This window comes from Kogia breviceps, chromosome 20 (genome assembly GCF_026419965.1).
Source record: "Kogia breviceps isolate mKogBre1 chromosome 20, mKogBre1 haplotype 1, whole genome shotgun sequence".
In the NCBI taxonomy this organism is placed as follows: Eukaryota; Metazoa; Chordata; class Mammalia; order Artiodactyla; family Physeteridae; genus Kogia; species Kogia breviceps.
In genome coordinates, this window is record NC_081329.1 from 28089865 (window position 1) to 28666580 (window position 576716).

A 576716-nucleotide genomic window follows, 5' to 3' on the forward strand; every position below is an offset into this window, starting at 1 on the left:
GACCAATTCAGTGGTAAAGTCACAGTTCTCCATCATTAGAATGTCAGATAAGTGAGCCACACTGTTAAGTACACACAAGTAATAGGGGCCTGTGAGAAGCAGGTCTGATTTTAGCTGTAGAGTCCAGGTAAATTCCAAGAGTACTGTCTTCAGTGATGCCCACTTGACTCAGTTCTTTGGCCCTCCTCTAAAAGAGTATGCAAGAGGCTGGCTCAGTGTGACTGCTGTTTGAAAGTCAACACTTGAATAACCCACTGATTCCATGCATTTAGTATGGCTGTTAATGTCAATCTGACTCTTGGCCCTTGATAGGTGCTCTGTTCCTTTCCTCTGGAAGATTTCAGAATCTCTGCTGTCATTTAAAATTTCAGATTTGTTTTCCCTTCAAAGCCCAGTGTTGAACACGTGGGTCCTTTCTAGAGTCATTCTCTTACTTTTCAAGTTAAGAGAAACTTTCCCCATTATCCCTTTAAATATTTCCTCCTAATTATTTTTTCTTTTTCGGGAAAATGCTATTATTAACAGTTCTACTTCTATTCTCCTTATCCCTTAATTTTATTTTGGTATTTTCTATTTTTAAAAATCCTTTCTTGTTCCTTCCCGAGAGTTTGTCAATCGGATATTCCAAACTGCTAATACACAAAGCAATAAGTATACATTCTACTATTTATTCCAACACTTGTGACTTTATTTCTTGCCACTTGATCCTTTTTAAAGATTATTTGTTGCTGTTCTGTTCTGCTAATAACTTCTCTTGTTTTTTCGGGACAGCCGAGCAATTTCAAAGTGAGTTTATAGACATGATTTCAACATTTGTTAAAGCAAACTTACAGTCAGGATCGGGTACGGCTGTATTTTAATGTGTTTAATGTGATGTGGGTTAGGATCTGCGAAGGAAAGAACGCCTACAGACGTCAAGAAATCAAACTGTTCTTGCTCCTAACAGAGGCAGAACGTACAAAGGGCTAGGTAAACACGTAAAAACAAGGGGCTGCAGGATTACACAGAGTGTGGCAATAATAACTTAGGGTACTAAGGAAGATTTTTTTGGAAGAGTCTATATTCGGACAAGGATCGTATATGGGGTCTTCTGCATTCCATGGCTGTCTAGCAATGGCATATCCAACCACGAAATTGCACCAGTCTTTGCAAATACACGCATTTTGCCCCCTCCTGAGGTAAGTAATGTACTAGGAGGAACCTTGTTTGCTGTCGGTAACTTGAGCATTTTCATCCTTGCTCCTTCTCTTCACTGGGATTAGAAATTACTTCAAAAGCCGCCGGCCTAAGGAAAAGACGCAAACAAAACTAGGCACCCGCTTCATCTGAGAACTGGAACTCGCGCGGCTTTTCCTTCCTCCCGCCCCACCTGCCCACCCGGTGCGCTGTGCGTACGCCCGCCCCCGCCCGAGGCCGCCGAGCGCTCCGCCGGCTTTTTCCTTCCGGCGCGTTCCCCGCGCGACCTCCCGTGCGCCCCCTGCTGGCGCGCGTCTCGCTCCCGCGCTCCGCCCTCACTCGGCGCAACGGGCGTCGCTGTTGCGCCAGCGCGGCTCCAGGTCAGCGGAGCCATGTTCCTTCTGATGGTACTGCTCACCGGTCTCGGCGGGCTGCACGGGGACCGCAGTGAGTCCAGAGACCGCTCCCCTCGCTTTGTTCGGTTGGGGGGCTGCCCTCGTTGGTCCAGGATCCAGGCCCTGTGCTCCCTCCCGCCCCTCGCCTTCGCCCCCAGAGCCTCCCAACCCTTGGCCTCGAGGTCTGCAGCTGAGGAGGCAGAGAGGCAGCCTCCGGGCGGAAAATCTTTTCATTTCGTGGGGTGGTTTCCTTGTCTGTAAAACGGGCAGAAATGAAAGGTGTGGCCTTTTTTTACCTACGGCAGTCTGCTCTTCTGGAAATAATTGCATCGCCATGAAGAAGCTGTTTATCAATGAGTTCCCGATTTGGTGACTGCCGTCGTCCACCTTCTCCGTGGGAAATTGCATATCACCCTTGTATTCAGTATTCTGTATCGTTTTTTCCTGCAAGGATCCCAGTTTCTTGATGCACCCGTGTTTTCTTATTTCCGTACCTCTTTTACAAAACTAATTTGTTACTGTTACCTAGTCAAACTGCCCGACTTTGTGTGTGGTGTGTGTAGAGAATAAAAAGTTAGGATTTGACAAGGCTTAAGAAATTTATCGGTAAGATTGACCGAAGGACAGCAGAAAGGAAAAGTAGATGCATAGATTATAAGAAAAACTTGGTAATGTAGAGAAACAAATGAATTGGGTTTAGAAATGAATACTGCAAGATTACAAGTATCACAGTAACTCTGCTTGTTTTTTGTTTTAGATCCTCATAAAACCTTTCTGCAGACCACAGTTCCTGAAAAGATTTCAACATCCAAGGCAATAAAAGATCCAGAAGATAATGTAATTGGGGAAAAATATTTTTATTTCTTAAATTGTGTTAAGTTGCTCTTAATATCAAGACCCTAGTAGCTGAAGGTGGGCTCCAGCTCTTGGAGGCACAGCTGACCACTCAGACCAGGTTCACTGGGGGGGGGGAGCATTTTGATGTGTATGACCCTGTATGTGTGTGTTTCTGTTTAGGACGAAGGATTCTAAGGAGGATCCACCAGGGCCAGCACTAGGGGGAGGCAAGCAAAGTGCTCGACTCAGGTGTAGAATTTAAGGGAGTGGAAAAAAACTGGGACTAGGGTGAGGCTGATTTGACCAGGTCAGATCCTGTCTTTCTTTAAGATATTGATATTTTTTTCCCATCACGGAAGTTTTGCATTAATTTTGATTGTTTAAAGTATTGCATTGAAATAGCATTTATCTTGATTACTGAGTTTTCTGGGCCCCGCCTCTAGTCCTAGGCCTGCGGATTTGCCCGCAGCTACTTACCTCAACTTTCAGTTAGTCAGGGTAGAGCTGAAAGTGATCAGTGAGTGAAAGTGAGAAGGATCAGCTGATTTTCCAAGTTAAGAGACAGTCTGAGTCAGTTTTTCATCCATAGCTTGGAGGGGGACAGTTTTCTCGGTGTTGTGTTTAGAGGCCTCTAGATACCAATTAAATAAGCTTCCCACTCATTTTGCCTAGTTGTTACCCTTTTTTTTTTTTCCCCAATTGCATGTGGAGATAAACTAATTTGGAAATGTCAAAAGTTCTTCATTTTGGTCAGTGTAATTTTAAATCACCTTGGGTAAAATGGACCCATTTAGATAGATATTTACAGGATGAGGGTCCACAGGTGTTAAACATAGGGCCAGCTGGTGTTACTTCTTTGATAGTGGCAGTGGATTTTAACCTGGCACTTGAAAATTTGCTTGCAGTTTTGGAATCAAAGGGTATTTCTGGTAGCTGTGCGTTCAGCTAGACGTTTGGGCAGAAAGACTGCTGATACACAGAGTGGAAAACCATTACAGTCCCTGCTACGATTCTTACATCTTCTTCCTCTGAATTTTTCTTAATCCCCCAAATTTGTTAAATGACCTTCTTTGGTACTGTAGGGGGAAACCATTTATTTTTTTTTTGCCTAGCTGTTAGTATGTGCTGGTTTATATTTGACTTTCTACCATTTTTGATGTTTAGTGAACAATTGCAAACTGCACCAAGAGCTTCAAAAGGACTTTTTCCTCAGTTGAGGAGTTTCTACTGTTAGCAAATTCATTACAAAATTTGCACTTGCCTTTTGACATTTTGGGGTTTAAATATACACATATAAAAATATAGGTAGTCGTTCCAAAACATTTCAAAAAGAATCGAAAATATTGAATTTGAAAATCTTGCAACTGTGTCAGTGAAACTGTCACACGTTCAAACTCATAACTAATCATAAATGAGCTGAACTGTTGAAAAGATTGTGAACCTGTGAACAAACTACAAACTGACTGAACTTGATATGTTATTTTTAAAAAATGGGGAACTTCCAATTTGCCTGTAAGGGCCAGGTGTAAACACAGTCTTTCTGAAGAAAGCCAGAGTTAATGTTATATAAGGTTTTGGAAAGCCTGGTGTCAGGGAGCCATGGGCTTTCAGAAGTGAGAGTGTTTAGGTGCTGGCAGCTTTCAGCTGTGTTAGTGCAGGTAGTACAGCAAGACTACTTGCTGGCCTTCTCACTTTCAGAATCCTCCTCAGTGCAGTGTCAGAGGAGGGAGGCACTTACTGACTCCTATCTAGAAGCTGTGGCTGTCACTGATTGGCTGACTTTCCGAAACTTGGGGCCGTCATTGATTTGCTAACTTGCAGAAGCTAGTTATTTGAGTGTGCCGCTTCTAGCCACATGCCATTGGTAGTTTGATAGGGATTGCATTGAATCTGTAGATTGCCTTGGGTAGTATGGTCATTTTAACAATATTAATTCCTCGAATCCATGAACACAGTATATCTTTCCATCTGTTTGTGTCATCTTCAATTTCTCTCATCAGTGTCTTATGGTTTTCTGAGTGCGGGTCTTTTACCTCCTTGGTTAGATTTATTCCTAGGTATTTTATTCTTCTTGATGCAATCGTAAATTGGATTGTTTTCTTAATTTTTATTTCTGATAGTTTATTGTCAGTGTATAGAATGCAACAGCTTTCTGTATATCAGTTTTGTATCCTGCAACTTTACTGAATTCATTTATTAGTTCTAATAGTTTTTTGGTGGCCTCTTGACGATATTCTGTATTTAGTATCATGTTGTATAGAACAGTGACTGTTGTAGTTCTACCATTTCAATTTGGTTTTCTTTTATTTATTTTTTGTCTGATTACTCTGGCTGGGCTTTCCAGTACTGTGATGAATAAAAGTGATGAGAGTGAGCATCCTTGTTTTTTTCCTGGTCTTAGAGGAAAAGCTTTCAGTTTTTCACCATTGAGTATGGTAGCTGTGGGCTTGTCAGATATGGACTTTTATTATGTTGAGGTACCATAAGTGATGTTGAGTTTTGTCAAAAGCTTTTTCTGCATCCATTGAGATGATCATATGATTTTTACTCTTGAATTTGTTAATGTGGTGTATCACAATATTTGATTTGTAGATATTGAAATATCTTTGACATAAATCCAATTTGATCATGGTGTATGGTCCTTTGAATATATTGTTTAATTTGGTTTGCTAATATTTTGTTGAGGATTTTTGCCTCTATGTTCATCAGTGATGTTGTCCTATAATTTGTGTGTGTGTGTGTGTGTGTGTGTGTGTGATGTCTTTGTCTTGTTTTGGTATCAGGCTTATGTTGGTTTCATAGAATAAGTTAGGAAGTGTTCCTTCCTCTTTAATTTTTGGGAATAGTTTGAGAAGGACAGGTGTTAACTCTTCTTTTAATGTTTGGTAGGATTCATCTGTGAAGCTATGTGGTCCTGGACTTTTGTTTGTTGGGAGTTTATTTAAGTTACTGATTCAGTTTATTACAATTCTGTTCATATTTTGTATTTCTTCTTGATTTAGTCTTGGTAGATTGTACACTTATAAGAATTTATCCATTTCTTCTGGATTGTCAATTTTATTGGTGCATAATTGTTCACAGTACTCTCATGATGTTTTGTCTCTCTGGTGTGTTTGTTATAACTTCTTTTTTATTTCTGATTTTATATGGGCCCTCATTTTTCTTGATGAGTGTGGCTAAAGTTTTATTGGTTTTATTTATCTTTTCAAAGCACCAGCTCTTAGTTTCATTGATGTTTTCTTTTAAAGTCTCTATGTCATCTATTTCTGCTCTGATCTTTTTGTTATCTTTCCTTCCACTAACTTTGGGTTTTGTTTGTTCTTCTTTTTGTAGTTCCTTTAGGTGTAAGGTTAGGTTGTTTATTTGAGATTTTGTTTCCTGAGATAGGCTTGTATCACTAGAAACTTCCCTCTTAGAACTGCTTTTGCTGCATTCCATAGAAATTGGATCGCTTTGTTTCCATTTTCATTTGTCTCCAGGTATTTTTTGATTTCCTATTTGATTTCTGCAGTGACACATCAGTTGTTTAGTAGCATATTGTTCAGACTCTACGTGTTTGTGTTTTTTGCAGTTTTTTTCTAGTTTTGATTTCTAGTCTCATACCTCTGTGGTTGGGAAAGGAAATACTTGATGTGATTTCAATTTTCTCAGATTTACTGAGACTTGTTTTTGGCATAATATGTGATCTATTCTGGAGAATGTTTCAAGTGCATTTGAAAAGAGTGTGTATTCTTTAGCTTTTGGATGTAATGTTCTGTAAGTATCTCTGAAGTGCATTTTGTAATGTGTCATTTAAGGCCAGTGTTTCCTTATTAATTTTGTGTCTGTATTATTTGTCCACTGATGTAAGTGGAGTGTTAAAAACCTTACTGTTATTGTGTTACTCTCACTTCTTCCTTTTGTGTTTGTTAGTATTTGCTTTATGCATTTAGGTGCTGCTGTGTTGAGTGCATATATATTTACAATTGTTATATCTTCTTGTTGGCTTGATCCTTTTATCATCTGTGCCATGGGACTGTTTTTCCTATTTTGACCCATATTCCACTGCCTTAATTACCGTAGCTTTATTCAAAGTCTTAATATAAGTTAGTATAGTTACTCCTACTTTGCTTTCAAAACTTTAAAGGTGTCATTCCATTGCCTTCTGGTGTCCATTGTTTCAGTCATAGAGTTACACATTATTTATTTATTTATTTATTTATTTTTAAAATTTTACTTAATTAATTTATTTTTTTACAGCAGGTTCTTATTAGTTATCTATTTTATACATATTGGTGTATATATGTCAATCCCAGTCTCCCAGTTCATCCCACCACCACCCGACCCCTGCCACTTTCCCCCCTTGGTGTCCATACGTTTGTTCTCTACGTCTGTCTCTATTTCTGCCTTGCAAACCAGTTCACCTGTACCATTTTTCTAGATTCCACATATATGCATTAATATACAAAATTTGTTTTTCTCGCTTCACTCTGTATGACAGTCTCTAGATCCCACCACACATAATTTATTAAGAATTATTTTGAAAGTAATGGGTCATTTTTCTCTTACTGATTTTTGAGTATGTTCTGTTTGTCTTTTGTTTTAAATGTTTGAGCATGACATGCCTAGTTATGCTTTCTTTGTGTTCATCCTGTTTTGGAATAATAGGATATTTTGAGACTGTGGGTTGATATATTTTATAAGCTTTGAAAATATCAGCCATGAATTTTTAAAATGTCATTTCTTTCCTAGTCTTAGCTTTATCATATTTTTTGGACTATAATTACATGAGTGTTAGACATTTTTAATTGGTCACATTTCTCTTGTTTTCTTTTTCATATTTTTCTCTCTGTGTTTCAATCTGGATATTTTCTACTGACCTATATTCCTGTCACCAGTCTTATCCCCTGCCATATCTAATATTCTCTTATACCCTTTTATTGAATTTTTAATAACAGATATTGATTTTTTCTTCTGTAAAATCAGAAATTTCTTTCTGATATTAATTCCTTTATTAAAGATTCTATACTTCTACTGAAATTCTCCATCTTCTCATTTTAATCATGGTCATTTTATAGATATTACTGTGGCTTTGTTATTATCCTCTATTTTTTATTTGTTTTTAAAAAAATTTGATCCTGTTCTTTAGCATTTGTTGTAATTTTTTAATGGAAAAAATGGTGTATTCATTTACTAGAGCTCCCATAACAAAGAAACACGAACAATGTGGCTTAAACAACAGAAACTTACTGTCTCATAGTTTTGGAGGCTAGAAGTCCAAGATCAAGGTGTTTGCAGGGTTGGTTCTTTTAGGGACTATGAGGGGTGGATCTGCTCCAGGCCTCTATTGTTAGCTTATAGATAGATGTCTTCGTATGAATCTTCACATGGGATTCTCCTGTTGTGTATGTCTGTGTACAAATTTACTTTTTTTTTTTTTTTTTTTTTTTTTTACAAGTATACCACTCACATTGGATTAGGGCCCACACTAATGACCTCTCCTTAACTTGATTACCTCTGTAAAGGCCCTGTCTCTGAATAAGGTCACATTCTGAGGTACTGAGGTTAGGAGTTCACATGTCAATTTGGATGGAGGGAGACACAATTCCAAACAGTTGGATGCTGTGTATGAAAAGTTGTAGAAGCTCTGGATGATGTCTTTTTTGAGTTTTTCTCTCCTGTCAGTTTTGTACATTTCTTGTTAATTGCATCCTAGTTTTGTTGTTGTTTTGCTTTGTAAGAGGTGGATTTTAAATTTTATTGGTACTATCATATTCCCCTTTATTTTTCATCATATGTATTTAATAAGAAGGCATTTTTAGAGGGTGCAATTTTCAGGTCCCCTTAAGATTCCACTTAGACGTCTTTGTAGAGAGCCATTCAAATGATTCTTCTCAGAACATTTATGTGCTGCAACGAGTCTTGCTCTGTTCTAATAGAAAGTTAAAGAACTGGAAACTTTTAAATGGCTATTTCTCTTGCTAAAATAAGATTTTTAAATTAACCAAATAAATAATTTAATGAATCTTATATTTTCTGTTATCTTCTAGAGGGTTCTCTAGACATGTCTCTGCCCTTCCTCTATCCTCTCCTACCTTCTATTCCAGAGAAATTTCATTGCTTGCATTCGATAAACAAAGTGCAGTGGTACTTATTGTGTTATCTTGCTAGAGATGTAGTAGATTTCTTGTAATTCTATCTTTTAGGAGTGTCTCTTCCAATGAGCAGGAAAACTTACTTCCCAGGAGGGCTGGGAGTAAGCAAGCAAAGGTTTCTCTCAAGTGAGGTGGGCATCTTGGCATTTGCCTTGGGCATGGTGAATTGGTGGTGTGTGTCTAAGCCAAAAGATAATTATCAGCAAGCTTGTCCCTCAGATATGTGAGTAACGGTGAATAGGAGGCAATTCAATTCAGAATCCTGAAGATTCCAGTATCCACATGGGAAGGGAAGCACATATGATAGTTATATATTATTACTAATTTTGTCAATTTTAAGAGCATATCTTGAAGAAAACATTTTTTGCATATATTATTTACAAGTGTTATTGAAATTTTTTTGGATGCTCATGTACAGGTTGCTTATATCATTACAATAGAAGGAAAATCATATTTTATCCATCTCAAAAAGCAGTAAGTAATTATTTTATCTTTTCAAATTTTAATTTTTTGGTTTCTTGATTTCTAAAAATAATTACAAATAGGATTATTTCAATTCAAATGTATATTTGATACATATATACATTTGATACCTATTGTACATCAGTCATTGGGTAAAGTCGTAGGCATACAAAAGACAATAAAACATGGGCACAGGTAAATAATTTCTAATATAGAAAGATATATTCAAACATCAATAGAGAAATGGAGAATTGTTTAATAATCCACTATTAAGATAAATGTGTAGATAGTATTCTTTGGAAATCAGAGAAGGCTTTTGGAAAGAGATGACTTGAGTGAAGATACTTAGTTAGCTCTGTAAAGAAGTGGGGTAGTGTTGGGGACATTCTGTTTCAAGGAAATCATGTGCAGGTGTGAGACAGACTGCATTTTTGTGGTGTGCAAAAAGTAATGTGAATGACTGAAGGACATATTTATTGAGCATAGAAGTAAAACATTTTGGAAAAGTAGGCAGGAGCTGGACTGTAGAAGATCTAGAATGCCATGATAAGGGTATTAGAAGCCAAAATGTTTTTAAGCATGTACTTATACAGGTCCGTTGAGTCTTTATAGGCTGTTTCTGAGGGGGTAAAAGTGGAGGTAAGGTGTCTAATTGTATGATTATATAATAGTTTAGGTGAGTGATGATAGTGGCTTGAAGAATGATCATAGCACTGGAAAGAAAAATTCCGTAAGCCTTGAGAATAGATTTGGTAGAATGATTGGGAAACAGTGTGGAATCCTGGATAATTTAGTTGTTGCTTAAGAAAATTGGTAGTTTATAGTATAATAAAATGAGGGATATTAATGAAGGAGATATTTATGTGAGGAATGGGTGAGTTTGCTTTGCATTGCTTATAAGATATTCAAGTGGGTTTTTTTCCCCAGGTATATGAATGTAGGAATTTGAATCTCTAAGGAGAGATTGGCAATAGGGATATAGATTTAGCAGTACTCAATAGTTTGGTGTAATGTTTTTAAAATGAGAGGTTACAGAGTGCTTACAGATATACTGGTGGCTAAAGACGGAATCTTGGGAAAGACCAATATTTCTCTTTTCGGTTCTACCAAAAGAGATCAAGCTAGAAGGGTCAGGGAGGTAGGAAGAGAAGCAGAAGAGTGATGTGTGATGTAAACTAAGTGATTAGAGTGAGTGGTCACAGTTTCAAAATGATGCTAGAAGTCCAGTGCAATGATAATTTTAAAACTGTCTTTCAGATTTGACAGTCTGGTGGTTATGAATCTTTTCCAGAGCAGTTCAGGGTGAGTAAGAATTGACAAAGCAAAGAAACTGTGTGCAGACTACTCTTTTGGTAAATCTGTTGAGAATTGAAAATATGTAGGGAATAGCTAGAGGAGGACACAGGGCCAAGGGAGAGTTATTTAGGATGGTAATGACTTGACAGTAAACTTTTCAATAGTGTTAAGATAAAAACCAGTAGAGAGGAAGAGTTTGAAATTACAGTACCTATAAAGTATGTATCTTCAATACATGGCACAGAATAGGATGCATAGCACAAGTGTCTGCTTTGAACAAAAGAAGTAGTCATTCTCTGGGAATAAATATAAGGAGTGAGGATGGGTACAGGTGATCTGATGAGGTGACATGGAAGTTATTGAGATGATTGGCAGGAGTGGTGTCAAGTTGTTGAATAATTACTGAGGAGAATGAAAGAAGGAAAATTCAGACCAAGGTTATTGGGAAGAATTGGTACTCAGTTAAGCTTAGTGAATATGAATTTGTAGTGATGCTAGAAAATCCTTCAAAATTCTGTTCTAACCCTACATTTTAATTTTGAGATTCAAGTTTAAAATCTGGAAATAATGAGCAATAATTGCAGAGAATTGAAAGTTCTTTGTTGGAAATTGAGACCTATGTTATTTCGCTATTTGGTATTTCTAGCAATTTAGGTTGTTCATTATCATGCATTTTAGCATTATGTGTCACTATAATTAAAATGCCTCCGTCTGCCCCTAATTTATTGTAAATGACAAGCGTTGGGGCAATAGGATGTGCCAAGATAATTGGCACTACTTTAAATTCCTCCCTCCAAAGGAAAATTTGTATTATGAAGAATAATTTTCCTATGTCTCCTGTTCACGATTTGACCATGTTTTGGTGATTTCTGCCTAGATCGTTTTTGTCTTCAGCTTCTGTTGTTTATTCTTATGACAAAGATGACACCCAACATTCTCAGCCTTTGTTAGCTCAGGTAAGACTTAGGTATTTTGTCACAGATTTCTTATTCTGGATTTTCTTTAAAAATACAAATATTATGAAAGTTTAGAATATTATTTTGCACATTCACTGAAATCGAATAATGTGGACTAGTTCTTATTTCTACCTGGCACAGCTTCATTGGGAAATGGCCACTGATATTAAAGTACTAAGGTAGTGAAAGTAAAAAGTATAAGTGAGATATCTGGGATGTCCGTTTCAAAAAGAACTTATCCATTTGTTTTTCTCTGTGTATTTGTTTTTCAGGTGGATTGCAATTATCATGGATATGTTGCAGGTTTTCCAAATTCTCTTGTATCACTCAACGTTTGTTCAGGACTCAGGTTGTAGCCTGTTTAAAGACATTCCATTTGCCAGTATTAGATCTTGCTAGTCTATGAGTTGATCCTTCATGTATCTTTTCTAGTTCTACATTCACCTTTGTTATTTCAATTCCCAAAGGCATGAACCATAATTACTGATAAAATAAAGTGTGTCACCCCCGGCAGCATCCATTCCAGATGGGAGGCTACTTGTTGATTCTAACAGGATATGCTGCTTGAGGCTTTGAGCAATCTTGAGTGTAGGAGGTGCTGCTTGGGTCTCTCCATACTAATCTAGTTTTCCCAAATTCTTTTTGTTTGACTCGTGTCTTAATTTCCTAGAATGGTTGACAGTGTGGAATGCCTGAGTCTGACAGGTACTTTGGCTCTGCTCATAGTCTTTCTTAGGCGAATAGCACCTTTAACTCAGCCACACAAATAAATGATTTAAGACGCGAAGTGTCAGAGGAGAGGTGGAGATTTCAAAGAGAAGAAAGGGACCTAAGACTAAGGAAAAGAGTGCCTATGGCTCCTAAAGGTTGGCTTAGAAAATCAACAGCCTAGGTAGAGGTCTTAACCCATTTAAGCACATGGATGCATGCCACTAACCTGCTTTCTTTAAGATAGTCAAAATATTTTTATTAGAATATTTGTAATAAAAAGCCATACATATCCTGTGTTATTACTGGTCCAGTTCTGGAGCAACACCTCAAAGAATAAAGAGATAAATAGAAAAACTAAGGTGACTTTAAATGTAAAAAAATGTTTTGCTAACATCAACATTTCTCATAGTTTCAGTAGAATCATATCAGATTTGTTTTGATTATTTTAACATTCAGGGGAATATTGCAGTTTAAAAACATCTCATATGGAATTGAACCAATGGAAGCTGTATCAGGATTCATGCACATGATTCATGAAGAAAAAAATGATATAACGAATGTTCCTCTGTTATGGGAAAATGACACTTATATCTATGATAGCTCACAGTATCAAGTCAGAAAAAGTTCAGAAGTAAGTGTGGACTGTTTAATTTTAAATTTTTCAGTATAATTTTATGAAATGAAAAATACTTTCAGAACAAAATTTGGTGATATGCAAATTTTAAATTTGTTTTACTTTTTCATGATGGCTCTGCATGACTTTTCAAGTGGATGGAGAATGAAATTAAGTTCTTTGTTATGCTTGTTATTAGATGAAAATTTAGCAAAAACTTAGGTAATTAATCTTGGAAACAGATATGTGAACATAAGATTAAGTAAAGCAAAAAACTAATTTTCTCATGTGGGCATTTGGATAATTAATGTAAATTATTCCTTTTCCTCAATTATTCTGGTAATTTAGGTGAAAAGAGTATGTGATCTAGATTTCTAAATGAGTCTTTGTTAATGCGAGAATTCAGAAATGAATAATATCAGTGGCTTACATAAGGTACATGTAAAGCAAACTGATGAATTCTTCCTCCACAAAGACCTGTAAGCTGCCATAAATAACTTTCCTGGCTCTAGTGAACTGCCCGTGATTGTAAACTTTAGTAATATATTTTTTTTAATTTTTTAAAAAATGTTTTAAACATCTTTATTGGAGTATAACTGTTTTACAATAGTGTGTTAGTTTTTCCTTTACAACAAAGTGAATCAGTTATACATATATATATATATGTTCCCATATCTCTTCCCTCTTGCATCACCCTCTCTCCCATCCTCCCTATCCCACCCCTCTAGGTGGTCACAAAGCACAGAGGTGAGTTTCTAATAATTGGTTAGGAGAAAATCTGCGCACATGGAAGATTACTATGAAAAATTATAACAAGGCTAAGGAAAGGAAACTTTTATGTTATAAACTTAATATTTCTAATTTCAGCTACTGCAAAAATTGAAATATACCTGGTTCTTGTATAGCTTGGAGTCTCATTGAAAATTCTTATTAATCACAGGCATGCTTTGGACTGGAATTTTCTGAATAGTACATAAATTTTGTAATTGAAAATCACCTTAATATTTAATCAGTATCAACTCGTCTCTCATTTTATCTCTGAACATAATTTCAATAGAAGGCAAATTTTTGGAAATTTCTCAATACTCATGTTGTATGTGTTTCAGAGACCTGGCTATTTCAAGTTATTCCCCCGATATCTTGATATGTATATTGTTGTGGATAAAAATCTGGTAGGTTATTTTTTTTGCATTGTTCTTTATAAATGATTTAACAATCGTCTTTAACCTGATTTCAAGGATATAATAAAACTTTTAAAACCATTTTTTGATGAAAGTTTATTTTGCTTTTGCAATGAATGAATTCTTAAAAATTGTGACTACACCAAGTTTTTGTTAATTCATTTATTTTGTATTCTTTATTGGTATTACACTTTACTCAGTTTTAATTTTGTATATAAAATAACAGTATTTTAGATATGGTTATCTTTAATAGTTAAAAATAATCTTTTAACTAGAGTTGTTAGTGATTATACACAACCATTGGCACATCAGAGAATGTAACTCTGATTATATATTTACCAGTACCAGTGAGTTTTATGTGACATTCAGATGTTTTTATGATGTTAATTAGCATAATTTTATTTCGACTCCAAGAATTCCCTTTAGCATATCTTGGAAGTCAGGTTGAGTGGTGATGAACTCCCTTGGCTTTTGTTTAGGAAAGTATCTTTCCTTCATTTCTGTATGACAGCTTGGCCAGGTATAATGTTGTTTGTTGACAGACTTTTCTTTCAATATTTTGAATGTATCATCCCATGTTCTCTTGGCATGAAAAATTTTTGTTGAATAATCTATTGTTAGTCTTATGAACGTTCCTCGTAAAGTGTTACACATATGTGATTTGTTGCTTTTCTCTTACTACTTTAAAAACTCTCTTTGTCTATGATTTTTGACAATTTAATTATAATGTGTCTTGGTGTACCCCTATTTGGGATCTTTTAGGCCTAATTGATGTGGATGCCTGTTTCTTTTCACATGTTTTGGAAGTTTTCAGCCATCATTGGTTTAAATATACCCTCTGTCCCTTTTTCTTTTTCCTTTCTTTCTGGTTTTCCATATTATAGATATTGTTTCTTCTTATTGTTCTCCATAAGTCTCATAAGCTTTCGTTACTCTTTTTCATTCTTTTTTCTTTTGCACTCTGAGTGGATAATGCCAAATGCCCTGTTTTGTAGATAACTGATCCTTTATTCTGCATGGTTGAGTCTGTTGTTGAAACTCTGTTTAATTCTACAGTTCAGTTATCATATTTTTCAGCTCTAAGATATCTGTTTTTGTTGTTGTTGATCTCTGTTTCTTTGTTGAACTTAGTTTGTTCATGCATTGTTTTTCTAATTTTCTTTAGTTGTCTGTGCACTTGTAGTTCACTAAACTTCTTTAGATGATTTTTTGAATTCTTTGTCTGACATTTCACTAGGGTCAGTTATTGGAACTTTGTTAGTTTCCTTTGGTGGTGTCATCAGGTGTTTTCCTGATTTTTTTGATCCTTGATACCTCACATTGATATCTGAGCATTTGAATCAGCTGTCTCTGTTCCAGACTTGATATCTGAGCATTTGAATCAGCTGTCTCTCTTCCAGACTTGATATCTGAGCATTTGAATTGGCTGTCTCTATTCCAGACTTTATAGGCTCACTTTGGCAGAGATGGTCCTTCACCATTAAACTTAATTTGAGGCTTTGGGAGTGTCAACTGGTAGTGTCTTTGGGTAGATGGGGTTTGCCCTCAGAGTCTATTTTTGGGTGAGGCTACTGCCTGAGCACTGAGGTCACAGGAGGGGTGCTGGCTAAGAACAGTTATATAGGACTCCTGGCTTAGTTCTCTGCCCAAGTGCAGCTGTAGGATGAGCTCCACAGTTGCCTGGATTTTCTAGTCAGGCATCCTAGATGGTCAGCACTGGGTCTATATGCAGCAGTAGGCAGGCCTATGAATTAGCTCCCCTGCCCTGGTGTGCCAGCAGAATGAGCCCCATGGCCTCCATGGCTCATGTTTGAGGACTTGAATCAGACAACACTGTGCATTGAATTCCCTGGTCAGATGGGGCTACCAGTTTTGCTCTGTGGATGCAGAAAGCCATGGGCTGTGTTCTCTGTTCAGTGCTCCTGTCAGCAGAGCTACGTTATGGGCTACACAGCGTCCTGTATACTCAGGCACAGTCCCTGGTTGGGTGGGCTGAAGGCTGTATTCAGCAGTAGGCTAGGCCCCAATTCCAGTCTTTTTTGGGGTAGATCAAATTAAGCAGAACTATGCACAAAGTTCACTGGCTTGGTGGGCCACCATCCTAGCTCTGCAGATTGATAGGACAGCTGGATGGGCTGTCCCCTCAAGGGCTGCTCTAATTGGAGTTGCAGGATGGGCTACAGAGATTCCCAGATCTTCAGTCAGGTTTCCTCGTCAGGCTGGGCTGGAGGATGTATTTAGGTTTGGGCAGGGCTGTAAATGAGTTTCTTGCCAAGTTTGGGCTGCAGAACAGGCCCTGGACTGGAAATTATATTTTTGGATCAAGTCAGAAAGACTGTACTCTAAGCTCCCTGGACAGTCAGGGCCACTGCCTTGGCTCTGCAGACAGAGAGCCACTGGCTGGGCTCTCTGCTCAAGTGCCACTGTAATTGGAGCTGCAGGGTGGGCTACTGAGATTCAGAAGCTCTGGTTAGGTTTCTCTGTTGGCAGAGCTGGAGGCTGTATTCAGCATTAGGCAAATCTATGGATTAGCATCTTTGCCCAGAAATATTTTTTATTTGAAATTATATATTATGTATCATTAGATATGACATATAGATACGTATATTACATGTATAGATAATTATTATGACAGATATTATTATATATTTAATATTACTGAATTAATGTTAAGTTTCTTGAGCATGATAAAGGTCTAGTAGGCAAACAGGAGAAAGTCCTTATTGTTAGGAACTACATCTTGAAGTGTTTGCAACTTACTACCATATAATTCAACAAAATGAACAATGTATGCCCAGATCCATACTTTTTTTTTTTTTTCTTCACTATCTGTTCTGTCTACTTCTCTGGACAGTGGCTCTCAAACTTGGGACTGAGGACCAGGGCCCATCTGCAGCCAAATTAGACAAAATAAGAAAAATAGACTGAATTTTTCAAAAAGCTAAATTTATTCATTAAAAGAACTAACCTTTACTGGGTGATTATGTCCTTGCTTAGAAAATGAGGCACTAATATGAATGGTACATTTTTTACTGTCTTTTTTTAGCACAATAAAAAGCTAGTAATCTAAGTTCTTTTTCTAGCTTAAAAAAAAAGTTATTTAAAATTTAAGTGTCTGAGAGCCATTTCTCAGCATGGCAACTTATGTGTGATCCCTTTTCCAAGACACACCAGTTGTGGGTAAAAACCATAGACAGGTAGATAAAGATATATAGAAAGAACAAAATATGGCAAATATTAATAATAGATTAATCTATGTGAAGGATATATGGATAGTCTTTGAATTTTATATTTTCTGCAGGTTGAGTTTTTTCAGAATATAAAGTAAATGCTATTTGTCAAAATTAATGAATCCTTATAATGGGAGAATTTAATTGTATATATATTATACCTCAATAAATTTGATCTAAAAATTTAAGAGTTGGGTAGCACTAAATAACACATACTTCAAAACAATTATATATACCAACTTTATCACTAAGTCAGAAAGAAAGAGAAAGGCAATGTATGCATTCAGTCAGTTCTCAGGATGTGGTAGTGCCTTATTTATACAACCGTATTCAGCCTCTTCCTAGTTAGAGTTAATATGCATTTTGGAAAGAAGAGTTGAACCCTGATGAATCCTCAAAATTTTTGATTTTCACCTCATAAGGAGTTAAGGCCTTTTTATATAGGTGAGTCCAGTTGATAAAAATGGAGAAACTTGTTGCACAATGTTTAAACATATCTGAATATAAAATCCTGAAAATATAACCTTGAAATCATATAGAACCTCCCCCCTCCAAATATTCTCTTATAACATAGCAAAAATCAAAAGGAAATACTATGAGGACATGAATAAGAAAAATAGAAAACTGTAAGTCAGCTTCATTGATTACAGTAATGGAATGGATTAAATATTCCCATTAATGTGCAAAGGATCTCAAATTAGATGACATTTATAAAATTTAAAAATTTAATATAATTATGAGTAATTTTTCAAGGCAGAAAAGAAAAACTATAGTTTTTAGCTATTTAGAAATTAATGAATTGTATATAATGTTTTAAAAATTAGGTGGATGTGTATTAATCAGAAGAGGCTAGGTTATGCTGTCATAAGAAACACTCCCCAAATCTTAGTGGCTAAACACAGTTTAAGTTTCATTCATTCAATCAATGTCAACCATGCTCCTGGATGACTCTCCAGGGCAGTAGTCTTGCATGTGTTGCCTCAGCACTAGAGAATGCTTAGATTTTTTGGCACTTCTAGATTGATAGTTTCTTTTCCAATTGCCAACCCGATAGAAGTGCAGACCAGAGAGACATGAACTGCAATAAGGAAATACTTCTCAGAAGTGGCATGCATCACTTTTGCCCTCATTGCATTGGCCAAAGTGAATCACCCACCCATGCCTATCTTTAAAAGAAGAGTTCCTGAGTTAGAAGAGAACTGAATATTGGTAAACACAGATAATACCTGTTGCAGAGGATAGTATAAAAACTAAACGGAGAGGAAATTCATATTTTTGAAATAATCTGATATTAGGAAAATAAGGAAAAAGATCTGATAAGTTGATGATAAACAGAAACATTAAAATGGATAAGTATCACAAACTGGTTTGTTGAAAAGGCAAATAAGTAGGTAGAAAGTGTAATTAAGCAAAAAGGAAGAAACCGTTATGGTGTGAAAAGGATTAAGATGGTATAACTGTGTCCTTGGGGGAGATTAAAACAAACAAATGCAAATTTCATGAATTCTCCAGTGGAGATAAGAATTTAAATCAAATCATCTCATTGTACACTTTAAAGTTAACACAATCTTATATGTCAATTATATTTCAAAAAACTGGAAATAAAACGAATTTGAATGGGTCAGTTGCCAGTGTTAAGTATAGATAGTTCTAAAGGAGAGTTTTAAAAAATGTTTCAGGAGGATATAATTCATAAGCTAATACAATTCTAGGATGTAGAAAAAACAAGCAACTTAATTTTAGGTAGTGCTTTAATATTTAGTAAGCAACATTCATTTGCTCAGTTATGACAAAGGCTGCATGCATACACACATGACCAACAGGCCCATCGTTTTGAAAGCTACAAACTTCTAAAAAATATTATATTAATTTTGATAGTATATTAATAGAATGTAATGTTTTGATCAAACAGAATAATGATGGTTTAATATTAAGTAAAGTATTAATGAAATGTATTCCCTCAATAGGTCAAAAGACAAAAGTCATTATCATTTTGGGTATGCTTCAAAAAGTCTTTGGATAAAAATTCAACTTCATTTCTAACAAAAGTTTTATAAGTAGGAAGATTTATAAGTAGGTGTTTCTCAACATGATCTAGAATACTCAAACTGAACACCACTTAATGGTGAAATGTTTGAGATTTTCCCGTGAAAAATCAGGAGCAAAGCTCACATTCCTGATATCACCATTGATTTTGAATATTGTCCTGGCATTTTTAAGCAGTTAGAAATAGAAAGAGCTTATTGGAATAAAGAAGCATGAGTAACATGAGTTACGTGGTGATATCAGAGGATGTAACCTAACACAGTATCCATGATCACTTCAACAGTGAACCTTTTATTAAAGATTTTTCCCTCTTTATGCATATATTTTTTGGTTTGTGATTATATGTATTATTTTAGAAATAAATATATTTTGAAGTAACATTTAAAAAATTTATGATTCAATTGTTATAAATAATGCTACAAGTGCATGAAACATTTAAAATCATGTTATTAAATATTTTTATCTCATAAAGTTATACATTTAATTTATTTAAATAAATTACTATTTATACATTTACATGTACAAATGTAAATATGCATTTCCTGGATTTCAGTTGGAATGTAGCCCTCTGGCTAGTTTAGTATATAGCATATTACAGATAAAAAGGTTATGTAGTATATTAATGGTATCCACTATTTTTTAATAATAATTTCTCTTTTCAGTTTGATTACATGGGCTCTGATGTAAAAGTTGTAACACAGAAGGTTATTCAGATCATTGGCTTTGTTAACACTGTAAGTATTTTAAAACTGTTTTTCAAATATATTCTGTAAGATTATAGGTAATATGAATTGATGTATATAGTATTTTGCTGTGCTGTTGAAGAGTTTCCACATTCAAAATATTGAATTAAATGTCTTAAATATACCTTTACAAAAATGTAATATAATGTTCAAATTTATTTAAAAATTTTCATTTATTTTCTCCATTTAGATGCTTACCCAGTTAAAACTGACTGTTAGAATATCTTCCATAGAGATTTGGTCAAACAAAAACAAAATTTCTATTACAAGATATCCTAATCATATATTATATAGACTTTTAGAATGGAAATACGAATTTCTCTCCCAACCTCATCATACTGCATACTTATTTGCGTGAGTATAGTATTTCATATTTGTATAAAGAAATAACCCAAAATGATTTTATATGTTAATTATGAAAAACAAGCATTTACTTAATGTATACTGAGTTCTGTAAATTTGGTAGACACCATGGGATGGGAAAAAAATGTAGGTTAATGTCTTTGTCCTCAAGTAGCTAATGTGAGGTAAGACTTTTATCAAACAACATAAAATTACCTGAAAGAAGTAAAATTACATAAAAGTTTTGAAATAACTAAAGGAGGTTAATTAGGAGTGATAAAATTTTTTGATGTCTCTTGGCTAATGAACTTTTACTACCTGTTAACTCTACATTCTTGTGTCTGATCTGATTATCGTTAATAATACCACTGAAATGTAATTATGAGGAGAATTGTTATTTTTTTAGCTTCCAGAAAACTCCTACTTTTATAGGAGCCACACATCCTGCAAAAATATGTGATAAGAATTTCGCTGGAGGAGTTGCTTTGGTATGTAATTACTATCAAATTTGCTCTCATTATTTTCATGTTTCAAAATTTCCTAAATATTTTAAAGCAAGAATATATATATGTTGCTTAGTTTATTCTTCCTTTAATAGTATCTTTATTACTAATTAAGAGTATAAAAATTAAACTGTATATAATTGTTTTACAAATCAGAATATTTATAAAGTCAACTGATCATAATTTCATATTGTTTTAAAAAACATTTGGCCTTTGTAAGTCTGCTTAATTGTTTTGAGCAGTGGTATGCTTGCATCAATATTTATTATATAATCAGTGTGATTTTAATGTTAATTGTTAAACATATTTTCCTCAAAATTAATAAAAATAAATATCAAAATATTAAATAAATATCAAATAAAAAATAAAAATCAAAAAAATATTTAGCCCACGTGCCCCATTTTCCTCAAAATTAATAATTGGTATACATTCATGTACTTTTTGTTAAGTGACGTTCATTGTATTATTGTTTCAAGGTAACTTTTATTATTGCATTCAATTCTTTTTTTTAATACATCTTTATTGGAGTATAACTGTTTTACAATGGTGTGTTAGTTTCTGCTTTACAACAAAGTGAATCAGTTATACATATACATATGTTCCCAACTCTCTTCCCTCTTGCATCACCCTCCCTCCCACCCTCCCTATCCCACCCCTCTAGGTGGTCACAAAGCACAGAGGTGATCTCCCTGTGCTATGCGGTTGCTTCCCACTAGCTATCTAATTTACATTTGGTAGTGTATATATGTCCATGCCACTCTCCCACTTCATCACAGCCCACCCTTCCCCCTCCCCATATCCTCAAGTCCATGCTCTAGTAGGTCTGTGTTTTATTCCTGTCCTACCACTAATCTCTTCATGACATTTTTTTTTCTTAGATTCCATATATATGTGTTAGCATATGGTATTTGTTTTTCTCCTTCTGACTTAACTTCACTCTGTATGACAGACTCCAGGTCTATCCACCTCATTACAAATAACTCAGTTTCATTTCTTTTTATGGCTGAGTAATATTCCATTGTATATATGTGCCACATCTTCTTTATCCATTCATCTGTTGATGGACACTTAGGTTGCTTCCATGTCCTGGCTATCGTAAATAGAGCTGCAATGAACATTTTGGTACATGACTCTTTTTGAATTATGGTTTTCTCAGGGTATATGCCCAGTAGTAGGATTGCTGGGTCGTATGGTAGTTCTATTTGTAGTTTTATAAGGAACCTCCATACTGTTCTCCATAGTGGCTGTACCAATTTACATTCCTACCAGCAGTGCAAGAGGGTTCCCTTTTCTCCACACCCTCTCCAGCATTTATTGTTTCTAGAGTTTTTGATGATGGCCATTCTGACCGGTGTGAGATGATATCTCATTGTAGTTTTGATTTGCATTTCTCTAATGATTAATGATGTTGAGCATTCTTTCATGTGTTTGTTGGCAATCTATATCTTCTTTGGAGAAATGTCTATTCAGTTCTTCTGCCCATTTTTGGATTGGGTTGTTTGTTTTTTTGTTATTGAGCTGCATGAGTTGCTTATAAATTTTGGATATTAATCCTTTGTCAGTTGCTTCATTTGCAAATATTTTCTCCATTCTGAGGGTTGTCTTTTGGTCTTGTTTATGGTATCCTTTGCTGTGCAAAAGCTTTTAAGTTTCATTAGGTCCCATTTGTTTATTTTTGTTTTTATTTCCATTTCTCTAAGAGATGGGTCAAAAAGGATCTTGCTGTTATTTATGTCATAGAGTGTTCTGCCTATGTTTTCCTCTAAGAATTTGATACTGTCTGGCCTTACATTTAGGTCTTTAACCCATTCAATTCTTTATTATGTTTGTGAGGAGCAGACTGTTGTAGGAAGGAACAGCCGTCAAATATTCATAATCTGTTTTCTGGAAAATGGGAATGAGCTTTTTCTACAGAGTTACGTTCTTTTTACAACAAGCTGTATAAAAAGTAGCAAGGGGAGTGAACTTGACAGTGCTTCTGAAAAATAAGACTACACTATGATTTTTATACTGACCCATTTGTATATTTAGTTGACTTTTAGTAGCATGTACAGTGATTCAAATTGTCATTGACAGATTAGACAGAATTAAAATCGGTACTGGTGTGTACTTGCTACCATTAGTGTAAAAGACATATTGATTGATTAGATAAATCTAAAACCATTTCTAGGGGTTATTTGTCACCATGGCTAAAGAAGAATCGGATATTCCCTAGGAATTTGTTTTATTTTCAGTCCTTTCTGTCGGTCCTCTTTCAGCCAAAGCTTCAGGAAAGACTGTCAGCAATTGTCCAGGTCTTCGTCACTATTGTGAATCCTCCTGAAAACAATGTTTCTTTGCTGAGAACTAATGTTTAGATCATGTGTGTGTGAAGAAAATAAAGCAGATGATAGGAATTATTGAATATAAGTGGTTAGTATGTGTTTTCCTGGTGCCATTCTTCAGACTTTAAGTTTGATTGGAATTTTTGTAATAAAAATCTGTAAAGGAAAAATATATGAGTTAAGGAAGAATGCTATAAAAAGCCAGTATAAAATTAAAATAAAAATGTCAATATAAAAATACATTTTTGTTTATTCCAACAACAAAGAGTATGAAGATTAAATTTTAAAATGATAGACACCAGTCTTAATATTCTAAAATATTTTTTTTAGGTTAAGAATCAATTCCTTGAATATGGTAGGTTTGTTAAATATTTTGAAATCAGGTAGTTTAAGCTATCCAACTTTGTGCTTTGTCAGTACTATGTATGTCTATATATAACTTTGCATTTTCATATAGATTTTAGAATCAGGTTGTCTAGTTCTACACATACACAAAAGCTTACTTAGGTTTTGATTGGGATGGTGTGTAATTTTTGAATCAGTTAGGGGAGAATTGATAGCTCAATAATGTTGGATCTTCCAGTCCACCAACATGATTTATCTCTCCATTAATTCAGGTCTTTAAAAAATTCTCTGTGGAGGTTTAATACATATTCTGCTAAAAATTATTCTTCGGTATTTTATGTGCTCTGATGCTATTGCAACTGGTTTTGATCATTTAAATTCATCTTCCAGTTTCTCACTGCTAGTGTATATCAATATATGGCCAGTTTTATATTTTTGTAATTATCCAGTAACCTTGCTGAACTTACATTATGAGATTGTTGATCTAAAACAAATAGACTGCCAGATTTCTCCAGAAATGATGGGTTTACTCAGAATCAGCAGAGAATTATGATTTGGGGTCTGCAACCATGTTGAGCCAGGTGCAGATCCTCTAATGGCAAGGGAAACAACACTTTTATAAAGGGGAAAAAGGAAGTTGAAGGGAGCTATAGTAAACAAAGTGTCCATGGCTTTTTATTGGCTGAGTCCTTGCCAGGAAAGAAGAAAGCTCTTTCTTTTTCTTGTTGGGTTCTGCTATCCTCCAGTCTGTGAGAGTTCCCCTTCTGGTAGCCCGACTCTAATTGAGGTTTCTGTTTATTATTTTTTACAAGACCCACTCTTTTTTCCAGTTTTACTGAGATACAACCGATATATAACGTTGCGTAAGTTTAAGGTACACAATGTAATGATTTGATATATGTATATATTGCAGAATGATTGCCACAATAAGGTTATATATATATATGTATATATTTGATAATCCATCTTACATGGTTACCATTTGTGTGTGTGTGTTGAGAAACTTTAAGACCTACTCTTTTAGCAGCTTTCAAATATTCAATACAGTATTGTTAACTATAGTTACATTGTATCCCCAGGTTAGAAATTTGTACTATTTGACCACTTTCACTCATTCCCACCCCCAACTCTCGCCCTGGCAACCACCAATCTGTTCTCTGTTTCTAAGAGTTCAGTTGTTTTAGATTCCTCCTACTGAGATCATGTAGTATTTGTCTTTCTCTGTCTGACTTATTTCACTTAGAGTAATGCCCTCTGACTTCATCCATGTTGTGTCAAATGACAGGATTTCCTTCTTTTTTTATGACTGAATAATATTCATATATACATGATTATTAAACCCACACATCTCACAATTTATCTGCTCGTTAGTCAGTGGACACTTAGGTTGTTTTCATATCTTGGCTGTTGTGAATAATCTGCAGTGAACATGGGGTGCAAAGACCTATTTGAAACAGTGATTTCATTTCCTCAGATATATACTTAGAAGTGGAATTGCTGATTCATGTGATAGTTCTATATTTAATTTTTTTCAGGAAACTCCACACTGTTTTCTATAGTGGTTATACCGATTTACATTCCCACCAACAGTGCACATGGGTACCATTCTCTCCACATCCTTGCCAGCATTTGTTATCTCTTATCTTTTTGATGATAGCCATTCTAACAGGTGTGAGGTGATCTCACTTGTGGTTTTGATTTGCATTTATCTGATGATTAGTGATGTTGAGCACCTTTTCATGTGCCTGCTGGCCATTTGAATATCCTCTTTGGAGAAATGTCTATTTAGGTCCTCTGACCATTTCTTAATAAGATAATTTAGTTTTTGCTAGTGAGTTATATGACTTCTTAATATACTTTGGATATTAACCTCTTATCATATATATAGTTTGTAAATATTTTCTCCCATTCTGTAGTTGCCTTTTCATTTTGATCAGTTCTTTCACTGTGCAGAACCTTTATATTGCTGTAGTCTTACTTGTTTATTTTTGCCTTTGTTTGTGGTTTTGTTGTCATAGTGATAAAATCATTGCCAAGACCAATGTCAAGGAGATTTCTCACTGTTTTCTTCCAAGAATTTTATTATTTCACTTCTTACATATAGGTGTTTAGTCCATGTTGAGTTAATTTTTGTGAGTAGTGTAGTACAAGGGTCCAGTTCATTATTTGCGTGTGTATATCCAGTTTTCCCAACACTTGCTTTTATGCCAGGACTATACTTTTTGATTACTATAACTTTCAAATATAGGTTGAAAACAGGAACTGTGATGCTTCCAGCTTTGTTTTTCTTTCTGAGGATTGCTTTGGCCGCTTGGAGTCTTTTGTGGTTTCATACAAATTTTAAGATTGTTTTCTGTATTTTTATGAAAAAATGTCATTAGAATTTTGAGAGGGATTGCATTGAATCTATAGATGGCTTTGGATAATATGCATATTTTAACAATATTAATTTTTCCAATCCATGGACATGGGATATCTTTCCATTTATTTGTGTCCTTTTCAATTTCTTTTTCTCTTTCTTTCTTTCTTTCCTTCCTTCCTTCCTTTCTTCCTTTCCTTTCTTTCTTTCTCTCTTTCTTTCCCTCACGGCTTGTGGGATCTTAGTTTCCTGACCAGGGATTGAACCCAGGCCCCTGTAGTGGAAGCACAAAGTCCTATCCACTGGACCACCAGAGAATTCCCTCTTTTTCACTTTCTTTCATCACAGTCTTATAGTTTTCTTTGTGCAAATCTTTCCCTTCCTTGGTTAAATTTATTACTGATATTTTGTTGTGTTATTGCTGTTGTAAATGGGATTGGTTTCTTTAGTTATATTCTGTGATTCATTGTTAATATATCAAAATACAACTCAGTTTGTAGGTTAGTATTGTATTCTGAAACTTTATTGAATTTGTTTATTCTAATAGATTTTTTGTGAATTCTTTAGGATTTTCTCCATTAAAGATTATGTCATCAGCAAACAGAAATAATTTTACTTCTTCCTTTCTGATTTGGTTGCCTTTTATACCCTTTTCTTTCCTGGTTGCTCTGGATAGCTATGTTGAATAGGAATGGTGAGATGGGCACCCTTGATCTTTATCTTAGAGGAAAAGATTTACCTTTCACCTTTGAATATGATGTTAGCCATAGGTTTGTTATATATGATCTTTATTATGTTGAGGTACATTCCTTCTATTCCCAATGTTTATCATGAAGGGATGTTGAAATTTGTCAAATGCTTTTTTGGCATCTGTTGAGATGATCATATGATTCTCTTCTTTCATTCTATTCGTGTGGTGCCTCATATTCATTTATTTTTATATGTTGAACCATTTTTGCATTGCTGGGATGCATCCCACTTGACCATGGTATATGATCCTTTTCACATGCTTGAATTTGGTTTGCTAGTAGTTTGTTGATAATTTTTGCATTTGTATTCATTAAGGATATTGGCCTATAGTTTTCTTTCCTTGTAGTGGCCTTATCAAATTGTAAAATTTCTTGTTCTAGTTCTGTGAAAAATGCCACTGGTAATTTGTCTGAGTTTCTCTGGTCTCCTTTCCACAGGCTGCAGTACCCTAGTTTCTCTTGCTTCTGGTGTCTGCCCCCTGTTGGGTGAGATTGGTCCAGGGACTTTCGCAGGCTTCCTGGTGGGAGGGACTGTTGCCTGCCCTCTGGTGGGTGGAGCTGGGTCTTGTTTCTCTGATGGGCAGGGCCATGTTAAGGGGTGTGTTTTGAGGTGGCTGTGAGCCTGTCTTCTGATGGGTGGAGCTGTGTTCCTATCTTGATCGTTGTTTGGCTTGAGGCTTTCCAGCACTGGAGCCTTCAGTTTGTTGGATGGGGCTGGGTCTTGTTGCTGAAATGTGTACTTCCAAGAGAGCTCACTCCAGTCAGTATTCCCTGGGGCTTCCACTACCAGTGTCCTTGCCCTCACAGTGAACTATAGTCGACCTTGCCTCCCTAGGAGACCCTCCAAGACCCCTAGGTAGATGTAGCCCAGATTCCTATGGAGGTACTGCTTTGTGCTGTGTCCCAGTGCACTTGAGACCTTGTGTGCCCCCTCCAAGAGTGGAGTCTCTCTTTCCCCCAGCCCTGTGGGGCTCCTGCACTCAGGCCCTGCTGGCCTTCAAGGCTAAAGGCTCTGGTGATTCTTCCACCCAATGCCAGACCCTCAGACTGTGTTGGAGGGCTATTTTACATGGGAACATCCCAGTGTAGCCTGTGTAGATTTAATAATTTTTGGTGCGAGGGTTGTTTTTCATATAGATGTGTTCCATCTCTTTTCTCAGTGTATGCTGGCCATGCTCCCCTTTACAGGAGATGTGACTGGTGTTGTGGTGACCAGAGCCTGCACTGGATATTGCGCAGGGCCTCCCCTTTGCTCTGTGGTTGTCACTGCCCTGGAAGGGCAGGGTTTGCTCCCTAGTTGTTGGAGTAGAGCCCCCAGATCTGCTTCTTGGATGTATTTCTGATCCATGATGTGAGGTAGGCAGGTTTGGAGCACTCCCACTGGGAGTCAGCCACTGAGTATTCCTCCTCTGGAGCTGTTCACCTGTGGGTGTGATCTGTTGTGTCACCTTTCACCCGTTGTGCGAGCTCACAAGTTACACTGTTGTTGGCACTGCTCTCAGCCCCACCTTAACTGTGGGTATGCCAGCAGTTGGACCTGGTGTCTCTCGGACGTTGTTTTGCTGGCTCCCCCGCACATCCCATCACTGCTGGCCCTGGCCCTGCAGGGACCCCACAAGGGCTCCCGCGACCCCAGCTGCTGCCGCCTCCATGCCCCTTCTCACTGGGGTGAACTCGTGTGCTCCAGGGCAGCCTCAGGAGCAAACCCCTGTGGGGAGCCCACACACAGAGGTGGGGCTGAAACCACAGCTGTGCCCCAGGGGCCATGCAACTAAGGAGGAAAAAGCTGAAATCTCTCCTTGCAGCTGAGCAAACTGCAAATTGACTCTCCTGTGACCAGCTTTGCAAACTCAGTACCTACAGAACATCTGAACGGACAAGTGCTCCTGCATCCAAGACGGGTCTAGCTTTAGCAGCTGTAGGGTCTGTGGGCACGTACACTTGGGTTGTTGGGGCAGGCCAGAATCTGAGCTGTCCCCGTAGCACCCACAGCAGGTCCAGATCCATGATTACTGCAGTCCTGGGGCCTGACTTCAGTGGATCTACTCTGGTGGCCTGGTGAAAACAACAATGTAAATATCTATCACCATAAATAGTTATAGGATTTAATACTGTTTTGATTACTACAGCTTTGTAGTATAGTTTGAAATTAGGGAGCATGATACCTCCAGCTTTACTCTTCTTTCTCAAGATTGCTTCAGCTCTTTGGGGTCCTTTGTGCTTCCATTCAAATTTTAGGATGTTTGTATTATTTTTGTGAAAATTGCCATTGGAATTTTGAAAGGGAGTGCACTGAATCTGTAGATGGCTATGGGTAAAATGGACATTTTAACAATATTAATTCTTCCAGTCCATGAGTGTGGAATATCTTTCCATTTATTTGTGTCTTCCTCAATTTCTTTCATCACCGTCTTCTAGTTTTCAGTGTACAATTTTTTCATATCCTTGGTTAAATTTATTCCTTGGTATTTTGTTCTTTTTAATACAATTGTACATGGGAGTGCTTCCTTAATTTCTCTTACTGATAGTGCATTATTAATGTACAGAAACACAACGGACTTCTTTGTATTGATTGTGGGTCTAGAAACTCTACTGAATTCCTATATAAGTTATAACAGGTTTTTGTGTATGTGTGTGTGTTTGTGTAGTTTTAGGATTTTTCTCTGTATAATATCATGTTATCTGCCAATGGTGACAGTTTTACTTCTATTTTCCCAGTTTGGATCTCTTTTATTTATTTTTTCTTGCCTAATTGCTCTGTCTAGGAGTTGTATAAAAGTGGTGATAGGGAAGATTCTTGTCTTATTCATGACCTTAGAGGAATAGCTTTTCTGCTTTTTACCACTGAGTGTGATGTTAGCTGTGGGCTTGTCATATATGCCCTTTATTATGTTGATGTATGTTTCCTCTACACCTGAGAGTTTTAAAAAATCATAAATGGATGTTGAATTTTGTCTGTTTTCTATTCATTATCCTTGTTTCTTGTTTCTTCTTGAAATCTTCCCCTCTCTTTTTTTTTTGTGCCTTCTGTGGTTTTAATTGCACATTTTATATTATTCTATTTTCTCTCCTTTCTAGAATATCAATTACATTAAAAATCTTTAAGCAGTTACCCTAGAGTTTACAATACATTTACAGCTAATTTTGTTGTAATCTAGTTTGAATTGACTAGAGTAAACTAACTTAACTAAAGTAGGAGAAACTAATCTAGATCGAAAGTTTTTTTTAAGGTTACCTGGGATATGTTTTCATCAGGTATGAAAACACATGCAGACATGAAAATGACTGTCATTCAGGAAGAAATTTATCATACTCACAGTTCCCTAGAAATAAGAGATACGCTATGCCATGTGGAGGCCATATAAGGAAGCACCAGGTTTGGTCAGGAAGCAGGGGGAAAATGTGGGCAAGAGCCTCTATTGTGGTTTCTTTGGGAAGAAACAGGAGAGGCAAGGTAAGCAGGTCTAGGGTTGACTAGTTTCAGCAGTCCATGATGCATAGAGGCTGTCCTTAGTTGTCTGGTACCTAGCCCTGGTGTGATTTTGGCAGGTGGATAGTGGCCTGGTGTATATGAGTCTGATAAAACAGACTTTATCAGACTATCAGGTGGTAGGGTATATGGGTTCTGGATTGATTGGTTTGCATATGAAAGGTGAGTTGTCTACTATCTGAAGCAATTGGATAACCCTAAGAAGGGCAGTCCTCTAGGTTGGTAAGGCCCTAGATATGAAAGCATCGGAATACAGAAAATGTGACATTAATAAAGTTAGTCCTGTTGTGGTTTGAAATATGATCAAACCTTTGGCATAATAAGAGACTTTTAGAGAGTAGAGCATAAGTTTAGCTAAACAGCATAGAGAACATTTTATTATGAGAGTAAAAGCGAGAAACACAAGTAGACGTATAAGGAATTCTTGTAGACCAGCTCATAACTAAATTTCCCATTTGTATAACATTAGCCAAGGGAATAGATCTGAAATTTCTGGAGTCTCTAAGAGCATCTTTGTGCAGTTGTAAATTGTGTTAAAAATTCTATATGTGTGTTTTTTGACAATTTTGGGTAAAAGTGGCAAGTCAGGAGTTCATATTGTTGGAGAGTATCAGCTGATCAGTTTGGTAAAGTATACATAAAGATTGGTGGTATTTGTATGTACCCAAAGGGAAGAGGTGGTTGTGGTCATGGTCAGAGATGCAGGGTGAGAATAGTAGGAGAAGGCACTGGGGAGTGAGTGGTCCTCTCCCTAGGGTCCAGGGGTTCATGATACAAGGCAGGTGACTCCTAGGGAAAGCAATAATCTCCACCAGGTTTTAGAATGGCACAGATAGACATGGAGTGTAGGGATATATGGTTTGGCAGAGACCAAAAAAGTATACCCTTGTCATAGGCTACACAGACAGCTGCTCAGGAAACACAATAGAGTCCCTAATATCAAAGTAAGAAAACCAGTACATTTCTTGTGTGCAATTTGTGTGCCTTGGGAGAGGCAGTCCATGAGCCTGCCTGGGGTGGAAGTTTTAGTGTCTGAGGGGAAGTTGTCTCCGTGCAGGATGCAGAGTCATCTCCAACAGGCAGGTCTTAGGCTGGAGTGATGTTATCTGAGGTAATAACATCTCTAGCAGTGAGTTCCTGGGCCAGGGCAATGTTGTTTGGGGTGTAGTGCTAGGATATCCTTTTTAAGTTGATACTCAGTTGAATGAATGCAGGTTTTATTTTTGTGGCTCTGTGGTATTAAAATGGTGCTGAGGTACTTGTGTAATTTGAAGGCAATGTTGGGGCTGTGACTTCGGTTTATAAATATCTGTTAACTCAAGGAAGGGGCTTGTGGGTGCACAGAGAGCAGAAGTGATATTGACATCTGTGCAGAGCCTGACTGGTACAGCCCAAATTAGGTGTGGCTGGATCTAAAAGTGTCCAACAGTCTAAGGTTTTGCCCTATTAGGTGATGAGAAGAGTTCTGTTATAAATAGGTTTTAACTTTTATGACCTGATTTTTGGTGTATGTGGCTAATAGGAGGTCAGGTTGTTTGCCATTTAAAATATTTATACCTATGTTTGGGGCTCCATAATTATGCTGTAGGCAGGCACCCTAATTTGGCCAGTCAGTATGGGCCTTTTGCCTCAGTTGTTGGTTTGGTTGTTGACAGGCAAGCTGGTGAAGTCTTTCGGTTGTAAGGTTTGTATTATCCAAACTCAGTGGCTGTGGGCCTCAGCATTTGCCACGTCTGGCTGAAATAATGGCTTACTTGGAGGATTTGGGCCTCCCGATTGCAAACCAATAAAAACACTCAGACCAATGGTAATGAGATGAACAGTCAACAAAATGTTGTACAGCTGCACTTGAGAGGTTTTTGTTTTTGTTTTTCATTTGTTTGTTTTTGTGGTGGTGGAAGTTTAGGCTCAAATGGTTCTCATGTCAAATTAGCAGCTGCCTGGACCAGGAGGAAATCTATGGTTAATAGACCTCAGGAGGGTATGTACCTGGATCTGGTCTCCAGCCCTTATGGGATGGGGCAAGATAAAATATTTACAACAGTAAGGGAGACATAATTAAAGGGACTCATATACAGTGAGTCTTTATATACATGGAGGCCAGACATAATCCCCTTTAAATATAGGGAAGGAAAAGGGAAAAATGTTTTAAAGTTTGTGTGAAGTGTGTGTCAGACAAGGGTCCTTGAATTAAGAGACATTAATAACTTGGCCAATATAGACATCCATTTAGGGGTCCATTTGTTGGATTTGAAAAGGAATTATTTAAGGAAACCATTATGTCTCTCGATTGAACCAGCTATCTGAGACCTATTGGGGACAATGAAAGTTATGTTGAATGCCTTTTCCAATAGAGTGGCATTGTGTCTTCTGAGAAATGAAATGTGTTCCTTGGTTACTATTAATATTGTCTGTAACTATGAAGGGAATAAAGTGTGTCCTGGCAAGGGCTTTTCTATTCGGTCCTAAGAACTGCTTTTCATCAAAAGCTGGGGTGCAGGAGGCAGTCTTCCAGTGAACAGAATTACTCTCTACCCTCTGAAGGTGGACTGAAGTGTCTGATGCGTCAGCTGATTGTTGTTTTCTACCTCTTAGTGGCTGTGGTTGAACAACAAGCAAGCCAGGGCAATATGTGGGATGGAAACTTAGAAACATCTTCATGGGTCAGTTAATCTTCTCTGAACTGTTCTTTACTTGCTACTTCCTCACAATGCCATCTTGCCTTGGTCCATCAAGTACCAACAACTTTTAAAAAAATACTATTTTTAGAGCAGTTTTAGGTTCACAACACCATTGAGAGGAAGATGCATAGATTATCAACGTATCCCTCCCCTACACATGCTTAACCTTCTTCGTTATCACCATCACTCACCAGAGGGGTATACTTATTGCAATTGATAAACGTACGTTGACCCATTAAAAATCACCCGAAGTTCATAATTTGCCTTAGGGTTCAATCTTGGTGGTGTACTTTCTACGGATTTGGTCAAATGATGATATGTGTCCATCATTGTGGTATCATACACAGTATTTTCACTACCTTAAAAATCCTCTGTGCTCTCTGCCAATTAATTTATCCCCTCCCCACCTGCAGCCGTGGATCTTTTGTCTCCGTAACTTGTTTTCCAGAATGTCATACAGTCGGAGTCATACAGTATATAGTCTCTGCAGGTTGGCTTCTCTCGCTTAGTAACATGCATTTAAATTTCCTCCGTGTCTTCATGACCTTGTAGCTCATTTCTTTTTAGTGCTGAATAATATTCTATTGTCTGAAACATGCCACAGTTTATCTGTTCACTTGCTGAAGGACATCATGGATGCTTGCAGGTTTGGGCAGTTATGAATAAAGCTGCTGTAAACATCTATGCAGATACTAGAAATGTTTCAAAGGAAAACAATACCTATTGAGGGTGTATTAGTTGTCTATTGCCATGTAACTGTGCCAAACCTTAGCACATGGAAACAACACAGTTCTGTGGGTCAGGAATCTAGGAGCAGCTTAGTGGGTGAAAACAAGATGTCAACTAGGGCTGTAATTATCTCAAGGTTCAACACAGAGTGGATTTGCTTCCAAGCTCAGTCATGTGACTATTGGAAGACCTCAGAAAAAGTTGCCAAGCTCACTCATGAGGACCTCTACACAGGCCTACTTCATGACATAGTAGCTACCTTCCCCCAGAGCAAATGAGAGAGAGAGACATAGAATCCAAGAAGCCAGTCTTTTGATAACTTATCCTGGAAATGATGACCCATCATTTCTGCTACATTCAGTTAATTAGAAGCAGGTCAGTAAGTCCAGCCTACATTCAATGGAGTAGGGATACACAGGATCATAAATACCAGGAGGCAGGGATCATTGGGCCACATTTTAGAGACTGTATACTACAAAGAGAATGTAGGATTGATTATTAAAAGATTAAAAGCATCTTGTTTAAAATAATTCAAAGAAGCAATACAGTGTGGTGTTTAAACTCTATTAGATTTGCTAAGATAGCTGGTATTGTCATTATGTAATAGTATCTTGAAATTAAACTGTAGTGTTACTCATCCATCCGTGTTTAATAATACTTACATAACTCTAGTACAATTGTGTCTACATAAGTATCTTGGATGCATTAATGAATTTTAAAAATGAGTTTTACGTACGAATTTTTGATTATAGTAAGTAACTTTTTATAACTGAATAGGATTCTTAGCTAACTATTTTTCTTTTATTTTCCTTATATTTAGTATTCAGAGGGTTTATCCTTGGAGTCATATGCTCTCAGTATTGTGCAGTTGCTTGGCCTTAATATGGGAATGAGTTATGATAATACTGAGATCTGCCATTGTTCGGGAGATGTTTGCACAATGTCACCAAAAGCTGTGTAAGATCATTTTCTTTATTAAACACACAGTATACTGTAAAATTTTTTTTGGTTAGGGACTTTATATTTCTATTAACCAAACTGAATTAATTGACAATTATAGAACACTATACCCTACACTAGGGTACGCATTCTTTTCAAGTGCAAATGGAACACACACCAAAATAGACCCAGCACTCCCCCAGGCCTCTCCATGCCTGGGGACATTCTCTTCTTCCTTCCTACCTTCCAGAGTCTGGCTTGTATTTTTCTCTGCTGGCTAGATTGAAGGTACCCTCTGGGGACAAGCCATATGAATTATGTGATTTTAGTGATTCTATTTAAAGTTAAATGCCTTGATACTGGCATTATACAATATAAGTATGAACAGTACAATTCAAGTTAAAAATTTACCTTTTTTTAATTTAGAAAGACATCAAGTCACAAATAAGTAAAACTATGCCCCACTGAGAGAGAGACTACTGAAGAAAAAGGCTTTTTTAAAATTTTAGTATCATTGATAATACTTTCCCCCTACTTTACAAACAATTTTGAAATCAGGTAGTACAAATCCCCAGGTTTTTTCATCTTTTCCCAAATTGTTTTGGTTATTCTAGGTCCTTTGCAGTTTCATATATATTTTATTATCAAATTTCCAATTTTTATGAAAACTCCTGTTGAGAGTTTTAAAAATTGAAGTATAGTTTATTTACAATATTATGTTAGTTCCAGGTATACAGCATAGTGATTCAGTATATTTACAGATTATACTCTGTTATAAGTTATTACAAGATAATGGCTATAATTCTCTGTGCTATATATATATACTGTATCCTTGTTGCTTATCTATTTTATACATAGTAGTTTATATCTCTTAATGCCCTACTCCTAACTTGCTCCTCTCCTCCTCCCTCTCCCCTTTGGTAACCCCTTGTTTGTTTTCTATATCTGTGAGTCTGCTTGTGTTTTGCGTATGTGTTCTTTTGTATTATTTTTTAGTTACCACATATAAGCAATACCATACAGTATTTGTCTTTCTCTATTTGACTTATTTCACTTAGTATGACAAATACCATACAGTATTTGTCTTTCTCTGTTTGACTTACTTCACTTAGTATGATAGTCTCTAGATCCACCCTTGTTGCTGCAAATGGAAGAATTTCATTCATTTTTATGGCTGAGTAATATTCCATACCATATCTTTTTTATCCATTCATCTGTGGATGGGCATTTGGGTTGCTTCCATATCTTGGGTATTATAAATAGTCAATTTGGGGAGAGTTACCATCTTAACAGTACTGAGTCTTTTGATTCTTGAATCTGGTATATGTCTTCATTTATTTAGGTCTTTAATTTTCCCCAGCAATGTATGGTATTTTACAGTTTACAGGTCTTGTACTTGTTTTGTTATATTTATTCTTAAACATTTTATTCCTTTTTGCTATTTTGAAAAGAACTGTTTTCTTAATTTCATTTTCAGAGTGCTCATTGCTAGCACATAGAAATATAATTTTTGTATATTGACTTTGTGTGCTGCAAACTTCCTAAACTCAACAGAAATTCCAGGAGATTTTATTTGTTGATTACTTAAGATTTACTATAAACAAGATATTGTTGTCCATGAATAAGAACAGTTTTATGTTTTCATCTTCATCTATTTGTGTGTAATTCCTTTTTCTTGCTTAATTGCACTTGAAATAAATTCAGCCCAATGTGAATCGATCTGGTGAGAGTGGGTATCCTTGCCTTGTTCCCAATCTTAGCTATAGATTTTTAAAAAATAAATGTCTTACTTTCTAAAACAGTGTCTTTTATTCCCTGTAAATTGTGTTGTTTTATTTTTCTTCATCATTCCAATAACTATCTGACGTATTTCATATACCTGTTTCCTTATGTTCATACTTTTTACCCCTAGCAGGTACTTGGTCTACATTTCACTACATACCAGTTGCCTAGAAGAGTGCTCAGTAAATGTTTCCAATAATGACCTTTTAACTCATTATTCTTATTATTTCATTTTGTCCTGTGATGACTGAATCTATGTTGTCCCAAATATCTGTGAAGTTACAAAGTAGATAATAACTAAATTACTTCTTCTCTGTGTGAAATTGTTTCTCAGAGGAATATTCTTTCATCATCTTTTTGAGTGTTACATTTGTATACACTATAAAAAATCAACTTTTGAGGTATGATTTGTCCACAATAAAATTCATACACTTTAAACTTTAAATGTATGAGTTTATGATTCTTGATAAATATATACAAATTACTGAATCACAGTGTCAATCAGGCTGTGCAACATTTCCATTTCCACAGAAAGTTCTTTGGTGATCCTTGGCTGTCCTTTTTACCTTCCACCCTGCCCCAGTCAACAGCTGATCTGATTTCTATCACTACAATTAGTTTTACTGGCTCTAGAACATTATGTAAATTGGATGATATGCACTCTCTTTTGAGTGTTCACTCTAAAAGGCTGTAATTTCTCTGAATTATTTAAACACTTTTCTTTAATTAATTGAATATATTTATAATGGTTCCTTGCAAGTATTTGTGTGCCAAATCTAACACCTGGGCCATCTCAATGTTGCTTACTATTGACTGCTTTTTTATTGACTATGGTTTACATTTTCTTGTTTCTTTGTATGATTATTATTATTTGTAGCATATTGGATATTGTTGATAGTACAATAGAAAGCCTAAATTCTCATTACCTTCCTCTGAAAAGCATTGATTCTTTTTCTACCAGGCAATTCAATTATTGGGTAATCATTTTATATTTTATGTGCTTGGTTTTATAGTTTGTTAACATGAGTCTATAGAAAACTCAAGGCATTTCCAAACCGCTCTAAAATGGCAGGCCTGAACTTCCAAACTTGGTTTCCTCTGGGGATGTTGTCAGGGCTTGAGTTTAGGCTCTGTTAGGACTGATACAGAGTAGATTTTAGTATTGGGCAGAGGTCAGCCAACAGTGATCTATAGGCTAAATTTGGCTGCCTGCCTGTTTTGTAAATTAATTTAATAGGCTTACTGTTTTACATGTTCTTCATGGCTGCTTTTGCACTACAGTGGCAGAGTTGAGTAGCTGCAACAGAGCATATGGCATATAGGCCTATAATATTTACTGTGTGGCCTCACAGAAAAGTTTGTTAGCTACTGGTCTAGGGCATAGTCTTTACCCTTAAATTGTATTCTTTCTAGTGTTTTAGTTAGATGCTGATATGTTAGCAAACTACTAACAACTTTCTCACTCCATCAGAACAGGTATTCCTCTTGTCCCTCCCATGGTATAAATCAAACAACAAATTCTTGTTTGAAAAATGCCTAATTACAGAGAGCAAAAGATCTAAAATATACTTTTAAAGATAATACAGACATGTTCATGTTGGTATTTACAGAAAAAATACAAAAATGATGTTAAATAAATAAAAAGTATATTAAATACTGAGGCCAAAACGTTTAAATTCAGTTGTTTGGCACTAAGAAGGTAAATAAAGAGTAACACAGTTCCTATGTTTAAACAATTAATAAAGATTTTAGGATAGGTAAATAATTGGTCTTCTTTAAAACAGGATGAGGGGCAAAAGATTTTGGAATATTTTTTTCATTACAAGAATTTTCTTGGTGAAATTTAAAAAGTGTGTTAAAAATGTTAGTATTTTTAAAACACTTTTATATTTTTAAAAGTGTGCTTATTGTTATCCATGAGAATAATGCTCTTTAAATCTCTCTTCAAAACATCATACATTAGGAGAAATGTAGAGTTATACAGCAATAATTTTTGTCATACCCTATTTTTAATATTTTAGGCTATCTGGGGGTATAAAGGATTTTAGCACTTGTAGCTTGGATGACTTTAAATATTTTGCTGCACATTCCGGCCTTGAATGTCTTCATAAAATCCTTCCTGATGGGCCACTTCACAAAGAGAGGAAGATGTGTGGCAATGCAAAGTTGGAATCAGGTGAAGAATGTGATTGCGGCACTTTACAGGTTAGTGAAAATTTTATCAAAAATATTTTTTATTTCCCGTATATGTGAGTACGAGGTGGAAAAGAAGACCTTGTCTTTTAGAAGAAAAATTTTGAAAAATAACTTTGGGGAAGATGGAAGCCTTTAAGTTTCCCAATTTTGCCATTATTTGAAGTGGAGAGCAAACATCCTTTAGTTAATATTTGTCTTCAAATATTGCCCTCCTAAATTCTTTAGTGTATGCGTCAGCTCTAATCTTATAATTAGTGACCACAGAGTGTATAAGGAGTTGAAGAAATATGCCTGTAACAACAAGCAGTAACAAAAAGACAAGAACATCTAAAGACTATAGACTATATAGCAAAATGCATCATTTGCTATTATACGGAAAAAGAGTTTTGTATTGACAGGTTATGTTTCCCTTCAACACTGCAGTGGATGCTTCTGCCATTGCAGTAAGGGAAGATAAAGAAACACAAAGAAACACGCAATGAAACTTCAGTAAGGCAAGAAAAAGAAACACACAATGAGTGGAAAGGAAGATTAAAACTGTCTTTAATCAAATTCAACTTGGCCACGTGATTGGAGAATCCTAAGCAGTCTACCCCCGAAGTCTGCTAAAGCTCATTAATGAATGCATGTGAACCCAAATTCCATGGATTTCTATGTATAAACAATGAACAAATGGAAAATGAACTAAAATGTACAATTCCATATACATTGTTTCAAAAACATGAAATAGAGATAAATTTAACAGAATACGTGCAAGATCTGTACAATGAAAACTCACATTGCTCAGAGAAATGAAAGAAGATCGAAAGGGAGACATATCCCAGTTTCATGGATTGCAAGACACGATATTGCTAAGGTGTCAGCTCTACATCAACACTCCACACAGTCCCAATCCCAACCCCACCATCATTCTGTGGAAATTGACAAGCTGATACTATAATATATATGGGAATGCAAAGGACCTAGAATAGACAAAGCAATTAAAAAGAACAAAGGTGGAGCACATACACTAATTTTCTGTAAATTTCAAAATTTTCTATAAAGCTGAAATAATCAATATAATGCGGTATTTGGCCAAAGCATAAATATATCCCTTAATGAAACAGTATAGAGAATCCAAATATAAAGTATTTATAAGATCAGTTGATTCTCTGCCAATCAGAGATGTTAAGGCAGTTCAATGGGTGAAGAAAACCGTTCCAACAAAGGTATTGTATGAACTAGATATCCACGTACATAAAAAGAAAACTTTGACATCTTACCATACTCAAAAATGAACTTGAAATGGATCAAAGACCTAAATATAAAAGCGAAAATCCTAAAGCTTTTAGAATAAAACACAAGAGACAGTCTTTTTGACTCTGTGATAGGCAGAACTTTCTTAGATAAGGCAAATTAGAATGAGGTTTTAAAGAAAAATATGTAAGTTGTACTTAATCAAATTTAGAAACTTTTTCTTTTAGGCTCTTAAGAAAAATAAAATGAGAGACTGAAATGGGAGAAAATATTTACAATTCATATATGTTCAAACATATATATACGTATATATACATATGTGTATATATATATACATATACATATATATATAATCAAAAGCCAATTCAAAGGACTTTTATTCAAATACATCAAAAGACAAGAATTATGGTTTCTGGTCTGACATATGAGAAGTTTAGAAGTCACCACTTAGTCCTTACAAATAAAAAGCTAACCAACTTGGAAAAGAAACAGCTCTTCTTGCATTCATCAGAGATGTGAGGTCACAGAGCAAACAACTGCCCCACAAATTGGAAAAACCAACAGGTGAATGCAGAAAATCACAACTTACTAGAGTAGCAACCCACAAGCTAAAACCTTTTGGGAACCAGCATCTGGGTAGGAAAACCTGAACTGGAATTGACAAATTTCTGGAGTCTCTGTGTAGAACTCAGATAGTTTAAAACTCCAGGGGAACCCGATCATAGGAAGGTCCCCACACTTTTATGAGTTTTACCTGCAGAAACTTGAACTGGTTGTCACAGTGAATACTGGAGAGACGTCTAATGCTTCTGGCAGAGGGAGGAGAAAAGGAACCATTTTGAAATAGCCAGAACATTCTATTCTTAAGAAAGTCTGCCCTTACAAATGGAGTTGTATTGAAAAAGAAAAAAAAACCCAAACTAGAATAACCGAACATTTGATTAAGAGAGACAGTAAGAAGAAAAGCTAACAAAGGAATATTTAAACTTTGAGTACATGAATACACGAGTCAATAGATGAAATAAATAGCCTTTTTTTTTTTTTTTTTTTTTTTTTGTGGTACGCGGGCCTCCCACTGTTGTAGCATCTCCCGTTGCAGAGCGCAGGCTCCGGACGTGCAGGCTCAGCGGCCATGGCTCACGGGCCCAGCCGCTCCACAGCACGTGGGATCTTCCCAGACCAGGGCACGAACCCGTGTCCCCTACATCGGCAGGCGGACTCTCAACCAATGCGCCACCAGGGAAGCCCTAAATAGCCTTTTTAAAGTATAATATTTCTGCCTGTGGTGAAGCTGTTCATTGAAAATACGAATTAAAAATACCAGTAAGAAAAAACACAACACCAGGAAACTCAAACTTCTGATATTGGTAAATTACAGAGCTTAAAAGCAACTTGCTCCTGAAGACTGGAAAAGTTGATTGAAGGCACTGAATCTTGTAAAATACAAGTACGTATGGGGCCAGCATCCCAGTGAAATCTGGACAGACCAGACTGGCTTCTGGGACCACTTTTCTGGGGGCAGAAGTTTGGGGTTTTGCCATTTCAGACAGAGAAGCTGAGAGTCTGCATGCTGGCAGTGTGTAAATAGATTTATTATGAAAGCAAGAATATAGGAAAAATTTAGAAGAGAATGGTAGCTAATAAGAAATCTAATAACTATTTCCTCTAAGTTTTTAGCTCCACAGTAGTATGTAAATATTGTTCAGATTATATGGACTGTAGTGAAATGACACATTTCTTTTACAACCTACTGGCTGAGATGTTGATTTCAATAAGTCTCATGTAAAGTGTGGGATTACTGAAACTGGTTTTTAAGAAATGCTCATACTTCATAAATAAATTCTGTGTCACAGTTTTATATGATTGTACCTAATCATGCATGACTGAGTAACAAAGCATTTGTTTCCAGAATTGTACACATCCAGACTGCTGTGATCCTAGAACATGTAAAAAGAAAAAAAATAAAATATGTGGTTCGGGGGAATGCTGCACACGAGATTGCAAGGTAGGAGGCAATCTATATTTTATATGTTAGCATTAAATTTCTTTTTCTTAAAAAAAATTATTCATTATATTTGGCTGTGTTGGGTCTTTGTTGCTGCATGCAGGCTTTCTCTAGTTGCGGCGAGCGGGGGCTACTCTTCATTGTGGTGCGCGGGCTTCTCATTGCAGTGGCTTCACTTGTGTAGAATGGACTCTAGGCGCGCGGGCTTCAGTAGTTGTGGCGCATGGGCTCAGTAGTTGTGGTGCATGGGCTTAGTTGCTCCACGGCATGTGGGGTCTCCCTGGACCAGGGCTCGAACCTGTGTCCCCTGCATTGGCAGGCGAATTCTTTTTTTCTTAAATTTATTTATCTATTTTTGGCTGCATTGGGTCTTTGTTGCTGCGTGCAGGGTTTCTCTAGTTGTGTTGAGTGGGGGATACTCTTTGTTGCGGTGTGTGGGCTTCTTGTTGCGGTGGGTTCTCTTGTTGCAGAGTACAGGCTCTAGGCGCGTGGGCTTCAGTAGTTGTGGCTTGCAGACTCTAGAGCACAGGCTCAGTAGTTGTGGTGCATGGGCTTAGTTGCTCCGCAGCATGTGGGATCTTCCTGGACCAGGGCTCGAACCCGTGTCCCCTGCATTGGCAGATGGATTCCTAACCACTATGCCACCAGGGAAGTCCCATCATTAAATTTCTTGAAATACTTGTTCCAAGGAGATGGAAAACATGTCATTACTCTGTGCAGTCCTTCCCATCTTATTATATGCAGGCAGCATTGGAGCCCCTGTTACACTTCAGTCCACTCTGTAATCTGTCATTTCTAGGACTCTCCTGTGCATAATGCCTGACGCTTCTCTCTCCTGACTTGACTTCCCATTCCTATACCACATTACAAATCTTTCCTGTACCCACTGGGATTTCTCTGTGATCAACATACACCTTGGACAACCTTCTTAAGTTCTTATTTTATAAGACCATACTTAACATAGGGACAGGAAGATAGATTAGTTCTTTTTGTTGGCTAACTTCTCTTTACTGTCTTTTGGTAAAAATCCTCTGTACCTTCACAATTCATTCAGTTACTGTTATAACCATTCAGTTCCTTTTAATGAAAGCATTTAATGAACCCCTGAAAATTGCCCAACACCCAGCACAGTCCATTGGAACCCTAAGGAGAAAGAAACAAACTTGAACAAAGGTAAATGCACATATTCTTAAGACGGGAGGAAGAGCATGATTTAATCTTTAAAAAAACTTTCCCCAGGTTTATTGATATAATCAACATATAATTCTTTAGTTTAAGATGTACAACGTAATGATTTGCTCTAAGTATGTATTGTGAAATGATGACCACAATAAGGTTAGTTAACACATCCACCACTTCACATACTGAGAACATTTAAGATTTACTATGTTAGCAACTTTTAAGTATATAATAACATTATTGTTAACTACAGTCACCATGCAGTATGTTAGATCCCCAGATTTTTTTCATTTTATAGCTGAAAATTTGTACCCTTAACCTACATCTTCCCATTTTCCTCACCTAGCACCCACTGGCAACCACCAATCTACTCTCTGCTTTGAGGAGTTTGGCTTTTTTACATTTCACATGTGAGATTATACAGTATTTCTCTTTCTCTTGTCTGACTTATTTCAATTAGCATAATGTCCTCCAGGTTCCTACATGTTGTTGCAAATGGCAAGATTTCCTTATTTTTTATGGCTGAGTATTATTCCACACTACATTTCTTTTAATACATTAATCTATTGCTCCACACTTAGGTCATTTTCATATCTAGGCTATTGTGAGTAATGCTGCAATGAACATGGGGGTGCACCTACCTCTTCAAGACACTAGTATTATATCCTTCAGATATATATCCTGGATCAAAGTAGTTCTATTTTTAATTGAGAAACCTCCATATAGTTTCCCATAGTGACTGTAACAATTTACCTTCCCTCCAGTAGTGTGCCAGGGTTCCCTTTTCTCCACATCCTTGTAAACACTTGCTATTTGTTGCCTTTTTGACTATAGCCATTCTGACATGTGTGAGGTGATATCTCATTGTGATTTTGATTTGCATTTCCCTGATTACTTATGTTGAACATCTTTTCATGTGCCTTTTGGCCATCTGTGTGTCTTCTTTTGAAAGATGCCTATTCAGGCTCTCTGTCCATTTCAAAATCAAGTTGTCCATCCACATCTCTGCAAATGACCCCATTTTGTTCCTTTTTATGGCTCATTAATATTCCATTGTATATATGTACCACATTTTCTTTATCCATTCGTCTGTCAATGGGCATTTAGGTTGCTCCCATGACCTGGCTATTGTAAATATTGCCACAGTGAACACTGGGGTGCATATGTCTTTTTGAGTTATGGTTTTTCTGGTTATATACCCAGTAGTGGGATCGCTGGGTCATATGGTAATTCCAGTTTTAGTTTTCTAAGGAACCTCTATACTGTTCTCCATAGTGGCTGTATCAATTTACATTCCCACCAACAGTGAAAGAGGATTCCCTTTTCTCCACACCCTCTCCAGCATTTATTATTTGTAGATTTTTTTCATGATGGCCATTCTGACCAGTAGAGACTGTCATACAGAGTGAAGTAAGTCAGAAAGAGAAAAACAGATATCATACATTAACGCATATATGTGGAATCTAGAAAAATGGTACAGATGAACCTATTTGCAAGGCAGAAATTGAGACACAGAAGTAGAGAAGAAAAGTATGGACACCAAGGGGTGAAAAGGGGGAGTGGGATGAATTGGGAGATTGGGATTGACATATGTACACTAATATGTATAAAATAGATAACTAATGAGAACCTGCTGTATGTCACAGGGAACTCCACTTTGCTATACAGTAGAAACTAACACAACCTTGTAAGACAGCTATACCCCAATAAAACTATAAAACTAGTTCCTTGAAGTGTTAGGTAGGTTGTTTGCCTGAGATCATTTTTTGAATATAGGTGTTTATTATTATGAAAGTTCCACTCAGAAGTAAATTTCCTGCATCCCTTGGGTTTTGGAATGTTATTTCCATTTTTTATTTTCTCAAAATATTTTTGCTTCCTTTTAATTTCTATGTTGACACATTGTTTTATTCAGTAGTGTATTGTTTAATTTTCATAAATTTGTGAATTTTCAAGTTTTCTTTCATTGTGGATAGAAAAGATGCTTGATATGATTTCAGTCTTTTTAAATTTGTTAGCACTTGTTTTTGGCCTATGCTGTATCTTGGAGAATGTTCTATGTGCACTTGAGGAGAATATATATTCTGCTGCTATTGGATGGAGCATTCTGTGTATGTTTGTTAGGTCCATTAGGTCTATAATGTTGTTCAAGCCCATTGTTTTCTTGTGGATTTTTCTGTTATGGATGATCTAACCAATATTGAAAGTGTGGTAATGAAGTCACCTATTATTATTACTGTATTTGTGACTGTTTCTTCAGTTCTGTTAATGTTCGCTTTGTATATTTAGGTATTCTAAGGTTGGGTGCGTATGTATTTATAATTGCTATAAATATTGTTTATTTAAAGTCTTAAAGTCTATGTTATCTGATATAAATGTGGCCTCCCTGCTCTCTCTGATTGCCATTTACATGAACTACTTTTTTCCATCCCTTCACTTTCAGTTTATTTGTATCCTGAAGGCTTAAATGAGTTTCTTATAGGCAGCATATAGTTGAGTTTTGTTTTTACTCATTCATCTACTCTATGTCTTTTGATTGTTAAATATAATTCATTTACTTTCAAAGTAATTATTGATAAGGAAGGATTTGCTATTGCCACAGTGTTGTTTTCTGTTTGTTTTGTAGTTCTTTTGTCCCATTTTTCCTCTCTCGCTGTCTTACTTTGTGATTTTTTTTTTTGTGGTGTATGCTTTGATTCATTTCTCTTTATATTTTGTGTTTTGACTAAAAGTATTTTCTTTGTGATTTTCACAGGCTTATACAAAACATTTTATAGTCATAACAGCCTATTTAAGCTGATAATATCTTCAATTTCATACAAAAACTCTAAGCTTTTACTTTTCTCCCCCCACATTTCATGCTGTTAGTCATATTTTAACATTTAAAAATATTGTGTGTCCATGAACAAATTGTTGCAGCTACAGTTAATTAATGCTTTTGTCTTTTAACTTTTATACCAGAGTTAAAAGTAATTTACATACTACCACATTATGTATAGTATTGGAGTATCTGAATATTATTGAATACTTACTTTTGCCAGTGGTTTTTACCCTTTCATATGTTTTCATGATGCTATTTGGCATCATTTCATTTTGACTTGAAGAACCTTCTTTAAAGAGCCTTTTTTTTTTTCGGTAAGACAGCTCTAGTGGTGATGAACTTCCTCAGCATTTGTCTTTCTGGGAAAGTCTTATCTCGTCTTCATTTCTGAAGGGCAGCTTTACCAGGTATAGTATTCTTGGTTGGCAGATTTTTTTTTTTGAAAATATCCTCCTACTTTCTGTACTGCAAGGTTTCTGCTGAGTAGTCTTACAGTCTTATGTGGATTCCCCTGTGATAAGTTTCTTTCCTCTTCTGTCAGTATTTCTTTATTAAGTAAGCTTTCTGCCCTTTCTCTTTGCTCCTTCTGGGATTCCCATATGTATAGGTTGTTTCTTTCAACAATGTTCCATATATACCATAGAATTTATTTTTTTCTTCTTTGTTCTTCCAACTGGATAATTTCAAATAATTGTCTTTGAATTCACTGTTTCTTCTGCTTGATCAACTGTGCTTTTGCAGCTTTTTATATGAAAATTTTCAGTTCAGTCATTTCATTCTTCAGATCCAGAATTTATTTGGTTCTTAAAAAAAAATTTTCTCTCTTTGTTAGATGTCTCATTTTGTTCGTGTATTGTTTTCCTGATTTTTATTTATTTGCCTATCTATTCTCTCTTATAGTTCACTGAACTTATGATGATTATTTAAAATTTTTTTTTGTCAGGCAATTTGTGCATCTTCATTTCTTTGTGGTCTTCCACAGAGATATATTTTGGTCCTTTGGTGGTGTCTTGTTTCCTTGACTCTTTATGTTCCTTGATGCCTTGCATTGCTGTCTTCACATTTGAAGAAGTCATCATCTCCTCCAGTGTTTAGTAACTGGCCGTGGGAGAGAAAGAAGTCAGGCACCAGTCAGCCCAGCTAGAGTTCTGAGGGTCTCTCAGACCTTTTCTATGGGTGTGTATACTCCATTCCTCTTATTTCCTCATGGTAGGAAAGTTTAGGATTGTATGCTTTCTCTCAGTCTTGCAAAGCCAGTATAAATATGGAAAGACTCCTGTTTATTTTCCTTAAGGCTGTGCCCTGAAGTGTTCAAAGTTGTGCACCTTCCCCCAGTTCAGCAGAGTCCAGCCAGCTGCTAATATCCATGTGTCCTCCGCAGCATTCTGCACCCCGTTGGAGGCTTACGTGCACCATCTGCTGGAGAGTGTGGGTGCTGGCTATACAGGTGTGTGTGGAGTGCTGTAGGTGTTCTCTGGCTAGTTGTGGGTATCCTCAGGTGAGGCATCCTATTGGTTCATATGGAGGGCTCTTGCAGGAGCCTGCGAGCCAGTTATTAGGATACATGGCTGGTTGCTGTGATCCATACACTGTTGCTGTGAGCACCCATCCCTTTTTCCTACTCGTATGTGTCTCCACACTGCCAGTCCACTCAGTGTTCTGGGTGGGGGAAGACAAAAGTGGGCCTCGTGGCCAGTGTCTCACAAGGCTGGGGAAACCAGGCTCCTTACATCACTTTCACTTTCTCCTCTTGGAGAAGTCGCAGGCCACCTTGGAGAAGGGGTGATGTGGGTCAAGAGAAACTGTTGTTCTTACGCACGTCAATGCATCTACTCTCAGATGTTTTTACTCCAAAAGGGGACTGGAACCTTTTTGTTGGATTCCTGGGCTCCCATAAAGGTGTTCTTATCCATGGTATTTGGTTCTGTGTGAGTATGCAGCCAGGAATCTCCTATTCTCCCACCTTACTGATGCCACTTTCCTCTTCTTTCCCATTATTGGACATAGTATAGGATTAGTTATTGATATTAATAGTAACTTTAAAAATTAACCAACCTAGGGACCTTCAAGATGGTGGAGGAGTAAGACGTGGAGATCACCTTTCTCCCCACAAATACATAAAAAATACATCTACATGTGGAACACCTCCTACAGGAAACCTACTGAACGCTGGCAGAAGACCTCAGACTTCCCCAAAGGCAAGAAAATCCCCACGTACCTGGCCATGTGCCTGGCAGGGTCTTGGTGTTCCAGCTTGGTGTCATTCTGAGCCTCTGAGGTGGGAGAGCAGAAGTCAGGACATTGAACCACCAGAGACCTCCTGGTCCCATGTAATATCAATCGGCGAGAGCTCTCCCAGAGATCTCCGTCTCAATGCTAAGAAACAGCTCCACCCATCGGCCAACGAGTTCCACTGCTGGATGCCCCATGCCAAACAACTAGCAAGACAGGAACACAACCCCACCCATTAGCAGAGAGGCTGCCTAAAATTATACTAAGTTCACAGATACCCCAAAACACACCACCGGACAGCCCTACCCACCAGAAAGACAAAATCCAGCCCCTCCCACCAGAACACAGGCACCAGTCCCCTCCACCAGGAAGCCTACAAGACCCACTGAACCAACTTCATCCACTGGGGCAGACACCAAAAACAATGGGAACTACAAACCTGCAGCCTGCAAAAAGGAGACCCAAACACAGTAAGTTAAACAAAATGAGAAGACACAGAAATGTGCAGCAGATGAAGGAGCAAGGTAAAACCCCACCAGACAAAACAAATGAAGAGGAAATAGGAAGTCTACCTGAAAAATAATTCAGAGTAATGACAGTAAAGATGATCCAAAATCTTGGAAATAGAATGGTGAAAATACAAGAAACATTTCACAGGACCTAGAAGAACTAAAGAGCAAATAAACAATGATGAACAACACAATAAGTAAAATATAAAATTCTCTAGAAGGAATCAATAGCAGAATAACTGAGGCGGAAGACCGGATAAGTGACCTGGAAGATAAAATAGTGGAAATAATTACCGCAGAGCAGAATAAAGGAAAAAGAATTGACGACAGTTTCAGAGACCTCTGGGACAACATTAAATGCACCAACATTCGAATTATAGGGGTCCCAGGAGAAGAAGAGAAAAAGAAAGGGTCTGAGAAAATATTTGAAGAGATTATAGTTGAAAACTTCCACAACATGGGAAAGGAAGTCGTCAATCAAGTCCAGGAAAGGCAGAGAGTCCCATACAGGAAAAATACAAGGAGAAACATGCCAAGACACGTATTAATCAAACTATCAACAATTAAATACAAAGAAAAAATATTAAAAGCAGCAAGGGACAAGCAACAAATAACATACAAGGGAATCCCCCATAAGGTTAACAGCTCATCTTTCAGCAGAAATTCTACAAGCCAGAAGGGAGTGGCAGGACATATTTAAAGTGATGAAAGGGAAAAACCTACAACCAAGATTACTCTACCCAGCAAGGATCTCATTCAGATTTGATGGAGAAATTAAAACCTTTAAAGACAATCAAAAGCTAAGAAAATTCAGCACCCCCCAAACTAGCTTTACAACAAATGCTAAAGGAACTTCTCTAGGCAAGAAACACAAGAGAAGGAAAAGACCTACAAAAACAAACTGAAAACAATTAAGAAAATGGTAATAGGAATATACGTATTGAGAATTACCTTAAATGTAAATGGATTAAAATGCTCCAACCAAAAGACATAGACTGGCTGAATGGATACCAAAACAAGACCCATATATATATGCTGTCTAAAAGAGACCCACTTCAGACCTAGGGACACACACAGACTGAACATGAGGGAATGAAAAAAGGTATTCCATATAAATGGAAATCAAAACAAAGCTGGAGTAGCAATTCTCATATCAGACAAAATGGACTTTAAAATAAAGACTATTACAAGAGACAAAGAAGGACACTACATAATGATAAAGGAATCAATCCAGAAAGAAGATACAACAATTATAAATATTTATGCACCCATAATAGGAGCACCTCAATATATATGGCAAACCCTAACAGCTATAAAAGGGGAAATCGACAGTAACACAAAAATAGTAGGGGACATTAACACCCCACTTTCACCAATGGACAGATCATCCAAAATGAAAATAAATAAGGAAACACAAACTTTAAATGACACATTAAACAAGATGGAGCTAACTGATATTTATAGGACATTCCATCCAAAAACAACAGAATACACTTTCTTCTCAAGTGCTCATGGAACATTATCCAGGATAGATCATATCTTGGGTCACAAATCAAGCCTTGGTAGCAGATACTTGTCATAAATGAGAAAACTATCTAGAAACCCTCTTTCAGAGGCAGGGCAGTGGATGTTATATAATCTGGGTCTCTAGGACCTTTGAAGCCAGAACAAATTTGACTTAGTTTGTGTACGATAGTGATGATAGCCATAAGGAATTGGGATTTGGGTTGAGGAAAGGGTTTGCAGTCATGGTATTTATATGTTTGTTTTCAAAAGCAGATATGCATAAAGGGAACCCTGGAAGCTATGAGCTAACAGTAAGCACTGAAGAGATCAGAGATATATAATTGGACAAGTTATTTTTTACAGTTGTTTTCAATGTGGTACATGAAACAAACCTTCTCTTATGTGTCCTGCAAACTTTTTTCTAAATGTTTATGAGGCATATTTATTGTTTTGTAAGTGGTTGCTGATTTCTGCTTTAAGGATGGCATATGGAGAAACCAGTCTGCCCATGTGAGCATATCCTTAGTGGGTTGAAAGTAATTTTTATAATAATTACTTAGCTCTACTTTCTTTCTTTTTTATAATTTATGGTAGTCTGCTTATCTTTGAGTTTCTCATATCTCTCACAAGCAATACCCACTCCTTTATGCACAACAAATTCAATCACCTAAATGTCTGTGCAATGCTTAAGTAGTTAACAAGAAGACAATTTCCTCATTGCTCTTAGCAACTTAGAAAAAATGGATGGAAACTTCAAGCCTGAAGAGAAAGAAAACTTGGGTATCATTTATATGTAATTTTTTCTTATGTTTCTTTTCTCTTCCAGATAAAACCAGTTAATACACCTTGTAGGCAACCAGTTGATGAATGTGATTTTCTAGAATTCTGTGATGGGAGTAATGCACACTGTGTGCCTGACACTTATGCACGTGATGGACAGAGTTGTGATTCTGGCGACTCCTTCTGTTATAAAGGACGATGTCGGTCATTTACCAGACAGTGCAGAAAATTAATTGGAGGAGGTAATGACCGCAATTTTCTTCTTAGTTCCTAAATTCTGATGATCCCAAGCTCTGTTATTTAATGCTATAAAACAAAAATGTAAGTGTAATTTTAAAATAAGTGTATCCTATTAGTAGGCCTAATGTATATTAGTGTTAAAAGAAGTAAAGTTTTCTTGATTCTGAGAAAAAACTTCTGAATTTATAAGGAATCCTTATTTGTACAAGGGAGAGACCTCAAGTGGAAATGCAGCTTCTTGGAAGATTATATTGACAAAAAAATTAAGTAATAGTCAACCTAAGAAAGAAATAGAGAATTTTATTCAAGCCAATCTGAGGATTATAACCCAGGAGATAGTCTTCCAGAAAGCTCTGAGAACCGTTCTGCCCATTAGAGGTCAAGGCACAGTTATATATGTTTTCAAGACAAAGGGTTATACATGAAAGTAACATACTGACAGTATACATAGTCCAGATCTGCGTGTAGAAGACAGGTAGTGGTTCATCATGAACCCTTACAGGATTGAGAAAGGAATGTTATCTCCTAAGGAGTTACCTTGCTGACGCCAGGAGAACATTGCTGTTTTTGTTTTGACACATAAAGCAATGTGAGTGCAAAACAAACAGTTACGTCAGGGTTTCTCCACCTCAGCACTGTGGATATCTTAGGCCGGGCAGTTCTTGCTGTGAGGGGTGTGGGATCCTGTGTATTTTAGCATTTTTAGCAGCATTCATGGCCTTTTCCTTCCAGACACAATGCCTGCAGGCCTTTGTGGTTTTCACAGCTGGTGTGGAATTGATACTGGCTTCTAGAGGGTGGAAGTCCGGGTTGCTACTAAATATCCTACCATGCACAAAACAGCCCCTATAAGAAAGAATTATCTGACCCCAAATATAAGGACTTACCAGATGCCATCTCATTAATTGCTTTCTGGCTGTTTTGTAGTTCCACTGAGAAAATATTTGCAAATCGTACATCTGATAAGAAATTAATATCCAGAATATATAGAAAACTCCTAAAACTCAGCAACAGAAAACAAACAGCCCGATTCAAAATCAGGCAAATGACTTGAATAGATATTTCTCTAAAGAAGACATGCAGATGGCCATTAAGCATATGAAAAGAAGCTCAACATCACTAATCATTAGGGAAATGCACATCAAAACTATGAGATACCACCTCACACCCATTAGGATGGCTGCTGTCAAAAAAACCCAGAACACAACAAATGTTGATGAGGATGTGGGAAAATTGCAACGGTTGTGCACTGTGGGTGAGAACGTTAAAATGGCATCACCACTATTCTGTGTATGGAGATTGCTCAGATTATTAAAAATAGAATTACCATATGACCCAGCAATTCCTCTTCTGGGTATACCCCAAAGAATTGAAGGCAGTGTCTGGAAGAGATATTTATGAACTCATGTTCATAGCAGCATTATTCACAATAGCTAAAACTTGGAAGCAACCCAAATGTCCATCAGTGGATGAATGGATAAAGCAAACTGTGCTGTATATAAACACTGGAATATTATTTAGTCTTAAAAAGGATGGAAATTTTGCAACAAAGTACAACATGGAGGAACCTTGAGGACATTATGCTAAATGAACTAAGCCAGTTACAAAAAGACAAATGCTGTATAATTCTACTGAAATGAGGTACTTAGTAATCAATATCACAGATACAGAAAGTAGAATGGTAGTAGCTGGGGCTTGGGGAAGGGAAGAATGGAGAGTTGTTATTCAATAGGTATAAAGTTTCCATTTTAGAAGATAAAAGGAGTTATGGAGATGGATGGTAGTGATGGTTGCACAACAGTGTGAATGTACAATGAACCACTGAACTGAACACTTAAAAATAATTAAATGGTAAACGTTGTTATGTGTATTTTAACACAATAAAAATTTTTAGAAAACAAAAACCAATTTATTTGATATATAGTACCTACCTCTTTTTAAATTTCTTTAAAATAATCCAACTACATATTTTTAAAGCTTCATTGCATCATTTCCTTACTCTGAAGCCCATTAGCAATTAGTGTTTTACCACTTTATCATCATATTTTATATAGTTAGATCTAAATCTTTAATTTCTTGAAGCTTGGGGACTATTTCCTCCCATCCTCTGTGCTTTCATGAGCATCTAAAATAGAATTCATAGGTAGTAAATATATGTGGATTTTTTTTTTTAAGCGGGGGGACAAAAAGGAAGGATCCCTTATGCCAACACAGTGCTGATGTCACTCACTTCAGCACTTCATATATGGCAAGTCTAGTGATCATCAACTTCTTCAGCTTCTGTTTGTCTGGAGAGATTTTCTCCTTAATTTTTAAATTGAAGTATAGTTGATATACAGTAATATTATATGTTACAGGTGTACAATATAGCAATTCACACCTTTAAAGTTTATACTACTTTTATAGTTATCATAAAATATTGCCTATATTCCCCACATTATACAATATATCCTTGTAGCTTATTTTATACCCAATTTATACCCCTTAACCTCCTACCCCTATATTGACCCTCTCCCCTTGCCTGTCCCCCTGGTAACCACTAGTTTGTTTTCTGTATCTGTGAGTCTGCTTCTTTTTTGTTATAGTCACTACTTTGATATATTTTTTAGATTCCACATATAAGTGATATCATACAGTATTTGTCTTTCTCTGACTTATTTCAGTTAACAGTGACCTCCAAGTGCATCCAAGTTGTTGCAAATGGAAAAACTTCATTCTTTTTTATGTTTGAGTACTATTCCATTATGTGTGTTTGTGTTTGTGTGTGTACTCATACACCACATCTTTATCCATTCATCTGTTGATGGACACTTTGGTTGCTTTGACAATTGTAAATAGTGCTTCTATGGACATTGGGAGGCATGTGTCTTTTTGAATTAATGTTTTTGTGGGGGGTTTTTTTGGATATATATCCAGGAGTGGAAATGCTGGGTCATGTGGTAGTTCTACTTTTAGTTTTTTAGGACCTCCATACTGTTTCCCTCAGTGGCTACCCCAGTGTACATTCCCACCAGTAGTGTATGATGGTTCCCTTTTCTTCACGTCCTCCCCAACAGTTGTTATTCATTTTCTTTTTGATGATAGCCATTCTGACCAGTGTGAGGTGATACTGTGGTTTTGATTTGCATTTCCCTCGTGATTAGCGATGTTGACCATGTTTTCATGTACTTGATGGCCATCTGCATTTCTTTTTGGGAAAATTTCTGTTCAGTTCTTCTGCCCATTTTTTAATCGGGCTCTTTGTTTGTTTGTTTTAATGTTGAGTTGTCTGAGCTTTTTATATATGTAGGATATTAATCCCTATCTGTCATATCATTTGCAAATGTTTTCTCCCAGTCTGTATATTGTGTTTTCATTCTGTTTATGGTTTCCTTTGCTGTGCAAAATCTTTTAAGTTTAATTAGGTCCCGTTTGTTTATGTTTGCTTTTATCTCCTTTGTTTTAGGAGAGAACAAAAAAAAATATTCCTGCGATTTATATCAAATAGTGTTCTGCCCATGTTTTCCTCTAGGAGTTTTTTGGTGTCCAGTCTTACATGTAGGTCTTTAATGCATTTTGAGTTTATTTTTGTATCTGGTGAGAGAAAATGTTTTAATCATTCTTTCACGGGTAGCTGTTCAGTTTTCCTAGGACCACTTGTTATTGAAGAGACTGTCTTTTCTCTGTTGTATATTTTTGTCTCCTTTATTGTAGACAATAAGTGCATGGGTTTATTTCTGGGCTCTCTATAGTGTTCTATGTGTCTGTTTTTGTGCCTTCACAATACTGGGTCTTGTTTTTGTATCCATTCAACCACCGTGTATCTTTTGGCTGGAGCATTTATTCCTTTTCCTTTAAGGTAATTATCGATATGTATATTCATACTGCCATTTGTTAATTGTTGTGGGTTTGTCTTTCTCAGTCTTTTTAGTCCTTTCTTCTTCTTTCGTTCTCTTCTCTTGTGATTTGATGACTATCTTTGTGTTATGTTTGGATTCCTTTTTCCTTTTTGTGTATATCTAATATCGATTTTTTGGTTCATGGTTACTGTGAGATTTTTGTATAACAGTCTATATATATTTGTGATTGTTTCAAGTTGCTGATCTCTTAATTTCAAACACATTTTAAAAATCCTGTTTTTGTATTTTCCTCCCCTTGCAATTACTGATTTCTCTGAATTCTTTTGATATTATATTTTATATCTAATTGTTTTGTGTATCCCTTAACTGTTTATTGTGGATATAAATGATTTTACTACTTTTGTCTTTTAACATCCATACTAGCTTTGTGTGTGCATGATTTCCTACCTTTACTATACCTTTATCTTACCAGTGAGGTTTTTCATTTTGTAATGTTCTTGTTTCTAGTTGTGACCTTTTCTTTGTTGCCTAGAGAAGTTCCTTTAACATTTTTTGTAAAGCTGGTTTGGTGGTGCTGAACTCTTTTACCTTTTGCTTGTCTGTAAACCTTTTGATCTCTCCATCAAATCTAAATGAGAGCCTTTCTGGGTATTCTTCTTTGTAGGTTTTTCCATTTCATCACTTTAAATATATTGAGCCACTCCCTTCTGGCCTGCAGTTTCTGCTGAAAAATCAGCTGATAGCCTTATGGGGGTTCCCTTCTATGTTATTTGTTGCTTTTAATGTGTTGCTTTTTTCTATGTCTTTAATTTTTGGCAGTTTGATTAATATGTGTCTCAGTGTGCTGCTCCTTGGGTTTCTCTTGTATGTGACTCTCTGTGCTTCCTGGACTTGAGTGAATGTTTCCTTTCTTATTTAGAGAAGTTTTTGGCTATAATTTCTTCAAGTATTTTCTCAGGTCCTTTCTCTCTCCTCCTTCTGGGACCCCTAATGTGAATATTATGTGCTTTATGTTGTCTCAGAGGTCTCTTAAACTGTCCTCATTTCTTTTCATTAGTTTTTCTTTTCAGCATAAGTGATTTCCACTACTACTCTGTCTTCCAGCTCACTTATTTGTTATTCTGCCTCATTTAGTCTACTATTGATTCCTGCTAGTGTATTTTTCATTTCAGTTATTTTTTAAAAATTATTTTATTTTTGGCTGCATTATATCTTCGTTGCTGCTTGCGGACTTTCTTTATTTGCGGTGAGTGGGGACTACTCTTCATTGCGGTGCATGGGCTTCTCATTGTGCTGGCTTCCCTTGTTGCAGAGTATGGGCTCTAGGTGCATGGGCTTCAGTAGTTGTGGCTTGCAGGCTCTAGAGTGCAGGCTCAGTAGTTGTGGTGCATGGGCTTAGTTGCTCTGCAGCACGTGGGATCTTCCGGGCCGGGGCTGGAACCCACGTCCCCTGCATTGACAGGCAGATTCTTAACACTCCACCACCAGAGAAGCCCATCATTTCAATTATTGTATTCTTCATCTCTCTTTGGTTGTTCTTTATATTTTCTAACTCTTTGAACTACTGAACCTCTTAATTCATCCTTGTATTATTTTCTCTGTATCATTAAATTGTTTACCTGTTTTCTTTTGTAGTTTTCTGAGCATCTTTAGAACAATTATTTTGAATTACCTGTCAGACATTTCCTGGACTTCTACTTCTTTGGGGCCATTTTCTGGAGGTTTATTGTGTTCTTTTGGTTGTGTCATATTTTTCATGATCCCTGTAGATCTGCATATGTGTCTGCACATTTGAAGAAAGTGTCACCATAAATTTTGCATCATCTTAATGCTGTCCCTGTATAGAATCTGGGCGAGTTGGAAAGTTTTAATTAAATTTAATCAAATCAATATTTTGACTGCAGCAAATCAATCAGAAGCTAAGTACTTATTGGTTAGTTGAGGAGCTGGTGTTTTCGAAAGAGAATTGCTAATTATGGTGGATTCTTCTCACAGATCTGTTTTGGCCTGTTTTGTAGTGTATTGTATATGTACGGATTGTGTCTTTTAGGAGAGAGAGTGAAGTTTTTATAGATCATGTTCTCCAACTATAAAAATCTGTGAAATTGCTAAGGAGAATTCCCTTGTCAGTTAAAAGTAGTGACAACAAAAGATCTCAGTTCTTATTACATGTGATTAAAATGAGCAACACTACCCACCTCTAAATCATCAAGTCAGAGTGATGGGGCAGCTTTAAATATCTTTTAATTTTTCATGATCTTAAAATTAGATATAACTATTTTAAATGGCCAAAGTAGATGAACATTCACATCCTTCCTAATTTTAAAATTCAATAGTTCTTGTTTAGTGATTGTTAGGATACTAGGGAACAAAGCTGAGGACTCTAGTGTGGAATAGGAACAGTTGGGCTTCTTATCAGTATTGCATTATAAATCCCATCTCTTTCCTCTTTTTTTTGTGAGAGCAAACTTTATTTTCACATTTGGTAGGTAACTAAGGCAGAACATAAATAGTTTAGAGGAATAGAGAGGCAGTGACTGCTTATTTCTCTAATAGTATATAGCCATTTGAGTAATGCTGCTCTTCGTGTAATTAATCTTGATCTATCCCCAGCAACTTTTTAATGTGAGGGAATTATAAACCTTCCTAGGGATAACATTATAATTTCCAGACTGAGTCTGTTATTTCTATCATGATAATTGGAACTGTGTGTTGTAATTTACTTACTTAAGTTTCTTTTTTTCTTTTAGCATCTAGAGGTGCTCCATTTGCTTGTTTTGATGAAATAAATTCCAGAGGAGATAAATTTGGAAACTGTGGCCGAAACAATTGTGATTACCCGTATGTATTTAGAAAATTATAATTTTGTTTGGAATGTAGGTTGTATATTGCTAAGATTCTGGAACATGTTATGTACAAGCTAAGATGCCATTTTATAACAAGTTTTCTCTGTTTCATGATCTGAGCTGAACAGTATTACCTATTTCCTACAAACAACATGTGTTCAGTACCTATAATGTTAGAATAATGACCATAAAAATCACCTGTGTTTATTGATGGGATGAGGTAGGCATTGTGTTAGGTCCTTTATATTCATTATATATTTATGCTATATATTATAAATATATATTTATATACATCAAATATTTGTAGTTAGAATTATTTATCCCATTGTACTGATGAAAAAAATCAAAGACCAATGATCATTTGCTCAAATTTCAGAAGCTAATATAGAACAGATCATAGCTGTCAGATTGCAAAAATGATTAATTTTTCCCTTGCTACATTTCTGCACAAAACAAAAAGAGCCACATCATACATGAGTCAGTGTGCTCAAAAAAATTTACTTAGAGAAAATTTTTGAAATATGGATTTAAGTTAGTAAAATACTTAAAAAATTTAGCTATATCAGCAATCTACATTATTTCTGTAAATAATAAGAAACTTTTCTTCTCCGTTATGCTTCTAGCAATATGTTATGTGGAAAATTAGTTTGTACCTGGCCTCACAAAGCTTTAGTAAGACGCACAAATTTATCTGTGATTTATACACATGTACGAGATGACATATGTACATCAACATTTCTAAACACAGAGAAGAAACCTAGAGATACAATGACCACAGTTGAAAAACCTGAAGACAGAGATCAAACATTTGTAGAAGATGGCACTATGTGTGGTCCTGAAATGGTAATTATAACTGAATATTTTAAGTGTTTAAAAAAAATTTTTTTATGCTTGTACTCATTTTGCCAGTATACCAACCAATGCATTTTAAACCAGCCTTATTGAGGTATCATTTGCCATAACATTCATGCATGGTAAGTGTACAATTCATCGCTTTTGATTAATTTATAGAGTTGCACAACCATCACCACATTCAGTTTTAGACCATGCTATCACCCTCCCAGATTTCCCTGTTGCCCATATTGAACACCTCACCCCTAAGCAACACCCCTATTATTAACATCTAACAACAGTATGGTACATTTGCTATAATCAATGAAGCAATGTTGATACATTATTTTTAATTGAATTTCATGCTTCATTCAGATTTTCTTGGCTTTTACCTAGTGTCCTTTTGCAGGATTCCACTCAGAATACCACAAGATATTTATTAAATGTGTGTCCTTAAGCTCCTCTTGACAATTTATCAAAATTTCCTTGTTTTTGATGGCCTTGACACTTTGGAGTAGAACTGGTTGATATTCTGTAGAATGTCCCTCAATTTGGATTTCTGTAATGTTTTTCTTGTGATTAGATTGGGTTTGTGTGTTCTTGGGAGTAAAATGTACAGGTAAAGTGCCCTTTCATCATATCAAGTATATGTGCATGTTGACGTTAACCTTGATTACCTGGCTGAGGTAATGTTTCCAGATTTCTCACTGTGAAATTACTCTTTTCCCCCTCTTTCCATATTACACTTTATTTTAAAAAGTCACTATGTATATACCAGACTTAAAAAGTAGGAAGTTATGTTCCATCTTATTGAGGGTTTGGGATCTACATACATTTTTTATTGAGGTATAGTTGATTTATGATATTATAAAAGTTCCAGGTATGCAACAGAGTGATTCAACATTTTTATAGATTATACTGTAAAATTATTATAAAATATTGGTTATAGTCCCTTTGCTGTACAATATATACTTGTAGTTTATTTATTTTATATATATTCTTAATCACCTATGCCTCTCTTTCCCCTCCCCACTTCCCTATCCCCACTGGTAACGACTAGTTTGTTTTCTATACCTGTTTCTGTTTTGTTATGTTCACTCATTTCATATTTTAGATTCCATATATGTGATAATATATAGTATTTGTCTTTCTCTTTCTGACTTATTTCATTAAGCATAATACCCTCAAGGTCCATCCATGTTGTCACAAAAGGCAAAATTTCATTTGTATTTATGGCTCAGTAATGCTCTATTGTATATATATACCACATCTTCTTTATCCATTCATCTGTTGATGGACACTTAGGTTGCTTCCATATCTTAGCTATTATTAATAATGCTGCTATGAACATTGGGGTGCATATATCTTTTTGAATTAGTGTTTTCATTTTCTTTGGATGTATATTTAGGTATGGAATTGATGGATCACATGGTAATTCTATTTTTAGTTTTTTGAAGACCCGCCATACTGTTTTCCACAGTGGCTATAGCAAAATACATTCCCACCAACAGTGCACTATGGTTTCCTTTTCTCCACACCCTTTTCAGCATTTATTATTTGTAGACTTTTGATGATAAACATTTGACAGGTGTGAGGTGATAATCTCATTGTGGTTTTGATTTGCATTTCTCTGATCATTAACATGTTTTTACATTTATCTTTTAATTTTATTGGAGTATAGTTGATTTACAATGTTGTGTTAATTTCAGGTGTGCAGCAAATTGATTCAGTTATACATGTACTATACTCATTCTTTTCTTAGATTATTTTCTTGTATAGGTTCTTCCAGAATATTGAGTAGAGTTCCCTGTGCTACACTGCAGATCCTTGCTGGTTTTCTATCTTGTATATAGTAGCGTGTGTATAGTCATCCCAAGCTCCTGACTTATCCCTCCCCCCCATGTTTCCCCTTTGGTAACCATAAGTTTGGTTTTGATACCTGTAAGTCTGTTTCTGTTTTGTAAATAAGAATTTGTTTCATTTTAAAAATTAGATTAGACATATGAGTGATATCATATGATAGTTATCTTTCTCTGTCTGACTTAGTTCACTTAATATGAAAATTCTCTAGGTCCATCCATGTTGCTGCAGATGGCATTATTTCATTCCTTTTTATGGCTGAGTAATAGTCCATTGTATATATGTACTACATCTTCTTTATCCATTTTTCTCTAGATGGACATTTAGGTTGCATCCAAATCTTGGCTATTGTAAATAGTGCTGCAATGAACATTGGGGTACATGTATCCTTTCAGATTTTGGTTTTCTCTGGATATATGCCCAGGAATGGGATTGCTGGATCATATGGTAGTTCTACTTTTTGTTTTTTAAGTAACTTTCATACTGTTCTCCACAGTGGTTGTACCAATTTACATTCCCACCAACAGTGTAGAAGGGTTCCCTTTTCTCCACACCATCTCCAGAATTTATTGTTTGTAGACTTTTTGTTGATGGCCATTCTGACTGGTGTGAGGTGATACCTTTTGTAGTTTTGATTTGCATTTCTCTGATAATTAGTGATGTTGAGCATCTTTTCATGTGCTTTTTGGCCATCTGTATGTTTTCTTTGGAGAAATGTCTATTTAGATCTTCTATCCATTTTTTATTGGGTTGTTTGCTTCTATGACATAGAGCTGCATGAGCTGTTTGTATATTTTGGAGATTAATCCCTCGTTGGTAGCTTTGTTGGTAAATATTTTCTCCCACTCTGTGGGTTGTCTTTTCATTTTGTTTATGGTTTCCTTTGCAGTGCACAAACATTTAAGTTTAATTAGGCCCCATTTGTGTATTTTTGTTTTTATTTCCATTACTCTAGGAGAGGGCTCAAAAAATATTTTGCTCTGATCTATGTCAAAGAGTGTTCTGCCTGTGTTTCCCTCTTAAGAGTTTTATAGTATCTGGTCTTATATTTAGGACTTTAATCCATTTTGAGTTTATTTTTGTGTATGATGTTAAAGAATGTTCTAATTTCATTCTTTTACATGTAGCTGTCCGGTTTTACCAATACCACTTACTGAAAAGACTGTCTTTTTTCCATTGTATATTCTTGCCTCATTTGTCATAGATTAATTGACTATAGGTGTGTGGGTGTATTTCTAGACTAAAGGAGACAGTAGAGAAAAATGTTCCAGACAAAGAAGCAAAATAAAAACCCACAAGAACAACTAAATGAAGTGGAGATAAACAAACTACCTGAAAAAGAATTCAGAGTAATGATAGTAAAGATCATCCAGGATCTCAGAAAAAGAATGGAGGGACAGACCAAGAAATTACAAGAGATGTTTAACGAAGAGCTAGAAGATTTAAAGAACAGATAGAGATGAACAATACAATAAGTGAAATGAAAAATACACTAGAAGGAATCAATAGCAGAGTAACTGAGGCAGAAAAACGAATAAGTGAGCTGGAAGACAGAATGGTAGAAATCACTGCCATAAGACAGAATAAAGAAAAAAGAATGAAAAGAAATGAGGGACGTCTAAGAGACTTCTGGCACAACATTAAATGCACCAACATTTGCATTAAAGGGGTCCCAGGAGGAGAAGAGAGAGAGAAAGGGCCTGAGAATATTTTTGAAGAGATTATAGCCAAAATTTCTGTAACTTGAGGAAGGAAATGGTCACTCAAGTCCAAGAAATGCAGAGAATCCCATACAAGAGAAACCCAAGGATTAATACACTGAGACACATATTAATGAAACAAATAAAAATTAAAGACAAGAGAAAATATTAAAAGCCACAAGGGAAAATCAACAAATAACACACAAGGGAACCCTGATAAGGCTATCAGCTGATTTTTCAGCAGAAACTCTGCAGGCCAGAGAGAATGGCTCTGTATATTTTAAATGATGAAAGGGAAAAACCTACAGCCAAGAATATGCTACCCAACAAGGCTCTCATTCAGATCTGATGGAAAAATCAAAAGTTTTCCAGACAAGCAAAAGCTAAGAGAATTCAGCACCACCAAACCAGCATTACAAAAAATCCTAAAGGAAATTCTCTAGGCAGAAAAGAAAAGGCCACAACAAGAAAAGAGAAAACTATGAATGGAAAAGCTCACCATTAAAGGCAAACATAAAATAAAGGTAGGAATTCATCCACACACAAATATGATATCAAAACAAGCAATTGTGAGAAGAGGAGAGTACAAATACAGGATATTGGAAATGCATTTGAAACTAAGAGATCAATAACTTTAAACAGTCTGGTATACATATAGACTGCTATATCGAAACCTCATGGGAACCACAAAACAAAAATCTACAATAAATACACAGACAACAAAGAAAAAGCAATCTAAGCACATCACTAAAGGTAGACATCAAATCACAACATGAGAACAAAAGACAAAGGGAGAAAAAAGACCCCCCCAAAAATCCAAAACAGTTAAAAAATGGCAGTAAAAACATACATATCAATAATTACCTTAAATGTAGACGTATTAAATACTTCAACCAAAAGTCCTAGAATGGCTGAATAAATATAAAAACAAGACCTATATATATGCTGTCTACAAGAGACCCACTTCAGATCTAAGGACACATACAGACTGAAAGTGAGGGGATGGAAAAAGATAATCCATGGAAATGGAAATCAAAAGAAAGCTGGTGTAGCAGTATTCATACCAGAAAAAATAGATTTTAAAATACAGAATGTTACAAGAGGCAAATCAGGGACAGTACATAATGATCAAGGGATAAATACAAGAAGAAGATATAACAATTGTAAATATATATGCACTCAACATAAGAGCACCTCAATATATAAGGCAAATGCTAACAGCCATAAAAGGAGAAATCGACAATAATACAATGATAGTGAGGGATTGTAACACCCCACTTTCATCAATGGACAGATCATCCAGATAGAAAACCAATAAAGACACAAGCCTTAAATGACACATAGACCAAAGACCCTTAATTGATATTTATAGAACATTCCATTTGAAAGCAACAGAATACACTTTCTTCTCAAGTGCTCATGGAACATTCTCCAGGATAGACCATACCTTGGGTCATGAAGCAAACCTCAGTAAACTTAAGAAAATAGAAATCATATCAAGCATCTTTTCTGACCAAAATGCTATGAGACAATATATCAATTAAAGGGAAAAAAACTGTAAAAAAATATAAACACATGGAGGCTAGACAGTATGCTACTAAATAACCAAGAGATCACTGAAGAAATCAAAGAGGAAATCAGAAAATACCTAGAGACAAATTACAATGAAAACATGATGATCCAAAACCTATGGGATGCAGCAAAAGCAGTTCTAAGAGGGAAGTTTACAGCAATACAAACCTACCTCAAGAAACAAGAAAAATCTCAAATAATCTAACCTTACACCTAAAGGAATTAGAGAAAGAAGAACAAACAAAACCCAAAGTTAGTAGAAGGAAAGAAATGATAAAGATCAGAGCAGAAATAAATGAAATAGAGACCAAAAAATAGCTAAGATCAATGAAACTAAAAGTTGGTTCTTTGAGAAGTTAAACAAAATTGATAAACCTTTAGCCAGACTCATCATGAAAAAAAAGCAGAGGACTCAAGTCAATAAAATTAAAATTGAAAAAGGACAAGTTACAACTGATGATTATGAATTTTCAGCATCTTTTTATTTGCCTGTTTGCCTTCTGTATGTCTTCCTGGGAAAAATGTCTATTCAGGTCTTCTGTTCATTTTTTAATTGAGTAGTTTGGGTTTTTTATATTTAGTTGTATGAGCTGTTTATATATTTTGCGTATTAACCCCTTGTTGGTCATATCATTTGTAAATATTTTCTCCCATTCAGTAGGTTTTCTTCATTTTGTCAATGGTTTCCTTGCTGTGCGAAATAAACAAACAGGACCTGATACCCTGGTATCAGGGTGATACTGGCCTCTTAGAATGATTTTGGATACATTTCTTTCTCTGCAATTTTTTTAGAATAATTTGAGAAAAATAGCTGTTAACTCTCTTCCAAATATTTGGTAGAATTTTACTGTGAATCCATCTAGTCCTGGACTTTTGTTTGTTGGGAGTGTTTTTAAATTACTGATTCTGTTTCGTACTGGTAATTGGTCTGCTCAGATTTTGGTTTTACCCCTTATTCAGTCTTGGGAAATTGTATATTTCTAGGACTTTGTCCATTTCATTGTCATATAATTTTTGGACTATCTTTTATGATCCTTTGTATTTCTGTTGTATTCGTTGTAACTTTTTTTTCCATTTCTGGTATTATTGATTTGGGCCCTCTCTCTTCTTTTTCTTGATGGGTCTGGCTAAAGGTTTATTAACTTTGTTTCTTTTTCAAGGAACCAGCTCTTGTTTCACTGGTCTCTTCTATGGTGTGTGTGGTTTTTTTGTGTCCCTATTTTAGTTATTTTGGCTCTGATCTTGATGATTTCACTCCTTCTAATAACTTTGGATTTTGTTTGTTCTTCTTTTTCTAGTTCCTTTAAGTAACTAAAGGAGTTTAAGTTGTTTAAGTTGTTAAGTTGTTAAGTAAGTTTAACTTGTTTGAGATTTTTCTTGTCTCCTGAGGTATGCTTGTATCATTATAATCTTCATTCTTAGAACTACCTTTGCTGCATCCCATGGATTTTCAATTATAGTGTTTTAATTTTTGTTGTCTCCAGGCATTTAAAATTTCTTCTTTGATTTCTTCAGTGATCCATTTTTGTTGTGTAGCATATTATTCAGGCTCCACTTTTTTTTTTTTTCCTCTTCGTTAATTTCTAGTCTCAATCACCTTGTGGTCAGAAAAGATGCTTTATATGATTTCAACTAAATTTACCTGGACTTGTTTTGTGGCCTAGCATGTGATCTTTCCTGGAGAATGTTCCCTGTGCACTTGAAAAGAATGTGTATTCTACCGCTTTAGATGGAATGTTCTATATATATCTATGAAGTCTCTTTGTTTTAATGTGTTATTTAAGGCCAGTGTTTCCTTACTGATTTTCTGTCAGTATGATCTGTTCATTGTTGTAAGTGGGGAGTTAAAGTCCCCCACTATTACTGTGTTACTGTCAATTTCTCCCTTTATGTCTGTTAATATTTGCTTTATGTGTTTAATTGCTTCTATGTTGAGTGCATGCATATTTAAAGGATTTCATTTCTTCTTGTGCTAATCCCTTTATCATTGTCATCATTTATATTATCATCTCTGTTTCTTGTAACAGTCTTTATTTTAAAGTCTATTTTGTTTGATATAATTATTGCTATCCTGGCTTTCTTTTTGTTTCCATTTGTATGGAATACCCTTTTTTATTCCCTCACGGTTAGTCTGTGTGTGTCTTTAGCTGTGAAGTGAGTCTCTTGTAGGCAGCATGTATATGATCTTGTTTCTGTATTCATTTAGCTACTCTATATCTTTTGATTGGAACATTTAGTCCACTTTCCTTTTAAAGTAATTATTGATAGTCATGTACTAATTGCTATTTTATTATTTGTTTGGGGGTTGTTTTTGTACTTCTCTTTTTTGTTACTTTCTCTTTTTGCTCTCTTACCTTCTGATTTAATGACTATAGTTAGTGTTATGTTTGCACACTCATCTTTGTGTGTGTGTGTATCTATTATAGATTTTTGGTTTGTTGTTAACATGAAGTTTATATAAAGCTATATATATATATATATATATATATGTAATTTTAAATTGCTGATTTCTGAAGTTCAACCACATTTTAACAATCCTGCATTTTACTCCCCTTCCCCCACATTTTTGACATCATATTTCACATATTTTTGTTTTTCATATCCCTTTACTATTCATTGTGGATATAAGTGACTTTACTATTTTTGTCTTTTAACCTTCCATATAGATAAATATGTGGTTGATTTACTACCATTACTATATATTTTCATTAATCAGTGAGATTTTTTGTTTTGTAATTTTCATGTTTCTAGTTGTGGCCTTTTCTTTTTCACTTAGAGAAGTCCCTTTAACATTTTTTGTAAAGGTGGCTTGCTGGTGCTGAACTCTTTTAGCTTTTGCTTGCCTTTAAAACTGTTGATATTGCCATCAAATCTGAATGAAAGCCTTGCCAGCTAGAGTATTGTTGGTTGTCGTTTTTCTTCCTTTCATCACTTTAAAAATATTGTGCCACCCCCTTCTGACCTGCAAAGTTTCTGCTGAAAAGTCAGCTAATAGCCTTATGGGAGTTCTCATGTATGTAATTTGTTGTTTTCCCCTTTTTGCTTTTATTATTCTGTGTCTTTAATTTTTTGCCATTTTCACTACAATGTGTCTTGGTGTAGTCCTCTTTGTGTTGATCCTATTTGGAACTTTCTCTACTTCCTGTGCTTGGATGTCTGTTTCCTTTTCCAGGTTAGGGATTTTTTTCAGCTATTACGTTTTAAAATATGTTTTCAGTCCCTTTCCCTCTCTCTTCTCCTTCCGAGATCTCTATAAAATGAATATTAGTACACAGAATATTGTACCAGAGGTCTCTTAAACTTTCCTCATTTCCTCTTATTCTTTTTTCTTTTTTCTGTTCAGCATCAGTGATTTCCACTACTCTGTCTTCCAGCTCACTGATCCATCCTCTGTATCAATTAGTCTATAATTGATTTCTTCTAGTGTGTTTTCTATTTCAGTTATTGTATTCTTCATCTCTGTTTGGTTGTTCCTTATATTTTCTAACTCTTTTTTAGAAACTTCTAACTTTTCACTTTTTTCTTCCAATCTTCTCCTGAGTTCTTTGATCATTACCTTCAATTCTTTATTGGGTAGAACTTGCAGATCATTTTAAACCTTTCAAGACTTGTTAAGCTCTTTGAAGGCATAGAGTAAATTTTTTAGGGTCTAAATTTTACTTTAGGCTAAATTTGCCCCAGTTCTGAGTTGTGACCCTTCTATAGTCTCTATTGAATATTCTGTGCATTCAACATAGCCTGTACATTCAGGCTGATAGGACCTTGTATGATTTCCAGGTTGTGTGATTTCAGGAACTATTCATCTTATAGTTCCTTGCTAATTTTTTGCCTCTGGAAGTAGTTCTTTTTCAGTCTTATGGATGTTAGCCCTGTGCAGGTGCAGATTGTATTCAGCCAAAGACAGAAGGCAGTTCCTATGTAGGTTTATAGAACTCTTTCATTTGTCGTTCCCTCCTCTAGAATATTCTTCCCAGCAAATTCTAGGTTCCACAGCCTCCTAACCTTCACATACTTGAATCTCCATCTCCTTTACTCAACAAGATTTCCTGACTGTGTTTGAGTTCCTCCTCACTATACCTTAGTCAGGAAATTGCCTCCAAGCAAAGAGCCTGGAAAATAGGAGGGCTCACCTCATTTGTTTTTTATTTTTTTCTCAGAGATCATAGCCTTGTTCTGCCTGTAGTCCAATGTGTAAAAATAGTTGTTTTCTATAATTTGTCTAGTTTTCTAGTTATTTATGGTAGGAGGGTAATGGTGGACCATTATTGAGCCTATAAATAATTGCATTGCCATAAAAAGTGAAGGAACAGTAAATGTATTGTTTCTGAATTTGAGGGCACTAGTGAGAACCAGTTCCTATTTAAGATGTTTCATTTCAGTTTATGAAAGCATAGCTAATAAATTGAGGATTAGAAATGCATCAAGAAGAAAGAAAAAGGACTTTATGGTATATCATCAGAAATATATAACCACAGTTAATTTTTCTCATTATTTAATTTAGCCCTGTATAATTGATTCTTATTCCCCTGGATCTTGAGTTAGCAGTTTGCTTTCATATGGCATTATATTCCTGGATATAAAGGATTCCAATAAAGCCTGATTCAGCCATATAGTGTGCTCTGAAATTGTCTACTCAGTATCAGCTTAAGCACCATATCCTGTACCTGTGAGTCTAATTCTTGAATTCAAATAGTTTAGAATACCTGATATGATCCTTTCTCCATGTCAGTGAAGACCTAGTTTCTATCCTGTACCTGAAAGCAGAAACTTTAGGTAAACATTAGAGAAAAGCACAAACTACCAGTTGGTCAAAAGCCTGAAAAGTTTGAATGGTTCATTTATTACAGTCATCAATAGTATGAGAACGGAGAAAGCAAAATCTCTTATTTTGCAGACAGGGGTGTGATAATAACTATTTATTAAGAGTTTGATCAAAGTTTCTCTTGAGGATAAGAAAATATTATGAAGAGAAATGGACTTGATTTTCTACAACCATTCAATCCATTTTTGTAACATGTACAATATATGAAACATTTATGCTGAGAACGTTAGTTATGCTTATACTAATAACATTTAAAATTAAACTAGGGGGCTTCCCTGCTGGCGCAGTGGGTGAGAGTCCGCCTGCTGATGCAGGGGACACGGGTTCATGCCCTGGTCCGGAAGGATCCCACATGCCGCGGAGTGACTGGGCCTATGACCCATGGCCGCTGAGCCTGCACGTCCGGAGCCTGCACTCTGCAACGGAGGAGGCCACAACAGTGAGAGGCCCGCGTACCACAAAAAATAAATAAATAAATAAATAAAATAAAATAAAATTAACCTAGGGAAGGCTGGCTGAATTTCTTTGACAGTTCTTCCTATGCAGCTCTTACATTGTTATATATTAGGAAATAATGGAGAATATCATAAATTAGGAGTTTGGAATTACAGTATACACACTACTATGTATAAACTAGGTACACAAGGACCTACTGTATAGCACAGGGAACTATATTCAAGGTCTTGTAACAACCTATAATGGAAAAGAACCTGAAAAAGAAAACATATATATATATATCTGAATCACTTTGCTGTGCACCTGAAACTAACACAACATTGTAAATTAACTACTTAAATTTAAAAATGGATTAAAAAAAGAAAGATATTGTAAAATTCTTCCCAACTGCAATTAGGAACAATAGTTTCTCTTATTTTGTAAAAAGCCATTACAAGATGAGTTTTCATTTAAAAATTAATATCTTACAAAAATAAATAAATAATGGAGAATACCAAACAAATTGTAATTATTTCTAGCATCCTTATATTTATTAGAAAAGAGAACAAATCTGTTATTTTCTGATGGCAATCTCAGAAATCTCAAAGACAGTTTTAGGTATTAATAAAATCACAAAGAAAAAAAATATTTTTGACTTTAGACTCTGACCTTGGTAAGGTAAAATCACCAGAGTTGTCCAATGTGGTTACTTAATTAGAAAGGATTACTGGTATCTAGTAAAAATTGCTTAACTCCCTGTTAATCAAAGTGACAGTGCAAGAGCTTACATAAAATAGGAAAAAGTAGTAAAATTATAGGGAATTTTAGCTCTTTCAAAAAACAGGGAGGTTTTTAAAAAATAACCATTTACATAATACAAAGCACAGAAAATTATTCTGGTGAAATATTTAATCTCTGCCATCCAGGTAAATTTATAGAAAGTAAACAAAAACCTTATACTACCACTGTTAAGAGCAAATTGAATACTTCACAAGCAATTTCCATGTATACAATTTTTAAAAAACCCAATTCTAATTTTCCATCAATATAGTATGAGGCTCTACAGTATTCACAAGCATATTTTAAAAATTATCTTATGAATGACCCCACCAAAATCAAACAATTGTTGCTAAATTTTTTTCAGACTCATTATTTTCTTGTGCATAGGTATTATCAACAAAACCAAGGTTACTTTGCACAAAATGTCTATAATTTTCCATATTCATTCAAGCCTCGACTTTCACTGTCCTCTTTCATATTCTGAAACAACCAGATATAGCATTAGGATAAAACAATTTTGCCTTTTGAGAAGGAATTACACATCCTGTTATCCTGAGACATAATTCTCTTCTGCCATTATTGCTACTGGCATGTCTTAATTATAATTTTTAACCCAATTAAGTTATATTTCAGAAAGATGTGAGAGGTAGATAATTTATTTCTGCCTCTCATACAGAAGCTAGTTAGCAGCGTAAAAACTCATACACACCTAATACAATCCCTTACAGTCACACTCATTTTCTTTTTAAAGTGACAAAAATGAACAAGTTAAGTAATACAACCCAAGGGTATAGCCATTCTGTAATATAGAAACTAAGCAAAATTGTATGCATATACACATGTGTATATGCATATATACAAGCACTCACAAATATATACACATCATGGACAGACTTACTGACTTGGTCGAGAATCAGAAACAAAACCAAAGCAACAAAAAACCGAAATGAGAAGAAAAAAACTAAGAGAAATGGAGAATCGGCCAAGTTAAATTTTTGATGCCACTTGGGAATCACCCTACTTTAGAGGCATTAGGTAAAAGAATGTTGAAATACAATTGTTAGGTTCAAAGTAAAATCTGCTAATGTCCTATAGAGTAATAAAACCATAATTTGGGGTTATCGTTTCAATCAGACAAAACTCATTTACATATCGGCCAGACAAAAACTATGTTAACCTATAAGTTCACAAAATCTAGGCTCTTATCAGTACTGACTAGCAAGTTATACAAAGTACATTCTCTGAAATAATTAAATAATCTTTAGGTTTACCTTAGATGGGTCCTTTAATGAATGTTCGAAAATGACATTGAAAAGAAATGTGGTTCTCCAATTTTCTCTATTTACAAGTGTGGACAGTTTTTAACAGGTATGTTAGCAATATTCCAGCAATATTTTTTTTAATGATCTCCACACCTCTTTTTTTTTTTTTTTTTTGCGGTACGCAGGCCTCTCACTGCTGCGGCCTCTCCCATCATGGAGCACAGGCTCCAGACGTGCAGGCTTAGCAGCCACGGCTCATGGGCCCAGCTGCTCCGCAGCACGTGGGATCCTCCTGGACTGGGGCACAAACCCGCGTCCCCTGCATTGGCAGGCGGACTCACAATCTCTGCACCACCAGGGAAGCCCCCACACCTCTTTTTAACAGCAACATTACTTTTAAGTAATTTTTATACAGATCATTTTTTATGTTCTGCAATATGTTATCAAGTGCTTTTGCATGCACTATAGGGAGTAATTTTTTAGCTAACATTTGAAGATCTCATGTAAATACTAGTTTGGGATGAGTAAGTTATTATATGATCAAGCATTTTTCCTCCTTTGGAATGTTTTTGCAACAACTGTCTTGAACTGTATTCATTGTTTCAATAGAACCTCCAAATTTACACTGATTTTAACTTCTTATAATCAACTGATTTTTTTCTGATTGGTAGATGAATGTTTTAATTAAATTGAATACTTTTATTACAATATTATATTCTATAACACATTATAGTTATCATTTTTGTTATACATAAGAACAAGAGAACAGTATTATCAATAATATAGCATACTATAATTTTAGAATGTTTTTAGAATGTTCTAATATCCTATAAACAAACTATATCTAACAACGTTTAATGTTCTAATTAATCCTAGAAATTATTAATTCCAAGAGCTACTCTGGAAATTTAAATAAATGTACATTTCTTTTGAGAGAAAGTCTCAAGGTTTGCTTGCTAAATTCAAATTGATTTTTATATAATGCTCTTTGATAATAGCGCAAGAAAATAATCCAAGTATCTGTCACATCTTGCTCATTTGGAAACATATAGATACAAATAAGACCTGAGATCTCTCTCCCCTTGAACTGTAAATGATACTGGCTCAAGTCTCTATTTCAGAATTCTAATCCTCTTCTTTCTGCATACCCTATTATTATGATCCAAAGACACAACTCACCAAAGAAAAAAACTCTTTCATAAAGTATTGACTTTACTGAAAAATTTTGTATAATTGGGAAAGGTCACACAATTTACTGCCATAAATTAGGACAATGTAATTCACACATTAAACATTCCTTTTCTTAGAAGGCCTTTTAGCCATCTTACCCATGGGAGTCTCTCATTGTCCTATTACCTCATATAATTACCTGTTATCCTTGCTTTCTCCTCATTTTTTTCCCCATATGGAATAGTAACTTACCTTCTTTTGCTCCTCATACCAATGATTTTAATACCTCATTCTCCCACTCGATGCCTCGATGCTTCTTAGCCCTGACTGCACATGATAATCACCTGGACCCTGGCCCCAGAGATTTTTTTTTTTTTTTTTTTTTTTTTTTTTTTTTTTGCGGTACACAGGCCTCTTACTGTTGTGGCCTCTCCCGTGTGGAGCACAGGTTCCAGACGCACAGGCTCAGCGGCCATGGCTCACGAGGCCAGCTGCTCCGCGGCATGTGGGATCTTCCCAGACTGGGGCGCGAACCCGTGTCCCCTGCATCGGCAGGCTGACCCTTAACCACTGCGCCACCAGGGAAGCCCCCAGAGATTTTAATATAACGGTCTCAGGAGGAGCCCAGGCCTGGGTATTTTTTAACTGCTTCTAAGATAATTATTGAACTGAAGGGACTAATCAAATTATTTTTCCAGATATTTCTCTTTCTAAGAGGACTTCTGGTGCTAGATGGTAAGAAAATAAAAGTTTCAACTTCTTATATAAGACTATATCTTTACAATCTGAAAGCATATAGCTTATTTCATATTTATTTCAATGCAGTCACAATTATTACTTTATGTTTTGGATTTTTATGCCAATTGGTAATATGAATTCTTGAATTTTCTTGAATTTTTTCTTATGTATTATCTATGCACACAATCTGATGGTTTGACTGAATTTGTTTTTTACTTCTTTGGATTTGTTCCAGTATTGTCTGAGATTTAACTGCGTAGAGCTTAAATACCATGTCAGTTTTCGGAGTTGCAATTCTACCAGAGATTGTAATTCAAGTGGAGTAAGTAATTTCAGTTTTCATTTTAAGCAACATGCTTTGGACAATTCAATAAACAGCTTGGAGATTTAAAGAAATCATTTGAATAATTTTTTTGATCACTTTCATGCTGCTTGGTGTCATTTAACAGTTTGTAACTTATAACTTCAATCTTATCTTCTTGAGAAATCTTGCCAAACTGTTTATTAGAGAAGATAAAGTAGAAACATTTAAGATGATTCTGGACGTATAAGATGTTTGGTAAATATGTGGGCTGGATGTGTTATAAGCACTATGTGTTACCATCTAACCAAAATGATCTTATTTTTACAGAGAGAAGGCAGGAAATGGTAAATAAAGGTCATTAGGATTTTCTCGCTGGTCTTCCTCATTAATTTAGTGTCTGGGCTGTTCTGTGAAGCTAGGAAGTAAATAATAATTAGAGGCATGTTACTGGTGATTGACAATATTTTAGTCTGGCTGTGGGGAGAGTTTAAAGAATTTATTTGGCAAAAGAATTTATTTGGCAAAAATTGATTTGGCAACAGAAGCCAGATAGATATACTTTCTACAGTATGGGAAATATCAAGAGAAAATTTTTTGAATCTGTCTATTTAAGATAAATTCTCTGGAATGGATAAATTCTCTGGAATAAATTCTCTGTTGAATACGTGTAGAATATTAATTGGTCTCTATTGAAAACCATCTTTCTACATAAAAATTTTTCTCTTTTCTGATTATTCTAGGTCTGCAACAATTTTAACAATTGCCATTGTAAAATGGGGTTTGCTCCTCCTCGTTGCAAGCCGATGGCAGGAGATTTTGGAAGTATTGATGATGGACACAGGGGCAAAGTTGGTTAGTGTCTTTAAAACTTTATTAATCAAAGACAATATGTAAGACAATAAGTTACAGTTGTAGGTTCCAAGTCACATTGCAAAGCAACTAATGTCAACAAATACGGTTTTACTTTACTTGTAAGATTTTACAAGACTCTAAGATAGATAAGTTTGAACTCTTCTTTCTATATCAACACTGACACTGTGTAACAAAAAGTGTACCTAGTGGTAGGAAATTTTAAAAGTAGAAATTCCAGTGCATATGATTTGATTAGTTAATTTAGATTATTCACTTTATATTGTCTCATATATTCCTAGTTTTAAATGGTGTTAGTAGTCATTGTAATATTAATGCCACCAGAATCTTTCAAGGCTACTCCTTTCTCCTGCATTTTAGGGGCTACAATCTAATCGTTAGAAATATCCCTTTAGGATATCCCCTCTAGGGTTCCTGAGTAGTATTTTGAGATCAAGCAGGCCTGGATGAGACTTGGAACACGTTGGGGATAGTCCCTGGTTCCAGAAGGTTATTGGAACCCACCTAAACTAACCTGGGAGAAGAGGAGGTCTGTCTACCTTTACAAACCCTTTTTCTTTTGGGGCAATTAAATGATGAACTCCTGGGCAGACTTATGTGTAGCTTGACTACTAGTGTGGGGCATACCTAGGGTGAGTAACTTTTTAGATGGCGAAAACACAGCTGTATCAGACCAAAAAATAAACATAATCATTTAGCATATAATATACAACTACATGTATATTATTATTTTCACATAAATATGTTGAAAGAATAGGCATTTATTTGAAATTGTATATTCTGTACTGTGTACTTTTGTTACATAAATTGCTATTATTTAAGTGAAATAGCAATAGAACTAGTAAACAGTGCTGATCAATAGTAGTTTACAGAACAACCAATTAAAAAATAAAATATGTGAGCAAAAACAGCAATACTTTATAATGAGAATATTTTATAATGTAACCTCTATTTTACCTCTTTTTAAAAATTCTTTACTAGACATTTAAATTTTGCACGGCTATCTTATTGTTTATTCTTAAGATACATAAACATAGGACTTTTAGAATGGAGAAAATATAAATATGATAGGAATGATTAAAGATATGCTCATATTTAATGAAAATAGCATTGACATGCTTCCTTCTGTGCTATAATACAGTCAGACATATTTTTGATTTTTGGCTTCATTTTACAATTATATTTTTCTGAACTGCTTGCAGCCTGTAAGAAATTCTTCTTTTAAGTAGTAACAAAATGGAATAGAATCAAATGTAAAATTCATTTTGACTTGAAGCTCTGTTTTAACAAACCCACATTTACTGAATTCTGGTGTCAGTCCATCGTGGTGGCATTAAGCTAAGTATCTTGACAAAAGCATTTGAGCATGGGATACTTGGGTCTTATTTACTAGATACAGCAGGTTTCCAGGCTTGGAAATATTATTTTGCAGCTCTTCAAAAATGTTCATCCTCTTTGTTTCTACAGGCTTATTCTAGTAGGCCACGTCTCTGTCAATCAGCTCCTTTGCATATTTAAATTCATCTTATAGGCTGTCCATGTCTATAAGGCCCATCATTTTTATACACTCCAAAGCACATTGGATGTCATGTGTTAAATCTCTCTTTTTCAGGGAGCATGCTTTTAAAGCATAAAGTAATCTTAATTAGTGAAATATAAGTTGAATTCCACATAAATTACAGTTTTAATAAAGGAACTGAGAAGGTCCTTCTTAACTTGCTTACCCATTTCTGGTTACATGTTTTTGAGTTCTGAAGCAGTCTTATTTCCAACAATATGAGTAATTTTTTCACTGTATGAGTTGTCACAACCTGTGCAAATCATAGAACTACCCAGGTGCAGTCAGTGCATCCTTTTCTAGAATCCTGATGGCCCCTTCACAGATCATCAGATTGTTATGGAGAAATAGTACATAAATTTCTGCTTCACTACACATGTTTTTCCTATTCTCATCCTCCATGAATTTCAAAATTAGAGAAGTACGTTCTTCTTGTCCAAACTTTAAAAAATAAGATTTTACATCTTAAATATTTTAACGTATCTTTTATGGCCAGTAAGGAGTATAGTCATCTTCTACACTTGTTTAAGGAAGCAATTTCTTTCCATTTTGTGAAGTTAAAAAAAAAAATTCTTGGTAAGTGCTTATGCGCTTTGAGGAAACTGAAACTGACTGAAACTTTCATTATGAAAGCCTTTATATCACAGGAAAACAAATCACACCCCTTTTGGTGTTGTGTACCAGGTGTACAGGACATTTGGCAAGTGAGATCTTTTTCTTTTCTTCATTAAGAAATTTATAGACTGAATGGAACTTGAAAAGATTTACATTTGCCCTGTCTGCTAACTACACATATAGATGAGCAAAGTCTAGTTTGTATTTTATTAAAATTTTCATAGAAATTCAGAAGCCTATTTGCAACTCTGTTCTGGAAACCAAATTACCTAAGAGCTGGGGGCAATATTTTGCTGCCACATTCACTTGGTAAAATGTGACAGAATCATTACTTCACTGTGAGGAGTCAACAGATGTTATCAAAATAACTCTTTTTTCTCCCATTGGGCATTTTAGTTGCAATCTATGAATCTGGAAATGTAATTTCACTCAGTTTTGTAGAGCAATCAAGAAACTGAATGAATAGATAAAACAGTTTTGTTCTTGTGGTGTACCCAAACTAATTCAGTGGTAGATATTTTTATTTGACCATTGCTATCTTTTGGGAAGACAATTTGTTTTTTTCATTTAGGAAACAGAAAAATACGATTGACTTAGAAATACTTGCTTGTCTCACTGCAGACATTTGAGATTCCATCTCCATATGTTGCTTTCACAGCTCCTTCTCCACCATACCCCAATCCAAATATTTTTAATTGAGATATAACTGATGTATAACATTACATTAGTTTCAGGTGTACAGCATAATGATTTGATATTGTATACCTTGGAAAATAATCACTATAATAAGTCTAGGTAACAGCTGTCACCATGCATAGTTACAGAATTTTTTTTCTTGTGTTGAGAACTTTTAAGTTCTAATCTCTTAGCAACTTTTATATAAGCAACACTGTATTATTGAATGCTTCTGCACACTGAGCGGAGATGTTGGCACAGCCGTTTCCCACTGTGCACTTGAGTCATAAAGGCTAAGACACTTTGGGGTAATAAAAGGAAGGAGGTGAAAAACCATGAATAATAGTTAAATGACTGGATGATTCCCTGAGGCATCTTTAGAAGGAGGTAGAAGCCTTGAGGCAGATTATTGAGGACTAGGTTTTACCAATGGGAAATGGAGACTCCAAGTAATTAATTTACTGAAGATCACCAAACTGAGAGGAGAGTTAGTAGAAAATATTCTTTGTTGGCTGGTATAAATAAGTAGTGCTTGTTAAAACTAGACAGTATAAGCAAAAGAAGTGAGACCAATTTTTCCTACTTAGACTTCCAAGGCCACCTGGGCATATATTCCATTCATTTTCAAATAACCCATGTGGTATCACTGATTACCCAGAAAACTATACACATAGCTGAGAATCAATCTGTAGTATATGGCCAGAGAGGCTGATCTCCTCATCTGATTCACTTGTTTTCTAATTACAAATATCATGTAATCTTTGTCTGGAAGATACTGGGAACCCCAAGCGCATGCACAAAGCTGACTGAAAAAGAAAATTTTGCTCCCACCTTGAACTCGCTTAAAACAAACACATGGGGGAAAAGGGAGAAGTACTGGGATAGTAGTAAGAGGAGTATTTTGAGCCTCAGCCATCATCCGCACTGTAGCTAGGGAGTTACTCTTCCGACTGTCAGCTTCTCCAGTGTGGCAAAGAAGTGATAGAGTCACAGTTCATGTCAAATAAAAGGAAGCATGCCAACAAATTGTGGAGAGGGCAGAACTCGATACACTATGAATCCAGAAAGGTGAATGCAGATGTCAGCTGAGAATCTACAAGAACAGATGAAGAAAATGCAGATATTAGCACTAGTCAGTCAGAAGTGGGTCAAAGCCAAGCTTAGCCATGCATTCTATAAAATAATTCTAGAGCCATTTTAACAATTTCCTATTGCTGCATATTTGACATATTTGATTAATGAACTTAAGTAAGTTATTTAGAGATTACTGATTTTTAATTTTTAGGAAAAAATTGTAGTAATGTAAGAGAAATTAAATGCCAGATACCCCAGATTTAATTCTCACATACAGGTACAATTCAATACTCTTTGTGATATACATGTTTGAGCCTCGGAAACCCTGTATAAGAACAGAATTGAAGAAATATTTGCAAGTATTAAATATGTGGTCCATGAAAGAACCTTACCTTCAATCAAGGAAATCACCATACGGTGGAAGTTTGAAAACTCAAAAACATCAGTAAAGCGCTAGTAACAGCCCATTTTATATATTAGTTTAGGTTTTCAGATTTTATTATATTCACAGTCTATGTGAATGAAATTTTTAGTTTTGGGGAATATTGTTGGTAATGATACCTCTCTACCTTTTGATTTGGTTAATAAAATCTCTGACATAATTTGAAATGGATGCTTTCCATTCTAGGTAAAAAGCTTTTGCAGGAGAGATCTCTCAGTCATCCAAAACACAGATTTCAACTCATTTTCTACATTTCTCTACCTGTGTTCATCATTACTATTGCTGTTATAATAATGCAGAGTAAAATAAGGGAGCTATGCTACAGAGGAGAACCTGAAAGTGAGAGGTATATATGTTTTAATTCTTATTAAAATAAATAAGTCAAGAAAAAAGTAGTCAAGTTTCATCAGGAATAAGCTAAGACTGTAGGTAAAACAATATGAGGATGGCCCAGGGATACATTTCAAGCTAGCTTGGTGTTTCCGTGTTTTCTCTGGTTTTACTCATTACTAAAACCATTCATTTTACCACCAGTGTCACTTGAGGAGGAGATATGGGTGCCAAGGGTATTGTGGAGGTTTATTCGGCCTCTTAATCCACTGACTCTGTCTAAATAGTCATATTGTCCATGAGCTTCATGAGAATAAATAACGCTGCATTTAAACAGTAAATAAATAAATAAAATTTTAAGATATAGATCCTCAGACCAGTGGTAAATAACTTTATCAGAACACCCCACTCAACTAGAGATAATATCTGTGAACCTGCCTGCATAATATTTATTTTCCTAATTATTGCTGATGTGTCCAGTCATTTCTCAACCAGAAATTACATGTGTAATTCATACTAATCAGGTTAGGAGACAGGAGGAAGCATCATGGAGTGGGGAGAAAGTTATATTTAGCCTCAGAAAACCTGGTTTCGACTCCTAAATCTTGCATATCTTGCTAACTATGATATCTTGAGCAAGAGATTTAATCTTTATGTTCTTAAAATTATTCTCTATAACTCTACAAAATGTGAGATAATAGCTTTCCAATGTATCATAAACTTGTGGGTACCCCAAATTAATAAATGAAATCACCATATTATCTGTAATCAGTTACACAACTATTTAAACATCATTATGGAACCCCTTAGTCATAATTTACTGTATTCTTCCAGAGAGGTATTTACCTCTAATTTTACCTTCCAAGAAGTGATATGAAGAGAAGATGTGAGTATGTTATGAGAGGATGAAAGAAATCTGTAGAAATAAATGGAAAAATTAACTGAAATTTTTGACTGCTACTTTACAGTTTTGGTTTAATTTGGCCTGAGGAGTTAGTGATATCATAGAATCAGGGGGTCTATCTGTAAAAATTGAGTACATGTAAAATGAGGATGAGAGGATTTTGTCGACAAAGCAAGGTGGCTGATGGCATTTGTTCTAATATTGAGATGGTACCAGTTTTATTTGTTTTGTTTTATTTTGCTGGAAGGAGACATTTTATGTAGTGAATCACTCTGTTTCTTTGAAGAACAGTTTTCATTCAAATAGTCACTTATTTGTTCAACATTTTAAAATTCCCCCACTTATTTAAAATAAACTTTATTGATGTTATTATAGATCTGTGTCAGAAGAAAGCAGCAGTAACAGCAAGTTGTCACTCAGTGTAAGGTGAGTGTAGAACGAGTGATTGATTAACCATTCGGCATCATACCTTTTGATCATTATTGAAGGAGCACTTAAAAATTGTTAGCTCGAAACCAAAACATTTGTTAATAATATTGTTTGTGGCTCCCATTGTAGGTGATTTTATAATGCTAAACAATAAAACTTGATTTCATTATGTCTCAACCTCCCCTCCCTGACCTACACCAAAGGAGTGATTTTTGTGCACCCACACTAGCATTTATGACCACATAAATTTTAGGATTCTTTTTTTTTTTGAGGTTTGGTAAGCGGCACTTATATGTTGATGACATTTTACTGCCACATAAAAAGAGGACTGATATTATAAAAATGTCAGATGTGCTTATAGTTATAATATTATCTCTGAAAAATTTTGCTAATAAGATAGAGCCTTGGAGTTTTCATTCACTTTACTGTCTTAAGATCTCAAATAACAACCAAACTTTACACATCAAGGAATGAAGAAAAGAACAATCTAAACCTTACTTTGGTAAGTGAAAGGAAGGAAATAGTAAAGATCAGAGGAGATATGAACAAAATGAAGAAGAAAAAAGCAATTTTAAACATCAACAAAAGTAAGCATGTTTTTTGAAAAAAGAAAGAAATAAACCTTTAGCTAGACTATCTAACACAAAAAGAGAGAAGACTAATGTAAATAAAACCAGAAATAAGAGGGGAGACATTACAAATGATACTACACAAATAATCTTTTTATAGTTTATAGTTCATGAAAGATTACTGTGAATATTTGTATGCTAAGAAACTGAAGAACCAAAAAGAAATGAATACATTCCTGGAAACATACAACCTGCCAAGATTAAATCATGAAGAAATAGAAAGTGAGCAGATTAAAAACTAGTTAAGGAGATTGAACCAGTAACTAAAACCCTCCCAACAAAGAAAAGCCCCGGACAGATTGGCTTTACTGGTGAATTCTACCAAACATTTAAAGATGAATTAAAGCCAGTATTTCTAAAATTCTTCCAAAAAGTGGAAAAGGACATAACACTTACAAACTCATTTTATGAGGCCAGCATTACTCTGATACCAAAACTGATAAGGACACTACAGAAAAAGGAAACTACAAGCTAATATCTGTGATGAATATAGATGCAAAATTTCTCAACAAACTACTAGCAAGCCAAATTCAACAGCACATGAAAAGGATCATGCACCATGAGAAAGTGATACCATGGGAGTGTAAGGATGGTTCAACATATGAAAATTAATCAATGTGATACACCCACCACATTAACAAAATGAAGAATGAAAATGACAAGATCGTCTCAATAGATACAGAAAAAACGTTTGACAAAATTCAAAATGTTTTTATGATATATTCTTTCCACAAAATAAGAATAGAAGGAATTTACAACATGATAAAGGCCATATATGAGAAGCTAACAGCTAATATCATAGTCAAACTGAAAACACTGAAGCATTTCCTCTAACATCAGGGACAAGGTAAGAATGCCCACTGGCACCATATGTATTCAAACTAATACTGGAAGTATTAGCCAGAGCAATTAGGTGACAAAAGACATCTACATCAGAAAGGAGGAAGTGAAGTTGTTTTTGTTTTCAGATGTCATGTTCTTACATATAAAAAACCCTAAAGATTCCACAAAAAACTATTAGAACTAATAAACAAGATTAGTAAAGCTGCTGGCTGCAAGATCAATGTACAATAATCAGTTACATTTCTATATACTAAAAATAAGCTATCTTATAATGAAGTTCAGAAAACAATCCCATAGATAATTGGATCAAAAAATAAAATACTTACAAATAAACTTAACTAAGAATGTGAAAGACTTGTGTATTGATAACTACAAGAAAGCAGTGAAAGAAATGGAGAGACATCCTGTGTTGATGGGCTGCAACAATTAATATTGTTGAAATATCCATACCACTCAAAGGTATCTACAAATTCAATGAAACCTCTGTCAAAATTCCAATGGCATTTTTCACAGAAATATAAAAAAGAATTCTAAAATTTATGTGGAACCACAAAGGACCCTCAATAGCCAAAACATTTTGAGAAAGAACAAAGCTGGATGCATCATACGTCCTGATTTTAAAATATATTGCAAATCTACTGTAATTAAAACAGTATGGTACTGTTCTAAAGACAGATAAAGACAAATGGAACAGAATAGAGAGTTCAGGATTCAATCCCCACATAGATGGTCAAATGACCTTTGAAAGGGTACCAAGAATATGCAGTGAGACACGGTGGTGGGAAAACTGGATAGCCACATGCAAAAGAATGAAATTGAACCCTTACGTGATACACAAAAATCAACTCAAAGTGGATTAAAAGTGACCTCAAAGTGTAAAACTCCTAGAAGAAAACATAGGGGGGAAACTTCATGCGATGAATTCATGCGATGAATTTTTGGGTTGATACAAAAAGTACAGGCAACAAAAGCAAAAAATAGACAAGTGGGGCTCCATCACTAAAAAGCCTTCTGCACAGCAAGGGAAACATTTAATAGAGTGAAAGAGCAATGTATGGAATGGGAGAAAATATTTGTAAACCATCTATCAGAAAAAAGGTTAATAAACAAAACACATAAGGTACTCCTACCATTGATAACAAAAAAAGAAAATAAAACCTGATTTTAAAATGGGCTAAAGACTTGAATAGATGCTTCTCCCAAAATACCATACTTAGGGCCAACAGATATAGGAAAAGATAGCTCAGATCTCTAATCATCAGGGAAATTCAAATCAAAACCACATGAGGTATCACCTGTTAGAATGGCTATTATAAAAAAAACCCCACAAAAGTCAACAAGTGTTGGCAAGGATGTGGAGAAATTGGAATCATTGTACAATGTTGGTGGGAATGCAAGATATTGTGGCCACTGTGCAAAACTGTTGGAGATTCCTCAAAAAATTAAAAAATAGAACTACTGTATGACCCAGCAATCCTACTTCTGGATATTTTTCCAGAAGAATTGAAATCAGGAGCTCAAAGCAGTATTAGCATTTTCATGTTCTTTGCAGCACCACTTACAATACCCAAGATGTGAATACAAGCTAAATGTCCATCATTGGATGAATGGATAAAGAAAATGTGGTATATACATATAATGGAATGTTGTTCAGCCATTAAAAAGAAGGAAATCCTGCATCTATGACAACACAGATGAACCTTGAGGACATTATGCTGAGTGAAATAAGCCAGTCACAGAAGGACAAATAACTGCATGATTCCACTTAAGATATCTCAAATAGTGAAGCTCATAGAACTGAGAGTAGAATGATTGTTGCCTCAGGCTGGGATGACAGGAAAGTGGGATGTTGCTAATCAATGAGAATGAAGTCTCAACTGTGCAAAATCTAGAGATCTGCTGTACAACGTTGTCCCTATTGTTAAAAATGTTGTATGCTTAAATTTTTGTTAAGAGAGTAGGTCTCATTTAAGTGTTCTTAAGCACAGTAGAATAAAATTTTTAAACCTTGAGGAAGTTTTGCTTCACAAAAGACACCCTTATGAAAGGGAAAAGGGAAGCCACAATGTGGGAGAAGATGTCTGTAATACATATTTCCAATAAAGGACTCATACTCAGAATATATACAAAATCCCTGTAAACCAGTAACAAAACACAGGAAAGCCTAATAGGCAAAACATTTGAAAACACGCTTCACAAAAGATGATATCAAAGGAGCTCAAAACATGAAAAATTTCTCAACATCATTAATCATCAGAAATAGACAAAATAAAAACGAGTGTCCCCTACACACCTATGAGAGTGGCTAAAATTAAAAGAACAGGCAACGTCAAGTGTTGGTTAGAATATCAAGCAACAAGGACTCACACACTGCAGGCAGGAGCATATATTTTATTACTTTAATACTTTTATTACAGTTCAGCAGTTTAGTGTCTTCTAAAGCTATCAGGTTTCAATTGTTTATAACTTTAATTTTCATTTTTAAAACTATCATGCTTACATTTTATATTTATTTTATATTATAACTAAACTTTTATTTCCTGGAATTTTGCAAAGGAGATTTTCCATAAATTTTGAGTCTAATTACCTAAAATATTTTTTTTCCTTTTCCATTTAATTTGAATCTGCTTGTCTCTACTTCTTTTTTTTTTTTTTTTTTTTTTTTTTTTTGTGGTACGCAGGCCTCTCACTGCTGTGGCCTCTCCCGTTGCGGAGCACAGGCTCCGGACGCGCAGGCTCAGCGGCCATGGCTCACGGGCCCAGCCGCTCCGCGGCATGTGGGATCTTCCCGGACCGGGGCACGAACCCGTGTCCCCTGCATCGGCAGGCGGATTCTCAACCACTGCGCCACCAGGGAAGCCCCTCTACTTCTTTTTTTATACTTTTAACTTTAAATCTTATTCTTTTCTTTTCAAATATCAATAATCTGTATATAGGTAAGCTTCTGTATATTTAACATAAATACACTAAATTTATAAATTCATAAATTATGAATTATAAATTCATAAATTCACTAAATAAACTAAATTTTTTATATAAAAGGGTGGGAAAAATTGAGAAAAAGATTCTGAAATTCATATGAAAGGAAAGTAGGGATAACCAGGTAAACTTTAGAACTAACAGTTAAAATATAGATCTTTTTATTTTTAAAAAGCATCTTTCTGGGCTTCCCTGGTGGCGCAGTGGTTGAGAATCCGCCTGCCGATGCAGGGGTCACGGGTTCGTGCCCTGGTCCGGGAAGATCCCACATGCCGCGGAGCAACTAAGCCCGTGAGCCATGGCCGCTAGGCCTGCGCGTCCGGAGCCTGTGCTCCGCAACGGGAGAGGCCACAGCAGTGAGAGGCCCGCATACCACAAAAAAAAAAAAAAAAAAAAAAAAAAAAGCATCTTTCTGATTTTTAATGATTATCAAGTATTTATTAAAATATCTAAAATACCGTGGTAGGTATATGAATTAAAGATAAATTTCTCATAATCACAATACCCAAAGAAAAGTTCCATTAACAATATAGATGTATATATTCTTAAAAATTTTTTCTAAAGAATAAACATAACATTATTTATACTTTTTTTTTTTTTTTACTTAGAGACTGTTATGGGAAACTTTTATATCCTAAAATCTAGGCCTATATCATCATTTTGTGACAAATAGTATTCAACTTAAAAATGATAAATAACATTTAAAAAATCCATTATTATGAATATGTAAACTACTTCTAGTTTTTCTGTATTATGAACACCCTGTAATAAACATCCTTATATTATTATATAAATTATAATAGGCTAAATAATTAATAAATTATAAAGGCTATATAAATTATAGTCTCAGGATAAATCCCTAGAAGAGAGATTGATCAAAGCATAAATATAATATTTACACTCTTGCTTTTTGATATCTACTGCCAAATTACCTGATTGTAATGATCACCACCAATCCATTTGTATCAAGTTGTAACCTTCATAAGTTATTTTTAGTCATTTGTACATTTGAATGATGTGCTTTCTAGTTATAACATATCTTAAATTTTACTTTCTTTCACTATCATATTGAATTTTCTTTATTTTCCACTGTGTCACTTAGTTATGAGCTGTTTCTTAAATGAGTATGGCATAGAAAGAAAAATATGTAATAGAAAAGTAAGGGATTACAGGCATTTTTGAGACTTCCTTTAGTATGAGGGATGCTTAGTGTACATTTACCTTCTCCCTTCTCTCTCTCTACTGATTTTTCTGTTATGTAAGTTGGGAGTTTAGACCTAGCCTAATGTTAATAAATTCCTATTTTTTAAACATTATTTTCTTGGTTACAAAAACATTTTATCATTTTCAGTTTTGTGCTGAGGTTTACAACAAACATTTTGACTCTATTTTATGCTTAACTGTTTTCATTATTCATAATTCTGAAGGATTATCTTAGATTTTAATGACAATAAGATTCTTTTCAGTCCAGGGAGCTTGGGATACCCAAATCTTTCCTTGACTCTCCTCTCTTGATTTATCCAATAAATTGCATGTGCTTGTGAGTGGGTGAATCATTCTGTTTCTTATTATAGTAGTACAAGTAATAAACATTCATTTAAAAATATTCAAAGAATAAAAAAATAATCATCATTAATCTTAGCACCTAGGATGATCATTTTAAAATATTTCAATATATATAGATGTACAGACGCGTGTGTGCATACATGCTGGTGTTTCATCTTTTCTAAAATGTGATAGTACTTAAAAATATCACAGTTTTTCTTTTTTATTCTAAACCAAAATCAGTTTATATACTTAGAATGGAAATTTAAAGGCACTTTGCTTTATTGACCTATATAGTTACCAAAAATAGATAAACACTTAGTATATTTTAGGAAGCCACTCTAGTAGAATATTTGCAGTTGAAGGTAACAGATGATTGTTTTTTTCTGGAATCAATTTTTATTTTCTTCATCCTTTCTCTTCAATTTTCCATGCCTTTTAAATAAATTCTTGTGTTAGAAATATGTGGGCTCAAAATAAAATAACAAACACTGGTATTTTGTGTTGTGCTTTGTCTTGTTTTCCCTCGCAGTAACAGTCTCTAACAATCTTGGCCTGAAGAGAGGATGGTACCAAATAAATCACCAGAAACTGGCCTAAACCAAGAAGGAAAAAACCATATTTCTCCCTCGCTTCTGTTGTCACTGCTGAGGGTTTAAATTATGAAATAATAAATCATCTGCACCTGAATCACCTGAATTATGTCTGGTGTTTTCTCTGTATTTTCAGTTCCAACTTCCAGCCTGTCTACTCTAACTTGAATCCAGAAAAGGCTCTGAATCAGGTAAAAGCAGCCAAAGACCCTCACCCCAAAAAGCCCTGAGGGCCTGCTAGTTGTGCCTCATGACCCCAGCATAGAGAGTATCCCTTTTCCTTTCTGCTCTTTAGGTTGACCTGAATCTCCTCCCCACCCCCAGCAGTCTTAACCTTCCTCCTTCCTTGCAGAGCTCCTAAACTTCAGCTAGCCTGTGACTTGTCCCAGTGGCATTTACTCAGCTAGGAGTTGAATCCAGTGTTTCTCTCTCTTTTTTTTCGGTACGCGGGCCTCTTCACTGCTGTGGCCTCTCCCGTTGCGGAGCACAGGCTCCGGACGCGCAGGCGCAGCGGCCATGGCTCACGGGCCCAGCCGCTCCGCGGCACGCGGGATCCTCCCGGACCGGGGCATGAACCCGTGTCCCCCGCATCGGCAGGCGGACTCTCAACCATTGCGCCACCAGGGAAGCCCCAGTGTTTCTCTTGTTACTGCTTCTCCTCTTTGAAAGCTGTATACCTGCTTTAGTGTATTCAGATTACTTTTTAAAATTTATTTTTAGTGGAGTATGGTTGCTTTACAGTGTTGTGTTAGCCTCCACTGCACAACAAAATGAATCAGCCATACACATACAGATACCCCCTCCCTTTTGGACTTCCCTCTCATTTAGATTACCACAGCGCATTAGGTAGAATTCCCTGTGCTATACAGTATGTCCCCATCAGTTGTCTATTTTATACATAGTATCAATGTATGTGTGTCAGTCCCAGTCTCCCAATTCCTCCCACCCCACCCCTTTCCCCCTCTTTTCCTTATTATAGATTCATTATTGATTTTTTGTGTCAACAGTTTTCAGATGGCTTAGATTCCCGCTAAGCAAGACCTACCTATGTCATGGATTTTTCTTTAGTATTTTTATAGTATGTACCAAAGAATATTTTAATTTTCATTGAATTTTCCTCTTTGATCCATGGATTAATTAGAAAAGTATTATATCAAATATTTGGGGATTTTTATATTTTTATAATATATTTGTCTTAAATTGACTTTCATTAGAGAACATAATCTGAAATATTTCAGACATGAGAAATTGGTTAAGAGTTATTTTATACCTAAGCATGTGGTATATAATTAAATCTTTTATACATTTTAAAATGTGTATTTTGCAGAGGTTGGGTATACTGTTCTCTCTATATGAGGTAAGTCATGTGTTTTCATCATATTCAAATCCCTCACTATATTTGTTGATTTTTCTAATTTTTTTCTGACAATAATTTGCTTTATGTGTATTGAAGTTATACTGAGATTTATAAAATATTATAATTTTTGTGACTTTTGATTTTATGTGTCACCTTAACTGGGCTAAGGGATGCCCAGATAGCTGATTAAAACATTATTTCTGAACATTTCTGTGAGGGAGTCTCTGGAAGAGTTTAGCATATGAGTTAGAAGACTGAGTAAAGACCACTCTCAAGGATGCTGGTGGGCAGCATCTAATCCATTGAGCTCCTGAATAGAATAAAAGGACAGAGGAAGAGTGAATTTGCTCTGTGCTTGATTTGAGACTTCTATTTTCTCCTGCTTTCAGACATTGGCACTCCTGTTTTTCAGACTGGGACTTATATTGTCACCACCCCCATTCCCATTCTAGACTTTCAGACTTGGGTGGAATTCATCATCAGCTTTCCTGGTTCTCCAGTTTGTAAATGGCAGATCATGGGATTTCTTGGCCTCCATAACCACATGAGCCAATTCCTATAATCTCATGTCTCTCTCTCTCTATAAAATCTCCTGTTCTGTTTCTCTGGAGAACCCTGACTAACTGACTAATACAGATTGGGGGACTTAAAGGATGAGTTTTCTGAATTGGTTTTGGGATTCCTGGAACTGGCTTTGTGATCTGATTAAGTTTAAAGATGCCATTGACTCAGGGACTTCCCTGGTGGTCCAGTGGTTAAGACTTTGCCTTCCAATAAAGGGGTGTGCGTTCGATCCCTGGTCAGGGAGCTAAGATCCCACATGCCTCGTGGCCAAAAAACCAAAACATAAAACAGAAGCAATATTGTAAGAAATTCAATAAAGACCTAAAAAAAAAAAAGATGCTATTGTCTCTATTTCCAGTAGCAAAAAGAGCACTGATAGGCCATGGAACAAACTGTTTACAGAGATAGGCAAAATATCTGCTTTGGATAATTCTAATCAACCACTTATAGGAAGAAAGGAGCCATGTGACTCTATATGATATTTTTGAACATTTTTGGAAAACTAAGGAATATAATAACATTGGTTGACTTCTCCTAATGTTGCTGGACAACATAGGAAAAGAAAAAGATAAGTTCAGAGATCTGAATTCCCAGGTCAAGTGTTTCGTAAATGACCTAAAGGCTTCCAGATATGGCCTGAAGAAAGGACTTATCTCCTATAGCCCCAGAGCTGAAATTGCTGAAAATTAAATGGAGAACCTCATCCTGGCTGGTTTATAGTGCAAGTTGACCTCCTAGCCTCACCGGGTATCTGTTGTCAAAGTGAGGGCATTCATTGGGAAAGAATGAGACCCTATAAGGTGGGGTGGGTATGTGTTGGAATATGCTGTTGAAGCTAGGGACATTGAGCCCCTAAATCCTGATGAGTCCTCATTGTGGAAGAGGCCTCCCCGCCTCATTGATACTGGCCTAGTAGTACCATGCTCTGCAATTAAGGTCAATGAAGAACTACAACTCCATCCAGAAAGGATTGCTGATGGTGCAGACCTTTCAGAAATGAAGGTTTGGGTCAGCAAAGCAGCTCAGGTGCTTGACGAAGTCAAAGGGAATGCAGAGTGGAGAGTAGAAGAAGATAGTTATAAATACCAGCTACAACCATGTGACGAGTTACAGAAATGCAGACTGTAATTTCACAAATATATTCTCCTTATTTTGTTATGTATATAAACATATATTAAGCAAATATCTTTGCTTTCTTTCCTCTCTTATTCCTTTATCATGTATCGACTTTATATAAGTATTTAAATATTTTAAATTTTACATCATAGTATTTAAGTTATAAAATATCAGGAGAAGAGTAAACATCACTCAGGGGTTTTATCTCCTCTTCTGCAAAGGAATTAGGGCATTTTTGGTTGTATGCAGGATAGTTATATCACTTTAGGCAGAGTTATGACCTTTATTTGGAGATTAAGTATGGCTTAAGGAGATGCATAGGGGTGCCAAGTTGACAAGGGGGAGACTTGTCATGGTTAATTCCATGTGTCAACTTAGGGATGTCCAAATGTCTGATAAAACATTATTTCTGGGTGTGTCTGTGTGTCTTGGGAAGAGATTAGTATTTGAATCATTAGACTGAGTGAAGGAGAGACCACCCTTACCAATTCGAGTGGGCATCATTCAATCTTTTGAGGGCTTGAGCCGAACAAAAATGTAGAGGAAGGTCAATTTGCTTTCTGCTTGAGCTGAGACATCCACCTTCTCCTATCCTGGGACACCCACTGGCACTCCTGGTCCTCAGGGCTTTGGACTCCGATTGGGACTTACATCATTGGCGCCCCATTTCTCAGGCCTTCAGACTCACACTGAATTACGCTACCAGTCCTTTCCCGGCTCTCCAGCTTGCAGATGGCAGATCTTGGGACTTCTTTGCCTCCAGAACCATGTGAGCCAGTTCCTTTAATAAATTTCCTCACCCTCCCATCCCCATCTGTCTATATAACTCCTATCACTTCTGTTTCTCTGGAGGACCCTGACTCACACATTTGTATTATTGTAGCTTCTTCTTAGATTTACCTTTTGCACTATGATATGTTCTTCTTTATATCTACTAATGCTTTCTGTGTTAAAGTCTACCAAGCTTTCTTTTGTTTAAAGTTCCATGGTATATATATATATATATATCTGTCTTTTACTTTGAACCTTTATATAACTGAAATTGTCTTTTATAAGCAGCGTATAGTTGACATTTTTTTCCAAAGCTTTGTTTTAAAATTTTTATTGTTGTCTTTTGATTGGTTATGGACCATGAGCCTATAACACAACCACACACCATTGCAACTTAAAATATAACACTGGCCTTTAATCATGGTATTGCATGTATTATAAACGTTTCTTACCTCATGCCTACTCATTAACAGAGTTAATGCCTATTGACTAACAGAATTAATATGAGGTAACTTTAAAAATAAGAAACATGTAATATGAAAACTCATAAACATGCATTCCTTGCAAATAAGTTATTTGTGGTATTATGTTATATATGAAAACGTCTATCTTTTCTTGACAGATGAAAGACATAATGCACAGGTTTTGAATCCCAGGTAATCAGGCAAGACATGTACGTTTTCTTTTCCATTTTTCCTGTCCATCAAAGATAATTACTCTGGTAGAATAAATAAAGGGGGAAAAGTCACCTGTATGATCAATCAAGTTAAAAATGATAATTAATTCAACAAATGGCATGAAGGTACACTTATTTTGAAGTCGAGTGCTCTCATGTATCAATAATTTATTTGTAACCAACATTTTGAATACACAAATGCTAAAGAATTAAGCATTATTAGAAAAAAAGAGAAAAAAATAGCACTCCAATACATATTTTAGGTGACAGATTTACCATGTCTATGATATAGCTTACAATATTGAAAAATATGCCTCAATTTGATTTTTATTATATGCAGCTATATTACTATCTTCATTTAATATACATTTATATTATTTCTATCTATCTAATATGTTGAATTTTCTGTTTGTTTCTTCCTCTCATCCTAAAATAGTTGATACTTACTGTGATACCATGGATTCTTTGTTTTCCAGGCTAGTCTTTGGTCTCCCTCTCACTTTCCGGTTGCCTATATATTTAAAAATAAAAATAATCATTTAAAATTGTATTTTCCTCAAAGATGGTTCTACAAAACTCTGTACCATTTATCAGTATTGAAATAGTTTTGAATCCCTAGCTGAGATCTGGGAGCAGTCACTACTTAAGAATATCTTACCACCGAGAGCACCTCTTAACTAGTAAGAAAGACTAATATGAGAAAAAGCAAAGTAATGTAAATTTACCTGGAAATGGACTCAGATCATATTTATATTCATAACATTATTAGCTAAATCGTTTTATACTTTTTTTACCATTCATATTCTTCCCAGTTTTTCCACAATAAAGTCATCTAATGTAAGAAAATTCCTTTAATATGTTTAAATATTATCTGAATTATATGACTATTTTATGTGTTACATACTACTTCAGCAATTTTACAAAAACTTTTCAAAATATTTATATGAAATGTATTCTCTTTTAATTAGTATTATGTTATCAACTTTAAATACTTCAATAAAATTCTTTAAATATTTGAATAAAATTCATTTCATTTTAATTAAGATGGAGGGCATGGATGTAAAACTCAAAAGCAGAAATTATTTTATAGCAATTTCCATGAAAGGAAATAAACCAATTTTAATATTTATTTTATTCTTGAAGCATATTTTCAGATATTTATAAGGTTATTTAATTAAAAAAATTTTTTTCTGTAGATTAGCCATGGCTATATCTAGATTTTTCAGTTTTACTATTATATATTAATTTCTAATTTTTTCCAACTCTGGCTGCCTCTCAATTTATTTAAGTGACTTAAACTTAACTACTCTCCTAAATTTCCTTGCTATGTTTTAATAAAATAGTGTATGCAAAATGCTTTGAAATATATAAATATTAAAAAGTAAAGTAACAATATTTAATACATATTTAATAATTAAGATCAAATAGTAAAAGGAGATAGATAAACACTAACTAGAAATCATTTCTACTTAAATTTACCCTTAACACAGTCCAAGTTATTTTAAGATTAAAGAAATTTATTATTCATTATATTGATCATTAATATATTACATATTAAATTTCCATATAAAGATAAATATATAATCGGAATTATTACTAGTTATATCACCATAATGTTATTTATTGATAAATTACTATGTAGGCCAACTAATTACAAAAGTAATGAATCTTAAATATGAAATTAATATACTCATCGCTTGTATAGTCCTCAGTTCTCCATTCTTTTCTTTGGAAATAAAGTTTTACCAGTGTAGCAATCAGCACACAGAGAATAATGAAAAAAGGAATGAGTAAGAAAAATGGCCATCTCGTAGGTTTGGAATAGTAAACATTCTCAATATAGCGCCTGTCTAGGAGAGAAAACACCAGTGATTTGAAAACAACTACCAGGAATATAGCAAAACCATTTCTGCATTTTAATATGACTATTAGAATAAAATGTTTAAACATTTAATAATTTTATAATTAACATATTTTATATGAAGTGGATAAGTTGACATCCTAAGTGCTCAAAGTTAGACTTTTCTCTTACATAATAGTCCTGTATTCCTTGCTTGGTTATTAAGAACCTTCTATTCCATGTGGTCTCTTTTCAGATCTGTCTCATAATAGAGACGATAAGGATTATATAGTGTGATCCCAGGAAGAACTGAATTTTCCCTCAATACTCAATTTTTTTGTAAGAAATATTGCATATGTAATACCATTTCAATGAAGTCCAGATTCTTTTCTTTTATTGCATTGGTATTTATTTTCATGTTTCATCTAAGAAATTAATTGCTTATCTCAAGGTCCTGTAGATATTTCCCGTGTTTCTTTCAAGAATAGTTTTAGCTTCTACATTTAGATTTATCATCTATCCCACATGAATTGTGAAGTAAGTTGTAATTTTGAGATTCGTTTGGCCTTATGTGGATATCCAGTTGTTAGAATACAATGTTTTGAACTGACTTTCTTTTCCCTTTGAACTATCTTTGTACTTTTGTGGATTACTGTAACTATATACTAAATCTATATTATTCTAAATTTAATATAAGGCAAATAGACTAAGTTGTCCTTCTTTGTTGTACTTTTTCAGAGCTCTTTCACTATTCTAAGCACTTTTGTGTGTATTTTAGAATCAATTGTTGATATCTAAAATGTTGCATGCTTTTATGATTGGTTATTTTTATCTATAGATTTAATTTGGTGAGAATTGACGTCTTGGCAATAATAAACTTTCCAATAAGTGAGCATGGCATATTTCTCCATTTACTTGTATGTTTAGCATCTATCTGCATTTTTGTTTTAGTTTCAGTCTTGCACATCTTTTGTTAAACTTATTCCTAATATTTTATATTTTGATAGTATTGTAGTTGGTACTGGTTTTAAGTTGGTTTTCATTTACTGCTGCTAGTATATAGCAATACTATCCACTTTTAAACATTTTCTTTGACCTTTTGAAAGGTTTTTATTACTTCTAGAAGTATTTTTGTAGAGTCCTTAGGATTTTTGATGTAATTAATCATATCGTCTGCAGTCTAATTTCATCCTTTCTAATCTTCATGCTCCTGATTTTTTGTTCTTTACTTATTGCACTGGCTAGGGCTTAGGGTAAAATATTGACATGGTGAGAGCAGACTTCATTGCCTTGCTTTCAAATTTTGGAAAAAAACAATGTATTTTATCATAAGAGATATTGGCTAAAATTTTTTTGTTGATGCTTTTTATCATATTGATGAAGTTTGCTTCTGTTGGTAGTTTGTTGCCTTTAAAAAATTCATATATAGGTGTTGAATTTTGTCAAATGACTTTTATGCATCAAAAGAGAAAATGATATACATTTAAAAAATACTTAATTTGGTGAATTGCACTGATTGACTTTCAAATGAATGCTTACATTTATGTTTATGAAGTATATTGTTCTGTAATTTGTTTTTTGTTAACTTTCTTTCTGGATTTGGCATCAGGGATATGTTTTCCTCATACAGCGAGGTGACAGGAGTCACTTCCACCACTACTTTTTAAAATGGTATTTCTTCCGTGCAAAAACTTGCCAGAATTAACCTGTGAAACCATATACATCTGTATTTCTTGTTGCTGTTATTTTTGTTGGTGGTGATTTTCAAAAATCACAAATGCACAAATCATGAAGTTTAGGTTTCTGATTTCTTGGCTATACCCTATGATTTATAATTCCTTTTCCATAAGGAGTAGCCCTTATAACCCTTTTTACATTAGAGTAGCTTTATCAGTCTACTTTTACCCATAATTGATTAGGACTTGAAGAACATATGTACTATCTTGACCGTTTTCAGAGTGACTGATGTAATTCCTTAAAAATGTATGGATTTCTTGTGTATTAAATAAAAAATACACCCCATTAAATGAAACCACACCCACAAATCTTTTTTACATAAATCTGTCTATATTGGACTCTGGTGAGGCTGCTATAAAATAACCTATTTAAGATTCATAGTAGCCTTATTGTTTGAGAGTTTTTAAGAGGCAGTCCAGTACAATACTTAGAAGGCTTTTTGTATATTGATAGCTGAAGGTGTCTAAGAGCATCACTCTTAAGTTTTTCTGAGGTCTTAACAGAGGGGTTTACATATGCTTGACAATTTTTATCTGAGATCAAATTTTATTGCTAAGTATCTCAAATTTAGCTGTTAGCCATTTCTTACTTTAACAATGTTTTGCTGGAAGAATTCAGGAATAAAAATTAATTTTATTTTCAAACCAAATAAATTCTAGCTCTTTTCAAGTAAAATAGACATTTTACTTGAAAACTGAACTGTTCCTTCATTAATAATTACTATCGTCTTGTATTTTATCATAGGTAACTTAAGTCACCCAACCTGGAAATCTTGCTGACCAGAACCGTGAATTCTACTTTCCACATTACCACAGGCAGCAAGGATGCCACACAATTCACTGCTTCATAATAAATGTGCTCATTTCTCCAACTTCTAATAACATGTTTTTCAGCTAATGTCTTTGAATTGCTCACAAACAGTCTTCTCGAGACAATGTCAACATATATCAATGGTCTTCAACAGTTTCCTGTTCTACTTGCCATGCACCGTCCAACTCCAAAGCTAATGGCACATGTTTTAGATTCTTGTTATATAAATATAAATACACCATCTGGTACCAAATTGTGTGTGTGTGTGTGAAGAGAGAGAGAGAGAGAGAGAGAGAGAGAGAGAGATTGTGCAAGAAAGTATCCTTAAATTTAGTAACTTAATCATTTAATTTTAATTTTGTGTGTCATGAATTTGGCGAGGGCTTAGTCGCATGGTTGTATTTTTATTTTTATGTCTCAATGTAGTCAAATTTCATACACAGCAGATAATTTTCAACAGAATGAGTGTTCCAATAATGAGAGCTCGAAGCATTAGTATTCTAAAAAACGCAATCAGAATCTGCAGGAAGACCATGGAAGTCTCAGAATCTCACTTCTGTATATTTTATTGCTCAATCACATCACTAAAACCAACCTGGATTCTAGGAAACAGTCCTCTTCTCACTGGGGAAACAGCATGCATGTGCATGGATAGAAGCAGTTAATTGCTATTAATTTGAAGATAAGCTGACCGTTCCCACGAACATAGAAATAGCTTGGTGATACGTAAGTATGTTATGATGTTTTTTACTTAATCTATTACTGTATGGTCTTAAATACTATATTTCAAATGCTGGAATGAATGTGGAAATGTTACAAACTACGTCTGGCTCAAAATCTGCTTGCTTTGATTTTCTGTAAATATAGGTTTTTATATAAAATAAATCTGATCCTAAGCAACACTGGATCTGCCAGCTTGCTCTAGAATCCATCTCTACTTTGAACCAAAAAATGTAGAAAATTATATTTCCTAAGCTCTTTAACCTTTGGTCTTCTAGTTAGATTTGGCTAATGGGATTCGCTGGATAAAATTTGGAGGATAAGAAGACAGAAATTGCCATGGTATTTAACCCTCTCTGTCTCCAGCATCTGCAATTGTGTCCCTGTATCCTCTACACCTTCACCTCATGCTGGAGAGTACCTCTACCTGTGTTCTAGAGCCTAGTATATAGCCCTGACCACAGTTACATGTCATGCGAGATGGCTTAGATTCTGGTTCTAGTAATAACATCTCCATTTATTGTGCCTTTAGCCCTAAGGAGTGGTAGTGGATTCCTGTGTTGCTAATCTCTGGTTGCCTCACCGTTCTCTGATTGGCTTCTATCTCTGCCGTTATGTGTTACCCCATGCCTTGTATTGAATTCCTTCTGTATGAAAGGCTAACGTGATTTCTATTTTCATGCCTGGGCCTTTACTGACATACCTTATTTATAACATATATTTAATATGTTATAAGACATTAGTTTCTGGAAGGAAAACGTAAATTAAATAGCCATATATGGTGTATTGTTTTATGTCCAAACATAATCTAAATATAAATCAGTAGACAAAATACTTATTTTATTAAATTTAATACATGAAAATGTTATTTTAATTATAATTTCAATTGAAATCAATATCAATCAAGTATCGATCAATACTTACCAGGTAAATGGTCTGGTAGGCCTGGTACTGAGGGTGGAAAGTTGCCACTGTCAATACTCCCACCTTCCCATGACTCTAGTGAAACTTGGCAATTTGGAGGTAAATATGTAGGGTTACAGTGACAGTGCCTTTTATTATTACATAGCTGAAACAGGAGAAATATCATCTTATAAAATAAATAGCTAAAATTATTTGTGTTCACTTAAAATTTTGAAATAATAGGTCAGATAAGGCTGATTTTCTTACGTGGTTTATGAATATGACTCTGTGTGTGTGTGTGTGTGTGTTTAGCTGTGTGTTTGCTTTCCAAATATCAGTCTCAATGATTTCTATTCTTTTCTCATAGTGCTGATACTTACACCGTGATTGTGGCATTTTTCTGGAGTACAGTCATAATTCAAGAATGAAGAATCTACACATTTCTTATTCTTGCAAACCTAAAAAGGAGATATCCCAAAGTAAGTTAACCGTACCACCATCTGTATTTGGCATCTAATTAAAAGGATTCCTGGGCTGCCCTGGTGGCACAGTGCTTGAGAGTCTGCCTGTCGATGCAGGCCAGGGGACACGGGTTCGTGTCCCGGTCCGGGAAGATCCCACGTGCCGCGGGGTGGCTGGGCCCGTGGGCCATGGCCGCTGAGCCTGTGCTCCGCAACGGGAGAGGCCACAGCAGTGAGAGGCCCGCGTACCGCAAAAAAAAAAAAAAAAAAAAAAAAAAAAGGATTCCTTATTATACTGACATAAGACGTATTCATTTAATAATAAATATTAATATACTAACAATAATGATTAATTCATAGTGCTACTATGTTTTCAGCACTAGATGAGACTGATTATCTGAAAGTAAATAAAAGCATCTTCCCTGCTTGTACTGGGATAGGAAGTACAGACATGAAATAAATAACAGTAAAGGTAAATGTGTAATAAATACTATAATAAAATAGTTTTATGAAATAATAAAAACACAGAATTTATCTAATATATGAGGACAATGAAACTTTTTTTTTTTTTTTTTTTTTTGCGGTACGCGGGCCTCTCACTGTTGTGGCCTCTCCCGTTGCGGGGCACAGGCTCCAGACGCGCAGGCTCAGCGGCCATGGCTCACGGGCCCAGCCGCTCCGCGGCACGTGGGATCTTCCCGGACCAGGGTACGAACCCATGTCGCCTGCACTGGCAGGCGGACTCTCAACCACTGCGCCACCAGGGAAGCCTGAAACTTTTTTATTGAGCTCTGATGTTGAACATGATTTAATCAAGCATAGAAATGAAAGACAAAGTACTTATAGAAAAAGAATAAATATTCAAAATGACCCTACATCATATCTACTATGTAACTTTTAAGAAATATTAAGGGCAGTGCAGCTGTTACACAAGGAACAGTCATTCAAACATTAATTAACTAAATATTTGAGTCTTACGATGCTCCTGACCCTGAGAACACAGCAGTGAACAACAACAAAACTCATGTAGCTCATATTGCAGTAAAAGATACAGAAACACACACACAACAAAAAATCTATATGTGATGTGACAGAGGTTCTTATGGAGAGTTTGTCTGTGTCTTATAGTCTTATCAGAAAATTGGTTTATAACCTATAAGCAATTGGTGGTGTTTAGAGATTTAATTGGAAGATGGAAAGCTGATAAACGGAGGTTTTGAAAGAGAGAATGTAAAAGGCAAGAGAAAATATAGAAAGACAAACTAGAATAACATTACAGTAGTCCAGAAAAATGACAACCATAGAGTGAAATTGAGTGGTAGTGGTGTTGATGAAAAATAGTGATTGTGTTTGAGACAGAATAAATAGTTTGATCCACCTAAGTTTAGTGACAGATTGTATATAAAGGATGAAAAGAGAGATGGGGCAATGACACCAAGGTCTCTGGTATGTCTAACTTTCTTGGTTGTGGTACAAGTGATGGAATAAGAAAGCTAAGCATAAAGCTCAAAAGTTTAGAAGTATTATTTTTTGAGACTTCTTTTTACTTGTAATATCAAATAATACTACGTACTTGAGATAAAATAAAAATTATTTTTAGGCACAGAAAATGTGAGACAATGTGATTCCACAAAAGTAACCAAAACCTGAAGCCAGCATTCCTCCCGTGGTCATCCATCGCTAAGGATGTAGTATGTAAGTGATTATATGCACCATACACCAGTGACAAAATTAAGAGCAGGTTTTACCAAATCCTGAAAAAATAATCTGGAGGGTGACATCAGCAAAATGGTGCACTAGGAAGCCCCAAGTCTAGTTCTCCTTTAGAGATCCTAGAAGAAGATGAAGAAGGAGGAGGAGGGGAAGGGGGGGGGGGGAGGAGGAGGCAGGGGTGGAGGGGGAGAAGAACTGGCTAAAGCAACCCATAGGAGCTCTGGAAGCAGTCAAAGGTCTCCTGCAGCTCAGCAAATGCCCAAACAAACAAAAATCCACAATCAAAATGTTAGAAAGTTTTTTAGTATTTTGCTCAAACCTTGTCCCACTACTTTTTGGGCATGCCATGGTCTGGAGGAGACAGCAGCTGAGTTTCCAATTCCCTCCCTTGAACTGAATGGAGTAGAGGACACCTTATTTTCAATATTCTACCCTGTCTGGGAACTGCCTGAAGACTGGTCTCTGTTACGCCTAATTCACATCTCAAATGGACACTGCTCAGGAAAACTGCAGGGAAACTAAGACTTGTAGACATTTGGAGCAGAGAGAATGGGCGGAAACATACAACAGACCATCTAAGGCTTCAAGGCAACCCTGGCATGAGACTATTTGGAAAAATAAGACATTAAAAAACATACATGTATGTGGGGAATAAGAAAAGCCACAAAAAGACCCAGGAAAGATGCATATTCACAAAGATCTCAGAGACCACAAACTTTCTCCTCAGGCTACTCCCAAGGCTCAGAGCACACCCAAGAAATTAGAAAAGGACTACGCTAGCACAGAGCCAGACTGCAAACACTGGGAGAAATGGCTGTTTTTCAAAAGTCCAATTTTTAACAAAAAAATCACATGCTATAAAAAGAAACAGGAGAAAAAGGAGGAACGAATATGCAATGGAGATAAGACAGTATCACCAACAAGTGGTGCTGGGAAAACTGGAGAGCCACATGTAAAACAATAAGATTAGAACGATCCCTCACAACATTTACAAAAATAAACTCAAAATGGTTTAAAGACCTAAATGTAAGGCCTGTAACCATAAGACTCTTAGAAAGAACATAGGTGGGATACATTTTGACATAAATTGCAGCAATATTTTCTTGGATCAGGCTCCTAAGACAAAAGAAGTAAAATCAAAACTAAACAAATGGGATCTAATTAAACTTAAAAGCTTTTGCACAGCAAAGGAAACTATCAACAAAACAAAAAGAAACCTATGGAATCGGAGAAAATATTTGCTAATTATGCAACTAACAAGACGTTAATATCCAAAATATATAGACAGCTCATTCAACACAATATCAAAACAGAAACAAAACAGTTAAACAATGGGAAGAAGACTGAATAGACATATTTCCATAGAAGATATAAAGATGGCCCACCGGCTCATGAAAAGATGTTCAACATTGCTAATTATTAGAGAGATGCAAATCAAAAACACAATGAGGTATCACCTCACACCTGTTTGAATGGCTCTCATCAAAAAGTCTACAAATAACAAATATTGGGGAGAATGTAGAGAAAAGGGAGCCCTTGTACAGTTTTGCTGGCAATGCAAATTGGTACAGCCACTATGGAAAACACTATGGATGTTCCTTAAAAAAGTAAAAATAGAATTACCATACAACCCAGCAATCCCACTCCTGGGTATACATCTGGAAAAAAGAAAGACACTAATTCAAAAAGATACATGTTCCCCAATGTTCACAGCAGCACTGTTTACAATAGCCAAGACTCAGAAGCAACTCAAGTGCCTGTCAACAGACTATTGCATTTAAAAATGTGATTTTTAAATATATATGTATATATATATATATTTATAAGTTTATTCATATAATGGAATATTACTCAGCCATAACAAAGAATGAAATACTGTTATTTGCAGTAATTTGGGTGGGCTTAAAGAAAATTATGCTTAGTGAAATAAGTCAAAGAGAAAGTCAAATACTATATGATATCGCTTATATGTGGAAACTTAAAATGAATGCAAAGGAATATATATGCAAAACTGAAACAGATATAGAAAACAAACCTATGGCTGCCAAAGGGGAGATCAAAGTGGGGAGGGACAAATTAGGGGTATGGGATTAACAGATGCAAAGTGGTATATATAAAATAGATAGGCAACAAAGATATACTGTATAGCACAGAGAATTATACCCATTATCTTGTAATAACCTATAATGGAATATAATCTGCAAAAATACTGAATCACTATGCTGTACACCTGAAACTAACACAATATTGTAAATCAATTATACTTCAATTAATAAAAAGAGTTGATGGAAGGTTCATGAAAATGGAAAGTAGTTATATCTCAGATTTATGTGCCTTTTTTTTTTTTTTTTTTTTTTTTTTTTTTTTGCGGTACGCGGGCCTCTCACTGTTGTGGCCTCTCCCGTTGCGGAGCACAGGCTCCGGACGCGCAGGCTCAGCGGCCATGGCTCACAGGCCCAGCCGCTCCGTGGCATTGGGATCTTCCCGGACCAGGGCACGAGCCCGTGTCCCCTGCATCGGCAGGCGGACTCTCAACCACTGTGCCACCAGGGAAGCCCAAGATTTATGTGCCTTTGATTGATTTTTATTTTACTCTGTGAATCCTTTATTATTTTTATCACTAAAATGGGCATATGTTACTTTAACTGCTATTTTAAGTAATTATATCAAAATATAATTCATGACATTAAAAATACTCCCTGTTTAACATGAGATAATTAATAAAACAGTTAATGAACTATATGATTCTCAGTTCAGTTAATACATATGTCTTCCATAAAAAAAGTACTAAATAGCCAATGAAATATTCATAGTGATAATATCTATGCATAAATGCAGGTTATAGTTTTTCTTTTAAAATTTTCTCATTTTCAAAACTTCCTACTTATTTTTTGAAATTAAATGTGCACTTAAATTATGAGAAAAATACCAAATATGCATTTAAAATTTGAAATTAGGAAATTAGTTGGTAATAAAAGACTACACACCTTATTTTGACCACAAACAGTTCCATCTTTTACCCACATGTTTCCACTGTCTTTATCATCATATGCATATTCCAGTCCAACGCAGACGTGTCCATCTATGTTGCTATACAAAACAGTGGCATTTGGAATATTAATTATAATTCCTTTATCATATGTACACAGTAATTTTCCACATCGCACATCCCTATAATTTAACAACAAATAAAAATCATTAGTTTTCAATACAGAGAAATATTAGAATATCGTTTCTAAAGCAAACAGATTTAAATAAAGCATTAAGGGCTGCTAAAAGATGTATGCAATTAATTGTGCAACACCAAAAAATATGAGGGCCTTTCCTGCATTGTTAATAGTAACAACATCTTAGTAATTATGAACTACTTTCTATTTAGCCTTATCACTTTTTTGGTAACAATTCTTTATTCCTTTTTTGACTCTTAAACATGATTCCAAGCTTATTCTATTCTAAAAATTTAGTAAAACTTAAAAAATTACTGGTATGATTGGATTTCCTTTTCTGTTTTTCAAACATAATATGTACTCTCGGGCTTCCCTGGTGGCGCAGTGGTTGAGAGTCCGCCTGCCGATGCAGGGGACACGGGTTCGTGCCCTGGTCCGGGAGGATCCCACATGCCGCAGAGCGGCTGGGCCCTTGAGCCATGGCCGCTGAGCCTGCGCGTCCGGAGCCTGTGCTCGGCAACGGGAGAGGCCACAGCAGTGAGAGGCCCGCGTACCGCAAAAAAATAAAAATAAATAAAAAAAATAAAAAAAACAAAAACAAACCCAATTTGAGTAAAATATTACAAAATAATTGGCCTGTAGTATTTAAAAAAAAAACAGGAAAAGAAATGGAAACAAAAAACATGTTCTAGATTAAAGTTTAACAAACTCGTGACTCTGGATTTCTCCTGAACAAGACAAAAGACCTATAAATACTTTATTGAGATAATGAATGAAGTTTTATTGAGAACTGTGGATGACAGCTACAATAGAGCCATTAGAAAACCCCACCTTTTTTCTCAAGAAAACACAATGATTTATTTAAGCATAATGAAACATAGTAACCAATTTACATTCAAATGATTTAGGAAAATCATTTTGAAGGGAGGAAAGGAGAGGAGAGTTAGAAAAACAGAAGGATAAAGCAAAAGGGCAAAATGTAAACCACTGAGTAAAGGCTATATGGGAAGTCTTTTTGCTATTCATGCAAACAAGAAATTTTTTTACAGAATTTTTATTTTTGCTATCAAACCAAGTTTGAAATAGTATGAAAGTAAAATATTACAGTAGCATTCTAGTTCTAGTATATATAATAATCATAGTAGTTAACAATTAACCCTCATATGTGTCAGTCCCATTCTAAGTGCTTTTCATAGAGTATCTAAATTCCACACTGGCACAAGCCCAATGATGTTAGTGAAATTGATATGCATATTTTACATATCAGAAAAGTGAGGCACATGTCCAAAGTCACACAAGTAGGTAAGTATTGGGATTAGTATTTGAAACCAAGATATCTGCTTGTAGAGTATATGTTCTTAAACACATTGCTTTACTTCCTGGATAGTAAAAATTCATGCATTTTTATTAGATCACTATGAAGAATGATCATCCTTTGTAAAATTAAAGTGACAGCATGCAAAATAAAACTGATCAGTCCTTCTAACTAATGGGTAATTAATGTACCTGTATGTAAATTAAATGCTCTGTGGGATGGTACCAGGGACAGTTTGGATGTGTGAGAAAGATAAGTACAGACATTCTGTACTTGAGACATTTATAATTTGATTAAATATAGTCTTACTTCATGATCAAGTGACATTTCATTACTTGTAAAGTAAATTATCTCATGGTATTTTCAAATATAAAGCAATAAATAAAGTTTCTCAGATTTCCTAGAACATACTTAGGATTACACTGTGTGTACCCTGAAGCAGTTGAGCCACAGTTGCCAGATGGATCAGTCTTAGAATTAAGTTGATCAAAACACTCTTGAGTACCAAAACCTGAACCTGAAAAATAAAAATTTGTGGTTAGTCATATTGAACTTACTTTAATTTAAAATAATGAGTACACTTAAAATTCTGAGATTGTTTACAATACTGTACAAAATAAGAGCATAATACAAAATTGAAAATAAAACCTAGTTTTAAAATCACAGAAAAACTACCTCAATGAAATATTTAAATATTGAAAGCATCTTGTCTACTATCCAAACAGATACCTTAGGATTAACTACAGTATGCAGTTTATCTCCTAATTTTTAGTAAGTCTAGAAATATATAAGTATATAAGAAACTTTTTTGAAACAAATAATTGACTTATTGGTCATTAGTGTTTTCATATAAATGTGTTTTCAAGACAAATCATTAAAATAATATCTTATTTTTTTATCCTAATTTCCCCAGACCAAAAATTCTTGGAGTCACAACTGATTTATTTTCATATTTACTATTCAATCCACACACATTATGTGTTTAACTCTCATAAGATTCAGTCTACTTAAAGAACAGTTTATTTATCATGGCTCAATTAATTCTACTCTAATGGGAGGACTGAGCCAAAAACTTTTGATAGGGAGATTTAACTGTGAAGAAAAATGACACAACATAAGAGGAGCCCCTGTGGACCCATCAGGCTCTCAGTTGAAAGTCTTAGAGGCAGTAGTAAACTGAAAATAAGCAGTTGATTTTCATCCCAGAGGTCATTTGGAAACATAGCTATGTGTAAGAAATCAAAATGATAAGCTTAGCTAGGGAAGTAGGCCATTGGACATAAATAAGGCCAAAGTTGGATGATCTTTTATGACTATAGTGATAAAATTAGAGACTCAGAGGGCCTCAACATATAGTGTAGTCCCCTCTTAAGACATTTTCCTGCTTCCAAACATGTGAAGAGAAGGAGATTAAAATATAAAGAGGTGACTTCCAGAAAGCAGAGCATATTTTTCTGCAGTTTCTGCATTGTGATTACATACCTGCCAGGGGAAGGAGTCTCAGTAAATATACGATCTCTCAGTTGAAAGCCCTGGACAGTTATGCCCTAGAAACAAGAGTGAACTAGATATAGACTGAACCTAATCAAAACTCTAACTAAACGTTAACAATTATTGGTTTCTGATTTAATTAAAGTGATTAGTCTCTTACTTCATATACTTAACAGAAGAAAAACATGGATATATCTATATAAGATGCAGTGTCTATATGAGAGAAGCATTTAGAATGAAGGAAGACACAGTTTCTGTAAGTCAAAAATTGAAGATGAAGACAGTGTAAAAGTTTTAACTAGGAATATGTCTTTATGTAAAATATTCAAGAAAAGATATAAAATAGAGACATCTACGTATAATTGAGTAAGAGAACCATGGTACATATATACTAAAATTAATTACAAAGGATATAAATCTTCAAGAAGGCAATGTATCCAAAATAAATAAATTGAAATAATTACAGAGAGACAGTTAAATATTAACATAAATTGAAAGTTAAAAATCTGTATAATAATACAGTATTTACACCACAGTTCTGAGACACTCAGGAACACTCAGCAGAATTACATGCATGCACATCCACACAAACACACATTCAAACATACAATATGAAGACTGCTAACAACCAAAGACCAAAAAGCATCTTCGTGGCTCAAAGAGAAAAGAGACACAATATGACAGATTTTTCTTCAGAAACATGAAAGCCATATGACAATGGAGTAACCTCTTTAAAATGCTGATGGAAATAGAAGTTCCCATTCAAGAGGGCAAAGTAGAAAGATCCCGAACGCACAACTTCCCACAAATGCACCAAATCTACAGCTACCTATGGAACAATTTCCAGTGAAGAAAACCTAAAAACTGGTGGAGTGACCACTTCACCCTGAGCAAACAAAAGGAAAGCCACACTGAAGCAGGTAGGCAAGGCTGAGACACAATCTTGCTGTCAACCCACCCTGGCAATGGCAACCCACAGTTGGGAGGGAACTCAAAACGTGTTGCTCCTCCCTGAGGGGTGAAGTGTTTGCATCTCACATCAGGCACCACAACTTTTAAGACCTGCACCGGAAAGATGAGCCCCTAAAACATCCAGCTTTGATAACCAACAGGCACTCATGTCCACAAGACCCACAAGGCTGGAGAGAATTGTGAAATGGTTCTGATGTGTGGTTTATGCTCAAGGGTCCTATAATACTATAACGACAGGAGAAAGAGTTCTTAAGTGGCTACCACACCCAGGGCACAGCAAGAGGCAGCAGTCAGAGGAGCCCAGTCTTTCTGTGTAGGAGGCCTGTCAGCTTATCTTAGTAGCTGTGGCCTGAGGGGCAGGCTTCTAATGAAACCCATGTCTGAGGACCTGCCCTAGCCCTTCCCAGAGACTTTGGTGGGTGAGGGCTAACTTCATCTTCTCACCCGGCCACACTCCAGAGAGCCAGTATTTCCCAGAGGGGAGCCTTTACATGCATCTTGTGCTCTGGTTTTTATGTGTGCTGCTTCCCAGGGACACCCCCAGATCACCTGGCTCGGGGGGGGTTGTATTCCTGGGTCCCCTGGGCTGCTAACAATTAGAAGTTTTTAGCCCCAGGTCACAGCACAGACAGCAGGCTAAAATGGAGGATTAGTCTTGCTGTGAGAGAGACCTCTTTGCTTGTCCTGAAGCTCTGGCCTGAGGGGATGGCATCTGATCTGGGTAAATAAAGATAAAATAAACAGGGTACGGGGGAAGATTCTGTTTCTCTGGTGGAATCCTGGCTGATACAGTTGTTAAGACAGAGGGCTCAGTGCTGTATTAATTTGGGGATATTTTCATCTTTCTTCAGTGGTTATGGTAGCTAAAAGCCAGCAGCCTTACAGCTAATGAAGAGGTCTGACCTATTTTGAGCTTTGTTAAAAGCACCGGAGCACAGTCTGAAATGTTTCCAAACTTTCACTTACCTAGAAAATCTCTGTTCCCAGAGGGTGATTTTGTTATTTGGTTTGAGTTAGAGCTCAGCGGGAAAAGGAGCCTTACACTCAGGGAATTACTGAAATAATAGCAATATGACAGCATCATTACAGCAGTTGAGGCAAACAAGAGACTGCTGGGAATTTAAAAGGAAACCTTGGAGAACTAGATGATCATAAGGAATGTTGAAAAGCTTAACACATTAACTGGATCTAAAAAGATGTACACATGCCAAGAACAATCCCGAGGAAGAGAAGTCCCCAGTCACTCTTCTCTGGATTATATTTAGGTCCTGAACAAGCAAGAAGTGAAAGCTATGGCGGTTTTGCAAACTGCCTGAAGCTTGAAGCTTGAAGCTATCCTTGACATAGGGTAGAAAATAAAGAGTCAAGGCATTGAAAGGTATCTGATGGGTTATTGGCTTGGCACTAAATTGCACTAATTTGGAGTTATCCCTAGGAAGCCTGGCTTAAAGATAAAAACAAGAACTTGGGAGAGAAAAAAAAAAAAAACTATCAAAGAACTCAGTGGATGCACACAGCATGGAATACAGAACCTGAAAAATTAGTCCAGGAAAGTCACTAAACAAATAAGCAGTAAGACAGACAACAACAACAACAAACCTTAGAGAAATCTGAATCAAAATTGTTAAAATATATTGTCTAAAATTTCTAGTTTAAAAAAAATTTACACTATATGCAAAAAAATGAAATTATGCTAAAACCCAGAAAAAAAAGCAACAGAAAATGTCCTCAGAGAACCCCAATTTTGAGTCCAGTAGACAAAAGACTTAAATTAGCTATTACAAATATGTTCAAGTTACAAATATGTTCAAGTCACTAGGGGAAACCATCTCTTAAAAACTAAATGGGAAATACTAATGTAGACTTTTAAATAAAAAAGGGAACCAAATATAAATTCTGAAGTTGAAAACTGTATTAACTAAAATGAAAAACTTCACCACAGAAATTTAAAAATCAATAGATTTAATCTGGCAGGTTTTATTGACCTGAAGATAGGTCAATGGAGATTATCTAGTATGAGGAAAGAAAAAAAATCAAATGATGTAAATAGTTTCATGGACCAGTGGAACAACATCAAGCATGTGAAATATTAGCATATAAGGATTCCAAAACTGAGGAAAAAACAGAAAAGGGCAGTGAAGTATTTTAAGAAATAATGACTGGAAGCTTTTCAAATTTAATGTATACCTATATCTATATTTTTACAAGAAGATTTCTTTAAAAACTCCACATGGAATAATCTTAAAGAGATCCACAGATCATGGTCAAATTGATTCCACTCTTCATTAAAGAATAGGAGGACAGGTGACAGTAGGCTGATATCTATAGAGCTTTGAAAGGAAAAGACTAAGAATTCTATATTTGGCTGAACTCTCCTCAAAAAATTAAGGGAGAAATGATCGCATTCCAAGATAAACACAGTCAGAGAGAACTCATCTTTAGCAAACTTTTCCAGCAAGACCTGCTAAAGTGCATCCTTAAGGCTGAAATCAAAGGACACTAGGACGTAACCAGGATCTACATGAAGTAACACAATGCTAGTATAGTAAACTATCAAATAAAGTAAAAGAAAATATAATAGATAGTATAAACATATCTATTGTTTGGACTCTCTTCTATAGAATTTAAAAGATAATTGCATAAAAACAATTATTATAAAACTTTTTCATTAGGCTTGCATAAAGATGTAAGATGTTTGACAGAAATAGAACAAGGGATGGGAAAACAGAGGTATTTATATGCTTTTTGTTTGCTTTTGATATGAAGTTAATATTAATTGAATGTCTTAAGATAGTAATTGTAACACCCAAGCAAACCGCTCAGAAATAACTAAATATATATAGTAAAAGAAACCACAAAGAGATTAAACTATTACACTAGAAAATATCTATTCAATACAAATGAAGAGGTTATTGAGGAATAGAGGGTAAAGTATAAAATATATTGAAAACACATAGCAAAATAGCAGATGGAAATACTACCTTACTTACATGAATAGATTAAACACTTCGGTCAAAAAGAAGAGGTTGACAGAATGTAGTATAAGACATGATCCAACTATATGATGCTTGGAACAGTTAGGCAGATTAGGCAAGGCAGTGATCACCTAAGTCCAATCAGGCAATTATACGGGCCAAGGCTGATGTACAATTTTATTCTGGATTCACCTCGTTATCTTGGGTGTGACCTTGTGCCCTACTAACTGAGAGCCTTGCAAACATTTATCTTCTCTTCACTGAGGGTTTGCCAGGGATAAATATATGCCCTTTAGTCTCAGCATCGCTTCCTAGCCTACCAACACAGGCACTTCAAAATGTAGCAAAAGGTTCTGGAGGAAGACTAAGATTTTTTTTAAAGGCAAAATTCCTCTACCATTTGGTCTTTGATCATCTTGTGACTGCAAGAAAATTCGTAATGCCTTAAAATTTTTTTTTTAATCTATTAAACTGACCAAGTTTCTGAGCAGCTTTTAAGTTCCAAAGATGAGGATACCTCAAGGAAAAATAGCCTATGGTTTTGACAGCCCCTCCCCTTCAATTCCAACTGCTAAAACTGTTCTATTTTATCTTTCTTTTTTCTTGAAGATCTCTAGCTAAGCCAAGCTTGATCTTCAAGTTTCAGAGTCTGCATATGTCCCTAGGTGCCGCCAGCCGCGGCGGGTCCTCAAAGTGCAGCAACAATCGACGAGAGGGGGTAGGGAACTGAACGCACCAAGGCATGGGATCAGAAGGGCACAAGCAACTAATGGTTGCAAGGCAAGTTTAATAACAAAGCATAGCCGTATATACACCCCTAAAGCAGGGAATTTGCTTAGTCATCATCTTATTGGCATCAGCTGGTTAATTGGCTTCTCGGCTTAGTCACGCCTTATCGGCATCAGCTGGTTGATTGGCTTCTTGGCTTAGTCTCGCGTTATCGGCATCAGCTCGTTGATTGGCTTCTCAGCTTAGTCACGCCTTATCGGCATCAGCTGGTTGATTGGCTTCTCGGCTTCTCCCTCAAAGGCACCGATTTCCCCTCCAGGGTTGCTTTTCCTAGCTTTAGGGAACAACCAGGGACTCCCAGTAACAGAGCAGGTCCCTGGAGCGATTTGGCCAAAGGCCATCTCCTTTTTTACGTTCATACCATAAAGTCCAGGATGCAGACCAAGGAGAGTACAGTCGGGCCCTGAGGCTTATGAGGGTCTTAATGGCGCCTTCCTCAGAGGGCAATGCTCGCCACATTTCCCCCTCTTTTATTTTTTAAAGCTTGATAATGCAATTTCAACCCATACACCTCCTGACGAAGAGCAGCGAGACGGCCGACAACAAAGCGTAATAAACAAGGTAAGGCAATTAAAATCTACAATACACATGACCCCACGGTAATCAATCCTGTGAGTCCATTTTGAAACCAATGCATTGGGTTTAACCATTGAAGTTGATCCAAGAGTCCTTGAATTAATTGTTGGGGCCCGTCTTCTTGTAGATGAGCTTCTTGAATTGCTTGTTATTTCGGCATTAAGTTTTTGTATGTCCATACTAATGTGTCCATCAGTCCGTACACTTAAAAAGTGCATTTTTACTTTGTTCCAATCCCAGTCAGTTTCATTATAAGCGTGTTGAGTCACACAAATCCAAGTATATTTAGCATGGCAAATCAAACGCATTTTCAATTTTAAAGCCATAATTTGGTCTCCTAAACCTATGAGAGCATTTTTTAACTCATCAACCTCAGTTTTTAGTTGAGTATCAATATGACTTTGTCATGCTAATGCAATACTGGTATTTTTAGACAATTGATTAACATAATGTGCTTGTTGTACAGTTTTACTTAATGCTAAGCCGGCGGTAGCGGCTGTGGCTGTTAAAGCGGCTAAGGCTAATATGCTACATATTAATATTCCAATGAATCATTTAGGTCTTTTTAAAGCTTCAGATAATTCTAGCCAAGCTTGCATGCTAGTACTATGATACCATGGTTCAGAAATATTTACAGGCAGCATTACATAGGAAGGTTGTTTTAACATCACCTAGGAACATAAATGGCTGTCAGTTGTTCCCTAAGATAGGCAGAGTTTCTCTCCTGTGGAGATTTAAATTAGTTGTCTTTGGCTTCACTGTACTCTAAAGCCTTTAAAAATATCATCAATGCAATACACCTTGATTTTTCTAGTCATTTTCTTGTAGTTGCATCGTCACTTCTTGCTACATCCTTTCCCGAAATTGAATATTTAACACAGGTTTTATATTTAATGTAATTGCTAAATATGTAAATATCAATACATATTACTATTTATTTTCATATCCTTTGTTCTTTTATTTACTCTGTTCTTGCCTTCTTTTGGGTTAATCAAATATGTTAATTGCTTTTGTTTTTCTCCCCTTTATTAGTTTTTAGTTTCTAATTATTATATTATTCTTCTTCTATTTATCTTAGATTATAAAACAAATACTTGACTTAACACCAATTCTTAATTTCTCTGAGTGCTGTCTTTTATTGGAATGATTGAGTTTTGTTTCAGTTTTTTTTTTCCTGGTGATACTATCTTTTTCTATTTTTATACCTCTAGAGGTTAATATATTTTTGACATATTAATAGCTTCATTTCATAATAGCCTTTGTCTTTTCTAATATATATAAAGATTTGTATGTTAGTTTCCAGAAAAACACATATACAGAAAATCAAATTATGATAAATACCTTCTCCAAATATTTCCGAGCATTGTTTTATCCCATTCATACATTTTCCGTTCACACAGACCCATTGATTCTCTGCACATGGGTGTCCATCCTGAACATAAAGGTCTTCTTGACATGCTGCAGATGTACCATTGCAATATTCAGAGAGATCACATTCATCAGTGGAAACCCTACACACTTGTCCTTTTGCTATAAACTGGTGGGATGAAGGAAATGATATTGAGTAAAGCAGAATGTGAACATTTAAATATTATAAAAAATGATAACATTACAAATGTAGGTAATACAGAATTTTTTAAAGGCTCTTACAGCACAAGCATCACAGCACGGTCCAGTAGCACAAGCTGACCCAACATTGAGTCTACATGTGGCTTGGTTACAGCATGCGTCTGGCAGAGCTGCACAAGCCTGAAAGGCAAATCGAATGCTCTGAAGTATGTTTCAACTTTTATTTACATTAAATAGATATTTTAATGAGGACAACATATTATATAATATACAGAATGATGCTTAACTTAAATGTTGGCAAAAAGAAAAACATAAAACCACTTATTCATTCATTTATTTAACATTTATTGGTCACCTAATGTGCTAAACCCAGTGCTCTTTATATCAGTAGGTTTGACTATATTCGTAGTAGGATTTTCTGAAGTCCCGGAGTCCACCAAAGCCAAGACATCGATAACCGTAAGTTTATTTGCAGGGGAGGGAGAAACTGGAAGATTGGGATTGACACATGCACACTACTATCTATAAAACAGATAACTAATAAGGACCTATAGATAGCTAATACAGACCCTCTATACCCACCTTGGTAAGAGTTTTTATCATGAATCGATATTGAATTTTATCAAATGCGTTTTCTACATCTATCGAGATGATCATATGATTTTTGTCTTTTCTTTTGTCGATGTGGTGTATCACATTAATTGATTTGCGTATGTTGAACCATCCTTGTGACCCTGGGATGAATCCAGCTTGGTCGTGGTGTATGCTCTCTTTCATGTGTTGTTGGATTTGGTTTGCTAGTATTTTGTTGAGAATGTTTGCATTTATATTCATCAAAGATATTGGTCTGTAATTTTCTTGTATAAGTATAAACCTAGGTCAACTCACCTATAGCAGGGGACCGGTACCGGTCCGTGGCCTGTTAGGAACCGGGCCACACAGCGAGAGGTGAGCGATGGGTGAGCGAGCAAAGCTTCATCTGCCGCCCCCCATCAATCCCCATCACTTGCATTACCACCTGAACCAACCCCCGCCCCCGTCCGTGGAAAAATCTTCCAAATTAGTACCAACCTCCTGATTCCCACAGTCACATTGTTCTCCTTCTTCGACTTTTCCATTACCGCAAACTGCCACTTTGTATGTTAGATCTAAACGTGGCTGGTTTTGAAGACACTGGGACTTTGACTTTGAAATAAAATGCGCAAAATCTTCGATGCTGCAGTTACTAAAGATCTTCACACCACTGGAATGACTAAAAATACATCAAACATCAGATGTTTATGTAACTGTCGCTTCTGTAAGTTGACTAGCCTCAGAAGAAAAGTCTATAATCTAATGATAAATATAGCTAATATAAAATTACTAAATTTTAAGGCAATAGACTCAAATTCTAGTCATGTGGATTACTACAGGAAAATGTTTTTCGCATGAGGACCACGAAAAACATTAGAGATTTTTGGACAAACTACCAATTTTGGTGTTTTTTGTGGTTGCATCCAGTTTGAATATACTCTTTAATTATATTAACCATAAATAATAGATTTATTATTACATTGCCAACAATTCAGATGATTTCTATCTAAATACCAGAAAACAAAAGGAGAAAAATTGATAGAACTTTAATATTATCGAGAACTAGGCAATGCAAGATGTTTACTCTGTGTGAACTTGTTTATAGAGGGGTACACTTTCTGCTAATTAAATTAATGTTGTCATTAGGAAGAGATTATCAATCATAATTATATCCAATTGGATAATTTATTTGCAGCTTGAATCCTTGCAAAGATTTGCTGGATGTTCTCATTCTCTATTCTCCCATTTTTCCTTGATAATAGAGCCTCTGATACATTACTTCCTTGTATAATACTTACATTTAACTTTTGTAAAGCTAGGAGCAGACCATTGGCCTTAAATGAAACCATAAATTTAAGTTATATGAAGTAATGTTTACAGCTGTGCTTTTATCTGCCCTTTTATTCTATTGGCAAGAGGCCCCAGTTTCTGGCCATATGGACCTCTATATAAATTTACTCAACTGTCCTCACGATATGGCACCTAGGTTCAACCTGGGCACCTGATCAAAGAGAGAGTACAGAGAAATCTGCAAACTCTTTAATTATCTAATCTTGAAAGTTACACACCATCAATTCTACCATGGTCTATTTGATGAAATCAAGTCACCAAATCCAACCCATACTCAATAGGAGAGAAATTAAACTCTACCTCTTGAAGGGAGAAGTAGCAACAATTGGTGGATGTATTTGAAAACTACCATTCTCTTTTACTTTCATTTTACTTAAAATTTAAAAAAAAAAGCTATACTCTGTTCTATCTCTATGTATTTTATTAAACATTTTTTTCCTTAGTCATTGTTTCCAAAGCTCAGATATATTGCTACTTTCAAATGAGCCAAAAAAGCACAGTTTCATAATGACAACTTCTTTATCTAAAGAAATAAAGTTCCTAATTAAAATGTTAAAATGTCAAAGAAAGTTGAAATTCGGAAACATATCAGGTAGCATGTCTGACTCGCTGGATACGTAAACTGAATAAACCATGGACTACTGATTGTGAGCCCTCAGAAAAATGACAGTCTTTTGTAAAAAAAATCAGTGTGGGCCATGTATTTTCTATGGATTACAGAAACAAAATAACATGTTAAACTCCTTAAGTACTACTATTTAATAAGCCAAAATTTAAGGTTAGATTGAGGACAGCTGCCTCAGAAAGGCATATGTCCTATTAGGACTCCATCCTGTGCAAAATCACTGAATGTGATAGTGTCAAAAGGCATTAAAGATGAATAATTCTAGAAGATGTTTCCCACCAGTTTAAAGACTAGCAATGCATCCTTTTCAAATATGCCCTCTTTATTCAGATTTTCCTTTAAAATAGTACATTTTCACATCATCTTTTTGCCATTCAACGATGAATAAAATGTGCTGTCCAAAATTTTAGAAGCATGCAATGCTATTCAAATGATGCAATGCATTTAAAGATATGATTAAAAAGCATTTTTTGCAAGATTGTAATTTGTCAAACTAAGCTTTTTAAAAAAGCATTTCCACAGATGAATGGTTTCTATGTGTATTAATAATTCCACCAATTTTATACAGGCCATAATTTTATATTTTTAAGTGTAATTTCTATTTTTTTCATATCTACACAAGAATCAAAGTTATGTTAAAAAATTAATGAAAAAAATTTCAACACTCATTAAGATTGTAGGTTAAGTTTTTCGATTGATTAAGGTGCTTTGGGGAGAAATTGGAAAGTGATAAAAAGGCAAAATATTAGAGATAATATAAAAGAAATTAAATGTACTGTTAAATAAAATTAAAGTGTACTGTTAGGTTACAGTTAAAAAAATAAAATAAATAAAAAGTATAAGAGACTGGGGTCCAGTCACTGACTGGATGATGGTTTCCGTAAATCTCCTGACTATTTGGTTCTAATTCTGTAAAATCTCATAGCATATTCTAAATACTGAGGATAATAGCAAAAACTTCAGTAGGCCTTTGAGGCATGAAAACTACTGCAGAAGACCTCTAATAATTCATTCTTGTATAATTAACACAAGCGCATATTTGGCTTATCAAATCATGTATTAAATTATAAAATCATGCAAGTAACATAGTGATAAATGTAGAGGTAGGTCACATGAGAAAGCAAGTGTGGCATTAGATTACAAGAAATATTGAGATATGCAGCAGGGGCACTGAAATACAATTTTGATCTGGGGTCATTGGCCACAGTTTATATTCGACCATTAATTATTTTAATAGCATAGACTTTCATAAACAAAATACACCAAGCTTATTTTCATATAAGCTATATATGTAAAGCATATAAAAAAAAGCAAAGCATATTACATTGCTTCTGGGTTCATTACGCAGACAGCTCCTGGGCAATGGCATTTGTTGAGGTCATCATAAGTTATTCCCATACTAAGGCTCAGTAATTGAGCTATAATAACTGCAAGTGATTCCAGACTTATGGTTCTGGGGTGCTGGGGAAAAAAAAGTACATGTATACATTCAAATTTTAGGAGATAATTTATTTACCTGGAGTATAATGTAATTATTAAAAATAGTCACATGATAAAATAGAATAGAGACATCAAATATGTTAATCACAGAAGTGCCATCCATGTTGGCCTAATACATTACAGGTATCATTATCAATATAAGGAAAATATGAAAAGTGAAGTGTGAAATTTTACAAACATGTAAATGTATGGTTCATTTGGTGGCATCAGGCCAAGAACATATTTGTCCCAATAACTTGTTAATCATATATAACAATAGCTATAACCACGTTTGTACTCATAAAAGAAAGTCTTTAAAGACACACACATCTACACACACAGTATCAATTATAAATGAACACTTTGTGTTCATTTATAATTTAATTATAGGAGATAATATTTTATATGCTGTTTCATGCATTTAAGATAAAACATAAATTAGCTCATTGAATTAATTTATATTATGGTAATAATGACTGATGATAAGAATGCTGACTCTCCACAGTTGCTTAAACTTTATTTTCAAAACTAAATCCTTTTATCACTTTTTAACAAATGTAAGATGCTTATTATAGCACACTTAGACCATACTAAACATACGATTTTTAAGAAAAATCCACGAATCACAATATCCCTTCAAATATATCTAATAACGTTGATGACTGTACTTCAAGATAGGTTCCTAGGGGTATATTTTGGTATCTTCTGTTTGCCTCTCTCAAATCAACTTTCCAATACTTTCCACCCTACTCTCCAGCTCAGAAGGACTATACCAATGGACTATGTCAAAGGGTTCCTTTGCCCTCTGCTCTTACCTTGATTTGGTCTAATGGGAAGGAAAGGGTAAGAAAAGAGCAGGCTATTTATTACCATCACTTCCAGGGTACCTATGACTGTCTGAACCCTTGAGTAGAGGTTTCTACCTTCCATGTATAACCCTAATAAGCTGACATTGTCCTTTCCTTCAAGCCTGGGTGACAATTACATTTCTTTATTACTAGCCCTGAGGTAATGCAAAGTCCCTACATCTTGTGTACACATTGATAAATGGTCCCTTTATCAAAATAACACAGGTGAATGTACCATCCATTTTCAGAGAGAGAGGGGTGGAGGAGAGAAGGGGAGAGAGGGAAGGAGGAGGGAGGGAGGGAAAAGAACAAAAAGAAGAGAACGAGGAGGGGGAGGGGGCAAGGGGAGGTAGATGAAGAGGAGGAGGAATGCTTGATTCTATGGAGAAGAAAGTGATGGATTCTGATAAATTTCAAACATTTAAATAATAGGATATTATAAATAATAATATAATAAATAAGAGAATATTATGTTATCAGTGTAGTTATTCAGCTTTTCTTATCTTGAGGATATTGTAGAAGAGGCCTGGCAATCACTCAATCAATATATCTTTACAATTGCTTCATTTTCTCTACCTCTCCTGTTCCTTATCACCACTCATAGCGCAGTAAGAGGGAAACAGCATCCCCCAAATTTCATGTTATTTGTATAAAATCCCAATATGCAACTGCTCTTTTATTCTTTATCTTCTGATTAGTGCATGTGTTCTGGTCTCTCCTTTCCTTGTATCAAAGGATCAAAGACCTGGTTTTGTATTTGAGATGGAATTTCTTTACATTCTCTTTCTGACACTCTTACTTCTGTTAGCCAGCGTGGGCTGCCCTCAAACGATATCACAGAGAACGTTGCTCAGGTGCCAGCAGGGTCAGTTTCTGGTGAGGTCTGTCTCCCAGGCTTCTGGAGGGCTGCCTTTGCCCTGCATCCTCAGTGGTCTTTCCTCTTCGTGTGCTGGCTCCTGCTCTTCCCACAAGGACACAAATCCTGTTGGATTAGGGGCCCCGGCTTATGACCTGCTTTAACCTTAATGACTCCCTTAAAGGCCCCCTTCTCCAAATACAGCCACGCTGGGGGTTAGGGCTTCAGTATATGAATTTTAGGCAGACACAACTTAGTCCATAACAGACTAGTACGAAAACCTTGAAAAATGTATGGACTGGAGTATGGGAATTTGCTAAAAGTTATGTTTATGACTACTTCTGTTATGAAAATAACATAAGGGAAAAAGTAAAATTATATTTAGCATTGGATTTTTCAAAATATTTTTAGAAAAAATTTACAACTAAGCAGACTAGTTTCTTTTGGTGAATAATGCCTGCTTAGGACAACAGTTGTCAAATAACAAGAACGGCACCTAGTGTTTGTTATGGCTTCTTATGTGCCATTCACTAGGCTGAGAAATTTCCTGACAAGTAAGTATTGAGACTTCCTTTATTGTGTACCGTGTGGTCATTTTCTATAAATGTGTCTGCCATGTATGTTTCGTAGTCTCTAATTCAGGAATCGAGATTCTACATAGGCCTTTCAGACAAAGCTTATCAATAGTGTTCAAATTTTCTAAATTTTGTTCTGAGAGATTAATTACTGCTTTATTTTAGAGTTCTTTAGCTAGGTACACATGAGTTCAGGTTTATTCATATAATGATAGTCAAAATATGTTTCATCCTAAATAATGAATCACTTAAAATTCATATTTATTTTACTCGAAAAACATTTTGCTGTTTTATGTTAATATTGATACATTAATTTTCCTTTGGTGACATAGTCTGTTCTTATTCTTAGGGTTAAAATTTATGTAGCATTATACATGCGTTTGAAACTTATAAAGAGAAAACAACCTGATAATTTTTAATAGCTGAAATTAAAACTTTAAAAAAATCTCTTTTGATTATTGTCCCTCTGAAATTACTATTGACATTTTATTCTGTATGATGGCTTCATGCTTTTTAAATAATTTTCTCTTAAGTCAAGTGTACAAATCTTAAGTGCCTTGATGCAGTTTTATATAAATATACATACACATACATATATGTATATATACAATATCTACATACACACATATACACATTCATAATTTATTTATACATATTATTTGTGCATACATATATACACAATTTGTGAAGTGCATGTATGTGTGCATGTGACACATACCTACACACCCACTACAGTGAATAAGATACTAAATATTTTTATCACTCAGGAAGTTCTCTCCAGCAAGTTTTCAGGAATTATCTCTCCACAAAATTTAACTGCTATTCTGATGTTTAACAATATGGTTTATCTTTCCTACACTTTATCTTCAGAAAAATGGCATCACGAAGTAAAGATTCTTTTGTTTGTGGCTTCTTTTGCCCAACATACAGTTTTTGAGATCAATGGTGAGTATAACAGTACTTCTTTTTATTGCTTACATTATATGAAGCGTTATATGAAGCAATAAAAAGCACATGTTTATCAATTTCATGGATAATCAGTATTGTTAAGATGTCAAATTGACCTAAAGATTCAATTCAAAACCAAAGTCCGAGTAGTTTTTGTTGAAATTGACAAGGTGATTTTAAAAGAGAAAGTCAGAAAACCTAGAAAAGCTAAATCAGTCTGAAGAGGAAGTAGTAGGGCTTAAACTATCATTTTCGATGATTTACCATAAAACTGTAGTTATTAAGACAAGGTGGTGCTGGAGAAAGGAGACATAAAGCTGTCTATCTGTGTATCTATCTTCTATTCATCACCATCAACTCTATCTTGTACCTATCTTTTAATATTTAAGTATATATTTATGTTGAATTATTAGCCATTGTATTAATCAGGCTTCTCTAGAGAAACAATCAATAGCACACATATGATAAGGAATATTATACACGAAGAGGCTTATTATAAGGAACTGGCTCACACAATTCTGAAGGCGGGCAAGTCTGAACCTGCCGAGTGGGCTGGCAGCCTGGACACACAGGCTAGCCGATGGCACAGGTGAAGCCTGAAGGCATTCTCCTGAAGAACTTCTTCTCGCTTGCAGAGGGTGGACTTTTGTTCTATTCGGGCCTTCAACTGATTAGATGAGGCCAACCCACATTACGGAGGGCAATGTGCTTGACTCAGATTTCACTGATTTAAATATTAATCTCATCAACCCCCTCCAAGTTGACATATACAATTAGCCACCACAAGCATCTCTCAAACTTTACAGGTTCGGGTTCAAAATGAAACTTTCTTCCACCCTTACGTTCCCCTCTGCCTGCGAAGCCAGCTGCCCTGCCTTCCTCTATCTAGCTTCTCAAGAATAATCTTGAGCATAATCGCTGATGTTTCCATGCCAATCATGGCATGTATCCAGTAAGTTAGCAAGCCCTATATGTTCTGCTTTCATGATATATACCAGATAAAAACGACTTCTCGCATATCCAAGACTAAAACACCAGTTAATACCATTAATCTGCAATAGTCTCCTATATAGTCTCCTTTTTGTGGATCCTCACCCCTCTACGATCACTTTTCTATAAGGTAACCAGAGAAATATTTCTCTCTGGCTTCAAAGCTTCCAGTGCCTTTTCATTAAAAAGAGGATAAAATCCAAAACAGTTTACCAAGATCCATAAGGCTGTATAGGATTAGTCCGTTGCTTACTTTGACAGTCAATATTTTCACAACCATCTTGTTCTTGATATTCATTTCCATCTGAAAGCCTTGAATTTAATGATCATTTTCATGGGTTCTGATATCCTAGGTCTTGCAATGACTGCCTTTGTCTCATCATTCATTCCTCTTCTTAAAAACCTTCTCCTCGAAGTTTTTCTCTGATCACCCAAGCTAAAATAGCCTACTCCACATCCCACCAATTTTTATCATATTATCCCAATGTATCTTCTTATTGGGAAATGCAAATATAAGATTGAAATAATTGGTTCCCTCAAAATTGTGTAGAATGTGTTCCTAAAAGCATTGTTTTTCCCCTTGTGAGATTTTTAATAGCTTGGTGTTATTCTGAATTTCTAGTTCTTCTTGTGTAACTTTTAGTAAATTATGGGCTCCTATTAACAATGTACTATTTGTCTGTTTTCAAATTTATTTAAGTTATAAATTGTTCTATTATCTCTTAAATGTTATTTATATCTGTAGTAGTTCTCCATTATTTTTGTAATTTTACTAATATATTACTACTCTGTCTTATAAAAATAGTTTTGCCAGAAATATTTTTCTTCTTAATTTTTTAAAGGCCTAATATCTTTTTTGAATATCTCTGTCCTACCGATCATCTGTCTTTCTTTGATTTCTGCTTTTATCTTCACTATTACCTGTGTTCAACATGTTTTAGGACAATGTTGTTTCCTATCTTTCCACATATTTTAGGTTGGATAATTGGCTCACTGATTTAAAGGCTTATTTTCTGCAAAATTCACTAGATACTAATTTCCTTAACTATTCTGCCTGAGATATATTGCCTAATCAATTTATCTACACTGCAATATCTTAACTACCATACTTTTATAAAAAGTTTATATCTTAAACTTTTCCTCAATTTTCAAACTGCTTTATCTATTTTCTTTTTTTTATATTTATAAGATTTTAGTATAAGCTTGTCAATTTTACCCCAAAAAGCCTGCTGAGGTTTTGATTAGGAATGCACTGATGTCTCTTCAATATAGTAAAAGAAAACTGAATTCTATACGAAAGAGAAAACATTTCAATAAAGTAAGAACAAAATCAATATGAGCATATCAATAACTATAGTAAAAAATTCTGTTACCAACATGGGACATTTAGAAAAAAATTCATATAACTTTAAATGGAATTAATTCCCCTTCAAAAATAATGACAGGATAAAAAAATAAAATACATTTTTTAAAGTTTAGAAAATTAGAAATAGAATTGAGCTTTCTTATTACTTTAAAGAATGTCTATGATAAACCAGAATGAACATAATACCTAATAGTACAATATTGAGAGTTTTTTCCTTGAGATCAGGAATGATACAAAAATGTCTACTATGAATTCAGTTAAACATTGTTCAACTTGAATTGTTCTTGGGATCCTAGGCAATTCAGTAGGAGGAAAAAAAATTAAAAAAAAAAAGATATACATACATATTGGAAAAAAAGGATCAAATTGTTTTTATTCACATATGACAAAGTTGGACAGGGAAAAATTTAAATCTAAAACTACTGGAAGTAAATATAGAAATATTATTGTATACAAGTCTGTATAACATTCAATTGTTTTTCAACATAACAGAAACTCATAAATTATACTTAAAATATAGTATTTACTGATATCATCAAACAGTATAGTATTTACTGGTATGCCTAGGAATAAATCAAACAAAATATTTGCAAAACTTCTACATATAAAGCTACAAACAGTTTACACCTGTTTGCTATCTATAGTGCATTTTACTCTAAATTCCGTTTTCTCACGTTTACTTGCTTCTTATTTAACCAACATATATTTTATTATTTTATATTCACCTTCACTTTGCTCTATTAATGTATTGTTGGTGAAGAACTAGTATTTGAACTTAAATTTAAAAAAAAATCCATCACTCTATCTCTTACTTGGTGAGTTTAATTCATTTATATTCACATGATTGTCATTATATTAGGGTATGTTTAAAACATTTCATTCGATTATTTTCTATTCATTTTATTTTACATTATTGTTTTTAAGTTTCTTCTTCCTTGGCTGTCTTTACATTTCTTCCATTAGACTATTATATGGTATAGTTTTCTTATTTGTTCTTAAGACCAACATTCATTTCACATACCCTTACTTTTTCTAAAACATACCAATATCTTTACTGTTTTCTTAAGAAGACAAGTTCTATAATATGTTTTCATGTCATTTTTATCTCTCCCTCAACCATCTCTACACTATCATAGAATATGAGTTCTGGTTTAGTATTGACATACCTTTCTTTGCCACACACCCCAACCCAGGTATTTTCATTTTAAGGTAATGATAAAATTCAGCAACATTTATTCTCTTTGGTTTTCATAATCCTTGTGGCTTTTCATAAATATAAGTAATTTCTACAAATATGTTCCCAATGTTAGTCTTTTGTTTGGCAATCTTTTGAGGACTTATGTGCCTGAGAGTATTTTTATTGTCCCTTCTGTTTGAATGAATTTTTTTAAGATATGAATCATGCCTTCAAAGTACTTTTAGCTCAATATTTTAAGCATAAAGTCTTTTTGCATCCAGTGTGGCTTTTCTGACTGTTGAACGTCTTCACTGTTATATGATTTATTTCTTTTTAGAAACATAACAATTTTCCTTTGATATTTTCATTTTATTGTTGGTATGCATTTTTATCTCTTCTTTTTTGGCTTTCCATGTGTCCTTTTCACCAGACAACCCACTTTCCTCCCTTCCTGCCAGGGATCATGGGGGCGACTCCAGGAGTGATTTCCTCGTGTAGGCACCTTGTTGATCTGGTAGTGGCTGTAGACAGACAGTGTTCTGTGACTGTCATTCTGTGAAATTATCTCCATTTTTTCTTTAGAACTGTTCTTTTGATTTTAATCATCCATGTCTCTTAATTTTATCTTTCCTTTAACTGTTCTGATGCCTTCTGAGAGAGGTCCTAATTAGACAATTTATCTCCATATGCATCAATTATATCCTTCATGCAATTTATTATAATTATTATATTGTTCATATCTAATGTTTCTAACTAGTCATTTTCTATGATATTGTACACCTTGTTTTGTTTGAAATTCCTGGCCTACAACTACTCGTAGTTCTTCTTCAAGTGGTCAATGTTGTGTAGTGTGCTTTTTTCTGAGGAAGTTTAATACCCATGATCTGTATAGTCCATGAATTGAGGTCAACAGATAATGTGTCTGGTAGTATGTAATGTATAAAACTCGTGATGCCAAGAACTAATTTGTGTCTGTCCCTGTGAGTGAACTTGCGTCAGGACAGGTAAGTGGGCGACCCAAGGGCAAACAGCTGCAGATGTCAAGAATCTCCTGCTGATTATATTTACTTGCTTCTACTCACCCCAAAACTACTTGGGTTGTGGTTTCACCCATAAACTTTAGGAACAAGCAGCTTCAGAAGAATGTGTTTCCTAGATTTCATTCCACAGCTCTGGGTGATTAGATAGGGAGGGTGGTGGATGTTTAAATATCAGAGGACAGAGCTTCACCTGTTTTTTTCAACATCACATTCCTGTGAACATCAGCTACTGCTCATTTTTCCAGTGAAAGGTTCGGCAATAATTACCCCAGTGAAGTGTGGAGAATAAGAAAGAAGAATATGAGAAGAGTTCTTCTCTGATTGCTCCTTTCAGTACAGAGACCACTGCCCTCTTTTTCAGTAAACAAGATTTCCTTCCACTTGGTAGCTAAGCCTGCTCCATGTGAATGTCTTAAGATTTCTCAGTGTTGCATATGACTAGGTAAATTAGCCAAATTCTAGCTTTTGAGACTAGATAATGATTTGCCCATAAACATAAGCCATATTTTCATGAATTATGAATTTCAAAGTTGAAATTTGTCTCCATTTCATTGACTCATCTTCTTATATCTTCACTTAACTTGTGCACTTAAACAAGAGAGTATTATGCATAGCCTTCCTCAATCTCCAGAGTATTTTGTACAAACACACAAAAAATTTAAAAATGCAAGTTTTATACTTCAGAATAACCAAAGTGTTATGAAGTAGGAGCAAAAACATACCAATTTTAAGCACACCAGGATTTTCTACTAAGATAGAAATGCCAATTAGTGCATTTGATCCTGTTATTCTTCACCTATGTCCCAGGAAGCATTTTGCAGCAATTGATAAATAGTTTCAAAAGTTTTATTTTAACTTGCTTCATAATTGAATCAACTACATAATGAAGAAAATGCTCAATATCTAAGCTTGAAATTAGAATTACTTATTAAATATTGAGTACATTAAAAATTTATGAGTATCTTATGACTATAAAATAGATCACTACCTTAACTTTCTAAAAGAGGATAATTTGAACTCACAAGGGGAAAATTGTAAAAATTTTATATGTATTAAGTAAAATGTGTTATATGTGTTATATGTGTTAAGTTAAACTTCTTATAGTTCACACATTTCTGTCAGCAGCAGGAACAAAGATCCCTAGAATCATTATGCAAATTTTAATATACTTAGCCATAATAAAATACAGAAATAGTTAATTGTATATTACTCTAAATAGTATCATACCTATACATCTTAGCCAAGTCACTTAAACCATACCATACCAGAGCAACACCTCCTCCATAGTATTTATCACACAGACTCCCTTGAAAGGTTGCACCAACATAATTTGGTTTTTCTCTGTAACTTAAGTTTAAAAAAGAAGAAAATCATAAAATTTTATAAAATTAAGAACAATTAATATTAAATTTACCTAATATTATTTGTTTTGCATACTTATATAACAAATTCATAGATATTTCCACTTTAACACTAGGATAACAAAGCATAGGAAAGGACTAAACATGTCTGCTTATTTTGCAAATAGATTTAAAAAACAAATAATAAAAAGTGTATTATCATACAGATTTTTAGAGAATAATGAAGATTTTTTTATGTAATTAAAAAAATTATACTAATTCCAATAATGTAAAAACAATAAAAATAAATAAAATTCCTTAAAAGTAGAAAGCTAAGCCAATGAAGCTGACAAATGGGCAGAGTAAGCTTATGTGTTGAAGTCTCCCCTTAATCAGATAGAATTAGCCTGCCCTAGCCATGCAAAAGCATGCGTATTTGTGGGACAAAAACTAACTTAAGAGATTATAATTTTATAATTACATACATGATTTTTACATAATATGGTAATATATAATGCATATAGGTTCTGAATATTGATGAGAAAAACAGAGATTATTAAATAGAAAGGGAGGCTTATATTTTTAAAAGTGCAGCTCACTGTGAATATAGTATGTCAGAGATATTGAAATGTACAATAGTGTTTCCATTTCATCACTATTTTGTTTTGATTTTGTGGAAATAAAGCATTAAAAGAAGGCCATATTACTATATTCATAGAATGCAGGTATATTTTTTCAGACAGATATTGTTAATATTTTATGTATAGTTAGGCACATTTAATGATATGTTATATACTCAAGGTAAGAAAACGTGCTAATAAGATTGAAGTGAGTTTTAGCTATAAGCCAATAAATAGAGTAATTGATATTATTAATTCTGCTATAAAACCTGTGTTGTGAAAAATAATATTCACCGGATGTTGTACATAAAAAAATGACACAAGATTTTTTTCCCCTAAGGGCCTGTCAACTGTCAGAAATTAGGTCAAATTACATATGCTTTCTAATGTATAAGATTTGGTAATGCCAAGATATACTTACACAAGTAAAAATGCCACATCATGTGGACGCAAAACAAGATAAGATCGTTTCCATTTTAAAAATCTGTGTAATAATTCATTGGCATCTCCAGTTACCAGAATTTTATTTTCATCTATCCAAAGCTCTAATGAAGATAGAATTATTGTAATATTAAATGAATCAAAAATCTAAAATAGAAGACATAGAGAAAATATGTTCAAACTACATGGTTTAAATAGATTTGGGAATTTATCTGCAAAAATAAATGCTATACCGATGTAAATATTAAAAACGTAAACTGTAAATCCGGATTGGATCTTATAAATTCTATTAGCAAGTAATAAATATCACTAATAAAACAAGTAATAAGTAACATTTTGATATGCTTGTGCTTAAGCCAGCCCAATGTCAAGTGTTTAAGGCTTACAAAACCCTAATTAGGTATTTACAATTATTATTACTCCAATTAAACAGTTAGAAAACTGAAACCTAAGGTTATTATATATTTGCCCTCTTTCACACAATATGTGCATTCAGGCAGGGTCATAAAAAAAGTCTGAGAATTGTTTAAGTAACACAAACAAATGCAAAAGCAAACACTTACAGCATTGGTCAATCCAATCAACTGGAAAATTTTTTGAGTGACAACAGTTGTATCAGAACCCATATGGTTATACTGAAAAAGATAATTGCCTTTTAGATCTAAATATACATTGCTTAATATTTAATGATGGTTATTATGTTTAAAATTTAAAAGTATGAGTCAAGAAATTATTTAAATTACCAATTTATTAGTTTTAAAATATCATTTATTATTATAGACATAACATGTGAAAAATGAAAAAAATACAAAAAGGCACTACAAACTCTTGCGAAAATAAGAGAAGAAGAAAGCCTTCCAGACACATTTTATGAGGCCAGCATTATCCTAATATCTAAACCAGACAAAAACACCCCAAGAAAAGAAAATTACAGGCCAATATTCCTCATGAATATAGGTGGAAAAATCCTCAAGAGAATATTGGCAATGCGAATTCAACAGCACACTAATAGGATCATACATCATGATCAAGTGGGATTTATTCCAGGGATGCAAGAATGGTTCTCTTTCTGTGAATCAGTCAATGTGATACACACCACATTAACAAAATAAAGAATAAAAAAATCATATGATCATCTCAATAGATGCAGAAAAAGCATTTGACAAAATTCAACCTCCTTTCAGGATAAAAACTCTCAACAAAGTTAATACAGAGGGAATGTGTCTCAGCATAATAAAGGCCACGGCCATCATCATGCTCGGCAGTGCAAAGCTAAGAAAGATGTTAAAACACAAAACAAAACAAAAAACCTTCCCTCTAAGACCGAGAACAAGGGAAGGATACCTACTATCGCCACTCTTATCTAGCATAGTATTTGGAAGTCCTGGCCAGAGAGATTAAGCAACAAAAAGAAATAAAAGGTATTCAAATTGGGAAAAAAGAAGTAAAACTGTCACTATATATATATAGTGACATATATAGAAAACCTTAAAGACTCCACCGAAAAACTGTTGGAACTAAGAAAAATTTACCAAAATTACAGGATAAAAAGCAATATGCAAAAATCTGTTATATTTCTTTATAATAACAGGTTATCAGAAAGAGAAATTCAGAAAACAATCCCACTTACAATTGCATCAAAAGAATAAAATACCTAGGAAAAATTTAACTAAGGAGATAAGGTCTTTACACTGAAAACTAAAAGACATTGATGAAAGCAACTGAAGAAGGCACAAATGAGTGGAAAGTTATTCCAAGCTCATAAATTAGAATAGTTAATATTAAAATGTTCACACTACCCAAAGCAACATACAGATTCAATGCAATCCTTATCAAAATGTCAATGGCATTTTTCACAGAAATAGAACAGACAGACCTAAAATTTGTATAGAACTACAAAGACCCTGACTAGTCAAAGCAAATGTGAGAAAGAACAAAGATGCATCATGTTCCCTGATTTCAAACTATATTACTGATACAAAGCACTGTGGGTGGTGTTGTCATTAAAACAGACACATAAATCAATGGAACAGAATAGAGAGTTCAGGAAAAAAACCCAACACATTATCGTGGGTTAATTAGTTTACAACAAATGGGGAAAGGACAGTCTCTTTAATAAATAATGTAGGGAAAACTGTACAACACATGCAAAAGAATGAAAGCCAATCTGTAAAGAAGCCAATCTGTAATAGCTACATACTGTACATTTCAACTATATGATATTCTGAAAAAGGCAAAATTATGGAAACAGTAAAAAGATCAAAGGTTATTAGACATTATAGGTATGGGAATGATGAATAAAAATTACCAAGAAACTATTTTATAGGTAACAGATGTTTTAATATGTTAATTATATAACATTAAAAATAAACTAATAGAGATTTGATTTCCAATTTACTATTGATACTAGTCATTTCAATCCATTAAGGCAGAGATAAAGCAAAAATTAGCATTTATTGTCCTGTGTTAAAAATTTGTTCCAACACTTTTCATAAACTCCCATTGCTAATATAAATTAACATAAGACAAATAAGTGAAAGTATACTTACTAAATTTTGTTCAACTACAACATGCATTTCTATATACTGAGAGAAGTCTGCAAGTGGCTGAAAAAAAATCACAAACTTTAGATAAAAATTGAAGAATCATTTAATTATTTTAAGTAATATACTACTTCACAAATTCAACATTGAAAATTCAGTTTTCTATATGAAAATAGAAATCATTTTCAGAATATTGCCTTTGTCATGTCTTTCGCAAAATGCCATCTTGGTGTTCTGGAAAACTGAATGACTAGTTTTAAGACTTACAATATGTTATGAAGTTTCTGGTATCACTCTCTCTCTCTTTCTCTCTCTCATATACATATGTTAATGTGAATAATTTTTTATCAGAAAAAATACATTGTTTATATTGCTGCATAGTAATAACCATATAGCTTACTCAATTGATCACTTACCTCTACACTTTGTATTTTATAGGGCTTTTCTCTTGACTCAATATGCTTCTCGGCATATAAAGAAGCACCTGTATTCTTATGGTTTACTTGATAAATCACATGTTCAAAACCAATTGAAGGCTCCAAGGGCTCAATTCCATAACTCACATTTTCAAATTGTAGTAAGCCCCTACAAATTCCAAAAACTAAGTGAATAAATAAAATAGTTCATTTTTCACAGTCAATAAGATGACACAATCAGTTTTTTTAATAGTATGCAGATTATTTTCATTCTTAGCCTTATGTGGTAAAGTAAGAAAAAAGTTACCGAGTATCCACAAATTTACTGAGTGGAACAGAGTAGTAATGCTATTGGTATTTACCAAGCTATTAGTACTCTGTGGTCTACACATACACTAAAAAATCTTAATTCAGGAGAAGAGTAGGAGACAGTACAAGAGTCTCCATGTTGTGCTTTTCCAATGACAATTTCCCACTATAAGCCATGCCTCACTTTAAAACTTAGCAAAGATCAAGGAAACTAAAACCTGCTTCTTTGAGAAGATAAATAAAATGGATAAACTTTAGCCAGCCTCATGAAGAAAAAAAGGGGAGAGGACTCAAATTAATACAACTAGAAATAAAAAAGAGAAGTTGAAACTGACACCATAGAAATACAAAGGATCATAAGAGACTACTACAAGCAATTATATGCCAATAAAATGAACAGCCTAGAAGAAATGGACAAATTCTTACAAAGATACAACCCTCCAAGACTGAACCAGGAAGAAATAGAAAATATAAACAGACCAATCACAAGTACTGAAATTGAAAGTGATTTAAAAATTTCCAACAAACAAAAGTCCAGGAGCAGATGGCTTCACAGGCGAATTCTATCAAATATTTGGAGAAGAGCTAACACATATCCTTCTCAAACCATTCCGAAAAATTGCAGAGGAAGGAACACTCAGAAGCTCATTCTATGAGGCCACCATCACCCTGAAACCAAAACCAGACAAAGATATCACACACACACACACACACACACACACACACACAAATTACAGGTCAATATCACTGATGAACATAGACGCAAAAATCCTCAACAAAATACTAGCTAACCAAATCCAACAACACATTAAAAGAATCATATACCATGATCAAGTGGGATTTATCCCAATGATGCAAGGATTCTTCAACATACGTAAACCAATCAGTGTGATACACCACATTAACAAACTGAAGAATAAAAACAATATGATCATCTCAATAGATGCAGAAAAGGCTTTTGACAAAATTCAACACCCATATATGACAAAAACTCTCCAGAAAGTGGACACAGAGGGAACCTACCTCATCATAATAAAGGCCATATACGACAAACCCACAGCAAACATAATTTTCAACAGTGAAAAACTGAAAGCATTTCCTCTAAGATCAGGAACAAGACAAGGATGTCCACTCTCTCCACTTTCATTCAACATAGTTTTGGAAGTCCTAGCCATGGCAATCAGAGAAGAAAAAGAAATAAAAGGAATACAAATTGGAAAAGAAGTTAAACTGTCTGCAGATGACATGATACTATACATAGAAAATCCTAAAGATGCCACCAGAAAACTACTTGGGCTCATCAATGAATTTGGTAAAGTCACAGGATACAAAATTAATGTGCAGATCTGTTGCATTCCTATACACTACTAATGAAAGATCAGAAAGAGAAATTAAGGAAACAATCCCATTTACCATCACATCAAAAAGAATAAAGTACCTAGCAATAAACCTACCTAAGGAGGCAAAAGACCTGTATTCAGAAAACTATAAGATACTGGTGAAAGAAATCAAAGATGACACAAACAGATGGAGAGATATACCATGTTCTTAGATTGGAACAATCAATATTGTGAAAATGACTATATTACCCAAAGCAATCTACAGATTCAATGCAATCTCTATCAAACTACCAATGGCATTTTTCACAGAACTAGAACAAGAAAATTCACAATTTGTATGTAAACACAAGAGATCCTGAATAGCCAAAGCAATCTTGAGAAAGAAAAATGGACTAGAGGAATCAGGTTCCCTGATTTCAGACAATACTACAAAGCTACAGTAATCAAGACAGTATAGTACTGGCACAATAGCACAAATATAGATCAATGGAACAGGCTAGAAAGTCCAGATATAAACCTACGCACCAATGTCACCTAATCTATGACAAAGGAGGAAAGAATATATAATGGAGAAAAGACAGTCTCTTCAATAAGTGGTGCTGGGAAAACTGGACCGCTACATGTAAAAGAATGAAATTAGAACACTCCCTAACACCATACACAAAAATAAACTCAAAATGGATTAAAGACCTAAATGTAAGACTGTATACTATAAAATTCTTAGAGGAAAACATAGGCAGAACACTCTGACATAAATCGAAGCAAGATCTTTTTTTGATCTACCTCCTAGAGTAATGAAAATAAAAACAAAAATAAACAAAAGAGACCTAATTAAACTCAAAGGCTTTTACACAGCAAAGGAAACCATCAACAAAAGAAAAAGATCATCCACAGAATGGGAGAAAATATTTGCAAATGAAGCAACCAACAAGGGATTAATCTCCAAAATATACAAACAGCTGTTTGTATATATGTACAGCTCCATATCAAAAAAATGAAACAACCCAATCAAAAAATGGGTGGAAGATCTAAATATACATTCCTCCAAAGAAGACATACAGATGGCCAAGAGGCACATGAAAAGATGCTTCACATCACCAATTATTAGAGAAATGCAAATCAAAACTACAATGGGGTATCACTTCACACTGGTCAGAATGGCCATCATCAAAAAATCTACAAGCAATAAATACTGGAGAGGGTGTGGAGAAAAGGGAACCCTCCTACATTGTTGGTGGGAATGTAAATTGGTGCTGCCACTATGGAGAACAGTATGGAGGTTCCTTAAAAAACTAAAAATAGAGCTACTATATGATCCAGCAATCCTACTCCTGGGTATATATCTGCAGATAAGCATAATTCAAAAAGATACATGTACCCCAAAGTTCACTGCAGCACTTTTTACAATAGCCAGGACATGGAAGCAACCTAAATAACCATCAACAGAGAAATGGATAAAGAAGATGTGGTACATATATACAATGGAACATTACTCAGCCATAAATACAGAATGAAATAATGCCATTTTTAGCATAATCGATGGACCTAAAGATTGTCATACTGAGTGAAGTAAGTCAGACAGAGAAAGATAAATATCATATGATATCACTTATATGTGGAATATTTAAAAAATGGTACAAATGAACCTATTTACAAAACATAAACAGAGTCACAGATGTAGAAAACAAACTTGTGGTTACCAAGGGGGGAAGGTGGGGTGGGATGAATTGGGAGATTGGGATTGACATATACACACTACTATATATAAAATAGATAACTAATAAGAACGTACCACATAGCACAGGGAACTCTACTCAATACTCTGTAATGACCTATATAGCATATAAATAGAATAGAATCTAAAAAAGAGTGAGTATATATGTATAACTGATTCACTTTGCTGTACAGCAGAAACTAACAGAACATTGTAAATCAACTATACTTCAATAAAATTAATTTAAAAATAAAGCTTCTGATTATAATTTTTCAAATTTGAAAATTATTTCTTAAAAATTCCATTTTTTGTAACCATAAAATTATGTTTAACAACCTGAGTCCAGTACATGTGCTAACGATCACCATAGAATTTGGATAACCTTCAATATATCCTTGGTAGTAGCATAAGTTCTGAAAAATAAAGATAAACACATATATTTCTATTAGAATAATTCATGTTAAATGCACTATTCTCAAATACTTAAAACACACACACACACACACACACACACACACACACATATGTATGTGTCAAACACTAATTGTTTCCAAAATGGATTTATAACATCATTAGATGAACATTTGGCTCAATTTTCCAAAACTGTCCCTACATGTCCCAAAGAATAAGTACACTTCCATGATATTTTCTGTTATAAATGAAACATGACAACCCAATCATTAGGATCAAGGTAAAAATCATCAAAAACTTGTTTCTTCAAACTCTTCTGACTTAATTTTTCAAGGTAGATGTAAAAATAAATAAACCCCAAAGATATTTTTTTCTTTTCAAGATTACTTTAGTATAATGGCAGAGTAGCTTGCATTGCATTAGCCTTCTCATCAATGACAAATGTAGACTCTCAAAAATTTTTTAAACTCCAACAACAAAGGCAGGCAAGAAAAGGTGAGAGAAGGGAATCAACAACAGAAAGAGGAAAACTGCATTTACTGAGTTTTGTGTTACACTGGTTTTCACCTGAGGACCTCCCCTTGGCAGGGCAGCCCAAAGTAGCAAATGTTCCAACAAAAACACAATCTTACTGACCCTGAGAACTCTTTAGAGAAAAGAATCACAAGCTCTCCAGTGTATCATGGAATATCACCAGTATATGATTTAAAATATTAGATATATGAATAAAAGAAAAATGTGGCCCATAGTCAAAAGAAAAACCAGAAAGAAACTGATTTCAGAATAACACCAGAGGGCTTCCCTGGTGGCGCAGTGGTTGAGAGTCCGCCTGCCGATGCAGGAGACACGGGTTCATGCCCTGGTCCGGGAGGATCCCACATGCCACGGAGCGGCTGGGCCCGTGAGCCATGGCCGCTGGGCCTGCACGTCTGGAGCCTGTGCTCTGCAACGGGAGAGGCCACAACAGTGAGAGGCCCGCATACCAAAAAAAAACCAAAAAAAACACACCAGATTTTGGAATTAGTAAATAAATGGATTTAAAACAGATATTAACAACATGATGGGCCTTCCCTGGTGGCACAGTGGTTGAGAGTCTGCCTGCCGATGCAGGAGACATGGGTTCGTGCCCCAGTCTGGGAGGATCCCACATGCTGCAGAGTGGCTGGACCCGAGAGCTATGGCCACTGAGCCTGCGTGTCCAGAGCCTGTGCCCTGCAACAGGAGAGGCCACAACAGTGAGAGGCCCGCATACCGCAAAAACAAAACAAAACAAAACAAAACAAACATTATGAAGAACATAAAGGAAATTTGGGGCATAATAAGGGAAGCAATTAGGAAATTCAGCAGAGAAATAAAATGTTACAAAAATGTCAACTCTAAATTCTAGAACAAAGAAATACATTTAAAATGAAATACACTGGATATGTTTTACTGACACTGAAGATGGCAAAAAAAACCCAACACAAAACAAAACCCCTAGAATACAGATCTATAGAAACCATCGAATCTGAAAGAAACCTGAGAGAAAACAAGCTTTAAAAATGGAATATGGCTGCAGCAACCTGTGGGGCAATGTTATCTAAAATATGTTTAATTGGAGGCCCAGAAAAATGGAAAGAGAAAATAGGTATAAAAGTACTTGAAAAAATCATGGCCAAAATTTCCCCCAATTTAGTGAGAAACCACATTTATAGATTGAGACAATGAATAAACAAATGGGCAATGGCTAAACCATATATAAAAGTAGAACTCTGACCTGCAGGAAACCAACCTCTTTACTGACAATAAATACCTGACTCTGTAGGAAGTCATGCTGCTATCTCCAGTAACAATCCAGGAAGCTAATATAGCAATCAGTCCTGATAACAAGGATTTGATTAAAAACTATCAGCTTGTTCTTCCCTGGTGGCGCAGTGGTTGAGAATCTGCCTGCCAATGCAGGGGACACCCGTTTGATCCCTGGTCCGGGAAGATCCTACATGTCGCGGAGCAACTAAGCCCGTGTGCCACAACTCTTGAGCCTGCACTCTAGAGCCCGTGAGCCACAACTACTGACCCTGCGAGCCACAACTACTGAAGCCCGCGCACCTAGAGCCCATGCTCCACAACAAGAGAAGCCACCTCAATGAGAAGCCTGTGCACCGCAACGAAGAGTAACCCCAGCTCGACACAACTAGAGAAAGCCTGCGCACAGAAACAAAAGCCCAACACAGCCAAAAATAAATAAATAAAATAAAATTTTAAATAAATAAATATATAAAAAGTAAAATAAAAACTTTCAGCTTCCCTAATTTTTGTCCCTGCTTCCACCTTAGAACCAAGGAGAGAAAAGCCAAATAAACACTCCAATCACATAGTTAACCCATCTACAGCAACCTCCACCAACAACCTTCAATCAGAGCACACATGAGGTCTTCCCTTCCTTCCAGTATAAAGCTTTCCCACTCTTCTGCCTGCCTTTGAGTATCTGCCAAAATGCAAGTGACAGTGGATGACGTCCTTGCTATGAATAAGTAACCTTTGTTTATTCTCATTTGCTTGGTTTTTATTTATTTCCACAAGACCTAAGGAACCAATCATATAATAAACTGAAGAGAACATCTTGAAATAAACCAGAGAAAAGTAACACATAACATTCATAGGAGTAATGATGTAAATAATGGTACTTCTTTACACACACACACACACACACACACACACACGCGTAAGGAGGCAGGACACAATGAACGAAAAAAAAATGCTGAGAGAGAGAAAAAGCCCTGGCACTTAGAATTATATATTAAGCAAAATTATTCTTCAAGATTAAAGATATGGAGAGTTAACTTTTGGTGTGACATAATGAGGAACTCTATAGATCTGATCCCTAGTGAAACTGATGAAAATAAGTACATGACAATTTAAATCCCCCAGAAGTGGACATAAGGACAAACAGTCCTAAGAGAAAATAAATAAATAGCCATACAAGAAAATATGAAAAATTCAGTAAGAAAAATGAGAAACAAAATCAAACTAAAGACATTTCCATATAAATGAAAACTTTGAGAATTTGTTGTTAATTGCCCTGCCTTACAAGTAATACTTAAGGAAATTCTTCAGGTTGAAAGTAAGCGATCTCAGATAGTGATTCAAATCCACATAAACATCCAAAGAAAGCTCATACAGGTTATTACATAATTTAAAAACATAATATAAATGCGTATTTCCCCCTTTTTTTCTCTTAACTGATTTAAAAATCAATTGAGTAAAATAATATTAATAGGGCATATTATTGGGGCCAGGAAATATATTTGCCAATAACAGCATATAGGAGGTGGTACTGGGTTAAGGAAATGACTGCAGACAGTAAAGTAATTATAATAATGTACTGTTGGGTTTGTAACATTAATAGATGTAATATGTACAACAATAATACCATAAGTGTGAGGGAAGTAGAGTTTTATAGGAGCAATGTTTCTATATATCACTGGAATTAAGGTAATATAAATCTAAATCTGCATCTGATAAGTTAAAATGCGTAAGGTAAGCCGTAGGGGAATCACTAAAAATATAACTCAAAAATATTGAAAAGGGCTTCCCTGGTGGCGCAGTGGTTGAGAATCCGCCTGCCGATGCAGGGCACACGGGTTCGTGCCCCGGTCCGGGAAGATCCCACGTGCCGCGGAGCGGCTGGGCCCGTGAGCCACGGCCACTGAGCCTGCGCGTCCGGAGCCTGTGCTCCGCAACGGGAGAGGCCACAGCAGTGAGAGGCCCGCGTACCGCAAAAAAAAAAAAAAAAAAAAATTGAAAAATCATTAAGGAAATTTAAATTCTTCAGTAAAATATATCCACCTAACAGGGAAAAAGCCACTAAAAAGAGAAAAAGGAGGAACAGAAACACATGAGACACATACAAAACAAAAAGTAAAAAGCAGATGCAAATACAACTATATCAATAATAGCATTAAATGTGATTGAATTAAACAATCCAATAAAAGGCAGATTGTCAGACAATGTGAAAAGACTACTATAAACTGCTGAAAGACAACATGCTTCAAGTTCAAAGACACAGACTCAAAGGAATGAAAAAAGATTATCATGTAAATAGCAACCACAAGCAAACTGGATTGACTATATATCAGACAAAGTCGACTTTGAAAGAAAAAATTGTTACTAGAAATAAAGAACAGTATTTTATACTAATGAAAGGTTTAATTCATCAGGAGATATAACACTTGTAAACATAAGTACCAAATATCAAAGCACCATAGTGCATAAAAAAATAGGTAGATACTAAGGGAGAAATAGAGAACTCAACACTTATAGCTGAAGACCTCTTTTCTTCTTCTCTGTCACTTTCAACGATCGGTGGAACAACTAGGCAGAAGGTCAGCAAGGAAATATAAGACTTGAAAAAAAAATCGTAAACTAAGTAAACCTAGCAGACATCTGTAAAATGCTCCACCAGAGAACAAGATATGCATTCTTCTTAACGTGTACACAAAATATTTTCCAGGATAGACCATATGCTAATCCATTAAAAAAGCCTCAGTTTAAAAGTATAGAAGTAATAAAAGTATGTTTTCTGATAATAAAGGCATTTTTTATGAAATAATTAACAAAACATTTGGAGAAACTCACAGATGTGGAAATTAAATATCATATCCCTAAATAACCTATGGATTAAAGAATAAATCAAATATGAAACCAGAAGATATTTAAGGGAAACTGAAAATGAAGACACACCATACTAAAATGTATGGGATTCAGCTAACGTAGTGCTTTCGATAAATTTATATATATAAAAGCATGTATTAATAAAGAGGAAAGATCTCAAAGTAATATCCTATCCAACCACCTATAACACAGGAAAAAGAAGACCATATTAAACCTAAATTAAGCAGAAGAAAGGGAATAATAAAGATTAGAGTGAAATTAATAAGAACAGATAATAGAATAAATCAATGAAACTAGAAGCTGGCTCTGCGAAAAGATAAACAAAATTGACAAATCCTTATTTAGCTAGATTGACTATGGAAAGAAAAGAATCAAATTACTAAAGTCAGAAATAAAAGTGGGATATTATTACCATCCTTATAGAAGGATTATTAAGGGAATGCTAAGAATAATTGTATGCCAACATTAGATGATGTAGGTAAATGGATTAAATTCCCTGAAAAACAAAAAAATACTTTCCCTGTCCATGGTGCTTCTTCTAGCACCAGACCTTGTGGACTCACAGAATGCTTTATCCACTGCCATGGCTTCTGCACAGTGTTGTGTCTGATACAGAAACTTATTTCTCAGCAAATTAAGGGCAGCAATTGGTTTATGTACATGTCTTAACCATATACTCTGTCATTTGGAAGCAGCTGGCCTAACTGAAAGGTAGACCAGGTTACTGAATACTCATTTACCATAGTAGTTGGGAGACATGACTCTGAAAGGCTGGGGTTATGTCTGAATCAAGACCATTATGTGGCATGGTTTTCTGAGAACCACAGTACATGGGTCCAGGAAGTAAGGTGTTGAAATGGGAGTGTCTCTTCCCACCATTATACCTAATAACCATTTTGTAGCATTTTGCTTTCTGTCCCAGTAACTTTTAGCTTCTAGCCCCCAATGGGGAATTTGTTCACCTGGGGACACAATAAAAATTCCACTAATTTGGAAGATAAACTTCCAACTGGATATTCTGAGCTCCTTTTGCCACTGCACAAACAGGCTAACCCAGTGGCTGGAGTGACTGACTCTGAACACAATAGGGAAATTTGTTACTTAAAGTAGTGCTGCGTCTTGAACCCACCTGAGTATAATAGTAACCAAAATAAAATATGATTAAGGATGCAAACCCTTTGGGAGTGAAGATTTGTGCTATTCTGCTAGGTAAGTATCCGTAACAAGCTTAGCAATGGAAATGGGGGGGAGCAGGTAGTGGGAAAAAGAAGTCATACATAGCAATCATGACTTAATACAGAAATGAAGGCCATAGTAGCTTTAAATATTTTTCTCTTGGCTTGTCATATGCATATGTATCTTTATTTGTATGTGCTAACCATTTTCTTCTTTTTCCCTCTTCCTGTTATTAGTTGACATGCAAGTGGTTGGAGGTTAACTTTACAAGTTAATTTAACCTCATGTTAACATAGTATTCAGTTGGACTGTGACTAAATTTGTGGAGAACTTAATATAGCTAGCAATGGACACAGTGACTCGTGACTGTGTGTCTCATCATTTTGAGGGAAGAATGAGAATTTCCTTACTTGGGAAAAGGTTGGCTGAATCTTGCTAAATAGAAATGTAGGGTGATTTTGTTGTTTTTCCAGAGTTCAAATGTGTATAAAAGAGTGCATACAGGGACTTCCCTGGTGGCGCAGTGGTTAAGAATCCGCCTGCCAGTGCAGGGAACGCGGGTTCGAGCCCTGGTCTGGGAAGATCCCACATGCCGCAGAACAGCTAAGCCCGTGCGCTACAGCTACTGAGCCTGCGCTCTAGAGCCCGTGAGCCACAACCACCGAGCCGACGTGCCACAACTACTGAAGCCCGTGCGCCTAGAGCCCGTGCTCCACAACAAGAGAAGCCACTGCAATGAGAAGCCCGCACACCGCAACGAAGAGTAGCCCCCGCTCTCCGCAACTAGAGAAAGCCCGCGTGCAGCAACGAAGACTCAACGCAGCCATAAATAAATAAATAAATAAATAAATTTAAAAAAAAAAAAAAGAGTGCATACAGAAACTAAGTAGTCAAAATTGTAGGCTCTGTCAATTATTGATGTATTTCTACTCGGCTTCAAATTAACCTTTTGACTGCTTTGTGCAAATGAATATGAGCCTCTTAATCATTTTTTCCTTTGCCAGGTGGCACTGAAGCCTTTGCTAGTAAAGGGTACTGGAGAGCATGGGAAGACAGCTTTGCTATTTGGTTCCAGTATGCTAGCTTGGTAGGCTCCTGCAGAGGGTACAGCTTTTTGCAAAGCCAGGATCCCTCATCGCTTGGAGATTCTCTAGTACCCAGATCCTTTGGTGCATGGTGGTTTCTAGCACCCATCAGCCAGTAGTATCCTCCCATCATCTAGGCCCCTCTCCTTCCGTAGCAAAGTGGCTTTGGTGAGACATCTTATGAACAGCTTTCCTGGCTTCCCAGAGGACAGATTTCCAGAGGGTTCTACAGAGAAATTTGATAGCAAGATCTCTTGCTACAGCACCACAGTGACTTGTCCTATTTGAAGATCCATGGTCCTGCCACTTTTAACAATCTCAACTCTGGGGCAAGGAAACTGTCTTCTTTATCCCAGTCCTAGGGTTGCTGGCTGCTTCTTGTATCTGATATTCTTATCATCTTTAGAGTTCTCTTTACTTCTTAGTTTTTTACTCTACTCCTTGTTACAATTAATAATTCTTTTTCTTTTTTTTTTTTTTTTTTTTTGCGGTACGCGGGCCTCTCACTGCTGTGGCCTCTCCCGTCGCGGAGCACAGGCTCCGGACGCGCAGGCCCAGCGGCCATGGCTCACGGGCTTAGTTGCTCCGCGGCACGTGGGATCTTCCCGGACCGGGGCACGAACCCGTGTCCCCTGCATCGGCAGGCGGATTCTCAACCACTGCGCCACCAGGGAAGCCCACAATTAATAATTCTTTACATTAAACTTTCCATGTGTAAATTACTGCGTGGTATCTAGACACAGACTAAAACAGTATCTTATATTTTTAAAATATTTCATTGACTTATCATATTTGTCCTTTTTCACTGTGGTCCCATATACAGGTTCATCTGTATAAATCATACTTTACATAATCAAGGTAAAATACCTCTTCCTTTCCACCACATTTCATCCACTTCCTTCCAAATGTGGTTTGTATGATCCAGATTGATAATGTATTTAATTCTTCAGAACCATCAGTAAATTATATCAACCTTATACATAAGTTGATTGGAAAAGTTGGAAATTAATACATAAATCAGTTTTAGGTCAGCATAGGATAAAATTTTGAGATGGAGGAATCAAAAGTGTATTATTATTATATAATTTCTTTCTCCGGTTTTTTTCTTATTTTTATCATTTTTATCTTTCGCACTATTTTCCTTTATTATATCTTGTTCATTCTTCTATTAGCACTCAAAAAAGAATGTGTATAAACTCAGTAACAGTAAGAATGTTCCTGTTGTGTGTGGTCGCCTACAAATGTGGATGAGATCAAGTTGATAGTTCTGCTCAAGGCATCAACATATTTGCTGAGTTTCTTTCTACTTCATCTATCAATTATCAAAAGAGAAATTATCAAATTTCAAATTATCAAATTATCTATCATCTATCAATCAAAAGAGAAATGTTTAAATCTTCAATAATAATAATAATTTACCTATTTCTTTTTTCATTTCTGTCAATTTCTGCCTCTTATAATTTGAAGTCTATTTTTATGTGCATACACATTTTGGATTGTTATGCTATCTGGTAATTTTACTTTTTAATCATTATGAGTATCTCTCTGTCCTGGAGAGACCATAAAGTAAACTGCAGATACTAGGAACAAACCTTTCTGTGTCTAACTGGTTGCTTTATTTTCGTGTAGATACATCTTTCTTTAGTTAGCAAGATAACATAACTTTTAGGGATGAAAATCATTTGAAAATGAAAAATAGATTTATATGCTTCTAACCTAATTTAATAAACTTTCCTGGTTTTTCCTACACTGAAGATAGGCTTGCAGCTTTGGCAAACATAATTTACCCACATGGCATTTGAGGCCAGCATTCAATAACTGATTACATCGAGGTTATAAATAAAACATCTTTGCTTTTTCTTTTGAATCATACATCTGTCTCTCACGATTACCTCCTGGGAGGTAGGAAGTAGAGTTAGGGGTTAGGTATAGCAGAATTACATAAAATGCAGGTGCGGGATATTGCGGCCCCGTGCATCTCGTCTCATTGTTTTAACTGTTTCTCTCCCTCTCTTTTTCACCACACTCACACACACAAAAATGCCATACACATATATATTGTGTGTATATACATAAGTATGTCTATAATATTATGTATATATGTACGTGTGTATATATCATAAAACTTTTTGAAAGTATGCATTATTTATATATTTGTATAGAGAACTCCATAGATGATTCACATGTATTTGACCACTCCGTTAGGCAAAATTTAAAGAACTCACCATACCTATTATTTATCCTGTTAAGAGCTTAGTCTCTATAAAAATGCTTTAATTTCAAAGTAGTGGTTAATTTGCTACGTAGAAATCAGGAATGCAAATTTAAAAAAATACAGGAATTGGTGGGCTTCCCTGGTGGCGCAGTGGTTGAGAGTCCGCCTGCCGATGCAGGGGACACGGGTTCGTGCCCCGGTCCGGGAGGATCCCACATGCCGCGGAGCGGCTGGGCCCGTGAGCCATGGCCGCTGAGCCTGCGCGTCCGGAGCCTGTGCTCCGCAACAGGAGAGGCCACAACAGTGAAAGGCCCACATACTGCTAAAAAAAAAAAAAAAATACAGGAATTGGTAAGGCAGGGCAAATGTAAAAAGCAAAACAGCTTTTCAGGCATGGGTATTCCTTGGAATTCTAGGCACACTTCTCTATTATATTTACAACAAATGGCAAACTTTCTTAAATGAAGCTCCAAGTATTCCAAGTAGATGAAAATTTAATATATTTCTAAATGTGCATGAAATTTAATGTGTATTTATTTGGTCCCTGAACATACTTCAGACAAGTCTTTGGATTTTCCTTTTCTTCCTAGCTTTAGCTTTCCTGATTTAAGTCATGTTTTTTCATTTTAAGTATTTCACTCCATATTCAACCCTTTTGCCACAGATACATAAACATATACATGTGCATCATCCTGAAATAATGGCTTAAATGCATCACTATCATTTGTGGTTTGGTTAATCATCTGTGTCACAAAGCTAATTCAAGACACATCATCAAAAGGAAATGGTTACATTCATGCAAAACAAAACAAAACTCCAGCCTGTACACATGTCTAGCGACATGTGTACCCTAAGTAAAACAGTCACAGAAACTCACATAACAAAGGTAAAACAGACAATAAAAATCATACCTGAAACTGTTGTTCAAGAGGTTTCATACTTCCTGTGCCATTATAACCATAAACCCTAAAATTATGAGGTAAGAAAGCTCTGTAAAATAAAGAAAAGTATTTAATGGAAAATTTGTTTCCTAGATTTTATTTTGAAAAGGTATTTTTTATTATATTATATATATAATATATATTATATAATGTAATTGGAAAATATAATATAATTGGAAAATATAATAATTATATATATTATAATATATTATATAATATATATATAATATAATATATATATTATAATATATATTATATTATTTTATTATACTTATTATAGATAGGTAGGGAGAGGAGAGAGAGAGAGAGAGAGAGAGCGCACGAGGGAGAGATTCTCTGAGTACATGGATTCCGTTTTAATTTTGCTCAAAAAATTCTAGTCTTCAGACCTCTCCTCACTCACCTTACTGTCACACTGTCCTCCTGTTTTTTAAACACAACAGGCAAACTTTTGTCTCAGGGTATTTGCACTAGCTGTTGCCCCTTCCTGGGGTGTTCTTCAACATGGCTCATTGTCTTATCTACTTCAAGTCTCTGCTGAGGCTTTGCTGAGAAGCCACGTCTCACTGAGGCTTCTCCTGACAAGTTTATACAAATTTGCAACTTTCTCAATTATTAAAGCATAGGATTTCCAAATGACACTTCTTAGTTTGCTCTATATTTTTGCTTAAGCATTTATCACTTTCTAACATTCTTCCTAATCCATTACTTGCCCTACCATTATTAGTCTCCTCTGATAACAATATAAAATTCATATCCATTTTGTTTACTAATGCATCTCAAGCTCTTAGAAGAATATCTGGAAAATAGAAAATGGTCAATAAGCATTGCACTAATATGAAATGAATTCAACAGATCAGGTGGAGATCTCACATTAAAATACATTGTTTGTAGTATGGGAAGAATATGCTTAAAAGGCTCCATAAAGAGAAAGGGTGGGTGTAGGTATCTCATTTTCATTTTTCCAATTAGTATAGTATAAAGATTTGTGACAGCCATGGCAGTCTGGATTTGTGAAAACAAAAGGTCAAAGAGCCAAACCGCTGACAAACAGAGCAAAACTTTTTGTATTCTTGTAACAAAAAAAGAAAATAACGCACAGTGGGGTGGAGCTCCAGGGAACACACAGATTCCGGGTTGAAAGTCCTATAAAGAGACTTCGCCAGTGATATACAAGCACTGTTTTGGGGCAAAGAAAGAAGTCAAATATCCATGCTTGGTCCAGGGAGAAAGCTATTATTGGGGAGCCTAGAAACAAGCAGAACTTTTGGTGGCTGTGCAGTCCTGGAATAAAAATATGAATACTTAAGTTGCATCAGATTCATAGCTTCTTTCCCTGTAAAATCATCTGCCAAATTTTGAAGTTGCACAGAGTAGCCAAGGAGCTAAACTTAAAAATCTCTGAAAAGAAGAGCAAAGCTTTTTCAAAATTGATGACATAGACTCAGTAAGTCCTATTTTATTTGAGCATGATAAAAGCAAAGAAAAATCACCCCTAAATATAGTTTTAAAGACTGATGCAAACCAAAATAAAACCTTCAAAGTATCAAGAAGAAAACGAAGATGTTCCCTTCAAAGAACAGCAGTAAGACTGATAGCTTAAGTTGTCAGCAGAAACGAGGAAAGCCAGAAGACAACGGAATAATACTTTTAGAGGACAAAAGTCATTTTTAAAAGGTTATCCTAGAATTTATTCCAGCAAAAAAGTTCTTAAGAGTAAGGTTAATATTTAACATTGAATACAAATTAATCAAAAACAAGCAGACCTACAGTAGAAATATAGAGAATTCCCGAGACGTATAGAAATTAACTGCAGATAGAAACAAACGCAGGAAAAGATGAAGAGCAAAAGAATGGTAAAGTTATGCTTAATTATAAAGGGATATTGACTATACAAAAAATAATAGTCGTATCTCATTGGGGTTTAAAAGCATACAGGAAAAATAATGAAAAGGTAGAAGGTAAGTGAAATGAAAAGGTTTGAAGATCTAACAATGTATGATAACTGGTAAAATAATAATGTACATTCGATTTAATAATTGAGAGATTAATACGATAATCTAGAGAAAATACTAGAAGAACAGTAAAAAGTTGTATAACAAAGAATTTAATTGAGGGAAAATGGTATAATATAAAATAATAGATTCATTAAAATGGAGACTATGAAAGAAAAAGAATAAAAGGTACAAAGAAAAAAGGTGACTTCAGACATTATATGGAAAATTAAAGGATCAAGAGAAACAAGGACATCTCAAAATTGTTGAACAAGGCTGGGTAATAAGACCCTGTACAGTATTTAATATAGTGTGATATCTGTTCCGATAAATAGGGCTCAGGAGGAAACATATAAAATAAAACAGTCCAGAAAGATATCCCACTCATAAACAGTCATTTGATTTATTGCAAACATTTCATTAGAGTTCAATGAGGAAAGTATTTTTTTCCCCAATAGCATGTGGTGGACGCATTGGTTACTAATACGATAAAATATTTGAATCTTGATCCCCATGCCCATGAAACACATAAACATCAATTCTGGATGAGCCCTAGAGTTGAATATGAAAGTGAAAACAATGAAAGCTATTAGAAAAAAATGGCAGCTTGGATTCATGACTGTTTGAAGACAATGATTTTTTTTAATATGAAAAGAATAATAGCTACAGAGAAAATAATAATTTGGACTGCATTAAAAGAATTTCAGACTCAGTAAAAAAAATCCAGACTGAATAAAAAATTGAAAGGGAATGACAGGAAAAATTCCTCCAAAAGTACTCTGTAGATTCGATGAAGAAAAGGATGGAAAGACCTTATCTTTAAGCTATCAAGATTTATCATAAAGAGACAAATTGACCAAAACTTTTAATAAAGGACCCATTTTAAAAACGACCACTACTCTTTTGATTTTTCTTTATTCCCAAACATGGTGTGCTTATTTTTTTCCCAATTTCCTAAGCTGGCATGGGATTGAGTTTGGCTAATTACAGTTGTATTCTAAGTCCTTAATACATTCTGATATGTAAACTAATTTAAAGAATCACTGTCCTTTCCACTCAAAGATCCACTATGCTGTTTCAAATATAGTTGAATGTAAGAGAACTCAAAAACAAGTCGTATTTACGTCGTGATAAAAATAGAAAAGTATCAAAATTCATCCTCCATGAAACCACATAAATAGTCAAATAGAAATCTGATGCTGCTGGGAAGGAAAAAGATGGGAGCATACATGTGGATTCAGGTCCTAGATATTTATTATATAGGCTTAAAATGTTTTTCTTAAGCATAAAATAAGAGACAAATAGCCAGCAACTAGAAATATTTACAAATGCAAAATAGTTACTTTCTGGATAAATATGAACAATAATTATAAATAGAACAAAGACAGGTAAGAAAATAATGTAGGTCACCTACTTTTGCATTAGGTTCACAGTGTACGTTTTCCCTTCAATTACAATCTTGTAGGACACCTGGCAGGAGAGTATATTAAAAAAGCAAAGAAAAGTGAGAAGAATGTTAAAAAGAAAAACTATCATTTTATATTAACAATAATAACATTCTAAAGCACACTAATACAATTTAAAAAGAGGAAAATTTATAATTTAATATTGATTGATTCCAATGGAATCAGATATTTAAATATTTGCTTTCATAATAAAGATAGATGGAAGAATATAATTGGTACAGTTTCTTATTAATTTTAACGTTTATGCAATAAGATAGACCCTGAAATATTGTTGATTTGCATCCAATAATTGTGTTAGATTAATATTGAGGCCATTGCAAAATTTATGCTTAAAATGGAAGAGTATAACTAAATTACTGAATAGAAAATTTAAATAGTATAGCAAAGAATTAACAGCACAGCATGTTTAATATTTGTAAATTTTATAAAATTTGTTCCAAGTTTGGATGCAATGCTCATGGATTTTATTAAGAAAGAGTGTCTACATATGGAAAATATTTAGTCTTTATAGATCAGTTTGAGGAGCCTTGACCTCTTTCCATTATTGGGCCTTCCAATCCATGAGCATAGGATCTACTCAATTTATATACATCTTTACCTCCTCTCATCTGGTTTTGTTGTCTTCAGTGAGGAAGTTTTGCTTTCCTTTGTTACATTTATTTAGACTTTGATTTTTATGTAGTGTAAATTATATCTTTAAAATTTATTTTAAGTTTTAAAATGTTTAAAGTTTATTTAAATTTTATAGGATTAAGAGGTTTATTTTATAGGGTTAACAAAATTAAGTTACATTCTTCTATTGCTAAGTTATTTTATCATATATGGTATTGAACTTTGAAGAATAGTTTTACTGCTCCTAATGCTGTATGTATATTCATTTCATCATATAATTCTAAAAAGCAGTTAATTCATTGATATTCTAAGATTCAATCATCTTATTTAGATGTAAATTGCATTTTGCCATTGGTCATTTCTTTCTTTTTTTTATTTCTTTTTTTAAATTGAAGTACAGTTGATTTAGAATGTTGTGTTAGTTTCTGGTGTACAGCAAAGTGATTCAGTTATACATACCTATGTATATTCTTTTTCATATTCTCTTTTATTATGGGTTATTATAAGATATTGAATGTAGTTCTCTGTGCTACACCTTGTTGTTTATTTTATATACAGTAGTTTGTATCTGCTAATCTCAAACTCCTAATTTATATCCCCCTTTTCCCCTTAGGTAACCATAAGTTTGTTTTCTATGTCTGTGAGTCTGGTTCCCTTTTGTAAATAAGTTCATTTGTATCATTTTTAGATTCCACAGATAAGTGATATCATATGATATTTGTCTTTGTCTGTCTGACCTACGTCATTTAGTATGATAACCTCTAGGTCCATCCATGTTGCTGCAGTTGGCATTATTTCATTCTTTTTTATGGCTGAGTAGTATTGCATTGTATATATAAACTGCATCTTCTTTATCCATTCATCTGTTGATGCACATTTAGGTTGCTTCCTTGTCTTGGCTATTGTAAATAGTGCTGCTTTGAACACTGGAGTGCAGGTATCTTTTCAAATAGAGTTTTTGTCTTTTCCAGATATATGCCCAGGAATGGGATTGTTGGATCATATGGTAACACTGTTTTTAGTTGTTTAAGGAACTTCCATACTATTTTTCACAGTGGCTGCCCCAATATACATTCCCACAAACAGTGTAGAAGGGTTCCCTTTTCCCTATACCCTCTCCAGCATTTATTGTTTGTGGACTTTTTAATGATGGCCATTTTGACTGGAATGAGGTGATACCTCATTGCAGTTTTGATCTGCATTTCTCTAATAATTAGCAATGTCGAGCATCTTTTCATGTGCCTGTTGGCCATCTGTATGTCTTCTTTGGAGAAACGTCTATTTCGGTCTTCTGCCCATATTTAGACTCCACACAAAAACTACTAGAACTGACAAATTCAGCAAGGTAGCAGAATACAAGATTAACACACATAAATCTTTTGCATTTCTTTACACTAACAATGAAATATCAGGAAGGGAATGTTAAAGAAAAAAACCCTTTTAAAATCAGATCCAAAACAAAACTTAAGAATAAACCTAACAAAGGAGGAGAAAACTTATATGCTGAGAACTATAAAACATTGATAAAGGAAGTTAAAGATGATTTAAAGAAATGGAAAGCTATCCCATGCTCTTGGATTGGAAGAATAATATTAGTAAAATGACCATACCACTCAAAGTAATCTACAGATTTAGTGTGATCCCTATCAAATTACCCATGACATTTTTCACAGAAGTAGAAAAAATAACCCTATAATTTTATGGAATCACAAAAGACTCAGAATTGCCAAAGTAATCCTGAGGAAAAAGAACAAAGCAGGAGGCATAACCTTCCCAGACTTCAGACAATACTATAAAGCTACAGTATTCAAAACAGCATGGTACTGGCATAAAAAAAGACATATGGATCAATGGAACAGAATAGAGAGCCCAGAAATAAACCTACACACCTATGGTCAATTAATCTTCGACAAAGGAGGCAAGAATATACAATGGATAAAAGATAGTCTCTTTGGCAAGTGGTATTGGGAAAGTTGGACAGCCGCATGTAAATCAATGAAGTTAGAACACTCCCTCACACCACGCACAAAAATAAACTCAAAATGTCTTAAAGACTTAGATATAAGACATGACACCATAAAACATTTAGAAGAGAACATAGGTAAAACGTTCTCTGACATAAAACATAGCAATGTTTTCTTAGGTCAGTCTCCCAAGGCAATAGAAATAAAAGTAAAAATAAACAAATGGGACCTAACCCAACTTATAAGCTTTTGCACTGCAAAAGAAACCATAGACAAAAGACAACCAACTAACTGGGAGCAAATATTTGCAAATGATGTGACCAACAAGGGCTTAATTTCCAAAATATACAAACAACTCATACAACTCAATAACAAAAAACCAAACAAGCCATTAGTCATTTCTTAATACTTTGTTATATTAGATATTCTCATATTTCTTATGTTTGCCACATATACTCATGAATTAATTCAGGCCCCAATTTTCTTTCTTATATTGCCCTTCTTTGTTTTTGGTGTCAAGGTAATAATGCCTTTATGTATTCAGCAGTATTAACTCTTTTTCTTTTTGTTGGCTCAGTTTTTATGAGTTTTAATTATGTCTTTCTTAAATGTTTGGTTGTATTTATTTGTAAAATAATTTAGCTTTTGACTTAGTTTTAATGGTTGTTTTTGTATTTTTGAGGCAGGAGAGACATTTATATTCAGATTCAAATTTTTTAAAGTGTTGGGCATTTTCATCTTTCCCTATATCCCAGGAGTTTGTTTTTCTATGAAATTGCTTATCTCCTCAAGGTTTTTTGAAGTTGTTGATACATTTATTCATTGTATTATTCATTTGTTAAATTTCTGCTCTATGTATCACTACGTCCACTTTTTTCATCCCTATTAAAATCTTTCAGGGCTCCCCTGGTGGCGCAGTGGTTGAGAGCCTGCCTGCCGACGCAGGGGACACGGGTTCGTGCCCCGGTCTGGGAAGATCCCACAGGCCGCGGAGCAGATGGGCCCGTGAGCCATGGCCTCTGAGCGTGCGCGTCTGGAGCTTGCGCTCTGCAACGGGAGAGGTCACAACAGTGAGAGGCCCGCGTACCGCAAAAAAAAAAAAAAAAAACTTTCATACTTTTGTGTTGCCTTACAGACTAGTGCCTGATAAAATATGGCTGCATATACTAACTTTACAATTTGCTTTGTATAATTTTTCTTATTTTTGTGCTAGACCTTTCTATTCCCTTGTGATTTAGGTGTTTCTCTTATAGGTATATATTTTTAAATTCAATTTGAAATATATGTAATTTCTGATAAATTTAATCAATCAAAATTTTTAACAGTTTTATTTAAATTTTAATTCCCTATTATACGAAGATGTATATATGCTTATATTCTTTTATTTGTTACAGTTACAATTGTATATTCAATCTGTTTTGTTTTGAGGTATACATATTCATACTTTTTCATCAATTCCAGCTTTTATGTTATTCTTTGTTCCAGTTTCAATTTCTAACTGCTGAAGTACATTATTTAAATCATTTTCTTCTCTTGTAATCTGAAAAGTGTTAATGTACTCTAATTTTTATTTATTCTGTGTTGTGATACCTGCTCTCAGTTCATCTATATTTAATATAACCTCTTCTCCAGATTTTTTCCTCTCTTTTCCAGGAATTCTAATTGTTCGGTACTTAAGCCTCTAATTCTCTCCTCTTTTTCCTTGAGCTGTTTATATGTTGCATCTGTTTAGTTTCTTCAGCTGTCTCTGGCTACTGTTAATTCTTGATTTTACTCTCATGCTATATTTTTCATGTACAGAAGTTCCATTCAGTTATTTTTAAAACCTCCTAGTCTTTTTAAGTTGAATATTCTCTTGTGGTATATTCCTTATTAATTATAATAATTATAAACATACACTTTTCATATTATGTTTGTTGCATTTGTTAAGTCGGTAGGTACAATAGCCTTATCAGTTCAAAAAATACTATTAATCCTTTATTATGTATCCAGCACTGTTCTAGGCACTGGAGTTAGAGACATTAACAAAATAGTCAAAATTTTTCTCTCATGAATTTGACAGTTGAGGACAGATGATTTTTTTTTTTTTTTTTACTACTCTTGTGAGTATTACTGTCATAGTATCTGGTGAAACCTGGTTGAAGATATTTCCCTCTAAGTCGATTCTGTGTACATTTAATATGATCAAGTAATTCCATAGATTTTTCCATTAAAAAAATAAAATACTCTTAAAATGCTGTTAAATGTCTCACCTCTTTTTTTCTATTTAAATGATTTAAAGTTTTCATAAATATTCATTCCCTTATAAATTATATATTGAAAATTTTAAGCTTGTGATATCTGTATTAGTGTGACAACCAGGTAGCTGATAAGGAAATACTTGCATTCAAATTATCTAAACATTTACTACCAATCAAAAAGAAAATTAAGGTGTGGTGTTTTAAAAAAACACTTCACTTCTTTAGAAATGATTCTAGAAATTAGTAAAAAAAAGATAAGAAACTTCCAAATTAATTCAAAGAATAAAAAAGAGAAAACTAATACCTGAACCAAGATACACTAAGATGGCATAAAAAGAATTCTTAATGATTAACGTATTTGCAATCAAGACAAAAATTACTCATACAACACTTCATTAAATCAAATGATTGCCATCCCCTATAGGGATGCCATAGGCTTACTTAACAACTACTAAAAATCTTCCAAATATTGTATGGTGAATGAGTGACAAGAGACTCTAAATGGATCAGGTCAGGTATTATTCAGACACTCAAGAGGGAAAGAAGATGGGCCTTGGGGCTTTGATAATAAGCATCACTGCACCATATTTCTATGAAACATTGTTAATCTTGGTTCATTTTCAAAAGGGCTCTTCCATTTAAGAAAAATTGGGTATAAATATAAAATTCAGAAAGTGTGCAGAGATTAAAAACACCATGTTTACTTATTAGGAACAAAATAGTCACATGCTTTTTAGTTTGTGAAAAATGTTAGGGCTTAATTACGTATGTTTCAACTCCTCCACTTGACGTTGACCGTATTTTCTCTGGAACTGTAATTTGCACACGTAGTCTTTCTGAATCTGCAAGGTGCAAAATGTTTTATAGGGGCAACACTCACCACCTCATAGCTTCCTTCATTATTTCCTCATCTAAATCCGTAATATTCTACATGCCATCCCTCATTTTTACTCTCTTTTCAAATACCCTCACCTCAATACCCACTTCTTTCTAGAATTGCAAATCTTTTAAAGAGAAACAGTTATACTGCTTTAGAAATATTGCCCTGTGGCCAGGTTCTGGTAACCCTGAGCTAATAGGCCCAAGTGCTCTCAGAACAAATAAAATCAGGTCCTTTGGACCTTCCAACTACAGAATCCAGATATCAGAAACGCAGAGCAGTATATGAAACTCTAACCTTAAGGCATCTACTCAAGCCACGGCATCTCCCATCTTTACTACGGTCCCAAGAAGAGTGGGAAAGACCCTCGCAACCAAAGTGGATTTTGATTGGGAAAAGTGGCAATGTGGGAGTGGATTCGGGCTTACACAGTTGGAGCTCCCACCAAAAAAACATTTTCAAACGGATATCCAGCCTCTCAGAGGGAAACAGAAAGGAGACCGGACATTCCCTGAAGGTCAGAAGAGGGTTTCAGTACTTACTGTCGTCTGTCTGAAGCCCGATGAGCCCCAGGAGCAGAAACAGAAGGCACAACATGGCTGGACGTCCTGGATGGCAGCCCGAACAACGGCCGTACGCTTGACTACAGGGCAGTTGGGGGCGCGAGGAGACCGCTCCTGAGCGCACACACCGCAGGAGGCAGGCGGCTGGGAGAGCAGCGGAGGGTCGAGAGGCTGCCTGCTGTGCACCGTTCAGCGTGAGCGACCTTGGCCCCTAAACCTATGCAGGAGGAGGCTTTGACGCCTTGTGACTCCGCTTTCCGGCTAAGAAAGTGCAGAATCACTTCCGAAAGGCGAGGTTGAAGAAACAGCTAATGAACAGGAAGATTCATCTGCACTTAAGTGAACTTTTATATAATATATATAAATCTTTATACTACACATGTTATACATTTATGTATAAATATATAATATATATAGGCACAACTCAATATTCCAGTGAACAAACCAGTGTAATTAACACCGAGAAATAAAATATTGAACCACTAAAGCTGCCAGATTGTCCCCTGACAATCACTACTTCTAACACCATAGATTAGTTTTGTCAGTTTTTGAACCTATATAAATGGAGCCAATCACCATGTATTCTTTTTATGTTTAAGATTTTTTAACATGATGATTAGGAGATCCATCCACGTTGTGAGTAGCAATAGTTTTTCTTTTCCCCCCCCCTCTGGTTGCTGTATATCACACATTGAATGAAAATGTGTTCATGTTTTTCTATTTTACTATTGATTAGAATTTTGTTCATTTATAGTTGGAGCTATTAAAAAACATATTTGGCACAATACCTTCCAGGTCCATCCATGTGGTTGCAAATGGTATTATGTTTGCTGAAATAAGTCAGACAGAGATAGACAAATACTGTATGTTCTCACTTATATTTCAAATCTGAAAAATAAAACAAACGAATGAGTATAACAAAACAGACTCACAGATACAGAGAACAAGCTAGTGGTTACCACTATGGAAAAGAAAAGGGGGAGGGGCATGATAGGGGTAGCAGATTAAGAGGTACAAACTCCTATGTATAAATTAAATAAGCTACAAGGATATATTGTACAGCACAGGGAATATAGCCAGTATTTCATAATAACTTTAAATGGAGTGTAATGTATAAAAATATTGAATCACTATGTTGTACACTTGGAACGAACATAATATTGTAAATCAACCATACTTCAAATAAAAAAAAAAGTTTGGGATCAGTGAAAATAACCAAAAACCAAGAAAAACAACCATGTTTGGCTATTTTATTTCCTTAATTACTATCAATTTTTGATTCCCCTATTTTGAAGCTATGTTACTTTTTAAACTTTTTATTTAAGGATAATATTCTCTAGGTCCATCCATGTTGCTGCAAATGGAAGAATTTCATCCTTTTTATGGCTGAGTAATATTCCATTGTGTATATATGCTGCATCTTCTTTATCCATTCATCTGTCAGGGACACTTGGGTTGTTTCCATGTCCTGGCTATTGTACGTAGTGCTGCTATGAACATCAGGGTGCATGTATCTTTTCGAATTAATTTTCGTCTTTTCTGGATATATGCCCAGTAGTGGGACTGCTGGGTCATATGGTAGTTCTATTTTTAGTTTTCTGAGGAACCTCCATACTGTTTTCCATAGTGGCTGCACCAGTTTACATTCCTACCAACAGTGCAGGAGGGTTCCCTTTTCTCCACGTCCCCTCAAACATTTGTTATTTGTACACTTATAAATTCTACATTCTATCAGGTTTGAGGCGATATCTCATTGGGCTTTTGAGTTGCATTTTTCTAATAATTGGCAATGCTGAGAATCTTTTCACCTGCCTGTTAGCCATTTTATATGACTTCTTTGGAAAAATGTCTATTCAGGTCTTCTGACCAATTTTTGACTGGCCTGTTTGTTTTTTGATATTGATTTCTATGTGCTGTTTATATATTTTGGTCATTTGCAAGTATTCTCTCCCATTCCATAGGTTGTCTTTTAGTTTTGTCAGTGGCTTCCATTGCTGTGCAAAAGTGTTTAAGTTTAAATAGGTCCCATTTGTTTATTTTTACTTTTATTGCTTTTGCTTTATGAGACAGATCTGAAAAAACACTGCTATAAATTATATCAAAGAGTTTTCTGCCTAGGTTATCTTCTTAGAGTTTTAAGGTTTTGGGCTTTACCTTTAGATCTTTAATCCATTTTGTGTATAGTGTCAGGAAATATTCTAATTTCATTCTTTCACATGTAGATGTCCAGTTTTCCCAGCACCAGTCTTTTTGAGACCCATTCCACCACATCTCTCTGACTTCACCTGGAGAATATTCTCTGTTTTTAAGGGCTCATGAGATTAGATTGGACCCACCCAGGTAATCTAGGATAGTGTCCCTACTTGAAGGTCCATCACCTTAATTACTTCTGCAACTTACCTTCTACCATGTAATGTACATATCCACAAACTCCAGGGATTCGAGTGAGGACATCTTTGAAGGTCCATTCTACCTACCGCCAAAGCACTGGTATGGCACATTAGGGAAGGGAAGCAAGCCAGCACATGTGAGTCTGTGAGCTGGTTACTGCTCCTGTAAGATAAAACTAAATCCCACAAGCAGCTCTTGGAAATGCTATAGAATAGGGTACAGCAAACGCTTTCTGTAAAGAATGAAATAGAAAATAGTTTCAGCTTTGATGAAATAGTGTGCCATATGGTCTCTGTTGCAACTGTTAGCAACCAGGGTTCTTGGTCTCCTTAAACCATAGAAATTGGTCAGAGGCCAGACAAGAAATTCAGGCAAGGCTTTATTGGGGGAGTGAAAACAATCAACAGTTTCCCTTGCTGGCTCACTCCGTGAGGCAGGGGAGCAAGCTTGTTCCTTATATGGGGTGAGGGCAGGGGTGTGTCCAGGGGTCAGGCCAGAACGGTGGCTTAGGTGGTTTGCTCACCCCTTAGGTGGTGTTGCGTGCAGGAGTCATGCACAGTACCCCTGCTTTTGCTCCAGGCTCTTCAAAAGCGGCAGTTGGGTGTTTCTTTTTTTGGGGTCTTTTTGTCCAGAATTTGTCCCAACTCAGCATGCACGCAGTTATTTTCAGTCCCATACAGCTTCTTTGTGTTTTGTTGCTCGAAGAGAGATTTATCCAAGTGGAAACACTGCAGCACTGCAGCAAAGGGTCCCAGGTCCCAGCCTGTCTCACAGCTATTCAACTACCTTCCTATCTATCTATTTACCCTCCAAACGCTCTATCGAAATAATTGAATATGCCCAGCTCTGATAAAAGCCAGTCCCTTTTTTACGTACCAGATCCTCTCCTCTCTAGTTTACTCCATGATTTTGCTCTTAAGTCTTCATTATATCCAACATCATCATCTCTCCCCCATTTCTTTATTTCTACAAATCTGTAGACAATATGTAGTGTCTCCCCAAAATAAAATCCCTTCTTTGGTCATAAATTGCACCTCATAATCCCCCAAAGGTTGTCTATGTTTACCATCTTCATTTTCTCACTTCCCATAGAGTTTATCAAGTTCCTTAAAAAATAATCTAAAATATAGATTGGGGTTTTACTGAACTTATAGATCTCTTCTGGAAAAATTAGAAATTTTGTAATAGGTCATCCATTTTCTTAGTGCTGATACACAGATACTAGTGTTTTCCAAGATTGATCATCCTGATGAATTTTTAATGTTGTTGTTCTAATTGTATACTGATTCTGTTGGTTTAAGTGGGTAGTTAATCATGATTTCTGCAAATGAGGGCAATTCTTTTTCCTCTTCAAATCTTTCCTCCTTTTTATTTCCATCAAAATAATAGTCAAAGCTGCCAGTTCTTTGTTATATTTTTAAGCACGATTTTAGGCATCTTTGCCTTGGCAATAGATACTACAACAACAAAAACAAAAATAGTACTATATTTTATAAAATATTTCATAGTCTTCATAAATATTTAAAATTTCCCTCTAATTCCCTTGAGTGAATATTTCATTATCACGAGATTTACCACCTTCTGGAGTCTTGTATCATTTGGACAAATTTGTGATATCTCTTCAGGCACAACATACCTTTCCAACTTTTGATGTGGAGCTGAGTATAAAGAATAAGAAATTCATTAGGTCTTGTAAACAACCTCACAAATGTATGTGTGAAATTAATTCAAAAGAAAAACAAGGCTTACACTGCTTCATGATTCATTATGCATGTAGCTCTTGGACAGGAACACTTATGGATGTCATCATATGTTAATCTTAATTTAAGGCCAAATAATTGAGCTCTAATAACTAAAAATCCCTCCAATGTTAGTGCATCTGGATACTAAAATAATGAAGATTGACGAGAACACCATTATGTACGAAGAAAACAAAAGCAAGCAATGTATTAAAACAGTTTTGATCCTATAAAGTTTTATATTTTAGTACTTTATTTTGAGCACATTTTATACTTTATTTTGAGAAATCTTTGATACAAATATCCATACTAGTTAATTAAGAAGCATGAAACAATGGAAAAAAGTAATTAAATTACTAATGTTCTCTGGTGAAAAATTTGGCATGCTCAAATCCCATAGCCTTAAACACACTTAGTATTTCTGATGCAATCAATATAAAACACATTTAACTTTCTTATTAAATCAAATCCTTCAATTTGCAAAACTAATTCAATATACGTATGTGTCAGGCACTACAATAGAAAATAAGAATATAGTGGCATACTCGGGACTTCCCTGGTGGTCCAGTGGTTAAGATTCAATGTTTCCACTGCAGGGGGCATGGGTTCAATCCCTTTGGGGGAACTAAGACCCCACATGCTGCATGGTGCAGCCAAAAAAAAAAAAAAGAAGAAAACAATATAGTGGCATATGTGAAGAAAGAAAAGGACTCTGTCCACACTTGGAGCTTATATTACAGAAGAGGAGAAAGAAAATAGGAAATTAATGACAAACTTCCCAAATATAAAGAGATCATGAAAAGTGCTCTGAAGAAATGGAGTGCTCGAATAGAGAATTTTGAGGAGGGGTATAACTATATAGATAAGATAGTTAGAAAAACCTATTTGTGGAATTGATGTTTAGGCTGAGATAGAAAGTTTGGGAAATGATCTAGCATTTTGAATAGCCATAGGGAACTTGTATGGGAACCTGTTCAAAGCCTGTAGTATAATGAGTGAAGTGAAAGAATGACACGACGGAAGTTCTAAATATAGGCAAGGCCATGGTAAAGAAATGTGGAGTGAGATATTACCCAAAAAAAAGAAATTGGGGGTAGTATAGAGTGGCATTTCATATGATTTAACCTTGATAAATAAAATGATACTTTTCTCATCTTTTTAATCATTACAGCTAAATTCTTAGAACCTCTCTAATTTTTCTATATCAATAAAAATGTATAGCAAGTAAAATTTAATTTATACCTAAAAGAAAAATATTGTGTGTATGTGTGTTCATGTGTGTGAATGAAAACATGGAATACTATTAGCGACATGGAAAAATGGGTTCGTAGTTACCCTCTCCTGTTACCCTAAAAGAGCTAAGCTTGAAAAAAGGGAAAATCCCAGTATCAGAATTTGAAAGGTTAAAGACAAATCAGAACATGAGAGATGATATCTGGCTAACCACCAGGTTTTAAGGCAAGATGTAGGAACCAGAAGCTGGACTTCTAGTGCTCGCTCAGAGAAAGGAAAAATAGTCTTCTACTTTCATATTTATATCGTTGAAAATAAATACCCCGTATAAAGACATGCTACCGAATAAAACAAGTCCTTAGTTATACTGTGCAGGAAGAGAAGACAGAAGACCTAAATGTAAGAACTGAAGCCATAAAAGTCCTACAAGGAAACATAGGCAGAATGCACTTCGACATAAATTGTACCAATTTTTTTTTTGGGGGGGGGATCCGTCTCCTAAGGCAAAATAAATAAAACCAAAAGTAAACAAGTGGCATCTAATTAAACTTAAAAGGTTTTGTACAGCAAAGGAAACCATCAACAAAACAAAAAGACAACATGTGGTCTGGGAGAAAATATTTGCAAACAATGAGACCAATGGCTTAATGTCAAAAATACAATTCAAAATTCACAAAACAACCCATTAATAAGTAGGAAGAGGATATAAATTGTTGTTTTTCCAAAGAAGATACACAGATGTCCAACAGGCACAGGAACAGATGTTCAACCTCACTAACTGTTAGGGAAATGATGCAAATCAAAACTGGAATGAGGTATCACCTTATGCCTTTTAGAATGGCTATTATCCAAAAGGCAAGAAGTAACAAGTGTTGTAGAGGGTGTGGAGAAAAGGGAGCCCTCATACACTATTTGGAGGAATTTAACTTGTGTAGCCACTATGAGAACTAGTATAGCGATTCCTCAAAAAATTAAGAATGGAACTACCATAGGATCCAGCTGTTCTGCTTCTGGGCATTTATCCAAAGAAACTGAAAACATTAATTCAAAAAGATATATGCACCCCCTATGTTCATTACAGAATTATCTGTAACTGCCCAGGTAAGGAGACACCCTAAGTGACCACTGACAGATGAATGCATAAAGACGCGGTATGTATACACGATGGAAGAGGAGTCGTAAAAAAGATGAAATCTTGCCATTTGTGACAACTTGCTGGCACCTGGATGGTTTCATTGCTAAATGAAATAAGTCAGGTGGAGAAAGACAAATACTGTATGATTTCACTCATATGCGGAAAAAATTAACTAAGAAACCAAACCAAACCAGAACAGACACTTAGGAGAGAACAGAGTAATGGTAATCAGAAGGGAAGAAGGCTGGGGGATGGAAGCTAAAAATTTGGTGGTGGGCACATTGAAAGTGGTTGAAAAATGTTGTACACATGCAACTTATACGATGCTAAACACCAATATTACCTCAATTAAAAAAAAATAGGATATTGGACTCAATTCTGCATGAGACAATAAAAAGCACAATCCTTCAACTGTGTGCCTCTTCTTACAATGTTCGATTATAATCTGTTGAGGAGAGGGAAGTAAACTTTGAAATGGAACCTTAGTGCATCTTGTTGACAGTTACTCTTAGAACCGTAAAAAGGAAGCGTTAGAAATGTGAAAGCCAGCAAGACAAACTCAGAGAGGAAAAGTGACACCACTGCAGAAGACAGAACATGTAATTGTCTTTGAATTTTCTGACAAATATTTTAAGCTGCACATGCTCAAAACCTAACTCAGCTTCTGCCTGCCACTCATGTGGCGAGCATTGCCCTCTGAGGAAGGCGCCATTAAGACCCTCATAAGCCTCAGGGCGCGACTGTACTCTCCTTGGTCTGCATCCTGGACTTTATGGTATGAACGTAAAAAAGGAGATGGCCTTTGGCCAAATCGCTCCAGGGACCTGCTCAGTTACTGGGAGTCCCTGGTTGTTCCCTAAAGCTAGGAAAAGCAACCCTGGAGGGGAAATTGGTGCCTTTGAGGGAGAAGCCGAGAAGCCAATTAACCAGCTGATGCCGATAACGCGAGACTAAGCCGAGAAGCCAATCAACCAGCTGATGCCAATAAGGCGTGACTAAGCCGAGAAGCCAATCAACCAGCTGATGCCAATAAGGCGTGACTAAGCAAATTCCCTGCTTTAGGGGTGTATATACGGCTACGCTTTGTTATTAAACTTGCCTTGCAACCATTAGTTGCTTGTACCCTTCTGATCCCATACCTTGGTGCGTTCAGTTCCCTACCCCCTCTCGTCAATTGTTGCTGCACTTTGAGGACCCGCCGCGGCTGGCGGCAAGTGGCGCCTGAACAGCGACTTGACAAGAGGGACATCTGAATCTCGGTAGGTGAATCCCCGGAGTTAAGAGTGAAAGTGTGGCCACATAGTAAAGTTGATAGTAACTCGGGGAAATAGTCAGAAGCAAAAACATATGGGACAAAAAGTATCCAAGGAGCGACCTGAGATCACTGATCAAGAGAAGGAGTTGTCCACCAGTGCTTTCCAGGCTTTCACAGCTGGAAATTATGATGTCTGTCTGCAACATCTTGCCTGGTTCCTTAGGATACAATATAACTTGTCAAAATTGTATTTTGAGTACTTGCATTCTGCCTATGAAAGGAACTTTTTCTGTTATGATGTTAAAACAACCTTCCTATGTAATGCTGCCTGTAAATATTTCTGAACCATGGTATCATAGTACTAGCATGCAAGCTTGGCTAGAATTATCTGAAGCTTTAAAAAGACCTAAACGATTCATTGGAATATTAATATGTAGCATATTAGCCATAGCCGCTTTAACAGCCACAGCCGCTACCGCCGGTTTAGCATTAAGTAAAACTGTACAACAAGCACATTATGTTAATCAATTGTCTAAAAATACCAGTATTGCCTTAACATTACTAAGTCATATTGATACTCAACTAAAAACTGAGGTTGATGAGTTAAAAAATGCTCTCATAGGTTTAGGAGACCAAATTATGGCTTTAAAATTGAAAATGCGTTTGATTTGTCATGCTAAATATACTTGGATTTGTGTGACTCAACAGCTTATAATGAAACTGACTGGGATTGGAACAAAGTAAAAATGCACTTTTTAAGTGTATGGACTGATGGACACATTAGTATGGACATACAAAAACTTAATGCGGAAATACAAGCAATTCAAGAAGCTCATCTACAAGAAGACGGGCCCCAACAATTAATTCAAGGACTCTTGGATCAACTTCAGTGGTTAAACCCAATGCATTGGTTTCAAAATGGACTCACAGGATTGATTACCGTGGGGTCATGTGTATTGTTGATGTTAATTGCCTTACCTTGTTTATTACGCTTTGTTGTTGGCCGTCTCGCTGCTCTTCGTCAGGCGGTGTATGGGTTGAAATTGCATTATCAAGCTTTAAAAAATAAAAGAGGGGGAAATGCGGCGAGCATTGCCCTCTGAGGAAGGCGCCATTAAGACCCTCATAAGCCTCAGGGCCCGACTGTACTCTCCTTGGTCTGCATCCTGGACTTCATGGTATGAACGTAAAAAAGGAGATGGCCTTTGGCCAAATCGCTCCAGGGACCTGCTCAGTTACTGGGAGTCCCTGGTTGTTCCCTAAAGCTAGGAAAAGCAACCCTGGAGGGGAAATCGGTGCCTTTGAGGGAGAAGCCGAGAAGCCAATCAACCAGCTGATGCCGATAAGGCGTGACTAAGCCGAAAAGCCAATCAGCGAGCTGATGCCAATAAGGCGTGACTAAGCCGAGAAGCCAATCAGCGAGCTGATGCCAATAAGGCGTGACTAAGCAAATTCCCTGCTTTAGGGGTGTATATACGGCTATGCTTTGTTATTAAACTTGCCTTGCAACCATCAGTTGCTTGTACCCTTCTGATCCCGTACCTTGGCGCGTTCAGTTCCCTACCCCCTCTCGTCGATTGTTGCTGCACTTTGAGGACCCGCCGCGGCTGGCGGCACACTCACCCACACCTTCCTTGATCCCAGTACACTCCACAGCGAGGATGTGTTATACCAACAGTTGCAAAAATAAACTCTGCTCAGGTCTAAAACTTGGACTTGCTAGGTGGTAGTACTCCTGGAAAACTGAGCCTGAGAAATTACGATTAAATAAGGCAGGAAAATGATCATAATCGCCCCAATTAAGTTAGTGGCAAAGGGGACGAGGGAAAGTTATGGTAGAATGATCCCGATGTGTACCATTTTTACCACAGAGTTCACCCACTTAAAGCACACAGGTAATGATGGTAGGGTTTTTAGTGTATTCACAGATAGGTGCAAACGTTACCACAGTCAATTTCAGTTCCCTCATCTCAAGAACAAGTCCTCTACCCTTTAGTTATTACCGTCACCCCAGCTTTTCAATCCCCACCCCTACCTCCCCAACTCTCAGCAGTAAACAACCACTAATCTGAGTCTCTCTAGATGTCGCTGTTCTGGATGTTTCATACAAAGGCATGATACATGGTTTTTGTGACTGGCTTTAGTCACTTAGCATAACGGCTTCAAGATTCATCAACGTTGTAGCAGTGTCAGTGCTTCCTCCCTTTCTGTGGCTGAAGACTAGCCCATTGTATGGATGGACGTCTTGTGTATCCATTCATCAGCTGCTCATTTGGAAAAAGAAACTCTTGGTCTTTGTGATGAGATGCTCCCACGCCCGACCCAGGAGCACCTTCATTTATATTGATGGGAATTCCGCAGGTCCTAATTAGACTCCAGGTAGGCTGATGGATCTCTAATCCACAAAGAATGCTTTGAGGTGTGCAGAAGCGCACCCATCTCAGGAAGAGGGAGATGAAGAGAGGGGGCACTGAAGCTAGAAACTGTCACCCAGAAAAGCTCAGCTTCAGTCAGGAAAGAGCAGCAAGCCTGGGTTCCTCCAAAGGACAAAGATGTATTCTAGAGCTCAGTTTCCACGAGGGGGGGGAATTATCACCTGGAGACAGGACGTTTATCTATGACCAGGAACTCGGTGTGAGCAGTTCCTTGAAGTTGGAATGGATGCTAGTGACTTTCTGAGGGCTCTGGGGCTGACCTTGTCTAGCAGCCCCTCCTCTCAACATCCCGAAGCTTGGAACGGGTAGGGCATGAGAATCATGAGCTATTGGAGGGGTGCGGATTCTAGGAGTCCTCTCTTACGATGGCAGCGATTAGCAGGGCCATGGGTATCTGAGGGCAGTCGGCAGCAGGAGTGCACAATGGAATGTCTTCCACTGGGATGCAGCAGCCTCGCAGGTTCAAAAGAGGCCAACCTACTTATTTCCTACTAGAGGATCATGGCGGTAGAAGGCCCCCTGTGGGCCCTCCTGGGCACAAAACCTTTTCCGAGTCCCCAGCTTCCAGTTTGTCGGAAAAAAGGCTTTCAGCTTCCTAGACCTTCCCTGAGTTCCAAAGGGCATATTCAAACAGTTACTACTCAGGGAAGTGAGGGAAGGCAGGAAGAAACAACAGTGCAGCGTGGGGCCTGGTGCCGGTCCTCCTCGGGGATGTGCAGAACAGTCTTGACGCGTATGTCTGAGCTCTTCAACAGGAGCTAGGGCCCCCTCAAGCCAGAGGCAGGAAGTCACTTCAGGCTGAGCACAAGCATGTGGAGCCCCACTCGCTGGAAAGGCTGATGACTGAGAATCCTGGAACAGCGCCCTGTTACCTCACCACCAACCAATCAGGGGAACGTTCCACACCCTGCAGCCCTTGCCCCACATTTTGCCTATAAACACTCTTCCCTGAAAGCCATTAGGGAGTCTGGCATTTTTGAGCATGAGCTGTCTGTTCTCCTTGGTTGGCCCTTGCAATAAACCTTTCTCTGCTCCAAACACTGACATTTCCCTTTGTTTGGCCTCACTGTGTGTCGGGCACACAAACTTGAGTTTCAGAACAGAATCAACAGACACAAGCCTACATACTTTCACTCACAGGATTTACTTTTGTTTTTGAAATTGAAAGCTTTAAGCCATCACAAAAGGAGAGAAAAGCAGATTTTCTTATTCTTGAATCAGGCCAGTTAATGGTGTGTTTCTTGACAATATCTTTTCTCCAAGTTATGTATTTTGACAGTACTGTTTAGTTACCATTCTAAAAGAAATACAGAAAAAAGAAATGCTACGTTTTTAATTGTTAATAAAAGCTGTCTAATTTTACTACAAAACTACAGGTATATCAATTAATTAATATAAGACAGTTGATACTGTCATAATCTTTACCTGTGCTCTACAGAATTTGTAAACCCAAGTGTTTTTTTTTTTTGTTTCTTTGGTTTGATTTTTTCCAGAAACATTTGTGATAGCCACATTAAAAGGAAATGCTATAAACTGGTATTTATTTATGTCTCATTTACACGGACTCTATGTTTTACATGGGTCAAAGAAAGTCATGAACAAGGAAACAGTGAGAAAAAGAGCAATACAATGTGTGAAGAAGGAAATAATTACTCTTTTCTCTATTTTTCTTTTTTTTGTGTGTGTGCGGTACACGGGCCTCTCACTGTTGCAGCCTCTCCTGTTGCGGAGCACAGGCTCCGGACGCGCAGGCTCAGCGGCCATGGCTCACGGGCCCAGCAGCTCCGCGGCACGTGGGATCCTCCCGGACCGGAGCACGAACCCGTATCCCCTGCATCGGCAGGCGGAGTCTCAACCACTGCGCCACCAGGGAAGCCCTCTTTTCTCTATTTTTATCTACAGAGGAGGAGAACTCCCAACAGTCCTCTGTGCATTTCCAACAGGTGTCCGACATACACATGTTCAGAACAAACACCTTCTTTACTCCCCTCCGCTTCATTGCTCCAAAACCAACTGCTCAACATGCCATTAATAAAAGCTGTCATTATCCATCGTGTCAGAAATGTTTGTCTTTGTAGTCCTCTTTTATTCTAAGCTAAATACATCCATCCAGTTACCACTTCAACCAAGTCTACCCCTGTTAGGTCTCTGAAAACTTTGTTCTTTCCGTCTTACCCAATCCTGCCCTCATCACACTTTTCCCGTGCATTCCATTTCACTAGTCTCCAGTTCTGACGGAATCTGACTGAATGTTCTCTTAATTTATCCCTGTGAATTTTGTAAAAAGCGCACCATATTTTGCTAAATCCCTCCCTTACCACGTCAAAAATACTTCAACTACGTTCCATTCATCTATGAGGAAATGTAACCTTTTAATCGTGGCATATCAGACACCGGTCCTGGCTCATAGGTACCTAGGCAGATTTTCTCCTTCAACATCCGTACATTTTAAAATAAATTTTTAAATATATTAAGAGCACAAATTTAGACACAGAGAGGTCTGGCTTTACATGATAGCCTCACTATCTTCCTGCTGTATAGCAATGAACATCATTTAAGCACTTTTTCTTACACTCTACAGCCAAATTCTCAATTCATTCTGTTGGTTCACCTTCAAAATTTATTCCTAAAACCATCTTTACTATCCCTCGTCTGAGGTAACATCCTTTCTCTCCTGGATTAGTCCTGACAGGTTTTTTTTTTTTTCATTGTATCATCCGTGTGCTTGAAAAGCTCCTGCCCGGGTATATGCATGGGTTGCTCTGACAGACTTGATTTACAGCTGGGATGGGAAAGCTCTCTCTCCACCTGTGGGAAAGCCTGAATATCTGGTTTCACTTTTTGCTGAGATAAGGGCAGTGAGATTTATGATGGGCTGTTTAAAATTTAAAATAAGGAACCTTGAGACCTTGTGCCTGAGGCATCTCTCTGACCCACTGTGCTTGCCTGTACCCTCTCATGCTGTACTGTATCCTTTGCATTTAGATAGAAGCCTTCTGTGAGCTGATGGTGATGTCAGGTGACTCCTTTCAAATATCTAAACTGGGTCATTATTTGCACCTCCTCCAATTCCTTGCTGACGCCTCACTTGCTCCCTAGGGCCTACTCAGTCAGCCACAACTAAAGTTGCCACCCAGTTCCTCCTTCAGTGTCGACTGCCCAGTAACCCCCGCTTCTCCCATCTTCCCCATAAAGAGTCACCTTTCAGTACCAACTTATAAAATATGTTTATCGAACGAATGTGTCTAATTCTTGAGGCAAGACCTTAATATAACCATAAAGTACTGGGGGGCAAGAGAAGACTGTGAAAAATTTTTAAAAAGTGTAAAAGAAAGCGAGATATTGAATTTACGACCTAAGACTTGGAGCAAACCGGGGAGACGGCGTGCTCAGTGTACCGCTCTAGGAGAAAATGACTGAAGTTGTGTGGAGGTGAGGAGTTCAGGTGAAGACACCCAGCATGATGAAGAAACCATGCTGGAGGGCATGAGAAGGAGACAGCCGAGGGCCAGAATCTTCACCTAAGATGCGGGCTTCTAGTAACGTGATCAGAGAAGAGGGAGAGGGTGGTCTAGGCAGAAATAAGACTACTTCACATTGAGGACAGGAGTCATAAATGCTTTCTTTGGTGGCCAATAAGGAAACAGAGACCCACTGACTTTAGTCTCCATCAAAGTCAGATATGGCAGGTAAGTAAAGAGACGATCTCGGGATCTCACACTTAGATGAGATTTTGATTGTTTTCTTTTACTGCCAGGGATAAGTCTAATATGTTAAATATCACGATTTCTTTACACTTATGAGTTAGAAATTTGAACGACATATATAGAAGCCTCCTTTATCCCATCTGACAGTAAAGAATTGTTCTTCTGCCTTGGAGGGTGAGTGAATTTAGCGTTTGCCTGGCATCCTCTAGGTCCTCGGTAAGTGTAAATTCCATTCCCCATCGCCAGTCTTGTATCAGAAAATATGTGGCAAAATTGCAGAGTTCTTAAGAGCTTCAACCCTGGCGTCTGGTTGTCAAACTCAAACTCAAGACTCACTAAAATTCTATACATGTGCGGAATTATTTACATCCTTTACGTCTGTTTCCTTATTTCTAAAATAAGGAGAACACAATGTTCTGTGGCAGCCTGGATGGGAGGAGAGCTTGCGGGAGAATGGATACATGTGTATGGATGGCTGAGTTGCTTTGTTGTGCACCTGAAACTATCACAACATTGTTCATCGGCTCTACTCCAATACAAAATGAAAAAGTTTAAAAAAAAATAAAATAAGGAGAACAATAAGCCGGGAGTTATTGTTAGGAATAAATACAAGTGTTGGGAGACAACCTGTGTAAACCTCTTAGTTAGAATGTTAAATCTACCAATCAAATGCATGACTGCACATAAATATTTTAAGAAAATGTTAAATATCCCTTTGAAGTCATTTCTTTTTACAAAGATGTTGGTTAATAAACCTGTGGCTAATGTGAGTTAACATTAAGTGTTTCTAGATAAGTAGAAAATAAAATTAACATCAAATGGTTTGTTTTAGTCTTTGTTTTAGTATATGATAGCAACAAATAGAAATCAAAATGATGAAATATGGGAATAATATCTTCCTTACACTGACATACTGTTAAAAATATTTTTTTAAGTATTTAATGAATTGTATCATTTTGGCAATAGTTTGATTCTTTTACTTCACCTTTAACTGTAAGACTGGCTGCTGTTACTGTTCCTACTGCTGTCTTCTGATAGAGAACTGTTTAAAAGAAACAGAATTATTTTTAAGGTTAGGAAACACTGTTATCTTAAAGTCAAGAAAAGTAATAAAGCTAGATTTGTCCTAATTACTCAATTAATATGTACCAATATCCACTTTGCTTCCTATATGCTACTCAGGGATCATATATTGTAGTGCTTGGTTTTTTCTAAGGTTAGCCTAATGTTGAAATATGTTAAGCATTTTTAAAATTTGAAACTATAATTCCATCTATTACTTTTCTCTATTTTGTCTACATGGAAGACTGGATGAAATATTAAAATATCTATGATAATGCTTCTCCAAATTAAACAGATAATTTACATGTAAATTCTTAAATTATCATAACTTCAGTTATATGATTTCTATCAAGTACCTACGTGAATAGCTATTATTTCACTTCTGTTAATGAGGTCCTTAATGAGGCCTCTCTATTAGCTCTGCTTAGTTACACTTTGTGGTATTTATACAGCCTCCATTTGTTCTTTGGCTCCTATACACACTCAGCTCCTGTTGTAGAGGAATGTCATGGTGTAAAGGTTCCTACTAAATGGCTACAATTCTTTGTTCACAGATGATAAAATCAGGCTTGAACAAGTTCAAGGATTATAAATCCAGACAGAACACTGGCTAAAATGAGATACACTTGCACAGTTATTTCATTCTGTCTCCTGAGAAAATGAACTAACAGGCACTGGTTTTTGGCAGATTATTGGGATTTTTACTTGAAAATGAAACTAAATAGAGTTGAGATAGGTACTCTGGGCCATGTGTAAGCAGAGCAGTCATCTTGGAGAGAATAGACATGGACAAGAAGAGATGATGTCAATTGTAAAGGCTTTTAGTGATGGAGACAATGGCCTAGTTCATAACCGTCCAGTTCCTTACCACCCTTCTGTGTTTCAGCTCTACATCATTTCTTGCCCTTGCAGCCCTGAAACCATTTACTGTTGCTCTAAAATTTAGGCTGTCATGAGCAGACTTTGTTCTTTATGATCAGTGGTACCTTACTCTACCATCTCTTCCCAAAGTCAGGTCGACTTCTTGCAACTATTCAGATTTGTCCAAGATGTCTTAAGGAAGAGCACAGGAAGACATGCCAGATATCATTCAATTAAGTCAATTTGTAACAATTGAATGATTGATGAATCATGCAGAACACTACCCTGAATTACCTGGTCGCTGCTAACTTGTTCATAAATAAGATTAAGTAACTTGGGAAGTAGAGGTGTTGATTGAAATTTTATATCATTATTTTGTCTCTGGCTACACAAATGAGAGACAAAAATGATTTCCTTTACAATGAAGAAACGAGACCCACTTCTTTACCCTTGCTTCTGCATTCTCATTTTCCTCAATATTCACTAAGCAAATTGTGGCTTGTATTGTTGTTACAGTAAAGAAAAAAGCAGTATGAAAGTGAAGTAAGTCAGACAGAGCAAGACAAAGTGAGATCCCACTTATATATGGCATCTACAAAAAAAACACCTGTATAGATACAGAGAACAGATTGGTGGTTGCCAGAAAAATGGGTTGAGGGGGCGGTGAGCAAAATGGGTAAAGAGGGTCAAAAGGTACAAACTTCCAGTTGTAAAAAAAAATAAGTCATGGGGATATAATGTACAGCATGGTGACTATAGTTAAAATAACGAATTACACATTTGAAACTTGCTAAAAGAGTAGATCTTGAAAGTCCTCATCAGGAGAAAACCGAATTTTTGTAACTATGTATGGTGACAAATATTAACTGGACTCTTTGTGGTGATCATTTTGCAATATATACAAATATCAAAGCATTATGACGTAAACATGAAACTAATATAATGTCATATGTTAATTATACTTCATTAAAAAAAAGACCTAATCAAGCTCTGCTCTACAAAAAAAACCCAAAAACCAAAAAACAAAAAGGAAAAGCTGCACAAGTGCCTTAATTCTAATTTTAGAAACACATGAGTGATATTAATTATGTGTAAAATGGGCAGTATCCTATGTGTGTTCTCTCTCATTCTTTGCCATCTTATATTTTCTCAGTTTCCCTGTATTCTATACTTCCCTGTCTCTATTAATCTTCACCTTCCGCATATTCTATGCTGCCCTGTCTCTGTTAATCTTCACCTTCTTTATTCTATGCTGCTCTGTCTCTATTAATCTTCTTGGCACAAGTGAATGTCAGTGCAAGGAAATGGGGTTGCTTGGGAAGCAGACAGACATTCTAAAGCAGTTACAGCCAACATGGCTTGCTATTCGAAAGGTACTGAGGATTTACTGAGTTAATTCAGTTTTTCCTGGGCCTATATAAACATGAAACTTACCCACCTTGCCTGAAATCTGAAAAAAATTTTGTATGATTCTAAACATTTACCCAATCCATCCAAGAGTCCCTACTTATAATATTCTGAATAATATTTGAATTTTCTCCTAAATCATTTTTAATATTAAATATAAAGATAATGAGTTTACTTACCCTTCACTTACTGTACCCTCTCTGTTCCGAAATATCTTCATTTTATTCCATTTAAGAGCAATGATGGTAATTAAAATGAGGAAAGGCAGGAAAACGTAGAAACTGATCACAAGGCCATTTTTTCGAGAAGCACCACGTCGTTTTACCAACATGTCTGTACTTTTACCTGAAAACATAAGAGTACCTTTTAACTTGTTCAAAAATGGCATTCAAAGCTTATTAATAATTTGAATTATAAAACTTTGGAATTCAAATAATATAAACATAGAGTTAATAAACTTAAATTTAAAAGTGTTTTCCAATATTCTGTGACTATGCCCCAAAGTGCATTATATATTTCTGTCAAATATAGATATATATAAAATTTATTTTTAATCTTTGTATGTATATTTAATATTTATGTGCTACTTTTCATATAACAGGTTCTTCCATTTAAAATATAGAGCAGGGCTTCCCTGGTGGCATAGTGGTTGAGAGTCCACCTGCTGATGCAGGGGACACGGGTTCGTGCCCTGGTCCGGGAAGATCCCACGTGCCGCGGAGCGGCTGGACCCGTGAGCCATGGCTGTTGAGCCTGCGCGTCCGGAGCCTGTGCTCCGCAACGGGAGAGGCCACAACAGTGAGAGGCCTGCGTACCGCAAAAAAAATAATAATAATAAATAAAATATAGAGCAAAAAAAGAAAAGAACTGTTTAAAAATTATTTACGGAAAATTATTGATATAACAGGCTAATTTAAAAAAAATAGTAGACTAGGTTAACTTACATAATAGATGTATAAAGTGATATTGTTTTAATTTCGACTGTACTAATTAGAAAAACAGATATTCCTCTTGGCATTATAAAGACATTACATAAAACTAGAAAACTAAATCTATGGAAACTTTGTCCAGTTAAGCAAAAGAAATGAGGCAGACAATTAAAATACAAAAAACTATATCAAGCAAATCAGAATTACCACCAAAGTCCACCAAAGTAACTATTGAGGATATTAAGTGTAAATGAATTTAATGCCCCCTCAAAAAGACAAACGGATCGGTGATATTGAAACACATACACAGTCCAATTATATGTTGATTAGAAGTAATTTACCTTAAAGTGATTTAGGAAGTTTTATGTATTATAAGAATACATGCAAAAATATTGAAACTAATCAAACATGCAGCAGTCTCATGCTATGGTAGAACTCAACACTTTATAGCTCTCCTTTCCTGGCCTCACCCATCAGAAAAGGTCCATTCTCCTTTAATCTATCTTTACTAAAATTATCATGTTCCAAGTGGAGCTTCCTTCTCAAGTGCTTAATTACTCCAAAGACTGATTAAAGAGATTACTATTAGATTAACAGGGAGATATCCATTACTCTAAGGAAGAAAGATTGGGAGCTTCTACGTGTGGGCATGATGAAATTTTTCCATTAAATGTGTCAAATAATAAAAGTATGTAACAGGATAAAACATGAAGGAAATGGTTTCTGGAAGTCAACAGGAAACACAGAACTATGTTTTGTGAAGAAAGGAAAACATGATGTTGATTTTATGGAAATACAACTCTACCTATGGATAATCTGCTAATCTCAGAACAGAGAACTGGAGTCCTAAGCAAAGTACAGCATTCCCACCGAGCAGAAGACAGAGTTCACAGCAGAAGAAACGGTGGGAACCTGCAGGGTGCAGCACTGAACAGAAAGTTGCTCTGTAAGTTAAGGATTCCAAAGCTGTTAAGGGGATCCTCGCAGGTGTCCTTGGCAGAAAGATAAGGAATATATATGTGTATATATACATACATAGTATGAGACAATCTGAAGCTAATTAGACAGCAGCTCTTACTGGGGTGAGAGAGGAAAAGAGATACCAGAGTTGGAGCAGGTAGTGGTAAAAAGAGCACCAAGAAGATCCCAATTTCTCCACATCCTCACTCGTACTTGTTGCCTGTGTTTTTTATTATTATAGCTATCCTAATGAGTGTGAAGTAGTATCTCATTGTGGGTTTGGTGTGCATTTTCCTAAGATGTTGAACATCTTTTCATGGGCTTTTTGGCCATTGGTATATCTTCTATGGAGGTGTGTTCATTTAAATCCCTTCCCATTATTTATTTATTTAGGCTGCGTTGGGTCTTCATTGCTGCACGCGGGTTTTCTCTAGTTGCAGCGAATGGGGAATACTCTTCGTTGCGGTGCGCGGGCTTCTCATTGCAGTTGCTTCTCTTGTTGTGGAGCACGGGCTCTAGCCGCGTGGGCTTCAGTAGTTGTGGCTCGTGGGCTCTAGAGCACAGGCTCAGTAGTGGTGGTGCACGGGCTCAGTTGCTCCGCGGCATGTGGGATCTTCCTGGACCAGGGCTCGAACCTGTGTCCCCTGCATTGGCAGGCGGATTCTTAAGCACTGCGCCACCAGTGAAGTCCCTAAATCTCTTCCCATTTTTAATTGGGTTATTTGTCTTTTTATTATGGACTTGTAAGTGTTCTTTATATATTCTGGATACAAGTTCCCTATGCGATATAATATTTACAAACATTTTCTCCCACTCTGTAGTTTGTCCTTCACTGTCTTGGTTGTATCATTTGTAGCACAAAAGTTCTCAATTTTGATGAAATTCAATCAGTCTATTGTTTCTTTCTTCACTTGTGCTTTGGTGTCTTTGATAACACAACCTATGCCAAGGTCACAAAGTTTTACTAATATGTTTTCTGAGTGTTTTATAACCTTAGCTCTTACATTTAGATCTATGATCCAAATTCAGTTAATTTTTGTGAACCTTGTGATGCAGTAATCTAACTTCATTTGCATGTGGATATCTACATATTGTTTTAGAAGACCATTGTTTTAGAAGACCATCCTTTGTCCTTTGAATTGTTTTGGCATCTTTGTCAAAAATCCATGACTGTTAGCATGAAGCTTTATTTCTGGACTCTCTCTTCTATTAAACTAAATATCTATCCTTATTCTTGGGACAGTGCTACACTGTCTTGATGATTTAGCTTTGTAATATGTTTTGGAATTGTGTTTTCAGTTTCAAGTTTTCTTGAAAACTGTATTTTCAAGATTGTTTTTACTATTCTGTGTTGCTTGAATTTCTGTAAGACTTTTAAGATCAGCTTTTCAGTTACTGCAAAAGAGATAGCTTGGGTTAAGGATTGTGTTGAACTTGTAGATCAATTTTGAGAGTATTTGGAGTAATAACAATATTGAGTCTTCCAATACGTTAACCGGAGATGTCTTTACATTTATGTAGGGTCATTCTTTCAATAATGTAGTTTTAGCTTTCAGTGTATATCTTACACTTCTTTCCATAAAATTATATCTAGACATTGTATTATTTTTGGTGATGTCATAAAATGGAATTTTTGCCTGACATTTTGCTTTACTGTAGTAAAATACTCAACACATGAAATTTATTACTTTAAATATTTCTGAGTGTACAGTCAATGGCATTAAGTACATTCACCTCTTTGTGCATCTATTATTACCATCAAACTCTATAACGTTTTCATCCTCCCAAACTGAAACTCAATCCTTTAAACATTGACTTACCAGTCCCCCTCCCTCCAGCCCTAGGCAACTACCTTTCTACTTTGTCCCTATGAATTGACTACTGTAGGTACCTCATAAAAGCACAATCATCCAACACTTGTCCTCTTGTGACTGGCTCCTTTTAGTTAGCATAAGTTTGTCAAGTTCCATCCATATTGTACCATGTGTCAGAATTTCATTCCTTTTTAAAGCTAAATAATTTTCCATTGTATGTATATACCACCATATGTGTATACTGTTGATGGACACTTGAGTGTTTTTACCTTTCGGCTATTGTGAATAATGCTGCTAAGAACATGGGTGTCCAAATATCTGGGAGTCCATGCTTTCAGTGCTTTGGGGTATATACTTAGATGTGTAAATTCAGGATAATATGGTAATTCTATGTTTGATTTTATGAGGAACCACCATACCATTTTCCACACGGGCTGCAGCACTTCTACATTTCCACCAGCAATGCACAGGGGTTCCAATTTCTCCACATTCTCATCAGAACTTGATATTTTCTGAAATTTTTAAATAATAGCCATCCCAACAGGTTTGGATTAATATCTAGTTGGAGTTTTGACCTGCAATTCCCTAACAATTAGTGACGCTGAGCAACTTTGCCTGTGCTTATTGTCCATCTATGTATCTTTTTTGAAGAAATGTCTATTCACATCTTTTGCCATTTTTAATTGGATTTTATTTTTCTTTGTAGCTGAGTTGTAGGAATATTTTACATATTCTACATATTAATTTTCATCAGATATATGATTTGTGAACATTTTCTCTTATTCTGTGGGTTAGCTTTTTCCTTTATCAATAGTGTCCTTTGATGCACAACAGTTTTTAATTATACAATTCTAATTTATCTACTTTTTTCTTCTGTTGCCTGTGCTTTCAGTGTCATAGTCAATAAATCATTTCTAAATCCAATGTTATGAATATTGCCCCCTTTGTTTTCTTCTAAGGATTCTATAGTTTTAGCTCTTGACATTTAAATCCTTCATTCATTTGGAATTAATTTTTTTTAAGGTGTAAGTAAGGGTCCAACTTCATTCTTTTGCATATTGATATCCAGTTATCCTAATATTATTTGTTGAAAAGACTGTCCTTTCTCCCCTGGAGTGGTCATGGCATCCTAATTGAAAATCATTAGACTGCATATGTGAGAGTTTATTTCTGGACACCTTATTTTGCCATTGGCAAATTTCAGTTTTCTAATTTTGTTGCCCAAGTAATATATCGACTTTTAGGAAGGTACAAAAGAGCCCCTCCAGGGCTCTTGTTTTTAAACTTTATAGTGGTGATGTTGAAATTGATCATCCAAATGAAATCTCATACTACAAGTCATCAGAGTGGACGATGCTATCATAATTTTCCTCCAACTGAAGAATCAATGAATGAACAGAATATTTCTAGTAACAAAAAGGAAGTATGATATTCTCATCCAGTTAATCATACTTCAGCATGTAATATTTTGTCACAAATTCCTAGAATGTTCTGTATTGTAAAGAAGATCTAGGATAGTACCTTTTCACCTATTATTACATTTGGGCATGAACATTTATTGGATATGATTTACAAGTGGACAAATATACATGCAAAGTTGACTGAAAGAAGTTAGATGATGTAGGAGTGATAAACATTGATTTATCATTTTAATTGGTGTTTATAAATATAAAATTAAAATATGTTCTATTATAATACAACATTATTTACAATAGCTCTAAAGAAATTGAAATAACAAATATGAAATGATAAAATGTGCAGTATCTGGTGAAAATTACAAAACATGTTGAAGAAAATTAAAGAAGACATATAAATGGAAAGAAATACTGTGTTCATAGACTGGAAGATTTAATAGTAAATAATAAAAATGTGAAACTTCCTAAATTGATCCATACGTTTAACACAATTTGCATCAAAATCACGGCAAAATTTTTTGTAAACAGAGACAAGCTTAATGTATATGGAAAGGAGAAACCTTAAAACAGCCAAAACCATTTTTAAAAAGAAGAATGAAATGGGAAGACTCACTTTTCCTACTGTTCAACATTACCCTGTAACTACAATAATGAAAACAGTGTAGTATTGGTGGAGGGAATGACACATAGATCAATGGAACAGAATAGAGATCTGAGAAATACATCAACACAAAAATGTCCAATTAATTTTTAACAAAGGTGCAAAATCAACACAGTTGACAAAAGACAGCTTTTTCAAAGAACTGTGCTAGAACAATTTGACACCCATAAATCGGAAAATTAATCTCCCACCCTTTATAAAAAGTAACTCAAAATGGATCATGGACTTAAATATAAAACATAAAGCTATACCTTTTGCAGATATCATCGCAAAAAATTTCAAGACTTAAGACTGACAAAGAATTCATATACTTGACACCAAAAGCATAGATCCAAAAAGGAAAAAAAGAAGAGCTTATCAAAATAAGAATTGGAAAAAAAAAAGCTTTTGGTCTGAGAAAAAACACTTGGAGAGAATATGCTCAAATCACATATCCCACAAAATAGATGTTTATGTGAAAACTCAACATTTAATAAACAATACAATTAGCAAATGGGAAAAAGATATGAACAGACTTTTCACCGAAGTGGATATGCAGGTGCCAAATAAACACATTAAAGATATTCAATATCATTATCCATTAGGGAAGTACAAATTAAAAACACAACGAGATATTAAAACACACCAATAGAATGGCAAAAAAAAAAATAGTGGTATCTTCAAATGTTGGCAAGGCTGCAAAAACCCCATTCATTTATCACTGGTGGGATGTCAAAACAGTATATAGCCACTCTGCAAAAAGCTTGGCAGTTGGTTTTAAAATTATAAATGGTTTACCATAGACACAGCAATTTCACCCTCGGCCATGCTTCCCAGAGAATTAAACATTTATTTTCATGCAGAATCTTCCGCACAAATTTTCATTGCAGATCTATTCATAATAACTAAAAATTGCCACCCACACAATGTCCTTCAGTGGGTGAATAATTAAGCAAAATATGATACAGACATACAAAGGAATACTAGTCATCAATACAAAGGAATGAAGTGAGAGGAAAAGACAATCTCAAAAAGATACAAACTACATGGTTCCATTTATATAACATTCATGAAATAACATAAGTAGAAAGATGAAGAGCAGTTTAGTGGTTGCCAAGAGTTCGGAAAGGGGAAAGAGGGAATCAGTGTAGCTATGTAAAGGAGTAACAATATCAGGGGCCATGTAGTGACGATGCAGTTCTATACCTTGATTGCGATGGTGATTTACACAAATTTGAACATGTGGTGAAATTGCATAGAACTAAATATACACAAATGTGAATGCATACACACACGTATACACAGATAAGTGTATGTACCCTGGTGAAATGTGAATGAGGTCTGTGTATCTCAACAATGTCCATTTCCTGGTTTTGATATTCTACTGTAGTACTGAAACATGTTAACATTGACTGAAGCTGAGTAAAGGATTCGTAAGACTGCCCTCTAAATTTTTTTGCAACTCTTTATGAGTGTATAATTATTTCAACATAATAAGCTAACTAAAAATAACAGTAGGATATCATTACACATCTAAAGCTGGCAAAAAAAATCAATCAAACAAAACCACCAAAAACGACAATACCAAATGTTTGTGAAGCGTGGATCATCTGTGCAGAGTAACTGGGACTCTCACAGATGAATGGAGGGAAGGAAAATGGTAAAGCCACTTTGGAAAATAGTTTGGCTGTTTCTTAAAAAATTAAAAAATACACTCATTAAAAAAAATATACCGAGTAAATGATCCAGCTATCTCACTTATAGGTATTATAGTGAGAACTTATATATAGACAAAAGCTCCCAGGTCTTTACCCATCAAAAAGTGAGAACTTAAATACACACGAAAGCCTATGTGCACATGTTTACAGCAGCGTTATTCAGAACTGCCAAAATCTAGAAACAACCCAAATACCCTACAATGTGTGAATAGATAAACAAACTATATAGTTCATCTTTTCAACAGAAGGTTGCTTAACGGTAATAAAGAATGAACTATTAAAACATATGTCAATGAGAATGAATCTCAAATGCATGTATGCTGTAGAGGACATTCTGGAAAAGGCAAATCTATGGTGACAGAGACCAGGTCACTGGTTGCAAGGAACTGGCAGCGGGAAATGAAGACAAACGGCAGCAGCCAGAGGGAAGATCTGAGACATGGACCTGTTGTGTATCCTGACTGTGGTGGTGGGAACGGAATACATACATTTTTCAATCCTCATAGAACTAAATACCACAGAGTGAAGGCTGCTGTGTGTAAATTTTTTAAAAAGCAAAATATTCTTAATAAAAAATAAATATTAAAAAAGAGACAATGACTAATAATTTTTTCAAAATTTCCAGAAATATACCAACCTATATACTCAAGAATCTCAGCCAAACCAAGCAAGATAAATTCAAAGAAAAACACATCTTGGTAAACCATAGTGCAACTATGGAAAATCAAAGATATAAAGTAAGTCTGAAACTCAGACAAGGAACGAAAGAAGCATCATATTATTGGGGTGAGTAATAAGAATGACGGCTGCATTCTCACCACAAGATGGAAACCAGGATACAATGGGACTACATCTTTAAATTGCTGAAAGAAACAATTCTACTTCCAGTGAAAATACTGTTCACAAATTAAGACATTATGAAAACATTTTAAAGACAAAAGCTGAGACAACTGATCACTACAAGGGACACACAAAAAGAAATACAAAAGAGAGTTTTACAGGTTGAAAGGATATGACCCACAAAGAAATTTGAATGTGCTGGAGGAGTTGAAAAGCCCTAGAAAACGGTAAATAGGTTGGGATAAATGTAAATATTTACATTAAAATTCTTTAACATTTCATTGGTTATTTTAAGGCAAATCCAATGCTGTATTGTCAGGTTTACAACATATACATAAATAAAATAAATAAAAACAGAAGCACAGAACAGAACACAAATGATGGAAAGACCTTAATGGCATTACAGTGTTCTGAGAGTTTCACATTGTGAAGTTAAGAAAAATCAAACATGCTACAGTTGTTCACGAATGTTCACCAAATAAATTAAAAAATGTTTTGTGCCATCTACTATCCATACACTTTGGATGTGGAAGACTTTATTATTTTTACCTTTCAATAGTAGAGTTAAAACTTGAAAGAGGCAACTCTGTTGTGAACTAGCACATCACAACAGTTAACATCCGTGGACTATACAGACTATATACTAAAACTATCACTTATTCTATCATTTAACTACACCTCTCTGGAAAACTCTTTCATACAAATAGAAAAGTTCTGGAAACCATTGTTAAAATTAAGAGAAGATCTGTTAAAGTATTCATGTCTAGATTTGAATTTAAACCATATACAAAATTTTGATTGGCAATATGATCTAGAGCTGCACTGCCGAATTTAGTAGCTACTAATCACAAGTGACTATTTAAATTTATATTAAACAAAGTGAAATAAAATGGAAACTTTAGTTCCTTGATTGCACTATCCACCTGCTAGGTGCTCAATAGCCACACAGACCGTGGAGGTGTATACTGTTCCTCTAAGTGCACAAGGCTCTGTTGGAGTACCGCGATCTGGATACTAACCTGACGTAAGCCAAAACCCGTCATTGATGCTTCCTCCTGGTGATGAAGGCGTTGGTTCACATTGTGGAGGAGCATATCCAACATCACAGTGACAGTTATGGAGAGTATTGCAAACCTAAAACCAAAACCAAATTTAAAAAGTGCATTTAATGTATAAGATAGAAATTAAACGCATTATTTGCTATTTTTAGTCAATGTAAATTATTAAAGTACTATAATTTAGTATATTATAGGTAGTTTTTTATATTAATGTGGAAAGCAATTCTTAAATTAAAAAGTAATATAATAATGTTCATGCAATATCTTTTCAAATGTCCCAGAGATTTTCTCTTATTTATCTCTTGTACTTTAAAATAAAAGTATATAACATTCTGATACAACTGAAATGCCTTATTCTAGAAAGGCATAGGAATTATGAAGCTAGAAATTATAAAATAGTGGGAGTTTAAATATACTATGAATTGTGCTAGTTCAAAAAAATTAGCCATGATAAGAGCCAATTTTTACCAAAAAAAAAAAAAAATGGGGAAAAACAAAAGGGAGAAGTATTCTTAATCAGACATAGATAGCAAAATTTATTTGGCTAGAAATAGGAAGGCTAGAAAATATCTATAAATGTGGTCTGGTGGGTGAATTAAAAGCAGGGCCAGAAACACAATAGAGAATCTAGAAATAGGTTCATGAAAAACTTAACAAGAAATTAATTAAAATTAAATAAGGGAGGAAAGAAACAGAAAAGAAACTGTAAATAATAGGACATGTAAGTGATCTGGGAGAAAAATTTTTTTATAGACACAGGTCACTTTTCTCCTGGATTACTATATAAAATAGGAAGCATCAGTGTGGCAGGAGACACTAGCCACACAGTTAAAGCCAAAGACATGCTTGGAAAAACTTACAAAGTTTCCAAAATTTCTATAACCTGGTAGATAATTTCACAATGGATGGACAAATAGAAATGCAAATGGAAAATATGACCATACATACTTAAGGACTGTATAATTAATTACTAAAGAAATGCAAGTTAACAATGGATTTAGCATGCTTGAAGAGATTAAAAAGACAAACTAGTCTGACCAGAATATGAGGAAATATGCATTTTTATACATGACAGGTGAGACCAAAAACTGGTATAATATTTACTGAAGACAATATAATATTAATGAAAATTTAAATGGTACATATATTTGGCTCATCAGATTTCACTGCTAACAATTTTAGAAGTCAGATAAATGTGCAAAGGTGAATGTACAACAGTGTCCGCTGTACCATTAGTTACAACAGTTAAGTAAAAATTTAACATTATCTGAAAGTCCATCAGTGGATAACTTTTCAAAAATAGTAAGGAAGAGACATGCAGGGAAACACATTGAAGCTGTTCAAGGATGAAGCAGATCAGAATGAACAAGAAAATCTGCTCCCATAAAAATATGAGATTATAAGTAATATGTATAATACATATTGTGTGAGTGCTAAAATATTTATCAGTACACATACACTCAATTATAAGCAATATTTTTATGTATGTATAAATGTATATGTGTCATCCTTAATTAGCTCATTTCCAAAATTTCATAATCTTAATCTAACATTATAATAATAGATTGTTTCCTATTGAATTTTAGTACAAAGTTCAAAGCAAATTATTTGCTCATGAAGCCTATATGATCTGATTGAACACATAAATCACATACATACGTATGAATAATGGAGTCTGCTTTTCTTATTCGATTTCAGTTTTCCAAATACATTTCTACACCTCAAATAATTTTAAGCAATATTATACTGAAAAATGTTATTGACATGGATCAAAATAACTATACTTAAAAACAGAGTAACCATTATACATACCCCATGTCCATTGCACTTTATTTTGGAGACACAAGTTGCGTCTGAGCTGACAGTGACGTCTGTGCAAGATCCTCCGTTACAAAACTAAAATGTGAAAACAACCATCAATGACAAAAATTTTAAATTTAAAGTCAAGAGTTGAACAATTGTACTTGGTATGAAAATTAGATGCACAATATATATAGATATACCTCAGATGAATCTGGATTTCAGATCTGCTCATTCTAATAAAAGAACTTGGAGTCAAATGATGTGTTGTTACCTTATCAAATATCTTATTTTGAGAATCAGAAACCATGTTTTCCCTTGAGGGAGCAGAACTGTGCATTTATCGATATTAATTGGTGTAAGTACAACAATAGCCAGCTTGTATTGACTGTTGGTGATGGGCTAGGATCAGTTTTTGCACTTTCTATATATTTTTATAATATATACTCATATTGACCCTGTGAAGGAGATACTTGCATCCTCATTTTATATTTGATGAGAATTAAATGTATACTTTTAAGGTCACACCACCACTGACTGACAGAGCCAACATTCGGTACAAGAACTACTTTACTCACAGAGCCCAGTGATCCATGCTCAATATCAGTGTTCCTGTCATTTTTACATTTTTTCCCCAACTTTAATGACCATATCTCTTATCTGTTGCATTAAGAAAGGTGACCTTGAGAAATGTATTTAATCTTCTTTACCTCAGTTTATCCATCTTTGAATTTGGAATAGTAATTATAACTATCTCAAGGTCATGAAGGTGAAATAGCTTGTTACGGATGAAGGAACAAAAGCGGTGTTTGGCACACAGTAAATGCTCACTAAATATAGGATGTTACCTTAATTATTTATTTATTTAACCTGAATAAATAAATAAATGTCCACTTATTTTTTTCTTTTCTTAAAATATACCTCCATTTAAATTATTTAAATTTAAATGTGAGATAACTGTGTACTGTTTTACATTAGCCAACTAAATTTTCAATGGTACTAGTTTAAAATCATCTATTATGTTTCTTCAAATGTTTAACAAAAAGAAAAACAAATAAAGCTTAAACTCTGTTCTATTCTTGTGTCTTGAAAAAGAGCAAATTGTTAACAAGTATATTGTGCTTTTGGAGAAAGAATTAGGGAAGTAGGCTAATGAGCAAATAAATATTTTACCTGTTTTACAATCAAATTAATTCTCTTTGTTGTTCTTATTATTCAGGTTTTTCTAACCTGCTTTTGGGGTATATTATTTGATTGTTTTCTCTTCCTTGTTTTACACAAATTATTGCAGAACAGATGCCGGCCTAACGAAGAGGTTAAGTAAGATACTCAAGTATCTTACTTAAGTAAAACAACTCAACTCTCTTACTTGAGAAAACAACTTTAAATATCTATGGTAAAATTCATAATGAAAAATGAAAAAAAAGTAAAGCAAGTGTTCCTTTGATCAATAGAAATTTTGACCTTTAAGGCTTAAGATCATGACACAGTAGCCAAAATTGGTAACAATTACAAATTAAAAATCTTAAGTGCACTCTCTCTCTCTCTCTCTCTCTCATACACAAACACATACACACAGACACTAAGACACTCACACACCATGTATAGAATCAAGAAGAATTTGTGTTTACCTTATTTGGACCACACATAGTGCCATTCTTTACATAGGTATAATCGTCTAGGAGGGTTATTGGTGTCGAATTTCTTAGATGTGCACTTACACACACAATGCCTCCAAGGAAAGTATACTGAGTATCAAAATTTTTAAATGGCGCTACTTCTGTACGTGTCCAGAGACAAACTAACTTTCCACAATAGATATCCCTGTAATATAAGACAGAAAAATTTACCCATATGTCACTTAGAGACACAATATATTGTTTAAATAACAGTTCAAAACATGAGGATAATTCACAATGTTATTCAGAGCATAACACCAAAGCTATTCAGAACATACACCATCTTACTGGTGTGAGGTGATATCTCATTGAAGTTTTGATCTGCATTTCTCTAGTGATTAGTGATGTTGAGCATCCTTTCATGTGTTGTTGGCAATCTGTATACCTTCTTTGGAGAAATGTCTATTTAGGTCTTCTGCCCATTTTTGGATTGGGTTATTTGTTTTTTTGTTATTGAGCTGCATGAGCTGCTTGTAAATTTTGGAGATTAATCCTTTGTCAGTTGCTTCATTTGCAAATATTTGCTCCCATTTTGAGGGTTCTCTTTTCGTCTTATCTTTTCCTTTGCTGTGGAAAAGCTTTTAAGTTTCATTAAGTCCCATTTGTTTCTTTTTGTTTGTATTTCCATTTCTCTAGGAGGTGGGTCAAAAAGGATCTTGCTGTGATTTATGCCATAGAATTTTCTGCCTATATTTTCCTCTACGAGTTTTATAGTGCCTGGCCTTACATTTAGGTCTTTAATACATTTTGAGTTTATTTTTGTGTATGCTGTTAGGGAGTGTTCTAATTTCATTCTTTTACATGTAGCTGTCCAGTTTTCCCAGCACCACTTATTGAAAAGGCTGTCTTTTCTCCATTGTATATTCTTGCCACCTTTATCAAAAATAAGGTGACAATATCACCTCACACCAGTCAAAATGGCCATCTGCAAAAAATCTACAAACAATAAATGCTGGAGAGGGTGTGGAGAAAAGGGAACCCTCTTGCACTGTTGGTGGGAATATAAATTGATACAGCTACTGTGGAGAACAATACGGAGGTTCCTTAAAAAACTAAATATAGAACTACCATACGACCCAGCAATCCCACTATGGGGCATATACCCTGAGAAAACCATAATTCCAGAAGAGTCATGTACCACAGTGTTCACTGCAGCTCTATTTACAATAGCCAGGACATGGAAGCAACCTAAGTGTCCGTCGACAGATGAATGGATAAAGAAGATGTGGCACATATATACAATGGAATATTACTCAGCCATAAAAAGAAACAAAACTGAGGTATTTGTAGTGAGGTGGATGGACCTAGGGTCTGTCATACAGAGTGAAGTAAGTCAGAACGAGAAAAACAAATACCGTATGCTAACACACATAAATAGAATCTTTAAAAAAAAAATGGTCCTGAAGAACCTATGGGCAGGACAGGAATAAAGATGCAGATGTAGAGAGTGGACTTAAGGACACGGGGAGGGGGAAGGGTAAGCTGGGACGAGGTGAGAGAGTGGCATGGACATGTATACACTACCAAATGTAAAATAGATAGCTAGTGAGAAGCAACCGCGTAGCACAGGGAGATCAGCTCGGTGCTTTGTGACCACCTAGAGGGGTGGGATATGGAGGATGGGAGGGAGATGAAAGGGGGAGGAGATATGGGGATATAGGTATATGTGTAGCTGATTCACTTTGTTATACAGCAGAAACTAACACACCATTGTAAAGCAATTATACTCCAATAAAGATGTTTTAAAAAATTTTAAAAAAATACACCATCTTACGAAGTGTACCATATAAATTTATCTTTGTATACTATATTCATCTCTCATTTGTATTAAGTTATTCTTTGCATTACACACACATACACATACAGTGTATTTGGAAAATGTATATTTTTCTAAATACACACCGATAATTACAAAAATGACCATAACAGTTTCCAAAGTCATCTGTATGCATATTCACTTCTTGTGAACACAGAGCAGAAGCCCCCTTCGAAACTGAAAATATAAATAAAGTTTCAATTACTCATCTTAAAAAAAACATTAAAAATTAAAAACGTGGTAAATTTATACAAAGACATTTAGACAACAAAGCCCATCCAGTGTCATCTATTATAAATACTTGGTGCCATCTACTGGCTATATATGAAGAAGAAACACTTAACTAAAAACTACCTACTCGAGAATAGAAATTGTTATTATCGTCCAGAAATGATTAAGAAGTAAAACAATCATTTGCTCACTTATCTGTAATTCTAATAGTCTACTCCATTTCCACCAATGACCTGAAACTTGACTAATATCCTATTCTTTTTGTCTCGTACTTACTAGATCTATTTTACCTCCCGAAATAGGTCAAAGATGCTTTGTTTTGCAATTTTATCTCCAAATTTAGATTTAAGCAATAATTATTATTATGGCTATAGGGTGCATTACTAACTTAAGAAACAAATATAGTTTAAAAATAAACCTCAGAAAATAAATACAACCATTACATTTTCCAAACAACTCCGCACACTGTTTATCTGTATCTTGGCATACTCCTTGATAGCAAAAGGCAGTTTTATTATTGCACAGTTCTAAATCAGCAGATTTCATATCAGGTACACAAAACTCAGCTATCCCATTGCAAAATTCTGGAAAATCACACATATCCGTGCTTTTCCTACATATATGTCCTCTTTCAGCTATCTGCGAGACAAAGAAAACCAAATATTTGTTTTTAAAGTAGTAAAACAAAATATACACATTTAAATAGGAGGATTGTATTTGTAACTATCATTTCCATTATTAATACACTTGTAAGTAAAGTTAAATTATGAATTTACTTAAACGTTCTGGTGGAATAGATCGGAAAGAAGCCAAATGTCCATCAATGGATAAACAAACTGCCGTATGGACAATGGAATATGTTCAGCCACATAAAGGAATAGAGTGCTGGTTTATGCTACAAGGTGACTGAAACTTCAAAACATTGTATTGAGTGAAGAAAACCAGACACAATATGGTTCTACCTATATGAAAAGTCCAGAGTAGGTAAATCCACAGAGGCAGAATGCAGATGGCTGGTTGCCAGGGACTGAGGGGAAGGGAGAAAGGAAGGCAAGTGCGTAACGGGTCGGGGTCTCCTGTTCGGATGAGGAACCTGCTACGGAACCACGTTGAGCTGGTCGCTCAACACTGTGAACGCACTAAATGCTACTGAATTGTTCGCTTGAAAACGGTTAATTCTTTATTGTGCGATTTGCACTTCAATTCAAAACAATGGCTCTGGTGAAAGTTCTCATTAGTTAAAAGGCTCTGGTTATCCTGAATATTTACTTCAAGATAAATAGAAAATATCTGATATAAAACTACATGTATTTGTTTTCCAGCTTCTGATTCTTGGGGACTGATTAGTTGCACTCCTGAAATATTTTAACTAACTCAGATGCCCGTCTTTGCCATCTTTCTAAAATGTTTCTTAACGGACATCTTTATCCTTTTCGCATTTCAAGTAATTTTCCTTTCAGGACTAACTCCACTTCCACGATGAGGAGCTTATAAATCACATGAAACTGCTGCTGACTCAGGATGATAATCGGAACACGTCTCCCTAGACACAGTGGCGGGAATTTAACTTAGAATGTCGTGGTGGGTCAGCGTTTCTGCCACTACCACGGGTGGAGATGGATGTTGGGAAACAGAGGATCCCCCTGCTCTTCTGCAACATCACACACTATGGACTAGAAAAGCCAGGAACTGCAATGAGCGAGCTGTACTGCCTACAGGAAAAGCTTGTTTGAGAACTGCCAACAAAAAGGCAAGGATGGCCAACAGATGTAGAATAAGAATCCCGTTGTTCCTATTCCAAACAAAGATTCACCTGAGCACAAAGCTAGACTGACTCATGCCTTACTTAAGCTTCATAAGTGTTTCTTTGTTATTCTTTGCTTGGCTGTTCATCAAGATACAACTGACCCATAATAACTGGTGTTATGCAGTACCAATCACAGTTTCTTAAATTTCATATAGGAATGTCTGGGTACTGGCTAAAAACATATTAATCACTGTTATGTGTCAGAAAAACAGCTGGTTAAACTCTTGGTCTTCAATGTCTTTGCACTTGGACTTGTGTCCATCTAAAATGAAAATTTGTAAGAAAAACACTGGATCAGATCACTAAATTGCGGACAAAAGTCAGTGGAAACTAGCCTAACTGAAAGTGGACAGAGAAGAAAATAGAAAGCCTTTTCAGCTTATGGCCACCCATAAGAGAGCAGGGTGTAAGGCACCTGTGAACCTTTAAATGACAGCAAAAGCCAAATTCTATGCTCTAATACACAATAAGATTAATGTGAACTAACATAGTACATTTAGCTGTTACCCTGAAGCCCTCCCTAGTAACTTATACTATGAATTTTCATTTGACCAAATGGAGCAATTACCTCTGTTGTAAAGAATTATCCTTTGAGATGTAGGTAGAGGGCAATGGACTGCTTAGTAAAGTCTGACTGCTCAGTCCCACTGATTTGGAGACAAAGACTAAGATGAGAGCTCTGGTGAAGGAAAGGGCAGCAAGGTTTATTGCTAAGAAGTGGAAACCCTAGGCCGGCCTCTACATTCATGTACCTTGAAACAAACGACCACTGACTTTAAAAACTAGCCCACTGAGTGAAAAAGAACACGCATAGAGCAAAGTAAAATGATGTTCATGGACAAAGAAAAAACAAACTTGGCAGCAAAACCTCTCATTAATCAGTCTTTACGTTGGTCATAGACACCTGAGAGTGACACAAAAAAGGTGAGTCGCTACAAAGAAGCAATCCCTAGAACAGAGATTTTTTACCCAGTCTCCTATCAGATGTGGCTATAAAGGAAAATTGAATGGAAAACTTCCCAAGGGAAGTCAAGGGTTCAGTCAGTCACTTCCAGGGTCTTGCCAGAGCTAATCTTCACTATTAGATTTGCTACATATTGCTGGCTATTCTTTACGGATTCCTTTTCTGCTACTTTCCAAATGAGGGATTTTTATTATTATTGTCTGGTTATTCAAATATTGCATGTCAAGTGTGTGTTGGGTGGCTTATTCATAATTTTGTCATCAGTCGTTCAATCATGAAGAGCTACATTCAGGCACGACCAAGAGGAACTCATAGCACCCAAATTATCTGGAATTGTTCTTAAATGCAATAACAGGATGGGTCTTGAGTAGAGACTGAAACAATACAGTAAGAGGCAGCACTACGAAAGAGGTTGAAAAAGATCTAAGGACCTTCTCTCAGTTCTGAAATCAACTGTGTATGAATCGAGTACATAAAGTAATATAAATTGAAACATGAGTAAAAATAAAAGGGGAAAAAAAAAAAGCTACAAAACCCACCCACAAGAACGCAAAAATTCCATGAAAGAAAATAAGGCAATATTTTGAAAACTTACCTGACAAGTTTTTCTGTCACAGCATGGTCCTGTACCACACTCTGCATCTCCAATCAGAGAACATGTTACGGCATCACAGCATTTTTTATGAGAGCATTGCTAAAAAGCAAATGCAATCAATTTAAATAAAAGGAATTTTCAATCAAGTAAATCATTTTATTTATTGTCATAATATACTAGAGTATGCCTCTAAGTTAATTACAATCACAGTATAATTTTTACTTCTGTATCTATTTTTAACACCACTTAATATATATATCTAAACTTAATATATTTTGATATAGAAAAAAGGATGGCAATGAAATTATTCACGATTCCATGCTGAAGAATTAGAACTGTTAAAAATGTAATGCAGGGCTTCCCTGGTGGCGCAGTGGTTGAGAGTCCGCCTGCCGATGCAGGGGACACGGGTTCGTGCCCCAGTCCAGGAAGATCCCACGTGCCGCAGAGCGGCTGGGCTCCTGAGCCGTGGCCGCTGAGCCTGCGCGTCCGGAGCCTGTGCTCGGCAACGGGAGAGGCCACAACAGTGAGAGGCCCGCGTACCGCAAAAAAAAAAAAAAAAAAAAAAAAAAAAAAAAATGTAATGCAATTTATTTCAATCTTTGTGTTCATAAATATAGGATTGTAAATTTTGAGTTTTTTTTCACTTACTACATCATAAGTACTTATCCATTGTATCAAGTCTCTTCAAGATATCATTCTGTGAATATATAATAATTTTTGGATGTGACAAAATAGAGGTTTCTAAATTACAACAGCATATTATTGTTGTAAATGACATTTCAAAGAAATTTTTTGTCATTTTTTTTAGCTCTAAGATTGTGTATGAAAGATTGATTCTAGAAGTTATTAGGTCAAAGAATTTAAAAAATTAAGGCTCTTCATAATATACACTATTTCCTTCTTTCTGGATAGTTATCTATTCAGTGTAAGAGTGATGTTAAGACTGATAATATTTTAAAATAAGTGGATGGGCACAAATTACTAAGTGTTTATATCTGTTTCAATTTTATTAGTTTTATTAATGTGCTGAACATTTTACATATCTGCACAATCTGGTTTATTTTATACTTTTATGCATACTTTTTGTTGAAGTATTCTTCTGTTTATTTCCTTTATTTGTAAGCACTTTTATATTGATGATGTTAAACCCTAGCCACTAATACATTTTACAGTGTTTTACAATTTGTCATGCAATTTATTTCTATTTTGGCAGGTTTTTTAAAAAAGTTGTTTTGTTATTATGATATTGTGAAATCTGACAACTGCCAACTTTCTTTGGGATCTGTTCTAAAAGTTTATGTATAAAACTTTCCTCCACCCTAAGCCCAGTAAATATGTGAAGGTACAGTGTGTGTGTAAAAGTTTTGTGTTATATATATACATATATGTGTGTATATATGCATTTTTATTTGACATTAAATATTTCAAATAGTATGTTGTAAAAGTAACTATAATAATGTATCTTTTCCCCCCAAAATTAAATTATCAGTTGTGTTTATAGAATAATAATTTATTCCTGATATTTTATTATACCTGGATACTCATATAATGTCCTATATAAAATTAAATATAATGTCTTCAATTACATTAACTGCATATTATTAAAGTATATCCCCAATTCTATTACTATATAACACTTTGTAATATTTACAGGAATCAGATATTCTTTCTTTTTTAATTTTCATGTTTCATTATTAAGAATGTGTTACGCTTCACAATATAAATATTTTAATGAAAACTATCAAGAGAATTTAGTGAAGATGGAAGATTAAACACACAGTAAACATTAACATTGGGGAAAATAAAACAAAAATCAATGACGTTAAAGGGAAATCTCTAAAACCTAGAATCAAAAGAGAAGGTCTACTACAGTGCAGAACATATTAGGACAGTACTCAATGTATAATGGAAATCTAGACTAAATACCAGGCTTAGAAATTGACCTTTTATGACATGTAGTTTAAAATGGAATTCCATCATGCGACTGGAAGCAAGGACTTTGTCAAATAGGTAACTGTGGTTTATCATTGAGAAATTTGAGAAATCAAAGAACATTCTTTTACTCCTAGTTGTCCAAACATTTTATCAAATGTTTCTTCAATATTTAATATCTTGTAATTTTAATCTCTGTTACTTTAATGATATATGTTGAAAAATACTGAAACATTTCTCTATTTCTGGAATAAAAACCATAAGCATACTCTTTTTCAGATATTTATTGGTTATTTGATAATTTTGACTTAGGCATTTTGCAGGTATTTTCCAAAATATAAACCAGTCATTCAAAGTAATGTTAAGCTGACTACAGGAGGAATCAGCAACTTTCAATATTTAATTTTATTTCTATATACTTGCCTAATGCACTGAAAATTGAATTATTTTTAAAAAATATGCAATTTTACAATAATATTCAAAAACATGAACTACTTAGGGTTAAATTTAAGTAATTACAGACACCTAAATAAATGGAACAATATACCATGTTCATGGTTTGAAAATCACATTATGTATACTATTCAATTCTCCATAAATTCATCTTTAGATTTTTTTTTTTTTTTTTTTTTTTTTTTTTTTGCGATAAGCGGGCCTCTCACTGTTGTGGCCTCTCCCGTTGCAGAGCACAGGCTCCGGACGCGCAGGCGCAGCGGCCATGGCTCACGGGCCCAGCCGCTCTGCTCCATGTGGGATCCTCCCGGACCGGGGCACGAACCCGCGTCCCCTGCATTGGCAGGCGGACTCTCAACCACCGCGCCACCAGGGAAGCCCCATCTTAAGATTTTTTTTTAAATTTCAAGAGTTTTTTTTTTAGGGGGTGGGTAGAAATGGAAAAGTTGATTTAAAATTTTATATAGAAATATAAAGACCTAAAATAGCCAAATCTATTTGAGAAAGAAGTAACCAAACATGAAGATACATTTTACCTGATTTTGTGCATTAGGATAAGGAGACCTGGTATTGGATAGATACGTAGATTATTGGAACACAAAGTATGTCATGAATTGTTTTTCAGTAAATGTACCAAAGTAATTCAATGGGGGAAGGACAGTCTCTTCAACAAATGGGTCTAGAACAATTGGATATCTTTATGGAGAAAAATATACTTTGATCCTTAACTTACAAAGTGCCACAAATTACTCAAAATGGATCATACACATACACATAAAAAACTAAAATTTGTAGACTTCTAGAAGAACATTTACAAGGAAGCTTCACCAATTTAGGATAGATAGGCTACAAGTAGCATAATACGTCAAAGAAGAAAATTATAAACTGGACCTCATCAAATTAAAAACTTTGACTCTCTGAAAGATGTCATTAAGAAAACACAAAGCCAAGCCACATACTGGGAGAAAACCTGGCAAAGGCTTGTATATAGTTTATATTAAGAATTCTTGTAAGTATATAATAAAAAGGCAAACAACCCCATTAAACTTTGCAAAATATTTGAACAGACATTTTAAAAAGGAAACATTTGAGTGCCCAATAATCACATGAAATACTGTCCCATATAATTAGTCATCAGGAAAATACAAACTAAAACTGCAATGAGATACCAGCACAAACTGAAATGACTAAAATAAAAAGATGGGCAGTAACAAAAGTGATGAGAATTCAGAACACCTGCCCCTGGTATACAGAGCTGGATGGAATGCACAATATTACAACCATTTTGGAAAGCATGTTGACACTGTGTTATAAACTTAATAGTACAATGAATGTGTTGTGACAGAAATTAGGAGTTTAGATATTTATGGGATCGCCTCGGATGAGGGAAGGGAAGACTGTCTGTGGCAACGTAAACGTTCTACCTATTTTACACATTTAATCAGGTGTAGCAGCATCACTCAAATTCAAAAACTCAGCAAGTCAGAAAGAAATTATAAATAAGTATAATGAAGGCCACCTAGACACATCATGAGTCTCCGTGCAGACAAGACGAGACAAGGTCACAATGCCCTTGTGGCTGTAAAGGCAGATGGGTCCTATGGATCACCTGGCCAGGTATGGTATGCAGAAGCAGAGTTGTTCAGTAAAGTCTTCAGTGACAGTGAGGGCAAAAGGTTTTTGACCACTGTTGTTGAGACTCCTGAAAGGTTCCATCAGTGGCAAGTGGTGGTCTTGCAATACGAAGCAAAGTTTACTGTGCTTGCTGTTCACCCACCTATACTTTCGAGAAGATAAGAACGACTTCCCTTCTGCTGGTGGCCATAACTATAGATAGAAAAACCCCTGTGATCGAGACCGGTTTAGTCACTCCAAGATTTACCGAGATATGTTTTTACAATGAGTAAGAAAAGAAAGAAATTAGAGATATGCTTAGGCAAAAGCCTGATGAAGTCATAAAGTCTCATCCAGATAGCATATTATGGATCCATGTAAGTTTTGCTGGATATGAAGGCTTCAACGTCACTCAGTCACTTTCAGAACCAACCTCATGCTCTAAGCACCACTGGTCAATGAACACACTGTCTAATGACATGGATGTGGAGAAAGAGAATGTAAAGACCTATTGGGGCTTACTGCAGTAGGTCTTGTTAAAAGATAATCTGAGGCATATTAAAACTTTTAAGAGTTTATTTGAGCAAAAATGGATTCAAATTGGGCAGCATCCAATTTAACAGTTAGAAAGAAACTCCACGGGACTTCGCTGGTGGTCCAGTGGTTAAGACTACGTGCTTCCACTGCAGGGGGCACAGGTTTGATCCCTGGTCAGGGGACTAAGATCCTGCATGCCACATGGCAAGGCCAGAAAAGAAAAAAAAGTAAAAAAAAAAAAGAAAAGAAAGAAACTCAGAAGAGCTGTAAAATACGGAAGACTTTTATAGGCAGAAGGGAGTGGGAACAAGGAAGTTATACTGGCAAAAAGGTGGGCTGATTATTGCAAAGTTACTTTCCTTTAGGGGATGGCAGGGGTCTATCGGGCAGATTACCTAACTGGTGCTGGCCAGATGATTCCTGATTGACTGGTTTAAGATTCCATTTCTGGAAGAGCCAAAAGTGTAGTTAAGGTAAATCTCGCAGTTTGGGGATGTGAGGTTTAGCATAAGGGACTCCATTTGGGGCCTGGCGTCTTGTTTTCTGGTTTTGTTTTGTTTTGTTTTGTTTCTTTTAACAGTCTTTACAGCTATAATAAAACAGTGGCCTATCCAAGATGAATTCTCATTTTCCAACACATACCCTTGAAATCCAGTGGGGCAAGCTACCTCTTCCCTTAGGTCCACTGTGATGCCATCTCGGCTTTTAAATGAAGACCTGAGAGTGCCCAGATGATGAAATAGTGACCCAAGTCAGATTAATCAGTTCATCCACAGAGTGCAAACAGGCTAGCAGAGACAACTGAACGTATTCTTGCATGGCAGGTACAATCTCTGAAAAACTGTTTAGGAACTGGAGAATAAACTACCCAGAATGGACACCTTGGCAAAAGCTAAATGTAATTTCCTGCAGGCCAAGGGACAGAAAAATCAGTGGTTCAAGTCTGAGCCACATGTTCGTGTAGACATGGATATCAGGCCAGAGAGAATCTAACGAGGAAATTGTTCGTCTGCCCTTCGGAGAAATTCTCTCTCACTACTGGGCTACAGAATAGCCACGGTACTTTCAGGTTTGGGCTGTGAACAGGAATTATTCCTGGACACCATGTATTTACTATTGGCAGCCTATCCTGTCTGACATGGTACCGTTTGATTGGCATCCACCCGAAACATTTGGTACCCACTCTGTACACAGATCTTACCTCCTTCGACAATAAACAGGACAAGAATAAAGGGTTTCATCCACATGAAATGAAAGCCATATATACTGGTCAAGATGGGTTGGAGAAGTGACACCAAGCTGTCAAGCCTTTCATCTGTCCTGAGCACAGGCCATTACAGTACCAGGAAGTCCCCTGGGGTGAGGTTGAAAGAATATTCTTACTAGATTTGGAAATGCTCTCAAATCACATACATTTCTGGTGGGTTCTTTAGGGCTAACACATACCCAAACAGTCATAAATGATAGATTTATGCTGAAGAGATGATGGGGATAGATATTCTACATAAATGTAACAGTTCTCTTGATTTTAAGGGATGTTCTCAACGTGGAAATGCTACCATTAAGACAGTGGAAGTAAGGATGAGTATATGACTGGAAGCCACATAGCTATCCTGGCCCATCTAGATCGTTATTGATACACTGGGAAGGAGATGGGGAGAAAGGAATAGGAAGGGGAAAGGCAGCTGGTCAGAAGATCACTGTCTTGATCAAGGAGACAGCATATGCAGGGATACTCAAGAAAACCTGTCATCTTATAATAGCCCTGCCTGGCCAGCAAAAGGTGGCTTATATAAGCTAAACATGGCAGTGGCTCCAACAGCAGTGGCAGTTCCAGATATGATGCACAGTTACAGACCGAAGGCACTTGGTGTGTGGTAGTGGAAATTATAGTAAAATCTTTCTTCAGTATCTCACTAGACTCAAAAGATCAAAATCAGCTTCTAAGTTCAGACATTGAAAACAATTTATAACACATCTATGTGTTCTGAGACACTTGCAATCCACTTATAATCCAAGACTGGGCTCCAAAACAAGACCTAGTGTTTCCGGCACTTGGGACCAAGGAAAACAGGCAAATGTGTCTTTTCCACCAGTTACAGTCAAGTGAGAAAAGGAAATCCAGGGCACACAGCCCACGGCAATGGACACCGCCAGTCCTCACAAATACACCATATTGGCCCCTAATCTACTCTCGAGGGTATCGTTTGACATTGACTGCAATAGACACCTTTCCAGATATGACACAGCAATTCCTCTGCACAGCGACATGAATCATACTAATCAAATACCTCTAAATGGATGATATTTACACATCTAGTCAGACAATGGTGCCACCTTAAAAGCCAAGGATGCTCAGTACTGTGCAATTAGCTGGGGCAGGCCATGGACGTTCTATGATCCACATCATGCACAATCAGCTACAAGTAACTTTATAGCCAGTTAAATTTTCTGCAAATGTGTATTCTGAGCTTATTAAACAATGAACTAACCCGGCCGTTAGTTTGTTTTACGCCTTTTAAATATTTTTGTTCTTTTGTTCGTCTTTATCATTGGATAAATTTGTTCTCAGTTCTCAGATGTGATGTATGTTGGTGATAAACAGAACTGCCTATACTCCTAAAGCATTTCAAAGTTGTAAAATGTTGCAAACGAGAAAATAAAAGTAGTCTGGCTAGAGGAAGTCACAGGTAATTAGAGCTTTACATTACAGTACTGAGGTTTAAACAGAAGTGGAAACCATTGTTCCCAGAGTGATTGACAAATCAAAAAGAATTAAAAAAATTTTTGCCACTACTGGCCTTTAGCATATAGCACTGGATACTGCTAGCACTTTTCACTAGCAGTAAAAACTTCCATTCTGGGAAGTTGACGAAGTTCATTTCAATTTCATTAGGCAAGACTTAGAGCACAGATTTACTCTCCTCCCCACAATAATATGTCATCTCAGGATTATACCAAATCTGAAATATTATTATACCAATGTGAAAGATTATTGAATGTATAGGTATTCTGTCAAAATCATAACACTTTTCTAATGGTCTGCAACTGAGAAAATTTGCATCCCATGCTATTTAAGCATATATGACTAAAGACAGACTCTACAATCCAAATAATCCATCTATACTGATTTACAAAACAATCAGTTACATTTCAATGGGGGTAGGTGGAGCTCAGCCACAAGAATCACTGAAAGCAGTCCAGGATAAAAGGGAAAAAAACCCCGGGCACTGTAACTGATTAGAACCCCCTGCAACCGTAGGCATCTCTGATCACTTACACAGCTGATTTCATTCAATGGCCCTCACTGGCGCCTGGAATTTGGAACTAATGAACTTTATCCCATGGTTCAGTGAAGAACTTTTCCGGGGAAAGTTCCACTATAAACAGATTGGCCTCTGACACTGGTAAAGTCCACAAACAGGAAGGTGTACACCCATAAGAAACAGAAATAGCCCACCTACTCCTTTACCTAAACTACTAGGTCACTGAAGGTCCTCTCTATAAGACTTGTCTCATGCCGAAGAAACTTAGTTTACTGAAGAATCAGCATACATCCTAGCCTTCCAGCATATTGGTGATAAATTCCTGATAATTCATACAAGTGAATGTGAATGAAATGACAGACAAATGTGTAAAAGACAAGAAAAGACCATTCAACCATAGGAAAACCCAAAGTTAAGTAAGATATCCTCAAAGTTATATATACATGTATACCTCATGACACAGCACATTCACTTGTTGGTACACACACACCCTAAGTGAAACTCAGGTGCGTGTGCAGCAGGAAACATGTGCAAGAAAATTCATAAATAAACGAGTCTTTACAGTCATAAACTGAAATAAACTTAAGTTTTCATTTCACAAACAATGCATAAATAAACTGAAATTTTCATAAACTTGATACTAAAATCAATGAAAACCATTGGAATATAGCTACATTCAAAAGGTGATGGATGTTCCGAGTACAATGCTGGGTGAAAGACCAAGTTACAAATGACATCAATCATGTGATTGCCAATTATATAATAGTAGAACACAGTTAATCAAACTATATTGTATAAAGATGGGAAAATAGGAGGTAAAACTAAAACTATGATGACTAGAAAGTACTGAAATGATACCTTTAAATTCTACATGATGATTGGAAAAAGGAGGCATATTGAGAGTGGACACACAAAGAAATTCTTTGGCAGAGGTAAGGATTGTTTTGACCTTAATGCAAAGTATTCAGGTGCTCGTTCAGTATCTATGTATTACACTCTCCATCCATATTTCCTGTAGATATTTCATATATATTATATATCACAGTGAAATAATGGAATGGTATAAATACTTACTGCTAAACAAAAGTGGGCAGAGTTTACTATAGAGAGAACTGTACTAAAATATATTTTAAAGAAAATTATAATTAAATGGGAGCTTATTTCTGAAGGAAACTTCGACATACAAAAAACACTGATAGGGCTTCCCTGGTGGCGCAGAGGTTGAGAGTCTGCCTGCCGATGCAGGGGACACGGGTTCGTGCCCCGGTCCGGGAGGATCCCACGTGCCGCAGAGCGGCTGGGCCCGTGAGCCATGGCCTCTGAGCCTGCACGTCCGGAGCCTGTGCTCCGCAACGGGAGAGGCCGCAACAGTGAGAGGCCCACGTGCCGAAAAAAAAAAAAAAAAAATACTGATAAAAAGGAATGGAAGGTAAAGTAAAGCAACTATTTTCTGAATAAATTATTCATACTACTTTCTAATGTAAAGAAATGAAATATTTTACAAGAGTATTTTACAAGAAAGTTAATTGGGTTGTAAACACTGGGATCTGGGAAGAAGGTGGCCCAGATAGGGTTAAACCTTAAACATCTATGGTAAAAATACAAAGATAATCACTAAAGGAAAATAAACAGTACATATAGACTAAATCACTAAAAGAAATACTGGAAGAAAGGAAAACAAAATAAACAGATTCAACAAAAATTCAATTAAGAACAAATGTAGCAAATTGAATATAGAAAATATAAAATTTTTGAGACAACTAAAATTATAAAAATATGCAATCTAGAGGAGCATAAGAAAACTAAATGTAATGAGGTATCCTGGAAAAGATCCTGGGACAGAAAAAGGCCATTAGGTAAAAACAAGGAAATCTGAATAAACTATGGACTTTAGTTAATTTAAAAATATGTAAAAATATTAATCACAATAATATTTGAGATAATCTTATAAATCAAAGACAGATTGAATAATAAATTACAACCTAAGGTAAATACTGAACTTAATAGTAAAGAAAACCTAAATGAGAATAGAGAAATATCAGGGAAATACTAATTTAAGGAAGCTAGTGTGTGCATAGATACAGACATAAAATATGTATACGGATATACAGATATATACCAGACCAAGTAGACATTAAAACAGAAATCAACTTTAGAAATAAAGAGATTCAGTATTTGAAGGTAAAGTATTAAATTTCTAGGAAGGTACAACAATTGTAAATAACTTTACACCATTCATAAAAGAGATACAAAATACATAAAATATGAATTGAGTAAATGATAATGAGAATTAGGCAAATCCAATTGTATAGCTGGAGATATCAATATTATTTCTCAAGTGCTGAGAGTTCAGGCAAACAAAATGAGTAAAACTATACAGAAGATTTGAGTCATTCACTTAAACATTAGAATGCAATCAGATTATACAGATTTTAGCTCCTAACAATTAGAGCTTACATCTCAGCAAGCAAATATGCAACGTTAAAATAATCACCACACGTGAGTATACGAAGGCAACAACAACAAAATGCAATGATTAGCTATCTTACCAAGCACAAATGAAAAACAAAATGACAAATAGCAAAAAGCTAAATATAACAACAAACCAAGGATTGTGATTAATCCAATTCTGTGAAACCAAGTTAAAATAAATGAGGCTCTACACATGCAAGAACTGAAATTAGGAGATGAGGAGGTGAACAACAGCATATATTGAATAACTCAGTGATGCAACTCAGTCACTTTGGAGGAATTCAGGGATGATTTAGGTGATAATTACACTACTGTTGGGACGGATGTTTATGATACCGAAAGGTGGGTAATGTTTACACAGCAAGGAAAATCTATTCTTTAACCACACTGCACTTACCCCAAACTTAAATTCTTCATATGTTTCAAATTCAGGATGAGCCAGTTATCACATGCCTAATATCTCCCCATCTTAGCTATTTGATAAAATGGTGCAACATTAAAAGAAAAAGTCCTCCCACTTATATCACAACTATATTTATAAGACTACATGATGAACACAGAAACAAATCTTTAGATAAGCTATTAATGTTTCTCACCAACCTCTGGCTCACCGCAATCACATTGCTCTGGCGGTTCCAAAACTCCATTGCCACAAACTGTAACTCTTCCTTGTGGAACCACTTTTGAAACTGTTCGATTCTGAAGACATTCAAATTCAGGCTGTGAAGCTGCATGCTTGAATTCATCCATGCTGCAACTGCTAAAAAACTTTACACCACGGGAACGTCTAAAATTAAATTATATTCCTCAGTTAAAAGGAATAAAATCAGTATCAAAGTAATACTCCTTCAATAACGTACTATGAATTCTGTACTACTTCACTTAGAGAATAGCCAAAACGGGAGAGTGCTTTATTTTTAATACAATTTGCAATGCAAGAATAAGTTTGTTTCTATTATAATTCACTATAACAGACATCTAATAAGGAGAGGATGTTAATGTTACATGATTTAGAATATATTAAACAAGACAGTGCTTGGCACACAAAAAGCTCTGTTTAAGTATGTCTTACTATTTATTATTTTCATTATTATTGACAACACCATCATAATTATAATAATTATTATAAAAAGCACTAATTTTTAAGAAAATGAAACATACTAGGAATAATATGGAGAAATGAAGGAATAAACAATGGTGGACTGTGTTAATTAAAAGTCAGAATTATTTGTACTTTGGTAACAAAATTAATTAATTAAAATATCTCAACACTGAGAATATAGAATGTGTAAACCCTAGATTCTTTTTATTTTGATATTTCTATATTTCTAAGTGCACTGTTTAATGGGTTTTTGTTTATCATTTTGTTTATCATTTAGAGAAATGATATGGTTTTCGTACAAAAGTACGAAAACCAAATTTTGTTTCCCGAAATGGTTGAGTAAGTTGCCAACGGGAGATCCTGATTACTCTAAATATTTTAATGTATAACTCTTACATAGAAATGAATTCTCTGAAATCGCACCTTCAATATCAGGAAATAATGATACGGCGCTAAAATCTAATCCTCACGTCATATTCAAATTTCCCCTTCATCACAGTATTGGCACTTTATAGCAAAAGGATCCAGTTCAAAATCAACCACTGCGTTTAGTTCTCATGTCTCCTTAGCTTAGCTGATTACATTTTTTGTTGAATTTCGTGACATTGAAAAGTTTTATAATTACAGGCTGATTATTTGGTGAAATGTCCCTCAACCTGGGTTTCTGAAACGTTTCCCCATAGTTAGACTGAGGCTATGCATCTTGGCAACCTCACCACAGATGTGCCGCTGACTCTGTCTGCTCCATTGCATCCTAACAGACAGCACATGATTTCAACTTGTTATATTTTGGTAAAAGTCACTTTGATCAGTTGGTTAAGGTGTGTCTGCCAGTCTTCACTCGAACATTTCTTTCCTTCCTTATCACTTCATAATTATTCGGAGAGAAGTTTTATGTAAAATCTCATTTCTAATCACATTTTCAATTCATTCATGTATTTACATGAATATGGAATCATATCTTCCTATTACACCCAGTGGGTTATAATCCATTACAAACATTACAAATGACTTTCAAATTGTCCTAGATTTGCCCATGGGGAGCTCCTTTCAAACTGCTTTGTGTCCCTGTGACAAATCTCCATAATTCTTTGAACGCCTCCTTATACTCGGACACAAATGTTCCAGGCTCGTTTGCTTTTGTCTGTCTTAGCCCTGGAATCAGGGATATGATGTCTCCAACTTTGTTCTTCTTTCCCGAGATTGCTATGGCTGTTCAGGGTCTTTTGCTATCAAGAACTGCCTGTTTGTTATAGCTCCATGAAGCCCAGGAACACAAGCTCCCCTGTCACTAGGGCTACATGATCAACAGGTGTCTCCAAGGCAGCAGCCACAAAAAATAGTGCACCAGGCACCTGTAGAAGCTCCTCTATGGAAGATCCTGGCACGCTAGGGTACAGCAGATAGAGAGTGCGGTGATAGCACTCACCCTCTGTGGTCTCTGGAAAGGATCACAGTCAGTTGCTGGATTTGTGTTTAACTAGAAACCCGACTCTCATGCAGCAATTACGAAGGTAAGCTAAAAGACTTCTTTCACAGGAAGCCTGCAATTCGGGCTCTAGGGTCTGTTTGCTGTGCCATGCAGGTGGCAACCAGCTGAAACACTTTCTCCGCGGGTTACCATCCGGTGGTACCCACAAGCATAAGTCCTGCTGGCCACCCGAGCCAGGTGGTCTACACATGTGCCCTGGCAGCAGCAACAAAATTCAGGGTGCCAGACAAGGCAGTAAGGTGCTTTCTGAGAGACGCCGAGGAGCCGGAGCAAGGAAGGGGGAGGGTGAACAGTTCTGCCCACTGGCCTCTGCTTGTTGAGAGAATCACCGTTGGCCCCAAGACGTGAGCCAAACGGGAAGCATGCCCCTCAGGCAAAAGCTCCTGGGCAAGTAAATGGGCCACTTTCACAGAAAATCTGGGGTGTGTTTCAGTCTGCTACCTGTGCAGTGCCCTGGGGTGACAGCTCGCCATGAACTACCTCTCCAATCGTTACTGTTACAGTCCCGGGGACCCAGGAACGCAAGTCCCTCTGGGCACCAGAGCGGGGCCATCAGCGGGTGTCTCCTGTGCAGAAGCCTGCACAAAACTCCCCTCCTGGAGATACTGCTTCTCTGGAACATGGCAGATGGAGGCCCTGAAGATAGTTGCCATCCTCCAAGGCCTCTGAAAAAGATTACAGCATGACTTTAGACATGGACTTCATTAGAAGCCTGTCCCTCAGGCCACAGCTATGAAGATAAGCTAATAGGCCTCTTTCACAGAAAGACTGGGTTCCTAGGACTGTGGCCTCTCGCTGCGACCTGGGGGTCGGAGCTGTTTAAGAAATCTTGTTCCTTTGTTGACAGTTTTGTGGGACCTGTGAGCTTCAACCCAGCTGGCCGCCAGAGCCCAGTGATCTAGAGGTGGCAACCTGTGGGTGGCAACCGCAAAAACCAGGGTGCCGGGGGACGGTACAAGCTCCTTTCCAGGAGAATCCAGCAAGCTGTAGCGAGGTAGAGGGAGAGCACAAAGATGGCATCCACCAGCCTCCATCCCCAGAGAGTACCTTAGCAGGCTTCTAGGTGTGTGTTCAATTAGATGCCTGACCTTCCAGCCAACACGTTAATATGAGAAAACAAGCCTCTTTGGCATAAAGACTGGGTGCTTCTCAATAGGCCACAGAGGTGGCAAGTGAGTTCAAGAGTTTTAAGATCTCTTTCTCAGTTCACTATAGCCTTATTTGGCCCATATGTGCAAGTCCAATTGTCTTTCCCAGCTAGATGTTTGGGGGTTCGTCTCTCAGTTGCAGGTCTTACCAGTTAGGGTGTCCAATAAGCGTTCAAATCCTTCACCCTTCAGAGAGAATCTCTAGGTTTGGGTTCCCTCCCGATTGTGGGTCACCTTGCTGGGGGTAGGAATTATGGTGAGATTGGTTCTTAGCCTTTCCTACCCTCTTCGATGTGGGTTTCTTCTCGTTTGCCCTCTGTGTAGGCGTCGTGAGCAAGCTTTTTGGTTTTTTCTGAGGAAACTCTTCCATGCGTAGCCACAGAGTTGGCTTGTCTGAGGGCGGACAGAAGTTCGAGTTCTTCCTAACTCACCATCTTGAACCAGAACCCCTATAAATTATTCTTGACATCTCTCTTCCTCTCAGTCTTATGAAACTGCTGTAGATTATTATGAGAATCATTATTTACCAAATACTGTTGCCAAAGTGCTCCAGGTCTCTGCTCAACACCTGCCGACGTGCACAGTTAGCAGGACTCAACATAAATCTTTAAGGTCAAAGGGTCCAGAGATAAGAAAGGAAGCTACAGACAAACGAACAGATGGAACCAGCTGGGACCAAGATGGCGAGGAATCTGACCTCCAACAGACCCTGAGTCTCATTATACACTGATTTTACTACATTAGTTTATTAAATGACACACTCACCAGTGCCCATAAATGGACATTAAGGAACAAAAAGGATTAATAAAAGGGGGCACCCCACTCCCTCAAAACAGCCCTGCCTCTGCCCTTGTGGACTAATGCATACGCCTTCCCATCATTAGCCTTACTCTTCGTACCTTTGTCCTTACTCTTTAAAAGTACATCCCTCTCGGGCTTCCCTGGTGGCGCAGTGGTTGAGAATCCGCCTGCCGATGCAGGAGACACGGGTTCGTGCCCCGGTCCGGGAAGATCCCACATGCCGCGGAGCAACTAAGCCCGTGAGCCATGGCCGCTAGGCCTGCGCGTCCAGAGCCTGTGCTCCGCAACGGGAGAGGCCACAACAGTGAGAGGCCCGCATACCGCAAAAAAAAAAAAAAAAAAAAGTACATCCCTCTCACCATGTGGGTGAGAAGTTGATCTGTGAACTTAGATCCTGCTTCTCCATTCCTTGCCCACTGAGGACAGCTTGTGCTGTGTTGATGGATCTCAGCTTCGGTTTCGTTACTCTGCTGCTTGAATAAAACAAAAAAAGAACTCTCCCCTGCCCAGGCAGAGAGCCTAGGGTCTACAGGACTTAATTCAGTAACACTATTACTACATTGCTGTTCTTTCTGATATATTTAACATTCATATTACAAATTATATTATATTATCCATACTGCATACATCAATTAAAATGTGTTTTTTAAAATTTGTCATAAAATCCCAATTTCCACATCATGCTTGCTTGCTCAGGCTCTTTCTTACATTTCCTATTACCTCCTGGACTTCTTCCTCTGACTCATGGTTACTTAGCCTCTTTGTATTTTCCTTTCCTTTTTTTTTTTTTTTTTTTTTTTTAATGTCTATGCCTTTCACATTCTTCCTTATAGTTTCAGTCATTTCTTTTGTTTCTTTGTTTTATCCCTCCCCCAAGCCCCTTTTTTCCAGTCTTCTGAGCTCTTAAAATTTTTTGCTATCCAAGTATCACTTCACTTGCTTTCCCTGAAAAGTTTTCAACAAGTTCTTCACATGACCAGATTTATTTCTTCTCTTTCAGGTCCTAACGTAAGTTTTGCCTCATAGAAAACTTCCTAGACCACTTTATCAGAAAGTTTCTCCTCCCCATGTATTCCCTATTTATTTCCCTCCTGGCACTTATCATAAGCTGTTTAAATCTTACCTATTCTTATTTCAACTTTTTAAGTTTCTGCCCTGATGGACTAATATAAGGTATATAGCTTTTTTCTATCTCGCTGATCATTTATATGACAAACACAATACTTGTGACACAGTACATACTTTAAAATTTTTTTGATAGAATGAATGAATTTCACCTCAAGATTCTAGCGCTCCACACACAGTCATCATCAATGACTCGATACTACAGCACTGAATATAGAACTATGAAGCACATTTTCTACAATATCTAATACTCATTCCCTTTAATAAGCTTTAAAATAACTTGTATGTATTTAATAAAAATATTCTTATTCAAGTTATATTGAGATAAATTATTCATCAAGAAATGCAAGAAACATCTCCCCAAAGACCAAGATCTGATAAAAATAACATCTTACATTGCTTCAGGATTCATTATGCATGTAGCTCCTGGACAGTAACAATTGTAGATGTCATTATTATATGTTAATCCCAGGTTAATTCCAAGCAACTGTGCCAAAACAACTGAAAATGCCTCTAAGGTTATCATCTGTGGATACTAAAAAGAAATGAAAAACAGAATGGTTGCTTAAGTTATTTTTTCAACCCTTGGTCTTTTCATGTAATTGTGGCCATATTACTTAAATGCAAATACTAATTTAATAAAATAGTATACCAAAGATCTTAAGATTTTCTTAAGAACATTTTACAAAGTTAAATTTTGTTATTCTTTTTGAGTAATAGTACTTTCAATCCAAATGGCATTGACAAATAACAAAATAAGATTAATCATATCATATGTTTTCATGACACATTACTGATTTAATTCTAATAAACTTAAAAAAATATTTCGAGAAGATTAATCACTGTCTCAGTAACTATATCACTTTTAACGTTAACACTTTGAAAAATACACAGATTCTTAAGGGTTAACTGACAATCAGTTTTGATGTCAAAAATAGTTTTAGGGGGCTTCCCTGGTGGTGCAGTGGTTGAGGGTCCGCCTGCCGATGCAGGGGACACGGGTTCGTGCCCCGGTCTGGGAAGATCCCACGTGCCGTGGAGCGGCTGGGCCCGTGAGCCATGGCCGCTGGGCCTGTGCGTCCGGAGCCTGTGCTCCGCAACGGGAGAGGCCACAACAGTGAGAGGCCCACGTACCACCACAAAAAAAAAAAAAAAAAAAAAGTTTTAGGAGAGAAAATCAAACTTTTTTTTCTAAAGGCAGAATACTTGTATTAAAAAACTAAAACTTCAGAAGTAGTGATATAAGCAACACACAAAGCCCTGGTTGGTAATCAATGATGTTTTTAACTATCTCCATAGTTTTGCCTTTTCCAGAATGTCACAGAGTTATTGTGGTGATCATTTTGAAGTGTATAGAAATATCGAATTACTACGTTGTGTAAAAGAAACTAACATAGTGCTGTAGGTCAATTATAATTCAAAACAAACAAACTCATACAAAATAGACTAGATTTGTGGGTACTGGGAGTGGGGGTTGAGAGGAGGGGGAACTGGATGAAGGCAATGCAAATAACTTCTATAGCTCAACAACAAGAAAATCAAATAACCCAGTTAAAAAGTGGGCTAAGGTCTTGAATACATATTTCTCCAGAGATGATATACAAAACACCAAAAAGCATATGAAAAGATGCTCAGTATCACTAGTGATCATAAAAATACAGTCCAAATCACAATGTGATATCACCTCATACCCATTACGATAGCTAACAACAACAAAAATAACAACTGTTAGTGAGGATGTAATGAATAAAATACATTCTGTGAAATGCTGGTGGGATTATAAAATGGTGCAACCACTATGGACGTCAGTATAATTATTCCTCATAATATTAAAATAGAAATAGCATATGATCCAGAAAACCCACTTCTGGGTAAATGTACAAAGTAACTGAACTCTATCTCAGAGGGATATCTGCACTCCCGTCTCCCATGTAAAGTGCAGCATTATTCACAATGGCCACGATATGGAACCAGACTAAGTGGTCACTGACATACGAATGCATAGAGAGAATGCTTCTATATATGGATAAATTTATACTATGATAGAATTTATATATATATTTCATATAAATATATATGTATATAAACATCATGAAATATTATTCAGCCATACATAGAATGAAATCCAGCCATTTCAAAAATATGGATGAACCTTGATGTATTATTCTAAGAGAAATAAGCCAGACACAGAAAGACAAATATTGTATGATCCACCTTATGTGTGGCATCTAAAAATATCATACTCACAGGAGCAGGCAGTAGAACGGTAGTTGCCAGGGGGCAGAGGTGTGGAAAACGGGGCCTCGTTGGTCAAAGGTTACAGACTTCCATTTAAGCAAGGTGAAAGTTCTAAACATCTGTTTCACAACAATGTAAATAGACTGAACACTACTGCACAGTGCACTTCTAATTGTTAAGATGGTCCATTTTATGTGATATGTATTTTACCACAATGAAAAATGGTTTAAAAATGAGAACATTTGAGGATTAAAGTAAAAAATAAAGCACTATAAAAATATTACTTTAATAAAATGGTAGATATACTATATGTACTTCTGTTCCTTGAAGTGGATATTAAATTTCAAACTGTGATATAATTACTGAAGAGATGGGAATAAAATGCATACCAGAGCAATTCCTGCAGCAAACTTTGGATCGCATGCCATTCCATGATATGTTGCTCCTACATAATTAGGATGATCCCTATAACTAAATAATAAAATTTTTCTTGTGGATAAACGCACTTTAAATTATTAGAAACTTAATGATCTTTTAAGAATTGGGTTCCTCAATAACGCTGCTGCTTTCTTTGAGACATGAATATTATGTATCATGTCTAATGCTTTCAATCATTTTGTATTTGGGTAATCTCCCATGGTGCCTACAAAATTAAGTTCTAAAGGCAACTTTAGCATTGTACGATACACAGCTTAAAATCCAGCAGTGCCCAGTCCTTCCAGAAATTCATCACCACTGTTGTCAGCAGCGGATGGATATAATGCAAAGACATAAAAGTCAGGGTAGATTACTGCCATGATTTGCAGGTTGTAAACCCTTAGACTGCATGAAAAGTGTTGGACTGGAGGACAGAATGAGAAAGACAATATGCAGCACAGTCACGAGGAAGAAGAGAGATGGGATGTATGAAGTGTCCTCACACATTTCAGTCCTTAGTTAATGCTGCTCCCTCCATCCCCAAACCTGACCTTAAATTCCACAGAGACACCCAGAGATTTATAAATGTATGCCATATTGCTTAAGATCTTCAGAATCGTGTTTCTGTTTTTTCCATCTAAAATAATCAAACTAGTAAAATAAAAATCTATATAAAGACTCGTGACAGTTACAGTGCAAGCAGTTAAACAGCTACACCTTAGGTCAGGATAGAAATACCATTAGGTCGCCACATTACCATACTTATGTTTTCCAGTGTAACCAGCTTTACATGGAATTATTGCATTCTGCTAACTAATGTATGCTTTATTTAATGTTAAAATGCTGGTTTCAGTGATCTACCTCTGAGAAAATCTTGAAAACCATAGAGGCCCTATGTTTTCTCGAGGCTTTTCCATATTATCCGTTCTTTAAATTTCCATAGGTAAGCAGCCCACTCTGAGGATAATGGCCCACCATGCTTTCGTGTCTTACATTTTATTAGATTTTTATAGCTTGCATTTTGCCAACACAGTACCCATATAATCTTTTTTTGAGATGCCTTGTCATCATAAATAATAAATTGTATATATAATGTAACTTACAAGTAAATTGATAAACTTTATACCAATGAAAATAAATCACTTACATTAACAAGTATGCCATATCATGGGACCTTTGAAATAAAAATTTTTCTCTCCAGGACACAAATCTTTGTAGAACTTCGTTAGCATCCCCATTTGTTGAAATCTTATTTTGATCTGACCAGAGCTCCAGAGACGTTAACGTAACCAACACTTTAAGCTGAGAAAACATCTGAAAACAGAAGATACATGATATGTGGTTTTAGGTAATCATAAATATAACACTATATCTCTCTATGTAATGCTAATATATTCGATTTACTAATTTTTCGAGATGAAATCCATCGGTGGAAGCAACTAGTTGGTAGGACTATACAGTTTATAAAAGTGCATATGCTATTTATTCAAACAATGCTACTGTATTAATATGAATGTTTCTTATTTAAATATGAAACATAAATACTCACAGTGTTGATGAGACTAAAGATACGGACAACTTTCTCAGACGCAAATGCCACGTTAGAGCCCATATAATCATACTGAAAGACAAATTTTGTTTTTTAATCACTAATAAAAATGACGAAACTACCATGTTTCAATGGGTATACAAATGTTAAAATAATGCAGTGCTCAAGTGAAAGGACAAAAGCAGAATTAAGACTTATCACATGCTTAGTAAGTTCTAGATTAAAGCCTAGGGACATTACATATTAAAATATGACGGTGATGAGTATCTTCTTCTTTACACATGTAGTTATTTAGGATGAAAAGTTAAGGTTCCAAGACTGCATAACTAATAAGGGTTAAGAACCAGGACTCAAATCTCTAACTAAACTCCTAAGTCTTTTTTGCCTGCTCAAGTGTGCTGCCATCTTTTGTCTTCATTCCCATAAGACAACATGACTATATATCCTGGAGAAAAACATGTACTTTCTAAACACAGAGCTCTTAGCACTACATAGTGAACAATTTCAAGAACATGTCTTCGTTCAAGGGAAAAAAATAAGATTTTCACTGAAACATTTCTAATTTTGTGTGCACACATATTTCTAAGCTTACTTATAATTAATGGTACAGCAACTATATATATATATATATATATATACACACACACACATATATAATTTAACAGATTTAGATACAGAAAATTACAATCATAGTGAGGGATTTTTACATAGTTCTCATAATTGTTAATAGCTCAAGCTGACAAATTTACAGCAAAAATATTAAAGATTTTTAAAACTCAAGCAAGCTTTGATATAATATGCATATATACAAGCTTATATAAAAAATGAGAAGGATATTTTTAAAGTATATCTGAAAGTTTTATATAAATTGACTCATATTAGGCCATAAAACATTGGAATATAAAACACAGTATCACTTAGCTCACATCGTCCAACCACAATGCAATCAAGTAAACTTGATTGTAAACTTGATAAAAAGTATTTCAATGATGTTATTTTTACTTAGATGGATAACTTGATTGTGGATATATATGATCTTGTTCTAGGTAAACGCACACTGAAAAAAAAAGCTACAAATGCAATTTACAACTTACTTTCACATGGAGACAGCACAAGTAATAAAGGGAAACAGTATTAATAAATCTGAGTAGAGAGAACATAGCTGCTCTTTGTATTATTCCTCTTTTTCCAAATAGAATATTTAAAAACAGAGATTAAAAAAAGATACTTTCAGATGAACAAAAACTGAATTCAAATGAATTACTACAGGTTAAACAGAAATATCAGAAAAACCAACCTGTGAGAAGGAGAAGAAATGTAGAGTTTGGAAACAGTAAATATGAAATATGTTTTTCCTTTCCTTAATTTCTTTAAACAACGGTTGGATATTTAATGTAAAATAATATATTTTGTGGTTGATTACACAAGAAGAAATAAGACAGACTACAATAATATCACAAGGGGTTACACAGGATTTTACTGATGAAACATGTTTACATTAAAAATATATATATTATTGAAGTGTAGTTGATGTACAATATCATATAAGGTACAGATGTACATCACAGTGACTCACGATTTTTAAAGGTTATACTTCATTTATAGTTGTTATAAAATATTGGCTATATTTCCTGTGTTGTGCAATATATCTTTGTAGCTTATTTGCTTTATACATAATGGTGGATACCTCTGAATCCCTACCTCTATTGTGACGCTCCCCATTCCCTTTTCCCAATGGCAACCACTACTTTATTCTCTATATCTGTGAGTCTGTTACATTTTTGTTATATTCCTAGTTTCCTTTATTTTTTAGATGCCACGTATAAATGGTATCATATAGTATTTGTCTTTCTCCCCGTGACTTATTTCACTTAGCATAACAGAGCCTCCAAGTTTATCCATCCTGTTGCAAATGGCAAAATTTAATTACTTTTTATGGCTGAGTAGTATTCCTGTGTGTGTGTGTGCGTGTGTGTGTGTATCACATCTTTATCCATTCATATGTTGATGGGTACTTAGGTAGCTTCCATACCTTGGTTATTGTAAATAATGCTGCTATGAACACTGGGGTGCATGTATGTTTCCAATTAGTATTTTCCATTTTTTTCAAATATGTACCCAGGAGTATAATTGCTGCATCATATGTTAGCTCTATTTTAAATTTTTTGAGGAACCGCCATACCGTTTTCCACAGTGGTTACATCAATTTACATTCCCTCTAACAGGTGTACAAATGTTCCTTTTTAACCACATCCTTGCCAACATTTGTTATTTGTGGACTTTTTGATGATAGCCATTCTGATATGTGTGAGGTGACATCTCATTGTGGTTTTGATTTGCATTTCTCTGATAATCAGTGATGTTGAGTATCTTTTCATGTGCCTGTTGGCCATCTGTAGGTCTTCTTGGGAAAAAATGTCTATTCAGTTCTTTTGCCCATTTTTTAATTGGGTTGTTTTTTGATATTGAGTTGTATGAACTATTTATGTATTTTGGATGTTAACCCTTTATCAGTCATATAATTTGCAACTATTTTCTCCCATTCAGTAGGTTCACTTTACATTTGTTTATGGTTTCTTTTGGTGGGCAAAAGCTTTTAAGTTTAATTAGGGACCATTTGTTTACTTTTTTCTTTTGTTTTCTTTGCCCAAGGAGACAGATGAAAAAAACCAAACCAAAACAAAACAAAACATGATTTATGACAAAGAGTGTTCTGCCTACATTTTCTTCTAGGAGTATTATGCTCTCCTGCCTTACATGAAGCCTTTAATCCATCGTGAGTTTATTTTTCTATATGGTGTAAGAAAATGTTCTAATTTCAGTCTTTTACATGTAGCTGTTGTCCTGTTTTCCCAGCGCCACTTATTGAAAAGACTGATTTTTTTCTCCATTGTATATTCTTGCCTCTTTTGTTGTAGATTAATTGACCATAAGTGCATGAGTTTATTTCTGGGCTCTTTATTCTCTTCCAGTGATCTATCTGTCTGTTTTTGTTCCTGTATCATACTATTTTGATTACTGCAGATTTGTGGTATCGTCTACAGTCAGGGAGTGTGATGCCTTTCTCTGTTCTTCTTCCTCAGCAATGCTTTGGCTATATGCAGTCTTTTGTGTTTCCATACAAACTTTAGAATTATTTGTTCTAGTTTTGTGAAAAATGCCATTGGTATTTTGATAGGGATTACATTGAATCTGTAGATTGCTTTGGGTAGTATGGTCATTTTAACAATAGTAATTCCTCCAATCTATGGAAACAGTGTATGTTTCCATCTGTTTGTATGCAGGTCTTTCACCTCCTCAGTTAGATTTATTCCTAGGGAGTATTCTTTTCAATGTAGTGGTAAAATGAGATAGTTTTCTTAATTTTTCCTTCTGATAGTTCACTGTTAGTCTATGGAAATGCAACTGATTTCTGTATATTAATTTTGCATCCAGAAACTTTATGAAATACATTGATGAGCTCTCCTAGTTTTTGGTGGTGTCTTTAGGATTTTCTATGCATAGTATCATGTCATCTGCAAACAGTGACTTGATGTTGTCCCAGAGGTCTCTTAAACAGTCCTCATTTCCTTTCATTCTTTTTTCTGTTCCACATCTGTAATCTCCATTACTCTGTCTTCCAGCTCATTGATCCATTCTTCTGTATCATTTAGTCTACTATTGATTCCTTCTAGTGTATTTTTCATTTCAGCTATTGTATTCTTCATCTGTGTTTGGTCATTCTTTATATTTTCTAACTCTTTGCTTAAAATTTCTAACATCTCGCTCTGTGCATCCATTCTTCTGCCAAGTTCTTTGATCATCTTTACGAGCACTACCCTGACCTCTTTCTCAAGTATGTTGCCTATCTCCACTTCACTTAGATCTTCTTATGGGCTTTGATCTTGTTCCTTCATCTGGAACGTGTTCCTCTGTAGCCTCATTTTGCCTAAGTTAGTATTTGTATGTTTATGTACCTGATAAGTTGGTTGTGTTTCCTAATGCTGGAGAGTGGCCTTTTGCAGGAGACCCTCCTGTGTGTTCCAGCAGCATTCTCCACTCTCTTCACCTGTGGTATAGACTCTAGTGGTTCCCCAATTTGGGCTGTGTGGGTCTTCCTGTTGTGGCAGGCTGACTATGTGAGAAGTCTGGTGGGCTTGCTTGGCCCCTGGTTGAGGTGGTTGCCAGTGTTGCCTCAGGCACAGGCTGCCAGCTGCTGGTCATCAGGACCAGGTCATAAGGCAGCTGACTGTGAAACTCCAGGGGGCTCTGGGGATAGTGCTGGCTCACTGCTGTATGGAGTCAAGATCAGAAGACTCCAGGGCTGTAGCCCTCCCACTGGTGGGTGAAGCCAAGTCCTGGGGTTCCTGCCAGTCTACTGGTAGGCAGAGCTGGGTCCTGGAGTCTGGTTGCAGGGCCCAGGGGTCCCAGAGCTAGTGTCATATCATTATTTCCTGTTAATATTTTTATAAAAATTATATAAAGATCTGAATATTTCCTTTTATGCAAAAAATCTAGAACATCATGAAACTCATTGAGAGACTTGTACAAAATTACTAGTGATAATGGACAAAGCAAGTTTTTTCTTTTACTTGCCGCCTGCCCATAAGTTTTTGCTAAAACTAATTGTATAAGCAAAAAGTTCCATAATCAAATATGTTCCTATGAATTATTTTTCCTATTAAAAAAATCTTATAAAAGATAATATTTAATAAAAGGATCTTCAATTGAGTAATAAATGAAATAGCTTATTTTAAAGTGGAAATTGATTTAAGGAGAGTTTCATCACAATTTTGGGTGGATTATAACTAAGTCCCCTACTAGTTATAATCCAATAGATTACAGTGCAATACAATCCTCCCTTATATATGAAGTTTTACATTCTTTCCAATAAATATTGGTATTGATTCTCCCATGCCAATGGAAAGGCAATTGACAACATTTTTTATGTACTGCTATACTGAGATACACATTTTGAACAGAGTGACGTATATCTGCATTGCAAGTAAAGAGTCTTTTACATATCCCCTTTCAATTTAAATACAAAAAAGATACAATGAAATGTATCAATAATGCATACCAAGGCTTTATCCATAATGACTTGTATTTTCAGAACTGTTTTCAACAGCACACCAGAATTTTTCTGCAAAACAGAGAACATTAATTAAATAAAACATTAAAAAATTTTTACATTGTTTGTAATTACATTGTTTGTACATTATATAATTATATACATACACACACACACACACACACACACACACAGAGTTATAGATACACAGACAGAAAGATAGAGAGATATAGGTAGATAGTTTGGTGGTAGATACATATACAAATACATAGGGCTATAGATATTAGAGAAATAAGAGGATTGATGCCCACTGAGTAAATAAGCTGGTGAGATTCTGTATGAAAATTTTAGGAACAAATCAGCTTTCACCTTATATTCTTCAGAATTAGAATCCTCAAAAAAGTTACTGAAATGAGGGAGAATCCTTGTTCCTTCCTCTGAAAACCTTCCTCTTGGTCCCTCACCCTAACCTTCAAGCTAAACAAATTCCCATCAACTTTCCCCCTAAAGTTACCTCTCTTTTATCATCATTTTTGTACTTGTAATTATTTATATTAACTTTATTGTGGCCTACCCTCAATAAAATGCATCTATTTTAAGAATACAGTTACATGAACTGGTAGCAATATTTACACCCATGCAACCATTTCCATCACTAAAATAAATAATGTTTCCATCACCCTCTTCCAAGTTAATAGCCTACAAGTCTCAAGGCACCCAGTGATCTGCTTTCTCTCAAGATAGGTTACACTAACTTACCCTAGAATTTCACATAAATGGAATCATATGGCATGTCTTCTTCTATATCTGGCTTCTTTCACTCAGCACACATCTGTGTTGCTGTGATTATTAGTGATCCATTTGTTTTTATTGCTACGAAGTGTGCCATTTTAGAAACACAAAACAGTTTGCTTATACATTTAACTGTTGATGATCCTTTGGATTATTTAATCATCTTAGCTATTGTAAATATAGTGGCTATGAATATCCATGTACAGGTCTTTGGGCAGTTATAGTCTTTCATTCTTTATTGGTTGATTACTTAGAATGGGAAAACCTGATCCGCATGATACTTGTATATGTGTAAAGTAGTACAAAAGTTCCAGATTACTTTCTAAAGTAGTTTGATCATTCTGCTTTTTCTCCAAGAACCAGTAAGAATGTCAATTGCTCCACATTCTTGCCTGTATTTGGTATTGTCAATCTTTTGCATTGCATGCATTCTTGTCAGTCTGTACCGAGATCTCACTGAGGTTTTAATTCACAGTTCTTGGGTGATCAATGATGTTGAACATCTCTACACAGGCTCGTGGCTCATTAATGTGGTTTCTCCAAGTCCCCTACTAGAAATTTTATGTTTAGCCTTGACTATGCTCTAATTCATGTGTTTGGAATAAGGGTCAATTCCCATTTTATTCCACGTGGAAATCCAATCTTCTTGCATCTTTTGATGAAGAGATCATTCTTTACTTTTCAAAGGCCTTAGCACCTTTGTGGATAATAATTTGGGCAAGAGCACGTGGGTCTACTTCTCATCTATTGTGCTCCACTGTCCTATACGGCTACCCTTATATCAAAAGCACGATATGTTTCTCCACAGCAGGGGTCAGCAAATGACGGCCCATAGTATAACCACCTGTTTGTAAAAAAATATTTTATTGGAACACAGCCACCCCCGATTGTTTATAGTTTGTTTATGCTGATTTCATGCTGCAAAGGGTGAGTGAAGTAGCTGCAACAGAACATATGCCCCACAAGCCTGAAATATTTACTATCTGGCTGCTTAAGAAAAAGCAATGGAAGTCCTTCACCTTTTTCTTTTTTTTCAATTTTCAAAACACTTTGACTCTTCTAGGTATTTGCATCTCCTTATGAATTTGAGAATCAATTTCTACAAAATGTCTTCTGGAATTTTGATTGGGATTACACTGAATCTACAGATCACTTTGGGAAAAACGAATATCTTACCTTTCTTTTTCCCTGTGACTTTGCTAGACTCTCTTAATTAGTTCAGATTGCCTTAACGGAGATTCTTTAGGACTTTCTATGTAGATAGTTAGATCACTAAAGAAATAGGGTTATTTTTCCTTTCAAAAATTTATACCCTTTATTATTATTCTTTTGCTATTGCACTACCTAAGAACTCTAGTAAAATGTTGACTAGAAGTAGTGAAGGCAAACAACCTTGCATTATCCCTAATCTCCGGGGTGGTTTTCTTCAGTTTGGGGCTATAACAACTATGTATTTCTGACATTTCTAGAGGCTGGAAACTTCAAGATCAAGACACCAGGAGATGTGATGGCTGGTGACACCACTCTTCCTACTTTGCAGATCTCCTGTACGCTCATGTGATGGAGAGCAGAGAGAGGGATCCCGTGCCTCTTCCTTTTTGTATAAGAGCAATTAATCCCACCATGAGGGCCCCACCCTCATACATAATCTAACCCTAATTACTTTCCAAAGGCTTCAACTCCTAATACCATCCTATTGAAAGTTAAGGCTTCAAAATATGAATTTTGGGGGAATACAAGCCTGCAGTCCATAACAGGAGCAAAGCATTCAGTCATTTACATTCTTTACGTTAGCTGTGGATGCTAATAGATGATCTTTATGAGATCAAGGAAGTTTTCTATTCCTACTATTTACCATGAATGTGTACTTAACGTTGCCAAATGGTATTTCTGAAACTAATGCCATGATTCTGTGGTTTTCTACCAAAATCTGTTAAATTCATTCAATTCCTGTTTTCTTTACTGACTTATGTAATATTGTCTCAAAGTCTTTGAAAATGCACACGTTTTTGGAGTATAATGGCAACTTGACTGTATAACAAATTGCTGGGATATTGTGTACCCCCCCAGAGAAGCCATTTTCTCTACTCCCTAGTTAGACATTCTTGACTATTTTACAAGCACTACATTTTGGCAAAGGCTAATTCCAGTCTGAGTTTTTCTACCTTGGCGGGTGACTTTCTTTGAGGCCAAGATGCCTATAGCATTATTCATTATTTATTGATAAAGTCCAAAATACACTGTGTCTTAGTGTCACCAGTTTTCATAAGGATTCCTTGTAATTTGAAAATTCTCAAGATCGGGACTTCTTTATTTCAACAGAGTTTTCTTCCTTCATAAGTTGGAAAATTTTGTTTGTGATTTTATTCATGAATGACAATATTGATTCTCCTGAATTTCCATTAGCAATCTTTCACACTCTATTAGTCAGGGTTCCCCAGAGAAACAGAACCAATAGAATATATGTGTATATTTACACATTTCATATACTTATTATAATTAGATGTATTGCAAAGAATTGGCTCATATGGTTATGGAGGCTGGCTGGTTAGTGGGATGGAGGCGTGGAGAGAGTTGATGCTCCAGTTCCAGGTGGAGAGCTGTCGGCTAGAGAGTCCTGTCTTACTCAGGGGAAGTTACATCCCTTTCTTATATTCAGGACTTCAACCTATTGGATGAGGTCTACCCACATTATGGAGGACCATCTGCTTTACACAAACTCCACAGACATAGTTCTTGATCTTATCAAAAACACCCTCACAGAAACACCCAGAAAATCTGACTAACCATCTGGGCACTGTGGCCCAGGGAAGTTGACACAAAATTAGCCATTACACAGTTTTGGTTTTCTCTGCCATCATTTTTATGTCATTGCTTTCCCTATTTCTTTAACCCTGACTATAACATCACCTTGGGGTTTTAGCACAGTGTCTACTCGGTTATTCACTCATTCTATTGTCAATGTCTTTCGTTTTAAAAATGACTTTATTTTTCTCTTACATTTATTTCTTGAGCACTTCCAGGATCTTTAAACAGACTGTGTAAGGGTAGACATGTGAGTGCTAGAGAATGTTATCTCTGGGGCTGTATTATTTAGGTTAGAATTTTAAAGCTGTAACTTACTGGAGGATTTCCTAGGATAATGATTTAAACTCTCTAGGTTTCTGCTTCCTATCTGAAGAGAGGGACAACGGTCCTCACTCTCAGAACTGTAGAAAGAACTGGAAAGACAGGGTATACTGTAAAGCTCTTAGAACAATAGGTGGCACCTGTGAGGGAGACCATGAATATATAACAACATCAATATGTTATTTTAAACTCACTTTGGGTCCTGTATATGTCTTATATGTTATAGTTATATTCATTCTCATGCCCCACGTTTATTCCTTTTGGAGTCTTCTTCTTTTGGAATACATTCATTTCTTTTGTGTCAAACTTTTGTTGAACAAATGGTGGGGACAGGTGACTTATACTATAATTCAGCAGTCCCCAACCTTTTTGGCACCAGGGACCGGTTTCATGGAAGACAAGCTTTCCATGGACTGGGGTGTGGGGATGGTTTCAGATGATTCAAGCACATTGCATTTATTGTGCACTTTATTTCTGTTATTATTCCTTTGTAATATATAATGAAATAATCGTACAACTCACTAGAATGGAGGAGCAGCTGTAAATACAGATGGAGCTTCGCTCACTCGCTGCTCACCTCCTCCTGCTGTGCGGCCCCATTCCTAAAAGGCCATGGACCAGTAATGGTCCGTGGCCTGGCAGTTGCTATACTTGCTTTATAAGAAATGGCCAATTATCCAAGAATGATGTTTGCTCCTTCTCCAAGAGAGAAGTCTGTGAGAGATAGCTGTCCAGGGCCAGCAGCATCAAGGAGGGGATAATATAGACACTCTTTTCCCTTAACTCCTGCCTAGATTCAAAAACTAGTGGGGGACAGTTTGGGGTCCCGTGTTGAAGCTAGAAAGGGAAAAAACCAGCAGTTCCCTCCACCTTGGTCTTTGCCTGAGCAAAGCACGTATGTGATGTTAAACGACTGACAGTCGGGAATTGGTTGCTTCAAAATCTAGTGGTATTTGACCTAATAGTGGTTCTCAAGAAGAATACAGTTTGAGGAAGCTTACATAGTTGTTCCACCTTTTGATCTGATTGAAAGTTCACTGTATTTGGCAACTACCCCTTATGAATTTGGTTGTGATTGTGGCTGGCTATTATTTTCATTCGGGATGAGATTAGAGTCTGTTTTTTTTAAAGTGTGGTTTGTTTTACACATTAGGAAGGACATTCACAATAGGGAGGAAAGAAATGGCTTCAACCAAAAAAATCTTAATTTTATAGTTCTGACTGGGTATAGAATTATAGGCTGGAAATCACTTTTCCTCCTTTTAAGTAACTGTTGTATTGCCTTTCAACCTCCAATATTGCTGCTAGGTAAGACCATGCCATTCTGCATCTTCTTTATATATAAGAAACCAGATTTTTTAAAATATTGGTCCAGAACCTCCACTTAAATCATTCTGAGAATTTTTCTTGGATTGTTTTGTGATTTATTCAACTCAATTTTCTATGTGTATTTGGACCAGAACTCTGAGTGCATCACCCATATTGTTATTTTAATTGACTTTCTTATCTCTCAGATTTTCCTGTCATTTTTGTTTATATTTTAGTTTTTGTGTGATTTCTGGAATTTTACCTTGTGAACTTTCTTTTGAGTTTTTACATAGCTTCAGCATGCTTTTACCTTCCAAGAACTGTTATCTGCTGAGTGTTATTTTTAAAATAGCACTCTGTTCTTATTTTGTGGTGTAATATTTTCTCCTACCTCTCTGAGGATATTGTCATTTTGTTTTCTTCACTCTCTCTATTCCTTGGTACCTCGGGCTTTAGCACTTTGAATTTTTCCATGTCTCTATCTACCATATTCAATTGTTCCATCATATGTCTAGTGCCCCTTCGTATTAGGCATTGAGCATCTGACAGCTTATTCCAACATTTATGACCACATATGGAGCTTATGGCCTGCTGTCTTCACAGAGAGTAAATTGTCTGGGTTGTCTGCTGGGAAAAACCCTGCTGTCAACGTGGTTAGTTTTGATTCTTTCGGGTGGTTTCATTCCCTCCTGGATTCTAGTGAACAGCTTGGATGGTATAAACCTGTTTCCCAATATCTAGTGTGCCAAGTTTAATTTACAACAGAAACAATCGATGAGGAGGGGAAATCAGGTCTTATACATATTTATACAACTTATTTTCAACCACTTCTCCTCCTAGGCCCACCCTTGATATCATTTCCTAAGGTATCCGGACTTGCAGTTCAAAAACATTTGAGTAGTTCTGTAGTGTGTATCAAGTTTCCTATAGCCTATCCCAATTGCCAGTTAAGGATTCAGCGTTTTAGTGGCTAAATCAGCTGTCTATCTGCTATTCAACTTCCAATGTTATTACTATTCTTCTGTTTGTGTGTGTATGTTAACGCCATGTTAAAAACTCCTTTTCGCTTTAGTGGGGTTTAAGGAAGGGGCAGGTTAATGCATGTGTCCAATATGTTTTTAACACGTAAGCCCTTTATGTATTTTGTTTCTTCTGCTTTTCACCGGTTATCATGAAGGCATTCACTTTGATTATGAGTTTATTTGTTTTCCTCTCATAAATGTCAAAACAAGCCTAAAATATAAGATGTTATTTTATTTTTCTCTCTCTCTTTAAAATATCTGTTATATTGAAGATACTCACTTTGTCTATTTGTGCTTGGGAAAACATGTTTCTCTAAAGCTACAGATTTGAGCCTATCAAATTCAGGGTGAAAAGCAATCATTTAATTCACAAACATGTCAGTACCCATTCTTTCTATTCATTCCTGCAGTGATATCCCCGGCTTCCTCTAGGTTCTGAACTTTTAGTCTCTTTTATTTCATTATTGCATTTTGTTTTGTATCCAAACTTTACATAATTAGTTCCAGTTACCTTGCTTTACTACATTAGAAACTAGAGAGAGCAAATGTTAATAGCAGTAGTGACACTTATCGATCACTTATTTTTCCCATACTATGCTAAGTCATTTTCAACTAGAAATTTATGGAATCTTTAAAATATCTGTGTGAGTTAGGGATTATTTTTATTATTGGATTTTTACAGATGAGAACATTTAAACACAGAAGGATGATGTTACTCGGCCAAATTCTTGTGGCTAGAGCCTGACCAACTTGAACTTCAAGCTAAGGCAGCTGGAACTGTATGCTGTCTCTGTCTCTTCCCATGCCTCTCTTATTGCTGATTCACTGGAGGGGGATGGGAATATTATTTAAATAAATACCTTGCAAGAGAAGGTTTTATTATCATCAACATCAGTTTAAATTTGTTTTCCAAATGTAACAAATTTCGACGTGAATATGTTTATCAAAAGTTGCACAAATGAAGATCCCATAAAAGGGGTTACTTACTTCTGATTTCACAAGAATTTTGTAGGAATGATCTGCCAATTGGGTTGTAGAATTATTTTTTGCTATGGGGGGGAAATCAATTTCATTATCCTTTATCTGATAAAGCATATGCTCATATGTAGCTGAAGATTCCAATGGTTGAATTCCATAACTGACATTCTCCAACTGCAATAACCCCCTGAATATTTAAATACATAAAAAGAAATTAAAAACATAGATTTCTCAACGATAAACATAAATCAATATTAAGTGAAAACATTATATAGAAATTTGAAGTGGCCTTTTTCATCTAATATCTAAGAATCATCCCATCTTCCTTGGATTAACATTTAAACCCAATTTTCTACCTTCTTCTATCTATGACAGCATTTAGGAGTCACTGCAATTCTAGTGTGGCTCAGTAATGTGGATATTTCTTATACTAGGGGCAGCTTTTTCTGCATAAGTTTTATAACTGCAAGCCTGGGAGAGAGACAAAGTAAATAGGGAAAATGATAAGACAAGCTGGCCAAGATAGCAGATGAGAAGACACATAATGAAAGTGTCTATTTTCTGTGTCTTCCATCTACCCTTTGAGAAGATTCTAAAAGTAAAAGGGTACACAAGATTTCAGTCATGCACATCTCTGGAATATGCCATTACCTGAGTCCGGAGCAGGTGCTAAGTGTCACAACCGAATTTGCAATCTCTGTGGCATATCCTTGATAAAAGCAATGGCCCTAAACAGGAGTAATATAAAGATACATTTGTAATGATTAGAACACAAAGTGTTTGGTTTTATCCTTACTTCCTGGACATCACCAAACATTCACAATTAGGCATTCCATAGTATTACTGACCAGATATTCCACTTCCTTCTTATCTACCTACAATCTTTTCCACTTGACCCTATTCTGCCTATAAATAATCACAACTCCTATCCTCCCCCATATGATTTTTTGCTATAATTCTAAATTTTTGATAAACAACTTTCTGATCTGCATCTTGTCTTTCTCAGCCCCATTTCTTGAATATATAGTCTATGAATTCTACCTCAGTGTAATTAACAGCATTACTTTGACTTCCACTGCGAACATTTCATTTGTTTTTTCTAAGTTAGCCCAAAATATCTTAACTGACATTTCCTCACTATTTTCTCTCTAATATCTCACCACGTTGATCATCCTTAGTTCAAACTCTCCTCTCAATGGACTTTCACAACATTAGTCTTCCCAGCTTCTCCCCGGATGTTTTCTTTCAGTGACTATTCCCTTCTCTTCCCTAAGAAATCTGTTGATATCTAGAATCAGTCCTGTTCCACTGCTAATCCTGGGCTATGAAAACATTAGTATCATCACATTCTCTTGTATGAAAGTGTTTATATGTCATTAGCGCCCAGACTTACATCTCCATCAGTAACCATTCACTCGTCTCAATACTAGGATTACCTCCTATGTCCCACCCATGGACAGTGGCAGAGCATGCCCTGCTCCACACCAGGCAGCAGCAGTAGCCATTTCTGCCTTCACTGGTGCCAGCAAACTATGCCACAAGCCTTCACGAAGATGTAGAATGCAAACCAGGTCCCAACCCTTTAACCAGCAGAAGAGAGCATCTCAGTTTCTGCAGCTCCTGGCCTTGTACCCGATAAGATTAAATGATCCTCATGAGATAATTCTCAAAACCCCCAACTCTAAGCAGCAAAAAGTGACTGAGATAAAAAATTTCCCCACTCAGGGGCACTAGCAGAGGCGGAGTGAGAAGCATACCAATATCTAGTGGCTGGGAAACTGCCAGAGGACATACTCTCTCTTCCATGGGTCCTTCATCACCCAGCATCACCTAGCAATACAAGGTGGCCCAGGAAAGAACCTTTTCCTGCAATGGGCTGCACCAGCAGAAAGCCAGTGAGCTCCAGCAGAGCCAGAAGAATGAAACGAAACAGAATAATATTGAAAGCCCCAAGAAAGCTAAATGGTCACTGGAACAACAGACCACACTAAATCTGAACTTAAACTGGCTGACAGACTTCAACAATAGAAGATTTCAATGTCAAAGATACAATAGAAAACTACACACTATACCAAGAACCAAGAATATCACAACATAATGGGAGAAGACCACCCAGTGATGCCAATATTGAGATGAGTCACATGTATCTGGAACTATCGGATGGATTTTAAAGCAGCTGTGATAATAACGGTTCAATGCACAATCAAAAATTACCCTGAAACAACTGAAAGAACAGAAAATATCAGAAAAGAAATAGAAACCATTAAAAAGAACAAATAAACATATTAGAAGTGAAAAATATAATAAACAAACAAACAAAACAATGCATACTGGATAGGCTCAAAACTAGAGTGGAGATGACAAGGGATAGAATCAATGAACTTGAGAAAGATCAATAGAATTCACTCAATATATAAAACCCAGAAAAATGAGTTAAGAAAATGAATAGAGCCTCAAGGACATGTGGAACATTCCCCAAAGTTTTAAAATACATGTCAGAATCCAATAAGGAGAACAGAAAGAATGTAGAGCAGAAAAAAATTCAAAGAAATAAAGGCTGAATGCTGGTCGGAAAGAAGTTGTTTTAGAAAACCCTGGACCTTCCATCTCCCAACAAATACACCAAGTGAGTAGCAATTCATGGACCAATTTCCTTTGCGAGAAATCAGGAATTAATTGACAGGCTCATGCACACCTTTAGAGGATGCAAAATCAGATGCTCCAAAGCCAGAGGGAGATTTGGGGTGCCCTTTCACCAGAGACTCTACCCCAGAGTACTGCCATAAGATCACGAAGAGACCCTATAGCTCCCAGATTCACCCAGGGGACGAGAGGGTGTTGTTCAAGCATCCAGTGTCCTGCTGTTTCCGAGGGGAACGAACACCCAAGGAACAGTGTCACCAGACCCAGGTCTCTGATTGGTTCAGGGCAGTCTAGCCACCCAAACCACAGTGGAGGTGGTGGCTTGATTCCCTCCCCAGCTTGCCCAAACTCAACACAGAGTGAGGGGATGAAAAATCCCACCTCTCTGCTTCCCCTGGGGAGGTAATAGTGGATCGACTGAAGGCAGTGCTCCCACGTCACCGGTACTGCCCCAAGAGCCAGCACTTGTCTCACCAATCCTGGAGCACTGATGGCTCGCCCGCAGTCTAGCTGTCGGAGGGAGAACAGAGGCGGCAGCTTGGGATGACAGACAACAATGATCGTCCCTCCTGCCCAGCAGAAACAGAGCAGGAAAAACCACAGCGGCTTGCTTCTACCTGGAGAGAGAAACTGCTGGTAGAGGACCCCCAAGTCATTGCAAATCACTGGCCAGGCTGATCTGTGGGCATTTCCTTCTGCACATGGCCAGTCATGAAGACTGGGTGATGTGAATGCTTTGTCTAATGAGCAGACACCAAAACAAAGTGTCGAGTGAAATGTGGAATGAGGAAAAGATATTTTGAACAAAGGAACAAGACATAGACTGAAACTGACACTAGTGAAATGACATTAAATAATCTGCCTAATGAAAAATTTAAAATAACTCCCATAAAGATGCTCAATGAAGTCGGGAGAACAATGCATGAACCAAGTGAGAAATTCAAAAAAGAGATACAAAGTATTAAAAGTACCAAACAGGAATCGTGGAACTGTCAAATAATAACTGAACTGAAAAAATTCACCAGAAGGGTTCAACAGCAGATTAGATCAAGCAGGAGAAAGTCTTAACTAACTCAAAGACGGTTCAAAGGAGCAAAAAGAAGACAGTGAAAAAGTGATAAAATCTTACAGGACCGATGGAACACAAACAAAAGGAACAATACACAAAGTATGGGAGTCCCAGGAGGAAAAGAGGGAGCAAGAAAGAATGATTATGTGAAGGAGTGGAGATGTTAGCTAACACAATGACAGTAATCATATTGTAATATGTAAATGAATCAAATCAACACATTGTACACCTTAAACCTATACATACACTGTTATATGTCGATTGTATTTCAGTTAAAAAACCCAGAAGCACTTTCAATACATATTGGCTGAAAACTTTCCAAACTTACAGAAGGAAATTGATATCCATGCCAAGAAGATCAAAAATCACCAAATAAAATGTCCCTAAAGAAATCCACACTGAGATATATTGCAATCGAAATGTCAAAAGTCAAAAGTAGAGAGGGAATTTTGAGAGCAACAGAAGAAAAGCCACTTATGTGTAATGAAACACCCTTAAGACTTCCAGTGGATTTTTTGGCAGAAACCTTGCAAGCCAGAAGAGACTGAGCTGATATATTCAAAGTGTTGAGAGAGGAAAAAAAAAGTCGACTAAATATCTTATATACTGCAAAACTACAGAAATGAAAACGGGACTTCTGGTTTCTGGTTCTCCATGTCAGAAGGTTGGACGTTGCCATTCCATCCTGACAAGAGCTTATAGTAATGAAAACAGTATAGTATTGACAATTAAGCAGAGAGAAAAATGGAACAGAATTGAGAGCCCAGAAACCAATCCAAACAAATAACATCAAATAATCTTTGACAAGGGTGCCAAGAACACAGACTGATGAAAGGATAGTCTCTTCAATAAAAGGTGTTATAAAAACTGGGTATTGAAATGCAAAATAGTGACATTGCACCCCTATCTTATACCACTTATAAATATTAACTAGAAATGAATTAAATACTTAAATATGATGTGAAAATATCAAAATAAATAGCCTAAAAGAACCATAACATTCTTGGCAATGATTTTTTGGATTTGAGATCAAAAGCTCAGGCAACAAAAGCAAAAAGTTTTAAATAGAACTGCATCAAACTATTGATAAACAGCTGCTGCACCACAAAGGAGAGACAACCTATGGAGTGGGAGAAAATATGTAGAAACCATATCTCTGATATGGAGTTTATCAAAATTATATAAGGAATTTGTATAACTCAGTAGCAGAAAAACAAATAATCCAATTACACAATGGGCAAAGGACGTGAAAAGTTAGCTTTCCAAAAGAAGATAAACAAATTGCCAACAGGTATATGAAAAGGTGCTCAACATCGAAATCAGCAAAAAATACAAATCAACCCACAATGAGATGTCACCTCACACCTGTCAGGATGTGTTTTATCAAAAAGAGCAGCAATAACAAACGTTGCTATTTGTTTGGACGTGGAGAAAAAGGAACCCTTGCACATTGTTGGAGGGAATATACGTTGGTGTAGCCATTATGGGAAACAATATGGAGGTTTCTCAAAAACTTAAAAATAGAACAACCAAATGATACAGCAATCCCACTTCTGCATATATATCCAAAAGGATGGAAATTGCTATTTCCAAGTGTCTCCTGCACGCCCATGTTCATTGCAGCTTTATTTACGATTCCCTAGATATAGAAACAATCTAAGTGTCCAAGAGTGAATGAGTGGATAAAGAAAATGTAAGATATATGTCCCATATGTGAGACAACCAATGACATATGATATACATCACACATATGAATGAATATTATTCACCCATGTGTGAGAAGGATTACTCTGGAGAACATTATACTAAGTGAACATAGCCAGACAGAGAAATAGAAACATTTTATGATCTCACTTACTTGTGGAATCTTACAACAAAAAGGTAAATTCCTTGAAACAGAAGAGAATGATGGTTACCAGGGGCTGGAAGTTTGGGGAGATAAGGAGATGCTGTCAAAGGGTACAAGCCTTCACTTACAAGATGAACAAGCTCTGGCAATCTAATATACAGCATGGCGACTATAGTTAACATAGTTATATACAGTGTTATACACTTGAAATTTGCTAAGAGAGTCAACCTTAAGTGTTCTTACCACAAAAAAGGTCACCATATGAGGTGATATATGTGTTAATAAACCTGATTGCGGTGATCATTTTACAGAGAATAAAAATGTGAATTACTCATGTTGTATTTTAGATATATAAAAACTTATTTGTAAATGTCACCTAGTAATGCTAAAAAATAAAAAAGAAATATTAAAAATTTTAAGAATTGAAGCATCAATGAGGTAGGAATGGTCGAAATCTAGAACACTGACAACAGATGCTGGCAAGTTTGTGGAGCAACAGAACACTCATTCATTGCTGGTGGGAATGCAAAATGGTAGAGATAGCCAGGTGAAGACAGCCTGGGGATATTTCACAAAACTAAACATACTCTTACCGTCCAATCCAGCCAGCAATCACACTCCTTGGTATCTACCCAAAGGAGCTGAAAACTTAAACCCACACAAAAACCCTGCAAATGTACGTTTTATAGCAACTTTTCCAACACTGTCGAAAATTGGAAGCAACCAAGATGTCTTTAAGTAGGTGAATGGATTCATAAACTATAGTGCATCCAAACCATGGATTATTATTCAGTGGGAAAAAGAAATCAGCTATTAAGCCACGACAATACACGGAGGAACCTTGAATGCACATTACTAAGTGAAATAAACCAACCTGAACGGCTGCATGTCGTATGATTGCAACGACACAACAATTTGGAAAAGGCAAAACTATGGAGAAAGTTAAACGTTGCCCAGGGTTACAGTGGCAATGAACGATGAATACGCTGAACACAGAGGATTTTGAGGGCACTTAAAATACTCTCTGTGATACTATAGTGATGGATACATGTCATTATACGTTTGTGCAAGCCCACAGAATACAAAAGACCAAAAATGAACTGAAATGTGAACCATGCACTTTGGGTGATTATAGGGTGCCCACATAAGCTCCTCAACTGTAAGAAATCTACCACTGTGCTTGGGGGAGTTTATTAAACACAGGAGCTGTCCATATATGGCTCCAGAGGTTATTTGGAAAACTCTGTACCATTGTCTTAATTTTGCTGGTAACCTAAAACTAAACTGAAAAACAAATCTTAAGAAATGGAGAGATAAAGACTTTTTCAGACAAAAGCTGAAGTATTTCTCACTACTATATCTACATTATAAGAAATACAAATAAGAATTCATCACTTTGAAATGAAAGGGTGCTATAGAGTAACACAAGAGCAAAAGAAAGAATGAAAATCAATGGTAAAGGTAAATGCATAGGAAATTTCAAATACTATATTACTGTATTGGTATTGGTAGTGAATAAATCACTTTTAATTCAAATATAAAGTTAAGAGACAATATTATATAAAAATAACTGTAACTAAAATCATGTTAAAAGTTACACAATATGAAATAATGTAAACTGTGACACCAATAACATAAAATGTATGAGGGGGAGTAGTAAAATTGTAGACTTTTTGTATGTTATTGAGGTTTTTCTCAGCTTAAAGTACACTGTTATGGCTAATATTTCATGTAAGGTCCATGGAAACCAAAATGAAAATATCAATAAAGGTTACATAACAGAAAAAGACAAAGAAATCAATACACATGGAACCAAAACAAAACAAAACAAATCAGTGAAACATAAGAAAAGACAGCAAGAGAGGAAAAGACAGACAAAAGAACTACAATCAATCAATCAATCAAACAAGTAACAAAAAGGCATTAGTAAATAACTTCCCTATCAATAATCACTTCAAATGTAAATGTTTAGACGCCACAAACAAAAGATGTCAAGTGGCTGAAAGTGGGGGGGACAGGTTTCAACTCTATACGGTCTGCAGGAATTTCACTTTAAATTGAAGGACATATAGCAGCTGAAGGTAAAGGGATGGAAAATATATATTCCAAACAAATGGCAACTGAAAAGAGAGCAGGTGTTTAATAGGGAAGAACACGTCTGACTCCATATTAGCTCTGTTCCTTTTACTTTAACCTTTGTGCTCTGTTTCCTGGGCTTAGTCATGCTGGCTCTGCACCTTTTGTAAAACAATGTTGCCTATGCTTGAAATGTACAGGACAGCCTGACCCTGACCTGACCTGAACAGAGAATAACATTTGTCTTGTTTGAGGTTTACAGGAACATCATGACCTGACCTGCATGGACCATGACCAAGTTAAATTATTCTTGCAATTCAAGAATGGTTCAATATTCAAAAATCAATAAGATAAAACACATTAAAAGGACAAAGAGTCAAAATTACATGATCATCTCAATATATGTAGAGAAAGAATTTGTCAAATTTCAGCATCATAAGAAAAACTCTCAGTAAACTAGGAATAGAATGAAATCAGCACAACCTAATAAAGGCCAGATATGAGAAGCCCACAGCTAACAACATATTCAACAGTGAAACCTGAAAACTTTTCCTCTAAGATCAGGAACAAGGCAAGGACACCCAGCCTTACCAATTCTATTCAATCTTGGATGGTACATAGAGCAAGTAGATAAAGGAAGAGAAAAAAATTAAAAGGCATCCAAAATGGAAAGAAAGAAGTAAAAATATCTTTGTTTGCAGATGACATGATCTCATGGATAGCAAAACCTAGAGACTCCACAAACACCCTCAAAGTTTTAGAACCAAAAAGTTCCATAATATTGCAAAATATATAATCAACATTCAATAATGAGTAGCATTTCTCTACTAACAGAACTATTTGTAAGGAAAGGGAAATTAAGAAAACAAATCCATTGACAAGATCACACACACACACAAAATACCTACAAACAAATTTAACCAGGGAGGTGGGAAACTTGTACTCTGAAAACTACAACATATTTATGAAAGAAATTAGATAAGACACAAACAAAGAAGACATCCAAGTGGCCAATAGGTAGATCACTAGTTACCAGAAAAATGCAAATTAACACCAAAATGTTATTTTTGTGAGATATCACCTCACGACTGTTAGGATGGCTATTATCATGTGAACAAATGACAAAGAGTGCTGTTGAGGGTGTGGGAAACTGGAACTGTTGTACTCTGTCACTGGGAAGAGCGTATGAAACTGTTGCTATAGAATATAGTAAAAATGAAAAACAGAACTTCCCTGTGATCCAGCAATGTCACTTCTGGGCAGTTACGCCAAAGAACTGCCACAGGAGCTGCAGGAGATATTGACACTGCTATGCTTACTGCAGCACTATCCGCAATAGCCAAGATGTGAATAAAATCTAAGTGGCCATCCACAGAAGAGTGGATAAGAAAATGTGGTATATATGTATTCTATGGAATACTAGATAGCCTTAAAAAAGAAGTAAGTTATGCAATATGTGACAACATGATTCACCTTGAGGACATTATGATAAGTGAAATAGACCCATCACAGAAAGACCCTCAAAGTTTTAGAACTAACAAGTTCCATAATATTGCAGAATATATAATCAACATTCAATAATGAGTAGCATTTCTCTACTAACAGAGAACTATTTGTAAGGAAAGGGAAATTAAGAAAACAAATCCATTGACAAGATCACACACACACACATACCGCATGACTCCATTTCTATGAAGTAATTAAATGTCAAATGCATACCACCCAAAAGTGAAATGGTGTTTGCCAGGGGCTTGGCCAGGGGGAAATAATGAGGTACTATTTAATGGGCATAAAGTTTCAGTTAAGCAAGATGAATAATAAGCTCCAGGACCTTCTGTAAAACATACTGATGTCAACAGTAAGGTAATGTATGCTTAAAATTTGTTAAGAGAGTAGAACTCATATTAAATATTTTTACCACCTTAAATTAAAAAAATTATATATATATATATATGTATGTATATAAATTCAGAAAAAAGTCAACAGAAATCCTCACAAAATTGATGAAAGACATAAACATTTAGATTCTGGAAACTGATCAAACCAGAAATAGAATGGGTCCAAAGTCATTTGCAACAAGAAAGATCATGAATAAACTGAAAATTAAAATATCTTCAAAGAAACCAGACGGAAATGTCATATAACCTGTAGAAGAACACCAGTTTGAATGACAGTACATTTCTCACCTGAAAGTCATGAAGTCTCAAAGGAAGTACAAGAGCAATTCTCAAATGTTGACAAGAACTTTACTGTCAAACATGAATTCTACATCTGGCAAATTTATCCTTTAAGGATGAAGGAAAGAGAAAGACTTTCTCGGACAGAGGAAAACTAACAGATTTAGTCTACAACACACATACCCTAAGATAATGGCAAAAAGAAACTCCAAGAAACAAAGGTAATACATCACAAAAAGGCTTGGGTAGTCTTAAAGAACTGGGACAAATAGAGTGGTTTAAAATACGGGTAAATATAATGAACTATCCCTTTCCCTCATGAGTTTCTGAAATCATATTTGGTAGTTGAAACAACAATCATACAATATCATGTTATGTTTAATGTATGGAGAGGAATATTTGAGCAATTATATTTGTAAAGTACAGAGGATAAAGGATCCTAAATGGAAGTAGGGTTTCAGGGTTTCACTTGAAGAAGTAAAAAGTCCACAACAGTAGACTAGGTTCTATATGTTTATTGTAATACCTCAAGCAAAAGCTAAGAAAAGTGTAACAGGGAAAAATCTACTGACACTATAAATAAATCATGATGTAATCTTTAAAATGTTCATGTAATCCAGAAGAAGAAAACAAGAGAAGAAAAAAGAAATGAGTAGCACAGAAGAAAAAAAAAAAAACGGAAGAAAATATAGCAGACAAAAGCCCTAACATATCAACCACTACTTTAAATGTAAATAGTCTGAAAACACCAAATACTGAGTCCCAAGGCAGATGGAGGAAACAAAAAAATCAAACAAACAAAAGCACACCTTATGACCCAACTAAATAGTCTCTACAAGAAACTCACTTCAAACATAAATTTTTTTCCACTTCCAGTGATTTTATTTTTTTACTTAATTTTTATTTTATATTGGGGTATAGTTGATTTACAAGGTGGTGTCAGTTTCAGGTGTACAGCAAAGTGTTTCAGTTACAGACATAAATTTTTAGGTAGATTGAAATAAAAAGAATGGAAAATACATCATGCAAATATTGATAAAAATCATATCAGAGAAAGTGAACTTAATTGCAAAGAAATCTACAAGGGAGAAAGAGAGTCACTACGTGATCATAAAAGTATCCACTTATCAAGAAGCAGAGCAATCCTAAATGTATAGGCATCAAACAACAGAACTTCCAAATATGTGAAGCAAACCCTGGTACAGCTGAAAGAGAAAGACAAAAACCACAACAGTAAAGGAGGAATTCAACACGCTCCAATCGGTTATTGCTAGTACTAGACCAAAAATCAGCAAAATATAGAACTGAACCGCAGCATCAATCAACCTGATCTCCATGACATTTATGGACCACTCCGCCCAAGAACAACAGAATACACATTTTTTTTTTCAAGTATCCAAGGACATTCACCTACAAGCACAATATATTGGCTCATGACGCAAACATTCACAAATTAAAAACAAATTGAAATTATACAAGTTATATGCTCTGACCAAAGCAAAATCAAACTAAAATTCAACAGACAACAGAAAAAAAAAAAAAAAAAAAACCCTCTAAACACTTGTAAAGTAAATAACAGACTTTAAAAAAACAAACAGGAAGCCTTAAAGGAAATTTTTAAAATACATATATCTGTAACGAACATGAAAACTCACCATATTGTGGCGAGATACAACTAAGCAGTGTCGAGAGGGAAATTTTAGTACTAAAATGCTTACGGTAGAAAAAGGAATGGTCACGTATTGATAGTATAAGCTTTTTCCTCAACAAATTAGAAAAAGAAGAGCAAAATAAACCCAAAGCAAGGTATAAGGGAGAAAAGAATGAGAGCAAAACACTACAAAATTGAAAATAAGAAAACAGTAAAGAAAATCAGAGCAAGAAAAAGCTGGTTCTTTGACATGTGCAATAAACTGAAAAATCTCTAGCAAGACTGATAAAGAAGGGATGACATACATCATCAGTGTCGGAAGTGAACCAGCATATCACTACAGCTGCTGTAGCCATTAAAAGAAAATACATGCCAAAATGCCACTGAGATGAGAGACCAATTACTTAAACACACACCACCAAAGCCATACATAGGAAACAGATAAAATATTTCTATAACCATTAAATAAATTGAATTGGCAATTTAAAAGCTCCCACATACACACTCACACACACACACACACACACACACACACACACAAAATCCCCAGGCCCAGTGATTTCACCGGAGAATTTTACTAAGCATCTTAAGCATTAACAAGTATTTCATACAATGTCTTCCAGAAAAACAAAAGAAGAGGTCATCTTTCTCAGTGTATTTAATGAGGCCAGTATTACTCTACTCCAAAAATTAGACAAAGTCAGTACAAAAAAAGAAAAATCACAGATCTATATTTCTCAGGAACTTTGACCAAAAAAATCCTCAAGAAATTATTAGCACATCAAAGCCAGGCATGAATAAAAGAATCATACACCAGGACCAAGCTGTGGGGTTTTTAGGTTTGAAAGGTATTTTCTAGGTATTGTTTCAATATTTGAAAATCAGTCAGTGCAATCCGCTATATCAACAGACTAAAAAAGAAAAATCATATGATCATATCAGCGGATGCAGAAAAGGCAACCGACACAGTTAAATACACACCTTCCCTTCACGGAGCAGAAAAACAAACAAATTCTTAGCAATCTAAAAATAGTGAATTTCCATAACTTTATAAAGAGTATATTTTTTAAAAACCCTTACATCTAACGTTATCCTTATGGTGAATGACCGAATACTTTATCCCTACAACTGGGAAAATTGTGAGGATGTCTGCCATCAGTATGGTTATCTGACAGAGTACCGGTAGTTGTAACAAGCACAGTAAGGTAAAGCAAAGAGATAAAAAGTATACAGATTGAAAAGGAAGAAAACAGAAGGCCATATTTGTAAAAGACCTGACTATGGAAAAATTCTCAAGGAATCTATCAGAAAAAAAACCCAACGAACCCTCATAGAATTAATATGTGACTTCATCAAGGTTGTACGGATATAGGATCGACACAAGCAAATGAGAGTTGTATTTCTAGATAACAAACACGTGTAAACTGAAATGAAAATTAAGTACCATTGACAACTGCTCCAAAGAAAATGAAATACTTTGGTATAAACCTAAAAACATATCCACAGGATCTGAATGCTAAAATTACAAAATGCTAACGAATGACATTTAAAAAAAGACCAAACAAATGGAGAGTCTTACCGCATTCATGGTTGGAAGAATCAACAGAATAAAGAGGCCTATTCTCCCCAAATTCATCTGTAGGTTTAACAGTGTCTATCACGATGCTAGTAAGGTTGTTTGCACACAGAGGATAGTTTAGTTGGAAACTTATATTAAAAAGAAAAATATCTAGAAAAGTGTAAAAATCTTGAACAAGAATAAAGCGGGAGGAATCACTCTAGTCAACATAAATGCTGAATATGCAGGCAAACTGAAGAAGACAGCAGGATACTGGCAGGAGAGTCGCATGGAAGAACTATACAGAATAAAGAACCCAGGAATATATCCGCATCAATATGACCCCGCCCCCGACTTTTTGACAAAGGTGCAAAAGCAACTCAATGCAGAATAAACAACCCTTTCTAGAAATAGTGTTGGAACAATTCCACATCCCCGGCCAAGTGAGTGAACCTTGATCCAAATCTCACACTTCATACAAATCACCTCAGGTGAACTCACCATTAAATTGTAAATAAAACTATAACACTTAGAAAAGAAAAACACACAGAATCTTCAGGAACTCTAGGGCAACATAGATTTCTTAGGTTTGAGAGCCAAATTACCATTCATAAAGGAAAAGCTGATAAATTAACTCTCATCAAAAAGGAGAATGAAAGGACAAATTACAGACTGGGAGCAAACATCTGCAAACCGCATATCTGGTAAAGGACCTGTAATTCGAATATATAAACTCAAAGGTCAGTAGTGAAAAACCAACCAACGAGAAAAGTCCAATGAGAAAATGGGCAAAAGACATTAACAGATATTTCACAAAAAGTGACAGACAAGCTCACGAAACTATAGTCAACATCATTAGTCATCAGAGTAATGCCAGTCAAAATTATATGAGATAAAGTACACATCTATCACAATGGCTACAATAAACTTGTAAAATTTAAATAGCAAACAAAATGGCATGGATGCAGATACTCTTTTCTCTCTCATTCACTGCCAGCAGAAAGTTAAAATGGTACAGCCACTCTGGAGAAAAGACTGGTAATTTCTGTCAAAAATGAATATACACTCACCATATGATCTGGCAATGATATTCCTGGGTATGTATCCCAAAGAAATAAAACTGCACACCTACACAATAATTGTACATGAACGTTTACAGAAGCATTCTTTTCAATCATTTAAAGATCGGAAGAGCCAAACTATCTCTCAGTTGGTGAAGTATGTGAATAACTAAACCTGGTGTTTCTTTGTGGAAAGTGGTTGTTGAGGAATTCAGCTTTTAAAAATAGATTTCAAGGGACTGAGATTTTCTATTACTTCTCTCAATCTTGGTAAGTTGTACTTTTCAAGGAAGCTGTCCATTTCATCTAACTCATCAAATTTATTGGCATAAAGCTGTTATAATTCTCCAAGATATCATTTTATCTTCTGTATGATGAACAATATCTCCTTTCACCCCTAAATATTGGTGGAATTTGTTTCTGATCTAGATAAGTCTTACTGGGGGTTATTAATTTTATTAGTCCTTTGAAACAACTAAATTCAGAGTTTTAAGGTTTCCATTCTTTCTCCTTTTCGTCTCTCATTGATTTCTGAACTTATCGCGTTCTTTCCTTCCTCGGCTGTGGCTTAACCCCTTACAGAGCATCACAGTTTGTGTCGGAAGGCAATTAATTTCACGGTAACCCTCCATAATCGTCTCCGCGCTGGGTTTTAGGCTTTGAGGTGGGGAATGGGGGTGACAAAAGAGTGTCTCTTACTCTAGAGCTTGATCCTTCCTTCAGACACTCAGCCTTTCTGTCTCAGCTGAACGTCTGGGGTTCTGGCAAGGTCACTCTACACTGCCTGCGCTGAAAAACCAACATCTCCCAACACTGTTCTGTCAGTATTCTCTCCATTTCACTCTCGACCCTTCCACCACAAATGCTGTCTAATCCTCAGGCAGGGAACAAAGGACAATTTCCCTGCTCTGAAAAAGTGTACATCAACACATAGTCCCTTTTTATCTCTGGTCCTGGGTCCTGCAAGTTCCAGCTGCTTCAGCAGCCCAAACCATTAAAAACTCTTAAAATCCAAATTCTTTTTTTTTTTTTTTGCGGTACGCGGGCCTCTCACTGTTGTGGCCTCTCCCGTTGCGGAGCACAGGCTCCGGACGCACAGGCTCAGCGGCCATGGCTCACAGGCTTAGTTGCTCCGCGGCATGTGGGATCTTCCCGGACCAGGGCACGAACCCGTGTCCCCTGCATCGGCAGGCGGATTCTCAACCACTGCGCCACCAGGGAAGCCCGAAAATCCAAATTCTTAAAGAGTCCTGTTTGCTTCCACCCTTGTGCTATAGTTAAGACGTTATTCCCAGTCAGAGGGCCAAGTTCAGTGTGAGATTCGCCTTCCATGCTTTCCTTCTGTCAGAGAGATTTCCTGATTTTTTTTTTTTTGTAATTGTCAAATGTCTGAAAACAAGTGTTTCATGGATTTTGTCCTGCTTTCTACTTGCAGATGGTGAGAACGACAAATGTTGTACGAGTTACCGTATTTTAAATTTCATTCTCTCTCAATTGCAACACAGCAACAGAATCTGACCAATCACTAGCATTTGCCTCTTCGCCATCATCTATCCTGGCAAAATACGTATCTTAGACTAAAGCCAACTTTCTCACATACTTTTAAGCATTTCTTGACTCTTACCTGCATTTGGGGATAGCATTCAAATTCCTGTGTTTTTCATGTAAACGTTTTCAGATTCTACACCCAAACTGCTTTTGCAACTTCACTTTCCTGTGCACTTTCTGTAAAGTAGTCTCCCCTGTTCTCTCCACTGCTCAGGTCCTATGGTACCTCCATCAAAACTCCTCCCTGTGTTCAGTGGCTTCTTAGTGCCTTTCCCCACTTTTTTTCCCTCTCAAACTCCTACGCCTACTTCCAAAGAGTGTAAATGACCTTTTCAGGTAAGTAATTCCTGAGTTCCAAATTTTAAAGGTAGTCATTCTATTCTATATGCTTTCAGAGCAACTGCCACATTACGTGCGGGTTTGTGATCAATCTGTTTGCCCAGTAATTCAGCCGAGTATAAAGCATTCTTCTTCTTCCCACCAATGGCACCTTCACCACATAATAATAAAAATCTATACAACATAAAGTAAAACTTACCTTTACAAATGAAGAAGCTGGATACAATATCCCAGACTTGTTGTATGAATATACCAGGAAATGAGAGTCTAAAAATGACCTAATTCAACCAAAATAAGAATACTTCGTTGTAATAATAGCATTAGTAAAAGTGACTTCCAGAGTCATGAAATGAAACAAATTTACATTTCATTTTATAAGCTCAAATACGCAAAAATTCAATGGGCTCATCTCTCCGTTATCTAGCTTTCTTTCTGATAGCGCATTATGTATATAAGAGAAAGCAAGAACCAGGATGGCCGGATACCAGTGTGGGCGCTGGAATGACACAGATTGCTGTCTAGTAAACCCCAGGACTTCCAGATTCCCTCAACAAAGTTTTCTTTTATAGATTCAACCATCAATACAGCTCATGGCGTAAATCTCTTAGTTAAAATTTGCTAATAAGTAGCAATGGATTGATAAAAAAACAAACGAACGAAAATACGTGCTTATTTCATTAGCTTGTTTCCGTGAAGTTATGCTGTGCTACAAAGCATCCTCCAAATTCCCAGTGCCTTAAAATTACAATGAATGTTCTTCACAAGGTTACTGCGGGTTCAGCTCCACATCGCCTTCATTCTGGAACCTAAGAAACGGCACGGCCCCTCCACGGAACATGCTTTTCTCGTAGCAGGAGAAAAATTGTAGAAGCATACGATAGATCTTAAAGCCTTTGTTTAGAAGCGGGGTTCTAGTCTTTTGCTCAAACTTCATACGTTATTTCTATAGAAAAACGTGACATAAACAGGGTATGGAACTAAAATCTTCTCACAAGGAGGAGGGTGATTATCATGGAACAATCTAACATCGTTATTTACTGTAGGGATGAGACAGTCTGCGACCCGGGACCCTTTACTGGAGCGCTTGGACTGGACACACGTCTCCCTGAGCAACAGAAGACAGAGGGACGCTAAGGGACTCAAACTAACTGCCTGCGTGTGCAGTCTGGGTAATTATGAACAATAAGACACACAAAGGCCACAAACCGACTGCCACCCCGGAGGTGCCAGAAGCAAAAGCAGGGTACTTACTGCGCCTGATCCCTGCACACAGCACCACCAGGAGAGTGGGGAGACCACCAATCTGCCCCTACCTTCACCCCATTTAAGGATCCAGCCCTCCTTCCTCGGAGAGTGAGCCAGGGAACCTGTCACTTGTTTTCGCTCCCTCCTGCTGCAGCACGAGGCTCAACAGAGCCTTGCCTGAATTCCTTCTCTGGCCACTTATCAATTTCTATTGATTAAAGAGTCCAAGGACCCTAGTCCATAACAGTGACACTGGATTTCTCATGGATTCCAAACATCAAGAAGGTTTGAAGGCCAGAATGGAAGAGAAACTAGAGCGTTAACAGAGTACGTTTTTCACCACTACTTTTCTTATCGCCTTCATGTCCTCTCATTCTTTTTAAAAAATTTTTTAGTGAAGTCTAGTTGACTTGCAATGTTGTGTTAGTTTCAGGTGTACAGCAAAGTGATTCAGCCATATGTATATATATATTTATATATGCACATACACATACATATATATTCTTTTTCAGATTATTTTATCATACTAAGAAAAGTTAAGGTGGACAAAGACAAATATCCTGTGATATCACTTATATGTAGAATCTAAAAAAATGATACAAATGATCTCCTTTACAAAACAGAAATAGACTCACAGACACAGAAAACAAACTTATGGTTACCAAAGGGGAAAAAGGGGGTGAGGGATAAATTAGGAGTTTGGACTAAACAGATACACACGACTGTATGTAAAACAGATGAGCAACAAGGACTTACTGTATAGCACAGGGAACTATATTCAATATCCTGTAACAATCTATTTCCTCTCCTTCTTGAAAACTTTTCCTTTTCTTCAATTCAAATAACAAAACCAGAGAGGTTCCTGGAGAAAAACTGGTATCTGTCAGTTTATATTCCACATATATTCAAGGAAAAACTCTGCATGGCCTGGGTTGGTTTAGGTGCAAGTATCTAGAACGTGAATTCTGGAATAAGGGCAGAGCCACCTTTTAATAACTGTAAGCATCTAAATGGAGGTGGTGGCAGTGCGAATCCAGAAGTAGTTCCCAGGAAAAAGAAATTAGAGATTAAAAACCTTAACAGGTATTCGACAAGCATTATTAAAAGGATAAAAATTTTGTTTGCGAGTTTATTCATCCTGGGCCCTTTTTTCAAAGGCATACTTTTGGCTTCTGTATGAAACAACAAAACAGTCTGCCTTAAGCAGCGACATAACAAAAATACAAATGAGCACTGAAAGAAAAACAATGTCCAATGAAAGGAAAATGAACAATAAAGAGCAGGCAAAACTTAAAAGTTAGTTCCGAATGAAGTAGCATTGATGAACAAAATAATCTTAATTTCAAGAGAAATTAATAAGCATTCCAAGGAGATCATTCCAAGAGAAAAAAGTATACTCTGAAACTAAAACACATGACAGTTAATATTAAATAACTCAATAAATGTATCAAAGAGAATTTGCTTACTGTGAACAGAATCATAGGCCTAGCCAACAGAGGACAAATGCTGGTAAAATGCGTGTCAAAAATAAAGATTTGATCATAGTTGTAGAAAAAACTATGTAGAAAAAACTAAATAAGACCCAGGATGAAAGCACTGATTTCCCATAGAAGAAAAGAAATGCGTAGGGACTGAAAATTAAAATGAAAAATTTAGGGACTTGGGATATATTAGGGAGTATTAATGTAATATGCGCGCACACACACACACACAGAAAACATACTGGAAAACTCACTTCACACAGAGTATATCAAGTTGCAAAAATTTATAGAAAAGAAATATGACTCACAAATTCTACACATTGCCAAATGTCATTCAGTTATGAGAACAAGAGAGACACGTGCAGACATGCACTGATTCGGGAAGCATGCCACCTGCAGATTCCATCTGAAGAAAATAATCTGAAGTTATTCTAACTAAACGATACCTGAGTCAGCATAAAGCTGCAATAAAAAGAAAAAAGTAAACAGAAGCTTTGAAGAAAGCTGGAAAATGCAATACTGTTGTTAAAGAAACTGAAAGCAGTGAATTTACATCTTAAGGGGAAAAAGAATTTTAAGAAATACTATATGAATGTGATGCTATCACTTCTAACAGACACAAGAGAGGAATCTGAGAACCTAGGAGAGAAAATATGAATATAATGATTATATGAAAATTTCGTTTTTATAGCAATAAATCCCCAAAACAAAGGAAGACAATCAATAGTCTAGGTGGCATAATTGCGACATATAGAGGAGATAAAGTGCTAATATCTACAGAAAACAAAACTTCCCACGATAGATCATGGAAGAAAAACCAGAAAAACAGAAAGATAAAGCCATAGATTGAAAATAAATAACTAAAAACAAATGAATAAAAAATAACGACCGCCCCGCCCCCGGCAAAAAAAAAAACAAACAAAACCCCACCAAAATCTCAGGAAAAGCAAGTCAATGAGAACGGTCAGTAAACACTGGAAAAGATACTAAGTGTTATTAATAACCAGTGAAGTGCATATTAAAACAACAATAAAGCAGCATTTGTCATCCACTAATCAACAAAAATAAGTGTGTGTAGATATTCATTTTGGCGAGAATGTAGAGAACAGAAATACTTTTAAGCTATTGGCATGAGTAAAAATTGGTTATAAGGCTTTTGAAGGAAAAAAAACTAGCATTATATAGCACTTGAGAAATTTCTTATTTATAATCCATCAATTTCACTGGGGCCCAGGAAGTCATGGCCAAGGATGTCCACGATAGAGCTGTTCTTGCTGTAAATATGGGAAGATAAATAATTAATGGGATAATTCATTTGATGGCTACATATGCATTTTAAAAAACAAACCCGTTTTGCACACATCATTATGAATGAATCTCAGCAAGTAATATCATGCAACATGTTGCACAACGAACACTAATAAGTACCTATTGCTCACACTTTTGGGTCATGTGTGGGTAGCCACGGCAGCTCTGCTAATTGTGGCCAGGCTTGCGCAGTGGTACAGGATTCAGCTGAGTGTTGGCTGCTGTAGAGATAAATAGAGCGCCTTGGCTGTGATCCACATGTCTTTAATCGTCCAGCAAGCTAAGCCCAAGCACAGTCTCATGGGGATGACAGACAAACAAGATGGAAAGCAGAAAAGCGTGACAGCTTTTTCAAGCCTGTGTTGGAATCAAGTCAGCCAACATCTCTCTGGCCAAAGTAAGTGACATAGCCCCGAACTGGGCTGGTAATTTGCCGGGCCCCCAAAGTAAAATGAAAATGCGGGGCCTACTCGTTCAAAAGTAGTAAGAATCTCAGGATAGCATCAGAAGAGCATGAATCCGAGCACAGAGCCCTTCTAACCTTGGGCTCTTCACACCCATGAAGAATGAGTGTGAGGTAGTTGTTGAGTTGTATACACTCCACCTCTTGATGAGAGAACCTCCAAGTTTCATGGCAAAGAGTGAAGATACAGGGAAAGGTAAAGAATTGGGATCACTTTTGTGATTCACCATGTTAAGGTCCACCCTTACCTACCCTGCTGATCCACCATAACAGGTTGTATAATGGAATATACGCTCTTGTGCCATTGATGTCTATTTGAAGGATGCATCAAAACATGATTTTTATTGATCTTTAGACATATGGATGAAAGACCCTAAAAATATGGCAGAAGAATATGTGTCAATATCATAATGGTAATCAGCACTGGGGAGTGAGACGATTGAAGAGGTCTGGGTATGGGAATAATAGATTTCATTATCATGGCCATGTACCCTTTTTTTTTTAATATGTAGGAAAAATGCTTACATGTGCATCATTCATGGTAAGAACTTAATTGTTTATACTAATCTCAGAATTTTCCTTTTTTATTTTTATTCATTCGTAGAAGAAGACAATATAAAAAATAGCGTGCTAATATAAACTACGGACTTTGGGTGATAATGAATGATGTTGTCAATGCAGGATCATCAGTTCCAGCAAATACATCACTCTGGCGGGGAATGTTGATAACAGAGGAAGCTATGCTCGTGTGGGGTGTGAGGATATACGGGAAATCTCTGCGCCTTCCACTCACTTTGGTTGGGAAACTAAAACTGCTCTAAAAAATAAAATATATTAAAATGATAATAAATAATGATGAGAAAGCTATGCAAATAGGCTAAACCCCATACAGGAATATGAACTAGCCAATAACTATTGAGAGAAATCATTTAGGGAAATACAACCTGACATTAAGATGAGATACAATATTTTAGTACACCATGCATGCTTTTGGAAATCTAAACTGCTACGGTTTTTAGAGAGTAACTGGCAGTATCTCTCAAAAGCTTTACATGCTATAAAATGGGAGTAATAAGGCCTACCTTAGAGGCGGTTGTGAAAATTAATCAGTTACTACCTGCAAATTGCTTAGAAATACGCCTGGAATATGGTACGTACTCAATAAATGTCAGTTGCTTTTGTTGCTTTCATTATTATTATTTATTATTATTACTAGTACTACTATTATCAGCACTCATCCTGCTTGGTCCAGAATCCCATTTATTGATATCAAGACTATGAAACAAAATCTCTATTGTATAAGAATACACAGATAAAGATGTTTATTGTCGGACTCTATAGTGACAAGCCCTGGAAATAACTTCATTACCCATCAATATTACATACTATGGGATCACATCCATTAAAAATGAGTAAAAATTTATACACAGAGCCAGAAAATAAGTGCCATTATTAAATAAGACCTGACACTTGCAGAACACTATTTACATTTGTGCAAAAAAACAAAACAAAACAAAAATAACCCTTTTTTGGTAGGTTTCTATATGTTTTATTTCAGGTAAAGATGAAATTTAAAATAGAAAATCATGGAATGATACACACAGGATATTGATACTGGTTTCCTCACAGAGTGGAAGTAGAAAACTGAAGAGATTAAAAATATCTCATATAGCAAAATGAGACAAAACTAGAGTGTAATATCAAATAAAATGCTTAAAAAGCATATAATTATGTAAAATAACATGAAACAAATAAAATTAATCATGGACAGATACACTTATTCCCTTAATAGTTGCAATTATAATTATAATTTAAGGAGTTACATAAAATGATTTTCATGTATCTGATATATTTTAATATTTATATCATTAAATTACAGTTGGGTTTGAATATTAGATTTAAAAATCTAAAGACTCGAAATTCTAGTCTGACATGAATCACCAAGAAGACTTAACATATTAAATAAATATAACATTTGTGCTCTTGAATATTTAGGCTCTAAATTTAGGCTCAATTTAAGGTATTCATTGTAAAAATGTAAGAAAATAAAAACAACTATGGCCACTTACTGTTTTTCAAGGTGGAGAGTGTATGTTTTCCTGTCAATTTTGATGGCATAGGTGACCTACAGCAAAGTAGTCAGAGAGAATGTAATTATTAGATATTTCAAATCCTTAAAAGTCAGAAGCCCTAATTTTTAAAAATATATGTGCTCTTTCATATAAGCATGGATTGTATCATGAATGTATCAAAATTATATATATATATAATTATAGTTACAGTTATCTTTCTTCAATCTTGGAATGTGTGACAGAATTAATCATAATCAAATTTACATAAAATCTAGGAGTCTAAATCTATTTCAAAAGTAAGAGCATTAGTCATTAGCATTTAACTATCATAATCAAATTTTTAACTTCAAATGGTTACATTTAGAAATGCTGAGTAACCTTTGAAGGAACTTGAATTTTATTATCTTTTCCTACTTTGCAATTTCTAGAGCAAATAAATGGAAAATTAAACAATACAAAGCGAGTCCCCTTTTAAGAGTAAACTAAAATTAAACTAAAATCTGATGTTCACCTAAAGACACCATTAAGAAAGGTAAAAGGCAATTCCTAAAGAATGATATTAGCAATTCATATCCAATTGGCCAATCCACATTTGTGTATATGTCTCATTTCTAACAGTACATCTTTTCCTTCTCCTTTTCGTTTTCCTTAGTCTATCTCACCAAAAGTTCTGTTTTACATTCTTCTCAGAAATCAACTTTTGACTTGTGAATCCAGGCTACTTCAGCTTACTTTTGTCTTTCATTAATTCTACCTCTTAATTTAAGCAGCATCTTTAAGAATTTTAAGGTTATAATTATTTTTCTAATTTTAACTTGACCATTTTTTGTCACTTGTTTAATTATTTGTGGTTATAAATTATGCTCCTATACCATCTTCAGAGCGGGATTCAAATTTTTCTTTGTAATGTCTTCATTCTCGTTCATTGTTTATTATTTAATATCTATTGTGATTTATGATTTCTCCTTCAACCCGTGAATTACATAGAAGTATATTTTAAATGTCCAAATACATTTTTCAGTCCTTCTGTTAAGTTTTAACCTAATTGTATTGTTGCCAGATGATGAGTTCTGTATTATCCATACTTGCGTTTCATTTATTTATTTATTTTCCTTACTGTGGTCAACTCTGTTGAATGACGCTATATATTCTTGAAAAGCATGAGAACTAGTCTTGAGAAGCATTGTTTACAACGGAGATAGAGCATTAAGTGCAGCTTGATTAGAAAAGCTCTTATCTATTTCTGGGGATACCAACAAGTCTGGGTGTTTCTGACTCTTGGCTGACGAGGGCAGTGAGATTTATAACGCACTGTGTACGGTTCAAAACTCCCCTGGCCAGGGTTAGCTTCTGTTGTGTTTCCCTAACTAGTTTGACAAGACTGGCTTGGATACTTAAAAAGTCACTGAAGTCTTTGCAAGGAGCTCTCCCAAAGCCAAACTTCCTCCCGTAAATCTTGTGATTTCAAGTCAGAGACTCAGCGTGTTCGGGAGCACAGAGGTTGGGTTCACAGAGAGCTAGCTCATGGCGGATGCTTCCTGGATTCCTGATATTCGCCTAAATTCTCTTTGTCTTGCTGCACCAGAGGTTTTATCATTAACTAAAAGCCTCATGTGTGATATCCCTAGGCTCGAGCAAGTCTTAACATAGAGCAGAAAAGGGAAAACAATACACAAACTTTCACTGGGTTCACTTTATCCATCAATAAAATGTTGATTTTTGTTCAAATTTTCTTTTTTATGAAGAATTTTATGATTGATCAATCATAAAATTGAGAAAAACATTTTAAGATCTCTATGGAAATGGATTTGAAAATGTCTCCCTGTCATGCTATCAGTTTTCATTTTATATATGCTGAGGACATTTTATTAAATTCATACAAATTTAGAATTGTTATATGTTCCCTGGGAACTGAATATTTTATTATTATTATGTAACGATGCTTATCTCATAATGTTGGGGGCGTGTGTGTGTGTGTACACGCATGCGCACGTGTGTGTACCAAACACTGTCTATTTCCTGCTATCATCATGGATCCTCATGTTTTCTTTTGGTAGCATCTTCCCAGTGTATGTTATACTCTCCTAAACATTTCAGCGTCTCCAGATATTCATTTTGGGGGTGTGATAGCTTTTATAAATACATAATCGCTGGTGTTTCTTGGTACCACGAAGTGAGCCAGTCAGAAGTAGACCACTCTATAAAACCTACCCCAGTGTCTAGTACAGTTTTTCAGCTGGCATTTGAGGACATTCCTCTCTGATCCTGCCACTGAGCTTCTAATCATTGGATTCCTCTCCCATCCCTGTGTGTGTTTACATCAACACTTCTTCCTTCTTGAAAACAAAGTGTCCTATCCAAAGCTACTAATTCTTATTAAAAAAGAAGTCAAACCCAGAAAGAAACTGACAACTAACAAAATGATTAAAATAGTCAATATACAGAAAGACATCTCTTGTTAACGCTTAACCAAAAAATACCTGTTAAAAGTGAAGCATTCACTAGGACGTACACAAGAGCAAAGATGAGAAGACTGAAGAGACTTAAGAGGCCTCAAGAAGATAGGCGTCACTATTTCTGTTAATGGGAGTCAAATATAATGCAACGTTTCTGGTAGACATTATGCAATGCTTATCAAAATTTTTTATAGTGGCTTGCCTGTTGACCCTATTGACTATTCAGGAAGGTTTATGAAACTATCTGCATGTAAACAATTTGAAATACTATATGATGTTACGTATAAGTTATCATGAAGTTAGGAAAAATAATGACAGGGCTGGATTTATTATCATCAAACTAAATCCTAACTCTACACATAAATGAAAAAGCCAATTACAACTCTCATAAATGATCATTAAAAGTATATGTGCATGTGTGTATGCGTGTCTCTAAAACTTCATTTCCTTCAAACTTATTGCCTTTAGAAAGTGAGGCAGCCACTCACTTTCTTAACGTCTCCGTACTGTCTAGACTTAATTTCAGTGTACGTAATGTACACGCTTTACTATTCTAAGCAGATCAGAAATAACATTACTTTTACTTTTTACAAAGCTTTATATATGCCTATGTATGTAAATACAGGCATGAAGATACGCTTTATATATCTGTCATTTTAAAATCATGCTACAAGCAAAATATTAGTATGGCCTCACTTACATAGAAGGTATTTTTTTTTTTTTTTTTTTTTTTTGTGGTACGCGGGCCTCTCACTGTTGTGGCCTCTCCCGTTGCGGAGCACAGGCTCCGGACGCGCAGGCTCAGCGGCCATGGCTCACGGGCCCAGCCGCTCCGCGGCACGTGGGATCTTCCCGGACCAGGGCACGAACCCGCGTCCCCTGCATCGGCAGGCGGACTCTCAACCACTGCGCCACCAGGGAAGCCCCATAGAAGGTATTTTAAATGTAGAAAGTATTTTTAAACATACATCTTTTCTAGAAAACAGTCCAGTAGACTGTAGACGCCATTTTGTGGGATAGGAATTCGGGGCATTTCTTTTCTCTGAGTCTGTGTTTTAAAATTGTTCCGTAACATTCATATATTACTTGGGAAATATAAACAAAACACTTGCTCTCCCTCAGACAAAACCAAAACGTCTCTTGAACACTGTCATTTGGACACAAAATTTCATGAAGGGGTATGCATGAATTGATTTGGGTCTTGCAGTCGAGTAAAAATAAAATACTCATATGTTTTAAGTGATTTCTTAATTACATGCGTTTCTGAAACACCACCGTCATTGCTGTTTGTCCCAGTCTTCTGTGGCACTGTAATTTGTAGAAGTGATGTTTCAGTGTCTGCAATAAGGAAAACACGTGTGAACGTTCCCCAGCGCACGGCAGCATCCTTATCCTTCTCTTACCTGTCCTCTCCTATCACATCACTCGTGGATCTTGCAAGCCCGAGAGCACGCACGCGCGAACACACACAGTCACACTGCGCAGGGTTCCAGGAAGAGGCTCCTCTAGACGCGGGAGTGTTACTACCCCACCACCGTCCAGAGACCCTCGGGGCTGGCTGACCTCAGCCCTGGGTAGGTGAAGAAGGGCTGCTCCCAGGACCCCATCCAGGTTCCCTCCTCCCCCCACCTCCCTGGAAGACAGGCGCCCCCTCCTGCGGTGCAGGGTCCCGGAGTGAGGGACAACTATCTCAGTCCTGCTCAGAGCCCTCCGACCAGCGGGCCCGCCAGGACCCTGAAACTGGGCGGGCTCGGACCCGACGCCGGACTCTCCCCAGCCTGGCCTGGGCTTCTGCAGCAAGGAGGGCGACGCCCCCCGCGCCAAGGGACCCTGAGACGACGGGCCACCCTCCTATCCAGCAGGGTCCTCACTTACGATGGCCCGCGAAGGTCAGCCGGCCCAGCCCTGACAGGAGCAGCAAGAGAGACAGCATTGCGTGGCCAAGCAGGCCTCGCCACCGCTATGGCGGTTGATTGGAAACGACGCAGCGCGCGCGCGCTGCGCTCTAGGTCCCGTCGGGGAGGGGCGGGAGCGGAGGGGCGGGGAGGGAGGGCAGAGCAGAGGGGCGGGGCGGGGCTGGAGCGGAGGGGCGGGCCGGACTGGAATCCTGGAGCAGAGGAGCTGGGAGGGAGCTGAGGGGCCCGGCTGGAGACTAAATCCCGAGGTGCCAGGGACACAGAGAGCTATTTTCCATAATGCTTATGGTTGCAACAGATGACTACAAAGTCCTTAAGAAAAACATCCCTGGAATGTAAAGCTGGCAAGAGTCGCAATTAATTTTCAAAAAGATTTACACCTTCAAGAGACAGAGAAAGAATTAACAATTACATGTTTTTAAAGGAAGTTGTCTAAGAAAAGGGAGTGTCTGTGTGCCTGTGCCTGTGTGTGTGTGTGTGTGTGTGTGTGTGAGAGAGAGAGAGAGAGAGAGAGAGAGAGAGAGAGAGACAGAGACAGAGAGAGAGAGAGAGAGAGAGAGAGAGAGAGAGAGAGAAAAGAGTCCTTTTTCATTTCTGGTACCAGAGAAAATTAATGTTTTATTTTATAGATTTGTGTTTACCCTTATAATAGATATAGAAAAGACAGATTTGTTGACTACTTTATATGACGGTTACTGAAATTGTTAATGACTAGGCAACTGAAATTATAGTGGCAACACATTTACAAGAGGCAGATTTGTACAGGAGTTGGGAGATAATAAGTTTGGTTGAAGATATGTTGAATTTCAGGCATTTGTGGACTATCAGGTATTCAACAGGTTGTTGGAAATAAAAGGCTGGATCCCTAGAATTTGAACTGAATACAAAACTTTGCAAATAACATCATACTATACACAGAATAGTACATAGCCGTCCAACCCGGCCGGACAACTCCAATCCTTCCCCGCCCCAGTCCCGCCCCACCCCGCCCCGCCCCTCTGCTCTGCCCTCCCTCCCCGTCCCCGTTCTGTTTCTCTGGAGAATCCTGAGTGATACAGTATCTAATGATACTTTTTGCCTTAAAGTCTACACTAAATATTTACACAGCTATGCTACTTATTTTTATTTGTTTTCTGTGACGTATATTTTTATCATTTTACTTTTCAACCTTTCTGCATCCTTATATTTTGAATTTTTATATTTTAAATAACATATAAATATGATGTTTTTAAAAGCCCAGTCTGACAATCTTTGTAGTTTTAAATTGGAATGCTTAGTCAAGTTACAGATGATGTATTTATTGTAATACATGATTTTAAATCTACCATTGAACTATTTTCTTTGTGATAGCTCTGCTTAGCATCCATTTTTCTCTTTTTATGTCTTCTCTTGTATTGATTAAGGTTTACTTATTAATCAGTTTTTCCATCTATTGGCTTATTGCTTATAATTGTAACAGCATTTATCTACTGATATACCCTAAAGATTAGAACAAACATCAATAGCTTTTCAAAACCCTTATAAATTCGTTCTCATTTATCATTCCAGAAAATGCAAGAATTTTAATAACATTTCTACCTATTCTCATATTCATGCTATTGTTGTGATATATTTTAATTCTATCTATCATGTATCTATCTAAATAAATAAATAAAATTTTGCTGGTATTTTTTGCTTCCATATGGATAGGCCAACATCATATTTTTTGTTTTCTCCCTTGGGCCTGATTTCAGCAGTTTTAGCCTCATGAACCATTCATTTTTATTTATATTTTTATCTTTTATTAAATTATAGTCAGTTTACAATTTTGTATTAATTTATTCTGTACAGCAAAGTGATTCAGTTTTATATATATATATATACATATATTATATATATATTTATATATATAAAATATATATTATATATATATATACACTTTTTTTATATTCTTTTCCATTACAGTTTATCATAGGATATTGAATATACTTCTCTGTGCTACACAGTAGAACCTTGTTGTTTATCCATTCTACATATAATAGTTTACATCTGCTAATCCCAACCTCCCACTCTATCCCTCCCCCAACCCACTCTCCCTTGGCAACCACAAGTCTGTTCTCTATGTCCACAAGTCGGAGCACAGGCTCCGGACGCACAGGCTCAGCGGCCATGGCTCACGGGCCCAGCCGCTCCGCGGCATGTGGGATCTTCCCGGACCGGGGCACGAACCCGTGTCCACGGCATCAGCAGGCGGATTCTCAACCACTGCGCCACCAGGGAAGCCCTGTTTCTGTTTTGTAGATAGGTTCATTTGTGTCATATTTTAGATTCCACAGGTAAGTGATTTCATATAGTATTTTTCTTTCTCTTTCTGACTTCACTTAGTATGATAATCTCTAGTTGCATCCATGTTGCTGCAAGTGGCATTATTTTGTTCTTTTTTATGGATGAGTAGTATTCCATTATATGTGTACCACATCTTCGTTATCCATTCCTCTGTCAATGGACATTTAGGTTGTTTCCATGTCTTGGCTATTGTGAATAGTGCTGCTATGAACATAGGGGTGCATGTATCTTTTTGAATTAGAGTTTTGTCTGGATATATGCCCAGAAATGGGATTACTGTGTAATCCCACCATGGTAATTCTATTTTTAGTCTTCTGAGGAACCTGCATACTGTTTTCCACAGTAGCTGTACCAACTTACGTTCCCACCAACAGTGTAAGAGGATGAATAATTCATTTTAAAGAAGCGTCGCCATTGTGTTCTCTTGGCTGTGTAATTTTAGTTTCAGTTTTCTCTATCTTTACTGTAAAGAGAACCTATTCTTGCAAAACTACAGCTTAAAAAGAAACAAGCCATAATGTAATAGGGAAGAATAGTGTGAAAATTATTCTGTAATGTAATTCCAATGTAATGTACTATTGAAATGTACTTTAAGTACTGACAAGCTGGATGGCAACATTGCATTGTCTTTTAATCTACTGAACACTAACTCCTTCTTTTGTTTCCTTTTGACCATCATAAGGAACAACATGGCTTCTCTTGCTTCAGCTTCTTGTATGAGATTATAAGATCACATGATGCCTGTAAGTGACCACAGACCTGCAGAAACCCTGAAAACCTTTACCAAATGCAGTCTTAATTGCATTTTGAAAGAACCGTTTTCAAGGTGTTTTATCCTTTTTTTCAACTATGAACATATTCCAGAGTCTCCAAGTGTGGACTGTTTCCTTATCAGTCCCTTACAGATCAGATAAAGTAGAGATGCAGGAACATCTTCCTTAAAAATGACTCATTAGGAATACGAGGAAGAAAGAACAGTATCATTGCGAATGCACATAAAAGACTGGGTAAGAAAAATGGAGCTAGGGGGTGAAGAGATGCTATGTTTCTAAATTCTTCATGTGCTTGCTTTTTTCTTTTTTTTTTCTATTTCAGAGGCACTGACTCTGGGTACCAGAGAGTTTCTTTCATGGCTAGTGAAACAAGACACTAATATGTTCAAAGAACCCTGGGGGTTTAAAGAAAGCCGGTGACTATAATAACTAAATGATGGTTTAGGATGTTAGCCATGATTAAATTCATTATTTTAATTCAAAGATTCAAAAGTTCCCATAAAATAAAAATGTTCTTTCTGGTCACCTATTTTGATGGTTTTTGTTGTTTCAGGCCCTTTCTGATTTCCTCAAGGCAGTAGATGTTCCTAGTAATAAATGTTTGCCAGGAATATGAACTTTCAGTTTCTTAATATGGTGAATCGTGAGGCATCTGTAGTTTTATTTTTAATCAGATTACAAATAAAGAAAGTAGAAAATGAAACTATTATAAAAGTGGAAGTCATTTCTTGCTGCCTATGAGGTGAGTTGTGGTTATTGGCTATGGCAACCTCTGTAATAAATAGAAGATCTGAAACTACTCAAGAGACTGAGAAGTACCAGAGGAGCAGGCTATAAGAATGGCACCTGACAAGCCATCTCCTGTGGAAAATTCTTGGAAGATCTTTGAAGAATACCACATAGATGAAGATGTGGGCTTTGCTCTGCCCGATCCACTGGTAAGAGAGGGCACTGAAATCTGGGCAAAAATGTTTTCTTATCATGATTTACCTGGACAAGTTAACTTCTATTGAACAAATGTGGTTCAGTAATTTCTACTGAACAAGTGGATAAAGCAGTACCAAAATTGGAGGCAGAATTTGAAGAAAGGGGTCTCAATGTTCTTAAAATTTTCTACCTAGAAACTTAGCCTTAGAGGCACTTCTTAATTATCTTACATAGGCACAGAGTGTGATGAGTTAAGGAGACTACAGAAGTATTTTGGTTTAAGGCAATTGCATTTCAGGGGGTATTTTGAAAAGAAAAAAACAAGTAATAAATGATCCATGAGTCAAAGAACCCCCTTTCTCAGCTGATATACCTTAGGTTGTATAAAGTATGTGTTCCTGCTTTGATAATGTTTTTGAGGTGAGGCATCAAGCAACTTTGTGTTGTATTAATATTTATCGGGTTTTTTTGTTTGTTTGTTTGTTTGTTTGTTTTGCGGTACGCGGGCGTCTCACTGCTGTGGCCTCTCCCGTTGCGGAGCACAGGCTCCGGACGCGCAGGCTCAGCGGCCACGGCTCACGGGCCCAGCCGCTCTGTGGCACTTGGGATCTTCTCGGACCCGGGCACGAACCCGCGTCCCCTGCATCGGCAGGCGGACTCCCAACAACTGTGCCACGAGGGAAGCCCTGTGTTGTATTAATATTGCTCGGTGTTTACTGAGCCTAAGATTCAGGCTTAGAGAGAATTAGAACTACCTTTTTATTTCCACAAGTTTTGCCTACAAAGGGCCAGGCATTAGAGTGAATGTGTGCCTTAAAACTACATTTTCCTAAGTTATCTTCCCGAGAGTGTCATGAAAAGCATCTTATCATTTATATTGTAATCATCAAACACTTACATCACTTTTTTTTTAGCAAATTTACAAATGTTAACTTACTCCATCTTTACAATCATCCTGAAAGGTACGTATGTATGTTATTAATCTTGTTTTCCTGATGAGAAATGTAGAATGCAGAATTTAAATAATTATCCAAACTCACACAGCTAGTAATAGCAGAGATAGGATGTGAGCCTAATCAGTCTGTTTCCAGAGTCTGTGATCTTTTTTTTTTCTTTTTTAACATCTTTATTGGAGTATAATTGCTTTACAATGGTATGTCAGTTGCTGCTGTATAACAAAGTGAATCAGTTATACATATACATGTGTTCCCATATCTCTTCCCTCTTGCATCTCCCTCCCAGCCTCCCTATCCCACCCCTCTAGGTGGTCACAAAGCACCGAGCTGATCTCCCTGTGCTATGCGGCTGCTTCCCACTAGCTATCTAGTTTACATTTGGTAGTGTATATATATCCATGCCACTCTCTCACCTCGTCCCAGCTTGCCCTTACCCCTCCCTGTGTCCTCAAGTCCATCGTCTATGTCTGCGTCTTTATTCCTGTCCTGCCCCTAGGTTCTTCAGAACCTTTTAGATTCCATATATATGTGTTAGCATACAGTATTTGTTTTTCTCTTTCTGACTTACTTCGCTCTGTGTGACAGCAGAGTCTGTGATCTTAAAACCGTTATCAATTATGCTACACAGCCTCACTCAAGACAAGGAGAGATCACAAGGCATTTTTTTGCTGGTTTTTTCCCCTACTCTTGGGTTTAACAAGGTCCATGAGATTCCAGGAGAGGATTTCTAGGAACCAGTTACATGTTGCGACAATGCTGTATACCAGGATGTCTCTATTGGTTTGTGGCTGAAATGGATGAGTACACACTCTAGAGGGAACATTTAAAGGCAGCGTATATATAATTTAGTCAGAGATTCCAATCTAACTGTACTTAGAAATCACATCCTGTAACTACCTTGGGTAATTCAGGCAAATCTCCAACATTTTTTTTTTTCCCAATCAAATCTTCCTCTTCGCATAATTAAGTTAATTGAAGAAAATGAAGTATGTTTTAATTTTTTTGCTAAAAGCACTGGTTTACTTTATATTTGCAAATCAATAATATTCAGACTTACTTCCCCTTCATACAAGCACACAAGTGCCATAGTGCCAGGATTGGATGTTTCAAGGATGTGTTTATCAATGGTACCAAAAAAACCTTTTTCAGAAACTGAAAAGCCTCATATCAAATTTATTCTTTTTTTTTCCCTAAAAAGTTGGTTCTTTTAGAAAACAAAAAAAATCACAGTAATTATGTACACCTCTAAAACAGATTCCAAGGGTTAAAGCAAATTCCTGAGCTACTTAAAAAATAATGCTGCTACTTGAGATGCTTAGGGAGTTAGATTCAATATCCTGAAGCAGGATGAAAAAAAAAAAAAAAAAAGGAGGTTACTTTTATTTCCTCACTGAAGATCTTTCCTGGAAATTATGTGCTCAAAAGTGTCTATTTCATCTCTTATAATCGATCAGATTCCTATTCTAAAGGAAAATAATATGTCTTCTGATTCCATGTAGATGCAAAATACATTCTCTAATCTAGCAGGAGTTGAATGGCCCTCTGTGTTACTCTTTATTAATTTATATTCTATCATTTAGGCATCCTCTGAACCAGAAGGATATTGCTGATTGAATTTTACATGTGTTGAAAGTTCTGTCCAATAAGACACTAATCTTCACCCATAATAAAGTATCTCTGTTATTTTGGGGAAATAGCAATAATCAAAAAGTCGGGCATGCTACACAGTGAAATATACAGCAAAGGAAATGTATATGTATTACTAAAAACACCAGAGCACGGTATTTGTGCGGTTAGGGAGAAAAATTCAGAGCAAACAAGAAAGGTGACTATCTACTGAATATACTGCCTGGATCTTTCATTCCTAAAAATCTGCCCTGGCAGATTAAGTCTGGCCAATTATCTGCAGCCCCTGAACATGTTTGAAGTTTATGTTACATTTGTCTTCGTGTTTTATAGCTTCTTTATAATATTAACTTGGTTTTGAAGCTTAAAGCCTCCCTCGCCTTGGTTTCAGGTAAACTCTTGATGCGTCCTCAGTCCTCATAGTTTAGTATTGGTGCTGCTAAGAGCATGTCTCAAAGCAGCTTAGTGAAGAAGGCCTAGGGGAGTTGTTCAGGGATCTGAATCTCATTTCAGGGTGTGGCCTAGGCCTTTGGTTTTTATGTTTTCCCTTGAGATGTGATTATACATATAAGATCCAGGGAGACACGTGTTAAAAAGCAAAACCCAACTGAGTAAATTTTAAAGATGTCATTGGGGCTTCCCTGGTGGCGCGGTGGTTGAGAGTCCGCCTGCCGATGCAGGGGACACGGGTTCGTGCCCCGGTCTGGGAGGATCCCACGTGCCGCGGAGCGGCTGGGCCCGTGAGCCATGGCCGCTGGGCCTGAGCGTCCGGAGCCTGTGCTCCGCAACGGGAGAGGCCACAGCAGTGAGGCCCGCATACCACAAAAAAAAAAAAAAAAAAAAAGATGTCATTGGCTTCCTTCAGGGCTTCATGAATCAGGCAGCATCCTAAGCAGCAGAAAGAAAGGGGGTCTCAGGAGCTGCACAAAAATGAAAGACTTCTCTAGGCAGAAGAGAGCAGGAACAAGGAAGTTAACAGCAGCGAAAAGTGGATTGGTGTATCAAGGTCATGTTCCTTTAGGGAATGACAGCGACCTATGAGCAGATGACCTTACTACTTATTGGCCAGGTAATTCTGGATTGACTGGTTTAGGATTCCATTTTGCGAGAGGCAGAAACTGTAATAAGTATTGTTTTGATTTGGTGACATGGGACTTACATTACTCCATTTTGGGTCTGTTCTCTTGTTTTTAACACCCTTTTATCTGGATTTCATTTTTACTTACTGGGCAAAAAATTAGCCTGTAGTACGGAAGGAAGCAGTCAACATGTATATACACAGCACCTCGTACATGTCCAGTACTGTGCTGAGAAAAATAGGATTAAAAGCGTGAGAAAATCCTTGCCATCAGGTAGTGAGATGTAAAAAGAGCAAGAATTTTTTTAAAAGCTGGAAACCCTCATGTTTGAATACCAATAAACTGTATGTACAAAACCAGTTACAAAAACCGCCCAACACTTGCTTTTCTTATTTATGACATGGGGGGCCATTATTATAATTAAATGAGAAATTACTGAGTAAAACTGCCTAGTCTCCTACTGACATTTAATAAATCTCATTTCTCTCCCATTCAAAAAAACCTTAAAATCTAGCTGAGAAGAGAAAAAAAATAATAGCAGATAGCAATAAATTACTTAATGTGAAAAGGTATAATCCATAGGATTCCTCACTGGAGGTATAAGAATAGAATGGAATAGTCAGGAAGATTTCAGTGAAACTTTTGAAGTGACCTTTGAAAAGGAAGTCGATGAGAGGAAGAAGAAGAGCACAGAGAAGGTCCTGAGCCCTGAGTGTACAGATGACAATGCTTGGGCTGGTGTCACTCGATAGGTAAGAGAGTGTCCGCATTGCACAGCACTGAGAAAGAGCGCAAGACGGACCATCAGGGGAGGCAAAACTATTTTATAATACCTTTCACTGGTAAATCAAAGTCCTATTTCTTCTTTTCAAGGAGGAGCTACCTCACCCTTATGATGCCTGGATTTCCATTGCTAAAAATCTGCCTGAACTGATTAAGAATGGCCAACTACGTGCAGAAGTTGAGAAGGTTTGGAAAAAATATGGCATTTTCTGTTTTAGCGTCTTCAAAGTGTTAACTTGGTTTTTGCAGCTGTCACAACATGCATTTTGAGTGGGGTCAACCTCTCCGTTTATTCTCAGTTAACAACCTTCAGCATTGACGGCCTCCAGGGACACAAGTCACAGCGCCTTGCACATCTGGTTCTGGGGTATATCACCATGGCATACGTGTGGGGTGAAGGCGGTGGAGATGTCCGCAAGGTTTGGAGATTTTCTCATATTTCTTATACTAACACGACAGATTTATATCCAGTTTACAGTTAATGTAAAAAAGTCTAAAAGTATCGTGACTGCATTTTGTGAAGCTTGGGAAACAGAATGAGCACATTCCACAGAGGAGTTGCCTCACGAATATTTGTGGGATGGATGGATGCATGAGCGAATGGCTGCAAATGGTTCACAGGCCATTAGAAAATCAAGATACAGCCTTTGTTTCCTCTTGCCCTCTACTGTTTCGTTCCCGCTATGCCCAGATTATGTCTGCATTGTCACAAATCTGAAACGTACCGATTTAACAAGCACTGGGATTAAGTTATGAAATAAGGAAGAGAAAGTGTCATTTGTTTGGTTTCACGGTGCCCTTAGGTATAACGGTTAATGTTTTGACACCCAGAAAGCAGAAGAAAAGGTGAGACATTTCAAACGTGAACACTAAATACAGTGTCTTAATTAGGTCTTGCCAAGCAATGTTGCTGTTCCTTACTGCAAGTTATCTGAGAAGCTAGGACTGCCCCCTATTCTGGTTTATGCAGATTGTGTCTTGGCAAACTGGAAGAAAAAGGATCCCAGTGGGTATGTAAACAATGATTATGACAGGAATGAAAGGAGTGCACGCTATTTGAATCAAGGGGAGTTAGTCATTGGTTTAATCTTTGGCAGCTGGGGCTTTCTTTTCTGCTGTTAGGGTGTAAAATGCATATGCACGCGCGAGAGAGGTGTCTAATTAGCACACGGTGAAATGCACACATGTTAAGTGTTCAGTTTGATTAATCTGACTGGCTGTAGAGATGGCAATGTCTGGGCTTTCAAAGCAGCCTGCTTGAAACTGGGCACTTCCTAAGCACTGAGTGATGGGACCTGCTGCAATTAAGGGTCAGAGGCTCTCAGGGTGTATCTGCAGAGGAGTATTCTAGATGTGGGAATACCACAAAATGAAATTATGTGATCTAGAAAACTTTCTTATGAGTAACAACTAGTTTTGACTCTCCACGTGTGCTCCTTGCATGTTTAATTTCGTATTTCACTTATAAAAGTCATAAGTTAAGCGTTTGTGATGCCTACTTGATAAATAACAGAACACATATTTCTTCCATGTTTTATCTATTGTTTTTACCTTTGCTAGATAGATCAGTAGTATTAAATGGAATAACAATAACTCAAAAGCATTTAATTTTTACACTGGTTTCCTTTCTCTCTTCCAATTGATCCGCTGCTTCATGGCTGTTTTCCTAAGGCCCATGACTTACGAGTGAGTATTCGATCTTTCTTATTCTAAGAATTATTTGTTATTCAGAGTAAACATAGGTGTATCAGTGCCCTCCAAATGCGTTCTTTTGAAACACCAATTAATTTGGGGCAAAAAGTAATTCAAATAATTGTTGAAAGAGCAAGCAGTTCTGCTCCTTAATTATATCTATGACTGTGATGAGACTGTGTCTGTTTGATATTATAGCTATTGATATATACACTTGCATATGCAGATGAAACCCCACTTAAGGATGTTTTGACTTACGACTTTTTTGCCTTTAAGCTGGGGCAAAAGCAGGACGCACTCACTAGAAACCGTACGTTGAATTTTGATCTTTTCCTGAGATAGACACGCAGTACGTAGTCTCTTGTGAGGCTGGGCACTGGTCACAGCTCCCCAGCAGACCCGCGATCACAAGGGTAAACCACTGATACAATTACAACCATTCTGCACCCAGACAACCATTCTGGTTTTCACTTTCATTAGACTATTCAGTAAATTATGTGAGATATTCCACACTTTATTATAAAATAAGCTTCGTGTTAGATGACTTTGCCCAGCTGTAGGCTACTGTAAGTGTGCTGAGCACATTTGAGGTGGGCTAGGCTGAGCTATGATGTTTGGTAGGTGAGGTGTACCAAATGAATTTTCAACTGAAAATACTTTCACCTTAAGATGGGCTTATTGGGCTTCCCTGGTGGTGCAGTGGTTGAGAGTCTGCCTGCCGATGCAGGGGACACGGGTTCGTGCCCCGGTCCGGGAAGATCCCACGTGCCGCGGACCAGCTGGGCCCGTGAGCCATGGCCGCTGCGCCTGCGCGTCCGGAGCCTGTGCTCCGCAACGGGAGAGGCCACAACAGTGAGAGGCCCGCGTAAAAAAAAAAAAAAGATGGGCTTATTGAGATGTAACACCATCATAAGTTGAGGAAGATCTGTCAATAAATTTAATTAATATGCATATATACAAAATGCACATACACCTATGTATCTGTGACTCAATGACTTTCACAGGCCAGAAATAGAAATGTATTCTTTTTGAGCCAATTCTTACTATTTTTGGCCTGTGTACTAAATAGAGGCTAAGAGCTAAGGAAACAAAAGTCGGTAATCATTGGAATAAGCCTGCCCTGCTGAACCTGGGCTAATGTGGAGGAAAGAAGATGTATGAAAATTATGTAAATTACTATATGATTAAGAGAAGGGTTAAGAAAGTAAAGTGCTAAGAGTTCTAACCAAACAAAAGGCATGAGGGAAGAATCCTTATAGCAAGTTATTGAAGCTGAGTCCTGAAGAGTGACTAGGCCTCAGTTAGAAGAAGAAATACCTGAGCATGTTCACAGTGGAGAAAAACAGCAAGAGTGAGGGCTTTGAAGTGACAAAAATCTTGGTGCATTTCAGAACCGAAGGAAGGCTAGTGTCGCTGATAAATAATGAATGATGAAAGTAACAGTAGAGGAAACAGAGGAAAAAATAAACTTAAAAATATTATGCAGGACATTTGGCTCTGATATGGGGTTTAAACAGTATCTTAAATGGGAAGTTATGGAAGGTTTTCAATTGGGAGAATGATATCACCAGTCCCATTTAACAGATGGGAACGCTGAGGCTGAAACTGATGAAATAATCTTATTCAAGGTCACACAGCAAGTAAGGAAGTGGTCTGGGTTGAGACCATAAATTTAACTGCCATGAAACTCAGAGGTATACAGATACTGAGACCACGTTTGCATCAATGCAAAACTTCAGTGAAACAGAAAATAGGGGGTACTCAGTTATTCAATTTCCCAGTCAATTCCTTTGTTAGGCAGATCAATCACTGAGAAATTGAATCAGGCTCACAGATAAAAATATGGATATGAATACATTTATTTAAGCCAAAATTCTACTTTTAAAAACCATACCTCACAGATATCGCTATAAACATTGAGCTTATATCTATATATATGTGTGTGTATATATATATATATATATATATATACAGTAATACATGTGCATGTGAAAAATTGATAGGGTAATAGAGAACTAGTCTTGAAGTTTTTAGTTTCAAGTTCTAGAAAGGAATTTCAAGTCTCAGCGTAATCTACTGTTAATTATATAACCTTAGACAATAGACCTCACACTACTACTCCTAACTACATAATGGATATAGTAAAACCTGCCATACTTATCTCACAAGATTATTTTGAAAATGTGGGATAAATAAAAAGACTTGAAAACTAATAAATATTCAACAAATATGTCAATATTTTTGTTAAATTCTTTTTTTCTTCTTTTCAGTGTTTCTGTTGTATATTTTTCTAAATTCTTGACTTCCTGGATTACTTTTCTTAGGAACATGGACATCCTATTCTCTTTTCCTGGCGGGGACTGTGGTAAAGGGTTCTTCCTGGTCTCTCTGGTGGTGGAAACAGCAGCTGCTTCTGCAATCAAAGTATGTCAGCCCGTCCTGGAAAATGTGTATCTTGATTCACATAAGCAGAGCAATCACTTAGTAGCTGAACTATATTCTGCATGAAATAACTTTATCCTGACTGAATAGAGCATTTGATGACTGAATTGGAGACAAGGGATCATCTGGAAGAAATAAACATTTTATTTGTTTTTGTGTATTACCTAAAAGATAACATGTTGGAGCCATATATTTAGAATAAAATTTGAAACCCCAGTAAGAGAGAAGTATTTTCAATGCATCTTGGCATTGGAACTCTATCACACAGTGACATAAATCTAATGGTTTTGTCCCTCAGAAATAGAAATATATAGAATTATATAAACTAATCTCTAAGTCATAAGTGAATAAAGACAAATCCAAGCTTAATTAAATATATGGAAATTAGTCAAACAATCAGAGTGTACTCAGCCCAAGAAAGAAATGGAAATATGAAATTTAACTGGGAGATTAAAATTTAGGAGAATTTTATTCTATGCCAATATTTAGTGTTAAGAAATCTTAAGTGTTTGTTTTCTTTTTTTTTTTTAAGGTGATCCCCATTATTTTTAATGCAATACAACATGAAGACCCAGACACTTTGCAAAAGGCATTGCGTGATATAACTTCTTGTCTGCACAAAGCCCTTGAAATGTTTCACCAAATTCATGGCAAGTATTGTATGCCTTACAACATGCCAGGCCACGGTCAAATGTTTCTAGTTATCTAAGATGTAAGTTGTAGAGAAAACAGAAGCAAAACCAACTCTCACGTAGTGGGTGTGTTTGCGCTTTATTTTATCTCACTAAATCAGTATACTTTCCATATGGCAGGTTTTATTATGTCCACTTTACATATAAGGGAATCTAAATTTGGAGGGATACGATAAATGACCCAAGATTACGTAAGTAGTAAATAGTGAAGCCAGAATTCCAAGCTAGGGCTATTTACCTCTAAGGAACATCCTTGTCTCCCACTAAAAACCATGGAGAAACTTACCAAAAGTACAGGATGTTTTAAGTTCTGAGAAACTTAGCTTTTGCTTGATAGGAACCATCTGCGAATTCTGCTTTTTCACAAGCTAACTAAAAAAGGAAAGAAAAAGAAAAATAGAAAAGCCATTGAGCTCAAAAGTTACTGCAAATTAACAGCTAAAAACCAACAGTAACCAAAAGAGTACAGAAACAAGGATTTGCAAAAGGAAATGTGCCCTACTGGGACGCTTCTAACAAATACGTGACTGACTGTGTATCACTCAGCTTTGGCAAGAAAATTGACCTTCAAACCAAAGACATGAGCAACCTTTCAGGAGGGACACCAGTGGTCCACAGGGCTCCTGGAGGTTTTGTTTTCAGTTTTCTTTTTGTTTCGGCTTGCTGCTTTCTTTATGTAAGTAATTTATCTGTTGTATCAGTAAACACATGAAGTAGCCTTAAGTAAATATTGGCAGCTTAATTGGTCTCCTGAGGATGAGTGGTGGCCGGGCCTAGGCTCTTTGTTACAAGCTGTGTGTTAGCCCCAAGGTAGACCCTGTTCAGTGGATACAGGTGATGAGAATGGGTGAGGGAGAGCTTGTCCTCAGGGAATTTCTCTGCACAGGCTGACCTAACAAGGCCTTTCTCATATCCTATGCTGAAATCCATGATCAGTTCTTTATAACACCTTGATTTTCCCCAATCCATCTGATGCTACTTAATTAAACATATCTCATCTTTTTTTCAGAATATGTGGACCCAAACCTATTTTTCAATGTTCTTCGCATATACTTGTCTGGGTATGTAGCCTTATGCTTGAATCTGTTTTCTCTTAGACAATTAACATAAAGAAGACAATGTTTCCACTCATGTCCCTACCATCAATCCAGTTTAAGAAACAATTTATACCCTAAAATACACATTGTAAGAAACAATAGACTCTTCTCTGGGTTATTACCTGGCCAGGTGTATGCTGGAGTATGGACAGGAAAGCTAGTCATTTTAAAGAGAGTGGAATAGTCTTTGGTAGTGCAAAGGTAAGGTTTCCCGCATAGAACACTTACGCCAGGTTTGCTCAGAACCATATTATTTATTATTCTCATGCATGAACATGAGTAGAAGGGAGAATGTGGAAGAAATGTAATGAAATCTGTCTCATTTCACCTTCCATTCATCCTCTATTGCAAGATTTCACATATGAGAATGGGGCAATTCATAAAATAACAATTATTCTTTCCTTCCTGGTTTAGTTGGAAAGGCAACCCTTTGCTGTCAGACGGTCTGCTGTATGAAGGTGTCTGGGACACCCCAAAGAAGTTTGCCGGGGGCAGTGCAGCCCAGAGCAGCATCTTTCAGTGTTTCGATATTTTGCTGGGCATTCAGCATACTGTTGGTGGAGGTGAGTGGGAAATGACAAATAATCGTCAGCTCTTATGCTAATAGAATAGTATCTAGAAAGTACTTTCCATCAGCTTCTTTTCTGAGCTTATCGGATGCTTTTAGGAGAACAGTAGAGACTTTATTGAAATTATCCCATTTCACAGATGAAGAAGCAGAAACTTAAAGAGCATAATAGACAGGATCCCTGTTAACCAGTTAGAAAGCAGTGAAGCCAGAACTTAGACCAAGCTCAACACTGTCTTGATCTTGACCTGTGAACATGTCTATGAGGTCTGATTGACTGTGGGGAAGCCAATATCACATGTTCTGAAAATGTAAGACCCGATTCAGGAAAAGAAAGTCTCCTGCAAATGAGATAAGACCGTGAGCTCAAACTGGGGAATGGAGAGGCTTGGCACTGTCTAGTTCCACCGTCCTACTGCCTTGGGGGTCCCGGGGCAATGCCTGCACCAAAGTTTAAAGATGAGCCACACTCATTATATTCCTTCTAGAGGATTAAGGGGGCAGAGGAAGAAGCTCCAGGAAGAAGTGCTTTCTACTTTTCTTTGTCTTCCTAAACTTCTGTTGAATAGTCAAAGGGGCTGCATGAGAATACGCTTTTTCCTGAGCTCATTCACTTATTTAAAAATGATCCCTTATATTCTCTTGGATTCAGAATCATGATCTGTCAGGAATAGTACATACACTCTGTCCTTCTTAGAAGGACCAAATCCAGTAGGAAAGTGAAAAAGGAAGCACAACAAAAAGATTATGAGTTTAGTTCGTGTGGTTTTCAGAATTAAGTGTATTTTACAATAATTACCATTACTAGTAGCAAGGCTAGTAAGATACGAACAAGATGATCACAAATGCATGGCCACCCACTCTGGCCTCACTCTGTCCTTCTTCCCTGGATTGGAGAATGCTTTGGCCTCCTTACTAATGCATTTCGTCTTTAGTTCCTTCAGACTCTGCTGCTGAATTCCTCCAGGAAATGAGAACATATATGCCATCAGCTCACCAGAACTTTCTTCGCTCGTTAGAGTCAGGCCCCTCGGTCCGTAAGTTTGTCCTTGCAAAAGGTGATGCTACCCTGCAGGAAACTTATAATGAATGTGTGCAAGCTATGGTCTCTCTGAGAAACTACCATTTGCAAATAGTAGCTAAGTACATTGTGATTCCTGCAAGCCAGTCATCCAAGAAAAAACAAACCTCGGAAGAGCCCTCAAAACCAAACGGTAAAGGAACTGGAGGCACCGATATCATGCCTTTTCTAAAGACTTTAAGAAGTACCACTGAGAATTCCCTGTTGAAGAAAGATTAATGTAATCCAAGGAAGTGCTTACATTGCTACCACATATGGTAATGTCACTGCCCATTATATCAGAAATAGCATTAACATTCATAACTTGAGGAGAGGAAAATAAAACTAACGTCCATTAAAAAAAAAAACCCTGCACATGGGTGTGTATAGCAGCTTGATTCATAATTGCCAAAACTTGGAAGCATGAAATAAACCAGGGTACCCATCCTTACAGTAGAATATTATTCAGGGCTAAAAAGAAATGAGTGATCAAGCCATGAAAAGACCTGCAGAAACATGACATGCATGTTATTAAGTGAAAGATGTCACTCTGAAAAGGCTACAGACTGTGTGATTCCAACTATGTGACATTCTGGAAAAAGGTAAAACCCTGGAGGCAGTAAAAGGATCAGTGATTGATATGGGAACGTATGTATATGTATAACTGATTCACTTTGTCGTAAAGGAAAAACTAACACACTATTGTAAAACAGTTATACTCCAATGAAGATATTTTTAAAAATTAAAAAAAAATAATAAAAAAATGTTTGCTTGACATAGAGAAGCAAAGGGAAAATAAAAGATGAAGTGGTTAGAGCAGAGGAAGTGATGAACAGGAGAAGCACAGAGGATGTTTAGGGCGGTGAAACTATTCTGTATGATAGTGTAATGGTGGATACATGCCATACATTTCCCCAAACCCATAGAATGTACACCAGCAGAAGTGAACGCTAATGTAAATTGTGAAATTTGGATGCTCATAATGTGTCTCTGTAGGTTTATCAGTTGTAACAAGGGTACCATTCTGGTGTGCAGAGCTGTGCGTGTGTCGGGTAGAAGATACATGGACACTCTGTACTTTCTGTGTAATTTTGCTATGGACTAAAACTGCTCTAAAAAAGTAAAGTCTGTTAAAAAGAAAACTGCTCTGTGGCCTTCAATAACTCATTTACCTCTCGTCTGTCTTCACACATCTAAAAATGATCAGAGATACACAGATTAAGATGCTTTCCAGCTATGATTCAATCCTGTATGTGATCTGCAAATTCATCCACCCAAAAAAATCAATTGATAGGCTACATTAATCTATGGAAGTTTTAAACAACATGCATTCAAAAGTAGAATAGCTCTTCTATTTCTTCCAGATCATAAAGACAATGATTTTGATGTAACAATTATTTTATATATCTATAATTTTTAAAAGTTTACAATGGGTTTTCCCTCAATGACATTTTTTTTCCCTGTCTATAACACTGTCGGTACGTCAGAACAGGAATTATGTTTCTTATTTTTTGCTGGTGGTTTTCTAACGTGGTGGAGGCGCAGGGAATGAGTAAAGGGCAACAGCAGGAAAACTTGTCCTTTGAAGAGAGTGTCGTTTGAAGAGTACACATAACAGGCTGTCTAATTCTCCAAGGATAGTCAAAGCCTCATGGACCCCGGGAAGATCTCCAATGATCATGCCAGAACAACCACTTCCCACCCATATCTATTAGAGATCCCCTAGTTTAAACCATTACCCAAACCACCTGAAGGTAGGGAATTCTCTCTCAACTCTGTCCCCACAGATTTTTTATTCTCTTTTAGTACATGTTGCTTTTCTTTTATGTAGTGATCATGGCTGTGTGTGTGTGTTTGTGTGTGTGTGTGTCTTATTTCACTTGCTAATTTGTCAGTTCCCTGTAGAAAAGATCCATGGCTTTCTCATTTTTACATTACAGCACTTAGCAGTGTACTTAAAATATCATCATTAAGAGAAGAAATACATTTGACCCTTGAACAACTTGGGGGTTAGGGACACCAACCTTCCCCACAGTGAAAAATCCACATATAACTTTTGATCAAGCCTCCGTATATGTGGTTCCTCAGTATTTGAAATTCGCATCCTGGGATTCAACCCTAACCCTAACCCTAATCCTAACCCTAACTGTGGAACACTGTAGCACTGCAGTATTTAATATGGAAAAAAATCCACATGTAAGTGGACCCATGCTGTCCAAACCCATGTTGTTCAAGGATCATTTGTAGATGAATATTGTCTTGACTCAAGTATTGTTTCATTAACCGGGTTAGACCTAACCCTGTAAGCACCAGAATCTCTGCTCTAATGACTCATTTGTTCAATAACCATTTAATAAGCAAACCGAAGATGTGACCTCCTGAGCTAGATAGTAGAAAGATTAAGGGCACCAACCCTACTTCAAGGAGCTCACTAGTGGAGAAATGGACAAATGGATTGTTTCAACACAATGAAATAAGGGCTATACAAACATAAGCAGACAGTTTAGAAGTATAGAGTCCCCAACCCAGACTAGAGGACAGCAGAGGGGGTGGGGCTTTCCATGGACAAAACAGGGAAGGGGAGGGTACTGAAAAAAGTACGCGGTAAGAATAAATTTTCCTAGACGAGGCAATACATGAGATGAGTTTTAAGGGGTGATTAGTGTACAATATGCAAACCAAAGGCCAGAAAATTCCCAGAAGAGAAAGAAGGGTGTTCAAAGACTAGCAGCGTAACAAGGTCTATTGAGGAAGTACACACAGCTCAATTTGGCTGAAGCATTAAAGAATTAAAAGGGCCCTGCAATAAAGGAGTTTCAATTTATCCTGGAAACAGAGGAAATGTTTTTAAGCAGAGAAATGACTTTATCATTTTCGTATATTTGAGTCATATTTAAATGAAGCATTGCCCATTGTAAAGAAATACGCATTTAAATGACGTAGTATTTGGGGAAAAAAATAGTAGGGGTGGGATAAAATGGGGAGTGATTATGAAAGCAAGCGGATGAGTTTGGAGGCTGTAAAAGGAATCCAAGCCTACAACGATGGGAAAGTATCATGGGCTTAGATTTGAGGCAAAGAGATCAGTTAAGGATTGGAATATATACTCTTCCAGTAGTAAATGGGGAGCAATTGAAAAACAATGGCAGTGGCATTGGAGGTCATGGAAACATAAGAAATACCATGGAAGTAGGAGTGACGAGACTGGGGTTCTGTTGGACGTGATAAGGGATGACTTTTAGGTCTCTAACGATCAGCTACGTCAACAGAGTTACTAGGACCAGCCCATGCTGTCAGGTAGGGCCTTGCGTGCAGAAGGGCCCACACTCGGCTTCACACACTCTACTGTCACGTTTGCACAAGGGTCCTTACATTTTTATTCTTCTCTGAGCCCCACAAATTATACTGCCAGTTCTGAAAGATACCCTTCACCAAGACACGGCATCAATGGGGGAGAGGAGCTTGGTTCTTATTATCAGAGAATAAGTAAGAAGTAAGCCTTGGATTTGTTGCTTGGCAGTGGGCTCTCTGCTCAAGAGCTTGAACTAGTTGCTGGAGGTTTTGTAAGCATTTGCCCTGGTCTTAATGGAAGGTGTCTAGTCTATGACTCATGTGTTAAGGTATTTCTTATGGAGCCTCTACAGAGCAGTTGAGTAAGGATGTCTAGTAGACGGTAGGAGAGCCCCGACTACAAACAAAATGTTGGGAGTCCTTAGCCTAGAGATGATGGCTAAAGTCTTTGAACAGAGGCAATCACCCGGTGAGAGGGAAGTCAGTACCTGAACTAGGGAGGGCACCAATGGTAAACTGTAACCAGACCAACGAGAGAGAAAAACCAGAGAAGGGACGCCATGCCTCTAGTGGTTAAAAGTGATGACTGGGCTTACCTGGTGGCGCAGTGGTTGAGAGTCCGCCTGCCGATGCAGGGGACGCGGGTTCGTGCCCCGGTCCGGGAGGATCCCACGTGCCGCGGAGCGGCTGGGCCCGTGAGCCGTGGCCGCTGAGCCTGCGCGTCCGGAGCCTGTGCTCCGCAACGGGAGAGGCCACAGCAGTGAGAGGCCCGCGTACTGAAAAAAAAAAAAAAAAAAAAAAAAAGAAGGCCAGGGCTTCCCTGGTGGCGCAGTGGTTGAGAGTCCGCCTGGACTCGTGAGCCGTGGCCGCTGAGCCTGCGCGTCCGGAGCCTGCGCTCCGCAACAGGAGAGGCAGCGACAGTGAGAGGCCCGCGAACCACACACACAAAAAAAGTGATGACTTTCAAGTCAAATGGCTCCAGCCCTGACTGTACCACCTACGAAAAGTATGACCGGGCTTCCCTGGTGGCGCAGTGGTTGAGAGTCCGCCTGCCTATGCAGGGGACACGGGTTCGTGCCCCGCTCCGGGAAGATCCCACGTGCCGCGGAGCTGCTGGGCCCGTGAGCCACGGCCGCTGCGCCTGCGCGTCCGGAGCCTGTGCTGCGCAGCGGGAGAGGCCGCAACGGTGAGAGGCTCGCAAACCACACACACACACACACAAAGTATGACCTTGGACTCTTACTTAACTTTCCCAAGCTGCAGTTTCCTCAGTTGAATGATGGGCATAACAATAGCACCTAACTCACAGGGCTGCTGTGAACTTTAAGTAAGTTGCTCTTTGGAGGACTTGGCACAGAGGAAAAATATCAGTGAGTGGAAAGTATCAGTTTTATCTTATTAGTTTTAAGTATAGTCCAGCCAGAAGGAATACGTGTCATAGGAAAGGTCAAAAAGAGAAGAGAGTTTAAAAAAAAAAAGCAAAATGCCAGATGCTTGAACAATTAGAAAGGACTAGAAATTCCCATTGAATTTATGAACAAAGGTGTGATTAATGAGCTCTACCAGATTAACCTCAGTGTACCAGTGCTCTCTGGGCTGATTGCTTTTGACAATTCAGATTTGGGACTTGATCAATTTGAAACTAAAGCTAAGTATATCTGAAATCACACACAGAAAAATTTCCATTGTGAATGTTTTTCTTTCTTTTTTGAATATTTCTTGGTGCATTTCCAAAAGGCACTAATTCCCAGTTTAAGAGACAGGGAACCTCCGTTGTATACTGAAACTACAATAATTCATGGGAAAGCTGATTATAGAACCCAGGACTCTGAAATGACAAACCTTACTGTTAGGAGAGGAAGTTCTTGGGTACAATTATGTTTAACCAACTTCCTCTCGGTAAATAAGAAAGATGCCAAGCAAAGCTTCATGAGGCCACTGTGTTCCCTACTTCAGAATATGTCTCCGGGACTTAGGGCTACAATGGTGTAACAGAGAACAGCACGAACTTCTACCTGGCATCAAGACACCAAATCTAAAAATGAGATGCTGAAAGACATCATTCATTTAACCAACATTTACTGAACTTCAGACACTGAACTTGCTGATAAAGGAAAATACAAGGTTGCGTTAAATGTGGGTTCGTCAAGGAACTTACAATCCAATAGAAAAGATTAGAGGGGCTTCCCTGGTGGCGCAGTGGTTAAGAATCTGCCTGCCAGTGCAGGGGACATGGGTTTGAGCCCTGGTCCGGGAAGATCCCACATGCTGCAGAGCAACTGAGCCCGTGCACCACAACTACTGAGCCCGCATGCCACAACTACTGAAGCCTGTGGGCCTAGAGCCTGTGCTCCTCAACAAGAGAAGCCACCGCAATGAGAAGCCCGTGCACCACAACGAACAGCAGGCCCTGCTCGCTGCAACTAGAGAAAGCCGGCGCGCAGCAACAAAGACCCAGCGCAGTCAAAAATCAATCAATCAATTTATTTTCAAAAAAGGAAAGGTTAGATAAATACAATGTTTGAGTGTTAGTAACAGTCGACTAGGTAGAACTTGAAACACGATGTAAAACAGGTTCAGGGTGATAGAAGAATTTTGCACAGCTAGAGGGTATTTAGAGGTCAGGTGATGGATATCATTGAGTGTCAGGGCAAGGAAATTTGAACTTTATTTAATTTACAGGGAGGAGTTCTTAATGATTATGTGGCAGAATCTGAGATGTTCACTGACCCACAAGTTCCATGGACCTAGACGTTGGAAGTAAGGAAAGTCAAGGCTGAATATGCAGGCTTGGGTACCTGCGCATAGAATTGATGGTTAAGATCGGGTGGAAATACATAAGAATACTGAGGTGGGGAAATGGTTATAATAATGCTGCAAATATCTATATATTTAGGTCTGAAGTAGGGAAAGGAGTCAGCGACTGAAACAGAAAAGATATATTCAGAATGATAGGGAAAGATATCAGAAAAAATAAGACATTAAAAATGTATTTCCAGAATGAGGGGGAAAGCACATGAGAAAAATAGTATTTACTGTTACCCATTTGATAAGTGCTTTACTTAATGTTCCTCATCTATTCACTGGGATAAACATTACTATTTCCTATAGATGTGGAAACAGAAGCTTAGAATTTTAAGCCACTTGTTTCAAAAGCCACATAGCTAATAGGAGATGGAGTAGAAATTCACACGTGGGTAGGCCAAGCTGAGTGGGCTGAGTGGAAAGTTCTGGGCTGAGAAGTCCAAAATCTAGTCCAATTCTGATGGTCACACCCGGGGTGACATTTGGTAAGTCATTTGACTCCAATAAACCTCAGGTTTTTCATATTTTACTGAGAGCATTGAACTAGATCACTTATTCTGTCGTGGTCTTTTTGTTTTGGTATTTTGGTGCCAAACTCGTATAATGTTACAGTAAATTCTTAAGAGGGTGCATAGGGAATGGATGAAAATAACAGGACTAGCATAAACAAAAATAACCGTGCCTTCTTTTCACCTGAGATTGAAGGAAAATACAAGAAGATGATTCAACAGATTAAGCTTGACAAACTGCCTTTAGGAGGCATAAGAAACTAATCTTCAAAACTGGTTGGGTACTGGGCTAAGAGGAAGTGGATAATTGAGGATGGCTCTTAGGGTCTAATGAACCATAAATCAATTAGGCTACTTCTGACATACTACCTTCAAAGTTGAATGCTCCATGGGAACAGTTACAGGAGTTATCAGAGCACTTCCTGCTTTAGCTTTCATGCTTATCTTAGAGAAAGGGAGGGAGGAGAAGATATGTATAGACAAACCAGCTTCCAAATAAATTTGGTGACAATCTGACCACCTAAGTTCAGGGTCCAACTGGGCAAAAGGTAAGAGTCTTCGGAATTTTCACAGTGCAGATCTATGGCCTGGAACTTCTCAATGAGCTCCATACTGATGTGAATTCAAAACCATGATGGCGCCTTTGACAGACAGCCTGGCAGCCTGATGGAGTGAACGAAGGAATGGCTTGGAGATCAAGCTACCTCAGCTCTAGTACATAATTAGTGGAGTAACAGTGGGCCAGATTATTCACATGTGTGTGCCTCAGTTTACTAATCTGTACCTGGTTCATAGGTAAAGTCTCCCATCTTAGTGGTCGGTTCTCAAAAGATGTTTTACAAAAGTAGAAGGTTAAATCAAATGATCTGTTAGGCTTTTCTCAAAGTCATTAGTATCTGCTATACCTCATTTGTTAAACTTCACAAAAGTATATATTCTCCTTTAATGTCATGGAAGGTTTCAAAAACAATAATATTTCTGTGTGTGTGTGTGTGTGTGTGTGTGTGTGTGGTACGCGGGCCTCTCACTGTTGTGGCCTCTCCCGTTGCGGAGCACAGGCTCTGGACGCACAGGCTCAGCGGCCACGGCTCACGGGCCCAGCCGCTCCGCGGCACGTGGGATCCTCCCGGACCGGGGCACGAACCCGCGTCCCCCACATCGGCAGGCGGACTCTCAACCACTGCGCCACCAGGGAAGCCCCCCAAACAATAATATTTCTTAAGGTAAATCGAAGCAATAATAATCTTTACAACACACTGTTCAAATATGTGCAGAACACTTCTGAGGTTCTGATACGCCTTTAGAGTACTCATGCCCCGTCTACCCATGGCCAATCCACTGAAATATCTGAATGTAGCTAACTTCTAGTTTTAATAGTTTACACCTTTGAAAGAAAGACCCAGTTGTCAAAGTTCATCATGGACCGGGTTCCCATCAGGGTGTTTGGGATCATCCACAACCAAAACGCTTGTTCATTTCCCATTTTCTAAAATAGAACAGGGCTTCCCTGGTGGCGCAGTGGTTGAGAATCCGCCTGCCGATGCAGGGGACGCGGGTTCGTGCCCCGGTCCGGGAAGATCCCACGTGCCGCGGAGCAGCTGGGCCCGTGAGCCATGGCCGCTGAGCCGGCACGTCCGGAGCCTGTGCTCCGCAGCGGGAGAGGCCGCAACAGTGAGAGGCCCGCGTACCGCAAAAAAAAACAGCCATTAAAATAGAAGAGATTTGTCTCTGGGTTTGAAATCAATCTTCTTATATTCACATATATGAAAAGAAAGGAGTTCCCCACCCCCCCACCGCGAGGTGATTTTGTCTGCCTGTTTGTTTTAATCAGCCGTCTTTAATAATTTACTCAGCCTTATGTCAGAGAAAGTCTCTGGCAGTGTGGAATTCAACCGTAGAGCAAAGTTTGCCCCTGTTCCCAAGACAACTGTACAGCTGACTGCGAGGAAGAGATGCTGTTTTGAAGCTCCCTTACCCCGGGTCTTTGATGTATTTGGAGCAGTTGTCTCTTTAGCAGCAGCCTCTGCGCAGGTACTTCAAACAAAATTATGGAGCCTCAAAGTCAGAATTTGAAGACAACACCATCTTTGACTTTAGGAAGATTTCATATTTCTGAAGATTATGGCTTTCTTCTTCCAAATCCTCTGGTAAGGATAGGGTCTTAAAGCAGGTCAGTATAGGTTTTTTTGAGATGCTGACTTGGGCGTTTCTGTGTTTAATTGGCGTGGTCATTAAGAGAGATGCAATATAAATGCCAAGTCATTGATTTGGGACAGATAATACAAATAAGGCACAGTGTGATTACCAACAAAGGAGAAGTGACCGCTACAGGAGGGGATAGAGCAAATGGAATGTTTTAATGTCAGTTGTTGGTTTTTTTTAATGGATTGTCAATCATTCCAGCAAATTCATGAGCAGATGTGCAGTTATCAAAAAAAAAAAAAAAAAAAAAAAAAAAAAGGGCTTCCCTGGTGGCGCAGTGGTTGAGAATCCGCCTGCCGATGCAGGAGACACGGGTTCGTGCCCCGGTCCGGGAAGATCCCACATGCCGCGGAGCAACTGAGCCCGTGAGCCATGGCCGCTGAGCCTGCGCGTCCGGAGCCTGTGCTCCGCAACGGGAGAGGCCACAACAGTGAGAGGCCCGCATACCGCAAAAAAAAAAAAAAAAAAAAAAAAGAGAGAGAGAGAGAGAATTTAGATAAAGATCAATTATATGAGTAAATCAGTTTATCTTGACTTGCTAGTGGGAGAGAAAAGAGAACACAAGGGACCCTGGCTGTGTTCGAGGTTCATAGGAAGGATTAGATATTCACAAAAATTGCTGAGAAGAGGAAAGAACCTTCGAGGACAAACAGTAACTATTCTTTTTTTGAAAAAAAACGATTTATTTATTTATTTTTGGCTGAGTTGGGTCTTCGTTGCGGTGCACAGGCTTCTCATTGCGGTGTCTTCTCTTGTTGCAGAGCACGGGCTCTAGGTGCGTGGGCTTCAGTAACCGTGGCACACAGGCTCAGTAGTTGTGGTGCATACGCTTTGTTGCTCCATGGCATGTGGGATCTTCCCAGACCAGGGCTCGAACCCGTGTCCCCTGCATTGGCAGGAGGATTCTTAACCATTGAGCCGCCAGGGAAGCCCCAGTACCTATTTCTGAATTGTTCTTAAGGCTCAATCTGTAATGCAATTCCTTTTCAACTCTTTAATGGTCAGGTCTAAAATGTCAAAACCGCAAGAGTCCTTAGAAACCATAGCTGAAGGCCAGAAGTTCTTGCCCAAAGTTATATTACTGGAAAAAGCAGAAGTAGTACTCAGGACTCTTGACATCTTTTTTCTACTACATTCTAAATAAGGGCCAAGCCTACTCAGCTAAGAATCTAGGGATCCAAAGTTACAATCACTGCAATCATTTATTAGATCCAGTTTTTCCTTCTAGGGGTCTAATAGGGGGTTTAACTGTGATTAATGAATGATCTGGCATTTAATGAGCTTTTATGGAATACCTTCTTCTGAGTGTGAATAGAAGAATAAAAATAAAGATAGGATCTATTTGCTGATCCCCAAAGCCCTCCGTAGAGCTGTCTGTTGTGAGACCAAGTCACAGATCTGCAAGTAACTTGAACATTAAAAGTAATGACTCTAGGGTGTTATGCAGAGACGCGTGTGACCCAGAACACAGGACTGTGTTCTCTGACCGTGCCACTAGGGTGACCAAGAATGTTCATTTGCTACAGGCCAAAGGGGGTTCCGAGATGCAGGACTTTCCGTGGTAAACCAGGAAAGTCCTGGGCAAAACAGAATTATTTAGTCACCCTAAGTTTCACTTACTAACTCTTGTGACCTAGAATGAACCACCAGCATTGCCTGACCCTCAGTTTTCAGTTTTCACAAGTACTTGGAGAGATTTAGTGTCCCCCCCACCCTCCCCCGCCACTGGATTGCTATGGAATATGAAAGCTCTTCCATAAATCCAGTGGAAGGATAGAAGCCAGTTTGCACAACCCTCAGTCCAGTGCTTCTTCAAAATTCCATTCTGGGTGTATAACTTGATTCAGGAATATTTCCATCATCCCTAGTTCACAAGGAAGAGTCTGTCAACAGGCCAACACTCTCTTATTGGGGTTAAATATATACACTGAGCTGAGAAAAATAATATTAAAAGTATGTAAACATTGGGTAGGGTCACCCTGATTGTGTTCCTTTCTTTGCTGTTTCCTTTCTTATAAATAAGAAAACCAGACGGGAAACAAGAGCAACATCAAGTGTTTGTGACTTTCTGAGAAAACACAGGACTCTATCTGTCCTGTGGTTCGACTGATGGATACTCCTTAGAAGAAATTTCCATTGTGGAGCTCAGAATTTCCTCGCAAACTGGGTCTACTCTCAGTCATGTGTCAGAGTTCTAAAGAATGCAATTCTTTGTCTCAGTTTGAATTTTCTCTCACTTGTGGAAGAACTTTCAACATCTCCCTTTCTGGGAAGAGGTAAGGGAAGAGAGTTTACACCAGAATCTGCCTCATTTTACTCACCTGATCAGGAGAGAATCTATCACCCATCACCAGATAACAGTGGTGTCGCAATAGATCACAAATTGTGAAATATCAGCCGCTGACTTTGCTAAGGGCATGAGTAGGCTTTGTTTGCCTTTACGTAAGTGATGGGCTGGCTATTCCTTCATGTCAATGGGCCCAAACATACTCTTTCAGCAAGCTTGGTTGTTTACCATAAATACTTAAAGCATGTAAATGTAATCATGCACCACAGGTAGGAAATATTTTGATATATTTCAATGATTTCATGGATATTGGACCAATCTGTATGCTCTTTCTCATAGCATTTTTATGACTAAAACGAACAAATATGGGAAACAGTTCTGATTTTTAATAATAACAAAAAAGAAAAGAAAACACAGTCAAACTAATGAATAAGCAATCATTCTGGCTTTGGGGGAAGGGTCTGACTTGGTTTCAAATACTCCATCCCACTGTTTCTATAAACTCTCAAACATCTCCAGGGTCTAATGTTTCAGTGAGGAAAATGTATACCTTTCAGACCTATGTCCATAAGGAAGCCACAGAAATCCCTTGCCAGATGGTGTGTCTGTTGTGTACGTGTGTTTGGGTGGGTGCGTGGGTGAGGAGTAATTGTTCTTCGGACATAAAGAATGTGAGGAAATTTGCTTGGCAGGAAGGGAGGAACCAAGATAGTTTATAGCAGGAGATTAGATTGGAGTGAGACCAAGGGAACTCAAACGTTAGGCTCAGGAATTTGGATTTCCTGCGTCCGGTAAGCAGCAATGCCCTGGTGTGTGAATATATTCCTAGCAGAAGGTTAAGTGCGGGGTGGGTTCCAGCAATGGTTCCTGAACTGCATATCAAAATTAGGTGGGAAGCTTAAAAATTACTGATGCCAGAACCCCATCCAGGAGTTAATTCAGAACCTCTAGCCTAACTAGCTCGGTACTTGAAAACGACAGAACACGTAAAGGACAATGAAGATCCAGGTGAGGGATGAGAGGCTACACGTAGGAGGTTTGCTTGTGGAAAGAAAGGTGTCCTAACTATGAGAAACAGTGAGAAGAGCTTGGAAGCAGTTTAACTACAAAAACAAAGGAAAGGGAGAAACAAAACAAAAACAAATTGTAAAGGTGCCATGGAGCAGAAGAAAAAGAATCGGGATGCAGGGAACCTCGTTCTGTAGAGCGGCCAAGCAACGATTTAGGAAAAATAAAGTCATATATAATCTCCTGTAGTAATTCAAAGCACTTGAGAGAAGCAGTGGTTTTAATTCAGATTTTCAAAGTATTAGCAACATTTATTGACAGCATTCTCCTATATTTCATTAAGAATGGAGTTTTGGGGGCTTCCCTGGTGGCGCAGTGGTTGGGGGTCCGCCTGCCGATGCGGGAGACGCGGGTTCGTGCCCCGGTCCGGGAAGATCCCACGTGCCGCGGAGTGGCTGGGCCCGTGAGCCGTGGCCGCTGCGCCTGCGCGTCCGGAGCCTGTGCTCCGCAGCGGGAGATGCCACAACAGTGAGAGGCCCGCGTATCGCAAAAAAAAAAAAAAAAAAAGAATATGGTAACCTTCTTATAATATATAATCAGAGTAGTCATTATTATTTAATAGGTGCTCACTTTGTACTAGGCCTTGTGTTAACTGCACATTTCCCATTTGAGTCTCCCAGTAATCTTCACTATTCTCAAATGACTCATGTGATAATGAAGGAGTTCAGCCCTGTCTCCGAAAACTGTCGTTTAGCTGCCCACCTTTCTCTTTTCCACCCTAGTCCAATCCACCACTATTTCTCCCTGGACTATTGCCTTGTAACCCGTCTTCTTACTTCCCCTCTTGCCATAGCACAGTCTCTGCATGGCAGTCAAGAGTGACCCTTTAAAACAAAACTCAAACCACATCACTCCACTCTTTAGAACAAAATCCTATGTTTTACTGTAGCCTCCAAGGCCCTTCCATGCTGCTTACCCTTCTCTTCAAAGTCATCTAATATCTTTCTCCTCTTTGGTTTGCAGCAATGACACGCCAGCCTCTTTCCATTGAAATGTGTCTTTTATTTCACTTAAAACCCTCTCCTTCACATTCTACTCTGTCCCCTAGTTTACATCCTAATTTTTACGATCATAAAAGTTGTCACCCAACTTTCCTTTGTTGGCGTTTGCCTGCTTTAATTTCACTGAAACTTTCATTTTTTAAAATTTCTGTGTTATTTTCTGAACCGGAAGCTGGTTTCATTAACTTAATCAATGCTAATACAGTTTATTGTTTCTGTAAAATGCATTATTTTTTTAAAAAGTCTGTTCTTTTCTGGATTATAAATGTGTTGAGAAGAATTATCCCAAATAGAGCAAAAGGAGGACTGAGTTTTATTTAGTACCATCCGGAGCCCTGTCTAACTAAACAGTCTCACCTTAGGATTACTTAATTACCTAAGGGATGCTCCTTTTTTGACATGCTGCTTATTACTGATTAGGAGCGAATCTCTGAAGCTGCATATTAACTTGCAGATTTTTGTTCAAAAGAGCTGCCAGTGATTTCTGTTGAGTAGAAAATAAAACCCTAAAGCTTGTGATTGTTCTGCCATATAGGATATTAACTAATTACTAGGTCTTTACCTTAGCAATGTAATTTAGCATTCTTTTTTCAAAACGCTAAACACTTCAGTTTATCAAGTGCTTTTGAACCATCTGGACCATCCTGCTGAGTTCCTCGTTAATAAACCAAATATATTTTGGACACACATTCCATATTTGCACGAGTCATTTTTTTTTACCTTTTTGAAAATTGTACTTTGACAGATATAAAAGTGCAGAAAAAGAATAACATAAAATCAGAAACTGAAAAAATGGAAAAGATGGCCATGGATTTTATTATTTGTGTCCATCCCACTTCTGGGTCTTCTGATTATTGGAATGAGGGGAAGAAAAACATGTAAAGTTTCTTTCCATTTCTTGTCCCCTTGTACTAACCATCTCCTCCGTCCATTCTCCATGTGTTTACTCTCAGGAGGTACTGGAAAGTACACTGAACTCTGAGTCAGAAGAGGTTTGACCTGACCACCCACCAGATGTGTAAACTTGGGAAAGTTACAAAACTTCTCTGGCTTGAACTTCCTCTATTTTGAAACGGAAATAATGAGATAATCTATCTTAACTCACAACACAAGCGTAGATAGATGAAAGATATAAGCACCAACAATTAAACTCGAAATTCTCTAAAAGAAACAGTATCGGGATGGGAAGAACTTTCTAAGCATAATCGAAAACCCAATGGCATAAATGAAAATGTTGGTTCATTTGACTACCCTGGTATGAACAGCATTTCACACCCGCACACAAAACGCAGTGACCAAAGCATGACAAGATATTCAAACTCATTATTAATCACAGAAATGTAAATTTAAATAATAAAATGATAGCATACAAAATTCCTGGAAAACCACATAAACCTCCAAGGGTCATCATTGCTAGATGAGAGGATGAGAATAAGAATAATTTTACTTTCCACTTTATAAATTTTGTGCTTTTTGACTGTCTTGCCAAAAACATTGATTACATTATTTTAATCATTTCTGAGAAAGGTATATTTTGGGATGGTTATTTTGTTGTTATTACATATTGAAATAATTATAGAATTTTAGTGCAGACAATACATATTATATCTTTACAAATAACAAAAATGTTTGGCGATGCTCTGTTGTTGAATCATAAATAAACTGGCACTCCCATTATATATTACATACTATAAATGGGATTATAAATTTGGGTAACTTTTCTGTAAGAAAACCAAGAAGCAGCTCTTAACCTTTCCGTGTGCAAAATCTTTAATCCAGTAAATCCACATTTATCAATTTGTCCTAATAATGAGAAAACATCTAAAAACACATGTATAAGGATGCCTCTTTCAAACTTGTTAATGATAGTGAAATATTGTAAGCAATTACCACAATATTCATTAGTAGAATATTGAAATTGTATATAGGTTTTGAAATAGATGTGATAGATAAGTATTAACTAATACCAAAAGGGGTGCTATTTAGTGAAAAACTCATCAGCTGATCCTGTCCCCCCATACTGTAACTTAAAACAAAATCTGGCAATCAAAAAGTAAGTAACATAATTCAACATTTTATTCAATCTCTAGAGGAAAATCCCATTGGAAGGGTGAGTACATTTTATTTTTTAACATCTTTACTGGAGTATAATTGCTTTACAATGGTGTGTTAGTTTCTGCTGCATAACAAAGTGAATCAGCTATACATATACATATATCCCCATATCCCCTCCCTCTTGCGTCTCCCTCCCACCCTCCCTATCCCATCCCTCTAGGTGGTCACAGAGCACTGAGCTGATCTCCCTTTGCTATACAGCTGCTTCCCACTAGCTATCTGTTTTACATTTGGTAGTGTATATATGTCCATGCCACTCTCTCACTTTGTTCCAGCTTACCCTTCCCCCTCCCCGTGTCCTCAAGTCCATTCTCTACGTCTACGTCTTTATTCTTGTCCTGCCCCTAGGTTCATCAGAACCATTTTTTTTTTTAGATTCCATATATGTGTGTTAGCATATGGTATTTGTTTTTCTCTTTCTGACTTACTTCACTCTGTAGGACAGACTCTAGGTCCATCCACCTCACTACAAATAACTCAATTTTGTTTCTTTTTATGGCTGCGTAATAGTCCATTGTGTATATGTGCCACATCTTCTTTATCCATTCATCTGTCGATGGACACTTAGGGTGAATACATTTTTAATGGATTATGAACTAGCTTTAAAATTCTTTCTCCCTTTCCTTCAAGGTCCCCACATCTGTGGTTTTCAAACTTTGGGGTTCATTAGCTCCACCTACAGGGCTTGCTAAAGCACAGGCAGCTGGTTTCAGGTTTAGTAGGTCTGGGGTAGAGCCCGAGAATTTGCATGTCTAAGAAGTTTCCACATCATGCTGATGCTGCTGGATGGGAACCACACTCGGAGAACCCAGAGGTTCTCACAGCTCATGGTTTTCTTACATTTGTGGGGTGATACCAGAGTCCAAAGACTAGAACTGTTTAAAGAAGAGAGAGGATGAAGAGAAGGAAAGAAAAGAAGCCTCTAGGAATCTAAGGAGAAAGAAAAAGAGATATTCAAGAATAGAGTGCTGCTTAGATTGAGACAAAATGTAGTATTTAAGGATGCCCATGCAAGCCAGGAAGCAGAAATCCAGGATGCTTTAATTTTTTTTTTTTGGCTGTTCATCATGGCTTGCAGGATCGTAGTTCCCCAAACAGGGATGGAACCTGGACCACCGCAGTGGAAGTGCCAAGTCCTAAGCACTAGATTGCCAGGGAATCCCCCAGGATGCTCTAATTTAACTCTCAGAATATGAACCCCTCTCTAGGCATCAAAGAAGGAAGGACGGATTTACTTACAGCTTTTCTTCAAACCAACTTTAAAAGGGGTTCTGAATACTATGAGTCTGCTTCTGTGATTTTCTTTTATAAATATTATATTCCTTTGTCTCTGTAGCTGCATTCGGTTTTTGTTCATAAAACACAGGCATCATATAGATGAGAAGAAAAACAAGTTGCCAGTTCAGAGTCAGTTTACCATTAATCTCTCTGCCTTTATGTGTGCGAGCATTCTCAGCTGGACCACTGCTCTGTACATACCCAAACGTGGGTCACTTAGCAGCTTTCTTCAATTCTGCACTACGGCTGAGCACTGCTAGGGAAAATGATACCATTCTGCTTATAAATGTTCTCTCTGGGAGAAGAGTAAGGGAGCAGAGTGGACTCTGCCTCTCAGAAGCTGAGGTAATGGATGAGGAATGCATGAGGAGAAAAGGGTGTGATTTCCTGTTTGTGAATATCTGTATTGTTGGGGCCCAGGGCAAGTCACCCATGAATATGCCTCAATGCATATTGATTATTTGGGGTGAAAGTTACTTAAGAAACAGTCAATTTAAGAGGAAATCTGACCCTCTTCTCTGTCTCCCTAAAAGCAGGAAATGAATCTCTCCTATGAAAGGTACCCTCCCCGCATCTGGAGATAGGACACCCTTACCACCAGAGGTAGGGAATTCAAGCCGAGAAGCCTGAATAAATAAAACCCTGTTACTTCTTTAACTGACGACCCCAAGACCAAACTCTGTTTAGATAAGCACCTGAAGCCTAAGTTTCTTTGTCTTGTCCATTCCTCACAGATTTATTGTCTCTTTGTCTACAAAGTATAAAAAGCCTGCTTTGGCCGCTTCTTAGGTCCCATTTGCATGAGACCTCTGTACACACAAACTAAAATTTCTTTCTTTTTCTCCTGTTAATCTGTTTTGTGTCAATTTTATTGACTCTGGACACAAGAACTCAAGAGGAGTAGAGGGTAAAATCTCCCCCTCCTGCACAACATCTATATTAAAAATGTTAAATTATGATGTTTGGTGTAATTTGATTTGTTGGGAAAGCTAGTGAAGGGTGTCCAATTTGTCCTAAATTGATTCAGGGGCAAAGATAGGAAGCAGAGGATTAAATAAAGTCTATAATTTTCAAAGATTGTGCATTGGATGTTAGATTCACCCAGTTTTATTTTAGAGTCTGAGAGACAGAGGATCTCCAACAAGTGACTTATTGGTAACTTACAGATCTACAGCACTCCACACTTAGAGTTTTCAAACTTCCCTGGGTTTTAAAAGTCATTATAATGCATTATAATATACATATTATATATTGCAATATATTAATTTATTTGCATTTTTATGTTTAATTTCCTCTTCCCTTCCCTCCGATAATTAATTTAACACCCACCCCTCTCCCCAAGTCATATAACCGGAATCTTCACCATTTGCTGAGAAATTGAGTCCATAAGAAATGAATCCCTCAAACTCCAGACTTTCTCCTTCCAGCTCTTCGCAGCCAGGTGCTCCATTTGGGCTCTTCCTCTCCTCCTCCTCCTCCTCACGACCCTTTACTTCTAATTAGTCCCTTTCTCCTTCCTCTTCAATCTCCGCCTCTTACACTAGCAGGCTGTAAACCCCTCAAGTTTCCCCTTCGAAAGTGGGAACAGCTCTCAAACACAAACTGTCCCCTTGTTACAGCTTATGGCTCTCCCAAAAAAAGTAATTCACATTTTCAATCTCTGTTTTCTTCCCTCCTCAGCACACTAAAATTTGAACCCCGTTTCCGTGACCCTGACCTGAATTTCTATGCCATATACGTGGAAAGACTGGTGTATATATTGATATATTAGTGACCATTTAGTTTTGTCTTCCAAAGGGGTAACCTTACTTAAATGATGCATTTGGCCATCTGATGAATCCCTACTTCTGAGAAATCCTCTAATGTCTTGACTTCTATAGGGTGATTCTCTTCTGGCTCATTTAGCCTCTGTAGTTGTCTTTTTGTGCTGGATTCAGTTCCTCTGCCTGCCTTGTAAGTATCTCCACAGTGCGCTGATTCTAAGCCTTCTCCTTTCACTTGGCAACTTCTCCCAAACGGTCTTATACCCACTTGTGGTTTTTACCACAATGTGGAATTTGCACTACTGTGATGCCTCCCGATTGTATATTTCTTTTTTTTTTTTTTTTTTTTTTTGCTGTATGTGGGCCTCTCACCGTTGTGGCCTCTCCCGTTGCGGAGCACAGGCTCCGGACGCGCAGGCCCAGCGGCCATGGCTCACGGGCTTAGTTGCTCTGCGGCATGTGGGATCTTCCCGGACCAGGGCTCGAACCCGTGTCTCCTGCATCGGCAGGCGGATTCTCAACCACTGTGCCACCAGGGAAGCCCCCGATTGTATATTTCTAATATTAATTCTCTCCTGAGCTTCCAGTTGTATATCCAACTGCCCAGTATATAGCCATATCTTGACATTCCACAGATATTTTTAGGTTGGACATATCTAAAAACAAATTCACTATTGTATGTCCTCCTCTCTTTGACTTCCACCTGCATTGCTGTTTCAATTTGTCTTCTCAACAATTCATTCAGTCATCTGATTCGGAAACATGGAAATCATCCTCGCCGCCTCTCCTTCTTAACCCAGAGACAAAACATTTCAGTCTTGCAGACTGTACTCTGTAAAAGGAGGCCCAGACCCTGGGGACAGGTCACGAGTTGGCAAACTTTTCCTGTAAAGGGTCAAACAGTAAATATTTTAAGCTTTGCAGGCCATATGGTCTCTGCTGCCACTTTGCAACGCTGCCATTGTAAAGTGACAGCCACTGTAGACAATGTGGAAACAAATGAACTTGGCTGTGTCCTAATAAAAGCTTATTTACAACAATGAGTGTAGCTTGCTGCAGTTTGCCATTTCTTGGGATAGAGTCAGAGTTGCTGAAGTCCAACCCGTGTTCTTCTTGGCTAAACCGACGACCCACAGTGGGCAAATAAACTGTGCTATTGGGCTAAGGATCACCTTGCCTTTAGCCCCATCCCTGCCCCTAAATTTAATTATTTCAATTTTATTTTCCAAATATTTTTGAATACATACCTTCTCCTTTCCAAATTCACCGCCATTGCCTGAGCTTAATTTTCAGACAATATTTCAAAGGCTTCCTAATCTGACTTTATATCTTAACATCCCAAAGCAAAGTTATCTTCCTAAAATTCAGATTGAATCATGTCACCAACATACATAAAAATAAAATTCTTATGTAGTCAATAAGAAGCATATTTGATCTGATTTTCTGGTCAAATCTTCCATCATCCTGTCTCTTGAACTTTATATTCTAGTGACACTGAATCGTCTGTCATCCCAAGAAGCACAGTTATCTCTATCTCTCCACTATCTCCTCTGTTTCACTGCCTTCCCATCTTAAAAGTTCCAACTAGAAAAGTCACTTGCGGACCCTACTACTGGCCCCAACTATCATATTTCTATGAACATTTAATTCCCTAGCACAGTTGACGGAATTAACCACTTCCTCTTCAGCTGGTTGCTAAGCTTACACATATCCTTAATTGAACATATTACACTGCATTGGGTATGTCTGATTACATTTTATTTACCCCTTACTAGACCGTAAGCTCCCTCACCACAAGGACTGTATTTTAGTGACCTGTGCATCTGCAGTGCCTAGCATAGGGTACAGCAGATGGTGAATTCTCAATATTTGTTGAGTGGAATCGACCTGAATTCTGCCTTAAGACTGAAATCTGAAAACAGCTACCACACGAAGCTACTTCCCAGAGAGGTCTAAAATACTGAGACATTTTTATTTTTTGAATGCAGAAAGAACTCCCTGATCACTATAGACCTTGGATGGAAATCGCCAACCGACTTCCTCACTTGATTGAAAGTCACCAGCTTCGAGCTCAAGTGAACGAGGTGAAAAGTTTTGTATTCTTCTCCTTAACCCCTTCTCACTACCCTATTTTCATCCTCACACCATTTTCCTTTCTCAGCATTGTGGAAGTGGGCCAGCTGACCGATCACTGCTGTTGAGTTTATCCACAAAACTAAAACGATCTCACCCTTCATGACGCGTAGAATGACACTTGCTTCTGGTATGGCAAGTGTGTTTCCCTAAAATTTCCAGAGCCTGCACAGAACAGTCCCTGGAACAAACTGAGCACTCAACAAGCATGTGTTTAAAAAAGGAAGCCAGTCTGGTTGAGAAGTGTCAGGAAACCAAAGAGTAAGACCTAGCTGGGGAAGGACAAGTGTGAAAATGCTCAGTGCCCATTACGCCAAGCCACATGGTCAGGGCTCCCCCCCCGGTGAGCGAAGCCACATTGACTCCCTGTCAGCGTTTTACAGAATAGTTGAGTCAAGAGACTTTCCCAGTTATAAAGTCAGGGCGGGCAGATTCTTCAGAAATCATTGCTAAGTCTGCAAATGCCACGTATGAGACAAGATGAGCAATGTTTCCCCCAAATATGTAAGGACTGGTGAAACTCCTTGATCCTGGGAGAACTGACATGACCCCACAGGAATAAGAAGAAGGTGTTATCGGAAGAACATAGATTTGACTCGGGAAGACCTGAGCTGGACTCTTGGTTTTATCACTTAGTCGCTATAAACTTTGACCTAATGAGTTACTTATTCTGTTTCCATATTTATAACATGGGAGAGATTCGGGGCCCCTAGAATTGTTGTGAAAACTAAATGACTCTTGCAATAGTGCTTTTGTATTTCCTGCCACACAACAGTGTTCGATACATATATTTACACTTCCCCCTCGTCTCTTCTCCATCTGTTTTCATCTCACCAACTGGCGCGCCATGTGACTTTAGACATGTAAGAGGTTTTCCCCTCCAAAATTCTCCTTCACTGACTTATGCATATTTCACGTCTATAATTACGAACTCTTTTAAAAATACTTATGGAATGCCTGCTAAGTGCCAGCACAAGGTTTAAAACCCTGTAAGAGATGTAAGACACTGTCTTCAGTGTCTATGAAGATGGGAAACTAAGCCTAAGAGTTTATTTTCCTGCTGCCTAAAGTCTCATTAATATGATCAAAGAAATACAAAAAGAAGAAAAAAGGAGATATCTGAGTGAGGGAAAACAAGAGAAATGATGGAATAAAACCCTTAAGGACTTTTGTACCATATTAATCAAATTATAGCAGATTCAGAAATGAGTCTATTGTACCCATGCCAAGCATTCGACCAAAGCAGAAAGAAGACCCCCGAGGCTTTCTCTCCCATCTCAGAGTAAGAGGGCACAGAGGCAAGGGGCAGGTTGCAGGAAGGTAGATTCAAGTTCAATATGTGAACTTCACAGTCCTCTGTACAAGGCTTTCCTCGGGCTTTATGTAATTCAACCTCCATAAAGGAAGTGAAGAACTTGTTGAATTGGTGCTTCTCATTTGTTAAGTGTCAGTGAGGAAAGGCCAGGAGTGTCCAGCTAATTTCTGGTTACTGCAAACCTGGGCATGGGGGATACAGCTCAGTGCAGCAGTGGAATTAATCCCCCTGATACTTCTCCTGTGTTGAATAATTTCTCTCCAGAAATTGTGTCTTGGAACCTGTGAAGATGACCTCGTTTGGAAATAGGGTCTCTACAGATGTCATCAAGTTAAATAAGGTCATGTGTGTTGTATTAGGGTGCACTCTAAATTCGCTAGGACTGGCATGCTTAGAGCAAGAAGGGAATTTGGACACAGAGACACAGTTTAGCACATCATGTGAAGATAAAGGCAGAGACTGCAGTGATGCAGCTACAGTCCCTTAAAGTATCCTAAGAGCTTCTGGCAACCACCTGAAACTTGGACTGAAACAGGGAACAGATTCTCCCCCGAGAGCTTCCAGAAGGAACAAACCTCACAAACACATTAGTTTCAGACTCTCATCTCCCAGAATTGTGAGAGCATAAATTTCTGTTGTGTTCCTTCTTTGGGGCAGCCCTAGGAAACTAATATAACATCCGTGGCCAGTCCCTATGCTTCTAATTAGTTCTAAAACACCTAACTGGATAAAACTACTCTTTAGACTTCACCACCACAGATGGAGACTGAATCAATTGGAAAACCGTCATGAGAAGCAAATGCTATGGCTTCCAGGACCACACATAGAGCTACAGACTTAAGACACTTGTCCTTTTGAGGCACAGACAAGACAGAAAGTGAATTTACACCTCTAATCTCACAGTACCTCCAGGCTTAACCACCTTACTCTTAGAAAGCCCCCAAGGCCCCTATCCGTACGTTGGTAAAAAACAAAACAAGACAGACAAAAACTTGTTAACTGGCTTAGACTCAACAATCTTCTTCCAGGAAGGGTCCGCCTTCTCCAGCCCTCTGGGACAAAACACAACAGACAGCTGATGGACTCACAGGAAGCTCACAAGAGGAAGCTCAGGAGTATTCTGGAAACATGATAAGCGAAGTTCTATTAGTTACTAATTCTGATGACCCTGGCCTCCATTCCTGAACACGAATGGATAACCTCAAATGACCAAACGATATGAAGAGAATAAGCGAGTCAAGAAGGACGAGGGCGAGACGGGACATTTGGTCTCCGACAGAAGCCGAAAGATGAGATCAATGCTTTTAAAATTTGAATTAGGGCTTCCCTGGTGGCGCAGTGGTTGAGAGTCCGCCTGCCGATGCGGGGGACGCGGGTTCGTGCCCCGGTCCGGGAGGATCCCACGTGCCGCGGAGCGGCTGGGCCCGTGAGCCGTGGCCGCTGAGCCTGCGCGTCCGGAGCCTGTGCTCCGCAATGGGAGAGGCCACAGCAGTGAGAGGCCCACATACTGCTAAAAAAAAAAAAAAAATTAATGTCTTCAGTATATGTACTTCATAAAAATAAATAAAGTTGCTCTGTAAAAGGAACTATTGGAAAGCAAAGAAATAAACAAAAAGCTCAATATCAACCCGAATAAATGAGGGAAACATTGATTATAGAAAAATAATGGTGATTTCGGGACTTCCTTGAAACGGTTTTATAAAGCAGAAAGCAAAAATTAAATGCCAGCATCAGAAAAACAAAAGTATATGAAAAAGAGAAATGGATGATCTCAATTCCACAAAATAGAAGTCCCACAAGTAGACTAGTGTGCGTGAAGAAAAAGCCAAGCTTTAAACACATAAAGACAAAATGTTTCAGATCTTATGAAAGACTGGAGTATTTCTATCAGAAAGACAGTGGGGGCGGGGGACCACCCATAGATATCCTGGTGAAACTTCAGAGTTTCTAGAATAAGAGGAAAGTTTTGCAAGTCTTAATCAGGAAGGAAGCAAAATGAAACTAGGTGACTTACAGAGAAGCATAGGACTATGTATCTATGTTAATAAGTACAAAAGGCAATTTAAAACCTATTTGAACAGCTAACGTTTTTTTAAAACTCTGGCAACATCAAACACTGGTGAGGCTATATACCAAAAGAGACTCTACCTCACTTTGCTGATGGGAATGCAAAATAGTCTGGCAGAATCTTTTTTTTTTTTTTTTTTTTTTTGCGGTACGCGGGCCTCTCACTGTTGTGGCCTCTCCCGTTGCGGAGCACAGGCTCCGGACGCGCAGGCGCAGCGGCCACGGCTCACGGGCCCAGCCGCTCCGCGGCACGTGGGATCTTCCCGGACCGGGGCACGAACCCGCGTCCCCTGCATCGGCAGGCGGACTCTCAACCACTGCGCCACCAGGGAAGCCCCGTGGCAGAATCTTTTAAAGGCAAACATCGACTTACCATATCACCCAGCAATCACATTCCTAAGTATTTACCCACATAAACTGAAAATTGATGTTCTTGGAAAAGCTTGTGCGTAAATGATCCCATGAAGCGGAAACCACCGAGATGTCCCTCAACAGGGGAATGGCTGAACTGAGTACAACGGCCGGAATGTTCGCGTGGCCCCCAAATGCAGATGTTCAAATCCTAATCCCCAACATGCTGTTGTTAGGAGTGGGGCCTTTGGAAGGTGTATTAGTCAGGGTTCCCAAGAAAGCGAACCAATGGGAGATACAGAGATATATAGGACGAGTTTCATTAGGAGCGATCGACCCACGTGATTATGATTATGGAGTCTGAGACGTCCCACAATCTTCCTTCTACCTGCAAGTTGGGGGCCCAGGAAAGCCAAGAACCAGAGGAGCCAGTGGTGCAATTGTCAGTCCGAGTCTGAAGGTCCAAGGACTAGGAGTGTTAATGTTGGGGGCAGATGGCTGTCCCAGCCCAACCAGAGAGCAAATTCACCCTTTTTCCACTTTTTTGTTCTATTCAGGCCCTAAACGGGGTGGATGATGCCACCCGAATTGGTGAGGGTGATGTGCCTTACTCAGTCTCCCAACCTCTTCCTGAGTCTCTTCTGGAAACGTCCGCAAAGACACACCCCAAAATAATGTATCTGGGCATCTCTTAGCCCAGTCAGGTTGACACATCAAATTGACCAACACTGAAGGTAATTGGGTCGTGAAAGTAGAATGGGATATTCAGAAATGGGATGAATACCCTTATAAAAGTGACCCCAGGGCTCTCTGGCCCTCTTTTGCTGTCACGTGAGGAGGAAGCAAGAAGACAGCAGAATGGTTCTCACCAGAACCCAAACATGTTGGCACCCTGATCTTGCCCTTTCAGCTTCCAAAACTGTTAAGGATCAAATTGCCGTTGTTTATAAGCCATCTAGTCTATGGTACTTTGTTACAGCAGTCTGAAGGAAGACTCCTGTATTCATACACTGGAACGCTATACAGTGACAAAAATGAAAAAGCTATTGATTCATTCAACCACATGCATGAACCTTAAATACATTTTGCTAAATGAAACATGTCAGAACCAAAAGGCTACATATTGTATGATTCCATTCATGTGACATATATATATATAGTTGGCCAAAAAGTTCGTTCGGTTAGTGAATATGTTGTTCAATAATGTTCTTCGTAAAAATGAAAAATGTCTTTTATTTGTACTTAAAACCAAACGAACTTTTTGGCCAACCCAATGTTAGGATGAATAAATAAGTAAATGAATGGTGGATAATATTTCACCATCAGAGATGAAAGTTATAAATTTGCAAGGGGGGAAAGATAAGATCAACGCCAGATTCGAGTTGGAGACATCTGACATGTTTAGCATTTTAACGTCATATCTACATGTGATGCTAAAACGTCTCTCTCTCTCTCTCTCTCTCTATATATATATATATATACACATATATACATATATATGTATATATATACATATATACATACATATATATGTATATATACATATATACATATACATATATACACATATATATGTATATATACATATATATGTATATATGTATATATATGTATGTATATATACATATATATGTATATATATGTATATATGTATATATATACATATATACATATACATATATATATATACACACACACACATTTTGTGGATATATTGATGGATAAACAAACATTATATGTGTGTGTACATAATATGTGTACACACACATACAGAACACACACACACATTTCCTCGCTTTGTCCACTGAGAGGATCTAGAAACAGTGGCATTCCAGCAGCAAAGAGCAAACCCAGTGTCCATGTATTGGAACTCTTTGCCAATAAATGGAACTGGGGCTTCTCAGAGAGAGAGCTGATTATAAATCCGGAGCAGGGAAAACTAGAAGGTGACCCCAGAACATCCTGGGACCTTATTCCTTTACCTTGAGGCTGCACTGTAGGTAGCCAGCAGTCACTCATGACTACTGAGCACTTGAAATGGGGCCAGGACAAACTGGCATGTAAGACACTCACTGGATTTTGAAGACTTACTATAAAAAGAGTGTAAAAATCTCGATATTTTTAATACTGATAATGTGTAAACATTTTGCATACATTGACTTAGATAAAATGTTATTAAAACTAATTCCACCTGGGGCTTTTTTGGTTTTTGTTTTCTGCTATTTTTAAAATGTGGCTGATAGAAAATGTAAAATTACACGTATGGCGCTCATATTTCTTTCGGGCAGTGCTGACCTCAGAGGGCAGGGCTGTGGTCAGCAGAACTGAACTAGCACCCTGGCTCAGTCCCTCCTGGCTCTGCGGCTCTGGGCAAATATCGTACCCTCTCTGACCCTCAGTTTTGGCCTGTGGGTTGGGGGGAAGATGGAGTACCAACCTGCTTGGGTCGCTTTTCGCACCATGCCTTGGACACTTTAGTAATCGCCTTAGAATAAGTATTGAAGAAATAACTGAATACCTTATAACTGTGGTCGTAATGATCAGGCTAGTTCCTGCAGAGAACTTTCGCGATTCTATCTCAGAGCCAATTTTAAGGGTGAAGTAAACAGTCAGGCACAGCGAGGACAGACCCAGAAAGGTTGTCCCCTAGGGGCCGGCGGAGGAAGGAGTCCCTTCGGGGAGGCTGCAGCTCTGGCTGGCTGGCTGCCTGCCGGGCGCTGGGCGTGGGGAACCGCGGTCCCAGCCCACTTGTCACTCGTCGTTTAAGAGCCCGGAGCTTAAAGAGATACACACATCCACCGCCGCCCCTTCTGGCGCTTCGGACCCTGGAGAGGGGCACCTGGGAAGAACTAGATCAGACTACGTCTAGAGCTGGGGAAGGGATAGGGGACGGAGGAAAGCCGAGGGGGAGGTACAGGGAAGCTGGAGCTCAGAGGCTGTTGACGTCACCCGAGACAGGCGGGGTTGGCCGGGGCAAAACTGAGAAACTGGTAATATTTGCTTAGGCAGGGCTGTCAGTAATAATTAACGTGTGTACAGGGTGTAGCTTTCAAGGACATCACCTCTACACCTCTCTGTGGCGCATCTTGACAGGGAGGGAGCGGGCGCGGAGAGGTCACAGGGTCACGGGGAGTGTTCGGGCAAGAACTGAACGACCTCTCGTTCCAGCTCAGCGCCCTCCCGTTTGATCAGATTCCTGACTCCACCGGCCTCCGTGTACTAAACAGAGGCAGTATCGCCCACAATTAGGGTTAAATGGTCCCCGTTATGCAGAGGTGCTTTGATAAGGCAGGATTGTAAAAGTTGCCCCGGGAGACTCCCGTTTAACAAAGGATGTCAGTCTTGGGACTGAGTTATTCCAGAACACTCTACCCAAGCTGTCAGTGATGGTGGCCAGTGTCGAGCACCACCATGGAGACGGTTTGGTGTAGGTACTTCGTGAACAATATCATCTGGGATACCTCCTCTACCTCAGATCAGGGCAGAAAGGGGGGGGGTGTGGATCCCCGTCACTGAAATATAACCCCTTCAAGCCACAGAACCCCTACACCCTTCACACCCCTGCAGCTGGTAATCTCTGGAAATTCTCTTGAACAGATGCCACTCTTGAACTGTCAGTTCCTCACGGGTTACCGGGAACAGCGGCTGGCACACCTGGTCCTAACCTTTATTACCATGGGATACGTCTGGCAGGATGGAGAGGCCCAGCCCAAACAGGTAGGGACAAAGGGACACCTGTCCTGTCATCTGGCAGATCTGCTGCACCTGGAGCACGCTCTCTACACTGTTTGCCTGGATAATGGGTCCTTTCTTGTTCTTTCCTTTGGGTGTGAGGTGAAGGAAGGGCAAAGGGCCCATTTAAATGAAAACGCCTTTTTTCCCTGGCCAGGAGGTTAATTTTCCTTAGAACGGGTAGCCCTCTCATTAGGTTTTTTTTTTTTTTTAGTTTTTGAATTTTGTTTTTTCTGGCACCCAGCCTCTTCCAAGAATTGTGAAGAGCCGCATTTGAAGGCAAGTTCTGAGGTGTCATAGAAAACTTAATGATTTCCGTTTTACAGCAGTTTGCGCTCTTATACCGTAATCACAGTCGGTGTTCACAATCCCATAAGGTAAGTACAGCAATGCTGTGCCCATTTTACAGATGGCTGAGGGCTACAGGAGTTAAATTCCTTGCCCAAGGTCAGCTAGCAAGTTCGTGGAAAATCCAGGGCCACAACTCAGACCTTCTGATGTCACGAATGTAACCTTCTTTCCCCAGATGGGAAAAGCACACATTGCCATTTATAACACTCATCTTACTTTCTTGAATGCGGCTTGCTATCTACCAAATATTGGTCTGTGTCTCTTAATAGTTCATGTAAATCTCTTCTGAATCTTTTCGTAACTTTTTACAGTTTCAATCTGAAACTTGGAATGTGAAATCTTTGTTTCACCAACTGCAGTATAAATTCCTATTAGTTTCATTTTTTTATAAATGGACATTCTCCAGAAATGAGCATGTTACCCTTGTTCTAGTACTTCCTGCTTGAGTCAGCAGCCTGTACTTATTTTGTTTGCTGGGTTGATTCTACCTCTTCTCTCTCAAATAAATACAGGAGACTCCCAGTGAGAAAAGGAAAGGAAAGTAAGAAAGGAGAGAAGAGGAAAGCATAGAGCTGCTTCAGACTCTTTAAAAAGAGTCATGTGTCTGATGTTGGAAAGTCTGAGATCTAGGCACATACGATAGGACACCCCAATGGGGTTCCCTCCTCCTTCCGTTCTCCAAACCACAATCCTCAATCAGGCGAAGGGGTGGGACCCCCCGTGGGACCCCCGCCACACCCCACCCCCGCCTCGGGCCATCTCTTACCTTTGTATCTCCTCCTTTAACTTCTTCACTATGGAGACACCTCACTTCCGAGCTGCCCTCTTCATCCACTGTCCTCCAAGGGAAGTTGGCCTTAGGTTTGAATCTGAAAACTCTTTCAAGGTCTTCATTGTTTTCTACCTGAGAAACAGTTCTGTCCCAACTCTCTCTAAAAATCTAAGGGAAAACAAAGGCAGAAGCTGGACTTCTCTGAGTAGATTAAGGGGAAGGAAAATGGAAGGGGGAGATAGGAAGCATAAGAATGTTCTTTTGGCTCTGGACTAATTTAGCCTTGTTCGTGGTTGGAGTCCCCCACTGGCACCCCCGTGGGTCCGGGTAGTTTTTCTGGATTTGGGGGCATATAGGGTTCTTTAGAGTGTCCTAGGATAACTCAGGGGTTGAATGGGGACTGTCTTGAGGTGACTTACTCGAAGTTGTTATTGGGTTTGATGAAGCGTTCTATCCTTCCCATCCCTCTCCCCGAGGAGAGGACACACACACACACACACACACACACACACACACGCACACGCATATGCTCCTAAAACTAAGACTATACACAAAAACACACATATATCTAGATAGCTACATATCTCTATGTATCTATCTATTTATCTGGAGATATAGAGATAGATAGAGAGATTTTATTTTCTTTTTTTTTTTTGGGGGGGGGGGGTTGCGGTATGCGGGCCTCTCACTGCTGTGGCCTCTCCCGTTGCGGAGCACAGGCTCCGGACGCGCAGGCTCAGCGGCCGTGGCTCACGGGCCCAGCCGCTCCGCGGCACATGGGATCTTCCCGGACCGGGACACGAACCCGCGTCCCCCGCATCGGCAGGCGGACCCTCAACCACTGCGCCACCAGGGAAGCCCCAGATAGAGATTTTTTTCCCACTGCACATCAACCCAGCCGCCATTTATGCTCACACATTTGCTCAGGCCCTTCTCTGCACGATATTCAGAGATTATTTTATACTATATGTGTAAGTGTGTGTGTTCCAGTTTTGTAATTTTCATATATATTTCAGACCATACTCATAAACAATATATCCACTAGGTTGTTAACAGAATAAATATGAGAATGAGGTGTGTGTATATGGATCACTCATATAATTCCAGTTTTATCCCTGGCTCGTTGCTCTACCACAAGATTGCCTGAATAAAAGACAGATTGCTTCCTCGGCTGCATTCTTTCTAGAATGTGCTAACTGTCTGGATTTATATCTGCAAGGTTCTGCCGAGAACCCTTGCCCTTCCCTTGGTCGAGGTCTCCAGGAACTTGGGACTCCCTCCTATCCTGCTTCACGCGGACTTGGTTCTGGCCAACTGGGCTACTAGGAACCCAGGAAGGTAAGAGCTGGAGAGGGTGCCTGAGATTTGTGCAGATTACAACTGGGTAAGGGAGAGTCTTGACTTTTCCTTCTCTCTGCAGGAAAAATCCAGGCTTTGTCAGCTATTTTGTGATTAGAGATGTTCATATTTATTACCTGATTTATGGTGTCAAAGAAGGGGTGAACTTGAACACAAGTTCAAAAATCACAGTTCCCAGGAACTTCCTCCCAACCCACTCTGAAAACATTAGGGCAGGTAATTACAAGTACATAAAAGGAGCGAGGTCAATTGTCAAGATGGCCACAGGCTAAATGCTCTGGGGCTGATATGTAAGTTGAGATCTGTCTCCCTCCATCGCTGGGAGGACTGTAGGAGAGGAAAACCTTGCCCTTCTTCCCATTTAGGCTGCTTAGCTGGTCTAATAATCAAATTGACATCAGATAGGTGAACAGGAGAAAGACAAATTTAATTTTGTACATATTAGAGCCCCATAAAAATATGAGACTCGAATATGCGACTAAAGCCAGAAGCTTGTATATCTTCTAGATGAGGAGGCAATGCATTTATGAAGAATTGACAAGACCCAAGCTTTTGGGCTTGGGTTAGCTAACTAGGGAAGAAGTAACAAGGTTTGTTTATACAGGCTTCTCAGCCCTGAATTCCTGTCTCTGGCGATAAGGCTGTCTCTCTACTTCCTGGTACAGGGAGGGCGCCTTCACATGGGAGATTTATTTCCTACTTTCTGGGGCACAAAGAGGTCCGAGTGTCCTTTTGGTTCCTGCTGTTTCTCAAGTACCTTTAATTCAAAATAATCAGTACACCTAAGTGGCATATTTGGGGTGGTCTGTTCTGCTCCCCTCAGGCCCACGGTCTAGTCACAACCTGTGACATCCAAGCTGTGCACGATGTGTGTGTGTCTGCACGTGCATTTGCACACGAGTGTGCATGCCTGTGTCCACGTGACCCTAGAAGACATATCAGGTTTGCAAACTGATTTGTTCTTTTCTTTTTCTTTCCTTTTGTCAATAACTGAACTTGGACTAGACCCCTGGAAATCAGGTAAGTTCTCAGAAATCCTTCACTCACTTTAGGATCCTTGCTAACTATAAAAGCTTACAATAAAACCAACCAGCAAAAAAAGAGAAAGCATACGACATTGTATGTATAGTACATAAAACATATAAAAATGCATGAAAAAATAGTAGAAGGAAATGTGCCCCAAGTCAACAGCCCAAAAGTTAACAGTAGTTGTCTCTGCTTTGTAGAGATTAAGGGATTAATTTTCTTTACCACATTTTCCAATTTGTACCTAATAAAACAAGTAAAATGCAATGCAAGAAGAGCAAAAAAAACCAAACCAAAATCCCCCAAGACACCAAAACTTCACCAGTTCTCCAATTCTCTGTGATTGTTTGAAGTCTAATGATCTGAGAAAGATCTCTGCGTCTCACTATAACTTCTCTGAAAGGCCAAATTGCTGGCCGTGGCTGCTACAGCTACAGAATCCCTTTGAAATATTACACAGACCGGAGCTCATGGGGCAAGTCTGGCCCAACTGTTCTTAGGCTCCTGTTTCCCCAGGGAGCACAGTTAACCTCTAAGTTGCTACTGCCTGTCCGGTCACCAAACCTCAGCTCAATAAAGGGGCTCAGTATGAAAGCTGTAGCTCAGAAGATGGAGAGATGAAACGCGAAGACCCCATTTCCCACACTAATGTGACTCTGCTGCAACTACGGGGGTCCCTGACTGAGTTATCTTTTGCGTTTGTTTTTCATGTCTTCTCATGTTTCAGAGGCAGAAGTGACTTGCAGAATGAAGTTTTACGTTTTGTAGACTGGATCTGCCTCTGGGCTATTTGAATCCGTGTGATAACAGATCATTTAAGAATGACCCTCCTCCAACAGTCTTCAGCTTTCACTGTTACAATACAGAATTTTTTGGGGGGGAAAAATGACGAATTAGAGTGAGCCTCAGCTATGAAACTGTTCTGGACCAGGCCCAGCGACTAACCAGCTGGATGCCACTGGGGGAGCGATTTTGCTTCTTCGGGCCAGAGTTTTCTGTCTGTAAAAAAGGAGCATGGAGGGCTTCCCTGGTGGCGCAGTGGTTGAGAATCCGCCTGCCGATGCAGGGGACGCGGGTTCGTGCCCTGGTCCGGGAAGATCCCACATGCCGCGGAGCAGCTAAGCCCGTGAGCCATGGCCCCTGGGCCTGCGCGTCCGGAGCCTGTGCTCCGCAACGGGAGAGGCCGCAACAGTGAGAGGCCCGCGTACCGCAAAAAAAAAAAAAAAGGAGCATGGAATTAGCTTTTGCCTGTGGTCACTGTGCTTCTAACGGGAAGGGCGTGCTGGGCCCTGGACTGGCCCTGTGAAGAATCAGCCCTACGTGTCCACTTGCTTGTCCTACTTGCTAAAGCACTTGTCGTGCTTTAGCAGTTCCACAGCAGGGTTGGGGGGGGGTGGGGGGTGGTCTGGGACCATCCGGGCCATGCTAGACGTTGGGAGTCCTCAGGTGAACTTGGGCTGGAGCAGATCTGTGTCTTTCCTACCTGAATGTTGCTGGAGGGAAGATGTCCGTGCTCGGGATGCCCTGTGGAGAGGAGAACGTCAACCTCTGGTTCCACCTTTTGCACTAGCAGTTAACCTGACTCGAGGCCACCGCTGGGCCGTGCGTACTCACTGTGTCCAGACCTTTCTAACCACGCGGTCGTGTCCCTCCCAAGGAACTTGGATCCCATTGTCTTATTCCCTGGGGGAGAAAGCCTGCGTGGTTTTATACTGGTGACTGTTTTGGTGGAGAAAGCCGCTGTACCCGGAATTAAGGTACCTTCCCACTCACAGAACTGTTCTTTATTTTTCTCAATGAAAAGTCAATCGGAGCTTTGCTTCCCACCCAGACCCTTTCCCTGCAGTGAATTCATCAATATAAGGCCTCATCTAACTTGGTTAGTTGAGCAAAGAGATTTAAGTTCTGGCCCACAGAGGTATCTACCTTTCCTCAGCTACTGTAAAACACGCAGCTGACCGTTTGCCCATCAACAAACAAGCATTGTTCTAGGCAATGGGAGATCTGGGGGAATAAGTCAGACATTGCTGTGGCTTCCACAGGGGCTCAGGAGCCAGTGGAGGAGCGTGCCTCGATGTAGGGAGTAACATGAAAGAAAGTGCTGTGTTTCCTGAAAAGGCGTCTAAAACCTCATTCGGACTTGAAGCGTCGGGCAGAGCTTTCCAAGGGAAATGACAAGTCTGAAAGTTAATACCTGAGTGATGTAAAGGAATTAAGCAGAGAGACAGAGAGACAGAGACAGAGACAGAGACAGAGATACCGATGCCTGGAGCTACCATGCAAGGGCTCTGAGTTAAAATGAACCATCCTTGAGATTATCTAGCCCTGGGGGTTGTAAACTTGAATTCCTTTAGGGGCGAGGCAGGTCCCAGAAAGGTCAGGTGTCTGCCAGGGAACCCATGCCCTGCCTGAAGATACTGAAGTTAGATTTCTGTCCTTCCTCACCACCTTCCGTGGTAAGCGTATTTTGGGTGCCTACTGTACGTACTGTAGGGTGACCAGATTGGACTACAATTATTCTAACCCCCTCTTTGCACGCTCAGAAGTGGGACTATGTGGTCACTTTGCTCCTCATCCGTGTGTTTATTCCATAGAAAGATACAGAATAAAATACTGGTCTTGCAAATATAGCTCAGATAAGGTCAAGACTGCTAATGAAGGGGGAGGGTCTGAGCTGAGGGCTCCACAGATTCTGATTTTCTGTAAGACAGAGCTCAGGGGTGAGGCCGTCCTGAGTCAAGAACCCTCATGTGTAATAACTCAAGAAGCAGAAAGGAGGAAGATGACAGAGTGAGGCCCCTGGGAGGCACAAGAAGTATCAGCCGGTGGAAAGATCCAGAAAGACCTAACCAGGTCCATCTGGGAGGTGACCAGGAAGATTCTCCTTTGAGAAGGACCTCATGGCAAATGTAGTTTAGGGGCACACTCCCTGGGGAGCCCTGTCACACAGTTCAGCAGGCAGAGGGCTGCCCTGCCTGGATTCTCCCATCTCTGAGGCTCACTGCATCTCAATGGGCCTTCGGTGAATGCTAATGCACTGTGAGACTGAATCTCGTCCCCAGGCCCTTGTTCAGGCAGTGAATGCCCTCTGGCTGCCCAGCCCAGACTCCCTGCTCCAAGCCCTGCAGCAACTGAGGCTCTCCATTCAGGACATCACCAGAGCCTTGGGACAAATGCATGGTAAGGGGCTCCTGAAGGCTGAGGGGTTGCTTGCGGGGGGGGGGGAGGCAAGGGCCTGGAGGTTTGCAACATCCTTGAGATGGCACTCCTGCGCTAGCTTTGTTTTAGGTAACTGCTGCCCATACTATTGGAAAATGATCTCTCAGTTGGCAGGGATATTCTCCTGGTTTAGTCTTTCTAGTTTCTTGCGATTAGGCTAATTTCCTCTCTTCGGCTGTCATGTATTTCTTTGTGTGTTGAGGTCTTGCACGAAGCTTGGGAGGAGGGGAGAGGCACACAACATGGCTTGTAGCTGCTTTATCCAGCAGTGACCCTGGTACCGGAAGCCACGACCGACCGTGGCTTCTCAGGTTCTCCTCTGTGGCCAGTGCAGGGCTGGGTTACCACAAGTATGACCATTTCAGGGGCCCACCCTTCCTGCCACTGGTTACATATTATTCTGGCAAGTGCCTTCCTCTCCAATGTCTGGGCAGCTCTTCAACTTCCCCTAGCAGAAGAATCTCAGCAATTTAAGGGGGGAAATGGGCTTGATCTGTTTAACAAGGGAAAAGCCGATAAGGTTTAGTTTCCCTAAGTCCTTCACTGGTAAACAAGACAGATTCTGGAAAAAGAGAGTGTTTGTAGGAAACAGGACAGGAGGGAGGGAGCCGGAGACTGGATGGTACTCGGCTTTCTGACTTTCCATTAAAAGGATAGATTTCTTTGTCATCCCAGACTCTCAGGGAAGTCCATCTGAAGTCACAGCGTTATGTATCCTTTCCATTCAATGTCCCTGTATTACACGTTTGACTCACATCTCCCCATTTCCCTGATTTTTAATTATAAATTCCTTCCGACCACATCAGTAGGTCTCCTGCCAAACAAGCTCTCCCAGCTTAGTGAGATGGATTTTCGTTTTGCAAGATGCCCTGCGTTTATTACTCGGGATGTGAGGACCACTAGAGGGACATTGCAAGGTCTTCAGATCGTACGGATAAGCAGAAGTGAGTGGTTTGGAAGGTCCCAGGAGGACCTCCACCCTGTCAACGGGGCGTGTCCCGGTAAGGGGGCACAGCCCTGTCTGGCTCTCACACGCTTCCCTAGCACTCATTTTCAAAGTCACTTATTCAGCCCAGGCCAACCCTGATGCTTTCTTTTTTTTTTTTTTTTTTGCGGTACGCGTGCCTCTCACCGCTGTGGCCTCTCCCTTTGCGGGGCACAGGCTCCAGACGCGCAGGCTCAGCGGCCATGGCTCACGGGCCCAGCCGCTCCGCGGCACGTGGGATCCTCCCGGACCGGGGCACGAACCCATGTCCCCTGCATCGGCAGGCGGACTCTCAACCACTGCGCCACCAGGGAAGCCCCCTGATGCTTTCTTTTTTTTTTTTTTTTTTTTTGTTTGTTTTTTGTTTTTTTTGCGGTATGCGGGCCTCTCACTGTTGTGGCCTCTCCCATTGCGGAGCACAGGCTCCGGACGCGCAGGCCTAGTGGCCATGGCTCACGGGCTTAGTTGCTCCGCGGCATGTGGGATCTTCCCAGACCAGGGCACGAACCCGTGTCTCCTGCATCGGCAGGCGGATTCTCAACCGCTGCGCCACCAGGGAAGCCCCCTGATGCTTTCTTGATCATCCTCTGCAGGAGGTCTGATGGCAGGTGATGGGGTGATTTCCCTTGTGTCCTCCGAAGGCAAATTCTCCCACACAGACATCATGTATTTTAAAGGTTTCACTACTAGTCCCTGCAGTGAAATAGCTGAATGTATCAGCCTGCAGTTTTCAAAAATGGCAACAACAACACCATCCATCCTCGGGGCTCCTTTACGATGTGGTCCGGATATTCCTCTCATCAAAGCCTGTGTCCTGGCTTGTGATGTAGGCGGGCCCGTGACATGCTCGCCATCAGAACTCAGCAGAAGTGACGCTGCGTGACTTCCCAGACAAGGCTAGGAAAAGCGATGCAGCTGCCACCCTGTGTACTGAGCCACCATGTAAAACGGCCGTCTGCTCTGTGGCCACCGTGGCAGTGCGTGAGGATTTCAAACCACACAGGGAGGCCAGCTGGAGGCGCTGCATTTAGCACCTAGCACGGGGGCGAATAAGCCCTCAGATGAGTCTAAGTTCCCCCTTTCCAGGCATCTCCACTCTTCCATCTCCTCAGCTGAGGACCCAACCACTGTGAAGCAGAGACAGGCCATCTCCACCGTGTCTCGCCCTAATTCCTGCCCTGAGTCCATGGGCGTAAAACGATGGTTATTCAGTGCCACTGGGTTTGGAGTGGTTTGTTATGCAGCCACAGTAACCAGAAAAGTGAAATTTTAGAAAGGCTAACGAACAATAAAAGCTGCAAGGTGTTAGGAATCGCAGGGATTTCTTAGTGATTGATTGTGGTTTACGGGTGTTGAATTTCTTCTGCCTGATAAATAGAGCCCAAGCTGCACCGCTTTCCTCCCCCGAGTGGAGCTTAGCCAACGATTCTTCTTTCTGACCCAAACTCTAGCACGAATTGTGTACTCCCTTCCTCTACAAACCCTCTTTTCCCGGAATTTTCAAAGTCACGCCTAAAGATGTGGTGATTCTATTATTTGAAACTGGTTTCTGTTTCCTTCTTGGTTTTTTTTTTTTTTTTTTTTTTTTTTGTCTTCTTGTTTTTTAACCCTTTCTTTCCTTTTCAGTCCTCACCGTGATTGTCACATTTTTTCTATGCTCGATTTTGTTTTCGCCTCGTAATATTCATTGTCTTTGAAACATCAACTGTAGGCAGGCTTCTGGGACTAGGAGAGAGAAATATTTGTATTCGGTTCTTCCTGGTTCTTTGGAAGTCTAAAATTCTGGAGCATCTTAAATCAGGTTGAACAAGTAAAGACCCGACCACTGAACTTGGGCTAAAAATGGGCAAAAGAAGAGGTCACAACTTTTCAGGGACAGACATTTTTTTTTAATCCTCTCTGGCTTGGTGCCAAAGTTAGTTCTAATTCTGTGTCCTGTGGCAAACGGGGGTACAGCGGGGCCCTGATTCACTCGGAGGTTGTGAGTATAGGCATTTGGGTCTCCGCGGATAATATGAGGAGGGTCTGGTGTAAAATTCCTCACCAAAGCTGGGACCAGGGCTCCCGTCGTACAGAGAAGCCACTAAACCAGAGCCCTGGCGAACCTGGCTGGGCAAGTGATTTCCGGGAAAACTATCTCTGCTGGTCTTGTTTTCTACCTCCCTGGGTTTCTGCTTTCCCTTGCAATTTTTGCGTGGTGGTTCCTTGCTGTCTTTTGAGCTCTTTGATTGCCTTTCGGATGTTTTCACATTTATCCAGCTTTCTGTTGTTGTCAGGGGAAGGATAGGTCCAAGTCAAACAACATTCCATTATGACAAGGGAGGTCTCTTTCCGGAGTACTGTTGGCATCTCTTCCTTTCCCTGTGTTTCCACCATCACTGCCTCCGCACCTGGCTCTCATCATCTCCTGCCAGCACTCCTGCAGTGGGCTTCTCAATCCTTTCTCTCATCTGTCCTTTACGTAGTCGAATCCACGCCCTTCACAGAAGCCTGAATCCACTTTTAGGAGTGCAGATCGGTGCATCACTTTAAAACCCTCCAGCTGCCCTCCTGGCACAGTCCAATATGGTAACCTCTAGCCACACGCGGCCACTGAATACTTGCTGTATGGCCGGTCTGACTGAGGAACTAAATTTTTGATTGTATTTAAATTTAACTAATTGAAATTGAAGTTGAAAAACTGAATCAGTGTCAAATACTTTTCGGTGAGACACAGCTTCATTGTTAGAAAGATTACCTTTCGCTTAACTGTTGAGAATTCAGCCTCCGAATTAAAATGCACTCTAAGTATAAAATAAATTTTAAATCTGTAAGAATATACCCAGGAAAAAAAAAGGAAGAATATACCCAGGATTTCAAATAATTATTTTTAAAAACTACATAAATAATTTTTATATTGATTACATACTGAAATGATAATATTTTGGATATTTGGAGTTAACTAAAATACAGTATTGATATTAATGTTTCCATTTTTTTTCTACCTTTTGAAATATGGCTACTAGAAAATTTAAAACTCCACGTGTCTATCACATTAGATTTCAACTGAAAGCCCTAGTTTATCCATTATTCTAAGGATAAGGCCAAAATCCTTAACCTATTCTGCAAGACCCAAGATGAACTGACCCCAGGCTATTTTAATTTTAATTTATTTCACATCATCTTTCCCTTCACTTATTCTTTCTGACACTAGCTTTTAGTTCCTGAAAAGAACTTTTTCCGCTTCAAGGCTTGTGTACGGACTATTCCTTCTGCTTCAGACATTCTTTCTAACTCACCCTCTGCCTACTTAACTCCTGTGTCCACTCAGATTTAAGCCCTGGTCTCATCCAGGCAGATATAGCTGCTTAAACCCTACCAGCAATGCTGCCAAACCCAGGAATGGGGAAAGGGATGGAGCAGTGCTGCAACAGGAGAAATAAACAAGACTCCCCAAGGAGAAGGGCTGAGGATTGGTAGAGCTTAGGTGTGAACCGGGGCAGGAGGAGGGGTCATATCATACATATCATATCATACATAAGTATGATTTCAAAGCTGGTTGAAAAAAGTCATGAGGCCTCTGGCAAACATCTGTTATTTGGAAGACTGAATCAATTTCTGCTTGGTTGGCAGATTGATTTTCAAAGTAAATAGGGAACACGGGGAAAGGAAACAATACTTGCTTTGAAACATGTCACATTTAAGGTGACGGTGAGACATTCAGTGGAAATATGTGGCTTTAAAAGTGGGAATTACCCAAAAAAGACACAGTTTGGTGGTCAGGTCCATTAGATGTATAGGTCAATTATGCACCTACAGTACTCTGTTTTACGTGTCAGTAATGGAGCTTTGACTGCCTTACCTTCCTGAGTGGGAGAGACCATAACGAACATTAATAACGTCATATGAAAATACTGCAGTGATTCTGGGTCTGTGGTTTTAGTACCAACCCAAAGCAAGGATTTGCTGAGTTTTGTTTTGTGTCAAGGCCACTTCTCAGTATAAAACCTAAATCCCTACCCCTGAAAAGTTGAAAAAGCAAGTTTCCTTAGGTTTTGCAAACAAAACAAAAATAATGCTTATGATAAAACGTTCGTGAGATGAGAGTGAACTAATCAAAAGCAGACATTGTATTTTTCTTGAGAGTCACTTAGATTGAAAAGAACAAGATACTTGACCAAAATGTTTTGTGTTTTTCTGAACAATAGCAACAGCAACCTTGGAAGACATCTAGCCCCATCCACTAAGTGCACCTGGGCTTGGCCATCGGGGCAGAAACTGCAGTGCACGGGGCCATTTTCCCACTCCTCCAGGAAGACACAGGGAAGGAAAGGGGGGAGACTTAACTCAGGTGTCTTCTTGGATCTTCTGTGCTCCCTGTAGGATAATGACACGGGCTTTCAGGAACTGCCCTTCTTAGCCCAAGTGTACACACATCAGATCCAGAAGCAAGAGTTTTCATGTGGCTCTTGTCCTTCACCAGCCCCGCGTTAATAGATGTGCTCTACCTGGTTCAGGGAGAGAAATACCTTCCATCAGCCCTGGTAGGGATTCTGAGGCTTTTCCACATTTTCTATGGATACACCTGCTCCAGTCTTCTTGCCCCCTCTCGTGGCAGAATTCCTAGTCCTCATCGTGGTGCATGCCTTCCTTTGATCCTGCAAAGCCAGGCCAGGAGCTGACCTTCTTCCTTCGCTTCCCCTAGGGCAGTGCTAAACTCTCAAGTGTGTTTGCTTTCTCCCGATCCCACAGAGTCCCGCTGTAGCTGCTTGCTACCTATCTGCAAAGGCTCACTTTTGCCACCCTCAGAAGTGTGCCAAGAAGGTCTCTCTTGGCCCTGTGCTGTGCTGCCCTGGGGAAGGGGTGATGTGGGTAAAGTGAAATATTCTTCTTACCTTCTTCAGTGCATCCAGTCTTAGATTTTTTTGGTTTGCTCCAACGGTGTTCTGGAACCTTTCACTGGCCTCCTGGACTTCCACAAAGGCTGTCTTATCCACGGGTGACTGTCTAAAACAATGTTCTTTGGGGGGAAGACAGTAGAAAACTCTTATTCTGCCATGCTGATGATGTCACTCTTGCATTTCCCTGTTTTCTAATGAGTTAACTCTCTGTGTGTCTGGGATGGGGGTGGAAGGGCCCGTGCTCCTGTGTGCTCATCGCGTGTGTCCCTGATTTGTGAAATGCATGGCTTTCCTTAGTTTTGGAAATGTCTTTTATCTTTTACTCATTGCCTTTAATAAGTCTTTGGGTACACTCTGGAGGGTGACCTTTGTGAGTTACGGATTGCAAATGTTGTGGTTTGTCTCATTCTGCCTTTTGAAAACAGAAGTTCTTAATTTAAATATAGTCAAAGTATTTATCGTCTCTTTTGCAACAGTTAATTTTTAGGAAGTCTGGCATAAGATATAATTTCATAGTCAGAGGTCATAGATATATTTTGCTACATTTTTTTCTGTAGTTGATGCTGTTTGTCTTTCACCTTTCACCCCTTAATACACATATAATTATTATCTCGATACAGTAGGACAGAGGAAATCAATTCAATTTCCCTTCTGTGAATAATCACTAATCTACGATATTAACACTGTCTTACATCAGATTTTCTTAAATGATTGGATCTCTTTCCAGGCTGCCTGTTCCGTTTCATCGTCTGTTTGTCTTGCCCCCCACCAAAACCGTCTGTCTTAAATGAACCATAGCTTCCTAGTATCTCTCATTTTCAGGTAGAGAAAATACCCCTCACCTTGCTCTTCTCCAGGGGCGCGCGTCCTGTCTTTGACCCTTTGCTTTTCATATAAACTTAGAATCAGCTTGTCAAATCCCAATAAAAAATTCTGTTAAGAATTTTGCTCAAATTGCATTAAATCTGTATATTGATTTGGAGAAAAGTTACCTGATTTTGATATTCTATCTGGTCCTTCTGTCCTCCGATCAGGGCAGATGGACAGGTGGAGACTAATGTAAAGACATTAATGTGCTCTCCGAATCACGTCTTCATACTGCTGGGTGCGCTTCTCTTCCCACGTGGCCTGAAATTTATCCACATCGAAAACTCTTCTTTAAAGAAATAAGAAGGCTTGTCAACAGAAAAAAAGAAACCAAAAAAATGGAATGATACCACTTAAGTGCAGAAAGAAAATACCTTCCAATTTGGCATTGCACACCTAGCCAAAAGATCTTTCACATTTGAAATTAAAGATATTTTCAGGCAAATAAAAACTCTGAAAACTTATTGCCAAAAGACCCACACCAAAATAAATACTCAATTGAGTTCTTCGGGCGAAAGTGCAAAGATTCCAGATGTAAGCACAAAAATACAGGACAGAATGAAGAGCAAGAGACCATAACTATGTGATTAAATTCCAATGATTATTGACTTTATACAACAATAACAATGTAGGTTTAAAATGTATGTAGAAATAAAATAAATGATAACACTAGCACAAAAGGCAAAGGGGTTAAATAGGATAAAGTAGTCTACAGATCTTGTATTGATTGGGAAGTGCTAAAAGTACTAATTGTAGTAGATCTATTGAATCAAAGATATCTGTTGTGATCTCAAGAGTAACCACTAAAAGAATAGCATTAAGAGGGGGAAACTAATGATAATAATAATAAAGGGGGAAATAATAAGGGGATAATAAGGGGGGAAACAAAATAATTTAAAACAGTTTTTTTCATGAAAGTCAAAAAAGAAGAAAAAAGGGAACAGAGAATATGAGACAAAGACAAAATAAATAAAAGTGTATATATAACCAAAATATATCAGTAATTACGTTAAATACTTGAATATACAATAAAAACAAAAGAAACAAAACAAAACAAAAAACTCTTCTTTAGATACGTTTATTTTCCTAGATATTGATACTGAGTTTTCTTGTCCGTGAACAAAGACACATTTTTGTAAATTACTTTGACTTATTTCAAGATAAGAGATTTAGATATATTCTCCTTTACTCATAGTTACCTTATATTTTTGTTTCTAGCTAATATGGCATCTTTTGATTGAACTAATTCCTGTTTGTTCTTGGTTTATAGAATGAAATTGATATTTAGTATGAACCTTGAATCTAGCACTTTGATAAACAACTTATTAATTCTAATGATGATCTGTTAATTATCTAGGTTTTCTATGTAGTAATCGTATTATTTGAGAATAACATTGTTTTGTTTTTTCATTTAAATACTTATAACTTTTTTCTTTTAATTTTTATTCTTATTCTTCAGGCGAGGGGACGCCTAACACAGTGTTGAATGGACGTACTGATACTTGGTTTTGTCCGACCTTTTAAAAGACATTTTTAATATTTCAACATTAAGTATAATACGCACTGGAGGCTTTACTGTGGATTCCTTTTATCAGTTTAAGGATGTTCCCTCCTATTCCTAATTAGCTAAAATTTTTTGCTTGTCTTAATCATGAATGGATTTTTTTATATCTGTTGAAAATTTTACATCAGACTTATCTCACATTTGGGAACTCCCTGGCAGTCCAGTGGTTAGGGCTCTGCGCTTTCACTGCCGAGGGCCTGGATTCAGTTCCTGGTCGGGGAACTAAGATTCTGCAAGCCATGTGGTACAGCCAAAAAAAAACCAAAAAACAAAACAATTTGTCTCACATTTACTGAAATAATCATTTGGCTTTTCCTCCTTAACTATGATAAGTTGGGTAAAACATTAAATTATCTCCAGTCATTACTGCTTCAGCAAAAATTTGTACATGTTACTTAGCATATTTGTGGGAACAGAGCACCAAATGGGAAAGACGCAGAAATAGGGCCCAGAGAAAAGTCCAGCACATGGGATGCTGTGGCCAATGAGCAGGGAGGATGTGACAGCCTTCAGAGGCCCTGGGAAGCCCTGAGGCTGATGGGAGATGTGAGTTACCTGAGCCCAGGGGGCTTCAGAGAAGACAGAGATGGAGGACCAGAGACCAGGTGTGATGGTGGAAAAGGTACATTGATGGTATAGAGATGCCATTATTTAGGTGTCATCAAAAAGATGTTTCTTTTTTTCTCCCAAACAAAGAGACATAGATAGGAATCTGGATGAGAGAAACATGTCAGCTCCCCGAGGGGCCCCATTGTGAGAAGAAGAGAGAATAACGTTCAAAAGTGGATGAAAAGAAATTCGGTGCAAATGTGAGGACGTGCTTCTTTCCACACACAAGTTAATAAGCTAGTGGGATCAGTTATCCCCACGCATCGGCTTAGATTCAAAATGAGCTGCACGGGGACTTCCCTGTGGTCCGGTGGTTAAGACTAGGTGCTTCCAATGCAGAGGCCACGGGTTGGATCCCTGGTCGGGGAACTAAGGTTCCACGTGTGGCGCCGTCAAAAGATAAACCCCCAGAAACAAAAACAACGACAACACACAACGAAGCTGCACGGACTGATGAACGCAGGTGAGTGAGCCTGTGTCCGACCAAGTGTGCCAGATACTGAGCAGAGGCTCCTCCACTCGCTGCCCTTTGCTGACTACGCAGAAATGCACCCAGCGGTTCAGTGGTCCTCGCTTCCGAAAGCCTTGAAGAGAGCAGATTCTCTCTCTCTGCTTTTCTCCTTTCTGCTTCCCACGTTCTTTCATTCTCTCTGTTTAAAATAGTAAGTTTTTAAAGATGGCCTTGACCTCTCTTTTGGGTGATTGTTGCTAAGCGCAGAAGAGGGAAGTAACCACAAATAGAAAAAGGCAGCATTTGGAACCGTTTAACCCTCCCGTCAGCGCCCCGGTGAGGGGGGGTCAACAGAAGGGAACATTCCTCCCCCTCCTGCGGCTGTGTTCCCTCCAGGTTTCTGTGCAGATCAGATAAGAGGGGGTGTCCTGGGAGGGCAGCAGAGCCCGTGCATACGGAACCAATTGCTTTTTTTTGCCTGTAGTAAAGTTCACATTTTGATTGCTCCTCCAGATTATGTAGATCCAGACATATTTTACACAGCCATCCGGATCTTCTTCTCTGGGTAAGTATAGTTCAGCTCTTTTCCTGCATGAGGCATCTGTAGCCTTTCTCAGATTTATGAGGGGAGAAACAGACAGAAGCTTCCCAGAGGAAGAAACACACCAAGTAACCCTTGCTAACAAAGGAATCGCCTGGGTCCATTCTTGGATAAAAGAATTGGGGTACCACTTGCATGACAAATGACACTGAAGGATGAATATTTAAGTTTAGAGTAATTGTCCTGAGGCCATCGCTTTAGATTCAATGTACTGACCTTTCTTAGAAAACCCCTGGATGACAGAGGGGAAAAAAAACCCCAGTGTGCCACCCACAGAGCTCGATTATGTATATCCTTTCCCCTGCCTGTTATGCAGGCAGGTGCAGGCATAGGCCGTAGTAGCTTAAAAGCTTCCTTCTAACATTCCTGGAATAGCGACCCCAAAGACATTTTTTTCATATTCCTGGTATTCTTCTTTGGTCACCTGGCCTGCAATTTCTCCAGATAGAGAACTCTACTCTTAGATACATGTCTTATTTTAAATACATTTGTCAAAACGTGACATGCTTTAATGAGATTGCTTTCCTAGTCACATTAACTGAGAGAAACTAAGTTTCTGTTTTTGTTTTAATGGTGAAGAGTGAAAGGTGGAGGTGATGGATGGAAGAGGTGAAAATGTGAAATAGACATCATCTAGAGCACCATCTTGATAACTAGGAGGTGCCTGAAATGCCTTTGCTAGAAAGAATATGAAGCTGTGTCTGGATGTAGCAAGAGTCATGCTGAATTCCAACATCAATAGACGTATTGATTCGTCAGTAGACTTAGTGGTATATTCCATGGGTGCGCGAAGGGAGTGACCGTGTGTACTAAGTACTTTCTCTAGATTGGGTAGGTCTGTAGTGTGAGACAGTCTCAGGGGAGGCCAGCCTGGGTGGGGACCCCTCATTGTAGGGTACTGAGTGGAAGCAAAGTTTCTAGAGAATAACTTGAGAGTAACAGGTACCTGGTTTATGGGGGAAAGAGAAGGAAAGGGGAAGAGCAAAGGAATGGAATTGAGAGCGTATCTCAGAATTTAGACCTTCCTATGTACCCTTCACTCCTGAAACCCTGACAGAGGAATTATTCATCCTGTAGAACTCTTCTTGCTCTCCGTATCTTTTGCATGTAGTCAGGGTCAATGCAAAGATCTGATTGTAAAATAGAGATTCTAGCAACAAATATTAAGCAAAACATGCAGATGGGCTTTGGTAGGATTAGAGGGGAGAACAAAAGGGTCATTTTTCCAAAACTTTTTAAACAGACTGCGTTTTTAGGAAGACCTAATTCTGGAAAACCTCCTTGTGCTTCAGTTTGCTTTCTGAGTTTGGGTTAGTTTCCACTGTTCCATAACAAATTACCACAACTTAGCAAGGCTCATTTATTATCTCACCTTCCTGTAGGTCACAAGTCTGGGTGAACTTGGCTTGGTTCTCTGTATAGGGTCTCAAAAGGCTGAAGTCGGGATCTGCTGGGCTTGAGCTCTTATCTGGAGAATCTAGGGGAGAATTCACTTCCAAACTCATTCAGGTCTTTGGTAGAATCAGCTCTTTGTGGGTTGGGAACTGAGGTCTCTCATTCTTTCCTGGCAGAATCTGCTGTCAGCTTCTAGAAGCCTCCAGTATCCTTTCCAATTCAGCAATGATATTTCCAATCCTTCTGGAAATTCAGATCTCTCAGGGTTCTCCTTCTGTCATCAGCCAGAGAAAACTCCCTGCTTTTAAGGTCTTGTGTGATTAGATTAAGCTCCCCTAGATAATCCAGGATAACTGCCTATGTTAAGGTCTCTCATTAGTGACCTTAATTACACCTGCAAGGTCCCTTGTGCCTTGCCTTATAATATATCATATCGACAGGCATGCTGTCTTATTGTATTAACAGTTCTAGGAGTTAGAATGGGAATCTTGGGACAACATTTTTAGAATTCCATCTATCATAGTTAAATGGATGCCAAAGGGTGACTTCATTTTCATTCAGGTAAATTCTGGGTCAGTGATGCATCTTATCTGTGATCTACATAAATGCCTCTTTTCTATTTCTGATCCTAAAAATTATTTCCCACACAACTAAACTAAGTGGCCATTAGCCAGTCCTAAATGTGCTGGTGGCCAAAAACGTCTGGATTGTTGAGAGTTCCATCAGGGTTGTCTTGAAAAATCTAAATCTGCTCCTGTGTTCTTGATTTGTCTTACGCTTGACTTGTTATTTTTGTTGACTTTTAAAAAAACATTTTTATTTAGGAGCATTAAGAAATTCCATCTGTGGGCTTCCCTGGTGGCGCAGTGGTTGAGAGTCCGCCTGCCGATGCAGGGGACGCGGGTTCGTGCCCCGGTCCGGGAAGATCCCACATGCGGCCGAGCGGCTGGGCCCGTGAGCCATGGCCGCTGAGCCTGCGCGTCCGGAGCCTGTGCTCCACAATGGGGAGAGGCCACAACAGTGAGAGGCCCACGTACTGCAAAAAAAACCCCCAAAACAACAAACTTCCCCTTTTCTGGGGTTTGCTAGAAATATGCTACAAGAAATGTTAAAAATAAACTTGCCCTGGGCTTCCCTGGTGGCGCAGTGGTTGAGGGTCCGCCTGCCGATGCAGGGGTCACGGGTTCGTGCCCTGGTCCGGGAAGATCCCACATGCCGCGGAGCACCTAGGCCCGTGAGCCGTGGCCGCTGAGCCTGCGCGTCCGGAGCCTGTGCTCCGCAACGGGAGAGGCCACAGCAGTGAGAGGCCCGCATACAGCAAAAAAAAAAAAATAAATAAACTTGCCTACAGAGATTTGTAAGGAAAATAATTCCTTTTCTTCACAAACAGCAGTTTGGGCCTGAGAATGCATGGGGGCAATCCTTGGGCTATTCAGAGAAACCCAATTTTTCTTCCTCATATTAATCTCATCATGGGTGGAGAATATGGGTTTTGAAAGTAGATGCTTTCCTTTCATTTTTTAAAATTTGCATGCTCTTTTTTTTCTCTATCATCTTCTCTTAAGCTGGCCAGGTCCTTTCAACAAATACACTTGGGTTTACATATTCCAGATATATAATACCTAATTATGGGATGCTACTTTTTCATTCATTCATTGATCAAATATTTAGCGAGGGCTGACAAAATGCCAGGCACCGTTCTAGGTGCTGGGAAGGGAGCAGTAAAAACAGGAACTTCATTTCTGTGGAGCTTACATTTTAATCACGGGACACAGATCATGAATAAATAAATGTAACGAAAGGCAATACCAGAGTCTATGTGTTACAACAATAAGAGATACAGGAAAAGTTCAAGTAGGATGATAGAGCATTAGGGAGTGTTAGGGGTGGTAGCCGAAGTTCTTCTTTATTTAGTGAGATCTGCGAATGCCACATTTCTAAAGGATGTTTGAGCAGATACGCCAAGGAGGTAAGCAGGTTGAGGGGCAAACCACCCAGGTACCTGCTCTGCCCGAAAGGACAAGCATCATCATGACCCTGCGGTGGGGGCACTTTTTGGAGGAAGAGCTGCACCGAGCCCAGCAGTGCTTGCATGATGTAAATGTGGGGAGAATGAGAAATCCAGGCGATGGGGGAACCCGATCACGTCGAGGCTCGTTGGCTCCTTTTCTGAGTGTGATGAGCAGCACGGGAAGGTTTTGAGAAGAGTGACATGAGCTGTATGAAGTTGCAGACCGTCAGTCTGCCTTCTGAGTGGGGAATAGAACGGACCAAGGAAAGGCCCTAGGAAATTCTGACTACAATCCAGGGTGGTGACCTGGACGAGGGCGGCAGAGGCACTGAGAAACAAGTCGGTTCTGGATGTGGATTGAAATGATCTGCTCTTGGATTGCACGTAGAATGCAAGAGGACGAGGTCCGTCAGAGAGGACTCTTAGGTGTGTGGCCGGATCCGTGGAAAGAACGGAGCTGCCATTTTCCTTTCTCTGAAGGTGGAGACATGGGAGGGGCAAGTCTGGCAAAAGGAAGGGGGAAGCGAGAGGTCAGCTTGGGATGTGTCCCCTCCCATGGAGATGTCTAGTAGGCAGCTGTATACACGTCTCTGGAATATAGGGCAGAGAGCCAGGTCCAGGTGCACATTTGTCAATAATCCTAATAGAGTGGGCTGTGACATCCAAGAGACTTAGATGAGATCACTTGGGAAGTGAGAGTAGTGGGAAGCCCAAGGAATGGGTACTGAGAGTGTCCAGCACTTAGAAGTGGTCACGAAGGGAAGGAACTAGAGAAGGAGACCAAAGTGACTATATGAGACCATCAACAGGATTACAGAGAAAAATCTGAACCAGTACAGCCATGGTGTTTGGTCCACTTACCACACAGCAGTGGTCTGGTCTGCAATATTTCTGCCCCGTAAAATGTTGCTTAGAAGTTTTATTGGACCAGTGTCCTGAACCCTGATGAGTCAGTAGACCTCTGTGGAATCCACTTAATGCTTCCAGCAGCTTTAGGAAGTAGGTACAAGTCAGGAGAACTGAGACTCAGAAGGGTTTGTACCAAGTTACAAAATAGTGAAAGGAGGGAGCAGAGGTTAAAATTCACTGTGAATAATATAATAAACTGGCTAATATTTATCAAATGCTTAATATTTTTCAGGCACGGAGCAGGTATTATTTTAATTAGTTCTCACAACCCAGTAAGGTAGATACTAATAGGACTCTTACTCGGAGGAGGAACCTGAGGCTCCAGGAAGTTAATTAACTCACCCAAGGCTCAGAGTTACTAATCAGAGCTGAGATTCCATTCCATATCTGCTTAAGATAGAGCCAGCGCTCTCTCCTAAGAGCTACAGCAGGTTGTGATCTTAGACTCAGAATCCCCCCTGGTCTCCTCCAACTCTTTCCATAGTGATATTGCTCCAACTGCAAAGGCCACTACGATATTCATCCAGTGAAACCACAGAACAGGCAACGCAAAACAGCCCCCAAAGAAAACAATAGCATTTCCCACCTCAGGGAAGTATTTGGAAAAGGTCATGGACGCGAGTTGAGCAGTCTGTCTGCGGCTTTAGACTGCGGCTTTTGTGTGTGCTTGGATGTATGTGTTTCCCCTTCTCTCCAGCAGAATGACTTGTAGAATTACAGGAAGAAGGAGAGACATCAACGTAAGCCTGTTATTTAAAACCGTTAACAACAGGGTTCCTGGCAATAAAAGAAAAAGATTCTGTTCTTTAGTAAAAGTAGAAATTTACACGTGGGTGGTCTTGGGAAGTGAAACTAGAAAATGACAAGTTTGGGGGTCAACTTCTGGTTCCCTCTCTCTCTAACAACGTGGTCCTAGAGACTTGGTGCCTTGTGTCTTTATTTCTTTATCTGTAAAATGGATTTTAAAATGCCTGCCTTCATCTGCTCCAAAGAGGACAAACGAGAAAATGGATGTGAATGTGATATGTAAACTGTGAAGCATCGTAAGGGCAGATGTGGTGTGTTCTCGGCGCTGCTGACTGTCTCACGGTGGAATCACCCACATACCCTCTGTGACTGTTCAAGACCCTATAAAAAGTCAGGCAGCGAACTGAGTGAAGTGGCTTGGGGACTCAGGAAGAGGGGGACTCAAGGACAAAAAGATGAAGACATGGAATCAGGGCGAAGAAGAGAAGAGAGGAGAGAGAAGGCAGGAGAAACCATTTCATCTGAGCCTCAATTCCTGTCCTTCCTCCTGTCCTTGACTGTAGATTCTGGTGACCTGCATGGCTGCATTGTGTTCTCTTGGCTGCTACCCTTATTATTAACACCTGCCATCAAAAAACTATCTGATAAAGGCATTCCCATGAAGTTAGGTAGTATTTAGAACTGAAGTGTAATGAGAAAACTGTTATAGCTATAACTGTTAGGGAAGGGAAAAGATGTGTGTGTATATTTGTATGTATATTTGTGTGTTTGTGTCAGAGTTTGGGGCGTGTGTGTGTGTGTGTGTGCGCACGCGCATGTATTTTCAAAGCTCTACTTGTGGAGTTACGGGCGACAGGGCCATCAAGGTTGAGATTACCAGCGGAAGTGAAGATTGTTCCAGATCCCCTATGTTAATGGTTCCTGTGGATCAGCACTGACGTCATCTTTATAATTGAATTTTTCCAAAAACTGTGTCATAGGACCAATGCCAACGATTTCTCTCCAAGTATCTTCTACTTCTCTGGAACAGTCCTTTATATGAGCAAAGAGAAGGGCTGGCCTGTTGTGAAGTTGGGTCAAGATAGTGCTTAAGTACACATCCTACAAAGATATCCAGCCTCTTGCCCTAAAGTTGCCATTGAAATCGCGTTCACTCTCTTGTTCAATCTCCGTTTCCGTATCAGAAAATATACTCTTGACTCCTAGCGCCCACTGCTTCCCTCTGACTTTTCCTCTTGCCTAGCTGGAAGAATAACCCAGCCATGCCTGCCGGGTTGCTCTATGAAGGCGTCTCCAAAGAGCCCCTGAATTACTCCGGCGCGAGCGCGGCTCAGAGCACCGTCCTGCATGCCTTTGATGAATTCCTGGGTGTCCGTCACAGCGAGGACAGTGGTAAGTCGGACGTTTTTCTTTTTCTGGTTTTTTCCTTAACAGGGAGGAAGAAGAGTGGTGTTTTTATCAACTGAGATGTCCCAGTGTAAATGAAACTATCAGGAAGTCTACACTTCTCCAGATCAACCAGGAGACTGTGCACCTGCCCTCTGTGACTGTCAAGCCGATTAGTATCAGAGCTCAGCTGAATATTGCGTTTTATTTCCAAATCTTAAAACATTCCTATATTTCCAGCCGTTCCCTGTCACTTTGTTTGGGTCCTTGGGCGGTAGCTTGCTTCTGGAGAGTGGGGGAGAGATCTGCAGACCCAGGGCTGTGATACTATGTTGCCAAGTCTGGATGCAGCTGGGGATGGGGATGGCCTCCTGCCCTGAAGCCCATTCCATAAAAATGGTGCGGCCTCAAGCCAAGGCTCTTTAGACCAGAAGAGGGGGTCTGCCATTTTACAAGCTTGAAATGACTCCTTTCCTTACCTACCAGCATCAAGCCTAATGTTCAGCAGCTGCAAAAAGGCACTTCCTAGTACAGAGTTTTCAAGCTGGATTAAGAAAACATAAGTGACTAGAATTCGGTGTCATAGGGTCCAGTCTCACCCACAAACGTCTGTTCTATAGAACTATGATCACTTTTCATGGACTTTTGATTTGATGAAGTTAGTTATTGACGTACCATGCCTAATATTAATCCCATAATGACTTTCCTGTAAATGATCTCTCGTCTACCTGTATTTCCCATAAATATCTATTGATTTGATTTTTAAACAATTTGACTTCAAGAGGCTATTACTGAAAGAGTTGATCATTCTTTATCTTCCTGTCCTTAGAAACTCTATTACTTTCCTCTTCCTTAGCACTCCCTCCAAAACGAAGCACTCAGTTTAAGCGTCCATGCCTTACATTTGTAGATATACCTCATGTAACTAGCAAGATACGTTGCCCACATTTGGTAGGTGATAAATATTTATACCTTGGCCGGTAGGGCGAGTTCCATCTTCGTTGTTTGTCATGGTCTTTCTTCTTTCCCTTCCTCATCTCCAATCTACATTTGGAGGATTTGATGTCTGTATGCAAAAGAGCCGGCCAAGTTGGTTGGACACAATTAGGATGAGCAGTTAGGAGAACAGCAACAGCATTTGCTGTGTGGATGTCTGGAAAGGCAGACAGGCTCTCTTACCTTTCCACGTGGAGCTACAGCATCGAACGATGCTTTGTTTTCTGGTGCCTTGTTTTATGACATTGTTCTGCCTTGTTTCTTTCAGCTGATTTTCTGCACAGAATGAGGGATTACATGCCTCCTTCCCATAGGGCCTTCGTAGAAGAAATTCACTGCGCTCCTTCCCTGAGGGACCACATCCTGTCTTCTGGAAACAGCCAGCTTCTGACAGCCTATAACCAGTGCGTGGAGGCCCTGGCAGCCCTGCGCAGCTATCACCTCGCCATGGTGACCAAGTACCTCATCACGGCCGCACCCAAAGCAAAGGTCAGGAGGACGAGCCATCTCCCGGGGCCACCTCAGGCCTTAGAAGAGAGGGGTACAGGCGGAACGGCAGTCGTGAGATTTCTGAAGAGCGTCAGGGATAAGACCTTAGAGGCCGTCCTCAGCCAAAGTGGCTAAGAGGCTGCCCTTCAGCCCAGCAATGCAAATCACACAGGTCTCTCCTTCTCCTCCTTTCACTGGACAGCAGGTGGGCCTGGAGAATGAGGACCTGGGTTCTGTCTGGAATCATCTGAAAGGGACCTCAGACCTGTTCTTGTTCTCACTCCACAGAACACCACCTTCTCCTATGTTGAGAGAATTTTCATGGCCAGGAACTTGTCTTTCCCTCCCTGATCACTGGTTAATAGCAAACAGCTCTGGATCGCCCCTCATTCAGAACCCCACGGAGGAGTGAGTGTACCTACCCCTGTTCTGTTTGTCAAGTGATAGAAAACCAACGTGATTTCACAAATCAAATAAAATTGCTTGTGGACAGATCACCTTGCTGATGTCTCGGAGAAAAAAAAAATTTAAAAATTCCTGCATTCGTTGGTTCACTTACTGACTTATTCAGCCCATACTGAGTCCTGGCTTAGGGGTTACAGGAGGGGTTTTACAGTCCTCTCTCCCCGCGTGTGCAGAATTTGGGGGCAGAAGTTTGGAGATGCTCCAGTGGAGATGTGAAGGGAAGAGGAAGCTGATGGTAAGACTCTGAAATCCCCAGTGTGGAAACGGGAGGTTAATGTTACGGGAACAGGTGAGGCTTAGCCACAAGGTTCAGAAATTTGTACTTTCTATTTTGGTTTCTTTCTTTCTTTTTAGAAGAATGATTCTTTCTCCTCACGCTGGAAGTTTGTATTTGTAAAATGAATGAATTGACCCTTTGGAAGGAAACGAGTGAAATGGGAATACATGGGAAATCCACATGGGAAATCCACATGCGTCCTGTGCAAATAAATGTCACTTTTTATGGACTTGGTTTATATCTCAAGATCTCACTCCACGTGGCAGTAGAAAACTAGAAAACGTTAATCTTTGGATGAATTCCATTAATTTAGGGTTGCCCTCACTCTTCACACACGTGTCCCTGGGCTAGTTCTAAATTCCGGAGGGCTGATCTACATCGAGATACCTGGTCATCGGGCAGGTGGGCAAGTTAGCATCTGCTGAACGGTCCCCCTCCCTCCGTGGGTAGTGGTCTAATGGAGCCCGCAGCATGCCTCATCCTGTCTAAGCCAGAAAAGATGCTCAGCCCTCAAGGTCCTATCGCGCCACCTGGAGAAGCATTGGCTTATTCCCACAGCCGCCAGGAATGCTGGGCGGCTACCAGACCGGCTCAGAGCATCTGCCCGGTGGGAGAGCACAATCTCCACTCTTCAGTGCAATGGGGGGCGGGGCAGGGGTTTCTGGACTCTCCTCAGTGCCCAGGGCCCTGGGTAAGAAGTCACGAACCAGTGTATTTCTTGGGGTGCCAGGAAGGTTCCGAATGCTCCACGTCCTCCCAGGGCGTGCATGGCCTTGCAAAGAAAAAAATGGGGAGGTGGGCATGAAGGGGCCAAGAGCATCTGGTCTGAGCGGACCAAGGGAGACCCTGGGTCTGATGAGGTCCTCTCTGCCTACCGTTTAAGTCAGAGTTTCAGCTCAGAAGATCGAGGCTCTCATCGCTCAAAAAGCCTTTTCACTCCGCAGATTGTCCTTGTGTTTGAAAAGTCGACTGTGAAACTCAAAAAATGAGCTTGGATGTATTTATTTCTCTTTACTTTGCTTTTCTAACTGCTCTGACTTGGTATCAATAAGTCCAGGCAGTCTTCACTGCCCAGGCTGTGTGTATGCCCCAGTCCAAAGAGGTCCAAAACATCACCCCTTCTCGACGTCCTTCTTGGGTAAAAAGAATGTGTGACCTTTAAAATATGTCTGAATTTAGTGTTTGAATTCTGATTTCTCCATCTTTTAAATTTATTTTTGAAATTGAAGTATAGTCGATTTACAATATTGTGCTAGTTTCAGGTGTACAGCAAAGTGATTCAGTCATACACACATCCATGGATATATCTATATTCATCCATTTGTTAACAGTGTGGTTTTTGACCAGTTTTAGAATATCCCTCATCCTCCGCTTCCTGTTTCTTAAACAATCAAGATGATCAGATCGGTCTTGGGGTGGATATAGGTCACAGAAGGGATAGTTCTTGTTATGGAGGAAAAAAAATTCATAGAAGTTTATTTGTTTATGGGGTGGGCCTCAGAGCATCCGTGCAGACATCGGTTCAAGAGAGAGCATTGCAGTCCTCCAGCTTCTTGGATTCACAGAGTCTGCATGGCCATAAAATTACCATGTATCATTTGGGAATCCTAGAAAGTAGAAAGTAACAAAAGTGTGGGCTTGAAGAGCTGAAAAAACCTGGGTTCGTATTCCAGCTTTGTCACAATTCATGACACAAATTATCTAATATTTCAGAGCCGGGGTTCACTTACTCGTAAAAGAAGGAACATTGCTTGTAAAAGAAGGAACATTGTCATCACGAAAGGGAGCTAAATGGTGGTTATGATACTTTTATTCTCATGTATGGGGCCTTGAACTAGAGGGAACCATGTCTAGGGCTTCCTAAGAACCAGAGGGAAGTTGGACCTGGTTGTCTCTATCCCCGCACTTGGTAAAGAAAAGAGATAACGTGACCTCAAAATAGGCAAGAAAAGTGAGACAGAACATAGACTTTTCTCGAAATAGTATAATGATAAGGACCTTTCGCTGATAACTTAAAGCGTGCCAGTTCAGTCTAGGTTTTAAATCTAGATTTGTATGAATTAAAAAAAAATTTTCTTCCCTGAGAGTGACAGGAGTAACAGAGATTCCTTTTCCCTGGTATCCTTTCAACAGATCCAAGTCCACACGAAGAGACCACAGGGCCTGACTCCGAGCAGATTTTCAGTAAATGTTGAATAATTAGAAAACCAGACAGATTAAAGGGGGCTGAATCGGAAGTGAACAAAGTGTAGTCTTTCAAAGCTTTCAGAATGTTTTGTTTGTTTGTTGTCTTTACCCAAGAATGAAATCAATGCAAACCAGAGAGCTCCTTTGCCAAAGAACCAACTCCTAATTCATGTTCGAGCTTCGATTTCTAGGGCCAGTGAGTTCCATCTGCAGCTTTATAGCATAGTGTGAAAATAAAGCTTCCAGAACAAAAGAGAATGCATTTTCCCCTCAAGATTTCTAGAGAGAAAGGGAATCCGTATCAGTGGGAAAAATAACGAATGGTAGAAATGATTTGATGATCACGACGAGGTGAGGATGTTAACGCATGCTCGAAGAAAAGGCAAAAGTGTAGGCTTAGAAACTCTTTCTACATCTGTATCTGTATCTATACCTATACTTACATCTACATATACATCGGTATCTGTACCTATAGCTACATCTATATCTCTCCCAGGCTGAAGACCCAGGGAAGAGCCAATGCTGCGGTTCAAGTCTGAAGGTCATCTGTTGGAGAATTTCTTCTTTCTCAGGCAAAGATCAGCCTTTTGGTTCTCTTCAGGCCTTCATCTGATTGGATGAGGCCTAACCACCTAGGGTTAGGGTAATCTGCTTTATTCAAAGTCCACAGAATTAAATGTTAATTTCATCCCCAAACACCCTCAGAAACATCCAGAATGGTGTTTGATCAAATATCTGGGTATCATGGCCCAGCCAAGTGGATGTATAAAATTAGCCATCTCCAGCTTCCTTGAGAAGTTATGGTGTCTAATGTCACACTCTCCCCACACTCCGTAGTAGCAGAAGAATCTTCCTTTGTAACGATGGCAAGGAGGTAAAAAATGGTACCGGGTAGAGCTATTCTCTAAGACACGCCAGGGAGGGATGCAGCAGTGGAGTGGGTAGAAGCCACTAGGGCGAAGCAAGGAACACCACCCAGAAAAAGCTGACTTAGTTCACAACTAAAGGCTCCACATGCTGGGCGATCTGCGTGGAATACATCCATTGCCCTCGCTTATTTACTTATTTGTTAGTTAGTTCGTTTGTTTATTTGGCTGCACGAGGTCTTAGTTGCAGCATGTGGGATCTCGATCCCTGACCAGGGATCGAAGCCGGGGCCCCCTGCCTTGGGAGCCCAGTGTCTTAGCCATTGGACCACCAGGGAAGTCCCCATTGCTTCTCTTAATAACAATAAAAACCCACTGCTCCGAGGTTGAGAATGTAGGACGAATCTTCACCTGAGGAAGAGGAACGAGGCCTTCAAGTGCTCAGCCTTGTACACGAGACTCAACTTCCCTTTGGCAGCTGCCACCACCCGCCACTGCCCGTGACAAGGAAGCACTGAGTCCTTTCCATCCTGTGCCCTTGTCTGGCTAGGATGGGTGTGGTACTGTTTTAAGAGACTTTAAAGATTCCGGCTTTCAGACTACAGGAAGTTTTGTAAACCCCCCCCAAAGTTGGTTATTTATTTGTTTTTGTCATGACAATTTTATTTTTGAAAAATGAGTGTCTTGATTTAGACGGGATTAGCCACTGTTTCATTCAAAATGATGCGTTTATTCGGGGCAAGACTTAATTTTATTTGTCTTTTTCGGAACACCGAGCAGCAACAATGCCTGAAAGACAGGGAGGGCTTGAAGACTCAGGAATGATTTTACAAGAAAACAAACACAGCTAACATGTCATGCTCTCTCTCTGGGCTCCACACCGTCCTGATACCCCGCCTGCCTGCAGGTCCAACTTGGATGCAGAGATCTGCAAAGGTCTCTCAACTTATAGGATATCAAGACAGAGAGGTTCAGAGACTGAGTTCCCCTTTCCTCACTGTTAATCTGTAATTTGTTTCCGTTGTTTCTGAGTCAGGGTTCAAGTCAAAATGAAACTAAACTATGACAACAAAGAAATGTTTAAAGCCTGTGAGATCTTATCCAATTTAAGATCTGGAATAGAAAAGTTTCTGTACCCACAAGCCAATTATTCCTTCCATGACAATGAATTTCACCCACCAAATTGTGTGTTGCATTTCCTTGTGCACAGATGTCCTATTTGCTTTGCTAATGGAAGAAATGTTTTTCTCTTTCTTTGTTCACTTTAAGAAGTCGGGTATCATCGCTTTCTGAATGCCATCGCTAGTTAATTTTTGCAGTTTAGCATCTGCTTGCCTGAAACATTAAAAAACTGAGTTCTTGAACTTACACATCATCAAAAATATACTTAACTGTGGCAATAGTAGTGGTTAACAGTAGGACTGGTTAAACCAATATGTAATTATTCTCACTTTAATTATCTAAACTTTTCAAAAGGATTCAGTAAACATGATCACAGCAGTCACACTGTGAAAAATCAAACTCTTACTGTCTCAATACAAAGAAGACACCACAGTCAGTCCACAGGCAAAGTTGGACAGATTGTGGACACTTGGGCTTACAGGGCATATCCCTTGGAGTGAGCGTCAGTGGGGGGCCTATGGCTGTGAACCACACACCACAGTTGCAACATCAGTGACCAGTGACCGTGACTGTAGAAGAGGGACAGCCTACAACACATCGGTCTGACGTTGAAAACAGGGTTACTTTCCGCTCCTATTTGGGGGACTGTCATGTGCATTTCGCCCTTCTCCTTTAATCTTTGGACACGAGATTGAAAAGTGGGACTTTTCACATCCAGATGACGGGTTTCCCAGGACATGGAACTTCAGTGTTGAGAGCAGGACAGAGGCAGGCAACCCAGTCAGGTCACCCTAATTGCCCCCAAGAGTCCACACCACTGCCACCTTCCAGAACATGCTCTGGGTATGAGAAACACAGAATCCTTGCACGAGGGGTCCCGAGACTGCTTCGGAAACCTGCCTAGTCCTCTCCTGGGTTTGCTCCTGATGGGGCCAGTGCTGTTCTTTCCGTGGACGCACAGCGAGTGCGTGGGGAGGAGGGGCTCTTTGCAGAGCAGGCATGGGGACGGTGCTTGGCCAGGAGGCTGGGGTGTCATGGTGTGATGGTGCGGTCCCTGGAGATATGCAACAGAGCAGGGCTGGGAAAAGTGAGCTACGCCGGACACCCACTGTCTCCAGGCCTCCAGGTTTCATATGGGATTCTCAGGGGTCTGGGAATTTTAACTTGAAGATGAGCCCCCAGCTTATTACAGAAGTATCTTTTTCGAGGCGGGATGATGGAAACCTTTTTTAATAATTTGCTATCTTGATTTATCACTTTTACATATGTGTAGACATGGCATGTGGATGTCCATTTACCCCAAAGACCCTGGCAAACATCAGGGGTGGGGACTGCCTCGCGCTGTCCCAGGCTTGAAAGGTTTAAACTTTGCTTGCATGTCTGCTCTGTTACCACCAGAGGGCAACAGCGACCTGCAAGACAGCACCAGCCCGAGCAAGGCAAGCGTGGTTTCCCAACCATCTCACAAAAGCTTTTCCTATGTTTCAGAATTATCTCTTTCTCCACGGTAGGACTTGGGGGAAGTTTGAGAGGTTATCCCCCAGGGCCATGGCTCCAGACAGAGCCACAGTAATCCATCCAGACAGCTCTCTGTGTGTCTAAAACCAATCAGGGCTTCCCCTGGTGGCGCAGTGGTTAAGAATCCACCTGCCAATGCAGGGACACGGGTTCGAGCCCTGGTCCGGGAAGATCCCACATGCCGCGGAGCAACTAAGCCCATGCGCCACAACTACTGAGCCTGCGCTCTAGAGCCCACGAGCCACAACTACTGAGCCCATGAGCCACAACTACTGAAGCCCGCGCGCCTAGAGCCCGTAATCCGCAACAAGAGAAGCCACCGCAATGAGAAGCCCGCGCACCGCAATGAAAAGTAGCTCCCGCTCGCCGCAAGTAGAGAAAGCCCGTGCACAACAATGAAGACCCAACACAGCCAAACATGAACAAATACAAATAAATAAAAGCAAATCTTATTTTATTTATTTGTAAATTTTCTAATAGGGATATTCTGGGTGGTAGAACTGTGCATAACTTGGATTCCTCTTCTTAAGAGTTTCCTTTAGCAAAAAGAAAACTCTAATCCCTGTTGTTTTGAAAGTTGGAGAAGAATTCTTCTTCCTACCTCAGTGACCACTGTTATATGAGAATCTTTACTGTCAGGGAAGCTTAAACGCTGGCGGATTGTGAAACGAAGATTAATAACACAACTAAGGATTGAAAAGGAAGATCACATAAATACTACAAACAGGAAAAGCCAAATAACTGCCTTGGGCTTAGAAAGCGACTAGTTGGGGCTTTGCCTACAAGAAAAGAAAAATGTCATCACCGATTACACATTTCTCTCCTCTTTGCCTCCTTCACCCCCCATCCCGATCCACTGCATCCGGATCCATGTGTGACTCCTGTGGAATTCCTAGTGTGGTAAGAACACAGGGATGAAATCTGCACAGGCAAATAGACGCTTCACTTAAACATGTCCTATCAGGGCAATCACTGAAATCGTATTCAGACTCTGGAGGGGAACTTCCGGGTGGACAGAGACAGGGGAAGGAACAGACAATGTGACATCTAACGGATCTCATTGTCACCACGTTCACCCTTCTTCTAAAATACAAAGCCACCATAAAAAGAAAACAAACTTAAAGAGTCCTTATTTATCATCTCCCTTGTCCATTAATTTCCAATACAGAAGTTAAAACAGAGAATTAATTCTGATGTGAAGCTAATGAAAAAAAGCAAATGTAGACTCTATGCTGCAAAATGCCCCATAGCCACGTAGTAAACAAATTTGGGATTAGAGATTTCAATACAGAGCATGAAGCCCACAGAAATCTCCTCATAACATCCTCCTTTCTATGTCACGTGCCTGGGTACAAATTCCAGTTCCTCCATTCAATGTATGTGTGACATCTTTGTGAGTCAATTTCAGGGTGTTGATGATTCATACATTATAGAGTGATTCTACGAGTTACTATACCGTGTATAAAACATTTGGACCAGTGTCTACAAAGAGCAAAAGCCATGTAACGATTTGCTGCTATGATTGTTGCTATGAGGAATTTCCAGGGACTGTTAGACACACAGTTGAACAGTGTGGAAGGAAACATGCTTTCTTAAACCCGAGGCATAGAGTCATAGAAGAGTTCTGCTCATTTCCGTTCTCTCATTTCTGTTCACCTGGAAGGGAATTTTTGCCCTAAGAGCCCCAGAGGAAGGCCGTGGGGAAAACTGGGAAATTTCTATGTTATTACATTGTCGTCTTTTTAGAGAAATATTTTTCTGACTGTTTGATTACTGTCATGTTCACTGTAAAAGACCTTCTGCAATCCCACGCCTAGATTCTAAATGATATAAAATATCTAGCTTTAAAACATACAACTAAGATCATGTCAGTGATGTTGTGAGACTTTCCAACAATCTTTGAGGGAAGTGGAGATAACTATAGATTTTGAAAAACTAGAACTAGTACTTACAGAGTTAAAGACTCATAAGCCTGTTGGCAAGGGGGAGCTAATTTTCTGGGAGAAGGAATTTAATACCCTACTGCTTGACAGGGTTGGCTAAGCTGTAAGTAGGAAAGTTTAGCTTCCACACTCCTAATCTCCACTTTCTGTGCTGTCCACCCCCATCTTGGTGCCATCTCTTCTATCATGTTGTATTTTATATAATCAATAAAAAAAATTCCAAGAATAGAAGTTTGTTTCTCTCTCATGTTTTAACATAACTAGGAATGGAATGCTGGTTCCATTCAGTCATTAACAATTCAAGTTGCTCTCTCTCCACTCAGACATCTCAGGACATTTCTTCTGCCTCATGGTTTAAGATGGATGCTGGAGCTCCAGCCTTTATATCTGCCTTCCAGGTGATGGGAAGCAAAAGGGAAATACGGACAATTTCTTTTTTTAGAAGCCTTCCAAGAAGTCCTCTATGGATATTTTACTTTCTGTTGACTATATCTTAATCTCATAGCTTTCCCAGCTACAACAGAGGCAGAATTGCCGTATACCTAACAAAAAATAGGATTCTGTTAAAAAAGGAAGAAGGCATGAATGCCTGTTGAGGTAGGCAACAAGACATATTTTTATTATACCTTCCTTAACTAGTCTAATTTTCTCTGTGTCTTTCATGGTTCTCAAAACTTTTCCTCAGAAAGGGGTCCAAAACTCAGTTCATTGTCTAAGAGATTGGTAAAGTATTCCTCCCTAAGGTATTTGACGTATAATAGGATTAAAGCCTTAAGTATAGTTATTAAACCTTACTAGTAAACTTTCAAGGGAGGGAGAGGTAAATACAGGGAGCAGAGGCAGTGTCTGATAGGAGCAAAGTATGAAATCACAGCACACTGACAACTCACTCCTCCCCTCGGGCCAGTCAGCCTGCACTAAAAGCTGTAATATTATCTTCAACTTGCAGCTACATTGATATGGAAAAGGTCCTGCCTCGGTAAAATATCTGCTCTCAGATTGGAAGAAATTCTATCTGTTCTCATAGTCAGGAGTAAATTCTTAAATCGGTTGTATTCCTTAAGTTTCCAGCAATCTATTGGGTTGGTCAAAAAGTTCGTTCGGTTAGTGAATATGGTGTTCAGTAAAGTTCTTTGTGAAAATGAAAAATGCATCTTTTATTTTTACTTAAAACTGAACGAACTTTTTGGCTGACCCAGTATATCTCAAACTTTAGGCTTACATCAGAATTGCCTGGAATATGATAAAACATGGGGTTGGAGCACTCCCAGGGTTTCTGATCTGTAGATTTGGAGTTCAACCTGATTGTTTGCTCTTCTAACAAGTTTCCAGGTGACAGAATTATAAGGTAAAGTTTGAGACCCACTGGTTAATGGCGTTCTCCTCTTTCCCTTGTTGGCGAGGATACCAGGAACCATTACCTATAATTAACCTCACATTTAATGAAAAAGAGTTTTGCTTTCTGAAGCAGAAAACATAAATTCTTTATCATCATCCGAATAAGAAGCAAAAACTGCCTAAGTCTTTTCTGATGGCCTGGCTACCCATCCCTCTCCAAAATCTTCCATAAAAGTGTTTGTCTTTATTATACAAAAGGCAATTCTTTCTGATCATTCTCTTGCACCATTAAGTTTCAACTGATATAGTACACAAATTCAAGTTTCAGGAAAAAAAAAGAAAAAAACAATACTATTGTTAAACGAAGGACATAGTAAAAAATGCAAGACAGCTTGGGCCAAAAGACACAGGAAAGGAGATGGAGAGTTTCCTCAAAATGGTGAAATTCCAAATCAACTGCTGACTAACCATGATTTTATCTGAGGGGAGACTGATTCTGGTACTTGAGTTGAAACAAGTTTGGCATATTTCTTAAGTGATGCTAAAATTAATGGATAAAATATGCCTTCAAAAGTTCAGACAGAGAAAGACAAATATCATATGATAACACTTATATGTGGAATCTAAAAAATGATACAAATGAACTTATTTACAAAACAGAAACAGACTCACAGACAGAAAACAAACTTATCATTACCAAAGGGGAAAGGGGGGGGTAGGGGGGAGAGGGATAAATTAGGAGTTTGGGATTCACACTATATATAACATAACCAACAAGGACCTACTGTATAGCACAGGGAACTCTGCTCAATAATCTGTATTAACCTATATGGGAAAAGATTCTGAAAAAGAATGGATGTGTGTGTATATATATATATATATATATATATATATAACTGAATCACTTTGCTGTACACCTGAAACTAATACAACATTGTAAATTGACCATAGTCCAATATAAAGTAAAAATTAAAAAAGAAAAAGTTAGTTAGAAAAGACAGCACTGGAAAAATATTCCATATAAATCAGGATTCTTCTGCAAATAAATATAAACTGCCTGGTGGGATGGTTGTATTACTTCCTTCTGCCTTCCCATCGTAGGCAGGCCAACTCACTGAGACTCAGGGTCTTCAATTGTGAAGAGAGTGAGCTGGGCTGGAGGATCTGCAAGGTTTCTTTCTTTTCTAACATTCAGTGATTCTCTTATGAGTATGCAATTGATGATCCTGTTCTCAGTGCACAGGGAATTAATTCTTTTTTTTTTTTTGGATTTTTGAATTTTATTTTATTTATTTTTTATACAGCAGGTTCTTATTAGTTATCCATTTTATAAATATTAGTGTATACGTGTCAATCCCGATCTTCCAATTCATCCCACCACCACCTCACCCTGCTTTCCCCCCTTGGTGTCTGTACATTTGTTCTCTACATCTGTGTCCCTATTTCTGTCCTGCAAACTGGTTCATCTGTACCATTTTTCTAGGTTCCACATATATGCATTAACATACGATGTTTGTTTTTCTCTTTCTGACTTACTTCACTCTGTATGACAGTCTCTAGATCCATCCACATCTCTACAAATGACCCAGTTTTGTTCCTTTCTATGGCTGAGTAATACTCCATGGTACATATGTACCACAAAAATAAACAAATGGGACCTAACGAAACTTAATGAAACTTACCATCTTCTTTACACATTCGTCTGTCGATGGGCATTTGGGTTACTTCCATGACCTGGCTCTTGCAAACAGTGCTGCAATGAACACTGGGTGCATGTGGTTTTTTTGAAATATGGTTTTCTCTGGCTATATGCCCAGTAGTGGGATTGTTGGGTCATACAGTAGTTCTATTTTTAGTTTTTTAAGGAAGCTCCATACAGTTGTCCATAGCGGCTGTATCAATTTACATTCCCACCAACAGTGCAAGAGGGTTCCCTTTTCTCCACACCCTCTCCAGCATTTGTTGTTTGTAGATTGTCTGATGATGTCCATTCTAACTGGTGTGAGGTGATACCTCATTGTGGTTTTGATTTGCATTTCTCTAATAATTAGCGATGCTGAGCAGCTTTTCATGTGCTTCTTCACCATCTGTATGTCTTCTTTGGAGAAATGTCTATTTAGGTCTTCTGCTCATTTTTGGATTGGGTTGTTTGTTTTTTTAATATTGAGCTGCATGAGCTGTTTATATATTTTGGATATTAATCCTTTGTCTGTTGATTCATTTGCAAATATTTTCTCCCATTCTGAGGGTTGTCTTTTCGTCTTGTTTGTAGTTTCCTTTGCTTTGAAAAAACCTTTAAGTTTCATTAGGTCCCATTTGTTTATTTTTGTTTTTATTTCCATTACTCTAGGAGGTGGATCAAAAAAAATCTTGCTGTGATTTATGTCAAAGAGTGTTCTTCCTATGTTTTCCTCTAAGAGTTTTAGAGTGTTCAGTCTTACATTTGGGTCACTAATCCATTTTGAGTTTATTTTTGTGTATGGTGTTAAGGAGTGTTCTAATTTCATTCTTTTACATGTAGCCGTCCAGTTTTCCCAGCACCTCTTATTGAAGAGACTGTATCCTTGCCTCCTTTGTCATAGATTAGTTGACCAGAGGTGTGTGGGTTTATCTCTGGGTCTTGTATCCTGTTCCATTGATCTATATTTCCGTTTTTGTGCCAGTACCATATTGTCTTGATTACTGTACCTTTGTAGTATAGTCTGAAGTCAGGGAGTCTGATTTCTCCAGCTCCATTTTTTTCCTAAGGCTGCTTTGGCTATTCAGGGTCTTTTGTGTTTCCATACAAATTTTAAGATTTTTTTGTTCTAGTTCTGTAAAAAATGCCACTGGTAATTTGATAGGGATTGCATTGAATCTGTAGCTTGCTTTGGGTAGTATAGTCATTTTCACAATATTGACTCTTCCAATCCAAGAACATGGTATATCTCTCTATCTGTTTGTGTCATCTTTGATTTCTTCCATCATTGTCTTATAGTTTTCTGAGTACAGGTCTTTTACCTCCTTAGGTAGGTTTATTCCTAGGTATTTTATTATTTTTGTTGCAATTGTGAATGGGATTGTTTCCTTAATTTCTCTTTCTGATCTTTCCTTGTTAGTGTATAAGAATGCAAGAGATTTCTGTGCATTAATTTTGTATCCTGCAACTTTACCAAATTCATTGATTAGCTGTAGTAGCTTTCTGGTGGCATCTTTAGGATTCTCTATGTATAGTATCATGTCATCTGCAAACAGTGACAGTTTTACTTCTTTTCCAATTGGTATTCCTTTTATTTCTTTTTCTTCTCTAATTGCTGTGGCTAGGACTTCCAAAACTTTGTTGAATAGTAGTAGTGAGAGAGGACATCCTTGTCTTGTTCCTGATCTTAGAGGAAGTGCTTTCAGTTTTTCACTGTTGAGAATGATGTTTGCTGTGGGTTTGTCAAATATAGCCTTTATTATGTTGAGGTAGGTTCCCTCTATGCCCACTTTCTGGAGAGTTTTTATCATAAATGGGTGTTGAATTTTGTCAAAAGCTTTTTCTGCATCTATTGAGGTGATCATATGGTTTTTATTCTTTAATTTAATATGGTGTATCACACTGATTGGTTTGCATATACTGGAGAATCCTTGAGGCCCTGAGATGAATCCCACTTGATCATGGTGTGTGATCCTTTTAATGTGTTGTTGGATTCTGTGTGCTAGTATTTTATTGAGGATTTTTGCATCTATATTCATCAATGATATTGGTCTGTAATTTTCTTTTTTTGTAATATCTTTGTCTGGTTTTGGTATCGGGTGAAGATGGCCTCATAGAATGAGTTTGGGAGGGTTCCTTCCTCTGCAATATTTTGGAGGAGTTTGAGAAGGATGGGTTGTTAGCTCTTCTGTAAATGTGTGGTAGAATTCACCTGTGAAGCCATCTGGTCCTAGACTTTTGTTTGTTGGAAGATTTTTAATCACAGTTTCAATTTCATTAACTGTGATTGATCTGTTCATATTTTCTATTTCTTCCTGGTACAGTCTTGGAAGGTTACACCTTTTAAGAATTTGTCCATTTCTTCCAGGTTGTCCATTTTATTCGCATAGTGTTGCTTGTAGTAGTCTCTTAGGATGCTTTGTATTTCTGTGGTGTCTGTTGTAACATCTCCTTTTTCATTTCTAATTGTATTGATTTGAGTCCTTTCCCTCTTTTTCATGATGAGTCTGGCTAAAGTTTTATCAATTTTGTTTATCTTCTCAAAGAACCAGATTTTAGTTTTACTGATCTTTGCTATTCTTTTATTTGTTTCTATTTCATTTATTTCTGCTCTGATCTTTATGATTTCTTCCCTTCTACTAACTTTGGGTTTTGTTTATTCTTCTTTCTCTAGTTCCTTTAGTGTAAGGTTAGATTGTTTATTTGAGACTTTTCTTGTTTCTTGAGGTAGGCTTGTATTGTTATCAACTTCCCTCTTAGAACTGCTTTTGCTGCATCCCGTAGGTTTTGGATCATTGTGTTTTCATTGCAGTTTGTCTCTAGGTATTTTTTGATTTCCTCTTTGATTTCTTCAGTGATTTCTTGGTTATTTAGTAATGCATTGTTTAGCCCCCACGTGTTTGTGTTTTTTACATTTTTTTCACTGCAATTGATTTCTAATCTTATAACGTTGTGATAGGAAAAGATGCTTGATATGATTTCAATTTTCTTAAATTTACCGAGGCTTGATTTGTGACCCAAGATGTGATCTATCCTGGAGAATGTTCCATGTACACTTGAGAAGAAAGTGTAATCTGCTGTTTTTGGATGGAATGTCTTATAAATATCAGTTAAATCTATCTGGTCTATTGTGTCATTTAAAACTTGTGTTTCCTTATTAATTTTCTGTTTGGATGATCTGTCCATTGGTGTAAGTGAGGTGTTAAAGTCCCCCACTATTATTGTGTTATTGTTGATTTCATCTTTTATAGCTGTTAGCAGTTGCCTTATGTATTGAGGTGCTCCTATGTTGGGTGCACATATATTTATAATTGTTATATCTTCTTGGATTGATCCCTTGATAATTATGTAGTGTCTTCCCTTGTCTTTTGCAAAATTCTTTATTTTAAACAGACCCAGTCCATTAGCCTCAGCTTTCTGGAGCTTTTCCTCCTGTCCCAGTGTCCATTTCGGAGCTTCTGTGCTGCTCTGGCTGCTGAAACACGGAGACACAGGGTCCCAATGTGATGGCCCTAATTGGTGACTCTACACTAAGGGCTTTGGGGAGCGATTCCCCTGCAGTGAATCACCCATCAATCGCCAGTGAGTCAGGCCACTTAACTCCGTCTTTAATTCATACTCCATAAACAGTGCCAGTTACTTCAGAAGGCTTTCATTTAAAAGTCAGGAGCAATGGCAATGCCAATTGCCTGAAGTCCCCTTACAGAGAGAAAAGAGAACAGAAGAGGAAAGCAGAGGTCCCCTTTTGTTCTCAATAAAAATCACCATTAATATAGCATCTTCTCCACCATGCCCATCCTTGTGGTCAGCTCCAGGACTCCTCGATGGTGAGAGAGGTAGTAATACAAAGTGCCTTCGTAATCTGTCCTCCTAGCTCTGGGATAAACCAAGGACAGGCATCACCATAAATCACCCTTTATTGCAGCAGTGACAGAGGAATTCCACAGATGTGGCTTTGAAACATGTTCCCCAGCTTTCAACAGGGCTGCCCTGGGTGGAGAAAGCAGAACAAGACTTGGTTTGGTGCTTCTTTATGATACCAAAAACTCAGTCTCTGTGCAGCAGAGCTGAATTGAATCTTGGAGACAGAGTTTTGGATGAAGTAGAAAAGAATAGCTTTATTGCTTTGCCAGGCAAAGGCGGGGACACAGCAGGCTTGTGCCTCTCAAGACTCTGTGTCCAACTTGCGGGGATTTGGTGAGGAGTTTCGTAGCAATGGTTCAAGGGCAGGGTTGCTGATAAGGATCAGGGTGTATGCAAGACCTGCACTCCTTTAATCTGGCCTCAGGTGGTCTCCTGATGAGCTTCTTGTGTTTATCAAACTGTGACCTTCTCTCTGGAACGTCTTCCATCTGGAAGAGCTCAAAGACACTGTCATGCGTATCCCTTGAGGCGGAAACCAGGACATTGTCCCAAGGCTGCACTATTGTTTCTTGACTGCTCCTCCCTTGCCTCTGCATCCCCTCCCTTTCCTGATTAGCGACTGTTTGAAAGACTTCTGTGCCCAGGAGCCCCACAGGGTTCTGCATGGTTTCATTTAGTGCCCATTTCTGAAACCCTAATGGTATTATCAAAAAGCTATATACCTTGATTATTCTGTCCAAAGAGGAAAGGAAGGCTTGATTTCCTGTCCCAAGCACAGAAGGGTAGATCCTAGACTGAAATTCTCAGCCACACTGTCAAAGAGCCGTCTGATGTGGGTGCTGCTTACAGCTAAGGGGCTGAATCAGAGTCAGCATATAATCTTTCCTATAGAGCCAAGTAAAATCATTTTGTGATTTTAGAAAGGGATAAAAACAATAGACACTAGATTTTATGCTTCCAAACCAAAGACATACTTCAGATGCCTGTCTTTAGAGCATTCATTTCTATATCATCTTATGATAAATTTTGGAGCACCTTTTACACGTCAGGCACTAGATTCTATACATTCTATACTCTATACATATAGCATAGTCTCAAGACATGTCCTCAAAGAGCTGTGATCCTACACAGAAAGTCAGATAAAGAGTGTGGATCTAAAGCAATTACACTCCAATAAAGATTTTTTTTTTTTAAAAAAAAAGAAGAGTGTGGATCAACTACTAGTGTTATGGGCCAACTTTCAAAACACCAGAACTAACTCTGTGCCTTGTCTTGTGTCTAAAAACCATGAGATTCAGGCATAAAATGATGCTTTAGCTTTTGGTGTTGTTACCAGGTGAAAAGCTCCAAAACATCCGTCACTCCGTGAGTACTATTTTAATAGGACTTGCTCTATGAGCTGTACTCCTGACCTGTTCCTTTGCTATTTCACTCATGTTTTAAGCGTAGCTAAAAGCTATTCCAGGGTCCAGATTTTCAGTTTCTTCACTTGAGTGCTGAGGAGTATTCCAGGCTGGCCTAGCACATCTGTTTTCCATTTCTTCCTGAGTTGGATGACTTTTACTCCATGTCAGCACTCCCTGGGGGTAACTGTTAAGTGCAGAGACAGCCTGGTGTGGACACAGGGCACAGGGCTCCCATGTTTCCTCCTTTGACCTTCTGTGTCACTATCCCAATGTGACATCTGTATGTCAAAATTGTTCCACGTGTGGCCTCCTCCTGAAACAGGAGGGAAGGGGGCAGGGCACAACCTTTAAAAGAATGACATAGCCTGAGGACACGATATAAACTGATTAGAACCAGATAAGTCCAAGATGGAGGATGAATCGACTTCCACTAGACCTTGAGCCTTAGGATCTGCTCAGTGCAACACATCAGCAAGCTAAATGACACACCCACAGGTGCCATGACAGTTCCAAGGCCGACCATAAAGGTCAAAAATTGGGCAGTGGCCCAATTTCTGGAAATCCCCTCCCCTTCCGCCAAAGAGCTGGAATCCTCTTCCCACTAATTAACCTATGAAATTACCCACTCCTGTAAAAACTGACAACCCCATACCATGTGGAGTGTGTTTCTCTCTAAATAAATCCACTCCTTACCTATTGCTTTGTCTCTCACTGAATTCTTTCTAAGACCAGACATCAAGAACCTGAGCTTCATTAAGTCCTGAGGCCAGGTGTGTGATCTCAGTTAAAAGATTGTGGGTTCAAGTCCCTATCTGGGTTTTGGCTGGGTTCGAGCGCCAGCCTGTGGACTCAAGTCCCAATCTGAGTTGCATGGTTTCACTCCCACACACATCTTTTCTGACAAAACGCTGAAGGAGATGTTTTTGGTCTGCAGTGCCCTCTCCCATCTATGTTTACTTTTATGTCATCCCTCAAGCATTTTAATGCTTTTATGCCCAAGTCCTAATTCCCCAGCCTGGCTCCATCTTACCTGTAAGAGCACCTTCCAGTCCCATGAGTCCTTTAAGGTCAAGGTGAGAGTGGCTTTTTTCCAGTCCATGTATGACAGTGGAGCCAATTCCAGTTCTCCCACCCACAGAGGCAGATAGGTGTCATGATCACATTTGAACAGAGTGCTTTGTTACCCAGGCCATGGGGATAGGCCTGGGACCCACAGAATCAATGGACACTTTTCTTACTTTAGATATCTGGGTGCTGAGAGAAATTAATGGAAAAGTCACTTCGGGGATGGCTGTGGACAGAGCCTGCCTGAGGACAAAACCGACAAAAACAGAGAAGGGAGCCAAGAGGGGGAGGGGCGGGGCATGAAGAAGTGGGAGGGAGAGAGAGTGAGCCTAGAAAACACCTTCCAAGCCATAGCAACTGAAGCCAGCTCTGCCCTTGGACTTCCCAGTTGCCTAAGCCAATAAATTACATTACATTAAAAAAACAAAACAAAACAAAACAACCCTAGACACAATGAATTGCTGTCTACAGCTATTTCTCCTCACTATGTATCCGTCCTGGAATTTGTACCTGGCTTCTTTCTGAAACTCTGCTAGATGTGACCTCGAAGCTATCAACAGAATTTCACACTCACAGATTCCAGGATAAGGTTTTATATCCTCCCTGGTGGTAAGCAGGTTTCTCATGCTGACCACGCCCTTGGCTCTGTTTTTTCTTCATAAGTATGTTTTAGAGTCTCCCTTGCCCGCATGACAGAGGAGATTGAATCCCCATTCAGAATATCAGGTAACGCTCGAAAAGAAAATACCCTAATTGAAGGAGTATGTCCACATCAGTACTCCAGCGGTACGTCTGCCTTCTGAAACCCAAGATGTGTTCAACTGAAAAGGAGTACAGATGAGATTTCAAGCAGTGCGACAGGTCAGCGGGGTTGGAAGCTTTTCCAGGCTTCTCCAAGCAAAGCCACGTTCGTGATGTTGGTCATTTCCTGCTCTGTTCACATTCCCTTCTAAGGAAATCTGCTGCTCCACCTATGGTTCCTGGTAACTAACGGGCCATGTTTTGTACTGTGTTATCCTGTCCTCTTGGGATCCGGAGGCAAACAGGTGACAGTAGAAAAGACACAGAGAAGCACCTACGTTTTGAATATTTGATTCATGCCGGAGAAGGAACACTAGACAATTTCAAAGAAAGTCCGTGAATAATCACTTTGACTCAAAAAATACAGTTTGAAGATCCTGATTTTGGATATCTGTGGAAAGCTCATTTCGCAAACTACTCTACACGAAAGAAATTGAGCTCCAGCTGAGCTCCTGGTGCTTACCTAGCTCGGTGACTCTCTGCCCCTTGCAACCAACCATAAAAGCCCAGTAAGTGTTATAAAAATGTAGGGTCTTCTTTACCAAAGATAAAGATGACTCTGATCGTCCCCACAGATGAATAAGACACAGTGGCATGGGGTGGTATCTGGCGGTGAGGGTGTGTGTGAGAAATGTATAATTGTGTTCAGCAGAAAGGAAAACACAAGTCAAATTTCACACAACCTGACTTAGAAGAAAGAGACAGGTGATTTCTGATCCCCTTTTTCCAATGCATATCTTCTAGAAGTTTCTTTCTTACTCACACTTCCAAGGGTAAGGTGAATCACTTACATAAATGTTGCATATCACGATAATTCAGATGACAGCAAGACAAGCTATATTAAGCAAAGGAGGGATTTATTGAAAAGATATTAGGAATTTATGGAAGTGAAGGAAGGCTAGATAACCAGCTCTGTCAAAACTTTATTGATATACTCACAGAGTCACAAAAAGTTGCAAAGGTAGTACAGAAAGGGTCTATGTAACCTGCACGCAGTTTCCCTCAAAGGTTACATCTTAGGTAATTAATAGCGCAACATATTGAAACAGAAAATCGAAACTGGCATATTGGTACGGTACTACCTAAATTCATGCAACCACCACTGCAATTAAGATACAGAACTATTCCGTCGCCGCCAGGGGATTCCTTTTATTTCTTTTTATGGTCGCACTCATGCCCCCCTCAACATCCCTAACCCCCTGAAGTCACTTACCTGTCTTCCATCTCTATAATTTTGTCTTTTCAAAATTGTTATATAAATGGAATCACACTGTATGTGAACCTTTAAGATTGGCTTTTTTCACTCACCATATTGCCCTTGCGATCCATCAGAGCTGTTGTTCGTCAAAAGCTAATTTCTTTGGATTGCTGTGCAGTATTCCATTAGTACTGATGGAGCACAGTTTGCTTAATCATCCACTCGTTGTGGGTGACGTTAACCGTTTCCGGTTCTTGGCTATTACAAATAAAGCTGCTAGGAACAATCTTTATACAGGTTCTAGAATTTGAGGGTCTTTTTTGTTTGTTTGTTTGCTTTGTTTTTTGGTACAGGCTTTGTCTGATTTTGGTTTTAGGTAAATGCCGGTTTCATAAAATAACTGCATAGTGTTCCATTTTATTTTCTGGAGCAGATTATGTAGAAACTAAATTTTTAAATATTTGATAGAATTCTCTGGTAAAACCATCTGGGCCTCGAGATTTGTATTTGAGAGTGGTTTGTTTTGTTTTTTGGTAACTGATTTCCTCAATAGTTATAGGGGTATTCAATTATCCTTAAAATATATCTCCTACTGGATGAGTTGTGCTTCTCAACTCAAATCATTGGATGGTTTACGCTTTTCAAGAAATTGGTCATTGCTCAAGAGTGTACTGAGCAAATCGGGGTGACCAGTAAAGGAACTGAGCATTGTACAAAACAAATCTGTCCACCTGATTATTAAGATTCTCTTTTGCAGTGGTGAATTGCTGGTGAAAATTCATGTGAAATAGAATGTTGATTTTATTTAGAGTCTCGAACCATCTACCTGACAAAACTATACTTCTCAGCCACCATTGTACCTAAGTGTAGCCACGTCACTAAATTCTGGCCAATGAGATGGAAATGGAAATAGCATATGGAATATCCAGGAAGATTGCTGAACAGAAGCTGACTCAGGTGAGACGTGCTTCCCTTTTTGCTTTTCTCCTCTTCTTTCCTGCCATCATGATGGCTGGAGTTCCAGCAGACATCTTGGACCAGGAAGTAACCATGGTGACCGTGGAGCAGTTACATCAGTCCTGGACACCCACCTACAACTTCTTTTTTATGTGAACAGAAAACAAAGCAAACCCCAAAATGACTTTCCATGTTGTTTCGTTACTGTTTTGTAGGGTTTTCTGTTGTAGTAAGCTGCAACGAATCCTAAATATGTAATATGGGATCTATTCACCAAGACCCATCGACATACTTCGCAAAATGTCCTTGTCATCAATTCCCTAACCAGGATCCTTCCAAGGTCCTCATTGTCTGAGCAGACTATTAGCCACTGCCCATGTTTAAGGCAGGGTCTTGTCTCTGACCGTCTCTCCCAATCAACGCTGATGAAATGAGCTCTTTAGAATTCGGCTCATGGACGTATTTTCTTTTTTCATTATGCTTCAGGGCTACGCCAGAGTGAAGTTAAAGTGATGTGGGAATCACAAGAATAATCTCATAGCAGGGAAACTTGATGGAAAAGAAATGAGATGAACACATTCCAACAGCGTCTCCACTACCTGCATCAGACTGTCAAAATTCAAGTTCCTGAAAAAAACGAACAAACAAAACGTATTCCAGTTGTCAAGTTAGATCTCCTGTCCACATTTTGTCAACATGAGTTGATTGAAGGTAAAATCTGGTCCTTTCTTTAGTAAAAGGTAGAGACATGGGTTCACTATCCCAACAGCTCCAGATACACGAGAAGAGGTAATCTGCCACAAAAAAAGTAAAATGCAAAATCAAGGTGTTGATAAGAAAGGGGAACAGATGCTATACAGACCAAAAAAATGTCAAATGTCTAGTAGATGCTTTGGCAATTACATGCAGTAGCGTGTGATCAGGGTGCTGATACAGCTACAAGGTCAGACAGAGTTGGCGTAGGTCACAGTTCTACTACCTAGTTTCTGATTGTCTGTAGCACATCACATGACCTGTAGGAGCTCCAATTTTCTCGTCTGTATAAAGGGGCTACAGTACCTAATTTATTAAGCACACAGCCTAAATTTTAACTGAGCCAACTTACATAATAGCACAGCGTCTTATGACAGCTGTTGTTAATCCAAGTCCCAGTTTTTAAAATGATGGTCCTAATTTTTTCAGCCTTCTGTAAAGTACTCCCGCATGCATGCTAGGAAGGTAATTAACAGCCAAGGATTTCGAATCAAACGGACTTCTATTTACCAACTATAAGATACTGATCAAACTACTTACAGCTCTAAATTCCCATTTCCTCATACGTAAACTGAAAACGACGATAAATGCTTCAAAAGCTTAATTCAAGGAATAAATAAGATGATGCATATATAAAACATTGAGGACAGAGTCGAACGCGTAGTAAAGGCTCAAAAATGGCAGCTGCTAGCACTATTATTAGTAGCATTAAATAAGAGAGGTGGACTCAAGCTATACAACTTTCTGGAAATATTCAGTGCTATATGAGAGGAGAAAAATTTATCTCACTTCTACAATATTATTATAAAGCGAAAAAAAGAAGCTGCATTTGATATGACACTTTGAAACAGCTTTCAATGGATAAAGGTAACAATGAATGATTGTACTCATTACTCTGTTATGGTTTTAGAAAATGTATTGGGGGGCAAAGTGTACTATAGGTAACATAGCTGGTACTCGCCCATGGGGACTAAGTGCCTACACTTAAGATCACAGACAAACTCTTATTCGATTAGGGTATTTGCCTGGAGCCTAATTATAGCCCTGATCTTCCCCCACTATCTAGTTCTTCCTAGATGCCTCAAAAAACTAATATAGAACAGGATATGGAAAAAGGGTATATGCCCAAATTGAAAGCCCAACTCATATGATGCTTTCGCAGTCTCAGAAGTGCAAACTACCATGAAAATCACTTACACGAGACTATAATCACTCAGGGGGTACAGCGTGAAGTCCTTCAACAGCAAGGTGGGAGCATATCCACAGGCTTCTGTAGTGATTTGTTCTTCTCTAGGCACATTACTGATCCATTAATTCACATTTATGGAGCACCCACTATGCTCAAAGCTAATTATTCGGGAAATATATTCATAGCATTAGCCCCAATCCTTCAAAGTGAAAGAATTATGCATATATTCATGAATCCACTCTGGCGTGCATCCACATATATTTAATGAGACTCAACACATATTTAATGAGCATATGCTAAGTGCCAGAGCCTCTACTTAGGAAAGGGATATGAAGATAAATAAGAGAAATTTACTCAGATGCCCAAAGTTCGATCCAATGTAACGCACCGCCTATGAAACTCATTTGCCTCCTTGTGCCTGAGATTTCTTCCTGCTGGGGCCAAGTGCATGCTGGAACAGGGTTCAAAGACTCAGTTAAGGTAGTTGGGGGTGAAGACGAGAGTAAGCTGGTGCCCAGGTAGCCACCCTTATCCCCGGGGAGAGGAGGACGCGAGTCAGAAGCACACATCTCGGGGTGGAGATGGCACTGACATGCATCAATGAAATTGACCTTTGGAATTTAGAGAGAGGCCCCTTGAAATGAACAAACGTTTCAGCAACTCTGGGAACACTGGTTTCAGAAACCCGTTGTGCAAGAGTTGACCTAAGGACGTTTGATCGGCTGCTCCTTGGCGTTTTGCTGCGCGGGGATGTTTTCTCCTGTGCACCCTCCACCCTCGTTCATAGACTCTCTGCAATTAAATGCGTACGTCTGGAAGTCAATGCTCTCTTGTGCTGCTGGCTCTGTCTGCTTCAGCTCTTGAAGTGGTGATGGCCGCGGTTGCTTGCGATGTCTGTCCTCCCCCAGGGAATCTAGGCAGTAATTCCAGCCAGTTCTGATAAACAAAGGCCAGAGAGAACTGGCACAGAGGTTGGAAATCGCTTGCTCTGTGCCAGTTACCAGGCTGCCACAGGCCAGTGCCCTGAGAGGGTCTGGGCATCTATAGGAACATCGCATTGGGAAGGACAATTATCTCCAAGCTTGGCATTTGATGGACAAGGAGGGCCCAGGGTAGAATGGGTGAGCTTTTGGAGATGAAAAGGGTCCCGAAAGATCATCTGGTAAGGAGGCAGCTGGGCAACGTGGAGGGAGAGTGTCCTTCTTTCCCCACGTCCTTCCTACTTGTTATGGATTTATCGATATCTTGGATTGGTTTTCTCCAAAAGAAGTCTCTGAGGCAAAGGCTTGGGTGCCAGTAATTTATCTGTGAAGTAATCTCTAGAAGCACAGATGAGAGAGTGATCATTAAGAGGTGCAGTATTGTGGGGATTCAGCTCTGCAGGCGGCTGGGCTCCACCCCGATGGAGACCCTGTAAGGAACCATGAGGAGGGAACTCACCTCAGACCTGTGCCACCAGAGAGTGTGGGAGCTTGCATGATATATCCAGCAGCGTCCGTCCTCATTAATTGGGGATTGCTCCCAAGGTCACTGAAACCCCTTCCACACACTGCTGGCTTGCACTGGTATGCAGACAGCAAGCACAGGGGGCGCCAAAGAAATCCCGGGGCAGAGGGGAGGAGACATGGAGGAGCTTGGGGTGGAAAGTTCTCGACCTTCTGGAAGCTGTCTACTGCCACCACTTGGACTCAGAGGTGGGCCATGGGGACAGGGAATTGGGGCATCAGTAGTGTCTGCTGCAGTCAGCAGATACACACAAAATTTGCATTTGAAGAGATACCTAGGGAGGAGGAATTTCCATTACACGAAAGAGGAAGCCAGGACAAGAAGTGTTGTGATATAAACAAGGCGCTTGTGATATAACGAGTAGTCACTCCACCCCTTTCTTTCTTTGTGGCTCTACACTGTTGCCAGAGTTTTTTTAGATCTCAATTTCCATGTCTGTGAAATGAAATCTATGAGATCTGTACGATCTCGATCTCGCTGGCAGAAGTTTTAAGAGAACAAAATGAGAAAGTGCTCGTGTAGATATTTGCATAAAACCAAACAGTATTATACACTGAATTTATTTATTCCACCAATATTATTGAATGCCTGCCTACTACATGTCAGAATCTATGCTAAGCATTAAAGATAGGACAGTAAATAAGACCAATATAGTTCTCATTGCCACGGAGCTTGTAGTCTGTTGGAGGATGTAAATCAAAAAAAGAAAGGAAGTTTAATAAAGTGTAGTCACAGCAGAAGTGTAGCCACGATGGAATAAGTACAAGGTACTACAGGCTTGAGAATAGGAGCACATTATTCAAGCTTGAGGGGGCTCAAGAAAAGCTCCCTGGAAGACGGGATGTCTAGGCAGAGTCCTGCAGGAAGATGAAGAGTTAGTCTGGTGAACAGGGAAACGAGTATTTCAACAAGGGCTGATGGAGAGGCGTGGGGAGAGAGGGGACCTGAAGCAAAGGCCCAGCATAGATCTAAAGGAATATAATATAACTAAGGATCTGAACACAGTCCAGGAGGGCTGGAGTGAGGTGTTAGGGAGTGAGGGGTGGGAAAGGCAGGAGAGGGCGGGACCTAGATGTCCCCAGGGTTCAGATGACAAAAGACCTTGGAGCCGTATCGGGGGTGTGACTTCATCTGGAGGGTAATAGGGACTCAAGGACATTTTTTTTTAGAAAGAGGAGACGTAATTCTGTTTTGTAGCACAGAAACATCGCCTTGGCTGCTGACAAAAGGAAAAGCTGGCTATGGATGTGACTGTCCTGGTCCCATGGCTTTGCAGTGAGGCCACCCCAGAACTACCTCCCGCAAAGCATCTCTTCTGACACAGGGCTGCCTTCCCCACGGCTCCTACAGACCTCACACCAACCAAGATCTTTGTCCTTGCTTCATGAGCTCAATTATTTTTTTAAGTTGTGGTAAAATACACACATCAAATTTACCATCCTAAACATTTTTTTAAATTGAAGTACAGTTGATTTACCATGTTGTGTTAATTTCTGGTGTACAGTAAAGTGATTCATATACATATATGAGTATTCTTAGAAACGTATATAAGGCTTCCCTGGTGGCGCAGTGGTTGAGAGTCCGCCTGCCGACGCAGGGGACAGAGGTTCGTGCCCCGGTCCGGGAAGATCCCACGTGCCGCAGAGCGGCTGGGCCCGTGAGCCATGGCCTCTGGGCCTGCGCGTCCGGAGCCTGTGCTCCACAACTGGAGAGGCCACAGCGGTGAGAGGCCCGCGTACTGCAAAAAAAAAAAAAAAAAAAAAACCAAACCAAAAAAAACCACACCAAAAAAACCCCGTGTGTGTGTGTGTGTGTGTGTGTGTGTATACACTTTTTCAGATTGTTTTCCATAATAAATTATTACAAGATGTTGAGTCTAGTTCCCTGTGCTATACACTAGGTCCTTGTTTTTCATTTTATATATGGTGGTTTGTATCTGCTAATCCCAAACTCCTAGTTTTTCCCTCCTCTCCTCCTTCCCCTTTGGTAACCCTAAGTTTGTTTTTTATGTCTGTGAGTCTGTTTCTGTTTTGTAAATAAGTTCACTTGGATCATTTTTTTAGATTTTACATATAAATGATATCATATAATATTTATCTTTGTCTGATTTAGTTCACTTAGTATGATAATGTCTAGGTCCATCTATATTGCTGCAAATGGCATTATTTCATTGTTTTTTTTTATGGCTGAGTAATCCATCTTAATCACCCATCCACAGATCTCTTTTCATTGTGCAAAACTGAAATTCCGTCCCTATTAAACAATAACTCCCCATCTCCCCTCCCCCCAGGCCCTGGCAACCGCTATTCTACTTTCTGTCTCTGTGACTTTAATTACTCATATCGGTGAAATCATACAGTGTTTGTTCTTTCATGACTGACTTATTGCACTTAGCATGTCAAGGTTTGCTCATGTTGTAGCATCTGTCAAAATTTCCTTCCTGAGTAATATCTCATTGTGTGCAAAGACCACATTTGATTATCCATTCATCCATTTATCTATTCAGGGACACTTGAGTTGCTCTCACCTTTTGGCTGCTGAGGACAATGCCACTATGAACGTGGATGTACAAATGCCTCTTGAAGTCCCTGCTTTCAATTCTGAAACTTTTATTTACTGCCATAGGTCATTTTTGACCAGTTTCCCATATGTCCATCTTTTCTTCTTTATAGGGGAATATGGAGAATCTTGCAGTAGATGGAGTTCTCTTCCTTTGCGAGGTATTCATCAAAGCCCCTGTCAAAACCATCTTCCCAGCAGGCAATGTAGAATAATGGAGGGTGTCGACTAAACCTGGGTTTCACTAGTCATACTTCCACTTATTAACTGTGTAAAGTTAAGCAAATCATCTTACTCTTGCAGGCTCAGCTTACTGTTCTTTAAAATCAGGAGACTATCACGAATCCTACAGATGAGTATACACAATAGTAATTACATAATGCGTTATATAACCAATGTAGTTTAGGAACTTAACCCCTAAAAACTGATATTTTAAAAATAGTGATTATTAATCTTGCAGGCACTTAGTGAGATATTTCGAGTTTACAAGAGGGCACGTCAGAAAGGGAACAAGAGAGGTTGCTGGAATGTCAGGACTGACCAGCTGAGAGCATCCTGACTCCTGTGCCCCACTGACCTGAGGCAGAGGAAAGGTGGCTGAGATGCGGTCTCCATCCACCCTGCTGCAGGCCCACCCTGGTCTGGGTGATGCAGGACCCACGTGGCACCTTTCCACACAGGCTCCCAAAGTCAACTCATTAGCTTTGGACATGTAACCGGGGTAGAGAGTTAGAGACACCAAAGGTAAAACCTCCCCATGGTTCTGCCACAGTCCAGCAGAGCCTGGGGCGGGCTTTTCCTCAGTTTTGTTGCCTCATTTCTGTACAGGTTGTTTTTTTTTTTTTTTTTCAGTCGAGACACATTTGCCATCCCCATCAGTCACGAGACTGTGTCCTTACTCTCCCCACAAGCTCAATCTTATATTCCAATCAAATTTTTCCCTTGCAATTTTGCAAGCTGACTCAAGTCTTTCACAGAATGAGACGCAATACCAATTTTGGTACTTAACCATAGTACTTGGAGGTCAGAATATAAAATATATGATTTTAATTGGAGATGGACATCCCACAAAGCTGATACTGTTATAGTTTAAAAATACTTCCAGGCTCTAACAAAAACATGATTCGAATTTCGGTCCATGTCTAATGAAACCAGAAAGCACCATCACACATCCAAAATTTATGGGGGATGAACTTTCTCGTAAGGTTATCAAATCTCAGTCTCTAAGGTAAGAAGCAAGTAAAGGGGAGCATTGTTCCACTCATGGGAAATAACTTTGCAAGATGGAAACACGTGACCACCTTGTCACTCCGATTTCAACGTAAAAAAAAGACATCAGAACCACAGCACCCAAGTCTGGAAGTCAGTGTACGAGATACTGTAACCGGTTGTTAGAGAGTGTTTAGTCCAGGGCTAGTTTCCTCAGAGTTTCTGGAGCAAGCAGTCTCCAAAACAAACACCAGTGGTTCCTGCAAACGCAGGCACTTGTCTGCAGGCACTTCCTTTTAGAAAGTGCTAATAGCAGGTGATTCAGCCTGGTGACTCTTCAACGGGAGTACCTTTTGCTTTCAGGAAGCGCTAACTAACTCTGTGACACTTCAGGGAGGCCTGGGGCTTTTCATTCCCAGATATCAGTAGAAGCACTTAGAAAGGGAAAATGAATGTCAGAGACCTGCCTCAAGAGTCTGAAACAGGCAAATGCCCCGTTCCGTCAAGGTTCCCTCTTTTGAGCCCAGAATGGAGGTGTAGCTGCAGCGAGGCATGTAGTTCCCGACTCTGAGAAAGGGCCAGGTGAGGCCGTATAAAGGGTGATAAGATTTAGAAATGATCCTCCCCCCCTCCCCCACAATTCTGGAAGAGGCTTCTTTTAGCAACAGATGTGACAAATCATACCTTAGACGGCTTATGATTTCTCCTTGTGTTTTAGCCCGTCGATGAAAAATTAATCAGTCTATCTAAGAAAGAAATGGAAAATTTTATTCCAGCCAAATGTGAAGATTATGACCCAAGAAGAGCTTCTCAGAAAGCTCTGAGAACTGTTCCTTCCATTATGTAAGTTTTTTGAGACAGAGGGCTGTACGTCAAATGTTGTATTACTGACAGTTCACATAATCCAGATCTAAGGGTCATCGTGGTGGGTCATGTGACCCCTTACAAGATCAGGAAGGAATGTTATCTTTTAAGGAGTTGTCTTATTGATGCTAGGAGGATGTTGCTTTTCATGGTCGAGCAGGTATTTCTGCCGATGGGGGAGGTTTGGTCGATGCCTAATGCAGATACACAATGAATAGTGCGGGGAGAGAGGAGGCCAAAGGGCAGAGAAAAATTTTTATGTTTAAATGTCTCTTGTCTTGCCATAAAATATGAATTTTACTTCCCAAGCCCTTTTAGGTGTTTGTTGTATGTATACATTGTATGAATGTGTAGGCAGTCCGGACAGAACCTGCCTTAGAATAATAGAGAGTGTCCTAAAGTCAAGAGTTAGGAATTTTTTTTGTTTGTTTTGTTTTTTGCGGTACGTGGGCCTCTCACTGCCGTGGCCTCTCCCGTTGCGGAGCACAGGCTCCGGACGCGCAGGCCCAGCGGCCATGACTCACGGGCCCAGCTGCTCCGCGGCACGTGGGATCTTCCCGGACCGGGGCACGAACCCGTGTCCCCTGCATCGGCAGGCGGACTCTACCCCTGCGCCACCAGGGAAGCCCAGAACCTGTTAACATTTTAACATGACATCATTATATCAGAAAAAATACAAAGCATATCTTTTAAGTTGGTAGAGAGGGAAAAAGCAGAAAGAAATTCTAATTATCCAACAGGATGATTTTTAAAAAGAAAAAATACCAAGTAGCATGAAAACACAAAAAACACAAATAATTCCAAACATATCCATAATTCCAATAAATATAGAGCATGCTCATCAGTTAAAAGATAAAGATCCTCTAGTTAGATAAAGAAAAATTAAGTTATGTGCAGCTTACAGGCATCAGAGAAAAGATACTAATGAAAAATGGGAAAAGACGTTAGGCAAATACAACTGTAAATAAAGATGTTGAATTGTATGACAATATTAATGTCAGCCAATTAGACTTAAAGATATAAATGAATATTTGCAATAAAGATAACCATAGAGCTTAATTAGAAAATAAACAATTTCCCAGGAAAATTAAATAATACTAAACCCATCCATCTCTAAAAGTATTGTCGAACCTCAAAATATATCAAGCAAAATGTAGACAAAATTACAAGAAAAATTGATAAAATAAAATCATAGAAGATTTCGCTTGTCACTTGTCACAAACAGTACAATCAGGAAAACGGAAAAAAGTAAAAAAAAATCAAAAAAGAGCAATAACAAATTTGCTTAAATTGTTGTATAAAACAATTAAATTTAAACAATTAAATTTTAATTGTTGTACCCAATGATTAAAATATTCGTTGTTTCCTAACAGATCTAGAATACTGATAAAAATCGACCATGTTTCACAAGGTGCCAGAATTTGATAGGAATGGACAACATTTTACTTTGTAAAATCAAAGTACTAAAAATATGACCACAAATACCCAAACAACTCATTCAAAAAGTTTAAAAATTTGAACATTTGAGTATTTCACAAGTCAAAGAGGAATTCAGAATGGATATTAAAATAGAGAACTGAAAAGCCATATATCAAAGCTCATGAGTAGCAACTGAAGTAATGTAGAAGACTGGAGCTTTAAATGCACAAATGAAGAATGAAAACAGAATTAAAAATTTAGTGAGCTCTGTGTTCAATTCATGAAGCATGAAAAGACTAAGAGAGTGAACATGAGGAAAGGAAGGGGAAATATTAAAGAGGAGAAAGACAACAGCAAGAAAAACAAAGAGGATGAACAAGAATCAAAGCCAGTTCTTTGAAAAGATTAGTAATATAGGCACATCCCTGAGAGAGAGAGAGACAGAGAGAGAGACCTGTTTGATGGTCAAAAATCTACCCATCCCTCCTTTTTCCCAAACCAAAAAATCCTACCTGGAAAGTAACATGAAGCAATCAGTACACAATATATTCCAGGAAACAAGCAAAGAGAAGAAGCTTTCCAAATCACTCTATAAAGCTAATATAGTCTCAGTTCTTAAATTGGACCAAGTAAATATCAAAAGGAAAAATTGTAGGGCAGTCTTTTCTTATACAGGAACACAGATGCAGTAATCCTAAATAAAATATTAGCAAATGATTCTGAATTCAGCCATTTTTTCAGTGAACGAGCAGGGTGCATCCCAGTAATTCATAGATAGTTTAACATTATAAAATGCACAACTATAATTCACTCACTACTTTAACAGATTAATGATTAAAGGAGATAAACTATGGTTATCTTACTACCTGCAAAAAAGCATGTTAAAATTCAATATTCATGATTTTTAAAAATCTCTTAACAAACAAGGCATAAAATGGCATTAACTTTACAAAGCTTGTCAATCAACATCCTAAACCGAATATTGTCTTTCATGTTAAAACATTAACACATTCTCTCCAAAGTAAAGAAAAATATAAGGATGCCTGCTATCAGCAATTCCTTTCAGAATTAAACCCTCAGTTTAATTGTCATTTAACAGCTGGAAAATAATGGTTATGTATTAGATGGGGGAGGAAAGATGGGATAGGGGAGGACTTTTTAAGTGTTTCTGTGATATTTTGGTTTATTTCAACAATGATCTATGAAAGATATGAAAAAATGATATTTGTTAAATCTGGTGGATAGCATATGCTTGCTTTTTCTATATTTAGCATTTCCTATATATTTGCATTTTAAAAGATGCAAAGTACTTTTAAAAAAAAAGAATAAAAGAGAAAGGTGGGGGAGGTATAAATTAGGAGGTTGGGATTAACATATACACACTACTATATATAAAATAGGTAAACAACAAGGACCTACTGCATAGCCCAGGGAACTCTATTCAGTACTCTATAAATATCTATATAGGAAAATAATCTGGAAAAGAATGGATATATGTATATGTATAACTAAATCACTTTGCTGTACACCTGAAACTAACACAACATTGTAAATCAACTCTACTCCAATATAAAATAAAAATTTTAAAAAAAGAATAAGTTGGAGACGAGGAAGTAAAGTCAGAAGAAAAGAACATGCTTGAGAAATAAGTCTGTGTATTTTTTAATAAGGCTGCAGGAGGTTGAGAGCTAGATCAAGTCCTTTACAGCTTACTTTCTCATTTTTCTTTTGAATAAACACTAATGTGCCCAGTAATGTGATAAAATTACCCACCACAATCCATCCTTAAACATGCATGTCAAACCCTTGTTCTCACCTGGGGCACCTACTGCTTTGTGCATTGTGGGTCCTCAGTAAATACTTGTTTATTGAGCCATTTACTATTTGGTATTAAACCATAATCAACCAAATTAAACTGTATTGATTCAGAAAATGCCGAACAGGTGTTCCTTTGGTTGCAAAATTGATCTCCTGGGCATTGCATTAGGAAAAGAAAGCTGGGGGCCTCAATTTCACTCCACCGCTCCGTAGCAAAACAGATGAGAAAGTTTGCACAAATTGTGTTTTTAAAAAGATTCCTTTGAAAAGTCTGGGATGTTTGCTGACTCTAAGCATTTCACTGTCTACTCACACACTCATCTGATATCTCTCTTCAAGCGGGCTCTGCCTCTGGCTAACCTTGGACACCCTTCCCCCATGCTGAGAATGGCAGAAAGTGAAATTTGCATTTCAAGTACAGCCTTCTGAAAGGGTTCCCACCACTTACAGTAGTTGCCTGGTCCTGACGGTGATTCCACTTGCCTTCCTTGGCGTATTCCACGGTCCCTGAATCCAGTCTGCACAGAACAAATACGTCTTCTTCCTGCTTGCCTTCTTTTACTTTTATATTCATGCTTATCTGCAATTGATCTGGGTTGAAAACACTTGAATTGGAGATGCTTCCTGATTTTAACTGTTTCTATCACGTTTGGTTAATTTCCTAGAACCAGATCTTGTGGATGTGTCAGATGATTCTAGCCTTGTTGATGTTGGTTTGTTTTTCAGCAAATTGTGTAGAGAATACCTTTGCCCTAGCTTTCCAAGTCAGGTGTGCTTTGGTCCATATTTGCACTGTTAGGATGTCCATGAATATTAATTAATATTCAATTTAGCTTATCTCCTCGATGTTTGGAAGACTTTTCCAGTTGCGATAATATTCCTTGGCTGACATTCCTGAAGTGTCTAATGTCATCCTTAAGTTCTTTGAATTGCTCTCTTGATTAGTGATTTATCCACATTATCTTTGCTCAAAGTCAATATGTTATTATTATTTCCCTCTGCAAGTCTTTGGCACCCTTAATTCTGAATCTTAATTTTATGTTCTTCTTTTTGGCTTGCTGCATTGGAAATCTCTTCCATTTATACCTATTTTGAATCTACTTGCCACTTTGACCACCTATTACAGTGGCAACCGTGAAGGCTGTGATATTTGTAAAGGTGTATTTATTTTAAAAAGTCCAAGTCAAAAAATGCCCAAATCCCTTAACTCTATAATGTCCTATATTGTCATTTCTAATCTCTGTTACATCTCCTTCCTTCCTTTGAGAATGCAGAGTCTGTCTATAAAACATTATCTTCACACCCATAGAGAGTTCCAGTGTTTATACCATTTTTTGGGAAATTGTACATATTCCTCTCTCTTTCTCTGCACTGTAAACAAACTTCTGCCCTCATACTTTCTCCACTTTTCTTTTCCCAAACAGTTGTTACGTTCTCTTGCCTAACCACTATTCTCAACGGTGATGTCCAAACAGAAAATTCGAAGTTGAATAAGATATATTACCTATTTTCAAGAACTCATAGTCTACTTAAAGAGAGAGATGTGTAACAAATAACTATAATGTATTACGTTCTGTAAGGTAATTCTGGGCAAAATTTATGGCTAACTTTGCCTCAGGGTGCCAGGAAAGGCAGTAGAGAGGTAGGAGTTAACATCTGAGCTTGGTCTGAAGCAGTATCACATAGCAGTTAATGGACTTGGAGTCAGCCCAGGGTCTACTTGACCTCGCAAATCTATTAGCTGTGTGAAGTTAGGTGAGTTTATTCTTTATCTCTAAGCATCAGTTTACTCACTGTCCAAATCTCCTAATGGTACTCGTCTCAGAAGGTTGTGGGAATTAAATAATAGGATGCATATAATGTATAGCACACTGCCTGGGACATTGTAGGCACTTAATAAATAGCAGTAGTCAGCTGATGTTATGTTTTGTTATATGGAGGGAACCTTCAGGATAGGTCTTTGCTTAAAGGAATAGTCTGCCCTGTGGCACAGTTCACTGCACAGTTACAACATGCTGAAGAAAAAGCAATAAACTAAGTGATGCAGTAAATGTAGTGCTCAGCCCAGAATGAGTTAAAATTTTACTGAAGGATGTAAGTAGACCCAGATGAAGTTTCCTTTAGCCTGCTAAGGAGTTGAAGTTGATTCTGTTGTAGCTGAAACTTAAAATATTTTTTTATTAGGAAAGTAGCTTAGTCTGCTTTATATTCAGAGGGCTGCGAGAGATGCATTGCAGGATAAAGATTGTAGTCCAATTAGCAAGCAATGGCCATTGTCTAAGCAAGAGATAATGACTTTCCAAGTTAAGTCACTGGAGTTGGAGAACAAGTAGGTATGGCGTATTTAAGTGATGGACTCCATAGCCTTCAAAAAGAACTAAATTAAGTGTGTATACAATGAGGTGTTACATTATATCCTCCACTTGGCTACCAAAAATTGAGTTATACATACCCCAAATGTTATGCCTTTAGCCCAAACCATTGATGTACATTTCATTCAATGATCCTTTCTTTCACATTTACTCTCCCATTTAATAATAATTTATTGATTTAATGATAATTTATTGCCTGGCAGAGGAATGTAAAGGTAAACAAGACTTGCTCACTCCTATCTTCCAGAAGTTTTTTCTGATAGTGAGAAAAGAGAGAAATTCCATTTGTCTTCTAATGTTTAACCACAGAGAGCTATTAAAGTCAGGAAAAGTCCAAGAAGTTAACCCTTGTGATTTTGAGATTTGACTGGTGTTTTGCTTTCCCATCTTCCCAGCTCAGTGGGTTGTAGGAAGTCCCCTTGCACATGACCTCCTGTACTGAGGGCTAAATTAGTTATTTTTGGATGACCATGAGGATATCACAAAGGAGCTTGGGCTCAATCCCGTATTGCCAGTTTCCTTCCTAGATAAGTCCCTCACACAGAGAAATCACCTGCATTTTCCCCTAATTCACTTCTTCTAGACATCGCTCTGATCTTCCTTAAAAAAAAAAAAAAGTAACTATATAGGTAATATTGAATTGCATTGTTATGTAAAAAAATGATCATTAGTGAAGTAGTCAGCATAGATCAGGAAATGCTGCATTAGTAAAACATATTCAAATCTCAGTGACAGAGCTGTGAGGTTTATTTCTTTCTCCTAATACAGGCCCTGAGGGCCATCCTGGGTTCTATTTTGCCCTGTCCTTCACTTCAGGACACAAGCTACTGGAGCAGCCCCGATCCACGATCTGGAGGATTCAGAGCACAGGCAGTGCCAGGGCAGAGAGAAGTATTTAGTGACAAGCACAAGCGCCCTGAAAGTTTACACGCTGAGGGACATAGACTCCTGCTTTACATCCCATTGGTCAGAACAGGGCACGTGGCCACATTTCACTACAAGAGTGGGAATAAAATATAGAATTCATTCCTACCGTATGCCTGGAAGGAGGAGAAAGTGAATATTTCTGAGCAACTTCAATGAGGAATCGAGGTTTTCTCTTCCGAAAACCAAACTTTCTGTCCCTTCTCCTTCCCACGTGCAAATACTCGCACCTCTTGCACAGGAAACGAGCTGAAGTCCTGAAGTGGCATCGAGCGCAAGGTCCAGCATCTCTGGAGGATGCTGAATCATCTCATCACCAGGGAGAGTGTGCGGTCGTCTCCAGCTCTGGTCGAAATCTGGGACTTAGGAGATAGAAAGCAAACCTACCTGGCTCCTCCCAGCACACCAAGCCCCGCTTTTCCGAAAGAAGAATGGGAGACAGGCAGTTGGCAGAGGTCTGCGGCAATTCCTAAATTCCATGGGGAGAATACATTCAGAGGCCCCCTATCCGGGGAGTGTGGAATGTTTGCAATGTTCCCTGATTAGGTCCTCAGTCAGTGCCCTGGGAGTAGCTTGGGCTCACTTCTCCTTTGTTCTCTGCGGTCCTCTGAAAGTACTTTTTTGACTATCCTCCTTTACTAATGATGGAAAGGGCGTTAGGGAATATTGCCCTCCTTAGGGGCTAAGAGGCTTTTTTCATTCCACTTCTTGCCCAGAAACTGCGGGCTGGTACAAGGGTTAATTTCAAAAACACAGACTGTTTGAGATTAACATATACACACTACTATATGTAAACTAGATAATCAACAAGGTCTCCTGCATAGCACAGGGAACTATACTCCATATTCTGTAATAACTTATATGGGAAAAGAATCTGAAAAAGGATGGATATACGTATAACTGAATCACTTTGCAGTACACCTGAAACTAACACAACATTGTAAATCAACTAGACTACAATGTAAAATAAAAATTAAAAAAAAAAAAAAAAAAGAACGGACAGTCTCCTTTAGTCCAAGCAGATGAGTCTTTTGGCAATAAAATTCAAACAAAAATCCTTTTAGAGTTCTGTTAATTGAGATTTTAACTTTCGGAATATTTGGTGCAAAGCTCCGTTAAATATGGAGTGTCTGATTTCCTCTATGTGTGCCTGCCAGCACGTGGACCTGATTGGAATCAATAGATAAGACGCTAATAAGAAAATGCAACTTTTATCCCTTGAACAACTGTCATGATGCTTTTACCTACATTAAATATCATATTCTTGTATGTCTTTCTGAATGAATATTATACTGGGACCACTTTGTTTTTCAAACGTTTATCGAAATTTATCTTTATATATATATATACTTTACCTTATCCACTCTGACTGCCCTTGTTTTCAAATTGTATATCTGGTCTCATTTATTATCACTTCCCTTTTTCAAAATGTGTGCTTGGATTGGTTCCAGATAAATATTATCTGTCCTTGCCGTTCCACCAATAAGGCCCTGATAGGCCTTATCTGGTCCTTCTGCAAACACCTCACCACCACCACCATGGGGCAGTAACAGTGGCTGAAACACATGTGAAGGGACTTTCTTTTCCATGACACAGATTTATCATTGATTTCTTTTTTTTTTTTTTTTTTTTTTTTTGCAACGCACGGGCCTCTCACTGTTGTGGCCTCTCCCGTTGTGGAGCACAGGCTCCAGACGCACAGGCTCAGCGGCCATGGCTCACGGGCCCAGCCGCTCCACGGCATGTGGGATCTTCCCGGACCGGGGCACGAACCCGTGTCCCCTGCATCGGCAGGCGGACTCTCAACCACTGCGCCACCAGGGAAGCCCTATCATTGATTTCTTGAGAGAAGCGGCATTTCTTGGAAATGAGGTTATCAGTTAGAACTCAGTTTTTGATATATAATACATAGATTTTAAAATAAATATAAATGTAAATGTAAATTTGTGTATACACACACACACACACACACACACACACACACACACACACACACATACACATACATGCATACTTTTCTTAACCCTGCCCACTGGGAGTTTCTTAGAACAGTGACACTGCCCATTAGCACACCTAGCTCCAGATCTTGGATTTTAAGCACCGTTTTCCAATTAAAAAAAAAAAAGGTCCCTTATAGAAATCACCAATTCTAAAGCTGGGGCTGGAAAAGTTCAAGATAATTTTGGAATATATTTTTATACCAAACAGTAAGGAAGTGCTCAGAGAATAATGGGCTGCATCAAAAGGACACAGGAGCCAGCTTGAAAAGACCCCCTCCGGCCAAATTTGAGGTAATTTGGGCATCAAAATAAACAATAATTGGGTTTTGACATATAAAATGTGAATTCACGAATCCATATTGAATGTGAATATTAGCAAGCACATGAGTAATAAAGAAAGAAAGAAACAAGAGGGGAAAGTCCATTTTTACAGTACAAAGGCAAATGACAAGTGCAGATGGCATAATATATTCAGAAAACCACCATTTGAAAACCACCGTAGTAATAATTGTTTTAGTCAAGAATCATCAACAGATACGAAAACAGGTGGGTGAAAATTTGATGAGAAACCTTAACAAAGGGAACAAAGTTAGCATCGCTATTAATGAGAAAAAGAGATACCTCCTGATGGCAGTTCCGCCAATGTAACCATAAAGAGGCTTCAGAAAATTCCCAACTGAGGGTTATTCTACAAAATAAATGGCCACTACTCTTCAAAAATATTAGAAGACCACGAAAGGTCAAGAAAGGTTGAAGAACTATTTTGAATTATTAGAGAATAAAGACACAAGTAAACCAAATGCAACATTAATCCTGGCTTGGATCCTGGACCAGGAAAAGGTATAAAATCCTTGTGCTATAAAGTAGTTAGTAGGACAAATGACAAAACTTGACTAAGGCCTGTAGATTACATACATTTCCTGATTTGGAAAACTGTACACACTCTGGCTTTGTAAGAGAACGTTCTTGTTTTTTAGGAAATACACACTGAGGGAAAGAGGCATTGTCTTTGCAACTTACTCTCAAATGGTTGAGAAAAGAATTTACAAACATACATTAAGAGAGAGAGAGACAGAGAAAGAGAGAGAAAGAGAGAGGGAATGATAAAACATGGAGCAAGCAGGGCTTCCCTGGTGGCGCAGTGGTTGAGAGTCCGCCTGCCGATGCAGGGGACGCGGGTTCGTGCCCCGGTCCGGGAGGATCCCACGTGCCGCGGAGCGGCCGGGCCCATGAGCCGTGGCCGCTGCGCCTGCGCGTCCGGAGCCTGCGCTCCGCAAAGGGAGGGGCCACGGCAGTGAGAGGCCCGCGTACCGCAAAAAAATAATAATAAATAAATTAATTAATTAAAAAAAAAAAAAAAAAAACATGGAGCAAGCATAAAATTTTTTTCAAAACAAACACATAAGACAAATTCCTTCAAATACGCATTATTGGAAAAGTCTCATGTAACATCTGGGCACAGCAAGCAAAACGTTGCAGGCTATAAAAGTTCTGTCACAGGCAAATTACCAGAATCACATGCTTCCCTGCCCTCTTGAATGAGGGAGTTAGCAGGAACAGCGGTCAGCTCTAGACGATGCTATCTCTACAGTGTGTTAGCAGAACAAGAATATAGTTTCGACAAACGCAGAGGTTTTGCACTTGCCAGCTGAAGGCAGGCGATGAGCGAATGCCACATAAATAGTTATCAATCTGGGCTCACTTTACAGCAAGAAGATCACTAAAAGGGCACCAAGGCAGGCCGGCTTGCTTTAGAAAAGGAAACCAGTCCAAACCCAGGAATCGCTCACACAGATCCCAGGTGGAACTTTACAGTATGCTTTCCAAAACCCCTAGACATGGAACAAGTTGAAATATTAGGCAAATGCGATCTCTTCCCTTGTGAAACTGTGGGACACAAAGAAAACATGAGACTTGCCTCAATCTGGTCTTTGGGTGACTGGTGGTGACATTAATTGTACTTTGAAAGAATAGGGCATTGGTGAGTGGGTGATACCTTCATGAGAAGGCCAACAAAATGAATATTTTTCCCTGCATCCAGTGATAAAAAATTCTACATAAACAGGAAATGGAGTTGTTTGAGCTTCCTCATTACTGGAAATGTAGACTTAATAGAAGAAAGATGTTCAAGGGTTATTTTTCCACTGGGCTCTGCAAAGACTGATTTTAAATTTGCCTCCTATGACTTTTTATTGCCCGTAAAGGGCTGTTAATGTAGGGATCCATGTTTATGAAATCATTCATATTTCTTCCGAAGTCTTCTCACTTTCTTTGCCATGACTATTTCAAAACACCTGAGTTTTGATCTCTAAAGAAAGCTGAGAGTTCTGTGGGAGAGAGCGCGCTGAGCCAATGAAAGGGCCCTGACCTGATTCTTGGCTCTTGTTCTCCTGATTCTTCCATTTGTCTGCAGCTGTTAGCTCAGGGCTCCCATGCACTTGTTCATTTATTCACTAATCTATCTGTTCACCCAGCAGGTGTTCACAGAGCCCCTGCAATGGGTCCAGCACTGCTGAGAGAAAAAAGACTTGAACTTTAGTGACCTCTTAGACAATACACACAGGAAATAATCATGTCCAGTGCATTTGTTTTTCCTTCATTTCTAAGTAAGTTACACAAACTGAAAGGGGTCAAAATTCAGATGAGTTTCTTTCCTAAACTCACTGTCAATTTATGGCAGGGGTGAAAATATCAGGGTGGTAAGGTAAGATAGCAAGATGGCTGGGAAAGCCTTGGAAAAAGGACCATTCCACTGGACCCTGAAAATAGGAGGGATTCAGAAAGTCAGTGAAAAGGTAATCACGGGTCAGAGGTCCGATTAAGGACAGTGTGCTCAGGGAACAGTGACGAGGTTGTTCCTGGGGGGGACTAGTGTGGAAAAGGTGGGAAAATGTTTATCTTGTCATGGCCACAACGCTGGACTCCCTGGTGGCCGTATCAAGAATGTAACACAAGGTCCTTCCATGCCCTCTTTTTTCCTCTGTCTCTCCCTCCTTCCAGTCTTTTCTTCCTTCCAACAGATTGCTGGGTAGAACAAGACTTTATTATTCATGACTTCATATTATTATTCTAAGGATGTGGGAATTTAGCCTATAGAACGTTGAGGGTGTGCTGCCTTAAATTCGTAGCGTACTCTCCTGCACAGTCTTTTTTTTTTTTTTTTTCTGGCCATGTGGCATATGGGATCTTAGTTCCCTGACCAGGAATCGAACTCATACCCCCTGCAGTGAAAGCAATGAGGAGTCTTAACCACTGGACCACTAGGGAAGTCCCCTCCTCCACTGTCTTTACCAGTTCATAAATGATTTTATAACTGGAGAATCCCATTATTCTTTTTTTTTTTAAAAAATTTTTATTGGAGTATAGTTGATTTACAGTGTCGTGTTCGTTTCAGGTGCACAACACAGTGAATCAGTTATACATATACATATACCCACTCTTTTTTTAAGATTCTTTTCTCATTTAGGCCATTATTGAGTAGCAGAGTTCCCTGTGCCCTACAGTAGGTCCTTATTAGTTTTCTCCATAATTCGAAAAGATACATGCACCCCAAGGTTCATTGCCGCACTATTTACATGGAAAATAGCCAGGACATGGAAACAACCTAAATGCCACCAGCAGAGGAATGGATAAAGAAGATGTGGTACGTATATACAATGGAATATCACTCAGCCATAAAAAAAAAAACAAAATAATGCCATTTGCAGCAACTTGGATGGACCTAGAGATTGTCATACTGAGTGAAGTAAGTCAGACAGAGAAAGACAAATATCATATGATATTGCTTATATGTGGAATATAAAAAAAAAGAGTACAAATGAACTTATTTACAAAACAGAAGTAGTCACAGATGTAGAAAACCAAACTTGTGGTTACTGGGGTTTAGAGGGGTGGGATAAATTGGGAGATTGGGATTGACATATACACACTACTGTATATAAAATAGACAACTAATAAGTCCTATTATTCTTTTCAAGAGGTTTCTGGCATCATAGTGGGTTCATTTCAAGCAACAAAAGCAGACACAAATTATATGTCAGGTTATTTTATTCAGAAGTTAGGAAGATGAAAGAAGTTTCTCTCTCCTTCTCCCTTTTCTTAAATCAATAGAGATGTTGAAATTCAGCCAGCTCTGGGCTTTTACTCAAGGCACACAGTAAGATGGGAAGGAAGACCAGAAATGGGATTATGTGCATGGCTGTTTGAACATTTATTTCTCAATTAATTTCTTATGTGTCCTTGGTAAAGCCCAGAGGAGTCCAATTTGGTTTGATGATGAGGCCGTATAGTACTGTCAAAAGAGAATTGGTCAATTTGCAGAAAGCCATTTTGCCAATAGATCAGTTTTTTCTTTAAATCCTATTTGCCAAGTAATGAGGATATTTCAAAGTTTTGATATTGTTTCAGCCCCTATTCAGCACTTGCACCTACATCTTTCCTTGTTCCTATTCCTGCCATTTTATATGTCGACCGAGAGCCTTTTCTTTCACGATTTTTATTCTCTTTATTTTTGTAGATTTGGGTCTTGCCACAGCCTTCTATTCTGTACTTACTTTAGCCTGAGCCGTTATGAGAAATTTTACGCTTCTACAGGGTCTGGCACTATGCCATGACTCTTTCTGTGCCAGTGATTAAAGGAAAGGCCAACTACGTTCGTAAAAAATTAACAGGCTGGAGTAGAAGAAAATGCAGGGGCAGGGTTGAAACTGAAAGGAAAACTTTGCAAAACACTCCGACAATTAAATAATTTATTTAATTTATGAAATACAATAGTTGAATAAATTGATCATTCAGTCGGATTCACAGGACCCTGTTCTTTTTTTTTTTTTTTTTTTGCGGTACGCGGGCCTCTCACTGTTGTGGCCTCTCCCGTTGCGGAGCACAGGCTCCGGACGCGCAGGCGCAGCGGCCATGGCTCACGGGCTTAGTCGCTCCGCGGCACGTGGGATCTTCCCGGACCAGGGCACGAACCCGTGTCCCCTGCATCGGCAGGCGGACTCTCAACCACTGCGCCACCAGGGAAGCCCTAACCTTTTTTTTTAAAAGTGCTGTTTTATTTGTTTCACAAAATTTAAGGCAACAGTGAAAATCTAGGACCTTCAAAGTGACTCTTTGGGCCGGGCTAAGTGGGAAGGGGTGGGGACAAAGTTAGGTGTAGTTATTCTGTTCTGGGACCATCTCAACAATGTGAAGGCCTGATTGTCTTTCAATAATTGTATCTCCCCTTTGTTTCTGAGAATCGTGGGCCTCAGCCTCCATGCCGTCCCTTTTCTGTTCAACAGTTTGCTGTTGTGCTCAAGATTTCACTCCAGTGAAACTCACAGTCCATAAATTAAACTTAATAAAGGAGAGAGTAGGCAGGTGACTAAGTTCCTTTTTCTAAGTACTTGGAACAGCCTGGCTACGGCAGCACCCAGACTATTAATCAGCAAACTTTGCAGGATTTTAATGTTGCCCTTTATGAGTGGACACTTCTATAGGCTTTTTTTTTTTTTTTTTTTTTTTTTTTTTTGTGGTATGCGGGCCTCTCACTGTTGTGGCCTCTCCCGTTGCGGAGCACAGGCTCCGGACGCACAGGCCCAGCGGCCATGGCTCACGGGCTTAGCTGCTCCGCGGCATGTGGGATCTTCCCGGACCAGGGCACGAACCCGTGTCTCCTGCATCGGCAGGCGGATTCTCAACCACTGCGCCACCAGGGAAGCCCTTGTATAGACTTTTAACTTGTAAGCCTAGTCATTGAGACGACAGTCAACAGGGCAGTTGTACACATGGTGAAGTTACTTTATTGAGTTTTGTCAATATTTTTTTGATGTTGACAAAACTCAGCACATGTGAACATTTTTTTAAATAAACTTTTATTTTAGAATGGTTTTAGAGGTACAAAATTATTGTGATGGTAGTACAGACAGATCCCATATACTCCAACCTGTTTTCCATTTTGATTATGATGATAATATTTTATTAGTATGGTACATTTTTCACAATTAATGAACCAATATTAATATGTTATTGTTAATTAAAGGGAAAAAGTTCCTTGACATGGGCCTTAGTAACAATTTTTTGGAAATTACGCCTGAAGCACAAGCAACAAATAAAAAATAAACAAGTGGTACTGTATCAAGCTAAACAAAGCATCTGCACAGCAAAAGAAGACATTGACAGTGTGAAAAGATAAATTACAGAATGGGAAAAAATGTTTGCAAACCTTATCTCTGATAAGGGGTTAATATCCAAAACATATATAGATCTCATACAACTCAATAACAAAAACAAAAACCCAAATAACCTAATTAAAAAATAAGCGAAGGACTTGAAGAGACATTTTTTCCAAAGAAGATATATAAAAGACTAATAGGTACATGAAAGGATGCTCAACATCACTAGTTATTAGGAAAATGCAAATTAAAACCACAATAAGATATCACCTCATGACTATTAGCATGGCCGTCATCAAAAAGACAAGAGATAACAAATGCTGGAGTGGATGTGGAGAAAAGGGAACACTTGCACACTGTCGGGAATGTAATTGGTACAGCTACTATGGAAAACAGCATGGATGTTCCTCAACAAATTAAAAATAGAACTACCATATGATCCAGCAATTCCACTTCTGGGAATATATCCAAAAACACTAACTTGAAAAGAAAGTTTGCATTACATTGGCCCTAGAATGAATAAACAATCCAGATACAGTTCAGAAAGCAAATTCCACTATACAAAGTAAGTAGGTTTTTTCCTTCGGTTCATTTGAGTTAATTTTTGTGAGTGTGTAAGATAGATTTAAAGTTTCATTCTTTTACATGTGGATATCCAATTTTCCCAGCACCATTTATTAAAGGGACTGTCATTTCTCCACCGAGTATTCTTGGCTCTCTCATCAAATATTAGTTGACTGTATATACTTGGGTTTATTTATAGGCTCTCAGTTCTGTTCTATTGGTCTAGTTGTCTGTTTTTATGCCAGTACCACACTGTTTTAATTAATTTAGCTTTATAGTATAGCTTGAAATCAGGAAATGTGATGCCTCCTGCTTTGTTCTTCTTTCTCAGCATTTCTTTAGCTGCTCAGGGTCTTTGGGGGTCCCATATATATCTTAGGAGTGCTTTTTTCTATTTCTGTTAAATAATGCCATTGGAATATTGATAGTGATTGCACTGAATCTACAGATGGCTTCTGGTAGTATTGACATTTTAACGGTATTAATTCTTCCAATCCATGAGCATAAGCTATCTTTCCATTCATTTGTTTCTTCCTTGATATCTTTCACCAATGTCAAGTTACTCTTTTTCCCGTGTCTCTTTCTATACTGTACCCCTTGGAAAGAAATTGCTCTGTGGAGCCCACACTTAAGGAGTGGGAAGTTATAGTACATTTCCTTAAAAGTGGAGTGTCTGTATAAATTATTTGGAATTTTCCTGCATGAGGAATTTATCTGTTCTCTCCATTTATTTATTTATTCATTCATTTATTTGTATAAGTATGGATTAATGGATAGTAATTTTATACTTTGGATTATAATCCAATACTACTTTATTTATTCTGTTGCTCAAATTTTTCTACCTTTGACTATTGGGACTTCTTTTCTTTGGTGCCTATGTTCCTTCAACATGCCCCCATCAGTTTGGGCTTTTAAAATTTTGAGCAGTTTTTTACTTTCTGGAACTATAAGATGACCAGGCTCATCTTGTACATTTCCTGTCCTAATCCAACAAGCAGCCATTTCTCCAGGGAGCCTTGGTTTCTTCGGCTGGAGAATGATGTTAGAAACCAAGATCTGGGTGCTAGGTGTGCCCCTTGCTACTGTCATTCATGTAAATATTTAAAATCTGAGTTTCATCTGGAATGTTGATGCCAATCGATTAGAACTGAAAACTTGTTTAATAATCATTCTTCACAAAACTACTAATTCTAGGATGATGAGATAGTATAAGCACTTCATTAACACCAATTCCTAGAAATTCTTCAAATAGCATGAAAATCGAGTCCAGTCTCAGCAAAGGATGAGAATAAAAGGGAATTTGAGGTGGTAGTGTGGGAAAGGTGGGAATTCCTGTTCAATATTTCACAAGTAGGCTTCCTCAATTGTAAGGTAAGAAAAATACCTTCCTCTTCATTAAAAAGAAAAGGAACAAAACCTACTCACTTTGTATAGTGGAATTTGCTTTCTGAACTGTTTCTGGATAGTTTGTTCCTTCTAGGGCCAATGTAATGCCAACTTAGGGACTAAATGGAGAATACCATTGGTATACTGCCACCACCTTCTGCCATCTAGTTTCTCAGCATTTATTCTTTTTTTTTTTTTGTGCTACGCGGGCCTCTCACTGTTGTGGCCTCTCCCGTTGCGGAGCACAGGCTCCGGACGCGCAGGCGCAGCGGCCATGGCTCACGGGCCCAGCCGCTCGGCAGCACGTGGGATCTTCCCGGACCGGGGCACGAACCCGCGTCCCCTGCATCGGCAGGCGGACTCTCAACCACTGCGCCACCAGGGAAGCCCACTAATACATTTTTTATCAAAGAAAACACCTTGACTTATCAGAAGTTGTTCAAACACACACAAAAATCCTTTGTCTTTGCTGAATGGCAGGTTTGATTTTTGCTGGATCATTATCAGTCAAATCTTTATTCTCCGCATCAAGGAAGGCTATTCCATTTCAGATAGTTTTAGTAAATTTGGGGATGTCTTCCATAACACAGAAATATGTCCAGAATACATTTCTTATCCTAATATCTGAATCTTCTATTAGAATTATTTTTAGAATACATATCTCCCTCCCTATAGATTTGAGTGCCCTGAAAAATTTGTCTAAATATCTGATTGAAGAGTATTTACACTCAGAAAATCCTATGGATGGATTAGAAGAGATCTGTGGTCTCTGAGGTAATTCAGTGAAACATTAGATGATTCTTTTTGTAATAGATAATAGATGCAGCTGTATATTATATACTACACACACAGGAATTGTCCTTATTACAAAGTAAGTGAACCTGAACTAGTACTGTGCAAAATACATTTTCCACAGCAATTAGGAATAAATTATAAGTGATTCACTAAAGCTTCACCTAAAGTGATTCACCTAAAGCTTCAAACTATACAGAATTACAAGTGATGGACAAATATCACTACAGCATGGTTCTGGGGTTAACTACAATACTTTCCTCTTGTGTTCTCATGCAGGTATCAGTGAGGCCGCTGGAAAATTCAGATTGGGACTGCTAAAGCTACAAGAGAAAAATGAGAGCTCTGTATAAAGGGTGCCCAATGTGAAGAAGACGCAGAATGCAATTCTGGGGACAAGGAAAGAAAACCTAGGAAGTGTTCGGAGATTTAGGAGGAGAATATAAGACAGTGAGACCACAAAGCCAAGGGGACACTTTCAAGTGAAAGCGAACGTTCGATTGAAAGGTCCAAGAGGATGAGAATTGCACATCCGTTACTGCTATCTCTCTCATCTGAATCGACACAAAATGTAACAGCTCAATTTAAACTTGGTGTGCCTAATTCCACAATCTGTGATCTTTCCACCATTCCATGCTACTTATTAAAATCAAACAAACATGCAAAGAAACCCGAGGTGCTGAAAAGACAAGTCAAATACCTATAGGCATAGAAATATATGCACTCATTCTGTGTTGATGCCACGACTGGTAGATTCTTCACTGATCTAGACACTGGGCATCGACTGGCCAATAAAGTAGGTGTGATGTCTGCCCGTTGTGGAGCTTCCGGTCCTATGAAGTTGCTAGATATTAATCAAATAGTTATATTTAACAAGAGCTGTGGAGGAAAAATAACACGGGGTTCTAAAAGGATATAAGCGGAAGGACCCAACTTGGTATGAATTTCAATGATGGAATCTATTGGAACTGAAGTCCCCAGAACGGCAGAAGTCGGTGAGATGGGATGCGCTGGGTTGGGGCTGACGGGTGACGATAGGAGAAAACCTGTTGAGTGCTGACAAGCCAGGGACGTCCAGGAGAGGTCAACCTGGGCCAGATTATGTAAATAAAAGCCATGCTTGTAAGTCTTTGTTTAAGGTCTCCTGTGTAAGAAGAAGCCTTTACAAGGTATTGATTTCATATTTAATTCCTACACCGTCCTGAGACCCTTCCCAATGAACAAATCTGAGAGCTGGTTGCTGGGAAAATGCTACTGGTGCGATTCTACCAGGTGGACCCAACCATACAAATGCAGTATTAGAACAGAGAGGACAGTGAAATATATCAGGATGGAAGAGACAGTGCCTTTGATTTTTAAGATGCAGCAAACCCACAAGTTTGTCTTTGGAGAAAACAGTGTTAATCTCGTTCCAGTAACAGTAAGGGTGACAGTCACACACCGCACATTTCTCTCGCAGTCGGGGAACTCACCGAACCTGTTTGCCACATGAGTCTTTGCTGAGGGCCTATGGTGCAGCTCAGCTGAGTAATGGTCCTGAAGCCCACATAGTTGGGGCAGAGGTTGGGAACTCCTCTGATAGGCACTGTTTGGATTGTGAGTGTACTCATGCCTTGGCTCCATTCTCTGCATTATTTCCTGCACCCACCTAGTTTCAGTCAATCCCAAATCTTATCTGAGAAACTCTCATGTTTGTTTATATATATATATATATATAATTTTTTTCTATTAGAAGCAATTTATCATGCAAGACTATAGGTCTCATGGCTTCATCATCCCTTTTTTTAATAGTGAGAAAGTTCAACACAAATTTACCAGTAATTGGGCTTCCCTGGTGGCGCAGTGGTTGAGAGTCCGCCTGCCGATGCAGGGGACGCAGGTTCGTGACCCGGTCCGGGAAGATCCCACGTGCCGCGGAGCGGCTGGGCCCGTGAGCCATGGCTACTGAGCCTGCGCGTCCGGAGCCTGTGCTCCGCAACGAGAGAGGCCACAACAGTGAGAGGCCCGCGTACCGCAAAAAAAAAAAAAAAAATTTACCAGTAATTGATTAAACTAGTATACAAAAAAAAATCAGTAAGCATATGGAAGGGTTGAGTAACATGACTAGCAAACCTGATGAAATTGTCGTGGTTATAATCCTATAAGCCAAAAGTATAGAGTATATCATTATAAAGTACATAGATCATTTGCAAAATAAGATGATGTTCTTATCCATAAGACAAATCTCAACAAATTTCAGAGAATACCATGTGGAAGATTTTTTCTGATTACAGTAAAATGCAGCTAGAAATCAGTTTAAAGATGCTTTTAAAGTCCGCATATCATAGGCAGTTTTTTAAAAGGTAAAATAAGCTTTCTTAATTTTTATTAATACTATAAAACACTTTCAATCAGGTAACGAAATCATTTGTTTCTTTTTTTAGATTCTACATACGTGATATCATATGGTATTTGTCTTTTCTCTTTCTGTCTTACTTCACTTAGTATGATCATCTCTAGGTCCATCCATGTTGCTGGAAATGGCATGGTTTCATTCATTTTTTCATTTTTATTTTATATTGGAGTATAGTTTATTAACAGTTAAAATTTCATTTTTTATGGCTGAGTAATATTCCAGTGTGTGTGTGTGTGTGTGTGTGTGTGTGTGTGTGTGTGTGTGTGTATACCTTATCTCCTTTGAGAGACACCATAGTATCATAGATGGAAGTGTATGTAGCTCTGGACCTGGACTTCCTGGGTTCAAATATGGGTGCTGACACCTATTCAGCTGGCTTACTAGGGTTCTAACCTTTCTGGAACCCAGATTCTCACTCTAATAGTACCTGCCTCATAGGATAGTTCTGAGGATTCGGTGAGCTAATAAATACAGGGTGCATATACCAATGTTATTCTTCTAAAGAAAATGATAAATGACTGATTTCCTCTTATTTTGCCTGCCCTCTCTCTCAAGTTGTGCACCAGTATCTACAAGTCTCATTTCCAATCTCCAACATCTTCACTTCTCTCAACTCTCACCCTCCACCAACTTCTCAAATGACATCACCCTAAATTAGGAAACTTGACCCACCTAAACAAACACATTTAGTGGTGATGTAAGAGTCTCGGAAAAGACTGTAGAGAAATTTTCAGAGGATTGATGTGAGATTTATGGTTTTGCATAGGGATGGGTAAAACTCCAAGCATAAATCTATGCCAAAAATGAAGGCCACGTTAGTGCTGGAGAGAGACGAGCAAAATTACAAGAATGCAGTGCCTCCTGCATTCAGGAAATACCAGACTTCTTTCAGATCTACATGAAAGATCCTCAGAGGCCAGAAGACAACAATCTTTTCTATTAGACAAAATTCCATATTTCTGACTTAACCTATGTACCACAGACTATAGTAACAGCCTCCTTCTCTCAGTTGCTACGGGACTTCATGTAAAACTAATCTCTAACAGAAGTAAAGGCGAAAGAGTCCATGAAAATGACTCTTCTGTCTTATCCTCCAGGTTTTCTCCTTTTTTCTCGACTTTTGGTCTCTATTTTCTATCTATAAAAGGAAGAACTCGGATTCAATGATTTCTAAAATGCTGTCCATGTATTGTCATCGGTGTTCCAAAGCGCTAGACACTGTATCAAGAGTTAGGAAGAATAATGAAAGTCCTCGCTTCTGGGAATATTCAGTCTAAATTGGGTAGACAGTACATACAAGGAACATGAGAAGTTATATGCTTTTTAACCAGGTAATGTATTTTACTGCTAGTGGCAAACAAGGTGAAAAAAATGTATAGATCTGCTGCAGAGTAGGGAATAAGCACCAAGGGATTGGGGGTCACAGAAGAGTTTACTGGGGCTGAAATGGGAGAACCAGACGTGACAGAAGGGAAGTTTCCAGGGAGGGAAACTGGGTGACGCATGTGTAGAGCTTGGCATCATTATCCAGTCCAGGGGTGGACTTGCCAACTGCTGTTCAGATTTCAGAGAGAAAGGTAGTGGAAAAAGTTCGAAGAGGAATATTGAGAACACGTCATGAAGGGGCTTGAATACCAGGCTGGGAGTCTGTCCTCTACTCTTAGGTTCATGCCTCTCAAAATCTCCCACAGAAGTATGCCCAGTGCTGGTGAGAATATAGGAAAGCTTCTATTGACTGAAGAAAAAGAAATGCACAACCTAAACTTTGAGAATTATGTTTTATTCAGCAGACATTCGGAGGACTTCAAGCCCGGGACACAGCATGTCAGATAAATCTGAGAGGCTGCTCCCAAGAGGCGGGGGGGGGGGGGGGGGGGGGGGCAGGATATACAGGAGTTTTTGCAACAAAAAAGCAGGTAGTCAGAGCATCAAAAGATTACTGTTAATTAAAGAAAACCAGACATCTCAAGTTAAGGAATTTAGAGTTTTTCTATGTGTGAGGAGATGCAAGAGTTTGAGCTTACTGAAATCATTCCTTTGAAGTGCACCTCAGCTACTGGGGACAGTATCCTGTGCTGTCTCATCCTGAGTGCCCTCAGGCTCACTGTTGGTGGCAGCAGTGGCTGATAGCTTGAAGGCCGCAGCATCTTTGTTTGCTGATATGGCAGGCAACACTTTTCATTCGCACATTTATTTCTATTCTCTCTTGACTGTAAAGAGAAAAGTTTCGAGGTTTTAGGATAACAATTTCTATGGATAATTTTCAAAACAAAATAAAATAACGTCTAACTCCATTCTATCTATTTTCATTTTACGATAATAATTTTGGCATTCTTTCACCAAAACTTCTAGAAAATCCAACCTGTAGGCAAATATTTTATCTTACAGCTTTCAGTACCCCTGTACATACGTATAGACAAATAACCCTTTAGGTAAGTCTACTCCAACTAAAAAGCATAAGCTTTACGCTATGGAAAACCATTGCAAATATTTTGAAAAGAGAATCACACACTATTTCAGGGGGTGGCATAATTTTAAAAGAAACAAGAGCTGCAGGCGAATGCAAACTCCTTCTGTTCTAGGAGACCCTTCCTTTTTCTGAACGCTTCCTCACACCCTGAGCATTTTGCAGGAGCTTGCAGAGAGGATGAAGATTATCACTATCTTTACTAAACATCAGATAGTCTTTACCTCTTCAAAGAACTTGCATATACATTATTTCATTTTTATTTCACCATATTCTTCGAAGAATGCCTCAGAGGCCAATGACGGGATACGAAGAGCTAGCCACTAGGAAAATATATGGATCTTGCCCTTTATTTGAGGACACTCTCTCTTTTATTAAAAAGTCAAAATCTGGGGACTTCCCTGGTGGCTCAGTGGTTAAGAATCCGCCTGCCAATGCAAGGGACACGGGTTCGAGCCCTGGTCCGGGAAGATCCCACATGCTGCGGAGCAACTAAGCCCGCGCACCACAGCAACTGAGCCTGCGTTCTAGAGCCCGCAAGCCACAGTGACTGATCCCGCGTGCCGCAACTACTGAAGCCCGCGTGCCTAGAGCCTGTGCTCTGCAGCAAGAGAAGCCACCTCAATGAGAAGCCCGCGCACCCCAACTAGAGAAAGCCTGCACAGCAGCGAAGACCCAACACAGCCAAAAGTAACTAAATAGTTAATTAATTTTTTTAAAAAAAGCCAAACTCTGAGAAAGTTTCTACATTGAGAAATATTAAATTTCCAAGTACACATCTTCACTCCACAATAATGAGGCCTTTCCTGCTTGATGGGGTGAGACTATTTCCCATGAATTTATTTGTATGAGCAAGAGTGAGTGAATTTTGTTGAGATTCTATGCATGCCATCTGGTTCTGGTTCTTAGGAGTTGGGCAGAGATGCTTTCCTGGAAGGACAGCTGTTCTTGGAGCTGTTGTGAGGAATTCATTACCAAAACAGGGCAACCCCCACCTCCAGGGTTGTGACTGATAAGTTTCATTTATATGTGCCTTGATGTCTGGGGTATATGCTACCTTTTCATGATTCATAACTGTGGATATGATAGGATAGTGGAATGTGCATATTTCTTCTTGTGAATGAACAACGTTGCCTGCCATATCAGTAAACAAAGGATGATGCAGCCATCAGGCCATCACATTAGAGCCGCCCCAGCTGTGCACCTGAAGAGACCTAGGATGAGAAGCACAGGATACTGGCCCCAGAGAGCTGAGGTACATTTCAAAGGAATGGTTCCCGTGAGCCCAGACTTTGCGTCTGGCCATGTATAGAAAAGCAGTGCTAATTTCATTAACTTGAGATGTCTGATTTTCTTTAATTAACAGTAATCTTTTGATAGTCTGACTCCCTGCTTTTTGTTGCAAAAACTCTTGTATGTCCTGCCACCCCCGCCCCCCCGCCTCTTGGGAGGAGCCTCTCAGAGTTATCTGACATGCTGTGTCCCAGGCTTGAGGTCCTCCGAATGTCTGCTGAATAAAACATAATTCTCAACGTTTAGGTTGTGCAATGTTTTTCAGCCGACACTCTTGCTGCTATTTCTTCTTCATCCACCCAATGACCTTCAAATCAGAAAATTTTATTGGCTGAAACTGTGTGTGTGTGTGTGTGTGTGTGTGTGTGTGTGTGTGTGTGTGTGTGTTTAGGATGGAAGTTGATCCTATTTGAGACCCATGAAATCTGAGTTGGAAACTTCCAAATAGATAATAGAGAAGTCGTGATTTAAATAGGCAGAGTCTGAAATGCTTACCCAACTCCAAAATCCCCCTCTGCCTACCTGGCAAGATTCTGACTATATTAAGGTGTTCAAAAAAAAAATCCCTTGTTGAAGCATAAATACGTTTTGGGGAGGAAAGATTTAAGAAGGTGGTGGTGAGGTTAAAGCCCAATTCAATATTTGCTCCACTTTAGAATCTTAGAAACTTCTGGGAGGGTGATACATATATAAGAGATCAGTCCGCTCAAACTTCCACTTAAGAACAACATGTCTTATAATTGCTGGAATTATTCATCCAGCTTCAATACAAATGTAGCAAAGACCTAGGAATTCACCACTTAAAGAAGCTATTCCTTCCTTAATTACATCAGAATAATGGTATTTGTTTTCACAAGTATTGGGCTATACAACTTGCAGCATACCTCTTGCCTGTATTATGTCATTTATTTAACATAGTTATCTCGAGGCATGCTTCTGAGTATTGACCCATAACCTGCCTTCATGAAACTTCCATCGTTTGATCTCATCCGCCCAGAACAGCACATAAAATGTGGCTTTCATGAAATCTTGTAATATTAAAGATCACTCTCAAGCCAACTGTAGGACCAGCTGGAGCAGGAAGAGAAAGAAAGCACCAAGGGAAAAGAGTTATTGACCCACCGACAAACAGTAAGGGCTTAGAGAACAAAAATGAAAAATTATGTATGTATAAGGTTGCTTCTTGAAATCTGAATAGGAAAAACCCATAACTTAGATTATGGACACTGGGAGATTAGTTAAGAAAATTATAGTGTGTGTATATCATGTAATGTAACCATTGACGATGATGATCCTGTGATGTATTTTGACCAGGAAAGATATCCATGGCACGCTGAGTGAAAGAAGCTGCTTCTAGAAAATATATATGATCCCAATTAGCAAACTTATAAACATATATATTTCTAAATATGCATGACTAGATAGCAAATGAGTGTTTAATATTGGTTGTATTTGGATGGTGGGATCTGAAAGATTTTTTGTATTTTTGTTCTTTAGATCTTTCAACAGGGATGCTTTATCATTTTCCCCCAAAGCAATATAGATATTTTCAACATAAAACAAGGATAAACGGCTGACTAGTGCATAGCTGGTATTCAGTACATGTTTGCTGATTTGAAACTTCAAGGTAAAAAATGAAACGTTGCCTAAGTATTTTAAAATCAGAGAGAGAGAGAGAGAGAGAGAGAGAGAGAAAGAAGTATGTGTGTGTGAAGACAAAAAATGAAAGAAAAATACTTTCTGGGTGGTCTAAAAGAAGCAATGAAAACAAATTAAGAAAAAAGGTCAAAGTTGAATTTAAAAAAAAAATAGAATTCCTAATGAGAGATGCACTGGATGGTGAACCAGCACCACAAGGGTAGGACTCTATTACTTGAGTCATGTTGAAAAAAAAACCCACAAAACAACAAAAACCACTCTCTTGTTTGTCTTTTCCTGTTTCTGAAAGTTGACCTTTCAGAGAACCTCCTTTATTTCTTCTTTGCATTATAAGAAAATTGAAAATGGTCATAATTATATGTTGGGTTTCTCCTAGGTGGCTGAAGCTTTAAGGTGAAACATCTCAGTGCTGAAGAGGGACCACTCGTGACTTAGCTATTCATGCACAGGGGAACTTGCTCTTTGTAAAATTCTAGCCTGGAGCTTTTGAAGCTGGCTGGGCCCCCTCTCCGTTGGTACATCATGGAAAATGAGGGCCTGCATTAGTGACACATGGGCTGTATTTAAACAGTATGTTATGGCCTCCTGCCTGTGTATAGGTTTTGAGGAGGTCACAACACATCTGGTTTTAGTCTATCCTCATGGTTTGAGCAGGAAGTAAGTAGGCTCTGTAGATGCTGGCTTCCAACCAGTTCGAAAGGGGTTGTGAGACTGCCTTTTACAATGAAGTTGTGTACAAAGAGTAGTTTACCATCTCTTCTTTCTCCCTCTTATTAATGTGACCTGATCCTTGAAACTCGTAATTTCAAGCCACAAACATAAAACCAAAACTCAGGTTACAGAAATGGACCCGTTACCAAGCTCATCACGGCACCTTGTAATACCGTATTTCAAAATAAATAGACTCCCAACTCCAGGCTCAAAAGCTTTCCCGAGGGCTTCCCTGCTGGCACAGTGGTTAAGAATCCGCCTGCCAATGCAGGGGACACAGGTTCGAGCCCTGGTCTGGGAGGATCCCACGTGCTGCAGAGCGGCCGGGCCTGTACGCCACAACCACTGAGCCCGCGAGCCGCAACTACTGAGGCCCACGCGCCTAGAACCCGTGCTCCACAAGAGAAGCCACTGCAATGAGAAGAAGCCCATGAAGTTTAAAAAAGAAAAAATAAAAAAATTTTAAAAAATAAAAAAATAAATAAAAAGCTTTCCCGAGCCCTAAGAATCTCAAGTCCTAAAATAAACCCTTTCAGCTGCCCCTGCTGTTTCTGTAGTTGCAATCTCCTTTACACCTTCCAGTTTCTTCATTTCTTCCTGCAATTGACAAAATCCCACTCCACCTTCAACTGCTATGTTCTGACTTGTACTCTAACCATTCCATTGACTGCTCCATCCAAGGTGGCCAATTCTCAAATTTCATGTCCTTGACATTGGTAAAAGGTTTGAACCTTGTATCCATCTTTTCCTAACTCTCTTCTATCTCTGTTTCCATAGATTCACGCCATTCTATTCCTCCCCCTACTTCTCTTCCTTTTCCTTCACCCTGCTTTCATGGCACATATATTTTTTTTCTTTCATTAAAGGTCTTTCTTATCCCTTCTCTCTCATTTTAATTCCGTTGGAGAATTAGCCACCACTGATATTTTTACACAGCCTACTAAATACATCCAGTTGGATGTCCTATGGTCGTCGCAAATTCCACACGCCCAAATCAAACTGGTCCTCCTCACCTAAATCTAAATGCAAATTACAAACATTTCCAAAGGTCTTACTCTGTCCACCAGGTCAATTTTGAAGGCTGGAAGCTTTGCAGTTATGCTCTATTCTTCCATCTCCTGACCAAAGTCTTTCCCATTTCTTTAAAAGTTTGAATTACTATTTGAGTCTACCTCCCTCTCCATCCCTCCTCCTAATTACACAGACCATTATGGTTGCAATTCTGGTGAATGCAAAATTTGTCCTCTCTGTACACAATTCAACCAGTACACCATTAACAAGCTAATTCTCTCGAAATACTGCATGTATTGGATTATTTCATTCCTCAAGAACATATAATGATTTACCATTGGTAAGTGAAAAACAATAAATTTTCAGTCTAGTTTTCAAGGCTCTCCAAAATCCAACCTATCCAATTGTTCCCATCTTTTAACCCACTACCCCACCACAGAAATCAAGTAAGACTATCTACTGGGTCTTGGGTCTAGTCATCTTAGCTAATTTCTTACATCTCCTTTTGCCTCTGAGACTCCAAACTTTCTGCCTAAGCATTTTCTATGGTCGGATGGGACTGAGTCCAAGTAGAGAACACCCCTTCCATGATTTTTTTTAAGGCCTTAAGGGGCTTTAAACTCAATAACCACAGTGAGAAGGAATTTTACTTATGAATTGTGGAAAAGAATTCTAAATGAGGAATAAAATACTTTCATCTTAACGTTTTGCCTGAAGCATCCCTGTATAAATCGCTGCCGAAATTTCATATGAATAAAGCATTTCCTTCCTCACATCTGAATTCATATTGACTTTAAACTGGAACCGACAGTAATAAATGTGAGTTGTTGGAGAAAAGAATCCAATTCAAAGGGATTTAATAATAAGGTGTCTACTCATTTATATTCTCAGTAGGAAATGAGTATAATAAACACATTTCTGTTTTTATCCTTGAAACTATTCTCCATTGTAGGCCAATCTCAAGGGGTCTTTATACACATATATTGGGGGGACTTTCTGTTTAGAAACTAAATAGAAGGCCAAACTTCATCCACCTTGGGTTTTTTATAAGCATTCTACATTGTTCTGAGAACTGAGAAGAATTCCAAATTTTCTTTGCTTTTGAAAGCCAGGGAGATGAAAATATGGTAAATATTCTCAAGTTGGATATCTTAAGGTTATTTTACAAGTTGGCAATAGTTTTGAGTTTGCATTCATTGAATTATAAAATTTCCTGTTAGTGATTAAAGACTCTTTTTATTTAGAAGATAATAATTACTTATTAAAAACACTCCTGGCCCACAAATTGATTTGAGATGGCAAATAAGGATATTTTGCAAAGTGAAGTACCACATTCTGGGCAATCTTTCCCAATTCTTTTTTCTGGTTAAATTGTTTCCTAGAATATCGCCAGCTAACATACACCATTTCCCCACACTCCTAAGAATATCTGAAATTAAGGATGAATCTTTCTACCTCACAATCCTAGTCTGAAGATTAAATAACAGAGAATTCATGGTAAAATAATGAGTTAGTGTTAGTGAAAAATTCTGCAGAAACCAGATCTTACCAAAGAGGGGGCTTTTAGAGACTCTATACCACAAAGATGACCAATTACATTGCTTATGGTTGGAATTCACCTTATCTTCCCCTTTACCCAGAAGTGGAAACATTCTGGTGCTTTTGTGCTCTTTGCATCTGTCTCTGTCCTTAGAGCCAACCCCTCTCTACAGTCTTTTCTTGCAGGAAAAAAAACAGAAGAAAATAATTTCTTCTGGAGTTCCATAGTAACCAAACAGTCCCCTTTGATGGTTTATGATTCTGACGCATTATATTAACAAAGAGTTTCCAACACTGCAGAAGGACCAGTTTCTCTTAAAACTTGAAGATAATTGTCTAAATAAATCATGCTAATCAAACACAAGCAAACTGACAAGCCAAGTGTCTACTTAAATCTGATGCAAAATAGGAAACTCGAAATGTGTAAAACAATGATTTCCTTTGGAGAAATCATGGCTTCTGAATAAATAGTCTCTTAACAGTTTTTAATCACTGACACTTTCATGTAAAGTGGAGGGATTGCTGAGAAATGTTTTAAACTCGTGGACTTTGGGGCTTACAGTGATTTTTAAAATTTTTTATTAAGGTATTAATATAGTTGATTTACAGTGTTGTGTTAGTTTCAGGTGTACACCCAAGTGATTCATCTGATTCCTTTCCATTATAGGTTATTACAAGAAATTGAGTATAGTTTCCTGTGCTATACAGCAGGACCTAAGTTGTTTTTGTAACATTCTGGTTTAAACAAGATCTACCCAAGAGCTGTGATCAAATTACCTAGTTTCTGGCCTCAATTGTCTCAAATGGAAAATGTTGTTGAATTGTCTAACTGGTCTGAAGGAAGGAGGCCAGATCTCTTCTCAAAAGCCTGTTAAGGTGACCCTCTCTTTGCATCCTCCTGTGAGGAAGCAAATCCCGTTTCTAGTGTAGCTCATTTGCTGAGTCAGGATCCAGCTGGGGTAAGTAAGTGAACCAGAAAACTCCTTACATCTTATAATTGTAGCAGAACACTTTTAAAGTATCTTTATTTTTCCTTAATAGGATGCAAAGCTGTGATCTAGCCCAAGGTTACAAAGGTATAAAAATGCTAATGTAATCTTTATAAGTCTGTTATTGCTTCTCTGGCAGTAATACGAGGTAAATCAAACCTATAGTGATACAGAGAAACGCAAGGCATTTTGACTGAAGTTCACTTTCCTCGGTTGCCAACAGCGATCATAGTTGTAAACAGCATATGGCAAACATCTGTATCTTGTATTTGGAGGGTCTGGCTTACTTTTGTGCCTATTTTTGATTCCAAAAATGAGTTATTCAGCTTTCCCATGGAAGTTATTTTTTAAGAGTGGTTATACATAATTAGCCAAGAATTCGACTACACATTTTTTATTTGACTTAATTTATAGAAAGATGATACATGTTTACACTTTGGCTTACAAATCTGAAAACCGAAAATGTGTAAAGTGGCTAGCATTCTTCTTTACGTTTTGAAAGTGTCTGGATTCCCAAAGGGTCTTAGAAATTTTATCTTGAGTAGAACATGCCCTCCCATCTCTACTCTTTTCTCATCTTTAAAAGTCAGAGTGTGAAAATTTATATGAAAAACTGTCCCTACCTCACAAAGTTATTATGATACTCAGGGAATAATAACATTAATAAAATTAGTTAAATTTATTGAACCTTGTTGTGTAATAAAGAATCTGACTGGTCTTTGTCCCTGGTTCCTGGGAGGGAGATTCCAAATCCTTGGAAGTTTTTAAGTGGTAAGAGTGTGTTTGTTACTCTTGGTAGAAACCCTGGGATCAGACATGGGTGACTCATGGGAGGACCCTGGTTAGTTTCATGATCTAACCTGCAGGAGGGCTGGTCATGCTGGAAAGAGCAACCGTGGATTATGAGCCAGATGAGATCAGGGCAAGCTCCCAACCTCAGGGAAGGAAAGGGGAAGAGAGATTCAGTTGAATCATATGGTCAGTGATTCAGTCAATTGTCTCTACGTAATTGCTACAGAGCAAGAGCTTGTGCGAAAGAAGTCAGAGAGCCAAACGCCGACAGCAGGTGTTTGCAGCCAAGTCAGGGCTTATTTGCAGGTCACCAAGCAAGGAGAAGGGGCAGCACATGCTCAAAAGACCCAAACTCGTTGACAGCTTTCAGGCAAGGGTTTTTTTGTTTGTTTGTTTGCGGTTCGCGGGACTCTCACTGTCGTGGCCTCTCCCGTTGCGGAGCACAGGCTCCGGACGCGCAGGCGCAGCGGCCACGGCTCAAGGACGCAGCCGCTCCGCGGCACGTGGGATCTTCCCGGACCGGGGCACGAACCCGTGTCCCCCGCATCGGCAGGCGGATTCTCAACCACTGCGCCACCAAGGAAGCCCTCAGGCAAGGGTTTTTCAAGACAGCGTTAGGGGAGAGAGTTGTAGGATGGGTGATCAGCTTGTGGACCTTCTTCTCATTGGTTGGTGGTGAGGTAACAAGGTGATGTTTCAGGGATCTCAAACTTCTGGTCCCAACCATTCTAGGGTCTCCATGCTTGTGGTCCTCATGTAGTGCACCTGGCGGAGGGGATTAGTTTCTACTGAACAACTCGGAGATATGCATCAGATTGTTATTCATAACACTTCAGGGGGAACTAAGAGTCCTGTGGCTCTACTGTCCTAATCTTTACCTGCTTTTGAGTCTGCTCTTTGGAACTTGGGGAAGGCCCAGGAGACTAAAGCCTTTTATTCTATAAAAAAGAAATGGGGCACATAAAGGGACTTTTGTACCTAGGGAGGCCCCTCAGGGTCCTGTTTGATTTCCAGATGAAACCCAATAAAACTTCGGACGCTGAAACTTCCTGGATTTTCCTGATGGGCGAACAAATCAGAACACAGGGTGATTTACAACAGAGATTGCTCTTCTAATTCAAGGGCATTAAAAGGTATGTTGAAAGGTTTGAAAGAAACTATATATTTTTCCATCAGTGAAGAGGTCATTCTTGTCTGTGTTTCCCAGACCATTTTCACTGAGCTGAGACCTTCTCTGTATTAACATTGGCAATTCAAACCATGTCAGTGAGACAGATTTAATGACGACAAAACCTTTTCATATTAAAACTGACTTTGTTGTGAGAACAAGACTGCAATATACACATTGTATGCAAATGATAAAGAGAACATGCAAATTGAAAAATTTCGAAACTAAAAGGTCACATACAGTCAAAACATTCTCTAAACTAAGGATGAAATCGCCATTTCTTTGCCCAGTTGAGAGAAGTTATATCCAAAGATTTGACCAGGTTATTCCTCAGATGACTGGGTTTTACGTTTTAAGTCCCTGAGTAAAGGTATTTTGTATAGTAATAAGGAATATAATTGAAAATTATTGCACTTGAACCTACTGGCCATTGCTTTGACAGCCATGAGTAGCTATCGCAAGCTAGATATTGGAAGATTTTGTAATATTAAATTGTTCTCAAAATGACAGAGAGATTTCACTCAGGAGTAGCACCGTGGGAAATAACCAAGACACCAAATAAGAAAGATTAACTCCATTGATTTTACAGGATTTAAAGAATAGCTCATTGAACCTGAAGAAATAAGTAATATTATACTAAACAAAAATAAACTGGGTAGAAACAGCCCAGGGAACGATATTCAATGTCCTGTGATAAGCCATAATGGAAAAGAACACAAAAAAGAATGTATACATATGTATTGGGACTTCCCTGGTGGCGCAGTGGTTAATAATCCGCCTGCCAATGCAGGGGACACGGGTTCGAGCCCTGGTCCGGGAAGATCCCACACGCCGCGGAGCAACTAAGCCCATGTGCCACAACTACTGAGCCTGTGCTCTAGAGCCCATGAGCCACAACTACTGAGCCTATGCACCACAACTACTGAAGCCCCCACACCCTAGAGCCCATGCTCCACAACAAAGAGAAGCCACCGCAATGAGAAGCCCGCACACCGCAACGAAGAGTAGCCCCTGATTGCTGCAACTAGAGAAAGGCCCTGTGCAACAGTGAAGGCCCAACGCAGCCAGAAAGAAAGAGAGTTTTCTGTACAGCAGAAACTAACACAACATTGTAAATCAACTATACGTCAATAAAAATAATAATAGAATAATTAGATGAAAGGAATAGCAATATAAAAAATAAACTGGGAAGAGAGAGAGAAACAGCAACTTAAACACAATGAATTAAAAGTTAAAAAATAATTGAACTTGGGACAAAAATGACTGCCAAGTGTGAACTGTTGTGTGGAGCATCTGGATTGGAAAGCAGATTATGTCGTGGACATAGCAACAAGCTCAGTTTATTATATGGACCTTTTGATGACGTCCCTGTACATAAAGCTTGGTCATCGAGCTACAAACTAGAGCATAAACCAGAGTTTGCTTACTATGACTCACTAATTCAGAAGAACTAGTGGAAATGACCAAGTTTAAGTTTAAACTACAGAACGTTTTTTTAAGAAAATTAAATTGTGTGACCTGCATCAGGCTGGTTTTGCCGGGGTGCATTTTTTTTGGAGATGAGAGGGAGTGAAGTATAGTGAATAGCCAAGAGGAAATTCTTCATCAGAAATGTTAGAGCATTACAACAAACAATTTATTTTTTTATCCAACCAGTTTCATCATTCTGTAATGTGGACAGAGCAGCTTCATTGTCCGAAAATAAATTCTTTAAAGTAAGTAAATTGCTTATCCTTTTAAGTAATTTCAAACACCTCTACTTTGTTTTAATTTGACGATTCATTTGATTTGTAAGCATGATATTAATAACGACCGAACACTGGCTAAATTTCTCCTTTTTTTAAAAAAAAAAAGAAAATGTTGGGGGTAGGAGTTTATTTTATTTATTTTTGGCTGTGTTGGGTCTTCGTTGCTGTGCGAGGGCTTTCTCTAGTTGTGGCGAGCAGGGGCCACTCTTCATCGCGGTGCGCGGGCCTCTCACTGTCGCAGCCTCTCTTGTTGCGGAGCACAGGCTCCAGACGCGCCAGCTCGGTAGTTGTGGCTCACGGGCTTAGTTGCTCCGCGGCATGTGGGATCCTCCCAGACCAGGGCTCGAACCGGTGTCCCCTGCATTAGCAGGCGGATTCTCAACCACTGCACCACCAGGGGAAGCCCTAAATTTCCCTTCTTAAACATTGTTTCACCTTGTCCCTGAGCATCACTAAAGTTTCTGTTTCCTAGTAGATTGAATCCAACACTTTCCATAACGTAGCCTCACCCGAAGGATTTAAAACGCTACTAGCTCTCTTTTGCAAATCCTCCTTTTTGACAGGGTTTTTATTGACTGTTTTCCGCCAGCATGTATTCAGTTTTGATTCCAAGCTTTTGCATACCCTATTTCTTGCTGGAATTGTTTTTTGTTTTCCCTCCTACTTTAGAACCTACATAAACTTTAACCCGTCAAATCACTCATCACCTTCTTGGTGAATTCTTCCTTGACTATGATCCTTGCAGCTTCACACTGAATCCTTCATGGTTTTCCGTTGCGGTTGTATGACTGAGAAATTAGGTAAGTGCCAGGCCATCTGATTCTCAAGTTGGTTGTCTTTTCATCCATTTAAGGCAGACATCATGTCTGAAACTTTTTTGGTTTCTTTCCAATAAATTAATGAGAAGAGCCTTGTGTGCATGATATTGCAAAAGGCTGACAATTTATAGAGTACTTCCTTTATATGACGAAATGAGTAATGGACAATAGACATAAAGTTTTCTTAAAATGATGAAAAGACTAGGGTCAGATCTACTTGAGAATGACAGGTGAACATGGGAGGAGGTGCCCGTGAAGACCTAGCTGAAATGTCCCAGGTCAGTAGACAGATGTGCGTGTGCCTAGGGACGCAATGCTACCCAGTGTCCAAACAATAGAAGAAGAAAAAGTTATGTCCCCAATTTCCAATGACATGATTTACAGAGGCCACCTGAAACTTGGCACAAGCAAGTCTGGAAGGGTGACACCACGGCTCCAGCAGAACAATAAAGTGCCTGCCTCTCTTAAGCAAGATTAAACTGAAGGCCCCAGAGAGGGAAATACAGGATTTCCCCTGGCCATCAGGACAGTGAGTCAGCGTCGCCTGACCTAAACAACGGATGGAGACACAGCCACTTAGAGACCTTTCATCTTTATCCTTTTTTAGCAAAGCATGTGCCCTATTTTCATAGGTAGGACGTCTGACGCCTCACCCAGCGTCCCTCTTCACCATCATTTGTTAAACAGGAAATTGGCAACATTCTTTCCAGGAATGGGGACGAGGTCTGCTGTCAACCAAAATGAAGGCAAAGAAGCAAAACGTGTTGACGCAGTTTAAGTGAAGCCCCGGATCACTTAAATATCTATTTCCAAAGGCCATTTTAGATAGGATGACCCAGGATCAAAGGTATGACCCTAAAACCTAGAAACTCACCTCCTGAAAAAAAAACATGTGTGCCCAGTTTTCAGCAAGGATTGCTCTATTTTAAACCCAGGCTATGAAAAAAAGAACATAAAAGAACATTGTTTCTTAAACTCACACTTTTCTTGATTCAATGCCATTATCCATTGCAACACAAAAATGTTCACATAAATCCACACCCCAGAGCGGTGTAAAGGCCCACATTCTGTGCTGTAAACTGTCACTCTCATTTCTTAGGAAAGGTCTAAATTTAGTCTTGAGTATATGCCACACTGGGACCCACTAGACTGTCCCTGGGTCTATCAGTTAGGAATTGCACTTGCCTGCTAGTAACAGAAACTCCAAACTCACCGGCTTAAACAACTTAGGGGTTATTTATGTTTCCTGTTGGAAGTAGACAGTCCAGAGTTGGTATGGGAGCATCTCAGTTCCAGCTGGGAGTCAGTCTCCTCTGACCTCCATGATTCTCCGTCCTTAGGGTGTAAGCCTTGTCCTCACATTCTCAAAACGTCCTCAAGAGCCATCGTGTAGGGGAAGAGGGAAGGAAAACAGTATGGCAACTGTGGTAGTTCCCTTTAAAGAGCTTTCTGGGGACTCCCACTCCCCAGAACTCAGTCATGGCGCCACATTTTACTGCTGGCAAAGCTTGGAGTGTCGTATTTTATCCAGGCTCTGTTAGAAAGGAAAAGAGGGAGAACAGCTATCGTGCAGGTAACAGTCTCCACTACAGCAGAGAAGCCCATTGCAATGGCTGTTCATGGTCAGAAGTCGGCCAAGCCAAGTAGCCTCAAGAGACGCTCTGCCTCGGAGCTTCCCTGGTGGCGCAGTGGTTGCGAGTCCGCCCGCCGATGCGGGGGACGCGGGTTCGTGCCCCGGTCCGGGAAGATCCCACGTGCCGCGGAGCGGCTGGGCCCGTGAGCCATGGCCGCTGAGCCTGCGCGTCCGGAGCCTGTGCTCCGCAGCGGGAGAGGCCACAACAGTGAGAAGCCCGCGTACCGCAAAAAAAAAAAAAAAAAAAAGACCCTCTTTCTCCCCATGTATTAATGCTTAGTTCACAACTAGGGTGAAAATGTGAGTAACTGCCAGGGTTAAACATCACGTACTACTTTCTGTGTCCTATTGTTTTGTTTGTATTGTGGTACGCGGGCCTCTCACTGTTGTGGCCCCTCCCATTGCGGAGCACAGGCTCCGGACGTGCAGGCTCAGCGGCCACGGCTCACGGGCCCAGCCGCTCCGCGGCACGTGGGATCCTCGCGGACCGGGGCACGAACCCGCGTCCCCCGCATCGGCAGGCGGACTCGCAACCACTGCGCCACGAGGGAAGCCCTGTGTGTCCTATTCTTAATGTTTGCAATACTTCTTCATTTCTACAACACCTTTAACAACCCTCAAAACAACCAAATATCCATATTTAGTATCAAATGGGTGTAAAAATGCCTGCATTACAGGGCATTTCTAGGTTGTCTTATGTTCATTGCTTTCTGTTGCATTTGTTTAGGATTTTAGCAATGTTTGTTTACAGACCCTTGGGCCAAGCTCTGATGAGCTCTTTCAAATAAAGTTCTGCGCTGAGACTTACTAGGACTCTTTAAGAGGTTAATCTAGGGACAGTTCTCTTTCTTTGGATTTTTTTCTTTTTTTTTTTTTTGCCTTTATCCAAAAACAAGATCCAGATTCCTTGTACTTTTGCCCATTTAGAGGATCATTACTTCTCCCTCAGAAATGGTGTCTAGTACTTCACACCAGCCCAGGGACACCTCAGACATCACAGAAATAGCAGAAGGTACAACTTTCCTCAGGGCACTTAACTGCTCTTTTCACTTGCCAACTCAGCATTCTATAGTCTCCATTTATGCCATTGGGTTTAAACGGTTTAGGTGTTTTTTTCTTTTCCAGAATTCCCATTGCTACGTGAAGGGGTTAAGCTGCTCACCCCTCACACACTTAATAGGAAAACACATTTACTAGGAAACGTGTCCTAGGAACCATCTGTTTCTGCTTCCTCCTGAACCCGGGCTGATATAGAATAATCATGATTATAAATGTGGAGCCCTGAACTGGATTCAACGTCAGGCATCTCAGTTTGCCCACTAATGTATATAGAGTTGATCCTCCTTGTTCATGGGTTCTGTATTGTTAAGTTCACAGACTCACTGAAATGCATCTGTAACCCCAAATCAATATGCATGGCATTTTCACAGTCATTTGCAGACATGAAAGTGGCAAAGAAAAGGTGCATAGCCCAACAGACACGTGCCCAGCCGAGGTCGACCGAGGAGATACTAGGCCTTTCTGTTGCAATGCTCATACAGTAAACAGGTGTCTTTTTTTCGTGGTCCCTTTAGTGCCAAATGTTTGTGCTTTTTATTGGTGATTTTGCTGTTTTAAAATAGTCTCCAGATGTAGTGCTGTGCTGTCCAGTGTGATCTCCATTAGGGAGAAAACATACGCTAAATAACCTTCTTTGGCACATGAGTTAGAGGGCTGTTGGCTGTGAGTTCAAGGTTAATTAACCAACAATGCGTATTAAATGCCTTTAAGCAGAAATGCACCATAAAATCAGGTATACGTTGATTGATTGATGAAAATGTGACCAGAGGCTTTCAGGAACCTAACGGGATATTTCCCCTAGAAGCGGTGGTTCAGTATTGACTCATTTGGTGTCCACGGGGACTTCATAGACCATAACTGCTGTGAATAATGAGAATCAATCGTATTCTTTTCCAATCGGCCCTTTCTCTCGGCAGTCAAGCCAGAGTATTTAAGCCTTTATTATTCTTGATTTCCTGCCTCCATGGTCTAACTGCCTATATTGTTGAACTCAGAGTCATTATTCTCTGCTATAGGGAGATGAGGGGGGAAAAAAAAAAAAAAAAGAAAGATTTTCCAATCTCTCTTTTATGAATAATAAGAAAAATAAATGAGAGTATGTAATTTTGTACTCTACGATTGAGTCTTGGAGTCTGTATTTAATCGCTTCAGTTTTCCAGCCTTTATCTACATGGAGTTGATTTTCAGAGAAAAACCAACTCATTTCCTAAAAGCATGCATAGATGCACTGCTAGCTGTTGGTATCGCTTGAAGCAAATACTGTGCTAAATTTTCTCCTCCCTCTCCTCTCTAACACACACACACACAGTCACACACACACAGCACTCACAGAAGCACACACAATTGTCTTGCATGCTTAAGACAATTTCTCTTCAACATCATTCATTCATTGAATGACCATGTATCTAGTATCTATGGTGGAATATGTAAATCTTTGTGGGTAGCCATGTAAATCTTATGGCTAAGATTCGGATGAAGTCTTCAGGGAACTCAGGGTCCAGTGGAGCAGTAACTAAGAGAGATTGGGAAATACTAAGATAAAGAGGGGCCGAGCAGTGGTGTGTGCTGATTCCCAACCCCCTTGACATTATTGTGTCTTGGCTAGATAAAGCTAGATGCCTATAAGCAGAGCTGTGTGCAAAATGACAACAGAGAGGGTGTGTGTGTTTGCATCTGTGTCTGTGTGTGTACGTGTCCTCAGCCTCCCATTTCGGTGGCAGGTACAATATCATTCTAGGCAAGGAGATCTTTTCAAAAGAATATGAAGCCAAGACCTGTGTGTAGGTTCACAACTGCCCGTTTCTTCAGCTTTAATTGGGAGCTCTTTCATGTGGCCTTGTGAACACTTTAAAAATGTCACAGATTTCAGCTTTGAGTTTTAAGATTAGTGAAACTCTGTAATTTACTTAAAGTCACTAGCAATTTATCTTGTCATGTCCTGCACTGTCAGGAACCCTAGAGATGACATGGAATTTATGGGAAGTATCAGACTTTTAAGTCTCAATGAGAATCTAACATTTATCATATTCTTTCTTCCTGGTTTTCGCATAATGTGATTAACTTACCTTTGTATAAGATAAAGAAAAGCTGAAGACTAGTTGACAAATCCAAAGCCTCTGGCTTATGATGTCCCTGGAAGAGTCACGCTTCTTCTGGGATCTTCTTCTATTTTCCTCACTGTATATGAAATTCTGTTGAATGAAAATGAGCTCTTAGACCTTATCCCCGTGAAAAATCATATAATAGAACCTGAATTTAACCCAAGATCTCCTTCTCAATTCTAAGAAATGAGATGTGCACACAAGACAGAAAACAGAAAGAGAGAGAGAGAGAGAGAGAAAAGAAAAAAAAAAGCTTGGCAGTGGCTGTACAGCTAGCACAATAATACATTATATGTACACTCAACCTACTTTCACAAGTTATTTGAGACGGCTTACAAAATTAAATATTAAATAATTAAAATAATGATCAAATTTTTTTTAAAACAAGCAATAATGAAGGGAAGCAGTTATGAAGAAAAAACTGAGCAAAGACAATTACAAAAACTGAACACCACAATGTAACTCTGAGCTTCCTGCAACTCAAGCAAAAGTTGAAAACACATAAAAACAAATCCTTCATTATCTTATTAATGGAGAGAAAACCGTTATATCAGGAGATCCTACTTCCTCTTGGAGTTCGATGTCTGAATAAAAAGTGCATTGTGTGAATGAACTTATCTGTAAAACAGAAGCAGACTCACAGACATAGAGAACAGACTTGTGGTTGCCAAGGGGGGTGGGGGACAGAGACAGATGGATTGGGAGTTTGGGCTTAGGCCCCATCCAAACTATTATATATAGTAGATGCAAGCTATCATATAGAGAATGGATAAACAACAAGGTCCTACTGTATAGCACAGAGAGCTATATCCAATCTCCTGGGATAAACCATAGTGGAAAAGAATATAAAAAAAGAATGTATACATGTGTATAACTGAGTCACTTTGCTGTACAGCAGAAATTAGCACAACATTGTAAATCAGCTTATACTTCAATTTAAAAAAAAAAAGTGCGTCGTGTGAATCATTACAGGAACCAGATTTAAATCCGTGTGTGTCCGCCTACTGCCTTCAGCTATATGGACAGGGCACAATCACCTTCCCTTCAAGCAGTGTTTTAATGGAAGGGGGAAGGGACACAGAGGCCCTCACTCTCCAAAGGTGTGGCCAGTGTGATGGCATCTCACACACCTCACCTCTGTCTGAGGACCTGCCTTGTGTGCCGGGGCAGCAGCTGGGTCTGCATCTCCTCCAGCTCCTCTGGCTTCTGCTGGATCTTGTTTCCCAGCTTCAAGTCCTCATTTGAGTGTGTGTGTGTAGTTCTGTGGCAAAGGACAATAGTTTGAGTCGCAGGTCCCTGGTGTCATCAAAGTCAGAAGTGGTAAGAGAGGTGGGTTGGAGTTTGTCGTTCTGGATTTGTCCCTACAGGCCCTTCCCCAGTTCACTTTCGGCTTTATTTCCTGACTATGGGTCTTACTTATTCCTACCACTAGAGTCAGAGAAAAGCCTTCCATAGACTGCTTCACGTGCTTCCATAAATAAATAAGGTCTAATTCCCATAATAAATCCCTTAGTCCATATCTTTTTTAGTTCTGTTTTGCCTGATCAAACTTTACCTGACAACTATTTGGTGCCTGGGATTGGGGTGCTGTCGAAACGGAAGACTAAAACGTGTGCATTCTCTTCCAGACTATACGGTGGGCAAAACCTAGGATGTTCTTAATGACTATAAGCCTTAAAGACAGTGAGAAAATTGTTATTGGCTGCTAAGGAAAAAAAAACTTGTGTTATGTAATGGCAGAAATTTTGACAGCACTATGGTCTATACTAACATGGAAAATAGAAAGTATACCTAATGAAGTAGAGTGGTTGGCTAAGGGAATTTCTAAGCAGAACTTTGAAAATGCCAATTAAATTCTTTTAGTCACATATAAGATATCAATGGAGAGATAAGCTAAAATAAAGTAGTAGGTCTTTTTTTTTTTTTTTTTTTTTGTGGCACGCGGGCCTCTCACCGCCGTGGCCTCTCCCTTTGCGGAGCACAGGCTCCGGACGCGCAGGCGCAGCGGCCACGGCTCACGGGCCCAGCCGCTCTGCAGCACGTGGGATCTTCCAGGACCGGGGCACGAACCCGTGTGCCCTGCATCGGCAGGCGGATTCTCAACCACTGTGCCACCAGGGAAGCCCCAGTAGGTCTGTTTGTAAGCAGAATTTTGAAACAATATAAAAGAGTCAGGCCTTGCTGGATTTGAAAATAAAACCAGTCCTGATTTCTCGCTTCTCTAGATGGCAAAAGTTTCTCAAAGTAAGAAATAGCCTTGGCATAAAGAACAAATCCAGGAGTGTGTCTGTAAGACCCTTTGTTAAACTTCAGAATGATTTAAGGATATGTCTTGTGAACTCTCTCAACTAGACCAAAAGGGTTTCAACCAACAGGAGGATGTTACCTCACAGAATCCAGACTCTCAGTCCAAGCTGGAGAATTGTGGGCATGGATTTCGTCTAATGCAATAAACCCTAATAAGATTTATAGAAAATCTAGAAAATGCTTTAATATAATTACACTGGCAGAAGCATTGTATACTTGGATTAGAAGCAATAGAGACAGGGCTTCAGGAAGTAGGATGAGAAAGCTACTCAACTGGAAAACATGAGTCACATCTTATGGCAAAGGAAGGATGTTCCAGAGTGAAGAGGTCATAGTCCTAAGAGCAGAGCTAAGATGAACCAAAAAAAAATCATACCCAAGGAGAATCTAATTAAGAAACTGGTGCTATGTGTCTGGATCAGTTTCAGTATTGCTATTGACCAATGTCTGCTGTAGGCCTCCCCTTTCTGTTCTTATTAAATGAGAATGTCTATTTCAGTCATTCTGGCATTAGTTTGCTGGCATGTCATAACAAAGTACCACACAATGGGTGGCTTAAACAATAGAAATTTATTGTCTCATGGTGCTGGAAGCTAGAAGTCCAAGATCAAGATGACAGCAGTGTTGGTTTCTTCTGAGAACTGGGAGAAGGGTTTGTTGCAGGGCAATCTCCTTGGCTCATAGATGGCTGTCTTCTCCCTATGTTCTTCCTATTACCTTCCCTCTCTGCATGCCTGTGTCCAAATTTCCCCTTTTTTAAAAAAGGAATGCCAGTTATATTAGATTAAGGGCGCATCCTCCTCCAGTATGACCTCACCTTCCCTAATCTTATATGCAATGGCCCTGTTTCCAAATAGGGATCCATTCTGAGGCACTGGGGGTTAGGACATCAACATGAGAATTTGCAGGAGACGGGATTCAACCCATCACAATTCTATCCCTGTATCACCGTTGTAGGTTGGGCGTGTCCATCGGCGGTGGGGAGGCTAGCTAACACATTTATAAGTTTACAGATTGAGAGGGAATGTTCTTGAGTTACTGTACCCGAGAAACCTCCTCTGTACCTGTACTTGATTTGGATGGAGAGACCCTGGACTTCGTGATGGTACTGTAATTGGATCAAATTTTAGAGGTCTTGGAAGAAGTATAAGTGTATTTTGCATGTGACTGTAACCTAGAAGAGCCATGACAGACTCATCTCATTCAGTCTTCTGGAATGTGACCTTTCCTCTCCTCCATTGAAAGGTGGAGAGAAGCTAGGAATAAGAAACAGATTTAGTTTCAAATCCAGCAGGACCTGACTTCTTTATATTTTTCCAAAATCCTGCTTAAAAACAGATGCACAGGGCTTCCCTGGTGGCGCAGGGGTTGAGAGTCCGCCTGCCGATTCAGGGGACAAGGGTTCGTGCCCCGGTCCGGGAAGATCCCACATGCCGCGGGCGGAGCCGCTGGGCCCGTGAGCCCTGGCCGCTGAGCCTGCGCGTCCGGAGCCTGTGCTCTGCAACGGGAGAGGCCGCGACAGTGAGAGGCCCGCGTACTGCAAAAAAAAAAAAAAAAAAAAAAACACAGACGCAAAACATTATTTCAGCTTCTCATTTTCTGGAATTCTCCTTCCCTAGAATCTGTGCTCATTTTAATGACTCACTTAGCCAGGAGAATGTGGGAGAAATGACATTTTAACTCACAGGCAGCCTCGCGGTTTCTGTCTGGATCTCTTAGAGCATTTGGAATACTTTCTCTTGGAAAGCAATTGCTGTGGTGTGAAAAACTCATGGAAACACCAAGTTCCAAAGACATGGACACAAAGGTTTATGGACAGCAATCTTTACAGAAACATCATTAATAAATTAGCAATAGGTTAAATTTATAATAAACTGCTCGTTAATTTATTGCATATTCATATCATTAAATGTTGGGCAAATGTTTAAGTCATATTCACAAACAAAAAATTCACATAGAATGTGAATAAAAGAAATCAATATTTATATAGGCCTCAAAGAAAGCAGGATACAAAAGCTGTATATTGTATACCGTAGGTTCTTAATTTTGTGAGAAACACATCCGTATTTCTGTGCATATATTCTTTTATAAATGTGTACACACAAAACCAACTGGAGGAAAATAAACTAACATATTAATAGTTGTTATCTGAGGCTGGTAAGACTGGGACTGATTTATATTTTTGGTATTCTATTTTTTTGTATTTTCTATATCATTGTTATAAACTTCTATTACTTTGATGATGATCTTTAAAAGAAAACAATTGCCATGAAAAACAATATGTCACGCTCAGAAAATAGGGTTCTTTACCTGTGATTATGTGGTCCATTGCGATTGAAATCAGAGGGTTTTGGGTCTTGAAGCCTGAACTTTGCCCACTGCAACAAACTTGATTTTTCTGCATTAGGACTCATCTATGATACTCGACACATCTGCAAGGCTTTATACTTAGGAAACAGAAAGTGATGTCAGAAAAAACTTAATTAAGCAGATCACATGATGAATTAGAGCATGAACTGCCATACTCAATGTAGCCAAACCTAAACTCATATTCAAAAGTGAACTTATTTTTGCCAAGTGATGGAAAAACTCATCGTTGTTTGGGCCTCTCCTGTTTCAGTTCTTAAGCACTGGGGACAGCTAAAAGTAAATTAATTGTATTTTCTCACCTGATACATTTGATATATTTAATTCAGTTTGGTTTTTCAATTTTTTATTAATTATTTTTATTGTTTCAAATTCAGACCTTTGCTGTAGGAATCACATTGATACGTATTACATATCTCTTAACTGATACAAAATCATATCTTTATAACACTCTATCTCTCTGGGAGTTTGAATAAGTGGAACAGAATTTGAGTTCAGTGTTCAAAGAATTAGATTTATTAAATGAAGCATTGGAACCATATTTTGCATTTGAGATAACCTGGCCTTCAGTGAAGAAAGAGCTTTATAATAAAGGCTTTTGTTCAGAGATTCTCTGAGCATAGCTCTATTACTGCACTCACCAAGTTTACCTCTTCATTCAACAGGTGTTGATACAGCCCTATTACACACAGACGATCCTCTAGGTGTTCAGTGAACCAGATGGATACATTTTGTGCTTTCAAATATCCATATATCACACATACATATAGATGTAAATATCAGAAACATTAATAGATGGGTATAAATATTGTAAATGTATCTATTAGTTACATATATAATAAAATAATGGTAGTTTTAGAGAGAGATGGGCTATGAGCTAGAGAGTTAGCTGGGGCAAACTTTTGATTGAATTCTGTATTCATTTCCAGGATTGCTGTACAAACGATCAAAAAATGAGTTATATAAAACAACAGAAATTTATTCTTCCATGGTTCTGGGGGATAGAAGTCTGAAATCAAGGTGTTGGGGAGTCCACCGTATCTCTGCAAACTCTAGGGGAGCTATGTTTCCTTGCCTCTTCTAACTTCTGGTAGGTGCTAGCAATCCCTGGCATTCTTTGGATGCATAACTCCAATCTCTGCCTTAGTCTCCACATGGCCTTCTTCCCTGTGTGTCTCTGTCCAAATTTTCCCTTCTTTTATAAGCATACCATCAGTGGATTAGGGCCCAGTCAAATCCAGTATGACTTCATCTTAACTTGATTATATTTGTAATGATTCTATTTTTAAATCACAGGTCACATTCACAGGCACTGGGGGTTAGGATTTTCACATGTCTTTATGGGAGACACAATTCAATCCATAATAAATGCTAAGAGAAGGCCCCTATGGAAGAGGACATTAGAAATAAAACCTGACTGATGAGAAAAAGGGAGGCACCTGACAGTCTGGGAGGAAGAAATGGTTTTAGGCAAAGGGCAGTATAAAGTCCTAGAACTGGATCACTCCTGAGAGAGACAGAGAGACAGAGAAAGAGAGAGAATCTAAGACCATATATGTAAGCAGGAACCTTATCAGAGTGAGCTTTGTAAGTTCACATAAGGAGTTCAGATTTTAGTCTGTTCAATGTGTAGCTACTGACGTGTTTTATCCACAGAAAAATTAAGATGAGATCTATGCTTTCAAGGAAACATTCTAGATGTTATGCATGAGGATAGTAAAGACAACTTTTGCGGTAATCCAGGAGAAAAATGATGGTGGCATGGAAGCTGGTGGTCCAGTAGAGTTAATGAGATGCACTCTGAGAAGCCGGTCCACCAGAAGTCACTGAATTGGACATAAGGTGGAAGACAGGAAACAGGTGGAGGGAAGGACAGCCTGGGGTAGATACTGTCACCGTTGCCTGAGAGAGGATGGACTAGGACGGGAGTAAGTTTGTGAAGCGGGTGTTGGTTTAGTTCTTTTTTCTGTGTCGGTCTCTCCCATCAGTATAAATTCTTGAGTGGAGAAACTGTGGTGACACGCCACGGAGGAAGCACGTGAACAGAGCTTGAAGTAGGTGTCCTCCATCTCTCTAAACCTTATTAGACGTTCCATCTGAGGCACGGCTCTCCTTCTTCTTTACTCCATTCATACGTCTTCTCCAACACAGAGCCCTTCCCTCTCTTCTCTCTTGGCTCTGACGTAGCTGCCAAATTATTGACACGCGTAAGCTGCTCTTTCAAATGTCAGAACAAATGCGGGGGGATTGTGAAAAAGCAGAGACCTCGGTCACATGGACCCGGGACAACGCTTCCATCTTGGCTGCCCAATGTTCTGTGTGATACTTTGCTTCCCGAAGCCTTAATCCTCAAGGGTTCAATGAGTGGCCGGTAGGATGATTTTAGATTTTGTATTTACTGATAGATGACAGAGAGATGGATGATAGATAGATGAATTTAGATATAAGATATGAATATACAGATACTGTGGGTAAAGCATACCATGAATGTACGTTTAGGAGAAAAGTGGGGGAAGAGACAGAAGCCAGGACCAAGGCAACATGGTGGATGCAGTAGTTTGGTGGAAAGGTTCTCTGTGGTTTTGGATTCAGATAGATCCAAACAAGAAACGAGATCCTGTGCGTTCACTTGTTAAATAAACCTCACTTTCCACAAAGAGCCGAGTCCCGATCTTACAGGACTCTGGTGACGATTTGTAAAGTGTATGAAAGGTGCCTGCAACGGTAGGAACACCTGAAATATGACTTCCCTTCCCTGTTTGCTCTGCCCAGAGCCCTGCCCACCAGAACCCTGGCGAGTCCAGGTCATCATCTAGGGTTAAATTCAAGACAGTAATTTTTCAAACTTTAACTTTTATCTGAATTTTTCTAAAAAAGAAACAAATTTCCCCTCTCCCACCACTGTTGTGATAAGTCAACACAGAACAATGTTCAGGGGTATAGGGACAAAGTCAGGAGAACTTCCAATTTCCTAATTAAAATGATGGGGGGGGGGGTCTGAACCAGAGGCAGGAGGCTGTCAGTCAGATGTCTTATGGTCCCTTGCAGTTCAGGGAGTCTCTGAAAAGCTGAGTCTTGGGTCCAGTACAGCCACGTAGGACTCGGAGAAGAGCAAACTTTCAGACGGGGGTGACTTAAGCCTGGGACCCAGTACTCTGCCTTACTTCTCTTTTCTAAAAGACTTTGCAGCCCCTCTCAGCTCTAAAACGCAATGTCATATTTGGTTTTAGTGTAAGGGGTCCAATGCTAAGACCATTCCCCAAATCCAGTTACATAGATGCATCTAAAGTCTTTCATGGTTTTCCTGGCTTCTAGGCCAGCTGAAAACAGAACTAAATTCAAGATTTAGGCAGCATTCCATGATTTTTTTTTTTTTTAAGTGTCATCTTGTATCAGTGACTTCCTGCCAGGAGTACAAAGAGGAAGGAAGGTGAGGATGCCAGAACAGCCAGATTCCTTTTCGCACAGCCTCTGCGAGGGACCCCAGGGGTTTGGGAGTCAGAGGGGTGCACGAAGGGCCAGTGAGCTGTAACCTCACAGCTGCTGGGGGTGCAGCCTCTGGCCGTTCTTCCCTGCTTCTTCCTGGATTAGGAACCGGGGGACAAGCTAGACAAGAGCTGCAGTCCCCTCTGGGACACGGAACCTGATTAGACCAGAGGAAAGTCCTGGAACACGGTGTCCTGAAGGGCTTTAAGGTTAGACAAACAGAAGACTGGATGGATCTGGGAACTGGAGAGAGACCCACCGTGGTCCAAGCGTGCGAAACTCACCACGGAGTTTGCACCTTGCTATTAAAAGTCAAAAATAAGTGAGCAGCATGCTGGACACTCAGTATTATCTACTTTGTGATTTACTGAGAGCGACCAGGGGTCAGGTGTACAATCCTATAAGGATAGTAGTCAAGCAGCTGAGGAGAAACTGAGCAGGAAGGAGAGATGGCCGTGTGTCATGGACTCATTGGCTCCAGGAGGGTCTACATGACATTGGGAGGGAAATAAGGTGTAAATGCAAATACCCTCTCTAAAGAGTACCACAGAATCGGTATAGAGCACTGATTCTCAATCCTGTTGCAGAGTAAGTTTGAATGCAAGGGAAAGCATTGGTTACCCGGAAAGAAACAGGAAGAGGAGTCCTAGACGTTTAAGACAAAAGGTCCACTATCCCAGTTTACAGGAGATCAGCCATTGGTTTGTTTTCACGCCTGCCGGGCCACCCAGAATAGCTGTGTCCCTCAGAAAATTGCCTCCCTGCCTGAGCCCCATCTGTGCGATGGCACGGTGGTCCCATTCTGGCCACAAAATATGTAAGATACTACGGACCCCAATGGCTCTGCCGGCATGTCAGTTGAACTCACTTTTATCACTAGTAGAAATATTTAATGCACATTAGAACTTAGAACATAATTAACTAGAACTAATGTTTGACGAGATTTGAGAGCACATGTAGAACACTATACCTTGAAAAACAAAAAGACAAAAGACAACATATTAAGTTGATGTCAGGTTGTTTTTTAAAAAAAAGACTAATTATAGGAAAGTTAATACACTCTAAGGGGTTCAGTAAATATTTAGTTAGTCTTGTCCAGTGACCTTGGACGAATTCCTTAATGTTCAAAACAAAAACCAACAAAGTTCAGGGACCATGATCTCTTTCTTCTGCTTCCGAGTCACAAAATCCATCATAAATTCTTACTGAGTGTTAATCTCTGCATGATCCTGGAACACATGTGACTACATTAAATGCTGCTTTCCCTTCCTTTCCAGGCTGTCTGAAAACTTAGATTTGACATGCTTAAATAGAAAAGTAAGTTTATCTCCAGAGATACAAGCTTGGATTGTATAGCAGTTGTGCAATTTTTCCAGCATTTTAGGGACTCTCATATTCATGTGTCAACAAGTAGTAAAGTAGAAGAGGGTCAGTTTTTCACTTCATGCATTTGAAAACGGGTGCCTGTTGAGTGTCTTGGGAGTCTGTTGGGATCTACTTTGTTAACTTTCACCCAAGGCTATTTTTTGTTTTGTTTTTTGATTGGAGTAGAGTTGATTTACAATGCTGTGCTAGTTTCAGGTGTACAGCAAAGTGAATCAGTTATACGTATACACATATCCACTCTTTTTTAGATTCTTTTCCCATATAGGTCATTACAGATTATTGAGTAGCGTTCCCTGTGCTCTACAGTAGGTCTTTTATTCATTATCTATTTCACATATAGTAGTGTGTGTATGTCAATCCCAGTCTCCCAATTTATCCCTCCCCCACCCAAGGCTATTCTTGACCTCTCACACCCAACATCACCGTTCTTATCCCCTATCATGGCACCCTTTTGTGTCAAAAACCACAGCACAGCAACAAAGCAACAACTAGTTACGTAAAGGTTTATTGAAGCAAAGGATCACGATCTCCTCTGCTCAGCATCAAAAGAGTCATTAAAATTGTCTAGTCCAGTGGTTTTCAAACCACAAGTTGTGACTCATTAGTGAGTTTGAAGTCAGTTTAATGGGTTGTAACCAGCCACTTTTTAACGATCAGAGAATACAATAAAATAGAACGAAATACATAGTGCATAGAGCTAGTAAGTTTAACTGTCTTTTTGAAATTTGTGCTTCAGCTATGCACGTACATTATTTATACATGCATGAAACATATATATGTTCTTATATACAATGACTGAAACAAAAGTGTTACACGCTTTCTTATGTGTGTATAACCTGATGACACAAGCTGTAGATCAGAGGCAACCAATAGAATAAATAAAAATAAGCACTGGTCTAGTCTCACTACTTACATGGCTCCACGAGATACCTACCTCGTGGTCATCCTGACTGTACTCGAATATTCTCACTGTTTATTCTCTCATTGAGTAAATGCCTTTAATTGTGCTGAGTCAAAATATGTCTTTCTGGAGCTCACCTATTGCATTGGCCATATTTCTATGACCAGGCACTTTTCAGATAAGCCTAATTTTTCTTCCATTTAATAACCTTTCAATATTTAAACAGAGATAGGTTGTCCTTGCTAAGAGTTTGCTTCACCTTCTGAAGAATTCCAAGAATCCAATTGTCCCTCAGCAGCTTGGAGAAGCTTCGGGACCGGATTTCTCCAGGCCCCTCAGAAGTCTGGGCTGCCTATAGTTCTTGGAAAATCAGACAGAATTAGTAGGTCAGACTGAGGAGAGAGGAGCCAGGTGTGACAGTAACCTGCTCAGGAGAAGGGCCTTCAGAAGTGGCCACGTGTATGGTCTGCGACATTACTTACGAAATCTGGGAAGCACATGCCAGGAGTTCTTTCTCTGTGGAGTTCCACTTTGAGAAAAAGTGAAATACGCCAATGTCACAGCTCTCAGCTAGAGGCACGCACTGAGGCAGATGAGGACTTTTTTAGCTTTAGTCGTAGATTATAGAAACATACGCTACTATAAATACATAGAAATACCTCATGCCCATTTCCTGAGAAAAACATGTTAGTTTATGTTCACAACTGTTTCCTTTGAAAGAAGCTATTAATACCAGGCACTCAATATCTGAATCAGAGCAGCTAATTAAAATGTTAAAAAAGAAAAGCTTATCTCCAGTTCCTTTTTTAGGAGATGTTGCAAATATAGACTGTGGCTTAAGCAAAGACAGCTGTTTCATTTCACATGCAAAAGCACCATTGAAAAAGCAGCACTTTAAAAAAAAATGGGCTTGGCAGTAATTCTTCGCAGTCAAGCTGTGGATTTTTTTCCCCATATTTTGACTGAAAGCATTTTGGAAAAGCATTTCTCTGTTTTGTTTTTTCTTTTCTCGAAATTTTTTATTGCTTCAGAATGTTTAATTAGTTCCTCTCTTTGAGTAAAAGTATGTCAGAATCAAAGTTTCTAGAAGAAAACCTGCCATTCGTTCTCATCAGCAACCACTAGAGATTAAAAAGACATGGAATAGAATTTACGGAAATCAAAACGTTTGCTGATTAATTTTTTAAAGGGATTAACCACGATCACAGCAGAAATGGACTAGTATAGATTTTATATAAACATATGGAATACAGTAAATGCCCTCAAAGCAGTTACTTAAGAGAATGATTGCCATATCAGTTGTTACGTACAGAAAAGTGAAGGAGGTTTAAGTGTCCAGCGAAAAGAAGTCACGTGACCATCGACCATTGTTTTCACATGTTTTCAGCCCTCTCTAGGTCTCAATATTTTCCTTATGTAAAATAATTCTAAAACTATTTACATGAATTCTACTTTGTGCCAGGCAGAGTTCTAGATTCTGGGTTTATGCATAAGTAGGATAAAGAAAGCTGCAGTCAATGTTGATTTCTTGACAATTATTACTGAGAAAAAATAAAAATTAAAACTACATTTCAGACTTCTCCTCGGAGGTCGAGATTCACATACTCAGCTCTCTTCTGGGCAGTTTCCCAGGCATTTCAGATTTACTGTGTGCAGCACTGAACTTGTCTTTTCTCCCAGATCCTTTTCACTCTCAACCTTCCCCCCACCAAGGAGGCCAAGGTTTAACCTGGGAGTAACCCTTGACACTTAGCCCAGCCCCTAGTAAAGTCATCACCAAGTCCCTTTCAGTTTCTTTCCAAACTACATTTAGAAGAGTCTGTTCACCACCTGAAACCATAATTGTTCTCTTTAGTTGTTGTCTTTGACTACCCAACAAAGTAATTTAAAAAACTTAAATTAGAAGAGCGCAGCGGTTTCCCTTCCATGCTTATAACCTTTTAAAGACGGCCCATTGCACTTAGGATAAAATATTAAGTCTTCAACACCGTCCTCAACCCTTTCCATCTTCCGGCCCTGCCTACCTATCTAGCATCATCCGCCTCTCCTCGTTGGTTTCTATATCCCACCTGCGTTGTCTTTGTGTCTGTTTCCCTGTCCTTCAAACTCATTCCCACCCCAGGGCCTTTGCACAGGATTTCCTTCTGCATCCAAAGCTCCTTGCTGTGCTCCTCTCCTTGTTAATCTCAACATCTACTTCAAGTCTCAGCTGAAATGTCTCTTCTTCAGAAAAGATTTCCACGCCTTGAACGATTTAAAGGAAGCCTCACCTTGTTTCCTCCTTTATATCACCTGATGTTTTTCATTTTCTAGCACTTATAAACGTTTCTTCATCTACTGATATGTTAACTTACCTGTCTAAAGTCTCTTTTCTTCTCTAGGCCTCATGTTCCACAGACACCGGGATGATGTCCATTTCTCCCAGCCTATTTGTTCCTCCAGCTCGTGGCACGCAGTCAGCATTCAATAGTGTGCTTGTGACTGAATCTATAAATCAATGAATAAAGACATGAAAAGAAAAATGAAAGACAGTTGGGATAGAATTTTCAAACTATAAGAGATAAGTAAATAATGAGCCTAAGCGGGAAGCTATGTGATGGTAGGAAAAAAAGCCATAGGATTTAAAGACCAAAAAATGAGAGCTCCAGGGCTGGCTCTGTTATTTAATTAGCTCTAAAATTTGGAGAAACTTGCTTAACTTCTGTTATACTCAGTTTTCTCATCTGCAAAATAGGGATAATAATACCAGTGATGTTGTGTAAGTCAAACGAAGTAATATATGTGAAAGCACTTGGTAAATTGCAATGCAGTATGAAATTTTTGTTGTTGAAACAGAAATGTACAGGGATAGCTCAGCTGCACGTTTCTAGTTGCTGGCTTCTCTGCTTTTCATTTTCAGGAGATTGCCAGGGAGAGAAATTGGTACACAAAACAGCATTGAAATAAATTCTGTATGCTTACTTTTATTTACTTCTTCATGTAATAATTCAATAAGTGTTCATGAGATACATTCTATGTACCAGCCACTACACTTAATATCTTTGGCCCTTTAAAGATATAAATAAAGTTATCATTTTTCATTTGGAAAGGTAAATCTAGAGTCTTAGTGATGCAAACAGCAGTGGCAAGTAGCCTAGCAAAAGTTCGGGAAAACCATCCCAAAGAGATTTGGGGGATAAGAAAAAAAATCTGGAAAAGAATTCAGTTTTTACAACTTACTTTGGACAGATTGTCTAGCCCAATTCTATGTTTTTAGTGAAAATGGAGGTCAATAATATCTACTTCCAGTATTGTTATGAAGAATAATTTAGATATTATATGAAGAAACCTAGGTACACACATCACTTAATAAATATTAGTTTTCTTCTTTCCCTTTGTTTTCTCAAATCTTTTCCTTAGATACAAAAGTAACCAAGCACACACTTATTACTGGCACACAGATCTCTTTGTGCAATGAAAAAATACTGGAAAACGGGTGCCTGAAAGAAAATGCACTAGCCTAGAAGCTGCTTCTTAAGTCCTAACCACTGGACTGCCAAGGAATTTGCTAGAAGCTGCTTCTTTTAAACAGCCTTCATTATGGCCTGTCTATACTGTAGAGAGCAAACATTCTGTAAGGCACCTATATGATACCATCTCGTCCATATGCCATTTGTGACTCCTCGCCAGTGATTTTTTTAGAGTCTGTTGTCCACATCATTCACTGAAAATATTTACACAAAGAAGGGAAAGAACAGGGTGACAGCAGCAAAAGGCTTTGCAAGCACACATGGAGTTACCTTTGGCAAAGGGCATCAGCAAATCACAGCCTTAAGGCTGGTGTCACATTTCTGGTAAACAGAAACTAACACTGTTTCCCTGCGGATGGTCTTGTCCTCTAAACAATTTTGAAATGCCTTCATCTCTCAGATTCATCTGAATGCTTTTAGGCGGTACTCAAGGAGAGCCGCTTAGTGTCATGTGGGAACATTTTTCACGCTTTTTGAAGAGAGAGCTTGCAGTTGATCTGAGAGCAATTCAATAGAGTGTTTAAAATCACGGGCTTTGGAGTCAGGTAGTCAAGGGTTCAAGTTGGGTTCAAGTTGTCTTATCACAACTGAAGGATCTGCGAAGTGGATTCGTTTCCTATTGCCATCGTAACAAATTGCTACAAATTCGTGACTTAAAACAACACAAATTTACTATCTTACAGTTCAGGAGGACGGAGGTCTAGAATGGGTCTGCGGGGATATGTCCCTTCTGAAGGATTTACAGGAGAATCTGTTTCTTTGACTTTTCCAGCTTCTAAGGGCTGCCTAGAAGCAACCCTTGGCTGCTTGGCTCACGGCTCCATCCTCCGTCTTCAAAGTCAGCCACACGGCAGCTTCTCCCTCTCTGACTTCCTGTCTCCTTCTTATAAGGACTCTTGTGATTACATGGGCTGACCATGTAATAATCCAAAATAATCTCCACAACTCAAGATCTTTAATTAATCTACACCTGCAAAATTCCTTTTGCCATATAAGCCCCTTTTGCACGATAAGGTTCCTTTTTGCTTATATTCATAGGTTCTAGGACATCTCAGGAGATGGGGAGGATATTCAGCCTAGAGCAGGGAGCAGGTTTCCATTGCCTCAGTTGTCCTGTCTGTCACATGAGGATTGCAATAGTTTCTACCCCACAGGGCTGCTATGAGAATTAAATAGAATCACACACACTGTTACTTAGTGAAACACTGCAACACATTAAGTGACCCGGGAGCTTCCGACACATTAAAGAGAAGCATAGAGCTGATCCCTGCTCTTGGTGGAGACAGGCTTTAAATCAGTAATCCCCCAAATAAATGTGTGCTTGAAAATTGTAAGAAGTGCTACAAAGGAATAGTAAAGGGTACGTTGGCGAGGAGGCCTGATCTGGTCTAGAAGCATCAGGGAAGACTTCTCTGAGCAAGTAGCTTTTAGTTGAGATTTTATGAATGAATAGCTGAGGTAAAAGGAAGAGAAGAACATTCCAGAAAGAGGAAAAATATGTGCAAATACCCAGAGCAGGTATGGGCAGAGTGCATTCAAGGAACTGGAAAACAGGGCAGAGAGTGGCAAATTATCATGCGGCAGGAAGTAGCCAGGGACCAGAGCAGGTCAGGCTCAGAAAGGCTGTGTTAAGATTTTGGAGGCGGGGCTTCCCTGGTGGCGCAGTGGTTGAGAATCCGCCTGCCGATGCAGGAGACACGGGTTCGTGCCCTGGTCCGGGAAGATCCCACATGCCGCGGAGCAACTAAGCCCGTGAGCCATGGCCGCTGAGCCTGTGCGTCCGGAGCCTGTGCTCCGCAACGGGAGAGGCCACAACAGTGAGAGGCCTGCATACCGCAAAAAAAAAAAAAAAAAAAAAAAAAAAAGATTTTGGAGGCTTATCCTAAGAGTAATAGCAGGAGTGGTCCGACCAGATTTCTTATTAGACAGTATCGCCCTGGTTGCTGCACAGAGAACGGAGAACAAGAGTGGGAGCAGGAACACCAGGGGAGAGGTCTGGTCTTTGGTCCAGGTGAGAGGAGATGGGATGTCGTGGACCGGGATCCCGAGGAAGCAAACTCTGAGCCGGCGAGGAGCAGGCAGGTGGTCTGTCGCTGAGAGCCCTTGGGATCATTGCCAACAGATGGGAAAGAGGCAGGACTGGGCCGAGGGTGGACTCAGCAGAGCCTAGAGGATGTTCTGAAGTGTAGAAGAGCCCTCAGAACTGGGGTGAGGGGAGTGGGCGTCTACACCCGCATATTGACCAGCCACTAGATACAGCTGCACCAGGAAGGGGAGGCACCTCAGGTGACATGATCTGCTTCAGTGGTGACAACCTCCAAAGGCAGCTGACAGCTGAGCATCTGGGGAAAACTTAATGAGAATGCTGGGTTGTGCATCAGAGCGTCCGCCCTATTGAGGCTTCTCTAAAGAGTGGCAGGAAACACAGAGAGAAACTGGATAGATTTGAGAAGTATTTGCAGATAGAATTGACAGAACTTGGTGATATAGATAGATGGATAGATAGATAGAGGGGATAAAGAGAATGAGATATTAAAGATTACAGAAGATTATAACCGGGTTTCTGACTTTTACAACTGAACAGATATTCATGGCATACATGTGTTGCTTAAGTATTCTATAGTTAGTTAAATAAATGAATCTATACTTTAGAGGACAGGGGCAGGTTGGAAATCAAAATGTGGGATTAATTAATGAATAGAGGATTAAAAACTGTGAGCCAACCTAAGAGTCACCTCAACAAAGGGCAGAGCAGGAAAAGGCCGATGAAGCCTTGAGCAATGACAATTAAGACAGGTGATGTCCATGTCAATCCCAAACTCCTGGACTATCCCTTCCCCCCACCCTTCCCCCAGTGGTAACCATAATTCATTCTCTAAGTCTGTGAGTCCGTTTCTATTTTGTAAATAAGTTCCTTTGTATCGTTTCTTTTTAGATTCCACATACAAGTGATATCATATGATATTTTATTTCTCTTTCTCTGACTTACTTCACTCAGTATGACAATCTCTAGGTCCATCCATGTTGCCGCAAAAGGCATTATTTCATTCTTTTTCATGGCTGAGTAATATTCCATTGCATATATGTACCACATCTTCTTTATCCACTCACCTGTCGATGGACATTTAGGTTGCTTCCATGTCTTGGCTATTGTAAATAGCGCTGCAATGAACACTGGGGCGCATGTATCTTTTCGAATTATGATTTTCTCTGGATATATGCCCAGGAGTGGGATTGCTGGATCATACAGTAGCTCTATTTTTAGTTTTTTAAGGAACCTCCATCCTGTTCTCCACAGTGGCTGCACCAATTTACATTCCCACCAACAGTGTAGGGGGGGGTTCCCTTTTCTCCACACCCTCTCCAGCATTTATTGTTTGTAGGCTTTTTGATGATGGAATAATAACTATTTTTATGTTAGTGAGGCTGCCACAAAGGTGTGCTAGATATGCCAGGAAGTCCCTAGTCGTGGGAAGCGGAACATAGGGTTCTTCCATGGAAAAACCGGAACAAGTATCAGCTGCCGTGATTGGTGCGTTGAACACCAGCTCACCTAGAAACGTCTCTCAAGGAAGCATCTTTCATGAAGAGTGAGTGCTGGGCTCCTGTCTGTCTGGTTCCCCAGGTTGGGGCCGTCTGCAATCCTTTCGACTCCTCTTTCACAATATGCCCAGAATCTGATTTGTTTCCCTGCAATCTATTCTCTACTAAGAAGTGACAGTTATTTATTTATTTATTTATTTATTATAAGAAAAACCATGTCATTTCTCAGCTCCAAATTCCCCAAAGGCCACCTATGTCCTACAGAGTAAAAGGGAAATTTGTGAGACGGGGTTGCACTCAATCTGCCCCTGGCTTTCTTACCCTGAATTCCCTTCACACTCTACTCTGGTGACTCTGCTCCAGCCAGGCTGAGCTCCTGGCGGTTTTTCCTACACACCACGCGTACTCTTATGTTCAGGCCTTGGCACTTGCTGTACCTCTGCCTACAACACCCTTCCCCCCAGGTGCCTGTCTACACAGGCTCCTCCCTCAGGTCTTTACACAAGGTCACATTGGGAAGCTGCCTCTGGACATCCTATGCAAATTCCAACCCTCCCTTGCTTCTCCTGTGCAACCTGCCTCATGCATTACCCTGTGACGTCCTCTAGACGATACATGCACTGTTCCCTATTGTCTATTTCCCAGCTGCGTGTAAACTCCACAAAGGTAGGGTAGGGACGTTTTGTTTTTTATTTGGTTTAGTGTGGTTTCCTGTTATATTTCCAATGCCTAGAAAAGTTCCAGCTAAAAGTCGACCTTGAATAAACACTGATTGAATAAATGAGTGAATGAATGAGTATATGAGAAGAGCCTCTAACTCATTTCTCTAGTGAGGTACCTTGTCTACATGCTCTCCCTCTGTGTACTTTTCTAGATGACTAGATGAGAGGAAAACAAAGGCCAGCCCTGTTTCCGAGGGTGCCAGGACCCAGCAGAAGGTCCCTGAAGAGAAGTCTCTGGAGACCTTTGAAGCTGACATTGAACCTTGGGTGGAATGTAAGTGTTCCACACACCAGTGGGGACAGTGGCTGGCTGAATACCGTGGAAGGTAGACAGAACGAATTTAAATTCTTCCAAAGGAAGTATTGTTCTGACTGTGTCTGACTGATGCCAAAATAAATATGAGAGGTAAAAGTCAACTCATCCCTTTGGAGTGCTGTGTACATAAAAGCACCTTTTAACTCTTCCTCCGGCTTTTTTTGGACATTGTTGTTGACATATACACAAACCTAAGGAGACACTGTCTATCGCTATGATTATTATTAAATGAAAATTTTATTCAGCAATTGCAGGTTTGCTGTTGGACGCAGGCTCTGATGGGATCAGGCTGTGTCACATCAGCGTGTTGTAGTGTCTGACCCCCCTTCTACAGCAGACACACCCCAAATCAATGTCCTTGATGCTTAAGCTTTCTCGCAATAGCTTTGGGGTTGCCCTGGCTAGAGATGTCCACAGGCCACTGGTGTGGGCTACCAAATGTTGGGACTACACTTTAAGAACTCTGGGAATTAAAACTTTCTGGTGGCTTGCAGAACGCTTTGTTTTGGTTGTGGTCTGGAAAGATTTGAGAGTCTAAGCCACCTTGTTTGTCTCTTATCTTTGTGCTGTCCTGCTCTCAGCTATTTTTTTTTTTCTAGAGAAGGGTCCAAGTCTATAATTCTATTGCCACAGACGTGGTAAAAAGAAATTCCCCCCCCACTTTCCTGCCCTATCACTGAACACAGCTTTTAGTAACATTTAGCACAAGAACAGGATATTGGCAACTCAACTGTTAAACCTGTCGGTGATTATGCTTCCTTGAGATCACTCTGATGTCACCAGTGTAATCTGAGCCTGGAGCTTTTGTTCACACTTTAAATAGCAGTCCCGGAATGATTTCGCTACAGACTCTCTGGAGAGCCCGGGAGCTGAATTCCCAAAGATTCACACATCGATGAAAGCCAAGCCAAGCCACCCGGCCAGAAGCATGTCCACCTCATTGCGAGTAAGCCCGTCCATCCACGGCTACCACTTCGACACGGCCTCACGTAAGAAAGCCGTGGGCAACATCTTTGAAAACATAGACCAAGAAGCATTACAGAGGCTCTTCAAAAACTCTGGGGACAAGAAAGCAGAGGAGAGAGCTAAGATCATTTTTGCCATAGATCAAGATTTGGAGGAGAAAACACGAGCCCTGATGGCTCTGAAGAAGAGGACGAAAGACAAGCTTTTCCAATTTCTGAAACTGCGGAAATATTCCATCAAAGTGCACTGAGGACCAGAGGATGGATAAGGACATTAGCCAAGAAAGGACATTTAAAGACCAAGCGAGTCTATGAAACCTAGCGGCACAGCATCTTGTTGCTGCCTTGTAAGTTTCTCTTCCATAGGAACAGAACGAACTTGTTACAAAGACTCCAACTAATTTCACGCCTGTGCTGTTACAGTGGAGAAGGAAATGCTTTCAGCAAGGACTGGAAAACTCCCCCTGCGGGAAAAGGACCGATGCTGATGTCAGGGGAGAGTCTGGACAGACATAAGGAGAACTGAAACTGAAGATAACAGAAGTCTGGGGAAGAATGGAGGCCAGGGTCTGTCTCCCTGTCAGGCCCTAGGACTTAAACTCAACCTGAACTTTTTTTCCTGAACCAAACTGGGTAGGGGGAGGGAGATGGGGAACAGGAGAGAGAATTCCACGCTGCAATTGTTTACTGAATTTTTTATTTGAATGTTCAAAGTGTTGCCAAGGTTCAATGTTGTCTATTGGTAGATTTTTTTTTTTTTTTTTGAGATCAGTAATTGATTATTTATTTGCATTTATTACAATGCCTTAAAAAGTGCACCACATGGGTGTTAAGTACAAATTCAAGGAACTGCGTTATTTTCAGCAGCTCAATGAAACCGTACGCCACCTTCTGGTTTGTAAGGGGTTTTTACGCATTTCAAACTGGTTGCCCAAAAGTTAAAATAATAGGGTCCTTCATAAATCCGAAGTACTGTGAACAAATTTTATAGTTTTTTTAATCTTCTAACTAATGCTCAAATATAATCTAAATTTCTTACAGTTACTGCAATAAGCATTAGGAAGTGAATATGATACACTTAATAGTTTATAAAGATGCTATGGTTTCTATAATTTATTACTATGACAAATGATATGCAACCTTAATAAATTATTATAAACTTAGCTGCTCTTGGTGTGTGATGATTGGTCTCAAAGGAAAAATAAGATGGTAATTTTTATTATTATAAACTTTTATAAGCTTTTCTAAGGATTTTACTCTAAGAGTAAGAAGTGCTTTTAAAGTAGCTTTGCATTGCCACCTTGCTCAAAGCAAATTCTTACATCAAGTATCTAGGAAGTTTCTCTGTCCTGACTTTAAAATATAAGATACAGGCATAGAAATTCATAGAGTGGCTCATCAGTATTGTTTATGTATCCATAGAGGGTGAGTTTCAAAAGGTTTTTCTCTCCATATTTTTGAAATTTTTCCTCTGTGGTTATGGTAGCTGTGTACATTTATTTTTCCCCAAACAATATATCTGAGGGTCAGAGTCTGAATTACGATCAAGATTTTGTGGCTTATCAATGTTTATTTAATATAAACCAATATGGGAATAACATTACAGTCTCTTTGCTTATTTCCTCATGACTTATAATAAAATATTTCTAAGAAGGTATATAGCAATGCCTGCTGCACTTTTCTAGCAGAAATACATTTTAAAATTTCCCTAGAAATTAAGTGTTTCAGAAACAGCTACAAAGGTTTTTGAAACTGCTGATCATAGTAAAACAAAAGTGAAAGGTCTGAAATCTTTGGGGAGAGTTATAAGTCAGGTTTTTAAATAACATTTTTTAAAAAAGAAATTAAGTAGTCAAGTCTGTTTTCAAATGTTAATTGATTCAGTTACTGAAGAGAATATAAATCATTCTATTTAAAAAGGATTTTTTTACATGACAGCATCCATAAAAAACACAGATCAATATGCAAAATTGTGTGTGTGTGTGCATTTTTCCTGGAGGAGTATTTCTAATTTCCATCAGATTTGCAAAGACACCCATGAAACCAAAATAAGTTAAGAACTAAAAAGAAGGAGCTCTGACAGGTGGAAGGCTTGGCTAGTGATGGTATTTGGGGGTCATCAAAGTGAAGGCTTTGGAAATGAATAAACTTCCTACCTCTGATAGGGCCTGTCAGTGACACATTTTCTCTGTCCATCTAGGGTCCCCCAAAGACAGTGATAAACTGCTTGGGAAGGAAATTTAGTAAGTCACTCTCCCAGAGAAGTTATCATACTCCACGATCCCAGTGAACGTGTTCAGCTTATCTTCCACTCCAAGACTTTAAACACATCTCAGATGCTGAACATTATGCAAAGGTTGAGTTTACTATACATACTCATGACTATATTCTCTGCCCCTGTTGTTTTCAATAGAGTACAATGCGTGTCTTACCTACTTTTCACATAAGCATGTATTAACTTAGTTTTCTTGCAGGATATTATTATTATTTTCTGACAGCAGGACCATAACATGGGGAGCAAATGAAAAAGCAGTTGGTATATGATCCACACTGGTGTGCAGAATAATAATTCTTTGTGTAGATTATTACACAAGCGTGGCATCCTTCTCCTTCATGGAGAACAGAAGTTGGAATCAATGCACAAAGATGATTTTTAACTTCGTGATATTTTTATTAGTTAATGTGAGGTGAAACGATGCATCATTAGAACAGGTAGGATTAGTTCTGTTCAGAAATCCTTCTACAGCACAAGGACGACCCAATAGATCTCAAGACATCTCATTATAATAGAAGAAATAAAAGCAACAAAGGTGAAATAGCTCATTAATATTTTTCTATCACTAGGATCATAATAATAAAAACTAACTTTCACTGAGTGCTTACTATTCACCAGACAATTTTCTAAGTGGTTTTTTTTGTGTGTGTGTATTAAGTCACTTCATTAGTACCGTGATATAAAAGCATGTGTGTGCGTGCATGTGCCTATGTATGTATAGTCATGAAACTGAAGCACAGAGAGGTGCAGTAACTTTCCCAATAACACACAGCTAACGAAGGCAGGAATCAAACCTAGAGAGCCTTCATTCCGAACCACTAGGTTAGATTGCTCTTCTAGGAGGAACTAAACTTCGCTTTTACCCTTTGAAGTGACAATTACTTATATGCTAGTAAGAAAGACAGGAAAGCAAGCCCTCTGAGAAATCATTTTTATCTGCTCTGTGTCTGTTTGTCTATTTATTTGGCACTTGCACTTCATGCGGAAAGCTTCTCAATCATTTTAATTGTATCAGAGATTTCTCAGATATAGCCTTTCTAGTCTACAGTTAAAATAACACCTGGGTTAGCACCTTGGAACAAGAGATCACATCTAAGTTCTCTTCTGAGTCGACAGTCAAGGCTTTGGGTCTGGGTTTGCTCACTGGGGGAAGTTAGAAAGTGTGGACTCATGGTTTTATTCACTCCGTGTAGACCTTCTCAGTTCCCAGCCCTGGCCCAGCAAAGGAGGGTTCGTACCCATAGGAATCGCTGACAGATGAGATTTACTGAGAAAGGGGCCTGGGGTATGGGACTGCCTGATATTTTTTTCCCTGCTGTTCCCTTGGAGAGCCTTCCTAACAAACAAATCATTAAACTGTGGTTTAGGAATCGCATGGCCTTTCAAAGCGCCTCATCTACCCTCCAAACTCCACACAAGGGCTTCCCGGAATGGCATGTAATTTAATTGATCTCCTTTGTCACACACACGGAGTTGTAGAGTGGAATCAGGGTCTCTACCTTCTCCATTTGTGCAACAGAAATGTAATAAGCACCCACGTGTGGGCTGCCATGGACAGAACAAATCTCTAGTCTCCTTGTCAGAGGAGTGAGAAAAGGTTTTAAAAGGAATACAGTGAGATCCATGATGGACGTTTAAACAGGATGCTATGGGAGCAGAGGTGTGTGTGTGTTTGTGAGTGTGAATGTGTGTGTGTGGGGGCGTGGTGGGGTGTAGAGAGTAGCAGCAGCATTGGTGAAAAGCTATTCCAAACTGGGGAGATCCTAGAAGATTCCATAGAGAAGTTTCAAAGTAGGATTTAGGAGAAAGGAGAGGAAAAATGTCCTTCTGGCATTTGGGTGTAGCATCCGCAAAGGCAAGGAGGTGGGAAAGAGTGTACATTGTTTGAGAATCTCTACGCAGTTCATGGTTAGGGGCATAGGCATTTGGAGCTATCATTAGAAAGGCAGCTGGGTCTAAAAGACAAGCTTGCATATTAATTTTATCCTAAAGGAAAGTAAGAAGCATGAAGGACTTTCAACAGAAGAGTTAACATTTACTGCCAACCTACTATGTATCAGGCCTTACGAAAAGACACAGTTAATATTTTGAAAAGAAATGCGCTGTCTGGGAACTGAACACATGGTTCGAGGCTACAGTGATTTCTTCCAGCCTGTTTCCTCACAGTTGGTCTACTGAGGTGAAAAGCCATACAGCTCTTTCACAACTCAATAATAAATGAGTAACTATGCGGAATCTGAAGATGAATCAGAAGTTAGAGATTCTAAAAGAAAAGTGTTGGGAGGCCAGATTAGGGGAACCACAAACTAATCCCTAATGAAATTTGTAAGAAATTGTGACTATGCTTGAATCTTAGAATGCATCATTATTCAACAAATATTATCACTTAATGGCTGCTGAGCTCTCTCTTCATTTAAATAGCTCTTCTGCAAAAAACGATACTGGATATTTTCAGTGATCATCACAGACACACAAATGTGTTCTTGTGGTAAGGTACGCACGCACTGACAGTGGATTGGGTTCTCTCGTGTATTGGCAAAACTAGCTTACAGAACCTTGGAAATAAAAATCCTGTCCCAATAAGGTGTAGCAGTGGTTTTAAAAAAGTGGACGAGGGGCTGGAAGACTTTTGTTGTAGCCACATTCCTCCTCCCTCTGCTTTACACACACGCGCACAAATGCACACACATACACAGAGTCCTAGGAGGAGCTCAGAAGTTTGGTTCCTGAGCCTTTGTTTCCTCCTACGTGGGCATGGTATTGAGCAAATACCACCAGACTGAGTCTGACTTTCTGGGGTTTTTCCCAACTCTGCCTGAAGCAAATTCCTTTTTTATCCCTGGTTTTCATCTGGAAGGAAAAAACAATAGATCTGACGGGCTAATGGCTATGCCTTCTAGATAGCATATTCTACATACATGGGAAATAATAACTGTACCTATCACCTTACGTGACAGGATTTCTTTCTGGATCGGTTGGTATTCCACATATGAAAAGAATTTCTGTTCAATAAAACAAAAGCCTAATTTTAAAGTTTCGATCTTTACTAGTTGTTGCTGAAGGCAGAATGTGAGAGAAGTAACTTTCTGTGGATCCTTCTTTTATTGTGATATTTTTTATTATGTAATTTTCAGGTGTACAGCATCATAATTTGACATCTGTATACACTACGAAGTGATCAGCACCACAAGTCTAGTTACCATCCATCAGCATCCCATTTCACCCACCCCTTCCCCTCTGGTAACCATTAATCTGTTCTCTGTGTCTGTGAGCTTGTTTTTATTTTATTTTGAGTGTTCGTTTGTTTTGCTTTTTTTTTTTAGATTCCACATGAGTGAAATCATACTGTATTTGTCTATCTCTGTCTGACTTATTTCACTTAACATAATATATCCAGGGTCCATCCATGTTGTTGCAAATGGCAGCATTCCATTCTTTTTCATGGCTGAGTATTATTCCACTGTGTGTGTGTGTGTGTGTGTGTGTGTGTATGTGTGTATCCCATCTTCTTTCTTTACCTATTCATCCATTGAAAGACACAGTTTGTTTCCACATCTTGGCTGTTAAGAATAATGCTGCAGGGCTTCCCTGGTGGCGCAGTGGTTGGGAGTCCGCCTGCCAATGCAGGGGACACGGGTTCGTGCCCCGGTCCGGGAGGATCCCACGTGCCGCGGAGCGGCTGGGCCCGTGAGCCATGGCCGCTGGGCCTGCGCGTCCGGAGTCTGTGCTCCGCCGCAACGGGAGAGGCCACAACGGTGAGAGGCCCGCGTACCGAAAAAAAAAAAGAATAATGCTGCAATGAACGTGGGGGTTCATATATCTTTTTAAATTAGTGTTTTCATATTCTTCAGATAAATAGCCAGAAGTGGAATAGCTTGGACATATGGCACTTCTATTATTAATTTTTTTGAGGAATTTCCATACTGTTTTCCACAGCAGCTGCACTAATTTACAGTTCCACCAACAATGTATGAGGGTTCCCTTTTTCCACATTCTCATGAACATTTGTTATTTCTTGTCTTTTCCATCACAGTGATTCTAACAAGGGTAAGGTGAAATCTCATTGTGATTTTAATTTGCATTTCCCTAATAATTACTGATGTTGACCATCTTTTCACGTGCCTGTTGACCATTTGAATGTCTTCTTTGGAAAAATGTCTATTCAGATCTTCTGCCCATATTTTCATCAGGTTGTTTGTTTTTTGTTGTTGAGTTGTATGAGTTCTTTAGATATGTTGAATATTAACCCTTTATTGTATATATGATTTGAAAATATCTTCTTCCAGTCAGAAGGTTGCCTTTTTTTTTTTTTTTGCCTTTTTATTTTGGTGATGGTTTCTTTCATTGTGCAGAAGTTTTTTAGTTTGATATAGCCCCATTTGTTTATTTTTGCTTTTCTTTCCCTTGCCTTTGGAACCAGGAAAGATCCCAAATAGCCAAAAGAATCCTGAGAACGAACAAAGCTAGAGGTACGACACTTCCTGATTTCAAACTATATCATAAACCTATAGTAATCAAAATAGTATGTTACTAGCACAAAAACAGACACAGAGATCAATGGAAGAGAACTGAGAGCCCAGAAATAAACCCAAACATATGTGGACAATTAATTTATGACAAACACATAGAGAATATACAAGGGAGAAAGGGTAATCTCTTCAATAAATTGTGCTGGGAAAACTGGACAGCAAAAGAACAAAACTAGACCACTATCTTACACCATACACAAAAATTAACTCAAAATGGATTAAAGACTTGAACAGAAGACCTGAAACCATAAAACTCCTAGAAGAAAATGTAGGAAGCATGTTCTTTGACATCAGTCTTAGTGATGATTTTGTGGATCTGACTCCATCTGTGATTTTTTTTGGTAGCCTGCCTTTTTCCTGGTGTCTGGGTGCCAATGCCAGGGCCAGCTGCTAATATTATGACTATCTCTTCCACATACAAGCAATGTCAGAGTCACTGAGACAATCTCCATGCTGGGTGAGAGTCATAACCACCTGTGTCGTTTTAAAAATATAGATTCCTGGGACTTCCCTGGTGGTGCAGTGGTTAAGAATCCGTCTTGCAATGCAGGGGACACCGGTTCCATCCCTGGTTGGGGAGCTAAGATCCCACATGCCATGGGGCAGCTAAGCCCGTGTGCCACAACTACTGAGGCTGCGAGTTACAACTACTGAGCCTGCACACGCTGGAGCCCACTTGCCACAACTAGAGAGAAGCCCAGTCACTGTAACGAAGAGCCTGATGCATGCTGCAACTGAGACCTAATGCAGCCAAAAAGTAAATAAATAAGTAAACATTTAAAAATAGATAGATAGATAGATAGACAGATTCCTGGTCCCAAATCTCTGGGCATTGAGCCAGTAATGGGTATTTTTACAAAACTCTATAGTCATCTGTGAAGAACATAAGATGTAAGGAATTGTTTTCTTACATTACCATTGGATCTCCTATTGATGGCATTTCTTACTATAAGACTAAAAAAGGATTTGATGTGATGGCATTGGCCAGAGTTTTTCCTCACATACTAATTCTGTCATTAATTGAAAAACAGACCCCAAAAAGGACATATTGTGAGGAGAGCATAATTTCTCTTGGATTTTAATGATTGCAATGTGTGTAGACTAATGCTGCTGCTCCTTTTCTGGGGTTTCTTTTCCTTGGATTTCTGTCTGATATTTGTCTACTTTGATAGGTACATGTTTTATCAGGAGAAACACTTCTCCTTCCAATATTTCCTTTTTATTCTCCTTCAGTTTGGCCATGTTTATTATTTATGCTCAGTTTTTATCATTGGAAAGACTTTGGAGAATCCTGCTGATCTTAGTGTCATAGGAACCACAGCATCTGAAGTGCTGATATCAGAGCATCTTCTCCCACCAGTTTTGTGGAATACCTCCAGCAGGGCAGTTGTTTCCAAACCTACTGTTATCAGAATCTCCTGGGAGACGTTTTAAAATCCAGGTCCTTGAATTTAATGATTCAGAATTTCTGGGGTTGGTCACCTGCTATCCCTGTTCTTAAATCACTCCCCAGGTGATTTTGCTGCAAAGTCAGATCCAGAATCACTGACCCAGATTAAATTCACCACTGTGCACAGTGCGGATGTGGCCCGTTTAAGTTCATCTGTGTCTCCCCAGGTACATTGCAGGCCTCAATACATTTTTGACTAAACAAACTGTTGACCCAAGGTGTGCCTGTTACCTCATCCGGGAATACGTTGTGCCTATGACCTTCCATCCAAACAATACCGTTATTTTGACTTTTTTCATAAATGCTATGTTCTAAAAAATCCTACCTGATCACCGTTAGCTAACCCCCTGTATGGCACATAGTCTTAGCAATTAAAATACATTTTTCAAATGGATGAAAGGCTTTCTTCCCCCTAAATATATTCACCACTTGCCTGCTATCCTGGAGACTTCATTTCTTAATCCAGACAAGTTATTCTTTTAAAGATAGTCTTTTTTTTCTTTTTCTTTTTTTTTCTGGCCTCACCTAGCAGCTTGTGGGATCTCTGTTCCCTGACCAGGGATTTAACCCGGGCCATGGCAGTGAAAGTGCCAAGTCCTTAACCACTGGACCACCAGGGAATTCCGTAAATTATCCCTTGGTGGAAGGTTTAATAACTAAAGGAAGGAAGGTTTTAAAAAGGAAGGTTTAATAACTAATGAAAGGAAGGTTTAATAACTGATGAAAACCTACTGTATAGCACAGGGAACTCTACTCAGTGCTCTGTGGTGACCTAAATGGGAAGGAAATCCAAAAAAGAGGGGATGTATGTGTACATATAGCTGATTCACTTTGCTGTACAGTAGAAACGAACACAACATTGTAAAGCAGCTATACTGCAATAAAAACTTTTAAAACATAAATTAAAAGGAAGGTTTGGTACTAACTACTGACAATCACTTATATAATTTAGCGTACTAACAGGTAACAAAACACTTTCTTCCTAAAAACAAGTATCCTTCAATGAGAAAATGTGTTTTTCATTTTTAAGGGGAGAATGGGCAGCCGAGCAGGAAGCTGGAAACTAGGGATAAGGGGGCATCTGAAATTGGTAAAGGAGGACACAGAATGTGGGGGTGAGCTGAAGAAAAACAACCGCCCCCGATTTTCTCAGCACTGGTCTTGGCTGTTAAAAAGAGGATAGTCAGATGTTCCATGTGGTGGACAGCGGGAAGATAAACAGAGTGTGTTTTGGGTGTAAGAACTGGATTCTAATCTGTCCTCAGCAGTTTTGTACCATGTTTAAATTCTGAGTAAATTATTTAATCTCTCTCAGCCTTCCTCTATCATTATAGGATAAGGATAATAATACCTCCTGTTTTAGTTTGCCAGGACTGTCATAACAAAGTATCACAGGTCGGTGGCTTAAACAAGTGATCTCCGCACGGTTCTAGAGGCTAGAAGTTGAAGCTCAAGCTGTCAGCAGGGCTGGTTTCCTCTGAGGCTTCTCTCCTTGCCATCTTTTCTCTGTGTCTTCAGTGTCTCTCTTCTCTGTGGTCTTAATCTCCTTTTCTTACAAGGTCACTAGTCAGATTGGATTAGGGCCCCACCCGTATAACTTTGTATCCCTTAGTTACCTCTTTGCAGGTCCTATCTCCAAACACAGTCACATTCTGAGGCACTGGGGGGTAGGACTTTAACAAATGAACTTGGTACCGAATTTGGCTCATAACACACTTATTCTTTTGACTATCATAAGCATAAAATAAATGGTTGGGTGTTAAGTGCCTATATATAAGGGTAAGATCCTTGGCGACAGATGTGGTGCTGTGCTTGTGGTTGAACAGTACAAAGCTTCCAGCAGAGCCTAACACGGGGGAGGTACTTAATAAGTGTGTGGTCATATGAACATACACATATCAAATAAACATATGGTATTTGAGGTATCAACTGACTAATCCCTGAAATTAACACACACTCCTCGGCATATTTTTCGCCTCCTCCGCGTCTCAAAGTGGGGCTCAGTTGCCAGGGCCCCAGTGGGGTTGAGTAACTGAGCTGTGGCCCGGGTCACAGTTGTGTTGAGTCATGTGGGGAAGGTGTTTCCGCCACTAAGCACTTTTGGTGCTTTTCCTCACACATGAAAGGTTTCAAAACGTTCAGCGGAAATGAACACGTCCTCTGAACATCTGTGAACTGAGTTTGCTGATGGCGCCTAATTCTGTTGTTCTCGACATAATTTTTGCGCCTCCGGTTATGGACCTAAGCCTGAAAAGTATTGTTTTCCCATATCTCCTTCCAGCTTCAGGCATGTACCAAGACTCACTGCCAGGACATTGGCATCTTATTTGGGTGAGTGTGAAGAAGGGAGGGGATGAGACAGACAAGGTTTAAAAACGCCAAGCGATAGACACTGAAGAAAGACTGTGCTGATCTCCAAAGTAATTCTATACCTCGTACCACATATGGCAAGAATTTCTGAATGAGTGGCACAGATTGAGAGAGTTTTCTAGTCTGTAATTGAGAAGCATGGGAACCTTTGTGGAATAAAGCCTTGCAGAGTGTTTTTAGAAACTGAATGCCACGGGCTATTGTCTGATTTCAGTTGGGAAACTGGGGGGAGAAAAAAATCTAAATGTATTATCATACCAGCAATTAAGATTACATTAGTGTGACATTGAGCAACCGTCTAATGACATCACTTGACTAAAGTAAGTCGGCCAAGTAAGTGTGGGGAAATTTGGATTCAAAATAACAATCCGAGTGTCTGGTTTGTAACTTTAAGTTCACTGAAGTCACGCTACGTAGGCGGGAACTAGTATTATCTTTTCATTCTACACCCATTTGGATGTTGAAGACGTCAACATCTTCACCCTTCTCATGGGGTCAAAGGGCACATGATTCTCCATCATCCTTGAAAGATGTCAAGACCCGATCCTCTAACCCCCTAATCAGCTTTCACACCGATTTCAGTGAACCTTTACTCTTTGATAGCTTTTTCTTATTATTTTGAAGCTGATGTAAAAAATGGATTTGTTTTTCAACTTTAAAAACTCAGTGTTGCCGTTAGGGAGGTTTGTAAACATTCAAGCAAATGGGACAGAGCTGGTGGCTTGGGCAGGACAGAGACATGCTGGTTGCATTACTACTCAGAACTCTGCTTCTCAGCTAAGGAACACCAGAAGCTCAGTATGGTGGGCACCAGGCTCAAAAGACAGAAAGACTCGCTCCGGGCTTCCCTGCTTCCCTGGTGGCGCAGTGGTTGAGGGTCCGCCTGCCGATGCAGGGGACGCGGGTTCGTGCCCCTGTCCGGGAGGATCCCACGTGCCGCGGAGCGGCTGGGCCCGTGAGCCACGGCCGCTGCGCCTGCGCGTCCGGAGCCTGTGCTCCGCAACGGGAGAAGCCGCGACAGCGAGAGGCCCGCGTACCGCAAAAAAAAAAAAGAAAGAAAGACTCGCTCACACTAATCAAAATCACAGTCTGCATGGTGAACATAATCACTCATTTATTCATTTATGGGAGAAACTGAACTGCCAAGAGGGAGGAGGAAAATGTACAGATGAAAGCAAAGGGAGAGCCAGTGTCTGGAGGGCAAACGTCAGCTTGGCTTTGATAAGGTTTGAAGAACTAGCCTCACAGCACAGAACTCTTCTCTACTGATCACTGCAACATTGAGCTTTTGCTGTGTAACGAACCCTCCCAATACTTAGTAACGCAAAATGACAACTGCTCTATTTAGCTCAGGATTCTATGGCGCGGCTTGGGGGTTCTCCTAGCCTGGGTTCTCTCATGTGTCTGTGGTCAGCTGGTGGCTGGATGGTGTGGGATGACCTCATTCACATGCCTGGTGATTGGCAGGCTGTTGACCAGAGCAGCCACCAGAGGAGTGGATTATCCTTCACGACTTCTTTGCACTATTAGCCATTAGGGGTTCTCACCATAAAAGCGCTAGATAAGCATTTGTCAAATTCTGCTTTTCTGTCTCTCCTACTTATACTCACCATGTCCACCACCCACCTTCTTTGTAACCCATTATGAGAAACTCTACTTCGCCTTATTACTGGTGGTCACCCTGTGGACTCACTTCCCTGCGATCCAATCCAGACTAGTTCACAAAACTCAGTCACTCATTTAAAAATGCTTTTTTACCTATTCCCATGGCTCGTTAATTCAGCTCTCGAAGCTCAGACACTCATTTCGAACTTTGGTTCACAGAGCTCATTCATTCATTTAGAAATACATTTTTTTACTGACTCACATGGCTAGCTAATTCCCTCCATAAGGGTGAGTTTTACCAATGTCATGCTCAGAGAACATTCATTACTCTTTTTCTGTAATTCCTTCATGGGACAGGAAGGGCAGAGACTTTACAATCATCCCCATGGACCCGTGGCAGTGCCAAAGCAGGTGATGGGGGTAAGCAGAATTTTGAAAAATCCTGACGGCTTTAACCATACTCGTTTACTCCTTATGAAATATATAAGCATATGTCACCGAACATCTGAGCTAGTTCCTCTCCTGAAAAACCACACTGTTTAGAAAGGGTGTAAAATTAACTGCTCTAAATGCCTGTTCTGTTCTCTGGGACAGTGGACATTGAGAGACATTAGCCAGAGGAAGACAGACTTACTGAGGGCAAAGAATTAATGGAAGCACATGGCTCCTGCCGGCAGGAAATGCTTTGATAGGCCCTTTCCTCTTTTTGTTACCAGGAGGGCCTTGACAATAGTCTCCACCTTGGAGCAGCTGTTCACTCCCCGTGTGATGATCACAGCACATTTTCCTTGTCAGACTTGAAGTCTGCACCCGGGAGGGCGCAGGAAGAGACACACACAATGTCAGGGATCTGCCCTTGGGCCTCGGAGCTGCGTGATGGGTGGAGACGTCACCCCTAAGACACACAGCCAATCCCTTTGGCACGCGCTTCCGGAAGGCCATCTGCTGCTGTGGTTCCTCTGACCTTTTGTTAGAACGCACCCGAAACTGGAAAGAAAGGACCAGAAGAAAACTAAGCCGAAGGCAGCTGGAGACCCCGTTGCTTGTGAAAGCAAGTCAAACAAGCAAAAGCCTTGGTTGAGCATCTGATACGTGCCCACTCTCAGGCTACATATTAGCTGACGGAGGGAAAATGAACATTTTTCAGTGACTGCAGGGTGTCAGGCACTGTATTGGCTGCTGACTAGTTTCATGTCATCTTTTCAGTATTTTTGTAAGGCAGGTTTTAGAATTCTGCCTCGATCTCACATTTGATTTGATTTCAGCCCTGATGTGTTCTTTACTCAGATGCTTAACAGTTTTGATTCCCCATTCAGTGTCCAAGAGGCTCCATGAAACACAGAAATCAGGAGACCTGGTTCTAGGCCCGTTCTGATGGGTGCCGTGGGGAGAGTCCCTTAACTGCTGGCCTTCAGCCTCCTTGATAATAAGGGACTGGGACTAAATGAGATCATGGCCATTCTGAAGCCTAAGTTTCGAGCTGGGTTATCAAATGTAGTGTGAACGTCACACCTATTAAGATGGCTACTATATGTATTTTCTAAGTAACAAGTATGGGTGCAGAGTTTCATTCTGGAAAGGTGAAAAAGCTTTGGAGAGGGCTGGTGAGGATGCTTGTACACTGAAGTGACGATACTTGACGCTACTGAGCTGTACTCTTAAAAATGTGAAAATGGTAAATTTTATATTATGTAGATTTTACTACAGGAAAAAAAGAAGTTAACAATGTGTATGATTTTTTTTTTTTTTTTTTTACAAAACATAAGCATATTCCCCTTTCTTGAAAAGTGAGCCTCATTCGATTTCCTAATGATTTTTAGGGACTTTCCAAATATTGCTGATTTTACAGGTCTAAACTCACTTGTAATTCAAGCCACGATGTACAGGAGCAGAAGCCGTTTTGACAAAGGATGGAGAAGAGAGAGTTTCAAATAATGTGGCTACTTTATAGCAAGATTCTGTGTTGGGAAAAGCATAGCTTGTCTGAGAAAATGAGAAAAAGTTGATGCTGCTGGAACCCAAAGATTAGGGGACAGAACAGCATGTGCTAGACACAGAGGCGGGGCTGAGTCACTGGAGACCAGGTTACAGAGTCTGCGCTGTGTGTTACAATGGAAGTAGAGACATTGACCAATTTCACGCTGCAGAGTGGCGCTGTTCTGCTTTGCAGTCTCAAAAGGTCAGTCTGGCAGCGTTCTGTGGAAAGAGCCAGTGGGTAGCAGTAGCGTGAAATGGTACACGTCTTTTAGGTGACTACTGTCATTGTTCAGAGTAGAATACATAAGAGGCAGGGTGGAGAGAAGTAGTTAGATTTTAGAGATAATTTGAGAGGAGCCACCACAGGACTTGGAGATGCATTGGCGTATTCCTCTGTGCTATTCTTCTGCAATCAGTCATTTTCCCCCAGTGCCACAGTGACCCTTACCTGGGCCTCTGTCACCATCTGTGAGAGCATTGCTGTTATTGATGGGGTTCATTGCCTTGAGCTCTTGCCCCTAAAGGTGTCCTTTACATCATAGCTAGACCTGCCTTTCTGAAACGCCGCTCTCCACACACAATTTCCCTGCTCAAAACATCCAGAGTCTACCCACTGCCTTTAGCATCAAGTCCCACCTCTTTAGCCTGACATACAAAATAATATACGATTCTATGTCTCTTAACGTATCTACCTCATTCCCTTAACAGGGACTCAATAAAAAATGTGTATTCAGCACCTATTATTGGCCAGATTAATTACTACCAGCAACTTGCTATAAAGCATTTTTCTTGCTACTCTTGCATTCATTCTGTCTTCCTGGAATGTCCTCACCCTTATCACTGCTTATGGAAATGCTCCTCTTCCTCCTCTGGAATCAGATCTCATTTCTTAGGCAGCTTTTTGTGAGCCTCTAACTCAGACTAAGCACAGCTAGCCATTGTCTCCATGCCCCAGGGTGTTGGCATGTCCTGCAATTAATTGCTGGTAACCTTTTATTTGTCATTGGAAGCAGAAACCTTATTTTCTATTGAGAAGGTGCAGAGTTTGTTGCTGATGATGCGATCAGTGATAGCAGGCTTTGTTCTGAGCAGTAAGTTAGACTCAGGGACTTGGGATGCTGAGAGGCAGAGGAAAGTTAAAAATGTCCAGGCCCCAGAAAGGGCTCCGGACGCGCAGACCCAGCGGCCATGGCTCACGGGCCCAGCCACTCCGCGGCATGTGGGATCTTCCCGGACCGGGGCACGAACCCGCGTCCCCTGCATCGGCAGGCGGACTCTCAACCACTGCGCCACCAGGGAAGCCCCAAGTGCCTCATTCTTAATGATCGCATAACTACAACTTAAGATAGTTCAGTCCAATCATTTCTTGAATACTTGGTTCAGGAGATACAAGGAGGGATACGTTTCTGCTTTAAATATTAGTGGGAATTGGAGGAGGACAGGAGGAGGGCGAACACAAATAGAGATAACATAGGGCAGTAAGTAGGACAAAAAAAAAACACAAAAAACACACCATAGCAATAACACAGAAAAGAAAGTGGGTTAATCCTGCCTGGGAAATAGGAATTGACTAGAATTTGCTAGAATGTGCCAGGTTGATTGAGGTACTCCTCTCACTCCACTGCAAGCTTTCCTCACTCTTTGTCCAACGGTCTTCCGTTCACATACTCCTGGCTCCAGCCTCAATGGTCCAGGTTACTGTCTTCAAACAGGTCCACAACTTACCTGGGAATCTTGTGAAAATGCAGGAGGCCCGAGATTCTGATTTACCTAAAGCTTCCGGATGACACCAGTGCTGCTGCTCTGTGGAGCTCACTCAGAGTAGCAAGATTTCCGTGGCCTCCCTGAAAACATTTTCCCCCATTTCTTCAAATCCTCTATGTTTTTACGGGCTATGTCAAATGTCTGCTCTATGCAGGTAGCTCCTAAAATCTAGGGCTATGCGTCAGTGTTGTGGGTTTTTTTCTACACTCCCCGGCAGGTATTTCTCGCCAAGTCTTCTCCCCACAATCTACCCCCAGTTTTTAGCTCCTTAAGGGAAGGACTTAGTCTAATTTATCCAGACTTGATCGAATGCACCCAAACTCCACGATGGTATATGTTACAGAATTGGGCCTTCATAAATATTTGCTCAGCTGAATTTGAATTGAACTTAAATTTTATGTTGTGTATGAAGTAAACGTGTGTGTATGTTTGTGTGTGTACCCTACTCAACGTAGGTAGACCAGATCGGAATACATACAGGAACCAGGTCATTTTAGTACTATGTCACCATGAATAAAACATGGATTATAGTTACCAGGGTGGGAGCAGCATATAAGCTTAATGAAGGCAGGCACTTTTTTTTTTTTGTGGTACGCGGACCTCTCACTGTTGTGGCCTCTCCTGTCGCGGAGCACAGGCTCCGGACACGCAGGCTCAGCGGCCATGGCTCACGGGCCCAGCCGCTCCGCGGCACGTGGGATCTTCCCGGACCGGGGCACGAACCCGCGTCCCCTGCATCGGCAGGCGGACTCCCAACCACTGCGCCACCAGGGAAGCCCCGACGGCAGGCACTTTTAAAAAAATTGAAGTATAGTTAATTTACAATGTTGTATTAAAGTGTACAGCAAAGTGATTCAGTTATACACACATACACACATATATATATTCTTTTTCAGATTCTTTTCCATTATAGGTTATTGCAAGATATTGAGTTCCCTGTGCTATACAATAGGTCCTTGTTGTTTATCTATTTTATATATAGTAGTGTGTATATGTTCATCCCACACTCCTAATCTACCTTCCCCTCCTTCACACTATCCCCTTTGATAACCATAAATTGATTTTCTATGCCTATGAGTCTATTTCTGTCTTATAAATAAGTTCATTTGTATCCTTTTTATTAGATTGCACATATAAGTGATGTATAATATTTGTCTTTCTCTGTCTGACTTACTTCACTTAGTATAGCTATCTCTAGATCCACCCATGTTGCTGCAACTGGCATTATTTCCTTCTTTTTTATGGCTGAGTTCTATTCCATTGTGCATATATATACCACATCTTGTTTATCACTTCACCTGCTGTTGGATATTTATGCTGATTCCATGTCTTGGCTATTGTAAATAATGCTGCAATGAACACTGGGTTGCATGTATCTTTTCGAATTATAGTGTTCTCCAGATATATGCCTAGGAGTGGGATCGCAGGATCATATGGAGGCTCTATGTTTAGTTTTTTAAGGACCCTCCATACTGTTCTCCATAGTGGCGGCAACAATTTACAATCCCTCCAACCGTGCAAGAGGGTTCCCTTTTCTCCACACCCTCTCCAGCATTTATTGTTTGTAGCCTTTTTTTTTTTTTTTTTTTTTTTTTTTTTTTTTTGTGGTACGCGGACCTCTCACTGTTGTGGCCTCTCCCGTTGCGGAGCACAGGCTCCGGACGTGCAGGCTCAGCGGCCATGGCTCACGGGCCCAGCCGCTCCGCAGCATGTGGGATCTTCCCGGACCGGGGCACGAACCCGCGTCCCCTGCATCGGCAGGCGGACTCTCAACCACTGCGCCACCAGGGAAGCCCATGTTTGTAGCCTTTTTAACGATGGCCATTCTGACCAGTGTGAGCTGGTGCTTCATTGTAGTTTTGACTCACATTTCTCTAGTAATTAGTGATGTTGAGCATCTTTTCATATATGAAAGATGGACATCTGTATGTCTTCTAAGACACTTTTTTTCGTGTAGGTCACTGGGTCCTCAGAGTCTAGGCCTGGGCCTAGCACGTAGTAAATAATCAATAAATATCTGTTGAATGCTCAGTGAATGAAAAGGCAAGGTATTGGTTTAAGGGGTCTTTTGACAGAATGTGAAATTAATTTGGGTGTGAGGTTACGAAGGGTCATGAAGTGACTTATACATTTGCATTGTCATATACGGAACAGAGATGCATATTGTCCTCTCTTCCATACATTCCTTAGATTGTGTACTGCTGTTTGAGGGAATGGCTAAGAATGGCAGACACCCAGAATAAGCTCTGAAAATATGGAACAAATTGGGAAGAAAAATTCCCTATTTAAAAACTTAATTTCTAAAATGAAAACATTGCCTTGACTGTTTTTCTTCAAATCACTGTAATACTTTTCTTTTTACGTCTTTCAGTTTTAGCATTCCTAAACAATAAAGTGGTCAAGTGATGTCTTAAAAAAAACAAAAAGAAAAGAAAAGACAAGGTATTCAATTTCAGTTTCATGAAGAATCACAATGTCAATCCGTCGAAAATGAAATAAGTAAAGCTCCGTTAAGATCTTCATGTTTCTGAAATAAAGTAAAAACAAACAAATAAACAATATTCAGGGCATTTCCACTCAAGAAAAGAAGAGCCAAAAATAATCTGAAAATCTTCCTCTGTAGTGAATACACATTAAGTAACACATTTTTTTCACTGTGTCTTCATACATAGCAGCAAAACAAAATCGAAGACATTTTTCCATGTGAATTATCTTTTCCCTAAAATGCAAAATTGTTTTAGATCAACAAAAGGCTTTGTTTTTTTTACTATTAAATATCAAGGGACCCACTTAATTGCAAACATAAATGCTTTTCCCCTGTCTCTCCTTCAGTTTTGCTGATGAGGAAGATTTTGCAGCCTTACTTGGTACCAAAATAGCTCTGTTTTGCTGACGATTATCATCTTCACAGGGCAGAGCAATGGTAATGAACTTAGGACACAGGAAGTTTACCATCTCGCAGGATAAAAATAGAACTTCTTATTACAAAGATACCTCTCCCACAAAGGAAAGCAACTAGAATTCTTTTCTGTTTTTTTAAATTGAACAATACTTGATTTCCAATGTTATATTAGTTTCAGGTGTACAGCATAGTGCTTCAGTATTTTTACATATTATATTAAAAGTTTTCATTAAAGATTATTATAAGATAAATGCTATAATTTCCTGTGCTATCCAATATATCCTTGCAACTAGAAGTTTTATGTTCTTCAACTTGTTCACATTATTATGCTGCATTTATATATTAAGGTATTCACATAATTGATACTTGGGAAATATTGCTTCCATGCATATTTTTATTCAAATAATGATTTTTTTAAGAATTCAAAATTTTCCATTGACTATTAAGTATTTTGTCACTATAGCTTAGCTGAAGCCAATGTTACAAACAATACACATTTTAGAACTCCATGTTTTCTTCGAAAAAATTAGGTGGTAACCATTATTTTTATATGGTAATCTTTTTTTATTGTCATATTTTGCTTTCACCCTTCTAACATTTTAATTTTATTGGAGTATAGTTGATTTACAATGTTGTGTTAGTTTCAGGTGTACAACAATGTGATGCAGTTATACATATATGTATATTCATTCTTTCTTAGATTCTTTTCTCATATAGGTTATCACAGAATATTGGGTAGAGTTCCCTGTGCTCTACAGTAGATCCCTGTTGGTTATCTGTCTTATATATAGTAGTGTGTGTGTTCATCCCAAGCTCCTGATTTACCCTCCAACACAATCCCACTCCTGGGCATGTATCTGGAGAAAACTATAATCTGAACAGATACATGCACCCCATTGTTCATAGTAGCACTATTTACAATAGCCAAGACATGGAAGCAACCTAAACGTCCATCGACAGAGGAATGGATAAAGAAGATGTGGTACATATATATATATAATGGAATATTACTCAGCCATAAAAAAGAATGAAATAATGCTTTCACTTTTTAAATGGTAATTTAAGAGTAGGGGTATGAGTCTGGAATAACATTTGCTGAGTACCTAGGGTAAGAGTGGCCCATTCCATCCTCATAGCTGGCCATACAGGTATCTACTGCCATTCTTGTTTCACAAATGAGAAAACTCAGGACCAGAGTGGGTAAGTCACCTGCCCAAGGTCTCATATAGTGACCCCGGTGGGAAAATCTGACCTATCTTCCTGACTCCAAAGCCCTCCTACGTTCCTCTGCACCTAGATGCCTTTAGAAATCTACCCTCTATTTTATTAAAATGCTATACCTTTGTATAAAAAGTGTAACATGATGGGATATCTGTATCTTAGATAATATAACTTGACTCATTCTTTCAATAAACACTTACTGGGTTTCTGCTGTGTAATTGGCAATGTGCTAAGTGCTAAAAAGAGAGATGAAATATTGTGGTGTCAGGAGAGACAGACCATTTCAAAGACAAATGCAATTTGAAATTGCCAACGTTCGGCTGCTTTTGAGTTATAAAAATGTCCATGTCAGATGACTTATACTAAAACCCATTATCCAATAAACAGACTAGCACACTTTAATTATTCTAACTTAATATTTTAGAAAGGAAAACATTTCCACGTCATTTCTCAACATTTTGATGATATAGGATGAGTAAATAAGCTTTTTGTTTGTTTGTTTTAGTTTTGCTTTGTTTTTGCCTAAATGCAAACCTGGATCCCCTGAGGACACTCAGAGAAGAGGATCTAAAGGAGCCTTCTCTCTGTGTTTCTGTCCTGGTTCCGTCACTCACGGGTCCTGTGGCTTTGGGCGAGTCATTTAACTTCTCAGCTTCATTTTCCTTATTCAAATAATTGAGAAAACTTCCCTGATTTCAGAGGTTCGTTCTTCAGTTAATGAGCTGATGAAAGCTCGCCCAATAATGTGTATTCCTCCTTCGCCAAATCCCTTCATCTTAATTTAAACGTGAAGACACTGGAACAGGAAAAATCAACCTTTCAGGTTTCAAATACTTTGTCATCTTTTATTAGGATTCAAGTCCTTCTGAATGAATTCGTCCTGTCATTTTGCCAGGGCTTTATGGGGGGAGAAAAAGAGGCGGTTTATCCTTGTGCAAAATATTTTTCAGAGGACCTCTCTGCGGCGTGGTGTTTTAGTCTGTCTGGAGGTGACTCACCAATTCCAAATCCCAGGGCTTCCCTGAGAAACGCACTGGGATCACGGAGGTTCTCTTGGCAGCGCAGGGCTCACATCCCAGAGCCAAACCACCCTGAGAAAGACAAAGATCCTTCCCAAGACAGTCTGGTTCTGCCCTCGAGGCGTCTCCGAAGCTGGCAGGAAATGATTCAAGACCAAGGTTTGGCCAGAACGAGCGGGGCCGTTTCGTCTGTGCATGAGATGACAAAGAACTTGCATCACGGACTTTCCTGAACAGATTACCGATTCAAACGGGTTATAAATATTGTGAGTTAAGGCACATCTTTCACGTGGTATACTTTTGTCATCTCTACCTGAGGACAAGCAGTACCTCGGAGTATAAATACACCACTTTCCTACTAATTTGATTAATGAGATTAATCAAATTCACTTTCACCGACATGTGTGTAGTTCCTGCACGGTAATAATACGTATGTAGCTGTGTTAGCTGTGGGAGTAAAGTGACACAACCTAGATTCCTGTCACCTTGAAGTTGAGTTTGCAAGAACAGATATGAGTCGCAAATGTAAATAAATGTATTGTTTCAGAATATCGTAGTGGGCCTGAAGTACAGGGTGTGCTATGGGAGATTGTCAGAGAACACCTGGTTTATACAGTAAGTCCCCTGCACAGGAACTTTCAAGTCGCGGACTTTCAAAGATGCGATCGTGCGTTCCACCAATATCAGGCGTGAGGGAAATGGCAGCCTGCCCTCCGTCTCCTGTTGCTGACGATCCTTCAGCTCTGCCCTCTCCCACCTGCTCTCCCTCCTCAGGTCAGGAACTCTTGCTTGTCCACTCGATGCCAGCCCCTGTGTGCCAGCTGTTGTACTGGACTACTGTACTTTTCAAGGTAGTACACTGTGAGATTAAAAATGTTTTCTTTATTTTTTGTGTTTGTTTGTTATGTATTATCTGTGTGAAAAGTAGTATAAACCTATTACGGTACAGTACTATATAGCCAATTGTGTTAGTTGAGTACCTAGGCGAATTTTGTTGGACTTACGAACAAATTGGACTTACGAACGCACCCTCGGAACAGACCTTGTTCGTATGTAGGGGACTTACTGTACTGGTCCTTACTGAGAAAGGGACTTTCAAAGTGAGCTCTAAAGGATGCCTCAGCCAGGTGAAGAATGGGAGGAAAAGGCAGAAGGGCCAGATGGGCAAACGTTTTGAGACAAGACAGGTAGCTTGGTGGCTTTGAGGAAGAGAAGGCAGCCTGGTGTCTGGAGCTCATGCTATTTGGACTTGACTCTTAGAGCACTGCAAAGTCAGTGAAGCGTTACAAAGAGAAGAATGGTGAGCTGGATCCATGGTTTTAGGAAATCAGCCTGGTTGCTGTGTGGAAAGTAGATAGGATAAGGGGCAAGAAAGGATGTCGAGAGGAAGGGAAATAAGGTGGCCATGAGCATTAAGGGGAGCCTTAATCAACGACACGGAGAAGATAGAAATCATGGAAGTGGCCAGACATGCAGAAGGGGAAAGAATCTGCCAGAGTGAGGTGCTGTGCACGGTCTCTGGGATACAGCAAAAAAGGTCAGCAGGGCATGAAGGCAGAGGGGCAGCCTCCTCTGTAATGACTTGGAGAAGTTGTAGGATAGGGCTGGAGGGAGGTGACTTGCAGACTGGTTGTTTGAGAGCCTCAGACTGTCTTTCAAGAAGATCTAGAACAAATCCTCTCATTCTCTTCCTTACAACACTGCCACCCCGATCCAGTAGAAGTAAACAGGCTCACACAGCAATGCTGACCCCAACCCTAAAAATCGCTGTCCGATTCCCTGTGGTCCTGACCCTAATCGGTTACCATGTACAACATGATCAAGCAGTAACAGTCTGACGCTCTGTAGCATCCAGGGGACCCCCTCCCCTTGGCAGTGGGGTCTGTGGAGGGAGCAGCCATGTGTGAATAGTAGGGACCCCCAGTGTTTCCACAGATGAATGAACATGGCCCTTCCGTCGCTGATGGAGATTGCTCTGTGACGGAGGAGTGCTTTGCCCTTTGCGTGTGATTAGTAAGAGAGATGACTATTCTTTCAAAGTCCCCCAGTGACCAAATTTGGCCTCCAAGAACCGAGTAGAAACATTTCACATGAGTCACGCTTGTTTGCCTCATGTTCTGTCATTAGTTGTTATGGAAACCACACAGCACAACCTAAGGGTTCAGAATTCCTGCAGTTAGCCTCCAACTTACCCCCAGTTTATACAGCAAACAAGTTTGCTTACTTTGTTCATATTTAGCTAATTCCTGCCCTGTCTGAGGCTCGCAAATTGGAAGCTAAAGAACTCAATACATGGGCTTCCCTGGTGGCGCAGTGGTTGAGAGTCCGCCTGCCGATGCAGGGGACGCGGGTTCGTGCCCCGGTCCGGGAAGATCCCACGTGCCGCGGAGCGGCTGGGCCCGTGAGCCATGGCCGCTGGGCCTGCGCGTCCGGAGCCTGTGCCCCGCAACGGGAGAGGCCACAACAGTGAGAGGCCCGCATACCACAAAAAAAAAAAAAAAGAACTCAATACAGCCGAGAGCCCAGGCTGCTCTTTTTCAGGTGAATCAAAACAAAAGACATGCCCTTGTGTTCTGCCCTGAGGATGGTATAGATATTTAGAAGAATTTCAGATTGCTTCCTGGGTTATCTGATTGTTCGATCAAAGCGGCTCCCTTGTTAACGTGGACACTAGACACACATGAAAAGAATTCAGGAATTCCTCACATTGTCTCTTTTGGGTTCGTCCCCATCTCTTGGCAAAAATCTCCAGTCAAATCTTAATAGCCACTGGGTTTACTTTGGGAAATATGCACTTGGGAGAGATGCTAGACAGATTTTTGCTCCTTGAACTTCTTTGATGATAATACAAATCTTTGAAGCTCAGACACAAGAAAAGTTGATGTTCATAGTGTCTCCGGATGAGTCAAAGACTGATGGTATGCTTTGTGGCTTCTTCTGCAAGGAATTTGAATCAGAAAGACCCAGACTGGGGGTGGGGAAAAGACTGAGTGGGAGTTTGGGATTCGCAGATGCAAGCTATTGTGTCCAGAATGGATAAACAACAAGGTCCTGCTGTACAGCACAGGGAACTACATTCACTATCCTGCGCTGAGCCATAAGGGAAAAGAATATGGAAAAGAAGCCTTCTGTCTATAGACCTCTCCTCGTAGAACTTAGTACCAGTCCAGGGGGCCAGAATAGAGACAACTATCGTCTCAGATCCACCTGCTATACGTCTCTCCCTCTCTTCAGCCCCAAATATTCATGAAAATAACCCCTTGACAGCTTTGCCTATCATTTAGTAAACATGTTCAGACAGGTCAGATCATCTCCTTTTTTTTTTTTTTGCAGTACACGGGCCTCTCACTGTTGTGGCCTCTCCCGTTGCAGAGCACAGGCTCCAGACGCGCAGGCCCAGCGGCCATGGCTCACGGGCCCCGCCGCTTGGCCGCATGTGGGATCTTCCCGGACCGGGGCACGAACCCGTGTCCCCTGCATCGGCAGGCGGGCTCTCAACCACTGCGCCACCAGGGAAGCCCAGAGCATCACTTTTAATTCAGGTTAGGACCTTGCGCTAAGGAAAAAATAGAACGAATTAAAGTGAAAACGACACTTTAGTTGAATAAAAATAAGAAAACATCATTATGGGCTGAAAAATACATGATTATTCAAGTCCTAAGAGAGAATAAGAAATAGGGTCAGATTAGCAAAGACATCAAGTCTTAGGCTGACGAGTTTATACTGAATACTGACGGGCTATATAGTCACTGTAGATGTAAACAGAAATAGTTGAAACTCAAGTCAATTTCTGTATTCTAGTTTTTTAAGTTTAATGACTTAGAATTAAATCCAAATCTACTGAGTGCTACTGTCCACCTTTGTGCAAACAATGCACCCTTTCTAAGCATCAGTTTGTTCTTCTGTGATATTGGGGTAATTCTAACATTGTTAGGTATTGCTGTAAGAGTATGTCTGATGATATGCAGAAACGCAGTTGGTTCAGAGCCCAGGGCGTACTACGGTCTCAATATATGTGTCCGTTTTCTTTCTCTTTAGAGGGTGATGACAATGAAAGTATTTTCACCTTAAAAAAAAATTAAAGCAACGTTAAAGGGTTGAGTTTAAGAATTGTCTATATATTTTAATTATTCTTCTCTTAATGATGCACACCATCAATGAAGATAACTGAGAACAATTTCACTGTCAGAACTTAAAAGGGGAAAAGGATAAAATTAGTTGTCGGAACCTAAAGTGTTTTTTTTTTTCTTCTTTCATCCTCTGATAAACCACACCTAAGTCCAAATTAGGTATATTGCTGAAATGCAACAAATAAAAATAGTAACAACAATATCTTCTCTTTTAATGGATATGTTATCATTCGAAACTGAATTTATCACATTTGCTTCCTCTGACCTCTTGCTGTATTTTAAACTCAAGGTGTTCTGACTTCTTCTGTAATCTATACACAAAATCAAAGGTTTAAAAATAGAGCAGTGTTATTGAAACATAATTCACATACCATACAATTCACTGACTTAAGGTGTAAATTCAATGACTTTTAGTATATTCACAGAGTTTGTGCAACCATCGCCACGATGAATTTGAGAACATTTTCATCACCTCCCCCAAACCTCTCATATCTTTTATCAGGCACTCCCCTTCCCACCTCACCGACTCCCCTCCCCTCCCTGAGCAACCATTAATCTACTTTCTGCCGCTATAGATCTCCCTATTCTGGACTTTCCTATGAATGAAAATATATAATATGAGGCATTCGTGTCTGGCTTCTTGCACTTAGCTTAATATTTTCAAGGTTCATCCATGTTGTAGCAGTACTTTATCACCTTTCTTGGCAAACAATAGTCTATTGTAAGGATACACGCCATTTTATTTATCCATTCATGATTTAATGGATTTTTGGATTGTTTCCAATTTTTAATTATTGTCAATAATGCTGCTATAGAATTGTAGAATTTTAAACCCAGAAAGTATCACATGGCTTATTCAGCTCATTCACTCTCAATGTACAGATACTCTAATGAAGTGTCAGAAAAGGTAGGTGAAAGGGCCATGTCTTACTGCTTTTCAGATGCAAAACTTGAACTAGAACTCAGGTCTTCTAATTATTGTATGATTGCTATTTCTATCTCCATCAAGGGCTGGCAAAGCTTTAGGAAGAGGGCCTTGAGCTTACTGTTATATCAGATGCGATGGTGCGTAAGAGCCAGTCTCTGTAATCCCAGCAACATACAGTTGAATGAAACAGTGATCGTGTCTGATTTTCTTCATCTCTGAGACACTTCTCTGAGGGCAGCGCACATAATGACTATATAATAGGAAATTGAATAGTTCGTACCTTGAAAGATCTGAACTCATGGGGTGTAAACACACAAGCAACTTTGTGTTTGATTTTTATTTTTCCTTTAAGCCTGTTCACTGCGGTAGTTGTTTCCATTCTCCTAGATAAAAACTTGGGTAGGCCCCAAGAAATGAAAAGACCTAGAGTTTTTTCTTTATGTCACAAAAGCATCTCAATTCAGTTCTGGGAATGTCAAAGCTAGGCACTGGTGAACGTTTCCATCTTCACTGGAAGGAGCCTTCTCTCCCACCTAAGGCAACAGGCCAGCAATGTGCAGGGGGTGGGGAGAGGGTCCAAGGGGAGCTGGAACGTTCTGATGATACTGTAAGGACACAGCCTGTGTTCTCTGGGGCCGGAAGAGGTCTTCACACCTCTTTCTTTCATAGTTGCCTTTGGAGGTTCCTTAGAGACCTTCTCTCCCGTGTCACAGGGTGACAACTGTTCTCTTGACATGGATGATTTGCACTTTTTTGTGCAAATCACTTTCTCCTTCCTTAGCCTCTGGGAACATAGCAACAGAAGCCAGATTGCCCCTCCTGATGGCCCTATTGGAAGTTTTATGGATGGCCCACATCTAGGTCACTGGAAACACTCATGTATCAACTGCCCCCAAAATGTCGAACCCAACATAGCCTCTCTTCAGCTCTTCTCTCAGCGGCAGGTGGCCAGTGCTTAGTTCACCCTTTGTATGTCTCAGAGAGTTGACTCTGTCTCTGTCCCACGCTGCCACATGTATTTAGCGCTCTGGCCAGTTTCTTTCACGTTCCTCTCTTGACTTGAGGTGGTAGGAGAATGTTTCTCCCACCTGGGGGTTTTGTGTGTCCGAGGTAGTCAACAGAACTCCAATCACAGCTCTTTCCAAGGAAACATTCCTGAACATTCCTTCTTCAAGCTTTTTACTGTAAATGTGGGCAAGTGGTTTAAGAGTTATGGATCTGCTTGAAACAAAAACAAAAACAAAGCAAAAACAGAAAAAGAAAGAACACCCAATGAACTAAAATCTTTGAAATTTTGCATCTTGGTTGGTTACCTTACCTTGGAATAGCATATTTATTGTATCTTGGTGCCTTAAATGTAATTTCCAATGTAACATCTGGTTATGCTTTTAAATTGCCTGGAAGGCAGGGTGATATAATAAAAGGAACACTGGTCTAGGGCGGTACTAGCTACCATGTATGGAACTCTACTTTAGCCCAAACACCATACTAAATAATTTGTATCTCAGTAACTTCTTGTAACAAGTCAATGATACACCTTTTGTGATCTTCATTTAATAAAGCAGGGAATTAGATCTCCAAAGTGTATCATCTGGAACAGTACGCTAAATATATCATTTAGTTGGATGCTTTCAATGAAAGAAACAGCACCCCCCCACACACCAAATTGTCTTAAACAACAGAAACAAGTACTATTTACATAATCCAAAGGTAGGACAACTCAAGTGTCGGTTAACTTAATGGCTCAAAGATGTGCCCAGCATCTGGGTTCTTTTTGCAGTTCTGTTCTGCATCCCTGGCGTTGAAGCCTCATTGTTTTCATGATCACAGGATAGTTGCCACATTTTAGAAATCACATCCAGATTAGACAATGCTTAGGAGAAGAAGAGCTGTTTCTCCCCTTCAGGAAAACCTTTTCCCAAACCCCCACCCAGCAACTGAGCAAAATGGCGTTCTGCAGCAAGAAAGAAAGTGGAAGAAGTACTTTAGATGTGGGGTGGGCAACCTTAGCCACAGGCCTTACACAACTTGCCTCAGATCATTGGGGTGGGATTTGAATCTAGGTTGGTTTGGCTCCAGAGCATATGCTCTTGTGAATGCTTTACCATAGGCTGCTGTAGCCTCGATATCCAGAGGGATAGGTAATTTGGGTTCTATTTCTTGTAGTTATGTAACTTTAATGGATTGTTAACTTCTCAGATCCTCAGGTCTCTCAACTGTAAAATCAGAGGATTGTGTTCTGGTGACAGTCTATTTGTTTTATAATTATAGTGGGACTGACGGTACCTTGTACCATAGTTTAAAAGAAAAAAAATATTTAAGAGTGCATGACTTTAGGTCTTTAACTAGACTGGTCATTGTCCTGCAAGTTAAAAAAAAAAGTTTCAGTTATTACGATTTTCTGTGTACTTTCTGTGATGAATCAATACATAATGTTGCCAAATAGCTCAGAAGGTTTAGCCAAACAGCCAAATAGTCAGAAGCTTTGTCAAAACCCAGAGAATGTGCAACACCAAGAGTGAACCCTAATGTAAATCATGGACTTTGGGTGATGATGAGTCAACGTAGGTTCATGGATTGTGACAAAGGTGCCGCACCAATGAAGGATGTTGATGGGGGCAGAGGCTGTGCGTATGTAGAGGGGAGAGGGTCTGCGGCAATGCCCTGTACTTGCCACTCAGCTTCCTTGTGAATAGAAAACTGCTCTAAAAATAATGTCTGTTAATTATACATCATAAGTAAATGTTGCTGAGTCTTTTTATTTGTCTTTGGGGGTTGTCCCTACCACGTCAATCAGTTTGTGGAATGTACTGCTTTAGGATGGCTTGAGGAAGCATGGTATGGTCAAGCCTCAGGGTCAAATCACGGCCAGCACATAGCTATATAGTTATACAGGCTGTACCTGCCCCACTACATGGGTAACTTTCTCGTAGACTGTGATATGATTTGTCTCCTCTGGAATTTGGCAACCTGGCAGCCTTTGTGCAAATCCATCCTCCTTTAGCTAACTGGCTCTATGACATTTTTTTTTTTTTTTTTTTTTCAGTACGCTGGCCTCTCACTGCTGTGGCCTCTCCCGTTGCGGAGCACAGGCTCCGGACGCGCAGGCTCAGCGGCCATGGCTCACGGGCTCAGCCGCTCCGTGGCACGTGGGATCTTCCCGGACCGGGGCACGAACCCGTGTCCCCTGCATCGGCAGGCGGATCCTCAACCACTGCGCCCCCAGGGAAGTCCCTGGCTCTATGACTTTGATCAATATAGTTAAGTTTTTCAAATCCTTGCTATTTCATTTCCTATAAAATTGAGATGACATAGACTCCATAGAGCATATGAAGAAATGTCCCAGAGAGATCATTTGTATGTGGAGCAGAGATCTATTAAGATAAGTGATGTCCAGTCTACTGTCCATTTGCCAGAAATGTCATTTACCCCTCAGGGTAAATCTTCTTTTTTCCCTTAAGCTGGAATTGGAAACTTCTTGGAAGAAGAGACCCAAATCTTCTGTTAAAAAACAAGCAAACAAACAAAAAACACACAAAAAAACAAAAACTAAGCTTGGTGAGTGAGTTGCATTACCAGGAATACAGGAATAAAGAATAAAGACAGAAAGTGATATTCCGAGAGGAATTCCAGCTACCAGTTTGAAAGTATGAACTACAGACCAGGCACCAAGAGTTCTAAGCTAAGCCCCGATTTCTCCACATTTGTTACTTTTGATATTATCTGTTGCTTTTTCTTTCAGAGAGTAACCATTAAAACCTTCACTGTGAAGTGTCTTGGTGCCTGCCTAGGAGAGGCTGAGCACATTACAGCCCGCTTTAAGAAGAGACCCACGAAGATTAGGTGATGGTAGCCTAGAAGGAGGGAAAGGGAAGCAGGCTAAGTATGAGTAGATGGTCTACACCTGGAAAGAAAGAGGTTCCTTGGTAGCCCTAGAGAGGAAAGTCACACATATGTGAAAATGTCCTACTTAGTGAGGTCTCAGTAAAGGTGATTTCCTCCCCTTGAAAGACAATATCATCGGTTTCTTAGAAAATGTTTTTTGATCTTCCTAATTGGACTATGCATTCTTAAATGTGAGATAAATCTCCTTGTCTTTGGTGATATTCCAATTTTCTTTTTATATAAAATGTCTTCCCGTGATTTGCCTGAATAATAGAACAGAGTTGTGATATCTATAATCCAGTGGCAATTTTTTTTTTTTTTTTTTTTTTTTTTTTTTGCGGTACGCGGGCCTCTCACTGTTGTGGCCTCTCCCGTTGCGCAGCACAGGCCCCGAATGCGCAGGCCTAGCGGCCATGGCTCACGGGCTTAGTTGCTCCGCGGCATGTGGGATCTTCCCGGACCAGGGCACGAACCCGTGACCCCTGCATCAGCAGGCGGATTCTCAACCACTGCGCCACCAGGGAAGCCCAATTTTTTTTTTTAACTAGTCCAAATGGAGGGTAGATTAGTCACTATTTAGAGCCTAATTCTTTTAAAATAATCAACTCATGCTGGAGAAAGAAGTAAATCAGCAGAACAAGAAAGATAGTGTCTTTCCTGTTTGACTCAAATGCTGAGAATCCTCCCTAATTACAAGCTAAGGAAGTATCAGTATTGAAAGGCAGTCTCTCTTCTCATCCCAGTCTGAAGAAACTTGCTCTATTTATTATACACGTATTTCTTTCCTAGGAGAAGCAACCATTTGTTTAAAGAGATACCCTGCTAGGATGAATTCTGCTTGGACTGACTGAGGAAGTAAAAAGCAAATCCATACAATTTCATCAGGGACTTCAAGCAAAATTTGACAAAAGTAATTTACCCACAGATAACCAAGAGGTAACTGTATTGGAAATGCTACTTTGAAAAACCTCCAAATTATTGCAAAAATGATTGAATGATATTGGCAACTGGGCATGGGTGTCATTCAGTCCTTACCAATGGATGAAATCTCGACTTTTTTTTTAATTAAAAAATGGAAAACCAACACTTAGAGAATTGAAGAAACAAATCCATCAAATCGTTATGATTCTCGGGAACCTGGAAGCAGGCACGAATTTCAATATGAGCCAAACAATGACCCTCAATGTTAATCCTGTACTTCTTCAATCCACAAACACTCTTTGCCAATAAATACATTCTTAAGGAAGTTGATGCAATTAACACATAGGGGCTGAGCTCTACTGTGTACCATTCACTGTGTTAGGTGCTGGGGATGGATACCGGTGCTGGTTAAGACAGACTCCACCCCTTTTCGTGGAACACTTATCTTTCTTGGGAAAACAGACAAGAAACAAGTAAGCAGACCACAAATAATAACACAAATAAAAATTATCTGTTAATAAACGAGGGGCTATGGTTATGAGTGAGCATACAGGGAGAGTCTTTCTGATGATTTGGCCTTTCTGAGACCTAAATGATCAGAGGAAGCTGAGATTCAGAGGATCTGCTTAGGTAAGGAAAAGGATAACTTTTTTTTTTTTTTCAAGGTAAATCTTTATTGGTAAACCTCGGGGCTTGAACATAGCTTAGTGATCACGTTGAATTCCTTCATGTTAAAATGAAGAAATTCGATTCTGGAAACTGTTACTTCTACAAGGTCATTTTAGTCATTTTCATGTTTTAAATCTCTGTTTCAGGCTTAATAAGAAGGTGAAATATGTCTCTGATGCTCCCTTTCCTTCTGTTCTTTATCCTCATTCTGCGTGACCAGAAACCTCATGTATCCCTCATTTTCCATGGCGCTTCACCCAGGCTTTCTCTGCTCTCCCAAACCTCTCCAGGCAGAACACAATTCTTTTGTTCTACTATGGATAACGCATCTGACATTAGCAAAAGGATACTGTTTAAAGATAAATCATGAGTTTATGCAATTCTAAAAACTTCTCTTTAGAGTGTCCTGTAGGTTAGTAAGTCTTAAATGTTAGCACGTGTCTGAATCACCTCCTACAAGCCTCGTTGAAACAGATCCCTGGGCTTCACCTTCAAAGGTTCTGATTTCGTAGGTCTTGGGTAGGTCTAGACATCTGCATTGTTAACAAATTCCCAGATGGCGATAGTTGCCACTGGCTTTTGGACCACACTTTGAGTAGCTACAGGCCAAATGCAATTTATTGTCAACCAATTGCAGAGAGGTACAGGTTAACAAAATTATGGTATGTTATGCTTGTATTAATATTGCTTACAAAGCATTTGCACATAGGTTATGTCATTTGAGCTGTATAACTGCCATATGAGGAAGAAAGGGCAAGTGATTTTGTCACTGTATTACTTGTTCATTTAGTCATTCATTAATTCAACAAGTGTTGGGATGCTATTAGATCATCATCACTACCCAAGAGGTGCTGGAAATATGGCGGTAAGCAAAACAGACACAGAGCTCAGGGTTCAGAAGAACAGGTAGACATAAAGCCAATTATCCCATAATATTTCTGAAATATATATACAACACTCACATTATATAGATAAGTAGCATGAAGAAAATGTGCTAAGAGAAACTAAACCAGAAGAAAACTGTTTTATGTCATACAGTCCAGAAATGCCTCTTTGAAACTTCCTGGGTTATGCAGTTAGTAGGCGAGAAAGTCAGGGCAAGCTCCAAATCTCAGTGCTACTTCCCCTCAACCACTGCTATCTCTCAAGATGCACAGGTCAGGAGATCACAAAGCCAGGAAGAGGATAAGGCATTCAGAGCAGGAAGTGCCACTGTCTGGGGCTGAATCTAAGGAAGACCCACGCCCCTGGATGGGGATGGGACTCGCCATGTGCAAGAGACCTACCGAGAGCAAGACATCAGGTCGAGTAGCCAGAGATACATTATCAGTGAGTTTACGGGCTCTCACCTGATTATGCGGAAGCATACAACCCAAATGTCATCAGAAGAAAGAGGAAACGAAAAGAAAAATTGTTTATAGACTCTCCCACATATGAGCATATTTTCTACCATATTGGTGCTTATTTCCCTTATACAGTTCTCAGGTTCACAGAGCTTAAATAACTCAGCCAAGTTCATGCATTGTGGCAAGATGGGGTAAAAATCCATCTCCGTCTGACAACAGAGTCAGCTCAGAGTCAAGTAGATTCAGAACTCTAAGGAACACACAGCAACTCCCAGGGGACCTGGCTCAACTCCCAGGGGACCTGGCTTTGAGCTAAACTCTTGTATCTGATACGAGAGTCAGATGGAGACCAATCTGAGCATTTATTTCAGGGATGTTCAAGTACTCGTAGGCAGAACCACAGGGGGATGTGCTTGAAAGTGATGCTGGGACCAGCGCCGAAAGAATCTGATCCAGCAAGTCTGGATTTGTCGCTGAAATATATGCAAAACACACACACACACACACACACACACATACACATATATGTATATATGCATTTTTAGAAAACTAGTTTCCCAGATCATTCTTAAGTCCAGTTAGGTTCTTTTCCACCAACTGAGCTGTTGTCAAGCCTGAGGGCAGAGCAGAAAAGTAGGTCAATATGGCTAGAACAAGTACAGAAATAGAAAATAAAGACATACTTTAACATTTTCATGAGTAAATAAAATTGTTATCATTTCATGCCATACGTGAAATGTTCAAAAATCCTATGCTTATCAAACTTAGAGGTGACATTTCTAAGAATCTTGATACTGGGCAAGACTGCCCTAACAAATCGGTCTCTATAAATTGATTTTTTAATGGTTTTTATTTTTTGGTGCTAGGCGGGCGTCTCACTGTTGTAGCCTCTCCCATTGCGGAGCACAGGCTCCGGACGCGCAGGCGCAGCGGCCACGGCTCACGGGCCCAGCCGCTCCGCAGCATGTGGGATCTTCCCGGACCAGGGCACGAACCCGTGTCCCCCACTGCATCGGCAGACGGATTCTCAACCACTGCGCCACCAGGGAAGCCCTTTAATGTATTTTTTTTTCTGGGACTTTATCTCTTACAACCTTATTACCTTCAATTTATACAGCTGAGAACTGCCCTTGGGACTGTGATCTGTGAAGTATGGTGGATATATAGACATGATTACAACTTGAACGAACTCCTCTTTGTTCCCGCCTAAGGCCATGAAATAGAAGAGATTGCTAAGTACAAAGTGACTATCAGAGAACAGGTAAGAGTTCTTGAAAACAAAATACCTGATTGCAAAAGTGAGAGAATCTTACGGAAGAATTAGAACATAGAGTTGAGGAAATTTCTCAGGAAATAGATTGAAAAATGCAGTAAAAAGTAGGAAAAAAATTAGAAAATCAAATCCAGAATGTTCCTTATCCAGCTAATAGGGGTTCCATAAAGAGAATAGACAAAATGGACAGGAGGAAATTTATGAAAGGAATCATGCAAGAACATTTTCTAGAACTGAAGAACATAAGTTTCTAAATTTAAATCTCACCAAGTATCAAGCAAGGAATTAAAAAACAGAAAGCTGTTACATTATCGTGAAAAGTCACTGAGGATAGAGATCTTACAAGATTTTAGAACAATAAAAATTGTTTAAAAATGAATACCATTAATCAGAAGAGGAATGAACTCCTCAAAACCTAGAAAATACCATCCTAATCATTTTGAAGGAGCGATATTCAACCTAGAATTCTACACAAGCTGTCAATCAAGCATGATGCTAGAAGGAAGGCAGTTTCATACAGGCAAGATGTCAAAAAAGTATATCCTGTGAGCACTTTGTGTGGAAGTTACCGGAAAACATGTTCTTACAACAAGAAAAGAAAAAAGAAAGAGGAAGATATGGGATTCCCAAAACAGGGAACCCTGTATGGTCTCCTTGCAAAACTGGAATGTAACCAATGAAGAAAGAACACTTTGCCAAACTTTTAATCGTATTTTTATTTAATTTTATTTTATTGTTATGTAGAGAGTCATTGGTTAGGAAAAGATCCCTTGGAAAAACAGTTTTACCATAGAGGCTTCTTTCAAGTGATAAGGATCATGAAAAGAGAAGAGATGAAAAATAAATGAAGGTATCATTAATTTCTGGGAAAAAAATGGTTCCTGGAAAGAAACAAAAATCTGGTCAAGAAAAGAAATGAAATTGGAGGAGTCCCATAGCTCAGTTCCTGGTAGTTTGGGATCATAATTACGTATTCACTCGCTAGAGAATTACCTGGAAATGTGGGATTGGGCAAAGGAGGAGGATGTAGGAAAATGGCTCGCTTATTGAACACGTACTGTGCGCTGGAGACCATTCTGGATGCTTCACACGTTCTCATGCATTTAACTCACAACCACCCATTGAGAAAGGTGCAGGTCTTATGTCCATTACACATACAAGGAACCTGAGGTACAGAGAGAAAGGAACCTCTTCCGGGTCACACAGCTGGGAAGTGCTGGCCCCAAGGTCTAAGCCCACGCCACCCGGCTCCACTGGTATTGCTTCTAACTTCTACCCTGGATTGTCCCTCAACTCAGTTAGCACAACCAGCAAGCAATAGATTATTTCTATAAATGGAAATCAGGAAATTATTTCAGAAGCATCTCATTTAGAATTACGAAGGTAAATCTCCAAAAAGCAGCTCAGCTAAAGAGTTTGCCTCTGAGGATCGTGACTGGAAGGTTTGAGAGCGTTTGGTCAGGGAAAGCTGTTTTTCATTTCATACGTGTTTACTTATATGCTCGTATGACTTTGATTAAAGTGAAAATGAATTATTTTTTAAAAAAAGAGGGCTTCCCTGGTGGCGCAGTGGTTGAGAATCCGCCTGCCGATGCCGGGGACGCGGGTTCGTGCCCCGGTCCGGGAAGATCCCACGTGCCGCGGAGCGGCTGGGCCCGTGAGCCATGGCCGCTGCGCCTGCGCGTCCGGAGCCTGCGCTCCGCAACGGGAGAGGCCACGACGGTGAGAGGCCCGCGAACCAAAAAAAAAAATTCAATAAAAAAAAAGAGTTTTCAACTAGGATTTCAGAATCTTGTTTCCAAGACTCAATTCCACTTATAATCAGCTGTTACTAAAATGATCTGCCTTTTAGTTTACCCACTTTATCTCTAAAGTGCTTTCAAGTCATGCTCATTTGCAATTATGCTACAAACTCATGACAGGATGAGGGCTGGGTGGGAACACGTGACGGTCATAGAAAATATGGGTAAGTTCCTCCTGTGTAGTGATGTGTAAAATGGGGAGACACCATCTGAGGCCACCCTGTGTACAGTCTGGAAACATCATGATCATGAAAGTGGACAGAAATGATGGTGGTTGTCAAGGCCACCACCTTCCCATCCGCCAGCAATGCCGTATCTCCCCCCTACCTTGATGCCGTGTCGGAAGTAGTGCTTTGAGCAGCACGAATCCTGCAATTCTTTTGTCCTTGACCTAAACAGGCAAACTCAAATTAGACTCTGATTTAAAGTTAGGCGCTAGAGAACTCTTTTGGGTGAAGAAATCCAGTTGAGAGAATTATTCATGTTTGAAACATGAACGGTAGATTTAATAATCTGCTGATCATTTGGGGAAAAAATAGCTGAGGTTGATAGCCACTTGAATGTTTAAAAAAACCTCAGGAAAAAAGGAATATCTCATATTCTTACAGCTGAATTATTTGTGCCTCTTACATGGAGTGCTTCAAGCCTATTGATAAGCATGAAAAATAAGTAACAAAGTAGAAAACATATGTTTCGATGGAGTAGGCTTGTTGCACAAATCCTAAGAGAGGATCTGAAGGAATAATAATGATTCATAGACAGACAATTCAGAGCGATTTAAATGTCTAGGTCTAGAATAGAGCTGAAACTGAATAAGAATATTGGTCATAAGATACCAGTTTTCTTTTAACGAGGGGCAAAGGGGCAATATAACAGATAATTAAAACTTTCTAAGACAAATCCAAGAGCATCCGGTTTTTTTTTTTTTTTTAATCAAAGAGAATTGAGCAATAGCTTATAGAGATTAGGCACTTAAAGGGACAGCCTACGTTCTAACTATTTAAGGAAATGAGACACAGAGAGATGAACTCGCTTGCTCATGGTCACACAGATAGGGAGTGGTAAAGCCAGAATTCAAGCCAGCTCTTCAGATGCTCATGGATCAATGAACAGAGACATCATGCTGGACATATTTGTGCAGAGTTTAAGATATGGAGAAGCTACTTAGAGGTTCAAAGCTCCCTGCAGGTGCTGGGAATTGCTGAGCTGTAGCGTCGCCGTGGGAGAGGGTAAGAGAGAACTCAACCAGGAAGATGCTTTACGCAAGCATTTCTAGAAACTTGACTACATAGGTATTGGAAGAAAGGGACTTGAATTTGCAAGGCTTCAATAATGTGTTTATTGAGATTTATTTTCATGCCATAAGTAAATATGTAACTTTATACCAAATTTTTTTAAAGAAGTCATCTTTAAAATCCAATTCAAGCCTCACAGAACCCAGATCTACTTCTGCATATGGACCTTCATTGAATGTCATTATTATCTTTATTACCTAACCATTACCTCAATTGACCTGAAACATTAACAATTAAAATGCTTATTTACATTACAAAATGCCATTTTGCTCTTTTGTAAAGGGCCAAATAATAAACATTTGGGGCTTTGTGGCGTCACACAATCTCTGTCACAACTACTCAACTGTATCTTTGCAGCCTGAAAGCCCCGTGGACCATACGTGAATGAATGAGTGTGGCTGTGTTCTAATAAAACTTTATTTACAAAAGCAGGCAGAGGGCCAGATTTAGCTCACAGGCTGCAGTGTGCCACCCCTCGATCGAAAGTGACTTTAAATCAGATCTCTCCACCTCAGCGCTAAGGACAAGGGACATTTTGGCCAGATCATTCTTTGTTGTAAGTGGCTGTCCTGAGCATGTGGAGAGCAGTGTCCCTGACCTCCATCCACTAAATACCAGTAGTAGCTCCACCTCCTCCCCGCAGTTGTGACAACCAAAAATGTCTCCAGACATTGTTTCTTGTCCCCTGGGAGACAAAATCACCCCCCATTGAGAATCACTGCTTTGAATTAATGGAGTTTCAAAATGTGTGTGTTGGGGGCTGGAGGGGTGGGGGAGATGCATTCATGTCTGAATAACCTGTAGCACTTGCTCTCAGGACATCCTCTAATGCACCTCCCCCCCTAAAGATTCTGGAACACCTGAGGATCAGCAGTGTCCCTGACCTCCATCCACTAAATACCAGTAGTAGCTCCACCTCCTCCCCGCAGTTGTGACAACCAAAAATGTCTCCAGACATTGTTTCTTGTCCGCTGGGAGACAAAATCACCCCCCATTGAGAATCACTGCTTTGAATTAATGGAGTTTCAAAATGTGTGTGTTGGGGCCTGGAGGGGTGGGGGAGAGGCATTCATGTCTGAATAACCTGTAGCACTTGCTCTCAGGACATCCTCTAACGCACCTCCCCCCCTAAAGATTCTGGAACACCTGAGGATCATCTCCTGGGCTGCCATGGGCAAGTCCTGCTGCTGATTCAGAAACACAACTGTGCCTTCATCTGTGGATTATAACTGGTTTATTTCACAAGTATAAGATGCCCAGCAACTCTTAAAACTGAGGCTCCCCTGTGTGTAACTAAGACATTTGACTGCTTGGTTTGATATTTTACATAACCCATCACCTCTACAAATCTAAGGGGTATCTGAGGAAGCTTTACTGTTGACTATTTTACGCGGTCTTACTTTTTCATTCAAGATGGCTTAGCGATAACATCTGTGGTAGGGTACATGGGGAATGCCTCAGATTCTGTAATGGTTGATCCCTTGTGAAATCCAGTTCAATGTTCTTGGTAATTATGCACTTTCAGAAAGAAGCAAACACAGAGCTGACAGGATCGTCCACCGTGTCAGGAGATTGTAAAACGGACGGGGAGAAAGCAGTCTCTGGGGTAATTTCTGTGCTCCTTTAACATGGGAAGAGACGGGCAAACAAACGCTGGGGTAGTCTCTGTCCAGCTTGGTTTGCTTTCTGCTTCTCAGGGAAAAGGTACTCGTGTTTGCCTTTCATCTTTTTAAAAAATATATATCAATTTATTTTATTTATTTTTGGCTGCGTTGGGTCTTCGTTGCTGCACAGGGGCTTTCTCTGGTTGCGGCGAGCAGGGGCTACTCTTCGTTGTGGTGCACAGGCTTCTCATTGTGGTGGCTTCTCTTGTTGTAGCACGTGGGCTTCAGTAGTTGTAGCACGCGGGCTTCAGCAGTTGTGGCATGCGGGCTCAGTAGTTGTGGCGCACGGGCTTAGTTGCTCCGTGGCATGTGGGATCTTCCCGGACCAGGACTCGAACCTGTGTCTCCTGCATTGGCAGGTGGATTCTTAACCACTGTGCCCCCAGGGAAGTCCCGACTTTCATCTTTGACAGACTGCGAGGGAGCCATGGGCAGTAGGGGCTGAGGGTGTTTTGGGCGCCGTGGGCAGGGTGCCTGGCACCAACGGGCCACTCGATCGCCACTTTCTTAATCAGGTTTAGCCTTAACAACCCTGCTGTTTAGAGGCATTTCTCCCACAGAAAAATGAAAAGCTTTTTTCCTCCTGCTCTTAAAAATGTCCTTTCATCATCAATCTTTACACATTTGATTGCAGGGCTCTCAATTCCCTAAGTAAATTAATTAGGGATAATTCAGTATTTGGTGATAAGATCTGCCGTTCTGCTCCTTACACTTTCTTAGGTGAATGCTCCATAACTGAGCTGAAATGAACAGCTCCATTAATTCTGATCCCGGTGTCAAATGGGCCCAAACAGCATGGGGTACTGAAGCAGACACAGGAGAACAGGAGCCAGAGAAAGAACCATCCCTCCTCAATATTTAGTCCTGCTGCTTCCCAGCTGGGCCTCCCCTCGGTATTTCCATCCTTAGAGGAATCACGCCTCCTAGAATTTGAGAGACTCTTCATGGGAGAAACGTGGTCCCTAAAGAAATTTATTCTGTGTGGGTAACAGGAGTGCTGGCTGGACTCTTGCAAACCAGCAGGACAGAAGCACATGGATGGTATGATAGCTCTTAGTCAATGATTCTCATTTGAAAGGCACCTACAGAAAAACTCTATTTCCCAGGGACCAGATGCCTCTGAACTTAAGGTACAGTTTTTCCTAACTCATGTGCATAGCAAACCAAGAAGAAAGTTCGACCATGTTTAACCAAATTCATCTGTATCAGAAAGCACACAACTTATATGCAACTTGGTAAACATGTAACTATATATATACACACATACCTACACATATATTTACACACATGTGTGTGTACAATGTGTGTTGGGCAACTGAATTTTTCCCATTGATTAGCGTCTGATTTTTTTAGCAACCATACTGACTGCATTAGGGGTACTGCTCCATCTGTATATAATGTCTTTCTTTAGCAGCTTAGGAGAGAGTCTTCCTGTGATTGAATAAGAAGGAAGGGAAGGGAAGGGAAGGGAAGAAAGAAAGGAAGAAAGGAAGAAAGGAAGAGAGAAGGAAAGAAAGAAAGAGAGAAAGAAAGAAAGGAAGGAAGGAAGGAAGGAAGAAAGGAAAGGAAAGAAAAAGGGAAAAATGAAGGCCTAGGAGTGCAAGTTCTAATCTCAACTTCACTGCAGATGCTTTACCTACATGTAAAATGAAGTTAATGGTAACATTTTCCATATCAGAGAAGAGGGACTTTTCAAACTACAAAACCGTTGCAAACTCAAAGCCAAAGTCCAGACCACTGTGAAGAGTGGTGTACCCGTATACAACCCAAGTCAGAAAAGGTAGATGAGGTGAAGCCTGCCTTTTACCTTATTCTCAATCCATCCTTGTCGGTGCTTGCGTGGAGCCTCCATCTTCACACCCCCAAATGCTTCCTTCAGAACTTGAGCAACCGTTTCTCTAAAATGTTCATCTTACCATCCTTTCCCCCACATAACCCGCATCGCCGTCAGCGTACGCAGGCAAGAGTTTTGAACATGACTCGCGAGGCTTCTGACTGAGCCGTACCTGATTCAGTGGTTTCACGCCCCTGCACCAGCTCCCTTGAACGTCGGTCTCTAGCGATGCCAACTGCTTTTCGTTCCCTGAACACACCGTGCCGTCGTCACTGTCCCCGTGCTGTTGTGAAACGTTTCCTTTTGCTTGCAATGCCCTTGTGTTCTAAACCTGCCTGGAATACTAGTAACCATCCTGCACTTAACATCACCGGCTCTTCCTCTGTGAAGCTTCTGCCTCCTAGACAAGCTGAACCCAAATGGGTGATGACCCTTCCCTCGTCCCACCACTCTCTTTTGTATACGTTTATTTTTTCCATTCTGATTTGTTTGGCTGTTTCCTTTCCTGTCTAGACTCCAGTAGTCTTGAAACCGTAGCGCAGGGGTCCCCAACCCCCGGAACGGTAGCGGTCTGCGGCCTGTTAGGAACCGGGCTGTGCAGCAGGAGGTGAGTGACACGCAAGCGACGGAAGCTTCACCTGCCACTCCCCATCGCTCGCCTTATTTCTGGAACCATCGCTGGCATTACCCCCTGAACACCCACCCCTACCCCCGCCTCTGTCTGTGGAAAAATCGTCTTCCCTGAGACTGGTCCCTGGTGCCAAAAACGTCGGGCACTGCTGCCATAGAACCACCTAATTCAGCCTTGATGCCAAGTGCCTTCCCAGTGTCTGACACGTAGAAGATGCTCAATGTTTGTTGAGAGAACGAAGGAAGGAAGGGAGGGAGGAAGTTCGCGCCTAAGCTTTAGGTTATCTGTCTTCTCCAAATGTCTTTCATGTTATGGTTACATAGCTTACATTCTTTTCCATATGCATCTTCACCCCTTTGTCCCCCGAACCACTAAACCTCTGCATTTTGTCAATTTCCCCCAGACAATAACGTCTTGAGTCTTCATTCTTCCACGTTCCTTTTTAGTCTTCAGTTTCCGCCCCCAGGGTTAGTCAGAACATTTTACTTACCAAAGATTCCTAGGGCTTGTTGGAGGCATGCAAGATTCCCAGAACCCAAGACAGAAAGAGGACAGGATGAGGAAGGTGGTAGGAGAAAAAAGAACGTCCCACACAAAAAGGGCTGAAGAATGAATAGCAAGAGCTAGCATGATTACTACATCCACGGGCTGAGGACGGGATAGACGTAGTTTAACTCTCGACATTATAGTCATAATGCTGTCTACCCCCTAATTACAATAGTTATTATGTAAGCCCTTTAAACAGCATCTTCAATCGAGTGAAGTTGTATTTACTCATCCAAACACAGACATTTATAAATACTGCTTAAGAAACGAAAACCAAAAAAACAAAGCTAGCCATCATAACCTCCAGTCCCCGCAAATAAAACCTTTCCCTTGGATCAGTTAAACCAACACAGTAATCACAAAGATCAAGTAATGTCTTCATGTATTTATAGAACTAACCTAGTCACCAAAACTGAGTCACTTCAAGAGCCTATGAATAGCACTCTTGTGTAGAAAATTCACAAAAACATTTTGACCTCAACGTTTTAAGTACATGTCACCCTTCTGGTTTCTAAAACATTCCATCTTTGACATAATCAATTTATACCTATTCAATTTCTATGGATTCAATTTCTACTAATTTTGCTCTTTTAATAAGAAACCTATAAGTTAGATATTATGGCTTATATTCATTTGATATTCATATCCCAAATATAGATCAAAGACTTAATACAGGGCTTCCCTGGTGGTGCAGTGGCCGATGCAGGGGACACGGGTTCGTGCCCCGGTCCGGGAAGATCCCACGTGCCGCGGAGCGGCTGGGCCCGTGAGCCGTGGCCGCTGAGCCTGCGCGTCCGGAGCCTGTGCTCCGCAACGGGAGAGGCCACAACAGTGAGAGGCCCGCGTACCACAAAACAAACAAAAAACAAACAAACAAACAAACAAAAGACTTAATAGAAACATCATAATTCATAGACCCGGAAAGGACCTCAGAAACCATCTGATCCAACCTTCTGATTCTACAGACTGAAAAATGGTAAAGGAAGAGCAGTTCCTTATCTTATTTAAAGTGATGCATTGGAGAAATGGGGTGAAATTCAGGTCTCCTGAAGCTGAGGTCAGGATATTTTCCCTTAAATCACAGGGCACAGAACGAAACACATGAAATGCTGAACAACATGCAGAGTTTACACATATACATAGATGGAAAGACAAATATTTACTGCTAAATAATTAATTCAGCTGTTGCTTCTAGCATAAAAATAAAAGACTTTAACTTTAGTAGAATATTTTTATTAGATACAATCTCAACATACTTCTTGATAACTCAGTATATTTCATCATGTATATTATTTTATATATATACACATATGAAACAATAATATATAATAAAATATAAAAATATATTTCATGTATATATATAGCATTTTAGGGAATTTTTAAAGGGCGAAAAGTGAATACAAGTGATAGCGATGCTTCAGGAGTGCAGTCAGGATCCCTAGAGCCAATGACGTGTTGGAACGGGCTCCCCCTTGTGTTCGTTCAGTGTCATAGATTCTTTTGCCTTACAAACAGCCTCCCCTTCTTTCAGAATTCCCTCTGTCCCCCTCCAGAGAGGAAATGGGCGTTTGAAACATAAAACAGCCCTCCTGTCACTCACATCTGCGTGCGACATGTACCAAGGATAAATCAAACCATACATGTGAATAGCTAGTCTTCATATTTATTCCTGACTTTGTTGGCTGCATTCACCATTGTAATTCCTTTCCTCCCAGTCTGGAATACACAGTACAACTGTAATTTAAGAAAAAAAGAAGAGAAAACAGAAGACCACTTTCTTTTATGCACAAATGTATTACTACTGGAAGATGTTATTTCATTGGTTTTCCAGGAGTGGTATCCGGCCAAGCTTACTCTATTCCTTAGTGGACCTGTAGCAATCAATTTGTTAACTTAGCTAATGCATTAATCCAGTCAATAAATCCTTTTGAAGCCTCTACGTTTCACAAAGCAACATGTTAGTAGTGTGAGGAATATCCAAAAGAAGAAACTACACCTGTCCTCAAGGAACTTACCATAAATTAGAAGATAACAGTTCTGATCGCAAGTGAAGTAAGACAACTTTCTTAAAGTGACCCACAGACGCTGTAAGAGTTCGGAGGAAGAAAATTCCCGCTTAGCTCTGGAGATCAGGGAAGGCTTTATGCAGAATGCGGCTTGTCACTAGGCTTTCAGGAGTTAGATGTGGGTTTGGGAAAGAATCCCATGGACAAAAGGAAAAAAAAGGAAAGGTGGAGCTGAAAATGGAATCAATTCTGGACTTGTTGCAATAAGAACAGCTACATTCCAATATCAGTTATCTGCACTAAGGAAACAGAACGGTGGAACAGATCACCCAGTGGCCCTTCCTCTTTGGAAGGCATTACAATGGGAATTTGAAGAAGAGAATTCTTTCTTCCCAATTCATTTTTTTCAGACCCATATGAAAATTAACATGCCCTACATCAGACTGTCTGGTACCAAAGATTTTCACGAACAGCCTGCAGAGGGAATGATCCACTATCACTAATGGACATCACTTACCTACTGTCTGTCACATTTATCTAATTACATTATCTCACATTAACAAACTGCAACTTTTTTTTTTTTTTTTTTTTTTGCGGCACTTGGGCCTCTCACTGTTGTGGCCTCTCCAGTTGTGGAGCACAGGCTCCGGACGCGCAGGCGCAGCGGCCACGGCTCACGGGCCCAGCCGCTCCGCGGCACGTGGGATCCTCCCGGACCGGGGCACGAACCCTCGTCCCCCGCATCGGCAGGCGGACTCCCAACCCCTGCGCCACCAGGAAAGCCCCAAACTGCAACATTTTTATAGGAGCGCCAGGATGTCACCTCCTAATCTCTGGCCTGGATCCATCTGAATCCCACGGGGATGAAACTCTAGCTTAACATCTGAGCTCACCACATCCTTGAGACGGCGTCCTTGGACAATCTCTTTAACGTGTTAATTTCCTCATTCTACTATGATTGTATTTTTGTTTCCTGGTTATCAATATTCAATGTGTTTTTTCACATTTGACAAACACTTCTATTCTCCTTCACCTTCCATTAGATGACTCTTCCACACCCCTTCCCCCTCAGTGGCAGGGCACCTTTGAGTGTGGTCCATATACATTAAAGCTGAGGGGTGGTCTTGGGTTAATATCACTGCTAAACAAAGGGGGGACACTTTCAAGAGATGAACCCAGACTGACCCTTTGTTTACCTTAAAGGAACAGGCTAAGTTCCTCTACAGAATACTACACAGTCATCTTCCCCTGATCCTCAGCCAGCGTCACAAGAAACCTGTTTCCTCCCTGAGAAAGTGCTGCAGAAATTGCGGCACGGGGCTTCCCTGGTGGCGCAGTGGTTGAGAGTCCGCCTGCCGATGCGGGGGACGCGGGTTCGTGTCCCGGTCCGGGAAGATCCCACGTGCCGCGGAGCGGCTGGGCCCGTGAGCCGTGGCCGCTGCGCCTGCGCGTCCGGAGCCTGTGCTCCGCAGCGGGAGAGGCCACGACAGTGAGAGGCCCGTAAAAAAAAAAAAAAAAATTGCGGCATGAAAAGGATTCCAAGTGCCTGGCAAGGACAGACGACACAACATATTCTGCAACACGGCTGCCCTCTAACGGCCGACCCAGCGAAGTGCCCTGTGGTGGAGGATTCAGGCGTCCTGATGGGAAGCTGCAGCTAAGAAGCAAAAGGACTCAGCCTTTGGAAACAATTTAGGTTCAATTCAAATGGAGATGAGAAGAAGAGGAAGTGGTACCAGTTCCCTGATATTCATCTCAGAATCACCATCCCTATCACCATGACCAAAAAAATCAGTTATCACCTCTGAGAGGCATTGTATATTCTGGGGTAGCATGGAATCATAGGTCAGTCCAGGCAAACAGACAGACATACACATACATACATATCTACATGCATAGAGGAATTTATTTCAGACGTTCTTGGGAAAAAGTAAACCTTGCAAGTAGGACAACGAATGTTTTATATTTGGAAAGATTTGGGATATAATTGCATTCTATACTAATTCTTAGAATAAACAAAATTTGGATATTTTTTAAAAGCCTGATTTTTCAAACTGATCATAGGATAGCAAGATGCAATGCTGATCTACCAGGTTTAACTGGAACACAGCAATCATAGAAGATCAGTTTGTAAAACATTGACTAGGTAACCTCAGTATTCCCAAGGGCCTCGCTCATGCTTTGATGTTCAAATCATTCCCTTTTGAAGAATCCACCAGGTCCAAATGCCCTTCTATTTTCTCCGGTCTTCAAGTGGAGTATCTCTTCCAGACCCACGTTCATTGGCGCCAATGTGCTTGTGATTCCAGCAGTTTCTGAGAACCACTCTCATTAACTACATGTAATCTGCTTTTTTGAAAAATGGGTAATCTTACTGTGCAATGTTATTAGACAGGGAGAGTTGAGTACATTTTAATTTTATAAGTGATCAGTTTCTAAATGAATATTTTCATGTAGAACAGCTTTTCCTTCCCCCAAGAAATGAATTCCAGATAATTACTTCACAGAAATAGAGGACTCTCAACCTTCTCTAGATGGCTGATTTGACATTAGCTGGACATGGAGACCTGGGCTCGGAAGGCTTTCTTCATTGCACTGCCTTCCCCTATTTCAGCAGAGACATTCCCAGCCCAGTCGGACCTGGGAATTTGGGGATAACTTCCTGGTCATTACGGTGCAGTAACAACTGACGCATCAGTGTTTCATAGCTCAGGAAACATGGTGTAAGATTGGATGGAGTTCAGAATTGGTCTCATTATCATTCGCCGAGGGTTGTTTATTGGCATAGTGACAGTCACGCATTTATGCCCCAAAATGAATAAACAGAGAAGCTTCCTATGGTCACCATGATCATCATTTCAACTGGCCAAGGGGGGCAGTGGAGGAAGCAGAGGGCCATCTCTGTGAAGACACTACAAGCCTTAAGCACCGAGGATATTATCCGAAATCAAGATTCAATGAAGCTAGTTGTTTCCGTTTTCCTTTGGGGATGAGGACGTTTACATTTTTTTTTTTTTTTTTTTTTTTGCGGTACGCGGGCCTCTCACTGCTGTGGCCTCTCCCGCTGCGGAGCACAGGCTCCGGACGCGCAGGCTCAGCGGCCATGGCTCACGGGCGCAGCCGCTCCGCGGCACGTGGGATCCTCCCAGACCGGGGCACGAACCCGTGTCTCCTGCATCGGCAGGCGGACTCTCAACCACTGCGCCACCAGGGAAGCCCTACATTTTTATCATAACCACAGTTGGCTCAAATCGTGAGCTAAACAAAATTTTCATCTTCTGGGATATCTTTTCATTACGTTGTTAAAAAGAACCAAAACCCTTATACCACCTGGTCCTGTGTGGCTTAGTCTCAGAGCTATGAAACAGTCAATAAAACACAAACAGAGCTCACATCTTTTTTTTGTTAATAGATTTTTTAAAAATTAATTAATTTATTTATTTATTTTTGCTGTGTTGGGTCTTCGTTTCTGTGCGAGGGCTTTCTCTAGTTGCGGCGAGCGGGGGCCACTCTTCATCGCAGTGCGCTGGCCTCTCACTATCGCTGCCTCTCTTGTTGCGGAGCACAGGCTCCAGACGCGCAGGCTCAGTAGTTGTGGCTCACGGGCCCAGTTGCTCTGCGGCATGTGGGATCTTCCCAGACCAGGTCTCGAACCCGTGTCCCCTGCATTGGCAGGCAGATTCTCAACCACTGCACCACCAGGGAAGCCCGAGCTCACATCTTTTGCTTGCTTTTCTTAAAAAGCCTAAAGAGGATCCAAACACACAGTTCAAGGCAACCTCATAAAACTCCCTTATTCCTTCCTAGGCCTTCCATCATATTCGGCAGTTAAGACGCTCTTCTCTTTAAAGCCCCCAAACAGGGCTTCCCTGGTGGCAGAGTGGTTAAGAATCCGCCTACCAATGCAGGAGACACGGGTTTGAGCCCTGGTCCGGGAAGATCCCACATGCCGCAGAACAACTAAGCCCATGCACCACAACTACCGACCCTGCGCTCTAGAGCCCGCGAGCCACAACTACTGAAGCCCGCGTGCTACAATTACTGAAGCCCGCGCGCCTGGAGTCCGTGCTCTGCAACAACAGAAGCCACTGCAATGAGAAGCCCACACACCGCAACAAAGAGCAGGCCCCGCTCACCGCAACTAGAGAAAGCCCGCGCGCAGCAACGAAGACCCAGTGCAGCTAAAAATTAAATAAATTAAAGAAAAAATAAAGTCCCCAAACCAAATGATTCACTGCTCCAGCTCTTAGAACTTGGGTCTCCTCTGCCTTTCATTTCTGTGTGATTTACTTCAACTGATACCTTCTAAGTCTTCCTCCTTTTCCTCTAGTGTCTTGAATTCTCTTTTAACTAGGTTCCTAATGTTTGTATGATAAAAACTCAAGTCTGGTAGAGACCGGAGAAGACGGCCGAAGTGCTCTGAGCATGGGAAAGAAGGTGAGGAGGGAAAAATCAAACTCTCTTTGGCTGAGATTGGGGCTGACTGTAAGGCTGGGAACACTGCAAAGTTAATCACAGTCGTCTCATCTAAACGTATATCAGATGTACAGAAGTGACTGTAATTAGTGGCTGAGCACGACGGTGGTGCCCCGCTGCCTTCACTCCTGGTACAGGTGAAAGAGAAGCCAGCACGGGGACTGCACGGCAACAGAGAGCAGCCAATACGAACATCTAGACAAGCTCCTCTGCTTGACTCAGCTCTGTGTCCCTGTGGATGAAAAACTGGAGCTCTTAACACCCTGCACCGTGATTTCTCAAACTGTGGAAGTGTGTGTGTGTGTGTGTGTGTGTGTGTGTGTGTGTAAAAAGACACACTAAATCACGAATTAGACAATGTCAGGCTTGGAAAGACCCCGCTAGAGATTATTTCACTTACACCCATCCTCACCTGTTGTTTTAAAGGTAAGAAGTCAGAGGCCCAGAAAGATTGTGATTAGCCCACGGAAAATCAAAATTTCCTGAATTCAGATTCCTTAGCTCCTAGGACGCAAAGCTGAAGTGCAGGTCTGTCCCCACCGGGACCACTGGAGGATGCTAATCGATGAAAGGGGTAGCACGGGCACTGATAGGCCGTGTTTGCAGAGACATCATGTTTGCACCTCTCTGGGCCTCCACCCCGTCTGCTTAGACATCCAGGAGGAGGCTGAGCCTGGTGCCAGGGAATCAGCATAATCCTCCCAGTAACCCTTTCCTCTGAGCAGAAGGTGGGGGGCAAAGCTGTCGCCCTTATACGGAGGCTCCAAGATCTCCGGGAGAGCCCAGTGACCATCTTTCCTTTCAAACAGAAAAGGGTGGACTTCCTTGGTGGTCCACCGGTTAAGAGTCTGTGCTCCTGGGCTTCCCTGGTGGCGCAGTGGTTGAGAGTCTGCCTGCCGGTGCAGGGGACGCGGGTTCGTGCCCCGGTCCGGGAAGATCCCACGTGCCGCGGAGCGGCTGGGCCCGTGAGCCGTGGCCGCTGAGCCTGCGCGTCCGGAGCCTGTGCTCCGCAACCGGAGAGGCCACAGCGGTGAGAGGCCCGCGTACCGGGAAAAAAAAAAAAAAAGAGAGTCTATGCTCCCAATGCAGGGGTCACGGATTTGATCCCTGGTCAGGGAACTAAGATCTTGCATGTTGTGTGGCACGGCCAAAAAAAACCCCAAAACCAGAAAAGGGAAACTTGAAACTCAAAACCTAGGTTTTAAAAAATTTGCCACTATCCTATAAATGAATGTGCTGTCCACGGAAAGCTGCAAAGCATTTTCCTTCCTCCCTAGAGCAGCTCAGAGCATCTCTCGGTAACCTTTAATTTCATGCCACATTCCTTAACCGAATATTAGATTTCCCCCTTGAAGAGACAGTAATAAATCACCGAGGAGAGAACTGGCAGCTCTTATGAAAAAAACCGGAGGAACAAATTAGACGTGGACACCTTTCTCGTCTTGTCATTCCAGCCCTGGGCACAGCTATGCGGCCTCAGCTGCCCCATGGAGGCTGCTCTGCACCCTTGACTCTGAGGCCCTGCAGAGTTCTGGTGCCATTGTTACTGCTGCTGGTGTTGGGCTGTTTATTTGTTTATTTCTGTGTTCTTGCTGTTTTGCTCTCACAGGAACAGGTGTGGGCGTTTCGGTTTGCTTGTTCGCCTCAGAATCATTTTGATTGAAGTCCATAATGACAGCAAACAGATCTATTGTGGCAGCAGCCAAGCAGGTGCTTTGATGCTATTGTTCTAGCAATACTTCTTTTTTTTTTTTAACTTTTCAAAATAGCCCTATTACATCCCATGTAGACTTATTGTTCTGCTGCACAACTGTATAATATATACTCCTCAGTTTCCCAAAATCCTGCTCTTTTGTAAATAAGAAAACAATACAGTATCCAGCGGCCTGTCAAACCGTTGACTTCACAACACATGTCAAATGCTTTTTGCATATACAGTCGGGAACTATGTTTACAATCAATCCCTTGTTGCCATTCTGAAGACAAAGGAGAGAATTTGCTTTCTATTTAAGGACAAGACACATGTGTGTCTTAAGGGGACACTGCAAAAAAGCGAGGAGAATTTCTCCTTAGCTTCCTTTTAGCATAGCATGGAGAGAACTGGATTGAGCTGACATTTGGGGGATGAACAGAAAACATTTAGGTGAGTGGAGTGGAGCTTGAAAAACATCAGAATGAGGAGATTTATTTGCTTGTTTCACACTCTGTTTCATAAGTGCTCCTTTTCAGCGGCTCAGACTCTTAAGGGAGGTTTTGTCACTGGGATGAGGGCTTCATCTCAACAGGTCAGCTGTTGCATCACAGGTAAAGTGTTACCTGGGATAGCAAAGAATCAGTCACTCCTCCTGATGTTTTAGGGATCCTGAGCCTTGACTGACATAACTATCCACACCGATGACAAAAGCCGAGGAAATCAAAACGTGTGTCTGGAATTTTGTGAAGCAGCAACGGCTAGACTTCACTGGACGCCCACCGTTGAGTTACCTACGTCTGTGATCCTTCACTGGGTAAACTGGCCCTGTGGGGAGTCAAGGTGAGCAACTATCTATGGAATTTATATTAGAGACTGACAGATACTCACTGAAAAGAAAACCAGATTTTTTTTAAAGTGCCAGCTACGCAAATAATTTAAGAGACATTGACAATGATGAAGTAGATGGTCATTGACATGAAAAGATGCCCCCAAGAGGAAATTGGTCTGAGGTGGGACCTGGGTGTGGGTCATTTTCTGAAGCTCCCTATAGGCGATACTCTTGGTCTTCAGGGTTGACGACCTCGGCTGCAGAACTTTTAGCTTCGTGACGACAACAGAACCCAAAGCTCCACCTAGAGACCGGCTCTTGGCTGAGGGAAACAGCACTTCACCAAGCCCAAATGCTCCCCCAGCCTCTCTGTAGACAGAAGAGAATATAATAAAATAAAACAGTCTGAAGCGGAATATAAGGGATTTGGAGTTGACAGAAGGAGAAACCTTCAGAAGGAAGGAGGTTAGATATTAAAATGTGTTACCTCAGGGAAATTGTGCCATCTTGTTTTCTGGAGAGTTTCACAAAGAGGATGAATTCCCATCTGCCTTGGATATGTGCCTCCTGGAATGCCTACACGGTATTGGAGAGGAGAGCTCATTCTTTCAGACAGGGCTGAATTCTGCACTCATTCATTCAGAACAAATCAAGCGTTTCCCACGTGCCTTATAACGTCCGAAAGGAGACCACTCGGTTTGATGAATGATTTGGGTGTGTAAGATGTGTCAGGTCCTGTTTGTAAAACTAGTGCAGTATAGAGAGACAGGACAGGATTTGGGCTAAGGATGTTTCCTCTGGAGCCAAACTGCCTGGTTTCAGTTTTTCCACCTATTAGCAGATAGGCGTGTCCCCTGCTGTCTCTATCAGTTTACCTGTAATGATGATGGTGATGGTGGTGGTTATGATGATAGTACCGTCCACAGAGAGTTATTCTAAGAGTTCAGTGAGCTAACATATGTAAAGCACTTAAACCATGTCTGAAACACAGTAGACACTTATATAAAGATTAGATTTTTTTTTTTTTTTTTCTGGTACGCGTGCCTCTCACTGCTGTGGCCTCTCCCGTCGCGGAGCACAGGCTCCGGACGCGCAGGCGCAGCGGCCACGGCTCACGGGCCCAGCCGCTCCGCGGTACGTGGGATCTTCCCGGACCGGGGCACGAACCCGCGTCCCCCGCATCGGCAGGCGGACTCGCAACCCCTGCGCCACCAGGGAAAACCCCGAGTTCTTTTTTTTAAGGTCTACTTGTCATTCCAAAGTCTAACAAAGTTTGCAAGCTACTGGGTGGGAAACATCCTCTTTGAAATGCAGACATTTCTTCAACAACCTCTTTTTAATATTTCCGTTGACAGCGGACTCACTACTTCACATAAAATTGAATGTCCCCTTAAGTTTAAGTACCACTAAGCAGATAATTCAGACTGAAAAAATTCAGTTTTCTTTTCGAATTTCCCACCTCCTCAAATTGTTGGCAAAAGGTTTGCTCAATCAAGTGATAAAGGCCAAATAGAATGAAATATTTCTGTAAAATCTCTAACCTTTTACTACTGTCACAGTTAAATGGAACAAAATACTTTTCAAAGCAAATCGAATTCATTTGCAATATATAACACAACTATTATGGGTTTCGATGAAATTCGTAAGATGGCATTCCTGTTTTGAGAGTTATTTGAGAACTGGCCGCCACATGATCAATTTTACACATTTCTTTTAAAATGATATTATTCTTTTATTACTAGTTGTTTAATGAACTACAGTCAAGAACCAGCATCAGACACTGGCTACAAACATTAATAAATACAAAACCAAAAGCAGGGTTGAGACTTTGAATTTTCTCAATATTCCACAGCTTTTTCCTTGTCCTGAATTACTGGCTGTACTGAAGATTCTATTAACAATTAAGCTGATGTACAATTGACCTAATTTTTAAATAGACTTAATATATAAGAATCTTGAGCTGTAATTCAGGCCAGTTAAGGAGTTAAGGGATGGCGTGAGGGTGAGCAGCTCATTATGGAATTTTTTGAAAAGGTGAGTTTTTCTAGCTTATTTAAGATGCGACTTGACTTTACCAAAGTTGTCCATATACAATTTCTGAAGACACTCACTGAGTAAACCAAGACCTGCCAACAGCTGAGAATTCCTGTGCAGTGATCACTCTTGAAATATCAGTGAGTAATGCATTTCGGCTGGCTTCGAGGACAGAAAGGAGAGGAGACCAGGGCCATCAAAGGTTGGCTTCCATTAATTAAATGAGAACAGCCCATCCGTGTCAGTGTGGTTCAGAGGAGGCACAGGAGCCCACGGTTCTCATGAAGGACGCCGACAAGGGCAACCGCAAGGACATTGCAGCTCACAGGAGTCCTGCCAGTGAGGTCTGTGAGAGGCGATTGTTGTAATATCCTCAGCAAAAGGACTACTGAATTTTTATTTTTCATGGCAAAATATCAGTGGGCCAAGGGTTAGGAGCGCCAATGATACAAGTAATGACAACCCTTGTTAATGGGTGTCTATAAACACAGTTTTTTCTCCAGAACGTGTAAAGCGCAGCTTTCGGGTCTGGTCTTATCTTTTTTAGTTATTATCATTAAAGTATATCTTGGAACAATTTTTGGATTCTAGCTCGTTGTATTTCCAGCTAAACTGGCAGAGAGCAAAGGAGCTGGAATTGATACAATGAAATAGAATGAATGCAAGTGAGAAGGTACTATAGTAATGTTGAGCGGAAAGAAATTGATTGTGGTTTTAAACATTTCAATGGGCTTTTTTTTTTTTTTTTCTAAATGCTAAAATAAATCCTTACAGGATACCCATTTTGGTTTTTCGGGTTTTTTTTTGTAAATTCAATGTCTCAGGTTCTTTTCAGTCCAGTGTAAAAAAAAAAATCAATCTTATGATTTTTCCCAAAAAATACACAGGCAAACATTAGTGATGCTCATTTCGATTTATAGAATGCCATTCTCTGACATAACACACTCTCAGTTTAATCTCACAGCACTAGAAAAAAAAAAAAAAAAACCAAAGAAACCAAAAAGGATTTTAAAGCAAAACAACTCTGGTCCTCTTCTTGATTTTCTTTTAATTGATCTGAACTTGGGAAAGACTCCTAAGCTTTGCCCTATGTTTCTTTATCCAGGTTATAGATTTTCTTCCAGCTGTAACATTTTATAAATCTCTACTTTGGAGGGCGTTAACACGGTGGTGAAGGCTTTCAATAACTTGCTCAGGGTCACATATTTAGACAGAGGTAAAGAAGGACTCAGGTCCCCCGAATCAAATTCCAAAGTGTCCTCGCTAGACTTGATTGCTTATTATTGGGAATGTGAAAAACAGGTCTTGGTTAACTTCATTATTATTTTCTTTTAGTTTTGGACTAAAGAAATCTGTTTAAAGTCACACTTGAATATTCGACTGTGACATTTGACTGGCAACAATGTGTTCCAAGTAAACAGTGAACACCAGAGTTTTGCATTTAGTTGTGAGAATTAGGGGAGAAAGATTTCTGCTCTGACCCAAAGCCGCCAACCTCCACCATAGTTTGCTATCTCTTCGGTTGGCACTGTTTCCTAAAAACAGTGATTCCATTCGTGCTAAAGAAGTAGGACCGGATGAATCCTAATTCTCCAAGGCCAAAGAGAAAAGCTCACCTAGATGATTGACGGTTTCTCGGAGTTTTACTGTTTGTCTATTTGTATTTTTTTAGCTCTAATTTATTTTATATTATTGCATATGTTCACAACCTAGCGTATTTGATTTCAATGACCTGAATGTTTTCTTCAGTATCACTTTTTAAAAAATTGTTTTTTATTGGAGTACAGTTGATTTCCAATGTTGTGTTAGTTTCAGGTTAGAGTAACCCAAACTTCATGGATTTCTTAAACGGTATGAAGCTTAAAAGCTAAGCTTTGAAGAAGAACTAATAATAAGTGTTGCCTTCTACTCCCCAAGAAGGAGCCGCATGGGAACAAGCACAGCTTATTCTTCTCTTTATCCCATTTCTCAGTTTTCCCCATAGAGCAGAATGGTGAAATACTGGCTTCCAGTGGCCAATGTTAAGTAGGAACTGAGGTCATCGCATTGAAATAGCAAAGGGTCCAGTTGCTGGGTCCTTTGTGGATGGCTTATACTCTCTCTCCTCTGTTCCTTGTCTCCATGCAAAAAACTCCCCAGGGAAGGCTTGCTTGCTTGCTTCGGGCGTTCTCTACCTTTTATCCAGCTTCGCTGCAGGAGTTCAGATGGAGTGAGATAGCAAGGCCCAATCCTTTCTCCATTTCAACATTGCTAGAAGACCCTGTACTTTGAGAGCTATTGGGAAGCCATTGATAAATGGATACCATAGTTGGCTCTTGTTTGCCTCCTTGACTATTTCTCTATGTACTTACATTCAAAGAAGACGGAGGATGTCATTAGCACTCCAAATCGACAGAAGTGCGAGGGGCGATCAAGAATCAAATTCTACAGCTGATGACGACAGAAGGCAACAGCAGCTGCTGTTAGAGTTGGCTGGAAGTTGATGTAATAATTCCAGATTAAGAAGGCCACGCAGGAACTCCAATTGCAATGCATTTCTCATCTAGTCTAATTAGATTTTAATGTCTTCACACCTTGTCACTTGGTTGGAGAAAATTACACTGGGAAGCATCACGTGCTTCTGTCTCTAATAATCATCCTAATATGTCTTGCTCACTTTGTGTCATAACGTAGCACAAGGTGGAAACGGGGGCCCAGCAGGTCAGCGTGTATGACTTCACTACTCAGTACACATTTGCAGATCATAAACACGGTTCATTAGTTCCTCAAAGACAAGAGAGTTTTCCTGCAGCAGACATTTCTGAAAGCAATAAAAATTATATAATCATTCTTAAAGAACACAGAACGTTTACCGTTGGAATAAATTTTCCACGCACACGTGCGTGTGTAACAAATGGTGTAGAGCTTGAACGTTAAAAGGAACTCTTTAACTACAGAAAACCACATGTCAACCCTTTCTTTAATTGTGATGAATTCTCTGTTCTTACCTGAGAAGGTGACATTTCACGGCAAGTAAGTCTGGGAGATCACCTGGGACGTGAAAAGATTTCCTGTTTTGTAAGCTGTTTCCTATAATGGCCAGAAAGTTGTGAACCAAAAGCTAACTGACAGTGCAGTTGTTCTGAGCTTTGTTAAGCAGGTCAGGAAACCTGTACTTTTGTTTGAAAATCAAGTGGAGAACTCTGGTTCTTCTGGGCATGGACTTAGCCCAATGAATTGGTAAGTCCGAGTGAGCATTGACCTTGCTCAGAGCCTCAGGTCCCCAGGACTGTGGTGTAACACAGAGAGGCAGACGGGCAGAGGACAAGCACATGATGCTGACCCTTGGTACCCATATGCTGCCCTCTCATCTTCCTCGCGGCCAAGCCGCCGCCAGCATCACCACCTCCACTCACGCAGACACCCTGAAGTCAGCAAAGTCATATGGATGGATACCAAGCAGGGCCCTGTGGGGCTTCTGGGCACAAAAGCCTTTCTGGGTCCCCCATTTCTTCGATTACAGGAAATAGGCTTCATTCAGCCTCCACGACCTTCCCTGAGTTCCAACGGGCAGATCTAAGCAGTTGATAATTAAGGAAGGAAGAGGATGCAGAGACCAGGGAGAAACAAACAGTGAAGAGAAACAATAGTGCAGCCTTGGGGCAAGGTCCAGGTTCCCCATCAGGCCATACACACAACAATTGCTGTTTTGCAGATACTGAAACCCCACTAGGTGGAAAAAGTTAATGGTTAATGACGGTATGCTGCCCACAAGCAGGTATACCCCCACCAGTTGGAACCAGAAGGTTGACAGATGCTGACTCCCTATTTATCTCACCACCAACCAGTCAGAAGAATGTCCACGAGCTCATCACGTCCTCTTTGAACCATTACTTCTCAGCTCCCTCTCCAAGGTGGGGCACACAGTCTTGAGGACATTAGCCTGCTGTGGCCCCCTTTGCCTGGCAAAGCAATAAAGCTATTCTTTTCTACTTCACCCTAAACTCCGGCTCCGAGTTTTAATTTGCTGTCAGGGTACAGAGGCCGGATTCTGTTTCAGAACTAACTGCTTTGCAATAGGGTCTCACCTCTTCCACCATCCCCCTTCAGGACCTGCTGTCCCTCTGCTGTCACCTTCTCTGTCGGTTGTCCCCTTGAGACTATTCTTGATGTATATCTATCTGGAAAAGACAACACAAAGATACAGACAATAGAAGGAAAAGGTCTCGACAGTATCATTTATCTCAGGCAGTTCAACAGAGACAGTGAAGTGAAACTCTCCAAATGTTAAAAGATAGCTTTCAAACCTGGGGAAAAGAGCACCGCTTCCAAACTCGGCGGCATTATCAATTGCACTCAGATTTAGGGGAGTCTGCCAATATCAGTCCCGGCAGAGATGAACAGGAGCCTTCCCAGTCCCAGGTGTCCAGGTGAGGCCAGCTCTGGGAGTATATGAATGATAAGTCCGTGGCTTTAAAAAAAAGAAAAGAGGGCTTCCCTGGCGGTGCAGTGGTTGACAGTCCGCCTGCCGATGCAGGGGACGCGGGTTCGTGCCCCGGTCCGGGAGGATCCCACGTGCCGCGGAGCGGCTGGGCCCGTGAGCCATGGCTACTGAGCCTGCGCGTCCGGAGCCTGTGCTCCGCAATGGGAGAGAGCACACAAGTGAGAGGCCCACGTACCGCAAAAAAAAAAAAAAGAAAAAAAGAAACATAAAAAGAAAAAAAAAGACATTCTGTCTGTTGGATGTTCAGAGAGAACTGTAAATACATAGATCTCTTCACTTGGCCCAAGATTCTATCTATAAAATTGTGAACTGAACGGACCCCCAAATGGGCAGTTGGCATCCAGACTGCTTGCAACACAAACACACACATGCACAATAAAACCAAACGAACGTTCTGGATTGAAGGAGGTAAGATGCTTGTGTTCTTCACCGAGTATGCCAACTAAGGCTCCACACTTGGAATCTATGATGAGATGTGGAATAAATACTGCACTAGGAGCTGGAAATTAGATTCGTCTGGTTCTACTATTTGCCATGTAACCTGGATGAGTCCCTTAATATCCCCACCCTCCCTCTTTATAGCATGGTGAAATAATACCTAATTTACTTCCCTCAAAGAGGTGTTGTCAAATTCAGCAACAGATTAAAAATGCAGCACATTGAACACGTAGAATGCTACCATTTATTGTTTTCTTAAGTAATTCTGCTTTGAATAGTTTTACTTTCTTTATCCACAATGTTTTTATTTGCTTCTCCTAGCCCCAGGAGATGGAATAGGGAATATATTTATTAGTATATCCCTTACCCCTGAAATTTAGAAGACTAGTTGGTAACTATACTTAGTTAAATCACACTTAAGGGAAAAATTAGCCTCTTCTTAGACCACATTGACTGCTCCTCCCCACCACCAAAAAACCCTTAATGTATACTCATTTTTTATTCATTAAATTGGTCCAAAAAATTTCAAACCAGGCTTGTAGCTGAATTTTAAAATTGGATATGACTCAGTCTAGAGTAGGTGATGGGCATACAAATAAGTATACTTACGTAATAAAAGAATGCCAAAATATTACAGGGCAGGGGAAGAAAATTAACTTTCTCTGAGAGTAGAAAGTGAGAGTCTTTACAGGAAGGTATCACAAAGAGATACCTTGAATGAAAAGTAGGCTTTTTCTATGTGAACAACAGTATTTTCATGTATATTCATCAGTAAAATCGTCCTTTTTAGTAAGAAACTAAAGAGTGAAATTGGGCTTCCCTGGTGGCACAGTGGTTGAGAGTCTGCCTGCCGATGCAGGGGACACAGGTTCGTGACCTGGTCCGGGAAGATCCCACGTGCCGCGGAGCGGCTGGGCCCGTGAGCCATGGCCGCTGAGCCTGCGCGTCCGGAGCCTGTGCTCCGCAACGGGAGAGGCCACGGCGTACCACAAAACAAACAAACAAACAAACAAAAAAACACATTGATTATAGAAATAGATTATATTATGAAAAAAAGACGAACTCGCAGTACCTACAAAAAGTAATCCAGCACTTTAGAAAAAGTGCCAAATAGAAATTCTAAAAATGGAGATTAGATTACAATTTTGAATTATAATAACTTAGTAGATGGATTTAAGAGCAAATAGAACGTTATGAAGAATGAATAAGTGACTTGGAAAATAAGTCAGAGGAAATTGTATGGAAATCCTAGTAGAGAAGTGAAAAGATGAGCACACAGAAGACGAGATATGAAAGATAAAATGAGAAAACATAATATGTATTTAATTGGAGTTCATGAAGGAAGGGAGAGAGAAGATCAGAGGCAAAGATGTGAAGATAATGACTGAGAAATTTCCAGACACGATAAAAGACACTCAAGAATTCCAATGAATCTCCAGAAACAGCTATTTTTTTTAATGATCACATCTAAAGACATTACAATAAAAGTCCAAAACTTTAAAGACAAAGAGAAAATCTTAATCACAGCCAAAGAAGTGAAAGATCATCTTCAAAAGAGAAGAGTGAGATTTATTACCACCTTCTCAACAGCAATAATGGAAGTCAGGAGATAATGAAACGATAATTTCAATTTGCCGAAAGAAAACTACTGCTAATCTGGAAAATCTGTGCCCAGAAAAATCAGCCAAGTTAAAGTCAATTTTATTTTAAATACTATTAATATTAACTTTTTTTGAGATTGATCATGGAAAATAGAAACAAGGTCTGAGGCATAGAAGATGCTATAGATCAGAAATAAGAAAACTATGGCCTGCATGCTTGCTGCTTATTTTTGCAAATAAAGCACCGCTGTGGCCTCTCCCCTTGCGGAGCACAGGCTCAGGCTCCGGACGCGCAGGCCCAGCGGCCACGGCCCACGGGCCCAGCCGCTCCGCGGCACGTGGGATCCTCCCGGACCGGGGCACGAACCCGCGTCCCCTGCATCCGCAGGCGGACTCTCAACCACTGCGCCACCAGGGAAGCCCCTTGCTGCTTATTTTTGCAAATAAAGATTTATTAGAGCACAACCATGTCCATTCATTTATATATCATCTATACTGTTTTCACAATACAGTGGCAGAATTAAGAGAACTGTGACAGACACCACATTACCCTCAAGCCCTATATTTACCCTATATTTAATCTCGTTCCCTTTAAGGAAAATGAGCAAACTGAATGCATTACAATGAATCTCACAAATAAAATGCTGCACAAAAAAAGCAAGACTCAAAACAATACATATGAGCCGAGCTCCACTATGCAAATTTCAAAGTAGACCAAACTACACGTATATTGTATAAAGCTGCACATATAGGTGGTAAAAGTATAATGAAAATAACTTATCACAAAAGTCAGAAGAGTGCTTACCTCTGACGTGAGGAAGAATATTATGATCAAGGAATGACTCATGGGCTATGTGTGTGAAAAAAGTGTGTTTTGGTGATAATGATGTTCTATTTCTTTTCTTCTTTTTTTTTTTTTTTCCGGTACGCGGGCCTCTCACCGCTGTGGCCTCTCCGGTTGCGGAGCGCAGGCTCCGGACGCGCAGGCTCAGCGGTCACGGCTCACGGACCCAGCCGCTCCGCGGCACGTGGGATCCTCCCGGACCGGGACACGAACCCGTGTCCCCTGAATCGGCAGGCGGACTCTCAAACGTTGTGCCACCAGGGAAGCCCTACTTTCTGATTTTGATACCAACATTCATATCATGATACAAACTATGACCACAGATGGCCAACGATAACTACACCCAGAAGTGACTAGGAACCAAAAAGTTATGTCCCACTAAACCCAAACTAAAAGTATCCTCAATTCAACTGTGACAAGCCAGATCCTGAAAATGCCACTTCAGTGCAACCCAGCAGACACCAGGGAAGGTGAGAAGTTGATCAATCTCAATAGGTTACAGTTACGTTAGGTTTGCAAATTTTACAAAACCATATAAGTATGTAAACGAATTGTTAAGACACCTCCAAAGCTAGACAAGCAAGGATTCCTGAAGCTTAATGGTTAAAAATTCATCTATTTAGAAAAAAAAAACACTATTTAGAAAAAAAAAAAAACTCTATCGAGCATTCTCCTTTTAGGAAATTTATTTTCTTTAAAAAAAATCTCCATTTGTAAATTGTGAAATTTAACTCGTAAACAGGAAAGTGCATGCATTAGTCCTCTAGGGCTTCTGTAACAAAATACCATAGATGAAGTTGCTTCAATAGCAGAAATTTCTTTTCTCACAGCTCTGGAGACTGGAAGTCCAAGATCAAGGTGCCAGCTGAGGCCTCTCTCCTTGGCTTGCAGATGACAAACTTCTCGCTGTGCCCTCACATGGCCTTTTCTCTGTGAGCACGCGCGCCCCTGCTGTTTTTGCTGCATCCCATAGGTTTTGGATCGCCCTGTTTTCATTGTCATTTGTCTCTAGGTATTTTTTAATTTCCTCTTTGATTTCTTCAGTGATCTTTTGGTTATTTAGTAATGTATTGTTTAGCCTCCATGTGTTTGTGTTTTTTACGGTTTTTTTTCCCTATAATTGATTTCTAATCTCATAGCATTGTGGTCAGAAAAGATGCTTGACATGATTTCAATTTTCTTAAATTTACTGAGGCTTGATTTGTGACCCAAGATGTGATCTATCCTGGGGAATGTTCTGTGCACACTTGAGAAGAAAGTGTAATCTGCTGTTTTTGGATGGAATGTCCTGTAAATTTCAATTAAGTCTACCTGGTCTATTGTGTTATTTAAAGCTTGTGTTTCCTTATTAATTTTGTTTGGATGATCTGTCCATTGGTGTAAGTGAGGTGTTAAAGTCCCCCGCTATTATTGTGTTACTGTCGATTTCCTCTTTTAGAGCTGTTAGCCATTGTCTTATGTATTCAGGTGCTCCTATGTTGGGTGCATATATATTTATAATTGTTATATCTTCTTCCTGGATTGATCCCTTGATCATTACATAGTGTCCTTCCTTGTCTCTTGTAACATTCTTTAACTTAAAGTCTATTTTATCTGATATGAGTATAGCTACTCCAGCTTTCTTTTGATTTCCATTTGCATGGAATATCTTTTTCCATCCCCTCACTTTCAGTCTGTATGTGTCCCTAGGTCTGAAGTGGGTCTCTTGTAGACAGCATATATATGGGTCTTCGTTTTGTATCCATTCAGCAGGCCTGTGTCTTTTTGTTGGAGCATTTAATCCATTCACGTTTAAGGTAATTATCGATATGTATGTTCCTATGACAATTTTCTAAATTGTTTTGGCTTTGTTTTTGTAGGTCCTTTTCTCCTCTTGTGTTTCCCACTTAGAGAAGATCCTTTAGAGGTGGTTTGGTAGTGCTGAATTCTCTTAGCTTTTGCTTGTCTGTAAAGCTTTTGTTTTCTCCATGGAATCTGAATGAGATCCTTGCCGGGTAGAGTAATCTTGGTTGTAGTTTCTTCCCTTTCATCACTTTAAGTATATCATGCCACTCCCTTCTGGCTTGTAGAGTTTCTGCTGAGAAGTCAGCTGTTAGCCTTATGGGAGTTCCCTTGTATGTTATTTGTCATTTTTCCCTTGCTGCTTTCAATGATTTTTCTGTCTTTAATTTTTGCCAATTTGTTTACTCTGTGTCTCGGTGTGTTTCTCCTTGGGTTTATCCTGTATGGGACTCTCTGTGTTTCCTGGACTTGGGTGGCTATTTCCTTTCCCATGTTAGGGAAGTTTTCAACTATAATCTCTGCAAATATTTTCTCTGGTCCTTTCTCTCTCTCTTCTCCTTCTGGGACCCCTATAATGCAAAAGTTGTTGTGTTTAATGTTGTCCCAGAGGTCTCTTAGGCTGCCTTCATTTCTTTTCTTTCTTTTTTCTTCATTCTGTTCCGCAGCAGCGAATTCCACCATTCTGTCTTCCAGGTCATTTATCCGTTCTTCTGCCTCAGTTACTCTGCTATTGATTCCTTCTAGTGTATTTTTCATTTCAGTTATTGTATTGTTCTTCTCTGTTTGTTTGTTCTTTAATTCTTCTAGATCTTTATTAAACATTTCTTACATCTTCCCGATCTTTGCCTCCATTCTCTTTACAAGGTCCTGGATCATCTTCACTATCATTATTCTGAATTATTTTTCTGGACGATTGCCTATCTCCATTTCATTTAGTTGTTTTTCTGGGGTTTTATCTTGTTCCTTCATCTGGTACATAGCCCTCTGCCTTTTCATCTTGTCTATCTTTCTGTGAATGTGGTTTTTGTTCCACAAGCTGCAGGATTGTAGTTCTTCTTGCTTCTGCTGTCTGCCCTCTCTAGCCTTATTTTAAAATGGGAACTACAGAAATAAGTCAGAACTTATTCTTTCCACATGCTCTCTTTCATCTTTGCCTCTCTCACAGAAGGTTTTATCCTCTTTCTATGGCAACAGATTAAAAAAATTGCCTAGGTCTCTTGAGTTTTCCATCTCTGTAGTCCTAGGGGAAAATGCTGACTATATTATTTGTTCCCCTGGTCTTATTGACTATCTACTGCCTCTTGCATTTGTAGGGGCACCTCTACACTTTTCCATAGTAGAGATAAAAACTGCCGTCTCTTCTTCTTCCACAAAAAGTAGAATCAATTAAAAATCTTTCTTGGAGATATCCTGCTGCTCATAAAATATAAAACATGGCATATAACCCTCCTCTCCCGTTAGCCAACTCCCGTTAGCATTAAAGCCACTTAGACACTTGCATTACAGGAAAACCACACCCTATGAATTTAAGCTGTGAGGGGAAAAGAAAGTAAAAGAGCTGCCGTGGTCTTCACCGTGTTTTCTTTGGTGCACATTTTTTATTTATTCATGTCGTTATCCAGGTTTGTAAATATAAAAGCATCGCATCTAAGTGACCTCTTCCCCATGGTAAATCTAATTAAACTGCCATTAAAGGCTGTGTTCCCTCTATTATGCCAAGGTGAGTACAGCAGCTACTAAATGTGAACAGTATCTTTCTTTGCTCATGGCCAGGCATTTGGGGAGGAACCAGAAGTAGTGGTCTTTACAGAAATAGATTTTAACAACTTTTCTTGCTTTTTTTTTTTTACAATCAGTATCTGTCATTTTGAAAATATCATTGTCAACAATGAATAACCATGAGGGAAAAAATGATATATTTAACACTTTTCCTTGTACTATATAACAGTTTGATGGCCAGTTAAAATCAGAATTTGCATATTTCTCTGGCTTTGGATCAAGTGCCTATCCATGTCTGGACACCTACCTTTCCAGTCTATTTGCCTGACTCTAATAGGACTGTTTCTGACTTCTGAATATGGCAAGGAGGTTTCAGCCCTCATGTTTTGCTCATGCTAATTTCCATTTTTAATGTTTGTTTTTTTTTTTTTTAAATCTTTGGGACTCAGTTTGAAATGAAGCTTCTCTTGGACCTCAGCAGCCCAAAGTGATTTCTCCTTCATCTTGAATCAGTCGACGGCCCATGTGACCATTTTCACAGATCATCTTGCACTGGGACTCAGCATCTGTTCATCCAAAGCACCTTCTGGGCCACCAACCTGAGGAAGAAGAGGGTGGTCAGTAATTCTGGGCACATACCCTCTCCAACGGCAAGGGCTCACTTTCGGCTTCTCGGGTCCTGGCATAGGATGGGGTGGGGACGAGGGGCTCTTAGCTCACGGAAGGCAAGCCAGGCCCCTTATCTGCTCATTCTCTGTAACTTTTTTTTTTTTTTTTAACCTTCACTATCGTCTTTCGATTGCTGTCATATTGAAGCACTACCTACACTACACTTGCTGCCTTTTCCTCTCTGTCCCTTGCTCTACCCTAATTCACACACATACACATCACACACACACACACACGGCAGTTCCATACCTGCGGGGATGCAGGGCACACCAGGTCCTATGGCTTACGTGGGCCTCTGCTAGTTTCCACCACAACTCCCTCCGAGAATCAGTGCTCCTCCTGGTCCAGCTGTTGGGGCACTGCTGGAGTCCAGGTTCTCTCCTCTTCTTGCCTCCCTGGGTACCTGCTGCTGACCGAGGCCTGTGGGTTTCTTCCACCCCCCAACTTTGCCCTTCCCTTCTCTTTGGGGGGCAGCTTCTTGTCTATCCATCCCCACTCCATGGCTAGATTTCCTTCCACCTGGATTCGTAGACCTACGCATGTGTCTGTGGCCCCAGAGATCGATGCTCAGTTTTTAGCAGGAAGGGGTGTGTGGACAAATATCTGTCTCACTAACTAGAGTCCCCACTTCGCTTATGTAACTCCCTGTCCCTGATGGACTCTAAATAAATGTGAGTTGAGGTCAATCATTTGAAAGCTCTATTTCAGAACCCCTACAGTAATTAGAGTTACTCTTTGTCCAGCTTCTATTAGGCTGCCAGGTTCTTTACTTGAATTATCTCATTAAATCTTTACAGTATTACCATAGGGCAAATATTCTTTTTTTCTATTTTGTAAGGGAGGAAACAGAGTCAGAGACATTCATTAACTTGCTCCAGGCCACTCATCTGAGTCAAAGAAGAGACTCATACTCAAGTCTTCTGACTCTGTAGAATGCATGCCATTTCTCTTCTGACAGACTTGCTCCCCAGTGAGAAGCAGAATCTCCAGGCAGGTTTAGATTTCTTTCTCAGTTTACAAGGCCAGTCATTTAACTCCATGGGATGGAGCCTCAGTGTGGAACAGAGACTACCCGGTTACCTGTCCCCTTTGACCAAAACTATTAAAATGTACAAAAAGAGGTGCTTTATTGTTGATTAGCACATTTAATTATTTGAGCATTACCCATGTAGTTTGGAAAACTTAAGCCCTACTGAGGTATTCCCTTCTGTAAGTTCCAGAGTTGCGTTTTTATCTGTGGATCTGGCTTTTGACCCAAATGCATAGAGTATGCCCTCCACCCTAACAGTTTACATTGAAATATATCTCTCCTGAGTAGGTAATTTGTCAGCTGAAGGTTAATGACAGAAATGCTAATGACCAAATGGTAATTAAGTGTATCGTATTTTTAAACCAAACTCCCTTAAGAAGTATTACTGTATAATTATGCTCTAGGAAACCTCCACCAACTCCTAAATCGGAGTCAGGGAGATCTTCCTTCTCAGCAACAACGTGTTTGTCTTCTGTCTTTCTCTGTTCAATTTCACAAGTTTCATAAATCATTTAGCAGCTGCAATTGTTGTCAAAATGTTTTGGTTTCAAATGTAAATATTTATGACTGTATCATTTTCTTTTCCAAAACAGAAAGAACTGCGTGGAGAAAAGCAACTAGAACTTCCGATGCTTTTAGCTCGGCCAGGGATGAGCTATCATCGTGGGGCCAGGATCCCCTCCGAGGCCCTTTCCCAAGTTCTTGCCTGAAAATAAAAATGATCCTCACCAGGGGACACATACCAGGTCCAAAGCTGGAGCTGCAAAGTGAGTTTCAGGATTCCCAAACCCAACTGAATCGGGTGGACTCTGTCCAGACCTGGTGCTGCCCTGGGTAAGTGGTCTTCAGGCCAGATGAGAGGCACATGCGCATTTTTAAGGCATTTCCAAGGGTTCCAAGGACCTTGGGAATTGTAATCTTTCCAGTGTTCCTAAGAGGTCATGGTTCATAGGGGAAGACAGTTAAACCAACAGGTTCGTGCTAGATCCTTCTGTCCACCTTTCTCCCAATCTCTCTCTTCCAGCTGGACACTCTTCCAAGGATGTACCTGTGAGCCGGCAGGCCGTGACGATGCAAAGCAGTCACAGGCTCTCAGGGGCAAGGCACTTGCCATCTTCATGGGACTCAATACACTACGAAGGAGTCATCCATCAGCTTTGTCTGAAAAGTTCGTGTTTTAAAAAGAAATCCAACGTGGCTTACAATGAACGTGTAGGAACTGCAATGACCATAAAATAATGGAAACTTAGATGGGGAGGAGAAAAACAGCCATATGTAGGCTAACAGAGTTACCGCCGGAGAACATTAAATATTCTAAGCTTCCAGAAGGCTCAAAAGGAGAATCAAAATGTTATGCCTAAAAAAAAATAAATAAATAAATAAAAATCTTATGCTCAGCATTCATCTCATCACTTTCTAGTAGTAAAACAACATAAAAAGGTTTTCAAATCAGTTTTGAGGATGAGGAAGGCATCATTCTCCAGACTTGTCAAAGCTATTTTTTTTTGTTGTTTTGGCATATGCCATTTCAATCTTTATTCTTGTGGAAATTCACATTCCTAGTACTTGTAAACTTTCATATTCTCCTTCTTGTCTCCTCCTCCACACCAACGTAACCATACGTCAGGTGACAGAAACTAGACGACCAACAGTTCACAGCAAAGCCCCTGAGGGCACCTGGGGCCCGTGAGGCAGAGGCAGGTTGCTGACCTTGAAGGGTCACGAGGCCCTTGGACACCGAGGAAAGAGGAAAGCTAGCTAAACTCTCCTTCGAGGGCACGCAACCACACAATTGTACAGGTTCTTTTCATATCATTTTAGGAAGCTGTAGAGCCTAGATTGAAGATCTCCGATACACAGTTAACTGCAGCAGGCCCTGCCGACAGGGCAGAGCTCGGAAGTCATAATAGGCAAGCCCTTGGGAGAGTAAATAAGAACAACTGTCTCAGGCCAAAGGCTTTGGGTGCCCAGATGTAATGGAAGAGATAGCCTCCAACTGTGGGTCTTAAATTCTGGTTTGGGGGACCCTTGACACTCTTTAAAAGTATTAAGACACCCCGGATTTCCCTGGTGGTACAGCAGTTAAGAATCCGACTGCCAATGCAGGGGACACGAGTTCGAGCCCTGGTCCGGGAAGATCCCACATGCCGCGGAGCAATTAAGCCCGTGCACCACAACTACTGAGCCTGCACTCTAGAGCCCGTGAGCCACGACTACTGAGCCCGTGTGCCACAGCTACTGAAACCCGCGTGCCTGGAGCCCGTGCTCCGCAACAAGAGAAGCCACCGCAACGAGAAGCCTGCGCACCGCAACGAAGAGTAGCCCCCGCTCGTTGCAGCTAGAGAAAGCCCACGTGCAGCAATGAAGACCCAACACAGCCAAAAATAAATAAATAAACTTGTATATATATAAAAAAAGAATCCCCCAAATGGTTTTTTATATAAGCTGGATCATTATTTACTATATTAGAAATTAAAATTTTTAAATATATTTTACTGGTTCATTGAACTACACGGATTTATCACCTAAACAGCATTACATAAATAACATATCTTTTACAAAAGTCACTCTATTAAAAAATAGTAGAAAATGGCATTGTTTTCCATTTTGCCGGTGTCTTTAATATCTGGGTTAAGACAGCTGGATGCTCCAATCTTCTCTGCATTCAATCTGCTGTGACGTTTTGGTCGAAGAATATGAAGAAAATCCAGCCTCACCCAGACATAGAGCAAGAAAACGGAGGAGTATATTAGGAATCTCTTCAGATAATTGTGAAGATTCTTCTTTGATCCTACACCCAAAACGTTCCACGTGGTAGCTTCTCAAAAGTAAACGGCCCCCGCGTGTGTACACCTGAAATAATTACTTGTACTTATTTCCTGTGCTGTTACATTACGTTCAGGGGTCTGTCTTGCCATTTTAATATGTGTTTTACCCATGAGCTTTTTGGACTTCTCAGACCCCCTCAAAGACTCCCTGAGTCCCAAGGCCACGTGGACACAGCCCTGAAGCAGCCCTCTCCTCAGGCCACCCACACTCTGGACCTGCAAGTTCTCCTCTCGGGGTTTCCCTTCTACCCATCCGGGCAGCATGGTGTCCTTACCGCCCACAGCTAGCTAACAGGTAAAGAATGGAGTATGCACAGCGCTCAGTGGTAGTCGCCGTGATCCTGGAAGCTCAGGAACTCCAGTGCGAGGCCAGTGCAGACTTGTTTGACGTGAAGAAGAGAGAAGGAGAAAAGCCCAGAAGGCAAAAAGAGGCAAATCCTAACCCTAACTCTAACCTTACGTGTGTGTCTTTGTCCTGGGGATGGGGGTGCAGATAACTGGGGTATGGAGGTTAGAGGTGAGTTAAAGACAAGCTTTACCTAATACCAATCTTTGTGAGAAATGCTACACATTATATATATGCTATATCTATCTATGTATATATCATATATGTGTTATATATATGATATATCTATCTATGTGTATATCATATATGTGTTATATATACGATATATCTATCTATGTATATATCATATATATGTTATATATACGATATATCTATCTATGTATATATCATATATGTTTTATATATACGATATATCTATCTATGTATATATCATATATATGTTATATATACGATATATATATCTATGTATATATCATATATATGTTATATATATGATATATATATCTGTATATATCATATATGTGTTATATATATGATATATCTATCTATGTATATATCATATATATGTTATATATATGATATATATCTATGTATATATCATATATATGTTATATATATGATATATATCTATGTATATATTATATATATGTTATATATATGATATATCTATGTATATATCATATATGTGTTATATATATGATATATCTATCTATGTATATATCATATATATATGTTATATATATAAGTACTATATATATATTTGAACAGTTATAGGCATCACACATATTGTATATGCAATGCCTATAACTGTTCAAATTCCATGTATATATAATTATATATGTCTATGTGATGCTTATTAGCTGTTCCAGTTCCCTGTATTTGCAAGGCAGTTGGGATAATTATTAAAACAATAACACTACCTCAATAAAGGTTTAGCAAAACTGTTGGATGGGGAATTCCCTGGTGGTCCAGTGGTTAGGACTCCAGTGCTTTCACTGCAGTGGCCCGGGTTTGATCCCTGGTAGGGGAACTAAGATCCCCTGAGTGTGGCCAAGCAAACAAACAAAAAAATGTTGAATGAACCACCTTTAGAATTTTCCTACCATTAAAATGCCTTATAGTCTATTTTTTTTTCTTTTTTTAATAGTTGGGTTGATTTTCTTTACCGAAGACAAAGTTAATCCCTAATTAAAACAAGCTAATTCAGTACTAGCATTTTTTCTCTCCTAGATGTTGCTCCAATACTGGCCTTCCTGTTCGGATGTGGCTGTACAGCATCTGGAAGGTTTCCATGCCCCTGCACTTAATAGTGTCTGATAGAATGTTAGGCAATGTTAGCCCTCCAAGGCTGACCACTCCTGCTGGTGATCCTCCCCTGTCCATCGCAGAAGAACCCGAGACCAGGTCTGACCTCACCGGAGACCAGGTCTCAGGTGGATGGAAAATAGTGGATTCAATGTTCCTGCTCCGAACGTGTCTCTTTGCAGCTATGATATTTTATTCCAAGAAATACATATTCTCAACGAGGATCTGGCCCAGCCAGGAAGCAATGCCTCTGTTACTCCTCTAAAAGTAAAGGTGCTTCTGTGATCCTTGCCAAAGGCTTCAGAGACAGAGACATATATGAGCATAAAGGTCTGGCCAATGAAAAACATGTATTCTGAGACTGTAACTACGGCCACATGCAGAAAGCAGAGAGCCTTGCTACGTGTTATGTAGGTGATGCCATGACTGTGCCCACGGCTGGGGCACCCGAGCTGGGGAAGCCGGGCCCGAGGTTGGGTACCCGCAGCGCAGGTCTGGTTGGTGGGCGAGTGCAGGACCCGGTCTCTGCGATGGAAGCACCCTCTTCACCGAGCTGATTAGCCCCTGGCTTTTCAAGGAAAGGGATTCCACTTCTGCTGACGCTTCCTGTCTAATGAACTATTTAAAATTCGTCTCTGGTAACTTCCTGATCCCTGTTATGCAACTCATTTCCCCAAAGGAAGAATCGTTGGACGCCTCTGGCGCCTCTGAAGGAGCCAGGCAAAGAGCACATTCTATGTGTAAGCCGAGCTGCCTTCTGTTCTGGCAGCACCCAGGCACAGGGAGGACTTGTGTTTCTTCCAGATGGTTCCAGGCTCTAGGGACACATTTCTGGTCTCCGCTTCTGTCAAGTTCTCCAGTGTATTTTCAGTAAAACACAGTGTATTTTCACTGTTAATGACTCAAAGGGGGGCCAGGGGGTGAGGTGCTGGCAAAACAAAAACAAAAAACAAAGAAATCCCCCCCAAAACAAAAAACACCATGATGGTAAATCCTGCTGATGCCTCTTTTCTGGAGAGAACAGACAACTGTCTTCTGCTTCCTGTACCAGGCCTGGCTGGTTCCCTGTGTTTTCCTCCGTTCCCGGTTCCCTGGTGGGTGGCGTCGGCATGTGCCCAGTTCCAAAACACCTTAATGAGAGGCGTGCTGTCGTGGGGCTGTCATTACCGTGAACATATGTGAACCGTAGAGTTTAATTGAGCTGCAGCTAATGTTTATTGTGTGTGGAAAGAGTAGGGGATTAATGGTCGTTTGATTGCCTTTAGATGGTTTCTTACTACCTTTCCCTTTCTCGCGTGATGTTTTGGCAGGAGTTACAAAAAGGAACCCGAGCCCCGAAGTTCAGACATCTAAATCATCCACGAGTCTGGATTTGCAAACAAAGCAGCATGGGGAGGGGTTTTTCTAACAGCCTTTCTTTGAAATATATAGTATAAAATTTAGGGGCAAGTGGGAAAGCAGTTAATCAGGGAGAAAAGTTAGCTCCCCTATAGCAAAAAAAAAAAAAAAAAAATTTCCAGAAAATTCATTGTAATTCCCCAAATGTTATCTACTTTGCAGTGTCATTTCAGAATCTACTGATCCTAACATTACTGGAATTGAGCTGAAGAAACGAAAGTTCATGAAGGACATTTTAGATTAAACCACAAGGCTCAGCAACTTTTTTTTTGAGATAAAAAAGTAAATAATCCTTAATTTTTTTTTCCCTTCACAAAGCTGAGTATAAATGAAGTTTCCCTTATCTCGGCTTCCTGACTCTGGCCGTCTTCTCGGGTTGCAGAATGTAGGATGCTATACCCTGTATTCCTCTAACCTTGACAAAGGTCTCAAGACTTAAATTACAAAACAGGTTTTTAATTAATTTATTTATTTCAGTACGACTTCAATGTGGAGAACAACTTCCAAGATACTTTTCGGTAAGAACGTTTCCTGCGTCTGGCATTTTAACTTCATTTTCATAATAAATTTGGGTGTATGTAAGTATTCCAACTCTGGATTTCAGGCTCTTCCTCTGTGCTGTAAACCTGTGCTCACAGCTGCAGAGAAAGACATTTCAGCATTTTTAGTAGTTAATCTTCAAAGAGCCAGCGTTTGAAAAAACCCTGTGGAAAATACACATACAGACGCCTGCATCCAACTTCTTTTTGCTGAACGGCAAATACCTGCAAGGAGTGTGCCAGGGTAAACAGATCTGCCTGAGGCTGAAGCTTCTTCCTCTCACTCTGGAGTCATAAGCAGTGGCCTCCATACACGTGCTTGGAGCCCTAACCAGACCCCTGCCCGCCAAGTTCCTCCACCAGGTGTATCACGCATCATAGGAGCAAAAGTAGTATCTTTCTCCAGGAGGCCAGGTGATGCCTTTCTATGTCACCTCAATCAGAGGACACTGACACAAAAAGCAAACACAAACAATAAGATTTAAAAAAAATAAAATAAAAAGCCCTTTAGAATAAAATTCCTTTGGTCCAAGTACGTACTTTTCCTTTTATTCTAGCTAGCAATCTTCTTATAGAAAGCTGAAGGAAAGAGAAGAGAGTGCTGATGAAGACATATGTGATTGAAATTAGCTGTTATCTTCAGGACGCCACTGGATTGCACAAGGGATAATGAATTAAATGAAGTAGAAACCATGGCCTGAACTGGAAATGTGCTTTGTGCCTAATGTAATTAATCTGTATTGAAACAGCTAAGCCATTTAATTTGTGTTGCATGAATAATGAAATGAAAGGGGCATGTATGAATGAACTTTTTAACCAGCAGAGAAGATGCAACCTCCAGGCTTAAAAATTGATTGAGAGTTTCCTGACAGCTCTTTAGATTTATGTGTATTGGCCACAATCCCTTTATCTCGTTGGCTGGTCACGGATTGGTCTTGCGTTTCAGAAATGTCTGGTTCATCCAGACGTTTCGGGAAATCTACATCACAGGGACATTTTTGGACAGTGACCCAAAGGGTACATGCAGAGCACAGGTAGCTGCTGGATGCAGAGCCCTTCCCTGCAAAGACTGACCCTTTTGCTTTTAAGATTTCCTTCCTCTGAAGACTTGCAGAGAGCGGGTAGGAGAGTCAACCCGTGGCTGTTGTCATGTGCCTCTGAGCCCATCAAGTTCCTTTGAAAACGCTGGTATATCTACAGTGGTCTCAGAAGAAGGGCAGTGGCAGGAGGGCCTCCACCCCTTCGTTTTTCATTCTAAGCATGGAAATGCACCCCTCCCTTAAATGTTTTTAGCATTTAACACATTTTTCCTAAGACTCAGTAACAGCCGATGGTTATCATTAATAAAAGACAGGCTTCAGGCTAAACAACCCAGAGTCTGGCTGCTGTGCTCCATCCTCCAGCAACTTTGCTGGCTTTCCCTCTGCTTAGGCTGCCCCCATGTCTCCTCCTATCCTGGGTCCAAATTTGGGCAGAGGTGGGAGGGTGAAGGGTTGAACAAAATTTCTCAAAAACAGTTAAGATTTTGTGGGACAGTACAGTCTAAATTCAGACTTAGAGATTAGGGAAAAGGTTACTTAAAAGAGCACCGAGTTTTGGTAATGTACGTAACTTATACACACGTGTGCCTCCTAGGTAACCTACATTTCCTTTGGCTTCCACCCTTCATCTTTTTCTCCCACCATCACTGTAACAAACATACTCATTGACTGTTAAGTCAGTAAGCAGGGCTCTGACTGACATGATTTACAAAAAATAGAATCTTAAGGTGAAAAAAGCAAAGGGCAGAGGTAAGAAAACTAGGGAAAAGGGAAGACATCCAGTGATATATAAGCATAAGAAAAAACTCCATCAATTATAGTTCAGTAGTACTAATAAGAATTTAAAATATATTTTATATAAAAATATATAAAATTATGTACTATTACATAAATGCAAATATTCTCCCTTGTTCCAAAAGTATTTGAGATCACCTTGTGATTAGTTTGACTTGCTCAGGGAATGACCAAATATGGTTTGGTCCTTTTAAACAAGATATTTAGATGCCACTTTTATATCACATTGTGCTATAACAAAGTTTGAATTTTCTTGTGTAAAGAATCTACCATATATTTTTACCTTCACATTTTTTGCCTGTTTATTGTAAACTAGAAAAAGCTATCAGTATTATGTTAAAACCGAACTTCCTACTAGCATAGAAAATTAGACTGATTATTTGTGTAATTCAAGAAGGTGTATTCTTTACCTTTTTGGTTTCTTTTCTAAAAATGGTACTTCTGTAGCTATTCAGAACAATGGAAGGGAGTTATACTGGTTTGACTTCATCTGAACTGTGATGGTTTTCTTAAATTAAAAGAAAAAAAGCAGATTTTCTACCTTTCAATTGTGGTGTGCTTCGTGATTTGGACTGCCTAATCCAATTATGCCTAATTTTATCTCTCATTTGCAGAAAATGAGGAATCTGCAGCAAAACAAGTCAGTGAAGTTTAGAGCTCTTGGTGTATAAAGAAGTCCTGTGTGTCAACAAGGAGGTAATAGGAGCAAATGAATCCCATTCTCTTCCTGGCTGGTCCAACAGCAGTTATTCCGTGTTATGCAAAATTTGAAAATTCCTTCCTAAACAGCATATTCGAAGTATTTTATTCCTTAAGTAACCCAATTAATGTATTCACCCACATTTCTGCTTTTTAATCTTGGAATCAAGGAATTTGCAGTAGCTTGAAAAAAACCGATGTATTTGTTAGCTAGCTAAAACTTAATGGCTTAAATAACAATAAATATTTATCTTATACAATTTTTGTTGGTCAAAAAATTGAAAGCAGCTCCACTCGGTGGTTTTGGCCCCAGGTCTTTCATGAGATTACATCCAAGATGTAGGCTGGGACTACAATCATCTGATGGCTCGACTGGAGTTGGAGGATCTGCTTCCAAGATGGCGCACTCACATGGCAGCCAGCAGGAGGCCTCAGCTCCTCTCCACTTGGACCTGTGCATAAGGTGGCTTGTGTGTCTCATGACAAGGCAACTGGCTTTCCACTGAGTGAGTAATCCAAGAAAGAGGAATGCAGAGCAAAAATGTTTCTTATGACCTAGTTTTGGAAGTCACAATCCATCATTTCTGTAATATCTTTATGGTTACAGGTCATCCCTGTCACATGTAGATTTTAGAAGGACACCATGTGTGTCCACACACGCATGTATTGTATAGCTCATAACTGCCAAGGATATGGGGACACCATTCATCCTCTAATCCATTAAATTTTTTTTCTGTAAAAGACATGAATATTTTCATTAGTTTTTTTTTTTTTTTTTAACCTAGGGAATGTACCACAAATTTATTTTTTAAAACTTAACTTCTCAGAACTCTGGACTGAGAGGATTGTGGAGAAGGTATTTCATGTTGGCACAATTCATATTTCTTTTTCTTTTACATGTATGTAGGTCTACAGATAAATTATCAAACCAGTTATTTAATCCAGGTCACTTTGAGAAAGAACAGTCTAGTTCCAATGCAGAGTCTGCAATGGAGGGTTTTATATAGAATGATTTTACTGCATAGTTATTAAAATAATTTAAAGGTATTATGTTGAATTAGTAAATCTTAAACGTTTTATTCAGCATCATAAAAACATTCAAGACACCAAAAGTTTAATTATAAAAAATGTCCTTGAAATACAAGAACTCTTTGTCTTGAAAATTCCCAGGCTATCACACCTTTAGTTACAGTCCAAAAACATGCATCACTAACTATAGCTATTCATAGTGGAAGCAAAGAAAGTATACCCTAGACTTGGAAGCAGTGAGAGCTACTTCTCTCATTTACAATTAGGAATGATTCAGGGGATGCTGTGGATTTTTTTTTTTTTATTTTTTATTTATTTATTTTTTTTTTTGCGGTATGCGGGCCTCTCACTATTGTGGCCTCTCCAATTGCGGAGCACAGGCTGCGGACGCGCAGGCTCAGCGGCCATGGTTCACAGGCCCAGCCGCTCCGCGGCATGTGGGATCTTCCCGGACCAGGGCACGAACCCGTGTCTCCTGCATTGGCAGGCGGATTCTCAACCACTGCGCCACCAGGGAAGCCCGATTTTTTTTTTTTTAAAGCACCAGCTTTTAGTGGTATGATTAGGTACCTTGGAGTCAATTGGATGCAGATTTGAATCCTCACTTATGTTTGACCTTGGACAAGTGACAAAGTGCTTGGGCTTCAGCTGTACATAGGAGATGGTACCTATCCTTCAGGTTCATCAGAAATATTAGGAAGAATTTTAGTAACACTATTAGCACAGGACCTGCCAGCTTGTAGGGACTCAAAAAGTTAGCTTTTATGGTTATTTAGGTGATAACCATCTCTCTGAAAATTTGGGTATAAAGTTTCTAGATATTAAATCATACTTAAAATACACTTAGGAATTTGCCTCTAATAAAATCCTTTAACTTTCTTTTTTTTTTTTTTTTTTTTTTTTTTTTTTTTTTTTTTTTTTTTTTGCGGTACGCGGGCCTCTCACTGCTGTGGCCTCTCCCGTTGCGGAGCGCAGGCTCCGGACACGCAGGCCCATCGGCCGTGGCTCACGGGCCCAGCCGCTCCGCGGCATGTGGGATCTTCCCGGACCGGGGCACGAACCCGCTTCCCCTGCATCGGCAGCGGACTCCCAACCACTGCGCCACCAGGGAAGCCCTAACTTCCTTTTTATTTTGAAAAGAGAACAATCTTTCTGTAAGGAAACTATGACCTTTAAATGATCAATCTGTTGGTCTAGATATTTAAATTTAAGTTGGCCTTGACTGGGATATAATGCACCTATGGCAGCAACAGGTGCCTGCAGCCCTCATGAAAAAGAAGGAAAGTATTCCTGATCTTTCACTCTATGCCTTTGAATTCAGTTACAGGTAGAGGAGAAGCTGGGCCGTCGCCAGAGACAATAAACATGAATTTCTCCTTAGATACAAGTTCAGTGTTTAAAAGGTTAGATGCGTGGCACGGGACTTTGACAGTATGTGATACAACTTTTGTGTGTTAATGCACCTCATCCCTATGCTGAGAAGACTTCTGTTGCTGATGGCAGAGGGTTACCTTTAAATCAATACAAAGGGCAGCTGTAAGTTTTAATTTGCTACAACCTGATCAGCCCAATTGCATGCGCTGTTCTCATCATAAATTTAACTATGGTTACGTCACTTGGGCAGATAATTAGAAAGCACACCATTACTCCTATGCTGAATACAATATGCATTTTGATTTTCACCATAGTTATTTTAACCGTATAAACAGTAAATAAAATTTATAATACATTTATCGAAGTGCGCACAGTGATAGCGACAAAGGACACAGAAGATTACCTGGTTCAACCCCTACGTTTTACCAATGAGGCAATAGCTCCAAAGGAGGGAAGGGATTTCCCAGAGGTGACACAGCTGAGAAACAAAGCTGATGCTGGAACCCGAGTGTCCTGTCTTCCAGTCTAACTCTCCTGTCCACCAACACAGAGTGAAATACGGTCACATTCTAATGCGGGATTCTGGGTTCCTTTGTCTCACCATTCACACTTGCTTTAAAGAAATTAAAATATTCTGCCATCTTTTCTATGGCGTATAAATTATTCACTGAGCAACTACAGCATTTGTAGAAGAGCTTTTGGGTAGCAATTTCTTCCTTTCTTTTTTTTTTTTTTTTTTTCCGTGGTACGCGGGCCTCTCACTGTTGTGGCCTCTCCCGTTGCGGAGCGCAGGCTCCGGACGCGCAGGCTCAGCGGCCATGGCTCACGGGCCCAGCCGCTCGGCGGCATGTGGGATCTTCCCGGACCGGGGCACGAACCCGTGTCCCCCGCATTGGCAGGCGGGCTCTCAACCGCTGCGCCACCAGGGAAGCCCCTTCCTTTCTTTTTAGGCTCTCGAGACCGATACCATATCGTTTCACGCAATACACTCATCTCCCTGCTTCTGCTATATCTGCACTCCATCCCAACCTGAAAAGCACTCTCCATAAACTCACTCATTCCATTGCATTCCGCTCCACTGTAAGTATCTAACCTGGAGGAGGCACTGTTCTAAGTGATGGGCCCCCAACAAGGAATAATAAAGAAACCAAGACATACATCCTCTTCATAGAAACCTGAGAACTCTTGACATTCGCCTGAACAACTCTATTCTGTGACTTCCGTTGCTTCCTTCACGGAGCTCTGTCTGACCACGGTAGGCCCTTTTGCACTGCATCATTGAAGTGTTTCATATAGAAAAAAAAAGAAAACAGTCAGTTTCCTGAGCCCCATCTCAAATTACTGAATCAGAATTTCTGGGTTAAGAATTCTCCATTTTTAACCAGTACCCCAGGTGAGTCTTACACACATCTAAGTTTGAAACCCACACTCCTACAGAAATGAATGTCTGCTCAATTCACTGGACACTTAACCACACGGCCTCATTTTTCTATTTGTCATGTCATAAGTGAATAAAATATTTTGTCGATTGTACCGCTGACTTCTTAATGACAGTGGCTGTAATTGCACATTTTTCTGTGTGCCTCACTGGGCCTAGCAGCATTTATTGAATATATGAGCTATTCAATTTACTAAATGACTCCATAATTAAATGTGAAATGACATTATTCATTCTTGAGACACATTTCTCCCCAGGAAAGCAGCACAAGATTTTATTTTTTATTTCTTAAATTGTGTACTTTGCAGAGTTGCCAAGCCTGACCAGAAGCTCTATGGGGACCCTAATGCGACTGTTGTGATTATCACCCCCAGCAGCTTCCATCTTCTCTTCCTGCCCTTCCCAGGTTTATTGGATGTCTCTGGTCCTTGCCCTCAACGCCTAGACCCTGCCTCCAGAGTAGGGCATGTGGCTCCGGCCTCAACTAATCAATGCAATCCCCACTATTGCATATTCAGGGGGTAAGTATGACTCCATTAAAGCCAATGAGATGCAAGGAGAGATTGGCTGGGAGCTCCCAGAACATGGGGGGATTTCTTCCTATGGAAGAGAAAGCAAGTAACCTTGGTGGCCACCTTACAACCTTGACAGCAACCAGCCTTACCATCTGGCAGATGCTGCAGAAGGCAGAGCAGAGATGGTAAGAAACAAGAGTCCCCAGGGACCTCAAGGGTGGATGGATCAAACCATCCCTGAAGCTGGCATGCCTTTGCCTTTGCCTTTGCTGGTTATGCAAGGCAATAATCCTTGTTATTATTTAAGTTGCTTTGCGCTGGGTGTTCTGTTACATGGAATCAAAAGCATCCTGAGTGACGCAGGTAAGGACCACGTTTATCTTTGTCACAGTACATGATGCCAAGTGGACGTACACAATGCAATTTGGAGTGAATAAACGAACTTCAATTGTGCCCTTTTGTTGTCTTAGTGAACTGAATAATTACAATACGTTCAGAAACTACCATGGTTTGTTATAGAATATCATGGTTTGTTATTGGAAACTATCATGTTGTCTAATATACTAAGCTATACATTCCTGTATTGAATCCATACTTATTCCAAGTGCTGTGTTTGTTAGTTTCTGGGGATATGGAGATTTTTTTTTTTAACAGAGAAGATGAAAGGAATTCATGTTTGCTGACTCCCTGAAATAGCCCAGGCGCTGTGCTGAGTGCCTTCACAGGTAGTTTTTTTCACTGAACCCTCACATAAGCCTTATGAGATATATATGATTATTATTATGACTTTAAACAAACAAGATTATCTCAGGGTGATTTATTAGACCAAAGTCATGTAGCTAATCTGTGGGGAAATTGATATTCAAATTCAGGTTCCTGCCCTTTTTTCCTCCACCCCAGTTTGGTGCCTGTGGCCAAGAACCTCACACTTTCCACCCCCTGCTGGAGGCCTGCAGGGGACAGAGCTATGTCAGCCAAGTATGAAGCCTCACAGTTTCTGCTCTACAGAGGCAAGTGAGTAATCCGTTGTCCCAAGGTCACTGAAGGGAGAAATACATGCCTTTGCCTCAGAGAAATAATAATATTTGTTACTCACAGTGCTTTGTGTCTTGTTTTAAAATTTAATTGGAGCTACTTTTTAGCTTCTGTGACTGTCAAATGACCAAGAGGTCAGCTGCCCTGCTGTGGGCTTTGCAGCCAATTCACGAGGGTTATTTTACTTGACAAGGGTCCTGTTTTAATGGGAAGGGTTGTCACATCCTATTCACATCCTGCTTTTGATCTCACTGCATCAAATTTGCTTGAACTCTTCGCCTGTCCTCCATACTGTTCTTTCCCAGATGTTTCTTTGAGCGGCCCCACCTTGATATGCAGAGAGAGTACATCCTGGCCAAGCTGTTTCCTGCCCGTTGGATTTCCTCCAACACCTGAATGTGGTCTTTCGCTGCTTTGGGATCGCAGGCGATGCGGGTGAAACCCTCATCATCCTAGCTTCCCAGCCATCCCCATCAAACACCCTCCTCCCTTGTTCAACGAGATGGTTATGTGCTGGGCTGCTCTACGTAGCGGTAGCTTTCATTTCTTCTCAGCTGTAGAGGCCGTGGTTTTGTGGCAGATGCGTGTCTTGAAAGGAGTCTCTGAGCAGCCCTGCCCGTGACTGAGAAGACCCATCAGCTCGGGGCTCCTTCTCGCCGGGTGGTACCCAGAGCTTGATGACTTCATTAGCACTAAGAGACCATCGCAGAGCCTGGCACAGCAGAAGTCAGAGGAAGATGTAGGCAAAGGCAGGTGAAGGGGAGAGGAGGGGCGAAGAGAGGAAGGAGGGAAACAGAGAAAGTAGGAAGGACAAACGATGCGTGGCTTGTAGACGTGAGAGCATGACCCTTAGAAGTCATAGCTCCCATCCTCCCTCTCAAATGCAATCGTTCAAGCCCTTTTCACCGGGTTTACTGAGTCAACCTGTTTCCTGGTCCAATCCTGGAGCTTAGAGTACAATAGCAACTCCTTCTCATTACGGCTGAAGTGTGGAATTAGTCTCTATCGGGTAGGACCTTGTTCCTGGAGGGACCCCAGGACTCCTTGATCCCTTTGGATCTGCAGTTTCCCCCAGACCCTCACCAAGTTATCCCAGTTAATACGTACAGGTTTCTTCTTCTATCTTCAGCTGCTTAATGAGCCTGGAGTCTTATTTAGATTCCCAGACCAGGGGTTCCCACAGCCCTGCACAATTTTAAACGATGCCCTTCAGGTGAATCAGGCTCCTTGGGGTCGTGTGTGCACAGACTCTATGACCTTCTGTGACAGTCCCGGTGCCACATCCCAACACCGTGACTGTGAGTGAGGGGTTAAGCCTCTTAAGCCCAAATCTTGGCTACGCTCCTCTCTCGACAAGTCGTTATGTCTGCTTCATCTTATTCAGAAAAGTGCCAGTTGTGTTGTGCGTATCCAGGGACTTGAGCTGGGCCTGATTCAGGGAAAATCCTCTAATACAGCTGCTCCCCACGCCTCAACCTCCCATCAGAGAATAGCTTTACACTAGAGTGAGTCAGTTGTCCTTCTGGTCCAGGTCCTGAGTCGCTGTTGCCCAAAAGCTGGGCCTGGAGGTTGCAGTGGGTCTGAGCTCAGCCTGCGTTCCGTGTCCCCATAACTCCTGGCCCGCCCAGCAGACAGCCGCATCTTTCAAAGCACAGACCCCCTGAGAGGCTGCTCCTCTGCTTAAAAGTCCTCAGTGACTTCGTATTGCCCTCAGAAGGAAAAAGAATAAAAAAGATGAAACCAGGGAGAATTTAAAAATTGATCAACTCTAATGAAAAGTGGATGCTCTACCGAATAAAAATGATAAATCTCTGGCTAATTTAATTAAGAAAACAAGAAAGAAGATATAAATATATAGTTACACAGATAATATTTTCACATATATAATTATATATAGTTTCATATATAGATAGTCTCAGTACTCTAATTAGAATGCTTAATGAAATCTAACTACATTTAAGGCTCTTGAAATGACTCAAGTAGAGAGACGAAATTGGAATAGACCAAAAATGAGAAAGAGATTTTAGAAGTTTATGAAAGAATAACCTCCAAGAAAGATGCCAGTGGGCTTTACGGGAGAGTTATTTCAAAAGTTCAAGGAACAGATAATCCCTACCATATGTTACCACCTAATGCTGCCTAAGGATTCAAAAGATGCTAAAAAATTTTGATTTCACTTTGGTAAGTTAGTATGACTCTGCTGTTAAAATCTGATTTAATTGTTTTAAAGATGAAACATTTAGATCAATGTTACTTATGAATCTAGATGCTGAATTACGAAAAAAATTATAGCTAATCAAATTCTTCAATATAGAGTTTATTAGTATATCAGTATGTCAGCATATTAGAAGAATAATATACTTTGTCAAGTAAGGTTTAATCTAAAAGCATATGGTTAATTAAATATTAGAATACCTAGAACATAATTTATAATATTAGGAGAACAAAGGAAAAATATGCATTTGGTGGAGTCCAAATTTTATTCCATATTTTATTAGTAAAATAGGAGTAGAGGAACATGTCCCTAATAGGATTTAAAAAACATTGCAAAAACAAGAGCAAGCATCTTACCTTATGATAAGAACATTAATGGTATTGTTCCTGAGTTAGACATAAAACAAACAAAGCTCTGTTTACTACTACTGTTGTGGACACTTCCGTCACTGTTCTGAACATTTTACTCTCTATAATAAGATAAAATAAATCTAAATTTTCAAAAAGGAGAGTGATAATATCAATTCTTTTCAAAAGTCTTCTAAACAACGAGAAGTCGAGAACTTTTGTACTCTGGTAATAAGAACGTTTGTGACAAAACATTTCAGAAGGACAATTTGGTACCCAAATTGTAATGGTTATCAAGACTCTTTCATTCCAGACCAGCAAAAATATAGATACATATAATTTTGTCCTGTATAGAAATCTCAAATCTCCATGCTGTGTCCCAGGAGCTAACGTAGTGAAGTAGGTCAATTGTGCTTCAAACAAACTCCTGGAAAAAAGAGATGATCTGAGGTCACCAGAGACAGGAGGTTGCAGAGAAGGAGTCAGAAGGCACAAACTCCCAGTTATAACATAAATAAGTACCGGGGATGTCATGTACAACACGGTTAATATAATTAACAGTTTTATGTTATTTTCCGAACTTGCTAAGAGAGTAAATCCTAAGAGTCCTCATCACAAGGAAAAGATGTTTTTTTCCCATTTTTTATCTATATGCATTGATGCTCACTAAACTTCCTGTGGTCATCGTTTCATGGTGTAAGTCAGATCATAATGCCATACACCTTAAATGTATACAGTGCTGTATGTGAATTTATATTTCAACAAGACTGAGGAAAAAATAAAAATAAAATAAATATATATATATATATATATGAGTTTACTGAATGCAGTGTTTTCAATGTTTATGTAGATAGAACTGAGATGATGGAGCTCTGCATGTTAAATGCACATGCATAGTTCTGTAGAGAGAGAATAAAAGACAGCTACATGTTGATAGCTCTTGGTAGTGGAAATGCTAACGTCACATTTTCAACAAGGTAAAATCCATGACTCATGAAAGTACATGAACACATGTCCAACATTTTGTTCAATTGATTAAGTAATGCGGGAAGATATTAAGACTAGTTCAAAGAATATGTAAGAAGCTAGATATTTATAGTCAGTTTAACAGCAACAGAAGGCTAGGATATGACTGCTGGAGTACATGCAAAACTGGTTAATATTCTACAGCACAAGATGGTGATGATTGATGCTATCTTTCCTACCAGACAGAAGTTATTTAGATCTCTACTAGACAAAAATCTATAAGGTAACATGTGGCTGCAGTAAGACCGTGAATTTTAATTACGAGTAAACAGTGAGCTGAATGACATATCTTTCCCCAGATCTGTGCTGTCCAAGGTGGTAGCCACCAGCGACAAACGGCTTTGGAACTAGTCCACATCAAGATGTGCTGTGAGTAGAAAATACACACCTGATTTCAAAGATGTCGTACAATAAAATCATATGAAACATCTCTAATAATTTCTTACATCAATTACATATTCAACTGAAACTATTTTGATATATTGAGTTAAATAAATTATATTATACAACTTAACTCTACCTGCTTATGTTTTTAACATGGCTATTAGGACACTTGAAATTACGCAGTTTGCTCTTGTGTTTCACATTATATTTTTCTATATATATATATAGAAAAATTAAAAAATATATATATTATATATATATATTATATATATATTTTATATATAATATATATATATTTTATATATATATATAATATATATATTTTTCTATTTTCGTAGATAATCCTCGGGTGGGTCCTTGCCCTCATGGTGTTGAAAGGACATGCCGTGCATATTTCTGTTTCCAAGTGTTGAATAATTTTTATGATCAGAAATATGAGTACTTTTCGTTTTCGTCATCTGTAATTTTACAAAATCTCTAAAATAGGTAAGCATCCATTTTATAAACTGAAAAAAGACTATTTTGTACTTGGCTCTAAATATAAAAGTAAAATACCTAAGTCAGGTTAAGAGAGGAAAAGCACACCGAGCAGGATATTGAATGGGACTCCAATGGCACAAAGGACTACAGGACTACAAAGTCCTCCTGTGCGTTATTTTCACTAATGATTTTAAGCAGCCAAGCATCTCCTAAAGTCTAATTCAGAGAAAATGAGAGTGTCTCTAGGCATGAGCTGTGAAAGCCTCATCTGGGAGAGAAGGAGCCTCACTGTACGTTTCTCTGAGTTACACACCGTCTCCGAGAGCTTTCAGGCCAGGGCTCACCACTTGGGGAAATCCGGTAGCCATGCGAGCTTGAGTTGCAGAGTTTTGGTGATGGAAGAGGTGGCGGATCAAGAAGGTACCACATCTGGTCCCTGTAGGGTTGGACCAGATTGGAATGACCTGAGAGTAAGAGATGGCCGTGACCCAAGAAGGCAAGGGATTCCCGGGCATCCTCGGATCCTAGGCTGTTATATCTCCACCTGCTGGATGATCTCTGCATTACAGACCTCACAGGTGCTCATCCGTTCAATGGGTAACGTTTGTCTGGAGGGCAGGCCAGACCGTTTGAGATCGAGCTTTCATTTTGTTGCTATCTCCCAGACTCCTCTGATCTCTGGCTGAAATTTAGGGACAAAAAAAGCCAAGGCACTGGGATTTTCATTCTAGTCTTCTATTGTTTTCCCCACAGTCAACAAGGCAAATCTCTTAATACATGAGGGTGATTGTTAAACATTTAGAAATAAAGGTGACCTGCAATCTCAAACCGAACGCCTTAGGTTTTCCAAGCGATGAACATTTTCTCTAAAGTATATAAAATAAAAATTAATGATAGTCTCCCCAACTCCTTGGATTTTGAGGGTGGGGGGTGTAATTTAGACGGGAAAATAGTATTTATATGAATGATAAAACTAAAGTGGCAGTTTGCTTTAAAATAATAAATTACTACTGCCTTCTTTTTTAAAAGGCGAGTGCCATTTCTTCAATTGGAATGGCCAAAGAAATTGACCCATGTGTGTCTTCTCTGTGAATTTTGATCTTTAATCAATCGCCCAGATTTTCAAGTTGAGGTAGCAAAATGTAGACCAGTTGAAATTGAGGCTGATTCAATAAATACGCTGAAAGGAAAGTGGCTTTCTATATATGCTTCTGTTTTTAGGGCAGCACAAAGCAGGTTGAGTAGCTGTTTCTGAATCGTGTAAGCCCTGCTTCACGTAGACGTGTGGCAAGAGGTTTGCTTACCACTTTCCCAGCTCTCCACTGGAACAAGTCCCTTTGTCCAATGTGGCCTTTCCTCCCTCCTAGCCTCTCATCTGACCCTTGTCTTCCAATGTTCTCGTCCAGTGGTTCTCAGGGGAAGGTCTGAAGACTCTTACAGTACCCAAGATCCTCTCAAGGCCATCTGAGAGGTCAAAACTGTTTTGACAATATGACTCAGATCTTACTTGCTTTTTACACTTTGTTAAAGTTTGCACTGATGGTACAAAAGCACTGGTGGTAAAACTGTTAGTGTCTGATGGCAATCGAGGCAGTGGTCCCCAATGGACAAATAGCCACTGTATTCATTCATATAAATACTATTTTCCTGATCATGCATTCAGTTTCACTTAACAATGCCCCAGATGAAACGGTAAAAAGCATTAATTTTGAGCCTTAAGTATATCTCTTTTTATTATTTTCAATAGGGAGTACACAAAAAAGACCTTCTGCTGCATACGATGGTTATCTCGAGGAAAGACACTGTGCAATGAATTTTTGCACTGGTACCTTAAAATCCATTAGGCTTTATAGACTAAAATCCATTAGTCTATATTCTGCTGGTACATCAAAATCCATTAGTCTACTTTAAGTGGACTTTTTACCCATGTTCCGATTTCCGCCACAGCATGCATTGGTCATTTGGAAAGCATTTGCTCACTGAGCTACCCAAGTCTTCCCAAGGTTGACTCATTAAATTTGATATTCCACACATTTAAGAAACTACCACTTATAGAATTTTCTGTGGCATAACAAAAGAGAATATCTGCAGTTATCCAAAAAATGGCATTAAACTACTCATACATTTTCAAACTACATGTTTGTGTGAGGCCAAATTTTCTTCCCATACTTCAACCAAAATAATGTAACACAACAGGTTGAATGCTGAAGCATTTGAGAACCCAGCTGTCTTCTATTGTTAGACATTAAACAGACAAAACACACGAAAAAGTTTCTGAGTCTTCAATAAGTTTTAAGAGAGTTAAAGGGGTTCTGAGACCAAGATGTTTGGCGACTTAGGATCTGATCAATTCTGTCTCAGCTTGGAGGCTTTTGTTCATCTCTAGAACACATTGCTCACCTTCTTTTGATATATTCTAACACGATGCTTCTTGAACTTAAATGTGCATGCCTATCACCCGGGGAAAGTGCTAAATAAAATGCTGATTCTGATAGGGTACATCTGGAGTGGGACCTGAGCTCTGACAGGCTCCCAGCATATACCAAGGCTGCTCGTCCATGGACCCACCTTTAAGGGCTCTAGCTCTACCTGTACCACTCACGTGATCCTCATCATTTGCTGCCTGTGACATTTCAGCTGTCCTCTCCCTTCTATTATTATTATTATTATTATTATTACCATTGTTATTATTACTTGCGCATGTACTATCAACTTGGTGCCGGAGGACACTGCAAGGAACTTTACATGTATTATCTCATCTAACACTCACAATATCCCTATGCATAGACTCCGTGACTATACCTTGTCTACCGTCGAGGAGACTGAGGATAAGTATTTGCCAAGGGCACAAACAACGAGGAGGAGATAGAATGTGATGCCATGTCCATTCGATTCCATGGCCAATGGTACTAATCACTGCATAATATGGACTTATTTCAGAGAGCATAACATAATTTGTTTTCACTAGTACTTTTCTGTTTAGATTATATGCTCCTTGGGACCAAAATCCAAGTGTTGTCTCATTTCTCTTGGCCTGGCCCTCTTTTCAGAAATCTACAATGTGCCAATAGATATGTTGTGTATTAGTTTGCTATGATTTCAGATCCACTTGTTTTCATCCAGGAATGAAGCTGTTTTGTTCTAAGAGTGGATTGTTTACATGGAGGAGGCTATGTCAGGATGTTGGCATTGACATCTGTAGTGGTCAGTAGCGCTCAGTGGCTCAGCTATTAACAAGCACTGCTGGGGGCTTAGCCATAAAAACACATGGAGAAGCGACTATGGCCGGGGGAAGTTTAAGCCTTAAATACCAAGAGGGTTTGAGTAGCAACTCGAGAGTGTTCTGTCTGGAGAAACCTACTCCTTGCAGATCTAAATAGCTCTCCGTAGACCTTGGGGCACTAACTCTTCTTGCCTGGGCAAAGTGACTCTTTGCAGGCAGTGGTGAAAACCATACATCTTGCCACCAACAGAGCCTTCTTTCCTGGGCAACATTTCCAAGCAACGAGAGACTTTTGTGTTTGCTCTGGCAGCTGGATGCCAGCTCTTGGTTGGCTAAGCAGCCTCTCTTGGGGACAAACTCATAGAGAGGTTCATCTCAACTAAATTTGGACTTTATTCTCTCCATGTCCCGCTTGCCTGGAACAATAATGTGATTAATCTATTATTGGTTCGGGTGATGCTATTTTTTTATTGGCTCATGAACAGACATTATCCTGTATGCTCTTGGCTTATGAAATCATTATAATTCCCGCAGTGAGCCTGTGTTAAATAAATGAGTGGCAGAGACAATCTCAGTCTCTGAACATAAGGTGTTCTCAACCGAAACAAAATATATATTTGCTGAATAAATGTATCAATATAAATGTTTATGGAGTATAATAAAAGTGACCCTGAAAGTCCAAAGCGGCTGCACTTCACATACCTTCAATAGGACATACACTCTGAATGATCTTAATATCCGGTAGTGAGGCTGGATTTGGGCTGATTAATTTCTATCCTTCTGTTCTAGCTCCTTTAGGTCAAAGGTAGGCCTATGATGTCTTATAAATGTGTTTTCTGTTCCCCAGCATTGTTGGACCTTTACATTTTTTAAATTCATCAACGGACAATATTTTAAAATAAGGGAATTTCACAAAAAATCCAGATCAATCGCTTTGACTGTAAAGGGGCCTCAGTTACGCATTAGACTGACTGGAGGGAAGTAGCTGCAGATCCCTGTAGCCAGTTCCAAGCATCCTCACCCCTGTCTCAACCATCAGATTCTCCTCTGTTGCCTTCAGTCATTTAAGTGTGTGTGCCTAATTTTAGGACACTACTCTGCTTTTAGAAGTGATATTTTGTTACCATCAAACAAGATGGTATGTCAAAGAAGCACCTATTATATGACAGTCATTTCTACAACCTGAGTGACCATAACTTTGTCTTAAATATCAGCTTACACCTTTTCTTGTGGAGAGTTTCATAAGTGCCACGTTCTTGGAGGTCTCTGTGAGGATCTCCTAACCAGCCAGTTCCTCTCTCAGAGGTTTTGGATCAAGAGAAGGGTAGAGAAAAGCAGGAAGAAAAGTCCTACCAGGAAGAGGTGCGAAGAAATGGCTCACAGTTGAGAAATAGCGTGAAACCACAATGAAACATGACAGAAGGAGAACAGAGAGAATAGGCCCCAATTGGGTCTTTTGAAAGCTATCCATTCTTACTTTCTTTAAGTTCAAATCATAATTTATAGACTAGCTTTGTTTTTCTTTCTCTTTTTTTTTTTTTTTTTTTTTTTTTTTTGCGGTACGTGGGCCTCTCACTGTCGTGGCCTCTCCCGTTGCGGAGCACAGGCTCCGGACGCGCAGGCTCAGCGGCCATGGCTCACGGGCCCAGCTGCTCCGCGGCACGTGGGATCTTCCCGGACCGGGGCACGAACCCGTGTCCCCTGCATTGGCAGGCGGACTCTCAACCACTGCGCCACCAGGGAAGCCCCTATAGACTAGCTTTGAAAGGGCAGTTTTTTGAGAGCCCAGAGTCAACTTTGGCTTTCTCTGAAAAGCTTCATCGGAAGGACCAACCACACTTTGAAGGGAGAAGAAAACAGCAAAGATTAGTATTTGTCTTGGCCTCTGAACGTCTGTAGCGCTCCTTTGCTTACATTTACTCATTTGATCCTCCCTGCAATCTAGTGAGGTAGGTATTATCATCTCTTTATTAGAGATCAGGACACACAGATCCTCAAAGCACCATCCTAGGTGCTCAAGGTCCCTTATCTGTTAAGCAGATAGAACAATCCAGCCACTTGCTCTGCTCCTTCCATTCCCCGAAGTAGCACTACTGGAATCAAACCACTCTAAGCGTAGACAGTTAAGCAGAATATTGGACTGGCCCGCACTGAGAGGAAGCATGGTAACTTTTACCTCTGAATTTCCATGACATCAAAATTTGCAAATCTTACATGAATTTATTACATGAATTACTACATTTGATTAATTAATTATTACATTTAACAGAATGGTCTTGGTCACCACAGTCACTTGTATTAAAGAGGCTGCTTTCCATTCTCTGCCCATCTTTGCGTTGAAGTCTAGTTTCTGTCTTTCCGTGTTCGTTGTGAGAGAAAAACACGAATATGCTGTCTCTTGTTAAAACAGTGAGTCAGGTTTTATTCAGGACTGTTGGGACAGGTATAGCGACCACAGCAATGGAGTTTTACAGGAAGGGAGAGAGATCGGGCTCAACTCTGAATATAATTTTTTTTTTGAAGTGGGACTTTAAAGAGAAGGAGCAGAACTGGGCAGGGTAGGGGAGTGTGTATGGGAGGAGGGCCGTCTGTAGATGGGAAATGACTAAGAGTGTCCAGTAATTCTTTTCTAAATTGACTTAACGGTATTCTTGCTGAAGGCAGGCCAAAGTGATCACACATGCCCCGGGGGATGGTGGGGGATGAGGGATTTGGTCAGCTAGGAGGGAGATCAGATTGAAGGTGGACGACTCTGGCTAAACCAACTCGACGGGATTCTTGCTTAAAGCAGGGCTCTTCAGGACCTGTCTAAGCGAAAAAGAGCTTGGAGGAACCCAACCACAGTTTGGTTAAGGAGAGAGACGCTTTGCCATCACATTTATTACAGGAATAGTACATGAGTGTAGAATCAATGGAAACCCTGTTGCCTTTCTTGTTTTTTGTCCTGTCTCTAAAGATTATGTGTGTGTGGCTGTGTATGCATGCATATGTACGCGGGTTGAGGGAGATTGAAGTCCAATGTCAAATTTTGTAGATATTTGTCCCTTGACCCTGATTAACATTGGGCCAATAGCTTTTCTTCTCCATGCTTACTGTTGTATTTAACCATACACGGAAGGAACTAGCCGAGGTGATTTCTAATGTCCCAACTAGCAGGAAACTCTGTGTGTCAAAATTTTGCTTTTATACATTTTTTGCTATGACAGCGATGGGGGCATCTAGAAATGTGGTGAGGAGGGGGCTTTTTCCATTCTCCACCCCTGATTTTATAAATCTTCCATCCTTGATATGCACAACTGACATTTTTTCAATCATTTGTAAACTTATGTGCAAACTTAACTCCAAGGCAAGTTCCTAGGCCCCATTTCCAACTAAATGGCTCCCCTTAAGACTCTTCTATAGAAATTCTGGAGTTGAGGCTTCCCTGGTGGCGCAGTGGTTAAGAATCCGCCTGCCAATTCAGGGGACACGGGTTTGAGCCCTGGTTCAGGAAGATCCCACATGCCGCGGAGCAACTAAGCCCGTGCGCTGCAACTACTGAGCCTGCGTGCTAGAGCCCGCAAGCCACAACTACTGAGCCCACGAGCCACAACTACTGAAGCTCTCTCCTGGAGCCTGTGCTCTGCAACAAGAGAAGCCACCACAATGAAAAGCCCGCGCACCGCAACGAAGAGTAGCCCCTGCTCGCCGCAGCTAGAGAAAGCCCGTGCACAGCAACGAAGACCCAGCGCAACCAAAAATAAATAAATACAATAAATAAATTTATTTTAAAAAGAAAAGAAATTGTGGAGTCACCAAGTTCTGTAGTCCCCAAAGGGAAGCTCAGAGACTTACGATTGTGCATCTTTCTACAGCAGCCGCCACGGGTCCTCAGAATACTGCTCTCCCCATAGGGCCATGTAGAGGACCTCTCCACAAAATCCATGCAGCTCTGGGAGTTTCCCTCAATGTGCCAAATTTGGCAACATTGCAGTGTGTCTGCATTGCTATTTGGGCTACATTTTTTGCCCTTTTCCTCATATCTTGTTGATAAATTAGATACCAGTTAGCAAATTTGCATATATTATCTCTAATCCTCATAAAATCCATGCAGATATAATTATCGCCAAGTTATTCATGACACAATTTGGATTCAGAAAAGGATGGGTAGTTAGTACCAGAACTGGATTTGACTCCAGGCCTGCTCAATTCCAAATCATGTGCTTTTCCAAATATATCGTGCTACTGCAGTGTTCTGGCCTTTTTCTGGCTACAATTAACATCTGAGAAACCAAAGCAATTCATCTCCAGTGTAAAACAGAGCACTAAGCAAAACCTCTTTCCTAGAATTGGAGCTCATTTCCTCTGCTTATTGACTGTCCAGACTCAGGCCTCCCTCCCCCTCTCTGCTTCAGATGAAAGAGTTTAACCTCTTCCTGGCCAGGATGCTGAGTCTCCCTGACTCTCCTGCAAGAGCTGGAATCCTGGCTTTAACTATCGTTGGCCAATAGCTTGTCTTCTCCATGCTAACTGTTGTCTTTAACCATAAGCGGAAGGAATTAGCTGAGATGGTTTCTAATGTCCCAACTAGCAGGAAACTCTATGTGCTGAAATTTTGCTTTTACACATAGTTTATGACAGTAGTGAAGGAATGAAGACATGTGGTGAGGAGGGGGCTTTGTCCACCCCTCTCCCCCCTTCTATGAATTTTCCATTCCTTCCATTCCTTAACATATTTTGCATGACGATCATTAACCAGCAGTCAAGCAATAATAGGAATTTCTTAGGCTACTTCCCTTCACTTGTGTTTTATTCCAGAGGTCCTCACGTGAGAAGATTCCTGTCTGTTTCCATACAATTCCAGATTTCTGAACAGGAATACACCCTACAGATGATCTCGTCTACTGCTTCACTTTGGATGACTGAATCAAGGCTTGGTGAGGTGATATGCCCTCATTTACAACATGCACCATGTAGATAGCAGAGGAGGACCAGAATGCAGCTCTCCTGACTCACCACTCAGACCTCTCCCCTCCACACCACTCTGAATCCCGAAGATGCCCGTGTGACTTATAACCCAGGTGAGTCACGTTTGCCTCTCCCCTAGTCCCAGCTGAACCGACAGCCGACGCAGCAGCAAGGTTTCTCGGGTCTGCGAAGGAAGCCTGACAAATGATGAGCGTTGAGCTAGAGCCCATTGTCCTTGATCAAACCAAAAAGTACCCTGCTGTCATACAACCTGGTTAGAAACCCAAACAACACAAGGCAGCCAGTCCCGTCAGCTAGAGACAGGCTTCCTGCTGGCAAAGCTAAACACTTAGAGGCAGTTACATTTTCACTTGTCTGAAAAACAAACTTCCAATGGCCCCGAAGCCAAAACTTATTGAGCCACAGAGAAAACAGTGCAGGGCTCTCGTTTAGATATTCCCTTCTTTTTCATGCAGAAGTTTGAAGTTTTGATATTGAGGAAGAATGATTGCGCTACGGTAGCTGGGATCCCAGTGGAAGGGAAGTTGGGTGGGGGAAGCTGCCCAGTGGCAGACTTGCTTTTCAGTGGTCGCTGGGGACTTGGACTTCGCCACTTTGGGACTTAACCACTTCATTGATAAAATGAGTAACTTAGGTCAAGCCATCACTAAGATATGTTTAGCCATTCAAAGTTTGGCCAGGGAAATTTAAGACTTAACCGGTATCTTCCACCTAGATTTCATCTTCACTCCCACCTCGGATGCTCTTTGGTCCCTCATGACCCATCTTTGATACCGTCCCATTATTCAAGGATGGACTCCCCTCCTAGGTTCTTGACCTTCCTGATGACCAGCCTACAGTGCTCATCCATATTCTCAACCCTCCTCCTTCCCTGTCCTTCTGTCCCAGTAACTTTGGTAACTGCCACTGTTTGACCAGCTTAGTCTCCTTCCATCCCTGAGAAGCTGAGTCTTGATGGGAAAAAAGAGATTTCACTGTACTAATTGGACCCATTCCAAATGTATGATTTCCTTCGCAGGAAGATTCTCAATGCTCTTCAGAAATTCTCTTAATCATTTCTAGTGGTTTCCTCTAACATTCCCTATAATAAGCCCACACATTTATTACTTTTCTCAATATCCTGCTTTCACTCATGCTTATTAATTGGATGACATTTACTCCAAATACATGAGAAATTTTATGGTACAGAGGAAACAACCAGGAATTAAACACTCAGTATTACCAGGCACTGTTCCAGGTAGCAAGAATAAAATAAAATATCTGTGTTCTTAGATTCTAGGAGGGAGCATGGAAGCAGACAAGCAAACAAATAAGGCTGCAAAGGAGTTGCCTTGAATCTTGGAGGAACTCTAAGCGGCTCACGTATAGGGTAAGACTCCATGACGCTGAGCAGTAAATAACCACTGGGGAGCTGTGAGCCAAATGAAGGTTCCAGAGCTTGGGCAGGACTGGGAGTTTTGGAGTATGTTAAGTATTACTAACTGCTATGGAGAAAATAAAGCAGAATAAGGGGGATAGAAATTGGTGGGGGGGATATATATTGTATATAGGTTCATGAGGAAAGGCTATATTTATAGGTGAATTTGGGAAAGACACCTGAAAGAAATGAGGATATAAATCATGTAGATAACAAGGGAAAATAACATTTAATTAGCGCTAACTATAACTGATATAAGTGACAGTACTTGATGTATTAGAGACAAGAGCAATGAGGTCTCCAGTGTTTTTGCCTAGATTCTTGGAAGAATAGACTTGCCATTTACGAAGATGAAGAAGATTTAAGGAGGGGCTGGCTAGTTATAGGGTGATGCTGGGAGACATCAAGAATTTGACTTGGAAATGTTAAGTTTGAGATTCCTATCATGTAACCACGTAATGACGATGAGAAATTAGTTGAATCCATAGCCATTCATTTTAGGGTAAGAGTCTGTCTGGAGATATAAATTTTGGAGTCATTGGGTATAGCCGGTATTTAAGGCTATCTGTGTCAAATTCTAGCAACTCATTTTCCTCCCACTTAAAATGCAAGCCTAATTTTCACGTATCCTAACGTCTCACTAGTCTCGTAAGTGTTCTTTTCTCTTTCTAGGGCCACGTATTTTCCCATCTCAGGTTTCCTAAGGCAACTCTATAGCCACACTTATCTTACCATGTCTCATTTTCAATATATCTGAATTTAATTCATCTACCTCACTTATGAATTGTTTCTTCTGGTCTGGTCTCTTATCACAAGAATAGACACCACTGTGTATGATCTTCCCAAGCTACAAAGCTTATTCTTCATTATGTCCTTCATCTCTCTCACCTGTGTCATTCAACTTGTTGTCAACTTCTAGCAAATAATGTCCTTACAGTGGCTCTCATACCTAACCTTCTGTACTTTCTCACGACCTTCCAAATCCTATCCCAAAGTGTGCAGCTAACACTATATTGCCATCACCCTCCACATTTACCCACAATTTGCAGCTCTGCCAGCCTGTGGTCCATTACACATACACATCACGATTTTTCAGGGTATTTAAAATTCCCTAGCCTCACACGTGTTTAAATTCTACTAGTACTTGAACTATCTCTAGTATTCCTGTTCTGGATCTTCCTTGACTCCAAGTCAAAATTAATTCCCCCTGATTATTAATTGCATAACACTTTGTTTCTCTCTCTAACCTTGCCCTGGGCATAGTCTGACTTTATATTCTAGTTTTCATGCCTCTGAGTTTCCCTGGTTGTTCAGTGTAAGATCTTTAAGGATGTAAGATTGTTAATCATCATTTGGTCTCCAAGAACCAACAATGTGGCTGGTACCTAGACACTCATTAAATGCTAAATAAATTGACATTAAATATGTAATATAGTTTTCTCTAATAGCTATATCCTAAATAATGTAACATTCTCAATTCCCTATTAGATAGTTCTTCCTTAACGTTAGATAAGATTTTATCCATCTGGCTCCTATGGTTGGGAAGAAAATCCAACCTCTTGACGGAAGTCCCTTTAGTGTCTAGTATAGCCTGATGGAAACAGCATTCTGCTATCAAAGGGAAAAAGAAAGCTTTCTCTTTTACCTTGAAGAAGCTTCTGACCAAAAAACATTTCCAAAGGAGGGTCAACTGGCTGCGGAAGCCTCTTGGTCTTTCCTTCTGTGAATTGATTCCAAATAATCCCGGCACAATTTACTTTTAGATTTCTCACCTAATGGTAACTAGGTGTTCTGCAGGCACCCTCACGATGAGAAGAAAAAGCTGCTGAAAGTAAAACAGAAGAGGTGCTTCTCAAAAGTGAGGACTAATTCATTCAATAGGTTTTGCTTAAGGGCTTATTGTATATAGAGCACTGTACGCTGTGGGGAATCACTGAAGAAATAAAAGACAAGGGCTTCATCCTTTTAAAATAGTTTCATAGGGGAGACAAAGATAGCAGACGAAACCTAGAGAATGACGCTATATTAGTAACTTACAAAATATACTTACGATCTGAGTAATACAAAGGATAGTACTTGAAAAAGTTATCCCATCTCAACAGCGATATTTTTTTCTTACCTTTTGGTATGTGCTCGTCCATCTGTCTGCCTATCTCAGTCTCTCTCCTGATTCCCAAAATTCAGTTAAATATTAAATTCTTTCAGAAGACTCCTTAGCTATTCCAGGTAACTGATTTCTCCCTTTTTTCAACACTAGCTCATTTATGGGCTGTTAGTCTCAGTTGGCTATAGGTGCATAATGCCTTATATCGTTGGTGATCTTCAAAATAGTCAAAATAGTCACTGTGTTTTGAGCTCTTATATGTAAGCGGTACTATGCCTTAAGAATGCCATGTGGGATTATTTCATGTAATGTCACAAGACCCTAAGAGGTGTATTATTTGTTGTTACTGTACAAAAAGAGAAACAAAAACTCATTAACATAAACAGCACTTTAAAAATTTGAATACAGGTCAATATGACTCTTTAAATCATGCTTTAAATGTGTTTCCCTGTAATAATTCGAAACCCCCTTTTTTTTTGGCGGGGGCAAGTGAGAGGCATTCATTCTTTTGAAAATCTGATCAATTTTATTGACATTTCTGTCAACACAGACATTAGAGGTCCCCAAAATCCCACCCAGTGAAGACCTCCTGAAAATGTTGAATAAACTATTTCAAAAGAAAAATGTTGAGAGAACACAAATCCGGAGTAGAGTGAGTGTCGAAGCTGGCACTGCCTAAGGACCAGACGCTGGTCCCATATGGCTTAGAGCTTTCATTTTAATGACAGTGAAAGATGAGTTGGGACCAGAGACTTTGACATAAATGAGGACTCACAAAAGGCAACACCGGGTGGTGTAAACTAAAAAGAAAACAACATCCCCCCTTACACCAGATAATGATCAAGAAATCAGCCCTTCTCTGGGGCTTCCCTGGTGGCGCAGTGGTTGAGAATCCGCCTGCCAATGCAGGGGACTCGGGTTAGAGCCCTGGTCCGGGAAGATCCCACATGCCACGGAGCAACGAAGCCCATGCGCCACAGCTACTGAGCCTGCGAGCCACAACTTCTGAAGCCCATGCACCTAGAGCCCGTGCTCCACAACAAGAGAAGCCACCACAATGAGAAGCCCGTGCACCAGAATGAAGAGTAGCCCCCACTCACCGCACCTAGAGAAAGCCCCCACGCAGCAACAAAGACCCAACACAGCCAAAAATGAAATAAGTTAAATAAATTAAAAAATTTTTAAAAAGAAATTTACCCTTCTCAGCCTTGCCTCCAGATACAAGAAGAACAAGGAAAACAAGAACACCTCCTCGCCCGAGAATTCTTAACTACAAGTCAACTTTCATGTGAAGTTGGGTCTAAAAATTACAATAATGATGTGGTCTGAAAAATATCAAGTATCAAATGAAGTCTGAAGTCTTCCCAGGTAAATAGGGCTCCCAGAGGCCCAGCAGAAGCAAACTGAAATTCTCTTTATAATAAGGGCTCTAAGCCCTAGCCTTGACACATGCCATTCCTTAAAGTTCCTGGGAAAATCAGATCACAATAAAAGGAAACAAAAAAAGAAAAAGAAAAAAATATTTAAAAATGAAGCCACCGCAAAGGAGAGTGTTCAGAAATAAATGAACAACAGAATCCAAGTAAGCGCTGCACGCTTGTGAAATGAGGTTGGCAAGGAGTTTCTGGGGCGTCTGGGTAAATGTGTGTAGAGGTGGATCCTAAAGGGGTGTCCAAATATCTCTTGACCACTAGCTGCAGGCTCATGTATATTAATAAATATATAGCCGCCCAAGGTGACCGAAAGGTAGTATTTATTTAACTGTTTCTTTTCCGGCCTCTTTCTTTTACAATTAATTCCACAAAGCTGTTTCCACATGGAAGAAATTCCTCTTGCTTTTCAATGCTCACAGTATTTGGTCTATTCTATCTATGCTTTACTGACAACGGTAATCACTTTTTACCTAGTATTATACATTTTTATCTATTAGTCTTATCTCTCCTATTAAGCAGGAAGTATTCTATCTAATCTACCTTTATACATCTCAAATAACCTTATCAAACATAGTCAACATTCAAATAAACATTGAATGAAAATGAATAAAACAGCAGATAACATATACTGGATACTTAATATGTTCTAGGATACCACTTTACCTCTATTATTTAATAGGCACACGCAAACAAACCATTTTAGGAGGACACTATCAGCGCCCCCAGGACACTGATGAAGAAACAGACAGAGAGGTTAAAAAGACAGCAACCTTGTCCCAAGGTTACATGACTAGGAATCAAAGCCAGTACTTCAGCTGGAGCTATTCACACAGTCAGGAAGCCTAAGTCCTATGCTATTATGCCTCCCTGTTGATGTCCCTATACGAGGCAGCGTTGTATATGGCAAAGCCCCCAATCTTGCAATCAAGAATGTCAGTGAATAAAAACTGAATCCTTAACCCAGTTCTGCCAACAAAATCACTGAGGCATCCTTGGGAAATCACTTACCTCTCAGCCTTAGTCTTAAATAAGGGATATTATAGGCTGACTTGAAAGTTCCTTTCATCATATGAGTCTATGTGCCATCAAACTTCTTTACCCAGATTTCTCTAATACAAACACCATCTTGCACAGATTCCTCACTAACTTTCATCCATACCCTAGTTGACCTTATCTCTAACCCTTTTCATTTCTGTCCTCCCTTTGGAAATAGCTTGCCTCTTTTTTTTTTTTTTCATACTATTGAAATTTTATTTTTTAAGAAATAGGAATTTATAATAATTTCTTTTGCTGTGTAATACAGTTTTTACATTGTATGTTTTCTTCTTCTTTTTTTTTTTAACATCTTTATTGGAGTATAATTGTTTTACGATGGTGTGAGCTTGTCTCTTTCTCTTGGCTGGTCTGTCTGCTATCCTTTAAGTCATCCCTTCAGTTCTGTATTCTCCATAAAGACCTTGTCAGCCCGCACTAATCAGCATTTGCCCTAAAGGATGTAGCACCTTCTGTTTAACAGTGTTCTCTTCTTTTCTCTTCTTGTTTACTGCATGCTGTTTTAGGTTGGCATCCAAAATATAAACTCCTTGGGCTTCCCTGGTGGCGCAGTGGTTGAGACCCCGCCTGCTGATGCAGGGGACACGGGTTCGTGTCCCGGTCCGGGAGGATCCCACGTGCCGCGGAGCGGCTGGGCCCGTGAGCCGTGGCCGCTGAGCCTGCGCGTCCGGAGCCTGTGCTCCGCAACAGGAGAGGCCACAACAGTGAGAGGCCCGCGTATCGCAAAAAAAAAAAAAAAAAAAAAAAAAAAAAAAAAATATATATATATATATATATATATATATATATATATAAGCTCCTTAAGTTTAGAAACTATATATTTTGCTTTTTGTTTTGTTTTGTTAGTGTTTTATGTTCTATAGCATGTACCATGGATACATTATAAGAGCTCATTCACATGTGATTGTTTATTTTTTAAAAATTTGATACTTAATGAGGGTGGAACTCAGTGAGAAAATTCAAAGAGTTTACAGCATCAGTTAGAACCTTTGATACATTCTCCAAGGCCAACGAGTCAGAGTTAGAATGGACTGTATTGAAGTCATAGCCTAGAGAGTAGATCTCAGTCAGTGTCTTTCACTGACAAAGCTGATGATATAAAACTGAATGAGATCAATCCTATTCAGATCAGCATCCCTGAAAACCGGTTTTTCTTAAAGAAAAAAAAAACACACAAACAATAACAAGCAACCTATAAACAAAGCAACAACATAACAATGACAAAATCTGTCTATGGTAAAAAGGAAATTATAGGAAAACTAAAAAAAAATTAAATTATTAAAATTTTAGTAAAGGTGGTGATGAGCACACATTTCCTTTCCAAACATAGTTTCTGTAGAGAAAGAATTGGCAAGCTGGGCCATCTAGACGAGCTGGTTCTCAGGTCATTTCCTCTGTCATCGTGTCTGGTTGGAAACTCGTCCATAATTCATAGTCATCTCTCAAAGGACGATCATTTCCACCGCTTCTTCTCCTTCACATATTCTGGGTGGATAACCTCACTTTCTGCTTCACCAAGGAAACAGAAGGAAGTCAGAAGGAGAAAAACAATTGATTATACAGGACGAGTACACCAGGAGGTGAAAATCTTAGAGATGATCTTAGAATTCTTCCCTGCTGTACAGCCCGTTTCTTTCTTCCCCCTGAGTTCCTCTATAAGTACACACACATCTCTGCACAAAATGCCTCTTGAACAGCTCTAGTTAGAGGTCCCACTGGCTTGTCTAAGCAAACATCACGAAACCTGAATTATCTTTTTTCTTCATTCTAATGGGCAGGTTACCGCAGAAGTCCATAATACTTCACCGTATCTGTCAGGTACACTGAGCCCTTCTGAGAAAGGGAGCTTTGAGCAGTTCATTTGATCATGAGTGATGGACATTCATGGCACCTAAAAGGAAGGACACAGCCCTGCTCTTCTAACCAAAGCTGATAGGACCGGGAATCTGTGCACATCCTAAAGGCAACCAAATCTGGGTCAGATGAATGAAAGCCAGCTACCATTAAGTGGGTAACAATGAAAAGGCATTTCATATGGATGATGGTACATTGACCTCATCAAAACTACTCTTTGAGTAAGATGATATTTCCTTCCCAACCACGGAAATTATCATCTTCAGAAAGATCAGTGTTTAAGTTACCATAATCGATGCAGAGTAAGAGGGAAAGCAATGGCCTTAAATATTCACATTAAAACCATCATAAATATACATTTAAAAGACTCCCACCTCCGTAAAAAAAAAAAAATAGTGAAAGTAAACTTTTTCTCTTGTATCTTTTTTTCTGAATCACTTTGTTCAGTTCTTTAAGAATCACTGCTACATATGCATGACCCCTGAGACAGATTTATCTCACAAGTTTTATTCTATGCAAAAAAATTCCTCCTTCTAAATCTTTCGAACTAGTCTTCTCTGGTTGAAATGCAATGCATTTTGACCTCTATGCTCCTGTTTTGGTTTTGCAAGTCATGGGGAAAACAACAGTCTGTCCTTTCCAGAGAATATATTGATTGGGGTCTGTTCTTCTAGTTCTGGCCTGGATCTGGCCTCCAGTGGATGGATCAGCCAGCAAAGCACAAATGGGACTTGCCTCTCTGCACGTCCCCAAACTTTACTTAGAGACCATACAATTTCTAGGTTGCTCACCCACTGACACTTACATTTTAGGTAAGACTGTGAGGCTTCTGGGGCTTCCAAATATACAGAATGGTCCTAATGCTGCCTCTAAAGAATGGAGCAAAGCAGAGGCAGAAGCAAGTAAAAGATGCTGGCAAGTCAGGTGCAGTCAGTGGGTATTCGCTTAAATGCTGTTCAGCTCTTTTGTTCTGGTACCACGTTCAAAACCTTCTCTGGTTTTCTTTTGTCTTTTTCACAGGGTCCGAGCAAGATGCCAGTTCTGTGATGAACCAATATCAGAGGAATGTTTCACTTTGCCTCACAGATTGTGCTTCAAAATAGTTCTGTTTCTATCGGAATTTCCCTAACTGAAACATATTTTCAATGCAGTTAGGGTGGAATACTCTATAAACAGTTAAGAGTACCTGAGTACTGACAAAATAATTCTACCACAGGGATTATGAGGGCTGTATTCTATTACCCATTCTAATACCACCTAGCTGTACAATCATAGCTCTGGACAAGTCACAACCAATAAAGATTTTTTATCTAATCAAGTGCAAAGTGAGAAATGTTGAAAACTAGCCACCATCCCGTTCCAGAAATTCTTTGACAAAGCATTCAGTGCTACCTATTCAGTGAGTCTGAGCTGGGAAGTGTTAGTGGCTGCACTGTATTTTCTTTGCCATATATTCTGGAATTGGGACCCCGCCTATTTTTTTCCCAGTGTGCAGAAATATTAGCAAAGCTGTATTTCCTAGCGCTGGAGATCTGCTTTATGTAACTCTGTCTAGAAAATAATAGCTTTCCCCCCACTAAAAACCCTGACAGAAACAAATCTTTTGGCTGTAAGGAAACCCTTGATCAATTGGGTCAGATCCCAGCGAGAAGGTCCCCAGTCACAGACAGCTAGACAGAGGCACCTTGACATTTACAGCATTGAGGTCAATATGCAATTATAAAACAAAACAGCAGGATATGGACAATTTGGCTTAAAAGTGCATTCTTAATCCCACAGCAGATTTCTCGGGAAGGAGTAGGGTCCTCCAACGCGGCATTCTTCCGCTAGGTGAGCTGGGCTGTGCAGCTGTCCAGCCCTACTCAGTGGGAAAGAACAGATCTCACAGGACACGTGATTTCTTAGGATTGCCATTAGCTTAACATTACATTTATGGCAACAAGGTTCTTCTTACAGTCGGTTAAAAATCATATGTCATATGTAATATTGCAATCCCCAGTGAGTCGGTCAACAGGTATATATCTGTCAGCTGCTATGTGCCTGACGCCTACGGTTAGAGCTGTAGGTGTAGCTATAGCTGCAAAACTGCTGGCACTGCTCAGGAACAACCTATAATGCGATGCCTCACACCTAATACAACATTGAGACAAATGAATATTTAATGACTATTGAAGGAACAGATGAATTCATCTAAATGCATGTGACCTGGCAAAACTTTCTTAAGCTTGCTTTGCTTTCATTACCTCATCTGATAAAATGGAGATGACAACAGTACGTACATTTAGAATTACAGGGAAGAGTCAATGAATTAATAATGGGAAAGTGCTCGATAACCGTAAGCCTTTATAATTAGTTGGCGCTTAAGATGTGTACATACATAAAACAATTGAAATTCGATAATGAAATATACAATTACCCATTGTAGACAAGTAGGAAATAAGGGAAATAGGTGGAAATGGGGTGAAATAGATAATGCACAGAGACAGAATTGAGTCCGAGAATCGTCAGGAGGAGGTGGATCCATGCTTGGTTGGGGCCTGGGAGGTAGAAGGGGAAGTGGCCCGGCAGGTGGAAGGAGTAACAAAATGGTCAGCGGCGAATGAAAGTTCGGTGTCAGTTTACCACGCACGTGGAATTGAGGCATTCCAAGCAGCTTTAAAGGTGCGGTAGAAATCTACACACAGAACATTCAAGTGGACATAGTCCTGCATAAGTTAAATGATTCGCAAGACTATCTTCACATTATCCTGGACACCCACGTAAGCGTGAGCACCTCGTCTTTAGAACCCATAGCAGTTCACAGGCCCGAGTCACATCTTCCCCAGCATCTCAGAATCAAGGAGAAAAACACCATCTCCTACTAATTTTGAAAATTTGCTGTTCAATCACACTAGATTGCATCCTAATATTCCTCCAGACATTCTCAAATATGATCAAGTAGGCTAAAATATAACGAAAGTAAGAATAACGGTAATTGACTCAGTGTAGCCTGTCATATGTTCTGAGGTCATTGCATTCCCAGGAAGTGGATCAGCTGAAGGTACCAGCAGTGATATAGAAAGTGGGACCCCGGAAGTGGAAGAGGCGCTAGGGGACTAGAGGATTATAATACTCTAAGGGTCACCGTGGAGAATAAAAGGGGCTGAAGTCCTGACACAAAAGAGAGAAGGGCTCTACCGGAGTCCCCAGGTATCGTGACGGTGTGTTACATTTATATTTACTCAGCAGCTAACAGTTGCTTACTACATGACACGATTAAAATATTGAACAAATGAACAATAAACATGTTCTCAGCCTACTTGTCTTTTTCATATTATATGATTAAGTGGATGGCATCCTTGTAGAGTATGAAAGGAATGTACAAAGAGTACTTAAGGACTCTTGTCTCTACTGGGCGTAGAATGAGCAAAGGTTTTATTAGTGCGACTAGAAAATCTGTTTTCTAGAAAATGCTAGAAAATGCTGTTTTCTGAAAGGAAGCCAGAAATTCTTGTCATCCTTGGACAAAATCAGGGGACGAGTCTGCTAAGTCCTGGGCTACGGCTGTGATGAGCTTCCCTGCATTATTCACACATCACTCCTTCTCTCACAGCCAGAGGGATGTGCAGGGACCATTTGACCAGGCTCCACTCTCTAATATCCCCTGCTCACGGCCATAGGCGTGGCCCAACTAGACACAGACCTAGACATACACACATACACGAGCACATTCTCCCCTGCCAAAGCCATTTTCTTATCTGGTACAAGTGTTCCTTCACCTCCTCCTTCATAACCCAAGCAAGAGAGAGAAGAGCTACAGGTTCATTATCAAAGGACAGAGCTGGGCAGGAAGCCCTGGAAGTATAAGTTCGTGTCTCTCCAACATGGTCAAGGGCAGAGACCTTGGAGCTGCTGTTTTGGTCTCACAGAGCTATTCTCAGCATTAGAACAGGGCCAGTCCTCCAGGCTGAAATGAAATATTGCACAGGACAACCAATTGTTGATGTTATATACCCCAGGCTCCCCAAGATGTGGCCAATTTAGCAACTTCGATTTCAAAGAATAAATCGAAATACATACTTACTGAACATCTGAATACCTCAGTGCTGTATTTGCACTGGGCCATAAGGAAGAAACAAAGGTACGTGCAGCCTGGTGAGGATAATGCCCCTTAAGCAGGTAGCGTGTGCCGCAGATGAGGAGTTCCTGATGCCTTGAGAAAATACGGCAGCGGGGCCGGTCCAGTCTAGGGGCCAAGAGGGGCGTCCCTGTGGAAGTGATTCTCAAGATGAAGGTTGAGGAGCTTACTGAGAGAGAGAGGTAGCGGGCAGGAATAATAGTGGTCCAAGCAGAGGGGACAGAGGAAGAGAGCAAGGGTAGGCGTGGGGGAAGATGCCCTCTGCTGAAATGCCAGTCCTAGAAGGATTCGGTCTGTTCGATTATAAACCCAGCTCCCGTGGGTGTGGTTATCATGTGCAGGTTCTCCAGCGCAATCATCCCTGAGCCGCTGGCCACCAAGACTCAGGAGGGGGTCCTGGTGGACTGCTGGAGCGACCCCGTGAATGTCTGCTCAAGCAGCCAGGCAATCGGCTGGCATTCCTAGCTTCGCTCTCTCTTACATCGGGAGAGGCGCTGGTTAGTTAACTACACGTAAATTCGATCCTAGCGTGAGGATTGTAGCAGAGATCTTGCAATCAGTCCCTTTTTATTGTGAAGAATTAAGAAAGAGTAGGATGAAGATTTTTCTACTAAGATGCAGCCAGTGCAGGGCAATGCCTTTCTTGTTTTTAGCAAAGCCTCTTTCCCATCCTGTCCCGTGATCCATTCTGTTCTTCTCAGCAGATTTGTTCTCAAGCAAACCTCCCCCAAAGGCAGAAACAGCGGCACTTCGGCTGATTAAAAAATAGGACTAGGGAGGGGCTTCCCTGGTGGCGCAGTGGTTAACAATCTGCCTGCCGATGCAGGGGACGCGGGTTCGTGCCCCGGTCCTGGAGGATCCCACGTGCCGCGGAGCGGCTAGGCCCGTGAGCCATGGCCACTGAGCCTGCGCATCCGGAGCCTGTGCTCCACAACGGGAGAGGCCACGACAGTGAGAGGCCCGCGTACCGCAAAAAAAAAAAAAAAAAAATAGGACTAGGGAAATCGTTTCACCCTATGAAAATGGACCCCCTCGGAAAAGAAAACCCTAAAAAGAAATGAAGGAAATCCCCAGTGTTAACCAGGAAAGGAAAAAGAGGGAGCCCTAAAACGTGAGGGTGAAAAATCCTGGGATGGTTTCTTATCTGTGTCAGAACACAGAAGCTCTCTGTTCCTTCCCAAGAGCTCCTACTTACCTGGTTTCTCTTTGGTTTGGGCAGTAGGGAGATTTGGCAGCTCTCAGAGGGAGGGTAGAAAGTGAGTTCAGGCTATTAGCCCCTTTTCTCTTTCTCTCTGGGGTGGTCTTGAGTTGATTATGTCCTTTGACCAACCCTCTGCTCCTTTCCAAATGGTGCTCTCGACCTGCTTCAGCCCTTCCTGGTTCTTGCACACTTTCTCCTCATCCCTCGAGGCCTAAGGATGGTCTGTTACCGTCCCCGGTTACTGTGTGGATCCTCGAAGGTGCCCTGCACTAGCCACAACGTTGTGTGCTATCTGTTTATTGTCTTAATGTTTTCATTGGAATGTGTCACCTGTTTCCTGATACAGCTACAGATCCAAGTTTTGTTTGGGAGAGCAATGTGATGACCTCAAGCCCAAACCAGAAACTTAGCTTACCCTATTCCCTTGTCGCCAGGAGTGGTCACGTGACATAACTGAGGCCAATGGGGGGAGACCAAACATGGTTGGGGGGAGGTGGGCGCCTTCTGGAAATGTTCTTTAAAAGGGGAAGGGCTCAGCTGGTTTGCCTCTGTGTTTCTTTAGCCCTTGACCTTCTTCCTTCACGGACAGTGGATGCCACGCCCACGTCTTGAGCGTGAGCGTGAAAGCCATGTGCTAGGAACGGAAGGGCAAAAGGCTAAGGGGGTCTAGGAGCCTTAAGGCCCTGAAGTGGCCACGGACTTCCAATTCCCAGGTCACTTGCTACGTAAGAAAAACAGATCCGTATTTGGATGAGTGGCTGTGGTTGGCTTTCTGTCACATGCAGACAACACAATGCTAACAGATGTAATATACACAGATATAATGCAATAGTTAGCACTTTTCTCCAATTCTCCTTGCTTTATGCTGACTTCCCATAACCTTCCTGACTTTCTCCTGTCCCAGGGTCTCACAACTCAAACTCTTGAATGGCTTCTCTAGCCTTTGACCTCACTTCCTTCCCACTTCCTATTTCCAGGTACCCTGATCCTGTACTTTTTCCAACAGCCCACCTAGAAAGCAGACCCATTTTTTTGACCCCAGCATGCTTTCTGAGAAACCTCCTTTGTTCTTGGCCTTCTGCAACAGCTGCAGAAGTCCAGACTCTAAGAAGGAAATGGTACATGGCAAGTTAATGTAATAAAATACTTACTGGAGTTGGAATCAAACAATGTGGGGTTATTTCTCCATTATCTTGTGCGTTGACCAGGGACAAGTTAGTAATCTCTCTTCGGGTCAGGTTTTACCGTTAGAAAATATTGGATAAGTTGGTTTTACCTAAGCAGTAGAGTTGTAATAAGATTCAAAATCAAATAAAAATGCTTTTCAGTTTTTTTTGTTGGTTGGTTTTTTGTGTGTGTGGTACGCGGGCCTCTCACTGTTGTGGCCTCTCCCGTTGCGGAGCACAGGCTCTGGACGCGCAGGCTCAGCGGCCACGGCTCACGGGCCCAGCCGCTCCGCGGCACGTGGGATCCTCCCGGACCGGGGCACGAACCCGCGTCCCCTGCATCGGCAGGCGGACTCTCAACCACTGCACCACCAGGGAAGCCCCTGCTTTCCCGTTTTGAAAAAACAATTCTATAGTCAGTATACTAATTTAAGGATTATTATTATTGGAACTATGAGGATACAGTGCCAGAGCACTGGGTAGTAGCCAACTGTGGGCCTAGAGGAGTTGGTTAAACTTCTGATACTTCAGGGCTTCCAGGAGCTACATGGTGATATTATTAACATCATCAGCCTCACAGGATTGTAGGATATTCACTACCCTAAATAAGGCTGTCTCATGGGCACTTGATATTTTTTTTCCTCACTGTTGAGATCTTAGCCAGTGGCATAATTGGACATGAAGGGCCCATAAATAAATTAGTTCAGAAACTACCTCATTATTGCAGGATAAAAGAATCTGGATATTTGTTGCAATGCAGTTTATTTTCTCCTACAGAGCTGCAAGAAGGAGGCATCTGGCAGATATTTCCTTTTGTCTGAATCTGGCTTTCTCTCCATGTCATTGGTCACTCTCTCTAACTGACCGAAGTCATGGGTAATTAGTCTACATCCATAAGTCACTGAAGTCCTCTGCAGTATTTTCTCAGGAATTAATTTTAAAAATGAATTTCCATCTAGATTCTCCTGCAGCTCGCCGACCAAGAGAACTTAGCAGAAGTGAGTGTTGCACACACACACCCTGTGTTTATAGCACCAACAATGGTCCGGTTAACGTAAGAGGTGGAGTGGGAGGGCAGCGGTAGAGTTCAGCCCTGCAGCTGGACAGCCTGGGTGCAAATCGCATCTCTGCCACTTCTGCCATGACCTTGGACATGTCAATTGATCTCTCATGCCTCAGTGTTCTCTCCTAAAAAATGGGAATAATAGGAGAACCTCTCTCACAAGTGCATTAACAGAATTAGATTACTTTATAAGCAAAATGCTTAAACCAGTACCTGGCACATGGGAAGATTGCATGGCATTTTCTAACTTTGTCATCCCATTGTAAGCCAGGTGGAAATGCAGCCCCAATGCTCCAGATGATTCAATTACTTAAGAAAAGCTAGAAATTTATTGTGATGTTTAAATATTGGCACCTCATTTAATAGCCTTCAACACTGTACACACCAAACAAAATATGGCAGAGGGTGGAATTCAGCCTGGAGGCCTCTAGTTTTACAGTCTCTTAATTTGAGAAATCTACAGTAGATGCTTAATTGCATGTAATCATTCCCGAGTTCTGAGTGTTGGAAAAGTTGGTTTGAAGCAGGGCTGCACCTAGATCTTGAATGGACGTAACTGGTGTGAAAAAGGAAAACAAGCACCTGCTGTGTGCCACCCTCATGCCAACACTTGACAAATATGATTTTATTACTTTCTCACTATAATGTGAAAGGTGAGTATTGTCATCTTCTTCTCACAGATGAGAGGACTGAGACTCAAAGAAATTAAGCAATTTGTCCAAGTTTACGTGGCCATGATGGCAGAGCGGAGGTTCAAACTCAGATGTTGCCCCAAAGCCTATGTTCTTGACCACCTTTTAAAACTACTTGTTGGACTTCCCTGGTGGCGCAGTGGTTAAGAATCCGCCTGCCAATGCAGGGGACACGGGTTCGAGCCCTGGTCCGGAAAGATCCCACATGCCTCGGAGCAACTAAGCCCGTGCGCCACAACTACTGAGCCTGCGAGCCACAGCTACTGAACCCTCGAGCCACAACTACTGAAGCCTGCGTGCTTAGAGCCCGTGCTCCCAAACAAGAGAAGCCACTGCAATGAGAAGGCTGCACACCAGAACAAAGAGTAGCCCCTGCTCACTGCAACTAGAGAAAGCCCGCATGCAGCAGCAAAGACCCAACACAGCCAAAAATTAATTAATGAATAAAAATTAAAAAAAATAAAGCTACTTGTCAACTAAGCCAAAGAAATGATGGTAATGTTTGCCACTGATACAATAAATTCCAAAATCTCAATGGCATATTCCAACAGGAAGTGATTTCTCGCTCCTGTAAAACCCAGATGTGTATATCTAATCAGTGACATCTTCTGTGTAATCATTCGGAGACCTGGTTCCTTCCATCTCCTGGCTCCGCCATGTTTCTGTGGGATGGCCAAGGAGGGGAGCGTGTGGAAGGAGCATGGAGCACATTGAACCAGAGTCACTTCCAATCACACGCCATGTCCCTGCATCCAGCCACACAGGGCAAGAGAGGAGCCTAGCTATGGTCCAGAAGGTAGAGGAAACTGCTCTGGTAACATGTAGGGGTCCCTACCACTGGCTGTCAATATCCCATCTGAGACGTAAGAATATTTGTACCCACCTAGATCCAGTGCCCTCTTCCTGAGCGGTGGTGGTGGTGAGCTTTGAAATGAGATGATGATCTCGTGCATGAGATGATGATAGAGTCTCATGAATAATTATTTTCTCGAGAACATATTGGGCTGCTCCTGCATTAGCGTATTACAAAGGCCATTTCTTTCTGATGGTTTATAACTTTAAAAAAGTTACGACGTGGACATTCCTTTAAATCCCATAATCCATCATCAACAATCGTATTATGTAGCAACTCCCACTTTTAAATTGAATTTTCGTGCTCTCCATTAAAAGTTCACTAGGGAGAAATGATAAATCGTTTCATGTCTCAAGAGCAACAGACAGATGCCTTCAGCAAAAAAAAAAAAAAGAGGTTCGGTATAAGCGGGGGTTTGACAAAACGTGTAGCCTTCAAATCAAAACTATTTGCTTTCATGTTTGTAATTTTATCATTTAGCATCACTAAGGGTTATTAACCCATTCTTTTTAATGAGCAGCAAGACGTGTCTTCTTGTCGTTGTTTCTGTTTGCTCCATGTTTGTTTTACAGCAGTGGGTACAGGAACCTTGGAAATTTCAATATTTTGTTTCAAGATAGGAGCCAATTTCTTCGTCTCATTAAAATGGAAGACTTTTCCTCCCCCGAGAGTTTTCTTTCTTTTTAAACTCCTCAAGGAAGAATAGCACTTGAGCCTCAGTTTATTGGAGAGATTTGTAAATGCATCTGGGATTCGGCTACCTCACACAATGCCTTTTTTAAATGCAAGGAACATCCCCCTAGGACATTTTCTGTGCTCAGCACAGCTGCATTTGCTTTTGCCACAGTAGGGAGGGAGGGACAGGATGGCTGTCTTATGTAACCTCCATCCTGGGGCGGCTGTAGAAAGAAGAAAATGGTAACATTATGGCGATTTTTAAAATTTTAATTTAATTTCTCTATTGAAGTAGAGTTGATTTACAATGTTGTGTTAGCTTCAGGTGTACAGCAAAGTCATTCAGTTATACATATATAGAATCTTTTCAGATTCTTTTCCCTTATAGGTTATTAAAAAACACTGAGTAGAGTTCCCTGTGCTATACAGTAGGTCCTTGTTGGTTATCTATTTTATATATAGTAGTGTATAGCTTGTTAATCCCAAGCTCCTAATTTATCCCTCACCCCATTCTCCTTTGGTAACCGTAAGTGTGTCTCTAGGAGAAAGCCCCTACCCAATACAGAGGGACACCCACGCCATAGTTTGCTTTTCCTTGACCTCCAAATCCTCTGGCCACAATGTAGGAAAAGAAAATTTAATTGAGTCAGGAAAAGCAAATGACATAAATTGTTTAGCAATAGGAAGTAAAGAAACGGCAAGTCCTGCCGTCCACACAAATCACATAAGCTGTTCTCAGCACCAATCTCAGCACCACTGTCAGTCCCAGGAGAGAGGGTTTAATCCCACCTGAGTCCACACAGGTCCATGGCATCACCATTTTTCTTGACCAGAAAATCATCTTACCCACCTATTCCACCCCAGATATTAACCCTCTTTCTCTGCTGCTACGCTTACCCTGAGAAGGTCCAGCACTCTGACTCCTGGCAATGTGGTAACACAGGAAAAGCCTGTATGTCCCCTTCCAGAGCAGGTACGCATATTTTAAAATCATCTGCTCCCCCCTCACTCCTAAGAACTATTAGGCTGGGAAGTCTGAGATCAGGGTGCCACCTGGTTGAGTTCCAGTGAGGGCTCTCTCCTGACTTGCAGACAGCTGTCTTCTTGCTGTGTCTGCTCCTGGCAGAAAGGTTCCATCTTCATGATCTAATCACCTCCCAAAGATTCCCTTCTTCAAATTTCATCATGTGGGAGATTAGGGTTTCAACATATGAAGTTCGGGGGAACACAAACATGCAATCCATAACAAGTTAAAACCACAGTGAGATACCACTTCCCACCCAATAGGATGACTCTAAGAAAAAAATTAAAAATAAAAACAAAATGATATCTTTTGGCAAGGATGTGGAGAAATGGGAACCCTCGTGCATAGCTGATGGGTCTGTAAAATGGTGCAGCTGTTGTGGAAAATAATATGAAGTTCCTCAAAATATTCAATGTCAAATTACCCTTTGACCCAGCAATTCCACTCCTACGCATAGACCCAAAAGGATTGAAAATGGGTGCTCAAGCAAATATGCATAAACAAATATTCATAACAGCATAATTCACAACAGCTAAAAGGTGGAAACAACCCAAATGTCCATGAATGGATGAATGGGTGAACGAAATGTGATCTAGACACAAAATGGAATATTATTCAGCCATAAATGGGAATGAAGTTCTGATCCATGTTACCATGTGGATGAACTTTGAAAACTTTATGCTAAGTGAAAGATACCAAGCACAGAAGGCTACATATTCCATGATTCTATTTGCATGAAATCTACAGAATAGGTAAATCCAGAGAAACAGAATGCAGAGTGCTGGTTGCTGGGTGCTGTGGGTAGGGAGGAATTGGGAACCCACTGCTTAATGGGAGTGGGAATTTCTTTTGGGATGAGGAAAATATTTTGCAATTAGATAGAGATGGTCTTTTGCAGAACTTTATGACTGCACTAAATGTTACTAAAGTGTAAATTTTAAAGTGGTTAATTTTACGTTATGCAAATTTTACTTCAATTTAAAAATGTAAGCTCTGTGCATATTTCCAAACCCATGTGAATTTCTATTCTGATGACCTATGATCAGCGGTCCCAACACTTAAACTTTCTATTTCCTCCTCTGCCCTGTGTTCTGGGCTGAGTGTTTGTGTCCCCTCAAAATTCATATGTTGAAATCCTAACCTCCAACGTGATGGTATTACGAGGTAGGGCCTTTGGAAGAGAATTAGCTCATGAAGGTGGAGCTCTTATGAATGGGATCAGTGCTCTTATGTAAAAAACACCACTGATTAAAAAATGAGCAGAGGATCTGAACAGACATTTTTCCAGAGAAGACAAACAGGTGACCAAGAGGCACATGAAAAGATACTCCACGTCACTAAGCATCAGGGAAGTGCAAAATCAAAACCACAGTGAGATATCACCTCACACCTGTCCGAATGGCTGTCATCAAAAAAGGCAAAAATAACTAGTGCTGGCAAGAACGTGGAGAAAAGGGACCCCTTGTGTACTGTTGGTGGGAATGTAAATTGGTGCAGCCACTATGGAAACAGTATGGAGGCTCCTCAAAAAATTAAAAATATAAGTACCATATGATCTAGCAATTCAACTCCTGGGTAGTATTTATCCAAAGACAATGAACATACTAACTCAAAAAGATATCTGCACCCCCACGTTCATTTCGGTGTTACTTAGAATAGCCAAGATATGGAAACAACCTAAGTGTCCACAGATAGACGAGTGGAGAAAGATGTGAGTATCACACAATGGAATACTACCCAGCCATAAAAAAGAATGAAATTTTGCCATTTGTGACAATATGTATAGAACTTGAGGGCATCACGCTAAGTGAAAGAAGTCAGACAGAGAAAGACAAATACTGTATGATCTCACTTATATGTGTAATCTGCAAAACAAAACAAACCAACAAGCGAAAACCAAGCTCATAGTTACAGAGAACAGATTGCTCGTTGCCAGGGCGGAAGTGGGGTGGAGGAGGGCAAAATGGGCGAAGGGGATCAAAAGGTACAAAATTTCAGTTATAAAATAAATAGGTCAAGGGAATATAATATACAGCATGGTGGCTATATTTAATAATACTGTGCTACATATATGTGAATTGTTAAGGGAGTACATCTTAAAAGTCTTCATCACACAAAAAAAGACAAAATGTAACTATGTATGATGACAGATAATAACTAGACTTACAGTGATCACATGTATGCAAATAGCAAACCACTATGTTATACGCCTGAAACTAATACAACACTATATGTCAATTATACCTCAATTAAAAAACAAAATTAAGAAGACCCCAGAAAGCTCCCTCATCCTCTCTGGTCCCCTCTAGCATGTGAGGATAGAAGGAGAAACAGCATCCCAGAAGAAAGATCTCACCAGTACCCAAGCATGCTGACGTCCTCAGTCTCAGATTTCCAGCCTCTAGAATGGTGAGAAATACATTTTTGTTGTGAATAAAACTCCTGGTGGATGGTGCTCTGTTAGAGCAGCCAGAAAAGACTAAGACACCCTGCACCTCCCCGCCATCCGAACCAGCTCCAGTCCCCGTGTATCAAGTGCCAGAGACTTCACTGACCCTCTCATTTTGACATCTTTTACCCACTGCTGGCCCAGCCTACAGATGCTGGGCATACTTGGGGCACAACAGTTCAGCAGTTTCACTGCCTGCCAGAGAGATGTGCAATGATTGATAAGTATCCAAAAATAACCAGGGTAGGCAGAATGTTTCTAAATAGAAGTGTGGTACGCTTGCAAGTGGGTATGCAGCAGGATATGGCAGAGCCCCAGAAAGACAACAGATGGGTGGTTTAGACGCAGCTGCTGTCACTGGGGGTGGGGGGAGAGAGAGAGACTTGCTGATTACCATAGAGATAGGGGGCAAGGAGAATTTATTTGGGGAGAACATTTCAAGGGCATAAAGAATGTAAGTAGTCATTTCCCACCTGAAACTCAATAAAGGGATTATAACATCAGGTTTGGGGTAATGGGTCAGGGATTAAGAGCAGATAAAGCACTTAGCCTTTAGGGGAGGGTTTACTGGAGTGCAGAAGGCAGAGAATCCCAGTGCTGAGTACACCCCTCAAGTAATGACTGATGGCACTGAAGCATCTGAAAGGACTTAAGAAAGACGTTTACGTGCTAGAGTAATGATTGCATTTTTCCAAACCTGTGGAGCAAAGAACTGAATTTAGTCAGTTGCAGGAAATGGTCATTTTGTCAGGCTCATCCTTCTCTCCAGACTTTCAGGGGGACTTCTGTGGCATCACGAGGGGAAGGGGCCAGGTCAGCACCTGTACTCTCTCCTCCACTAGCATCTACTGAGATGCAACTCATCACATTTGATCTTTGCTTACCTGCAAATTTTGTTTAGGCGCATTAGCGCCTACATGGAATCTGTAATTTACTTAAAATTGCATCAGTCTAAACAGCGTGATATTATTTGTGTGTTAGTGAAAACTATATGTTAGTGCAGTCAGATGCTTTATTCTGGAACCCACACTCTTAGCATTGTAGGCTGGCACACTCGAGAGGTAGCTGCTATTTTTTTTCTTTTTTGTAAACGGAAACAAGTACATAGTATTTACTTTAGGCCAGGCTCTGGGCTAAGTGCTTTGAAAATACGAGGTCATATTCACCCATGAATGGTACCACATACTTCAGTTATCTTTATTTGCCGACAACATCAAAGGCTTTAGGAATTAGCATGATGGGTCCTTATAGGTGAGATTCAAAGTGGGTGGCATGGCTAGAATACTGTAGAGACACCCCTCACTTTTTCTTGAGCATCTAACCACGTTGGCAACCTTTTCTCTAAGGGAAAGCATTTGAAGCTGGATCTTTACACAGTCCTGTGACCAGCTTTAGGATCAGAAGGTTTTGGTTGTGTATTTCCTGCCCTACTGATAACAGAATCCTGTCTTTAGACTATTGTTCTATCTGCCCTAGGTGAGCTTTCTATACAGAATTGGTTTGATGAGCATTAAGGTTAGAAACCTGGAGTTTATCACAGTGTTTTTTGCTTACTTGTTAACAAAAAATTTTTTGAAATAAATGTCCTAACGTGGGGAAGAGTTTGATCTAAGACTTGCTGTCATCATACATCTCGTAGCAAGATTGTGAAGCTATAGCGAATCCTCTGCCACCTCATACTTTTTGGCGGCTAACATTATGCACCAGGAAGAACCCAGACTGACTTAAGGAGCGTCATAGCACCAGGTGGGTGTCTGGCCTCCAACAGCAGTGGTCCTCACACCATCTGGAACTACATTCTCTCACCACCACTGTGCGATGGCCTGAGGCCCTCTGCCTCTTGAGATGATAACATTGCGTGTCTCAGACAATGGGAAATGGTTCCACTGTGGGACCATTAGTCCCACTGGGCATGTGGGACCTTCTGTGTACAACTTTTCTCTTATTCTTCCTTGCTGTGGTGCCAGGAGAAGTGCTCCAGAGGTGGCTGCTTTCCTGGGTTCCAGAGAGAACATTTCTTCCCTAACAGCATGTACCCTGTGATGGCTCGAGTACCATCTGTGAAGTTACTAACACCCCACACCCACCCTAAGATTGGTAGCCATAATCTCTGTCTCTGGGTCGTCACATCCCTGTAGCCCCCTCCCATATTGGACCAAGATTGGTCTGTGGAACCAAAAACACAACAAAAACAATGGTATGTCCCTTCCAATTGCAGGTCATAAAAGATACAGTGGTTCCATTTGGGCTGCTGTCTCTCTCACGTCCATGGCTGAGTCATACAACCACTAAGAGGAAGATAAATGCCGCTAAGTCAAGCGCAGTCTTGACCCCGGGGAGAGAGTTGTAGAGTCACATCAAAAAGTGCCTTCTTGTCCCAGGGAGGCTGCTAGTAAGGGACCTCCTTGGGAGTCAAGCATTTACCCAATTGTAACTAGAAATCCAGGAACCTGATTGCCATTCTCACATTTTTTTCTCCTTCGCCAAGAAGAGAAATGGATGTTATCATTATCTGAGTGGCAGTGATTCAGCAAATCCACAGCTTTACAAATCCATCAATCTCAGTGCTGACCAGAGTAACCGAAAACTTTCAAGTGTATGGCAAGGTCAGGTAGTGGTATTGGGACCTTGGAACCAGGGACAAGTACGCTTCTGTAATGGGGAGGGTTCTTGCCCTTATGGGTTCCATACCCGGATCTGGTCTCTTACTGGGAGACTTTGGAAAAATCATAATCTCTTTAAGTCTTAGTTTATCATCTGCAAAATAAAAATAAATATAATAATCCATGCTCTACGTAACACAGAGTTTTTAAGAGAATAAAACAAATTAAAATTACGTGGAAGTGTTTGGTAAACTCCGAAATGCTATGTAACTATAAAGGATTATTATTATTCACCCAGATCAATTCAAAAAACCCACATGTAAATTTACAAATTAGAAAGTCATTATGTGCTAAAAATATTGTTCCAAATCTAATTAAATTAGAACCGTGGTTCATTTGTCAATTTGTATGCTAAGTATCCAAATAACAATGTTATGGGATGAACTAATGAACAGGAATGGAACGAAATAATAGGTTTGTTATACAGCTAAAGCAACCACCTATATGTTCGCCAAGACTTAATAACTATCTTATTCAGAATTCATTTTTCGAAAGACAGGAAATCAGTGCCTGATTAACACCTGGCTTGCTTAGGCCCCTTATGCATCCATTTGCATTGCACTTTAGTTTTCACAATGTTTTTAGTACATTTTCTCCTTCGATTGTCATAAAATACTTTGATGCTAACTGAACACTTACTGTCCCAATGTGTATACAAGTGAAGAAATTGAGCTTCAGAAAGTATGAATGTCATTCCAAGGTTATACAACTATTATGCACCAGTGGTGCAGCTAGAAGTTGCTTGCAGGTTTTTCTCACTTCAAGTCCCCTATACTTTCCATTATAGCACAGATATAGTGAACTCTATGGATGGGCGATCTTGATTATTCAGCCTCTCTCCCCGCCCCTGGCCTCTCAAGCAAACACACAATCATCCCTTCTCTCAGCAGATCAGCTTAAACCACCATTTCATTTTGGCCCCAGGGGAAAGATCCACTAAGTTCTCCTGCCCAGTTCTTTGCAAATCACACTAGTTTTTTTTTTTTCTTTCTTTCTTTAAAAAATATTTATTATTTTATTTATTTTTTTTGGCTGCGTGGTCTTAGTTGCGGGGTCTTTCATTGCAGTGCAGGCTCTTCATTCCGGTGTGCAGGCTTCTCTCTAGTTGTGGAGTGCATGCTTTCTCTCTCTAGTTGTGGCTCCAAGGCGCATGGGCTCTGTAGTTTGCTGCATGCGGGCTCTCTCGCTGAGGTGCGCACAAGCTCAGTAGTTGTGGCGCTCGGGCTTAGTTGCCCCGTGGCATGTGGGATCTTAGTTCCACCACCAAGGATCGAACCCTCGTCCCCTGCATTGGAAGGCAGATTCTTAACCAGTGGACCACCAGGGAAGTCCTTTTTTATAAATAAAGTTTTATTGAAACACAGCCATGTCCATTCCTTTATGGCTCTTTTTTTTCTTCTTTTTTTAATAGAGGTATAGTTAGTTATCAATGTTGTGTAAATATATGTATATATATATTTATGTACATACGTACCTGAATTCTTTCCCACTGGACCACCAGGGAAGTCCCTTTCTTTTTCAATAAAAGAAGTGAAACTTTCTAGTGCCTTCAATCCTTGTATATTCTAGTATTCCATGAGACCTTCTGTGGACATGAATTTATCCCCAGGAAGTCTGAGGAGCGGAGACCCCGATTTGTCCTGGAAATACAGTTGCAGACAGCAAAAGTGATTCTGCACACCCAGGTTAAGACCAAAGAGGGTAGCAGAGAAGACTAATTCTTGGCATCTATCTCCTTGAGGGGCTCCTAAGTAGAAGAGAGAAGCTGAATATTCTTTTTCTTCCTTTCTTTTTTCTTTCATTTTTTATTCTTACTTAAAATCAGATCAGAAAATTGAAAGAAAAAGAGTCAGGAAACATGAAATATGTCCACGGAAGATGAGAATAACATTTTGTCAGACATTAAAATTATGTAGTCTTAATGATGTAAGCATTGTTCAATGGTTTTCAAAGTTTGGAGTTAACCTAGAAACAGATCATAGGTCATGAAGTAAAATTTTCAGCTACAAAGAGGAAAAAAAAGATTATATTAATAATTTGATATATTTTTAATGAGTTTTTTCTAATGGCCTCCTCTTCTTCCCCTTACCTCCCAGAAGAAGAAATTCACAGTTTTGAGAAGGGGTTGGGAGTAAAACCTGTTCCTCGAACCTTTTCTTCTACTGGGGTGTCCTCTGCACTGAACTGATCCATTGTTGCCTGAACTGACCTGAGTTGCATTGAAGGCTTTCACTCACTTCACTGAGGGGGAGCGTGTTTCATCCCCCCATTGTGAGCATAATCAGGAAATAACCGCATGGCTCTTCTTCTCCCCCATTTCTTTTTTGCTGCTGTTTAAAATAGAAAAGAAATATAGCTTCAGTGATTCTATTTAGTCCACACAATAGAGACGAAGCCCATGGGTGGCACTGCAGCTTCCTTCAGGGACATAATGGGCTGAGAGAACAAGGTGCTGCTAGAAGCATTGATTTTCGACAGACAATTTTTCATTTGATGGGGGATGGGGAGCAATGGAAATAAGTGAATATATATGTATATATATATTCATATGAGGTCTTTAAAAAAACAAAACAATGATTTGAGGATCAGGCTTCTGGGTATTCATTCTGTGGGACAGCAGTGGGACTGGGGAGGTGTTGAATAAACACACACACACACACACACACACACACACACACACACACACACACACCTGTGTGCACAGACCTGCAGTCCTAAACTTAAAACTGACCCTCAGAGACAGCAGCCATTTATAAATCAGGTGTTTGGAACAACTTTTCAGAGAAACAATACTCCACAGTACAGTTAGCAGGTTTGCACAGTCATAAAGGCCCACGTGCTCTTGAACACCAATGTTCTTGAGGAATTTTAATATACTGCAATGTGTCTAAGGGAAAATGCCTTTCAGCTTTCTAAATCAGGAAATTCTTGCTTTTTTACCTTAGGAAAGCAAGGCTTAATTACATGTAAACCAGAGGGTTTAAGTGAAGCAGTAAATATTGACAGAATTAAAATCATGAGAAACTTTAAGTACAAGGAGTGCTTGACAAATTGTGTATTTACATTCAATTTATGGCAATAAATGCTCATTGACCACGCGTGATTATAAATTGGGCTTAGCCCCATCCTCCTGTCTCCATGATTCCCAGCTTAGATTTCAACAAAGGCTGGTTTCAGGTGGATGCCAGGCAAAGGTATAAGATGACAGCTAAGTATATGTGTGGGTATTAGGTTAGTAGTTCAAATGGGCTTTTTAGCTCTTTTCAGAACCTTTCCAATCTTTACTTATGTTTGACCCCCAAGGTGGTCCCCCAACATCTGGTGCCCTTGGATAAGAAGACACTTTTATATGCGTCCTATGCTCTTCCCCTGGGGTCAAAACTACCCTGCACCTGTGTTACAGGCAATTTGTTTTCCTCTGCCTGGGTTATGTGGCCCAGCCATTGAAGAACTCTCTCCACGTTGGTACCCTCTTTAGTTTTCTGAAGCGTATCCATCAGCTACCTGATTTCGTTGTTCTGATCCTACTGTAAAGCATCTTCACTCTTCTTTCAAGATGAAGTCAGTGTCTGGGCTCCTTCCCCTACCCTTCTTCTGAGGTCAGCTGCTGGTGTCTGCCTCTCCTGTTCCAAGGCTGGGGACCTCTACCGTAAATTCAGTGGAAATCGTCTAACTTCAGGTTTTAGCCTGGGGAGCGTTTCTGATTCCAGCTTACCCACAGATGACTAATCCACCCGGGGTCCGAGAAATCATCAATCCAGCCTCATCCAATCCCCAGTTCCTTGTGAGGATTGATTTATGTGTTCCCCCATCCATCCCAGAGCATTTAAAATCCTCTTCATTTTGACTTAATCGATCAAGGGGACTCAATCAGGGGAGAAGAAGATCATGTCCTCAAGGAAGATTGTGTCCCACGACTCTCTGGCAGGGCATTGAGAAGAAGCATGGCCATGGCTGAAGAGCGTTCTGTGGCCAACCCAGGTCTCATTCTGAGGGGAAGTGCATGGCTGGGTCCACAAGACAGTCTCTGAGCTTCTCTCACCCCAAGATCTACAAGCCAGTCAGACTGTGACTTTAGCTAAGAATCTTTCTCTCAAATCTGTAAAAACTCCCCCCTACTCTTATCATGATAACTGAAAATAAATGTGAATGTGCTTTAAAAAGTTAGAGCTGGGCTATAAATATCCAGAGTTGTTGTTTATGCTTATATCTTGTCCTATGTTACAGCGTCAATGAAATCCACTGACGTGTCTTTCCATCCACGACTCCGTTTCCTTCTCTGCATCACTTTATGTGTGTGGCTGGGAGTTGAAATGCAGACATAAACATATTCATAAAGGAGGCTGGCTGTGACTGTGGCTATAAATGGTTATAAATGCGCTTTTAGCTTTTCCTTCCTCTGGTGCAGATGACTATGTGTCTTAAAACCCCCCTAGTGAGCTATGTTTTGCCTTAAAAAGCTGGCGCTCCAAAAATAAGGCTGTGGCTGTCATCAAGCGCTGGGACAGGGAAGGGATGTGGTGGAGGAGAAACAAGGAGGCATTTTCAGTGAAGATGCACTGAACAGAGCGGGAAGACTTTCTCTCCGGGATCGGCAACCTATAACCCACAGGCTAAATTTGACCCTCTGTCTGTTTTGTAAATAAAGTTTTATTGGAACCCAGAACATTCATTCATTTAGGTATTGTCCATTGCTGTTTTTGTGCTATGAGAGCAGAGTTGAGTAGTTGCAATAGAGAATGTATTTGGCCTAAAAACCTAAAATATTTACTATCTGGCCCTTCAGATAAAGTTTGCTCACCCCTGCTTCTTTTCTAATATCTGTAAACATGCCATATTTTCCACATTTTTCCATACTTTGATTCATTTTAGTAGCATACTCCCTATGAAGTACTTACGGCTTGTGCCTTTATGGCCAATTTGCTGATGAGAAAAATGAAACTCAGCAGGGTCATAGAACTAGCCCCAATTCCTTCATCTACAAGTGACCAGGAGGGTCTGGCACTGAGATTTCCCAATGTTTGTCTGATCCTCTGTGCACTCCTATTCCTCATCAGCTTCTGAGTGGAATCTTCCTATTATGTATGTGTGGGAGTGAATAATCTATCTACCTATCGAACTGTCTATCTATCTGTCACCTATTTATCTATCTATACATCTACCTCTCCATCCATCTATTTATCTATCCATCTATCTATCTAGCCATCCATCTATCATCTATCTATCCATCCACCCACCAATCTATCCATCTATCTATCTATCTACCTAGACATCCATCTATCTATCATCTATCTATCCATCCATCCATCCATTCATCCCAGCTTTATTGAGATTAGTGGGATAAAGAATTGAAATTCAAGTTATTACACATGTGCTTTTTTTAGACTTACACCTAACAATTGGCACTCAATCTGCCTCTACAAGGATGAAGTCAGTAGCCACTTCAGTCCCTGACCTTCAACACACCCTCAAAGGAGTTCAGGGTGGAGATCAAGAATGAGACCCTCTGTGCTCTGGGAAAAACTGGAAGAACAGGTCTCAGGTAGTTAGAGATTTTCAGAAGGTTTTATGAGCCCAAATCCTTGCATCTTCTCATATCTAGAAAAGCACTAAAATCATGAATGGAGACAACTTCTCCTCGTGACTAGCAGCCACCTTCTGCCAAAATGTGTACTTGATTGCACGTACCCCCTTCACTAAAATCATATGTAATACTGACCCCCCTGTCCCCACCTTTGGAGCAGTTCCTCAGAGCTATCTGAGACACTGTCTCCCGGACTATAGTCCTCATTTTGCCTCAAATAAAACTTAACTCACAACTCTCACATTACACTTTTTTTTTTTTTTTTTTTTGGTAGACAGACTCAACACTGCACCAAGTTAGAGGGTAAAGAACATTGGTTTGGGACTCCAAGTTCTGACTGTGCCCCTAAGTAGCTGAGGCACCTTGGCCAAGTCCAATCAATTGGTTCTTTTGGGTCTACGTTCTCCATTTGTAATATAAGTAGGGAAGTATGACAAACAAACAAACAAAAAAATGACAAAACCTCTCTAAATTGCTGGCACCTTGAATTTTTACAAAGTCCCTCCCTTCTACTCCCCGTCCAATACCAGCTACTGCAGCCTTTCTCCAGACAGGCCCCTGTGCACCAGCCATCACAGGTACTCTCGCTAAGGCAGGGAAGTTCTGTGGGGACTGGGGAGACAGCAGGCAGAGGAGGGGCGGTGGTCTCACACTCTCCTGTCCACAGCTCTGTCTCTTCCCCTTTCCCTGGATCCACTTGGTATCACCACTGCCTGTCCCTCACATTTCCTGGAAAACCACAGTTCTGCAAAGAGTCTGCCGAGGGGGCTGGTGTCTGTATAAAAAAGGGACAAAACAGAACAGTCACTTATTTTGTTACCAAAGAGTCTTTTTTTTCCTTTTAATGGAATGTGCTATTTTTAAGTCCCATCCGCCTGCTGCAAGTGCCTGTGTGGCAATTGCCCTGAACACATTTGAATAATGTCTATGCATCCTTCTGTGATGTGGTGCAGAACAGTAGATTTGTACTTCGTGGTTTTATTGTGATGAAGATATTTTATGACAGTATTTGAATCTCAACGACAAAAAAATTCCTGAAAACAAGGCATTTCGAGACCACTTATGCAGAAGGAAGGAGCCCAGACCAATCTCCTCCTGGGAAATTTGGCCCGGGGGAAGGTCTGATCCGCAGGGCAGCAAGGAACTTGGGTAATCTGTAGAAGTGAGTGGCCACCACCTTTGGAACCATGAATTAGGCCCATTCGGCCTCCTGCCCACCCAGCAACATCAGGGTCAAACCCAGGGGGAAATCGGCAATTCCAAAGTCTGCATTAGTGCCCTGCAATCTTCTTTTCTCTACACTTTTCCTTTTCCTACACCAGTTGATTGGCCTTTCAGTGTGTATCAGGCAGGTTCCTGCCAACAGAGGTATTTCAGCATGGCGAAATAGTTGGAAGATATTGGAGGACCTGAAATTTCAAAGAGGGCCCTGGGAGGCAACCCAGAGATTTAGCAATTTGAGGAAACCACCATCAGTCACCCCGAGATCCGGAGAAACACAAGGAGCTTAGGAGGTCGAGCTACGCAGTGGAAGCTGGACCCACGCCGGGGGCCACCTGTGGGAGCTGGCCCCAAAGAGAGGTGTAGTTTGACGGGAGCTGGTACGATGGGGGAGACACAGTCCCTTCCAGAGATGCAGCCCAAAGCAGAGGGGGTGAGGGAGAGACATTGTAGTTCCTGATGGCCAACCCATTTGGGGGCTTGATTTCAGCTAGCAGCTAGTGATTTAAGGAACAGGCTTCCTGGGGGAGCAATTGGCAAGTTGTGAACCCGGGGTTTAAGCCTCCATCACAAAGAGCAGGACCTAAGCTTTGGCCCCAGTCACAGCGGTGCCAGCCTCAGCCTGGTCCTTCCTGCAGAATGAATACCTTCACACATCACGCCCTCCAGGCTTGCAGAAGCCCATTTCAAACACCAAGCTGCATTCAAGATAATCGCCCTGGTTGCAAACCCGCTTTGCCCCTAACCTATTTGTCTTGGTTTTGATTTTCTGATTCCAAAGATTTGACTTTGATATCCACCTCTGACTCTTCCAAGACTCTGCTGTTTTGTTTCTGATTTTGGCTTAGTATGCTCCTGCTTCCCTGGTACTTTTCACTCTCTTGGAGAGAACTTCCTGCTCTGGCTCCTGGGCTTAGAGAACGCTTCCCCTGCCCCTGTTCTAGTGCTGGTCCTCTTCCTGCCTTGGTCAGCCCTCACCTGGCATGAGGGTGCATTCTGAGGGGCAAAGGGTCAAGCAGCTAGAGGATAGAGTTTATATTGGATAGGCTGGATCAACACGGTAGAAGCCATGGAGGACTGAGGTCCCTTATGTACTCACTCTGGGACCGTCAGGGAGATGGGGTTGTCAAGAGCTTAGTAGGTTACCCTTTTTCACATATATCACAGGTTTCCTCATCAGCCAGCAGTATGTGTGCCCTTTCATCTATTACAGAAATTCCAAGGGAGTCTGTCACCTCTGCTCTTTTTTTCCAAAATGGAAACCACTTCCTCTGTTTTTTATAAGTTTTTCTGTTTGTTAAGAGGCACTGAGTCAAACATTCTGTATTTGAATACTAGTCCCACCATTGACACCCTGTGACTTGAGAGTCATGTAACCTCTATAATTCTCAAACCCTGCATCTGTCAAAGAGATATTAGTATGGATGACCCATTTTAGGACGTCTGCTCTTCAGAGCCATAAGGGAATAAATTCTGTTTATAACCCTGTTTATGGCAATTTGTTACAGCAGCAATAGCAGCAATAGAACCCTAGCAGCCTGGGAAAAAAGAAATCAGGCAACAGGCTCTACTTCCTATTTTCACACAGTCATAACTAAAATGGAAAAGCCCAGGAATTTCCTCTCTGCTGGGCCATGGGACTTATAACTCTTGGTCAATGAAACCAATAGTATGCTTTTGATAAGACAGGGGACCAAGCATCTAGACTCCGTAGACTTGTAGCAAGCTAGCTGAAATGCAAACTGTCCTCATGTCTGTCTGTCTTGTGTGTACTTGGACTTGACCTATCAATGGTTCCATTGTCCAGCAGTCCTAGAGAGCCCAGACACAGCCTGCTTTGCTTCAGAGATCATGCCCCATGGGGTTTGTTTCTTGCTTTATTCTAACCATAGGCTTTTAGAATCTCCACTCTCAGAGCATAAAGACTGGCCAAGGCTGAGGACATAAGTTAGGATTGGGGTCTTTATTGTAATTGTAGTGGGAAACCATTGAATGATTTTTTTAGAAAATTCTTTTCCATTATGGTTTATTATAAGATATGGAATATAGTTCCCTGTGCTATACATAGGTCCTTGTTGGTTATCTATTTTATATATAGTAGTGTGTATCTGTTAATCCCAAACTCCTAATTTACCCCCTCCCCCGTCTTGTTTTCTTTAAAGTTGACCGAGTATCCAGACTTCTTGCTTCTATTCAGTCATATACAAAGTGATTGCAGGCTAAAAGCTTTTTAGCGGGAAGGGTCTCATTTTTTACTTACTGGCCTCTGTGCTCTGCTATGTCTTGCTTTCTCAACCACTCAAATTAATGGTCACTTCCTGGACTAATCTGATACACTGAACTTGGATGGGAATGTAATACCTTTAATCCTATATTTGTCAGCTAGTTCCTAACTTCCTGTGAAGGGATATCAATCTTACCTCTCAGCAATTTTACAGCCACTACTCATAACTGCTTCTGTCTGGGGTACAAATGCATTTGGCTTTTTCAACCCTGAGAGACTTAAATTATGAGACTTCTATTCAACCTAGATTGCAGACTGTAGGCAGGAATGTCACTCTTAGTAAATTGGTATTTCTTTCCATCCGTGCCTACAGTGTGGCTAGCTCTCAGACGAGCTTCTTACTCTCTGGTAGGACTCCACTGACAGCAGCCGGAGGAGGCTAGCGCATACCAAACTGTTTAATTTTCCTACCACTTTTCCCAACACTTCGACTATGGTCAGCATGAGGTCTGATTTTCAAGGTACAGTAGGCAACAGATTGACAAAATGTTTCACCACCGCAGTAACAAGGACAGAAGGGATTGCAGACTACAACACCTGAATCTTTAATTGACATTAAAGCCTCTCCACCTCCTCCATCCTGCCAGGTTGATATTTGGGGTTCTGTTTTCTCTAGCGCCCTACTTCTAGGAACCAAATTCTATATCGATTACAGTTGGTTTCAGCTGCGTATAACAGAAAGCCCAAATATGTGATCTAAACAAAGTAGAGGTTCATTTCTTTCTCACAGGAAAGAAGCGGGTGGTCCAGGATGGCTATATTAGCACTAGGGTGTTCAAGGGACTGGGTTGGTTCTACTTTTCTGCTCCATCATCCTGAAGGTCACCTCATTTTTCGAAATGTCTGCTGACTCTCCAGCCATCACGTTCGTGTTCCAAACAAGAGGAAGAAGAAGGGCAGGGGGTGCTGAATGAAAACTACAGCCTAGCAGTGGAGTCAGCTTGATTTGAAATTTTTCTTCTGTGTGTCCCCCAGCGACTGTCACTGACATCAATTTGGCTACACCCAACTGCATGGGAGCCTGGGAAAGGTAGTCTTTTAGCTTAGCGCATGGCCATGCAAAATAAAATTGGGTTTCCGTCAGCAAAACGGAAGAGAGGAAAGAAGACTGGGTGGGCAACTACCAGTCTCTTTCACGTTCTCCAGAAGTCTGTCTTCTCTGCCTTGTGCTGCCAGGACTATGACCAATGCCTCATCTGCATTAGAGCTGACTGCCAAAGAGCAAAGCTAATATTTCATGGGGTGGGGGGGAGAGGAAAGGGAACAATGGTTATGAGTTATCTACCTCTAATGCCAGTAAATTTCATGTCATTTCCCAACAGTGGTTTGATGTAAGAGAGAGAAGGAGGTGAAGGAGAGGATACAATCAGGGCACCAGGCATCAGAGCAGAGAAGGGAGTCGGACACCAGAGAAATTCCATTTGTTTTTCTGAGCGTGTTCACCCAAGGTCATGGGCAGAGGACCAGCTTCCCTTCCACATAGTCCCACCAGTATCAGGGTCACAGTTGGAAAGCATGTTTTCTGCCCCGAGTGTCACCCCCTGAGCAGCCCTCCAGGTCGCCCATGCTGTACCATCTTGATTCTATGAATATGACGGGGTGGGGGGCAAGAGGCCGTGCTAGGTGGTGCCATGTGTTGGCTCCTCTTTGGGATGTTGCGTGGAGGTGGCATGGAAGGCGTATCACCTTTATGGTGAAATGGTCACTCTGCCTCTAGAATGATGTCTTTCCCCCAGTGCTTCCATATCTTAGCAGACAATACACCAGATCAGGGATATCAGTTCTAACGATGGGTTGTCCCCAATTTGCATGACCAGATACTGTCATCTGGTCAGTGTCTAGGAGCCCCACTTTGCTGGATGTGCCCATGCCCTGTCCAGGGTGGGACACTCATGTCCTCAGCTGTTGGAGCATCAGTGGCCAAAGGGTCTCTCCTGAGGACCCCACTGGGATTTGCCCTCAGTCAAAGAAGCCACTTCATACAAGATCACACACCCTCCCCAGGGGTGAGAGGGTGGATGGAGGCCTGACTCCCTCTCCTCAAAGCAAGGCCATCTCAGCCCTGGAGTCTCCCAGAGCACTCGGACGTCTCTGTCACAATTGTATCACAGCCCAGAATCTCCCTCTGCTTTGTCCTGCTTCCCTCATTTCTTTTAGATATTATTTTTGAAAGTGCATCCCCAGAAAAAAGTCTGCACACAGGTCTAAGTCTCAGGCTGTTTTTTCAGGAGACCTGACCTACACCTGCTTGGGGGGTGAAGAGGCAGTGTCATCTCTTTAATGGCAGGACCCAGGGTTTATGCTGCAGGGGTACCTGGTACCCTTCACTGGTAACAGCTTCAGAGGCTCTGGCTGACCTCCAAACTCCATCTTTCCTTGAATAATCTATAAAAGGTCTGTCAAGAATTTAATGAGACCTTCAGTTACCTATTATGTTTTTAACATGTATCACCTATTTGGGAAATTGATTTCATAATTTTATGTTATTAGACAGTTTATTAAAGAATTATCCTTAAGGACAGTATGGAGGTTCCTCAACAAACTAAAAATAGAGTTGCCATATATCCCACTCCTGAGCATATATATAGAGAAAACTCTAATTTGAAAAGATACATGTGGCCCAATGTACAAAGCAGCACTATTTACAATAGCCAAGACATGGAAGCAACCTAAATGTCCATTGACAGAAGAATGGATAAAGAAGATGTGGTACATATATACAATGGGATATTACTCAGCCATAAAAAAAGAATGAAATAATGCCACTTGCAGCAATATGGATGGACCTACAGATTGTCAAACTAAGTGAAGTAAGTCAGAAAGAGAAAGACAAATACCGTATGATATCACTTATATGTGGAATCTAAAATACAACACAAATGAACGTATCTACGAAACAGAAACAGACTTGCAGACAGAACAGATTTGTGGTTGCCAAGGTGGGGCGAGGGGTTGGGGGAGGGATGGAGTGGGAGGCTGGGATTAGCAGATGAAACTTTTATATACAGAATGGATAAACAACAAGGTCCTACTGTATGACACAGGGAACTATATTCAATATCCTGTAATAAACCATACGTGGAAAAGAACGTGAAAAAGAATATATATATAAACGGAATCACCTTGCTGTATACCAGAAACTAACACAACATTGTAAATCAACTCTACCTCAATTAAAGAAAAAGAAGTCCTTAAATGAAACCTCTTTTAAACTTTAAGGGGTACCCTCTGCTTAGAGTGGATTACAAATGAGGCCCTGTACCCTACCCATATTGTAGGTAACACATAGATATTCTCTGTCACCCTTCTACCAGAACATTATGTTGTGGATGTGAGTCTGGGGTGGCGAGGAGGTCTGAGTTGTCCTCTAAGAGCTTGGAGATAAGAGAAATAAGATTCGTTTCCGAGGGTTCAACTAGTAAAATCCACGTGCAATGTTTAGAAATGTGGATATGTAGATAAGAGACTGTCTGTAAGTATGTGACCAAAGGATTTGCATTGTCCCTCAATTCTACAGAAGGAGACCTGGGTCTCAGAGAGGCAGGACAAGAATGTTGTTGATAAGCAACAGCCTAATCAATTGTATTTTAATGCGTGAACATAAAGGGACAGTCTGGATCACAAAAGTAGCGCTCAACAGGACAAAATTTGGCGGTGTTTTTCCAGCATTGGCCAAGCTAAGAAGACGCTGAATCTGCAAGGCAACCTTGATTTAATCACTAGAGGGGAGTTCTGTAGCAAAGGGTAAGGATGATTTATCATACCACACCATTGCCTGGATGAAAATCTCCCAGACTCTCCAGCCCTCCTTTGCTCGGATTCTGTGCTTACTACACAACTTGAGAGCTGTCCCCCAGCAGTTAAAAATAAGAACTCTTTTCACTGGATCAAAATAACTTCCATTGTATCCAAAGAAGCTTTCAATCTCCTGCTGCACTTCACTTTGATTTTAATTCGATTAGTGAAAGTTAGTCTCCCAGCTTCCACCTGACTCCAGGACAATGACAGAGTTTGGACTTCAAGGGCATGGTGAATTCTCCAAGGTAATACCTCCCTGTTCGATGACTTGGGAAAGAGTCATCTGGCCTTCATCTCAAGACCCCTCCTCTCTCAAAGTGGGCAGACATCTTTCGGAAAGCTTATCTGAGCCTGTCTGCTTAACATTTTACATTCAGGAAATGCTGAAAGGCTGGATGTCATTGGCAACTTTGGGGATATCTCTGTAAACTCGCCCTTCCAGATCGCTCATAAAAATCAGAGATAGAATGTCTCCCAGACCCAAAGAACCTGTTATACATACATCCTCATAAGAGCAATGACTGTTCACATCCACGCTTGATACCATAAATATACCAAAAATATTACTCTGCCTCTGACAAAATATTTTCTTCCGTCCACCGATGCTTGGTTGGAGCAGGCAGCGCTTGTCAAGAGCTTTAGGGAAGTTTGCATTCATCAATCACAGTGCTGGAACTTTCTCCACTCTGGATTCCAAAGCTGCTTCTTTAGACAGCTACTGTCCAGCAGACCCCCAAAGCAGGCTGCTTATAGCACAGCCCCCGACTCAGCTCACCTTCCTCTGGATGTGACGTTTCTTCTGGGTCCCTGGCCTTGAATTCTTGGCTTCTTGTCCCAGTTCTGCGTGCCATATCTGGCCTGTCGAGATTCAGTGCGCACTGCACCCTCCCTCCGGGGCTTTAGCCTCAGTTCCCCAGATCCTGCCAGGACTACCCTGTCTTCCAGCTCTGAAGGATTAGGGTGTCTCCGGTTAGGTATCCAGGACCCGGCCTTCATTCCCTTCATCCAGGAAGCCTGCGGAATAGATGCAAACATCTTCCTGAAACCCACCTTCGCCAGAATCCGGTCTTCCACCTGGGAAAAATGAAAGAATCCCTCTTGCGATCTATACACACTGCCTGCAGCAGGCAAGGCTGAGCTGGCGGATGGAGGGCCGAGCCAGCAGCACAGGTAGCAGAGCCGGGTGCCTGGAAGCAGCCACTGTGGCCCTGCTCTGTGTCCTGGCAACGTGTGAGCAGCAGTGGCTCCCGAGACCCCCAGGCTTTCCCCCGAAATTACAATCCTCGTGAAGCACAGCTGTATGGGAGGAGGGTACTTTGAAATAGGCAATGCTTTCTTTGTCTGTCCCCCCAAATGGCTGTGGGGTGCACCTGGGAAGGTGGGCCCGAGACAGCCTGGCAGTGTTTCTCACATACAGAAAGAGTGGGAACAAAGGAATGCCCCCCCAAGCAATGGCACAAACAGGGCACATGGAGCCGTGGCCCACAGGAGACCTTGGGGCTGGGCTGAGGGGCTGCAGGAGGGGCCTGCCTGGATACAGGATGACATCAAAGACCAAATGCCCACCCCCAAACCTGGCATTATAGAAGCCACTGTGTAAAAAGGCCCTTGAACTCAACGGAAATAGGTTTTTGAGACCTGAATAGTTGAGACTCAGAGTCAGAATTAATATCAGTTAGAGAAAATAAAGAAATTTAGATGTCTTAGCATCTGTGAATCTGTGGATTTAATCTTATAATCAATACAATGCAAATCTGGATTGCCCAAGAAGCCAAGTAGAGCAGTTTTTGCCAAGTCATATTTACTGGTGTAGGTGGAACAATGGGTGGTCCTTCTGCTGTAATTTGGCCTTCTCTTCTGAGGGTCCTGCACTAGTCTGCTTGGGATGCCAGAGCAGGAGACCATGGGTTAGGTACACAGGGGGACAGAGTCAGATCCACCTTTGCTCTCAAGGGGCTCACAGTTCAGCAACCAGTTACGACACCATGAGATGAGTCCTGAAATAGACGGATCTACTAAGGGTTTCCAGGCATGGAAGGATGGAGTGCCTGCCGGCTTTATGCCGAGTCTTGGAGAATGTGTAGGTGTTACCCATAAGAAAAGGGTGGGCAGGATACTCTGGGGAGAGGTGCTGCATGGACACAGCATCTTGGTGTGAAGGATTGTGGGGCAAGTAACTGTGTGCCTTTAAAGGAAGATTGCAACAGTCAAGATACTTTTGGAAACTCATTAGGAAACTGATACATCGTTTCTTACTAAATCCAACAGAGATTGTTTCCCAATATTGAAAGGAGATTGTGTTTCTCCGTTTAAACAGCAGATGGAGTTGGCTTGAGTTTCCTTCGTTTTTTTAACATCTTTATTGGAGTAGAATTGCTTTACAGTGGTGTGTTAGTTTCTGCTGTATAACAAAGTGAATCAGCTATACATATACATATATCCCCGTATCCCCTCCCTCTTGCGTCTCCCTCCCACCCTCCCTATTCCACCCCTCTAGGTGGTCACAGAGCACCGAGCTGATCTCCCTGTGCCATGCGGCTGCTTCCCACTAGCTATCTGTTTTACATTTGGGTGTGTATATGTGTCCATGCCACTCTCTCACTTCCTTCCAGCTTCCCCTTCCCCCTCCCTGTGTCCTCAAGTCTGTTCTCTGCGTCTGCGTCTTTTTGAAGTCATGTTCAACAAAACATGTTTGTCCTCAAACCCCAGGCTGAGTGGTGGAGCTCATGCTAGGAGGGCCAAGGGAGGAGAGCAGGAGAGGGCTAAGCACGTTTACAGCTGCTGTCTCTGCGCATCTTGGAACAAATGCCGTAGCACAACAGGAGCTAGAAACACCATCCATTCAAAGCATCGCTTCCTCTCCATCCCTGTTTCTCCCAGGCCAAGATGGCACCACCGAATCTGCCTGTGATGGTCACGTGTGGCTGGACTGCAGAGTTCATATGTGGCCTGAGGGGCCACATGTGGGGGCAGGGGAGGAGGCGTTGGAGAGGAAGCAGGGAAGTAAGTCAGCTTCACACTGTGATGTGTTTTGTGTGCCGTGCTAAGTTCTTTGGACACTGTCTTTTAAGGACTGGGGACCCGGGAAACAATATGCAAACCATCCTGTTGGGAACAGAAAGGATGGATCAAAGAGGGGTACAGGTGGAGTCAAGGAAATCATTTAGTTGGCAGCTGGGAAACCCAAACAGGCAATACTCAAGATCTCAGCTGAGGAGCCCATCACTGGGGAGAGAAAGGAAATGACCAAGTCCAGAAGTATTTGGGTGGTATGTCTGACAGGGCTGGATGGCTGGTGCGAATCAGGGGTACAGGAGAGGGTGGATTAAAATGACTTCTAGACTCTTTGATTTGAGCATCAGGAGAGATACAGCCCCTGAACCAGTTAGAATTCCTACAGGACACAGATGACCTATCAAATTAGGATAATTTGAGTAGGCTTTGTTTTGTTTTACGAAGGGTCTAATTACAAAGGTGTAGGGGACCACGAGGGACTGTATAGGAACCTGGGGCTAGATTCTGAGGGAGAGGGAAGGAATCTGTTATCAGAATCAAGAGGGCAAGTCCTGTAGAGCAGACCCCTTGAGAGGAGCATTGATCTTCTGAGAAGGGATCCTGCCAGCCCAGGTCCGCCCCCTAGGGGAGGAACCAGGGAATAAACACCCTGACCTCACCCTCCCACTCTGTTCTGGTCTCCCTCTCAGGCTCCCTGTTGACACTCCCAGCTAGAGACAAAGTACCTGCGAGAGCCTTTTGTCATCCTTACAGGCTAGTGGGTCCCCAGGGACAGAGAACAGAGCGCAAAAGGGTGGGGAGGGGATCTCATGCCAGGGAAAGGGGGAACTTAAGATCTCCAGCCTTCAGATGGATAAGGAGTTAGGGAGGAAGAGCAGGTTTAGGGAAGAAAATGACACATTTAGTTCGTACATGATGAGGATTCGGAGATTTGGGTCCTAGTTCTAAGAGGATCCAGGAATGCCAGAGAGTCACCATTGAATGAGCATATGCCAGACCCAGTTTTACATGCTTTATGTAACTTACCTCATTTAAGTCTTCCTGCAGCACTCAAAGAAAATGTATGATGTCCATTTCACAGATAAGGAAACTGCAACTTGATGAAAATGTGACCACTCTCAAATCAGACTAGGAAGTATGAAAGGCGAGATTTGAATCCAGCCCGGCCTGGCTCTGAAGAGTATGCTATTTCCTGTCTGAAAGTTAATTAAAGTTGTGCAAAAATCAGAGAGGATGGAAGCCCTCACGCCCCACTCCAGTGCCTACAATTATCCAGACAATTTATAAACAATTTCACACCCTTCACCTCCAAGTTTGGATCAATGTCTATTTTCTATGGCTTTTCTTGCAGTGGTTCATTTACCCATCAGTTCTCTGCAGACTTGGGAGGCCTGTTTGATTATGATATTTGGGGTTTTCTACAGCCTGAGGCTCCCATTAGAACAGAGGAAGGACACAAATGGAGATGGAGTCAGAGTGAAAGAAACTGGGCTTGCGAGGAGCTCCCTGCAGGGAGAATGGAGCACAGCCTCTTGATGGGTTGGTGAGAGTCCCTGAAGCTAGTGCTGTATCCCCGGCAACTGTGCGGGGGTCCCCCCTGGATGCCAGAGGCCCAATGGCAAGGTGACCTGTGAGTTTCTTGGAGCTGATCATTCATAAGGCAGAAGCCCAGTCTTGTTGGTAAACAGACTCCTGGCATAGTATTGCTTGCTCTTAATCAGCCTGTGGAAGGACTAAAGCACTAGTTCCAGTTGGATTCGGTTGCTGGTTATGACCCTTCTTATATTAATTTTTGGCTGCATTGCTGAGCGCGGGCTTTCTCTAGTTGCCGTGAGCGGGGGGCTTCCCTTTGTTGCGGTGCACGGACTTCTCATTGCGGTGGCTTCTCTTGTTGCAGAGCACGGGCTCTGGGTGTGCGGGCTTCAGCAGTAGTTGTGGCGTGCAGGTTCAGTAGTTGTGGCTCGCGGGCTCTAGAACACAGACTCCGTAGTTGTGGCGCACGGGCTTTGTTGCTCCGTGGCATGTGGGATCTTCCAGGACCAGGGCTGAAACCTGTGTCCCCTTCATTGGCAGGCGGACTTTCCCATGCGCCAGATGTCTGGACGCTTTCTTCTCTTCCAAAACTTTCCTTTCGTGTTAATTTCCATTGCTAGTGTAACAAGTCATCACAAACTTAGTCCCTTAAACTAACACAAAGCTGTTATCTTACGATTCTGTAGGTTAGAAGTCCTACATGAAAGTCTCATTAGGCTAAAATCAGGATGTCAGCAGGGCTGAGTGCCTTTCTGGGGGCCCCTGGGGGGAGGCGGGGGAGGGAAGCAGTTTCTGGCCTTTTCCAGCCTCTGGAGACGGATCCAGCCACCTTCCTCCAAGTGTGCTGTGGCTCTGGCTTCCTCCCTGTGTCCAACAGCCCGCAATGGCCAGTTGAGTCCTCCTCTGGTCCCAGCATTCTTACCTTTGCGCCTTCATCACCTCTCCTTCTCTGCCTCCCCCTCTACTTTTAAGATTTGTGTGATTTCACTGGGCCCACCTGAAAAATCCAGGATAACTGCCACACCTCCAGGTGCTTAAGCAATGGCATCTGCCAAGTGCCAGGTAAGGTAACTTACGCACAGGTGCCAGGGGCTAAGATGTCACCACCTTTGCGATGCCGTTATTTTGCATCCCACATGCTCCTCGGCCCCATTCCCTCAGAATTTTCTAGGTTCCTAACACTAATTTGATACACTAATTCACGATCAGGAGTGAGTGGGTTTATGTGCCCCCTCTAAACACACACACACACACACACACACACACACACACACACACACAGAGTGTGTTTGCCTTTCAGCCACTACGTTCAATACCCAGACCAACGCAGTCCGTCACACAGGAGTTGGAGCTCTTGTGATGAGTCCAGGGAGGTGTCATTTCCATTTTGGGTAAACAGAACATTCTAGCCCTTCAGACCACAACATATTGACATTTGCTTGTGCTGTGTAAGGTCAGAGACGTGTCCCACGAGCCCTTCGTCAGAGCATGAAGCTTTGGGATCCAGAGTGAGCGTCATGAACCAGGGCGGAGCAGCATCCCTGGAAACCAGGTCATATCATTTGCCGGCTGCAGCGAGTCATTAGCGTAAAGGAGTTCATCCATATGACATTAATTTCTAGGGATGAATAAACCCTTCTGCACTTTGTTCCTCCTCTGGTAGGCTCCATTCCCGGAGGGTGCAGAAAAGTAGTTGTTCTTGATCTTCTTACGTTTAAGAAATAGATGTTCCGGGGTGCACGTGTACACACGCTCATTCGCACACACCTGTGAACACGCGTGCCACGGGGGCGACACAGCAGTGAACACGAGCCACTCGAGTTTGGCGAATTTAGGGCCAGCTCCTCCTTTCCTGTCCCGAGCATCTTGGAGAGAGCAGACCCAGCCTAGGAAACAAAAAGGAGAAATGAAAAGTGTGGAACCTCTGAGAAAGGTTTACAGTCAGGCAAGACTATTGATCGCCACCTGAGGAGAAAATGAAGAAGGATGGGGCGCCTTTCGAGATATTGACCCGACCTATTAGCAACAGTGGCAGGTCACTCCATCCTCCCCAGACCTTCTCCAAGTTCCAAGCGAGAGCAGGGTGTGCCTGTGTGTGTGTGTGTGTGTGTGTGTGTGTGTGTAACAAAGAGAGCAAAAGAAAGGGAGAACAGGAGAAAATAAAGGGCAAGAGAGAGGAGTATTTAGAATGGGGTGAACAATAGCATTGATCAGCTTTAAACAAGGAAAACAGCTAGTGTGGACCTGGCGGATGTTGAGGTCATAAAGCTTTGAGGACTTAAAGAGTAAGTAGTAGTCCAAGCGAACAGCATGGAGGGACAGAGAAGTCTTTCAGGGACATAAAGACTAGCCTTCACAGCTAGATTTCAAGAGCTTTTTATTTCTATTTTATTTTATTTTTTTAATTAAAAATTTTTTATTGAAGTATAGTTGATTTACAGTGTTTCAGTAGTACAGCAAAATGATTCAGTTATATATATATGTATGTATATGTGTATATGTATATATATTTTTTTCCAGATTCTTTTCATTCTAGATTATCACAAGATATTGAATATAGTTTCCTGTGCTTTACAGTAGGACCTTGTTATTTATCTATTTTATGTATAGTAGCGTCCTCTGTTAATCCCAATTCCCAATTTACCCATTAACCTCTTCTTACCCTTTTGGTAACCATGTTTGTCTTCTATGTCTGTGAGTCTAGTTCTCTTTTGCAAATAAGTTCACTTGTATCTTTTTTTAGATTCCACATATAAATAATAACATATGGTACTTGTCTTTCTCTGACTTAGTTCACTTAGTATGATAATCTCTAGGGCCATCCCTGTTGCTGCAAATGGCATTATTTCATTCTTTCTTATGGCTGAGTAATATTCCATCGTATGTATGTACCACATCTTCTTTAACCATTCCTCTGTTAATGGACATTTAGGTAGCTCCATGTCTTGGCTGTTGTGAATAGTGCTGCTTCAGGAGCTTTTTACAAGTCTCTCTTCTGTCCTCCAACAATTGCCATATGTGAAAGTCTACCATTAGAGACTCACTGTGGGAAGGGAAGGGAGGTTTGTCTTGGGAGGGGTTTCCTTTTAGAAGAGAAATAATACTTCTTGGGGGGGGGCAACTTACGGTATTAATTGTCATAAGGTGTTAATGTGATCAGAGCTGATTTTGAATGAGGGGAAAGTGGTGGAAGTGAGGAGATAAAGAGTCTGGACAAAAAGGCATAGAGAGTGAAGAGCCCAGAGGGAATGAGAGGAGAGAAAAGTGATGCAGGGAAAGAAAACTAGAAGAGAAGCCTGGCCAGGGAGAGAGAGACCAGACTTCTGGTTTTGTAATAAAGACAAGGATTTGCATTTTAGCTCCGTGTCCTGTGAGCTATGGCCGATGATAAATTCCTAGCCTCCCTGAGGCACTGCCATGCAACTTCTCCATTCTGCAAATGAGAGATAAAGCTCTGGGTTGTTGTGAAGTTTAATGTTTACGAAGTACAGTGCCCGGTGCCGGGCAGGTGCCAAGAAACTGGCTCTTCCTGCTCTGGAGGGAGTCATGGATGCTCTGAAGCCAGGGGGGAGGCGTGTCTCATTCACTCTCTAAACAGCCCCTCAAAACTGACAGGAAGATTCTGAGCCCATTTCCACAGAAGACACAAGAGCTAAGACACAGCTCTAGGAATTCTCCCCTCTTTTTCCAGAGTCATTCGTTTCTTCTCCACTGGAACACTTCCATCATCACTGGAAACATGCTGCTGTGTATCCACCCCAGACATTTTCTCTCGACCCTCTTTTCTTCCCTACTTTCTCACCCACTGTTAGGCTCGCCTTTGCAGTAAGACTCCTAGAAAGAATTGTTTACCTTGCTGTCAGATATCCCTCTCTTCCCGTTCCCCATGAAGGCCATTCCCCTTGGGTGTTTATCTCCAGCACACCCCAGAAATGGCTCTTCTTAAGGGCACCAAGAACTTTCCAAGGAATACTACTCAGCCATAAAAAAGAATGAAATGTTGCCATTTGCAGCAACATGGATGGACTTGGAGGGCATTATGCTAAGTGACGAAAGTCAGACAGAGAAAGACAAATGCTGTATGGCTATCACTTACACGTGGAATCTAAAAAAATAAAACAAACTAGTGAATATAACAAAAAAGAGGCAGACTCACAGATGTAGAGGGCAAACTAGTGGTTATCAGTGGGGAGGGGGAAAAAGGGAGGGCAATATAGGGGTAGGGGATTCCGAGGTACAAACTACTAGGTATAAAATAAGCTCTACAGGATATATCATACCAAATGGAGAATATAGCCAATATTTTATAATAACTATAAAAGGAGTATAACCTTTAAAAATCATGAATCACTCTATTGTACACCTATAACTTATGTAATACTGTACAATAACTATACTTCAATTTTAAAAAGTATTTTTTAGGGGCTTCCCTGGTGGCGCAGTGGTTGGGAGTCCGCCTGCTGATGCAGGGGACGCGGGTTCGTGCCCCGGTCCGGGAAGATCCCACATGCCGCGGAGCGGCTGGGCCCGTGAGCCGTGGCCGCTGCGCCTGCGCGTCCGGAGCCTGTACTCCGCCACGGGAGAGGCCACAACGGTGAGAGGCCCACGTACCGCAAAAAAAAAAAAAATCTAAATTCCAAATCAGAAGAATGCATGTTATAATCTTGTTTGCTGAGCTTTCTTCCCAGCCCGAAGTTAGCTTCAGATGGTAGAAGTGTATCATTAGGTAAATTTTTTGGAATATTTATTAATAGAAATATTAATTAAATAAGTTTCCAAATAAATTTATCACCAAATAAATGTCATAGAACAAATGTTGAAATGTTTAAAGAAAACAAGTTGGAAAAATATGAAATGTTCTTCTATCTATACTGCCTGTAAGTCTGTCCAGTGTTGGTTTCACCATGCCTTATAGTTCAGAAGTGTTTTCCAAGTTGAAGCCCAGATCTTCTGCTGTTCTGTCTAAAAATGCAGATTGCTGGCCTCAGTGTAGCTCTACTAAATCAGAAGGAAAAGACAAGGAATCTATATTTTAACAAGTAACCACAAGTAATTCTTATGCATACTCCTAATCTCAAGGGTTATTAAATTAATAACTGAAGGATTATCAAATGAGGGGGAAGACAGATGAATGAATGGACGAATGCTAGAACCTAAAATGCCACTTTTCTTTCTAGCGGAAAGATTTAAGTAGCATCCTTTCCCTCCACCCTCCCATCCCCCTGCACTCAGAATGGACCTCACTTTGAGCAGCCGAGGTTGCTGAGCCGGGAGCAGTGACAGCACTCATCAAGCAGCCAATGGACTCTTGTCCCTCTCTTCGGGTAATTAATTCCATTTACAGCTCCATTTCATACAAAGGACAGAAACCCTTGAGGGCATCGTTTTATAAGATATTGCAAAGCCTAACTGCAATTTTTTTTACATTATTTTGAAAACAACTTTCCCTAAAAGGGTTTAGAAGTATTTAAAAGTAATAAAAAAGGCAACCTAGCAACACTAACTTCTGGCTATGGAATTTTGCAGAGACACATCCAAGACTGTGGAAACATGTTTAATTCCTAGGGATCTTGATATGCCCATATCCCTGCAATGGAAGTGCGGAGTCATCAAACATTTCTTCATTCCAAGAGAAACCATGTAGCCTATTAACCATAGCTGATTATTTGTGTCATAAAAGGTTTCCAAACACTTTGACAATCTATGAAGTACATATTACTTTAGGTCCAATCCCATTGCTAAGAACACCAAAGCCCTTTTCATACTCTTTAGTGAATTTTGTTGAGCGGGGGATGTTGCTTTAGAAATAATGAGCTGTCCAATGGAGCTTAGAAATCATTTGGTTATGTAGAAATTTTCATGGCCACAGCTATGCAAATTCAAGAATACCTCTTTGATATGCAAATGCATTTAGTTCTTTCCAGACTATACTTTGGCCTTTCCAGGGAGAAATTCTTCTCTTTGTCTCTCCTTACTCACTTCCTTGGGGCATCTTGTCCAACAATGACCTCACTGTACACTTGTGTGCCATGTTACTCCCACGTGCCAATAACTTCCAAAAGTATATCTTTACTCCAAACCCTTTCCTTAGCTTCAAACTGTCTCTTTCACATCTTTCCATAGATATGCCTCACGCCCTTCAACACTGATCTTCTGCCCAAACCCATTTATCCTGCTTCATTTCTGATCCTGGTGAATCTACCTTATCACCCAGTTCAGTAAACCTGAGAATCGTAATGATCACCCCTCCACTTGCCCACACCCAAACAATTCCTACCTGTATTGAGTAATGTTGACTGCTTACTACACACCCACTTTCACCTCCCCCATTCCTAGAAAACTCTGATTTTGTTCAGCTTTCTCCCCTCTTCTCCCCTCAACACAGCCCACTTGCTTCTTTGGAAGTGAATCCCACCATCAACTTCAGGGAAGTCCTAGCTGGTTTGACAGTAATCCTCTCCCCCTTGCAAGTGGTTGATTCAGGGATGGGCATGTGACCCAATCATGTGAGAATCCAGGAGAAGTTTATTAGGAACTTTCAGGAAAGTCTGTGCCTGTTTGCTGGGCAAGCTTCTGGAAATGATCCTCTCTCTGGATGATTTCATACATGGATAGATAATAGGTCTAGAATTGCTGTAACCATATTGCTCTCATCTTGAGAATAAAATCAACACAAAGAAGTGAGCATACAGAAAAGGGGAAGGGTAAGCTGTGACGAAGTGAGAGAGTGCCATGGACATATATACACTACCAAACGTAAACTAGATAGCTAGTGGGAAGCAGCCGCATAGCACAGAGATCAGCTCGGTGCTTTGTGACCACCTAGAGGGGTGGGGTAGGGAGGGTGGGAGGGAGACGCAAGAGGGAGGAGATATGGGCACGTGTGTATGTGTATAGCTGATTCACTTTGCTGTAAAGCAGAAACTGACGCTCCATTGTAAAACAATTATATTCCAATAAAGATGTTAAAAAAAATAGAAAAGAAGTGAGCATAGAAAATAAAGGGCACACACAGAGTAGGAATCACTGTAAGCAACTCCTGAAGTCTGCCTTCTTTCTGGATTTAATATATCATTAGCAAACAACTGTAGAGGCTAGTTTGTGCTGTTTCTTTTCCTATTATTTGCTGCAAAAAAAGCTCCTTAAATGAACCATCAAGTCTCACCAATATCGAATATCTATCCCCTCATCACTCTCTCCACGGCCACTGGCTTAGCTCCAGCTCTCATAATTTCTCGCTTGGATTAATAGAACATCTTCCCAACTGGTGTTTCTGTCTCAATCTATAGCAATCCATCCTCTGCAGCTGCCAGAGTGATCATTCTAACAAAAAAACCCACAAAACAAAAAACAATCTGCTTATCTCAGACTCCGGCTAAAAAAAATCTCTTCAGATTTATCCTTTTTCAACCACCACTTAATGCAAAAAGACCTTATGCTTTACACTAATTTGGAAAGCACTAAAAAAGGGTGAGATTAGAGAAAGAAGGAACCAGCATTCTTCAAGGTCAAGACAGAGGCTTAGACAGAAACCCCAGAGACCAGAAGGTAAAGTAGTCTCTTGGGGTTTGGAAGGGCTTAGGAAGTATTTAGCTCCCTCTTTCTTCCCCACCCGCTTGCCAGAAGTGGACGACACAAACCCAATCACCCAGAAGGCTAGAGAAATACCAGGGTAGAAGTTATACAAGTTATACAAATGATTGAAATCAATCATTTCATCAAATTTTTTTTTTTTTTTTTTTGCGGTACGCGGGCCTCTCACTGTTGTGGCCTCTCCCGTTGCGGAGCACAGGCTCCGGACGCGCAGGCTCAGCGGCCACGGCTCACGGGCCCAGCCGCTCCGCGGCACGTGGGATCTTCCCGGACCGGGGCACGAACCCGTGTCCCCTGCATCAGCAGGCGGATTCTCAACCACTGTGCCACCAGGGAAGCCCTACATGTCTCTTTTTGAATTATGGTTTTCTCAGGATATATGCTCAGTAGTGGGATTGCTGGGTCATATGGTAGTTCTATGTTTAGTTTTGCACAGGGAGATCAGCTCGGTGCTTTGTGACCACCTAGAGAGGTGGGATAGGGAGGGTGGGAGGGCGATGCAAGAGGGAGGGGATATGGGAATATATGTATACATAGAGCTGATTCACTTAGTTATACAGCAGAAATTAACCCAACATTGTAAAGCAATTATACTACAATAACGATGTTAAAAAATAAAAATAAATAAAAATTCAAAATAAATAAATAAATAAGTAAAAGACAAGATGGTGAGACTTCTGGAAAACTGGCAAATGCATATACTGTAGGTGGCATTGCAAATTAGTATGTCCCTTTAGGAAATCAATATAATAAGGTACAGCATGCACCATAAATGTGTTCCCATCTTATGTCCAAACATGACAGTTTTTCCCTCAGGAAACAATTCCATAAAAGCAAAAAAAAAAAAAAAAAGGGCTTCCCTGGTGGCACGGTGGTTGAGAGTCCGCCTGCCGATGCAGGGGACGCGGGTTTGTGCCCGGGTCCGGGAAGATCCCACATGCCGCGGAGCGGCTGGGCCCGTGAGCCATGGCCGCTGAGCCTGCGCGTCCGGAGCCTGTGCTCCGCAACGGGAGAGGCCACAACAGTGAGAGGCCCGCAAACCGCAAAAAAAAAAAAAAAAAAGAAAGCATAAATATATTTATGGCAGCAATGTAGAATAGCAACACAATTAAGGGAGAGAAATTGTTACATTAAATTATAGCTCATCAAGGTGATAAAACATTACATTTTGTTTAAAATAAGAAGTTAAAACTAGAAATAAGGGAAATTATTATGTATTACATTTTTAAAAAGCAAAATTGTGAAAGGGCAAATTCAGGATGGTTTTTAAATTTTCAAGCCTAAATATCAAGCCCGGAAAGTAAATAGGCAAAAATGCAATAGTTGTGCTGGACAATGGGATTAGCAGTATTGTGTCCTCTTCACAAAAGTTTTATTTTAGTTGAAAAGGTGTTATTGAGACAATATTTATTAAGCAGGGGGACGATTAGGACTGTCCTCCATGTTGTGAATTCTTCCTAGTAATTCCTGCAAAACCTCCTTCTGGATAAGGTATGGATACACCTGCCTAGAAAATTCTTGACCCATGAAATTCCCATTCCCTTGTGAATCATTCGAGCAACAGAGTCACAGTCGGCAAATTTGCATAATGATTTATGGACATTTGCCCCAACAGTTGTGTGGGGATATGAAGCAGCTGTTCACTAGCTCGGCTTTGGCTTTGCTAGCAAGAGGTGGACAGCTGTGGTTAATGAAAAACAATGGCTAATAGATAATCCCAATTTTGCCTTGAAGTGCATTTTGGAATGGCCAGTGCACAGAGGGACTTAAATCCAGATCTAGAGCCTCATAGCTGCTGCATCCCCTTCCTCTCCTCGGACCCCACCCTCCTGAGCTGGAGGTTGTGGAGAGACAGTTCCAGAAGGTGATCTGGGAGCATGTTGCATGGGAGGAGCTGGATCCAGGTAGGGCTCATGGCGATAAAATATAAAGCCAATAATTTACACAGTCTGTACGGAGAAAACCGGGAAAGCTCCATTCCTGACTGTCCCTTCTTCACTGCTTCATCAACCTAAAACACGAAGACCCTCCTTACAGGGCCACTGGAAAGTAAATGTCACCCAAGGACACAAGTAGAAGCCAACCAACTGAGACAGGCAATGGGCAGGACCCTTGTTTAGCCTTAGTTCTGCTACCTTTGTTGAATGGGTCGCTCTCTTTGGACCTCAGCTGACTCATTTAGGAGAGGAAGAATTTGAAGTATCTCTGCGGTCCCTTGCCTTGATTCTCTAAGTACTAATTAGGATGGGTATCCTTTTAGCCAGGTTGTCTAAATAAGCCCACATGCATTTGGGACTTATTTGTGATTGCTGAAGCCCTTCACCATTTCTTGGAGTTCAAGTTCAGATTTGGAATGACAATGGCACTCACAGTAGAAATTGGTTAATTGGTGAACCGTGCAGCGGAATTAGTCGAATATATTGTAAGTTTCAGTTCATACGCCACAAGTTCATTGAATTTGCCCTGAAGGCCTTCAATTAAAAATGGTGCAGAGGGCTTCCCTGGTGGCGCAGTGGTTAAGAATCTGCCTGCCGATGCAGGAGACACGGGTTCGTGCCCTGGTCCGGGAAGATCCCACGTGCTGCGGAGCGACTAGGCCCGTGAGCTATGGCCGCTGAGCCTGTGCGTCCGGAGCCTGTGCTCCTCAACGGGAGAGGCCACAACAGTGAGAGGCCCGCATACCGTAAAAAAAAAAAAAAAAAAAAAAAAAAAAAAAAAAAAAAATGGTGCAGAAACTAGCATTTTCGAGATAAATGGGGGGCCTTGATCAAACTCCAGGGAAACAAAATGGTAAGTTTTTTTGTTTGTTTGTAAATTTATTTATTTATTTATGGCTGTGTTGGGTCTTCATTTCTGTGCAAGGGCTTTCACCAGTTGCGGTGAGCGGGGTCCACTCTTCATCGCAGTGCGCGGGCCTCTCACTGCCCCGGCCTCTCCCGTTGCAGAGCACAGGCTCCAGACACGCAGGCTCAGTAGTTGTGGCTCACGGGCTTAGTTGCTCCGCGGCATGTGGGATCTTCCCAGACCAGGGCTCGAACCCGTGTCCTCTGCATTGGCAGGCAGATTCCCAACAACTGCGCCACCAGAGAAGCCCCAAAATGGTAAGTTTTTGAAAGCTTAATAACATCTTTCTATTCAAAGCCACACTGGAGATGGACAGGCTATTTTCTTTCCCTGGTGTATCGGAGGGTTTGATAGCTTCATCCCAGGAACAACCCGGTACTCTCAGGAATTCAGCTGAGAAATGAACAGCCTTTGAAACCGCTGGTAGCTCAGGACCACCTTTGGTTCAGTCTCTACCTCTGTGAGGTGTGTCAGCACAGCCTTGAGGCTCTACACAGTCTGGCCCCCACTCCTTACCAGCCTCCTCTCTTGCTTCTCTGGGTTTTTTGGCCGTTTCCATCACGATGTTCCCAAATTCCCTGCCTTTTCATATGCTGTTCCTTTGGCCCAAATTCATCTCCCTCCTTCCCTCCTTTCCTGCTTGACAAACTCCTTCCTCCTAGTCCTTTGAGAGTCAGCTCCCCTGACGTTGGAGTCAGTTAAATCCAGGTAAACCTCCTGACTCTCCTGATTATAATTTGTGGAGCTTGGACCCAGTCTCTTCTGCAAAGCACTCACATTCAGGCAAGAAAATGGGTCAGCTCTGTGTCGGTTCTTCAGGGGCATGGGAGCTTGCCCCTTGCACGACGGGGTAGATGGTGGCTACAAAAGGGCAGCAGCATGTACAAGGCATAGATGTGGCAAGAATGGAAAACTTGACTTAACCCACTGATAAGAACACAGGATCTGGGGGGAAGGAGGAATCTGGAGATGAGACAGGAAAGCAGGCAGGAACCCAGATAATGAGGGACCTTTCATGATATACTAAGAAGTTTGAAATAGGACCTTTAAAGGAATGGAAAGATTTGAAGGATTCCGTTCTAAGGAGCTCTTGGTTCCCTCTACTAGCTCCGTGCTATTCTCGCTGAGGTTTTCTGTTGAAACACCCTGCCTCCAACCTGGTATGGTGTACATGAAAAGCTCAGTTCTCGCCTCCTGTGTAGGGAGAAACCCAGTTCATCCTTGCTATGTCTTTCTTCCACCTGCGAGCCTTACAGGAACACTCCTGGCACTTCCGGTCACCCCCAATAGGAGTTTTTTCCCCCTCAACAATGAGCAACTCTCAGACTGGACGCCAGCTGGGTGTCCTACGATTTAGCCCCCCCCTTGACACTATCTGCCTGGAGATGGTGCCCGATCCCACGGGTGAAGGGCTCAGTCCCACAAGACTCCCCGTCACGTCCCCTTCAGATGTCAATCACAAGTCCGGGTTGTCACCTGTGCTTCTGACCCATAGCTTGGAGGTTCTCACAACCTCATCCTCGGATTCAGTTAACTTGCTAGAGCAGCTCACAGAATTCCAACCCTTTCCCCGCTCTGGAGAATGGGGAGGGAGGGTAGGGCTGAACATTCCAAGCTTCTGAACATGACTTCTTCTTTCTGGTGACCAGCTGCCACCCAGGAGCCCACCCGGAGTCGTCTCGTTGGAACAAAAGATGCTTCTAATGTTGGTATCACTCAGGAATTTATGAGGGTTTTAGGTGTCCTGTGTCCGGGACGGGCTCAAAGACAAACAGTAGAACAAGAGATGCTCTTCGTATTCTTATCACTTAGGAAATTACAAGGGTTTTAGGAGCTCTGTACCAGGAGCTGGCGGCAGAGACCGATATGTAAATGTTCTACTGCCTTGCCCTCATATTCTGCTGTTTCTCTCTGGGAATAAACGATGTGGTTCGGGTAGCTGTTCACCCTGGTTTACCTGGAATAGAGTCCTGGTTTAATTATTAACAGTGCTGACCTTTCATTCTCAAACGTGTCCCAGATTGGCACTATACGTATATTATCTTCATCACCTCAAGAGGTCATATATGGAGAAACTGAATTATTGCTAAAAGATTAATGGCATAATTTTGAAGAGCAAGCCAGACATCATAGGAGAGGCTAGAAGATATTCATCCACCAGAGGTCATGCCCAGTGAGATGTTCAGATCTCAGAGAGGGAGGAGGGTAGTGTGGATGCAGAGGATGACTCTGAAGACAAGTTCACATTGCTCAGATGCTGGCCACAGTCTGCTTCCTGTGTGTCCTTAGGCTAAGTACTTAACCTCTCTGTGCTCCAGTTTCTCACTGTAAAACGAGGAAGCCATTAACAGCGCCTACCTCATACTTCACTTGGAAAACACGAAGATGTTAAAATAGGTAAAATGCTTTGAAAAGCCTGATATGGAACAAGAATTTGATAGAGGCCAGCATTTGTTATCGGACTGGTAGTTGGACGTGACTTTATCTGTGGGTGAGATCCAATAGATTGTGGTTTTGCTAATCGTCCTTGAGTATCCCACGCTTTTCCTGCCCTATACAGATCTGGGAAGCCACTCCTTAAAAAAAAAAATATGTTTAGAACACTTATGTGCCTAAAGTTCTTCGATTGATCAAATAAAAACAAAGATCTCTTGAAAGATAAGATGTGAGTGTAGCACTTGACTACTCTGCTCCTCTTGTTTCTTGGCGTACCTGTCTTGCCCCTTAGAAGGAGGTCTCTATGAGCAAAAGAACTGTGTTTGACCCCCGTTTATAGCTTTGTATCTGCCTTTGTACCTCGTTCACAAAAAGAACACAGTTAAGTATTTTTGGAGAGAAGCTGGGATTTTTTGGCCAACCTAAACAAAGCTGTACTCTGAAACACAGCTGTGTGGCCATAATTTAATGGCTTTTACATTCCACATTTCAAGTTCTCCCATTGCAATCAAGTAGACCTTGCCCTCTGAGAGCCGACATCCTTTCATCGGGGGATAGGGAATAAACAAAGTTAGCAGTTTGTAGAGGAAACTTCCAGCACCCTGCAGAGTGAAGGCTAGATCTAAGCCTGGAGAAAGAAACGAAACAGCAGCCATACACTTGGCAGATAGGGAGAGGTTACTCTTAAAGGTGATGTTAACTTTATAGCCCTGGGTTTCAGGTTTTCCTTTAGGGATAAGTATATTGAGTGGTTAAAAATCACTAACTCTGGGGGCAGATTCCCAGGCTCTAAGCCTGGCAGTGGCACCTACTTGCTTTAAAGTCATGGGTGAGTTACAAGTGTTAGCTGGGTTCCCTAGAAAACCAAGTGCAAGGCACAGGATGACATGCTCAGATTTTTTTGGGGGGGTATTAGCCTACTGAATATGCAAGTGAAACAAAAGGGAAGGGGGACAGGGAAAGAAGGAGACCAAACACAAGGGCGTGTGGAACTGGGTTGACCACAGCTTCAGGACAAGCTGATTCTTCAGTCTTGTCAGTACCTTTTAAGACACGGTATGAAACTACCTCCCAAGGGGTAGAAAAAAGATCTGCAGAGCCTTAAATTCCATGGATCAAAGCTCACCACTGGTGGGAGTTAATTGCCCTGACCTGCTGGTCTGCCCATGTCTGGGTGACCAGTAGGTCTCACCCTGTAGAGGCCATGGTGAACCCCAGGTGGAGCTGAGGGACAGCCCAGTGCGAGTCTAAGGCTGTGGGTTGGGCTCAGAAGCAGCCAGAAAGGCTGAAGGAACTAACGCAGGTGGCCCCTCGGCCTGCAGGTGCAGACACAGCAGTGTCAGGGGCCAGGCTCCTCGATGCCGAGGGCAATGTTGGCCGTCACTGGGTCAGCTCTGGCTAGACAGTTCCTGGACCTCCAGCGAGGTGTAGACTGGATCCAGTACATTGCTTGACCTCGACTGAACAAGTTAATATAGGTAAGGTGCTTTGGACATTGCCTGGCACACAGAGAACAACATCAAACGGTAGGTCCTGTGTGTACCCAATTCTACCTTTCCCTGGCAGCCTATCCTCAGCTTTCTATGTTTTCTCTGAGGGATATATTTGAAAGTGGAGCTATAAGGCCTGAGTTTAGTACTGAAGGGTGTCTCAGAGCAACAACGTCCCTCATACCCTGTGCCCTGTCCCCTGCCACACCAGTTGATACGATGCTCAAGGAAGAGGCAGAGACGAGACAAATTCCAGCAACAGCCGCCAAACTTATCACCACCTTAGTCCCAAGGGGTTCTCTGGGAAAAGTTACCAAGTTCTTATCATGCTAGCTATACCCATTGGCTCGACTGGGTTTCCTCCAATGGAGTTGTTCACAAAAGTACGAGAAGTTCAGAGACAGAAGTGCAGATGCAGAGATGCAAACTATTATATAGAGAATGGATAAACAAGGTCCTACTGTAGAGTACAGGGAACTATAGTCAATAGCCTGTGATAAGCCATAATGGAAAAGAATATGAAAAAGAATATACATATGTATATATATCAGAATCACTTTGCGGTAGAGCAGAAATTAACACAACATTGTAAATCAACTATACTTCAATTAAATAAATTAAAAAAAAAAAAAGAAGTGTGGGTGTAGCAAGGGCTTAAAGCAGAGCTTCTGTACCTGGGAACTCTCTGGGTAAATCTAATTTGCCGGGGTGTTCTGTCTGGACTTCATGGTGTTAGTAAAAATATTTCAATTTGAGCCTCCTGTAATGGCTTCCCAGACAACAGTCTATCAGGAGCTGTTGTCTCTGTTGCAGTCGGTAGAAGCCAGGATGTAAATGTGTTGAAACCAACATTTAAATTTATAATATCGTCTATAAAAGTCCTTATTCATAACTTCCCTTTAAAAAGTAACCAGTCCATCCACAGATGAATGGATAAAGAAGATGTGGCACATATAAACAATGGAATTTCACTCAGCCATAAAAAGAATGAAATTGAGTTATTTGTAGTGAGGTGAATGGACCCAGAGTCTGTCATACAGAGTGAAGTAAGTCAGAAAAACAAATACTGCATGCTAACACATAAATAGAGAATCTAAAAAAAAAAAGAAAAAATGGTTCTGAAGAACCTCGGGGCAGGACAGGAATAAAGACGCAGACATAGAGAATGGACTTGAGGACACGGGGTGGGGGAAGGGTAAGCTGGGATGAAGTGAGAGAGTAGCATTGACAAATAAACACTACCAAATGTAAAATAGATAGCTAGAGGGAAGCAGCCGCACAGCACAGGGAGATCAGCTGGGTGCTCTGTGACCACCTAGAGGGGTGGAATAGGGAGGGTGGGAGGGAGACGCAAGAGGGAGGGGATATGGGGATATATGTATAGGTATAGCTGATTCACTTTGTGATACAGCAGAAACTAACACACCATTGTAAAGCAATTATACTCCAATAAAGATGTTTAAAAAAAAAAAAGTAACCAGAAGCTCGCATAACCTGAGCCTTAATTTTCACCCGGCAATAATTAGCAGGTGACTCTCTACGTCAGATAGGAAATACTTGCCCTAGTCCTCTCCTCTCCATATTCTCTCACCTGGCCCATCTCACTCACTTATATTATGCTCTATTGCAGACATTTCTGTTTTCAGCTCTGGACCTGAAGCTCTTTGGACTGAGACGGCCATTTATTGTGGACAAACAGGCCCTAGGACTCTAAAGTTACTCTAAAGATGATCTGGTCCAATCCCTGTAGCCCTACCTCCACCCTCCAAACTTGCTCATTGGATGCTTGTTTAGTTTGGCTTTTTCAACAATGGAATAGCTTTTGGGTTTCATTAATAATGTCATACATTTTCTTTGTTGAAAATTAAGAACAGCCATGGAGAATGGAATAGAAGTAAAAAGAAAGGCTTATCATCACATGATATGGAGATGCACTAGAAATTTCGGGATAGATCCGTGGCAGGTACTGCAGAAAAGCTCCCTAAGCTCCATTCAAATTCCCATAGCAAGTCTTACTTCACCTTGGAAGCTGGAAATGTACACTGCATATTCTCAGACTCCCTTAAACCACAGGTTTGCCGTGTGATCCACCTGTCCCCGAGCCAAAGCACCGTGGGAGGTTTGGAGATGAGATAGAGCCGGTGCTTCTGCTGAGTCTGCAGTTTCTCCTGACAGCACCATAGTTGTTAAAGCAGTGAAGGCAGTAGCACAGCGCCCACGCTGTGTTTGGTCCATGTCTGGCGCAGAACAGAGATGCTGGTGGGACGGCAGCTGAAGTAGTGGGTCTCGGGCCACCAGGGGCTGAAGTAGCTTCTTGATGTGGCTGCCGATTGCTGTGGAGACAGCAGCTTTCTTGGTGGCCTGTTGTTCATCAGTATTGCCTGGGGACTCATGGCTGGAAGCTCAGGCTAGAGCCTGCTCCTCGTACCTTTCCAGTGACTTTGTAAGCACTTGATTCCCTTCTGCTGAATTCCTTAGTACGGAAACCAGCTAGAGTGGATTCTGCTACGTGCAGCTGAGCCCTAACTTACAGCGTATTCTTCCAACCCTCAGCATGCATCATCACCTGCCGTGGTAACAAGCAACAGGGGGAGATTTCACGTACCTTTAACATCTTGGAAAACTATAGTACAATGTCACAACCAGGATGCTGACATTGTTACAATCTACTGATTTTATGCAGCTGCTCCCTGTTTTGCTTACAATGTTATGGATAGCGGGTAGGTGTGTAGGTGTGTGGACCCCTGACTACAGTCAGGGTATAGAATAGTTGCAGCACAGCAGCACAAGGGTCCTCGCGTTGCTTTTTCATCTCCCTCCCAATCCCCTCCCTAATCTCTGACCGCTTCAGTCTCCAATCTGTTCTCCAGTTCCGTCACATTGTCATTTCAAGAACGCTTAATATAAATAGAATATATGAGCTTTAAAGATTGGCATTTGGGGGTTGGGGTTTGCTCTACATAATACCCCACTGATTCATCCACGTGGCTGCATGCATCAACAGTTCATTCCTTTTTATTGCTGAGCTGTAACTCACCGGCTAGGTGTCCAGTTTGACCTTTCACCCATTGAAGACCTGTGGGTTGTTTCCAGTGTTTGGCTATTATGAAGAAAGCTGCTGGGAACATTCGCGTGCAGATTTTTGTGTAGATGTAAGTCTTCCTTTCTCTGGGATACATGCCTCAGGGTGTAATTAATTACTGGTTCACATGGTAATCACGTATTTAGTTTTACAATAAACGGCCAAACTGTTTTCCAGAGTGGCTGTACCATTTTACTTTCCTGCCAGCACTGCATGAGTGATCCAGTTTCCCTGCACGTTTGCCAGCATTTGGTATTATCACTTAAAAAAAAATGTAGCCATTCTGATGAGTGTCTAGTGGTAGTTTATTGTGGAATAGGCTTCATTTTATGCCAATTTGTGTAGCACTGCTTTATAATTTCAATGGTAGTTTAAAACTGTTTATATCATTATATTCAGAATTGATACCCCACAGCATTGCCTTTCATTTCCATAGCGTTTTCACATATTTTAATCACATTTAACTTTTACTACCTTATGGCTTGTTATTATCATCATCCCTGCTTCTTTGGTGAAGAAATGGAGACGGCGAAAATAAAGAATTATGCAGTGTCCCTCAGAGGAATAAAAATGTTTCTTGAGCAACTACTATATGCTAAGCCCGTCGTATCATATTTAATGACACAGCTATTTCTGCAAGTATATGTTGTCATTCCTCATTGAAAGGATTTGAAAGTACTTATAGCCACTAATACGTGATTTAGCTCAAATTGTCATGCATTTTCATTGTCAAAAAAAATATACAGGCATAGCGACATATGGAGAGAAAAAAAGAAAAAACTCTACATATTATCTATAAACTATAAATAGTTAATATGTTGATTATATATACATAATATATATTATATGTATATACATATCACATATATATTATATATAGAGAGATATATAATAAATATATCATATGTGTGAAAATATGTACAAAAATACATATATATCATGTCTATAATAATATAGACATGATATAGAGAGACCCACCAGGAATTTTTGTGTATATATTTATGGCAGGTACTGCAAAATGGCTCACTGAGCTCCGTTTGAACTCCATACCAAAGGCTTTTTCTGCTAAGCTATATTGCTCAGCTGGCAAATTGAAGACCTGGGACTAGAACCCGTGTACCTGATGTCATGTCTGGCAGGCTTTCCACCACAGCAAAGCTACCTCTCCTTCTAACCTGAGAAGATTAAAAAACACACCAAAACAAAAGTCTTAGGGGACATTCTAATTTTGCATTTCTATTGATTAAAGTGTTTTCACCTTCATGTTTCATTTCTTCCACCTCCTTCCCCGTCTCTACTCCTGACAGTATCTTGGGCAAACTCTGTTTCCCAGCTCAGTGCTTCATGATAGGATGAGTGTACATCCCGGGGAGCATTTGTTTAATTGGAGCATTCGGTACCTCATTGATTGACAGGACCACGGCCTCTGGGAGATGGACTGCTGGGATTAGGAGACTGAACTGAGAACGGGGAGATGTAAGTTCAAGAACTAACCAACCTTGGGAAAGTCAGTTCACTACATTCTTAAAATGCAATGTTTGGACCAGAGTATCTTCAAGGCACCTCCCAACTCTCTGATTGGCTCTGGTTTGTCTTTTGATTGTATCTCTTGCTCTACAACGCAGCCTTCAGTGAGCAAGGGTGGGTTAAGTCATCAGCTACTTCATCAGCATCAGGTTTTTTCAAGGATTCCTGATACCTTGGCCCCTTCTCAAAGTTAAGATGTCCAGAGGGAAAAAAAGAATGTAGCCTTGCACATATGAAAGAATCCGGTTATTTCCTAGGCAGTACGGTTTCAAACAAAGGCACATACACGCAAGTACATTCTCACTTCAAGAATTAAGATGAACAAAAAGAAAGCAGTAAAATTGCAAGCCTGTATTTCAGTTTTAATTATCAGTAGTGACTTCCCCTGAGGTCCCTAGGATGACCCTGGCTTAGATGATGGATTTGCTGTTTGTTCACATCGGTCACTTACTTGGCCGTGAGACATGACTTTCGTAGGCACAGAGACTGTATGTGGATCTCTGTAATAGAATACTCTTTGTCCACCGTCATGCCTCCTGGTTTTCCCATGTTCCCTTTCCATCACCGGGACACATGGGGTCGGGGAGGCTTCTCTGCCTCGTGCCACTACAAGGGTTAATAAATAATCGTGAAGACCACAACTTGGCCTGCTGACATGGGACCTCCCAGAGCCCATTCTTACCCAACTGTCGTTGCATCCCTTTAATTAGGGGACCAGCATCTGCTGAATAGTAATCCGTCATTGGAAGCACATAATAGAAAAATGAAACCCAGCCTTAGCTGGCCTCCACTTCTTACACTGTGAACACCGGGAGGGACTTGGAGATCATTCGGTCTAATACATTCATCTTAGAGGCAAGTAAACAGAGGTTCCGAGACTGACAGCTGGGTAGCAGGAGAGCCAGGCTGGAGCTCAGGTTTCCTGGTTGCACTATTTCTCATAACCTCACTGCGTTTGAACCTGTGGCAGCTACCAGTGTAAGACTGCTATAAAGAAACAGAGTCTGTTTCCGTTTTGTCTTGTTTGGGGAAGTGAGATAGTGGTATTTGGGGCCAGTATATGTGGGAGGGGGGGCTTAGCTATTAGCTACTCCTGTGCTCCGAAGGCATCAGCTCCTAAACATGGGTAAATGACAGTGTAGCAAAACTGCAGAGACGTGAGTGTCTCCCTATCACTGGTGCAGCTGTGATTTCCCAAATTCCATAAAAAATGTTGTAAAAATATGGATCAGTAGTGATTCTACCCCCTGAGACCCCTTCCATTTGGCTCGGGGAGTCAAGATAAGCATCGGAAAAAGATACACTGGAAAGATATCAAGCGTTACATACAAGGAAGGCAATTCAGCCAGCCGCAGCATCTCAAATGGCTTGTACTCTTAAGACTATTGCTTCTAACACATGGGACAAAATAGAAAACAATTGACAGTAGGCTAGGGTCGGGTGGTATAATGAGGCAGAAATGCTACGGGAAACGCTACACGAGTGGGAGATATGAATGTGTAGTTCAGTTTTATTTCTGTGCCCAGCACAGCTCCTGGCATATGGTTAACAACTTATTAGAAAAATACTCCGCCTAATCTAGGATAGTGTTAGTGCAAGAAATGCCATTGTATTTCGTACTCTTGAGAAACAAACACAGTGCCAATTCAACACTACATAGCAGTGTTGGAGATGTTAAAATTTAAGCAAAAAATGCACCTTAAAATCCATGAAATACAGTCTTTGCGAACAAATAGATGAATGAGTACCGTAGGTTAGAATCTTGGGGCACTTGCTCACTGCGTCTGTGACCTTTAGCAAATCACTTCAAGGGTCATGATCTTGAAATTAGAAAATAGTAATAATAAACCCTACCTCAAAGTTTTCTGATAATTATTAAAATATGTAGTTGATGATAAACTCTCTGTAAACGCAGAGTTTTAATAGAAAATGTTCATTCATTAGGTTGCAAACAGAACTCCTAAGCAAGAGCTGCAATGACTTGACAGGAAAAGACTGTTTTAGAATTACAGCATCATGAAAGGCTTATTGGAAACTGCAGATGGGCGCTGTGCCTTAAACAACTGGAGATGATTTGGACCAGGAGGGCATTTTTCACAGGCTTTCAATTGTCAGTAAGTGCAAGCCTTTGGGGAAAGCAGACTGAGAGAGACTTGACATTAGACCCAGACCCAGAATCAAGGGCAGAGAGAAAGGCTGTTGCCCCTGATGTTGGTCTATAAAGAACAAGAGGTCAAAATGTAGCATCGCTCGCTTAACTCATTTCCAGGCACAACTTCTCGTATAACTGGTCCACTTTAGCGCTGACCTTGTCTGTTGCGTTTTTTTTGTGTCACTCACGTTGGCAGTCGAGCTTAGCTGAAGTTCTGAACAGAATAATGCAGGCTGTAATATGGCTTACTAAAACTAAATGATTTTTTTTAAATTATGTGCCTTTTAAACCAATTATATGTGTCCCCAAAAGTTGTTCACTCCTGGAAATAATGAAAGTAAAGTGGAGAACAACTACAGAAAAATAGAAAACCCTTTACAAAGTTGCCTTGTTTTTCTGTGTGTATTGATTCTGCTTTAGCAAGTGGAAGTAAATTAGTAAGCAGAAGCGTTTCCTTAAACATTTGGTATCAACAAATGAACCTATCTGTGAAACAGAAATAGAATCACGGACAAACAGAATAGACTGGCGGTTGCCAAGGGAGAGGGGTTGGGGAGGGATGGAGTGGGAGGCCGGCGTTAGCAGATGTAAGCTTTTATATAGAGAATGGATAAACAACAAGTCCGACTGTATAGCACAGAGAGCTGTATTCAATATCGTATGGTAAACCACAGTGGAAAAGAATATGAAAAAAAAGAATGTGTATCTATGCATAACTGAATCACTTTACTGTACAGCAGTAATTAACACAACAGTGTAAATCAACTATACTTCAATTAAACAATTTGGTATCAAGTTCTGTTTAAGATATTTATTAACAGAAATCCCTTTGTTCTCTCCTCTACTAAGTACGCAATGAAGAATATTTAAGATACTGTGAAGATATTATCCTGTCTAGCATTCTCTCTTGCATTTATCTGGCTTCGATGAGACCTGAGCCTTAATCTTTCTAATGTGACTATTTGGAGAAATGTTCCCTCTGATCATTTGACACAGGATAAAGGTTGAATAAACATCCCAAAATGTAGATTTTCTCCAAGCCTCTTTTCCTTTTCTGGCGATTATCCCTTCAGGAAGCATTTCGGTTTCGTTTGACACAGTGATGTAGCACAAGGATATTCTGGGAAAACCTGGCACCTAACGTTTAATGAGTAAGCATTGAGTGCATAACCAGGTGCTGAAACTTCCATTCCCAAGGAACAATCCAGAACAGATTAAGTCATTCTATTGGCCACTGAAATTCTCTAAAGCTGCCAGTTCCTACTTCCTCTGCCACTGCTTTTGTCCCATGTTTCCTCTGTTTTCTTGGCTATGCAACTAGCGTGTCCACATCACGAATAATATTCCATCTCCTGGCGTGGTCCTTGGAACGCACGCCTTCCAATTCATGGGAATCTGCCATTCCCAGTAATTTGAGACCTTTGCTTATCTCCTCATGGGCCTTATCCCTTTTTCCTTCTCCATCACATACACATTGCACAAAACAGTGGTGAGAGAAGACCATCTCCCCGCTCTTACTAGAGAGGTATGCAGAGTTTCCTAGGGCTGCTGTAACAAGTTACTCCAAACTGGGTAGCTTAAAGCAACAGAAATCTATTCTCTCACAGTTTGGGAGGTGAGAAGACCACAGTCAAGGTGCTGGTCGGCCCGTGCTCCCTCTGGAGGCTCTGGAGGAGAAGGTTTTCTTGCCTCGGCCAGATTCTGAGGCTCCAGGGATTCCTTGGCCAGGGACTGCCTGGCTTTAATCTCTGCCTTGTCTTTGCATGGCCTTCTCCTCTGGGCTCTCCTCTGTGTTTCTCTTACAAAGACGCTTGCTGTCAGATAATCCAGGGTGATGTCATCTCGAGATCCTTAGCTCAAATACATCTGCAAAAACCCCTTTTCCAAATAAGGTCTCAGTTACAGGTTCCAGGGATTAGGACACGGACAAATCCTTTTAGGGGAGAGACACAGTTCAACCCACTGCAAGGCGTAAAAAGGTCTGCAGTTAATGTCTCCACGCCCACCCTAGTGACTCTTACTTGACTTACTTGTCAGTTTCTCACATCCTCTTACCAAGAAAATTCAATGAAGGTACATCAAGTGTTGAATTATATATAAGATGATACAAGTGGAAAAAAAGTGCTTACCTAGTTTTTCTTTTTCCCCAAACTTGAGCTTTTTTCAGAAAGGTACTGTATGCAGGTAGGAAAGAATGTTTTCTCAGATACCATTTGGTAGGTGACCATGATCTGATGGCCAGGGAACGTTCACTGCATTGAGCATATATACAGTATACCTACTGCCCTCCTTCTTGAGGAGGGGAAGGAAATTCCGTAGTCATCACCATATCCAGCTTGTCTTATCAGGCCACAGCTCTGTCCCAAGAAGCCTGAGAGAGCTAACTGGACTTTTGATCTTGGCTGTCTCGAGGCTAACTAAAAGATCCCTCCGCTATCTTCATTATTGCATGCAGTGCTATATAACTCCTCAGATCATTTTTTCAAATTTCTCTACATGCTTCCCCCAATTTACCATACCTCCTCTCTCTTGATCCAATTTCCTGCCGCTCTCCTGCTTCTAAATCTCATCTCTGCAGTCCTCTGGAAGGCATATTCCAAGACAAGCAGACTAATCTATATCTTCCATTCTGTTCCCAGTACTCCGAGGTAATGGTCCGTAATGTTTTGGAGCATGAGAAATTCTAAAGAGTATTTAAAAATACATGCTGGGGACTTCCCTGGTGGCGCAGTAGCTAAGAATCCGCTTGCCAATGCAGGGGACACAGGTTCGAGCCCTGGTCCGGGAAGATCCCACATGCTGCGGAGCAACTAAGCCCATGTGCCACGACTGCTGAGCCTGCGCTCTAGAGCCCGCGAGCCACAGCTACTGAGCCTGAGTGCCACAACTACTGAGCCTGTATGCCTAGAGCTGGTGCTCCATGACAAGAGAAGCCACTGCAATGAGAAGCCCGTGCACCGCGACGAAGAGTAGCCCCCGCTCGCCGCACCTAGAGAAAGCCCGCGCCCAGCAACGAGACCCAACACAGCCACCAATTAATTAATTAATTAAAAAATAAATAAATAAAAATACATGCTGATTTCCTGTTCTAGACCTACTGAATCAGGGTATCTGGAACCCACAGGACCCCCATTGTTAAGGATTCTCCATAAGTCATTAATGAATTCATCTCTTTATCATGGGCCGTAATCAACATCCATTGACAACCAATGGAAAATAAAAAATGTAGCTAGAATGTCTAAACTTGGACTTGGCAGGAGAATTACAATACTATGAAATTTAAACTTAAACTTCACATCTTTTAATGGAAAGAACTGTCAAGTCATATCTGTTTTACATTCTTAGAAAAATATTGTTCCACAAAAGATTTCTATCCTACTTGCTGCTATTAATTTTCACCTAAAGAGTGGTTCTTTATTTTTTTGGACGAGCTTCACAGCAGGTGGTTTCACAGGGGTCTTACTCAGAGACCTTATTTCCTTTCTCCCATAAAGGCGAGAACAAGAAAAGAAAAGCCCCAGGGTAAACAACTTATGTCTATACCATCACCCTTCCTGGCTTACTCACCGTAAACATCTCATGTTTACCTTGATCTGACCCCATCTAAGAACTGGTATTAATCAAGTTCTTACAAGTCTAAGTCCAAAGTCGTTTTGGCCACACCTTGGACTTAGGGATTCAGTTTGCTCAGCATTAAGCTCTTTATTTAGAAGATGGTTTCTTCCTTTGTTTTCTAAAGTTTTGCAGGAAAGTCAGTTTCATCTCTCTCTCTTTCCCTTCTTTTCCTTCTCATTGTTGACCAGGTTTCAAATAAGGTGTTTCTTGGCTTATCTAAAAGCTGATATACAAAGTTATTTCATGTATGGGAGAGAGGGCATACGGATTATCTACCACTTGCTCATGTCTGGAGCTTTCACAATAAAAGTGAGAAGTAGATAATACAGAATGGCAGGAAATATTTTATAATTCAATTGTTCTCCTGAAACAGTAAAACCTACTACCAGTGAACAACATATAAAGACAACTTTTGGGTCATCAGTTGAGAATTCACCTTCCCTTTGGCTTAAATCCCCCCAAATATACTGCAGATGAAATCCTGCCCTATTTCCATTGAATATCTCTTATTGAAGGACTTTTGACTTTCAGAACCCATTCAGTTCCTGCCTGCTCCATGAATTTGATTTTATGAGCAAATCAGCCCACAGTGACCACTGAGTTTCTACCTTGGGTTCCTTATTTGTTCACTGTTTGTTCATGTTTCCAAAGTTTTTATAAGCTCCTAGAAAACAGGAATTGTGGTTACAGTGCAGTAGAAAGAACTCGGGGTTTGGAGTCAATAAACAGGCTAAGGATGTGGAAAATTTATTGTGAATGTTGTTTTCCATAAGATCCAAGATTTTCTTCATCTTTTTTTTTTTTGATTTTCTATGCCAATCAGATGCAAGAAACCAAAGAAAATAAGGGTTTTGAGCATGTAAATGAGCAAATAAATATTTAAACGAAGATTAGAGAAGGCCTTCTCATCTAGCTGGTTCTATCATTAATGAGTTGCATAAGTCTTTCACACATGCTTACTTCATGTTTGCATGAGAGACGTGGCTTTTAGCTTCTTGAAAATTATATGTGACACTTTTTTGGAGGTCCTACTGAGATGACTAGTTGGTTTACCTTCTACAGCTTCTTGAATTGTGTTGCCCAAGAAGTGCCATTATGGGCTGTTTAGGTCTAAACATGACTTAGGTCTTGACTTCTAGGGTGAATCTTGCGTCACCCTAAGATTTCTTTCCCCTTCCTTTCATCCTTCTTTCTTCCCTTCCTCCATCCCCTCCTCCTTTTCTTTCTTTCTCTCTCTCTCTTTTTTTCTTTCTTTCTTCTCTTTCTTGTTTTTCCTTCTTAATGCTCTGTTGTGACTTGTCTTTGCTTCTGCTTCTTCCCTGAGTTCACCTCTACTTCTGATTTTCATGTCTCATGAGTTATTGCCCACTGGTGGCAACAGTGATTGGTGGGTTGATTTTATGGTATTACTGTTAGATAATCTCTAACTGATAGAGAGGGATTAGTCTCACTGGAGGAGAGATAACAGAGAATTTGGTTTCTTAGATTGTTTTCTGTGTGTATTTGGGCAAGAACATGCCTTGCTTCCATGAGAAAGGAGAATAGATCTTTGAGATCAGGATTGATGCATTTTTTGTTTTCTTGTCCTGTGACGTAGCTGTAAAGCATAAGCTGCAAACTCCCTGTGTCTGTAACTGGGAAAAGCTTTCACCTCTCATTTTGTCTCATGTATGTATATATGTGTGTATGTGTGTGTGTATATATATATATATATATATACACACACACATACACACATATATATGTATACATATATATACATATATGTACACATATATAGAGAGTGCATGCACACGAGTATATGTGGGTGTATTAATATACAGGGTATTTTAGTAAATTACAAAGTCCCTTAAAATAAATGTGCTCTGTTCTCATTGATTTATGGACATTAATAAGAACTTGTCTAAATCTCATATTCCCACAATTCCCAGAAAATTAAAAAAACCTGAATTTCTAATGCTTTAAATCTGCTAACTTTTAAAGAAAAGAAAACTTCTCATAGAAAGTGCTAAATCAGAAGCTAAGCTCATGTTATAAAATAGAATCCTTGAGCAAATCAGTCTGGTACAATTAATTTGCTTTCAGACAGCTATGTTTATTTCCCTGACTTTACCAGTGTAGAGTATATACAACTGCACATTTCATTTCATTTTTAAAAGGAAGATGTAGCTTTTTGTTTGTGTGTTTGTTTTTTTAATTTCTTGATGACAAGTTTGGTGAATCTAATCTTCCTAAACTTCTTACACTGATTTACTAAATAAAGAAACTTACATTACTCTCACAAATGTTTCAGATTATGAAAAACATAAAATTATGTGTTTAAATCTAATTATAACTCTGACAAGTGTTTTTATGCTAATAGTAATTATCTCAATTTAAACATAATTACCAAATCTCGTAGGTGATTTTAAGGTCTTAAGCCAATATTAATTGAGTTGCTTAATATATATAATCTTTGAATACTCGACTAATTTCTAAGATAGAATACTATCAAGAAAAATGTATGTATGTATGTAAAATATATATAATAGTATATGTATATATAGTGTTTGCTTTGTAGCTTCTTATTTTATGCATTTTGGAGTGGCTATATCCCTAAGTAATGTTAATAGAAGTCTTCACTTTTGTTGCTTTAAAACATTAAAAAGGTGTATAAAAGGCATCTGTGGCCACAAGAGTCATGCTGTATATGTAAATGAGCTTGAAATTTTGTGAAAATGCTTGTATTTGTACATGTCACCCACCTCCAAATTCTTTCTGTGAAACAGATGTTACATACTTTTTATTTCCCATACATGAATGCTCTACTAGGAGCAATAGTAACATATAGGTACAACTTAGTATGCAAGGTCATTAGATGTGATTTTGTTTGCTTAGGTGAAAAATATGATCGTTTTGTTTAAAATTAAGTGACTGGCTTTTCTAAAATGTTAAAGTGGATCTTAATGAAAAACACCTGAATTCCTTTTGCAAGAGGGAATTTTATTTTCCTTGGATTATGATACGCTCAAATAATGAGTCTGAAAAGCAGCATTAAACTGTGTTAGCATTTTGCCAAAAGTGGCTCAGTTTTGATGAGTTTATTCAAAAGATTCTTTTAAAATAGTCTGCATTCCTTTAGAATCAAATATTATATTGATACATAACTAGAATTAGGTTTACTCTCTATTAAAATGATAAGTCTATCTTCGAATATTGATCTGCTCTTCTCTACTTTCTATGATACCTGATGAGAAACTGGGCTATAACCTGCTCTATGGCTGAAAGCAGAGGTTGGCAAACCATGGCTGCCATCCAATCCAGCCCATCAACTGTTTTTGTAAATAAAGTTTTATTAGAACACCAGCACACCCATTTGTTTACATATTGTTGATGTCGCTACAACAGCAGAGTGAGTAGTTGGAAAAGAGTTGTTATGACCTCAAAGTCTAAAGTGTCCACAGTCTGGCCCATTACACAGAGTTTGCTGACCCCTGGCTTAAAACTTCCAGTGCTTACAGGTAGTATGGAAGGCCCCTACCTGGCTGGCCATGAACCTTAGTTAGAGCAGAGAGAATTTCACCAGTATTTATAGACATTGGATTTGATTCCCTGGACTTAAACTAAAAGAGAAAATGAGAAGAATGAAAAATAATAGAAACTATTCCATTTCTCCAGAGGGAAGTTAATTTTCCGGCCTTACAATCCCCAACACCATAGAGCTCTAGATCTGCTGACAGCATCAAAATGTGGCTTATATGAGTAAATTAACACTTTTTACGGCAACTGTGTAAATGAATTAGAGTCAAACACAATGAGGCCAGCTTTTCGTGATCAAGAATAATCTTGGGAGATTATTTATGATCAAAGGAAAGACTGCTAAGAAAAATATCTGCTGAGAAAAAAATAGACCAGAGGGATTACTGAATGTGCTTTCAGTGTCTCTGAGTGTTTTCTGGCAGGCTCCCCTGTGGATTATCTGATTCTCTAGGTCAGGGGTTGGCAAACTATGCCTACAGGTCAGACACGGAAGCCACCTACTTTTTGGAAATAAATACAATTGAACAGGAACAGCCTCACTTATTTATTTACATACTGTCTATGGCTGCTTTCATGGATAGAGAAGAGTAGTTGCCCCAGAGACCAAATTACCCACAAAGCCTAAAGCACTTACTATCCAGTTCTCTACAGAACAATCGTGCCAGCTTCTCCACTTGGAATGTTTTCCTTCGTTTGATTTATTATTCACTGTTGACGAGGATAGTTTTCAAGTCTGTAAGTATAGATGATATAAAAAATGTGTAGCAATGTAAATGATTCTGGTCTGATATGAGTGCAAAGATTTTTTTCCATTTGACAGGGATGCAAAAGATTTATGTCTATAGAAGTAATAATCCTCCAAATTGAAGTTTTATTACACTGTAGGATTTTAACTAGTTTTGTGTGGAAATTAGCCACCTCATTCAAAGCATCAGCCACTACAAATTCTCCACTCTCTTCAATTCTCTTTGAACAACCTCACGATTTTTCTGGTTCTCTCATTAACTGATAAAAAAATATATGTCAGGTGCTCACTTTAAAATAAAAGATGTGTAATATATAATATATGTTTTATCTTCAGAGGAAACATTGATCAAATCCTTTTGATGTCATTAGGAGTTCAACATTATTACTAACCAGAAAAAAATGTAAGTTGAAACCACAAGGGATACAAATTCATAGGCATCATTATTGGCAAACAATAAGGTCTGATAATATCAAATTTTAGAGAAATTATGGAAAAAATGTACTTATTCATGATTTATGGAAGTGTACATTAGTAAAACCACTCTAAAGAACAATCTGGAGTTATTTAGTAACTATGAACCTGCAGATGAAGAAAGATTCTTCTTAAAGATATAAGCCTTAAAGAGACCTATGCATAGGTGCACAAGGACATGTACAAGAATGTTCATAGCAGAGTAGTTTACAAGAGCAAATAAATCTAGAAATAAAAATGCTAACAACAGCAGAAAAAATCATAGTATATGCATACAACATCAAAAATGAATGCATTATAATTACATGCAACAATACAGAAGAATCCCGGAATACAGAACTTTCTCGATTTACAAAGTGGTTACTTCCCCATAAACCCATCCTAAGTTGTAAGTCAAAAATGAATTTAATACACCTAACCTCCTGAACATCTAGCCTACTTAAGTGCATTAGCCTACGGTTAGGTAAAATCATCTAACACAAAGCCAATTTTATAATAAAGTGTTGAATATCTCACGTGGTAATATTGAATACTGCACTGAAAGTGAGAAAGAATGGTCGTAAGTGTATCGGTTGTTTACCCTCTTGATTGCATGGTTGACCAGGAGCTACGGCTCTTTGCCTCTGCCTAGCATCCTGAGAGAGGATCATACTGCATATCGCCAGCCCAAGAAAAGATCAAAATTCAAAATTTGAAGTACAGTTCCTACTGAATGTGTAATGCTTTCGAACCATCTTAAAGTTGAAAAACCATTAAGTCAAACCATTGTAAGTCGGGGATCGTCGGTACAGAGTTGAGTTTAAAAAGCAAGCCAAGGAAGAAGATGTACACCATGACTGCATTCACATAAAGTTAAAAATCATGCAAAACCACCATTCATTAGAGACACAAACATATGATAAATTTATCAAGAAAAGCAAGGGGATCTAACACGAAATTCAAGGTAGTGGCTACTTCTGCAGGTGTAGAATTAGGTGTAGCATCTAGATGAGGCCAACAGAGAACTTTAAACAGTCATGTTTTCTTTCTTAAACTGGGTGGCAAAAATTGGGAGTTTGATAGCTAGCTATCTTAAAAGTATTCTTTTTTATATCTTCAACATTTAATACACATAAATTTTAGAAAACAGTCTAGCAGTGACAACCGACATGGACTACACAAATAAGGAACGTGTGGCAGAAAGAACTTGATATATCAGTCAAGATTCTTTTTTTTTTTAATTGAAATATATTTGACATATAACTCTGTATAAGTTTAAGGTGTAGGAAGGGTGGATTTGATACATTTATATATTGCAATATGGTTGCCATTGTAGTGTTAGCTAGCACCTCTATTATGTCACATAATTATTATTTCTTTCTTGTGGTGAGAATAATCAAGACTGGTCTCTTAGCAAGTTTGGTGTTTATTATTTAGTATTATTGTGTGTAGTCAATATACTGTGCAATTAGATCACCAGGACTTATCTACTAGTTGCAAATCTGTACCCTTAAATCAGTCAGGATTCTTTGGATTGTAAATGAACAATAACAACAGCAACAGATTGTGTGTAGTCAATATACTGTGCAATTAGATCACCAGGACTTATCTACTAGTTGCAAATCTGTACCCTTAAATCAGTCAGGATTCTTTGGATTGTAAATGAACAATAACAACAGCAACAGAATGGTTTACACAAAAAGTGAATGTGTTGGCTCAAATAAATGAAAAGTCTAGGGCCTCAGCCATAGTTTAATGGAAGGGAAGAGGGTGGTCAAACTATGTCACCAGGTCCTGGTTTCTCGGAGCTCTGTTTCCTCTACGTTGGATCCCTCATGAGATGACTTCCCCCTTGGGTTAGCAAGATGGCTGCAACAGCCCCGTTACCACATTTTCTAGGTTCAGGCTTGCAAGTACAGTGGAAAATACTGTATGCCTCTTATCCAGTCGTCCTGGCAAAAGTTTTTATTGTGTCACATTGGCTCAGCTTGGATCACGTGACCATCCTGGATCAGCCATTGGCCAGCAGGTATACAGTGCTCTGATTGGCTGGAAGCAAACCACATGTCCACTCCTTGAGCTCCACTTGGAATGAACGTCACTGGATCTGCATAACCAGGGGTGGTAAATGGATAACTGCCCAAGGAAAATCAGGGTGCTTTCTCCAAAAGAGGCAAATCAAGTCTCTGTGGCCAAAATCAAAATTAAAAATCAAATCAATCGTAGAATCTAACTTGCTCTCTCAGTAAGCCTGACCAGAAAGCCTGGTCCAGTTTAACTGGAAGCAGGAGAAATGGTCCAGAAGGTAAGGACCTGTCTATGCCCAGCTTCTCCCAGAAGCTGAGACTGAAGCAGAGGCTTTCAACTTTCAATTCACCAGGGAACTTCACAGAGCAGGAGAGAGGAGTAAGGAGAATGAAGCAGAGGGCAGGGGAGAGAGACAACCCGAAAGACATTGATGAAAGAGCCACCATTAAATGTAACTGGTCCTGAGGGTTATCCACAAAGAAGCGCTAAAAATCGCCCCCTTCTTCCCCCCAATCAAAGTTTTACTCTGTAGGTCACAGATGCAATGTGCTGAGCAGAGATGCCCTGAAATGGGAAGCCAGAGGCGACTGGCACAGGGGTGATGTGAGATGCTGCCAGGTTGTACCTGTGTGAAGGTGTCTGCAATCCAGGCCAAGCTGGTTGCTGCCATACCAGCTGGGACAAGAAGCCGGTGAGACAGATCAGATCAGCTGCTGTGCCGTGGGGAGGGAGATTCATGGGGGTAGATACCATGGCTGAGTCATGAGTCCCATCACTTCGTGATGTAACAGGGCCCCTTCCAATAGCATTTTTCTCTCTCCTGCCCTAGAGGCTTCAAAGCGCCATCATTCCACTTGTTACCTTTCAAAACCTATCTGGTGCACCAGGGAGGGTTTGCTCTCTCAAGTACATCAGTTACCTGCCTGATGATCTGCTAAATTGACTGTCCAGCCGCTGGGGCAGATTTCAGCAAATAATCACTATCCAGGCAGGGTTCCTGAGGGGCCCCTCTCACTTTGCCCTAAGCCCATGCACAGAAGTGGAAAACTAGGGTGAAATCAGGACAGCCAGGTGAGGATGCTAAGAGGATGGAAGGATTTGGAGTAATCTAACTGAAGGGAGTGGAGAGGGCATCCAGCATACGAGGCTTGCAGACGGTCGGGACCACGGTACTCCCGTAAAGGGACTGTTTTCTTGTTGTGGAAGCGGTTCTAACCCCTGGAAGGTTAACTTTTCATGGAGCATTCGGCACTGCTCTGGTGCGTAATTGGTTTCTGGGAGGTCAGCTGTGCCTCACGAAAAAGCCCATTTGAAAAACATCAGTCTGCAGCATTAAAGTGGCAATAATTCCATGCTTAGCTACAGAAACTCCAGAAACACATTTCACTGATGAAAAGCTTTTAAAAATAATATAGACCTTCATTTCCTAATCCCCAAAATGAGGGGGTTGGATTAGGTGATCTTGAGGTCACTTGTTTCCCTTCGTCTTTGTTGCTACGAAGCATAAAGCGTCAGTTGCTGCCAGGTTTAAAACGGAGTTTGGGGTTTGGGTTTGTTTCTCTCTCTCTCTCTCTCTCTCTCTCTCTCTCTCTCGTTCTGTCCCTTTCACCTTTTCAGTCTGTGTTAACAGCTTCAGTATATAGGGGTCTCTCTGTTTATGGTGAGCTATTGCAAATCCCTTTGGTAACATATACAACCAAGATTCCTTTCATTCCTAAGACTCTATGATTCTAACGATGTCCATACTTGCTTTTCCCATCTGAAAACTGTAAACAATAATTCCTGTAGCTCTCTTGGCTCAGGTGCTGAATCTTGGGTACACGGAGCATCAGATGTGAATAACAGTTCAGAAAGGCTCCGAGGCGCCCTGTGCCAGTTATCAGAGCTCTGACCTTGACCACAGCAAGCCTGGGATGCCCAAGACGATTGATTCCTCGCTGCCCTGGCTTTCATCATCACCAGACTCCCTCCTCACCGCACAATGTTCCAGCTCTGCCATCGGCTTTGAGGTTTAGTCACGGAATTTATCTTGTAACTTTCTTACCTCCTACCTCAGCGGTACACAGACATCTCGGAGCCCTGAGGCTTCCTCTCTGCAGGGGCGTGCTATCCCCTCAGGGAACCCCGCAGACTCAGGATGGCCGGGCCCCTTCTCAGGTGGTCTCTGTCCATTTCAGAGCCCATTACCTAAGAGGCTAGAAGAGGACAAAGAAGTGTCACATGACCGCACTCCTTTTCCTGTCCTGTCCTGTTATTCCCCCCTTTGCCACGGTGCTAATTTCTCTGCGTCTCCATGGACCCGAAGTTTCCCTTTGTTTTCTTTGCTTTTTGATGCTTTTTCTTCTCTCATCAGATGCCTCTTCCCTTCAGGAATAGCTTAAATGCTATTTTATATCCTACAGCTTCGACCCCATATTTTTCAACAAAGGGAAATGACTTTTATCCATTCTCTTTTGAGCTTATTGTGGTGGTCTGGAAGGAATGAGGGAAATCTGCGACCACACATATAAATCCCAGGCTTGGGCCTTTCAGGGATGGTAATTAGTCTTTGTGAAAGCAGAGTCTGAAAGCTCCATATTTACACACTTTTTTCTTCATGCCACCTCGGGCGGAAAATCAATTCCTGACTGCAGGTGCGAGCTGGATGCATGAACTCCTCGCTCCTGACAGGCAAGTTCTTGTTGGCCTCGATAAACTGGCGATGGTGACGGGGGAAATCTCTTCCTACACCCGCACCAGATGAGTGAGAGCGAGCTGCTCTCAACAGAGGAAGGGAAACCAGCAGCCTCATGCCTCCGGTATGTGTGAGATGTTTTCCTAGGTTCATTGATTGTCACTTAATTCTAACAACAACTGACTAGGAGATGATCGTTGAGCCATTATACAGATGCATAAACTGAGGCTTTAACATGTTAGGTCTTTCGCAAGCTCCAGGTGCCAATAGGTGGCAGAGCTAAGATTACAGTCTAGGTTTGTCTGATTGCAAAGCCCAGGCCCCTTGTACCAGGCCCCGTGGAGAGCGCTTTCCATATAGTTTCTCAAGTCATCACCGTAACAACCCTCCAAGATAAGTATTAGCATCCTGGATTTACAAATGAGGAAATTGAGGCTGAGAAAAATTCATTAATTTGAATGAATCAAATCATACTGTTGTGAAGTGACAGGGGGGCATTCCAACTCACTTGCTCCCCAAGGAGGGTGACATGGAATGCTCAAACCTCAGGTTCAGAGCAGGCAGGTCCGGGCCCGCAGCACGTGAGATTTCTCAGACATCCTCTTCGGCTTCCATCAGTACGTACTGGAGCCCCGGGGAGCCTGGCAGACAGTGTTTAGTCCTCCCATGTCAGGCCCCATCCGTTGAGCGCAGCTCTTTCGCTCAGCCCTGAGTGTGCTGCTCTGTTGTGGCAGCTGCGCCATTAGCAGCCCATATGGCGGAGCTGCAGCCCACTTACCTGCAAAGGTTGTGTCGGTAGAAACTGACAAATGGCAGCGGCTCGGCCACCCTGGGGATGGTTCCGTTTGGAAACCGAAGCAGGGGGCCCGAAGTCCTGCAGTCACCCCACCACAGGGCCAGCTCTGCCCCGGCAGCCGGGAGCCAGTTGCCACAGGGCAAATCTGCTGACTTTGGTGCAGAGGAATCGCTAACCAGATCTGCAGTCCTCCCCACTGTCCCACCTCGAGCAAAGCAATGCCACCAGCACCCCTGCTCGGAAGTAGGACAATATCTTTGGAGACAGAAGCAACAGGAAAAATATGACAGAAGCAAAACAAACCCAGATTTTTCCATAACAAAATGGCTCGTGTAATGCCTGTCCTCCTGGCGCACAAGAATTTCTATTTTAGAAATGAACCTTTGCTTCTTCCCCTCTTCTGGAATGGCCCTGTGACTGTCGTGGCCTTTGCGTTGATTTAATTATTATTAAAGAAGCAGATGGGGAAACCATGAAGTGCATCGCTGGGGAGAGAAGAACGTTGGGAAGGAGAAAATCAACCTGAGAGTGGGCTTTGACATTGTGGCCTTTTCAAAGACTGGAGGGCAAGCGACAGGTGCACCTGTGACAGCAAAGGAGCCACAGGAAGAGGAGCTCAGAGACCTCCGTGCGGCTTGGAAGGAAGCCTGTGAATCTGGGAGATTGTGAAGCACATCCAGAGATTCTCCCGCGATGGCAACATGATCTGGCTTTTAAGAAGGGCGAGCTGGGGGCTTCCCTGGTGGCGCAGTGGTTAAGAATCCACCTGCCAATGCAGGGGACGCGGGTTCGAGCCCTGGTCCGGGAAGATCCCACATGCCACGGAGTAACGAAGCCTGTGCGCCACAGCTACTGCGCCTGCACTCTAGAGCCCGCGAGCCACAACTACTGAGCCTGTGTGCCACAACTACAGAGCCCGCACGCCTAGAGCCCATGCTCTGTAACAAGAGAAGCCACCTCAATGAGAAACGCACACACCACAACGAAGAGAAGCCCCTGCTGGCCGCAACTAGAGAAAGCCCGCATGCAGCAACAGACCCAACGCAGCCAAAAATAAATAAAATAAATAATATTTTTTAAAAAGAAGGGCAAGCTGTAGTCCATCTGCATCTGGATTGATTGGACATTGTTCTGTCCAGAAGGAAGGCACGTGTGGAAGGAAGGAGCAGAGGTGATGCTGAAAGGGATGGGTGTGGAGAGTGAATGCATCACCTAGGTGTGAGGACTGGAAAGGGGGCTGGGCTCGGGTGCCCCAGAAAACGGCAGCGGTCAAACTCCAGTGTAGAGTATGGACTCCAAAATATGGTGTATTTCAGCACCAGGGTGAAGCCTGCATTTATGGGAAATATCTTGTTCCCTGGGGCAATATGTTCTTTCTCCAGGACTCAGAGAAACTTGACTGATTACAAAAGGGGAAAGAAAAGAGAGTGAGATCATGGAAAGTTACTGTTTGGGATGTAGGAGTCTGTTCTCCACAGGGAAGCCGGGAGATCTATCACAGAAGGTCAAGTGTATTCCCAGATAAACAACCTTAAAGGTCAGGAAATCCCCTGAAACAAACAAGGCCCAAATCCTTGAAACTGAGAAATGCATTCTTTTTACTAATGTGTGATAACTTCACCTCTCCCCCCAACCCCGGGGTGGGGGGGGCAGGTCAATGAGAAGTCCCTCATTCCCCCCAGTTGGGGGCCACCCTAAAAGGGACACCGGCTAAGATTGCCAGCCGGGCACTGAGATGGAGCTTCCCAAGAGCAGCCCATGTGTGAATCTAGTCATCAGTCCCTCGTGTCTGGACATCAGACTGTTAGAATTCAGAGGCTCAGGCTTATGAAGCTATGATTGCTTCACCCAACCACGCATTGCAGAAATACTTCCAGGTGACCTGATTCTCTTGGAGAGGATCCCTCTCAGAACCCAGTAAAACTATTATGTGAGAAGCTCGAGCAGCTTGGAGATGACATGGGTATAGTTATTTTAAGACTTTAAGTAATGTCAGCCGAGGTACCAGGCATGGGAGCGATTCCAGTGCCCCACTGTTTTGGGCACGCCAGCTATGGACCGAGACGGCATTGAACAGAGACAAGACGTTCCCACTGTGCCTTGGATCTGGCTCTTGGGAATGGCAAGCACAATAAAACGGTGGTTTTATATAATTAAGTTTCAGGTAGTTTATATTATTTAGCGATAATGACCAGGAACACTGGCTGAATGCGTAAACACGCTGACACCAACATACCCAATGTACAACCAGCGGCAAGTACCCCTTTACAGAGACCGTATGGTGTAGATTCTAATGCACTAAGAAAAACTAATTGGACAGCAGAAACTTGCTTGAAAATTAAGGAAGAGAAGGGTAGTGTCGACATGTATTTCATTCAGGCCACTGTGATAGGGTCTGATGAGGTAACTTAACTCTTTCAGGTCAAAGTCCTATTTTCATCTTTTGAGAAAAGATTAGGAGCTAGGCACTGTACTAAGCGCTGAGTATATAAAAATAAATGTCTCTTTTCTCTGGTTTATAGTCTAGAAGAGAATATAGACATATAAATGAACACTCTTAGCACGATGCGTTAAGGTCTATGGGAGGAGCCGGAACAGGGTAGAACAAGAAGGTGTTGACTGGGCTGAAGTAGTCAGCTGAAGAAAGAAACATGAGTCTTCTGTGCAGAGGGAACTTCATATGCAAGGCCTGGAGGAAGACACCCACACAGTATATCTGAAGAACCGTGAGGTCTTTGGCATCTAAAATGCAAACAGGGAGGAGTAGGGGATAAGGCCAGTGCAAGGAATCTGTGAAGTGCCTGGATACCGTGGTAAGAGCTTGGATTTTACAGTGTAGGTGACTCAAAACCAGGAGACATTTAAAATTAGGAAGTGATACAGTCACACTGAGTTTTAGATAAATCACTCTGGGGGCTATACCAATGATGTCACTCACAGGGTAAGTGTGAAGGCAGAGAAACTCACTGTGTTATTGTTTCAACAGCCCAAGGGAGACACTGTAAAAGGCTAAACTTGGATAGTCATATCAGGGATGCCCAGGAGAAAATGGATTCCAGAATATTTTGTAGGTCAAATTCTCAGGATTTTGTAATCAATCAGATGCAGGTTGAAGATTAGGGAGAATTCAAGAATTCTGAACTTGAGGTGTTTGTGAAATACACAGGTGGAAATGTTCAGCAGAATGTGTGATCTAAAGATGAGGGTAATTGAAATTTGGGAACATATTTAAAAGTTATAAAAGTAAGTCTCCCAAGAAAGAAATGTAGAGTGAAGACAAAAACTTTTTCCAAAGATAAAACCTGGAGGAACTTCAAATGTCATTCAAAAAGAGAATGGATACATAAGTTAAACTATAATCAGGCAACGGAGTATTATACAGCAGTGAACATGAATACTGCAGCCACTCGCAGCAAAACAAGGAACTCTTACAAAATTGAGAGGAAGTGCAAGTATTGGAAAATACATAATCTAACTTATACAAAGTTGAAAATATACCAAAACTCCCAATATATTGCTAATGGATATATACATGTAGGTTATACTGTGGTGAATAGGAAGAAAATGAAAACCAGAAAAATCAGTAGAGTGGAACCAGAGGTGGGTGGGAAAGGGACTCCACTGTGGACAGATGCACACTGGTATCAGTATCACTCTTCTTCTTAAGATGGGTGACGGCTTCACGGGTATTAACATCCATAGCTTATACGTGCATTACATACGTTGTTGCTGAATATTTGAAATACTTCCCAATAATATTTTTTGATGAACCCAGAAGTGACTAGGAGACAAAGTCAGGATAGAAAATGTAAATGACTCTTTCAAGTCGCTGCACTGAGAAGAACAAGAGCCGATGGAGGTTGGCGTGAGGAACGTATGAGATTGAGAAGGTTTGTATGATGCTGCTGTGGGAAGCTGGATAGATTTCAGGAACTGAGCAAAGAAGAGAGAGCAGAGAACATGTGGTCCAGCCACCCTGGAGGCTCTAAGAGGTAGAATATATATATACAGATACACACACACACACATATATACATTACTAATAAACTGATAATCAGACTGGCCCAGGAAACACTCTATTTTTAAGTAGTTTGCTTTCCTGGATGGGCCCCTCTGCTCCTCCTCTACCCTCTCTCCCGGAGCTACTGGTGTGGCAGTGCCTTCTGAGCCCCAAGCATGCAACGCACCTGAGTGAACAGTATGACAATGACCAGATATTTCCTACTCCAACCAGACAGGAATAGGATTATCTCTCTAAACTTCAGGAGGAAACAAGCACAAGCTATTGGTAGGTGACCGCATTACAGGGTGTGCACATGTGCTCTCCACATTGACTCCTCAGTGATGCTGGAATGACGGCATGGCGGTTTTAATTCCCAGCCTCTCCTTGCTGGGGAGTTGGGAATAGTCATCTCACTGCAAACGACTGGGAGTTTCAGTTCTGTTTCTGTGTCTGTATGTCATCACCTCCCACCTGCCCCTTCCTGTAGCAGACGACAGACCCGGCACGGCACCTATTTGGTATCCAGTCAGCATTTTACAGGGGCTTTCTCTGCCTCCGTTGGAGAGCAACCACTTTGTATCTTTGGCTGCTTCTGTTATTTTGATAAGGTTCTTGCTCATTTTATTCTCTCGACCTCACTTATTGTGCTCTCGGTCTCTTTTTCTGCAGTCGTGCATAGTCTGCAGAAACGTAGAACGTTTTATAATGTTCCATGCTTCTTTCCTGTGTTATTGCCCCAAACTCACCTATAGGCTCTAAACTTGAATTATTAGCTCTGTGGCTATGTTACCAAAAAAAAAAAAAGGGGGGGTGGGTGGGTGGGTGG

The 576716-nt window shown here is 39.5% G+C and overlaps 6 protein-coding genes and 2 long non-coding RNA genes across 24 annotated transcripts; 4 read left to right on the top strand and 4 right to left on the bottom strand.

The window, feature by feature from the left end:
- The first annotated feature begins 1535 nt into the window (after window positions 1-1535).
- Window positions 1536-86478, top strand: ADAM18 (ADAM metallopeptidase domain 18). Of its 8 annotated transcripts, none has more exons than XM_067022788.1 (21): window positions 1536-1623; window positions 2329-2408; window positions 10262-10306; window positions 11178-11256; window positions 11529-11605; window positions 12424-12598; window positions 13687-13752; window positions 19700-19771; window positions 19971-20134; window positions 20529-20610; window positions 34123-34259; window positions 38045-38228; window positions 41365-41460; window positions 50534-50729; window positions 57317-57407; window positions 58036-58255; window positions 72818-72904; window positions 73627-73738; window positions 78307-78466; window positions 79730-79780; window positions 86312-86478. In XM_067022788.1, exons 3-21 carry the CDS (start codon window positions 10281-10283, stop codon window positions 86322-86324), a joined length of 2088 nt encoding a protein of 695 aa, XP_066878889.1. In that variant the 5' UTR covers window positions 1536-1623; window positions 2329-2408; window positions 10262-10280; the 3' UTR covers window positions 86325-86478. The 8 variants fall into 8 exon arrangements, with proteins under 8 accessions (XP_066878889.1, XP_066878890.1, XP_066878891.1 ...); XM_059049230.2 differs by lacking the exon at window positions 10262-10306 and adding an exon at window positions 8961-9016 and having other exon boundaries at window positions 1550-1623; XM_067022789.1 differs by lacking the exon at window positions 79730-79780.
- Window positions 86479-90569: 4091 nt separating this feature from the next.
- Window positions 90570-154368, bottom strand: ADAM2 (ADAM metallopeptidase domain 2). 2 transcript variants are annotated; one of them, XM_059049168.2, is made up of 22 exons: window positions 153433-154368; window positions 152624-152861; window positions 151967-152043; window positions 146334-146389; window positions 142896-142974; window positions 132781-132857; window positions 129082-129250; window positions 128672-128728; window positions 126686-126757; window positions 126103-126269; window positions 124987-125068; window positions 115767-115903; window positions 112966-113146; window positions 111976-112074; window positions 111667-111862; window positions 103934-104039; window positions 102028-102211; window positions 97247-97324; window positions 96888-97032; window positions 92547-92706; window positions 91304-91367; window positions 90570-90898 (listed from the first exon to the last, which is right to left on the bottom strand). In XM_059049168.2, the coding sequence occupies exons 2-21, from the start codon at window positions 152676-152678 to the stop codon at window positions 91334-91336; spliced, it is 2211 nt and encodes a 736-aa protein (XP_058905151.1). In that variant the 5' UTR covers window positions 152679-152861; window positions 153433-154368; the 3' UTR covers window positions 90570-90898; window positions 91304-91333. The 2 variants fall into 2 exon arrangements, with proteins under 2 accessions (XP_058905151.1, XP_066878898.1); XM_067022797.1 differs by lacking the exons at window positions 142896-142974; window positions 146334-146389; window positions 151967-152043; window positions 152624-152861; window positions 153433-154368 and adding an exon at window positions 142000-142306 and having other exon boundaries at window positions 90578-90898.
- Window positions 154369-156810: 2442 nt separating this feature from the next.
- Window positions 156811-247586, bottom strand: LOC131747429 (A disintegrin and metallopeptidase domain 3-like). Of its 5 annotated transcripts, XM_067022793.1 has the most exons (22): window positions 247435-247575; window positions 246815-246897; window positions 243101-243156; window positions 238536-238641; window positions 236734-236812; window positions 221215-221291; window positions 220573-220750; window positions 213344-213406; window positions 208285-208356; window positions 207883-208049; window positions 206708-206789; window positions 204476-204615; window positions 199013-199199; window positions 188136-188234; window positions 185213-185408; window positions 184625-184715; window positions 182675-182867; window positions 181056-181139; window positions 179205-179319; window positions 170049-170214; window positions 167525-167581; window positions 163959-164129 (listed from the first exon to the last, which is right to left on the bottom strand). In XM_067022793.1, the coding sequence occupies exons 2-21, from the start codon at window positions 246838-246840 to the stop codon at window positions 167527-167529; spliced, it is 2232 nt and encodes a 743-aa protein (XP_066878894.1). In that variant the 5' UTR covers window positions 246841-246897; window positions 247435-247575; the 3' UTR covers window positions 163959-164129; window positions 167525-167526. The 5 variants fall into 5 exon arrangements, with proteins under 5 accessions (XP_066878897.1, XP_058905240.1, XP_066878895.1 ...); XM_059049257.2 differs by lacking the exon at window positions 238536-238641 and having other exon boundaries at window positions 162296-164129; window positions 247435-247586; XM_067022795.1 differs by lacking the exon at window positions 167525-167581.
- A 3609-nt stretch (window positions 247587-251195) lies between these two features.
- On the top strand, window positions 251196-264637 carry IDO1 (indoleamine 2,3-dioxygenase 1). Its single transcript, XM_059049318.2, has 10 exons — window positions 251196-251511; window positions 256035-256130; window positions 256244-256363; window positions 256836-256954; window positions 257616-257630; window positions 259961-260060; window positions 260611-260728; window positions 261780-261831; window positions 262282-262430; window positions 263371-264637. The coding sequence occupies exons 1-10, from the start codon at window positions 251413-251415 to the stop codon at window positions 263733-263735; spliced, it is 1233 nt and encodes a 410-aa protein (XP_058905301.1). The 5' UTR covers window positions 251196-251412; the 3' UTR covers window positions 263736-264637.
- Window positions 264638-272139: 7502 nt separating this feature from the next.
- Window positions 272140-316765, top strand: IDO2 (indoleamine 2,3-dioxygenase 2). Of its 5 annotated transcripts, XM_059049321.2 has the most exons (10): window positions 272140-272247; window positions 283803-283898; window positions 291278-291397; window positions 293755-293873; window positions 294900-294914; window positions 296578-296677; window positions 297983-298100; window positions 308009-308060; window positions 314402-314550; window positions 315809-316765. In XM_059049321.2, exons 1-10 carry the CDS (start codon window positions 272149-272151, stop codon window positions 316162-316164), a joined length of 1224 nt encoding a protein of 407 aa, XP_058905304.1. In that variant the 5' UTR covers window positions 272140-272148; the 3' UTR covers window positions 316165-316765. The 5 variants fall into 5 exon arrangements, with proteins under 5 accessions (XP_058905304.1, XP_066878599.1, XP_066878596.1 ...); XM_067022498.1 differs by lacking the exons at window positions 272140-272247; window positions 283803-283898 and adding an exon at window positions 290071-290175; XM_067022495.1 differs by lacking the exons at window positions 272140-272247; window positions 283803-283898 and adding an exon at window positions 290709-291107.
- Window positions 316766-402968: 86203 nt separating this feature from the next.
- Window positions 402969-404273, top strand: TCIM (transcriptional and immune response regulator). The gene has a single exon (XM_059049167.2). It carries the CDS (start codon window positions 403041-403043, stop codon window positions 403359-403361), a length of 321 nt encoding a protein of 106 aa, XP_058905150.1. The 5' UTR covers window positions 402969-403040; the 3' UTR covers window positions 403362-404273.
- Window positions 404274-475153: 70880 nt separating this feature from the next.
- LOC136793288 (uncharacterized) lies at window positions 475154-481360 on the bottom strand. Its single transcript, XR_010838399.1, has 4 exons — window positions 481262-481360; window positions 480507-480637; window positions 475392-475615; window positions 475154-475265 (listed from the first exon to the last, which is right to left on the bottom strand). It is a non-coding gene; the product is annotated as an uncharacterized lncRNA (long non-coding RNA).
- Window positions 481361-502978: 21618 nt separating this feature from the next.
- On the bottom strand, window positions 502979-514527 carry LOC136793289 (uncharacterized). The gene is made up of 3 exons (XR_010838400.1): window positions 514260-514527; window positions 512718-513586; window positions 502979-503247 (listed from the first exon to the last, which is right to left on the bottom strand). It is a non-coding gene; the product is annotated as an uncharacterized lncRNA (long non-coding RNA).
- Window positions 514528-576716: the final 62189 nt, after the last annotated feature.

Coding starts and splice junctions, on each gene's coding strand:
- ADAM18 (XM_059049230.2), top strand. CDS start 1,569: ATGTTCCTTCTGATGGTACTGCTCACCGGTCTCGGCGGGCTGCACGGG. Junction 9,017..11,177: donor TTTATCCATCTCAAAAAGCA/GTAAGTAATTAT, acceptor ATTTCTGCCTAG/ATCGTTTTTGTCTTCAGCTT. Junction 41,461..50,533: donor GCTGCACACGAGATTGCAAG/GTAGGAGGCAAT, acceptor TTTCTCTTCCAG/ATAAAACCAGTTAATACACC.
- ADAM2 (XM_059049168.2), bottom strand. CDS start 152,678: ATGTTGTGCCTTCTGTTTCTGCTCCTGGGGCTCATCGGGCTTCAGACA. Junction 142,975..146,333: donor ACTGTGAACCTAATGCAAAA/GTAGGTGACCTA, acceptor TTTATTTTACAG/AGCTTTCTTACCTCATAATT. Junction 104,040..111,666: donor CTCGGAAATATTTGGAGAAG/GTATTTATCATA, acceptor TTTATTTTTCAG/GTTCAGGTTTTGGTACTCAA.
- LOC131747429 (XM_059049257.2), bottom strand. CDS start 247,492: ATGCTGTCTCTCTTGCTGCTCCTGTCAGGGCTGGGCCGGCTGACCTTC. Junction 204,616..206,707: donor TTGCTGCAGGAATTGCTCTG/GTATGCATTTTA, acceptor ATTTCTTTTTAG/TATCCACAGATGATAACCTT. Junction 185,409..188,135: donor GTGACAGAAAAACTTGTCAG/GTAAGTTTTCAA, acceptor TTTGTCTCGCAG/ATAGCTGAAAGAGGACATAT.
- IDO1 (XM_059049318.2), top strand. CDS start 251,413: ATGGCACCTGACAAGCCATCTCCTGTGGAAAATTCTTGGAAGATCTTT. Junction 256,131..256,243: donor TACGTGCAGAAGTTGAGAAG/GTTTGGAAAAAA, acceptor GTTTATTCTCAG/TTAACAACCTTCAGCATTGA. Junction 260,061..260,610: donor CAGCTGCTTCTGCAATCAAA/GTATGTCAGCCC, acceptor TTTTTTTTTAAG/GTGATCCCCATTATTTTTAA.
- IDO2 (XM_059049321.2), top strand. CDS start 272,149: ATGGAGCCTCAAAGTCAGAATTTGAAGACAACACCATCTTTGACTTTA. Junction 283,899..291,277: donor TTCGAGCTCAAGTGAACGAG/GTGAAAAGTTTT, acceptor TCTCTTGAACAG/ATGCCACTCTTGAACTGTCA. Junction 291,398..293,754: donor GAGAGGCCCAGCCCAAACAG/GTAGGGACAAAG, acceptor TATATCTGCAAG/GTTCTGCCGAGAACCCTTGC.
- TCIM (XM_059049167.2), top strand. CDS start 403,041: ATGAAAGCCAAGCCAAGCCACCCGGCCAGAAGCATGTCCACCTCATTG.